We start from the raw sequence: 564,376 nt of genomic DNA, 5'->3' as shown, positions 1-564,376 counted from the left end.
TTCCATTGTTTTTGGTTTATTATTTAAGACTTGATTAGTGGATTGTAGCTGGAGTTGCATCCAACGAAGTACGCTACTCAGTTTGACTTTGGGGTTTTTCTATACACTGTACCTAATTATTTCATCATACTTCATGTTTATGAATGCACTTTTGATAAATTGCTCTTTGTTCTGTACCCTACCTGCAGCACAAGAAGCTCTTTGTGATCAATATTAAGCACGTCCTTCCAGTTGAATCCTGGTATTCCAAGCTAAATGATCCAAAGAATCTATTGACTAAGCTGTAAACGGCGAGATGGTCACTGAACTCTTATTTTTCTCTGTATTCTTTGTCCACTGCCTTTGATTTTCAATTGCTTCCTTGATCCTTCATGCCTTAAACTGACCAGGGTATCCTATCGTAGGCCCCCAAGCTGACTAATAAAATGTTTCTCTGCCTTTCACATATGTTCTTGTTGGAGAGGCAAAGCTCTTTTGGAGTTTTTGAAACCATTGTATTCGATGGAGTACCAGTACAGAGCCTTGATAAAACTGAATCAGTGAGCATCAAGGAAAACACAATCTATTGACATAATATTGTACAGCAGAAGATGATTGTGATAGCTGTTTATCATTCTAGCCTCGGCATTACTTCAGAATTTCATGTTCCTAAGACTCAAATCCATTCTGACACTCTGCCCATCCAAATATTTCTCTCAGAATCCGCTCCAGCAGTTTCCCTACCACCGATGTCAGACTAACAGATCTGTAGTTGCATAAATTATCCTAACATCTCTTGTTAAATAACGTCAGCACATTTCCCATCCTATGGAACTTGTCCTCGGTAATAAGTTAAAAATGTCTGTCAAGACCCTAACAATTTCCTTCCTAATTTAACACAATTTCTTGGATGCACCTAATCTAGACCAAGATTAAAACACTTTAATATGATCAAAGTCTGCCAACACCTCTTCATTATTGATGAGGCTGTCCTAGGCTTCCTCATCTCCCACTCTTGTTTATCCTGCTCCACATTAAACACATTAACAAGTTAATCATGTGTGATCTTCCCCATCTCCTCTAGCTCGACTCATGGACATCCCTCCTGATCTTTCATTGGATCTATTCTTTCCTTTGTAACCTTTTTGTTCTTAATATACTCAAATCTTTTTGAATTCTCATTTATTTTGTCTGTTAAAGCCATCTCAACCCCTCTTCTAGCTCGTTTCACTCTTCACTATGCTACATTCCTTGTGCTCCTCAAGGGATTCCCTCTAACCTGTCTGCCTGTATCTGATATATTCTTCTATCTCTTGCTAACCAAGGTTCCTTTCCCTTTCCATTCCTGCCCTTTAGCCTACTGAGATCACGTTCATCGTGGTTCTTCCTTATCACACTTTAATGCTTCCTATTTGGCAGTCATGGGCTGATTTTGCCACACAAGTCCATGACCACCTAACCTTTCATTCAGTGGTGTCTCCTTTGCCACTGCTATCCTTTTGTGGTGGGGGTGGGGGGGAATGGAGTGCTACTATTGACCAGAAATCCAACTGGACTAGATGCATGAATACCAGGGATCCATGAGCAAGTCAGAGGCCGGAGAGCCATTAGCCACTCAACATTTTTCTATTTACAATCAGGAATATGAGGGAATAGTCTTCCCTTGCTTAGATGACTGCAGGCACAAAGGCACTCAAGAAACTGAACATCATCCATAAGACAGGCCACTTGATTGGAACCTCCATGAACCACCCTAAACATTCATATTTTTCCTATCAGGATTCAGTCCAAGGTGTTTTTTTTTTGAAAGGTAGGTCTGAGATGAAAAGAAATTTCTCCACCGGAAGGAGCAGTAAAACATGAATCTCTCTACCACAAGTCAAGTTGCTGAATCTATTTAAATAAAACTTTGTGTACAAGATGCTGAAAATGGGTATGCGATGCTGAGAGGATCATCCATGTCTGCATAGAGGATGTTTGAAGAACCAAATGGCTGCCTACAATGTGAAGCAATATTGAAGTTCCTTTGTCATTATAAGTTGTCTATCTGTGGTGATTGAATTTAAATTGAGATGTGCACTGAAAACAGTATATTCAAGTATGAGCTGTTTCTGAGTCCATGCCACCTGTCACCAAGACGAGCTACTTCCTGTTCCATAATATTGTCCCCAACTGGTCTTTCCTCAGTTTATGTTGTGCCCTTTCCCTTTTATCTTCAGACTTTTGGGACTGGCCTATTTAACCTTGTCAGAAAGTCATTTAAAAGACAGGCTGCTTTATAATATGCCTAGGTTCTCTTATGGCATTAGCCCTGAGCCCATTAACCAACATTAACTCCTAACATTCCCCACAGAAAGATTAACCCTCAAGTACTCCTTTGAAACTGGATATGCATCATATGCAAGCAGCAGAAGTTGAGTTTCACTTGGACATCAGTGCAGTCATAAGGTGAAGAGCTAATTCCTGTGCTGTATTCTACTTAGTTGGTAATACTCCTGTAAAATGTCCTGGACATTTTACTTGGTCAGTGACCCTATATTTTTGCAAACTACTCTTAAACATTTTGTAAACATAGTTGGTACCAGTATTCTATAAACATTAGCGTGCAGTTTTTAAAAATCTCCCACCACACCACCAATGAGGAAAAATCAATTATATCAACTAATAAACTGTAGGCTCAGTAGTAAATATTAGTGGCAGTTTAGTAACATCATGAGACCCCCATTGGGAAAAATAAAGTTTATGTAGAGATGTAATCAGAGATAAAAAAAAGTGCCAGAAATACTTAGGTGGAGCAATATCTGGAGAGAATTATTAAATCACTTCAATGTTTCTCTATCTCCCTTCATCAGAAGCATTTTGATATTAACTCAGCTTCTGTCTTTGTAGATGCTACCAGACCTGCTGAGTATTTCCTGTTCTCTTTTTAAATAGTTTTGGTGTTAGAATTGCTTTAATAATTACATCATATTTAGATGGAGATATGTAAAATGAAAGATTCTTGCTTTGATGAGCAAATTAAGTTATTAATGCTCCTGAGAATTTTTCCTTCAGTCGAATGATCTAATAAGTTTATGGCATGAAGGCCTTAGCCTCAGTGTTCCTGAGTCACATTGGTGGGATGCTGTTGACCAGCACCTTTGTGGAGGGAAAAAAATATTATTTTTCCCATCTTTTGCTGAGCCTCAGCCTGGGAGAAAATTGAAAATGCAACTGTCAAAAAAATACTTGAATCACATTCTCCAGCACCAAATCACAGTAGCACAATATTTCAACACCGTATATTTAATCGAAGGAAAAAATAGGATTTGGAGACCTTGAGAGTGAAGTTGGCAAGCGTGTGTGAGGATGTTGTTTGATCTATGCTCTGACACATTCAATTAGTTATAACTTGGTGCTCCTGATCATTTGTATATTTGCTATTTGAAACAACTGAGCAGTATGTAGCTTAGATTTGGGAGCCACATCTCCTTAAATGGCCTTGTGTGGATAAATATAACTGCATTCACAGTGCTTTCAGAAGAGAAAGGGATAAAGAGATGCCTAATAATGGAAGGTTTACTATTTGGTATTTTAAATGTGTTCATAATTGAGCGAAATGCAAATAAAATATGGCTGTATTAACTGGGTTATTCTGAAACCTGCAGTACTTTTAATTAGGAGATCTACCAAAAAATCCTTAAACTGGATTTTTATTTTGGAAAAATATAACAATTGACTCCATTGATGTCTTTTGCTCTGGGATTTTAAGGTCAGGGCTCTATTTTCTATGCAATAAAAAGTTTACATTGTGTTGCACTTGTGAATTCAAAATCCAAAAATTAATGTTTCTGAAAATTGCCGAAGTACCAATTTTCATCTGGCCTTGTAGAAACAATGCATTAGAATTTTGCCATTGTATTTGAGGACCTAAAATGTAATAAATCACCTAGGTTATAAATCCTGGTGTAAGTATTTTTGGTTCAATGGTTCACACTTTGCTTTCAGTATGAGAAGACTAAATTTGATTTGGATAGAATATTGTGCTTTTGGGACAGTATTACATGGAAAAGATTTATTTTCTATATTCATCAGTGACAGTTTAGTAGGCCTGAACTGCAGAGGCCAAGTCCTGAAATATGGAAACATAATTGATTAAACACTGGATGCTGTTGGAGTGGCACAGTGCTAACATTCCTGGCTGCAGCTGTTGACTTTGTTTTCTCACCTTTTTGATAGAGCTGATCAGGGAAGGAGGGAAGATTTTGTCCAATTAAGAACATTACAGCCCAGTACAGGCCCTTGGGCCCTCTGTAGAGTTGACCTATACCTACAAAAAAAGGAAAAATGTACTAAACATTTCCTAACTCGTACCCCTTTTTTTTTCATCCATGTGCCTAAGTGTCTCTTAAGTGCCACTAATGTTTCAGCCTCCACCACCATATCCGCACAATTCTAGGAAACTTTAGCTGTTCATGATGAGCTCTTTTGTCAATTTTGTATTGTGATTTGCTTTTGTGTTGTATTAGATTAATCTGCTGCACTATTCATCTAAATCAAGATCAACTTGTGGGTACAGTGCCACTGTGATTGTAACTATTGTTACATGATTAATCCTGGGGCAGCTGGTAAATTTAAATTCTGTACAATCTGAAAGATCACATCAGTACCAGCATGTCATTAAAATCTCTTTCTTCTTTGGCTTGGCTTCGCGGACGAAGATTTATGGAGGGGGTAAAAAGTCCACGTCAGCTGCAGGCTCGTTTGTGGCTGACAAGTCTGATGCGGGACAGGCAGACGCGGTTGCAGGGGAAAATTGGTTGGTTGGGGTTGGGTGTTGGGTTTTTCCTCCTTTGCCTTTTGTCAGTGAGGTGGGCTCTGCGGTCTTCTTCAAAGGAGGTTGCTGCCCGCCAAACTGTGAGGCGCCAAGATGCACGGTTTGAGGCGTTATCAGCCCACTGCTGGTGGTCAATGTGGCAGGCACCAAGAGATTTCTTTAGGCAGTCCTTGTACCTTTTCTTTGGTGCACCTCTGTCACGGTGGCCAGTGGAGAGCTCGCCATATAACACGATCTTGGGAAGGCGATGATCCTCCATTCTGGAGACGTGACCCATCCAACGCAGCTGGATCTTCAGCAGCGTGGACTCGATGCTGTCGACCTCTGCCATCTCGAGTACTTCGACGTTAGGGATGAAAGCGCTCCAATGGATGTTGAGGATGGAGCGGAGACAACGCTGGTGGAAGCGTTCTAGGAGCCGTAGGTGGTACCGGTAGAAGACCCATGATTCGGAGCCGAATGTCATTAAAATCTACTGTTTCACAAACTACCTTTAGGAAAGAAATTCAGTCCTGATCCAGATTCAGCTATTTGCACCTCCTCAAACCCTTAGCACTCTGGTTAACTCTTAAATGCTCTCCGAAATGACTTAACGGGCCATTCAGTTGCACAAAATGTTAACTATATTGTAGCCAAGAATTTACAATTAAAATGGTGTTTAAACATCAGCCTTCCGAGTGGTCTAATATTACTTTTGGCAAATCGTCTAGATGATCCAAATTAGTGGAGTGATAAAAGAACCATACAAAATGAAGTTGGTCTTGAATCTGGTCTATTTTGTACTAAAAAACGTATGAAAGCATTTTAATATTGGAATGATCATTAAGTTAGACTTTGGCTCAAAGTTTAGGGGCCCATTACCCTGTGAAGCAGTCACATTTAAGAACATAGAACATTACAGTACAAGCCTTCAGCCCTCGATGCCAACCTATATATTCCTAGCAAAAAAAATACTAAACCTTTCCTATCTTGTAACCCTCTGCTTTTCTTTCATCCATGTGCCTATCTAAGAGTCTTAAATAGCACTAATATTTCAGCCTCTATCACCATCCCTGGCAAGGCATTTCAGACACCCATAACTCTGTATAATTTAAAAAAACACTCCTTGTATGTCCCCTAAACTTCCCTCCCTTCACTTTGTAGATGTCCCCTGGTGTCTGCTATTCCTGCCCTGGGAAAAAGGCACTGAAAGTCCACCTTATCCATGCCTCAGAATCTTGTAGACCTCTATTAAGTCTCCTCTCATCCTTCTTTGCTCCAAAGAGAAAAGTCTCAGATCTGCTAACCTTGCCTTGTAAGACATTTTCTAATCTTGGTAAATCTCTGTAGTCTCTCCAAGGCTTCCACATCCTTCCTGTAATGAGGTGACCAGAAATGGATTCAATGTGTTCTCACCGTGATTTGTAGAGTTGTAACATGATCTCTGCTCTTGAACTCAATCCCCCAATGAATGAAGTCCAGTATCCTATAGGCTTTCTTAACTATTCTATCAACCTGCACAGCAACCTAGTCCCTCTGCTTCTCCACTGTTAAGATTCTAACCTTTAGAAAGGAGAGATAATGTGGCATGATAAAATAGAATACACAGGGAAATGGGACTGATAGAATTATTCTATTCAGAGGCCATTGACAAATTGGCTGTGCCACAGCAATTGACCATTGTACTCTTACAAAAGCAAGAAAGAACATGATTGACTGCAGTGCTTTGCATCGCTGCAAAGATCACAACCTTGAATTGGCAGTGTGACAGAGTATATAGATATGTTTTTGGGAGATAAATTGGGAAAGGTTTGTTCGAGTAGGTTGCATACAAACACTTTAAAACAGGTCTTATTTGAAATACTGGTGCTCTGCTAATGCTAGATATATTGGCTCCACAGCTTTGGTAAGAGCTTTGGAGAGTGCCCAAGACACTTTATTAATGAATTGTGGTTTACAAAAGGCAACAGATGAAAGATCTTGTCGGAGCCGCCTTCTATATGGAGTAGAGTTTACTGTTCTAAGAGGGTCATATGGTTTTGTAAGCAGAGGGAGTCAAAAAGATCATTCTACGGTGTAACAACCAGCAACAGCATCTGGGACTGGAACAGGACAAGCTGACAAGCTTGTGGAAAGCCCCATTTGGAAGATGGCCTGGTCAAAACCCTTGTGATTCATGCAAGAGGACAGGACTGGCTGTCTAATGTTTCACTGGGAATAAGGGAAACAAAAAGGAACTCTGTGGTGACCTGAAAGAAAGAGGTTCTCGTCTGGAGAACCCTGAAGGGAGCAAGTTTCATCAGCAAGACACTGGAGTGGCTGATTAAAAAGGAATCTGTTGTGCCTGTCCTGGAACAACAAATATCTGAAAACTAACAAGAACCTTCCTGAGTGGTAACCATTTACCTTTCAAGCACCAAAGCCTGGTGAACTTTATAAATGTTAAATTCTGTGCACAGCATAAGAATTGCCTGCAACCAGTGAACTTGGAGGAATGAGAAGTGAGATTGGACTGAACCAAGGAACTTTTCTGAACTTACACACACATTACAAACGTGCACTTAGAATTAGAAGGGGGTTAAGTTAGGTAAAGTGTGATTCTGTTTTCATGTTTAAAGATAATTAAAAGCAACTTTTGTTTAAGTAACCATTTGTCTTGGTTTACTGCAGCTGGGTTTTGGGGTCATCTGACCTCGTAACAGTAGGCATAAACAACATGATGAAGCAGGATATTTCACCACTTGTACTGGTCAGTAAAATCAAGACTAATCTTTAACACCACATTTTTAATCAGAATCCCATCTCTTAATTCCTTCAATATCTGAAGATTAAAAATATACAATTCAATGAAATTGTGAGCAAATTTGACAAGATGAAATTGTAGCATGAAATTGTTATTTATGCAAAATAATTAAGATTTTATTAGAACCTTGTTCAGTTTATAAATTAATTTGGTACAGGATGTTAAAGTTATTGGAAAATTTAAATAAGTTTTTTGCAAATAAAGTTGCATTGAAATGCACAATAACTCAAAACAGCATTAAATGTACACGAGTCAAATTAACACCCCAGGACTATATGTAGATCAAATTGCTAACAGAAAACAAAAGACAGCCAAATTCTGATGAAGCAGACATTCAAAGGTGTCCATTGCCTGTGTCGCAGTAATATTTGCATGAAGGGTTTGCTGTTTGAAAATAAAAATCCCCAGTATTAAACTTAAGCCCTCACAAGGCAGACCTCCTTCAGCTACACTTGTATTTCTACCATTACAGAATCAAACTTGCCTCAAAGCAAGTTTGCTTCCACATCAAATTGTCACAGATGTCCAACAACTATCTGCCCACTTCCTTAAAGGGAAGACTCCCTCTCGTTCTTCTATGCAGCAATTTTACCTGGACAAATGGAAAGTTAAAAAAAAATCCTTCCCACAGTAAACGGGAATTGAATCAATGCTGCTTAACTGGAGTATTAATGTGGTTCAACTCCTGTCAAATGAATGAAATGGGCACTCCTGATAACATTGTTTGTAGCATATAATTCTCCATGGTTACTTGTCAGAACAGAGAACCATGAGTTACACTTGCTATCAGCGGTCATTTTAGAGTGCATTCTATTAGCGAGAATACACAAATATATGACTGCGTATCGTTAATATCAACCCATCCCACATTTGCTTTAATCTTTAATTTTTCCCTATCCAATTAAAAATAGATTGTAAATCTCTAGTTCCACTTATATTTCGCATTGGTATGGTTTACACTAGAATAGTTTCCCTATTAGAAACCTGCTGCAGCATTGTATTTTCCTTCACTCAAATGCTGAAATCTGCCATTAGATATTCTGTGCCTCATAAATGGCTTCATTCTCAACAAGGTAGCTGGCATGTTGCTTGAACTCTCAACAAACAGTAGCAGTCCTCTAATCGAAGCAGTTTCTGCATAGATCTGTTCTTTGATCATTACCTGTGATGTGAGACATGGAAGAGAGCCTCTACTTCCTCAGGAGTTTGCGGAGGAGCTAGTGGAGTTGTTCAAGTGAACCGGTACAGACTTGAAGGGCCGACATGGCCTGTTTCCGTGCTGTAAACGGTTATATGGTTATGTCCCTGGTCAGACCTTCATGGGTGAAACACAAGTCTACAGATGCTGTGATTGGAGTAAAAACACTGAGCCCGAAAAGTCAGTAATATATCTTTACCTCCTCTGAACACTGTGACCTATTGAGTTCCTCCAGCATTTTAGTATTTTCACTAGACCTTCATGGCTGATCTGTTGGGAAGGATTAAAGATTTGGATGGGCTTTCACTTATGGTGTGGTAAAATGATCGGGTCAGGTTTCTGTCAACAAATATCAAATAGAGATGAAAATCAGTAATTGAATTTTTTGTCATGCGTACTAAGATATAATGAAAAACTATTTTGCATGCTACCCAGGTAAGTCAACCTTTATTTAGTACATGAGATAGTGCAAGAATAAAAAGAGTTGCCATAAAACAGAAGTTATGGGAATACTAATAGAGGAAAAGTAGTTAAAATTTGCACAGCGTCATCTTGTACGAATGGATGGCCATTCAAGAATGTAATAACAGCAGAAATAAACTGGCCTTGAGTCTGAACATGCATATTTTCAAACTCCTGTCTTCTGCCCAGAGAAAGAGAGTACGACAGGTGGGATGTGACCTTTATAACAGCTGCTTTTCCAAGACAGCAGGAGATTTTTGATCTCAAATCACCACATTGACAAGGTTAGAACTCAATTTATCCAAAGGTCCTGAAGTTCTGGTTAACCAATTTATTCATCCAAGTGCAGTCATATCTGGGTATCTTTCATGGCATAAGATTAAGAGAAAAAGTTCAATTTCAATGGGCTAAATAACACTGCCAAGCAATTACTCTACAATAGCCCCCTATGACCTCTTGCCCGTGGCCTTGTGTACCTTTTTTCCATCTCTAGGGTTACCGGGTGTCTCGTATATACAGAACATGCCCTGTATTTAACAATTCTGTCCTGTATTGATATCATCAGGATGCCTTAAATGTCCTGTAATAAGATTTTAAATAAATTGGAATTTTCAATAATTTAATTTGTACTACTTGAATTTTATTTCATTAAAACTAAAATGTTAAATGACTCCACTATTACGTTGAAGGAAATCACCTGAAGACAGCAAATTGTTTGAAACCAGAGCCAACAAATGCACATGTGACACGTTTCATTCGTTGGCTCCTGCCACTGGATGTCACCAGCCAGCCCATTAGTTATGCATTTGCTGTTGTCAGTGATGGATCAGTGAAATAGCCAGTCTTGATTTTTTTTTTCAATTCTTATGTTGGTAAGATAGCAAAATATTTTTAATTTGTGTTTTGTAATTTAACCCAACATACCAAAATGAAATTGTAAATGTCATGAAGAATTCTCTGAAGAATTGAAGCTCTTTCTGGAATATGCAATTGTTCATTCAATGTCAAAAATGACAGGAAGTCGGATATAAAGCAGCATATACAAACAGTGAAGCTCGACTACAAAAGAAATTGATACAATAACACATTTCTTGATTAAGAAACAGAAGAAGTTGATAAAATAATAGCTACAGAAGTTGTAATGACCTTCCACACTTCATCATCAGTTGTTCAGCTCAAATGACTATGAACATATTTCTACCAGAAGTATTTTCTGATTCCAAAATTGCATCCAAATTTTCAAGTGCCAGGATGAAATTTACTGCAATAGTAATACCATTGCATCTTTTTATGGCATTTCCCATTAATTGTGCAATTTTTTTCCTGAGCACCATACTTCATCACTTAAAGGAACTCATTAATTGCGTAAAAGAAAGAAATAATGAAAAGTTTAAGTGTCAAGGCTTGCCTTAAAAGTGACAACTGTGGCGTGTTAGGTCTGCTTTGTTCATGAATGAGTGAGACAAACACCAGACTGAGTCGAAATCAGGGTTCTTTGTTCTTTATTACCGGATTGTAACACTTGCAACTAACAATGTTAGTTGGAGAATGCATTCTGCCGTTATCAGCAAAATGGTGATCCTTTATACCCTTGGATACGCGCCTAGAACATCACCATATCATTACTTGTCCAATGACTAAAACTGTTGCTATCCTTTCCCTGCTAGCTCCCTGCCTCTCAATCCATCAATGTCTCTCTTATCTTGTAAGTACAAGGATGCATTCACATCTTGTTACAGCCCTGCACAGGGTAACTCCTTACACATTCCCATCTCATGATGTTTTACCTTACAGGCGGCGCACATCCTCATGGCGAACTGGCCCCATGGGGCAGCCATGGGGAAATGGCGTCACCAGAGGTTTCTCTCTGACTCCAGTATCCCTTCCAGCGCATACCCTGGGCAGCGATTTTGATGTCACAATGCACCAGTGACTGAGCTCCTGCTGCCCTTAAAGGGGCGCGCTGAATATGAATAAAAACAGTTGTTAACGACCCTCAATGTGGTGGCTGTGTTTCTTCCACTGCTCACACTGCCACAGTGTTGACCCCGAAGAGCCCAGACGTTCTTCTGGACTCAAAACACCATGGATTCAGCAGAGGTTAACGCTGTCTGCAACAAGCTTCCCCCTTTTTGGACCCACAGACCGAGAATGTGATTCGGGCAGGCGGAAGCACTATTTCAATTCCGCAACATCTCCTCAGACACCACAATGTTCTATCATGTCATGAGCGCTCTGAACCAAGATACGGCAGCGAGGGTGGATGACATCATCCACCACCCCCTGGCTATGGGCAAGTACACTGCCCTCAAAGGCTAACTCCCCAGCAACGGGCTTCATTCACCTAGATGGGCTTGGGGACCATAGTCTGTTGGCGCTAATGGACGAAGTGTTGGCCCTGGAGGAAGACCACAAGCCTTGTTTTCTCTTCTGCCAGATATTCTTGGAATAGATGCTGGAGGATATCCAGCTGCTCCTCACAGATGCAGACTTCTCGAACCCAAGGAGAGCAGCAGCCCATGTGGATGCCCTCTGGGCATTCTCCACAGAGGGTGAATGAGGCAGCCCTCAACCAGGTGGCACGACCAGGAGCCAGCCGACCACAAGCCACACCCAAGACCAAGCCAGAGAAGGGCCAGTTGACCTGATGTCTCTTCCACCAGCGCTGGGGAGCGCAAGCCCATAAGTGCCACCAGCCCTGCAAGTTTCAGGGAAATGACCAGGCCAGACACCACTGATGGCTGCAACAGCTGGCCGTGCACACAGCCTTCTTCATGTGACGGACAGATCCACCGGCTGCCGATTCCTGGTGGCTGAGCTCAGCATCCTTCCCCCCATAGTATTAGAGACGCACCCAATCTTGAGGTCCAACCATGTGAGTGGCCAACGGCTCCACCATCAGGACCTACGGCACCCGCAGGGCACTGATCCAGATCGGGAAGGAGATGTTCCACTGGAGGTTCGTCCTAGCCTCGTGGGCACCGCACTGTTAGGGGTCGACTTCCTCAGAGCTCACGGCCTACTGGTTGACATGAAAGGCAAAAGATTAGTCAATGCTGGAACATTCTACTCCACCTGACTGGACACAGCAGAAGCCTGCAGGCCCGAAATCGCCACCATAGCCGTTGCCAGGGATGTTCGACGAGATCCTCCACAAATTCCCTGCCATCTTAGAACCACAGTTCAATGCTGCCCTGCCCCAGCATGGGGTCTTCCACCACATCGCCACACAGGGCCGCCCGCTGCATGCTAGACCCAGACGGCTGCCACCCGAGAAGTTCCAGCAGGCAAAAGAGGAGTCCTCCAGGCTCCAGGAAATGGGAATCATCCGATGCTCAGACAGCACCTGGGCATCGCCGCTCCATATGGTCCCGAAATTGTCCAGGAGCTAGAGACTGTGTGGGTACTACTGTCGGTTGAACAATGCAACCACCCCCAACAGGTACCCAGAACCCCACATACAGGACTTCTCCGCCAATCTCCAAGGTGCATGGGTATTCTCCAAAGTGGACCTCGTGCGGGGATACCATCAGATCCCAGTGCATCCAGACGATGTGGGTAAGATGGCCATTATCACCCCTTTCGGCCACATCGAGTTCCTGCTTATGCCCTTCGGTCTAAAGAACGCAGCCCAAACATTCCAGCGCCTTATGGATGCGGTTGAAAAAGACTTGGACTTTGTGTTCATTTACCAGGACAATATTCTCATTGCCAGTCGCAACTGCCACGAACACAAAGCCCACCTCCGCACACTCTTTGCCCGGCTGGCGGGCTTCGACCTCACTGTCAACGCGGCCAAATACCAGTTCAGCAAGGAGTCCCTCCAGTTCCTGGGACACACAATTTCGGCGGCTGGGGCCGCGCTGGAGAAGGTAGTGGCTGTTCAACGATTTCCCAAATCCTCCACCCTGAAAGGCCTCCAAGAGTTCGCGGGGATGGTGAACTTTTACCATTGTATCATCCCTGGAACCGTGTGCACCATGCGCCCATTGTTCGCGCTCATGGCCACCAAAGACTTTATCGTGGTCAGAGGAGGCGGACAGGGCTTTCATTGCGACAAAGGAGGCTTTACCCAGTGCCACGCTGCTGGTGCTCCCGCGGCCGGAGGTACACATGGCGCTCTCCATGGACACCTCAGCTACGGCAGCGGCTCAATGAACAATGGCACCTGGTGGCCTTTTTCAGCAAGCAGCTGCGCCCGCCGGAGCTCAAATACAACGCCTTCAACCGGGAGCTCCTGGCGCAGTATTTGACCATCTACTATTTCCACTACTTCCTCGAGGGCAGGCCGTTCACAGCCTTCACAGATCACAAACCCCTCACTTAAGCACTGGTGATGGCCAAGGATTCGTGGTCTGCCAGACAGCAACACCACTTCTCGTATGTGTCTGAGTTCATAACCGACATCCGACACAGGGCTGGCAAGGACAATGTAGTGGCGGATGCACTCTCCCATCCAGCCATCAACACTATCACTCCCGGCATGGATTACGAGAAACTGGCTCAGGCACAGAAGAATGATGAAGAGATGTAGGCCTTGCAGACCGCCATCTTGGGCCTCAAACTCAAGGATGTCTGGGTGCCCAGCAGCCCGGACACATTGCTCTGTGATGTCTCAACAGGTATGCCGTGTCCAGTGGTCCCACCGCTCTGGAGGGCAAAGTTCTTCATTCTGACCATGACCTCGCTCACCCAGCAATAAAGACAACCATACAGATGGTCGAGGAGTGGTTTGTGTGGCACGGGCTCAAGAAGGAGGTGGCGGAACTGGCCAGGAACTGTACCAGGTGCCAGACCTCCAAGGTCCAGCGACACATGCAAGCCCCCATCCAGAACTTTGACCTGGCAGTTCGCAGATTCCAACACATCCACATTGATGTCGTCGGGCTCCTGCCGGTATCCAAGGAGGCTCGTTACCTCCTCACGGTGGTGGATTGGGCCACAAGGTGGCCGGAGACCGTCTCTGCAGAGACGTGCGCCAGGACTCTGGTCAGCCAATGGATCGCCTGTTTCGGAGTCCCGGCACACATCACTAGTGACAGTTCACATCTGCCCTGTGGACTCAGATGGCGAAGCTCCTGGGGGGGTCAAGCTCCACCGCACAACAGCATACCACCCGCAGTCCAACGGGTTGGTGGAGAGGTTCCACAGGCACCTAAAGGCATCACTTATGGCCAGGCTCTCTGGACCAGACTGGGCGGACAAACTACCCTGGGTCCTCCTCGGGATTAGGAGCAGAGATGGTCTATGTCACACTGCTTCCCCTGCCGGGTGAGTTTTTCAGCCTGACACTATGGCCACAGACAAAAACCTGCTGGTGGACCTATGCAGGTGACTGGCCTCCCTAGCTCCTCCACCCCCGGAACACCATGACACCCAGCCTTTTCATCTCCTCAAAGAGCTTGACTCGGCCCAGTTCGTTTTCGTGCGGAGGGGTCCACAAGGTGCACCGCTACAGCGACCATACAAAGGGCCATACAAAGTCTTTCACCGGTCCGGTGGAACCTTCACTCTGGACATTGGGGGGAGAGAGGAACTTTTTACGGTGGACCTCCTGAAGGTGACCCATCTGGACTTATCACAGCCGGTGCAGATGGACGTGCCCAAGCGCCTGGGCTGGCCGCCAAAGCGACAGGATGCGTAGCCGGTTCTGGGGGGGTGGGGGTTGTGTGGCGACGCACATCCTCATGGCGAACCGGCCCTGCTTGTATCGCCACGTGGCAGGGCAGCCATGGGGAAATGGCATCGTCAGAGGTTTCTCTCTGACTCCAGCATCCCTACCAGCGCGCACCCTGGACAGCGATTATGAAGTCACAATTCACCAAGTGACTGAGCTCCTGCTGCCCTTAAAGGGGCGGGCTGAATTTGAATAAAAACAGTTGTTAATGACCCTCAATGTGGTGGGTGTTTCTTCCACTGCTCACACCACCACACAACATTACTTTTGAACAGAAAAATTCCAACTTGAAGTGGATAATTATTACAGCACTTGCCATGACTATCTTGTGAAATGGATTTGCTCTCTTGAAGACTTTGATGCTTCTACATGGATGTTACCAAATACTCTTTCTGCATGGAAACAAGTGGAATCCTCATGTGTAGTGTTACAGAGTCCAGAGGACCCTCAAAACCAGCAGCACTAGATATGCACCACAACACAGGGGAACTTAAACTAAAGTAGTTTTTAATTATAATTGAACAAGAAAACAGAATTAAACTAACTTATTACTTCACCCACTTACTTAACCTACCTAACCTACTTAATCCCCCCTCTAATACTAAGCGCAGGGGTGTGTAATGTACATTTAAGATTAGAAAAGTTCTTTGGATCACAGTTCAATCTCACTGGTTGCAGGCAATTCTTGTACTGGGCACAGAAGTTAGCCTTAACAAAGTTCACCAGTCTTTGGTGCTTAACAGGCAAATGGTTACCACTCAGGAGGGTTCTTGCTGGTTTTCAGAGAGAGATTCCTTTTCCAGGACATCCACAACTGATTCCTTCTCAAGCAGTCTTGCCCCCTTCAGGGTTCTCCAGATGATCCTCTTTCTTTCAGGTCACCTTGCAGACTGCCAATTTTCTCCTTTGACCAGGCAGCCTTCCACAGTTTGCCAGCTTGTCCTTCTGGAACTGATTTCTGTGACTCCTTTGCTCTCTGTTTCACACCCTCCCTTTCTGAGAGCAAAATTGTTCTGCCCCTTGCCTGCAAAGATCACAGGCCAGCAATATTCTGCTACTTTATTGCTCTTTCTGCAAAAAGCACTCTGGAAAAGTCCTGCAAAAATTCTGTGTTTTGAAATGTGTGTGTGCCACCTGCTCCAGCAATTCCTCCCAAGCCACCTCGAAATACTCTTGTCATAGAGGTGCTAAAAAAGGGAAAAAAATTGATGACAATGTTCTTTTTTTTAATCAGTGGGGCAATATTTTATAAACTTGTTGATCAAGAGATGCAATGTAATCCCGAAGAATAGAAAAGCAATTTATGCCATGAAAGATGGTGTTCTATACTTCAACAAATTCAATTTGAAATTAAATTCTCAGTTAATTTCATGTTCGGCTCATAATGCTCATGTTGAGCGTGTTTTAATGAATGTTCAGTGGTCAAAAGAATGAAATAAATTGGATGTGACCGCAGCCGAAGTCACGTTACAGTGTAAATGGAACGTAACTGTCAGTGCAAGGAATTTTATAAGCAAATTCTGAGAAACAAGGACCTGTTGAGGAGAGCCAAGTGTGAAGTATAATTAAAGGCATGTAGTTTAAATATATTATTTTAATTGGATAAGAAATGAATATTTTGGTAACAGGGTCTCGCCCGCATAAAGTTAACCTGATTTTTAATTTAATCCAGTTACCAATATTTTGTAGTATATGTTTTTCCCATGTTTATCTCAAGGGATGTATATCATTTGAATTTAAGTGTGAACAGGGTGCCCAGGTATTTGGCAAATCTGGTAACACCCCCCCCACCCCACCCCAACCATTTTATTCAGGTCCCTCCATGCTTTTAGCTTGGACCTTAAGGAAGGGATCGGGCCTGAAACCTTGTTACATAAATTGTATTCATTTGTTTGTCTGTCCGTGCGCGGCGACTGGCTGGAGGGCACGTGGACAGTCGGGAGCGCGCGAGACAGCTGTGGGTGAGTCTGACGGCGAGCGATGTGTTGGAACCAAGGGGTTAAGTAATCATGGAAAATATGCCTATGTACTATTCATTATGTATTCATTAATCCATTACTATGTAACAATTTACTATTTACTTCAATTATACTGATTAAGGGAAATATTAATGCAATTAAGTAACAGCCACAGTATGTAGAAAAGTTGACTGATTATAGTATGTGTAGAATTTGCTGCCTCCAAATACAAAGCGAGAAAATACTTTCTTCCCCAAGGTTTACACTAAAACAACAGAATGTTCTGGCCTTGGACATTAAGACGGGAGGGCTACACCATAGATAATTGCAGAGCAGGAAATTGCTTGGGATAAATCTTAGGCAAGGAGCCTATCAAAGAAAGCTAACTTTTGTTCAGTGTAATAATGTTGATCTATATAAACAGAAGAGACTGGACAGTAGGAGTCAGTCTTGGGGAATAGCTCACTGAGCAGGTGACCTATGATCTAACCACTGGACCAGAGCTCTGTTAAGCTTTATCCTTGTACTATGTAATAAACTGATTGTGAAACCGAATACCTTCTCCTATCACTTCATTCAACGAGCATGCTGGACTCAGACGACACATAGACCAAATTGAGGGGAAGGTAAAGCCAGAGTCCGACAGATGCCACCTCGTTGGGGGTGGGGCGATGCCTGCGGATGAACCCCCCCCCCCCCCCACACACACCTTGGCGCCGACCCTGGCTGCAAGCTGGACAAGTCCGGCTGCTCCCTGCACACTAAGAACCGAATCCTCCAAGAACAGTCAACCCCATTGCCCCCTGCCCCCCCCCCCCGCTCCCTCCCACCCGCTCTCGGCACCATTGACCACTCACCATGCTCGCGGAAACCAAGCGTATCGACCCTCAGACAGACCGCAGCCACCCTCCGCGGCAGGAGGAGGGCGATGGTGCGCTGCCTCCCCCCCTTTCCTCCCCGGCTGGCGCGGGCACAGCGCGCGTGCACGGAACCCAGCTTGCACAGGGCTCAGGCTGCCCGAGGGTCCCTTGCGCCCCCTTTGCTGATTTCGAATGGCTCCACTCCCGAGAGAGGGCATTTCTCTTCGTCAATCGTCCAACTTTGACACTCCTAGTTTAAAAAGATCATGAATCGGCTAAAGATTTATTTGTCAGCAAATTATCCTGGGACGTTTCACAGCAATGAACCCAAACATTTTTTAGACTGAGGTACTGGGAAAAGTGATCAAAAGACAGGGGGGGGGGGTAACTATTTTTGAGAAAGAAATAGAAAAGTAAATGCAGAAGTTTACATTGCAGGAAGATAGTTCACAATGCCAAACAAGAGAGGTTCCATCAGCCATAAAGAGTGTTGACCCAGCAATTCTCTGCTTTTTGGTTTATTGATCCCAAATCGAACCTCTTGAGTTGCATCTTATTCTGTTCATATGTTATCAATTTTGCCAATTCAGGCACCCTGATACATTATAAATGTCAAGGAGCTGAGCCAAAATGATTTAGACTCATATCTTCTGCAATGGCTCGCATGTGTGAGGTTCTGTTGATTATGCTGGTTCGGAAAGGCTCATCAAGGTGCTTCTCTTCCTGCATCAACAAACTTTTAAATGAAAATGCAAAATTAACTGTTGAGGATGAATAATCGAAAGGAAATTCTGGAGATATCTTGCATTTGATTTGCATGACCTGGATCACCTCAAAAACAGCAAGTCATGCATATGGGTGCCCTTCAGCTTGACCTTCCATACTTTTATTCCCTCAGTACTGGTCAAGAAGTAACAAAATGAATCCTTGACTTTCTCATTGGAAGACCACAGTCAGTACGAATTGGAAACAACGTCTCCTCCTTATTGATCATCAACACAGGTGCACCCCAAGGATGCATGGTGAGCTCTCTGCTCTACTCATTATACACCCGGGACTGTGGGGCCAGGCACAATTCCAATCCTATCTACAAGTTTGCCGATGACACCACTGTTGTTGGCAGAATCACACACGGCAATGAGGAAGCGTTCAGGAGGGAGATAGATCAGCTCGACAACAACCTTGCACTCAACATCAGCAAAACCAAGAGATGATTATGGACTCCACAAGGGAGTCAGGGGAACATGACCCAGTCCTCATTGAGGGCTCAGTGGTGGAGAGGGTGAAGAACTTCAAATTCCTGGGTGTCAACATCTCCAAGGATCTGTCCTGGAGCCTCCATGTTGATGCAATCACAAAGAAGGCTCACTAGCGGCTGTACTTTGTGAGGTTTCTGAGGAGATTTGGTATGTCACTGAAGACTTGTAAACTTCTACAAGTGTACTGCGGAGAGCATTCTGGCTGGTTGCATCTCTGCGGGTATGGAGGCATCACTGTTCGGACAAACTCCAGAGGGTTGATAACTCAGCCTACGACATCACGAACACCAGACTTCACTTCATCAAGGACATGAAGCGGTATCTTAAAAACACAGCTTCTATCCTCATAGACTCCCACCACCCAGGCCATACCTTCTTCACTCTGCTTCCATCGGGAAAAGGAGACAGGAGCCTAAAGATGAGCATTCAGCGCCACAAGAACAGTTTCTTCCCCACTGCCATTAGATTCCTGAATAATCAATGAACCAAAGACACTGCCTTACTTTTTGTGCAATTTTAAAAAAAATTGTTGACGTTTGCACTCTAACGCTGCCACAAAACTCCCAAATTTCATGATTTATTCATGACAATAAATTCTGATTCTGATCAGGCTGTGCGTGGAACCAAAGTACAAGGGCACGCAGTGCTGCTATGTGCTGAGGTTTTACCTCTCCCAGGTATTGTGAAGGATGATCTGGCCCCTTTGCCACATTATGTCCTAGTCAGCTAGACTTTGCAACACCATCTATCCTTTGTGGAAAAGTTTTTTTCCAGACCAAGACCTTTGACCACAAGGCCATCAGCAGTGATTAGCATGGAATATCCTACAGTCACTGAGAAACAAGGATTTGATGGACCCAATGGGACGGTTCCTGGAGCAGACCATCCAGGTCATCTGAAAGAATGCTTCATCACCAGAGCACACAAACAAGCACCAGATCTAGGCCTGGCTGGTGGTGAGAGGAGCCCTCCCAGTCAGATCCTTCCTGTACAAATGGAACATCACACATCACATGTTGTCCCCGAGGTGACTGCAATGGGGTTGAGACAGTCGCCCACCTCTTTGCAGAATGCTGATTTACAAAGAGTATGTGGAAAAGAATGCAAGCATCCTAGTCACTGTTCATCTCCAACAGCAGCGTGACAGAGGACTCTCTGATTTTACGGACTGTTCCTGCGGCCGCGCACAGAATCAGACATCCAGAACTGCTGGAAGACATTAACTCAGTGAATACCACACTTTGGTTTGCCCCGAAACCTGTTGGTCTTTCAGCACACGGAGCTGCCAACTGGTACATTACAGGCTGCAGGAGTACATGCTGAGGGATGCATTGAGGCTTGACACAGCCAACACAAGGGTCCCATAGAGAAGAAACATAGTCTAGAGTCCCTCTGTTATGGGCATTGAGGGGTTGAAACAGAGGGGAAGCCCTCAAACAGCAGAGCAGGGAGTAAGTACAAGGAGCCACAATGTTGCTAAATAGAAATTAATGTAACAATGTACAGTGATGGAAATGTATGGCTATGAAACTAAGGATAGGAAGAGACTTTGAAAGGTTTTCCTTTTATACAAAAATTATTGTGAATAAAGCATATTTTTGCAAACCCTGCTCATTATGGAACTGATTAACTTAAATAAGTCTGCATTTGTTCGTCTGAGTGTTCACATGCTGTGAGGTAAAGCAGCTTAATGAATCAAATCCAATTTTACCACATCTTTGTTGAAGTCAATGTGAGTTCATTGTTACCTACATAAGCACCTGCATAGGAGAAGGCCACTCCGATATAAAACCTACGACCCAAGGACCTCGCTGCCACGTCCCAGCTTGCTTGGCCACGGCACACGAACCATGGGTGTAAAGGGTGGGGCCAGTACTGCGCGCACTGCACTCCACCTAAAAGCTCCTTTGCGCAGGCCCGAGGACAGGTCCACGTCCTCCCCCTCCACGTCCTCCCCCTCCACGTCCTCCCCCTCAAAAGATGCTCACAAACTCAAGCTAGCATGCTGGAACATCAGAACCATGCTAGACAAGACTGACAGCCACCGACCTGAACGTCGGTCTGCCCTCATTGCACATGAACTCCTCAGACTTGACATCGACATAGCCGCTCTCAGTGAAGTCCGCCTGGCAGATGTAGGCAGCCTCCAAGAACGCGGCGCGGGCTACACACTCTACTGGTCTGGCAAGCCTTCGGATGAACGACGCCTATCTGGTGTAGGCTTCATGGTCAAGAGCTTCATTGCCTCCAAACTCGAAAACCTTCCGACAGGCCTCTCGGACCGAATCATGTCCATGCGACTCCCACTTCAAAACAAGCGTCACATCACCCTCATCAGTGTCTATGCTCCAACCCTCCAGGCGGAACCAGCAGAAAAGAACAAGTTCTACACCGACCTGCGCAACCTCATCCAACGTACCCCTACAGCCGACAAGGTTGTCATCCTGGGCGACTTCAACGCTCGTGTCGGCAAAGACTCAGAAACCTGGCCAGGAATCCTGGGCAAGCATGGCGTCGGCAAGTGCAACAACAATGGGCGCCTCCTGTTGGAGCTCTGCGCAGAACAGCGGCTTGTCATTACAAACACCCTTTTTCAGCAGAGGGACAGCCTTAAGACCACCTGGATGCATCCCCGATCCAAACACTGGCACCTCCTGGACTACATCCTGGTGCGAGAAAGTGACAAACAAGATGTGCTCCACACCAGGGTCATGCCTAGCGCGGAATGCCACACTGACCACCGGCTGGTTCGCTGCAAGCTCAACCTTCACTTCAAGCCAAAGCCCAGGAACAATAAAGCCCCCAGAAAGAGGTTCAATGTTGGAAAACTGCAGTCAGACGAAGCGAGAGGAAACTTCCAGGCAAACCTCAAAGCAAAGCTCGACGTTGCAACCCGCCTCCCGGACCCGTCCCCTGAAACCCTCTGGGATCAGTTGAAGACTACCATACTGCAATCCACTGAAGAGGTACTGGGCTTCTCCTCCAGGAAAAACAAGGACTGGTTTGACGAAAACAGCCAGGAAATCCAGGAGCTGCTGGCAAAGAAGCGAGCTGCCCACCAGGCTCACCTTACAAAGCCGTCCTGTCCAGAGAAAAAACAAGCCTTCCGTCGCGCATGCAGCCATCTTCAGCGCAAACTCCGGGAGATCCAAAATGAGTGGTGGACTAGCCTCGCCAAACGAACACAGCTCAGCGCGGACATTGGCGACTTCAGGGGTTTCTACGAGGCTCTAAAGGCTGTGTACGGCCCCTCACCCCAAGTCCAAAGCCCGCTGCGCAGCTCAGACGGCAAAGTCCTCCTCAGCGACAAGATCTCCATCCTCAACCGATGGTCAGAACACTTCCAATCTCTTTTCAGTACCAACCGCTCAGTCCAAGATTCCGCCCTGCTCCAGCTCCCTCAACAGCCCCTAAGGCTAGAGCTGGATGAGGTTCCCACCCTGGATGAGACATATAAGGCAATCGAACAACTGAAAAGTGGCAAAGCAGCAGGTATGGATGGAATCCCCCCAGAAGTCTGGAAGGCTGGCGGCAAAACTCTGCATGCCAAACTGCATGAGTTTTTCAAGCTTTGTTGGGACCAAGGTAAACTGCCTCAGGATCTTCGTGATGCCACCATCATCACCCTGTACAAAAACAAAGGCGAGAAATCAGACTGCTCAAACTACAGGGGAATCACGTTGCTCTCCATTGCAGGCAAAATCTTCGCTAGGATTCTACTAAATAGAATAATACCTAGTGTCGCCGAGAATATTCTCCCAGAATCACAGTGCGGCTTTCGCGCAAACAGAGGAACCACTGACATGGTCTTTGCCCTCAGACAGCTCCAAGAAAAGTGCAGAGAACAAAACAAAGGACTCTACATCACCTTTGTTGACCTCACCAAAGCCTTCGACACCGTGAGCAGGAAAGGGCTTTGGCAAATACTAGAGCGCATCGGATGTCCCCCAAAGTTCCTCAACATGATTATCCAACTGCACGAAAACCAACAAGGTCGGGTCAGATACAGCAATGAGCTCTCTGAACCCTTCTCCATTAACAATGGCGTGAAGCAAGGCTGTGTTCTCGCACCAACCCTCTTTTCAATCTTCTTCAGCATGATGCTGAACCAAGCCATGAAAGACCCCAACAATGAAGACGCTGTTTACATCCGGTACCGCACGGATGGCAGTCTCTTCAATCTGAGGCGCCTGCAAGCTCACACCAAGACACAAGAGAAACTTGTCCGTGAACTACTCTTTGCAGATGATGCCGCTTTAGTTGCCCATTCAGAGCCAGCACTTCAGCGCTTGACGTCCTGCTTTGCGGAAACTGCCAAAATGTTTGGCCTGGAAGTCAGCCTGAAGAAAACTGAGGTCCTCCATCAGCCAGCTCCCCACCATGACTACCAGCCCCCCCACATCTCCATCGGGCACACAAAACTCAAAACGGTCAACCAGTTTACCTATCTCGGCTGCACCATTTCATCAGATGCAAGGATCGACAATGAGATAGACAACAGACTCGCCAAGGCAAATAGCGCCTTTGGAAGACTACACAAAAGAGTCTGGAAAAACAACCAACTGAAAAACCTCACAAAGATAAGCGTATACAGAGCCGTTGTCATACCCACACTCCTGTTCGGCTCCGAATCATGGGTCCTCTACCGGCACCACCTACGGCTCCTAGAACGCTTCCACCAGCGTTGTCTCCGCTCCATCCTCAACATCCATTGGAGCGCTCACACCCCTAGCGTCGAGGTACTCGAGATGGCAGAGGTCGACAGCATCGAGTCCACGCTGCTGAAGATCCAGCTGCGCTGGATGGGTCACGTCTCCAGAATGGAGGACCATCGCCTTCCCAAGATCGTATTATATGGCGAGCTCTCCACTGGCCACCGTGACAGAGGTGCACCAAAGAAAAGGTACAAGGACTGCCTAAAGAAATCTCTTGGTGCCTGCCACATTGACCACCGCCAGTGGGCTGATAACGCCTCAAACCGTGCATCTTGGCGCCTCACAGTTTGGCGGGCAGCAGCCTCCTTTGAAGAAGACCGCAGAGCCCACCTCACTGACAAAAGGCAAAGGAGGAAAAACCCAACACCCAACCCCAACCAACCAATTTTCCCTTGCAACCGCTGCAATCGTGTCTGCCTGTCCCGCATCGGACTGGTCAGCCACAAACGAGCCTGCAGCTGACGTGGACTTTTTACCCCCTCCATAAATCTTCGTCCGCGAAGCCAAGCCAAAGAAAGACATAAGCACAATGTACAGATGCACAAAAATTCCTACATACTGCAGCCAAATAATACCACAATAGTAATAATTAAATTACCACAAAAGAAGATAATAAATATCGAAGGACAGACAAATAAATATTCACAGTTGCAGTTAGTGCAAAAAGAAGTGAAATTTCAATCGTGCAGACAGATTTTTTGGTGGTACCAGAGTAGTTTATGGCTGGGTTTAGGGAGGTTCAAGACCTCGAATACTGTTGGATAAAACTCAAGAAATGCTGGAGGAACTCAGCAGTTCTCACAACGTCCATAGGAGATAAAAATATTTCACCGATGTTTCAGGCCCAAGTCCGGCTCAAACTCGAAACATTGGTGAAATATCTTTACCTCCTGTGGGCACTGTGAGTCCAGCTGAGTTCCTCCAGAATTTCTGTGTGTCTACTACAATCACAGCATCTACAGACTTCCATGTTTTACTGCTGTGGACCTCTGGCTTCTGTACTTTATGCCTGAAGGGAACAGTAAGAAGAGATTGTGTCCAGGGTGATAGAAGTCCTTTATGATGTTGGTTCTTGTTTTGAGTCAAAGCCTCATATAGATGTTTCCACTAGATGAGAGGTTGATGCCTATGACGGACCTGACTGGGTTTGCCACTTTGTGAAGCCTTCTGCGTTCCTGAGCTCTTGAGTTTCCAGGCTATTGATGTAACCAGTCAGTTTATCGAGTGAAACAAGAAAGTCTGCAGATGCTGTATTTGCAGTAAAAACACACCAAAATGCTGGAAAATCTCACCCGGTTTTTTCAGCATCCTTAGAAAACAAAGATATATTGCCAATGTTTCAGGCCTGAGCCCGTCTTCAAGGAATAAGCAGAATAAGTCAGAAGCAGGAAATCTCAGAAAGTCTCAAAATTCAGACAATGGGGGAGGAATCCAGACCAACAAAAGGTGTTAATTGGATATGATAAAGGATGAGGTAAGAACTTACGAAAAGAGATGGAAGGGTGAGACAGAGCTGGGGAAGGCGATAGGGAATGAGGCGGGGGGGGGCTAGTTTCAATGAAAGACAGAGAAGTCAATACCATCTGGTTGGAGGGTGCCCAGTCGGAAGATGAGGTGTTCCTCCAATTTGCAGGTGGTCTCAGTCTGGCAGTGAGTGAGACCATGGACAGACATGTCAGCAAGGGAATGGGATGGAGAATTGAAATAGATGGCCACTGGGAGATCCACGCTATTGGGGCAGACAGAGCTGAGGTGCTTAACTATCCACAGTAAAAGTGCGTGTTTAATACAATATTTGATGACATGCCAAATCTCTTAGAAAGTAGAGGCATTGGTGTACCTTTTTCATTGTTGCCTTAATATGCTAGGTTCAGGAAAGTAAGTAACTCAGCTGGTCTTTTCAGCATCTATTGGAGGCAAAGATGTATTGCTGACGTTTCGGGGCTGAGCCCTTCTTCAAGGAAAAATCAGAAAAGGCAGGAGCAGGATATATCAGAAAGTCTCAATTCAAACAATGGGGGAGGAATCCAGACCAACAAAAGGTGTTAATTGGATGGGATAAAGAACAAGGTAGAACTTATCATTTCTGTGTGAAAGAAGACAGGGAATGGAGAGATGATGGGGAAGTAGGGGATGGTTTTTTTAAATGAAAGTCAGAGAAGTCGATATTAATGCCATCCAGTTGGAGTGTTCCCAGTTGGTAGATGAGGCGTTGTTCCTCCAGTTTACAGATGGTCTCATTCTGGCAGTACATGAGACCATGGACAGGCATGCCTGTCTTTATGAAGGCAGAAGGAGCACAGCCAGGTGATCAACTTGCCAAAATATGGTCTTAGGAAAGAACCTTCCTTATCTTTTTTGAATAATTTATTTAAAAATTTCCATACATGTAGTATTCAAGAATTTACTATAATGATATATGTTTCAAAAGGAGACTAATTAATAATGACATACATGATGGTATTTTCCCACCTCCCCCACCCCACTCCACCCCCCACCAAAACCCCCTCTCTCAAAGTAACCAGTATGAAAAATACAAAGTGGTTATATAAAATAAAAACAGAAGAAACAAGAATAGGACTTTCCAGATTGTATAGAGAGATGTCATCTAATACAAAGGTTTAAAGATCTTTAATACAATTCAGAGGAGATTCTCACAGATCCAGAGGCAAGGGAAGGATACTTTTACATGTTTAAACCTAATATTTGAGAATACAGGTGCCAAATGTGCAGAAGCTTAGCATATTTATTTCTCAAACTATATGCAATTTTTTTCCAAAAGAATACAGCTTTTAATTTCTGCATTTCCTCTTGCCATACCCAGATATATATTTGATTTCCAAGTAACTGCAATACATTTTCTTGCCACCGCTAATGCAACTTTAACAAATTCTAGTTGATATATTGACAGATTTAATTTAGGTCTTGTTCCTTCAATATTTTTGAATAGAAATAAATCTGGGTTTTGCAGAAGGTCTTACCTTAGGACAAGACCAAGTTGAATGCAAAAAGTTCCTTCATCTTCACCACATCTAAAACATTGATCTGATAAATCTGACTTCAATCTATTCAGTTTCTCTGGTGCAAGATATAACTGGTGTAGAAAATTATACAGAACTAATCTATCCCTTGCATTTATAGTGTTAGTCATATAATCCTTACATAGATCTGCCCATCTTTTGTCATCAATTTCAATGTTCAAATTTAATTCCCACCTCTGTCTGGATTTATGAACGCCACATTTAGGAGTTTCTACTTGTAATAAAGAATATATCATAGATGTAAATTTCTTAACAATTCCTCTCCTAATAAGAAGTTCTCCTTCAGTACATCTAGGCAACAACATAGTTGGTTATAATTTATCCCTTAAATATGCTCTTAATCGAAAAGAGCAAAAAAGTGTGTTTTGAGTATTTCCATATTTATTTCTCACTTGTTAAAATGACATTAAATGGCCTGTTTCATAACAATCTTCAACATTTATAATCCCTTTATGAAACCAAATATCCAAAAGTTGATTATCTTTTGAAAATGATATAAGAGAATTTTGAATCAAAATCATTTTAGGTGATATACAGGTACACAATCCTTTATCTAGACATCTAAAATCAGAAAAGCTCCAAAATCTGGTAAGTGGGGAGAGAGGCGGCCGGGCAGCTGGCACTTGGGGGAGGTGGCCGAGGGACCAGAGCTTGGGGGGCCGGCCAAGGGACCAGCGCTTGGGGGAGGCTTTCCGAAATCCAGAAAAATTTGAAATTCAGAACACACTGTCCCCCAAGGGTTCCAGATAAAGGATGTGTACCTGTATGTCCTCTTGCACCAATTTCATCATTTATTTTATTCCAAATATTAATCAAATACTTCAACAGCAGTGTTTTTTTATCATCAACCATCATTTTTGCATCCCATTTATTTATAAATTCTTCACTTTTCTCTCTCCTATTTTATTTAGTTCAATTTTAACCCATTCCTGCTCTTCTTCTCTTTCAAAAAAAGAAGTAAGAAATCTAATTTGTGCCGCTTGGTAGTAATTTTTGAAATTAGGAAGCTGTAAGCCTCTCAATTCATATTTCCATGTTAACTTCTCTATAGAAACTCTTGACAATTTACCTTTCCAGAGGAATTTCCTTACATATTTATTCAATTCTTGAAAACATTTTTGAGGTATTAAAATAAGTAATGTTTGAAAAAGATTTTGTAATTTTGGAAATATATTCATCTGAAAATAATTAACCCTTCCCACTAAAGTTGTAGGTAAATTACTCCATTTTTAAACATCTTCCTCATTATTTTAAATGGTAAGTAATTTTTCAGATTGTTTTCTGAACGAATGCCTAAATATTTAATACCCTCTTTTGACCATTTAAACTGGGTATCCCTTTGACATTGAGTATAATCACCTTCCATTAATAGCATAATTTCACTTTTAACCCAGTTTATTTTATATATTCTTCCATTTTAACATATAATTTTGTAAAATGTCTCAGACTCAGTCAAATATACTAAGACATCATCTGGAAATAAGCTAATTTTATGATCTTCTTGATCTACCCAAAACTCTTTAATTTCCAAATCACTCTGAATTGCTTCAGTAAATGGTTCAATAGTTAAAATAGACAAAGCTGGAGATAAACGACATCCTTGTCTACTTGACCTTACCAACTGAAACAGTGCAGATATTTGTCCATTAGTCGCTACTTTAGCTTTAGGAATTCTTTTGAATATTTATGATTTTCACAGACTTGTAAAGCAACAAATTCAATTTTCCACATTCCTGCATGCATGCAGTTTGTATTTATCCTCTCCCCCTCCCCACATATAATGTAATATGCCATTAAATAATTTGTGTTAATACACACATCAATGGGGTCTTTGATCCCAACAGATCCTAACAAGAAGAAAAAAAAGAGAGAGCATGTCACCTATTCTGTTTCATTAGTTCTATCCTTAGAATGGGTGACCTAGTTCAACTAGGTGCTGATATGTCTCACATAAGGTTGCCATACTCCAATGAATGTGTCATGTATCTTCCTTAGGCTATATGTGATTTTTTTTCAAGGGGAATTAAATTCTGCATTTCCAAATTCCATTGTGTAGTATTTAGTTGAGGGTCGGGCTTCCACAAAACCTAGCTTTAGGAATATTATACAATGAACTAATCAAGTTTACAAAAGTCAATACAAATCCAAATTTTTCCAAAACCTTAAAAAAAAAGTCCCATTCCAGTCTATCAAATGCTTTCTCTGAATCTAGAGACACTGTAATGCTCAAATCTCCTCTTTTTTTCACTATATGAATTATACTAAGTAATTCAGCTACATTTTCAGATGGCTGTCTCTTTTTTAACAAAACCAAATCAAATGACTAAACTGTTCCCTAAATTAATAAATATGGATCGGGCATGTTTTGTTAAAAAAGAGACAGCCATCTGAAAATGTAGCTGAATACATATTCTTCCAAAATCATTTTCAATGGCAATAATTACAGCGATTCCTAAGAAAAGATAACGATTCTGGAAGAATATGTATTTGTGAAGCTTGGTCTAGTACTTCCATAAAAATAGGAATTAATAAATCTTTAAATTCTTTATAAAATTCAGATGGGAATCCATCTTATCCTGGAGGCTTATTACTCTGTAATGAGCTCATAGCTTTCCCCACCTCTACATGAGTGAAAGAAGCATTCAGTTCAATTCACTCTTCCAAACTTAATCTCGGCGGAATTATCTGATCAGAATTATTCGAGCTGGGAGTCGAAGGAGGAGAAGCTCGGAGAGAGTGACGTGGAGGTAAGCAGTTAAATATTGTGATAAATATCTATCTATTTTTATTTTCATCTTTTAAAGATTCCAAGCTATATAAATTCAAATAAAAATTCTTAAATGATTTATTTATTTCTTGAGGCATATAAGTAACAATATTTTAATTGCATTAATTGTTCTCGAGACCTGTTCCGCTTTTAATTGCCAAGCAAATACTTTATGTGATCTCTCATCTAATTCACAATATCTTTGTTTTGTTCTTGTAATGGCTTTCTCAGTTCTGTGTTTGTAATATATTGAAGTTTTTTTTTATTAATTGCCTACGTTTTTCTTCAGAACCCCGTTTTTGAAGATCCTTTTCCAGAAATTTGAATCCAAAGATTGGGGTTTTAAGATTGCAACCATGTTTGACAGAGAGCTATTATGAGTTTGCAAGCATTGAAGTGAATTGTGAAAGGGATAGTGTGTATTAAGTCAGGCGCCACAGAGTTTGGATGTTCTCAAATCTATGAAATATTGAATAAGGAAGGCTCTCTGATTGTGGTTCAATGATTCAGTCATCTTGCATATTTAATGATACTAATTAAGGATATATTTCATGTAGTGGTGACCTCCACTAAAGTAAATGGAGCTGGATTTTAGATAAGAATCGCATTGCTGAACTGTTCCTAGTCCATGTTTTATGCAACCAGTTAAGGACAAATTTGCCACCATCACCTTTTGCTTATTATGTATTTCTTGTTCCTGGCTTCTTAAATATTGCAATATAATAAAGTTTCTACATAAATGCATGCCATTTTTTTTAAGTGATCTTTGAAGAATTTTCATTGTCAATATTGCATCATTTTCCCTGGCTGCAGATTTGGTATATTTTGTCAGGACTATCATTATTTGGTTGCATTAACTGGAGTATCATAATTGAGTTCGAGCTGGGAGTCGAAGGAGGAGAAGCTCGGAGAGAGTGACGTGGAGGTAAGCACTTAAATACAAGGGTTTACTGGGGCTTGGGCCTACTCAAATCAGGCTGGGAGTCTGAGGAGGTACCAGCTGGAGTTTGAGCTGTGAGTCAGAGGAGTAGGAGCTCGGAGAGAGTGACTGGGTTAATTGGTCAAGGTTAATTGGTCAAGGGGCCAGTAAAAGGAGTAAAAGGGGAGGGAGCGGCCAGCGAGGAGCGGCACACTGAGTGAGTGGGGCACTGAAGGAGTGGACTTCTAGCCTTTGGCTCAACAGGCTTAGGCAAAAGCAGGCGAGGAGAAAGGTAAGTGGCATTATTTTAGCTCAGTCATGCCTATGGGGTTAGTGCTTTGTACTGGATGTCAGATGTGGGAACCATGGGTGAGTCCCACCCTCCCAAATAGCCACATCTGCACCGAGACGCAGTTCCTTAAGGACCGAGTTGGGGAACTGGAGCTGCAACTTGAGGACCTACGGCTGGTAAGGGAGAATGAGGAGTTGATAGATTCAACTTTCAGGGACATAGTTACCCCAAGTTCAGATGTGTCAGGTAAGTGGGTAACTGTCAGGGGAGGGAAGAAAAATACCAGGAAAATGGAGAGCACACCTGTGAATATCTCTCTCAGTAACAGGTATATTTTGTTGGATGCTGTTGAGGGAGATGACCTGACAGAAGCTGGCAGCAGTGACCAGGTCGCTGGCACTGAGCCTGGCATAGTGGACCAAAAGGTAAAGAGGAATGCAGTGGTCTTTGGGGACTCCATTGTCAGAAATACAGACAGGAGATTCTGTGAGCCAGATAGGTATGCCCGCATGGTGTGCTGCCTCCCTGGTGCAAGGGTGCGGGATGTCTCAAATCGGGTCCAGGGTATTCTAAAAGGGGAAGGTGAACAGCCTGATGTCTTGGTACATGTGGGTACTAATGACATAGATAAAAAGAAGGAGGAAGTACTGAGAAAGGATTACAGAGAGCTAGGACAGAAACTAAGAAATAGGACTGCCAGGGTGGTGATCTCTGGTTTGCTACCTGTGCCAAGTGCAACTGAGGACAAAAATGGAAGGTTAAGAAAAATGAATGTGTGGCTGAGGGACTGGTGTAAAGGAGAGGGTTTTGGCTTCTTGGATCATTGGGATCTCTTTTGGGGAAGGCATGACCTCTACAAGAAGGATGGGTTACACCTAAACCCAAAAGGGGTCAATATATTGGCAGCTAGGTTTGGTACAGCCGTCAGGTGCGGTTTAAACTAATTTGGCAGGGGGGTGGGAACCTGTATGATAGGGCAAAGGACAGAAAAGATAAAACAGGAAAAGTTAGGTTAGGCAGCGAAAGTAAAAAATCAGAAAGAGCAAGGAGGGTGAAAAAAGCAAATCTGAAGGCTTTATATCTTAACGCAAGAAGCATTCGGAACAAGGTAGATGAATTAGCTGTGGAAATTGAGATAAACAAATATGATTTGATTGGGATTACAGAAACATGGCTGCAAGGTGGGCAAGCCTGGGAACTTAACATCCCGGGGTATACGATATTTAGGAGGGATCGGCAAGAAAGAAAAGGAGATGGGGTAGTATTGATGGTGAGAGAAGGGACCGACACGATTGACAGAAAGGATATCAACTCAGAAGATGCGGAATCTATATGGGTAGAACTGAGGAATAGCAAGGGGCGGAAAACGTTAGTGGGGATGGTATATAGACCTCCAAATAGTAGCGTAGAGGTGAGGGAAGGCATTAAAAGAGAAATTAGAAAAGCGTGCAAAAAGGGAACAGCTGTCATCGTGGGAGACTTTAATTTACATATAGATTGGACTAGTCAAATTAGTAAAATTACTGAGGAGGAGGAATTCCTTGAATGTTTACGGGACGGTTATCTAGACCAATATGTTGAGGAACCAACTCGGGAGCAGGCCATTTTAGATTGGGTATTATGCAATGATAAGGGGCTAATCAACAATCTTGTTGTACGAGGCCCTTTGGGTAGGAGCGATCACAATATGATTGAATTCTCACTCGACATGGAGAGTGATGAAATTAAAACCGAGACTAAGGTCCTGAATTTAAATAAAGGGAATTATGATGGTATGAGACGGGAGTTGAGTAAGATTGATTGGGTGGTGTTTATGGGGGAGTTGACTGTGGATAGACAATGGAAAGCATTCACAGATCTAATGGAGAAATTGCAAAAATCGTTTATACATAAAAATAAACCAAAAAAGGTGACTCAACCATGGATAACAAGGGAAATTAGAGACAGCATTAGGTTCAAAGAGAGAGCATATCAATTGGCCAAAAAAAGTACTGCAACCGAAGACTGGGAGCAGTTCAAGATGCAGCAAAGGAGGACAAAGGGATTAATCAAGAGAGCAAAAGTAAATTACGAAAGTAAGCTTGCGGCAAATATAAAAACCGACTGCAAAAGCTTTTATAAATATGTCAAGTGGAAAAGATTGGTGAAATCCAGAGTAGGTCCTTTGCAGTCGGAATCAGGGGAATATATAATGGGGAATAAGGAAATGGCAGACCAATTAAATTCTTACTTTAGTTCTGTTTTTACAAGAGAGGATACAAATAACCTCCCAAGGATGTTGGGAAACATAGAGACTAATGCAAGGGAGGAACTAAAAGAAATTAGTATCTCTAAGAACATGGTCTTGGGGAAATTGATGGGTTGAAGGTAGATAAATCCCAAGGGCCTGATAATCTACATCCTAGGGTACTCAAGGAAGTGGCCATTCAGATAGCAGATGCTTTAAGAATTATTTTCCAGAACTCGATAGACTCAGGATCAGTACCCATGGATTGGAGGGTAGCTAATGTTACCCCACTATTTAAAAAGGGGGTAGAGAAAAAGCGGGGAATTATAGGCCGGTGAGCCTTACATCAGTAGTGGGCAAAATGATGGAATCCATTATTAAGGATGTAATAGCGGAGCATATGACTAGCAGAGAAGGGATCGGACGGAGTCAACATGGATTTACAAAAGGTAAATCGTGCTTGACAAATCTATTGGAATTCTTTGAGATGGTGACAGGTAAAATAGATGGGGGAGAGCTGGTGGATGTGGTGTATCTGGACTTCCAAAAGGCCTTCGATAAGGTCCCGCATAAACGACTGGCTTCCAAAATCAAGGCTCATGGGATTGGGGGCAAAGTATTGATGTGGATTGAGAACTGGCTGGCAGGTAGAAGACAGAGAGTTGGGATAAGTGGTTCATTTTCTGAGTGGCAGGCGGTGACTAGTGGGGTGCCACAGGGATCTGTACTGGGACCCCAGCTGCTCACAATTTACATTAATGATCTGGATGAGGGGATTGGATGTAATATCTCCAAATTTGCAGATGACACTAAGCTAGGAGGGGTTGTGTGCGCGGAAGAGGGGGTCAGGAAGCTCCAGTGTGATTTGGATAAATTGAGGGACTGGGCAGATACATGGCAAATGCACTACAACGTGGATAAATGTGAGGTTATCCACTTTGGTAATACAAACCGGAGGGCAGATTACTATTTGAATGGCAATAGATTAAGAGATGGGGAAGTGCAGAGAGACCTAGGGATACTTGTACACCAGTCTCTGAAGGCGAGCATGCAGGTACCGCAGGCAGTTAAAAAGACAAATGGCATGTTGGCCTTCATATCAAGAGGGTTTGAGTATAGGAACAAGGATACCTTACTGCAGCTGTACAGAGCCTTGGTGAGACCCCACCTGGAGTATTGTGTGCAGGTTTGGTCACCTTATCTAAGGAAGGATGTTCTTGCAATGGAGGGAGTGCAGAGGCGATTTACCAGGCTGATACCTGGAATGGCAGGAATTACTTACGAGGAAAGATTGCGCAAATTGGGATTGTACTCGCTGGAGTTTAGAAGATTGAGAGGGGATCTCATAGAGACCTATAAAATTCTGGCAGGACTGGACAGAATGGATGCAGATGGGACGTTTCCAATGATGGGAAAATCCAGAACCCGGGGCCATGGTTTGAGGATAATAGGCAAACCATTTAGGACCGAGATGAGGAGGAATTTCTATACCCAGAGGGTGGTGAATCTGTGGAATTCATTGCCACAGAGGGCAGTAGAGGCAGGTTCATTAAATATATTTAAGAGGGAATTAGATATATTTCTTCAGTATAAGGGTATTAAAGGTTACGGAGAGAAGGCGGGGACGGGGTACTGAACTTTAAGATCAGCCATGATCTCGTTGAATGGCAGAGCAGGCTCGAAGGGTCGAATGACCTACTCCTGCTCCTATCTTCTATGTTTCTATGAATCAAAATAACATGGTATCCCAAGAAAAATAAACAATAGGCAATCTTATCAAATCTGAATTACTCTCTTGAGGTTTGCATATGAGGAGTGAAATTAGCCCCTTCAACCCATCAAGTCCAACCCACATGCTACATGGGTTACCTTAGAAGGAGACATCATTTGTTGTGGAACAGAACACTTCTCCTTTGCAAGTTATTGAAGACGGATAATATATCAGCATGTATAGAGAGTAGGGATAAATGATTGTTTCTCTGGTTGGCAATCAGTGGTGAGTGGAGTGCTGCAGGAGTCGATCGGTGCTGGGCCTGCAACTGTTCTGTATATTCATTAAAGATTTGTTAGAAGGGACTGAGTGAAGTGTATGAAAGTTTACTGATGACACTAAATTGAGCAGAAAAGCAAATTGTGCAGTGGATGCAGAGCGTCTGAAGAGAGATATAGATAGTGAAGTCACAATGCTGGAGAAACTAGCTGGCAGACTTTCCTGTTTTACTTCAGATAGGTTCTGTAAGTGGGCAAGGGTCTGGCAGATAGAGTACAATGTTGGTAAATGTGAGGTTATCCAGTCTGAAGGAAAAATAGATTGGGTTATTACTTAAATGGTGAAAGATTGCTGTTCTGTAGAGGGAGTTGGGACTGCTTGTGCATGAATCACAAAAGATTAATTTACAAGTGCAACTGATTTTCAAGAGGCAAGTATGTTGGCCATCATTGCTAAGGGGTTGAATTTAAGAGCAGGGAATTGTGAGGCTACATCTGGAGTACAACTTGCATTTCCCATCTCCTTACTTAAGAAAGGATATGAGATAACAAAAGAAAAGGTGAGTAGGGGTAGTAGATGTGGTGCATTGGACAAGTCCCCCATGGAGACACATTCCGAAAATGTTGAGGCATGGGAACCATGGAACCTTGGCAATGCGGATTCAGAATTTGATTGCCTGCAGAAGACAGAGAGTAATAGTGGACGGGAAGTATTTTGCAAGGATGTCAATAACGTGGAGTTCCACAGGGATCTGTTATGGGACCCCTAGTCATTGTGATTTTTGAAAGTGACCTGAACACAAGAGTAGAGGGATAGATCAGTAAGTTTGCGGATGATACGAAGATGTTATGTATAGTGTTGAAGGCCCTCATGGGTTACAGCAGGGATATTAGATTAGACTAGATTCAACTTTATTGTAATTGTGCCAAGTAATATACAAAGGCAATGAAATACAATTAGCATGCAACCAGGTTAAAAAAAAGTGCTATATACAAAGAACTACAGATATAGACAGGAGGATGGAGAGATGGACGGGAAAATGGCAGATGGAGTTCAATTTTGAAAAATAAGGGAATTAAGGGTTTGGTGGGGGGGGGGGGGGGAGCCAAGGAGCTGGAGTTAAGACCATGGCTAGGCGAGCCATGATCTTATTAAATGGTGGAGCAGGCTTGACTGGCCTATTCTTAATTCTTATGTTCTTATGGAAGAGATTGCTAGTGCCACTCGTATGGATGTCCCAGTGAGGTATAATTACACTTTGTCAGGATGATGTGAATCAGAAATGGGATAGAGGAATACAGATCAGGCTCAAGTGGAGTCTATGGTGATACAACTACTACACTGGCTGCACTCCTATCAGCCTACTGCAGGGGAAACCTCTGTACTTGCAAGCAACCTAGGAGGCTGGCCCCATCTTCCAGCTGTCCGTATAAAGACTCGAGCTGGCCCTTTCGGGGACTGTCAGACACGTGGATCCAGCAAAGATACTAAGACTGGAGTAAACCAATTAAATCCTGTTGAACAGTGTGTGGACTTTGCGTCAGAATTATTCGCACAGTAGTGTTCACAATTTAATTAGCTTAAAATTAAAAGACCATGGAGAAGTTCCTCAGCATCGAGAAGCTGGATATTGACCCTCAACACCTGGATGCTCCAGCATACTTCGAGATCTGGAAGCATGTGATTGAGGCGATCATCCACACAGGCTGAGGTCATCAACACTAACCCGAAGAAACTCATGGTACTACGCACCAATCTGGGCCCGCGTGCTTTCCAGGCTATCTGAGACTGCACAGATTTCAAACCAACGATGGTTGTCCTGAAGGGCATGTATCAGCCCCTGATGAACATACTCTATACTCAGTACCTGCTCAGCATCAGGATACAGCAGCCAGGTGAGACAGTGGACACTTACTTGGGGGCACTGCGAAAACTAGCACGCCCATGCACGATTGAAGCTGGGGTGACTGCTGGGGAGGTGGAGCAACTCATCTGAGATCCTTACTTGCGAGGGTTGTGGTCGAGGGCAACTCGACAGAGACTTTTGGAGGAGAATAATGCCTCCCTTACCATGATCATGGCAGTGGTCCGCTCCCTAGAAGCTGCAGTTCACCATGTAGAGGCCTTCGATGTTTGCCTTCCACAACCTCCAGCCTGGCTGATGACAGCAGTTGCTGAGGGTCCCCATGTGGAAGGGATGATCACTGATCCAGTCCACCGCTGTAAGTACTGTGGGTCCTGGTGTGGGTTGGGCAGGCACTCCCGAAAGAATTGCCCTGCGAGAAACTCGCATTGCTCCCGATGTGACAAGAAAGGCCACTTCACTAAAGTGTGCCTCTCCAACTCACTGGGAGTGCTGCACCACTCCGTGACCAAGCGGGAGCCCCTTCCGACTCTCTGGACACGCCCATGTGTGGATGCCGGGCAGCGCCATTATTCTGCCTACACCTCGATGTCCTTCCGGCCCGGCTGTCCAACCATGCCGCCACATGCTCACCAAGGGCGCTGCCATCTTTCACTGGCCAGCGTACACCCATACCAGTGATGTCACTGCCACCTCTCGACAACGGCACTTCCGGTTGAGTCACCTGACCACACCAATGCCATGTGCATCTCCTGAGCACCACCATCATGGGCCAGACGATCCCCGACTCGCCAACTGGACAATGTGGTTAACACGCATGTGTCCAAAACCGCGTATTCACCGCACCCACACTCCTAAAGGCACCCACTGGGTGCTACTCACCACAACCATCAGAAAGCAGCAATTCGGACCCTGAGACAGTCCTAGCATCCACCACGCTAATGGAGGACATTCCCCACTCGACGATAGACATTACTGTCAACAGGAAGGAAATTGGTGACTGGCATCTCCCCGCCAGCGTGGCTGACGTCTCCAGGACCAGTACTCCTCCGCAAACACGAGGACCCATAATCTGACCCTCTGTTTGAGCAGGTGCACCTCTTCCATTCAAACCCAAATTACACCTATGACGGTGCCTTCACGTCTGTTGGGGTACCTGACTCGATCAGGGACCTGGGACCAGCAGGGGCCCAGCTCTCTCACCCTGGGCACCCCTGACCTATCCAGGAGCTGACACCCTCTCCGCCTCTCCAGAGGGCCCCACTCTCTGTGGACCTGCCCTCCACCTACACCCTCACTTTGCCAGATACCATCCTGCCCACATCACGGGCTACACCAGACCCAGCCAACCCTCAGGCAGCCCTGTCCCTATTGACCATTGACCATGAGCCTGTCCTATGATGGTTCCAGAGGCACAGATGACCGTCAGAACTTGAAGATACCACCCGGTACTGAGGACTGCCCTGAGAACTCATTTTAAGAAGGGGGTGAATGTGGTGATAGAACCACTACATTGGCCACATTCCTACCAGCCTACTGCAGGGTTCAAGCACTGTTCCTGCAGGTAGGCAACCTTGGAGGCTGGCCCCACCTGCCAGCTGTTAACCACTGGCCCGTGTAAAGACTCGAGGCTGCCCCTTTGGGGACAGTCAAACACATGGAGCCAGCAAAGATATTAAGACCGATGTGTGCAAGTTTAAGCTAATTAAAATCTGTTGTACAGTCTGTGGACTTTGCGTCTGAATTATTCACACAGCAGGACTCACAGAGTCACAGTGTAAAATTCCCTCCAGATTTGCAAGTGTATGTACTGAAGTAAATTCATAATCTGAATTTGCAAATTGTTTGCATGAAAATGGTAGCCACAGGATATCTGTATTGATCAGGATTTATCAGGACAGAGAGTATGAAATGAAATCTGCAGATACTGGGGTCTAGTGCAGAACATAAAATTGCTGGAAAAACTCTGCAGGTCATCCAACATCCATAGAAAGCAAAAGACAGTCACCGTCTCAAGAGGTGGGAGTGTTGGAGTCAGAAGTGACTCTCTTTTGATTTTCTTACTGTAAGGGGTACTGGGTGACACTAATGGCAGGCAGAAGGCAATTTTGTTTAATATTAGATGTTATGTACTATTACATGATAAGTAGATGAAGAAAAGACTGTGGCTGTTGTAAGACCTTTGATAAGGTCCCACATGGGAAGTTAGTTCAGAAGGATCAGGCGCTCGGTATCCATGTAGAGGTTGTAAACTGGATTCAAAATTGGGTGAAGAAAGCGAGTGGTAGTAGATGATTGCTTTCAGACTGAAGGCCTATGATTAGTTGTGTGCCTCCAACATCGGTGCTGGGACCATTGCTGTTTGTTGTCTTTCTCAATGATCTGGATGATAATGTGGTAAATTGGATCAGTAAGTTTGTTGATGACACTATGTTTGGAGGTGTTATGGACAGTGAGGAACATTTTCAAGCTTGCATAGAGATCTGGACCAACTGGAAAAATACGCCAGAAAATGGCAGATGGAATTTCATGCCGACAAGTGTGAGGTGTTGCATTTTTGGAAGGAGAAACCAAGGTAGGACATGCACAGTAAATGGTAGGGCACTGAGGAGTGCAGAGGAACAAAAGGATCTGGGAATTCTCTAAAAGTGGCATCACAGGTAGACAGAGTTGTGAAGAAAGCTTTTGGTATCTTGGCCTCCATAAATCAAATGATTAAGGACAGGAGTTGGGATGTTGTGATGAGGTTGTATAAGACATTAGTGAGGCCAAATGTGGAGGATTGTGTGTATTTCTGGTTGCCAACTTACAGGAAGATTGAAGGAAGATTGAAAGAGTGCAGATAAGATCTAGTAGGATGTTGCTGGGTCTTTAGGAGTTGAGTTACAGGGAAAGATTAAACAGGTTGGGATTTTATTCCTTGGAGTGCAGGAGAATGAGGGGAGATTTGATAGAGGTTTACAAAATTATGAGAGGAAGGCTCTTTCCCCTTAGATTAGGAAAGATAAATACAAGAGGACATGGCTTTAGGGTGAAAGAGGAAAGGTTTAGGGGAAACGTTAGGAGGAATTTCTTCACTCAGAGTGGTGGGAGTTTGGAACGAGCTGCTATGTGACATGGTAAATGGGGGCTCACTCTTATGTTTTAAAAATAAATTGGATAGATACATGGATGGGAGCAGTCTGGAGGGTTATAGAATGATTGCAATTCAGTAAGACTAAGGGAATGGTGTTTTAGCACAGAGTAGAAGGGCCAAATGGTCTGTTTTCTGTGCTGTAGTGTTCTATGGTTCTAATAAAGGAATCTTGAATCTTGAAAAAAATGTGTAATTAGTCCAACTGCCAGGCCATAAAAAATAGTTGAGATAGATATCGGAGGAGATTGTGGAAGTAATGGGTGAAAATGTTGATCAATGCAGCATATTGTTGAGAAGCCGGGGGAAATGCAGAACAAAAGCAAGTCGAGGACACACAGCCTACCAGATTTAAAAGAGACTTTAGGATGAACAACATACCTGGAAATGTCAAAGATTTCAGAAACCTTGAAATTACAATTGATAACTGTATTTATGTGCAATTTATTTAACCTGATGTATAATTTCTTTAATGTAAATTGTTATTGAAGGGAACGTTTAATATTTGGAGATAAAAGACACAACTGCTGGAAATGCCCAACGTTTCTGTTTTTAAACTCGGAGTTCCAGCATCTCCAGTTTGGGATTAGAAAATTGGGTGATTTGCACGGGGGGGGGGGGGGGGGGGGTCTGAACCTTTCTTTCCAGGTGCAGCAAGTTGAGGATAACTTTAAAAAGCCAAGACGTCTTAATTCTTTGATGCATTCATTGATGTACCAGCACTGCTGTCAGATTTGTCGATTGCCCTCAGGAGAGGATGTTTGCTTGGTAGCGCTACTAATGTTGGACACAAAGGAGCCCATGAACACTTTGTAAGGGACAATAATACTTCTGTTGAAATAAGGTGCCCTAATATTTAGCAATAGCAATTTTAACCTACCCAATGCAGTTCTATTTGCTCTAAAGTTCAGATTTATCATACTGTGGTGTGGGTATTGCTATCTTCTTAGGGTTTATTATTTTATTTTTAAAAATCATCCCTATTTTTAGGCGCGTATTTTGTAGAATCCAGTTAAATCTGCAACGATGGCTTGGACGAAACGCAATGACGGATGGGAACGTGAGGAGTCGTCCTGTCCTTGACGAGATACGCTATTGACCCTGTTTATTATTCTGAGAGAGTGCGAAGAAGCGGAGGCCGAGAGATAGGAAGGCAGGAGCGGCGAGAAGTCCAGCGGAGGAGGGTGGAAGACGGGCGCAGCAAGAGGCACTGACCTGTCATGCCTTGCTTGGAGAAACATCACGTTTGAAGCTGAGTTACAAAGTTAAAAAGAAACAAATGCACTCATGCTTTTCCTTTTAAAGGGGTTGGTATCTTGGATTATCTGGAGGGTCTGAAGATCATCTAAACCCGCCAATGAGTTGACATTGCAATGCGGAGAGAGGACTGGAGCAGCGAGACTGGCATCATAAACCTGCGGACCTCTCGTTCTCCGGCGAGACCCTTCTGCTCTTGGAAGAAGGCACTTCGGAACCTTCTGTCCCCCCCCCCCCCACCCTCGGAACCCTCTGTTTCCCCTCCCCCCCTGTCCCCCATCCTCCCACCCCCCCCCCCCTCGGAACCCTCTGCCCCCCACCCCCCCCCCCTGTCCCCCATCCTCCGCGGCGATCGCCTCCGGGTAGGCACGCTGAATGAAGCGCCCTGATCAACGTGTTCCAGATTTCAAGCCATCTGCACCTCCTTATCCCGGGACCTTTTAGCCCTACCTATTAATTACATCCGTGGTCTTTACTTTCTGCTACATCGTTGAAGACCCATTAAAATATATTTTTTAAGAGAAAAATATTCTATTCAGAGGCAGGAAGGTTTGGGGGCACAGTGAACTGTGACAGCCGGCTCCAAGGGCGAACGGGAAGAGTTTGAGGCGCCTCGGATTCTACCCTGGGGCGCTGGATGTCAGGGACCCCCGCGGGTCGGAGCTATCCCTGGAGAGACAGCAAGTCAGGTGAGAAGCAACATCCCGAGCGACAGGGTCCCAGGAGAGGGTCGCATTAATGCTGGAAGAATGTATTCAGATCCTTCGGGAAGAGATCTTTTGGGAAACAGAACCTTGTTTTTCATATTTATTTGCTCTTTTGCACTGGTCACCTTGCTGCAGCAGATTCTGTACGGCAAGAACTACATAAAAAGGTAAGGCGATCCTCGTCACACGACTGGTAGGTTAACAGCGCGTTCCCGTGTGGAAGCTGGAAGGAGCATTAGCTCCTAATTAGCATCCCAGCTTCCCACTCTTCTCCCCTGAACTGTGGACACGAGAAGTCCACGTCATTCTGATTTTAAAAACACAGTGCTGGAGAAACTCAGCAGATCAAACTCGCCTACGTTTTGTCCACGCCTCGATCAAGGGCTCAAGCCCGAAACGTTGGTTATGTATCTTTATCTTTGGTGAAGCCAAGCCAAAGAAGAAGAAGAAGATAAAGTAAACCATTTGACCTGCTGAGTTTCTCCAACAACTGTGTTTTTACTTCAACCAGTGTCTGCAGACTTTTGTTTTACTAGAGTATAATGGTGGTTGTTGATTGGCATCACCATTTAGAACTCTTGCTGGAATTTGCAAACCAGAATCAAAATTCACTGAATTACGCTCAGGAAATGTTTATCTCTGAATAGTTCTGCAAGCCTACTCTCCAATCTTCCTCTTTCCCATCCCTCTGTCTTCATTCCTCCAGCTCTCCACCCTCACAGAACCATCCCCCTCCCCTTGTTTGCTGGTGTTCCCTCCCTCCCTTATCCATCTATTACCTCCTGCTTGTGGGACTGTGCTCCTCCCCCCTGCCCTCACCACCATTTGGTTTGGGTGCCTGTCTCAATTTTGCTCAAACCTGGATGAAGGGCTCAAGCCCAAAATGTCAGTTCTGTATCTTTATCTTTGCTATGTATAAAGGACACGGTTTGACCTGCTGAATTTCTCCAGGATTGTGTTGTTTCTTCAACCACAGTGTCTGCAGGCTTTCATTTTTACTTCACCCATAATTCTGGCATTAGGGTTAGGATTGGCCCCTCATCCCAGGTTTATCGATATCTTCCAGCATCTGACAATGGTTGTGGCCAATTTTGCTTTAATGTGGACATTGGAGGGACTTGCATATGAAGAAAGGTTGGATAGACTAGGCTTGCATTCTCTGGAATTTAGAAGATTGAGGGGGGGATCTTATAGAAACATAAAATTCTTAAGGGATTAGACAGACTAGACGCAGGAAAGTTGTTTCCAATGCTGGGAAAAACCAGAACCAGGGGCCATAGTTTAAGGATAAGGGGGACATTTTTTTAGGACTGAGATGAGGAAAAATTTCTTCTCTCAGAGACTGGTAAATGTATGGAATTCTTTGCCACAGGAAGTAGTTGAGGCCGGTTCCCTGTCAATATTTAAGTGTAGGTTAGATTTGGCCCTTGTGGCCAAGGGGATTAGGGGGTATGGGGAGAAGGCAGGAACCGGGTACTGATCAGCCATGTTCATAATGAATGGTGGTGTAGGCTTGAAGGGCCAAATGGCCTACTCCTTCACCTATTTTCTATGTTGCTGGAAAGGCTGTGTTTCCTCTCCCCCCACCTCCCCACCTCACCCCGACCCTACAGAACCATGCCAATGTCAGAATCTTTCCACAGTCAGAATATTTATCTCAGGTTACAAATATCACATACCACGAGGGAAGTAAAGTTTAATGGAGGCAAGTTTGCTATATAGAGTGCTAGGTGCCTGGAACACTGGTGGAAGTAGATACAATAGTAGTGGTTAAGAGGCTTCCAGATAGACAGATGAATATGCAGGGAATAGAGGGATATGTATCATGTGCAGGGAGCAGAGTTTTAGTTTTACAGGGGCAACATATTGAGCACAGGTCCATGGGCCAAAGGGGCTGTTCTTGTGCAGTACTGTTCTTTGCCTTGAGCAGGATCTGGTGGCCTTTCATATTGAACATAGTAATATAGTATATTAAAACAATGCAGGTAATATTTCAGTTTACTGTGCCACAGGTCAAAGATAGATATCTGATAAAATGATTTGGAGGTGTATTTGAACGCTCGCATATTCCCCAGACAATGCTGTTCCTTATTTTTTAGCTGGCATAGGAGTTTCAATTATGATAACTGACAAGAGTGAGAAAGATCATTTATTATAATTTACATTTTGTACAAGGAATATATGCAATAAACGTTTACTTGCTGCAGAAAAACAGGTATTGAGAAAAACAACTGCAATAGAATGCATTAAAATAAATACGAAAGATAAATAATAAATATTCATGAAAGCAAAGCAGTTAGCGCCACACTGTTACAAGGGCAGCACAGTTAGTATAGCGGTTAGCACAACACTGTTACAACACCAGTGACCAAGATTCAAATCGGCGCTGACTAAAGAGTTTGTTCATTCTCCCCTTGGCTGAGTGCGTTTCCTGTGGCTGCTCCAGTTTCCTCCCACCCTTTAAGTCAATTGGGTGTAATTAGGCAGAATGGGCTTGTGGGCCAAAAGGACCTGTCACCGTGCTTTATTTCTTAAAAATACCAGTGTGCAAGAGAAAAGTGGCATTTTACAAGTGAAGACAGTCCTCTTGTGGTGTCCAAGCTGTCCATGATTAGTTTACCAAGGGGAGGTTTAAGAATCTAACAGCAGTTGGGGGAAAAAAACTGTTCCTGAAATTAGGAGTGCGCTGAGATTGTGACCAGCGAGAAGAGATTGTGACCAGGATGATTGTCGTCCTTTCTGATGTTTGCTGCCTTCTTGAGGTGGCGCTTCACACAGATGTCTTCATTGGATGGGAGGTCAGAGCCTGTGATGGCTCTATTTGCTATACTACACCTTTTATAATCTTGGGATATGTAAAATGTTTTGTAGCCAATAAAAAAAAAATCTGGAAGCAAAATTACTGCTGAAATTGGAAATCTAAGATAATAATTGGAAAGTACTGGAAGCATAAAATGTCTAGAAAGCTGGGTCACTGCAATTTTGCAAAAATAGTGTAACCTGGTATCAATCCCACTGGGTCTTATTTCTGCATGAAATTGCACCATTCGTGACATTGGTCCAGACATTCTGGTCACACAAATATATCCGATGCTTTATCTCATGACATTAGTCACTTTACAATGTGATCTTGAAGTATTCCCAAAATAAACTGGAATTTTCAGGCACAATAAATCACTACAGTGTCAACATCACACACAAAAAAACAAGGAGCTCAACAAATTGTGCTTTACATTTCTTTTCTTCTTTGGCTTGGCTTCGCGGACGAAGATTTATGGAGGGGTAATGTCCGCGTCTGCTGCAGGCTCGTTGGTGACTGACAAGTCCGATGCGGGACAGGCAGGCACGGTTGCAGCTGTTGCAAGGAAAAATTGGTGGGTTGGGTTTGGGTGTTGGGTTTTTCCTCCTTTGTCTTTTGTCAGTGAGGTGGGCCCTGCGGTCTTCTTCAAAGGAGGTTGCTGCCCGCCGAACTGTGAGGCGCCAAGATGCACGGTTTGAGGCGAGATCAGCCCACTGGCGGTGGTCAATGTGGCAGGCACCAAGAGATTTCTTTAAGCAGTCCTTGTTTTACATTTAGATACCATCTAAAGGGTCATTCAGATTGCAATAAGATACATTAAGGAGAGCTTCCAAACCTACTAGACCAGTGGTTCTCAACCATTTTTTCTGCTCATACACCATCGTAAATATAATCATTAACTAACTACTGGGATCCTACAGGTGGAGAACCACTGTACTGGAGTCTGCTCACATACCCCTCAAAGCTCTTAGACTGTGCTTAAAACAGCAACGAGTACTCTTTTTGTTTGGAGGATTTAACCACTGAGGAACTCATTTAGTGGGAATAAGAGGACCTTCTCCATCCCATAGGAACCACCCCTTATCAAGTGGCTTCCTTCCTTTACCCAGTACTGCTGTGATTTCACTCCCTTCTCTTGCTGCAGTCCTGGTCCAACAAAGCTCATTCCTGTGTTTAACTGCATTTGGGGATACTTAAAAAAATTACCATTTTTATAGCATTTTCAAAAAGGGGGTATATGATGGTTGTAGAGTGGCTGGGGTTTCAAGCTGGGAGGTGAGGTAGTGTAGTGTGAGGTAGATATTGGCCTGGATCACGATAATGACTTATCTCTAGCGCAGTCTTCTGTGGTATAAATATGCTTTCACGTTAATATTTTCCAATTTGTATCTTTGCTAAGTGTGTTACAAAGCAAGACTTTTTATCTCATTACAGGTCTTCAGTTCTTTTATCACAACTTTGGCATTTGTGCCAGAACGTTCTTTTTTTCCCCCACAAGCCAAGTGTCTGCGTGCCCTTCAGTGACAAAGTCAGCATGAACCAGGTGCTCTCTACTGAAGCTGCAATCATACTGATATTTGAGTTGCTGCTTAGTCATGTGGATCAGCTGTTTGCTTTAAAGATATGGCCGCATGAATAAACAGTCATATTTATCACAATATTTCTGCTCCATCAGTGATTCAGTAAATGCACACATTAACAAAAAAAATCACAAGATCATATTGTATTTCTCATAGTTCCAGAGCATAGCTTTTCCCATTTTTCATTTTTTATCTTTATGACACACCAATGGCATCATGAAGAGAGCCTCTACTTCCTCAGGAGTTTGCGGAGGAGCTCGTGGAGTTGTTCAAGGGAACCGGTACGGACTTGAAGGGCCGACATGGCCTGTTTCCGTGCTGTAAACGGTTATATGGTTATATGGTTAATTGCAAGCTTGATAAGTGAGCTGATGCCACCTGATTATAGTATTTGTGCCTCCTGACCCTGAGTGAAACAAGAAGCATTTTACAACAGCAGCATAAAAACCACAGAGAAAGGGCCAACTAATAATAAACCACAGAGAAAGGCCAACTAATAATAAACCACAGAGAAAGGCCAACTAATAATAAACCACAGAGAAAGGGCCAACTAATAATAAACCACAGAGAAAGGCCAACTAATAAATGCTCATTTTACACTAATGCAAAATTGCTGCCATTTTTAATCTCCACTGCATCAGCAAGGATCTCCCAGAGGCCAGCCACTTCATTTACACTTCCCATTCCCAAAGTGACGTGTCCATCATGTGCTGCCAGGTTGAGGTCGCATCTAAATTGGAGAATAGCTACACTCTTGGCAGTCTCCAAGCAAAGCATTAATATCAACTTCTCCAATTTCCTGGTCCTCTTTCCCCCTCCTGCTTCATTCTCCACCCTCCTGTTTCATTCTCCGCTCCACTTTCCCTTATCTCATTCTTCCTCTTTTCCTTCACCACCCTTCCTGTCAATAATACCATCCTTCCCCCTGCACTCTTCCCTTCCTACCTCCTTTGCCCTTTTCCCCTTCCCTCTATCACCTCTTAGCTCCTTTCTTTTCTTCCCCCTGCCACCTGTTTTTACCCATCACCTGCCAGCCTGTGCTCCTCTCCCCTTTACCCCCCCCCCATTTTGTTTAGGCATCCACCCAGTCCTTGCTATCCCTAATGAAGGGTTTCGGCTTGAAGTGTCGACTATCTGTGGCCGTCAGCATGGATGCTGACAGACCTACTGAGTTTCTCCAGTTTTCCATCATCTGCAGACTTCTTGTTGACCATTTTTAATTTCCCCACGTTCCCATCATCTGGCTCAGATTATTGCAGTCACCTACAAACTCAGCCTGTTAACCTACGAACCCACACACCTTTGGGATGCAGGAGGAAACTGAAGCCAACTGAGAGGGGGAGTGTAACGTGACTGATTGCACTCAGAGAATGGTATGGAGTACAAACACGCTTTTAATAGCTTACACTCAATGGCTGGCAGATACAATAGTCCTCAGGTGAATCTGAAGTAAGGCGGGAAAACCAGGGTTTATATTGGGGTAGGTGAGAGTGGAGCCAGGGGAGGAGCCAGCCATCTAAACTCCACACAGTCAGTGAATTCCTGTTCAATGCCTTCACCCCTTCCTTCAGAAGAGAACCTGCAGGTGAAAAAACACTAATAGTTTACAAATATTTACAAGTTGAGTCTGTCAGGAGGTCTAGTTATTCTGGTTGAGAACCTCAGTACTGGGAGAATGGAGAAACACCACACAGATGACACCAGAGGTCAGGATTAAACTTCTCAAGAGGTTGCAGGAGCTGTGAGGCAGTGAGGTTCCATTAGCTGAGCCACTGAGCCACCTCTGTTCTTTATGATCAGGAAGTACCAGGTGCTCTCTACTGGGTTATTGGTCTGAAGAGTAATTATTTTCAATGCATTCTTTTGAACTTGTGGTTTTGTTGGCTACATGTGGGAATATTTAGATTTTGTTTATATAGTTTTCCGAAATAGGGCGATGGAGCAGATTAGTATAGTTCAGTACTTGACAGTCAGAATGGGCTAAAAGGCCTGTCTTTGGCCATATGACTTTATGACACTATAATTAGTTAGAAAACCATTAAATGTTGGTTAGATAATGGAACTGCAAAGTCAACATAATTAAACATTAGGCCACCCTGAACTTTTTGTTTAATTCCTGCACTGTCTGCTATACTAAAATACCTCCTGAATAACATGCAAAACAAAGCTTTTCACTGTATCTCCATACACGTGGCAATAAACAATTCAATTCAAATCACTAAATTGAGTAACTCTGACAGAGAAGAAAGTAGACTTTCTATAGAAGGGCAAAGGTACAGGTCTGACCCAGACCATTCAGATCAAGGTGTCTGTACACTCCTCACAAGCCTCACTTGGTGCTCTCTATTTAACACATTCAGTCTCGCCTTTTGTTGTTTCTGTCATGTTTGTCTGGCTTCCCCTTTAATTGTATCCATGTTTATATTTTAAAAATAGATTTGACCTGCCCAAACCCAAGGCTCAGACTAATGCTTCTCAACAAATCTGCCGCCAACCAATTCCACATATTCATGTGCCCTTATTGGGAAGTTTATTCAGCAATGCTGCTAAGCTCACAGGATGGACCTGTCATTGGGTTTCGTGCTTTTAAATTCAACGGAGCAAAGGAAGATCATATGCACTAATTGTAATTCATCCAGACAGGCTCTACACTTCACATGACCTTGTAATAGGATTACATAAGTTGCAAGCAATGTCCAGTTACTCTCCTACTCTGTTGCTTCCGGAGTGAATTTAAAAAAAAATCAGACTGCATAAACTTGTTCAGGAGAATGTAATAGGCTAAGTTATTTATGGAATATGCTCCACCTGCCACTGATGAGAGTAGTTCTAAAAGAGATTAAGATATCTATGTCATCCAGAACAAAGTAGAGTGTGATTGGCTTCCCAGCTACCACCCTAAACGTTCATTCCTTCTCCTGCTGTGGTGTACGTGTTGTAGCCAAAGTGGTTATTCACCATTTAGCACACCATTCTCCTAATTGCTTTCACAATTTCTACAACAATGGAGACGCCCCCCACAACCCTGTTTTGTGGCAGTTTGGATGGCAAAAGGGTCAGGATGGAGGCAGTCATTTCATTGTGGACTCTTACAACAATTATAAATTGGTTTGACAGTGTAGTTGCTCATAACCCATTTTTTGGATCTGTCTGACATTGTGTTGTTGGGACATAATTGTCTCAAACCATAGTGATTGTCAGAACTCGGCCTCCTGAAAGGAAGCAAGCAAGATCTTCTCCACACTTTCAATGGCTTGTACAGAGAGAATAATGCCAAAGTAGTTAAAGTTCACATAAAATCTACATTTAAAGTTCACATTAAATCTACACTGGCTAATCTTGCGAAAGCAGTAAAATCACATCCTGTGAAGGAACAGTGGATCAGTGACAGTGGCTTCTGACTTTCATGTTTAACTGAGCATGTGTGGCCGTCATTTTTGCCCAGTATTGATGACAATCGATTGAGATTGAGATGACCCTAAATTCTGGGCCTTTCAATATGTGGTCAGTTTTAATGGCTGGTAATGTGCTACCAGGTTACTAGAACAAGCTCTGAATGACCACTCATAGACTAGAAAAGGTGTAACATGATCAGAAAAACACTAGAGCTGCAATCTTTACATTTCAAATTAGATATGCAACATGGCAACAGGCTCTTCTGGCCCATGAGCCAGAACTGGCCAAACTCCCCAATTAACTCACAAGCCTGGTATGTCTTGAAGGGTGGGGATGAAACTGGAGCACCTGGGGAAAACCCATGTAGATATATGAAGAGCGTACAAACTCCTTACAGCTCCCCAGATTCAGACCTGGGTCGCTGGCATGGTAATAGCATTGCACTAAACTGCTATGCTAACTGTACGGATGTTGAAATCTTGAGTGAACAAAGAAGAACTGGGGAATTCATTGGGTCAGGCAGCATCCATGGAGAGAAAGAGTCAGTCTGCATTTTGGGTCAGGACTCTTTGTCGCGACTGAAATGGGAGGGGATGCAAGCAAGCATGATAAATAGGAGGGGTTGCTGGGGAGGGTCCAAGAGGTGTTAGGATGCTGGACAAATGAAGATGGGAGCAGTGGAATGATGGGAAGACGCTGGGATGGAGGGGATGTTGAGAACAGCAGAGTGGGAGCAGATAAAGGAGAAATTAAACAGTGGAAATGGATCAAGGTGTGGATTACCTAAACCTAAAAACCCCGCTATTAATTATTTTGGGTTCTCGACTACCCAGGAGGATTATAATATGTTATTCATTATGTTTATGTTTAGCTCACTGTGGAAATGGATGAGACTGATGAGACATGTCTGCCTGGGATGGTGCAGGGAATTAAAATGGTCGGCAAACGAAAGTTCTAGCATGCACCCAAGGACAAAGTCTAGTCTCACCGTGATATTATGATATATTGATGTTCATATAAAAGGCATTGATTCTCTTGGCTGATATTCAGTTCAATGTCTATTGATGGATTAAAGCTAAACATATTTCAAGAGACAGTACATTGTTGCAGGTTTGGAGTAGAACCAGAATGACTTACTGATGGCATGCAGGCATTGGATTTTCAGGCTTGGAATAGCCTGTGCAATCAGCAGGCATAATGCTACCCTTTTCTGCCAATGGAAATTGAGCACTTTCCCTTTGGTGGGAAGGAAGTGAAAAAATGAACTGATACTGACAGGGAACCATTCTGATAAATGCTGGACACTAAAGCTGCTAAAACTACAGCAATAAAGGCCAAGGGAATGAATAATATTGAAGGGGGGGGGGGTGGCACAAAGCCAAGCCAAAGAAGATAGAAGGTAATATGAAAGAGAGAGGAAACTAAAATAATATCTCCTGTCTCTCCATCTTTAAATTAATAGCTTTGAGGAAGGTGGTGGAGGGTGTGGGGGATTTATTGACATACATAATATGTATTTTATACTCCCAAATGAACTGAAGATGGAAGTAGTTCTCACCTGTGCCTGTGACATTCTGTCTATGGACTCCAGAATCTTTGTGATGGTTTCACCCCCTGACATTTTTCCTGCTTCCACACTAGCAAGCATTTGTTGTAACTCGTTGACTTTGCTAAAACGTTGCCGAATGTTGAAAAGTCACCACAGAGGGAACCCCATTCTCCAACTCCAAGAGAATTGCATCCCTCAAGCTCGAACACACTCTACAAATGTTCTATTTCCTAAAGTCACACAACACAGAAATGAGCCTTTCAGCCCAGAGTCTGAGCTGAATATCAGTTGCCCAATTACACTAGTCCTACACTAATCCCACTGTGTCCTCTATACATTCCTATCAACTCTTCCCCAGATTTTACTACTCACCTGCCAACATGAATATCTTTGGCATGTGGGAGGAAATCGGAGCATTAGAAGGAAATCCACATGGTGATAGGGAGAACGTGCAAACGTTGCATAGACGGTACTCAAGGTCAGGATCAAACCTGGGTGACTGGAGCTGCAATGTGGTGACTCTACCTCAAGCTCATTGGTTGCCCACTTCTTCTTCCTCTAGTGTGGTCATACCAAGTAGGGAAAAAAAATCGCAGGATTTCTGAAGAAGTGGACAGCAGTATTGATGTTGATGAGATTGTGATGGGCGAATTTGTTAATTAATGTGAATATTTTTGTTTGGCACAGGTATTTCGAGTTGCAGGAAGGTCGGTTCGAGTACAACTCCTCTACATGTTGGAAACTACGAAATGAGATCATGGAGGTGAAGGTACTTTCCATGTGAGTCGTTGTGACTTCAAAGGCACAGGCTTCATGGATTTGTAGAGGGATTCAAATTAAAATATTTTTTAAACAAAAACTTTTTGATGAATATGAATAAATGGACCAAGGGCATAAAGAAATCTCAGAAATGAAGCAAAAATGAATGTTTATAAAGGCTAACAAGAAGTACAAAAGACTGGGCATCAACATAAGCTCACAAGAAGCTGAAATATACCCAAAGGTGCATAGTAACAGCACATGGGATTCCCAGACAAAAGGGGTGCCGTTTTATATGTCCACGTGAGGAAAATACAGTGGAAGCCAAAACAAATTGGTTCACTAGTCAAAGCAAAATGCTGCAACATTTGAAATATAAAAAGAAGGAAAAAAAAACCCTGAAATATTCTCCCCATATTCCCATGAATTCCCACTGTATTCTACATTTCAGCTATATATTAGGGGCAATTTTCAGTGACCTGTTAACTAACTAACTTGCACATCTTTGGATTCTGGGAGGAAATAGGAGGAATCATGCATTCACAAGGAGAACATGCAGACTCCACACAAATAGTACCCAAGGTCAGGATCAAACCTGGATCATAGATTGATCAGCATCCGCAGAGAGAGAAAAACAAACTTAATATTTCAAGGCGCAACCTTTCATGTTGCTCTCAATTATTTTAGAGGGATCTGATAACATCCAGGTAGCAACTCAATCTTAAACCAAATACAGTAAAAGTTCCAAAATTTGGCCTGATCGGGGATTGGGTCGAACCAAATTTTCAGATTTTCTGGATTCGCGGGAAATACTTTGAAATTTCTAATTTAAGGAGGAATAAAGAAGAGATGAATAGGTAAGTTTGATAGTTTATTCACTAGCAAACACAGCATGCTTCATTTATTAAAACAAGCAGTTTTAAAGAAAAATAGTCAACATTTGACAAAAAATAAACATAATTTTTTTTTCACTTCAAAAAAAGCATGTCATGCCTGAAATTATTATTAAAAATCAACATTATAAAAGAAAAATGCAGTGTAGCAATGAATTTCTTTGTGATAAGATTCCCTGTATTAAGCGTGGTCACTTGTTGCCGCTAAGCATATGTGGCGCTTAAGCATTCACACTTCCACACGTGTATACAAAAGCCCAATAAATTTAAAAAGTGTGAGATTTGGAATCTTGGTCCAGTTTTCTGGCATGCAGATCTTTGGACTTTTATTGCAGCTGAATTCCAGAGGTGATGTGAGACTGACTGTTATTGACATCAAAGTAGCATTTGACTGAGTGTGCATCAAGAAGCCCAGGAAACTTAATGTCAATGGGCATTGAGGGGAAAACACTCCAATATAGGAGTCATATCTCACAGAAAGGAAGGTGGTTTTCATGAAGATCTGTCATCTGAAGCTTGCGATATCTCTGCCAACTATCTCTTATTTCATCATCCATGTCCTTTCTTCCAACACGAGGGCAGAGTTGTGGCTATTCACTGGTGATCGCACTATGTTCCAAATCATTTGAGTCTCATCAGAAAATGAAACAGTCTATGTCTGCGAGTACAGACCATAGAACCATAGGATACCACAGCATAGAAAACAGGCCATTCAGCCCTTCCAGTTTGTGCCAAAACATCATACCGCTTGTCCCACCGACCTTCCTGCAACTCGAAATACCTGTGCCAAACAAAAATATTCACATTAATTAACAAATCCTCCAGACCTCTCCCATCTATGTATCTATCCAATTTAAACTTGAGTGAGTCCACACTTACCACAGCAGCTCGTTCCACATTCCCACTACTCTCTGAGTGAAAAGGTTCCCCCAAATGTTCCCCCTAAACCTTTCCCCTTTCACCCTAATACCATGTCCTCTTGTATTTATCTCCCCTAATCTAAGTGGAAAAAGCCTACTCGCATTTACTCTGTCTATACCCCGCATAATTTTGTAAACCTCTGTCAAATCTTCCCTCATTCTTCTATGGTCCATGGAATAAATCCTAACCTGTTTAATATTTTCCTATAACTCAACTCCTGAAGACCTGGCAACATCCTAGTAAATCTTCTCTGCACTCTTTCAATCTTATTAATATCCTTCCTGTAGTTTCGCAACCAGAACTACACACAATACTCCAAATTTGGCTTCACCAATATCTAATATAACCTCACCATAACATCCAAACTCTCAATACTTTAATTTATGAAGGCCAAGATGCCAAAAGCACTCTTTACAACCCTGTCTACCTGTGACACCACTTTCAGGGAATTATGTATCTTTATTCTTCCACACTCCTCAGTGCCCTACCATTTAACGTGCATGTCCTACCTTGGTTTGTCCTTCCAAAATACAACACCTCACAAGACCGAGGCAATATTCTGGCATTGGTGGATAAATGGCAACTAGAGTCATGGAGTTATATAGCTTAGAAAAGGATCAGCCCAAATGGTCATGCTACAAAAGTGCCAGGCAATGACATGCAAATAAATCCTGTCAATAAGAATCTTCTCCGATAATTTCCCAACCACGTGTCGGGAGCACCTGCCTATAATTTCCTTATTTCTCTGTTGACATTATTTAACAAAGGAATATAGAGGCTACACCCCAGTTTTCTGGTAAGTTGCCCATGACTAAAATAAATATAAAAATCTCTAACAGGGTCCCAGCAATATGCTACCTTGCATCCTGTTTCCTGGAATAGATTGGAGGCGGCATCTCCACTACCATGGGTAGTTTTAAAAAAATTATAGTTTAACAGTATAGCTAAATTGTTATATAGTTATTCAATTTCAGTTTTCATTTTCATAACTACCTGACGCTGCAGCTTACAGTACTTAAAGTTATTTAGAAATGTATCTACTCACCTCTGGGAAGATCTGCGGGTTGAGCTATGCAATTATGGGCTGCTGTGGGGACTAGGCCTAAAGGCCTTGGGATCGTGGAGGAGAAGAAAGTGGTGTGCGAGGTGGACGGGTTCGTGTGAGGCTGAAGGCGATCCCCTGCCGCTTGGCTCTCCCATCCATCCTGCTCACCAATGTCTGTTGTCTGGTGAACAAAATGGACAATCTCCGATTGTGGAGGTCTGTGCAGCGCGAGGACACGGACTGCTGTGCTTTGGTCTTCACTGAAACGAGGCTCAGTGACAGGGTCCTGGAGGCTGCCATCCAGCTGGACAGACGGGCTCACTTTCAATTTCAGGCTGACAGAGGTGCTGCTCTGTGATGTAAAGCCTGTGGCGATGGCCTGTGCATTTGCATCAACACGGAATTGTAAGGATTCTTTACTTTCACTACTCCACGCTGGTGGAATATGAGACTGTCAGATGTAGACCATTTTATCTACCACGGGAATTCACCACAGTCCTCATAGTTAGAGCATACATCCCCCCCACCGACGCTAACACTGAGGAGTTGATCTGGGAACTGTGTGGGGCTATAAAACGAACTGCAGACCGCACACCCGGACGGACTGATTATTATCGCCGGGGATTTCAACCAGTCAAACCTCAAGTCAGGACTACCTAAATTCCATCAGTATATGGACTTTGCTACGAGAGGGGTGAACGCGTTGGTCCTTGTGTAGATGAACAACTCCAAAGCGTATTGAGTGGAGCCCCGCCCCCACCTTGGATACTCAGACCACATCTCTGTGATGTTAATCCCAGGAAACAAACTGCTTGTCAGATGCCCCAGACCAGTTCTGAAGCAGGTTAAAACCCAGCCAGCAGGAGTCATTCATGAACTTCAAGTCTGCTTTGAGCGCACTAACTGGCGCATGTTCAAGGAAGCAGCAACCAATTGTGACTGCATCAATCTGGAGGAGTATACGACATCAGTGAACAGCTATATCAGTAAGTGTACTGATGACGTCACTGTGCCCAAGACCATCATTACTTGCTCTAATCAGAAACGTTGATGTCTGCGGAGGTGCACGTGCTACTGAGGAACTGAGACTGTCTTCAGTGTGGGCGACAAGGTAGCCCTAGCTATCGCAAGAGTCAAGCTGTCTAAGGCCATCATGGAAGCCAAACGTGTGCATGCCTAGCACATTTATAGTCACTTCCTGGACAGTAAGGATATGTGATGCAAGTGGAAAGGCATCAAAAGACTAACCATCTGCATGTGCTGGTGATGCCTTCCTTCCAGAAGCACTGAACAACTTCTATGCACGTTTTATGGAGCAAAACGACATGGCGGCAAAGAGGACCATCTCTCCTCCAAATGATCAGGTATTGGGTCTTACAGTGGCCGATGTAAAGAGAGAGTTAGGCAAGGTCAACCCACATAAAGCTGCTGGACCAGATTACATTCCTGGCAGAGTGCTCAGGGGATGTGCGGCTCAGCTAGCAGATGTTCTCACCGACATCTTTAACATTTCCCTGAAAAGCGTCGTGGTCTCAACATGCTTCAAAGCCGCCATCACTGACTCCTTGCCGAAGAAGTCGTCTGTGTCCTGCCTCAATGACTACCACCCTTTCGCACTCACAACCATCATCATGAAGTGCTTTCAGTGGCTCGTCATGGGGCACATCAAGCTCTGCTGCCCCCTGCAGTTTGCATACAGATTCAGCCATTCTACAGATGATGCCATCGCCACCGCCCTGCATCTAGCCCTCACCCACCTGGAAAATAATGACTCGTATGTTCGACTGGTGTTTATCAACTTCACTTCAGCATTCAACACAATCATACCTCAGTACCTGATAAGGAAGTTGAGCCTGCTGGGTCTAAACACCTCCCTCTGCAATTGGACTCTTGACTTCTTGTCGGGGAGACTTCAGACAGTCTGGATTGGTAACAGCATCTCCGAGCCCATCACACTGAGCACAAGGGCCTCTCAGGGCTGCATGCTTATTCCACTATTGTTCACTCTGCTGACCCACGACTGTGCAGCTAAACACAGCTCGAACTACATCAAGTTCGCTGACAACACGACCTTGGTGGGTGTTATGAGTAGGAATGAGGAGTCAGCATACAGAGGTGAGGTCCTGTCACTAACGGACTGGTGCAGAGCCGACAACCTGTATCTGAACATTAATAAAACAAAAGAGATGGTTGTTGACGTCAGGAGGGCCCAGGGGATCATGCTCTACTGACCAATGACGACTCCACCATTGAGGTCATCAAAAGTATCAGGTTCCTTGGAGTGCACTTGGTGGAGAATCTCACCTGGTCCCTTAACACCAGTTCCATAGCCAAGAAAGCCCAGCAGTGCCTCTGCTTCCTGCGAAGGCTGAGGAAAAGTTCATCTCCCACCCTCCATCCTCATTACATTCTACAGAGGATGTATTGAGAGCATCTGTGCAACTGGTTTGGAAGGTGTACCACGCTGGACCACAAGACCCTACAGAGGATAATGAAGTCAGCTGAAAAAAATCATTGGGGCCTCTCTTCCTACCATGAAGGACATCTACAACAGTCGATGAAGGTGAAAGGCAATAAACATTGTGAAGGACTCCACACACCCCTCACGTAAACTGTTCTCCTTTCTGCCATCTGATAGGAGATACTGAAGCACTTGGGCCCTTACATCCAGATTGGACAACAGTTTTTTTTCCCCAAGCCATCAGGCTCCTGAATTCCCAGAACATATGTGGATAGTGTACCGTGGACTTTTACTGTATATGACTTAATATTTTAATGTGTTCAACTTCTATTCTAACTTATATTTATGTAAATATGCTTTGTGGTCCTGGAGAAACATTATCTCATCTTTATCCTGCAAGCATGGCATGAACGATCAATAATCAATAAATAGATCCCATCAAAGTCTTAATGTTTATTAAGACTTCCAACATCTTAATACTGACATCCACTGCCTAGAATATCAATGTACCGTTCCCTGATCTGTCCATCATTCAAGCCCATTTTCTTGGTAAATACCAATGTGAAGACATTGCTCCATATAACTCCTTGAAGACTTCATCTGCTCCACACACAAGTTCCCCCCTTTGCCCTTGTGGACCTACTCTTTCCCCTAGCTTCCCTATTCCTGCTAACACATTTAAAATCCATAATCCAATTTTCCAAGGCACTTCATGGTCCCTTTTAACCTTGGGCCAAAAGACATAGGAACAGAAATAGGCTATTCAGCCCATCGAGTCAGCCCTGCCATTCAATCATGAGCTGATCCATTTTCCCACTCAGCCCCACTGTACGACCTTCTCCCCACAACTGATGCCCTGGCTAATCAAGAACCTAACAATCTCTGCCTTAAATATACCCAAAAAAATTGGCCTCCACCACTGCCTGTGGTAACAAATTCCACAGATATACCATCCCCCGACTAAAGAAATTCCTTGACTTCTCTGTTCTAAGCAGACACCCTTCAATCTTGAAGTTGTGCCCTCTTATCCTTGTCCATTATGGAACTCTGCATCTTTTCTGTCCATGCCTTTCAGCATTGAAAATGTTTCAATGAGATCCCCCATCATTCTCTTAAATTCTAGCAAGTATAGGTCTCTGCGCAGGGTTAACTCCAGGTCAAAGGTCAGTGAAGGTGTGGTTGCCTGAGGTTTGGCTGGTCCAGCATAGCCGTGGCGGGCGTTGGTGTGGGCAGATTAGTGTCTATCTGTATGACTATCCATGGGGGGATGGCTGGGTAGGTCTGGTCTGTTAGGAGTGGGGCTCTCTGGAGGGACCGAGGCAGATTGGTCCCCAGATCCTGGATGGGCCAAAGGTACCCATGGTGGGGGGTTGGACTGGGTAGTTATAATGCTGGGGAGGTGGGGCCCCTGATGGTGTCAGACCTCTGGTTGAGACAGTGTCCTCACACCCATTGGGGTACCTGATGTAGGCGTAGTTCTGGTTGGCATGGAAGAGGAGCACCTGGAGAGGAGTCACGTGATGGAGTAGTGGCCGGACGGTGAACTCCAGCCCTCTCCAGAAAAGTCGGGAAAAACAAGAGAAAACACAAAGGCACAGAAATAAAAGTTACAGAAAAGTGAGTATAAAGGTGGAAAGAAGATGGCGACAAAAAAAGAAAAGTCGAAAGCAACGGTAAGAAGAGAGGAAGAGAAGACAAAGGAGGAAAAAGGTGAAGGCCTTACCTGTCCGAAGAGGCCCGCTGCGGAGAGAGAAACCCGCTCCCTCAGGTCGGTAAATAATGGACTACAAAAATGGCTCGCAGAGCCGAGTAAAAGTGCGCAACCGCGCATGCGCGAAGTTTCGCGCATGCGCGATGCGAATGAAAAAAAACACACCGATGGGAGGGGGGACCAGCTGGGGAGTCGATCTCCACAGCCGGCAACGACAGCTGCAGAACACCTGCAGCAAGAAGAGACCACAGAAGACAACAGAAACAAGAAAGAAGAGGAGGAAAGGGCAACAAAGAAACAACAGATGGCCAACCCAGAGGAAGAAGAAGAGGAAGAGTATGGTGAAATAGAAGAAGAAAAGAGAGGCAAGGTAAAGGATATACTTGCTCTTATTAGAGGATACATGGAATCATTTAAAGAATGGCAAACACAGGAATTTAAGGATTTAAGAAAAAGAATAAACAACACAGAAGAGAAAATAAATAAAATGGAGATGACCTTAACAGAAATGGGAAAGAAAATGGACAAGATGGAAGAGCGGGCAGTAGCAGCAGAAATGGAGGTAGAAGACTTAAAAAAGAAATTGGAGAAATCTAATAAAAAAACTAAAGAGACACAAGAACTACTAGCTCAAAAAATAGATACAATGGAAAACCATAACAGAAGAAATAACATAAAGATAGTGGGCCTTAAGGAAGATGAAGAAGGCAAGAATATGAGGGAGTTTATAAAAGAGTGGATCCCTAAGACCCTAGGATGTCCAGAACTACAGCAAGAATTGGAAATAGAAAGGGCACATAGAGTATTGGCCTCTAAACCACAACCACAACAAAAACCAAGATCTATTGTAGTAAAATTCCTAAGATATACTACAAGAGAAAAGGTACTGGAGAAGACAATGGAAAAAGTAAGAGAGGGCAACAAACCACTGGAGTATAAAGGGCAAAAAATCTTCATTTATCCAGATATAAGTTTTGAACTCCTAAAGAAGAGAAAAGAGTTCAATACAGCAAAGGCGATTTTATGGAAGAAAGGGTATAAATTTATACTAAAGCATCCAGCGGTATTGAAAATATTTATTCCAGGACAACAAAACAGACTATTCTCGGATCCAGAAGAAGCACGAAAATTTGCAGAACAATTACAAAAATAGACTGAGGGAGGAAGACGGGTAATGAGAGTTAAGATGATCACAATTGATATGTATGTGGGTAAAGACAAAAATAGACTGAGGGATGAAGACGGGTAATGAGAGTAAAAATGATCACGATTGATATGTATGCGGGTAAAGAGGTATAAGAGTGAATAGAGACAAGGAGCATACGTGAATGTATCTGTACTTAGAGGAAAATATAGATAGTATAGACAAGAATTAATAAGGGAAGGTAATGGAATAGAGAGAATAAGGAGGGAATTAAAAGAGTGACCTTTGTGACATATGAAAAGTGAAATCTTTTCTGGGGGAGGCGGGGTGGGGGGAAATAGCGGTCACTGCAAAATCAGTTGACGCTTGCGAGTGGATTCGCAAATCCAAATGGAGAGGGGAGATGTGGTTGTCCGACAAGGGATAAAGGACAACTCAGGAGGTGAATGGGAGATTGGGAATAAATAAGATAGAAATAGGAGAATAAGGAAAATGTTGGATGTTGTAGGAATGTTGTCTTATAAAGAGTTGAAAATAAGAAAACAGAAATGGAAAAGGAGGAAAGGTAATGATGGAAAAACGGAAAGAGAAGATAAACAAAATATAAAAGGGCTACGCTGAACTATATGTCTTTAAATATTAATGGAATACATAACCAAATTAAAAGGAATAAACTACCAAATTTAAATGAATAAATGTATTCCATTAGAAAAAATAACATATTGGTTAAGAAATAATATTGAAATATTCGTACAAGTATAGGAGCCTTACATTAACTACAATAGCGAAAACCTACCGGGGACAAACATTACCTAAGTTGATGGAAGGAGAAGGAAAGAAAAGAATGGACTCAGTAGAATTTCTGGTATAATTTTGTTGAATGACAACATTGTCTGACTGGATTAATGCAACCTAGATTGTATACCTAAAATGGATGAGAGGGGGGGTGGGGGGGTGGTTTGGGAGGAAAGGGGGGGGGGAGAAAAAGTCACTGTATATGTGTGAAAAAAAATTGTGTATATCATGGCTAATGTGATTTATGGTGTGAAAAATAAAAAAAAAAAAAAAAAAAAAAAGAAGAGGAGCACCTGCTCGACCTTCAGGTTGGAATTCTTAGCCTGCATGTGTTTGCAGAGGAGCACCGGTCCCAGAGATGTGAACCAAGCTGAGATTGAGATTCCAGTCACCGATTTCCTAGGGAGTGAGAAGACGTTCGTGAGGGGTTTGATTGGTAGCTGTGCACAAGAGCAACCTAATGGCATGGAGTGCCTTGGGGAGGGCCTCTTACCAATAGTCAACAGTCCAGGAGAGCCAGTGGATGTGGTGTATTTGGACTTCCAGAAAGCCTTTGATAAGGTACCGCACGGGAGTCTAGTGGGCAAGATCAGGGAGCATGGTATTGGAGGTAAGGTGCTGACATGGATAGGAAATTGGTTAAGAGATAGGAAACAAAGGGTTGGAGTGAATGGGTCTTTTTCAGAATGGCAGGATGTGACGAGTGGAGTGCCTCAGGGATCGGTGTTGGGTCCTCAGTTGTTTGTAGTTTATGTTGATGATTTGGATGAGGGGATTGTGAATAACATGAGCAAATTTGCAGATGACACTAAACTGGGTGGCGGTGTGGGGTGTGAGGAGGATGTAAGGAAAATGCAGAGGGACTTGGACAGGCTGGAGGAGTGGGCGGCTAAATGGAAGATGAATTTCAATGTGAACAAATGTGAGGTTATTCATTTTGGGGGAAGTAATAGGCAAGCTGAGTATTATTTAAATGGAGACAAGCTAGGGAGTGGGGAAGTGCAAATGGATCTGGGTGTACTTGTTCACCGGTCACTGAAGGCTAGCATGCAGGTTCAGAAAGCTGTGAAGAAGGCAAATGGAATGTTGGCTTTCATAAAGAGGGGATTGGAGTATAGGAACAGAGACGCCCTTCTGCAGTTATACAGGGCCCTGGTGAGACCCCACCTGGAGTATTGCGTCCAGTTCTGGTCTCCAAACTTGAGGAAGGACATACTAGCTATAGAGGGTGTGCAGCGCAGATTTACAAGGTTAGTTCCAGGGATGGCAGGGTTGTCATATGCAGCAAGGCTAGAAAAACTGGACTTGTATCCATTGGAGTTTAGAAGGATGAGGGGGGACATGATTGAGGTATATAAAATCATCAGGGGGATAGACAAGGTGAAGTCTGATTACTTGTTCCCAATGATGGGGGAGACGAGGACTAGAGGGCATAGTTTAAGAATACAGGGTAGGCCCTTTAGGACAGAGATGAGAAAGCATTTTTTTACCCAGAGAAGTGTGAATCTGTGGAATGCTCTGCCACAGAGGGTGGTAGAGGCAGATTCGCTGACTATGTTCAAAAGAGAGTTAGATAAGACTCTTGTGGGCAACGGAGTTAAGGGTTATGGGGATAAGGCTGGAAAGGGGTACTGATGGTAATGATCAGCCATGATCTAAAATGGTGGTGCTGGCCCGACAGGCCAAATGGCCTACTCCAGCTCCTATTGTCTATTGTCTATTGTCTATTATATCTCAGGGCCAGGAGGACTGCCTTCCAGATCACCCCATTTTTGCCCTCCACCTGCCCATTGCCCCTTGGGTTGTAGCTAGTGCGACTAGCTGCAATGCCTCGCACTATCAGGTATTGGCGCGGTTCCTCACTCATGAAGCCAGACCCCCGATCACTGTAGATGAATGTCGGGTATCCAAACATGGTGAAGATCTGCGTCAGTGCCTGGTAATGGTGGCTGTGGAGGTGTCAGGGTAAGGGATGGTGAAAGGGAAAACGGGAGCATTCTACAACAGTGAGGAAGTAGACGTACTTGTTCATGGAAGGCAGGGGGCCCTTGAAGTCGATGCTAAGCCATTCAAAGAGCTGAGTGGACTTGATGACTTGGGCCTGTGGTGGGTGGAAGTGCGGTTTTCACTCTGCACAGACCCTGCATGACTCAGTCATGGTCTGGACTTCTTGTACGGCGAAGGGGAGGTTCCGGGACTTGATGGAATGGTACAGGCACGTGATGCCCGGGTGACAGTGTGTCGTGCGGTGCCTGCAGTTGGTCAGACTGCATCACGGCGCAGGTCTAGGACAGGGCGTTAGGGGAGTCTTTGAACTTCCCCGGTCAGTACTGGATGTCGTAGCTGAATGTGGCCAGCTCGACTCTCCAGCGCAAGGTCTTATTGTTCTTGATGTTCCCCTTATGGGTGGTCTTGAACATGAAAGCCACTGTGTGTTGGTCAGTGAGGAGGGTGAACCTCCTGCCTACTAGGTAGTGGCGCCAGTGGTGGACTGCTTCTATGAACACCTGGGCCTCCTTTTCAATGGCAGAGTGCCCAAGTTCAAAAACATGGATGGTCCTGGAGAAGAAGGCCATGGGTCACCCCCTTGGTTGAGGGTGGCCGTGAGGGCAACATCAAAGGCATCACACTCTACCTGTAATGGGATGTCCTCATCCACGGCATGCATCGTGGCATCAGGGATGTCCTGCCTGATGTGAGCAAAAGCTGCTTGCACCTTGAGAGGAGGGGAAAGATGGCGGCTTGGGCCAGTGGGCAGACCTTGTCCGAAAAACAGGGGACCCACTGGGAGTAATAGGAGAAAAGCCCCAGGCACCTGCGAAGGGCCTTGAGCAGGTGGGGAAAGGGCAGTTCCATTAGTGGACGCATGTGTTCTGGATCGGGACCAACAATGCCATGTTCCACGATGTACCCTAGGATGGCGAGGTGGGTGGTGCTGAACACACACTTCTCTTTGTTGTAAGTGAGGTTCAGCTCCTCGGATGTCCGGAAAAATCTCTCCAGGTTGTCATCGTGGTCCTGCTAGTCATGGCCGCAGATGGTAATATTGTCCAAGTACTGGAAGGTCGCTGTTAGGTTGTGCCGGTCTACCATGCGGTCCATCTCCTGCTGGAAAACAGAGACTGCATTAGTGACTCCAAACGGGGACCAGTGGAACTGGTAGAGGTGCTCATCTGCCTTGAAGGTGGCATATGGTTTATCCCAAGGGTAGAAGGGGAACTGGTGGTAGACTGACTTTAGGACAATTGTCGAGAAGACCTTATAGTGGGTTATTTTGTTGACCATGTCGGCTATTCTGGGTAGGGGATGAGCATCCGGTTTATGATCTGGCTATAATGGTTGACTATCCTTGGTTTGCTACCACCTTTTACCACTAGGACTTTGGCTCTCCAGGGACTGGTACTGGGCTCTATGATACCTTCCACCAGAAGCCGCCTCACTTCTGCCTTAATGAAGGCCCCGTTGGCAGCGCAATAGCGCCTGCTCTTGGCAGCTATGGGCTTGCAATCTGACGTAAGGTAGTTGAAGATGGTGGGAGGGGTTACCTGTAGAGTGCAGGTGGACTGGGGGCATTCACTGGGCTGTGTGCTATGGCGTGTGAGCAGAGTAAGGGGCCTGCCGAAGTTAAGGGTGATGTTTTGAAGGTGGAACTGGCCAGCCCTAAGAGGACTGGGGCACAGAGCTGGGGCATGACCAGAAGCCTCAACTCTTGGTATGTTCCCCCACCACTGTCAATTCCACTGAGTAGCACCCGAGGGCCATGATGGAACGGTCCTGGGCAGTGAAGCTGGTGGAAAAGTTCATGGGATAGATTTTGAGCTTTAGTGTCTGGGCCACATTCGGGTGCACGAAGCTCTCAGTACTACCGCTATCGAACAGGCATTTTGTTACCTTCCCATTGACAGCGATGTCCATCATTGAGTGCCCGAGTCCATGGAGAATGTCCCTTTTTAAGGTGGTGGATGCCAGGACCATCTCGGCGTCTGAGTCACTGCTCCCCGATGGATGAGGCGAGTAGCTGCTAGCAGCTTCCTTCCAGGGCGTGGGGAGCGTTGGGTGGGCAACCGGGTATGCGCCCATGTGGCCCACATCATCCCATTGATGTAGTGCATGCATTGCAGCAGTTGGGGCCTGGCTGGCCCAAGATGGCAGTGCCTGGTAGACGCATGTAGCGTTGGTGTAGTCGGGCAATCTGACCAACAGTGAAGCTGGAGGTGACGTCATCCAAATGAACGGAAGTGACGTCTTCAGTGCGGGCGGAAGTCATCTGGAGGAAGATGGCTGCACCCGGGGTGAGAACACTGCAGCGGTGTGGGTCGGTGGCTGGGCCGGAAATGACGTCAGCAGTAAGGGTAGAAATGATGGTGGGGCAAATAATGGTGTCGCTAGTCCTCACAAGTAGCGGTGTTCGGGAGGGCTCCCAACTGGTTGCGGAGGGCCGCAGTATTCCCGATAAGCCTGGAAAGGCATACCTTAGTGAAGTGGCCTTTCGTCCCAGATCGGGAGTAATGTGAGTTCCGCACTAGGCAGCCTTTGCGGGATCACCTGTCTGACCAACACCGGGACCCGCAGTACTTACAGGGGTGAGCTGCGCTGACATCTGCAATAGTCTCCTTCACGTAGGGCCCTTTGGCGATGGCAGTTGTTTGCATCTGCCAGGCTGGAGGTTGGTGGAGTTGGGCATTGAAGACCTCTGCATGATGAGCTGCAGCCTCCAGGGAGCGGACTATCTCCATTGTCCTGGTAAGTGAGCCAATGTTTTCCTCCAGCAGCTTCTGTTGGGCACTCCTTGAGCGCAGCCCCCGCACGTAGGTGTCCCAGATCAGTCACTCACTTCCCCTTCAGTCACGGGTGGGCTAGCTCACGCAGGGCCCTCAGATAGGCATCTGCGTCTCACCTGGCTGCTGGGACCTGATGCCAAGCAGGTACTGGGTGTAGACGACGTTTGTCGGAGACTTGTACATGCCGTTTCTGGTTGGAGTTGATCACCTCAGCCTGTGTTAGGATGATCGCCTCAATCGCGTGCTTCCAGATTTCGAAGCGTGCCTGGGCATTCGTGTGTTGGGGTCAATGTCCAAGCTCCCGATCGTCAGAAACTTCTCCATGGTCTCTCTTTAAATTTTTACTGGAATAAATTGTGGTGTGCTGAGGTAGCAACAAGTATAAAACTCAGAAGAGACTGTACAGCAGGCTTTATTCCAGTAAAAGTCTGAACACCAGTTCAAGCCTTGGTGGCTCCCCATGTGACTGGCAGGTCTGCCTGATTGACAGCCAGCCAGGGGGAAGTCAGCCCCTTAGGTGGTCTTCCTTCAGGTACAGGGATCCTCCCTGCAGTAGGCTGGTTGTCGTATCACCACAAGGCCAATAGCTGTCAAACGCTCCACATATGATAACCCTTTCATTCCTGGAATCCTCCTTGTTAACATCCTCTGAACCCTCCCTGATGTCACCACATCCTTTCTTAAATGAGGAGCCCAAAACTGCTCAAAACACTGCAAGTGAGGTCTCACCAATGACTTATAAAGCCTCAATGTTACATCTCTGTTTTTATATTCTACTCCTCTTGAAATCTGTGCCAGCATTGCCTTTGTCTTCTTCCCCACCAATTCAACTTGCAAGTTTACCTTCAGGCTGTCCCACACAAAGACTCAAGTGTCTTTGTATCCGGGCATTTTGAACCTTCCTAACTGCTTGTTAAAATTCTTTCCTGCTTCTTTATATTCCTCAAGGGCATTGTCTTATTTCAGCTTCCTAAATTATGGCATAGGATGCCATAGGTCCACTGTGGTTGTTAAGGGATTATTTAAGGTAGCATGTGAGTGGAAATAAAAGATTGAGAACTACTGGCTTAGGTTCAGGGATGTTTTGTAGAGTACGAACATTCAAAGAACAATTGGAGCAGGAATAGTTTAATGACTTGAACATGGGTGCATATCAGATAACCTGGTAACATACAGCAATCTGTATCATAATGCTTTAAGCATTGGTCTTAATCATACATCCTTTTATACCTTTGATTATAAACATCATGTCAATCTCAGATTTGAAATAAATAACACCATTAGTGTTAGAGAGTTATAACTAGAGAGTTGTGAGCCAGTGAATGTGAAAGCTTTCCCCCCAACTTTCTCCTGAAAAGCCTATCTCTAATCCTAAAACTATTGTTACAAATTCTAGACTCCCCAGACAACTGACATCTGCAGGAGGACCTCAGCAGGTTTGGCAGCGTCCACGGGAGGTAAAGATATATGTCACTGGTGTTTCAGGCCTGAATCCTTCCTCAACGTATAAGTAAAATGTAGAAGAAAGGCAGGGGAAGGAGCCCAGACCAAGAGACAAAATTGGATATGGTTTTGAGGATAGGAGAGAAGAAAGGTGAGAATTAATCAACAGTGGGGGGAGGGTGGCTCTGTGAATACGGAGCTGGGGAAAGGAGACAAAAGGAAATGGGAAGAAAGACAAAGCAACAGAGCTAGAGGAAAGAAGACATATGGGGAGGGGGGCTAACAGAGAAGTTGATGTTAATGCCATTCAGTTGGAGAGTGCCCAGACTGAATATGAGGTGCAGTCCCTCCAATTTGTGGGTGGTGTCAGTCTAGTAGTGCATGGACATGTCGGCAAGGGAATGGGATGGGGAATTGAAATGGGAGGCCATTTATGCTATGGCAGCGGACAGAGTTCAAGTGCTGAAAGAAGCGATCTCCCAGTGTCCAGTCTCTCCAATGTAGAGGAGACCACAACGGGAGCACTGGATGCAGTAGATGACCCCTGCAGTTTCACAAGTGAAGTGTGGACAGACATCTTCGACAAACCACCAACTCTCACAGCTACGTCGATTTCTTTTTCCCCAGACAACTAAGTCCAGACCTCAAATGGGGGAACAACTATCCTTCTTGTTCAAATGGAGCTTATATGAGTGGCTGGAAATGATGTGCGGGCCAGGGACACAGTGAATCTTAAATTTAAATGAAAGCTGAAAGAAACCTTGGGTTCCGCTTCTGATTTTTACTTTCCTGCTATTGAGGTGGAGAAGATTCATTTTGAAGTGTTTCTTTTATCGAGGAGCATAGATTTATGACACTCATTTCAATTCCTTTAAATCTCTATGAATGGTCCTGACAATGAAAGGAGCTTTGTGCCCATGAACCTCACCTTGCCCTTTGATCTCTTGTTCTGCAGGGTGAAACAGTCCGAGTTGTTTGAGCGATGGAGAACCTTGCAGTTGTGTAAATGGGAAAGGAACCAGTCTGCCACCAACATTTTTAAGTAAGTGGAAGCTGGGAAAGTGATTGAAAGTGAAGGCTGGCAATTATTATAGACAATGCAGAAAGGAAAAGAGGAACATATAAGTGAAGTTGGAAGAGGAGGAAATAGAGAAATTAGGATAAAGCGAAGAAGGCAGGGACTTTTTGAGAGGTGTTTGCGAAATAACAAGATACAGAGTGTAATTTCAATTAAGGGAGAGGAACAAATTGAAACCTGAGAAGAATGAAGAGCCAAAGGAAATGGTAGGTTCAGACTCAGAAGGGATTGAGAGATACAGTCATCAGGACCTGGAATACAAGGGGCAAAATTCAAACTCAGTAAAATGTCTATAATGAGGTGACTAGAACTGAAAGGCTTTGCTCTGTTAAATGTAAAATACGGCTTACGCAAAGAGAAAGATTTTACAAACCGGGGTGACCTCAAAGGCAAATGTAAAACAAGATTTACAACCTTTATAGCGTGGAGTTCGGATGACAATTTCCAGTACTGTCCAGCAACAATGGACGGTAATAGATAATCAATCTGATTATCTGAGAATAATTCTTGTAGTCAGGAAACCAGGAAAGAAAAGTATGACTTTGAGATAATGTATTTAATAGACCTTTGCTCTGGTGAAGCAAAGTATTTGTTAAGTATGTCCGCAACCAACAGGTCATTTTGGTGGCCCCGGTGTATTAATGGCTAGGGTGGTAAGGGAGGGTTCAAGGGCTTTGGATTATTATATAAATGTTGGTATCTATTTGATGATTTTCTGCTGTGAAGATTTACATCCTTTGAGAGAAGCTGAACAATTGAACATGCTGAACAATTCTTCAAGCATTAGGAATCCTATCATGGGTCACGTGGCTTTGTGATTCCATTCATACGTGGGGAAAATCTGTCATGGGCAGTCATGCATGTAATATGCAACAGGAAGGGCAATCTGCTTGCTAAACATTTTTGATGCTGCTGCTTGACATTCAAGGCTGTCTGTGTTGAAAAAAGCACACAGACCCTCACTAGAGGCGCAGTCATTTAGCCTTTTCACATCACCGGCAAGTGGTGACCCGACCTGGTACTGGGTGAAATTCTTGGGAAGGCAGGTCCTCCTGAGTCTTTCATGCTGCGCTCCAATTCCCTCTAATTTGCCCTCCCTGTCAATTCAGGGGAGGTCCTGCCCCCAGCGATGACATGTTATACACTCAGAGGAGTAAGAGTAAAGGTAAATTGTTTTCCCCCCACCACTGACCATCGCCCTGACCTTCCGTCGAACCTCCTCCCCCACTGGCCTTCTGTCACCCTCCCCCTCCCCCTGCCATTAATACCATCTGGTTGGAGGGTGCCAGACAGAATATGAGGTATTGTTCCTCCAACATGCGAATGGTCTCACTTGGGCAGTGTATGAGACCATGGACAAACATGTTAGCAAGGGAATGGGACAGGGAATTGAAATGCGTTGCGACTCAGTGCATGAAGCCATGGACAGATGGGTTCCCGGTGGTATATCCCATTTTAAATCTGCCTGCAAGAGACCTTGCACTGGGCATCAGTCATTTCTTTCAGTCAGATTTGCTGTCGACACGAGTTCCTTAATTCTTTAACTTGGTTCCTAGATCCTATCTGAGTCGATGCTGCAATGCACCAGCATTTCTATTCACAACACAGAAGAACACCCCACAGGGCATCAAGCTGAAGTATGAAGTGGGCAGCAGTGGCTTCCTGTTCATTGATGCAGATATTTTTGAATTATTTCCAAAGGTAAGCCTGTCAGACAGTGATGTGTTGAGGCTTCAATGAGTAATGGTTATTCCAGATTAAAATTTAGATATGCTGGGAATAAAGGGATATGTATTGTGCAGAATTTCAACTTTGTTTGGCATCATGTTGGCACAGACATCATAGGCCAAAGGGTCTGTTCCTATACAGCACTCCTATCTTCTATCTAAAGCTGAAAATGATCCTTACATTTTCAAATGCTTTACTGTGAGGGTGAGCAATTCTTGGGAGTCACCATCTCGGAGGATCTTTCCTGGACCCAGGAATTGTGAAGAAAGCCCGTCAACATCTCTACTTCCTCAGGGGTTAGCAGAGGTTTGATATGACACCAGAAACCTGGGCAAATTTCTGGAGGTGGAGTGGAAAGTGTGCTGACTGGTTGCATCATGGTCTGGTATGGAAACACCAGTGCCCCTAAGTGCAAAACCCTCCAAAAGGTAGTGGACACAGCCCAATTCATCACAGGCAAAACCTTCCCCACCACTGAGAACATCTACAGGGAATTCTAGCGTCAGAGGTCAGCAGCAATCATCAAAGACCCTGACCACCCAGCATACTCTCTGTTCTCACTGCTGCCATCAGGAAAGAGGTATAGGTGCCACAAGATTCATACCACCAAGTACAGGAACAGTTGTTCCACCATCAGACTCCTCAACATCAAACTCGATCAGAGGCTCATTTAAGGATTCTTACATTGCACTTTATTGATTTTCTTTGTTCTCTCTGTATTGCACAGTCAGTTTGTTTACATTTGTTATCTGTTTACAGTTCTTTTATTTGTGAACAGTTTTTGCACTACCAATTAGTGGTAATTCTGCCACGCCCGCAGGAAAAGGGAATGTCGTGTGATGTCGTGTCCGTACTCTGACAATTAAATCTGAAATTTGAATTTGCTGTGCTATGAAATCTCATTAATTGGGAAGTTGGGAGGAAAAAAAAGTAATTTGGAACTTTAAGATTTGTTATGAAATTTAACGAAGTTATCAGCGAAGACTATTAAAGGGACAAAAAAAAAGAACTAATTAACTAGACATGCTTTGGATTGAGCTGAACAGCTTCATTGCATCTCCACAAGCTGTGGAAGCTCAGTCACGTCTGAGGCTAAAAGATTTTTGGATATCAAGGGAACGGAGAATAAGGAGAACCCTTGGAAAAGTAAATGTGAAACAATGGATCATGTTGAATTTGTACAAGAATTTAATGAGGCCTAATTTGGAATATTTTGTGCAGGTTTGGTCACCTACCTTCAGGGAAGATATCCATAAGATTGAAAGAGTGTAGAGAAAATTTACAAGGATGTTGCCAGGACTTGAAGTGCTGAGTTATTGGGAAAGATTGAATAGGTTAGGACTTGGGGGACGTGGCAAGATGGCGTAGGGAACAGACGTGTCTTCCAGACCTCTCCTGACTCTGATTTATTGTTTTGTCTTTAAGTGCCCGTTAAAGTTCTTTTAAAAGTTTATAAATAATAAGAGGTGTTGGATTAGTGCCTAATGGTTTATATGCAAAAAATGAGGTAAAAGAAAATATCAACAGACTGTTAAAAAACTACATTTTCCGAAATTATCTGACACTACTTGTTTACAAGAAGCCAGGACTCAACGTAGAATGGATCCAGAGGAGGACGTGCAGAGTTCGCATTGAAGCTTCGTTTTAAGCTGGTGAGGCTCTTTGAAGGTCGCATTCAACAGCTTTCGGACCAAGGAGCTGGACGGGTGCCAGTATTTCACACAACGGCCACTGTGAGTGCTGTTACTCAGTCTTTGACAGTTGAATCAGCTGGGGCGCCACCAGCTGGAGAGTTAAAGAGCTGTCATTCGACTGCTACAGTGGTGGCGCTGCAAAATGCATCTTCAATTACAACGGTTTTTCCAGACATCGATTCAGTGAAGATGATTAAAGAGATTTGGCTTAAAGATAACCCTGATCTTCAGTCTCCTGGCATTGCTGGGGGGACTTTGAGAGGGATTTTTATACGAAGTCAAACTGCTAGAAAAGATACTAAATTAAGGGAAGGGACAGAAGATCCCGTGGTCTCTAAGGAACAGCAAGACCCCATTATGCCTGAATCTACTTCTGTTGAAATGTCCGTTAAGGATCTTGAAGATAAGATATATTCTGTATCGAGTCACTTAGCTAATTTTGTGAACCTGTTTATTTCCAAGATTAATGCGATGGCGGAAGTCATTAATGGAGCTTTTAAGCTTGAAACCATTGAAAGATTTGAAATGTGTGATCAAGGTTTAGTCGATGCACAGGACCAACTGCAAGATGAAAATATAATAATTGAAACATTGCAGATCCAAAATAAAAATTTAGCAAAAAAGGTTGATTATTTGGAGAATCAATCTAGACGGAACAACGTGAAAATTGTTGGTTTGCCAGAAGGCATAGAAGGACCAGATCCAAGAAAATTTTTTACTGAATGGATTCCACGAGTGTTAGGACAGGATAAATTCCCTGAAGGTTTAATACTGGAACGTGCTTATAGAGTTTTAAGAAGAAAATCTTTTTCAGGACAGAATCCAAGATCTGTTTTGATCCGTTGTTTAAACTATTGTGACAGAGAGACAATTTTACGTACGGCTATTAGAAATGCCCAGCAAAATAGATCTCCTTTGATGGTTCAGAATAATCCTGTTTTCTTCTATCAAGATTTGAGTCAAGAAATTATGTTTCAACGACGCGAATTTAATTCTCTGAAAGAACGGTTGTGGAAAAAAAGACATAAGGGAACATTCAGGTATTCTGCAGTACTGAAGATTTTTTAGAATGGAAATTAGCCAAAGTTCTTTGACAATCCTAAAGAGGTTATGGACTTTGCTCAGTCTCTACCAATCATGCAGTTTCAGGAACGATGTAGTCCTTCAAGGTCTCCAAAGAGAGTAGAGATGTAAGGTGGGATCCAGTTTTTTAAAAGAAATGGAAGCAATGGTGACCGAAGTGATAATGTTGATTTAAAAAAATAAATCTTTTATCTTTTTTTTGAGAAGAGTTTAAATAGTTTAAATAATGATGATAGTTTAATGAAATGGGAGTTGGGAGAGGGAACTGGGTGGACACTAGTTTCCAGAAGTCATCAGCTATTATGAGTTATCTCCACCCAATATTTTGGGGGAGTTACCACTTTGGGCGGTTTAAACAGGAGGAGGTAGTTGTGACCTCCGACCTGTTTTTTTTTTCTTTAATTTTTGGGTTAAGAAGTGAAGGTTTTTTTATTATTATTTTTTTTTAAATAAATAATTTTTTTTTAACTCTTTTTGTTTTCTGATTGTAATTGAGAGGGAATTAGGAGGTTTTTTTCTCTCCTTTTTCTTCTCTTTTTTTGGGTTTTTTTTTCTCTTTTTTCTTTCTTTTTTAAGAGGATGATGTCACAGAAGATAATAAGTCAAAAATTGAGGATGTTGAATTAGATGAAGAGGAAGATGAGGGGAAAGGTGATAAGAAGAAAAAGAAGAAAATTAAGTACAAATACATTGAGGGAGAAGAGTTTAATAAAATTAAGTTAATTTCGATAGAGAATTTTGAAGATGTTATAAATTTATAAATGAAGAATATGGAGAATTTTATAAGAGTTTGAACTTTTTTTTTTCTTTTTTATATAAGGGGAGGGGAAGGGAATAAAAAGTTTATCTGATTGTTTTTCTAAGGGATGTTTTTGTTCTCTCGATGAATTATAAAGGAAACTTGGTATTAATGGAAATTCTGTATTTATGTATTATTAATTATGATTTTTTTGAATAACATATGTGGGTGATATATGATTTTAATATTTGAACTTAGTTTTAAAGTGGATTTCATTTGTTAAATACATGTATTATGTTTGATTTAAATATATGTTTAAGGGTATTATTTTAGTATTGATTTTTTTTTGTTGTTAGTAATTTTTTTTGTTGTTAAGTTTTATCCTTTTTTTGTAAGTGGGTTTTTTTCTATTTTATTTACAATATTGTTAATTAATTCTTCACTCTTTATTTTGGGGGGATGGTTGGACTAATTTTAAATTAGATGATTAATGTTGTGTTATAATTATTGGGGGGGTTAATTTGTGTAGTTTAATGATGTAGTATTCTAATTTTTATTATCTTATTTTTTATTATTTCTTTAAATGTAATTTTTATTTTATTCATGTCAAAAATTTTAAATAAAGTTTAAAAAAAACGAATAGGTTAGGACTTTATACCCTGGAGGACTGGAGAATGAGGGGAGATTTGAAAGAGGTGTACAAAATTATGAGGGTATAGATAGGTAAAACCAAGCAGCCTTTTCCACTGAGGTTGGGTGAGACAAGAATGAGAGGCCATGGGGTTGAGGGTGAAACATGTAATACTTAAGGTGAACCCTAAGGGGGATCTTCTTTACTCAGAGGATAGTGAGAGTGCTAGTGGAGCTGGTTGATACAGGTTCAGTAGCAACAGTAGCAACATTTAAGAGAAATTTGTCAAGGTTTATGGATGGCAGGGTCATGGAAGGCTTGGTGCAGGTGCAAGTCGATGGGTCTAGGCTGGGTACATAATTTGGCATGGACTAGATGGGCTAAAGGGCCTGTTTCTGTGCAGTAGTGTCCTATGGCTCTGGATGTTTTTGAATAGTGGAGTAGTCCTACATCTGTTTCCATTTCTTATGTTCCTTTAAACCAGTGGTTTTCAAACTGGTCCCTTAACTCACATTCTACCTTAAGCAATCCCAATGTCATAGGTGCTCCATGATTAGTAAGGTGGTATGTAGGTTTGAAAACTAGGGTTTTAATCGTATCTAATTGACTTGTTATGTGCACAGTTTCATAACTCCAAAGGAAATGGGCCAAGGACAATTTTTCCTCAAGCAAAATATTTCAGTAACAATTGGGTTGAGAGCAGTGATTCACAACCTTCTCTTCCCACTCAAATACCTCCTGAAGCAATCCCTTACTAATCACAGAGCACTTATGGCATTGGGATTGCTTCAGGTGGAATGTGAGTTGGGGGGGGGGGGTGGTGCGCAGTTTGAAAACCACTGCTTTAAAGCTATCTGTGAAAATTGCATTTATTTTTGTTCCCATACCATCCCAGTGGAGTTTAACAAGAACATAACCATTAGTGGGAAATGTACTCTTTTTTGTGTGTCATATTGCCTGCGGGTACTTTCCTAGAAAACCATACAGCAATTTTCTATATCACAAGGCACCTGTGTATGCAATCATGAAACGGGAATTGAAAAACATTTGTGTTCATTTTTTTTTTCAAATAACTTCTGCCAGAGCAAATTTTATTCTATATCTAGTTCATGGGTAGTGATTTGTAAATTCTCTTAGGGTGTATTTCTGTAACCTAATTGGCAGTTACTGAGGGGTTACATGGATGTATCCACAGTATCTGAGAAGCAGAATTTATATGTGCATGTGTGCAGTGCGAGTGTATATTTTAAAACTAGACATAGGCACGATGCTTTATACATCTATCTGCACTTCGGGGATAAAGGAGTGTTCAATTTCATGGGTTGGATTTTGACTCTATCTTTATACTATTACGACAATGACCAACTATGCCCAATCCTTGGTTTTTTTTTCTGTTTGTTCTGTGGTGTTCTCTCTTCATAGGAAATGCCATATTCACGGTCTCAGTTTAAGAAATGTGCAGTGGTTGGGAATGGTGGAATCTTGAAGAACAGTAAGTGCGGCAATGAGATCGACTCTACAGATTTTGTATTCAGGTATGATGGAGTAGAGCCTTCATTAGCATTACATCTGAATGGACAAATCTTCAAGGAATATTCATGAGATACATTGAATGAATGCTTAAAAATGTTTGTACTACCCTTTGAAATAGAAGCCATAAAAGTTCTCTGGATATTCCCCTTTTATAATTGTGACCCTAAGCTTATATTGCCTTTCCTCCTTTTTTCCAAGAATGCAAGACTTCAGGACTCTCTGTTAGGTTTCATCTGGAGCACTTCTGTTAATTCTACCAGTCTCTCCAGCTTTTCCTGAAGTCTATTATCATCCCTCACACAGTTCACATCTGTTTCATTATTGTCTGCAAGGCAACCTTTGAATGAAAGACTTTCAAAAAGAAAAGTCTGTAAGATTTTTTTTTTCTATACACCAACACATCACAATTTCCTGGGATGAGGCTTTGAGTAGAAGTTTATAATATCTATGGAGTCTATTTCGCCCTTCATGACCAAGCTGATCTGTTTCTCCTGTCCTGGTTAGAACTGTGTGATTCCAGTTACTATGCAAGTCTAATGAATGTTTCTACATTCACCAACCTTCCAGACTGCGAACGTTGTCCCCACAAATCTTTATGAAAAGATATCTTTTCAGTTCTATTCTAACCTGTTTTATTTACACAAGGTTCCTAATGATCTATGTCCTCTCCATCTCAGCCCTTCACTTATGGAGTACATAGAGCATGCAACATAACAGCCCCGTACAAGCCCTTCGGCCCTCGATGTTATGCCGACCTATATACTGTATACCTAAAAAAACGAAACTAACCCTACTTCATAACCCTCTATTTCTATTTTAGCGATGTGCTTGTCTAAGAGTCTCTTAAACATCCTATTGTTCCAGCCTTACCATCATGCCTGGCATTCCAGGCACCCACAACTCTGTAAAAAAAACTTACCCCGATGTCTCCCCTGAACCTTTCTTCCTTCAGTTTGTACAGATATCCTCTGGTGTTTGCTACTTCTGCCTTGCGAAAAAGGTGCTGGCTGTCCACTTGAACTGTGCCTCTCATAATCTTGTAGACCTCCATTAAGTCACCTCCCATTCTTCTTCACTCCAAAGAGAAAAGCCCCAAGTCTGCTAACCTTGCCTCATAAGGCATATTTTTCAATCCAGGAAACATCCTGGTAAATCTCCTCTGCACCCTCACCATAGCTTCCACACCCTTCCTATAATCAGGTGACCAGAAATGAACACAATATTCTAAGCATGGTCTCACTAGAGATTTATAGAGCTTGCAACATGATGTCATGACTCCTGAACTCAATCTGCCAACTAATGAAGCCCAGCATACCATAGGCCTCTTAACTACCTTATTAACCAGTGCAGCAACCTTGAGAAATCTATGGATTTGGATATTAAGGTCCCTCTGCTCTTCCACACTGTTAAGAATCCTACCATTAACTATGCCTTAAAATTTGACCTTCCAAAATGCATCACCTCACTCTTATCTGGATTGATCTCCAACTGCCACTTTTCCACCCAACTCTGCCTCCTATCCATATTCTAACCTTGGATAACCTTCGATGCTATCTGCAATTCCTCCAACCTTCACATCATCTGCAAACTTACCCATCCCTTTATATTTTCATATAGATCATTTATAAAAATCTCAAAAATCAGTGGTCTCAGAACAGATCCTGCAGAACTCCACTAGACATTGACCTCCAGGCACAATACTTACTATTCACTATTACTCTCTGCCTTCTACAGGCAAGCCATTTCAGAATCCACACAGCCAACTCTGGATCCCATGCCTCCTGACTTTCTGAATGAATCTAATATGGGGGACCTTCTCAAATGGCTTACTAAAATCCATACACACCATGTCTACCACCCTACCTTCATCAATTTCTTTAGTTGGCTCCTCAAAAACTCTATTAGGCTTATGAGATATGACCTTCCCATCACCAAGCCATCCTGAATAACTTTGAGAAGACTGTACTTCTCTAAATCAGATTTCAGATTTATTGTCAGAGAACATTCATGACATCACATAAAACCCTGAGATTCTTTTTCCTGTAGGTGAGGCAGAATTAGCACTTTTTAGCAGTGCAAACGAGAACTGATTCAACATACATATATAAACAAATAAAGAAATGTAAACAAATTGTGCAATACAGAGAGAGAGAAAAATCAATAAAGTGCACAAGTAAGAGTCCTTAAATAAGTCCCTGATTGAGTTTGTTGTTGAGGAGTCTGATGGTTCCAGTACAGCCTCTCCTCTAGTCAGCTGGTCCACAATTTGACCCCTGCACCAATTCTTCAGCCACATATTTATCTGCCACAACTTCCTATTCCTGCCTTCATTGGCACATGGCACAGGCAGGAATACTGAGATTACTATCCTAGAGGTCCTGCTTTTCAGTTTCCTTCCTAACACCTTATATTCCCTTTCCAGGACCTCATCCCTACTCTTATTTATGTCATTCGTATCAACGTGGACCACATCATCTGGCTGCTTACCCTCCTGCTTGAGAATGTTGTGGATTCTATCCGACACATCCCTGGCACCTTGGAGGCAACATACTATCCGGGTATTTCAATCTTGTTCACAGAACCTCCAATCTATTCACCTAACTATCAAATCCCAAATCACTCTTCTTCTCCCCCTTTCATTCTTAGCTGAAGGGCAGGCTCTGTGCCAGAGATCTGACCACTATGACATCCCTGGTGGATTTTTCACCTCCAACAGCATCCAAAACTATTTACGTCTTGTTGAGGGGAACAGCCACAGGGATGCTGTGCACTGACGGCCTATTTCCCTTCCCTTTCCTTAACTGTATCTTGCCTTTTGGGTGTAACTGTCTCCCTATAGCTTCTGTCTGTCACCCTCTCTGCCTCCCAAATGACCTAGAGTTCACCCAGCTCTAGTTCCCTAACTTGGTCTACACCTCTTGCAGGTGTAGTCATCAGAGACAACTGTGTTCTCCCAGATTTCCCACATCCTGCAATCAGAACATTCCACTGCCTTGTTGCTATTACCTACTATCTACACTTTGTTACTATGCAAATACTTATCTGTTGTCCTCAGCATCTGCTCACCAAAGCCTTTAAATCCCCACTCCTACCCTGGGCCACTCACTCTCTGCCCTGTTTGAACTTCCTTTCTTTATATTGGCAACAGCTAACTGTCCAATGGAGAGATTTAAATGAGCGCCTACTTCTCCCACTGCTTTTAAATTGCTTCTCATCTTGTTAACAATCCTGCCCTCACAGACACTGTTGAGATTTAAAAGAGTACATTCTTTCCTTGATAATCTGAAGCTGATTTGAATTTTTTATTCACAAATTCCTCCTCTTTCTCTTCTTCAGGACTGATCAAAGAACATTTGAAACAGATTCCTTTTATATCAATATTAACTCTTCTATCTATGACAGCACAGATTGCTAAAATATAGTTTTATTGATTTATTTATAATATGGCTAATATGGTGAAACTTCTTCAAGAGGCAACAATATCCCCTGCAACTCAAAGCAATTCCCTGGTCCTCAATACTCAGGATATGGTTCCTTAGATTGATAGAAGGTTGACATCTGATCAAGGGATGCAGTTAGGTTATACACTGGATTATTAGTTTACCAATTGCTGGAAGTATAGTAAAACTGTTATTTTGCAGCTTTGAAAGAACATGATTCATATTTACTTTTCCAGCATTCAGCAGACCTCACTGCAACTTGAGTCTTGTGTGGAATTTTAAATCTGAACTCAACAATGAGTTAAATTATTAAATTAAACTAGTACTTAGTCATTTCGTTGTTGACTTCTGTGTCAGGTGTAATTTGCCACCAATCTCTGAGAAATACACCACAGATGTTGGAGTGAAGACAGATATTGTGACAATAAATCCAAGCATTGTAACTGAGAGGTGAGTTTATTCACTTTATCCAAACACAGTGATTTAGTATTTGGCATTCATTCATGGTACATGGTTTGTCAAGAGTTATCTTGTGGTCGTATAACCCGCACGTGACACTGATTTGTCCGTAATGAATTGGTTTTACACCACAACAAGCAGGTTTGTAAGTTATTCTGATAAAAATACAGCTGGGTGCAATGGGCAGGAATGGAGTGAGCACCATATTGAATTGCTGCTGTAATATTCACCGGACAGAAGCCCCAGAGGATGTTTCCAGTGTCGTGGGAGTTTCCCTTCTCCCTTTATGGACAGAGAACCTGATGGTGGGGTTGACGTCAGAGATGTGGAATATTTATTCAGGGAGCAACAATGCATTGACTCACTCTGGAAATATGGCGGGTTGAAGCTTGAAACTGATGGGAGTTCAGTGATCCAAAATAACTAACTGTCACCGTGGACACAGGATATAGGTGCTGTGGGTATGGGATACTGACACTGACAGTTTTCTGACAGGCTGAGGGTACAGATTAATGACTTTGGGAAGATGAGAAAGTAATGTTGGGAATATAAAGAGAAGTTTCCATTGTTGAGCTCTCTTGGAAAAACAACAGCACTCAAAAACATCCTAAGATGCCAATGTTTTTACTTGTAGATTCCAAAAGCTAGAAAAGTGGAGGCGGCCATTTTATGAAGTCCTACAGGCCTATGAAAACGCATCTGTGGTTATGCCAGCTTTCTACAACACCCGCAACACAGATGTTTCTTTCAGGGTCAAGTATGTCTTGGACGACTTTGAATCCCAACAATCCATGTTCTACTTTCATCCCCGCTATCTTGAGAATGTTTCCCGTTTCTGGATGAGACGTGGACTCAGAGCCAAACGTCTCAGTAGTGGTCTAATGCTGGTGACAGCTGCAATGGAGTTGTGTGAGGAGGTCCACCTCTATGGTTTCTGGTCATTTTCCATGGATCCCTCAGGGTTTTACATCACCCACCACTACTATGACAATGTCAAACCTCGGCCAGGTTTCCACAAGATGACCACTGAGATCTTCAACTTTCTGCACATGCACAGTAAGGGAATTCTTCAGGTGCACACAGGAGTTTGTAGCTGACGTTTGTTCCCATTGAGCCTGACGTTTATAAATTCTGATCAGTTAGATGATGCAATGCACATTTTGGATATTCATTAAAAGAACTTTCACATTATTGGGTAGATAAATATGCAATAAGTAGAATAGTTTTGCTATCACTGGGATAACAAATACGCAACTTTGACCCTTTCTTTCATGATAATTGGTCGAAGGGGATAAGCCCAGGTTTTATGGATAGTCATTGATTTTGTTGGTGGTCTTTCCAGCAGTTCGAATCTTCTATCAGCTCAAGTTGCAACCTTCCAAGATTTAGAATTGGCGATTGTTGATTTTCTGGTGGACTTTGAGGACTGTGATCAATTTATTACTCCAGTTTACATTCGTCTAAAATGTTTGCCAAACATCAGCTCTATATCTCCAACGCTAAAGTGAATCATGGAATCATTAAAATTTACTTCAAATAATATAACCATTCAGCCCATGCTTGCCAAAAAGGAACTAATTAAACCCCTGGTATCCAGCACCTTTGGGGATTGGTAGATGCCAGATAAGTGAATTTTCCAGTTGATTGAGATGGCATGTTGTGTGATTGGCGAACTAATCGCAAGATGTGCCAATTTTGAACTTCGGAATTTTCTGCAATTTATTTTGCCAGTTGCTTGAGGCTGCTGGTTGCTTGAATTCTGGACAACTGGGCTTTACTGAATTTAGTTTACACATTTTGCACCTCTTGGCATGTGGCTCCTCCACCAACTTCAAAACATTAAATTCTAGATCCTCACTTTCAGTGAATTGCTGTTTTCCTTATCCACCCCCCCCCCCCACCGATGTTTTACAAACCTACTAAATCGATGTCCCTTGATTATTGATTGCTGTGCAAAGGGAAATTTGGTCCTTCATGTTCAACATGTCCAAGCCACTTATAGTTTTTGTCTTCTTTCTTCTTTCTTCTTTGGCTTGGCTTCGCGGACGAAGATTTATGGAGGGGGTAAAAAAGTCCACGTCAGCTGCAGGCTCGTTTGTGGCTGACCAGTCCGATGCGGGACAGGCAGACACGATTGCAGCGGTTGCAAGGGAAAATTGGTTGGTTGGGGTTGGGTGTTGGGTTTTTCCTCCTTTGCCTTTTGTCAGTGAGGTGGGCTCTGCGGTCTTCTTCAAAGGAGGCTGCTGCCCGCCAAACTGTGAGGCGCCAAGATGCACGGTTTGAGGCGTTATCAGCCCACTGGCGGTGGTCAATGTGGCAGGCACCAAGAGATTTCTTTAGGCAGTCCTTGTACCTTTTCTTTGGTGCACCTCTGTCACGGTGGCCAGTGGAGAGCTCGCCATATAATACGATCTTGGGAAGGCGATGGTCCTCCATTCTGGAGACGTGACCCATCCAGCGCAGCTGGATCTTCAGCAGCGTGGACTCGATGCTGTCGACCTCTGCCATCTCGAGTACCTCGACGTTAGGGGTGTAAGCGCTCCAATGGATGTTGAGGATGGAGCGGAGACAACGCTGGTGGAAGCGTTCTAGGAGCCGTAGGTGGTGCCGGTAGAGGACCCATGATTCGGAGCCGAACAGGAGTGTGGGTATGACAACGGCTCTGTATACGCTTATCTTTGTGAGGTATTTCAGTTGGTTGTTTTTCCAGACTCTTTTGTGTAGTCTTCCAAAGGCGCTATTTGCCTTGGCGAGTCTGTTGTCTATCTCATTGTCGATCCTTGCATCTGATGAAATGGTGCAGCCGAGATAGGTAAACTGGTTGACCGTTTTGAGTTTTGTGTGCCCGATGGAGATGTGGGGGGGCTGGTAGTCATGGTGGGGAGCTGGCTGATGGAGGACCTCAGTTTTCTTCAGGCTGACTTCCAGCAGGAAAGGGCTTTGGCAAATACTAGAGCGCATCGGATGTCCCCCAAAGTTCCTCAACATGATTATCCAACTGCACGAAAACCAACAAGGTCGGGTCAGATACAGCAATGAGCTCTCTGAACCCTTCTCCATTAACAATGGCGTGAAGCAAGGCTGTGTTCTCGCACCAACCCTCTTTTCAATCTTCTTCAGCATGATGCTGAACCAAGCCATGAAAGACCCCAACAATGAAGACGCTGTTTACATCCGGTACCGCACGGATGGCAGTCTCTTCAATCTGAGGCGCCTGCAAGCTCACACCAAGACACAAGAGAAACTTGTCCGTGAACTACTCTTTGCAGATGATGCCGCTTTAGTTGCCCATTCAGAGCCAGCTCTTCAGCGCTTGACATCCTGCTTTGCGGAAACTGCCAAAATGTTTGGCTTGGAAGTCAGCCTGAAGAAAACTGAGGTCCTCCATAGTTTTTGTACTCCTCAGTTAAATACCCATTCCATCTCTTTGAATTAGCCTCACATCATAATAAAATGTTCCAGTCCCAGCATCTTTCTAATGAAGCTTTTCTACTGCCTTTTCAATTACAAAACCCATTTGGTTTCTTTTAGGGGAACTCACTATCTTCACTTAGATGATCTGATGAGGAAATGGATTGTTGTAGAGGCGAGTATAGATGGAGAATATCAGAAAGGATTGGAGCAAAATGACTAACTGTTGGTGGAACTCAACAGGCCAACCAACATCTAAGGAATTGTTGAAGTTCTGGGTTGTAATTGTTAATAAAAACACATATCTTTACAATTCCTTTTTCCCCTCACTGAGGCTACATGACCCCACTGGGTTCCTCCAGCACATGGTTATTTTCTCTAGATTTAAATACATGCAGTCTAGTGCCAGCAGAATGAACTGGTTTGTCATGATGTGAAGGGCCTTTCTTGCTTGAGATATGATAAGGAATTAGTGGCTATGCCCCCAAACATTTCCACCTGTTCAAGGTCTGTAATGGTCTTTGTCATTACATTAATGGATATGAAAGGCTGGTGTAGATGTAATGGTTGATAAATCTTTAACCAACTTGATCATCTGCCATTTTTCATATCAACTGCTTTAAGGACAGTTCCACATTTCTGTTGCCCTTTATATGAAGTGTTTCCAGGCTGTTCTGCTGAAAGGCATGGCTCTGATTTCAAGGATCTCACCTTCTTGAATTACATTTGTCCACCAGTAGAATGTGTTCCCCTAACTATCCTATTAATGTTTTTCAAAATCTAAACATCTCACTCAAATCATCCCTTAACTTCCAATGTTTCAAGGAAACAAGGCTGGATTATATAATTCTAATATACATTTACATATCTTTGTTACAGAGCTTGGAGCTTAATAATAGAGATTTTGTTGCTATTATACAGGATGTTGATAAGGCCATGCCGGGAATACTGTGCATTGTTTTTACTCATTACCTTAAATGATATAGTAGCATGGGAGGTAGTCCAAAGGAGATTCACCACCTAATCCCCAGGATAAGAGGGTTATCCTGTCAAAAGAGACAAGACAGTTTGGGACGGTATTCATTAAAGAATGATGATATCCATGATCAACATGCAAGATCCATAGGGCAGGTGCTGGGAACACGAACAAGGAAACTTAATGCCACGGTTGGTGTAGTGGATAGTGCAACACCTTCAGAGTGCCAGCGATTGGGACCAGACCTGGGTTCAAATCCTGCGCTGTGTGTAAGGAGTTTGTATGTTCTCCCTGTGTCTGTGTGGGTTTTCTCTGGGAGCTCCGGTTTCCTCCCACCCTCCAAAAATGTACCGTGGTGTAGGCTAATGGGGTGTAAATTGGGCAGCATGGACTCATAGGGCTGAATTGGCCCATTACAGCGCTGTATGTCTAAATTTAAAAGTTAAATTAAATTTTTTTCAAAGTAACTCCAAAATAAGGGGCCACTCATTTAAAACAGAGGTATGTAGACATTTCTTCAAGTTCAAGGTTGTTGTCACGTGAACTGAGGTACAGTGAGAAAGTTTCTTTTGCATGCAATCAACCCATCCTTAATACAGCAATAAAAACACAGTCCACAGTGCAGGATTACAGAGAGAGATCAGTTAGAACAGAGCCAAAGCCATATTTTTTTACTAGTGTGAGGTTCGTTCAGGAGTTCGTGGGTCTCTCAGTGAATCTCTGGAATTCTCTGTGCCCAAGGGTGCAGAAAACCAGATCATTAGAAATATTTAAGGTGTAAATGGATAACACTTGATAGATCAAGGAACTGAGGGTTATGGAGAACTGTACAGAGGAATGGCTGGAGAACAGTATGGATCAGCTATGATCGTACTGAATGACGGTGCAGACTAGAAGGTGATCTGCTCTTGCCCCTATTTTCTTGTGCTCTTGTGTTCAGGGTTTTGATTTTGTTGGTCTCTAACAGTCCAGTGTAACTGCACTCCATTCTATTAACATTATCGTATCCGCCGTTCTCTTCATGAAGAATCACTAGGCTTTGACTCCAGCAAAATCTCCTTCCCTTTATGTCCTTGCCCCCTATTTATAAAGGCAGCTGACTAACCTTGAAGAAGGTGTGACATCCAAGCAACAAGCTCCTACAAACAGCAATATTGACAAAATAAAACCATCTTAATGGTGTTTGTTGAAAGATATCAGTGCCCAGAACACCAGGGATAACTCCCCTTCTTTTGATTTGATTACATCTTTTGTGAGGCTGAGTTGAAATGAATATGAGAATTGAATTTGCAAAACAGCGGACTTATTATATACTTTTGGGCCTTATTCCAAAGGTTTTGAAAATGAGAGGTGGACATTGTAAATAGAGTGAGACTAGATCACATGCCAAGAAACCTTCCACATTATGCTCCTCAACACTGACTGTGCAATAAAATGTTGATCTGAGGAAAGTTTTTACCAAGAAGAAAAACAACTTTACAGCTGGGTATTTAAAACACTTGGTGGGGCATTAAAAAATAAAATAATGCTTTTACGAATTTAACAGTGGTCAAGGGTAGAACTTCTGAGATGGTCCCCGAGACAAACATGTTCATAGCTGGTTGGAAATAACACAAACAGCAATGACTCTCATTACAGCCGGCAGGATAAGCCACAGCCATACAACCAGAAATAGAAATACTCACCAGGTCAGACAGCATCTCTCAAAAGAAGAACACTCAAAGTCCTTCCAGCATCTTCGGCTTTGAATTTTCACTGCAGTCAGGAAGCTCAATTGCCTCTGTCCTGCAAGGCACAAATATATATTTAAAATGTCTTATAAAAGATGTAAAGCTCTTTATTTTTCTTGTGTGGCTTTCAAATTGATGTACTTGGTGTGTTATAAATTTAATTGATCTTCACTACTGATAAAAAATTGTTGGTTGATGAAAGCTTCAGAGCTAAAGAACAGTTTCATCATCAGGATTCTTTCAAAGAATAAACTCACAAAATTAAAATGGGCCATCGTGCACTTATTGATGACAATCAGCTCCTCTTTACTCCTTTACATCAGGCCAGATTCTCACACGCTTTGTCCTTCTTCCTGTATCTACTTCTGCATGCCCTAGTCTTGCAATCTCCTTAACATTCGTCTCTCATCCATTGATCTAACCTGAATTAGTTCCTCCATCTAAATTTAATATTTTTGTTTGGGCTGAGCTAACAAGAGATGGCACTGGACATGCCCTCTTCACCTGGCCTATACTGAATGATTTAAAAATGTTATACCCTAGTGAGGGGCATCCACCACAAATATCACCTGTGTCTATCTCTACCAGGGATATGGGGGACTGGCACAAAAGAGGTCGTTATAGATCAGCCATGGTCATATTGAATGGCGGAGTAGTCTTGATGGTCCTGAAGGCCTATTTTCTACTTTCTATTATATTGGTGCACAACCCCCAGCCCCACCATCAACTGCTGCATCATTTACCTTTTGACAACTCATCTATCCATGTATCAAATCCAAATCTAACTTTCTGTTTCTTTCTTGTGGCCCTCCAACCTCCACCCTCTGCTCACACTAGGTCATTGATCCCTCAACTCAAACCCCTGCTAATATCCTCAGTGTATCAACTTCAAAGCTTTCGCATTCATACATTTTCTCTGTCCCTTCTCCCCACTGTCTCTTCCTGCAACCATTCACCCCCTGCATTGCATTTGCAATGGAATTAGAAGAGTTACGGTTTCACCAGCACCTGGAGCTGCTTTCTTATTCATGTCTGACACCTTCATCAAAACTATGAAGCACAAAGGGATATTTTGCTTCATTAAAGATATTATTTAGTTCAGGTTGTGGCCATTGATGATGGTTTTAGTGCGGGTTAAACTGCACGGAAAGAGAGAATGATCACTCTACCCTGAGCTCCAGGCCTAAGTTCAGCTTCATTGTGCGATCACCAAATGAAGGCCTGACATCACCCACAGGAAGGGAGTGAACTTGAAGCATGGGTTATTATTGGGCTGATGCCACATGCCTTTAATACCTTGCTCAAGGAAATGTTATGAGATCTCAGGTTCTGTCATGGTTTTTTTGTAGCTGTAGTTATGTCACCTACCAGATAGAGAGAATTAAAGAAAGACCAGGGAAGACCACACCTCACACAATTATTTATATTACATGACGTTTAGGTAGTCATTTATTTGACCTAAGCGGAAACCTATGCATTATGAACCAAATCTGGAAATAGGAAACCAACATCAGGAAAGATAATGCTATTGCTATTGTCTTAATAGTCCACCTCATTCCCTCATGTCACACAGAACCGACATGTGGCTACCTGTCAACATCAGTGATTTAGCACATTGCAGTTCAAGGAAGTTCAGGATGGGTAATAAATATTGGCCAACAGTACCCCTATCTAAGAATGAAAGAGCAGTACTGTTGTATACAATGATACAAGTGGTTTGGAAAAGAGGTGTGCTTTCTATGAAGACTATTGTAATTGCTTAAGGTCAGACCGTTCTCTAAAGGGTAGCTTTACAAACCATAACTGGATCTCACCCTTCTACAATTCTTGTTATGTACACAATTTACTGCATTTCATGCCAAGTTTGACACTTAATGATCAACCATACCACTTCTGACTTGCACCTTTCTTGATTTGTGTATTTTAGAAGTGAGACCATTCCAATAAACATTGCCCTTTCTCTGCTACTGGTGGAAAGTGTGCTCTTTTATTTAAAAAAAAATCTTTTGGGATTTGAACATCATTGGTCTGATTTTGTGATTTCAGTAAAATGATCCTGCTGCTGAATCTCTATTTCCTCATGGGCCCATATAAAGGAAAATGATGCAAAAATAAATTTGACCATGACATTACATTTTTCATCTATTTATTGGATGTTAGAGTGGACTCAAGTTTTAAGCAAGCAGAACAAGAACTTGTGTTTTACAAACCATATAAACTGTCTTGATAGCCATTTCTTTATTCAACTTGTTAAACTGCCAGGAAGAAGTCTGTAAAAGCTGACTCCTTTCCTCCTGACCACCTAAAACATTTCTCTATCAATTATTTTGAAGTCCATAATTGTTATAATGCAATGCTTCCTCTTAAGACTCTTAATGGGGGGGTGGGGGGGGTGGGGGTGGGCTACAACACATTCAGTGATCAGAGTTTAATCCCACTCCTTGGCCAGAATGTGCACCTGCTCTGGAAGATTTTAGATGTTGATAGCTGAAATCAAGTGACTCCTTTGAGCAGAATAGAGGATGTAGGAGTTCACTTCAGAGGAAAATACAAAGGACAAGTTTCTGTCAGACATGATTAAGGAACCATCCTAAGGTAGTCTACAAGCACATTAGTGCGGTAGAACAGAGGGATCTGGGAATACAGATATATAAATCTTTGAAAGTGGCGTCACTGGTGGATAGGGATGTAAAGAGAGCTTTTGACTTATTGGCCTTCAAAGTATTGAATATAGGAGTTGGGATGTTTTGGTAAAGTAGCATAAGATATTGGTAAAGCCAAATTTGGAGTATTGTGTGCAGTTCTGGTCAACTAACTACAGGAAAGATATCAATAAGACAGAAAGAGTGCAAAGAAGAATAACTAGGATGTTGCATAGGACTTCAGGAACTGAGTTACAGGAAAAAGTTAAAAAGGTTAGGACTTTTTCCCTGGAGCGTAAAAGAATGAGGGGAAAATTGATAGAGGTATTTAAAATTATGAGAGGTATTGACAGAGTCAATGTAGGTAGGATTTTTCTATAGAGGGTAGATGAGATACAAACAAGAGGACATGGGTTAAGGGTGAAAAGGGAAAAGTTTAGGGGGAACATTGGAATCTTCTTCACACAGAGGATGGTGGGAGTGTGGAATGAGTTGCTAGCTGAAGTGGTCAATCCGGTTTCAATTTTAACATTTGAGAAGTATTTGAACAGGTAGATGGATGGGAGGGCATGGAAGGGTGTAGATTTAATGGAGGTAAATGGGATGATGCAGAAAAATAGTTTGGCATGGACCAGAAGGGCTGGAGGGTCTGATTCTGTGCTGTAACATTCTAAGTTAGAGGCAAAAGAGTAACTGGGGGGAAAAACAGGACCCTATAAAGATCAACAAGGTCATGTATGTGTGGAGCCACTGGAGATGGGGAAAGACCAAAATGAGTATTTCTCAGCTATATTTGCCATGGATAGACATGGAAGCCAGGGAACTCGGGAAGTAAACAGCAATGTCTTGAAGAGAGTCAATGTTACAGAAAAGGGCATGCTAGAGTTCTTGAAACACATAAAATTGGGACTTGATCAAGTGCATTGGTAGCACAGTTAGCTTAATTGTTAGTGCAACCCTGTTATAGCACCAGTGATCATGACCGGGGTTCGATTCCCATGCTGTCTGTAAGAAGTTTGTACATTCTCCATGTGTCTGCGTGGGGTTTTCTCTGGGGGCTCCAGTTTCCGCTCACCATTCAAAATGTAGGGTTGTAGGTCAATTTAGTATAATTCGGTGGCAAGGGCTCTTGGGCCAAAATGGCCTGTTACCGTGCTTTTTCTAAATTTAAACTTAAATAAAGTCTATACTAGGACAATATGGGAGGCTAGAGAATAAATGGCAGCAGGCCTCGCAGAGAAATTTGCAATACTGTTAACCAGGGGTGCTGGAAAACTGGAGCATGGCTATGTTGTGCTTTTATTTGAAAAAGACTGCAAGCACAACCCACTAAGCTTAAAATTAGTGGTGGGCAAGAGCTGTTGAGGATCCAAAGAGACAAGATCCATTTGCATCTGGAAAGGCAAAGACTGTTTAAGGTAGTCAGCATAGCTTTATGCATGGAAAATCATGTCTCACAAATTCTTTTTTTAAAGAAATGACCAAGGAGATAAGGGCAGGGGAGTAGGTGTTATGAGATGGACTGTAGCAAGGCCTTTGACTTTCTGGCTGGTCCAGAAGGTCAAGTCACATGAGATCAAGGGTAAGAGCTGGCACAGACCCTTCAAGGCACAGAATTGGCTTGAAGGATTGAGTCAAAAGTTTGTAGTGGATGGTTGTTACTTTGACTTGAGGCCTGAGACTAGCAGTATGGTGCTGGGTCCACTGTTGTTTGCCATCTTGGATGACAATATAGTTAACAATGTTAATTGGATTGGAAATGGCACCAAAATTGAGTGTAGTGGACAGTGAAGAAGATTATCTAAGATAAATAGCCTAAATGAACAGAGATAAGCATGAGGTGTTGCACTTTGCTAGGTAAAACCAGGACAAGCACTTGCATAATGAATGGTAGGGTGCTGGAGAGTGTTGTAGAACAATGAAACAGGGGGCATTCGTACATAGCTCCATGAAAGTGTGACAGAGGTAGATAGGGTGAAGAAGAAGGCAACTTGCATGCCTGTCTTCATCAGTCAGGGCACTATGTACAGGAGCAGGGATGTCATGTAACAACCGTACAAGATTTTGGTAAGACTGCACTTTTGAGTATTGTTTGCAGTTTTTTTTTTAGTCACCCAGCTGGAAAGGAGTGTAGAAAATATTCTTGAGAATGTTATTGGGACTGGTTGTTTTGAACTATAAAGAGAGGCTGGATAAATAAGCGGGGACACAAGGGGAAACCCATTGGAAATTTATAAAATGACGAGTGCCATGGATAAGATAAATAATCAGTCTTATTTTTCCCCAGGTGAAAGGAAAAGAGTTAAAAGGATCCAAGGGCCAGAAAGAGGGGAGTGGGTATTGAAATAAGCTGACAAAGGAAGTGATGAAAATACTATTATAATATTTAAAATATATTTAGAAAAGCAATTTAGGGAGAAAAGGGATATAGGCTGAATGCCGGCAATTGAGACTTGCTTGGTTGTCATGGATGTTGAGTCAAAAGGCCTGTTTCCATGGTGTACCATTATTACAACAAGGGATCCAGCATTCAGTAAAAATTCAAGACATTTTTGGTGTCAGGGTTTATGATAAAGGAAACATTTTTGCACATGCAGGATATAGTAGTTCAGTGTTCTAATGTTATAGTCCTGCAGAGTTTAGACTGGTGATTCCCAAAGTGGACAGTGCTGGCCCCCCCACCGGGGGACAGTGAAAAGATCCAAGGGGGCAATGAGGAAAAAGGGGGTGGCCCCAATGTTTGTTTGCAGCTTGGTGATATGGTCTGGGATATTGGGCCTCAAAATTCCTGGCCAGGAAACAACTGTTGAATGAATCCATCAGGAGATCTGGCCACAACCCTACTGCAGTGGAGTGGACCATCACCATACACTGGTCCACCCTTTCTGACACTGCAGCTCCACCACTGCCTCTCGCAGGTCATCGATGGATGCATGCAGGGCCTTGGTGTGGCCTGGCGGAGGCGCCGCCAACCTGTGCCCTTTGTTGCCGGATCCTGACAATTGCTCAATTTCCCTGCACAATGCTCCTTCCAGGTTCCAGAAGCTGAATATCATAAATCAGCCCTACATGCTTTTCTACCTTTTGGGCCCGAACATGCACGGCCCTCTCCAAGTACTCCAGCAGTGTCCTTCACTATCTTATCAACCGCTGTACAGATTAAAGTCTGCACAATCCCATTCAGATAGGGAAGGATGTGGTAACCAGGTGTCCCACCACTGAAGCGGTAATCTGGTGCCCTCAGAGGACTCATGGGCATCCTCATATAGTCCTGTAACTAGAGTCCTGTCACTAAGGGCCCTAATCACATCCTCTACCATAAGCCACTCTGGCCATGACTACAAATCCCACTGCAGTAAGGAGGGGCCAATCACTTAGACAGCAGCTTCTTCTGAACCCAAAGGGGATGTGTTACCCTCCACGGCTTCAGACAGCTTCCTGACTGTATAACTCTCCCAGATATCTGCTTCCGATTAGGGTACGCTCACGCTGGTACCAACTGCATCCCATATCTGGAGCAGCCATGTGCCATAGATCAAACCACCATACATTGACCAGCCTGCATTCTAACTGTGTGCCTTTATTCTCTTTGCCCCAGGATTCCCCATCAGGGAGCACCACTGCTACAGTGTTTAAAACCTCAGATTTTATCTAGGTGATCCCGTGTCCCTATCGTCACAAGGTTTTGTGCTGGTGCTGCAGGAAGACTGTTAGCAGCCAAACAATCCCGCTATGGCTCCCTTTACATCCTGTGAACTCTGAATATTTGAGGAGGGACACATGATGGTGGCCAATCTCCTCCCTTTACAAGTCCACACTATCTGACCATTCCACCGGCTTGTGATGCTCCTTCAGAACACTAGCCAGATTGCCGAACACAGCAGTATCTTTGATCAACCATGAGACTCTGTCCCCTGTACACATGGGCCCTTCATTTTAGCCTTTTGTCAGAACATTACTCTCACCCAATTACCCAGTTATTTTTCTTTGAACCATTCTTGTAGCACCAATCTGTGGTAGGAAAACAAGTTTGAAGGGTTCAAGTAGTGACAATCCTCTCTACGTGTCAGTATGAAACAGTGAACTTTATTTACACACGACACCAATACATAACAGGAGACAAACATACACCTGAATGCAAACCAGAAATGTTTTCTGATACAAGTTTGTGAAACAATGCCCATCTTAATTCATGGGTTCATACAATCAGTACCTACCAACCGTATTATCTCAGGAAGGCACGGCACACCAATTAACAAGGTGATGTGCATCAATCTACAAGTTACAAAGGGTGAGACACAATAGTTGTTGTTTTAAATTTGCAGTAGACTTAATACCATGAAAGAGGTGTGTGTTTGTTGTATGTGTACTTTGTGGGGGTGGCAGGGGAGGGGTGCTAGAGATTTGACCTGGGAGCCAAGGGGGAGGCAGGGGAGGGGCACTCGAGATGTGGCCTGGGAGCCAAGGGGGCAGCAGCCTGAAAAAGTTTGGGAACCACTGGTTTAGACGAATGATTTGAAGAAGAGTTCAGATCTTACACAGCAGCTGGGGTATTTTAATTCAGCTAATTAAATAAACCTGGGCCAAAGTAACGAGGCTGACATTGAACACTCTCTGCTAAAATGGCTCAACAGACCAAACAGTATAAAGGTAGTTTGTGCTGGTCTTACCACTGACCTCCGATCCTGTGGGAGAAAGCTGCAAAAGGCACATTTTCATAGGAAATGACACGCGCCAGGTTTGTGAATTTTCTCTCTCCCTTCTCTGAGGTATTTCTACACATCATTGTCTAGTGCAGCATTTACTGCATCCCCACCACCCTCCCCCCCGCCCCCTTATTTTCCATTTGTCAGAGGTTAGAAAATCACGAGGAGCTGAGACAGGCACAAATTTCAGCATCAGATTCTGCCTCGCAAATGTGAACCAACTATTTCAGGAACATCTATTGCTTTTCATTCCTTTTGTTAACCTGTGCTCCTCCTCCCCCTCCCCTCCCCCTCCCCCTCCCCCTCCCCCCCCCTCCCCCCCTCCCCCTCCCCTCTCCCCCTCCCCTCTCCCCCCCTCCCCTCTCCCCCCCTCCCCTCTCCCCCCTCCCCTCCCCCTCCCCTCCCCTCCCCCTCCCCTCTCCCCCCTCCCCTCTCCCCCCCTCCCCTCTCCCCCCCTCCCCTCTCCCCCCTCCCCTCCCCCCCCCCTCCCCTCCCCCCCCTCCCCCCCCTCCCCTCCCCCCCCTCCCCTCCCCCTCCCCCCCCTCCCCTCCCCCTCCTCCCCTCCCCTCCCCCTCCCCCCCCCCCTCCCCTCCCTCTCCCATCATTTTGTTTAGATGTTGCCTTTTTTGCTCATATTTTGAGGGCTTTGGCCTGAAACGTTGGTTACCCTTCCTGTGTAACTGAAGTGCCAGTTAATAAAGAAATCGAAGGCTGTAGTTAACCAGGAATCATGGCTTTTATTAGTAGAAACTCAGTAGTACAATAATGAATGATAATGGGCGCGTACACAGTTAGAGCCAAGGGGAGTGTCTTTAGTGGTAGAGACGACACAGATTCATCACAGAAAACTACTGTTTCTCCAGCACATTTGTGTATTGAATTCAACCCGAGCGTCAAAAGACTTTCCTGATCAACTCTTCTACAGATCCCTAGACTAAATAATTACAAATGTTCACCTTCTTTGACCCTTTGTGCCACCCCACTGAGCCCTCTCACCACAGGAGAGCCCACCCACCGGAGGTGGCCAGTCCTCGCCCACCAGCCCTCCCCCTTCTAAGCCCACCAACCCAGAAATGGCCACTCGTCGTACCCCACCCCATTGTGAGCCCCTCACCACAGACAAGCCCTCCCATCCAGAGATGACCAGTCCTCGCACCCCAACCTATCTGATATCCCCCCCCCTCACCACAGGCGAGCCCACCCACCGGAGGTGGCCAGTCCTCGCCCACCAGCCCTCCCCCTTCTCAGCCCACCAGCCCTCCCCCTTCTCAGCCCACCAGCCCTCCCCCTTCTCAGCCCACCAGCCCTCCCCCTTCTCAGCCCACCAGCCCTCCCCCTTCTCAGCCCACCAGCCCTCCCCCTTCTCAGCCCACCAGCCCTCCCCCTTCTCAGCCCACCAGCCCTCCCCCTTCTCAGCCCACCAGCCCTCCCCCTTCTCAGCCCACCAGCCCTCCCCCTTCTCAGCCCACCAGCCCTCCCCCTTCTCAGCCCACCAGCCCTCCCCCTTCTCAGCCCACCAGCCCTCCCCCTTCTCAGCCCACCAGCCCTCCCCCTTCTCAGCCCACCAGCCCTCCCCCTTCTCAGCCCACCAGCCCTCCCCCTTCTCAGCCCACCAGCCCTCCCCCTTCTCAGCCCACCAGCCCTCCCCCTTCTCAGCCCACCAGCCCTCCCCCTTCTCAGCCCACCAGCCCTCCCCCTTCTCAGCCCACCAGCCCTCCCCCTTCTCAGCCCACCAGCCCTCCCCCTTCTCAGCCCACCAGCCCTCCCCCTTCTCAGCCCACCAGCCCTCCCCCTTCTCAGCCCACCAGCCCTCCCCCTTCTCAGCCCACCAGCCCTCCCCCTTCTCAGCCCACCAGCCCTCCCCCTTCTCAGCCCACCAGCCCTCCCCCTTCTCAGCCCACCAGCCCTCCCCCTTCTCAGCCCACCAGCCCTCCCCCTTCTCAGCCCACCAGCCCTCCCCCTTCTCAGCCCACCAGCCCTCCCCCTTCTCAGCCCACCAGCCCTCCCCCTTCTCAGCCCACCAGCCCTCCCCCTTCTCAGCCCACCAGCCCTCCCCCTTCTCAGCCCACCAGCCCTCCCCCTTCTCAGCCCACCAGCCCTCCCCCTTCTCAGCCCACCAGCCCTCCCCCTTCTCAGCCCACCAGCCCTCCCCCTTCTCAGCCCACCAGCCCTCCCCCTTCTCAGCCCACCAGCCCTCCCCCTTCTCAGCCCACCAGCCCTCCCCCTTCTCAGCCCACCAGCCCTCCCCCTTCTCAGCCCACCAGCCCTCCCCCTTCTCAGCCCACCAGCCCTCCCCCTTCTCAGCCCACCAGCCCTCCCCCTTCTCAGCCCACCAGCCCTCCCCCTTCTCAGCCCACCAGCCCTCCCCCTTCTCAGCCCACCAGCCCTCCCCCTTCTCAGCCCACCAGCCCTCCCCCTTCTCAGCCCACCAGCCCTCCCCCTTCTCAGCCCACCAGCCCTCCCCCTTCTCAGCCCACCAGCCCTCCCCCTTCTCAGCCCACCAGCCCTCCCCCTTCTCAGCCCACCAGCCCTCCCCCTTCTCAGCCCACCAGCCCTCCCCCTTCTCAGCCCACCAGCCCTCCCCCTTCTCAGCCCACCAGCCCTCCCCCTTCTCAGCCCACCAGCCCTCCCCCTTCTCAGCCCACCAGCCCTCCCCCTTCTCAGCCCACCAGCCCTCCCCCTTCTCAGCCCACCAGCCCTCCCCCTTCTCAGCCCACCAGCCCTCCCCCTTCTCAGCCCACCAGCCCTCCCCCTTCTCAGCCCACCAGCCCTCCCCCTTCTCAGCCCACCAACCCAGAAATGGCCACTCGTCGTACCCCACCCCATTGTGAGCCCCTCACCGCAGACAAGCCCTCCCATCCAGAGATGACCAGTCCTCGCACCCCAACCTATCTGATTTCCCCCCCCCCCCCCTCATCACAGGCAAGCCCACCCACCAGGGGATGACCAGTCCTCACACCCCATTCCATTCTCTCTCTCTCTCTGTGAGCTCCGACACCACAGAGAAGCCCACCCGCCCAGAGAAGACCACCCCTACCTGTCCGAGCCGCGCCCCACCATCCCACCCGGAGATGACCGACCCCACCCCGTCCTGCCTGCTTCAGTTCAGCGCTCTGGGCGGTGTCCCAGCTTAGAAAGAAATGGCACTGCGATTAAATCCGAGGCGACCCTGTAATTTCGCGACTGCTCTCTTCTCTTCCTTAGCAACGTCAAACAAACGAGCACTGAGCTGGACTCCGCGGGACAGCGAACGGGCTCCAGCAAGGGGCGCAGGCAGGGGTCGCCTCCCCGGGGCCGGTCTTCCTCTGTGCTGCTGCCAGCCTCAACCTACCGCGTCTCCGACGTTAATGACGGTATAAAGGCGAGTTCAGAGAGGTGCCTCCTGTTTGCAGGTCGACCCTTTTGCTTTCAGGTGCTTTAAAGTCCTTAATTCTCTCTTTATTCTTGATTTTTAGAGTTGTGTCGCCCAGCCGAGAGCTCCAGGGTCTATAAGGTTTTTAGCCGCACAGATCCATTGGGGAACCCAAACTCCCAGACCTTCCAAGAGGAAGCTTTCAGCGTCCGAGGCCCCTTCGGGACCCCCTCGCCCTCCGCAATCCTGGTCCTGATACCCCTGGTTCCTATCAGACCCAGGGGAAGTCTCCAGCAGTCCAACAAACAGCCTGTGGTCGGTCCGCTGCCCTGGTCTCCTTCCCTGGAGGGTCGTCTCCCAGGCTTCTCCTTCTCAGTGGGAAGGGGTGGTCTCCCACCCTGGTGCCTTGCGCCGGTCTGCTGGCGGACTCCACGAGCCATCATGGCCTGTTGTAAAGCATGGGGGCTACCATCAAAAATCACAGACCTCTGTGGTTTTAAGATGTTAGGAAAAACACCACCAGGGTCAGAATCATGGACGGGCAGTGGACCCCGAGGAGGAGCACTGTGACTTGCTCCCTGCTCTCCCAGGTCCATTTACCCGCCTTTTCCTTGGGCTATTAAAGAGGATTTTTAAAAATGTTTTTTCACCCCCCAGGATCTATGATTGAGAGGGATGGGGTGTTGGTTGGAAGTATCTGATTATGAGGTTCCAGCCACAAAGATTTTGGGACAAATTGATGGACCTTTTCCTGCCCATTAACCACATAGAGCACAGTATAGGCCCTTCAGCCCCTGATGTTGTGCTGACCCATATATTTCTAAACTCACCCTACCCCTTAACCATCTATTTTTCTTTCATCCATGTTCCTGTCTAAGAGTCTCATAACTGCCCCTAATGTTTCAGCCTTGACCACTATCCCTGGCAAGGTATTCTAGATGTCTCCCTAAACTTCTCTCCCTTCACTTTGTACTTGTGTCCTCTGGTGTTTGCTATTCTTGCCTGTTGAATCCTGAGGTCAAATAAAGTCAACACTCTGAGGTTGAGTTCAAATATGCTCAGTCTTTATTGCAACATTGCTATTTTTTAATCCCTCATGTACCTGTGCAACATGCCGGCTATTACAGCTGATAATCAATTTTTTTTATCATGCAAGGCCTTATAGTCAATAACCGAACGATACCTGTATCATTTATCACTATGCCATCCCTCCCTTATCAAATAAAAGGATCATCGATTAAATGAATAATGCTTAAACTACTTTTAAAACAGTCAACTTTTGATACCGATTGTTTTCAATACCAATATAAACTTCAATTTCCGAATCACTTATTTTCCTGGATGATTTACAAACAGATTTCCAAACCATAAAATACAAAGTTCTCCACGCCACTACATCATGAAGTCTTGAAACCTCCTAGGTGATCGTCGCTGACATTGCGGTCTCTCTCCTCATTTTGTCTGGCCTGCTGACCGCGATGTCTTGCTCAATTTTTGTCTTTGCTACTGCTTTCTAGTAGTTTCTCTTTCCAGCTGGTGCATTCCAGGTCCATCAAGCTGGTCATCTCAGCTCTACTCTCTCGCAGTTTCGTCTGGTGTCAACATCACTGGAGCGTTGTGGCGATAATACTTTTCCATGTGTGATGTGTTTCTGACATAAGTAACACCTTCTGGTCACTGGACTGTCACTTGATTTCCTCCTCTGGATACCACAATATCATAGTCTGTTGGGAATAAATGGTGTGTCCATTTTATTCTGACTTTCTTTCCTCACCATTACCTCATCCCCTGGTATTACATCTGAAGGTCTGGCATTGCTTTTCATGTCCACATACAGTTTTGTTGCCCCTTTTCTTTCAGCATCATGGCCTTCCACTTCCTGGCTATTCACTACATCAACAACCAGTGGTATTTTGGTTCTGATCTTTCTTCCGAACAAGAGTTCTGCTGGACTTTTTGCTGTGGTACAATGTGGTGTTGCTCTGTATGCTGCTATGTAGGTCAAAAGAGCTTCTTTCCAATCCTTGCCTTCTGCTTGAGCGATTCTCATTCTTTTCTCCAATGACTGATTCTGTCATTCCATTGGCCTGTGGCCATTTTGCTGTAACCTTGTGGTGGTCTACACCAATGGTTCTCATTAATTCTCGGAATATCTCTGATGTGAATGGAGGTCCATTGTCTGAATGCAAAGTAACTGGTAAGCCATGTCAGTGCTGCTATAGTCTTTTCTGCTGTTGTTGATTTCATTATGACATGCTCATAATATCTGCTGTAATAGTCGACAACCACCATATTCAACTCTCCAGCTGGGAATAGGCCCAAGAGATCGACTGCAATATCCTTCAATGGTCCTGCTGGTAGCAGTGTGCTTCGTATCGGTTCAGGTGGGTTAGGTCTGCTTGTCACCTGACACCCATGACATGATTTCACCTATTTTTTCACTTCTTTTTCCATTCCTTACCACCAACCCTTTGTAAGGAGGTTTTGTTTTGTCCCAACAACTCCAAAATGTCCTTGTGAGCCAGTGCTACCATCCTCCCTCTTAATTTCTGTGGAATGACAAATCTGTTTCCCCTGAGCACACATCTTCCAATTGTACACAGTTCATCTCTGATAGCCACATAGGTTTTGTTTCGACAGCTGTTTCAGTCACCGCTGTTGATCTGATCCCTAATGTCTATCAGTTCTGGGTCCATACATGATTCCTCCTCGATCTCCCTGGTTTGTCCTACCTATGGTGTAGGATTTACTGCAATGAATCTCATGAACGATTCAGCCTCCATCTCTGGCGTTGAGTGCTTTACCCCCATGATCTTTCAACAACCTTGATAGTGAATTGGCAATATTGTTTTTCCCTGCTATGTAAATCACCCTGTAGCAATATTGTTGAGTCTCAGGATCCATCTTTCATTTCTAGCATATGGCTTAAATCTCAGAGAATAAATTGCTTCCAGTGGTCTGTGATCAGTTAAGAGCTGGAATTCTATGCCACATAGATGAGCATGAAAATGTTTGCAGGCCCATACGAGTTCCAGGGCCTCCTTCTCTGTCTGTGAATAACGTCTTTCAACATCAGTAAGTGACTTGCTCGCATATGCAATCACCCTCCATTGTTCCCCTTGCTTCCGAACTAGGACTGCTCCTAGTCCTACTGGGCTAGTATCAGCTATGACTGGTGTTTGAACCTTTGGATCAAAATATCCCAATGTATGTGCACTCATCAGGCTTATTTTCAATTTCTGAAGTGCCTTCCTTTTGTTGGGTCCAAATACAAAGTGAGCATTTTTCCTTGTTGGCCTCCTCACTGGTTCTGCAATATTTGCTAGATTTAGTATAAACCTGGCACAAAAGTTCAATAGGTCCAGGAAGCTCCTCACTTCTGTTACATTCTTTGGTTCTCGAACCTCTGCAATTGCCTTGATTTTATCTTCAGTTGGATTGATACCTTCACTAGTCAACTTGTGACCCATGAGCACCATCTCGGATACACCCAGCAAACATTCGTCTGCATTCACTGTCAATCCAACATCTCTCAACCGGGCTAATGTCTGTCCAAGTCTTTCATCTTGTTCCTCACGTGTGGCACCATAGACAATGATATCATCTGAGATGTTAGCTGTGCCTGGAACTCCTTGGATCACTTTGTGGATTTCGTGTTGATAGATCTCTGGAGCAGCATTTACACCAGATAGTAGTAACCTCTTGTATCTAAACAATCCACAATATGTGTGACAAATGTAGTGATTTTTATTGACTCTGGCTCTAGTTTTAGCTGGTGGAAACCCTATTTCAAATCCAACTTCGAGTAGACTTTGCTTGTCGATAGTTCCTGTAGAACTTCATCCACTGTAGGAATGGGGTGCCTTTCCCTCACTACTGCTTAGTTTGCTCTCCTCGTATCTGTTCTCTCCTTTGGGTTTTGGGACTACAATGACTGGACTGACCCAAGGTGTTGGTTCCTCCACTGGTTCAATTATGTCTTGTTGAATAAGTTCATGTATTTTTACTTCTACTTTCTCCCTTAGCCCAAACGGTGTCCTTCTCATGGATTGTGCTACTGTCCTGACCTCTGGATCTATTTTCAGTTTGACCTGCCTGTTCCTTAGTTTTCCAAATCCTTCAAAAACTGACCAGAATTCCTCCTTCAGATCAATATAGGATTGCACTGAGTTCACATTCAGACCTATACGTAATACACCCATTGCATGCTCCATCTTCCTACTCAGTAGATGTTCCCCTCATTACTAAATGATAACGTGGTAGGTGGTGTAAGATTACTCTGGACATCCACCTGCACCTCTGCTGTAAAGCATTCAATTGAAGCAGCTTCAATGAGGTGTATGGAACCAACTTTTTCTCTTATCTTCTGGTTGTACATTTTATCTTTTTCTTTTTCAGTTCCTCCCACAGTTCTCTGTCTATGTTGTTGGTGTCACTCCCACTGTCCACCATGATGTCAACCTTCACACCTCCAATCACTATTGGCACCTTTGCATTTGCATGTTTATTGTTAATGGCAAAAACGTATCTTGTCTCAGTTTGTTTTTCCTGATCGTCATCATGTGTATGTTCACATTCACGTGGATCATTTTCAACATGACGTACATTTTTTCGCCCCTCGGCCTACGTTTGCCTCTCATCCCCTTTCTTCCTCCACAATTATTTGTATGTCCAGGTTCACCTCTTGCCTGGGGTAGGGCTCTGCATTTCTTAGCAAAATGGCCCTTTTCTACCACAGCTTCTGCACATTTGACCCTTGGCCGGACAGCACAAATCCTTGCCAAAATGTCTGATATTGCCTCATCGGTATCATTCATGATGTTCCGAATAATGAGTGTGTTAACCATGTTCCTTTCCTTTGCCTGCGGAGGTAAATATCTTATGAATTTGACCAGACACTGTGCCATCACGTCCAGCTGGGGGACCATCCAATTTCAAAGTCTGAAACCAAGTTTACACTGCTTCATTGCCATTGTCAATGTTTCTGCCAGTGTGAGTGTTGCACCTTTCTCAAACAACTTGCATCTCAAATAGTTTGATGTACAACTTTGTACCACCTGATCTCGAATTTGGTTTTCCAAATCTGCTCCATAATTGCAACCTTTGGCTGCCTTCCTGAGTCGTGTGACTAATTGAGCAATGCTTTCCATGTCCATGTTTGATCTGTCGAAAGTTATGACGTTGGAATGTGGCATTTTATTCCACAACAAAATGCTCTTTCAAGGTGTCAACAGCCCTGTTATAATCAGCTTTGTTCCCAGTGTTGGCCAGTGTCTTGAAGATCTCTCACACTGCAGCCTCAGCAATATACAAGAGTAGAGCCCTCCTCCGTGTGAGCTCTGCTGGCTTTGCCCCGTCGACAAAAAGTCCCAAGCTGTCAGCATATGAATCAAACCCCTCGTACCAAGCCACCCAGCAAGCACTAACTATGCTTGCTTCTCCAGTTGGGTCAAATGGAGACAAACCTTTAATTCCTGTGGCTTCAATTCCTCCAAGTGCCATATTTTCTCCTGTGTAGCACAATATCAAGAACCTCAGTTCATCATCGTCGCCACTGTCGAATCCTGAGGTAAAATAATGCTAAGTCTTTATTCTACCATTACTGTTTTTTATTCCCTCATGGTCCTGTGCAACACGCCAGACATTACAGTTGATAACCAATCTATATTATCCCGCAAGGCATTATAGTCGATAACCAAACTATATTATTTATCGCTATGACACTGCCCTGGAAAACTGATGCTGGCTGTCCATTCTATCTATGCCTTTCATAATCTTGTAGACCTCTTTCAAGTCTTTTCTCATTCTTGTATGCTCCAAAGAGAAAATTCCCTGTTCTACTAAACTTAACTCATAAGGTTTGTTTTTCAATCCAGGCAACATCCTGATAAATCTCCTCTGCATCCTCTCCATATCTTCCACATCCTTCCTTCCACATCCTAGTGAGGTGACCAGAACTGAGCACAATATTCCAAGTGTGGTCTTACCAGAGATTTGTAGGGTTGCAACATGACCTCTCTACTCCTGAACTCAATCCCCCTATTAATGAAGCCCAGCATCCCATAGGCCTTCTTAACTATCCTATCAACCTGTGCGGCAACTTTCATACATTTTTTTAAATTTTTCACACTATGAACCATTTTAACCAAATTACACACAAACATTTCCCTCTTGAATATGCACAGTGTCATTTTCTCCCCCTTTTCTCCCTCCCTTCCCTCCCTCCTTCCCATCCCCCTCCCTACCCACTAAACATTCAACATATACAATACAATAAATCCATTAAACAATGTCATTGCACAATGAAAATAAACACGAAAACTGTGTCATCTACTTTTACACACTGGGTCAGTTCATTTCGTCTTCTTCTCATTCTATCGTTTTAGGGGGTGGAGGTCCGCGGTAGGCCCTCTCTGCTGTGTTCCATGTACTGTTCCCAAATTTGTTCAAATAATGTGAATATGTTTTTTTTCCAATGGAATACATTTATTCATTTCTATGTACTCTCAGGCTCTCTTCTGATTTCCAGGTTGACATTACACATTTTTTTGCTACAGCTAAGGCTATCATAATAAATCTTTTTTGTGCTTCATCCAATTTGAGGCCTAGTTCTTTACTTCTTATATTACTTAGAAGAAAGATCTCTGGATTTTTTGGTATGTTGCTTTTTGTGATTTTATTTAATACCTGATTTAGATCTTCCCAAAACTTTTCCACTTTCTCATATGCCCAAATTGCATGTACTGTTGTTCCCATTTCCTTCTTACAGTGAAAACATCTGTCTGATACTGTTGGGTCCCATTTATTTAACTTTTGGGGCGTGATGTATAGCCTGTGTAACCAATTATATTGTATCATGCGTAACCTCGTGTTTATTGTATTTCTCATAGTTCCAGAGCATAGCTTTTCCCATGTTTCATTTTTTATCTCTCTGTTTAGATCTTGTTCCCACTTTTGTTTCAGTTTACAGCTTATTTCATCATCCTCTTTCTCTTGCAGCTTTTAATTATCATTGTGTCTGTAATCACATATTCAAAGCAGCTTCCTTCTGGTAACCTCAGCCTGCTTCCCAATTTGTCCTTCAAGTAGGTTTTCAGTTGATGGTATGCAAACATTGTACCTTGAGTTATTCCATATTTGTACTTCATTTGTTCAAAAGATAATAAATTATTTCCCAAAAAACAATTTTCTATTCTTTTGATCCCTTTTCTCTCCCATTCTCTAAAGGAAAGGTATTCTATTGTGAAAGGGATTAATTGATTTTGCGTCAGTATTAATTTTGGTAGTTGATCATTTGTTTTATTCCTTTCTACGTGAATCTTCTTCCAAATGTTGAGCAGATGGTGCAGTACTGTTGCACCAGCTTTTCATCCCACTTATATAGTATATGTTCAGGTACCTTCTCCCGTATTTTATCTAGCTCTAATCTGGTCCAATCTGCTTTTTCCCTTGTTTGATAAAGATCTGATAGGTATCTTAATTGTGCTGCTCCACAATAATTCTTAAAGTTTGGTAGCTGTAAGCCCCCTTGTTTTACCATTCTGTTAATTTATCTAGCGCTATCCTCGATTTCCCCCCTTTCCATAAGAATTTCCTTATTTTCTTTAGCTCCTTGAAGAATTTCTCTGATAGGTGAATTGGTTATGATTGAAATAGGTATTGTATCCTTGGGAAGATATTCATTTTAATACAATTTACCCTTCCTATCAGTGTAAGTGGTAAATCTTTCCAATGTTCTAAGTCATCTTGTAATTTTTTCATTAATGGGTGATAATTTAATTTGTATAGATGGCCTAGATTATTATCTAGTCTAATACCTAGGTATTGGATTGCTTGTGTTTGCCATTTAAATGGTGATTCTTTCTTAAACTTTGTGAAATTCGTATTATTGGCATCGCTTCACCTTTATTTGCATTGATCTTGTACCCCAATATTTCTCCATATTCCTTCAATTTTTTATGTAATTCTTTTATTGATAATTCTGGTTCTGTTAAGTATACTATGACGTCATCTGCAAATAGACTGATTTTTGTATTCCTCCTGTGAGGCAACTTTGAGGGATGTATGGATTTGATCCCCAAGATCCCTCTGTTCATCTACACTCTTAAGTAACCAACTATTAACTGTGTACTCAGCCTTCTGATTTGTCCTCCCAAAATGCATCACCTCACACTTGTATGAGTAGATGCCTCTGGGTGGCTTTATAAGATGGAAATCTATCAACTTACATTGAAAGTCAATAATAGACCAGGACAGCCTATCCTCAAGCTGGAGCTCTTCTGTTCTTCCCAGCTCATGATACTGAATAGAATAAACACCACTTGGTGATTGGTAAATGATGGGCTAATCAGAATAACAATGATCAGAGAGAAGAGAGGGGCCCAGTCAACAGGCTCTGTCTGACTTATCAATGGCAGGATGTCTACAGATGTGGTGAAGGAATGAGTAATAAATATTGCTGGGTGAAGTACCCTCCTCTAACTTCACAATCTCCGACTGGAATTTTCATGCACACTGGTGGATAATAGTTTGTTTCAAACTATTTTACTATCACAGGTCAGCTCTACAGAATCACTACATGATAGCAAATATTTTCAGTGGGTAATAATATCAATAAATGATCAAGATGGATCCAATGAGCAACATTTTTTCACAGTGGTCGCAAGAAATCCTTAATGGGTAACTGGCCCTTGTAACCGATAAGACTGTGCTGCCCAAATACCAATTAACCTACTAACCCTGTACTTCTTGGGAATGTGGGAGGAAGCCAGAGCACCCAGAGGTAACCCACGCAGACTCCAAGCCATCCTTTATTTTTGTCCGAAGTACAAGTGACCCATGTTGTATGATATCCACAGTCACCATATGCTATATTTTTCTCTCTGGTCTATGTTACGTTTTCATTTGGAATAATATTCGGAGCATAGAAACCTAATAAGCAGAAGCAGGTGCAGGGCACTTGGCTTCTTCCATGAATTTTACATATTGATGGCTGTTTTTTTCCCTTCTATGTCACTATCTGTACCAGGTTTGTAGATTTTCCTAATAGCAATCTCAGCCCTGAAAATACTCCATGACTAAGCCTTCAGAAGCCTCTAGTGCTGAGAATTCCAAAGATTCACCACTTTCTGGTGAAGACATTTCTTGTGATCTCCATGTTGAATGATCAGCCCTTTACTGTAAGACTGTGCACTGTGGTTTAAGACAACCCAGTTGACAAAAACGTTCACCCTGTCAAACCTTGTAAAAATCTTTTGGCATGATAATGTACAGGTGCACCAACATTCTTGTAACTTACAGCCACACAGGTAACAGAAATAAAAACAATTGGTAACAGTTGGATCATCCCTCATTCTTCCAAATTCTAACAGGAATAGGCCGAGTTTGTTTTATGCATCCAGGTGGAACAATATCTTCATTGTAAATATCGACGTGATAAATGAATATTCAGAAGATAAAAGGAATCTCTATATATGTTAATGGGGGAAATGTCTCACAGAGAGAAATTGTAAAGTTCCTGCAGTTTTGGGATGTTTGGCACTATTGGTAGCCCCAATAATCACGCAGACAGAAGACTGAGGGGAACGATGGGCTTTATTGAGCTAGAGACTGCTGGCCTGGGTCCAGGCTAGGAAAATGAGTGGGAAGGAGAGGGGACTCGACCTTTATGGCCTGGGGTCACATGGGCAGGACTAAGGGAGGAGCTAAGGCAGGAGGGCGGGCCAGCCAGTGCATACAATCATATCACCACATTGGATTATTTTGATTTCTTTTTCAATCTGATAACCTAAAACCATAGTCTGGCAATGTACTGAATCAAAGGAAAGAGAAGACAGTTAAACGAGAAAACAGTGACAAAACAACAGCCCGCTTGAACTCAGTCAAGCAGGATTAGTGGGTGAAAAAGAATGGTTGATATTTCTGGTAGGATCCCTTTATCATTCTTTTTCTCCCACTGATTTGGCTTGACCCGACTTCTATGCATCTGATGCCTTTCTGGAGGCCAAAAGATTTGCAGGCACTTGGAAAGATCAAGGAAGTAAGGTAGCTGTTGCCTTACTTCATTCAGAGAAAGAAGAGCCAAGAGCACCATTAACCTTCAGGAAGTAATCTACAGCAGGGTGGGGGAGAGGGGGTGGAGGGATGGAAGGGGGAGAGAGGGTGTGGGGGGAGAGAGAGGGGATCAGGGAGAGGGGGTAGAGAAGGGGAGAGTAGGGGGGGGGAAGAAGGGGGAGAGGGAATTTTAGTTTTCGGATAACTTGGTGAAATGGCATTGTTGGACTTTGGCTTCACCTTACCTTCAATTTGGTCTATGTATCGGCTGAGTCCAGTGTGCTCGTTGAATGAAGTGATAGGAGAAGGTATTCGGTTTCACAATCAGTTTATTACATAGCACAAGAATAAAGTTTAGCAGAGCTCTGGTTCAGTCATGGTGAACTATTTCCCAAGACTGACTCCTACCATATATAGATCAACATTGTTACACTTACCAAAAGTTGGCTTTCTTTGATAGACTCCTTGCATATGATTTATCTCAAGCAATTTCCTGTTCTGCAATTATCTGTGGTGTAGACCTCCTATCTTAATCCCCAAGGCCAGAACATCCTGTTGTTTTGATCAGAAGTCAATCCATACCCCAGATATTTCTAATTATTTCTTTGTTCTCGTCTTGGCCATAATCTTCTGTTCTAATCAACACCTCCCGTGTACCTTTATGACTCATTTTTCCTACCAATGTGGTTTATCCATTTTGTTCTACTCTGACATTCTTTGTATTTTTCTATGATTACTTAACTCCTTGGTTCCCACAAGTCCCCCTTTTGGTCTCATGAAAATGAGACCAACCAATTCAACTTCTCCCTCGTATTTTAAGGCGAGTAATTCGGATCAAATTCCTACCAACTTAGTACGATCCTCCACTTCAGCAACCAAACCTGTTACTGTGGCAATCAGCCTTCTAACTCAAATTCCCAATATACATGTTGTAATAATTAAAAGGATAAGAATTACTCCCAAGATTACAGTTGGGTGTATGACTAATCTAAAAACAGCTGACGCCTTCGGGGACCATCCATAAAATATATTCCATCAACGATGGATAGTAAGGGAAGTAACCCCGTCTGCAATCCGCACCAGCTGGTCTTCCTTATAACTTATTTCAAATGCAAGCTGATGCAGTTCTCTTCCCTCACGAGCAAAAGCTTGGGTGACTTCTTTATTGGCTATCACCAGGTCATGCAGCCTAGTAAGATTAATCACCGGAGGCACAGGATCTATGGAATGAACTGTCATATAGCGTTTTACCTGTGTCCAATGGCCAAATCTATGTGTCTTTTCCGTCCTAGGTTCAAATAAAGGGTATACTCCTTTTACACATTTATTTATCGGGGGTTCGTGGAGAATACCATCCCGATATATCGGCCACGTTCCTGACACACATACGTGTTGTGATCCAATTTCATCTCTATATTAGTAACATTACAGCTTCCCAAAGTCTGAGCCTCATATTTTATCTGGACCGTTACATTTGGCACATGCAGGGATCTTACCACTGGGGTGCACGTGGTCAGCATGCGTCTCAAATGTCCTATATTGGTTTCTTCTTGATTACCCGTTCTTACCAACACACCTACCAGAAGGTACGGCCTCCCACTAATCTCAGTATTATTCTTACAGCCATACCACTGGGTTCCATTTAACACGATTCTATCCTTATTACTACTGCCTGAGGTGTCGTTAGATGAATGGGTCACCTTTTCCTTTTTCATTGCCCACTTCCTAAGCCATAGCCGGGTGGGAGCGTCGCGGCTATGACCCGGACCACTATTGTCAGAACCAATGGTATTACAATCAACCACGTCATTCTGTCAACTTCAATCACTTCAAATACTGATATACAGTCACCGTAATCCAATAGTATCTTTAAAGGGACCCATTAAAAAATTCTTAGTCCACAGTTTCTTCACAGGGCTTCAGCCATCTCCGTTCGTGTCTGTTCCAGGGTCCGAGTAGGTGGATCCATTGCTGCACACTAACTCCAGTGATGCCAAGTCTCTCCTTTTCCTTGTCGTCGAACTGCATGGGATGTTCTTTCCACCACTCTATAGGGTCCAGTCCACCTGGGCTCCGACCACTTTCTCTTGATCTCCTTTAGCAGAATCCACTCCGCAACAGATGGTATCGGGGTTTCACCTTTTCATTTGGTACTTGTAACCTGTTGTGAAAAAGCTGATACCAGAGCCGTTAGTTTATCATAATAAAGATTACATTTCATTGGACTAACCTCTTCCTTCGTGGTCTGAATCCCTGCTCCATGTCCCGGAAACTGGTGCCCCGTTTGTAGTTCATACAGAGTAAATCCTGTCACAGAACTTACTGAACTCCTTATTGACATCGATGCCAGGGGAAACACATCCATCCAATTTAATTTGGTCCGTGCCTGCACTTTCCCGATCTTACCTGTTATTGTTTGATTCATCCTCTCCACTTTCCCTTGGGATTGTGGATGATACACCGTTCCAAAGGCGTGTTTTTATCCCGTAAATCTCCTGTACATCTTTACTCTTAAAATGTGTCCCATTATCCGACCTAATCTTCCTAGGAAATCCGTATATAGGAATATACTGGTTGATTAGGAACTTAATTACCATCTTTGTATCTTCTCTTTTGGCACGGATTGCCTCCAGCCAATCTGTATACACATCTACTGCTACTAAGAGGTATCGATATCCCCTAACCCTCTCTATCATATCAATTATAATTTCCTGCCCTGGTAACCTAGGCAATGGAAACTGTCCTTCGTGAGGTTTCACAGTCGCCCTGACATTATATGTCGTACATACCTTATACTCTCTCATATGATTCTCCACCATCGCCGGCAGGAAGGGGTGCCACCAATGTATCAAATACCTTATCATTTGTTTCTTCCTGCAGTGGGTTAACCCATGCACCTACTCCAGGAGGGGATTCATGAGTCCAGATGGTAATACTGGCCTACCGTCCATTGAGCTCCACAGTCCTTGATCTTCGGTTGCCCCCCTTTCTTTCCTTGATCTTCGGTTGCCCCCCTTTCTTTCCATAACATCATTTTCTGGGGTGAGGCCTTCGCTTGTTCCTGAATTACTACTCCTACCTCACAAGGCGGCAATAAGTCATGTGCCGTTCTCTCTGCCTGCATCATAATAAATTGAGGGCCGTACCCTGCTGCCCTTTTTGGAGCCATATCCGCTTCCTGATTTCCCCAAGCTACCGTCATATCCGTTTTATCATGGCCCATAAATTTAATAACTGCTACTGCCCTTGGTTTCAGGAGGGCCTCAGCCAATTTCCTAACATCCTTCTCGTGTTTAATTGGGGACCTTGCTGCTGTTAAAATCCCACTTCTAATCCATTGACTAAGCTCCCTACCACATATGCCGAATCTGTATATATATTTACCTCCTTTCCTTCTGTCCATTCTAATGCTGCTATCATTCCCTGTAGTTTGGCCAGTTGTGCTGACTCCTTTCCTCTCACTGCCCTGTAATAATTTCTTCAAATCCTTCTGTAGTTTTCCGTACTACCGCATAGACGACTTTTAATCCATCCGTGGGGTGTCTGTAACAACAACCATCTGTAAATAAGGTTTCGTCTGGTCCTTTCAAGGGTGTGGCCTGTAAATCAAGTCTTATTTTAATATCCCTTAGTATCCTCTTTTCACAACAGTGTGGTTCTCCCTCTCCCATGTTGTCTGCCATGTTAATGCCTTCATGAGCATTCAAGATCTTTTCCAGTCTCGTCTGCCTCAATGACGTCATTGTAAACACCATCGACTTCACAAATGCCACAATACTGTGTGTTGTTAATACTGTCAGGACATGTCCCGTGACTATGTGTGCCACCTTTTGTAAAATTTTTGCTACCCCCGCTGCATGTCTTGTACATGATGGGTGTCTGTCTTCAGTAGGATCCAGTGTGATACTCACATACATGAACACACATCTTCCACCCCCTTTTTTCTGAAAAAGGACACCATTAATTGTGTGTGCTTTTTCAGAAACATCCAAAAAGGGTCTCTGTAATTTGGAATCGCCAAATCTATGGCGGTTGTAAGAGCTTGTTTAAGTAGAATAAAGCTCATCTCGGCCGGTGCAGTCCAATCAAGTGTAGCCCCCATATCCCCTGCTCATTTACCAAAGTTCACAATGGATGTGTCAACTCACCATACAATGGGATAAACTGCCTACTATAACCCGTCAAACCCAAAAACGAAAGCATCTCCTTAACTGTCTTTGGTTTTGGATGATGTAGTATCGCTGTTCAATGCACAGGGGATAGTCCTCTACCTTACCCTGAGACCATTCTTCCTAAAAAGGAGACCACTTGTCTGCAACATTGCAACTTTAAACGAGAGTCCTTAAAACCTGCCATGAACAGTTGCATTAGCAGGAGCCTTGTGGCTTCAGACAGGAGACATGATCAGGTGCTGCCAATAAGATGTCATCTACGTACTGGATCATAACTACCCCACCTGGCAGTACTAGCCCCCCCCCCCAGTTGTTCTTTCTCAACTTGATTGAAAATCCCTGGGGATAAGATAAAGCCCTGCGGGAGTTGAGTATAGCGTAACTTTATACCTCTATACACAAAGGAAAACACACCTCTTAATTGCTCGGCCAGAGGTATGCAAAAGAAGCATTTACTAAATCTATACAAGAGAACCACTTGTGGTCAGGGGTTAAAGCAGTCATGGTGTTATATGGGTTTGGTACCAGAACTATGGGTATTCGCACAATACCATTGATGCGCCTTAAATCATGGGCCATCGGATATTTGCCCGTGTCCTGTTTCGGAACAGGTAAGATGGGCGTATTCCAACTCGAACACGAATGCTCCAACACCCCTGAATACATTAGGCCATCAATGGTATCGGCCAGACCCGCCTCAGCCTCGGATTTATGGGGATACTGTGTCTGCCAAATGGGAGTATAATCCAAAAATTCAAAGGTTTATGGATCAAACTGCTGGCAAAAACCCATGTCTGCTGGTCCCGCTGACCAAAGGTCCTCAGGAGAGAATCTAACATAGGGGCAGAGTCGGGATGACCCATCCTTTCTCTACCATGAAAGCGTTCAATCTGTCTATGCTCGAGGAGGACCCGATCATTTGAAGGGTAAGAAATCCTGTACACCTGACCAGGTGGAGAAAACTGCACCGTCATTATTTGAGTATCCGTCCAGTCCCTCAAGAACATCAAGTTCTGACACTTTGGTCCCAAATCCTTTGCCTGGTGATTAGTGCCGATTGCAAGAGTAACATGAGGGACGGCCTCACCGGCCATCGCATACCACTCAAGCTGCTCAGATGTCAGTGCAACCGTAGCGGCCACTCCCTCCTTTCCTAACACTATGTAGTCCGAATTAATTTCCCATTGCATGCCCTCTACTTCTTCATAAAAGCCATGTTGATAAATCTCATCCCCATCTCTATCGTAAAAGAGTGTAACATGGAGGGGGTCCGAGGGAGGGGTATACGGGTGTAAAGTCTGGATCCACGGCTTCCATTGATTGTAAAGTGTTAGCAGCCCTCCCCTCTGTGGGTCCTCCGATTCCAGCAGTCCCCAATAAATGTCAGCCCACAGTCCTCAGACGTGGATCCTTCAGCGGCTGACAACAACATCTGAGAACCGGAACGAAGTGTAGCTAGTGAACAGTTCACTGAATATCCATTTGGAAAGGTGACCTCTATTTCGCTGAGTCCACAAAGGACTGATGCTCCACACCTGACCAGCAGATCTCTGCCCAAAAGATTAGTAGGGCACATTGCCGACAAAATATATTGGTGTGCAAAAGTCTGTCCTGCCACAAAAGTGACTAGTGGCGTAGAAAAAGGCAGATTTTCTGGTGTACCCGAGAACACTATCAACTGGACGCTAAGTACTGGACGTATTTTAGATTGAAACTTAGCACCGGAAAATCTAGCACCCATATCTACTAAAAAGGATATCTCCATGTCCATCACTTTTATCTGCAGGAAGGGGTCTGCCAACCCAGCCTGCTCCTGGGTGCTCGGGCCCCGTCACTGCTGGTACCATTGGTCCTCCTCTGTCAGTAATGGGAATTGTCCCGTCGGAGCTATAGCCGCATGGAGTGCCTGATGTACCGGGGGTGGCACTGACAATAGGTGGCACTGACGATCTCTGGGGCTGGACCCAAGGCTCATATTGTGGTGGTCCATATCCCCTTCCCATAGTGCCCTGAGGACCCCATTCTAGGGGGCACTCTCTTTTCCAGTGTCCTGGTTGACCATATCCAAAACATATGGATGGCAGCATTCGTGGAACACCCCGACCTCTCCCTCTTACTCTGAATCCCCCCATTGGACCCCCAGTCCTGCCCCCATAGGTGGGACCCGGTGCCCAATTGGGGGCTGGGTGCCAATTCATATTATTCCCTTGTGGCAGCTGCGGCGGCTACTGAACTATCTGGTTTGCACCCTTCAAGGGATTCTTTTTTGCCTCGTTGGCCTTTTTCCTAGCCTCTTCCAATTGGAGCTTAAGGAGTTGCACCTGTGCAGTCTCTGTAGTTTGTTTGTCCTCCTCTTGCTTAACCCTACGACGCTTCATGTGATGGGTCAAATGCTTTTCCCATTGCTCAGTCGAGCAACCAGGGATATCGGGATTATTCTCTAACGCCTCCCTGACTGCAGCTGGCAACCCATTCATTACGGCAGACCTAAACAAGGGTCCTGTGGCCGGGTGTACTCCGGCTTTATCCGTCCAAATCTCTTTTCATCTACTCAAGAAGGTCGAGACCTCCTCGTCCTCCTTAATGGAAAATGTCAGGGACTCCATGACACCAGGGCGAACGGGAAACTTATCCCGCATTGCACTTCCTAGTGCCGTAGCATATTTTGCAAATGGTTCAGGATCAGGGCACATAGTGGTTCCTGCGACCATTTCTACCTGCTGTATTTCCCATAACCCCAACTGTTTAACCAATAACGCTCTCCAGTCCCCCATGGCTATCTTATGCCCCATCGTATGTTGGCAGAACTTTCCCATCCACGCTCCGCCATAGGAGGTGGCATTTTGTCCAAAACACAATTCATATTGGTGAACGAGAAGGGTTGATACCTCTCGCCTACTTGCAGTCCCTTATAAATTAGCGGCATCTGTCCATACATTTCTGGAGGACATAATTCGTCCCGATCTCGCAACCCATATCTCAGAGGGGAGCGAGCTCTTCCCTGACATTGTCCTTTGTGTGTAATCACTCTTCCCCTAATGGTGACCGGCTGTTCCTCATCCTCGCTCTCCACACTTACACTCACTATCTCACTTTCCTCGACCCGGACTCTTTCTCGCTGCTATCTTACATTCACTGGGTCACTTCCCCTCATTGCCTCCTCTTCTTCCTGTTTTCTCCCTTCCCCCTGTTGTCCATTATGGGGGGTGGAGTGATCCTCTGGCATTCCTACTGAGAAGGCATTCTCAAGTGCTTGTTCTTGTTCTCTCTTATTTATTTTTTCCAGTTGCATACTATTTACTCTTACTTTACATACATCATCCTGTATTCCCTTCGTCAATTCCTTCATTGCCTCCACACTTTCCTGCACAACTATCTTAAGTCTCTCCTTCACCTCCTGGAGTTCTTGTCTTCCTATTTCAGTGACATTCACTATTCCCTCATTTATCTGCATCACTGGCATCTGGCAAATCGGATAAGGTGGTGGCAACGTCTCTGGTAACTTTGGATAGAGCGGGGCTGATGGCTTAACCTCCCCTGTCACCTCCTCCCCCTTTCTCTTTTTGGATAGGGGATCCCTTTTTAGTAGCATGCTGAAGGTTTGTTTCCACAGCCACGCAAGCCAATGTCATATTATGTAAATTTGACCTCCTCTGTTCCTTCGCTTCTGTCTTGGGTAAACTTATACCTCTCATTTTGTTCATTTTAGATTGGTCACAGTGTTTTAGCTACCGAAAGAAAATAGACACACACACCGAGAGCAGTTCAGTTTATACAAATGTTTATTACTAATTCAAAAGCTGATTTCACACTACAATATGCAAGCCCTTCCCAACTATACTTATCAACGCTTGGACTGGTCCCAACTGCCGAAGCGAGGCAACAACTGCACACTTGTAGTAGGTTGTCAGGGCGCTGGTAGCAGCTTCTCCACCTCCCCCGACCGGGACGTTGCTCGGACTCTGGCTGTTCTTCCTTCTTGACAAGGGGTGTTCCCACCCCTCGGAGAGTCTAAACTTCAGCAGCAGGACCACAGACTTTTATACCCCAAAAACAATTAATCATGCACCCACTCCCTCTAACATTTGTCAGTCAAAATCAAAGCTGAGCATACTATTCTACAATTTAGAAGATTAATTATTATGGAGCAGGATGCTATGATATCCTGGTTTATCTCGTAGATACAAGGACTCATTAAAACTTCTTGAGCAAGACAGGTTGTGACCAATACGTCAATTTCAGAGTGTCGTATTTGACAACTGCTTTCCCTGGGCCTCACGGTGGAATTCCATTTCAAAGTGTATCTTCAGATAAGTCCCCATGGCTGAGTTTAATTACATCTGCTAGTTCTGAAAGTAAGGTGACCTGCGTGTGGACCCAGTGTCGTCAGTTCCACATAAGCAAAAAGCATCTGAGTACATGGTTTTAATCCTCCATTACATTCCACCCCTTGGTCACAATCTGTCATTTGCGAGGCCTAACCAGTATTTGAGTACAGAGGGAGCGAAAAAAGAGAAATCAAAACAACAATTACAAAGATAAGCAATGACGCGGGCAACCAATGGAGGATAGTGCGGCCCACTCCCCCAAATGTAGCAGTTAGCCATGAGAAAGGATTCCAACCAAGGCTCAAATTATCCTTGTTGGCCACAATACCCAGATACTGGAGCTCACGAACAGATTTTGAAACATGCTGAACAATAACATATTTATATAAGCTGCACTTGAGGCTGGTGACCGAGGACTTCCTTGGTGTAATGCATCGGACCGTGTTTCCCACGGGGAACTCCCTTGGAACGTCCTCGACATTACAAATCCAATTGCTGGCATCAAAGCAGCTGTTAAGCCAGATCACCAGGAGTGTAAAATGGAGAACCTGGAACAAAGAAGCCTGACACATGTCACTCACGATACCATAAGCGTTCAGTGTTTAAACAGACTAAATCATCCTGTCCCTCAATAGCTACCCACCGAGTGTTACCCTGGGCAGGTGTCACTATTTCCCCTTTTACAGGAGGGCCACTACCTGGTGGTGCCACCCATACCTTTTGTCCAACATTCTCTAGTTCGGGGATGGGGGGCAATGACTGTTTTTCCTCTGGAATAGGCTGTAATTCAGGAGCGTGAAGAAGTCGGTGGAAAGGTGTACCTCCTTTTAAAGGGCGATGATTCAAATTGTCGACTGCCTGCTGCAGCACATGGCACCATCCCTTCTGGGTCCCCAGTGATGTTAACAAATGAATTGTTCCTTCAGTAAGCCGTTCATTTGTTCAACTAACCCGGCAGCCTGCGGGTAATAAGGAATATGGTGGACCCATAAAATACCGTTGTCATTTGCCCAATCACAGATTGCTTTCCCGGAGAAGTGCGAGCCATTATCAGAGTGAATCTCCTCTGGAACATCATAACGATAAATCAAATGGTTTTGTCCTTGGATAGTGCTAGCTTGGTCAGCCGTCTTGGTGGGAAAAGTAAAAACCAGGCCCGAAAAGGTGTCAACCATTACTAGGACGTAATATTTACCCATGCAGTCTAGCATGGGGCCTATGTAATCAATTTGCCAGACCGCAGCTGAGTGAGCACCCCGTTTTATTCGGCCATGCGGACCAGGTGGAACGGTATGGAACTTCACAAGCTGACATTCTGGGCATGTACATATGACCATGCGGACATCATCCTTATGGATGGATAAAGCATGTGTACGGGACCACATAGCTGATCCCTTCTCCCCCAAATGACCACTCTGTTCATGTGCCCATCGAGCCAGGGGGACGGTATCAGCACAGCTGATAGTGGCAAGCTGATCTGCTACTGCATTATGTTGAGCCATGTTAGTCGCCATATTGGTATGGGCATCAACGTGATAAACGGTTATCTCACGATGGTGGGAAGCATCCCACAACAGCTGCCACAACTCTTTGCCCCATACTGGGCGGTCATGTATCATCCAGTTGTTCTTTTGCAAATCAGGCATCCATACCACAAGTCCATTAGCCAAAGCCCAGGAATCAGTAAACAGGCGAAGAGGGTGATCATGGGGATCTAGTGGTAAAGTGACTGCCTTCAACTCAGCATACTGACTGGAGCCACCATCCCCCTCCTCCGATAACTGAGTTCCTGACCTAGGATGGTAAGCCACCTGTTCGTGTATGCGGCCCACCCCTTCAGGCCCTCTGGTCGCACGACTCTGAATATACCACTTCCATTTAACAATAGAAGACTGCTGAGCCCGCCGGATCTTTAGATTAGCATCATTAGCCAGGACCCAATTCATTATAGGAAGTGCAGGTCGCAATTAAACATCTGCATCACCTGTCATTCTTTCAGTCTCTAGCAGGGCCCAGTAACAGGCTAGTAACTGTTGTTCAAAAACAGAATAACGAGTGGCAGCCTCAGGCATGGTACGTGACCAGAATCCTAGTGGGACTTGGCGACCCTCTTGTTTCTGCCAGAGGCTCCAGGAGGCCACATCATCAATATAATGGTGAATTGAGAGGGAAGGCGATACTGGAAGGTGGGTGAAGGTATACTGGCGCCCCTTCCAGGTAAAGGCGAACTGATCCTGTGAGTCCTCAGCTATAAGAATACTGAAGAAGGCCTTAGCGAGATCAATGACAGCATACCATGTTCCTGAGTTCCCAGTAGCAATGTTTTCAATAAGAGTGACAATGTCCGGAACTGCTGAAGCAAGTGGTGGGGCATGTTTGTTCAAAAAACGATAATCAACTGTCATTCTCCAGGAGCCGTCCGGCTTCTGGACCGGCCAAACAGGGCTATTAAAGAGCGACGTTGCGGGCCTCACTACCCCTTCTTCTTGCAGAGCATCGATAGTGGCAGTAATCTCTTCCTGCCCCCCAGGGAGATGATATTGTGGAATGCACACTGGTTTCATGGGGGCTGGCACCATCACAGGATCCCACTTAGCCTGACCCACTACTAGTTTTTTTGTAATAGTTCGAATTCCAAATTCAAATCCCCCTTGGCTAGTATTAAGGGCCATACCGGCCAACATATTAATACCCAGGATACACTCGTCAGTAGCAGCCACCAGGGCATGTAACCAGACAGGGGAAGGGCTATCACCCACCATGGCACAGACTTTTATTTCCTTTGCCAGGGTGACCGCTCCTCCCAACCCCTCTAATCGAAAGGCCGGTCCAGTCCAGAGGTCTGGATTACCAGGAATCACCGAGTGCTCTGCACCGGTGTCGACCAAAGCCAAGTATTGGCGATCATTACCCCCACCCCAGTGGATTGTTAATGGTATGTAGGGCCGCGGATCCCCGTGTGTGCGCCGTGTCTCGATGGAGTAGACACGGGAATCCTGCCCACACCTTCAGGCTTCAGAAGGGTTCGGGGGCTTCCAGGACCACATGCTATTGTTATCTTTAAGAGCCTGTTTAACCCATTGTTTTACCTCATCATGAGTAACTGGAGCAGGAGAAGCCAGCTCGATAGAAGCAGCAGTGGGAGCAGAAAGCACAGCTGGGCCAGGAGGACTCAGCAGCTGGGGATGATGTTCCCCTGCTTTTTGCCTAAATCGATCTCCAATGGCAGCCATTGGAGATCGATTTACAGAGAAATCACGGATCATTGACTCCTTCCGACCCCTGTTCCCACTTTGGCTCACAGGGTCCTCCACCCAGTCTAGGGGAGGAGGTGGAGGCCATCCAACAGAGGGAGTAGGCCATAGAGCATAAGCAGGGGTTTGGGTATTTTCCCCTGGGTCCACATGGGAAACCGGGGTATCTATCCCTTCCATCTCTACCCTTACATCATCCCCCCTTCTGTCTGTTTGGGAAATCTGCTGCCTTATAGGGCGGGCATGAACAGCAGATGGAGAGGGTAGTATGTTAGACACATGCTGAGGAGTATCTGCATTATTACCATTGTCATTCCAGATATTCCCATCCCAATCCTCAATTACATCAGGATCGTCACCATTCCTTATCATGGCATGAATACGATATGGATCGGGTTCTACTCCATGCCTTTCCTTATCTGCACAGAGCTGCTGCCGGAGTTTAATATTACAGCAAATCATTTGGACATGCTTATCTTCCCATTCTTTGGCTCTGTCCTGACTGGTACGAACAATCTCGCTCATCATGGAACAGCATTGTCGCAGGACTTCTAGCTCCTCCTCTAATTGCTTTCTTTTGCACTGAGATTCTACTTCTCTTTGAATTAATTCTGCTTCACGCTGAACGGAGTGGCGTAATGCTGTGGCCAGCAACCAAAAACCATTTGTCAGCATTCCCTTTTTATCAGGAAATTTACTTTCTCGAAGGAGAGTGGCAACCCGCTCTCCCAGAGGTGCACTTGATGAGTCTAACTTCTCATCCCAACTAATGGGTGGTCCCAACAAAGACAGGGTATTGGCCAACATGCCAAACCCATCGTCTTTGGAAGTCCATCCAGGAATCAAGAACTGCTCAGGGCTCACCTCTTTCTTTCGGCGAAACATCTTGAGACCAACCCTGCTCGCAGCGCCAATTGTCTTGGGTAAACTTATACCTCTCATTTTGTTCATTTTAGATTGGTCACAGTGTTTTAGCTACCGAAAGAAAATAGACACACACACCGAGAGCAGTTCAGTTTATACAAATGTTTATTACTAATTCAAAAGCTGATTTCACACTACAATATGCAAGCCCTTCCCAACTATACTTATCAACGCTTGGACTGGTCCCAACTGCCGAAGCGAGGCAACAACTGCACACTTGTAGTAGGTTGTCAGGGCGCTGGTAGCAGCTTCTCCACCTCCCCCGACCGGGACGTTGCTCGGACTCTGGCTGTTCTTCCTTCTTGACAAGGGGTCCTTCAGCAGCAGGACCACAGACTTTTATACCCCAAAAACAATTAATCATGCACCCACTCCCTCTAACATTTGTCAGTCAAAATCAAAGCTGAGCATACTATTCTACAATTTAGAAGATTAATTATTATGGAGCAGGATGCTATGATATCCTGGTTTATCTCGTAGATACAAGGACTCATTAAAACTTCTTGAGCAAGACAGGTTGTGACCAATACGTCAATTTCAGAGTGTCGTATTTGACAACTGCTTTCCCTGGGCCTCACGGTGGAATTCCATTTCAAAGTGTATCTTCAGATAAGTCCCCATGGCTGAGTTTAATTACATCTGCTAGTTCTGAAAGTAAGGTGACCTGCGTGTGGACCCAGTGTCGTCAGTTCCACATAAGCAAAAAGCATCTGAGTACATGGTTTTAATCCTCCATTACAGCTTCCCTTTTTTGTTTAATCTTTCTTCTATTTAAGATAGACCCTTGTCCATTCCTTTCATGCTCCTGTACCTCCTTTGCTGCCTCCCTTTCATCTTCTCCTAGGTACAAAACGAGCTTGATTCTTTCTGAGTCCAGCGGCACTTTTCCCTGATCCCGCATCTCTTTCCATATCTGATCATACCGTTTCATAGCCTTTACTTCCTCTCCCTTTGGTAGGCCTCCCACCAATTGACTCCTTGTTTTTTCCCACTGCTGGTTTACAGATGGAGGAATCCATTCACATCTCCCGTACCCTTGACAGTCATCCCCAAATTCTCCTTGCATCTTATGTTCTGATCTTTTCCCCTTCAGACCTCGTATGTAATTTAATGATTATCTCACCTGGTAGAATTTTGACGCCCGTCAACCTACTTTGAACCTTCACGCTTTCTTGTAAACACAAAAGAAAAACTTTGCACAATACTAAACAAATAACTGTTATACAATATGTTAACTAATTCTTATTTGGCAAAGGACTTTAACCCTTACCTCTATGTCCCTACCAGGGTACTCTAACCCCCACTTTCCTTCCAGGGGACTCTAACCCCTGTTTTCCTTCCAGGGGACTCTCACCCCCGTTTTTCCTTATGCTTTATTCATTGGCTTCTACTAGGACTTTTGCAGAGTGGTGACAACACACAATTTTATCATTGCCAATAGCAGAACTTCATTTAAACAGGCGTCTGCTTACCTCCTTTTGTCGAGTGGCCACTTGTTGTTATCACCACACCACAATCGACCGTTGTTTCGTCTCTTTCTCTTCCATCACTTCTCCATCTTCATCACGTCGGGGTCACCAAATTGTCAGACTCTGGCTTTACCCTACCCTCAATTTGGTCTATGTGTCAGCTGAGTCCAGCGTGCTCGTTGAATGAAGTGATAGGAAGAGGTATTCGGTTTCAAAATCAGTTTATTACATAGCACAAGAATAAAGTTTAACAGAGCTCTGGTTCAGTCATGGTGAACTATTTCCCAAGACTGACTCCTACTGTCCAGTCTCTTCTGTTTATATAGATCAACATTGTTACACTGACCAAGAGTTGGCTTTCTTTGATAGACTCCTTGCATCAGATTTATCTCAAGCAATTTCCTGTTCTGCAATTATCTATGGTGTAGACCTCCTATCTTAATCCCCAAGGCCAGAACATCCTGTTGTTTTGATCAGAAGTCAATCCATACCCCAGATATTTCTAATTATTTCTTTGTTCTCGTCTTAGCCATAATCTTCTGTTCTAATCAACACCTCCCGAGTACCTTTATGACTCATCATTCCTACCAATGTGGATTATCCATTTTGTTCTGCTCTGACATTCTTTGTACTTTTCAATGATTACTTAACTCCTTGGTTCCCACAGCATCAAGAAATTAACTGAAAGGAGGTAGATTTTGTGACTCCTAGCAATGAGAATTTATTGTCATGAACATGCCACAAAATTTGGTGCCTTGCAGCAACATCACAGGTACAAATGTTGCTATTAATGACATTTAAAAATAAATAAATTAGTGCGAGAGAAGAGGAAAGGTAAAGTGTTTTCTTGGGCTCATTGTCCATTCAGAAGTCTTTCAGAGGGAAATAAGGTGTTTTTTGTACCGTTGGGTGTTTATCTTCAAGCTCCTGTACCTCCTTCCTGATGGTATCAGTAGGAACAGGGTATGGCCTGGGCGGTGGACATCCTTGAGGATATAGGCAGCTTTCTTAAGACATCAGCTCTTGTAGATGATTTCAATGCAGTGAAGACTGCATTGATGCATGTCCATGATGGCACTGGCCTAGTTCACAACTTCTTTAAACAGCAAATAAAATTGTTACATAGAAAATAGACTGTTGAAAAAGTTAAGGAAACAAATCATGAGAACTTAACGCAATGAAAGCTGAAGACTTTCTTGACTAAAATGTAGTAGGTGGAGAAGAATTCATTGTGTACATAAAATCTTAAACATTTCCTGCTATGTGGTAACAAAGCTTGGTTAACGGGGGGTAATTACTCGATCAGATCCACCCTGCCTCACAATTTGCTGCCTTTCATTGTACCACACCCACAGGAAATTCCTATTCATCAGATTAATGAATCAATTATAAAGCACCTGAGACATTCTCAAATTGAAGAGAAGATTTTCCCCATTGAGTGCAGGAAGCATAATTAAGAATTTTCATTATTTTATCATAATTTTTACATGAGCCATTTTCTATTTACATGAATTTAAAATAATGACATTATTTAAATGACAAGCCTTCAGGGTCCGATGGCAACTATTTTTTCCCCTACTTCACATACCAAAAGAACCCTTTACTATCTTCCTTTATATTCTTGGCTAGCTTACCTTTGTACCTCATCTTTTATCCCCGTATTGCCTGGACTATCTAGCACTCATTTAAGTATAAATTTTATAGAGTGCAGCAGGGAAAATTTCACACTTTTTTTTTAAACATTATACTAAATAAAATTATTTCCATGTATCTGCACACAAAATATTTTAAGAAAGCATAGACATGTTTGTAGAATGGAAATATGGGTGGCAATTTAATGTGTAATAGATTGAGGTCATAGTGAAGATTATATGGTTGAAATTATGGCAAAAATATACTTGCTGTTACATAACAATGACAGCAAGCACCGCATTCCTCAGCAGGGGACACAGTGAGTCTTTGCAGATACAATCAATGCGGATTTCAGACGTGTTGTCACAGTACATACATGACATCGCATACAAACCTGGGGTTCTTTTTCTGTGGCCAAAGCAGAATTACCACTTATTGGCAGTGCAAAAAAACTGACTGAACATACATATATAAACAAATAAAGATGTAAACAAACTGTGCAGTACAGAGAGAAAAAAAATCAATAAAGTGCAAAAGTAAGAGTCCTTAAATAAGTCCCTGACTGAATTTATTGATGAGGAGTTTGACGGTAGAGCAGCTGTTCCTGAACCTGGTGGTGTGAGTCTTGTGGCACCTAGACCTCTTTCCTGATAGCAGCAGCGAGAACAGAGCACCTGCTGTGTAGTGTAGATCCTTGATGATTGCTACTGCTCTCCGACAGCAGCGTTCCCTGTAGATGTTCTCAATGGTGGGCAGAGTTTTACCCATGATAGCTTCTTGGGCTGAGTCCTCTACCTTTTGGAGAGATTTACGCTCAGGGCTGTTGGTGTCCCCGTACAAGACTGTGATGCAGCTGGTCAGCACATTTTTCAGCACATATCTGTAGAAATTTGCCAGGGCTTCCGATATCATACCAGATTCAGTGTTTTGAAGTGAACTTCACTTTTTAACCAGTATTCTCTGTAAATAAATTAAGTTTATCTTCCTGACATGGGAGACAAAGTTTTGAACAGTTTATTAATTCATAGTGCTGTTGAGCAATGTCTCTGGTTCAGGAAAATATTTTACATGTCTATAAATTGGGTTGTCTTTTCATCAGACATTTAAAAATAATGGGTTTAAAAATCAGAAAAGTATATTTTTGTAAAGTTTGTTTGTAGCAGTGTAAAATAGTGCTTTTTACTTATAACCATATAACAATTACAGCACAGAAACAGGCCATTTTGGCCCTTCTCGTCCACACTGATCCAAGTACCCTCCTCTAATCCCACTTACCAGCACTCTGCCCATATCCCTCCATCCCCCTCCCATCCATAAACTTATCCAACTCTTTCTTACATGACAAAATTGACCCTGCCTCCACCACCTTTCCCGCCAATTCCACATAGTAACCACTCTCTGAGTAAAGAAATTCCCCCTCATGTTACTCCTAAACCTTTGCCCGTCAACTCTCAACCCATGACCTCTTGTATTCATCTCTCCTACTCTCAATGGGAAAAGCCTTTCCGCATCAACTCTATCTATCCCTCTCATTATCTTAAACACCTCTATCAAATCCCCTCTCAGCCTTCTACGTTCCAAGGAATAAAGACCTAATTTGCTCAATCTCTCCTTGTGTTCCAGATGCTGAAACCCAGGCAACATTTTTGTAAAATTTCTCTGCACTCTCTCTATCTTGTTAATATCCTTCCTATAAATCAGTGACCAGAACTGCACACAGTACTCTAAATTTGGCCTCACCAATGCCTTGTACAGTTTCATCATTACTTCCTAACTCCTATATTCTATGCACTGATTTATATAGGCAAGCATACTAAAGGCCTTCTTCACCACCCTATCCACATGCGCTCCTACCTTCAGGGAACAATGCACCATTATTCGTAGATCTTTCTGCTCCACTGCATTCTTCAATGCCCTCCCATTTACCAAATATTTCTTGCTTTGATTATTCTTTCCAAAATGAAGCACCTCACACTTTTTAAACTCCATCTGCCATTTTTCTGCCCACTTCTCTAAGCAGTTTAAATACCTCTGCAATCTTTGAAAACCCTCTTCATCATCCACAATTCCCCCTATTTTAGTATCATCTTCATATTTACTAATCCAATTTACCGCCCGATCCTCCAGATCATTAATGTACATGACAAACAGCAACGGTCCCAATACCGAACCATGAGGATTTGTGATCCAAGACCTTTTTGATCGGTTGTGCTACGCAGTGGGCTTGATAACATCAGTGTGGTTGGGTGCCACAGATTCCCTGGAGGAGGTGCCAGACCATGGAAACACAGGGCAGATCAATACCACCATGGCTAAGCTAGGGGATAACCACACCACCAAGCTAGTATCATCTTCCCGAGTAGATGTCCTCTGTCCCTTTCTTGGTGACAAGAAAGTCTGGTCCAGTCATATTTTAGGAGATTTCCAGTTTATTATTTGATATTAAATAAAAAACCCTCTCTAAATTTTGCTATAAATTATGAAAAGTGCTCTGAACCCTCTTCCCCCTAGATACATGAACCATAAATCCACCTCCCCCTAGGATCATGCTGGTTTTCTTAGATACAAACCTGGTATTTAGCAAGGTCAGGGAATTGAACTGCATATAATCTTTTAGAAAAGAAGTAGCAAGAAAGAGACTTATTTTATAAATGTGTTATTCTGGGTAGCAATACTATTTAAATTTGTTCTATGATACTTCTTCCTATCAGATTATTTCTTAATTTTCAGGTACAGAGAAGCAAAATGCCAACACAGATTCAATATTACAATTCTTCAGCTGCAATGACTGGAATCCTACAACCTCAGACCTCTGAGTGTGGAATCCAGACCATTAGGGCAGTGGATCCCTACCCTATCAATGCTGTGACACTCATTCGCCCAGTGACTGGTAAATATTTTCTAGGCATAATGCTGAACTTGCCCTATGCTATTAAAAAATCTAATTCTAATTGTTAAATTAAAGTTTTCTCAAAGGTGTACCAGTTAAATCCAATATTCTGCACTCTAGCTTTATCCACACTCTCACTTCAGCCTTCAATATTCACATGCAGGTTCAATTGTCATCTATTCCCATTTGGCACTTGCAGTTCTGAAGTTATGGATATGCCAATGCATCCAGAACTAATTTCCACATATTTACTTGCAGTCCTGATGCAGGATCTCAACTTGAAATGTCGACCATCCCTTTGCGTATTGAAATGCTTCAGCACTTTGCTTTTTACTCTCTTGAAGGGCTCCATTTATCTGTCATCCTTTCCCCATTCACTCGCTCCTACTTATTCATATTTACTATCTAACAACTGTTAGATTGTACAACTGTTGCTGGCTCTATTCTCTCCTGTGCCCAATCTCCAAGCTATTTGCACTTTCCCACTCTGATGACAAGAGGTGTCAATCAATTTGGATGAAAGGCTTTCACTATCGGTTCTAATATTTCCTTACATGCTCCTCATCCAAAATTGCCTATTAATCCTCTCAATTTTAAAAGCAACTTATAACTGATAATAACTGTTGTTGCTCAACATATTTTTGAATCTAATTCCTTTGGAAATTCCTCCTGTGCCAGAGAACATAGATCCTTCAACCCATGATGTGGTGCTGATCTATATACTGTAAACCTATCTCCCATCGGTCAACTCTTCCCTACCTCACTGCTCATTCCCTTCATTTTTTCCCTATATCCATGTGTCTAAGAGTCTTTTTACTGTCCCTATTGCATTAGACACCACCACCATTCCTGGCAATACAATCACCTTTGCATTTTTATGGCTGGGTTACCTACTGGTGCCTCTAACAATTTGTGAAAATTTGTGAACAATTTATATCCTAGATTCCAATGCCTCTCTCTCCCATTCAGAATCCCATTTTTACAAGGAGTAGATTGTTTTCACAGTTCCTCTTTCCGAAATATGCCATATCATACTTTCATGTTTCAATTTTGTATATTTGGTAGAATCTTGTAATTTGTCAGGATATTTCTTGGAATTACAAATAACCCAAAGGCACAATTTGGCATGAACATTGTCATTTGACACAGTTTTTCCAATGGGTGTGTTTAAATTGATTTATGTAAATGATGATAATTCTGCACCTCACCTTGTGGATTCCTGTTGAAATTTCTGTCAAATTAACCATTTTTAATCTTTCTCATTGTGCTACTGACCCCTGATCTTAACCATGATGTATCTTTAGGGCCATTCTCCTATCATCATAGATAATGGGCACAGGAGAAGGCCATTCAACCCTCTGAGCATGCACCACCACTTAGTATGTTCATGGCTTATCAAGTGACCCTATTCCTGCTTTCACTCCATACCCTTGACCCCTTTAGTCATGAGGGCTGCATCAACACCTCTAATGAACGGGCCTCAATGACATTCTGTAGCAGGGAGTTCCACAAGTTCACAACTCTGAGCGAAAGTGGTCTCCTCATCTCAGTTCTTGCCCCTTATTGCTTAGACTGTGACCCCCTTGTTCTGGACTTCCCCCAACATTGGGAACAATCTTCCTGCATCTATCCTACCTGGTCTTGACAGAATTTTGCAGGTTTTAATGAGATCCCATCTCATCTTTCTAAATGTCAGTGAGCATATCCCTAGTCTGTCCAGTCTTTCTTCATTAGTCAGTCCTGCCATCTCAGGATCAATGATCATATTTTGAGAAATCACCTCACATGCAGACTAAAGGTATTCTTTCCTATACTTTTTAAATAGGATTCCAGTTCAGGAACATTTCTCCACCCAGAAATAAACCAATGTGGAATGATCCCAGGAAGAAGAGTGAACAATGGACGGGTAGTTTAACAAAGTACCCTCTGATGCCAAATCGCAAGTCCATGGTATGTGGCCTCAGCAGAAAAACCCCTTTTGCTGGTAAGTAATACTGTGAAATGTCCTTGGCTCCTCCTCCATATTTACCTCATTGACTCGACAGTGCACAATACCTGCAGTGGAACTTCTTACCTTCACCTTGCCCACTGGCTCCTTAGAGCACTGTCTTCTAATCTGGAAGTTGGTCATTTTTAGGCTGAGATTGATCTGAGATTTCTGGACCAAGAGTTTGGCTGTGGAAAATTTGTGGTCATCTTGTCTCCGATGTCTCTTATTACAGACAGCCTGTCAAATGTTTGCAGTACACAAACAAGCTGGAGAAACTTAGCAGGTCACACAACATCCATACAAAGTAAAAGGCCATCAACATTGCAGGCATGAGCCCTTCATTGGGAGCCCCTTCCTGTGGATGGTGCATGATCAGAGGAGTTTCTCCAGCACTTTTGTGTATTGCCCTATTCCCTAGCATCTGCAGACTTTCTGGAGATAGTTTAACTGCCAAATATTTTAATATGAAGATATGGCTGCTTGAACCAGAAGATTTTACTTCAGGGGATTTTAACAGGCAGTAGTTTGAGACTGAAGCAATTTCATCAACAGGGATGTAATTCTGAGCACAAATATTGGAAAGAACAGAGCCTCGGTCTATTGGTAATGGGAGTAGACTGGGATCCCCAGATTTAGATGATTGTGTACTGCGTGGGAGGGAAGGATCAGTGTTTATGTCATAGATTCAAAGTCATAGATTACTATAGCACAGAGATAGGCCCTTCAGTTCAATTTGTCCAAACTGGCCAAGCTAATTCCATTTGTCTGTGTTCAGTCTGTATCCCACCAAACCTTTCCTATTCATGTATCTATCAAATTGACCCATTCAAATTAAGATGAGAGCTGTCTCGCAGGTCAGGTAGGAAATGGAATGGAGTTGAAATAATTTATTGAGTCTTGAGAAACTGGAGGAACCAACAGTCTAATGAAGGGTGGGTAAGAGTGTCCTTCAGAGAAAGAGGCTAATTTTTATTCACATGCTCTTAAGGTGCAATGTGATAACACTAATGCATTAAATTCTGTTTTCTACAAAATCATTAATTGAATGCACATGAGAATTTTATTGAATGTTGACTAGTATCTGAGGTGATATAATTTCCAACTCTTTGTTGACAGCACGGACTTTCGGCTTTGACTCTAAATACAAGGGTGGTCGGATGGGCAAATTCATTCAATACAACTCGCTCAGTGACCCACATCTTTTCAATTACTATATGAAGAAGTTTGGAGTCCAAAAGCAGCCACACTCTCTTTCTGTAAGCTTATTTTTTGTTCTCAATAAGCAATTGGAAGAAAATAGAACCTGTATTAAAATTGCAATTATTCATAACATCAGTAGGAGCTTGAAATTGAATTCATGCCTTGGAGTCACACCAGCGAGAATAAAATTACATGAGTGTTCTCAACATGTCTTGAGTCTCATAAAATGTTTAATAACGCTGCATCTTAAATTCATGCACCGAAAATTGTATCAGATCGTCTTGGAGTGAGGCATCAGTAAGGTGGATTCCACTAGGTTTATATCCCACTCCCAGTCTTTCTGTGCTGATAATTAGAGGAATAAGACATAGTGGGCAGGGGGCAGTGGTGATTATGGTGCGCTGTTAGCTAGAATCAGGCACACACAAGGTAAAGAGTGTACAACAGGCTTTAATCTACAAAGAGTTCCACAGAGCCAGGCTGGCTGTAGCTGCAGTGACTCTGAGTGAGCTTCGCGAGGCCGGCGCAGGATTATATCCTGGAGGGTGATTGACACCCGACCGGGTGGGGCTTGATCCCTTCAGACTGACTGATTTGACAGCCGGCCAGGTGTTGTCTTGTCCCCTTAAACTCCTACAGGTACAGAGGTTGCCCCCTGCAGTAGGCTGGTGGTGTACCACCACAGTGATAACACAATTAGTGCCCTTATTGTCCCTCCCCCTCTGTCAACAGCAGAATCTCTACTCTTCACATTAAATGGGGCCAAAACCAAAATGGCAGGATCTGATGAATGGGCACTCTATGCACCTAGGAAGCAGAGAAAATCCCAGCTCATAACCTTGCAGTGAAGATGAATGATGCAGCATCTGAGAAACCTCTCGGCAGCAGGACTAGCCCTTGTGACTCCTCCAAGCTGCCCTGCCATTCAAGGTGATCATTGCTCCTCCTCCTCTTGTGCTAGCTCCACATAGTCCTCAACTCACCGATCTTTCACAAAAGGTATCTAGTTCCTCTTTAAATACCTTCAGTATTTTACCCTCCACAACCCTCCAGAATCTGCAGAGATTCACCACTCTCTGAAAAATTACTATGTTTATCAGTTTTAAATAACCGCCTCCTTGTCTTGTAACTATGTCTCCTAATTCAAGATTCTCAGAATAATGGAAGCAGCTCAAACTTGCCATGGCCCTTGAGCTTGTGTATCTTTATATGAGATAATCCCTTAATCTAAATTCCAAAGAATTCCAGTTTTTTTTCCTTGATCAAGAGAAAGTAGCTTCAGAATATCAATCTAATATTTTCAATTGATTAGAATATGAAGAACGCAATGAGATGCACATTAATATGTCCTTGAGTCTGCTATGCCATTCACTAACTTGATTCCAATTTCAACTCTGCTTTCCGGACTGTTCCCATTAACGTACGATTTATCTACAGTCTAAAACAATAAACATTAGCTTTGTTTATAGTGAGTCACTCTGCCTCTGGAGTGGAGAATTCTCATGAGTAACATCCTGTGAAAGGAGAAATTCCTCCTCATAACAGTTTTAAACATATTTGGAGTCAACGACCCTTGTTCTAGATTTCTACTGCAAATTGGAAAGGGCTTCTTTGCATTTACCCTGTCAAACCCCCTCAGGATCATGCATCTTCAATAAATGCACCTAAAAGCATTTATTTACTTATTTTTCAACCCAAAATAGTACCAACACAACAATGAAATTCTCACAGGAAAGGAGAATTGGAAATATCTGCAGACTGCCACTAAGAGGTATCAGTTGGATCTAAATGTGCAAATCTGAACAGAAAATTGAAACACAGCAAAACAAAAGGCAACCTGTAGTAATGAGAGAAAATGAAACAGGTGGTTTTATATAATTATGGAAAATATCAAATTTACAACATAAAATGTCCAAGATGTGTAACACTTACAATTTCAAGGACATCGGTTTGTTAGCTGAATCTAACCATTTATCTCTCCCTATTTTAAATGTCTCCTGATTTTCTTTTCCATTTTGCATTGCCTGGTCACAATCACCCATATTTTACTGAATGAAAGTTACCACCAAGTGACTTCAACCTTGTCTACACTTGTAGCAAGGCCATTCTTGGAATATGGTATACAATTCCTCCATCGCGGAATTAAAATACATTTGATTGGTTAAATTTGAGGGATATGTATTGGTGATGTTTCCAGAGTTTGAAGTTTTCAGGCTGATTTTCCAATAGATACAAGTTCACAATGAATAATGTTTATTTTTAAATATTGAAAGGTTTAGATCAGTTCAATTTTTAACAAGTTAATAGCACAGAACTAAATTATATACTTACCATAAAATAAAAAAAAGTCTGTGTGGCAACCCAAATAGCAGCAAGCGAACTGGCTCCCAAAGTAGCAGACATGCTGTGGAAAATGCAGGAAATTAACCTGCATTCAACACAGGTATTTATCTGGATGATGGCATCACTGATGATTTCACTTCCTGTCCATGTGACAGAAGCAGTGATGTATATAAGCCCAACATGCAAGCCTGGAGATGTCAGTCTTGTACTAGACTCTACATCAACAATGTGTATATTGATGTCTGCAGTGGCTCAGTATTGAATTCTTTGCTACATCTGTATGAATATGATAAAATTAATGTAAGGGAAACTGATGAAAAATATAAGTTGTTAAGCTAGACAAATATGCCTTTCTTTTGGAGACAAAGAGAAACCTTCTATCACCTCAATAAGTTAAATAGAATTAGTCAATTACCAAAATATTTCTAGTCTATGGCTATGCTTATCTTGTAATTATTCCCAAATATTTTGTTCAGTTCACTAGATTCAGTTATTTCCACTTACGACAGTGGAAGAAACTGTGTATAAATAAAGCCCATCTTCAAAAGATGACAAGGAATGGAGGATTATTGCTTTCAGTTTTTAGATTTTACTATTGAGTGATTAACATATGTAATTTACTTTTATTAGTACACTTGGAGAAGTTAGTGAATTGCCCCTCCTGGGCAGAAATGAACCAGCAGTTTTAAAAAAAAAAACCCTATGTTGGCAATTTTTATGATCTTTTCCTTTTTTAAATTGAGATATAATCTGTTAATGAGAAATAGGTTGAGAATATGGGCTCAATTTGGGAAATTTTTTGATTTTGATGGTTTTTCCTTGGCTAGTCCTATTATAACCATCTTTTTCAGCGGTCCTTGCTGGATGCAGGTTTCAAGGAATGGCATAGATTAGGCATGCAAAGGTTTAAAGATCTCTTCATTTGAGATAATTTTGCCTCTTTGAAGCAATTATCAGCCAAATTTAATCTTTCTAACAGACTTTTATTAGATATGTACAAATTAGACATTTTGTTCTATTTACTGTGAATTTCAAATACTAATTTATTTCAATATTTTAAAAGTTTTCATCCATGTAATTATAATTGTACAGAGTTGATCATTAGAATTTAAAACTTACAGAGATTACATGGTATTGACCCTTCCCCTTTACCCTCCCTCCCCTCTCTCTTACCCTCCAACTACTATAAAACAATGGGTATCACATATAGTTATAGAAAAGAATTATATAAAAAGAGAAAGAAAAATGTAAAAAAAAGTAATATTAATCTGGATTACACTATTATAGGATTAGTACACACACTGGAATCTTACAGTATTTATATTAAATGACTTTAGGGAAGAAGATTATTATAGGTCTTAAGAGGCTGGAAGTACATTCTTACATATTTAACCGGAAATTTTGCATATTTGGGCTCCAAATTTGTATAAAAGTTGAATATTTGTTTCTCAAATTATATGTAATTGTCTCCAAAGGTTTACAACTTTGAATTTCTGAATGCCATCTTTCTATACCCGAATGCACATCTGATTTCCAAGTCTCTGCAATTCACTTCCTCGCCACCGCTAAAGCTACTTTAATAAATTTGACTTGGTAAAATGATAGTTTTAATTCAGGTCTTGTTCTTTCTATATTCCCCAGGAAAAATAAATGTGGAATTACTCAAAATACACTTTTATGCTATCTTCAATTGAGGGGATATCTGTGAGAAAAATTAGGTCCAACATTGGATTTACCGGCTTGTAGTGAATTGGATATTCTTATTAGGAAAAGTTATACTAAGAAATTTATTTCTGCATTGTATCTTATTACAAGCAGGAACTATTAAAAAGGGAGTACATAAATCCAGACAGAAATGATTTAAATATTACTATTGATGAGAAAAGATGGGCAATCTCTGACATATATTAGAAATGTTAGATACAGTTTAGTTCAATATAATTATTTACATCAATTTCAAGAATGATTGGGAACGAGAATTGAACATAGCATTTTCAGATGAAGATTGGTGCTCTACTCTCAGTTTGATTAATAATTCCTCATTTTGTGCAAGGCATTGCTTATTACAATTTAAGGTGGTACATAGAATACATTTGTCCAAACTTAAATTATCTCATTTTATGCAGATATCCATTATGTGAGAAATGTAAAATTTTGAAGCTTCTCTGATCCATATGATTTGGGAGTTCTCAAATTTAGAAAGATTCTGGAAAGACATTTTCCAAACTTTATCAATGAATCTTAAGATTAATTTAGAACCTCGTCCATTAATTGCTTTGTTTGGTTTTTTTTCTTGTCATCCAGATAAACTTTTATTGGCATCTCAGGAAAAAGTTTTAGGTTTTACCACATTAATAGCCAGATGAGCAATCTTACTGAAATGGAAAGATGATTCATCCCCTGCTCATACACAGAGGTTATATGATGTAATGTCCCATTTAAGTTTGGAGAAAATTAGATGTGGTCTAATTTGGATTTTAGTAAGGCTTTTGATAAGGTTCTGCATGGAAGGTTAGTGAAGAAGGTTCAATATCTAGGGATTAATATAGAGATAGTCAAATAGGTTTAGAGGTGGTTGAAAGATAGGCACCAGAGAGTCATGATGGACAAATGTCTGTCAGGATGGAGGCTGGTGATGAGCAGTGTGTCTCAGGGATCAGTGTTGGGTCCTTTGTTGTTCGTCATTTATATTAATGATTTGAATGATGGGGTGATAAATTGGGTGAGTAAATATGTGGATGATACAAAAATAGGGGAAGTTGTGGATGGTGAAGAGGGTTTTCATGGACTACAGAAGGATTTGGACTGTTTGTAAAAATGGGCTGAAAGGTGGTGGATGGAGTTTAATGTGGATAATTGTGAGGTGCTTCATTTTGGGGAAAATAACCAAAATAGGATGTATGCAGTGAAGGGGATGGCATTGAGGAATGTTGAGGAACAGAGTATTCCTTGAAGGTAGATTCCCATATAGATAGGGTGGTGAAGAAGGCTTTTGGTATGCTGGCCTTTATAAATCATAGCATAGAATATAGGAGCTGGAAGGTGATGTTGAGACTGTTTAAGGCTTTGATGAGGCCAAGTTTGGAATATTGTGTGCAGCTCTGGTCTCCAAATTATAGAAAGGATATAAATAAGGTAGAGAGGGTGCAAAGAAGGTTTACAAAAATGTTGCCTTGGTTGCAGTATCTTGAATTCGGAGAAAGATTGAGTAGATTGGGACTTTATTCATTGGAGCGTAGAAGGTTGAGGGGAGATTTGATAGAGGTATTTAAAATTATGAAAGGAATAGATAGAGTAGATGTGACTAGGCTCTTCCCCCAAGGGTAGGGGAGATTGGTAAAAGGGGTCATAAGTTAAGGGTTGGGGGGGGGAAGGGTTAGTGGATGCTTCTTCACTCAGAGTAGTGGCTGAATGGAATGATCTTCTGGAAGAGGTAGTTATGGCTGGGTCAATTCTGTCATTTAAGAGGAGGTTAGATGAGTACATGGATGTGAGGGGATTGGAGGATTATGGGCACGGAGTGGGTAGGTGGAACTAATGGAGTTTCACGTAAATTGGTGCAGACTAGAAGGGCCGATATGGCCTGTTTCCGTGTTGTAAATTGTTATATGGTTGTGGGGCCCATTCTTAAAATGTTATTATAATTGGAAGAATTAAGCATTATCATGAGCTGCGGACATTGTCTGGGGTCACCAATGGATCCACATTTTTAAAAATATATTATGTAACGTAACCTTGATTAGAGGGAGGGGTAGATTCGATATAGTTTCTAGTTTTTTTTTCCTTTTTTTTTCTTGTCTCTTTTTATTTGTTTTGACACAGCAAATTGTTTAACATGGTTTTGCAGATCAATTCAAATGATTATTTCTTATGCTTATTAAGAAATTCTCAGCTTAGTTTCATCTTTTTTTCTTTTTTGTGTGTTACATATATATATATACACACACACATATATACACACATATATATATATATACACACACATATATATATACACATATATATACATATATATATATACACATATATATACACACACATATATATATACATATATATATATACATATATATACATATATATATATACATATATATATATATACATATATATATACATATATATATACATATATATATATATACACACACACACATATATATATATACACATATATATATATACACACACACGCACATATATATATATATATAATTTATGATCTTTCTTTTCTAAAACACTATATAAGCGTATATGTTAAATTCACAAGGATATTTTTAAAAATAATTTCTTACCTTTTTAAGTTAATTTCTTGTGATAGAATTTAGCTTTATATAAAAATTAACTTTGTTTTAATGTGATGTTGAGCACTCTAATAGCTCTCTGCTTCCACAACCATCGAGCTCCCGACATGTCCCTTCGAGGACTGGATGCCTGGATGATGGGGATGTTTTGTACAAAGTGACGGTGCAGACAGGCGAGAAAAGAGAAGCAGGGACTGATGCAAAGGTGAGATCATTTTGGATTAATAACTTAGAGTAAGAAATTATACCAGGGAAGTTACTTTGGTACTCCACAATTTCCAACTAGAGTCACATGTCCGCTGTTACAAATGCATTTTCTGTTAATGTTTACATCAGTAGTAATGGTTTGGTTTGGATAGTTGCTAAAGGTGATGTAGATGACTGAGAGTCATTCTTCATTTTGCTAATCAGGTTTAATTATACAATCTCCATAAGACCAAAAAACATAGGAACAGAATGAGCTCAGTTGACCCATTGAATCTGCTCCACTATTCAAATCAGGGCTGATGTATTTTCCCCTCTCATGCCTTCTCTCTGTAAACTCTGACATCTTTACTAATCAAGAAAAATCTATCAATATCCACTTTAAATACATCCAGTGACGTGGCCTCCTCAACCATCCTTGGCAATAAATTCCACAGATTCACCACCCTCTGGCTGAAGAAATTTCTCCTAATCTCTGTTCGAAAGGTGTGTTCTGTTAATTTCAAGTGGTGTCCTCTCAGTAGTAAGAGTAGTGGATTCTCTTACTACTGGAAATATGCTTTCCACATTCACTCTATCCAAGCTTTTCAATATTAAGTAGGTTTCAATAAGATCCCCCATTTTCCTTCTAAACTCCAGTGAGTACAGTCCCAGAGGCATGTTCTTTCTTCTTTGGCTTGGCTTCACGGACGAAGATTTATGGAGGGGGTAAATGTCCACGTCAGCTGCAGGCTCAATTGTGGCTGACAAGTCCGATGCGGGACAGGCAGACACGGTTGCAGCGGTTGCAGGGGAAAATTGGTTGGTTGCGGTTGGGTGTTGGGTTTTTCCTCCTTTGTCTTTTGTCAGTGAGGTGGGCTCTGCGGTCTTCTTCAAAGGAGGTTGCTGCCCGCCGAACTGTGAGGTGCCAAGGTGCACGGTTTGAGGCGATATCAGCTCACTGGCGGTGGTCAATGTGGCAGGCACCAAGTAGCCCTTGTACCTCTTCTTTGGTGCACCTCTGTCATGGTGGCCAGTGGAGAGCTCGCCATATAACACGATCTTGGGAAGGCGATGGTTAATGTGTTAATCCTCTCATCCTTTGGATCATTCTTGTAAACCTCCTCTAGACCCTTTCCAACAACAGCATTTTTTTACTTCGATACGGAGCACCAAACTGTCCACAACACTCCAAGGCCCTAAAAAGGGTCATCATTATATCCTTTGCTTTTATAAGATAATCCTCTTGAAATGAATGTCATCAGTGTATTTTCCTTCTATCTCTTCAAAAGCTTTAATATTAATTTTCCTCCTGGAGAAAATATTGCAACAACTTTTTCCAATGTGTACGATCAAAACCTAATGATGGTGTCCACACAAATCACCCTGTGTTCAATAATTGTAGTAGTGTGACATTTTTTGGAAGTCAGAACATTATTAGATGGAATGTGTTTTATAGGGAAGGTTTCTGGAACATACCACCCTTGTAAAACTTGTATCTTAGAAGATTATCAGTCAATTACAGGTACCCCTGACTTACAACCTATGTGACTACCCACACATACAAATAAAAATTTGTTCATAAAAATAAAGAAAATATTTAAAATTTACATGGTTTATGTTGTATTCGACAAATTATAACAGGAGTACAGGGCACGTAAGAGCCAAATTGTACATATTTACCTTGTTAGTCGGTGTCCTGGGGTCTATAGGCTGTGCGCAGCCATCTTGATTCCTGTGCACATGCGCGAGTCTTCAGTTGGCGCGTTTGCAGTGGGCAGAAATTCAATACAGTTAGGGCGCTTAACTCTCACGCATGCGCCAACAAAACCCCAATATGTGAACTTTCCGCGCATGTGCCAACTGACCCCGCAGATTGAAAAAAAAATGTGAAATTGGCATGATGTTTGTCCTCATTTCAGGTAACTCCCTCCCCTCTCTCTTTCCATTTCTTCTTTACCTTCCCCTATTGACTTTTCTCTCCAATTCTCTCTCTCATACTGCACGCCACTGCCGCAAGTGGTCGGAACAATCCCTTGTCCTGGTGTCATCAACGAGAGTGGCCTCTCAAGCAGGAGTGGGACCTCCGGCTCAGTGGCGTTCCCTCCCCTCCCCTTCCCTCCTATCACATTCCCTCTATCCCTTCTCAGCATGCCTTACGCTGACTCCGAATCCTCCCTGCAGCCTACTTCCCTGCCGTGTGTGAGCGGTAGGCCTAGGGGAGGATTCTGAATTGGAACTCTGGCATCGGGTCCTCCAGTGACCGGGGATACAGGAGCCTGCTGGCTCACCTGTGAGTGCACCACCAGCTTGGGAAGCCTCTCCGGGGATCAATGGCAGTGGTGGGCTCATATCAGGGATCAGCAGCAGTGGATGGGTTTATCTTGGTGATCTGCAGTGGCGTTGGGTTAATTTCAGTGATCTGCAGCAGTCAGCATTTTTTGGTGAGAATTAATAAAAAATAAATAAATAAATAAAATTAAAGAAAAAATAAATAAATAAATAAATAGATAGAATTAAAGAAAAAAAATAAAAAATAAAAAAAAATGACCAGTTCTCGAAAAATCTATTTATCTAACATAGGCCCAGTCCTGACCATTTCGGATAATCGGAGTTTTACTGTAAATATTTTCCTTACATTTCTGCGACTTCTGCGTGGTCACTTGTTGCTGCTGTACATCTGTGGCACTTATGCCTGCACACATACACACAAAAGGCAAGAGTTTTCGAGAAGCCTGGATTCTTGGGTGATCTGGATTTTTGGACTTTTTCTGTATTTGCAAATCAAAACAAAAACTGCGGATACTGGAGAGTCAAAACAGAAACCGTCATCAGGTCAAGGAACACTCGTGGAAAGGGAAGGAGTGGTAACGTTTCAGGTCCTGGACCTGAAAATGAATTGCAAAGAAGACAAGGGAGGGCTGAGTGAAACATCGGGACAGTCTCAGATAGTACATTCAAAGAAGTTAAGGTGACAGAGAGAAGCAGATTACACTTGTGCTTTGAATTTGCAGTTTGTCTGAAATAGTGAGATCTGCTGTTGGAGGGGAACTGGCTGCTCCCACAGCTTGCCCCAGGTTGGGTCACCTCACAGGGAAGTGGAGCTTCACGTTTGATCTAATTTAGACATACGGGCCGGTAATGTGGTTTAAAAAGAATAGAATAGGAGGTAGAAAATGTGGGTGGGGTAGGGGGGAAGAGTAGCATTACTGGTCAGGGATGGTAGCATGGCTAGTCAAAAGGAGAATGCCTCAAGAAGGAATGTCCACTAAGTCGGTGAATCCACCTTATTTGGATTATCCACAGTGCACTTTTGAAAAAAATTGCCTGATGTCCACTTATCTTGAGTGTTAAAGCCTATCCACCTGCTAACTTAGTGGACCTCAGCCATGTTTTCACCCCCTTCTCATCCAAATATGCTTTAATATCATCAGGAACACATCTTTTAATCTCTTCAATTATTATCAGTTCTCTCAATCGATTATAATCATTGTTTACAGCAGTGGTTCTCAACCTTTTTCTTTCCACTCACATCCCACTTTAAGTAATCCCTATGCTATTGGTGCTCTGCGATTAGTGAGGGATTGCTTAAGGTGGGATGTGAGTGGGAAGGGAAGGTTGAGAATCACTGCTCTAGACCCAAATGTTACTGAAATATTTTGCTTGAGGAAAATTGTCATTGGCCCATTTCCTTTGGAGTTGTGAAATCGTGCACATAACGAGTCAATTAGGGACAATTAAAACAGTGGTTTTCAAACTTTTTCTATCATTTTCCGATCCAATCTAAATTGGCCAATGCAAGATTGACTCAGAAAGAAAAGCAGAAAACTGCAGCCATAAACGTGAATAGGAGTTGTTGGCAGATAAGCACAGATCACAGAGTGACATGGGAAGAAGGATTCACCAGTTTTCTGGTATTAAATAAATGCTTGCTGGTTGCATTTATCTCTGTATATGGGTTTATTTATGTTTCATGTTTATTTATGTCATCATGCTTCGATGACGACAACGATGCCACATTCCTAAACTGAAGTCGCCACTGCCTGTGCTTGTGCTCTGTGTTAAAGATTCTCACTTGATCCTGGGAAATGGAGATGACAGCTAATGATATATCATCTTTATCAGGTTTTCCTGCAAATGAAAGGATCAAAAGGAAAAATAAATAAAAAACGCCTGTGGAAGAAATCTGTGTCGAAAAAATCTGATGGTTCGAAAGCTTTTAGGTTCAACAAGGGATCATCACACATGTTTAAACTTTATGGTCCAGATATTGGGGAGCTCCAGAACATCACATTGGAGGTAACCATGTGCAATACATCCATCCGAGAAACATTATCCCAATAATTGCAATCATTGTTAGTAGTTGGTCTAATATATCGTATGATAATGAGCAAGTCACTGGATCCTAGAGTAGGTTTAATTAGATCTGTTTCCATGCTCTTTCCAGATAGCCTTGTAATTTTATTCCTATTTTCTTTTCATTTGAACTTATTTCTGGCAACCCATAAGGCAGTGTATTCTAGACAGCAACAATACTCTGTATAAAAATAGTTTCCTCATGTTGGCTTTTTTTTTTATTACCTTTACCTTAAATTGGAGTCCTCTCCAACACCTCATACTTGACTGGTCTAAACGCCATTTGCCATTTCTCTCCCATACCTATAATTGATCCATATCCTGGTGTGTTCCTTTATAGCCCTCCATCCACAACTCTGATAATCTTAGAGTAAAACACGAAAGTCTGCAGATGCCGTGATTAAAGTAAAAACACAATTCTGGAGAAATTCAGCTGGTCAAACAGTGATATGAGTTAAACAGTTATATAGAAAAGATCGTGTTATATGGCGAGCTCTCCACTGGCCACCGTGACAGAGGTGCACCAAAGAAAAGGTACAAGGACTGCCTAAAGAAATCTCTTGGTGCCTGCCACATTGACCACTGCCAGTGGGCTGATATCGCCTCAAACAGTGCATCTTGGCGCCTCACAGTTCGGCGGGCAGCAACCTCCTTTGAAGAAGACCGCAGAGCCCACCTCACTGACAAAAGGCAAAGGAGGAAAAACCCAACACCCAACCCCAACCAACCAATTTTCCCCTGCAACCGTGTCTGCCTGTCCCGCATCGGACTTGTCAGCCACAAATGAGCCTGCAGCTGACGTGGACATTTACCCCCTCCATAAATCTTCGTCCGCGAAGCCAAGCTAAAGAGAAAAGATAAAGATACATAACCACCTTATTTTGGGCCTGAGTCCTTCACCAAGGTACAAGCAAAATTTTATTTCATTTTATTCAGGTGCCCCCCTAATTTGCTTGTACCTTGATGAAGGGCTCAGGCTCAAAATTTTATTTTAGTTGTTGGTCTGGACTCCTCCCCCTCCCATTCTTGTCCCTTAATCTCTCATCTTTGGCGCAATGCCTTTATACCGCCAGTGATTGGGACTGGGGTTTGAATCCCATGCCATCTGTAAGAAGTTTGTACATTCTCCCAGTGTCTGCATGGTCTCCAGTTTCCTCCCAGTGTTTGAAAAGTACCGGGGGTGTAGGTTAATTGGGTGTAAATTGGGCGGCACGGACTCGTGGGCCTAAATGGCCTATTATTGTGCTGTATGTCTAAATTTTTTTTTAAAAAGATGTCTGCCTGCATACTTTTTGCTTATACCTTGAAGAAGGGCTCAAGTCTGAAATATTGGTAATATATCTTTACCTCCTCTGGTCATGATGAGACCTGCTGAGTTCCTCTAGCATTTTGTGTGTGTTTTCAGTATTGCCTGGTGCCTCTTACACCTCACTTAATATAATCGGTAGGAGCCTTCAACGGGTCCATAGAACCACTGGTGGAGCACAGAAGCTGCTTCTGTGTGCCTGGTTCTCTGGAAATCCAGCCAGACACTGGAATAGACATGGGCCTTTTACATGCATAGATTGGCATGAGGATTAATCTTTATACCATTTTGGTTTAATTTCTGGTCCTGGGATCCAGAATAAAGATTGCAGAAACTCTTCAATGTTTTGACCATTAACTTAATTTGAGTTAGTGCTATCAAGCTGGTTAACTGCACAACACACTAAGTCAAGTTTGGGCTTCACCACTCGACACGTCTTCTGCCGGAAGGAATATCTGGCATCTTTTTTTTAAAGTGTTTCCTCTTGGAAGCATTGAAGTAGATTGCAAAATCCAAAACTTGGCTCAGCAAGAATAATGAAACTATTCTACTATTTGTAGATCATTGCTACTGCGTATCTGATAGGCTCTATCAATAACTCCAAAGCTGTAGACTGAGGAATGATAGGCTTTATTATACTTTAGACGTAGCTGGTCCAATTCCAAGTGCTCGACTGAGGAGAGGGAGAGGGAGGTCGACCTTTATTTCAGGGTTACAAGGGGATGAGTTACCAGGGAGCTAGTCACCAGTGGGGGACGGGCCAGCTACCCATCGGCAGTTACATATTCTTATCACCACAGTATCTTATTAATTATCAGAGCCAGAATTCTGCTGAATGGCACATTACTTCTCATTATTTCATCATTTTGTCCAATATATCTGTATTAATTATTACCATTTATCATCCCCTCAGCATAATGGTCTGGAAAAGCGACAAGCGTGGTACATTGAACAGGTTTCCATCACAAATACGACTCGAAACAAGTCATGGAATATTCCCTGCAGGACATGGCTCTCCTTATTTCACGCAGACTGCCAACTCAGTCGCACATTCTGTCCCACCACTGGGAGATGCAACGAGTACACTGGTTAGTCAGTATACGAATACGATACTTTGAGCTCTCCTAAGTCCTTTCTTAAGCTCCTTCCTGGCTACCATACGAATCTGGGCATATTGTGCAGTTTGTAACTTCCTGCCTGCAAATTAGGCCTTTTGATTTATACGGTGTACAAAGTTAACTGAATCAGCTATGAAATGGTCATAGGAACTAGAATTAGATTTGTATTTTAATTAGTTTATTGTTGGAAAGACTAAAAAAAACATTTAAATTGAATGATATTAATTGTGAGGAGGAGAACTAACTTACTCCTTGTTTCTGGAGCGAAACATGAAAGTCTGCAGGTGCTATGATTGCATTAAAAGCACAAAAATACTGGAGGAACTCAGCAGGTCACGCAGCATCCATAGGAGGTAAAGATATATAGCCAACCTTTCAGGCCTGAACTCCTTGTAGAAGATCTCAGGCCTGAAATGCTGGGTAAACATCTTTACCTCCTATAGCTTCAAAAGACCTGCTGAGTTCCTCCAGCATTTTTGTCTTTTTACTACTTTTCTCCTTGTTTCTGCTGAGTTTCTCCAGCAAGTTTGTTTTTTTAAATTGAATGGTAAATGAGTATTATTTCCTGGTATTGTGCTAAAAGAACTTTGTAACATTTTCAGAAGTTTCTCTATGCCCTCAACCACCTGTGTTCTTCTATCTCTGCAAAATAAATAAAAGGTGTAACATAAAATATATACATGATAAGAGAAGAAGGTGAGATTTCTCAATGCCACGTGGACATCACCTCTGAATGAATAAAAAAACGATTGGATTGAGCTTTTTGGGGAAGTAGCTATTTTTTTCTTATCTTTTTCTCATTTGGAATTTAATTTTACTTGGATCCAGCAAGTTAATTGTTCTGACAAATGCATAATGTACCTTAATCCTTCTTGAAAAGCATGATACAATCATTTAAAAATTAACAACCAAACAATTACTTGGAATTAAAGAGCTTTAGCCAGAGCAAAGGTATTTGAGTGAGCAACCCTTCAACATTAACTGCTGGAATGGAGCCACAGGGATCAAAACACTGTTAATTAGTTTCTTAGCAAAAATAGAATTCATCTGAATATTTTATTAATATAGAAATGGACACCTGCAGGCCAACACACAGTAAAGTAGCCAGCTTAACTAAACCGAAAACTGAAATTAAATAGACTACAAGAAATATTTCAAATTTGTTGATGCTTTTATAGTTTTTAATTCCAGAGCTAAGTTTGTGCAAAAGTTGGACATCTACTGTACTCTGCAAGCAGTTGGATCATTTTAAGTTTAAGCTGTTAATGAGCCTTGTGGAATATGTGAACAGAGATTGTGAGTACAGGTAGTCAATGCGCCAGGGGCAAACCTGATCCTGTCATCAAATGATATCTGTTTATTTGTACTTTCCAGAGGAAATGCTTTAGTAAAATGTAAAAGAGCCACTCTCTTTAATCCAATGTACTGGCTTTTCCCTTCTACTGGACTGCTGTTCTAAACATCAGGATGGAATTTCTAGCCAATCAATGTACACTAGTTGACAGACAGCATTTTTGGGGATCACAGTTCTTGGAACAGCAAATTTAATAACATTGGTTCAACCCCAATTAACTAAGAATCCTCTGACTGATTTAAAAGAAAATCTGAAGAGTTTACTCTTTTTCCATTCTTTTGCTCACACTCCAGGCATTCATACTCCAGGCATCAGTGAGCGTCACTTTTGAAAGAACAGCATATCCTCAATTTGTGAGACCCAGTGCTAAGGATGGAGACACTGTTCTCATCAGTGCTGTGTTGCGTCACACACCTCTGGGCTATGCTTGCTATCGCTGGAGGTAACAGAAACCTCTTGACCTTTACATAGACAGTAAATGCAGGGAGGTGCAGCAATTAAAGTGGAAAGGAAATCACAAGTCTTTTTATCAGACTGAAAGAAGAATGCCTTTTTAAAACAACAGTTTGGAAAAGTAGTGCTTTGTGCTAATGTGGTGGAAATATCAGAAGAACATGGAGAAAAAGAAGACTGGTGAGATTAGCACTTAACATTTCAATTATTTCATCTAAATTAGCAGATGACTTAAGATAAAATAGTTTCTTGCTAAGATAAATTAAACTATTTGTGCTATTTGACGTTATGAAATGTGTTATGAGAGCCTCCTTCAGAAACTCACGAGCCATGGGATCCATGGAAACTTGCTTGTGTGGATTAAAAATTGGCTTGCAGGTAGAAAGCAGAGAGCAGTAGTGGAGGGAAAATATTCTTCCTGGAGGTCAATGACTAGTGGAATATTGCGGGGATCTGTCTGGGACCCCTGCTCTTCGTGATTTTTATAAATGACCTGGATGAAGAGGTGGAAGGATGGATCAGTAAATTTGTGGATGAGGAGAAGGTTGGAGGAGTTGTGGATGGAGCTGAAGGTTGTCAAAGTTTACAAGAGAATATAACCACAAAGAGCAGGTGTCTCAGAAGAGATCCTTTGTCAATAGTAGGAAAGTTGTAATCACCCATTACCTCAATCCTGTATTTCCTGCACTCCACTAGTCCCTGACCTCCAGGCAAAAAATACTTTCATTCCACTATTATTCTCTGCTTTCTACCTGCAATCTAATTTTTTAACCACACAGCCAAAGTTCCATGGATCCCACGCCTCATGACTTTCTGAACGATTCTCTCATGGGGTACCTTGTCAAATGTCTTACTAAAAGGCATGTAGAACATATCTACTGCCCTATCCTCATCAATGTTTTTGTTACCGCCTCAAAAAACTCAATTAGGCTCGTGTGGCACGACTTTCCCTTCACAAAGCCATGCTGACTATCCTTGAGTGGCCTTGATTTCTCCAAATGCTCATAGATCCTATCCTTAAGAATCCAGTCCATTAGTGTGCACTCCACTGATGTAAGACTCACCAGTCTATAATTTCCAGGATTCTCCCTATTACCTTATTTAAACAAGGGGACAACATTTGCTATTCTCTAATCCTCCAGCCCCTCCCCTGTGGCCAAAGAGGACTCAAAAATCATAGCCACTGCTCCTCTTCTCTCACTTCCCACAGCAACCTTGAGTATATCACATCCGGCTACTGTAACAGAGATACAAGCTCACACTCGACTGGAGGGAGAACTAACTCTTTTATTAGCTTACAACACAGGTAGGGGTCATGAACAGACTTCAGAGAGGTTCTGGGTTTAGGCAGAAAACCAGGGTTATATACGGGCCCCTGGGGGAGGGGGGCCAGAGGTCAGGACCAGTCATCAGTACAGGACACCTCTAGTGAATCCCAGTTCACTGCAGCTACAGAGACTTGTCAATTTTAATGTTTTTCAGATGATTCAACGCTTTTATTTGGGAGAGAGGCGGGTGATGTGGAGGAAGGGGGATGATGAGGAGGGAGGGATTAGGTTATATACCACATCTATTGTCTTCTACATACTGAATGTATTGTGGTTTTAAAATTTTAAATAAAATATTCAAAAAAAAGAAGATCCAACACTTCCTCTTCCTTAATCTCAACACTGACCAGTACACAGGCTTGTTCTATTCCGACCTCACCCTGATCAAGGTACTTTTCTCTTGTGAATACTGAAGCAAGGTATTCATTTAGGACCTCCCCGACCTCCTCTGCCTCTAGGCACACATTGCCTCATTTATCCTTCATCCTCATCATCCTTCTGTCTTTCTTAATCCTGCATGCCAAGACCTTCTCATGCCCACTTTGAGCTTTCCTAAGTCCTTTCTTAAGCTCCTTCCTGGCTACCATATACTTCTCATGAGTCCTTTCTGTTTCCTGCTTCCTTCTTCATTTTGATTAGATGCTTCATCTGCTTCGTTAACCACAGTTCCCTTTTCCTACTATCTTTTCCCTGTCCCATTAGGACAAAAATATCTTGAACCCAGAACAACTGGTCCCTAAACCTCCTGCACATTCATTCTGTGCTTTCACCCTCGAACATGTTTCCGATTTATTTTCACTAGATCTTGTCTCATCCCATCGTAATTAGCCCTTCCCCAATTAAACACTTTCCCATTTTGTCTTCTTTTATCCTTGTCATAGCTATGCTAAAACTCGGAATTGTGGTCACTCTCACGAAAATACTCCCCCACTGAGAGGTCCGTTACCTGACCAGGTTCATTACCTAGAATTTGATCCAGTATGGCCTCTCCTCTCGTCAGATGGTCCACATGCTGTGTCAGGAATCCTTCTTGTATGCACCTGACAAATTCAGCCCCATCTATCCATCTTGCAGTCAGGAAATGCCAGTCAATAATAGGGAAGTTGAAAACACCCATAACCTCAACCCTGTATTTCCTGCACTCTTCTAAAATCTGCCTGTTTATATCTGCTCTTCTATGTCCCCAGGGCTTTTTGAAGGTCTATAGACTACTCCTAGTACAATGATTGCTCCCTTCCTATTTATTTCAATTCATTGAGTACTGGAAATAGTCAGATTAAACATCTAGAAGGAGCAGCAATAACCTTTAACACCATGTCTTTAACACATTAAAATGTCCCAGGGTGCTTCACAGGAATATTAACAAAGATAATGAGCAGATCAGCAAGAAGTCAGTAGGGAGTTGGAGAGGTATAGAAAGGAAGTTCCAGAGATTGGTTTTGGTTAGCCGAAGGCATGGCTAATAGTCATGAATCAATTAAACTCAGGGATGAGCAAGTTGCTAGGAGTGAAGAAGGGCAGATACCTGATGGTGCTGGGCTGGAAGACATCAGGGATCAGGAGAGACCAGAGAATTGTAAGCAAGAACAAGACTTTTAAAAAGGTAATGTTCCTTATCAGGAAAAAAAACAAGGGTAAGGTTGATGAGTGAACTCGAAACTTGACCTTTCTCCATCTGAATTAGTGGAGGAAATCAGGTGAATTACTTTCTAGACGTGTACTCCAATTGGCAGATGATCTAGTGCAGGCAACGCACATGTTGCATGGTGTCACAAACCTGTTATCCAGACGTAGAATTGAAGAGATAAATATCATACATTTTGGAAAATATGGAGCCCATATTTACAAATTGTTGTTATTAAAATTTCAATGAATCTCAAACATTCCCTTTTTCTTTTAGGTCTCTATAAATATTTATATATTTAAAGTATCGAAAAGTGAAGTTCTCCTGTTGTCGTTTTCTTGACCCCTCTTATTTTTCTTTTATTGATTTGTAGGGGATTGGGGGGAGGGGGTGGGGGGGATTAATAGGAGATTTTTTTTCTTTCTTTTGTATTTCTTTACTCTTTTTTCCTTTTTATAAAATGTCACATGTGTTTGGATTAAGTTTGAAATATTGTAATATGTTTGCTAAATGGTTTCAATTTAAGTAAAGCTTTAAAAAAAGACATAGAAAACTACAGACCTAATTCCAGTAAATGGTACAACAGATGGACTGAAGGGCCTGTTTTGGTGCTGGGCTCAAACCTGGGAAAAATCTTCACTATAATATATTTTTTTAAATGGTTTATGTGAACTAAACATTTGTGGAACTAAATCTTTGTGCCGCTGATACAACCTGTGTTTTTTTAATTGAAGGCTTTCCTGTCATGTACTCTGAGACATGGATACTGTTCACAGATCACAAAGGCTGATTAATTCTGTCTCAGAGTACAGTGATTAGTGATTGTTCTTTATCATCTTTGTTACCTTCTCATTAAAGTGAAACAATTTAAAACCCCACTCCTTTGTGAGATTTCTGAAAGGTTCACTGAGGTGGTTGAAGGTGGAATGCTAATTATAATTGACGAGAGAGGCTACCCGCAGTACCACCAGATCTGTGTTGTCTTGCCTGTTTGAATGAGCATGCTCAAGGTTCAATTGCTCAGATTTTCAATGTGTACAGAACAATACAGACTGGATTGTTGGCAAAATTTTCAGCCTGTACTGATCTTGGTCAGAATGCTAAAATGGTCAATCCAGCGACCCTGAGCTAGAGTAGACAAATATCAGCAATATTCTTGATCCTGGTCTCCCCGTTCCCTTCAGAATCAGAATTTATTGTCATGAGCAAGTCATGAAATTTGGAGATTTGTGGCAGCACCTCAGTGCAAATGTTCAGATAAATCACTTTTACAACCGCAATTTTTTTTTAAATTGCACAAAAAGTAAGGCAGTGTCTTTGGTTCATTGATTATTCAGGAATCTGATGGCAGTGGGGAAGAAGCTGTCCTTGTGCAGCTGAGAGCTTGTCTTTAGGCCCCTGAACCTTTTCCTCGATGGTAGCAGAATGAAGAGGGTGTGGCCTGGGTGGTGGGGGCCTTTGAGGATAGAGACTGTTTTTTTTTAAGACACTGCCTCATGTAGATGCCCTTGATGGAGTGAATTCTTGTGCCTGTGAAGTTGCAGGGCGAGTTAACAACTCTGGAGTTTTTTCTTGTCCTGAGAATTGACGCCTCCATACCAGGCAGTGATGCATACAACAAGAATGTTCTCCACAGTGCATCTGTAGAAGTTTTCAAGAGTGTTCGGGGACTTCCCTTCCAATGTCCCTGAGCTAGAGAGGACAAAGATCAGCAGTACTCCTAATGCTGGTCACCCTGTTCCCTTCCATCTTCATTTGAGGATGCCATTTTTAGTTCCCTACGGTCATATGAGGCTCCAGCATAATTGCTAAGAGCAAGGCATTAGTTAGCACTGACAATTCTGAAACCATAAGCTAAATATCACTACAAATAAAGTTTCCTAATGCTTTCCAAATAAATTTGAACCCTGAATGAGGATAAGGTGTGTTCGTGTTCAAAAATAGTAATGGGGAAAGATTTGTTGGATTGGGCATCTATGTAAGTCGAAACATTTCCTTTCACTTCAACTTTGAGTTACAGGGAAAGGTTGTGCAGGAATATTAACAGAGCGTAGAAGATTGAGGGGGGACTTGATAGAGGTGTTTAAGATTTTAAAAGGGACAGACAGAGTAAATGTGGATAGGCTTTTTCAATTAAGAGTGGGGGAGATTCAAACTAGAGGGCATGGTTTAAGATTGAAGGGGAAAATTATAAGGGGAAATTTCTTTACGCAAAGGGTGGTAGGGATGTGGAATGAGCTTCCGGCAGATGTGGTTGAGGCGGGATCATTGGTTACATTTAAAGAAAGACTCGATAGTTACATGGAGAGGAGAGGAGTGGAGGGGTATGGACCGGGTGCTGGTCAGTGGGACTAGGAGGGTGGGGATTTGTTACGGCATGGACTAGTAAGACCAAACTGGCCTGTTCTGTGCTGTAAGTGGTTATATGGTTAACTTTAAACTATGAAACTTTCAACTATGTTGTTAAATGTGAGGAAGGGAAAATGGAAGATGAGATTTTTTTTATTTAAATGGAAAGTGAATGCAACATGCTGCCATGCAGTAGGGCTTGGGAGTGCAGGTGCAGCAGACTACCACGAAGGCAAATGGAATGTTGGCCTTCATTGCTGGAGGGACTGAATTTAGGAGCAGGGAGGTTATGCTGCAACTGTACAAGGTAATGGTGAGGAAGTCTGGGAACTGTGTGCAGTTCTGGTCTCCTTACTTGAGGATGGTCATACTGGCTTTGGAGGCGGTGTAGAAGAGTCGTCAGTGATGGTATTTTGGAATTTAGAAGAATGAGAGGGGATCTGATAGAAATGTATAAAATTATGAAAGCCATAGGTAAGCTTACTATTGGTGGGGGAGACTAGAACTAGAGGACATAGCATTAATAGAGGACATTCAAGGTAATAGATTTAGGACAGAGATGATGAAGAACTGCTTTTCCCAGAGGGTGATGAATCTATGGAATTTGCTGCCCATTGAAGCAGTGGAGGCTACTTCAGTAAATATATTTAGGACAAGGTTGAATAATTTTTACATAGTAGAGGAATTAAGGGATATGGGGAAAAGGGAAGTAGGTGGAGATGAGCCATGATCTCATTGAATGGTGGAGAGCTCGACGGCCCAGATGGCCGACTCTTGCTCTTATATCTTATGTTCTTAAATAAAAGATGTTAAAGGGCACCATGGACTCTGGTGATTGCAATAATTCTATTTAAGAATAGAGGGAAACAAAGTAAATGATAGAGAAAGAAAAAAGAATGAATTACAGTTTAATTAAGTGCAGGGAGCAAAGAAACAGAGGGGAAAGGTGAATTCTTGAAGATTGGAAGAAAAAGAAATTGCCAAGTCATATGAGCAGCTTGGCTTTACAAAAAGGTAGGGTACAAAAGCAAAGGACTAGGGAATATAAATTTTTAAAGTGCTGTTTGGCCTTCAGCTGGAGAGTTGTGCCCAGTTTGGATTGTTACATTTTGGAGCCTCAGACAGAGTGCACAAGAAAGTGACTGAAATAACACCAAGAATGGGGGATTCAGCAGAATGGAGAGACTTGGAAATGACTACCCAAAGTGAAGAAATTTAATGGGAGATTTAGTAAAAGTATTCAAATGTCACGAAGCATTTTGAAAGAACAGATACAACTGAAAGGAAAGTAGCACTAGTCTATTCCACTGCTGTTATTCCTGGCAAGTGCTTCTGAATTTTTATCGAAACAGGGTGTGCATCTCACACTTCAGCATTTTAACTAAATTTGGAGATTTAAGCATCAAGAAACTGGTATTTGGCATCAAGGGAGAAACTTTTATTGATGTCTGCATCATGTCCAAATTCATTCAAAATCCTCTGAAAATAAAGCACACCTCTCCTACATACTTACTTGCGTAAAGACCTAAACAATATTCAATCCAATATAATATCTGTATTGCACAAGTGACAGCCAATCTCGAGGAGAGAATCTAAACCCTTAATCTTGATATTCAATGACATTACCATCAAGTCCCTCACTAACAGTATCTTGCTACTGATCAGAACTGAGCAGACAAATAAATGCTGGGACTGGAAACACAGATGAGAGGCAGAATATCCAGCAGTAAGTATTTCTCTAATTGTAATTGTAATTGTAAAATTGTAAAAGGCATATACCATGAATATCATGGATGCTCTCTGATTTCCTAGATGAGCGTGGCTTCAACAAAACTCAAGACGTTTTGACAATCACCGTCAATCACCTATGAACTTCTTTCAATGGAAATATTATCTCTATCCACTCCATCTCGACTCTTCAATATTTTAAATACCTTTTTCAGGTCCCCTCTCAACCTCATGTGCCCAAGAGAAAATGATCACAGCTTCTCCTGTCTATCCACATTTCCCTGAAATGAGGATATTGAGAATAATTGCTTCCTCCTCTTCAAAATCATGTCACGGTAATAAATATTAATATTCACAATAGTACTGCAATGAATATCAGTCCAGGATTTTAGGCTCAAGTATTTGGATAGGGGCTTGAACCTAACTCATGAGAGAACTGCAGCTGATACCTTAATATTCTGAAGATCCAGGTCAACTTTGCAAAAACTGATCTTTTTTTGACCACCTGGTGATGAGAGTCACAGAATTATATAGCCTTTGGCTGTGTGTGTGCTGAAAATACTTCCCCAACGTGTGTCCATGCTTCTGAGGAGAGATTATTCCCTGACTGATGTCAGAGACTGTGTGTCATGCTAATTCTTGTGTTTGCTAACAGTATTCATACATTCATCTGCTTCTTCCTCTTGTATAAGGAAGCAACACCTCTTTCCACCTCAATATCTAGCCTTCATCACTCTGTCCTTTCTAACAGGTTACCACGAACTGCCCTTTCCTGTATGAACTTGGGATGTGGCATCATCTTCCACCGGCATCCCAACCTCCTCCAGAGCTCTCAGATCAAGACCCTTCAATCATCCTACCTTCTTGCACAGAACACCAGCACTATACCAGCAGATCACTTAATGGATGAGCGCTCTTTTCTGTGATCCAGTGTTCCACCTCTCCTTTGCCTCTTCTCCATTATCCATTGTGTCCATTGTCTATCTGAGCTAGTCCCACTTGCCTGCATTTGGCTCCCCATTACCTGTTCAAATATCTCCTAAATGCTGTACTTGTAATTATACCCACGATTGGTACACTACACTCTGAACATTAATTCCATCCACCAGCAACCCACCATGGATATTGTATCATTTGCAAAATTTGTCACAAGACTATTCCAATAACAATTCCCAAATCCATAACCTACTTCCAAGACCAAATACAGCAGGCATATAGAAACATCATCACCTGCAGATTCTCTTTTACGTCACAATATCCTGACTTGGAGATGAATCACCATTGTTTTCTTGAGTTTAATTTCTGGAACTTTCTGTGAATAACACCATGGGAGTACCATCACCAGTAAAACTACAGTGGTTCAAGAAATTGGCTCAGTGCTACTTTCCTAACACCACCTGGTGAGACCCAAAAGAACCGGCCTTGTCATCACTATTCGCATCTCAGTAATGAAGAATAAAAAAGAAAATGTTGTAAACTTTCAGCAGATCTGTGAAGAAAGAAACTGTTAATTTTTCAGGTTGAGGACATTTCATTGGACATACCTAACTTTGGTTTGCAGTGGGTGCTTGTCTAGACATCGGTATACTAGGGCCAAGCTATGGATGTGTGATAATGCTTATATAATTCACCCATAGAAAACAAGCAAGTACTTTGCATTTAAATGAACAATTTCATTAATAAAATGAATGCCTTCTAAGGTTACATGCCAAAAGGTTCAGAAATTTAGGGGCAATGTAACTCAACCTGTCTGCATTTGAAAACCGATCTACAAGGGAAAATAATCTGTTATGACTTCAATCTACCAGTCATTTAAAACTCTTCTTTTCTTTCTTTCTTCTTTGGCTTGGCTTCGCGGACGAAGATTTATGGAGGGGGGTAAAAGTCCACGTCAGCTGCAGGCTCGATTGTGGCTGACAAATCCGATGCGGGACAGGCAGACACGGTTGCAGCGGTTGCAGGGGATAATTGGTGGGTTGGGGTTGGGTTATGGGTTTTTCCTCCTTTGTCTTTTGTCAGTGAGGTGGGCTCTGCGGTCTTCTTCAAAGGAGGTTGCTGCCCGCCGAACTGTGAGGCGCCAAGATGCACGGTTTGAGGCGATATCAGCCCACTGGCGGTGGTCAATGTGGCAGGCACCAAGAGATTTCTTTAGGCAGTCCTTGTACCTCTTCTTTGGTGCACCTGTGTCACGGTGGCCAGTGGAGAGCTCGCCATAGAACACGATCTTGGGAAGGCGATGGTCCTCCATTCTGGAGACGTGACCCACCCAGCGCAGAAATATCATCTTGCAAAGGATGGGTGAATCCCTGGAATTAACAGGTGGTGATAACTGGATCATTAGAAGTACTTAAAGTGAAGGTAGATGAATATTTGAGGAATAGAGAGATATGGAAAAATCTGCAGCACAGAAGAGGTCAACATTGTTCCACCTAGAATTATAAATTCCGTGTGGAATGAGCTTCCGGGAGAAATAGTGGCGGCGGAGTCAATTGTATTATTTAAGAAAAGGTTGGACAGGTATATGGATGAGAAGAAGATGAAGGGTTATGGGCATTGTGCAGGGAGGTGGGACTAGAGTGGGGTGTTTGGTTTGGTGCGGACTAGAAGGGCCTAATGGCCTGTTTCCGTGCTGTAATTGTTATGTTATGTTAAAAGGTTGGACAGGCTGATAGCTTTATTCTACTCAGACTTTCTTGTGTTCTTGTGTTCTCTCCTGGTCTGGCTGTTGACTTTAGGCCGACAGCTATGTGGTTGATTGTTAATTGCTCTCTGATATGTTGAAGCAAACTGCAGTTCAGGGTAAAATGCAGAATGGGCAATGAATATTCAGTGCTAACCTCAACAGTGGCAACCACCATCCCATCAACCTGTTTTATGTATCTGTATTCGAGCATTGACTTGACTTTGTCAACTCTTGGCTCTATTACTCCAATCTGTCCCTCATTTGCTTTGGAAGATCCCTATTTCCACCTCTTTCTACACTAAGGCCAATCAGAGCCACTCTTCATTGCTACAAAGTGGTTTGACGTACTCAGCATATACATTTCCAAATCCTGATTCTCATCTAAAATTCACTCCACAATCCTATTCCATCCAAGCTCTCTAAAATTCCAGACCAAGTCTCAGAGTATAGGCAGCACTCTGCTGTTTCCAGTTAACCCTTTGACACTCCCTCCGCTCTTCCATCCAACGACTGGTTTCCCAGAATCATCATTCAGTCTTCTGAGGTTCCTTGACTATTCATACATCTGCCTCTTCTCATTTTCGATACTTTTAGCACTCATCTGCTTGAACCCATGGAGTCAACTCCTGTATTAATTTTTTCTGCTCAATGTTTATGCTCTTCTTTCTTTGTAAAGCTCTTTTGTAGATTTCTGTATGATGCCGTGTTACACAAATTATTGTTATTTTTATATTATTCATATGTACAAATAAAAAGTGGTAGTGGCCTTAACTTGATTGGAATGAGTGCACAATATTCCTGGTGGAAGAGCCTGGCTCATTTGAATTTGGGATATCATTTTTGTGCCTTCCATCCAAATCTAGTAGGACATCTTCAGGAGGAACAGTAGACATTGCTGGAAATTCATCACTGGCATAATGTATCACAGAGACACAGCAAAGAAAGATATATATTTAAAACATTAATATAAACATTCATATAAAAATAGACATAAAGCATGGTAGCAGACCCAAGCTGCCCAACTGCACCCAGTTGACCTACAACCCCCGTACATTTTGAAGGGTGGAAGGAAACCGGAGCACCCAGAGGAAACCCACAGAGACTCAGGGAGAATGTACAAACTCCTTGCAGATGTTAACCATGCCACCCCAAGAATTATTATATTAAGAAAGAAATTGCATGTATTCCAACAGGTGCATTCCAGTTCCTCGAGGCTTCTGAAGAATCTTCCAAAACATATTACTTTTCCAAAGAATGGGGTTTAAAGGAAAAATGCAACAGCCTTGCTATGAATGGCCTAATTCTGCTCCTCAGTGTTGTCTTCTGCCACCATGCTACAGCTGTTGCTCATGTGGTTTCTCAAATGGGTTTGGTTTCAATAAAAATAATACCATAGAGCCAGGTACATCACTGGACACTGACTTTTCATGTTAATTAGACTCCCATCTGACTGTATCAAAGTCTCTCACATAGAACATAATGAAGATAAAATGTTGCTGTTGTGATAGAGTATTTAGAGGTGGTTTGGGAGGAATTGTTCGAGCAGCTTGCACACACACATTTTAAGACACAGAATATTTGCAGGACTTTTGCAGAGTGCTTTTTGCAAGAGGCAACAAAGTATCAAGAGCAGCTTGCCTGGGAGAGCATGTGATCTTTGCAGGCACAGGAGAACAGTTTTGTTCTCAGAGAGGGAGGGTGTGAAACAGAGAGGAGAGAGATAGAAATCTGTTCCAGAAGAACAAATTGGCAAACTTTGGAAGGCTGCCTGGTCAAAGACTGGCGGTGTGGAAGGTGACCTGAAAGAAAGAGGATCATCTGGAGAAACCTGAGGGGGGAAAGTTTCGTCAGCAAGACTGATTGAGAAGGAATCAGTTGCGGATGTCCTGGAAAAGGAATCTCTCTCTGAAAACCAGTAAGAACCCTCCTGAGTGGTAACCATTTGCCTGTTAAGCACTAAAGACTGGTGAACTTTGTAAATGCTAACTTCTGTGCACAGTACAAGAATTGTCTGCAACCAGTGAGATTGGTCTGTGATCCAAAAAACCCTTTTCTAATATTAAATATAGATTACACACACACAACTGCTCTTAGTATTAGAGAGGGGATTAACTAGTTAGGTAGGTTAAGTAATAAGTTAAAGTTTAATTCTGTTTTCTTGTTCAAATATAATTAAAAACTACTTTTGTTTAAGTCACCCTGTGTGGTGGTGCATATCTAGTGCTGCTGGTTTTCCAGGCACCAGCTTTAAGTTAGCTTGCAAAAATTCCAGACACAATAGTTTGCAAAAAAAAAAACCCAATTAACTAATAAATCATCAAATTGTAATGTTCAAATCCTAAACAACGAGCCCCCATAAAATGTTACGGAGTCCAGAGGACCCCAGAAACCAGCTGCAATAGATATGCACCACAACACAGGGTTACTTAAACAAAAGTAATTTTTAAGTATATTTGAATCTGTGATGTGATGTTGCAAGTCTACATAACTTTGGTTAGACCAAACTTGGAATATTGTGTTCACTTCTCGACACCTCCTTACAAGAAGGATGTACGCTTTAGAGAGAGTGCAAAGGAGACTTACCAAGATGTGGCCTGGATTGGAAAATGTGTCCTACAAGGCAAAGTTTTTCTCTTTGGAGTAAAGAAGGATGAGAGGTGGCTTAATAGAAGTCTACAAGATTATGAGAGGCATAAATAAAGTGGATAGCCAACCTCTTTTTCCTGGGGTGAGAAATTTTAGGGGGGATGTCGGGGTAAGTTCTTTTTTACACAGAGAGTAGTGGATGCCTGGAATATATTGCCATGAGTGGTGGTGGAGGTTGGTACAATAGGGACATTTAAAAGACTCTTGGACATCCACCTGGAAAATAAGGACTCATATGTTCAAATGCTGTTTATTGACTTCAATTGGGCATTCAACACAATCATACCTCAGTACCTGATAAGGAAGTTGAGACTGCTGGGTCTAAACACCTCCTTCTGCAATTGTATTTTTAACTTTCTGTCGGGGAGACCTCAAGCAGCCTGGATCGGTAACAACACTTCCAAGGCCATCACACTGAGCATGGGGGCCCCCCAGGGCTGTGTGCTTAGCCCACTGCTGTTCACTCTACTGACCATGACTATGCAGCTAAACACAGCTCAAACCATATCATCAAATTCACTGACAACATGACCGTGATGGGCCTTATTAGTAACATTGAGGAGTCAGTGTACAGAGATGAGGTGCAGTCACTAACGGATTGGTGCAGAGAAAACAACTTGTATCTGAACATTAATAAAACAAAAGAGATGGTTGTTGACTTAAGTGGGGCCTGGGGGGACCACGCTCCACTGACCATTGAGGTCGTCAAGAGTATCAAGTTCCTTAGAGTGCACTTGGTGGAGAATCTCACCTGGTCCCTTAACACCAGCTCCATAGCCAAGAAAGCCCAGCAGTGCCTCTAATTTCTGTGAAGGCTGAGGAAAGTTCATCTCCCACCCTCCATCCTCATTGCATTCTACAGAGGACGTATTGAGTGCAACTGAATCACCACCTGGTTTAGAAGCTGTACCACCTTGGACTGCAAGACCCTGCAGAGGATAGTGAAGTCAGCGGAAAAGATCATTAGGTCTCTCTTCCTACCATGAAGGACATCTACAACACTCGATGCAGGCGAAAGGCAACAAACATTGTGAAGGACTCCACACACCCCTCATGTAAACCTCCTTTCTGCCACCTGATAGGAGGTACCAAAGCACTCAGGCAACAGTTTATCCCCCAAGCCATCAGGCTCCTGAATTCCCAGAATATATGTGGATAATGTACTGTGGACTTTTACTGTATATGCCTTAACATTTTAACGTGTTTAACTTCTATTCTAACTTATATTGTTTTATTTATGTAAATATACTTCGTGGTCCTGGAGGAACACTATCTTGTCTTTACCATGCGAGCATGTTTTTGAACGATCAATAAAGGTGACTTGACTTGACATGGATGTAAGAAAAATAGTGGGTCATGGGTGTGAGGTAGGGAAGGTTTAGATTGTTGAATAGGTTTATATAGGTTGGCACGACATTTTGGGCCAAAGGGCCTGCACTGTGCTGCAATGTTCTATGTTCTTTGTTCTTAACTAGTGCTGTGACAATGTTAGGTAATGTGATGTTACAGAGACAATCTAGTTAATGAAGTCCCGTCCCATGCATCAATAACTTGGCATGCAATTTGTTCACGTTGGCTTACTGTTATGTCTTCCAAGTATAATATTTAATCTGTGTTAACATGCAATTCACTGAGTGCAGTCCAGTCATTGTTTACTTCATGTACTGAGGTGGTTGGAGATCTGAGGTATTGCTTAGACATTTCCCCATCTGTAAGGTGATCCCAGCACCATAAATAATGGAGAGACCCAAAGCCTAATGATAGGGTTTGTACTTCTGGGCTCTTTTTACACTCTGCTTTCTCTTCGAATCACATGACCCTTTGAGAGTAGTAATTTTTCATGAGGAGCTGTGTGCCAGCTATGCAGGAAAGAACGGAAAACAACTTGTTGTATGAATGTGACAAGGAGGATAAAGGGTAAGAAAGAAAATTGAAAATGACCCCAACATGAAAGACAAGAAGAAAAAATCAAAGGAGCATTTAGATGAAGATTTAGAGGAAGAAGAGTTAGTGGAGAAAAGGAAGAAAAAGAAATCATCATCAAATGAAGAGTCAAACAAAAGGTCCAAGTCAAAGGGTTCAGTTGAAGATGTTGAAGATGATGAAGACGAACCTAGGAAAGGGAAGAAAAATGCAAAAAGATCCAAGAAGGAATCTGATGATAGTGAAAAAGAAAAAAAGGAAAAGAAAAAAGGGAAAGGAGAGAAATCAAAAGGAAAAAAGTCCAAGAAAGGATATGACTATCAAGAAATCTATGAGCAAGAACTTATGAGCTACTGCACCGAGTCATCAGATGACGGGGAGCATCCATACCACAAGAAGAAAGGTCATTCTTACACCAATGTCTTATTAACTATGTTTATTGCTTTCAATTCACTGTATGAATGTGACAAGGAGGATAAAGGTGCTATTTTCTATGGGGCACTGTCCCACTTAACTAAACTGAATTTAGGAAGAAAGGGAAATATATAAATCAAACCAGAGGTCTGGAAGATCCTTTAGATGAATGAAGTGTTCCATATAAAATATTCTGGAGACTGCCACAGTAATGCATGCACTTTGAGTTTTGAGTATTTTCCAGTCTTTAGTCAGATTTCTGGCAACTGTATATTTTTTAAAGAATTAATCTTTTCTTATTTCTGTCTCATTCGAATCACCCAGCTGTTGTTTTACAGCCAAACTTAAGAGCTGCACTATAAGATGGAAGGCTAAATACAGGTATATTATTCTGTATAATCAAAGGTCAAGTGGATAGAGTAATGCAAACTTGATGCACCATAATTTTCACATTCTCGTGCCTTTTCAAAAATGTTCAGGAGACAACTTTCTCATTCCACAAGAGATTGTAATACTTTGTTCTTTGTGGGTATTTATTCTAATATAACAGTTTCCATTTGGTATGGGCTGCAGTGCATTTTTCCTCAGATTATGCTCTGTCAGCATGAATTTCTTGCTCTTCACAAATTATAGAGTCTAATGTCACTTTTTGACTCAGACTAATGCAGTATTTTACATATAAAAATGATCTGTAAACATAGACTCCCCTACAGAGAGGATAACTTCCAATCTAGAGTGCCTTGTTTGGATCATCATGAGAAATAAATTAATTTTGACTTCCTAATGAAATTTGGTCAGCAGCATGGATCATCCATCCTAATGCAGTGTCCTTTATTAACATAGGGTTTCTCCTTAAGTGCTATTTCCTGTAGGATGTTTGTAAGCATTGCTCATGTATCTATTCTCATGTAATTTTCTGTACAAACGCAGATTGCTTATTGAGATTATTGATTCTAATAGTTTTTTTTTCCCATAACTAAAGATGTCAATAGTATTTTATTTGAGTACAGATTTGAGAATAACTTTCGACATGAGTGCATATGGCAGTACAGTAGCTCTGGGGAGGGGTAGAGGAGTTGGTGGAGTTTGGCTTGCAGAGGGAGCAGGAGAGTGTAATAGCTAATAGGGCTTAGCATGGCACAGAGCACACTTGCAAAAATTTGGACAATTTTATAATTTTTGAAGGAGGAGAAGAAGATATGAGGGAGACTTGAAAATGTTGGAGAATTCAAGTTTAAAGGCAGGAAAAAAAACATTTGGAAGGGTTTCAGTGGTAGTGAGGGTGAAGGAAATGATTAAGGGATTATGTAACATCGGTAGAATGAAGCAGACTTAGTGATGGATGAATATGTGTTCAAAGCTCAAGTCTGCGTTGAACAGCGCATCGGGTTTTCCCAGCCTGGTGCAGCCTGAGTGAGGGGCCAGGTGATCAGTCCCAATGAACAGTTTGTGCTGGGGATGAGAAGTGGCTGCATCAGCTTCTTCAAATTTCCTTAGACAGAATTGTGACTCCTCCAGTTTGATGTGACATGGCTGGTCTTGTAAGAGCTCCAACTAATGATCAAGAGACACGATTTCAATTCCCATGCAGTAGTTAGGAATTTCAATTTAGTTAATTAAAGAATTAAACAGTAATGAAGACTGAATCAAAAACCAAAAATAAAATCAGATTTGAGATCTATGCAAAAATGCTGAAAATATTCAACAGGTTAAGCAACATCTGTTTAGAGAGAAACAAAGTTCATGTTTCAGATTGATGACCTTGTATCAAAACTGACTAAACAGAACTTTTGCTCATTATTCACTGATGTCTTCTTGAGAAGAAAATCTGCCATTCTTTACCCATCTTGATATATATATATGTGTGTATAATATATATATATATATTCAGGCCTACAGAAACATGATTCTTCTTATGTCTTTATTCCTTGGAGTTTCAGACGATGAAGATGGATTTAATAGAAGTATCCAAAATGATGAAGGGCAATTGCAAGCAGGCTTTTTTTCACTGAGGTTAGGTGAGATAAAAACTACCTGACATGAGTTAAAAGTGAGATTTTTAAAGAGAAGTTTGGGGCAACTTCTTCATGCAGAGAGTGGTGAGTATATGGAACAAGCTGCCAACTGAAGTGGTGAATGCAGACTCGATTTTGACATTTAAGAAAAATATGGATGGGAGGAGTATGGAGGGCTATGGCCTGGGTGCAGGTCAATAGGTCTAGGGAGAAAAATAGTTTGTCATGATCCAGATGGGTCGAAGGATCTATTTCTGTTCTTTAGTTCTAAAACAAGCCCCTCCACTCAGCTCACTACCTTCTGAAGGGAAATTAGAGATTGGCATAAGTTCTGGCCTTGCCATTTATGCCTATATCTCTTGAATAAATAATAATAATAAATAAATATCCATAGACAAGGTTCAGGTCAAACAAAGTGGTGGAGAGGTAGAGCTATTCATTGCCCTTTAACGGGTGAAATCTGCAGTGCTATGTCTTCAGCCTGCTGATAATAAAGAGTACAGAATGGGGCAGTACACCACAGGAATAGGTCCTTGTGTCCTCCTGTCTATGATCCCAATCGAAACTAATCCTATCTAGTTGCGATGTTCTATAACACCCAGTCTTTCTGCCTGTCTAAATTCTTCTGAAATTTTACTAGTGTATCTGCTTCCACAGCACTCCAGGCACCTGCCACTCTCTGTGTCAAACATTTGCCTCCCTTAAACTTTATCCCCTCTCATCTTAAAATACTATACCCTCTAGTACTCGACAAGTCAACCTGAGAAATGACTTTGAACTTTACCTTATCTCTGAATCTCAAAATTATATGCACTTATATCAGGTCACCCTCAGCTCTCTAATGCCTCCTGATCAGACAATCCAAGTTGATTCAACCTCTCCTTACAACTGAGGCACTTTGATCCAGACTTAACTGGATAGATCCTTGGGGCTCTCTGGAAGTTGTGCAAGGGCAAAATGCTCTCCCTACTGTCAGTGGATTGGCTGCATGTGGATGTCAGAGGGGTATCTAGAAGGTCCTGGATATTGAAGAAAAGGCAAAAGGAAGGTATGAATACTGTTAGCAAACACAAGAATTAGCATGACACACAGTCTCTGACATCAGTCAGGGAATAATCTCTCCTCAGAAACAGCCTTATCTGTGAATATTTCTAGCATTTTCTTGTTTTATTTTCAGATTAAATGGGGCATAGATAGGGTGGACAGTCAGTTCCTTTCTCTCAGGACATCTGTTTAAGATGAATATTAGAAAGTTTAGGAGAGATGTCAAAGGTAAGTTTTTTAGACAGAGAATGGGGGGGGGGGGGGGCCTGAAATGCATTGCTGGGGTTAATGGTAGAGGCTGTTACAATGGGGATATTTAAAAGACTCTTAGATAGGCGCATGTATGTTAAAAAAAATAGAGGGTTTTGGGAAAGAGGTGGGGAAGGATTAGATTGTTGTGGAGTGTGTTTCCATAGGTTGGCACAACAATGAGGGCTGAAGGGCCTGTACTGTAAAGTTCAGTGTTCGAAGATCAATTTTCGGCATCTGCAGTATTTTGATTTGCAGTGCAGGAGCGATGCCTTCTGACCATCCCAGGTTGTTGTATCTGATTTGATTCAGAATATCTTTTGATCTTTATTATTCATTAGCTATTTTGTTTCGGAGGGGAAACGTCTTATAATGCCACTAAGTAGAACCATGACATCCGAGGCTTGGTGCTAAAGTATGTATGGTCCAAAATCTATTGACGTTGTATTGCAGCTGGTAGCGTTATTGCCTCACAGTTCTAGAGCCTCAGTTTTGGTCTTGATCTCCATTGCTGTCTGCGTGGTTTGTGTATTCTCACTGTAATCATGTGGGTTCCCTTCGAGAGCTCCAGTTTCATTCCACATACTTAAGCTGTGCTAGTAAATTGATTGGCTGCTGTAAGTTGCCCTTTGTACAGTATGGGTGAAAGAATTGAGGGGAATCAGGGGAGAAACAGTTTCAGAAAAAAATAATTGGTGAATAGCATTTCTCTGTGAATTGGCAGAAACAATGGGCTGAATGAACTCCTTCCATCACAGACTTCGACCTCCCCTCTAGTGAAGACATCTACATGAAGTGCTGCCTCCAAAAGGCAGCCAATATCATAAAGAACCCCCTTCCCCCTGGTCACAGCCTCTTCTCAGGGCTACCTTCGGGCATTTGGTGCAGAAGCACCGCCGAGGTTCAAAAGCAGTTTCTTTCCAACAGTTATCAGGCTCTTGAACATAATCAGGGACTGCTCCAACACCACAAAAGGATTTTCTGTCCAATTATAGAATCATTATTTTTGTACTAAGATAACTAAATATTAAATTATTTTTGTATTTATTTTCATTTTTTAATTCAATTAAGTATAGCATTATTTAAAAGATGTTTTTAATTTTTTTTACAAGTATCCGCTCAGCTGCAGCAAGCAAGAATTTCGATGTATATGGGCACTGTACAATATATATGTCAATAAACATTACCATTGTCATTCTTTGTGGAAATTGTCATCTCAGGCAACATATATAGATGTTTATAGTGGAGATGGGGTCTCTGAGCTTTTAATGAAATAGTAAATGCAGAACTCCTGCTGGCAGGATATCATCCTGACCACGGGTGCTCTGAATTAGAGCGCGTCCAAAGAATTAAAGGCTTGTTGATCCAAACCAAGGCTTTTATTAACTAGAAGACTGGAGTCTATCACATGTAGGTCAACCAGGTCTGGCTGGGAGCCACCCTTTAAGACCTGCCAGTAGGCATGGCTACACTCTCAGCCAATCACAGTCATCCTACACTACCATCTGTACATAGACACATTGGTGATAGAATCTGGACTATCACATCATCCACTGCAGCAATATTGTAGAAGAACTTACAGTGAAAATAGTTCTATAACAACAACGGACTAAGAAGCAATAATGGATGTGCAATAGATATTTGGCTATTGGCGTAGTCTGTGATACATAGTGATGTTAATGGCGTCACATTATCTAGTGGTTTCAATCATGGGGACTGTCTATGACACTAACACAGGTTGAGGAGCTGCAAGGCTGGAGTTTTTAATTTGCAGCTGACTTAAAAGTCGGCAGAGTATTGAACTGTGAAGAGGATATAGGTAAATTTTTGCAGAATAGGAACAGGAAGATAGAATGCTGAGAAATGTGAGGTGATAAATTCTGGTAACAAGATACAGAATAAAAGATTTTGTTCTAAAAGGTGCAGAAACAGATGGACTGGAAGATGTGGATGCGTTAATTCCTTGAGAGTGCCAGGGCAGGTGGAGAAAGTGATTAATTAGGCATACACAAATCAAGTCATTGTCAATTTGAAGTACTGAATATAAAAGTAAGGATGTCTTCCTAAACCTTTATAAGATACTGGTTGGGCCTCAGTAGAATATTGTGTTAATTCTAGTTGCCTCGTTATAGAGAGGGCATGAAGGTACTCAAGACAGTCTGAAAAGATTTACAAGAATGTTTCCTGGAAGGAGTGTCTCCAGTTACATTGATGGATTGGAGAGGCTTGGACACCACTTAATTATGTGCTGAAGGTAGCAAGACCGGGTCTGTTTACTGTGCAAAAAAAAAGGAGCTTTGGGAGAGATACAATTGAGGCATATAAAGCTAAGAGGGGCTTACACATCATGAGCAGGAAAGACTAAACTCTCTTGGCTAGGAAGATCAAAGCTGAGAGGGAATTCATCTGCGTTAGTAGGTAGATGGATAAGGGGGCAGCCGGGGAAAAGGTGTATTCAGCCAACGATTCTGGAACTCACTGCCTAAAGAAGTGTTAGGGGATGTGATAGAAGTCTATAAATTGAGGGGTCCAGACAGAAAGGATGGAGGAAGGATATTCCTGTTGGCAGAAAGAACCTTCTGCCATTTCTATTCTATGCCAAGGGGTCATTTGGGCTATGGGAGGAAATTGGAGCTTTGTAGGCAGGTGACAGAGTCATAGGGAGAATGTGCAAACTCCACACAAGTTACAGTATTGAACACTGGTGCCTGGGGCTCTGAGGTAGCAGTACTACCCTAGTTTTGATACCCCCGCTACTCTAATTGAGCTACTGTCCTCCCTGACAGGGGGTCATCTGCATTTCCTTTATCAGGATTAATCAAATTGTTTCCAACTTTCATGCTGCAGTCCACTGTGGCACACATGCCCTCAGTTCCACTATTGTTAGCTCTGGGTCTGATACCTGGATAAACCATCCTGGCAATGCTGGGAATAATGATCAGGTATGCCTTTATTGTCATTTATATCCTATTCTTTCCAATAGAGACACAAAAAAGATGTGGATGCTAGAATCTTGAGCAAACAACGAGAAGCTGGAGGAGCTCTGCGGGTCAGCCAGCATCCATTGAGCAAAATGGACAGTCATCACTTTTGTTCTACACAATAATTCCACCAGGATCGTCTGGCTTTTAAACAATGGCATAATGACATCAATTTTAATTATGTGGTGGAAGGTAGCAAGGCTGGGTCTGTTTATTGTGCAAAAAAAAAGGAGCTTTGGGAGAGATACATTCTTCTTTGGCTTGGCTTCGCGGACGAAGATTTATGGAGGGGGTAAAAAGTCCACGTCAGCTGCAGGCTCGTTTGTGGCTGACAAGTCCGATGCGGGACAGGCAGACACGGTTGCAGCGGTTGCAGGGGATAATTGGTGGGTTGGGGTTGGGTGTTGGGTTTTTCCTCCTTTGCCTTTTGTCAGTGAGGTGGGCTCTGCGGTCTTCTTCAAAGGAGGTTGCTGCCCGCCAAACTGTGAGGCGCCAAGATGCACGGTTTGAGGCGTTATCAGCCCACTGGCGGTGGTCAATGTGGCAGGCACCAAGAGATTTCTTTAGGCAGTCCTTGTACAATTGAGGTGTATAAAGCTAAGAGGGGCTTACACATCATGAGCAGGAAAGACTAAACTCTCTTAGCTAGAGAGATCAAAGCTGAGAGGGAATTCATCTGTGTTAGTAGGTAGATGGATAAGGGGGCAGCTGGGGAAAAGGTGTATTCAGCCAACGATTCTGGAACTCACTGCCTAAAGAGGTGTTAGAGGCTGGAAACCTCATCATGTAATTGAAGAGTTCATGAGGTACAACCTGCAAGACACAAACTAAACTCAGATGTGGTGATAGCATAAACAGCCCTTTCCTTGACTATGATGGCCCAAGTGGCCTTCTACTGCTCCATTGATGTTTATAAGTACATTAGACTATATTGCTATCTTATTACATCAATAAGTTGCCAAAAATAATATTTATGGCATTCACACATTCAAATGGCAGTAGAAACAAAATGTAAGAATTGCAGGTGTGAATATATGGAGGCACTTCAGAATTTGTGCCACAAAGGAGCACATCCTCTCAAGCATCATGTCCCTGACTCAAAAAAGGCTTTCAGATTTATCACTGATTTTCTCCACAGGTGAGGTGGATTTATCTTCCACAAGGTATGTTTCTCCCACTCCAGCCAAGCCCACATCACCACAGCTACTTAAATAACCTAGTTGCTTTGATTTGAAACCCTGTGCTTAGCGGAGACTGACGGTAATCCTGCCCTGTCTCATGCCCAGATTTAGAAGCAGCTCCTTTCTGACACTTCCTTAATTGTTCCAATGTTCCTTTTGCCCTTCACGCTGCAGTTTATGAAGTAGTGACAGTGACTGGGGATATCCGAGGAGCTGGGACCGATGCCAATGTTTTTGTGACCCTCTTCGGCGAGTTAGGCATTACACCAAAAGTACACTTGACCAGCAAGTAAGTGAACCACATTTACTGACTTCAGGGATGTAGGGGAGGCTCTTTCTGGTTTCTTTTATGTAGTTACTTAGCTTTCCCTACTGAGGCGAATGGAAGGAGATTTTCCGATTTACTGATAGCTAAGTCTTGCTTGAAGAAAATTTACCTACGTTCATTCTGAGCAGTCCCTTTGCCATTGATAATATGTTGTTCTTGGGTCGGAGGTTAGGAGGAAATTTGAGAGAATTATGCAAGATGATGATGTGTTTAGATAGGGTAAGCAGAGGGAAACTGTTTCCATTAGTAGTTTATTCAAGAATCAGGGGATACAGGTTGAACGTGGTGGGTAAATGACAAGGAAATGGGTGGGAGGGATATAAAGAATATCTTTTTATGTAATTCTATGCTTTATGATCAATCACTGCCTGTGAATGTGTGTGAAAGTCAAAATGTCAGTGGGGAAGCTGGGAATAAGCCTTGTGAGATTGTTGTACAAAGTCCTGGCACAAATTTGTGGACTGAATGTGCTATTAAATAAAGCCATATTGTTGGTTTCCTTTATAAAATGGATTGAATGAAGATCTACCAGGACCAATGCCTGAAGAGGGTGCACAAAATCAGTGAACCGGTGCGGACTCGAAAGGCCAACATGGCCTGTTTCCGCTCCGTAAATGGTTATATGGTTATATGGATGTGGTTATTAATATATTTGGGGGTATAAATGAAAAATAAACTGTTCTTATAATTCTTATAATCAGACATTGATATCTGATAGTTTATAATTAGAACAAAGTTAAATATTATTGATAAAAGCATTAATTTTTATTCACCTTTATTTATATTGTGAACTCTTGCTCATGCTGCAATTGTCATAGTAATATAGAGGCTTATTAGCCTTCAGCTGCAGATGTGTGGCCTGACTAACTAAATCCTCCATCAAAAAAATTAGTAGTTCCAACTGGTGGAGCTTAGCTGGTAAACCTGGTGGAGTATCACGCCACTCCTTTTGTTTTAATGTTCTACAATAGGTTTGACTTCGGTGATGGGGAAGGTTATGGAGGGTATTCTTCGAGATAGTATATACACATATCTGGAAAAGCAGGGATTGATGAGGGGCACCCAGCATGGGTTAGTAAAAGGAAAATCATGTTTGACGAACCTTGTTGAGCTTTTTGAGGAAGTGACAAAAATGGTAGAGCAGTGGATGTGATCTATTTGGATTTTAGTAAGGCTTTTGATAAGGTTCCACATGGTAGGTTAATAGGAATTAGTTGAGAGATGTGACATGGGTTCAGAGGGGGCTGGAAGATGGGCAGCAGAGAGTCATGGTGGACAACTGTATGTCAGGTTGGAAGCCTGTGACAAGCAGGGTGCCTCGGGGATCAGTGCTGGGTCCCTTGTTGTTTATCATTTATATTAATGATTTAGAGGAGGGTGTGGTTAACTGGGTAAGAAAATATACGGATGATACGAAAATAGGGGGAGTGATGGATAGTGAGGTAGATTTTCTTGGATTACAGAAGGATTTAGTTTGTTTGGAAGAGTGGGCTGAAAGACGGCAAATGAAATTCAATGTAGACAAGTGTGAGGTGTTACATTTTGGTAAAAATAACCAGAATAGGACATATACAGTTAAGGGGAGGGCATTAGGGCACACTGAGGAGTAGAGGGACCTGGGGGTTATGGTATAGAGTTCACTGAAGGTGGATTCCCATGTAGACAGGGTGGTTTGGAAGGCATATGGTATGCTGGCCTTCATAAATCATAGTATAGAGTATAGGAGCTGGGAGGTGATACTGCAGCTGTTTAAGGCATTGGTGAGGCCAGGTTTGGAGTACTGTGCTCAGTTCTGGTCTCCAAATTCTAGAAAGGATATAGATAAGGTGGAGAGGGTGCAGAGAAGGTTTACAAGGATGTTGCCTGGCTTACAGCATCTGGATTACAGGGAGAGATTAAGGAGACTGGGACTTTATTCATTGGAACATAGACGACTGAGAGGGGACTTGATAGAGGTATTTAAAATTATGAAAGGAATAGATAGACTAGGCATAAACAGACTCTTTCCCCTGAGGGCAGGGGAGGTTGGAACAAGAGGCCATGAGTTAAGGGTAAGGGGGCAACACTTTAGGAGAAATATTAGAAGATGCTTTTTCACTCAGCGAGTGGTGGCAGAATGGAATGAACTTCCGAATGAGATAGTTGCGGCAGGGTCCCTTCTGTCATTTAAGAGAAGGTTGGATGTGTACATGGAGGTGAGGGGGTTGGAGGGTAATTGGGGGTGAGCGGGAGGTTTGAACTAGTGGAGTTGTTCCAGTGAACCGGTACGGACTCGAAAAGCCGACCTGGCCTGTTTCCGCACCGTAAATTGTTATATGGTTATATTGCAGCCAGAAAACGAAACATAATTCCTGGACATGTAAAGGGATTAAGGTGGTTGATGTATCCTGCTGAATTTTGTGTTTGTCAAAGTGCTCATTACGAGACTATAATTTACAGGATAAAACTTGTATTCTGTATATAATAAAATGATTACTTAATATAAATAATGATTATGGATTTTAAAAGTATTTTGACAGCTTGTTTGACCATGATCTTAACACTTTTATTTATCTATTTCTACAGCACAGAGAAGAGGTATCCACACATTTTAGGTTAACATTCAGCAAATAAAAGGAGAGAGATACTGAGTTTGACTTGAATGTGTTGTGTTGGCTTGAAGGAAAATACATGAAATTCTAGACCTGTTTTGCTATGTTTTGTCTTTTGAAGTAATACGGGAAGCAATTCTTGCTGCAGAATTCACGTTACTCCACCTAATGACATGTATGCTTGCACATGAAAATACGGTGTACTTCAGTTCAGTGTGTACATGCACGTCCCACTCACATTATTATGTATGTGCATTATAACTATTGCATACCAATGTGCATGCATATCTAGAATCTGCATGTATATTGATTTATCTGCACATAGAATACAGAACAATACAGTTCAGGAACAGGCCCTTCAGCCCACAGTGCAGACTATGATGCCAAATTGAACTAATTTCATCTGCCTGAATATAGGTTCCATTTCCCCTCCCCATTTCCCTGCCTACTCTTGTGGCTGTCTAAATGCATTTTTTTTGCTTCTACTAGACTGTTTAAAAATCTTGAATCGAATGTCCTTTAAACTTTCCCCCTTTCATCTTAAACTGTGCCCTTTGCTCTCTGAAAAAAGACTGACTGTCTCCCTATCTACTCCTCTCATAATTTTATATGCTTCCATCAAGTTGCCCATCAGCCTCAAAGCACTCTTGAGAAAACAATCCAAGTTTGTCCATCGTTCTCCTTATACTTAATAGTCTCCAATCCAGGCAACATCTTAATCCCTCCAAAGTCTCTGCGTCCTTCCTGTAATGTGATAACCAGAACTGAATGCAATGCTTCAATTGTGGCCTTGTAGAAGAATGACAGGCACACCAAGGCCTTGGAAAACAAGACTGGTTTATTGCTCTGGCCATTGCACTTACATGGGCCCCAGGCGCTGACGTCAGGGCCCCACATCATGAGAGCACTGGTCAGAGTTCCCCATCTCCCATCAGAGTTCCCCATCTTCCCACCATGCAAGAGGTCACCTGGGATGATGGCCGGTGTAACCCTTAGGTCTACGCGTTCGCCACGTTCGTCTGTCATTTTGTGGGAAGGTCCATGTCTCCGTGCGCAGGCCGCTACAGCCTAACCAAAATTTTATACAGCTGCAAAATGTGGCCTTATGGACTTGCACCCCAAGATTTCTCTGTACATCAATGGTCTGAGGAACCTTCCATTTATCATATACGTTCCCCTTACATTTTCCCATCCAAAAAGCAACAACACACTTGTCCAGATTAGACTCCATCTATCATTTCTCTACCTATGTTTCCAACTGATCTGTATCCTGCGGTATCCTTGAACAACCTTCCTTGCGATCCTCAACTCCACCATTTTTGGTTTGTCTGCAAACTTTCTCATTATACAACCAACATTTTCAGCCAAATCATTTATATACATCACAACAATAGAGGTTACAGCACCGAACCCTGCAGAACACTTCTGGTGATATTACCTCCAATCAGAATAGTAGCCCTCCACCACTAACTGCTCTCTTCTATGGGAAACAATTTTTATATCCAATCTATCAATTGTCCATGATACCACATGCCATAATCTTCTGGACCAGCCTACCATGGTGGGGAGGGGAGGCCCTGTCAAATGCTTTACTAAAGTCCTTGTAGACCACATCTATTGCCTTATCCTCATCATTCAACTTCATCACATCAAAAACTCAGTCAGGTTCATGCTAACTAACCCAGTTAGTCCATGCTCCAATTTATTCACCTTTTACAAATTTTTTTCTCTGAAAAACTTCTTCAATAATTTTCCTGCCACTGATGTAAGGATCACCAGTCTATTTGTTGGATTATCCTGATAAATCTTCTTGAACAAAGTAACAATATTAGTGATACTTCAGTCCTCTGGGACCTCACCGGTGGCTGAAGAGGAGACAAAAATTTCTGCAAGGCCACAGTAATCTCCCTTGCCTTTCTCATGACCAGGGATAGATATATCATACCCTAGGGACTTGAACATCTTAATAATCTTCAGGAGATCTAAGACCTCATCATCCTTGATAACATTCCCTAGAATGTCAAATACTCCTCCCTGAACTTATTATCCTCCACATCCTTCTCCTTGGTGAATACCAATGAGAAGTACTTGTTTAAATTATTTTTTTTAATTTAAATTTAGACATGCAGCCCAGTAACAAGCCCTTCCAGCCCACAAACCCATGCCATCCAAATGCACCAGTTAACCTACAAATCGCATACATTTTTGGAGAGTGAGAAGAGCACATGTGGTCATGGAGAGTACAGATAGTGGCAGTTTCAAGCTCGGGTTGCGCTAACTGCTACTCTAACCGTGCCACCTATTTAATGCATACCCTGTATTTTTGTGCAGATGTATGCACACATTTAAGTTATTACATTAAAGTTCAAATCTTAACTCAATCCCAATGCAGGATGTAAGACGAGCAGGGAAGGTGTTCTTGGTCACACCATATGCCAGATTTCCAATCACCAAGCCATTTGAGCTGGGCAGAATCAGAATAAAGGTCACTTTACAAATCCTGCTGTCCTGAAGATGTCCACATAACTGTGTGCTTCTGAGGAAATTATGACATCAACCTGCAGCCAGAGCACCCTACCAAGTTCACTCTCTGCTTCTACCATCTTTCAGTATAAAACCATATCAACCCTTTTTTGAAATGATTCCATCATCCAAGCTGATGTCTTGCTGTCAGACTTCAACCAAAGGTTCTTGAGAAACCACCCAGGATCAGTGGAGGAGGTAAATGAATGATGGATTTGTATCCTCACAATAAACTAGATAAAAACTGAAGCTCTGAATTTGATTCCTGCTGGGACCGGCTGCTCTCATTCCCACAGGTTGAAATTTTCTGCACTTGGTTCCCTCCAGTTCTTTCTACCTCCCTGCCTTCAACAAGTATCTTCATCCATGAGTTTTATGATCTGCATCTATGCCTAGCCTAATTACATTGTTATCCCTATTTCCAGTAGGGTTTACTTGATCAGAACCATTCTTTAACACTGGATATTAAGTTTAAGATTGATAAACCATAGCAAAAAGGCTAGAATATCATGTATCTTCAGCTGTAATAGGATCATGCAGTAACCCAATGTTATCTTGGCTATTTGAGATATAAGAAAACACATGAGATTCGAAACCTTCTTATCATGAGCTATTAAAGAATCAAAGGCTTCTTCATTTAATGTAATACCATTCCATTATGAACCTTCTATACTTAATAACTGAGTTCTGTGTGGTATATGCTGACCATAGTGCAGCCAGGATGTTAGTATTTGGACCCCAAGATCCTGTGGTAATGTGTAGCAGCAAAAGCCTACCACAGGAAATTATTGACCCTCAAATACAATGAGACCATTTTAGATTAATTATTAGGGATAAGAAGCTGCCCATTTTGCTGCAAACTGTCATCCTGCCATACATGGGGGGGTGGGGGGGTCAACTAATTTATTTTACAATATATTCGATTGGGATTCTTGAAAAGTAAATTCTTCCTCTGCTACTTCTGGAGGCCTCTGCAAATGCCATGATGGATTGTTGCACAAGGGAGCTTCTTTATACTGGCTGCCATGTTTTCCAAAGCAAATAAGAGAGGATATCTTCCCTGGTCAAACTATTCCCAACCCTTCTTTGGCAAGAGTTCTCCATCAATACCTGTTTTCCTAATGAAGGCACCTAGCCACAGATTGATGGAGGTCTGGAAATTTTCTCCCAAAACTACTCCGCCATTTAACCATGGGATAGGTTCCACAAATCATGGAATGGTTCTCTTCACCCTAATGGAACTGACATTTTTATAGATCATGGATACAGATGGCCTGCCAATTCTGAGCAGACTATTAAACACCCATCTGCAATAATCTCACTATATGCTTCCCATATTCCCATCATCATCCTCCCTTCTTGGTTGTACCTCTCAGCTACACACCAATTTAAAGTGACCAATTTACCTACCCATCCACACGTGGAAGGAAACCGAAGCACCTGGAGGTCACAGGAAAAACTCCGCACTGACAGCAAGATCAAAGCTGAGCCTTAAGCTATGAGGCATCAGTACTCATTACTCTGCTATCTTTATGTCCAATCTCAAAACCACCCCCATACACCTCTTCAGATGCAACAAGTATTGTAACCAGCCTGTTAAAATGTTTTTGAATGTATATTGCTTTTCAATGCATCTAAATAGTTTGATGCAATATGGGAGATTCTTCTACGTTGACACTATTGTCTGCCACATCCCGTAAAATGCTGGAAATACTCAATAGGTCAGGCTGCATCTGTGGGAAGAGAAGCAGAGTTAATGTTTCATGTCAAAGACCTTTCATCCATTTATTCCCCTGTAACCTATCAGTGAAGGTCTTTGACTGAAAGTGCTAGCCATTTCACTTCTCACAGATGTGACCTGACCTACAGAGAATTTCCAGCATTTTCCGATTTTATTTTAGATTTTTAGCATTTGCAGCCTTTATTTTTGTATTTTCATTTCTAGAATCCTTCCTTATATAGTATATTTTGAAGTGAATGAGGCCATTACAAACTGGCAGCCCCTCAATGGAGCTAGCAAGACAATTAACAAATATGTAAACCATGACCAAAGTGTCATTAGATTTTCCTTCATTTCTGATTTCTTCATTTTTAGGCCCAGATTTGAGACAAATTTACATATTTACCATTGAGAGTATAATCTGATAAAATTTATTGAGCTCCACAATCCACAACCTGATGAAGTTAATTGTGCTCCGCAATCCCCTCCCCAAAGCTCCCCCCAACACCATACCTTGACGAAGGGCTTGATCCCAAAACGTTGGGTCCACTTTACATCCTCTAGATATTGCATGTTTCTCCAGCATGACATTGCATTGTAGCATATTGCAATCCAATCATAACATTGACATACTTTCCCGTTTAGCACCACACAATGTAAAGGTAATCTCACTTCGATTCTGAGTAACATTTCTAGCTGGACCTAATGGTCACCGCTAAGAGAGAATCTGTTTCTTGGATGATGAAAATAACATTTGAGAGCAATAGATGATCTATTAAAAGAAAAACTAATGGAAAAACCTTTCACCCACCACCCCAGACCCCCATCCCCCACAGCCCCCACTCACTCCTTATTCCAGTTCTCCTCCAGCTTTCTAACAGTCAATCCATAAAGCCATGGCCATGATAAGAGGATAGAAAATGATGTATGAAATATTCTAGAGATAAAAGTCTGTCCTCTCTTCTCTCCGAATGTTCAGGTTTGGCTTTTGAGAAAATGCATGAGGTTTTAGACGGATTTATCAGGATTTGGCTGGTATTCGGATGAAGAATGTGGAGATTGGAAGCTCAGTAGGACTTTTGAAAGCCACCAGAACTGATAAAAACGATGAAACATCATGAATCTTCTATGGTTCTTACAGTTAATGGCAGTGTCTACATTTTTTTTTTCTTCAGCAATTTGGAGAAAAATAATACATGCAATTTTATACTGTTTCATCATGCCATATCTTCTGTCGCACTTTGATATGGGATCCTGGAGATGTGGGTCATGATAAAAGAGATAAAATGACATGTATCTCTCTTTAAAGTGTTCAAATGATTAACGAATAGCAGTTTGAAAACAAAACCACATTTGGGCTGAATCCAGACAGGTAAGTGTTATTAGCAAACTCTTCGACCAGTTACGTACGCACCAATGGTGGTAAGCCTCAAAACTATCAGAAGAATATTAATTATCTCCATAGCTACTATGAATTACAAAATAGGAGTGAAATGACCAAACAATATAATTTATAAATTATTGAAAAATACTGTTTGTATTTTAAAACAATCTTAAAACATTACCTAGATCGATTGTTTTGGATACAATAGTATTCAAGATTTGGATATTAATTGTAAAGGAAGATAGCAACTTAACAAGAGATATCTTGTTAAGTTATAATCAATTCAATGGATGGCTCTAATGTCAAATTGCTACAAAAGGATTCTAGGTTCCATCATTAGGACAGAATAGAGGGGCAACTAGCATGCTTTAGCTGATCCAAGAGTGCTTTTCACCGATAGCAGTATTTCATTAAAACTCTTTTACAAACTCGCCATGGGAAATGACAATTTTTTAAAAATTTAGACATACATGTGGGCTCTTTTGGCCCACAAGCCTGTGTCACTCAATTCACCTACAACCCCTGGTACATTTTTGATCAGTGGGATTAAACCAGAGAAAACCCACACAGACACAGGGAGAGCATACAAACTCCTTACAAACAGCACAGGATTCGAACCCCAGTCCCAATCACTGGAGCTGTAAGAGCATTGTGTTAACCGCTACGTTAACCATGTTTCATCCTCTCGTCATTTCAACTAGGATGTTCCAATGGAGCAAAAAAGAGGCAACATTGAAAAAATATTGTCTCTCATTAGGTGAAGATGTTGGAGCTAACATAAGTTATCTAGTCTCTGTAACAGCTCCAACCAAACACATCTTGTAATGCTTAGAAATACCAAAAACATTTTGATTTTCATTTTTACAAAGTCTAAACGAGGCAAGGGATGGAATAAAAACAATGGAACCCAGAGTCTAAAGCTTGTTTCGCTTTTTTCAGAAAGTCGTCCAAAAACTCAGTGACATATTTCACTATATTGCAGGAAGAGCAAAGAAGAGGGTAACTTAGAGATGCTAGTAGTTTCCTGAAAAATAAGGGCCATTAATTCCTTCATAATTTTTCCTACAATGTGTTAACACTTTTCTTATCTCTGGTGAAAATTATGATGGCCCAGTGTTTCTGTCCATATGCAAGTCTTTTATAAAATTAACCTCAAAGACAAAATTAACCAGAATAAAGAAGGCAAGTAAAAGTTGCTATTCCAGGATAGAGCGGAAAGGTATTATCGTTAGAAAAGTTCTTGTCGTCCAGAAATTACTATTGCTGTTGCCAGAAGCTGAATACTTTGAATACTTGACATCGCTCTGTCCGGCAGAGAGGCTACTGAAATAAACAACACTGGAATATGTGTTAAAAGTAGAGACCAAGGTCTTTAAAGTGAGCACAATAAGTATTCACTAATATCAACAATGGATAAAATAAAGTTTTGATTGGCTTTATTATAATGGGGATATTAAATTTGAAGAGGTAGAATTCTCTGAAAGGGATAACACATGATTGAAAGGTTTTTTCATTGTAGAGTGAAAATCTGAAGGATTTCTTTACTTATTGCTTTTATGACCCGAGTTTTGATGAATGCATCATTCTTGGAGGTAAAAGGAAGTACAGCCAAGAATTGCATTCACTTTGGTAAAGTTTGCATGACTTCTGAAGTTTACCTCTTGGTTACACAATCCAATATTGTATTTCCATTATATTAAATCAATCTCCATTCAAACGTTCACCCAATTTTCGCATTGCAGGTGTAGAACAGCCTTTGAAAAGAACAAAACTGATGTTTTCCGGATCAAGACCAACAATGTGGGCCCACTAAAGAAAGTAAGGTATTAACAAGTCCCTCCATTATTTTCTACTTTTATTTCCCCTCTGGAAGGCATTGTATCCTTACTGAAAGGCACTCACATTTTTCCAACACCATTGCAATCTCAGGATGTCCCAAAGTCTTTTGCTGCCAATGTAGTCATTATTTATTATGCATAAAACACAATATATGAAGATACCACAAGGAGCAAAGTAATAATGTACCGATGATCTGCTTTAGCGATGCTAATTGAAGGGTAAATATTTTCAAAATCCAGGATAATTTCCTACTCCTTCAAAATGTAAAAAAAACCCTGTTTTTGACAGAAATATTTGGAGGAAAATTGCTGGCAAAGAAACCAAAAAATACCTCACTTTTTTTTGCTGTGAAATCTCTTACAATGAGATGAGAAGCCATCACCTTGTGTAGCATTTCCTGAGCATTGCATCCACTTGTCAGACACAATTAATTACGCAAACGGAGAAAGATATTTGAATTATTTCTTGCACCATGTCCAGGTTGCGGCACTTTTTTTTTGGTAGTTACGTCACTTGAGAATAAAATCAAGGCAACTAGAGAAAACATCCATATAATTCCCAGCACTGATCGCTAACCAGGGATGTGTCTTTGAAGATTATTTGCATAGACTGGAGAATGATGGACAGAAGAATGTTGATGAAGGAATGAATCAGATGAGGAATAAAAACACACACATGAATGGACCTCAGCTGGAAATAAATAGTTTTTGTTGCAGGGAGAACCAATACCCAGACAAATGTATCTGTGTTGCCCTATCATAAGAAGGTAAGATCACGAAACATAGGAGCAGCAATAGGCTATTTATTCAACCTATCAAGTCTGCCCCACCATTCAATCATGAACTGATCCATTTTCCCACTGCCCAGCCTTCTCCCCATGACCTTTCATGCCCAAGCTAAACAAGAAACAACCAGTCGCTGCCTTAAATGCACCCAATGACCTGACTTCCACAACTGCTTCTGGCAACAAATTCCACAGCTTTATCACATTCTATAACCATTTACGGTGCGGAAACAGGCCATGTCGGCCTTTCGAGTCCGTACCGATTCACTCGAACAACTCCACTAGCTCAAACCTCCCGCTCACCGCCAATTACCCTCCAACCCCCTCACCTCCATGTACACATCCAACCTTCTCTTAAATGACAGAAGGGACCCTGCCACAGCTATCAGCTGAAGAAATTCTTGTGCATCTCTGTTCTAAATGGACTCTGAAGTTGAGCCCTCTTGACCTACACTCTTCCATTGTGGGAAACAACCTTTCTATATCTATTCTGTCCACGCTTTTCAATTTTCAAAATATTTCAATGAAATCCCACACCCCCCCCCCCCCCCCCCCCCCCCTCACCCCGATTCTCCTAAATTCCAACTGGAATCATCCTAGTGAACCTCTTTTGAAATCTCTCCAACATCAGCGGATCCTTTCTTAAATGAAGAGCCAAAAACTGCTCACCAGTGTCTCGATGATGGTGTTTTGATCTACATGTCCTTCACTCAGAAGCCTGTATGGTTTGTCTCCCTTCTTCACACATTAGGATTGAACACGACAATACAGGAATGAGTGCCAGCTGGTTCCTGGATCGACTTGTGATCACGGACATGAACCGCCCTCATCTCCGGTTCTATTTTCCCTGTAACCAATGGCTCAGCAAAGAGGAGGGAGATGGACTCTATTTGCGGGACCTTCTCGGGAGTTTGAACCCAATGGATGTTCCTAAATGTAAGCCTCATGCTTCTCTTTCTATGTGTTTTAAATCTTTATAACAGAAGCAACAATCAGGCCATCAAGCACTCCCTTTACACAGACCATGAATAATCAGGTGTATCATGAACTGTGATGTGAAAGATCCTCCAAAATTATTTTGGGCAATGAGGCAAAATTTCACAATATCTAGTAATTAATCGTTATCCTTGGGTTTCTTAAATATCTCAGATTCAGCAACTCTTAAATGTTGTGGTAATGAGCATGTGGTACCAGTAGAACATGTGCTGTATGTTGGGTGATACACAAGAGGTCCCCTACTTAAGACCTATGTGACTTACGACCATCCATACATACAACCGGAAAACAAATTGTACAAATTTTAAAAAATATATGTAAATATAAAAATTACACATTAGGTCCCGGGGATTCAGGGGCTGTTTATTTTGACAGACAAACATGGCGACCGCTACGGGCCGGGAGGGTGCCGTGACTCCCCCACCGCTGAATGTGTTCTATTTTCAGGACACGAAGGTGATGGTGGACCCAGTGTTCAAGGTGGGGGAGGTGAGTGCAGGCCAGGTGCCGGTGGACTGGGCTGTGGACAAAGTGCCATGGGTCCAGTTTAAGAATGTGTCAGCCTGGAGTAACATCCATTTCGAGATCCAAGTAGTCAGTCAGAACGGAACTTGGACATATGTCGGGGTTCATCTGTATCCAATTCCTGGTTGTAATTACATTATATTTTCCGACATATTTTTATTGCGTATTACATAGGGCAATTCTCCCCGTGATCAAAATACTCTCCCAATGTAACAATGCATTTCTCAAAGTAGCAGCACTTGCATTTTTATCATTCTTCTTGAGTTCTTGGAACATTCAAGAATTGCAACCAAAAGATTATTCCAAACTCCATCTACCATTACCTTGAGATCTATCACTTGTGACCAATTTGTGCGCATTGACACACAGGAAGGGAATGGCCAGGCTTGGGAAATTGGAAGTTGAGAATGTGAGGGGGAGGTTAAAATGAAACAAGCATTACTTCTTGTACTTAAATAAGGGTTGACTAGCCTGAAAGAGGAGAAATTTCTTCAGCCAGAGGGTGGTGGATCTGTGGATTTTGTTGCCACAGATGGCTGTAGAGGCTAAGCCGTTGGGTTGCTCAAAGCAGAGGTGACAGTTTCTTGATTAGTAAGGATGTCAAAGGTTGGGGAATGGGGTTCAGAGGTAAAATATATCAGCCATGATTCAAATGGCAGGACAGACTCAATGGGCCAAATACCCTAATTCTGCTCTTATGTCTTGCAACTCAAAACTTTTCACCGTGCACATTACACATCTTTGTACACATTACAATAAATAAGCAGTTTGTAGCCATACACTACTGAAAGAAGACACACACACATGTAGTGTAATCAGGTTAAGCTCTGAGTTTTATTAGAACTCAGGCCCGACTTTTACACTTGCATTGTTCCCACATTGGCCCCCCTTGGCTGACGTCACAACATGCATAACAAAAGTGGGTTTCCCACACAGGTACTTTCCTTCATAACAATGCCCTTCTTCCCCACGCACTGTCCCTGTCTGTTGGCTGCGCAGCAAGGCCAGCGCCATGTTGGGGTCGCTGGCCTTTAAGCTGCCCTTGCCATTCACCCGCCAGTTCGCTTGTTGGGACCAGTGCTGCTGCAAGGGCTGCTGGCCTTTGGTTGCGCTTGCCGCCTGGAGCGCCGGCTCAATCGCCGCCACGGCAGTGGGCCACCACAAGTTTAACAATTCAATTCAACTGAATCACACCTTTCCTGCCTTAAAATCGATTCCTAACACAGAAGGATGCTCTTCCAGCAAGTATATTAGAGTTCCAACAACATTATCCATGACCAGTCTCTCAGCTGAACTGGAGAAATGCATGGCAACACTCTGCATTTAAATGCCTTTTTCAACAGTCACAGCTCCTTGTGTTCCCATCCAAGATGAAAATAATGATCTTTGTAGGTGTTCTCAATTAGACAACAGTTAAGATGGGATGTTCACAAAGTTGACAGACTGTCAAGCGTTCAACTTGGGTTGTAGTTCTGTTTCTAAAGAAACAAGACTTGCCAATTATAACATACTTAGGAAAAATCTGAAGCATTGGTCTGTAACCCTGTCTTTTTACATGAGCATGTAAAAATAGCTCATGATCCCACTGAAATTGCTAAGAGTGACTGTGAACAAGGGAACACACATGAATCTAACAGAAAATGGAAAGGGAAAAGCAGCACAAAGTATAGAAAATAAAGAGAAGGGATCAGGAAAAAACACACTGATTGGACATTGCAGGACTCTTAACTGGCAGTTTCAATTCAGCATTTTGAACCATATTTATAAAACCGTACAGTACAGAAATAGGCCATTTGGCTCATTTAGTCCATGCCAAACCATTATTCTGCCTCGTCCCATCGACCTGCACCCAGACCACAGCCTCACATAGCCCTCCTGTCTAAATTTTTCTTAAACCATCAGCATGTGTGATCGAATAAGGACAGGGATCATGAGTTTCATCCTCGCAGGGGCCTCATTTCTGTGAGGGGCGCTTGACAAAGTGATGACTCTCTGCCTTCCTTACAGTCGACAAAGTTAAAGAATTTCATGTATGTTACATTCTAAATGTAGTGTTACCTGGCAATAATGGAACCGTTGCCTTTTTAACCTGCTGACAGCTCATAACGTCCACTCGAGTTGCAACGTCTATGTAAACGTTCAAGATGTTTCTCAAATAGCTGGACTGGTGACTGTGTCTCTAACACCATTTCCCTCTCTTTCCTCAGTGAACAAATACATCATCAGCGTCTTCACGGGTGATGTCAAAGGCAGCGGCACTGATGCTGATGTCTTTATTAACATTTTTGGTGAATACGGAGATACAGGTACAGTATGTAGCGTGAATAAAAGTTCACACGACTGGGGGGAGAACAAACGCTTTTATTAGTTTATAACTATGGGTAGGGTCTCACAGTTGTCTTACGAAGGGTTCTGGGTTTAGGCCGGAAACCAGGGTTATCAGTGAGCCGATTGGGGTGGAGCCGGCCGTCAGCACAGCACACTACCATTGAACCCGAGTTCACTGAACAGTAACTGCTTTTTGTATTTTCTAACAGTTAAGATGGATTAACCTGAAGTATTGTTTCAGGTCACTGCCCCTTAAAATGCTGGTATTTATATTTTTATTTTCTTGTGATAAAGAGGGAGGGCATTTCTCCCATCGTCTTTGTGGCTCTCAAGAATTTTCATGAGTTCTGCTCGCCCACTTTTTTCCTTGTTACTTATTTCCTTTCACAACCTCCCCGATCCTCCTGTCGCACTTTCACTTCATCCCTGATCCTCCTGTCGCCCTCTCACCTCATCCCCGATCCTCCTGTCGCCCTCTCACCTCATCCCCGATGCTCCTGTCACCCTCTCACCTCATCCCCAATCCTCCCGTCGCCCTCTCACCTCATCCCTTGATCCTCCTGTCGCCCTCACCTCATCCCCGATCCTCCTGTCACCCTCTCACCTCATCCCCAATCCTCCCGTCGCCCTCTCACCTCATCCCTTGATCCTCCAGTCGCCCTCTCACCTCATCCCCGATCCTCCTGTCGCAATCTCACCTCATCCCCTGATCCTCCTGTCGCACTCTCACCTCATCCCCTGATCCTCCTGTCGCACTCTCACCTCATCCCCTGATCCTCCTGTCGCCCTCTCACCTCATCCCCTGATCCTCCTGTTGCACTCTCACCTCATCCCCTGATCCTCCTGTCGCACTCTCACCTCTTCCCCTGATCCTCCTGTCACACTCTCACCTCAACAAAGTGACCTTGATTTTGAACTCTGGTTCTCTTTCCACAAATGCTGCCAGATCAGTGGAACATTTCAAGGATTTTGTGTTTTTTTTTTAAACAGGCCAGAATTGATCATAGCATCTACATCAGTCTGACATACTAGACTCTTATGTTTTAATTTTTTTTGTTTGAAAAAACCAATGAGAGAGTTGATAGACTATAAAATTGTTTTGCCTGCGATGACTCTAGTTTGCCTTTGAAAATATAATTTCCCTTTGCCGTCAGGGCAAATGTTCACCGATGATCCACATAGTGTTCATAAGATGACAGCACTGTCCAATATGGTCACAACTGCCTCATACTGTTTGAGCCACACAGCCCAGCATTCTCTTGCTTGACTGTGTGTCCTTGTTGGAAATAGTCAGCATCTTTGCACTTTGCATTTTAACACAGTGGGAGTCACTTTTCAGCAACTTATTACAGTAAAATCCACAATATCCAGAATTCAAGCAACCGGCAGCCTCAAGCAACCAACAAAAAAAATTTTTTAATGGAAAATCAATAGGTAAAAAATACAAAAGTTTAATATTGGTGCCCTCTCGCAGTTAGTTTGCCAATCCACACAACATGCAATTTCAAGCAACCGGCAAATTCACTTTACTGGGGGTTTGCCTGCCTATCTATAAATTTTAAAATTAAACGGTAGTTTTACATTTTTAATTTAGACATACAGCACAATAACAGGCTATTTCGGCCCACAAGTCCTTGCTACCCAATTTTCACCCAAATACACCCCCAGTATTGGGTTTTGAAAAGTGGGAGGAAGCCGGAGCCCCCGGGGAAAATCTATGCAGACATGGGGAGAACGTACAAACTCCTTACAGACAGTGCAGGATTCGAACCCCGGCCCCGATCGCTAGCGCTGTAAAGGCGTTGCACTAATCGCTAAGCCAACCATGCCTACCTGAGAATGTCAATGACAACAAATCAATAAAATTAGAATGGTTCATTGCGATAGTCATAGTTTCCATGTTGAGAATATTCTGATCCACTTTCTCTGATGTCAGAAATCTGTGTTGTAAGATGAAGGATATTTCTCACTATTTTCTGCCACAGGTATGAAAATAAAGAACAGGTGAGGTGATGGTGGATGTCAAAAGTGTCCACATAGCTGAGTTGTGTGACCAAAAACACAAGAAAATAGCAGCAGGAGAAGGCCACTTGGCCTTTGAGCCTGTCCCGGCATTCAATATGGAAATGGCTGGTTATGCAGGCCTCACCTCTGTGCCAGTTCCCCATAACACTCAGTTCCCTGAATTTTTAAACATTTATCAATCTCCACAAAATATATCTCATGATCTGGTCTCAGACACCCTCAGGAGCTGAGAATTCCAGAAATTCACTACCCTCTTGACAGAAGATCGGGGGGAGTAAAAAACTTGTAAGGTGGTGTTGGTTTTGCAAACCTGAGGTCTGATTGGTGTTGGAATTGGTGACAATACCAGATCCTGCAGCTCATCTGCTGTGTGGTAAATAAAGAGCAGTTGTGTGCTATGTGAGGCCAGGACCATCCCCAGTAATCTCTGATGCATCAACCCTGAGAAGAACAATAGGGTAGGTGTTGAGATACTTTCGCTTGTGGAGGGATTTCAATAAGGGAGCAGAGCTTTAAGCTAAGGATCCTGTCAATTAAGGCAGCGGTGTATCAAAATGCTTTCTTGCAGGGGACAGTGGAATTCTCTAACCCAGAGAGTTGCGGAGGCTAAATTACTGGGGTATTTAAAGAGGGGCAGTTAAAATATTAATCATTGGTGAGTTGAGGCAATGGGAAACTGGCACTGAGGAGGAGCTAAGTGCTGGGACAGATCAATCTTGATGGGCACTCATGTAGGGTCTGGTAGTCTACTCCTGCTCTCATTTTATTGTGTTCTGGTAATGTATGTATTTACAATAATCATTAATTCAGGTGCTTTGCCATTTGGCATGGGCGATCATGTCTCTCCATCCGTCACAATCTCTAACCCTCCAAATTGTAATTGTTGCTGCCCCAGTTCTCCTTCAGTGAAGGCTCCATCTTTGAGCTGAGACCGTAGTCAATGTTGAGTATTTGTATTTACATATAGCATATAATATGTGACTAATTAAAGACCCCCCTAAAAAAATAGTTAGATATTAATACCTGCAAACATCCTGATGAAATTTTAGAAATATAAATAAATACAAAGAGCTGGGAGAAAGTTGATTGAAAATGTGCTTGTGAAACTGCCAGTATTAAGTGGCATTTGCATTAGTAAGTCTTTCATTTTAAGTTTAGTTTTCTTTAGGAGAAAGACGATTGGATAATGACAAAGACAACTTTGAAAGGGGAAATGAAGACAAGTTCACGATCGAATCACCCAACCTAGGACACTTGAAAAAAATTACGATTGGCCACAATGGCAAGGGTTCCTCAGCTGGTTGGTTCCTGGACAAGGTACCTCATATACCATGTGGACAATAAGGACCAACACACCTTTTCATTTCCTTTCTCTTTCTCACTACAACTTTTGACCTTTATCCTTCTTTAGTACGACCAGTAACATAGCACAGATTGGATTTGGATAATAATACACACAAAGATATTTGGCTCAATAACTCCCTGTTCAATCTTTTAAGGAAGCAATTTTACTTTTTACATTTTGAGATACAGCACGATAACAGGCCCTTCTAGCCCATGAGCCCATATTCTCCCAGAATCACAGTGCGGCTTTCGCGCAAACAGAGGAACTACTGACATGGTCTTTGCCCTCAGACAGCTCCAAGAAAAATGCAGAGAACAAAACAAAGGACTCTACATCACCTTTGTTGACCTCACCAAAGCCTTCGACACCGTGAGCAGGAAAGGGCTTTGGCAAATACTAGAGCGCATCGGATGCCCCCCAAAGTTCCTCAACATGGTTAACCAACTGCACGAAAACCAACAAGGTCGGGTCAGATACAGCAATGAGCTCTCTGAACCCTTCTCCATTAACAATGGCGTGAAGCAAGGCTGTGTTCTCGCACCAACCCTCTTTTCAATCTTCTTCAGCATTATGCTGAACCAAGCCATGAACGACCTCAACAATGAAGACGCTGTTTACATCCGGTACCGCACGGATGGCAGTCTCTTCAATCTGAGGCGCCTGCAAGCTCACACCAAGACACAAGAGCAACTTGTCCGTGAACTACTCTTTGCAGACGATGCCGCTTTAGTTGCCCATTCAGAACCTAAATGCACCTAATTAACCTATAAATCCCATACATTTTGGAGGGTGGAAAGGGAATCAGAGTATCGAGAGGAAACCCGGTCGGTCACAGAGAGAATGTACAAACTCCTTACAAATAGCACTGGATTCAAATCTGGGTCGCTGGCACTGTAATACTGTTGCACTAACTGCTGTGCTAACCATGCCCCCCTGTTGTAGTCAGACTCCTTGCAAGAGATGTGAAATTACATGGCATGATAGTTTATTGTCATAGACTAAGTACAATGTACAGATGCATCATAATTCTTATTTATGCAGCCAAACAGGTGCAAAAGGTGCATCATCAACACAGTATAAATTAAATTACCACAATGTACTATTTGTCTAAAAAAGGTAATAATTACAAAATGACAGCTAAATAACTATTCACAGTTGCAGATTGAGTGAAAACTTGCGATGTTTCAATAGAATACAGATCTTTTGGAGGTCTGAGAGTAGTTTATGTATAGAGTAGTTCACAAGCCTATTGGAAAAAATGTGTTCTTGAACCAAGTGGTGCTGGACTTCAGACTTGACAATAGAGTTGTGTGACACAGATCAAGAACATTTCACTCACATTCTCCACCCTAGAGAGGCAGAGAGGTATTATTCCCCAGCTGCACATTTGAAGTCATCTTGAACATACTCCATCATTCATTGAATCCATGGCTGATTTGATTTTGGCCTTGGCTTCACTTGTCTGCCTACCTGCATCAATAACACTCAACCACACTGTGAATCTAAAATATGTCAAACATCCTCTCAGCATCAATCTTATCAGAATCTTACATGTTTCTACAAGTTTACCACTCATTCTTCTAAACTCCAGTGAGTACAGGTCCAATTGTGTAAGAATAATCCGAAGATTCCACTGACTGAACCACCTCAGAACTGTACCTAATACAAGTAAATCCCTCTAAAAGATTGGAGTAGTAGTAAAAACACAACGCTGGAGAAACTCAGCAGGTCAATCAGTGTCCTTTATATAGCAAAGGTGTTTTTGGCTTGAGCCCTTCAAGGTATGGAAAAATGTCGGCAGGTATCCAAACAAAAGGAGGACACTGTTTGACCTGCTGAGTTTCTGCAGCACTATGTTTTTACTTCAACCATGGTGTCTGCAGATTTTCATGTTTTACTTTTGCAGTAGCAGTCTGGGTGTGGTCTCACCAGTGCAGTTTAAATCTGGGGCATTTCAATACTCCATACGTTATGCAAAAGGACGGCACAGTAGCAGTTAGTGCAAAGCTATTACAGCGCCACCAACCTGGGTTTGAATCTAGCACTGTCTGTTAGGAGTTTGTGCCTTCTCCCCATATCTGCCTGGGTATTTCTCTGGGTGCTCTGGGTTCCTCCCATTCCCCAAAAAACATAAGGGTTTAGGTTAATTAGTGTATTTGGGATGTGCTGGTTCGTAGGCCAGAAGGATTTACTCCTGAGCTGTATCTCTAAAATTCTATTTGCCTTCCTAATTAATTCAAGATTCAAGGGTGTATTATGTTAACTTATTGGGTTTTATATACAAGGACATATAAATCTTTCTAAACAATAATATTCTGGAATCCCTCTCCATTTAACAATATTCTCCTTTACTATTTTCCGTGAAATGAAGACACTCATTTCCTCACATGATAATCCATCTGCCACATGTTTGTCCACTTGTTTAAGCTGACCTTACCCCTTTGTAGGCTTCTCACATTCTTTTTAATTTCTATCCCAGATATCTTTGGTTTGACAGCAGAATTAGCTGCAAAGCCCATGGTCCCTTCATCCAAATCAGTAACATTCATTGTATATGGTTGAAGGCTAGCACTAATCCAAGTGGCTGTGACCAAGTTTCTGGTTTCTGTAAATTAGTCACTCTTTCATCCATGAAAAAATATTGATATTCCCAATCCTTCCACGCTGCCAGTAGGTCTTACCTTGTGTCATAAGCTTCTATATGACACCTTATTAAATGCATTCTGGAACTCCAAATACCCTACACCGTTGTTCCTCCATATCCATCCTGTTCACCAGATCTTTAAAGAATTATGATAAATTAAACAGAAACTATTATCCTTTCATACAACTATGTTGATTTTGCTTGTTTGCATTATTGTCTTCCATATATTCTGCCGTTGCATCCTTAATAATGTATTTCACTCTTTTCCCAATGACAATTTGATTTGCCCAATCAAGATTAAAGTTACCCCTCATTCTTGCATGGCTTCAAAATGTCCATAAAACCATAGGAGCAGAATTGGATCATTCAGCCCATTGAGTCTGCTCCACCATTCAAATCTTGGCCGATGTATTTTTCCTTTTAACCCCATCTCCAGCCTTCTCCCCATAACCTTTGACACATTTATTGATCAAGAACTTATCAACTTCCACTTTAAATATGCCCAATAACTTAGCCTTCACATCCGTATGCGGCAACAAATCCCATTGATTCACTACCCTTTGGCTAAAGACATTTCTTGTCATGTCTATACCGTAGAGACATCCTTTTAATTTGAGGTTGTGCCCTTTGGTTCAAGACTCTCCCAGTGCTGGAATATCTTTTCCACATCCTCTCCATCCAGCCCTTTTAATATTCATAAAGTTTTAATGAGATCCACCCTCTTCATCTTTCTGAACTCTAGTGAGTACGGACCTGACTAAATTCCTTTCATCCCTGGCATCATTCTCAGAACTTCCTTCAAATGCTCCAGAATGCCATCACGTCCTTCCGTGGCACCCAAAACTGATTACAATTCTCCAAATGTGGTCTGACCAATGGCTTGTAAAGCTACAGCATAACTACTTTTCCTATATAATCTAGTACTCTTGAAATGAATGCTAACATTACATTTGCCTTCCTTACTACCGACTCAGCCTGCAAGTTAACCTTTATGGAATCCTATACTAGGATGCACAGGACCCTTTGGATCTCTGAATTCTCTCCCCATTAAGAAAATAGTTTACTTCTTTATTTCTCCTGCCAAAGTGCATGGCCATACACTTCCCTATGCTGTATTTCATCTGCCACTTCTTTTCCCATTTTCCCAACTTCCCTACTTCCTCAACACTATCCACCAATCCATCTATCTTTGTAACATCCACCAACTTGGCCACAAAGCCAACAATTTCATCATCCAAATCATTTGCATGCATGCAGCAGAGCCAACATCAACCCTTGCAGAACACCACTAGTCACCGGCAGCCAGCCAGAAAAGGACTCTTACCTCCCTTCAATCTCTCCTGTAATACTATGTGCTGCTATAGTGTTTAGCAGCTTTGTACAGTACATTGTCAAAAGCCTTCTGAAAATCCAAGTAAACAACATCCACTGACTCTCCTTTGCCTGCCTTGCTTATTATTTAATCAAAGAACTCCGACAGATTTATCAGGAAAGATCTCCCCTGAAGGAAACCATGCTGATTTCATCCTATTTTACTGTACTTCCTGCTTTAAAGAATCTTGCTATCCACTGAAGTTAGGCTAACCAGCCTGTAACTTCCTGCCTTTTGCCTCTCTTCCTTCTTGAGTAACATTTGCAATTTATTATCTAAACCCTTCCTACCCCATAACCCTCTATTTTTCTTTCATCCATGTGCCTGTCTAAGATTCTTTTAAATGCCCCTAATGTTTCAGACTTCACCACCATCCCTGGCAAGGCATTCCAGGCACCCACAAATCTCTGCTTAAAAAAAAACTCACTCCTAAACTTCATTCCCTTCACTTTAAACATGTCCTCTTGTGTTTGCAATTCCTGACCTGGGGAAACAGGCACTAGCTGTCAACCCTATCTAGGCTTCTCATAATCTTATAGACCTCTATTAAGTCTCCTCTCATCCTTCTACACTCCAAAAAAAAAAGTCCCAGCTCTGCTAATCTTGCCTCAAAAGACTTACTTTCCAATCCAGGTAACATCCTGGTAAATTTCCTCTGCATCCTCACCATAGCTTCCACATCCTTACTGTAATTAGGTGATCAGAACAGAACACAATACTCTAAGTGTGGTCTTTCCAGAGATTTGTGGAGTTGCAATATGACCTCTATACTCCTGAACTCAATCCCCCTGTTAATTAAGCCCAGCATCCCATCGGCCTTCTTATCTATCCTATTAACCTGTGCGGTGACCTTGAAGGATGTATGGAGTTGGACCCCAAGGTCCCTCTCTACATTCACACTCTTAAGTAACTGACCATTAACCCTGTACTCAGCCTTCTGGTTTGTCCTTCCAAAATGCATCACCTCACACTTATCTGGATTTTCCAGGTGATCGTTGATGACATTGGGAACAAAACGGTGATGGAGTTTCCAGTAAACCGTTGGTTTGCAATGGATGAAGATGATGGTAAAATTCAACGTGACATTTTAGTTGGAGGAAGTCAAACAACAGGTGGGTGTAGAAATTCACTGTAACATATATCTTTATGTTAAAAGTACAAGCTTTTTTTTTTATTTTTGAGAGCACGAGCAATTTAAAATTGAATTCTTCTCCTTTAATTGCTCTTTTTGAAATATCTTGAGGATGATGTATTACTGACTTCTATTCAGAGCTGAATGTTATCTTTAACTTCATTGATCGACATGCAATTGATAAAAGGGAAATATAATACCCCACCTACACAAGCACAGTGGCTGAATTATAATATGCCTTGCTTAAATTTAGAAAAAAATTAGATGTGCTATCAAGGATTCAAATATTAAATTCCGGAAGACGTGGCTCATTTATGGACTACCATCATAATCTTAAGATTTTGTGTTGTTCTGTAATTTTGGCGCTGTATTGCCCCTCTCCAAGAAGGTATTACTTAATTCATACGCGTTGTAGTGGTGCTATGGTGGCACTACAAATCCCAGGAGGCATCGAACTGGTCATGTGACATCAGTGTGTGATGATATCAGTGCATGTCAAGCACGTGATTTTGGCTTTTAAAATGTTGCACTGGTGATGAAGAGTAAATCCGTTTGATTCACTCTAGAAATGCCTTGTGTGGCATTTCTACTGTGATTCCAGAGGCCACAATGGGTGACCCCGATGAGTCCAAAAACATATTTTTGGACAAAAATGGACTCTGCAGTGTTACGAGCCCAGAGGACCCATAAACCCAGCAGCAATAGGTATTCACCACAACAAATGGTTCCTTAAACAAAAGTTGCTTTTAATTATCTTTAAGCATGAAAACAGAATCAAACTTTAACTTATCTCTATTGACTTACTTAACCTCATTTAACCCCCTTCTAATTCTAAGCGCACGTGGATGTAATGTGTGTGTATAAGTTCAGAAAAGTTCTTTGATTCACAGTCCAATCTCACTTCTCATTCCTCCAAGTTCACACTGGTTGCAGGCAATTCTTATACTGTGCACAGAATTTAACATTTATAAAGTTCACCGGGCTTTGGTGCTTGAAAGGTAAATGGTTACTGCTCAGGAAGGTTCTTGTAGGTTTTCAGAGAGAGATTTGTTGTTCCTTTTTAATCAGCCACAATGTCAACTTTCAACCTTGCTAAGAACTGCTAAGCAGGCACAAATCAGCGTCTTTTTGTGGAATAGAAAATCTGCTGCTTTTTTATTTCTAAAGTTACCTCTGATCACCTGGCAAATTAATGACTCAGTTACAATGCATCGTTGCTCCGGGATACAATAACTACAAGAACTGCCCTATGGGCTGTTTGTCAAAGGTAACGCACGTCACAGAGACAGGACACTTCTTGAACATGCTCCTCAATGATGAGTGGCAGCTTGCACAGAGCTAACTCAACTCCAGTGATTAAATATTTTAACGAATTTTAACAATCTACCCATGCAAACTGAGGTTATCTGCAAATTGGAGGAACAACACCTTATATTCTGTCTGGACACCCTCCAACCAGATGGCATAATCATTGACCTCCAATTTCCATTAAACCCCTCCCCTGAGTCTCTCTCTTTCCCTATCCCTCTGTATCCTTTCCTCCAGGGTCCCCACCCCTTTCCTTTCCCTCTCCATTCAGAGAGCTTCCCCCTCCCCTATCACCTCAACTTTTTTCTCTTCTCCCTCACACCTGTATTCAGCTATGATCTCCTACCTGTTAGCCTGTACCCCTCCCCTTCCACTTCCTCCCTCCTCTCCCTTTCACCCCCCCCCCCATCTCTCCACATTTATTTTAGACATACAGAATGGTAACAGGCCATTTTGGCCCACAAGCCCTTGCTGCCCAATTTACACCCAATTAACCTACTCTCCCGGTACATTTTGAGTGGTGGGAGGAAATCAGAACCCTTGTGGAAAACCCACACAATCGTAGGGAGAACGTGTGGGATTCAAACTACGGCCCCGAGCGCTGAAGCTGTAAAGATGTTGCGCTAACCTTGCCGTTTTATTCATGCAGTTGCCTGGGTTTTTTTTTTTGCTCATGCGTTGACGCCTGAAATTTGGTTACCCTTCACTTCCTAGGGATGCTGCCTTACCTGCTGGTTTCTCCAGCACTTTTGGGTATTGCAGATTCAATAGCCTTGTTCTGTGTAGTTATCCTCTATGACTGTTTCTGTCTGTAATGGTTACTGAAAACTAAAAAATTGCAGATGCTGGAAACCTGAATAAAAGTGGAATATGCAGGAAAACTCAGCAGGTAAGGAAGTGTCGATAGAAAGAGAAGCAGGCTTAACATTTTTGATTAGAGACCCTCCATCAGAATGTTTGGCCTATTGTTTTGGTGGTGATGGCTGAGAGACGAACTGTGGCCAGATGCCCTTTATCTGTTGTAATGAAGTGGAACTCGCTGAGGTTGTCATACCCCTCTGAAGATCATAAAAGTTATCAGGCAGGAACATGTCCATCTGGCCTGAAGTCAAACCAATGTGCACAAGATGCAGGAACAGTGTTCCAATTCCAGCCATTCACAATTTCACCAAAGAGGAAAAAAATTCCTATGGTCCTCAGAACATGTATCCGAGCTAATATTTGAATTAGGTTGGTGAGCTTACAATATCTCACCACAATTGATGCTTTTAAACAGGAAAGTCTACTGGTGGTGTGATTTGGGGCCAAAACGGTGGATATGTCTCCTTGCCATAAAGAACACTGCGTGACCTGCTGAGATTCTCTCACATTTTTGTGTATTGATCTTTTTCCCGTTTTCATACTGCAGGGATTGTTTATAATATTTCTGTTGTAACTGGGAATGTTAGAGGAGCAGGGACAAACTCCAAAGTGCACATTATCCTCCATGGATCCAAAGGTCTTAAAAACAGTGGAAAAATCTTCTTAGAAGGTGGCCATTTTGAACGTGGATTAATTGACATATTTAACATGGAGATTGCTGCTCTCCTCAGTCCTCTCAGTAGAGTCACCATTGGCCATGATAACTGTGGAGTCAGTTCAGGATGGTTCTGTGAAAAGGTAAGGAAAAGAAAATGCCACGAATGCTTATAGGGTAGTTATGGAGAAACATAACCTCCAAGTTTTAAAAATGTACTTACTGCAACAATTATAAAAAAGTGAATTCAATTCTTCATCTCACATTATTATAATCCTTGAATTATAAGGAGAGACTGAATAGGCTGGGACTTTTCCCCCTGGAGCCTGACCTTATACAATAGAGGTTTATAAAACCATGAGGGACATAGTCATAAATTGTCATAATCTTTTTTTTCCCCAGGGTAGGGGGATCTGATTTGGAGAGCACAGCTTTCAGGTGAGAGAGGAAAGACTTAAAAGGGACTGGGGGGGGGGGTGGTGCGGGGTGGACACTTTTTCTACACAGAGAGTAGTGGGTATGTGGAACAAGTTGCCAGAGGAAGTAGCAGAGGGGGATACAATTGTAAAGTTTAAAAGTTAATTTGGATAAGTACATGGAGAGGAAAAGTTGAAAGATATGGGCTGAACACAAGCAAATGGGACCAGCTTTGGAAGATAACTTGATCCAGCTGAACATTTAAGGTCCTTGTGATTCTAAGATTTTGTTTTTGCAAAATCTGTTCATCATGTTGGATCATTAAACTAAACAAAATTCAGAGCATGCAAAACCCATCTTACAGTACAGCATTGTCTTAAACTGCCAAATGGATGTCTTGCAGTGAAATCAATTTATCCATGGCAAGTAATGTCAGTGATAATCTTTTATCACTCAGGTACTAGATCCAGTAATATACACTATGGTGCACTGTTAGCCAGAATCAGACACACACAAAGATAAAGACTGTTCAACAGGCTTTAATCCACAAAGACTTCCACAGAGCCAGGCTGGCTGTGGCTGCAGCAACTCTGAGTGAGGCCTCGGGAGGCCGGCGCAGGCTTATATCCCAGAGGGTGATTGGCACCTGACTGGCTGGGGCTTGATCTATTCAGGCCAAGTGATTGACAGCCGGCCAGGTGTTGTCCTGTCCCCTTACATACCTGCAGGTACAGAGGTTTCCCCCTGCAGTAGGCCGGTGGTGGACTACCACATACACAGTATTTGGATTTGCATAATTTCTATATTCTTGAATAAGTTTTAGAACATTTGCCTCACCTTCTGCACCTGGGACTGTGCTGTTTTCCAGAGTCCTTATTGGTCTGTATCTGATATACACAGGTCATTGTTTACTGCCCGTTTACTGGCATCGAACAGACATTTCCCTGCCGGAAGTGGCTCGATGAAGACGAAGGAGATGGACTCATTGAGCGTGAACTCTATGAAATGGTTTCACTACGACAAAAGAGACAAAAAAGTATGTGTGCACTGATTTTCTAAATATAACTAAACTGAAGTTCCATAAACTTCAAAGGATTTGTAAACTACTGGAATCATTTGAGTTCAGACAAGTAGGAGCTGGGAAATTTGGCAGCCTATAATCCGACACAGTTTTTACTGTAAAGCCACCTCATCAGGCTTAGTCCTTTCATAATTTGATTGCTGATTGCTAAAGAGTGAAAAAGAACAAGATAAACAAGCCCAGTGCAAGATCAGCAAGAGCAAGGTGCTGGTTAAGGACATCCAGAAGAGGGGCAGAGCTCAGTCCCCAGTCTGCAACAATGGTGCTTGGTGGAGGTAGTAGACAGCTTTAAGGAATAAACTTCTTCAGTGTCTTGACCTAGTCTACCCACCAATTTCCATTAAACCCCTCCCCTGAGTCTCTCTCTTTCCCTATCCCCAGAGACAGGGGTCTCTGGTTCCTCAGACGCTTGAGGAAATTTGGCACGTCACCTGGATCCCTTAACAACTCGTATAGGGGTGCCATTGAAAGAATCCTGTCAGGGTGCATCACGGCATGGAATGAGAACTGCTCCACTCAGGGTCATGAATGCAGCTCAGGTCATCACACGCTGACCAGCCCCTCCAACTGTGAGTCCCATTACATTGGAAAAGCAGCCAATGTCAAATGACTCATTACATCCCATTCACACTTCCCACCCCACGCCTGCACCCCCCCCCCCAACCCCCACTCATCAGGGAGAAGGTTTTTTGGTTGCCCAGCTACAGGAAGGATGCCAATTCATTGGAAGGGGTGCAGAGAAGATTCACCTGGATGTTACTGGGACTAGAGAGCTTGAGTTCTAAGGAGAGGTTGGATAGGTTGGGTCTTTAGAAGGGTGATAGGCGATCTTATACTGGTTTACAAAATTATGAGGAACATAGATATAAAGTGAATACTCACAGTCTTTTACCCAGTGTAAATTATTCTAAAACTAGAAAGCAGGTTTGTGAGAGGGTTAAGAGTTAAGAGGAACATAAGGAGCAAACCTTTTCACTCCGAAGGTGGTCTGTATTTGGAGTGAATTGCTTGAGAATACTATAGAAGCAGGCACAATTCAGATTTATGGATAGGAAGGGTCTAAAAGAATATAGACAAAATGCAGGCAATTGGGACAAGCTTGGAATGCCAACTTGGATGAGTAAGGCTGAAGGGCCTCTTCTGTATGACACTCAACGACAGGATTTCCCAACCAGGGGTGCGAGATAACATTTCAGTTTTTTTTAAATAAATCCATACTCCTTCAATTTGGATAATATGTCAGATGATGAAGAGCTGAAGGAAGATCTTATTGAACTGTGCACAAATTGTGTTCTTGAAATGCAGTTTGAAAGCCAAACTTTGGAACAATATTGATGTTCGGCAATGGAGATGTTTCCAAGACCTTGTGAAAAAGCACTAACTGTGCTCAGCCCATTCGCGACGACATTCGCAAGTCTGGATTTAGGGCCCTTTTGTCAATCGAGACAAAATCTAGAAATCGCTTGGGTGCACAGGCTTGGGTGCAGACCAACAAAGTGCCACATTTTGAAAAACTCTTAAGCAATAAACAGGAACAAAAGAGTCATTAAATTTAAATTGGCTTATGAACATTTGAACATTAGTTCTTTAATTTTTTTAAAGAAATTTCATGCATGGATGAAAATTTAATTTTTTTGTAGGGTTTATGCAACTTTTAATTTGTTGTAATATTTTTTCTTTTCCATTTGTTTCATTTTTGTTTATATATTATTAAAAATTGATTATACAAATTGTTTTGGTCACCTTCACCTTTATTCTTAAATAAATTATTACTTTAAGGGGTGCGAGAACATATTAAAAATTTTTAGGGGTGCAGGGCATAAAAAAGGTTGGGAACCACTGCTCTACGAGATCACATGCCATTAGATTTAAGGGCAGCTTTTTTCCTGACATTATCAGAATGATCCTCAGTATAGTAAAATTTTGTCACCTTTCCTCTCTGCCAACTCTGCACTTCCATACTGTCTTTCTCACACTGTTGAGATGTCTAACTGTCTGCTCACAAAACAGGTTCTGTTACAACATTTGCGTAGATGTGACAATAAACTTGAAATCCCTTCCAACAGCTCCAGTGACCAGAAATTTAACCTTACCCTTCACCTCAATGGGAAGAGGATATCTTGGCAGAGACTTTAACCCCTGACGGCAGCCTGCTGCCTGTCATTGTCTCTGACCTTCTCCTGCTCAGATGGTGAAGGTGTGTTACTGAAAGGGCTGTGAAATATTAACAGAATGTCAATGTCAAATAATTGTTCGTCAGATTTTGAGTGATGTGCAGCGAGACGTGGTGGAGGGGTTGGGGGTGGTAGTGGCAATGTTTCCCAGAGGGTGAAAGATAATAAAATGGAGGGCATTTTAAGCCCAAGAAATGCTGTAGTTGATGGTGCACGTTTGAGAAAAAAAACTGAAGACAGTTCAAGTTTAATGCCATCTGATTGTTAATACAGGTACATGATCCTATATCCAGAAAGCTCCAAATTCCGACAAGGGGGAGAGACCGGCAGCGCAAGTCGGGCGGGCGAGAGACCGGTAGAGCGAGTCGGGTGGGCAAGAGACCAACAGCTCGAGTTGGGCAAGCCGGGAGGGGAGACTGGCAGGCGAGTTGGGCAGCCGGGAGACAGGCAGTGCGAGTCGGGCGGGCGAGAAACCGGTAGTGTGAGTCAGGTAGGTGAGGGGGAGTGGGGGGAGACGGCAAGGCAACTGGAAGGGAGGGGGTGGGGGTGGATACAGCAGCACAATTCGGGTGGTCTTAAATTTGGCTTTCCAAAATCTGGAAAAATCTGAAATTCAGAACACACTGCCCCCCAAGGGTTCCGGATAAAGGATTATGTATCTATATACATTTTCTTTCTTCTTTGGCTTGGCTTCGCGGACGAAGATTTATGGAGGGGGTAAAAAGTCCACGTCAGCTGCAGGCTCGTTTGTGGCTGACCAGTCCGATGCGGGACAGGCAGACACGATTGCAGCGGTTGCAAGGGAAAATTGGTTGGTTGGGGTTGGGTGTTGGGTTTTTCCTCCTTTGCCTTTTGTCAGTGAGGTGGGCTCTGCGGTCTTCTTCAAAGGAGGCTGCTGCCCGCCAAACTGTGAGGCGCCAAGATGCACGGTTTGAGGCGTTATCAGCCCACTGGCGGTGGTCAATGTGGCAGGCACCAAGAGATTTCTTTAGGCAGTCCTTGTACCTTTTCTTTGGTGCACCTCTGTCACGGTGGCCAGTGGAGAGCTCGCCATATAATACGATCTTGGGAAGGCGATGGTCCTCCATTCTGGAGACGTGACCCATCCAGCGCAGCTGGATCTTCAGCAGCGTGGACTCGATGCTGTCGACCTCTGCCATCTCGAGTACCTCGACGTTAGGGGTGTGAGCGCTCCAATGGATGTTGAGGATGGAGCGGAGACAACGCTGGTGGAAGCGTTCTAGGAGCCGTAGGTGGTGCCGGTAGAGGACCCATGATTCGGAGCCGAACAGGAGTGTGGGTATGACAACGGCTCTGTATACGCTTATCTTTGTGAGGTTTTTCAGTTGGTTGTTTTTCCAGACTCTTTTGTGTAGTCTTCCAAAGGCGCTATTTGCCTTGGCGAGTCTGTTGTCTATCTCATTGTCGATCCTTGCATCTGATGAAATGGTGCAGCCGATATAGGTAAACTGATTGACCGTTTTGAGTTTTGTGTGCCCGATGGAGATGTGGGGGGGCTGGTAGTCATGGTGGGGAGCTGGCTGATGGAGGACCTCAGTTTTCTTCAGGCTGACCTCCAGGCCAAACATTTACAACCCAGCAAAATGGCATAACGCTGGACCATAGTGCACCCTCCCAATACACGGAACACCCAACCCACCAACAACATAGTGATCCAAAATAAATATACCTAAAATTAATTTATGTGTTTCTAGGATTGTTCAACAGTCTCACTGCCTGTGGGAAGAAGCTGCTTCCTAGCCTGACAGTCATGGTTTTTATGCTCCTCAACCTTTTTCTTGAAGATAGTGTCTCAAAGGTACTGTGGGTAGGATAGCAAAGGTCCTCAATGATTCTCTGAGCCCTCTTCAAGCATTGGTCCCTGTAGATATCATCAATAGGGAGAAGGAAGATCCCAGTGATCTCTGTACTGAGGTCCAATCTGATACTTTATAGCTACCATACCAGACTATGATGCAGCCAATCGGGACATTTTCTATTATGTCCTATAGAACATTGTTAGGATGGCGGCTGGTAACTTTGCCCTCCTCAGAATCAGAATTTATTGTCATGAACAAGTCATGAAATTTGGTGTTTTTGTGGCAGCGTCACAGTTTAAACATTCATATTATGACCATCTTACAACATTACTATTAAAAAAATAAAGTAAGGCAGTGTCTTTGGTTCATTGATCAATCAGGAATCTGATAGCAGCGGGGAAGAAGGTGTCCTTGTGCTGTTGAGTGCTTGTCTTTAGGCTCCTGTACCTTTTTCCCGATGGTAGCAGAGTGAAGAGGGCATGGCCTGAGTGGTGGGGATCTTTGAGGAGAGAGGCTGCTTTTTTAAGACACCACCTCTTATGGATGCCCTCGATGCCACAGGCTGAATTAGCAACCCTCTGGAGTTTATTCTTGTCCTGAGACTTGGCACCTCCATACCAGGCAGTGTTGCAACCAGCTAGAATGCTGTCCTGTGGAAGTTTGAGAGTCTTTGGTGACATATCGAATCTCCTCACAAAGTATAGCTGCTGGCGAGCCTTCTATATGATTGCATCAACATGGAGGCTCCAGGACAGATCCTCGGAGATGTTGACACCCAGGAATTTGAAGATCTTGACCCTCTCCACTTCTGAAGTGCACAGCAATGATCTCCTTTGTCTTGTCCACATTGAGACTCAGGATGTTACTCTGACACCTCTGTACTAGCCTTTCAACCTCTCTGACTCATCGTGGAGGCCATCTGCACACTTGATGATTCTGTTCGAGCTGAACCTGATAGTGCAGTTGTGAGTTAGCATCGTGAACAGTAGTCGGCTGAGAACTCCGCCCTGAGGTGCGCCATTGCTCAATGTGATGGAGCTTGAGGTTTTGCTGCCAACCTGGACAGTTCATGATCTTTCTTCCAAAATGTCCAGGATCCAATTGCAGAGAGAGATACTGAGCCTCGGCAAGGACTGTTTAATCCACCAGCCTCTGGGGTATGATTGTGTTGAATGCCAAGCTGAAGTCAATGAGTAGCATCCTGCCATATGGCGCATCATTCTCGAGGAAAGTCAGGACAGAGTGGAGGGTCTGGGTGCTTGCATTGTCTGTGGATCAGTTTGGCCTATAGGCAAACTAGAATGGGTCCATTGTCGTTGATAGGCGAGCTTGGATGTGCTCTATTACCAATCATTCAAAGCACTTCATTATCATAGAGGTCAGTGCCACTGTATGGTAGTCTTTTAGTCCAGCCTCTGTCACTCTCCTGGGCACCAGGATGATGACAGTCCTTCCAAAACAACTCTGGTCAGGTTATTATTGTTTGTTTGGTAATGCAGCCTAGGTTCTTGATTCAAGGCCTCAGGTATTAGCAAGCAGCCATTTCTTTCCACAGTGTCCTTGGTGAATGTGAGGAGAGTGTCCGTTTCCCCAAGGGGAACAAAGGTGAACCCGGTCCCTTGACTGTCAGGCCTCTCAGACAAGGTCACAGAACCTTGTAAATTAAAAAAATTCTGCAGGTGTTGAAAATCAAATAAAAACAGAAAATATTGGTCGGGCAGAATTTGTGGAAGGGGGAACAGAATTAATGATTGGGTGAAGGATCCTTTGCCAGAACGGGGAAAGAGAAAAAAACACAATTATTTGTACATGGCAGAGGAGTTGGGGGAAAATTCTGTGAGGCAAAAATAATACCCAGAGTGGGTGAAACTGCGGTTGATGTGAGGATCACAATCAGAATTTATTGTCATGAACATGTCACGAAATTCGTTGTTTTGTGGCAGCATCACTGTGCAAACATTCCTATATATTACGTTTCAAAAATAAATAAATAAATAAATAGTGTGAGAAAATAGGGTAAAGTGAGGTAGTGTCTGTGATTCATTGTCCATTCAAAATTCTGGGTGAAGAAGCTGTCCTTGTGCTTCTGGGTGTTCATCGTCAGGCTCCTGTACCCTTTCCCTGATGGTAGCAGGGTGAAGAGGTCATGGCCTGGGTGGTGGGGGTCCTTGAGGATAGAGCAGTGGTTCTCAACCTTTTCCTTTCCATTCATAGACCACTTTAAGAATTCCCTGTACCATAGGTGCTTTGTGATTAGTAAGGGGTTCCTTAAGGTGGGATGTGAGTGGAAAGAAAAAAGTTTGAAAACCACTGTTTTAATCGTACTTAATTGTTATGTGCACATTTTCATAACTCCAAAGGAAATGGGCCAATGACAATTTTTCTCAAGCAAAATATTTCAGTAGCAATTGGTCTAGAGCAGTGATTCTCAACTTCCCTTCCCACTCACATCCCACCTTAAGCAATCCCTTACTAATCACAGAACACTGATGGGATAGTGATTACTTAAAGTGGTCTGTGAGTGGAAAGAAAAAGGTTGAGTACCACTGGGATAGAGGCTGCTTTTTTAAGACACTGCTTTTGTAGATGTTCTCGAAGAAGTGAGAAGTAAAGGAGTTTAAAATGTTGCAAAATATAGGGTTCTGGCACATGCCAAATTGATCAGGCTGTGCTAATGGGGAGAGAAAAAAAGTTGAGTCAATATCAGAGATGTACAACTTGGAGCAGAAATGGCCAACCCTGATGCAGAGACACCAAGCTTTGAGTTATGGCAGAATTCAATATTGAGTCTGGGAGGCTTGTACAGTCTTACCACACCACACGCATACCAACCATCCCCCAACATTCCCTGCAAGTATAATTTTCTTTCTTTTTCAAGTTCTGACAAAGGATTTTCAACTTGAAACTCTTAGTTCTCAAAGGTTCAAACGTGCCTTTTATTGTCATGTAATAATACCAAAAATGTAATGCACTTCAACTTTTGCCTGCCATAAAGCAGAGTCACCAATGGCACTGCCCAGTGCCCCCAATAATAGAGAAAGAGAAGCAGAAGAGAATACCTACAAGGGCACTGAATGTCTGTGGATTTACCTCCAGCGTTCCCACAGCCTTTGCAACCTCACAGACACCTGTTCAATCTATTGGAAACCCGAGCTCTAGATCCAAACCTCCAATACGATCAGGAAGCTGAAGTGCCTGACGCCTTTTGGGAACCCTTCTTGCCTTCGGCACCTCCCAAATCCCAGTTCTGATACATGGCTCCCAAGAGCCATTCATCAGTGGCCTGAAGCCTGTGTTAAGTCCTTCAACCGCAAATCGCCAATAGCCCGCAGCCTGTGTGGGTTCTTCAGTCGCTGAGCCTCTTACTGTCCTGAAGGGTCCTCTCACTGTCATGTAGGGTTGTCTCCCAGGCTTCTCTTTCTCAGCATGGGTGTCCTCACTGTTTCTGCTGCCCCCAGGGTCTGCAACTTGTGGTACCCGCTGCCCAGCACAGGCCTTGCAATCTTGGGCTCAGACCTTCTCCATGATTGCAGGATGTATTTATTGCTAAGAATTTGAAGCTCTCTCCTCTTTCTGCTTCATTGCCATGAATGTGGACAGGGGGTGTTGTCTCTGCCTCCTGAAGTTAATGACATTGAGAGAGGGGTTGTTATTTTGGCACCATGCCGTTACTGTTTAACTCTCTTTCCCACTACTGTGGTGTTTGTAGCAAATTTGAAGGTGGAGCTGGAGCAATATTTGGCCATACAGTCATAGGTGTTGAGGCAGAATAGTACAGGACCGAGTACACGTCCTTGAGGAGCACCAGTGCTGAGTGTGATCATTGAAAAGATGTTGTTAACTATCTTCACTGATTAAGTTCTGTGGGACACAAAGTCAAGGATTCGTTTGGAGGGCACTGGATCCTGAAGTTTGGGAATGATGGAAGAAATTTAGAACTCTCTTCCACAATGATGGTTTAGTCACAGATTGGCTGTGATATCACTGAATAGTGTAACAGATTTAGTCGATTCAGTATCCTCTTCCAGTCCCACACTGATCATGTTGTTTCATTATGTCAGATATACACATGTTTTTTAAGAGGATTTTGTAGAATAGTGGACCATCCTTTTCAATAACACCCACCAAAGTTACAAAGTCTCATCCACACTGTCCTGTCTGTAGATCATGGAACACATTGAATAAAGCTTCCTCTTTTTTTTTGTACTAGAACATCCATGGTCACTGTGGATTTGGACAAGTGATATTAAGAGTGCCGGAACGGATGCCAATGTTTTCCTCCAGTTATATGGTGACAAAGGAAAATCAAATGAGATGTGTCTGGACAACAACTCGGACAACTTTGAAACTGGTCAAACAGATAAGTTTATGGTGGGTGGAATGACCGGTGAATTCTACAAAATTCCATTCATCTATGACACTATCTCTCTGTCTGCAGCCCTGCAAAGAAGCAGAGCCCACCTTATGACCACTTTCCTGCAACCTTGGCAAGTTCATAAACCCAAACATGGGCCTAGATTACAACATCTTCAATATCTTCTTGTGTCTCCTCTTAAGTCTATCAGTGGTAGTTATTTATTTATTTATTATGTTTCTCTGCAGAAACATTGAAATATAAAAAAAGCCATCTGCTGGAGAAGCTCAATGAGTTGATCGACATCAGTGGGAGAAAACGAATGGTCAATGTATTGGGTGAAAACATTCATCAACATGGTTCATATGGGAAAGTCTGACAACTAGCCAGGGCTTTCTGTCTTGAGAAAGAGTTGAAAAACTGAGTTACAGAGGAAGGTTGAATAGGTTAGAACTTTATTTACTGGAATATTGGACAATGAAGGGAGATTTAATGGAGGTTTTCAAAATTTTGAGGACTATACACAGGTTAAGTGCAAGCAAGTTTTTTCCACTGAAGTTGGGTGAGACAAGAATGAGAGGACATGGGATAAGGGTGAAATTTGAAATATTTAAGGGGTACAATAGGGTAAACTTCTTCACTCAGAGGGAATTTGTATAGGTGCATGGATAGGAAGGGTATGGAGGACAATGGTCCAGTTGCAGGTTAGTAGGATTAGGCAGAAAAATAGTTTGGCATTGACTGGATGGGCCAAAGGGCCTGTTTCTGTGCTGTAGTGTCTATGCTTCCAGCCTGAAATGTTAACCATTCTTTTACTGATTCTGTTCTATCCAGCAGATTGTTTTTACACCTGATTCCCGTATCTACAGTTTCTGGTGTGTTCCTGATATTGAAATATCATATATTGATATTGAAGTAGTTACCTATTGAATTCCCCAACCTATCACTAATCCTGTTCACATACCACACCTCCATTCAATCAGGGAATCAATCATCAGCCCTCTCATCTTTGAAGTTTTTGACATCCCACCTTAGACTGAACCCTACCTGAAGGTATAACCCATTTCTTCCAACCAAACCTTTTCAGCCAAACCAAACACATGTTGTTTCACAGTAAGATTCTTCAAATGCTTCTCAGTAGCTCACAACCTCTTTCCTGCAGAGACAGACAACATTTCTCCACCTGTTATCATCAGGCCAGACAAGTGACCCTTCCCCTACCTGGCACTTTCTGCCTCCCTGAGATCCTCACTTTATTCTGCCATTTTCACCCCAGGTTTGGAATCCTAATGGTTTACCAGTTCCCCAAGTAATTCTGGATGGACAATTAACTCAAACTGTGGCACCAGAAATGTGCAGTTAAGGCAGTATGTCTCACCCCACAGCCTCCCAGTTGCTTCATGTAGAGTTTGTTTCACTCCGTCTACCTCCCCAAACAACTCAATATTTTGGATATTTTCATTGTGAATGGCTCTTTAATCCTGAACTCTTAAATGTCATTGCAAGAAAAATAGTTCATTGTAATCAGTGTCCATCAAAGGTAGTGACTGATGACACCCTTGTTTCAGAGTCATGTATAATGTCACTTGGAGGGGTTTCTCCTCAGTGTGACATAACTGTGTCTGGTCATAGTTAAACCAATCAGAAAATTGTATATTAAAGTTCAGCAACTGAATTAGTGAAATGTTCGATTTGTGGTTCATTTATCTTCAGCCATTAACTTCACATGTCTGTTGCAGATTGAACTTCCAGACCTGGGAACATTTTACAAGCTCAGAATTTGGCATGAGAAACGCCATCCATTTGCTGGTTGGCATTTGAACAAAGTAAGTCATCGTCAATGATACTCAGAAAAAAAAGACCATCCCCAAACCCAGTCCTTCCTCAAGGCAGAGACAACCAATCTGTTGATGGCCTTTTTCTGTGTTTGGATTGTGCATTTGTGCATCACCTCTCTTCTCCACCACCTAAACTATTGCAGCAGTAACCTGATTCCCAAATAGAAGCAGGAAGGTTCAAGCTTTACAGCACATTGATGGGATGGCATCAAGAACACTGCATATTGGTCTCCAAACTTAACCAAAGATGTAAATCCATTGGAAGCAGTTCAGAGGATACTAAACTACATACAGAATGAACAGGTTGTCTCAACCGATGGGCTAGATCTGTATTCACTGGAGTTCAGAGAAATGAGATAGGACTTGATCAAGACAAACAAAGTTTAGACATGCTGAATTTGTTATCCATGAGTTTAGACAAGTGACTTGGAATTTATTAAATCTGATAAGAACCTTGGCTAAATATGAACAGGATGAATCCTCTGTGGGAGAATCTAGAACTAGAGTTTAAAAATTAAAAATGTCACATTGCTAAAGATGAAACAATATATTTCCTTCAAAGGGTCATATTCCTTGGATCTCTTTGTCAGAGATTTTGTTTTACTATTTTTAAGGGAGAGATAGATCCTTGATAAGCAAGAGGATGAACGCAGAGCTCAGGTTACAAGCAGATCAGTCATGATCGGATTGAATGGTGGCGCAAGGTTTCTAAACTTGGGTCCTGTCCAATGCGAAGCCTCCAGAGTAAATGTAAGCCCTGCCCCATGAATGTCTTGACACCATCTCACCTGCAGTTAAACTGTCATAGATTTAAAACATCATGAATATATTTAAAATTCAAAATATTGAAAATTATTCAGAAACTATTAATGATAATGATAATAAATTAAATATTAACATTTAAAAAGACTGAAGAAGAATTACATTTTTAAAAAAAACCATTGGAAAGCTGTTCAAATTATCAAATAATTTAAGTTAACAAATCAATTTAAACTAAATTAATTCAGAAAATGTAATTTACTTGAAATGTACTTGTCACTCTCAGAGTTAAGCCTGTTCATTCAAATGTCTGGTCTTGTTGAACTCTGGCAGTTTAACATAGTGCAGGCTCTGCGGCCAGGATTACCATTGTAATTGCTGGGAAATTCCAGCAATTTGGAATTCACCACTACATTCCAACATCAAAATGGGGTGGTGAGTCATCTCAGAAAATTGGTTTGTCTTAATGGTCCTCAGAAATGACTCAGCTCATCCATCTGTATATGCCTACAAAAGAAGTTGTACACTCAGGATGAGCCCAATGAATTTCACTATAATAAGTTCCCAATCTTGCCTGGATAAAATGGAAGGGAAACAAGATTTTCCCAGTGTGAAGGGAATTCAGAGATAAAAAAAAAGCTCTCAATAATTATTCTGCTCCATCTCCTGGTGGGGTGCTCTTCACCTTTGAAGGTTTTTTTTAATTAGCTCTGTTTAAGGTTCCCCTCTTCCTCAGAAACATTTGCATTCTGTTTTGAAGCAGAGTATTGTTGGATTCAAATGTCCGTCCAGGGAACTGAGCACAGAGCTTTAGCTGGTTATATCGGAGTGGTCCTGATGGGGTGTGGCAGAATAAAATATTCTTCATTAAAATGAAAGCCTGCCACCTTCTTGGATAAATAGAAAAGATACAATGACTTCTTCCTCAGAGGCTTGACGATATCCCAGTGTCCCTTAGCAATTTTTATAGATGCACCATAGAGAAGTATTCTGCCGGAAGAATCACAGTCTGGAACAGGCTGGTACAGGAACTGATCTGGCCAAGACTGCACAGTTGCGAACACAACTCAAGCCGTCATGCAAATTACCTCTCCTCCATCTTCAATTCCTGCTGCCTTGGCAATGCAGCCAACATAATAAAGGACACATGCCACCCTGGGCATCTCCCCACTTCCATCAGGCAGAGGTACATGAGTTTAAAAACATGTACCTCCCACATTCTAGAACAGAGTCTTCCCTGCCAGTCTCAGATTCTTGAATTAGTACAAGATGTTTCCTTGCACCGTTTAAGTGAACTTTTCTCTTTAACATGATATCCTGCACTTTTGCCTCATGTGACTCAATACCCACACTTTAGTTTTATTGTAACACTCTGTTTTTGTATTTGCACTACCTGTTTTACAATGTAAAGTTGACTTGCCTTTAGAGCATACAAACAAATATTTTTATTTTAACTCAGTACCTATGAAAATAAACACAATTCATTATTCCAAGAGCTGGTGAGATCTCCTGATGCCCTGGGCAATGTTTATCCCTCAAACGAGAACATGAATCAAATTAGTAATGAATAATATTAACCATTACCCTTTGCTATTGCTGAGAATTAACTAAGAACCATAGAATGAAAAACTTTTATGGGACACTATGCCAATGGCAGCCACCCAAGGATCCCTTTAGGGTACTCCCATTCACAGACATTGTTCTATTGGTTGGTAGACAATGGTTCTTCCAGAGCTAATCTCCAGAAACAAGCTCAAGTCACATAGGGAAAATGTTGAGTAACTCAGGCCCCCAGGCAATCCAGTAGCTGCAGGTGGGCAATGGCCGTGACCAGTCAAGCAATACAGGTAGTAAGGAATCATTGCCCTTTTGTAAAGCCAGCTGTCACTGTTCTATGAATCCATGGTTTAATTCAGAGAAGTGTGAACAGATTGCCAATAAAGCAAGGGAATGTACAATCAACAGGGTATTGTGAAGTATGAATGGACAAAGGGACTTTGGGGCGCATATCCACGGTTTTAAAGGGAATAAGACAATATGGTTACAATGGCATCAGGGATGGTCTCCAGTATTAACCCAATCACCACATTTAAGAGCAGGGTCATGCAAGAGCTGTGCACAATTCTGGCTAGGTCATGGTTTGAGTGTTATGTATCGTTCTGGACACCAGATTCCTGGAAAGATGTAATTGACTGAAGACAGGATTCCTGGGGTTCTTGCCAGCATCAGAATTTTAACTAGCTAAGATGGTGTGGTTTTCTTTGGAAGAGAAGAGACTGAGGGGAAAGTTACTGAGGTGAATAAAATTATGAGGGGCTAGGTAGAGGATTTAGGACCTATAGAACTTATCTCCCTTAGATGAGGGTGCAAAATCCAGGATGGGAGAGAGATGTAGATTTAAGGTCATTGGTGAAGGAGTGGAAGGTGAGATGAAAATCTCAGAAAGCAGAATCTGGAGCTCACTGCCTGGAAGGGAGTACAGGCACAAACCCTCATCTATTTGGATAGTACTTGAGGAACTATGTGGAGTACCATGACCTGCAAGATTATGGATAAAGTGCTTGGAGGTGGAATAGTTAGGTTTTTTTTATGACTGAAGTACACAAATTGGGCCTAATGACCTCCTTTTGTGTTATAAATAAAACCTTGTAGCACAGAAACGGGGCCCACAACCAGGTGGACCAAGATGTCTAACTAAATTAATCCAAATTGCCTGCAACAGGTGCTTGTCTCTCCACACCTTTTCTTTTTGTTACTGCCCAAATGCCTTTTAAACATTGTCATTGTAATTGTGTCTACTACCTCCTCTGGCAGCTCATTCCAGATAAGCACCACCCTCTTTGTGAAACATTTATCCCTCAGAGCTCCTTTGAATTTCTTCCTTTTCATTTTAAACCTCGGCCCTCTAGTTCTTGACTCCCCTGCACCGAAAGAAAAAAAAACTGACATTCCATCCTATCTATGCTCCTCATAATTTTATAAACTCAGGTAATTCTTCAGCCTCCTATGTTCCAGCCTACCTATTCTCTATACATAACTACAATGCCCCATTCCAAACAACATTCTGGTTGTGAAATATAAAGTTTTTACAATCACTACTCTGGAGACAAAGTCTTGGAGAACAGGTTCAGCTTTATTTCGAGTCTGCAGAGTCAGGTGTCCCTGGTCTGGAGATACACCGGAGGTTCAGAATCATCACTCCTTTGTACAGTCCCGCGCTCAACATCACCCCACCTTCATTTACCTTCTTCCAATCCGAATCCCAATACATTACAACATTCTCCTTCTCCCTTCCATCAATCCAGGTATCACAGTTCTTCCCTCTTCATATATCGCATGTTATGTTAATTAGTTAATTCCCTCCTTAAGGGCATCTAAGTTAATATTCATGTCTCTATTAAGCAAGTGCAGTACTAGCTATAGACTACCTTAGGTCACTGTACCAGCCTGAACCAGATCCTTGCATTCTTTGGGCTCAAGATAAGAAGGGGGCCACTAGCTAGTACTGTCTACTCTCAAGCTCTCATCTACATACATTGCATTCCATCACTTTTCACAGAATGGTGCGAGTTTAATCACTTTCAACCATTTTTCACACTGGTGAATCTCTTCTGCACATTCTCTGTTGCTACCACATTTCCTCAAGTGTAGCAACTACAATACTTCAAATGTCTTTTGCCCTGCAACATGACTCAAAACCTTGGCCTATGAAGGCAAGCATACCAACTCCCCTCTTCACTACCCTATCCACCTGAAACTCCCCCATCAGGGAGTTATGGATTTTGACTCTAAACTTACTCAGAATGCACATGAAATAGGAGCAGAAATAGGCCATCTGGCCCATTGAGTCTGATCCAGCATTCAACGAGGTCATGGCTAAACTGCTGATAGGCTCATCTCCACCTATCTGTCTTTTTCCCATATCTTTTAATTTCCCTTCTTCGTAAACATTTCTCTTAAATATATTCACTAAGGTAATGGGCAGTGAATTCCATAGAATCAACACCCCCTGGGAAAAGCAATTTCTCCTCATCTTTGTCCTAAATATACAACCCTGGATCTTGAGGCTATGTCTTCTAGTTCTAGCCTCCCCACCAATGGGATTAACTTATCTTTACCTTTCATGATTTTTTATGTTCCTAATATCTTCTAAATTTAAGGGAGTACAGCCTCCGATGACTCAATCTCTCCTCATAGGCTAGCCCCCTCATTTCTGGAATCAACCTGGTGAACTTCCTCTGGATCACCTCCTAAACCAGTACATCCTTCCTCAAGTTAGGAGACCAGAACTGGACGCAGTACTCCAGGTGCAGCCTCATCAGTACCTTATAGAGTTGTAGCATAACCTCTCTGTTCCTAAATTTACTCAATACATAATTTCTCTCACGGTTCCTGCTATTTCCTCAATGTCCAGCCAGAACTTGACTTCCATAAGAGCATTCCTCACCTATATCTGGACTGAATTCCATCTGTCATCACTCCAAAGAATTTTCTAGCTAATCTATATCCCACTGTATCCTTAGTCACCATCTATATCCCCACCAAATTTTGTTCCTTTGGAAACATTGATGAAACCATCTGCATTCTCAACCAACTTATTTGTATGCATGACAAATAACAAAGTCTCTGAATCAACCAATGTGTTATGTCACTTGTTACAGGCCACCAGTAAGAGAAACACCACTACCCTCCATGCTTTGCCAGGCCAATTTCAAAGGGCATTTAAGAATCATCCATGTTGATAGGTCTGGACATTACAGGCATTCAGGGAAAGATGCTGGCAGTTTGATGATCAATATTACACAAGCTTTTTGATTTCAAATGCATTTAGTTAACTGAATTTAAAATCTTACATTTCTGTGGTAGGATTTGAAATTGTGTTCACTGATCCAGAGGCCTCAGGAGACCTTTCCCATATCTCTCTGTTACCATGCTGTTCATGACTGTTGGAAATGGCTTTATGTCCAAGTTCTAACTATTTGTGTCTTTGATTTTTTTTTAATTGCAGGTGACCTTAATGAAATCACTGACAAAGGAGAAGTACAATTTCAAATGTGGTAGGTGGTTGGACATCAATGAGGATGATAATGAGATCATACGAGAGTTGCCTGCTGAAGGAGACCTGGTGGATGAAGTTCTGCCCTGTGAGTGTATACCAAGTGAAGTGAGATGGATGGCAAGCAGCTTTTATTTCCAGCCGATGCGTGCTATTTTTATTTGTGATTAATACTGTGCTTTAAGTGGACTCCCTTGCCCTTTTGTTTCTGAGATCGTGATGCAATTCCACCTTTCCTTGGATCCAGAGACAAGGAGATAGAATCTCCAACAACAATACCCTCAAACACTTGTGGTCCCCTTCCCACCACTCTTCTATCCCCTCTGAAGGAGTAGCACCTCTATGTTACTCAGTAAAAGCTGCTCACTGTAGTTTACACCAATGTCATACACCGACATGCAGCAGAGGAATTGCAGAGAGCTTTAAAGATTTTGCAGAAGTAATGATCTGAGCCAAGGGTCATGTGGGCACTTGAGATACATCCACATTGATGGGTCTGGAGTTAAAATTTAAAAGTAAATTTATTTATTTACAGCGTGGTTAGCATAGCGGTAGTACAATGCTATTACAGCACCAGTGACTTGGGGTTTAAGTCCGGCGCTGTCTATAAGGAGTTTGTACGCTCACCCAGTCTCTGTGTGAATTTCCTTTGGGTGCCTCGGTTTACTCCCATCTTTTCAAAACTTACGGGGTTGTAGGGTAATTGGGTGACATGGGCCCGAGGGCCAGAAGGGCCTGTTGTATGTCTAAATTTAAAATGTAGCACAATAATAGCCAATTCTGGCCATTGAAACCCATGCTGCCCAATTGCACTTTAGTGACCTTCCAAACCCTGGATGTTTTAGGAGGGTGGAAGGAAATTGGAGCACCCAGGGAAGACCCACACAGGTCATGGAGAGAATATAAAAATTCCTTACAGACACAGGTTGCTGGTTCTGCAATACCTTCTTCAAGGTATTTTTGTGTTTTTACTACATCTCCTATCAATACTGCAAGACCTGCTGAGTTTGTGTCTCCAGCACAGCATTTTATGTTTTTACCACAATCTCAGCATCTGCAGATTTTTGTGTTTCATTTGGTAAAATTACAGGTAAAGAGCAACAAAGGAAAACATCCCCTTGGTTGGAGTGAAAGCTCACAAAAAGGGCTATCAGATCAAAGCTGTGCAGCCCTGCCAGGTCTACTCATGAATGTGGATGACAATTAAACTAATAGAGAAGGTAATTAAACTAATAGAGAAGGTGGCTACAAAAGGATCTCTATCCTCAACCATGGCAGGTTCCAGAAAGCGGGTGGTAAAGAAAGAGTTTTGCAACATGCAAAATAAAAGATGCAACTTCGTCATCTTCATGAGTTTCCCACCATCACTTCCCCCTGAGGTTCCCACCATCTCTTCCCACTGAGGTTCCCACCATCACTTCCCCCTGAGGTTCCCACCATCTCTTCCCCCTGAGGTTCCCACCATCACAGAGGCCAGTTTCCAGCCAATTTGGTTCACTCTGCAACACATCAAGAAATGACTCAGATCACTGGATACTGCCAAGGCTAAAGAAATAGATAACACCTTATATGCATTACTGAAGGCCTACATTCCAGAACTGGGCACCAACTGCTTCATCAATGCCTTTCCTTCCATTGCAGTTATATGAAGTGGGGTTGCTCCCTGATGATTGCACAAAGTTCAATCCTATTGGCAACTCCTCAACAAATGCATCAGCCCATGAGGCATAAACATGAATTCGACAACATTCATGTGTAGGCTGATAAGTAACCACAAGTGTACCAAACAATGACTGTCTCCATTCAAAGAGAGTCTAATTATCTACCTTTGATACCTGATCACATTCACACCAGCAATCCACATACGGGATTTCATCATGCCCAAATACTCAACTAGACCATCCACTTGACTACAGAGCAGTATAGAGGCTGGATGTCATGTGGTGAGTGACTAACCTCTAATCACCTCCCAAACACTGCAAGGCATAAGTTAGGGCTGTGTTGAGATCACTCTCCTCATTAAGTTCATTGATAACAACTCTTAAGAATATCGATGTCATCCATTTGGTTGGCAAGCTATCAACCACGTAAAGATTCATTTCTTACATCACTCCTTCATGGTGCCTGCATTATATGCCATCTACAAAAAGCCCAGGCTACCCCAATAGCATCTTTCAACCCCATGGCCTTTACTACATCAAACAATGAGAAGCTGGAAGAACTAAACAGATCAAAGTTCTATTTTTCAAGCCAAAGGGTACTGAACTGAAAAGTTGACTGTCTATTTCTCTCCAATCCATGGATGCTGTCTGACCCATCCAATCCCTCCATCTTCTCATGGTTTTGCTCAAGGACCAGGCATCTGTTCTTGTGCCTCAATTATCAGCCAGATAAGGGTACCAGATAAATGGCAACAGCGCAGATTGCAGGTCACCCTCCAGTTTGGAAACATAACAATGGTCCTCCATCGCCTCTGATCTAAACCCTGGATCTCCTGCTCGGTAGCATTGCAAAGGATTAGCAGCAGAATGACTGCAGTTGACTAAGATTGCCCAACATCAGCTCCTCAAGGCAATCGGAGATGGTGGCTTTATCAGATCCAGAAAGTGAGTGATAAAAGATAGACCAAAATGGGTAAAGAGGAAACAATTTTGATGCTGGGATGACAGGGAAGTCAGCCTCCTCTTTTATGATACCGTCCTCTTATATGTCACTGTCAATTTTCATTTCCATTGACTTCAATAAATTGTCACCCTTGAGATGTTGAATGTGGCGGATGGGCCGATTCTGCCCTTTTCACATTAACTCTTGAAGAAGCAGAGAGGAAGCAAATTATTGGAGCATGTTTGACTGGTTACATGGGGTACTGGAGGTTAAGGGAATGAAGAAAGTGTGTGGAGTTATACCAGTGTTAATGCTGATTAGTGCAGCAGTTTGAGGAGCGAGCCTCTTCACCAGTATACCTTGATGTCTTTCCAGTGCACAGCTGAGGAAGAGAATGGCTTATGCTTTCAGAAAACCAATAGTTGGGATCTGAAATCTCACGATACAACATCAGGAACAGGCGGAACAGTCCAGCTGGAAGGAAGTTGAGGTATTGGGTGGGAGTTGAGGGGGATTGGGGAGAACAGATTGTGTCAGTAGGTGAGGGAAGTGTGTTGCCCTGCCAGGATATGTAAGGATTTTATTTAAGAAGACCTACCTGAAGCGTGCTAAGCGCATTAATCCATGGCCTTTGATCGACTTGGGCATGTCTCCTCTGTGTTACAATACAGAAGGCCTCACAAGTTCTGCACAAATGACGTACTCCACCTACTGATAAGCTGTGGTCCAAATTCATAGAGATGGCACTGTGCATCTCTGGACTCCAATATAGATGATCAGATCAGACTCATCGCTGTCTCTGAAGGAAATTTGTGGATTTCATGGAATTCATTGTTAATCAACAGATTCCTTTATACTTTTTAAAATTGAAATTAAGTCGTATATCAGATTAAACCAATGTGCTGTACAATGAAAGAAATCTGGAGCCAATGGGAGATCAGTGAGCCTGTTTGAATTAGATTAGACAACCAAGGTGTTAACAAGCACTGCCAAGCAAAACTCTGATCCTAAAGGTAGGGTTCACTTCAACATACCTGATAACTCTGTGTTCCTTTCAGTGGTGAAGTATCTGGTTATCATCTGTACTGGAACAGTTAGCGGCAGTGGAACCGATGCCAATGTCTTTATCTGCCTGATTGGCTCACGGGGAGACACAGGAGACCGGGTGCTCTACGGCAGCAAGAATAATGTCAATAAATTTGAGAAAGGCAATGTGAGTCCAATGTGTGCATTTGTACCAGCAGGTTTCTGTTCTAATTTATCCAGTCTGTATGTAACCAGCATTACTCAATGTGCCTATATTCTGATTTATCCAGATTCAGTGACCTGTCCTTTCTGGCCCAGATTTTCCGGAGTCATATCATAGTTTCACATGAAACAGCTGGTATTTCCCTGCACTGGTGCCAAACTCAGGACTCCGATGCAAATGTGCAGAGGTTTCAAATGTCCTGAGGGACGTTCAGAGGGAATATCTCAGCTACACATGTCAGTCACTTCACTTACAGCAAATTCCATCTGGTTATCTGACGGCCAAACCTGGCCAGGTTGGACCCAGGGCAGATTCTGCAGTTCCATTTCCTTCAGCAGAGAGAAATGGCTGCAGGGACATCAGCAATTTACAATTTCTGAATAGAGTTAACAAATCCATTTTATTATTTACCTTTAAATATCTGTCTGAATCCTAAATATTTTTAAGTTTTGATTAAGTTAATAATGAGTAATAATTTGAAAAATTTCTGTATATCAAAGATGACCACAAAAATTCATGTTGTTTGATATTTTTGATAGTCTAAATGCGGGAGCAAGGCTTAAAAAGCTGTCAAAATATTTCTGTGGATGGGGCTAATTCAGGCCCCACCAGGTGATATCATTTACATAAGGAGGACCAGCCCTGACCCTGGGACTTGTCGACCAGGTCATTCAGAAAGTCGTTTCAAGAGCTACTCAGTGATTTTCAAACGATCTTTGCGCCCTAACTTACTTAGTCGGACTTTCCCCTGAGCTAGACAGTCTCAGTGATTACACCTTGACTGCCTGTCTAACTGTGCTCCCTTTCTCCAGGCAGATGAATTTGTTATTGAGGCTGTAAGTCTGGAAAAAGTGAAAAGAGTGAGAATAGGACACGATGGGAGAGGAGGGAGCTGTGGCTGGTTCCTGGACAAGGTGATCGTGAAGGAAGAAGGAGCTCCAGAATCCCAAGCGGTTGAATTCCCATGCAACAGGTTATTATTTTGAGCCGGTGACTAAAGTGAGAGTATTGCAATGGATGAGACTGAGTATGCACATCTCTGCAGGGGGAAGGTCCGTGTTTGTGGATTGTGTGAGATGAGACAAGGTGGCAAGAGGAAAATACACAAGCAAACAAAGAGGCAAAAAATAAAAGGTTTTGTTCTCATTGTACCAGGTGGCTTGACAAGAGTGAAGATGATGGTCAGATTGTTCGGGAGCTCGTTCCATCAGGAGATGCATCAATGCTGAAAAGTAAGAAAAGATCTTGCCCGATCTTTAGAAAACTACATGTGGCAACTCTAAGAGGCCTAAGCATGGAATCTAGAAAGAGCTGTATGATTTTAAGTTAGTGTCTTTTTTTTAAAGATAGGGCCACCTTGGTTGGGAATTTTGTTTAATGAAGGGTGCCTGTTTGAAGTGGTTATGCCCAGAAATACCACCTCACTAAGAAAACTGGATTTGAAAGTCATCTCGGCTGCTTAAATGCTAAAGTCCAGATAGACATAAGCAGCATAATCTGTCAGGCTATGTGACACCATGAGGCACGGCTGCTCCTTTTGTTTTCTAACCACATCTGAAGAATATGGTACCTAATCAGTCTGCTCACCTTTATGTTTATTGGGATATAACTATGGAGCTGATTGTCAAGCTAAGCTTAGAACACAGTGTAGTGCTGGGGCTAGGTTAGATGAAGTTTGAGAGAGAGAGAGAGACCAGTGAGGGAGGGACAAGGCAGGAGAGGGGTTCAGAAGCAGTGGGGGGGGGGGGGAATGTTTTAATGTTCCATGCTGTCAGGCTAGGAGGCAGAGTAGGTTGTGGAGAAGGTCAATGCGGCGATCAAGGAAATGGTATCAGAGGTGAAGCACGGGGTCAAAGGGTGGTGGCATTTCAAATCGTTTAGTTCACGACAGGAGCCTGGGGAACCTATGACCATTCTAATTAACACTTCCGACATTTAATCTGAATGGTTATAGATTTCCATTTGTTGTTTTCAAGTTCAAAGGAAGGGAATTGTGACCGTGTAGCCTTTGTTCGGCTTTGAGCTAATGTCAGAAGCATAGAAAGCATTTGAGATGTCATTTCTCTGCTAACTTGCGAAGCTGCATAATGATGTTTCATTTGATGCCCCTCTAGATATCCAGTACCATGTCATGGTGAAAACAGGGAATGTGCCTGGAGCCAGCAGTGATTCCAAAGTTTTCATTAAATTGTACGGAGAGAAGGGAGATACCAGCAAAGAACCTCTAGCCACCTCTGACAACAACTTGGGAAATTACTTTGAACAGGGGCAAGTGGATATTTTTATAATTGACACAATGGATATCGGAACAGTAAGTAGATTTCAATGCTCTGATCTATTTGCAAGCAAATGGCATAATCAGAATATCAAAGCTATATCCATGACCTTTAGCCTCTTTTACCTGGTCAGTTAAGCTCCCTTTAAATTATTGTCAGATTTGTAAGTCAATTAAGCATGCAGTCCATTGAATGAGGTTTTTTTCAACTCTTCGATGTTAACACAACCATCAAAACATCTACAGGTGTTTGCAAGGAATTAACATGGTGCAAGTTAGATTGATGAGAATTCTTTGCTTTTCTCTTAAAAAACATTATGACGTTAATTATCCAGCCATTGCTTAACAATCAAACATTCCTCCTTATCTTAATAAAATTATATTTTAACTTTCAACTTGAAAGGACCATTTTAATTCTGGGCAGAGGTGGGTGGGAGAGGGAAAGAAATAGAGAGGGGGAAAGGGGAAGAATAGATGTAGCTCTGAAGAAGAAAGAGGGGATGTTACCTTGTCTAACCCCTCCCACCCTGCCCTCATTGCACTGACTATCTCTCCTCTGCACTCTCAATCTTGATGAAGAGTTCAGGCCCGAAACATCAACAATTCTTTTTCTCCCACTGAGACACCAGGATATTGCCTGGGTTGGAGCATTTCAGTCACGAGATGAGACTGGAGTCTGCTTTTATGTGAATAGGTGACTGGGCATGTGATAGTGGGGTACAAAATTGGAAGGGTATTCATAGTAGGAATTTTTTTCCCCATAGCTGAAGTACTTAAACCTGGAGAGCATGGGTTTACAGAAAGGTTTAGAGGCAATCTTAGAAGCAAAATTGTTTCATTCAAAGGGTGGTTGGAACCTGTTTGAGGAAGTGGTGGAGACAGAAACATCACAACATTTAAGTAATATCTGGACGAGCAAGGATATAGAAGGCTACAGAGCAAGTGATAGTAAATGGGATTAGTATAGATGCATTCTTTAAGGTTTCATGGACATGGGGGTTGAAGGGCCTGTTTCTCTGCAGAATGTATCTGTAACTATCACATCCAAGGCATCCTTTTCTAGTTAGTCAAGCCAGATCTTCTAATGTCTCACCTCTTTAGAAGTAAGGTTTGCTTTATTGTTCATGGAATATGGGATTAGATTCTTTTTGTATGTCAATAATTTTCTGTAGCTTGTGTTTTAACTTCCACACTGCTTCTTATTGAATGTGTTCCACTGAACTCAATGACCATGCAGAGGTCTATCTTCACAATGCTGCTCTCTCAGTTCTACTTTCTCATACTTCAACAGGTCGAAAATCCCTCCTATATCAGTGGTTCTCAACCTTTTTCTTTCCACTCACATCCCACTTTAAGTAATTCCCTATGCCATCGGTGTTCTATGATTAGTAAGGGATTGCTTAAGGTGCAATGTGAGTGGGAAGGGAAGGTTGAGAATCACTGCATTTTGCTTGAGAACAATTGTCATTGGCCCATTTCCTTTGGTGCACATAACGAGTCAATTAGATGCGATTAAAACAGTGGTTTTCAACATAGAAAATAGGTGTAGGAGTCGGCCATTTGCCCCTTCAAGCCTACACCGCCATTCATTTTGATCATGGCTGATCATCCACTTGATACCCTGTTCCAGCTCTCTCTCCATACCCCCCTGATTCCTCTAGTCACAAGTACCAAATCTAACTCTCTCTTAAATATAGCTATGGAACCGGCCTCAATCACTTCCTGTGGCAGAGAATTCCATAAGTTCACCACCCTCTTGAGTGAAAAAATTCTTCCTCATCTCAGTCCTAAAGGACTTCCCCATTATCCTTAAACTGTGACCCCTGGTTCTAGACTTTCTCAACATTGGGAACTATCTTCCTGCATCTAGCCTGTCAAATCCCTTAAGAATTTTGAACGTTTCTATTAAATCTCCTCTTAATCGTCTAAACTCCAGCGAGTACAAGCCCAGTCGTTCTAGCCTTTCTTCGTATGCAAGTCCCGCCATCCCTGGTATCAATATGGAAAACCTTACCTTTTCTGCACTCTCTCCATGGCAATGATGTCCTTCCTCAGATAAGGAGACCAAAACTGAACACAATACTCTAGATGAGGTCTCACCAAGGCCCTATACAATTGCATCAATACCTTTCTGCTCCTGTACTCGAATCCTCTTGATATGAACGCCAACATACCATTCGCCTTTTTTACTGCTTGCTGCACCTGCCTGCCCACTTTTAATGACTGATGCACGGCAACACCCAGGTCTCTTTGAATCTCCCCTTTTCCTAATTGGATACCATTAAGATAGTACTCAGCCCTCCCGTTCTTTCCTCCAAAGTGCATAATCACACACATATCCACATTATATTGCATCTGCTATGCATTTACCCACTCACCCAACCTGTCCAAGTCACCCTGCACACTCTTAACAGCCTCTATACAGCTTACAATCCCACCCAGCTTCGTGTTGTCTGCAAACTTGGAAATGATGTTTTCTATTTCCTCATCTAAATCATTAATATATATTGTAAATAACGGGGGTCCCAGCACTGAGCCTTGTGGTACCCCACTAGTAACTGACTGCCATTCCAAAAAGTACCCGTTTATTCCTACTCTTTGCTTCCTATCTGTCAACCAATGCTCTATCCACCTCAATACCATATACCCTATACCGTGTGCCTTAAGTTTGTATAGTAATCTCCTGTGTGGGACCTTATCAAAAGCCTTCTGAAAACCCAGGTAAACCACATCCACTGGTTCTCCCCTGTCCACTCTACTAGTTACATCCTCAAAAAATTCAATAAGATTAGTCAGACATGATTTTCCCTTCATAAAACCATGCTGCTCTGACCAGTGAATTCACCACTTTCCAGATGTGTCGCAATCACATCTTTAATAACTGACTCTAACATTTTCCCCACTACCAATTCCCTGATTTCTCTTTCCCTCCATTTTTAAAAAGTGGAGTTACATTAGCCACCCTCCAGTCCTCAGGAACTACTCCAGAATCTAAAGAGTTTTGAAAAATTATCAACAATGCATCCACTATTTTATGGGCTACTTCCTTTAGCACTCTGGAATGCAGACCATCTGGCCCTGGGGACTTGTCTGCCTTTAATCCCTTCAATTTATCCAACACAACCTCATAACTTACACTTATTTTCCCTAGTCCTTCCGTCACATTAGCCCCATGGTCCCCTATTATTTCCTGAAGATTATTCATATTTTCCCTAGTGAAGACCGAACTAAAGTAGTTATTTAATTGGTCTGCCATGTCCTTGTTCCCCATGACCAATTCACCTGTTTCTGACTGCAAGGGACCCACATTTGTCTTTACTAGTCTCTTTCTCTTTTCATATCTGTAAAAACTTTTGCAGTCATTTTTTTATGTTCCCTGCCAACTTTCTCTCATAATCTCTTTTGCCTTTCCTGATTAATCCCTTTGTCTTCCTCTCTAGAACTCTGAATTTCTCCCAATCCTCTGGTATTCTGTCTTTCCTGGCTAGTCTATACGCTTCCTCTTTACACTTGATACTCTCCCTGATTTCCCTTGTTATCCTCCTTGAGTTATTCTTTTTCCAAACCAGGATGAACAAATGCTGTATTTCATCCAGGTGATCCTTAAATGCTTGCCATTGCCTTTCTACAATTAATCCTTTAAGTAACATTTGCCAACCTAACTTAATCAATTCACGTCTCATACCCTCAAAGTCACCCTTCTTTAAGTTCAGAACCTGAGTTACAGAATTAACCCTGTCACTTTCCATCCTAATGTAAAATTCCACCATATTGTGGTCACTCTTGCCCAAAGGGCTTCGCACAACAAGATTGTTAACTAACCCTTCCTCATTACTCAGAACCCAGTCTAGAATGGCCTGTTCCCTTGTTGGTTCTTCAACATACTGGATTAGAAAATTATCCTGTATACCTTCTAAGAAATCATACTCATCAGTACCCTTACCAATTTGATTCATCCAGTCTATATGGAGATTAAAGTCATCCATTATAACTGCCTTGCCTTTGTTGCATGCATTTCCAATTTCCTGTTCAATGCCATCCCCAACCTCTCTACTACTGTTAGGTGGTCTGTATACAACTTCCACTAATGTCTTCTGCCCCCTTGCATTTTGCAGCTCTACCCACATTGATTCCACATCATTCAAGCTAACATCCTTCCTTTGTATTGCTTTTTAACTCCTCTCTAACCAACAATGCTACCCCACTTCCTTTTCCTTTCTGTCTGTCCCTCCTGAATATTGAAAACCCATGAATGTTAAGGTCCCAGCCTTGGTCCCCTTGAAGCCATGTCTCTGTGATCCCAACTATATCATCGTCATTTACAGCTATCTGCACATTCAAATCATCCACCTTATTACAAATATTCCTTGCATTAAGATACAAGGCCTTCAAGCTTGTTTTTACCAGAGCCTTAACCCTATCACCATTATGCTGTAAAGTGGCCCTTTTACATTTTTCCCCTGAGGTTACCTGCTTGTCTCTTTTGCTTTTCACCCTCCTATCTCCGACTTCTTCCCTCATGCTAAACCCCTCAGTCTCTCTACTCCTGATCCCATCCCCCTGCCACATTAGTTTAAACCTTCCCCAAAACCACTACCAAACACTCTCCCGAGGGCATTGATCCCGGCCCTGCCCAGATGGAGACTGTCCTGTTTGAACTGATCCCATCTGCCCCAGAACCGATTCCAATGCCCCAAGAATCTGAACCCTTCCCTCCTACACCACTGTTCAAGCCACATATTCATTCTATCTATCCTGCAATTCCTACTCTGACTAGCTCGTGGCACTGGCAATAATCCAGAGTTTATTACCCTAGAGGTCCTACTCCTTAACTTCCTTCCAAGCTCCCTGAATTCTGCTTGTAGGACCTCATCCCACTTTTTTCCTATGTTGTTGGTACCAACATGGACCATGACAGTTGGCTATTCACCCTCCCCATCCAGAATGCCCTGTAGCCGCTCCGTGATATCCCTGACCCTTGCACCCGGGAGGCAACACACCAACCGGGAGTCCCATTTACGGCCACAGAAGCTCCTGTCTAGTCCCCTTACAATTGAATCCCCTACAACTATTGTCCTACCACTCTTTTTCCAGCCCTCTTGCCCAGCAGAGCCACTCACCTTTTTTTTTCCACCCACATACCACCTTAAGCAATCCTTTCTAATCACAGAGCACCGATGGCATAGGGAATACTTAAAATAGTATGTGAGTGGAAAGAAAAAGGTTGAAAACCACTGGTCCTTTATCTTCACTATCTTTTCCATATGGTCACCAAAGGAGTGTATCAAGATTGAATCCTCATCCTTTCTCTCATCTACATTCTGACATTATAGAAGTATACTGAAGACACTAAGCCATATTTCTGTGCTACCATCTACAGGTATATCTCTGTAACTATACAGCGCTATTCTATCTGACCCCTTTCTTGCTCCAATGTAACATTGGCTCATCAACTATTCCTTTTAAACCTGATCCTGATTAGATTCTCCTCCCTACTACGCACTGCTTCTGAACTTTATGCTTAGCTTGACAGGAAGCTGAGCTTCAAACCCAGATTGGTAGCAATTAATGTAGATTTTTTTGGTAACTAAGGACTTTCTTTAGACTCTGCCTGGAGTTTTCCTGTCCTCCCTGTGAGCGTGGACTTTCTATGGGTTCTCTGGTTTCCTCTCACATTCCAAATGTGCATCTTGGAGGTTTATTGTCTGCTGTAATTTGCCCCTGGTGTTAGTAAGTGGTAGAATTTGGGATGTATGGTAGGGAGGATGGGGGGAAATTGAGGATAGCAAAATGGGTTCAGTGGGATTAATGGACTCAATGGGTTGAAGAGCTTGTTGTATCTCTCTATGACTCTCTGACCTTCAGGTCATAGTTGCCAAATTTGTAGCACAGTGACCAAGCCTAAACCTTCCTGGTTTTCCATTTGAATTTATATAAAAATGTTCAAAGAATTAATACTTTAATTTCTTCCTCATCCAAGCTAAAACGTCTGTTGATTGGACATGATAATGTTGGACTGCGAGCTGGCTGGTTCCTGGACAGTGTTCAAATTAAGGTTCCAGCGCACGGAAAGGAATACATGTTCCCTGCCCACCGATGGTTGTGCAGGGATGAAGCAGATGGCAAGACTGAGATTGAAATATACCCCAGTGAGATCACAGAAATTGAGAAATGTAAGCCTACAAATTCACCAATGAATTGAGGATTCTCATTTATCTTCAAAGGAAATATCTGATTTTCTGTGGTATTCTATTTTCCACTTTATTTGTGCTTGTAAAGATTAAAGACAGCCCCTGAAGACCTTCCCTCCCTATAGTGTCAATCAAACTGACCTCTTGCTTCTCACCCAAGATCTAATTCTTCTGAAGATTCACTTAGAATCTCATGCTTACATCAAATCAAAATCGTGGCTAATTTAACCACTTTCCAGTTCTAATCATTCTTCTCTGAGCTTTACAATATGACAACCTTCAGCTTTTATCCAAATACTACCTTAAATTAGCCCTGACTGTTTGCCTTTGACTGAATTACAGACCTTGTTGCCTTTCATCTGGGTTTTTCAAGCTTAGCGCTGAGGAGGCTTTTTCAGTTCGTTTCTATATCTCTCTCTGGGATATTAGAAGGTGGTCCACTCTTCAAACCAACCATGTGTGTATATTATGAAACAAAACAAAGGCTGATCAACGCTGGACTGGCATGCTTTTCATCCAGAGAGACAGATCCCGGCTGTTCTATAATGAGGATTGTTACCTCATGCAGAGAGCAGCTATTCACATGGTGCAATTCTTAAAGTGGTACAGCCTTGAAACTCCCCCATTGTTCAGAACTAATATTGAATGACACATGCAACCTTCCACAGATTCCCAACATTATTGCATCACTACCACCAGAACAACTCCAGAAATTCCCTCTGCTGTCCTTCACGAAAGACCTTTCAGCTTTTTGAGTACTGCCTCAACGTTTGGTTCAACTTAGCATTAATCATTAACATATTTTACCTGCTTACACCTGTATGTTTTGTTTTATTTGAAATCAAGGTCCAGGTTAACATTTCATATTACATTTAATATTCTACATTTTTCTGTAAGAATAACTAGATTTCATAGTCTGAAGAACTGCATAACATTTCCTTATAATTATTCTCAATATGAAAGCAGCAACAAAAAAAATCTCACAGGCCTGAGCACTTAATACTTTCAACTCTATAGAAACTTCTAGAGAATCCGAGATTTTAGAAAATCCTCTTAACTCAATTGATTCCAAATGACACCAGCATCCGTTTGCGTTTTAGTCAATGGTAACTGAGGCAAAAAGCACGACTTCTTAACATGTGTGGGATTACCCTGCTGTTAACCGATTGTCTGGTCTTGTTTATAACTTGCTGATTTTTGACCAGTCACGAGCAGTAAATGTGTCCAGTGGTAAATTCACTGATTGTGCACTCTCAGCAGGGGATCGCATTCAAACAGATTGTGGAAAAGAGATGGATGAAGGTTATTACAAATTAATTCTGCACTAGTACCAGTCTCGCAGCTCCACCAACTCAAGTTTTGAACCTCGCTTCTAGTGCTGTCCATGTGGGCTTTGCAGGTTCTTTTTACAACCATGTGGGTTTCATTTAAGTGCCCCAGTTTCTTTTCATTAGCCACGCACGTTGCCAAGGTGGTTAAGAAGGCATATGGTGTGGTGGCCCTCATTAGTTGGGGGATTGAGTTCAAAGCCACAATGATTCAGCTCTATAAAACCACATATGGTCCTCTCATTACAGGAAGGATGTCAAAGCTTTAGAGAAGGTGCAGAGGAGATTTACCAGGATGTTGTCTGGATTCAAGTTCATGTCTTATGAGGAAAGGTTAAGCATTTTGAGTTTTTCTCTTTCAAAAAACAGAGGAGAAGAGATTTAATAGAGGTGTACAAGATTCTGAAAGGCATAGATAGGGTGGACAGCCAGCACCGTTTACGCAGGGCGCCAATGGTTAATATCAGAGGATATCCACTTCAGGAGAGTGGAGGAAAGTTGAGGGGAGATGTGAGAGTTAGATTTTAACACAGAGTGGAGGATGCCTGAAATAAATTGCCTGGGGTGGTGGTGGAGGCTGGTACAAATGGGACATTTAACATTCTCTTAGATAGGCTCGTGGATGTAAGAAAATGGAGGGTTGTGAGGGAGAGAAGGGTTAGATTGATGTTTAATAGGTTTATATAGTTTGGCACAACATTGTGTGCTGCAGGGTTTGTGTATCCTATATCTTAAAGATGTGTTGGTAGGTTAATTGCCCATAGTTAATTACCTCTAGTGTGGGATAGTAGTAGGAGAATTGGCGAGTGTTGGTGGGCCTGTAAGAGAGAATGGGTTATAGGGATTGCTCTGAGAGCCATGTTGGGTCAAATTGCCTCTTTCTTTCTCATAAGAAAATATGAGACATAAATAAGAAAGCTATGAGAGTAGCGACATCAGTGGATTTACCTCCATGTGAGTACATTGCCATAGGCTGACTTGTGTATTCTTCACTCCAATTCAGTACAAACTTTTTGTTTCTCTTACCTGTTGTCTCTGGCCAGTAATAAATTATGAAGTGGAGGTACGCACAGGTGATATCTCTGGAGCCGGCACTGATGCAAGAGTCTTCATCCAGATATATGGAACACTTGGAAAAACAGAATTAATCCGCCTCCGAAATCGCTCAAACAACTTTGTGCGAGGAGAAACAGAAATGTTTAAGGTAGGCTTAGGTACAAACAAATTGAAGGAACATTGCCAGAGCAGTTGTTTGTGGAGGGGAGATGTAGAGCGCGTTGAAAGAATCAAAGGCTTGTTGATCCAAACCAAGGCTTTTATTAACTAAGACTAGAGTGTATCACATGTAGGTTGACTAGTCCAGAATGACCTGGTCTGACTAGGAGCAATCCTTTAAGACCTGCCAGTAGGCATGGCTACTCTCTCAGCCAATCACAGTCATCCTACACTACAATCTGTACATATACACATTGGTGATAGAATCTGTACTTCTTCTTCTTTGGCTTGGCTTCGCGGACGAAGATTTATGGAGGGGGTAAAAGTCCACGTCAGCTGCAGGCTCGTTTGTGGCTGACAAGTCCGATGCGGGACAGGCAGGCACGGTTGCAGCGGCTGCAGGGGAAAATTGGTTGGTTGGGGTTGGGTGTTGGGTTTTTCCTCCTTTGCCTTTTGTCAGTGAGGTGGGCTCTGCGGTCTTCTTCAAAGGAGGTTGCTGCCCGCCAAACTGTGAGGCGCCAAGAGCCCACCTCACTGACAAAAGGCAAAGGAGGAAAAACCCAACACCCAACCCCAACCAACCAATTTTCACCTGCAGCCGCTGCAACCATGCCTGCCTGTCCCGCATCGGACTTGTCAGCCACAAACGAGCCTGCAGCTGACGTGGACTTTTACCCCCTCCATAAATCTTCGTCCGCGAAGCCAAGCCAAAGAAGAAGAAGTACAGATTCTATCACAGGAGGAAAGGGCGGATCATGGATCAGGTTCAGGAGTGAGTAGCGGGGAGTGGGTCATTTGTAAAGAGTCATTATGGAATTGGCAATTTTAAGCAGAAGGCGGGTAGGACTTGTCCCGCGCATGGATCGGGACCTGATGATAGGCCAACTTCAGGTCGATTGTGGAGACCCTGTAGCAGGCTATCTCATTGATCATGTCGGATATCCTGGGTAAGGGGTGGGTGTCCAGCTGGGTGTACCGGTTAATGATCTGACTGTAGTCTATGACCATTCTTGGTTTGCTGCCCCTTTTGACCACCAAGACTTGGGCTCTCCGTGGGCTGGTGCTGGGTTCTATGACACACTCCACCAGAAGCTGCTTTACCTCCGCCTTAATGAATTCTCTGTCAACTGCGCAATAGTGCCTGCTTCTGGTGGCTATCAGTTTGCAGTCTGGCATGAGGTAGGAGAAGAGGGCAGGAGGGATGATGCACAGTGAGGAGAGGCCGCAGATTGGCCGGGGCTGGTTGGACAGCACGCTGTGGAGCATCAGCGGGGGTAGGGGCCCATCAAAGATGAGGGTGATGCTCTGCAGGTGGCACTGGAAGTCTAACCCCAGGAGGACTGGGGCATAGAGCTTGGGCATGACCAGGAACCTGAACCTGTTGTTTGCCTTCCCCCCCCCCCCCCCCCACCCTCCACAGTCAGATCAATGGAGCAGCACCCGAGGGTATTTATATAGCGGTCCTGGGCGGTGAAGGTGATAGCCAAGGAGCTGGGGTAGATTTTAAGTCTCAAAGTTCAGGCCAGGTTTGTGTATACGAAGCTCCGAGTGCTGCCACTGTCGAATAGGCATTTTGTTACCGGACCATTGACAGCGACGTCCATCATAGAGTGCCTGAGGCATTGTGGAATGTTTCTCATCAGTGTGATGGCTGCTAGGACCATCTCAGGGTCCGAGTCACTGCTCCCCGATGGTTGAGGTGAGTGGCATCCTCTGTAGGTGATGGGTGTAGTGACTGGCGATCCATGGTGTCTGCAGGCGTGTGGTGCATTGGTAGGGCAGTCTGGTTGGCACCTGTGTTGACCATGTCATCTTTGTCGGTGCAAGTAGAGTCGTTGGTGCGGATAAGGTAGGACTGGGTGGCAGTGGCGCCGTTGCCCTCCCGACACAGGATGGCGGCGCTGTGTGGGGGTGCATGGCGATGGCATGGCTGGCCTTGCCCATTGGTCGCGCCGTTCATGTGGGAGGAAGTGATGTCATCCGTCAAAGGAGGTAACATCATCGCATTGGCTGTCGGTAGTGGGGACGTCATCCCAGGAGGCGGAAGTGATGTCATTCCGGAAGGCAGATATGAAGTCATTGTAATCCAGGGCTGGTGGATGTGGGCAGTGCGGCGCTCGTGGTAAGCACGTGGCGGTCGTTCCTAGCGAGGCCGGATGTGGGGCTGCCACGGATGGAAGTAGCTGTGGGGGCAATGTCGTCGCCCGACACTTGCACGTGGCGGGGCCTGGGTAGGAGGGGGGGTTGGTCGTGGTGGGTTGCTGAGCTGCCGGCAGGCTTAGAAAGACATATTTTAGTGTAATGGCCTTTCTTGCCACACTTTCTGGCTGGGCAGTTTTGGCATGATCATCGATCTGACCCACACCGGAACCCGCAGTACTTACACGGGCATGGGGGTCCTGCGGCAGCGATGCTCTTATCTACTAGCTGGTTTCAGGTCACAGCTGCAGTCTGGGCTGTCCACACGGAGGCCTGAGGAAGTTGGGAGTCGAAGGCTTCTGTGTGGAGGGCTGTTGCTTCCAGGGAAGTTTGGGCCAGGGAGTAGATATTGTCCTCTGTTGGATAGTTCTCGGGTGCCGGCCTCGAACACAGGTGTCCCTGACCAACCTTTTGATCTCCTTTTCGCTTACCCCAGGTTCTGTCAGACATGGCCAGGCCAGCTCACGCTGGGCTCCCAGGTAGGATTCGGCTGTCTCTCCTGGCTGTTGGGCACAAATACTCAGGAGATACCTGCCATAGACTGCATTCATTGGGGGCTTTTACATGGCTTCCAAGGTGTCCATCGCCTCCGAGTATTCAGAGCAGTCCTTGAGTGCCTGAAAGGCTCGGAGACCCGACTTCGAGCAGAGCAGTACGAGTTTCCTCCGGTCAGAGACTAGGACGTCAGCATGTGCCTCGATGATTGCCTCGATCGTGTGCCTCCAAATTTCAAAGCGTGCTTGCACTTCCAGGCGACGAGAGTCAATTTCGAGGCTCCCGGCACTTAGGAGCTTCTCCATCGCAAGTTAAATTTAAGCTGAATAAATTGAGATGCACTGTAGTGACAGTAAGCAGACAAAAGATTCAAAGGCCGAAACAACAGGCTTTCTTCAGCATAAAGTCTCTGCTGTGGCTAGCTGTGCCTTGCTCCCGAGTGAATGACCTCGAGAGGGGCCTAATGTAGCTTATATCCCGGGTGGCTGATTGGCAGCCGACCAGGTGTTGTCTGTTCTCCCGTGATCTTCCTGCAGGTACAGTGGTTGCCCCCTGCAGTCGGCTGGTGGTATATCACCACAAAAAATATCAATCAGTATTTCTCTCAAACACTCTCACTTTCTTTCTATACCAGGATGCTGTCTGGATAGGAAAATATATCTTATGAGGCAAAGTTTAGCAGAAATAGGGCTTTTCTTTTTGGAACGAAGAAGGATAAGAGGTGATGTAATAGAGGTCTACAAGATTCTGAGATTATGAGAGGCATGGATAAGGTAGACAGCCAGCATCTTTTCCCCGGGGTGAGAGTAGCAAACACCAGAGGGCATGAGTACAATGTGAAGGGAGAGAGTTTAGGCGAGAGTAACATCAAGAGTAATTTCTTTTACACAGAGAGTTGTGGGTACCTGGAATGTATTGTAGTGGAGGCTGGAACAATAGGGGCACTTAAGGGAATCTTAAGCAGGCACATGGATAAAAGAAAAATAGAGGATTGTGGTATGGATATTTTTTGGCTAGGTATATACAGTTCTGCGCAAATCATAGACTAAAAGCCCTGTCCTGTTCTATACCTTGCTGACCAGAATTGCATGTAATATTCCAGCTGAGGTCTGACCAAAGCTTTATAACGTTGAATTATATCATTTCCCATTTTTGAGTCACCATTTAGTAAAGGCAACCGATCGCAAGAATAGAGTTAAGCAGGAGACTGTAAAAAATCCTGAGTCTTTGGTCAAGTTAGACATCTGAATAAAATGGTGAGAGGAGGGGTGAAAGGAGAGGAGAGATGGGAGGAAGGAATACAAGCTAACAGTAAGAGGTCAAAGATGGATGTGCATGGGAAGGAAGAAGCGGGAAAAAAAGCTGTCAAGTGAGAGGAGAAAGAGGAGGAGTCACGTGATGGAATAGTGGCCGGTCAGTGAACTCCAGCCCTCTCCGGAAAAGTTTAAAAAAAAACACACAAAACACAAAGGCACAAACATAAAAATTAAAACAAAGTGAAGGTAAAGGTGGGAAAATGGCAGCGAAGAAAGAAAAGTCGAAAGCAACGGGAAGAAGAGAAGAAGAAAGAACGTCGGAAGAAGGCCGCGGAGAGAGAAGCCCGCTCCCTAAGGTCAGTTGAAGTCCCGAGCTCGGGACTACAAAAATGGCTCGCGGAGCCAAGTAAAAGTGCGCAACCGCGCATGAAAAAAAAAACACTGACGGGAGGGGGGACCAGCTGAGGAGTCGATCTCCACAGCTGAGAATGACAGCTGCAACACAACAACAGGAAGAGAACATAGAAAACAACGAGAACAAGAAAGAAGAGAGTAAAAAGAAAACAAGGAAACAACAGATGGCCAACCCAGAGGAAGAAGAAGAAGAACATAGAGAAATGGAAGAAGAAGGGAAAGGCAGGACAATGGATATTTTTTTTTAAAGAATATATGGAATCAGTAAAAGAATGGCAATTACACGAATTTAGTGAAATAAAAAGAAGAATTAAAAGTACAGAAGAAAAAATGAATAGATTAGAGATGGTCATGTCAGATATAGGAAAAAGAGTGGACAAGATGGAAGAACGAGAAACAGCCGTAGAAATGGAAGTAGAGGACTTAAAAAAGAAATTAGAAGAATCTAATAAAAAAGTTAAAGAGATACAAGAGCTGTTACCTCAGAAGAAAGATATAATGGAAAATTATAATAGAAGAAATAATATAAAGATAGTGGGCCTTAAGGAAGATGAAGAAGGCAAGAATATGAGAGAATTTATAAAAGATTGGATCCCCAGGGTCCTAGGAAGACCAGAATTACAGGAAGAAATGGAAATAGAAAGGGCACATAGAACATTAGCCCCGAAACCACAGCCACAACAAAAACTAAGATCCATTTTAGTAAAATTCTTAAGGTATACAACAAGAGAAAATATATTGGAGAAAGCAATGAAGAAAATAAGAGAAGACAAAAAGCCACTGGAATACAAAGGTCAAACATTTTTTTTCTATCCAGACATAAGTTTTGAACTCCTGAGGAAGAGAAAGGAGTTTAATACAGCAAAAGCGATCCTATGGAAAAAAGGATATAAATTTATGCTAAAGTACCCAGCGGTACTTAAAATAGTTATTCCAGGGCAGCAAAACAGACTATTCTTGGATCCGGAGGAAGCACGAAAATTTGCAGAACAACTACAAAACAGACAGAGAGATGAAGACATGTAACGAGAGTAAAAATGACCACGAACTATATGTATGTGTGTATATGGGTATATATATATGTATGTGTGTCTATGTATATATGTGTGTACATAAGTGTATCCGTATTTAAAGGAAAATATATAGAGTATAGATAAGAATTAATAAGGGAAAGAAAGGGAAGAGAGGAAGTAAGGAGGGAATTAAGAGAGTGACCTTTGTTATATATGAAAATTGAAATCTTTTCTGGGGGGGCTGGGTGGGGAGGAGTTACAGTCACTGCGAAATCAGTTGACACTTGCGAGTGAATTCGCAAATCCAAATGGAGAGGGGAGATGTGGTTGCCCGACAAGGGATAAAGGGCAACTCAGGAAGGGGAGGGGATAGTGGGGTTAAAGAAATTTTAGATAGGAGAATAAGGGAAATGTTTGATGTTTTAGAAATGTTGTCTTATAAAGTGTTCAAAACAAGAAAGCAGAAATGGATAAGAAGGAAAGGTGATTATGAGGAAACGGAAAGGAAAGATAAAGTATGAAATGGCTACGTTGAACTATATGACTTTTTATAACGAAATATTTAACCAAATCAAAAGGAAGAAACTGCTAAATTTACTGAAAAAAGAAAAAATTGATATAGCATTCGTGCAAGAAACACATTTAACTGAAATGGAGCACAAGAAATTAAAGAGAGATTGGGTAGGACATGTAACAGCAGCGTCATATAATTCAAAAGCTAGAGGAGTAGCTATATTAATCAGTAAAAATGTACCAATTAAAATAGAAGAGGAAATAATAGATCCAGCAGGGAGATATGTAATGATAAAATGTCAGATATATTCAGAATTTTGGAATTTACTCAATGTATATACACCTAACGAAGAAGATCAAAAATTTATGCAAGATATGTTTTTGAAGATAGCAGACACGCAAGGGAACATACTAATAGGAGGGGATTTTAACCTTAATTTGGATTCAAACATGGATAAAACTGGAAAAAAAAACTAACAGAAAGAACAAAGTAACCAAATTTATAATTAAATCGATGGAAGAAATGCAACTTTTGGATATATGGAGGAAACAACACCCAAAGGAAAAGGAATATTCATATTATTCGCGTAGACATAAAACATACTCAAGAATAGACCTATTCCTGTTATCAGCTCGCATGCAAGACAGAGTAAGAAAAACAGAATGTAAAGCTAGAATATTATCGGACCATTCACCCTTGATATTCACAATAGAGTTAGAGGACATCCCTCCAAGAATGTATAGATGGAGATTAAACTCCATACTACTTAAAAGGCAGGATTTTAGAGAATTCATTGAAAGACAGATTAAAATGTACTTTGAAATAAATACGGAATCAGTGAAAGATAAGTTTATACTATGGGACGCAATGAAAGTGTTCATCAGAGGGCAAATAATAAGTTATGTAACCAAGATGAAGAAGGACTACAATCAGGAAACAGAGCAGTTGGAAAGGGAAATAGCAAATATAGAAAAAGAATTAGCAATGAAGGAAGACACAACTAAAAGAAGAGAATTGGCAGATATAAAAATAAAATATGAAACATTACAAACATATAAGGTGGAGAAGAACATAATGAAGACAAAACAGAAATATTATGAACTAGGAGAAAAAATGCACAAAATTCTAGCATGGCAGCTTAAGACAGAACAAACTAAGAGAATGGTATTGGCATCAAGGAAAAAAGACAAACAAATCACATATAATCCAACGGAGATTAATGAAAACTTCAGAGAATTCTATGAACAATGATACCAAACTGAAAACGAAGGGAAAGAAGACAAAATAGATGAATTTTTAACTAAAATTGAACTACCAAAATTACAAATAGAGGAACAAAATAAATTAACAGAACCATTTGAAATAGTAGAAATACAAGAGATAATAAAAAAACTACCAAATAATAAAACACCAGGAGAGGATGGATTCCCAATAGAATTCTATAAAACATTTAAAGATTTATTAATTTCTCCCCTTCTGGAAGTAATCAACCAGATTGATAAACCACAAAGCTTACCAGATTCATGCAAAACAGCAATAATTACAGTAATACCAAAGACATGGAAAGATCCACTCGCACCAGCGTCATATAGACCAATATCTTTACTTAACACAGATTATAAGATAATAGCTAAACTATTAGCAAACAGATTAGCCGACTATGTACCAAAAATAGTAAATCTAGACCAAACTGGATTTATTAAAAAAAGATGAACAACAGACAATATTTGTAAATTTATTAACTTAATTCATGCAGTAGAAGGGAATAAAGCTCCAACAGTAGCAGTTGCTTTAGACGCAGAGAAGGCCTTTGACAGAGTAGAATGGAATTATTTATTCAAAGTATTACAAAAATTCAGTTTACCAGAGAAGTATGTTAATTGGATTAGAGCATTATATAAGGGGCCATTGGCGAAAGTGACAGTAAATGGATATATATCAAAGCAATTTAACTTAAGCAAATCAATAAGGCAGGGATGTCCACTATCACCCTTATTGTTCGCGTTAGCTATAGAACCACTAGCAGAATTGATAAGAACAGAAAATAAAATAAAAGGGATTAAAAATAAAAGACAAGGAATATAAAATCAGTTTATTTGCAGATGACGTTATAGTATACTTAACAGAACCAGAAATATCAATAAAAGAATTACATAAGAAATTGAAGGAATATGGAGAAGTGTCGGGTTACAAGATTAACACAAATAAAAGTGAAGCAATGCCAATGAATAATGCGGATTTCTCAAAATTTAAGAAAGAATCACCATTCAGATGGCAAATGCAAGCAATACGATACCTAGGTATACAAATAAATAAAAACCTCAGCCATCTATATAAACTCAATTATTATCCACTAATGAAAAAAATTACAGGACGACTTAGAGCATTGGAAAGACTTACCACTAACACTAATAGGAAGGATAAACTGTATTAAAATGAACATTTTCCCAAGGATACAATACCTATTTCAGGCATTGCCAATACACTTGACGGAGAAATTCTTCAAGGAGTTAAAGAAAATAATAAGGAAATTTTTATGGAAAGTGGGGAAACCGAGGATAGTACTAGATAAATTAACAGAATGGTATAAACAAGGAGGCTTACAACTGCCAAACTTTAAAAATTATTATAGAGCTGCACAATTAAGATACCTATCAGATTTTTATCAAACAAGGGAAAAGCCAGATTGGACTAGATTAGAATTAGATAAAATAGGGGAGAAGATACCTGAACATATATTATATAAATGGGATGAAAAATTGGTACAACGTAGGAATTCTCCAGTATTACTTCATCTGCTCAATATTTGGAAGGAGATTCATATAGAAAGGAATAGAACAAATTACCAATTACCAAAACTAATACTGACGCAAAATCAGCTAATCCCTTTTACAATAGATAATCTTTCCTTTAGAGAATGGGAGAAAAAAGGGATCAAAAGAATAGAAAATTGCTTTTCAGGAAATAAATTACTATCCTTTGAACAAATGAAGGATAAATATAATATAACTCAAGATACAGTCTTGGCATACTACCAACTGAAATCCTACTTGAAGGACAAATTGGGAAGCAGTCTGAGGTTACCAGAGGGAAGTAATTTTGAATATGTGATTACAGACACAATGATAATCAAAAAATTTATAACAAATATGCATATTAAACTGCAAGAAAAGGAGAATGAGGAAACAAATGGTCAAACTAAAAAAAATGGGAACAAGATTTAAACATAAAGATAAAGAAGGAAGCATGGTCGCCTAATTATAGGAAGGATATAAACAGAGTGGAGAGAGTGCAGAGAAGATTTACCAGAATGTTACCTGGGTTTAAGCATCTAGAGTATAGGGAGAGATTGGACAGATTAGGTCTTTATTCTTTGGAGCGTAGAAGGTTGAGAGGGGATTTGATAGAAGTATTTAAGATTATGAAAGGGATAGACAGAGTGGATGTGGATAGACTATTTCCATTAAGAGGAGGAAAGATTAAAACAAGAGGACATGAGTTAAGAATTAAGGGGCAGAGGTTTAGAGGTAACATGAGGGGGAACTTCTTTACTCAGAGAGTGGTAGCCGTGTGGAATGAGCTTCCGGGAGAAATAGTGGTGGCGGAGTCAATTGTATTATTTAAGAAAAGGTTGGACAGGTATATGGATGAGAAGAGGATGGAGGGTTATGGGCATTGTGCAGGGAGGTGGGACTAGAAAGGGGTGTTTGGTTCGGTGCGGACTAGAAGGGCCTAATGGCCTGTTTCCGTGCTGTAATTGTTATGTTATGTTAAGTTATGCTCTGGAACTATGAGAAATACAATAAACATGAGGTTACGTATGATACAATATAACTGGATACACAGGCTATACATTACACCTCAAAAGTTAAATAAATGGGACCCAACAGTATCTGACAGATGTTTTCACTGTAAAAAGGAAATGGGAACAACAATTCATGCAATTTGGACATGTGAGAAAGTGAAAAAATGTTGGGAAGATCAAAACCAGATATTAAATAAAATCACAAAAAACAATATACCAAAAAACCCAGAAATCTTCCTCCTAAGTAACATAAAAAACAAAGAATTTGGACTTGATTTGGATGGTGCACAAAAAAGATTTGTTAGGTTAGCCCTAGCTGTAGCAAAAAAATATATTATGTCAGCCTGGAAATTAGAAGATAACTTTTGAATACAACAATGGTATATAGAAATGAATAAATGTATTCCACTAGAAAAAATAACATATAATTTAAGAAATAATATTACAATATTTGAACAAATATGGGAGCCATACATGAAACACAATGGAGAAAACCTACCGGGGACATCTACCACCTAAAATGACAGAAGGAGAAGGAAATGAAAAGAATTGACTCAGTGGAACTTCTTGTTTATTTTTATTGAGTGACAACATTGTTTGACGGGTTTAATGTATCTTAGATTCTGAACTTTAAATGAATGGGAGGGGAGGTAGGGAGGGTGGGATGGGAAGTGGGGGGAGAAAACAACACTGAATATATTTGAAAAGAAAAATGTATGTATCTTGATCAATGTGGTTTAGAGTGCGAAAAATAAAAAAAATTTAAAAAAGTGAGAGGAGAAAGGGTAGCTCTCTGAATGGTGAGGAAAGGGGGTAGGGAGCTAGAGAATTAAGTAGAGAGAGAGGCTCAGGGGAGGGGTTTAATGGAAGCTGGAGAAGTCAATGTAAATGCTGGCTGGTTGGAGAGTGCCCAGATGGAATATTAGATGATGTTCCTCCAATTTATGGGTAGCCTTGGTTTGGCAGTGCATGAGGCCATGGATAGTCATGTCTATGTGCGGAATTAAAATGGTTGGCCACTGGGAGGCCCCTTCTACTGCAACGGACAGAGTGAAGGTGCTCAACAAAACAATCTCCCAGTCTGCGTCCAGTCTCTCCATTATTGAACAGGCCACAACGGTAACATCAGATGCAGTAGATAATTCCTGCAGATTCACAAGTGAAGTGTTTGGGGTCCCTAATGGTGGCAAGGGGGGAGGTAGGAGTGCAAGTGTAGCATTTCTTGACATCACAGGGGTAGGAAATGAGTGGGTAACTAGTGTTAAGGGATGAATGAATGAGGCAGTTCTGGAGGGAGCATTCCCTGCATAAAGAGGGGAGGAGAGGGGAAGATGTGTTGGTTAGTGGGTTCACGTTGTAAGTGGCAAAATTCACAGAAGGTAAAGTGCTGAATGTGGGGTGGTAAGTAAGGACAAGGGGAATCCTGTCCTTTATGCATCTTGTGTGGGAAATAGATGAGAAACAGCCAAATTGATTGTTTGAAGGAGAACAACTTGGATGTTCTAGAATGAAAGACGTCATCCTGGGAGCAGATGTGATAGAGGTGGAGGAATTGAGAGAAAGCAATAGAATCCTTACAGTGTACAGGGTGTGAAGAGGTGTAGACTCAGTAACTGTGGAAGTTGTAGAAAATATCTGTAGAGAGTTTGTCTCCTGAAATGGAAAAAGAGATCGAGAAAGGGGAGAGTGTTACTAAGTGAAAATATTTGTTGATATTTCTATCTACAATTGCAAGAACAACCTTCTACCATCACCCTCTAGTTTTATCTACCTCTAACATGGGGTCATGGAGATATTGGGTGCAGTTTTGGTCACCCAGCTTTTGAAAAGATGTCATTAAATTAGAAAGAGCTCATAAAAGATTCACAGGGATATTACCAAAGTTTGGCAACCTTGAATTATGAGGAGAGTCTGGATGGACTGGGAGTTTTCTCCCTTGATGACATGAGGCTGAGGTTGACCTTATAGAGACTTATCAAATAATGAGGGACATTGTTAAGGTTAATAGTCATAGTCTTTTCAGAGGGCAGGGGAGCCTATAACTAGAGGGCATAGATTTATAATGAGAAGGGAAGGATTTGAAGGGACCTTTGGGGTACATGGAAGGAGTTGGGTGTTTGAAACGAGGAAGTGGGAGAGATGGGTGCAATTACAATGTTTATTGGACATTTAGAAAGGCACATGGATAGGAGAGTTTCAGTGGGATATGGGCCAAACACAGTTTTAGGTGACAACTTGGTGTGCATGGACAATCTTCTCCCTTCAACTTTGGCCTGCTCCTGCTCCTATTTCTCCTGTCCTTATACGATGACAAAACAGTTGTTTTCCACATCCTTAGATTGAAGCCCTGGATGTTGGCAAGCTAGTGAAAATCCGGATCAGCCATGACGGATCGGGTTTGGCTCCAGGCTGGTTCCTGGATTTAGTTAGAATCAGTCGACTCACCATCAGGACTGTGGAGGACGACAAAAAGAAGAAGAAAAAGAAAAAGAAAGTTGACGAGGATGCTGTTGCCAAGCAGGAGGAAGTAATGGAGACCTACACCTTTAACTCTCAGCGATGGCTCGCCAGTGATGAGGGAGACCGACAACTGGTGGTGGAACTCCTGCCGGAAGGTGCCGATGACCTGGAAGGTGGGTGACAATCGGAAAACATTTTCATATTTCAGTGGGGGAAATGTGGAGACAAAGCCTCTTCATTCTGCTTTAGAATGGTATTCATGACTATTAATGCAGGTAAATGAGATTAGTAATGCTAGGTATGAAGGGTGGCATTAATATGGAGGGCCAAAGGGCCTGTTTCTTTGCTATAGAACCTGATGATTCTGTGAGCATAAATTTGAGGTAAAGCAAAGCTTTGTGGGGTGGGCCATAGACAAACATGTGATCCAGATAATGATATCCTGAAGGTGGTCCTGGGCCTTGCTTCAATATTTTGGGTGTACACTGAGGTCAGATGTATTCTGGGGTGGGGTGTCTGATGCGGTCAGGTGTAAAATGGGGTCAGGTGTATTCCAGGGATTGGTGTACACTCGGGTCTGGTATACACTGGGGTCATGTGTATTTTGGGATCAGGTACAATATATGATGGGGTGAGATGTATGCTGGGGTGGAGTACATGCTGGGGTGTGGGGTGGGATGTATGCAGTGGCGTAGCTAAGGGGTGCAGGGGAACTGCTGAGCATATTTTTCAAAAGTGGCGACTTCCCCCCCTCCCACCCCCCAACACCACCACCCACTCCAGTCCAAGGACGCCGCCACCCCACGCCCACCCACCCACCCCCCCCCCCCCCCCCTGCTATGCCCCTGTATTCAATCCTATTTTATTGGAACTGCAGCAGCATTGGGACATCTCTGCATCATTCACCACAGTGAGGGGAAAGTTATCAGTAAAGACTTGGGAATCTTGCCACCGCACCACAAAATTTGGATTACTCACCATCTAAGGTGCCACTTCAGCAAAGAATTAGGAGGGAAATCTGGCATGTAGTAGCAGAAAACTCTGAACATTGAAAGTGTGCCTTCATTCGAAGGGGGTGCACTGGTCAGGAAGTGCCCTGACCCCTCCTTAGTTCTCAAAGCTACTTACTTGTTGATACCCCATTCCTGATAATAGTCAATGAAAAGCCCCATGAGTTTCTCCTCCAGTACCCTGCTATAGTTGGCCTGGATGATGTAGAACTGCCCTGGCACCAGTGTGTCATTCAGTTCATTCACCAGGTAAGAGTCGCGATGGCCGGAGAAGAGTGAGTCTCAGTGCCTCCGGCGCTGACAGCCAGCCCGCTGTAACGGAACTGCTGGCTGTGAAACAGGATGATACCCGTCTCCTCCACATTAACCTGGCCCATGCCTGAAATGTTGGTAATATATATTTATCTCCTATGGACCTGAGTTCTTCCACCGTTTCTGTGTTTTGTCTTCATTAACACTGTTTCTCTGTTCACACATGCTACCTGATGTTGCTGAGTGATTTCATCCTTTTCTGTTTTTATCATTGCGCTTCAGTACTATTGGCAGATTTTGCTTCAAGGCCTTTCTATTTACAGAGAACAGCTACCAAGTTCATGTGTTTACTGGAAACATCATGGGAGCGGGAACAGATGCCAATGTTTTCATTAACATCTATGGAGAGACCACAGACACAGGAGAAAGACACCTCAAGAGGTCAAACCATCTCAACAAATTTGAAAAAGGACAGGTAAAATATGCTTGTTGGAGTGTACGAGGTTGTCCTATTGTCCTTTAGTGAATGTTCACAGCATAAAGACATCGTGTGGTATCACACTCCGATAATGGGCAATGAAGCTCCCAGGTTGGTATGGACAAGTTAGGTTGAAGGGCCATTTCAATGCTATATAACCCTAGTCTAACTCAAGTCAATTCCATAATAGCTGAGTTAGTCAAGGTAGACAAATTTGGTTTGTCAACTTCCTTATTATAAATTCTACCAACCAGTAACAATTTTCAGATGTTTATATTGTTGAGCATTGAATAAAGACTCATTTGAGTGTTCAATGCAAAACACTTTCCAGTTCTGAGACAAACTAGATACAAACCAGATTACATGGGTTAAGTGTGAAAGGGGAAAAGTTTCGGGAGCACATTAGGGGAAACTTCTTCACACAGAAAGTGGCGAGATTGTGAAACAAGCTGACACCTGAAGTGGTGAATGCGGGCTCAATTTTCACATTTAAGAAAAATCTGGACAGGTACACGGATGGAGGGCTATGACTGAATGAGTGGGTCTAGGCTGAATAATAGTTCAAAGCAGGCAAGAAGGGCCTGCTTTCTGTGCTGTAATGTTCCATAGTTCTATCTACAGCTGATGGGTGAGTACTTGGGCAAACCACAAGGAGGCAGATGCTATCAGATTTGTAATGGAGTAAAGCAGTTTATGCTTCTCAACCTGTCAAAATGTAGGCTATTTAATTTTCTAAACATTGGTCCAGTCCTAGAATGGGCCCCTTCCTTAAGGGACCATTTTTATTCAGCTGTCAAGAGGGCTTTTGGGAATTGCAGACACTGCGTGAACTCTGCATGTGCATTCCATTCGGTCGATAGATCCAAGAGGAAAAAAGGCAGGAAGGTAAGGTAGCGTGAAAATCTGGGCAGCACATTTCTCCTTCACCACCCACCCATCTTCTGACTCATGAGGCCATCCAACAAAGGTTTGTTTGCTTTAGGATGTGGCGATAGGGCGAGTGTTTTTGTTTTGGCTGAAATCCAGTTGTCCTGAGGTAAATTCAGCCAACAATAGATTACTTGGAAGCCAACAAGATGGCCATCATTGCAACCAGTTGGCTTGCTTTCACTGTCCAGGTTCACAGAATGAATTTTCACAACTTTTAAGAAGGCAGACATCTGCAGGTCCTTGTGCACTTCACTGCACCCGAAAGTCCCAACAATCTACCTGATTGTGTTAAACGTGTAAAATATAACAAGGATAGAAGAAGTGATATTCGCCGAACAGATTTTTATATTTTCTTACAATATCAAAGGAGAACATTAAGTCCATCCTTAGAGCATCTCTATCAATCCCATTCTCCCATTTATTTCCCTGTCACAGATCCTCTCCCACAAACTCATCAATTTCCTCTCAATTCTTCTTCTTGAATACAGTTTTCTGCATTACCAATTAAGTGCTCAATCAGCCTCGCCTGCAGAAAAAAAGAATCTCTGGGTCATATGTGATGTCGTGTGTGTATTCTGATGATGAATCTGAACTTTTACCTTTCAACTCGATTCTTCTATCACTCATTTACTTTAGGCTGAAATTTATTGTCATCAATTAACCTTTCAGTGCATCTTTGGAATTTGAGTGGAAACTGAGACTCCCAGGAAACCCATGGGAGAAAGTGTAAACTCCACACAGGTAGCACCTATGGCCAGGATTGAACCAACATCTTGGAACTGCATGGTGGCAGCATTAACTCAAGTGCCACTCTGCCATCTGTTGCTGATTAATGGGTGGTGAGAAGTAAATGCCAGTCTTTACTTTTTCTCTTGTCCTCCTTTCCTGTTCCTCAAATTTTTAGAATGCCTGTGGTTGAACTGCCTACTGTTCCAAGATATTGCTTGGCCATGACCCTAATTGTGATTTTTTCCCCCAATCTTTTACCTGACTTTGTTTCTGAATGCAGGAAGATATATTCTTGGTCAAAGCCATTGACCTGGGCACGTTAAAGAAACTCCGAATTCGACATGATAACTCTGGAGGATGCGCTGCTTGGTTTCTGGACAAGGTGGAAATTGTCGATAAGAAAGATGGAACTACGTGAGTATTAATGCTCATACAATGGGAGGAATCATAGGTTTTCGGCTATACCAGAGCTTTTCTCTGTTTCAACAGACAAATCTATCCCTTTGTCCCTTTTAACAAATTATTATATACAGATCAAAATTCTATTTAGTTGCAGGCTTCTTTTGAAGATCTACATGAAGTGTTTTTAAGTTGATTGAAGTGGCAGGCTGAAGAAGCAGTTCCTTAACATATTCTGTAAAATTTTAGATTCCAGTATCTCCGTTATTTTACTGAGGATTATCTTTAGAAGGTGGAAAATATCCGATGCCCATTCCCTGATAACCTGAAGCATGAATGGTCACTGCCGATTGTGGATTTGAGAATGTATGCCAGGAAGATTAGGCAAACCTCATCACTGTTAACAGCATTTATACTTGGTTGCGTTTTTTATATCAAATTAACATTTTCCTTTTTCCTGATGTTCAGAGTTGCATTCATTCCAACTCATTTCAATTCATAAGCTTCAATTCACAATCCCTTGGACAGGAAATGCCAGTTCCAACAACATGCTTAATTTACATGCTATTATTTGCACCACTTATCAGTGATTCTTTTCCCAGGGGCATCCCTGCTATCAAATTGAGGGTGTGTGGGTACATTTTATTAATCATAGATTGTTAGTACTCAAGCTACAAAGAGCCTTGTCATTTAGAAAAAAAAAAACCAATGATTATACTTGTAACTTATTTAATAAAATTTAAAGGGAAGGATGCAGATTTCCTTTTCCTTGGACACCTTCATCGGAAGTTATCATTAAAGATGGAAAGGTAGTATCAGGGAAGGATAAGCCTCACCAAAGATGCTTTATTTTTTACACATAATGTTTTCATTTATCAGGTACTTCTTCCCTTGTGAACGATGGTTAGCTATTGATGAGGATGATGGCCAGTTAGCAAGAGAACTTGTTCCTGTGGACGAGGCTTTCCTGAAAAATGATGCGGACACAGATGTGCATTCTCAGGCCACACTCGGCTTGGAACAAAAAGGTGAAAAATGTAAAACACAAAAGTCTGCAGACACCATGATTGAAGTAAAAACATGATGCTCGAGAAACTCAGCAGGTCAAACAGTGGACTTTATGCACCAAAGATTAAGATACACTTTTCTCACACCTTGATGAAGGGCCCAAGCCTGAAACGTTAGGTATGTATCTTTATCTTTGCTGGATAAACTCCACTGTTTGACCTGCTGAGTTTCTCCAGCATTGTGTTTTTATTGAGGTGAAAATGTTATTGAAAGAAGCATTTATTTATCCAGAGAGGCGATGTATTTGTGTTTTGAATTTACACCAGCATGCAAAATATAGAACAGAGCATTGAACAGTACAGCACAGAAATCAGGCCTTTGGCTCACAATGTCTGTGGCAAACATGATGCTAAATTAAATTGAATCATTTCTACCTACAGATGATCCATATCCTTCCATTCCATAATGTTGCTGTCATTTTTGCTTCCACCACATCACCAGTAACCAGTTCCAGGCTCCTACCGCTCTACAGGAGGTCATGTTGCAGTTGTACAAGACATTGGTGAGGGCTCGTTTGGAGCATCGTGTGCAGTTTTGGTCACCATGCTGCAAGAAAGATGTTGTCAAGCTGGAGTGGGTGCAAAGAAAATTTACATGGATGTTGACAGGCCTCGGGGGGCCTGAGGTATAGGGAGAGTTTGAGCTTATGTCCTTGCTGTGCACGATGTAGAGGGGTTGATCTTATAGAGGTGTACAAGTTGATGAGAGGTATAAATCAGGTGAACTCACAAAGTCTTTTGCCAAGAGTTGGGGAATCAGTAACCAGAGGACAGAGATTCAATAGGAACCTGAGGATTAACATTTTTACACAAAGGGTGGTGGGTGTATGGGACAAGCTTCAAGAGGAAGTACTTGAGGCAGGTACCTATTGTAACACTGAAGAAACATTTGAATGGATATGTAGGTAGGACAAGTTTAGAGGAATATGGGCCAAATGCGGGTAGGTAAGAGGAGAGTGGATTGTGCATTTTGATTGGCTTGGGCAAATTGGGCAGTAGGGCTTATTTCCATGTTGGATGACTCTATGACTAAATGAGAAATGTACCCCACACATCTCCCCGCTCAGCTTAAATGCATGTCCTCTCGTATTTGACATTATTATCCTGAGAGAAAGATTCTGACTACCCTATCTACGCCTTTCATAATTTTATAAACTACTATCAAGTCTCCCCTCTATTTCTGATGTTCCTGTGAAACAACCAAAGTTTCACCAAGCTCTTTACGCTGGAATCTAGATAGCATCCTGATAAACGTCTTCTGTATCCTATCCAAAGCTTCAACATCCTACCTGGAATGGGATGACCCAAACTGCACCCAATAAACAAATGCAACCCAGCTAAAGTTTAATCATGATTAACTCTTATACTCAATCAAGGCAAGCTTGCCATATGGCATCTTTACCATCCAATTCATTCCTGAACCTCCCTGTACTACAACAATTATACTTCAACACCACAGAAAGGCCAGACGGCACTAGTGTAATGCCACTTTTTTTTTGCACAGTGGTAACTGTGAATATTTATTATCCAGCTATTTTTGTATTCATTATCTATTTTTAACTTAATTAATAGATACACTTGTAGTTGTTTTTAACGAAGTACCTGTTTAGTTGCAGCTGGTAAGGATTTTGGTTCATATATACATTGAACAACATATACAATGAACTCCTTATCATTATCACGACTTAAATGACCACTATGGACTTGGATCCTCAGGTCCCTCGGTATTTCAGTGGTGTCAAGGTTTCTGCCAATAACTGTGTACTTTCCCCTTGCATTTCACCTCCCAAAGTGCAATTCCTCACACTTGTTTGAATTAACTTCCATGTGCTATTTCTCTGCCCAGATCTATAACTGCTCTATATCCTGCTGTACCCTTTGATAGCCCCACTATACTGTCCACAACTTCACTGATCTTTGTGTCACCAACAAAACCATGAGAGGAACAGATCAGGTGAACGCATACTAACCCATCCATTTTTTTTCATCCAAGTCATTCATATCTGTTTCTATCACAGCCAACAGTCTCAACACTGATCCCCAGAGAACATACTTTTTGTGTACCTCCAGCCAGAATAACACCTTTTTACCATTACCCTTGGGCCAGGCAATACTGAATCCAAACTATCAATTCATTGTGTATCCCATGCATTGCACCTTCTGGATTAGCCTACCAAGAGGGATCTCATCAAATGCCTGACCAAAGTTCATGTAAATCCCATCCACAAAATGACTGCAGAAATACTGGGAACTACTTTGTGATGACTTGAGGGTATGCAAGGTAATTTATAAGTGTACAACAATTCTTTGCATAGCACGGAGAAGTTGGGCATTGACATCCATCCCAGCATTCACGTTATGCAAAAGTCAGTTGATTTCAGTTCATGCTTCTCCAAACGTGACGCTTTCCAAAAATTAACCAAAGCAGCAATTGTATAAATATTCCCCACAGCTCGGTCCACCACCTACAACGTGAGGATAAAAACTGGTGAGAAAAAAAATGCAGGAACAGATGCCAATGTGTTCATTATCCTGTTTGGTGAGAAGGATGACACAGGTAAGCAGGATTCTAGATTTTATAATTTGCCAAGAGCACTAGAAAAGACCATAATTATACAGCATAGAACTGGCCCTTCCGCCTTGTCCATGCCGACCAAATTCACATTCTGGCCTGGTCCCAGTTGCCTGCAATTGATCCCTATCTTTCTATATGTATCTATTCATGGATATGCAGTAAAACCCCTGTTATCTGGAATTCAAGGCTCCTGTCATTAACATCAGAAGGCAAGAGGTAGGAAACCGGGTGATTTTTAGGAGAGGGAAGAGAATTAGCCAGCCTCAAGCCACTGGCGAAAAAAAATCACAGAAAATAAATAGGTTAAAATTACAGAACTTTAAAATTGTTGTGCTTTGTCAATCATGCAACACGCAATCTTAAGCAACTGGAAAATTCACTTGTCAGGCATCTATCAATCCCCAAAGGTGCCGGATACCAGGGGTTTTACTGAATATCTATGTATTTTCAACATTGTAACTTCCATGCTGTGTGACTCGATGACTATAATGGGAAATAAAGGAAAGAAATTGAAAAGAAAGTTATTATACAGAGAATAATTGAAAGGAGCTCATAAACTGGAATATATTTTACTTAAATAAGGACTAGCAATAATTGTTTTAGTTATTATTATCAATGTTTTATGCTTTCACTTCCAGCACTGTGACAACAGAGAATGGTGAAAGTTATCCTTCATATTGTCCCCTTATTTCTGACCATCTGGAGCAGGGATGGTCCTGGGAAACAGATCAGTAGAAAATAAAACATAAATTATGTCTGTGTTCTATAGCTACCATTAATTCATCATTCTCAAATCTTACTCCTCTTAAGTCTCCTCTTATCTTCTAGCTTTCATGAATTTAATTTATTTAGCCTGTCCGTAATTGTAATGCAAGGTCACAACCTGCCATGCTAGGATTTAAATGTCATGCTCTACCTGAGACACAAATAGAAAAAACAACCAGGGATAATTTTACATGAATCTATTTTTTTTGGTCTAATTCTAGGAATTGTCAATCTCAAAGCATCAAAAAATCAAAAAAATAAATTTGAAAAAGGGAATATTGATGAATTTACTGTAGAGGCTGTGGACATTGGAGCATTGAAGAAAGTCCAAATAGGACATGATAACTATGGTAAGCACCTTCTTGTAGTTCTCATGAAACTCTCCCTCATTTCAGCTCCCCACCCCTTTCCTTCCTCCTCCTGACTCTCAGCCTCTTTCTCTTCTACCCTCCCACTTGTATCCAACTATTACCTCTCACTCCCCCTTCCCCCTCCTCCCACCACTTTTTCTTATTCAGGCATCCACCTGATTTTCAACATTTTGGATAAAGGACTCAGGCCCGAAATGTGGCTGATTTTTTCTTCCTTTTGATACTGCATGACCTGCACTTTTGGCCCCTCTCGTAGCGACTGAATGGAACTGTGAAGCAAAAGAATCCAGTCAGTTGGTTAGTAATCTGAACTCACAGAGTTCTTAGCGCTCATCAAGTATTTTCCACAAACTACATATCCCCTCAAGAATACAATCCAAGGGATAATCCGATGACAAGTTCTGCATAAATGTTCTTTATAAAAGATACAAAAAGGGTGATTCAACATTCGCTGAGAATGCGTCTCAGTCCAGCCAGTAATCATCAGTTGTTCGTTCAACTGTGCATGGTTTTACAAGCTCATATCAGAAATGGCACTATTGGCTGAGAACATCCGATGACTCTGTCTGACAATTATTAAACAACTTTTATTGAAGAATGTCAGACAAGATTTAGGTTCTATTCTCTATTCCAAACACTCCCATCTATGGGACCAATACTTTATAATGCCAAGTTCATGCTCCCTTTTACACATAATGTTCTTTTCTTCACACTTCCCTAAAGAGGTGACATTGCCAAAGAAGCATGTTGCCTATCCCTGGTTGCATTTCATCTGAATCGTTTGTTGGACCATTGCTCCATTAGCTCAGTGGTTAGAGCACTGGTCTTGTAAACCAGGGGTCATGAGTTTGTTCCTCGCTGGGGCATCATTTCTGTAAGGGGTGCTGGACAAAGTCACGGCAGTCTTCCTTATGGTAGACAGATTAGTACTACTTGACAATAATGGAACCTTTGCCTTTATTGGGTGTTTAACCTCACAAAGATAAGCGTATACAGAGCCGTTGTCATACCCACACTCCTGTTCGGCTCCGAATCATGGGTCCTCTACCGGCACCACCTACGGCTCCTAGAACGCTTCCACCAGCGTTGTCTCCGCTCCATCCTCAATATCCATTGGAGCGCTTTCATCCCTAACGTTGAAGTACTCGAGATGGCAGAGGTCGACAGCATCGAGTCCACGCTGCTGAAGATCCAGCTGCGCTGGGTGGGTCACGTCTCCAGAATGGAGGACCATCGCCTTCCCAAGATCGTGTTATATGGCGAGCTCTGAACTGGCCACCGTGACAGAGGTGCACCAAAGAAAAGGTACAAGGACTGCCTAAAGAAATGTCTTGGTGCCTGCCACATTGACCACCGCCAGTGAGCTGATAACGCCTCAAACCGTGCATCTTGGCGCCTCACAGTTTGGCGGGCAGCAACCTCCTTTGAAGAAGACCGCAGAGCCCACCTCACTGACAAAAGGCAAAGGAGGAAAAACCCAACCCCAACCAACCAATTTTCCCCTGCAACCGCTGCAACCGTGTCTGCCTGTCCTTCATCGGACTTGTCAGCCACAAACGAGCCTGCAGCTGACGTGGACTTTTTACCCCCTCCATAAATCTTCGTCCGCGAAGCCAATCCAAAGAAGAGTCAACTGTATGATGGGTCTTAAGTGAGATACAGATTGGACCAGATGAGGATGCAGATTTTCTCTCCTGAAGGGCATGAGTGCACCAGTTAGGTTTTCATAATAATCTGCTCAAGTTTTCATCATTACTAATAAGCTGTTTCAATAATGACACTGCAATTTCATAAATAGTGTTTCTCTATGTTAGAAATAGAAGTACCTTTAAAGAAATTGCTCGAGACAAAAATTGAGAACAAAGAACATTTATTTTAACAACAATGCAAAGTTGGGTGCTTCCCCTTACCCTGGGAATACACACATACACTGGGGCTCACCCAACTTTTATACAGTTTATTTCAGTATAGGAATACCCTCCCCCTTACATTCTTCTGCCTCCTGCTGGAGAGGTTTGGCATTAGGCAATCCTGCCTCCCTACGTGCAATTTCAGTATACTTGGAGGACCAGGGGGTATCCTGTCGGTGTCCCTTCATGTTATTGTCCTTATTCACACCTTCCTGATTCTCAGGGCTACAGTCTCTTGATATGCAGAGTTGGCTCATCTTGTCTAGGGTTGGCTAATTTAATATGTATAAATCTGTGTAAGGTTAGCTAATTAGATATGTAGGACTTAGTACTTCTGTCCAGGGCTAGGAGACCCTTATCTGATCCAGACTACCTCAACTTCCTACATTCTATTGTTCCTTACCGCTCCTTATGGTGGCTCATTGATCTTGTCACAAAGACTAGAAGATTCTTATGTTAATCGTGCTGACTCTGCTTTCCTGCATCCTAATCCCCAAGCTCATCCTGTTTGTACTGGTTACAGCCATTAACTGATGTATGAATTTTAGTTTCCTTCATGTTCATAATTTTAGATCAGTTTTCCCATCTCTCACATCTATGTAGTGACTCCCTACGACTCTGATAAGTCTTATGAGGCAAGGTTAGCAGAGCTAGGGCTTTTCTTTTTGGAGTGAAGAAGAATGAGTCGTGACTTAATAGAGGTCTACAAAATTCTGAGAGGCATAGATAAGGTAGATAGCCAGCATATTTTACCCAGGGTGGGAATAGCAAACACCAGAGGACAGGAGTAAAGGGTGGAAAATTTAGGGGAGACATCAGGGATACATTTTTTAGACAGAGAGCTGTGGGTGCCTGAAATGCCTTTCCAGGAATTGTAGTGGAGGCTGGAATATTGGGGGCATTTAAGAGACTCTTGTTACAAGGTAGGAAGAGTTTAATTGTTTTTTTTGGTAGGAATATTTAGGTTGGTATAACATCAAGGGCCGAAGGACCTGTACTGTTTAGTTGTTTTTTTTTGGTAGGAATATTTAGGTCGGTATAACATCAAGGGCCGAAGGACCTGTACTGTTTAGTTGTTTTTTTTTGGTAGGAATATTTAGGTCGGTATAACATCAAGGGCCGAAGGAATATTTAGGTCGGTATAACATCAAGGGCCGAAGGACCTGTACTGTTTAGTTGTTTTTTTTTGGTAGGAATATTTAGGTCGGTATAACATCAAGGGCCGAAGGACCTGTACTGTTTAGTTGTTTTTTTTGGTAGAATATTTAGGTCGGTATAACATCAAGGGCTGAAGGACCTATACTGTTCTGTACTGTTATATGCAGTTGAATTGGATGTTAATGTCAGCATCAATTTTTTTGCTCCTTTATATCCTTTCAGGAGGGTGTGCTGGTTGGTTCTTAGACTGGGTGGAAATCGATGCCCCATCACTTGGGCAAATATTGCGTTTCCCATGTGGTCGCTGGTTGGATAAAGCGGAGGATGATGGATACATAGTACGAAACCTCTTCCCTGCAGACTTGCAGACCAAAGACTATGTTCCATGTATGTTACATCTTGCTGCCTAAACCTATAGAATTATAGTTAACATTGTCAACAGACTAAGATAATAGGAAGAAAATATTATGCTCTGTTAAGAATCTATATAAAGACAGCAGCACTGAAATATACTCATGCTTTTTCACCTAGGTACCCATCTAATCCAGTTCCATTTGCCTATATTGGCCCATATCCCTCTAACCCTTTCCTATCCATAGGCCTGTCTTTTAAATGTTATAATTGTACCCATCTCTACCACTTTCTCTGGAAGGTTGTCTCTTCTAGGCACACCCTCTGTGTGGAAAAAATGGTGCCCCTCGTGGCCCTTTTAAATTTCCCTGTCTCCTTAATGCCCTCTAATTTTACACTCTCCTACCTGTGAAAAAACCTGTGACTGCTCACCTTTTCCATGTCCCTCATGATTCAGTCCACCTCTATAAGATCACCCCTTAGCCTCCTATGCTTCATGTTAAAAATTCCTAGCCTCTCCTGTAATTTAAGCCTTACAATCCTAGTAAAATATTTGCAAATCTTTTTAGCTCCTTTTCCAAATTAATAATATTTTTCCTCTAGCAAGCTGAGCAGAACGACAGAGTATTGCAAATGTGGCCTTACCAATATCTTGTACAGATGTAACATGATGTCCAAATTCTTTGCTGACTGCCTTAACCATTTAAAGCAAACGTGTCAAATATCTTTTTCGCCACCTTGTCAACCTGTGTAATCCATTCTTCAGGGATCTATGTACCTGCAAACCTAATTATCTCTGTTCAACACACTCCTAAGGGCTCCACCAGAATATTGTTACAAGATCAAACCAGCAACCACAAAGAAGGCATATCACACAGGGGCAAAGATGAACAATTACTTTATTAACAAAAATTCACCTTCAAACTTTAATTCAAAATCCCCCCCTTTTATAACAATGCCCACTGGTTACTATGCAAATTTGTATAACAGTGTAAAACTAATAAATTCCCCGGCCTAAATATAACATATGTAATTAAAGTCTAAGTTATATTTCCAACCAGCCCACAGAAAAACTGAGACACAAAACAAACACAAAACGCACAAGACTCACAAAACTTCGATCTCAACTGAAGCAAAGATCATAAACAAAATTTAGTTTGTTTGGTAAACTGAAGCCAAAAGATCTTTGACAGAGAGAGAGCACAAAATTCAAAGTTGTCTTGTGTTGCTTGCAGAGAGAGGAACAACTGACTTGGTCCGGATCCTTCTGGCTGCCTTCGGAATGTTCATCCTTTTTGAAATCCCAACATTCTAAACTGTCCTCCAGACCACTCCGCAGCATCCCCAATGGTGGTTTATCGTCCAAGTCCAGAAATTTTTAGATCATTTTCTGCACATGCTCAGTCCGTCTCCCACTCTCTTAGCAGTCCACCTTCACCTTGGCTCTTACAGGCAAACTGTCACTTTTTAACATAAAACCACACAACACATAGGCCAATACACAACACAGAACTCTGTAACACCTCCCATGCTAAAAAAAAAATAAAATAAACACTCCATTTTTTTCACAATAAGCATGTGACTAGTATCATATCTACCCAAATAACATCTTGACAAACAATCTGCTATTACGTTATCCATCCCCTTGATGTGTGTAATAATTAACTCATACTTTTCTAATAGTAAGCTCCATTTCAATAACCATCTGTTCTTATTTTTCATTTTAGACAGAAAAACTAATGGATTATGATCAGTATATATTATGAATGGTTTTTGAGCAGTACAAATATACACATCAAAATGTTGCAATGCTAAAACAAGCGCTAATAACTCCTTCTCAATGGTTGAATAATTTTGTTGATGATCGTTAAACTTTTTCGAGAAGTACAAAATAGGATGTTCTACTCCATCACCATCCTTCTTCTGTAACAGTACAGCACCAACTGTTTTGTCACTGGCATCCATGGCTAAAGAGAATGGTTTTTCAAAGTTAGGGGACACAAGTACAGGCTGATGGCATAAAATGGCCTTTAACTTCAGAAACGCTTCCTGGCATGCATCTGACCAAATAAATTTTTCTTTCTTTCCAAGTAGTTTTGTTAATGGGAGTACAATTTCTGCAAAGTTTTTACAAAATCTATGATAGTAGCCAATCATACCTAGAAATCTCCGAAGAGCTTTCTTATTACCGGGGATAGGGAACACAGTGATAGCCAATACTTTCGATCCAACTGGTGCCACCTATCCCTGTCCTACCACATAACCCAGATAAATTACAGTGGCATCTCCAAACTCACTCTTGTGCAAATTCACTGGGAGGTGTGCTTCCACCACTCTCTGAAATAACTGCTCTAATTCAAGCATGTGTTCTTCCCATGTATCCATACTAATTACTAAATCATCGATATAGGCTCCTGTGTGCTCTAAATGCTGAATTACTGCATTAATCATTCTCTGAAATGTGCCAGGTGCATTTTTCATCCCAAAAGGCATAACATTATACTCATACAATCCTGAGGGTGTAACAAATGCAGAAATCTCCCTGTCTTTCTCTGTCAAAGGAACACGTCAGTATCCTTTTAAGAGATCAATCTTTGTAAGAAATTTAGCCTTCCCCACTTTATCTATACAATCATCTATTCTGGGAATAGGGAATGCATCAGTCTTTGTCACCATGTTTACCTTTGAATAATCTGTACAAAACCTAATTGAGCCTTCTGGCTTAGGCACCAGAACACAGGGTGAACTCCAATTTGAACTTGATTTTCAGATGATGTCATTTTTGAGCATATAATCCACCTCTTGATCCAACAATCTGTTCTTTTCCTGATTAACTCGGTAAGGATGCTTCTTAATAGGGTTAGCATCACTGAATTCCACATCATGACAAGCCACAGTAGTTCTTGGGAAACATCTGGGAATATATTCCTAAGTTTCATAAGTAATGTCTTTATTTCTTGCCTTTCTGATTTAGTCAAATGCATTAACTTGGTTTCTAAGTTTTGCAAAACTATTGAATTTTCCAGCCAGGGGCTTATCATTTTCTGTGCACCATTACCTTCCACGAAATTTATTTCCTCCTTACTTTCCTCTATAACTAGCACCTTGGTTGGAATCCTAGTCTCCTCCTCAGTCATTTTCTCAAAGTAAGGTTTAAGCATGTTCACATGACAGACCTGTGTCTCTCTTCGACGATCAGGTGTCTCAATGACATAGGTGACCTGGTTAATTTTTGATTTCACCTTATATGGTCCTGAAAACTGAACTCTCAAAGGGTTTGACTGCATTGAAAACAAAACCAATACTTTGTTACCAGGTTTAATGTTCCTAATTTTTGCTTTTTCATCATACCAAATTTTCATTTTTCCCTGAGCAATTTAAAAATTTTTCCTTGCCATCTTGCAAGCCTGATGTAATCTGATTTTAAATTTGAAAACATAATCCAACAGATTTGATTGTATATCATTATGTATCCACTGTTCCTTCAACAATAGTAATGGACCCCTTACTTCATGACCAAACACCAACTCAAATGGACTAAAGCCAAGAGACTCCTGAGTTGCCTCTCTAACAGCAAACAATAACAAGTGGATTCCTTCATCCCAATCCTTATTATTTTCCATGCAATAAGCCCTCATCATATTTTTCACAGATAAATGGAATCTTTGCAAGGCCTCTTGACTTTCAGGATGATAGGCAGACGACATAATTTGATGGGCTCCCAATTCATACACCACCTGTTGAAATATTCCAGACATAAAATTACTCCCTTAGTCTGACTGAATTTCCCTTGGAAGGCCAAACAGTTTGAAAAATTTTAGCATAGCCTTCACAATCGTCTTTGCTTTAATGTTTCTCAGCGGAATAGCCTCTGGAAACCTTGAAACTGTGCACATGAGTGTTAACAAATATTCATTTCCTGCTTTGGTTTTTGGCAATGGGCCAACACAATCCACTATCACTTTTGAGAAGGGCTCCCCAAAAGCAGGGATGGGTTGTAAAGGTGCCATTGGTGGTCCTTGATTAGGCTTGCCCACCAGTTGACAAGTGTGACAGATTCTACATAAGTTCACAACATCCTTTCTTGATTTCAGCCAATAAAACTGTTCCCTTATCTTTTCTTCCATCTTCACTCCAAGATGACCTCCTAAAGGTGTACTATGAGCCAACTTTAATATTTAATTCCTGTAAGTTTTGCGAATTACAACTTGCCTTACTACCACCCAGTTTTCACTGGTAGGTATCACTTGTGGTCTCCACTTTCTCATCAATATTCCATCTTGCACAAAGTAACCTACTGGCACAGTTTCAATTTCATGGTTATACAGAATCTTATCTCTTATCCCAGCAAGATCAGGATCATGCTTTTGTCTGGCTATTAATTCTTCTCTTGACAACAGCAAAGCTGGATCCTTAGGTTTGTCCTCAATGCTTGCCTCCACTACAGGATCGTCACAGACTTTCTCTACTTCTACCTTTTTTCTAGACGTGGCTCTAGTAATGGCACATGCAGAGTAGATTTCCAAATCCTTTTGGGACTCATAAACCAATGGCTTACTTGTAAGTTTCACCGCAGGTATGACTTTACCCTCTGCTAAATCATTCCCTAACAAAAGAGAAACACCATCCTCCGACAGACTTGATCTTATCCCTATCGTATCCGGGCCATTAACTAAGTCTGATTTCATCACTATTCTATGCAAAGGTATAGGCTCTGCTTCATCACCAATGCCTTTAATTAAATTCAAATATCGAGTATTGGCCTCCTTGCCAAAATTCAAAATGTTGCTTAATACAAGCGATTGGGCAGCTCCAGTATCCTGCAGGAATTTAACTGGCACTTGATTGGATTCTTCTTTAACCGAAATGAAACCTTCAGTCATGAATGGTTTAAAACTATCCCTAACTTTCTCACTTGGAACACAGGCAGTTGGTACCATTCCTTTCTCTTTCTTCCTTTTCAATACAGGACAATTTGCTATTATGTGCCCTGGCTTCTTACAATAGTGGCAAATAACATTTGAAAATTTTTCCTTCACCCATTTCTCTTCCTCTCTTCCTTTAACCTCACTTCTAGATTTTCTTTCTACTCTACTTGGATTATTAGCAGTATTCCTTTGCAAGGTTTTCCCTGGTGTCCACTTAGACTCGTGGGTTAAAGCATATTCCTCTGCGAATTTAGCCAATTCTTGACAAGTTTTTATATTTTTTCTCTGCCAAGTACACTTGAATATCGTCAGAAACACAATTTTTCATCTCCTCAATCAGAATGATTTCCCTCAATAAATCAAAGTTATTTTCTACTTTCATTGCGGCACACCACTGATCAAAACACACAACCTTCATATAAGCAAAATCCAGGTAAGATTGGGTTGCTGTTTTTTTTAAACTCCTGAACCTTTGACTATAAGCCTCTGGGACTAGTTCATAAGATCGGAGTATAGTCTGCTTTACAACTTCATAATCAGCTGCTTGTTGTACAGTGAGACATGAGTACACCTGTTGGGCTTTCCCTTTAAGAATACTTTGTAGCAGGAGTGACCACTGGTCTGATGGCCATTTTAAATTTACAGCTACTTTCTTAAAATGCTGAAAATACTGGTCTATTTCAGCATCCTCAAATAGAGGAACTAACCTCACTTCTCTACTGACCAGAAGCCTCTCCTCCTGACCAGCACATGGGTTTTGGATTTTGGGCTTCTCCCTCTCCTTGGGTTAGGGTCTGCCTCAATTTAGCTAGTTCTAGCTCATGTTTCTGTTCTTTCTCTCTCTCCTCCCTTGCAGTTGCCCTTTCCTCAATTTCTGCCTGCCTTACTGCTTCCCGTTTGGCTTTCCTTTCTGCCTCTCTTTTTTCCTCTAACTCTAGTTTTCTCAAAGTCAACTTTAATTCCTCTGAAGTTTTCTCCTTTAGAAACTGTTCTAATGCAGCTTTTTCAAATACCCCCTTTCCTACATAGTGCTTAACAAACTTTTGGGCAATTTCCTTTTTTATCCCAGTTCTTACCATCATTTCTGACTTTTTAGCCTTTTTTAAATTAACCACTGAAGGTTTCACGCTGAACTGCTCAATATTCATAGTTGCTGGTTTTTCTGCTGGTGATTTATACACTCACCGGTTATTTTTAATTTCAAGCTGGAGATTGAGTCAAACTCAGACGACTGATAACTAAGCACAAGTCAATCGCCTCTAAAGCTTCCAAATTGGTTTGATCTTGTAACATAATTTGGGGGAATCATCCAGGATCAAACCAATTTGGAAGCACAAAGAAGGCATATCACACAGGGGTAAAGATGAACAATTACTTTATTAACAAAAAATTCACCTTCAAACTTTAATTCAAAATCCCCCCCCCCTTTTATAATTTATTAGTTTTACACTGTTATAGAAATTTGCATAGTAACCAGTGGGCAACTAGTTACTATGCAAATTTCCATAACAGTGTAAAACTAATAAATTCCACAGCCTAAATATAACATATGTAACTAAAGTCTAAGTTATATTTCTAATCAGCCCACAGAAAAAACTTAGACACAAAACACACAAGACTCACAAAACTTCGATCTCAACTGAAGCAAAGATCATAAAAAAAATTCAGTTTGTTTGGTAAATTGAAGCCAAAAGATCTTTGACAGAGAGAGAGCACAAAATTCAAAGTTGTCTTGTGTTGCTTGCAGAGAGAGGAACAACTGGCTTGGTCCGGATCCTTCTGGCTGCCTTCAGAATGTTCATCCTTTTTGAAATCCCAACATTCTAAACTGTCCTCCAGACCATGACTCATGCTCTGGGCCTTCTTCCCCTCCACAGCACCACCCAGTGGTGGTTTATCATCCAAGTCCAGAAGTTTTTAGATAATTTTCTGCATATGCTCAATCCGTCTCCCACTCTCTCAGCAGTCCACCTTCACCTTGGCTTTCTAAGGCAAATTGTCACTTTTTAACATAAAACCACACAACACATAGGCCAATACACAACACAGAACTCTGTAACAATATTCAAAATTTTTCATTTCCTGATCTGAAAATTGGCAACTTTGTTTTTCAGTGTTATTTCAGGATTGGTTTCACACTGATTGACATATTCAATCTAGGCTCTGCTTTCACACAACTCCACCATTAGATGTAAGGCGAGCTCTGCTCCTAAATAGCTAGGGTACACTTTCAAGTTCAAATTCAAGTTTATTATCATCTGACTGTGCATATACAACCAGACAAAACAGCGTTTTTCTGGACGACAGTGCACACAAATTCACACATACCTTTTTCACACAGCACATAAATATCACCTACATACTATACACACATAAAAACATAAAACACATTTTTGAATTGTGAAAATGCTCTTCACAAACTGGATGTATAAACTATAGAAGATGATGACATTCTTCCTCCAGGAGCTTGATCTTTTGAAACAGGATCTTGACTCAGAGTGCTGACTGCAACTTCTGCCTTGGCAGCTGAACTCCCTGTGGAGGCAGGGTGCACCAATACCTACAAGATGTGTGGTTTCATTCAAAATCGCAACTCTGAAACAGCCCTGCCTGACCAAGCAGAGCCATACCAAAAGATCCAGACTTGAGGCCTGAGGTTGCACTGACATCTTGTGACTCTCCAAGGCGTGGCTATTATGGCTGTCCCACAAAGTAATGCAGTCCATGAATGGGAACTGGTCTCAGGTGGCAAAACTTGAGGCTCCATCCATCAAACAATCTGATGGCTTTCTGACTGCTTGTGGTATCATTTCTCCTCCCAGTAAATATCTCTGATAATCAGAAGTATTTAGAAAGATTGAAATGCAATAAATCAATGCAAACAAAATCAGTTTTAAAAGATGACTAAAATTAAAGATTTCATTCAAAGTATATTAAATCAATTAAAATGAAAAGAAAAGAAAAAAGCAGAATAACTGAATAACTTACCTGTTCAATGAAGATCAGTAAACTCATTCAAATGAATGGGGCTGTTCTGAATCGCCACCTATAGCTGACATAAAGTGACAGGAGGCCAATACAAAGTCAATTTGCTCAAAATGGTGTGGAGTTACTCATAGAACCATAGAATATTACAGCACAGAAACAGACCTCTTCGACCCTACTAGTCTGTGCTGAACCATTTTTTTTTGCCAGTACTACTGACCTGCTCGCAGTCCACAGCCTCTCCCATCCATGTACTGTACCAATCCAGATTCCTATTAAATGTTAAGATTGAGGCCACATTTACCACTTCAGCTGGCAGCTTGTTCCACATTCCCACCACTCCCTATGTGAAGAAGTTCCCCCTAAACTTTTCCCCTTTCACTCTTAACCCATGTCCTCTGGTTTGTACCTCACCTACCCTCAGTGGAAAAAGCCTATCTACATTTACTCTCTCTCTAATAATTTTAAATACCTCTATCAAATCTCCCCTCATTCTTCTACACACTAACCTGTTTAACCTTTTACTGTAATTCATTACCTGAAGTCCAGGCAACATCCTAGTAAATCTTCTCTGCACTCTTTCTATCTTATTGATATCTTTCCTGTAGTTAGATGACCAAAAATGCACACAATACTCCAAATTTGGCCCCACGAATGTCTGATACAAATTTAACATAACATCCCAACTCCTGTGCTCAATACTTTGATTTATGAAGGTCAATATTCAAAATGTCTCTTTACAACCCTATCCATCTGTGACTTCAGGGAATTATGTTATCTGTATTCCCAGATCCCTCTGTCCTACCACACACCTCAGTACCCTACCATTTACGTTTTTGGTTTGTCCTTCCAAAATGCAATACCTCACTATTGTCTGCATTAAATTCTATTGGCCATATTTCAGTCCATTTTTGCAGATGGTCCAGATCCATCTGCAATCTTTGAAAACCTTCCTCGCTGTCCACAACACCTCCAATCCTAGTGTCATCTGCAAACTTGCTGATTCAATTCACCACATTCCGTCCAGATCATTCATATAGATGACAAACAACAATAGTCCCAGCACTGATCCCTGAGGCATACCACAAGTCACAGGCTTCCAGTCTGAGAAGCCATCATCCACCTTTACTCTCTGACTTCTCCTGTCCAGCCATTGTCAAATCCAGTGCACTACTTCACCATGAATACCCAGTGTTTGAATCTTCCTGACTAATCTCCCATGCAGGACCCTGTCAAAGGCCTTTCTAAAGTCCATGTAGACAACATGCACAGCCTTTCCTAAGTCAACTTTACTGGTAACCTCCTGAAAAAGCTCTATAAGATTGGTTAAACATGACCCACCACACACAAATCCATGCTGACTATCCCTAATCAGTCCCTGGCTATCCAAATAATTGTACATCCATTCTCTTAGAACACCTTACAATAACTTATCTACTACTGACGTCAGGCTCACCAGCCTATAATTTCCATGGTTACTTTTGGAGCATTTTTAAATAACAGAAAAACATGAGCTACCCTCCAATCCTCTGGCACCACATTTGTGTCTAAGGGCATTTTAAATATTTCTGCCCGAGCACCTGCAATTTCTATATTAGTCTCCCTCAAGGTGCAAGGGAATATCTTGTCAGGTCCTGGGGATTTATCCAGCCATTTTTGCTTTAAGACAGCAAGCCCTTCCTCCTCTTTATTCTGTATAGGTTCCATGTCCTTACTTGTTTCCCTTACTTCCCATGACTCTGTGCCCTTATCCTGAGTGAATACTGATGAAAAAAAAAATTTTTAAGATCTCCCCCATCTCTTTTGGCTCCATACAAAGCCAATCACTCTGATCTTCAAAGGGATCAATTTTGTCCCTTACTATCCTTTTGCTCTTAATATATCTATAGAAACCTTAGGATTTTCCTTTCTATTGTCTTCCAATGCAACCTCATGACTTCTTTTAGCCTCTTGATTACTTTCTTGAGGTTTTTCTTGCATTATTATACTGCTCAAGTATTTTATTTGCTCCATTTTGCCCATACCTGTTAGACCTCTCTCTTCCAAACCAGATCCCCAATATCCCTCAAAAACCAAGGTTCTCTATGCCTTCTAACCTTTCCTTTGATCCTGACAGGAACACACAAACTCTGTACTCTCAAAATTTCACCTTTGGAGGTCCTCCACTTACCTCGCACATCTTTGCCGGAAAGCAATTTATCCCAATTCATATATTCTAGATCCTTTCTCATCTCATCAAAATTAGCCTTTCTCCAATTTAGAATCTCAACCCAAGGCTCAGACCTATACTTCTCCATAATTAAATTGAAACTAATGGTATAATGATAACTGGATCCAAAATGTTCCCCAACATATACTTCTGTCACCTGTCCGCTCTCATTCCCTTATAGGAGATCCAGGATCGCACTTTCTCTAGTTGGTACCTCGAGATATAGATTTAGAAAACTTTCCTGAACACATTTGACAAGCTCCATCCCTTTTAAAGTATGGGAATCCCAATGATTCTGTGGAAAGTTAAAATCCCCTACTATCAAAAACTTATGTTTCCTGCAGCTATGTGCTATCTTTCTACAGAGGTGTTCCTCCAATTTTCATTGTCTATTGGGTGGTCTATAATACAACCTTATGAGTGTGGTCATACCTTTCCCATTCTTGAACTCCACCCATATAGCCTCAGTAGATGCGCTTCTGGTCTGTCCTGCCTGAGCACAGCTGTGATATTTTCACTGACAAGTTATGTCACTGCTCCCCTTTCATTCCCCCCCCCTCCCCCCCCCCCCCACCACCATTCTATCAGGCCTAAAGCAAAAGAAGCCTGGAATATTGAGCTGCCAGTCCTGCCCCTCCTGAATCTAAGTTTTACTAATGGCCACAATGTCATAATTCCTCACATCAGAGGAAGAATGGATCAGCTCATGATTGAATGATGGGGCAGACTCGATGGGCTGAATTTCTGCTCTTATATTTTATAGTGTTATGATTGCTCCAACATTTGCTTTCTGTGGAGATTTGGCACGTCATTGAATACTTTGTCCACAGGTGCAGAGTGGAAAGTATATGACTGACAGCATCAAAGTCTGGTTTGTGAATTCCATTGCCCTTCACAGGCTCCAATCTCCCATCTGTTGAATGTATCAAGAAGGATCCATCACCCTAGTCACAAACTTTTCTCACTGCTATTGTCAGAATGTGCAGAAGTTTGAAGCACCGCTAATCCACGCTCTAAGCTCGCCTGCCTTTCCTTGCTTTGAAATAGGTACACCTGAGAACATTTCCACCACATTCAACCCATTGATTTATTTTCCCTCCTCCATTCCTCTATCTGCTCTGGCACTCTAGTTCCCCTCCTCCTGCAAATCTAGTTTAAACCCACCAGACCTGCACTAGCAATCCTTCCTGCAAGGCTATTAGTTCCCTTTTAGCTTAGATGCAAACTGTCCCATTAGAACAGGTTCTATCTTCCCTGGAAGAGACACCAATGATCCAAAAACATGAAGCCCTCCTTCCTGTATCATACCTTTAGCCACGTGTAAAGTTACCCTATAGGTCCTGTCCTTCAACCTAGCACCTAACTCCCTGAACTCTCCATGCAGGAGACCTTCTCACCCTTCCTACTCACGTCATTGGTCCCTATGGAGCACAACATCTGGCTGCTCACCCTCCCTCCAGAGAATGCCGTGAACCCAATCTGAGACATCTCTAACCCTGGCACCAGGGAGGCGACGTACCATCTGGGATACTCGATCTCTTCCACAGAACCTCTTAACTGTCCCCCTAACTATGGAATCCCCTATCACTACAGCTTGCCTCTTCTCCTCCCTTCCCTTCTTAGCCACAGGATCAGACTCCATGCCAGAGACCCGATCTCTGTGGCTTGTTCCTGGTAGGACGTTCCCCCAGCAGTATCCAAAATGGAATACTTGTTATTGAGGAAGATGGCCTTGCACTACATTTTCGTTCCCTTTCCCTTCCCTGTCACCCATCTACCCTCCTCCTGCTTCCTAGGTGTGATGGTGTCCCTGTAACTCCTGTCTATCACCTCTCTGCTTTCTGAATGATTCTGGAGTTTATCCAACTCCAGCTCCAATTCTTAACTCGCTTGTCAGGAGCTACAGCTGAATGCACTCCTTGCAGATGAAGTCATCAGGGATCCTGCTGGCTTCCTTGTGACCCACATTTTGCAAGAGGAGCATTCTCCTGCCTTGGCTGCCATTCACACTGTCTCTGACTAGATGAATAATATGTATGATATCTAAAAAACCTTCAACTCCGACTATCCTTTGGCTCTTACTTCTTCTCGCCAAAGCCTTACCACTCTGACTCAGCCCCACTCCGACGATGACTGCTCCCCCCTTTTTTTTCAACTGTTGAACTCGACTGCCCAATTAACTGCTATCACTGGCAACTCCAAAGTTAAGTGACCCAACCTCCAGCATCTTCTGTATCTCTATTGCCGCAATGCAGAAGAGCAGGATGAGTTCATTATTGCTCCTTCTCTGTTCAAAAGGGCAATGCAACCCACTATAAAATTTGGACATGACACTCAGAGGTAACACCAACATATTAAAGATATTTATATTTTTAAAAGGAAAAAAATGGAATGGTGAGATATTAAGTGCTCTCCTTTACAAATAAGCCCTCTTTAAAGAAATAACCATAAGAATATTGGTACAGAGACAGGTATTGGTTGTTTATCCCCTACAGCCTGACCTATCATTCAGTGACCTTACATTTTATCTGCTTTGATCCCATTCTCTTTAACATCTTTAACAAAGCATTGGGTTCTCCAGTGAATAGAATAGCAAGGAGGAAAACTGCTGCTTTGTCTCAGTAACCGCAGAAGCTTGTGAACCTATGCAGTCTTTCAAGTCTGTGTTCAATCCATGTGAGCTGAATCTCTATTTCTCCATGTTTCAGTTGTTCCATACGAGATCACCACCTGTACCTCTGATATATTTGGAGCAGGGACTGATGCGGATGTCTTCATTGTCCTTTACGGGAGAGATGGCGTCTGCACGCAACAGAAATCTCTGTGTGTTAACAAGCGAGAGCGAAAGATGTGCTTTAAGAGAGGCGCTGTCAATAAGTTCATTGTAGAGGTGTGAAAATATCATTTAAATTGATTTAACCTAATTGTGTATTTTCATAAGAAACTGTGAAAATGTTAAGCATCAAAGATGATAAAGTATCCAATCAGATTATGTAGCAAAACCCCTGGTATCCAGCACCTATGAGGATTAGTAGATTAAATGGTTGGTTCATGCTGATACTCACAGGTACCTGAAAAAAAATGAAGATTTATTACCCTGAAGAAAGTGCACTAAACTTCTCTCTAGACTAATTCCTGGAATGACACGTTTGCCATATGAGGATATATTTAGTAGCCTAAGTCTGCTTACATGGACTTCAGTAAAGCCTTTGACAAGATAACCCTTTGAAAGCTGGTCCAATAGATTAGACCCCATGGGATCAAGGGCAAATTTGTCAAATTGAACATAAAGTTGGCTTGGTAATAAGAAACAAAGGATGTTGATGGAGTGTTACTTTTTGGAGACTTGTGGCTATTGGTGTATCACAGAGATCAAAGTTGGATCTGCCTGAAATGTTGATTATGTATCTTTATCTTTGCTATATAAAGTACACTGTTTGACCAGCATTATGTTTTTATTTCAACCACGCTGTCTTCAGATTTTCGTATTTTACTTCGGATCCTTAACATTTTTTTTACAAATGTTTAAGCCTTAGATGTGAATATAAGAAGTATGATTAATAAGTTTGCAGATGATATGAAAATTGGTCATGTTGATAATGAGGATTGTTTTGTACAGCGTGATTTTGATCTGCTGGTAAACTTAATGGAGCTGTGGCAGATGGAATTTATTCCCATTAAATGTGAGTTAAGTCATTTTTGGAGTCTAATGGGCACTGGACATATATCATGAATAGTGTGGCTTTGCAGATTATTAAAGAGCAAAAGGGGCTATGGTTTACAAGTTCATAGGTTCCTGAAGAAACACAATAAACTGAAAATGCTGGGATCTTAAGCAAATAGCGTGAAATTGTAGGGACTTAGCAGGTCAGACAGCATCCATGGAGAGAAATGGACAGCCAACCTTTCAGATCGGGACCTTTTTTTAAGAAAGGCTCTTAACCCAAAATATTCATTGTTCATTTCTCTCCATGCTTGCTGTCTAACCTGCCGAATACTTTCAGCTTCTCATAAATCCCTCAAGACAGTAGTAATAAGGTGGGGAAGAAGACCTACAGAATGCTTGCCTTCATGATCCAAAACTTAAGATCATTGAGGTCATGGTACAAGTTACTAAAACTTCGATTAGACCATAACATGTCTATTATCTGCATTTCTGGTTGCTGCACCATGACAATTACATGACAGTGTTTTCGAGGATGCAGAGGGGGTTTATTAATAGGGTTAAGTGTTTTAGTTAAAGAGAAGGATTGGAGAGTCTGAGATTTTTTTCCTTGGACTGGTAAATGGGATGGGTAGAGATGGACACTTTATGGTTGGCATGGACATGGTTGTCAGAATATCAGTTTATGTGCTGTATTCTCTAGTGTTTAGATGAATGAGATGAGATCTTATCAAAGCATACAAACTTCTTAAAGGGCACGATAAACCTGCTTTTTTTCCCCCTTGGCCAAAGAGACTAGGACCAGATGGCACTGTTTCAGAAGAAAGGGGTTGGCAGTTTAGGACTGAGACAGGGAGAACTTTGATTACAAAGATGCCGGTGACCTTCTGGAACTCTCTTCCAGTAAAGGCTGTGGAGGCTTAATTATTAATCAAAACAGATCAACAATTTCTGAATTAAGGGAATCAAGTACTGGAAAATGGTATCTAGCTGGAAAATCAGCCATGATCTTGATGAATGTCAGGGTGTATCCTGCCAGAAGTGTTAGAGGTGATTTCACAAGGGAGTATCGTGAATAAGTTATGGCGATTTAATTATTGGAACAGAAATATTGCACAGAACATTCAGCAGGTCAGTTGATGGGTCTGGTTGGATAGTGATTACATTCATGGCTTTGCCATTAACAACAGATTACATGGAAAAGAGAACTTAATCTGATCCTAACCACTATTCTTCCTACTAGGCCGTCACAATTGGTCTTGCCCTACCAGAGATATCCCTTCGATCGATCCATCCTTCCATCTTTTTGTCTACTGCTGAAAGCTAGCTCGTTATCTTTCTTTTCCAGTTCTAATGAAGGGTCCCAGACCTGAAATTGTCTCCTTTTCACAGATGCTGCCTGAACTGTTGAGTGTTCTAAGCATTTTATGTTTTTAAGACTGCTTGCCTTCCCTGTTCAAGTCTGTGAATGGTTCTGGGACCTCAACAATGTAACTGGCTTCTGAAAACCATCCAATTCAAAGAGAATTAGAGATGGGCAATGAGCACCAATAACCCCAAAATCCTATGAACAATGCGATCATGTGGGGACCATTTTCCTCTGGGAATTTGGGCGAGCAGCTTGATCGAAATCCTGATGCGTGCACTTGGAGGACAGAGGCTTTTAAATGTTTGGGTATTGTTAGGTCTGCTTTGTTCATGAATGAGTGAGTCAGACACCAGACTGAGTCGAAATCAAGGTTCTTTATTACCGGATTGTAACACTTGCAACTAACAGTGTTAGTTGGAGAAGGCGCATTCTCCCGATATCAGCAAGTGGTGTTTTTTTATACCCCAGGACACGCACTTAGTAAATTATCATACCATTACATTGTCCAATGAATAAGCTGTTGCTACCCTTCTCTGTTAGTCTGCTGCACATCATCTTGTTATTGCCACACTTATCTTGAGTGTACAAGGTCACACCTGCATCCTGTTACTCCTTAGTACTGGGTGACTCCTTCTCCGGTCCTATCTCATAATGTTTTTACCTTACAGTGTAAGGAGCAGATCAGCATTCAATCAGTAGACCAGGCCCACTGAATTTGAGACACGGTGGAAGGGATCTTGATTCGTGATTGGATTTGTAATATACCCTTCAAAATGCTTGATATTTTCCAGCTCCCAAAATCAAAACTCTTCACTTGCAAACTCTGACAATCTTAATGAGCAGAAGACCTTAAATGAAATATAAGGTGCAAACATTGTGCTGAATGAACTTTTCCTTTCAGTTGGAGAACATTGGAGAATGCATCGAGAAGATTCGAATAGGACACGATGGTCGAGGCATCAGCTCTGGGTGGCACTTGGATAGTGTGGAGATTCGCCGATTGCTTTCAAAGGGGAAGGTTAGTCTTACTACAGATATTCAAGATTCCAAGTTCCTTTTATTGTAAAATACATACTGTAAAGACGTGAAATTTGTTTACTTTTCTGCTGGTGAGCACACACAAAGAGGTGCCACTAGTTCAGTCCTGCTAACAAAATGAGAATGAGAAGCAAAAAAGAGTGTGCCTTCACCACCTCCTCTTTTGCCACTGCCTCCTGCACTCCCGTAACCTCCATAGCCTCCTGCTGTTCCAACAGTGTCTGTACATGATCTTCTATCTTTTCAAGCGGCGAAACCAAATTCAGGAATCTGTCGGACTCTCAGCTCTGGTTTCCTAACGCCTGAGTACTCGTCGATGGCCGTAAGGATGTAGTTATTACGGTTGGTCGACGGTAGGGGTCCCTTAAAGTCTATGCTAAGACACTCGAAGGGGCGGGTGGCTTTGATAACGTGGGAGTTCCCCGGATGGGAGAAGTGGGGCTTGCATTCAGCACACACCGAACAGGCTCGGGTAATGGAGCGAATCTCCTCGACTGTGTAGGGTAGGCTTTCACAAAGTGGGCAAACCTAGTGACCCCTGGATGACAGAGCGCCTCATGGAGTTTCTGTAGTCTGTCCATCTGTACGCTGGCGCACGTCCCCCTGGAGAGCGTGTCAGGCGGGTCGTTGAACTTACCAGGCCGGTACAGGATGTCATTGTTAAAGGTGGAGAGTTCAATTCTCCATCTGGCGATTTTGTCGTTTTTTATCTTACCTCGCTGGGTGTTGCTGAACATGAAGGAGACCGCGCGTTGATCAGTCAACAGTGTAAAGCACCTCCCAGCGAGGTAATGTCTCCAACGGCGCACCGCTTCAACTATGGCCTGGGCCTCCTTCTCGACTGAGGAGTGTCTACTCTCTGGACCCTGGAGGAGAAGGCAACAGGCCGACCGGCCTGGTTCAAGGTGGCTGCCAGGGCAAAGTCGGATGCATCGCTCTCAACTTGGAACGGGACAGACTCATCGATCGCATGCAGCATTGCAGCAGCGATGTCGGATTTGATTCGATCGAAAGCCGCTCTGGCTTCGGTCGAGAAGGGTAAGGAGGTGGTCTTGATAAGAGGACGCGCCTTGTCGGCGTAGTGTGGAACCCATTGTGCGTAATATGAGAAAAAGCCCAGGCAGCGTTTGAGCGCTTTCTGGGTGCGGGGGGGGGGGGGTAAGTCCATTAGGGGACGCATGTGGTCAGGATCTGGCATCACTACCCCGTACTCCACCACGCAACCTAGAATCGTGAGTTGTGTGGTCCGGAAGACACACTTATCAAGATTGTAGGTCAGGTTCAGCCGACTGGCAGTTTGAAGAAATTTGTCTAGGTTGGCATCGTGGTCCTGCGCGTCGTGACCGCAGATGGTGACATTGTCCAGATACGGGAAGGTAGCGGTTAGCCCGTTCTGGTCCACCATCCGGTCCATTTCCCGCTGGAAGACCGCGACACTATTCGTGACCCCTAATGGTACCCTGAGAAATTGATACAGCCACCCATTCGCTTCGAAGGCCGTGAATAGTCGGTCCTCACAGCGGATTGGGAGCTGGTGGTAGGCCGAACGTAGGTCAATGGTGGAGAATATGTGGTATTGGGCGATCTGGTTCACCACATCCGTGATGCGTGGCAGGGGGTATGCATCCAGGAGCGTGAAGCGGTTAATGATCTGGCTATAGTCGACCACCATCCGTAGCTTTTCCCCGTTCTTGACAACCACCACCTGGGCTCTCCAGGGACTTGAACTAGGTTCGATGATGCCCTCATTCAGCAATCTATGCACCTCACTCCTAATGAATTGCCTGTTTTCGTAACTATATTGCTGACTTTTGGTGACAACAGGCTTCCAGCCAGGGGTGATGTTTGCAAAGAGTGCTGGCGGGGCAATCTGGAGTGTGGAAAGGCCACAGGAGTGGCCCCGGGGTACGGGGGCGGGTTGCTCAGGTGCTTCAGGGGTGGGGCGATGGCAGACCGAGAGGGGGGCATGGAGTCACCCAAAGTGTAGGGACACCGTTCGAAACTGACACTGAAAGTCTAATTCCAGCAACACTGGGGCACACAATTGGGGAAGGATGAATAATTTGAAGTGGGTGACCATTACGCCCTGTACTTCCAGCGTGGTGATGCAATACCCCTTTATCCCGGTTGAGTGTGACCTCGTCGCTAATGAGATCCTCTGGGTAGTGGGGATAATGTCAAGTCCTCAACGGAGGGCCAGATCCGGCCGGATAAAACTGTCAGTTGATCCAGAGTCAAATAAGCAATTGGTGTAGTGTCCATGCGTTTTAATCAGATCCATTGCTTTAGTGAGGGGATGAGAGTATTGCTGATTTAGTGTTATAGAAGCAGCCACTGATCCTGTTGACAGGGGAGTTCCGCGTGTTGACGTCACGCAACGGGATGACGTCATAGACGGAGTCAGCGCTGGAGGAGCAGGTTGGAGGACCTCCCGGAGGTGCTGTTGTGGCGGTGTCTGCGGATGAACGGTAAGTAGTGGAGGTTGTTGCTCGCAGTTGGCAGTGGGTAGGGTGGCGGTCGGGCCCCAGCGGTCGTCAGCGATGGACACTAGGGCGAGTACCTGGTCAGTCACGGTGGCCGCACCGGCGGCAGCGTGGGCAGCGGCAGCAGGGGAGCGAGCAGCTGGAGTGGTAATGTTATCTCCGGGGGTGGCTGTGGCGGTGGCAGCGGCAGCAGCAGCGGTAGCGTCGGCCCCGGGGGTGGTCGAGGCCGTGGAAATAGCGGGCTCTACAGTCGGGACCAAGGCCGGGTCGAGTGTTCCGCACGGGGGCGAGAGGCGGGCCAACATCATGGTTGCTAGGGTGGGCTGCCCCTTCCGGGTTCGGCGTCTCCATGACGTCAGGCGTTGCCGTGCAGGGGAGCCCTCACTCTCATTGGACGAGAGCTCTGGGGAAGAAGAGTTTGAATGGGATAGTGTGGTTGGGCTTCACATGAGGCACTGTGTTTGCCGGCGGCCATTTTAGACCTACAGACTGCAACAGTGGCCTTTTTTAAGGCACTTCTGGCACCTGGCTTTTCTTGTTGGGCACTGGGACCTGCTGTGCTTGTCTCTCCCGCAGAAATAACATCTTGGGTTCGCAGGGGGCAGTGTAGCAGCAGCCGACAGGTCGTCAGCATCTCGGGGGGTGGTAGGGTAGAAGGGCACTGTACTCACACCAGAGGTGGACTTTAAGGCTGCATCCTCCATTGTGATCACAATCTGGGCCACGTCCTCTAGTTTTTCTACCCCTTGTTCGAGCAAGCGCAGCCTCACATTGTTCGATCGGAGCCCGGCCACAAAGGCATCCCAGACGAGATCTTTTGTGATCTCGGCAGCAGTTTTGTCCACACAGTTACAGTCCTTGCCCAACGCCTTGACTACTTGTAAATATGCCCTGCTGGACTCGCCGGGCTGTTGCTTCCTCGACGCAAGCACGAGCCGGGCATGAACTCTGTTCATTGGTTGATCGTACAGTTCATTCAGTACCTTTATGGTTGTGGTGTAAGTGGTCTCATCCTGGATGTTCTCATAGACTCTCAAGGACACCATAGACAGCAATGCTGTTAGACACTGGTTATCCTCCTCCAGCTCAATGAGCCTTAGGAAGTTTTCAAAGTTCAACAGCCAGAACTTAAAGACTTTGAAGGCTGTAGCTGACTGTGGGTCAATGTCAAGTTTTTCTGGCCAAGTCAGATGCTCCATCCCTTTTAAAAAAAATTAATTTTGCTAATAAAATTGTAGAGCTCATCGAAAGAATCAAAGACTTGTTGATCCAAACCAAGGCTTTTATTAGCAAAAGACAGGAGCTCTTCACAGGTGGTCGACCAGTCCGGAATGATCCGACCTGGCTAGGGACACAACCCTTTAAGGCCCAGACAGTAGGCGTGGCTAAGCTCTCAGCCAATCGCTGTAAGCACAGTCATTACACTCTAGATACTGTAACTATACTCATTGGTGATAGGTCTGTACTATCACACACCCAAGGGCCTTTAGGAGTCCTGCTTGCCAACAGTACCCTCACGAATCCTGGTCCCAAAACCTAGTTCCCATGAGCCTTCAGCCTGGTGTGAGTCCTTCAGCCGCCAAGCTCCTCGCTGTTCCACTACTGTGTACTCTATCCTATAGGGTTTTCTCCCAGACTTCACCATCTCAACAGGGTGTTGTTCTCCTGCACTGGTGCCCTGCATTGTTTCGCTGCTTCCCCCAGAGCCCACAACCTCTGTGATCCAGACTGCCAAGCATGGGCACCACCATCTTGGACATAGACTTCTATGGGTTCTCTGATGTTTAAAATAACCCACCACCAGCCGTGTTGTACAGGCACTTTGAACCTGTGCAGACCTGACAGCGTGACAACCATTTCCAAATTTCTAAGTAGGTGCCAGGGAAAGTCACTGAAGCAGAGTCTATTAATGTCTTCTTCAGCCTCGAATTTTCACTCCAGCTGTGCTATTTAATATTGTTTTTGCAAAATCCCTTTGCCTATTACTGTATATTAATTAGCCACTAGTTTTTTCATAACTATACTTTTAACTTATTTTATAAACTGAGCTGCTTGAATGACCTTCATTTAGATAGCATTGAGGAGAATTTTACCTATGCTTTGAGGTTTGCATTCCCTGAAGAAATTAAATCCCTGGAAATGTTTTTCAACAATATGCAGATCAGGGAAAAATGTAACCTGGATAATTGTTCTCATTATTATTCTATGTCACACTTTGTTAAATTGTCTAAGTTATTTCCTATTTCTTTTCCTGCCTAATCTTTAATTTTTTTAAACATTTTTTTTTAGAATGTTTTAAATTTAAGCATATAGCATGGTAACAGGCCATTACGGCCCATGAGTCCATGCCGCCCAATTTACACCCAATTAACCTACACCCCCAGTACGTTTCAAATGGTAGGAGGAAACTGGACCCCCAGGGGAAAACCCAAGCAGACACAGGGAGAACATACAAACTCCTTACAGACAATGCAGGATTCAAACCCTGGTCCTGATCGCTGGTGCTGTAAAGGCATTGCACAACTGCTACGCCAATTATGTTTCCCTAACCACTACGCCAGCCATGCCAATCTTACTTGAATCCACTATTTTATCTCTGTATAAATGAGCTGTCAACCAATTTGCTCAGTTACCCCAGACACTGGGTGGTCCAGGGAATCAGTTCAGTACTCTCAATCCCTGAGGTGAGAATACTTGGCCTCTTGTGGCTTGTCCTGCTGGGATTGTTGTCTGAGTGCAGGGACTGAGTTTTGCTGCACCAAGATGTTGATTGCTGGTGCTCAGGTTGGCAGGAAAAGAAATAGGTGCCAATATTGGTGGATTTAATAAACCAATTCCTTTTACCAAATGAGTTTACCTAGGTATTGATGTCGAAATGTTCAAGAGTGGCTGATGGACCATTTAACCTGGTCACCCTGGTCTTTGAACACAGGAAAAGGTTAAACAAGTTAGAATTTTATTCCTGGGACCATCGGAAAATGAGGGGAGATTTGATAGAGGTATACAAAATTGAGAGGAGTATTGAAAGAGTAGACACATGTAGGCTTTTCCCACTGAGATTAGGTGTAAAAAAAACAGAGGATGTGTTAAGGATGAAAGGGGATAAGTTTAAGGGGAACATTAGGGGGAATTCTTCACACAGAAAGTAGTGGGAGTGTGGAACGAGCTGCCAGCTGAAATGGTGAATGCAGGCTCAATTTTAACTTTTAAGAAAAATTTGGACAGGTACTCTATGTGGATGGGAGTGGAATGGAGGGATATGGTCGGTGAGGGTCAGTGGGCCAAATAATAGTTCGGCACAGACTAGAAGGGATGAAAGGCCTGTTCCTGTGCAGTAATGTTCTATAGTTCTACTGTTGGTGATTTATACTCCCCATGAGAAGACAGGGGATATTTCCAATGCTACAGTGCATTAGCCATTGATATACTCTATCAGTCTATCTTATCTGGGGGATGTTTGGGGATTAAATCCATCATATTTTAATTTAGGTATAAGAGCTCCACCATGAAAACGAGGAATCTGAGTTTATGGGTGTACATGGAGCTTAACTATCTGACATTAATTCAATGCCAGGGCTCAGAAACGATTATTTTTCCATGTGAACGCTGGCTGGCAAAATCTGAAGATGATGGAGAAATCATCCGAGAGCTGGTACCCCTGGATATTATTCAGAAAAAGCTGTTAAAAGATGGGACCCTGAAGCATACTGAAAATACTGTGGAGGATGCACTGGAAAGTGAGTATTCCTGCTTTGGGGAGAAAAATGAACAAGAGAAGCTTTTGTGATTCACCTTCTCTGTCTTCAAATGACAAACAAAGGCACCACGTGCTTACCTTGGAAGAATCAAAGGGATCAGTGGGGGTGTGGGGGGTGGTGGAACGATGGACATGGGGAGTGCTGCTGTCATTCTCCAATCAGATTAAAGATTTGCCCTTGCAAAGAAGAAACAACGAGTTGTACTGGGTCGCTCTCCTTCATCTGATGGATTTAGAATTTTTCGTCATGACATATAACAAAATTTGTTGTTTTGCGGCAGCATTACATTGCAAATTACATTTAAACATAATTAAATTAGTGCAAAGCTAGGCCAGTTATGGACAGAGCAGATTGGTCCTCCATTAGGATTATCTCATTCCATACTATATCAATTCCAGTGCCTATCTAAATGCCTCCTAGTTGCAGTATATGAATCCATCCATTACCACTGTGCAAAAGCCTTGCCTTGCCTTTAAAAGTCCTTCTTCCTGTCTTCAATCTATGCTCTTGTTTTTGTTGCCCCTGCCATCAGAAAAAAGATTCTGACTGTCTACCCTATTTCTACCTCTCATAACTTTATGTACCTTTATCAGGTTACCCCTCAGCAACTTTCACTCAAGGGATAACAAACCCAATCTATCCCATCCCTCCACATAACTGAAGTCTTCATATCCAGGCAACGTTCTGGCGAATTTCCTTCACACACACTCTCCATCGCAATGACATCCTTCCTATAGTGTGGTGACCAGCATTACACCCAGTATTTAATCTGTGAAGTCCAAGTCAGGGATAGTTAGTTGAAAGACAGGTGCCCTTCTTTTACTCATCTCTGGAAATATGTGACATCTTTGCTGATCAATGCTTCATGGAGCCCAATAATTGGCACTAAAGATTCTCCAGCTGTAGGCTATAGACTGGGTTCAGGACAGTGGGACGAGGTGGAAAAAAGGTTTGGCACAGACCAAAAGGGCCAAAGGGATCTGTTTCTGTGCTATAATGATCAGCTCTGCAAGTCTTTTAGTACCTCTTCCATTGATTGGTGAAATTATACTGAAGAAGTAATGTAAATGTTATTGCACTCTGTTCCCTGAAGTCAAAACCATGCACCACTGTATTCACAATGTGTCACAATGTGTCATTATTTAGCCTGAAGTTATAAGTAAATCGAATTGATATGAATTATATTTAACCTCTAAATTTCATGCCAGTGACCCTTAATGTTGCCTCTTTGATTGAAGCTCACATTTATAAGATTTCTGTGTACACGGGTGATGTCTACAGAGGAGGAACAGATGCAAATGTCTTCCTCACTATTTTTGGAGACCTGGGAGATACTGGAGAAAGGAAACTGAGTAAATCTGAGTTACACTCCAATAAGTTTGAAAGAAACCAGGTTAGTATACAGCTTTGAATAGGAGTGGAACGTAAAACTGGGAGAAACCTGTTAACGGCTTGTATCTCAACTCCATTCAACTATCTTTGACCATGACCAGGAATGGCCTTCATTTGTTTTTTTTTAATGAAAGTTGATAATAATTCATTAACAATGTTAACATGATATTTCTTAATCAGTATAACTTTTTGCGTTAGATGGAATGCAGGAAGGGTACAGGTATATTGTTCCTTTTTTTTCTCTGGAGTACAGGATGTTTAGGGGCATCTTTGTATAGAAAATGATAAGGGACATAAATAAGGTGTATAGTCAGGGTCTTTTTCACAGAGTAAAGAGTCTGTAATGAGAGCACATACATCCAGGTGAAGCTGGAAAGAATTAAAAGATACCGAGGGGCACCTTCTTCACAAAGAATATGGAGTATATGGACACAATACATGGAGTGAACTTCCAGGAGAAACTGAGCAGAAATAGGCTACTCAGCCCATCAAATCTTCCCCACCACTTAATCATGAGCTGATCCATTTTCCCACTCAACCCCATTGCCCGGCCTTCTCTCTATTACCTTTGATGCCCTAGCTCATCAAGAACATCAATTTCTGCCTTAAATACCCTCAAATACCTGGCTTCTACAACCACCTGTGCCAACAAATTCAAATATATGAAATCTTTCAATGAAATCCATCCCCCCAATTTGCCTAAATTCCAATAAATAAAGGCCAAAAACTATCAAATGTTCCTCATATGAAAACACTTTCATTCCCAAAATCATCCTTGTGAACCTCCTCTTCAGGCTATCCTGCACAAGGACCCTTTGTATCTGGGTTTTCCCAATTTTCTCCCCATTTAAATTTTTTTTTTCTACTGAGGTGCATGGCCGTACACTTTTTGACATTGTATTTCATTTGCCTCTTTTCTGTCCATTCACCTAATCTCTCTAAGTCCTCTGCAGCCTCTCTGTTTATCAACAGTACCTGCTCTTCCACCTACCTTCATATCATCTGCAAACCTGGCCACAAAGCCATTTACTCCATAATTCAAATATTCATAATTCCCATGTTTCCTGTTACACCATGGGCTCTTATCTTTATAAGTAGCCGCATATGCAGCACTTTGTCAAAGGCCTTCTGAATACCCAAATACACTTGTAAAGGCAAGTATAATTATGGCATTTAAAAAACATTTTGAAAGGTACATTGATAGAGAAGGTTTCGAAGAATATGGACCAAGCACAATAAATGGGACTAGCTCCATTATTAAAAATTGGTCAATGTGGATGTGTTGGGCTGAATGGCCTCTCTCTCCCTCTATGACTCTGAGGGAGAGAGAGAGGGGGCAAATCTCAATGGTAGGCCAAGGTCAGGCCTAAGATATTTTGCCTTACTTGCTTCTTGTGTCTTGACCATGCTTGTTGAGCCAGAATTTCAGATTTATTTAAATTCTCTTGATAAACATTTGCTTGAATCTATACAGCCTATCATTATTTCCAAGGCTACAATGCTAAAAATAAGCACCAAATGTCCCTCATCCAGCAGCACATTCATCAGAACATAAGAAAAGGGAGCAGGAGCAGACCCTTCATTCAATAAGGTCATGGCTGATCTGGCCGTGGACTCAGCTCCACTTACCTGCATGTTGCCCATAACCCTTAATTCCTCCATGCTTTAAAAAATCTATACAACTATGTCTTAAATACATTAAATGAGGCAGCATCTTCTCCTTCTTTGGGTAGAGAATTCCACAGTTATGTATGTTTGACTCAGCCAGGGAAATATGCCAAAGTTATTAACAGAGTTGCCAACAAGTGTGGTCTTTCACTATTAATTGTCCCTGGTCAAATCTGCCCATTGTCTCTGAGAGGGGCCACAATTGCTGAAATGAATTATTATTTTGTGCTGGAAACATTAAACAGGTCTCTCTCAACAACTTTCTTTTTCAGTTCTGATGAAGTGAAGAGGAGCTGAAATAGTTACAGTTTCTCATTCCACAGAAGTTGTCTGACCCCCTGAGTGTTTCCAGCATTCTCTATCTTTATCTCAGGTTTCCAGTGGCTTCCTGCAGTTTTATTTTTAATTTTTAATATTTTTGTGTTAACAGGTTGATACGTTCACAATCGAAGCTGTAGACCTTGGCCAAGTACACAAGATCAAGATTCGCCATGACAACAGCATGGCCAGCCCCGATTGGTATTTGGAGAAGGTGGAAGTGCTTGATGTGGATACAGAGGAGAACTACTTATTCATGTGTGAACGCTGGCTTTCAAAGTCTAAAGAGGATAAGAAAATTGAAAGAATATTGTTTGTGAAGGTACTTTGCTCATCAAATGCTTAATATGCATGTAGACCAGTGTAGTATTGGTGGGGTGGGGAGGTGGAAATAAAGATTAAGGTTACATCTTTGCCATTTATGTTATCTGGTAAATCTCTCACTCTTTCTATCTTATTGACATGTGACCAAAACTGAACACAATATTCCAAATTTGGCCTCATCGATGTCTTATACAACTTTATCATAACATCCCAACTCCTTTCCTCAATATTTTGATTTATGAAGGCCAATATGCCACAAGCTCTCTTTATAACCTTACCTACCTGTGACCACCACTTTCAGATAATTATGTACAGTATTCCCAGATCCCTCTTTTCTACCCACTCATCAGTGCCCTATCATTTACCGTGTATGTCCTTTCTTGGTTTGTCTTTCCAAAATGCAACACTTAACTGTATTAAATTCCATCTACTATTTTTTCAGCCCATTTTTCCAGCTGATCCAGATCCCTCTGCAAGCTTTGAAAATCTTCCTCACTTCCATTCTTAGTGTCATCTGCAAACTTGCTGATCCAATTTACTGCATTATCATCCAGATCATTGATATAGATGGCAAACAACAATGGTCCCAGCACCAATCCCTGAAGCACACCTCTAGTCACAGGCCTCCAATCTGAGAAGCAATCATCCACCACCATTCTCTGGCTTCTCCCGTTTAGTCAATGTCAATTCCATTTTATAGTTTGGGCGGCTGACCTCTGTGTACTGGTGGGGGAACCTGTACTGGCTGGGACAAGTCCAGATGAGCTGCTTTGAACTGGTTCAACATGAACAATTCTTCCTTTCCCCCAATGTCAAGGGTGAATGACAAAACGTTCCTGTGTAGCACCCTTTATGGACCTTCATAAGGTCACTGAAGGGGAGTCCTGTGAAGGCCCCTGCGCACGAACACAAATCATAGGAGGACATGTCCGGAGGGGTACTTTCAGGGTGGTTGGCCATGTTGTGATGGTGGAGGTGGTGCATGCGGGCTCAATAGAGCCCAGTTTGTCACACAGCGTTTTCACAGTCTTGCATGGTTGCTGGAGGGAGGAATTGGCCAAGTACTGTGATGGTCTCCCCATAGACTAGTTTGGCAGAGATTGTCTTTCGGTACTGTGCAAATCCCCAGAAGATGGCTTCACGAGGTGTGCCATCAGCGGCAATTTGAGATGGCGGTGGAAGCACTCAACTAATCCATTGCTTGAGGGTGGTAGGCTGTGGTGTGAAGCAGCTGGGTGCCCAGGAGTCTGGAGAGTTCTGTCCACAGAGTGGAGGTGAATGGCACTCTCCGGGCGGTTGTTACGTCTGCCGGAACACTGAAGCGGGAGACCCAGGTGGCAAGGAAAGCTCTGGAACATGTCTCTGTGGAGGCATCCGGAATGGAAATGACCTCTGGCCAGTGAGTGAACCTGTCCACCACCGTGCATAGATAGCGCAACACCAGGGAGACTGGCAGGGGTCCAACTATGTCAAGATGGACATGTTGGAACATGCTGGTCGGGGTGTTGAACTGCTGGAGTTAGTGCTTGGTGTGCCACTGGACCTTGGCCAACTGGCAGTCTGTGCAGGTTTTCGCCCACTTCATGACTTGTTTACACAGGCTGTGCCAATCAAATTTTGCGGACACCAGTCGCACTGTTGTGCGGATTGAGGGGTGCAACAAACCATGGATTATGTCAAAGTCTGTTCTCCTCCATTGGGTAGGGACCAGTGGTCAGGGTTGGCCTATGGAGACGTCGCAGAGGAGCGTAGTGCCATTGGCGTCAAGTGGGAGGTCTTGGAGCTGCAACCCCATGATTGCTGTTCTGAAGCTGAGTGTCTTGGGATCATCCTGCTGTGCCCGAGCCAGATCATGATAGTCGATGCCCTGCAACATAGGATTGACTGCCGGCCTGTAAAGTGCATCTGCAACCACATTGTGCTTTCCTGGTAGATGTTGGATAGCCGTGGTGAATTCAGAAACGTAGGATAAGTGCCTCTGCTGTCGGGAAGACCATGGGTCAGAGGACTTTGAGAAGGCAAAAGTAAGCGGCTGATGATCAGTGTAGACAGTGAATGGACGCCCTTCCAGGAAGTAGAGGAAGTGCCGTACAGCCAGGTAGAGGGTGAAGAGTTCCCAGTCAAATGCACTGTACTTCAGTTTGGGCAGCCGCAGGTATTGATTGAAAAAGGCGAGGGGTCTCCATGAGTCATCAACGAACTGTTCCAGGACAGCGCCCACTGCTGTGTTGGACGCGTCGACAGTGAGGGCCATTGATACATCCATTCGTGGATGTACTAGCGTCGTTATGTGGGCCAGGGCCTCCTTGATCTGCTCGAAAATGGTGTGAGCCTCATCAGTCCACTCGAGCTCCTTTGATGAGCCTGATATTAACGTGAAGAGAGGGCACATAATTCTGGCACCTGCAGGAATGAATCTGTTGTAGAAATTTACCATGCCATACCTTGGGAACTCCTGCAGGCCCTGGTGAAGCATTGTACAGCATCCACTTTGTCTGGTAAAGTCATGGCGCTGGCTGTGGTAATTTTATGGCCCAAAAAGCCTATTTCCATGAGGCCGAACTGTGCAAGATGAGTGAAAAGCTGGCGGAGATGCATCTTGTCTTCCTCGAGCGTATTGCTGGCTACCAAGATGTCATTAAGGTAGATGAAGAGAAAATGCAAATCTCTGCTGACCACGTCCAAGAGGCACAGAAATATCTGTGCCATGTTTTTTAAACCAAACGGCATGTGTAAGTGCTCGAACTGGCTGAACAAGGTGATGATAGCCGTCTTTTAGACATCTTTCAGGTGCACGGGGATCTGGTGGTATCTCCAGATTAAGTCAACTTTGGAGAAAAGCTTTGCACCATGGAAATTCACTGCGAAATCCTGGATGTGGGGAATTGGATAGCAGTCCAGCGTCGTTGCTTCATTGAGACACCTGTAATCACCACAGGGTCTCCAACTGCTGTTGTACTTGGGCACCAAGTGGAGTGGTGAGGCCCACAGGCTATCGGAATGACAGATGATGCCAAGCTCTATCATGCACCTAGACAAGGCTGAATTTGTCCAGGGCCAGGTAGCGGGCCTGTGAATGCAATGATGGACCAGTGATAGCAATATGGTGTTGGATGCCATGCTTAGGCATGGCAGTCATGAACTGGGGGCACCGAATGGAGGGAAATTCTGCAAGGAGACAGCTGTACTGGATGATGAAGCAAATTGGGTGGAAGGCTCGTTGGACTTGCCGAGGGGCACCATATGGAAAGTCTCAGCATGGACTAGTTGTCTGCTCTGGAGGTCAACAAGTAGGGAGAGCATCTGGAGGAAATCCATGCCTATCAGAGGTTTGTCTATTGAAGCGAGCGTGGACCCATTGCAATGTGGTATCACCAAAATGTACATGAATTCGCTTTTTTCCATAGGTTCTGATGATGGTGTTATTGGCCTCACACAGGGAAGGGCCGTGGGGTCTCATGTGCATCTCGAGCACCGTAGGGGGTATGACATTTATCTCTGCCCTCATGTCCACTAGGAACTTGCGGCCTGAGATGGTGCCCCAGTCATGGAGAAGGCTATTCGGTTGAGCTGCCACAGCCACTAATGGCAGCTGGCCCCATTGTTTCCCAGGAATGAACATGGCTAGCGGCACATGCATGCGGATGCCCCCCTCCCCCCCCCCCCCCGCACCAACGTTGGTGGTAGAAACACCATTTGTGATCGGGCTTCTCTGTTTTCGGGAGGAATAGGTGTGGTGAATGTCTGCCAAGCTGCCTGTCTCCACTCTGGCAAGCCTTGCTGTACTAACATTGGCTGTGCATTATCTCTACTGGTAAGGACACTCCCCTTGGATATAACTTTATATGCACCTATTGTCTTTCATTATTGTACCATAGGTTTCTGCTAATAAAAGCTATGATTATTGTTTGACCATATTGTCTTTGTCTACTTCATCAACTGGCACTTCAATGGGGCCTGCTCACATGTGGACTGGATTTGGGCATCATCCTCAGTGATGGCAGTGTGACACGGTTGACCAAGTCTATGGCTTCGCTCTTGGAACGGTAGAGAACATCTGCTCACGCTGCAACCTTGCGCGGGTCCACCAACAAGATTCTGATGACTTTTGGCATCTGCTCAAGAAACACTTACTCAAACATGAGGTTAAGCTTGTGCCTTTCCACCAGCGTGACCATCTCATCCATGAGGGCAGAGGGGGTCCTATCGCCTAGGCCATCCAAGTGCAGGAGCCTGGCTGCTCTTTTGTGTTGTGAGAGGCCGTATGTGCTAATTAAGAGGCTTTTCAGAGCCATGTATTTACCTTCCTCTGGCAGCACCTGAATGAGGTCATCAACTTGTGAGGCGGCTTCCTGGTCGAGCAAGCTGATGACGTAGAAGTATCTCGTCGAATGGGAGGTTACCTGTTTGATCTGGAACTGGGCCTCTGGTTGGCCAAACCAAGTGCGAGGCCCGTTCGTCCAGAAAGTCAACAGTGCCTGCAGCTGCCTGTTCCATTGTGTCGAGTCTTCAGGACGTGGAGACTCGCTGGGTTCACCAATGTAGCGGGTTGTGAGTGAGCACAGCAAAGAAACTGAGACAACAGGCTGTGAACTCGAGTATCACAACTGCTTTATTTTGAATTCTGCATTGCAGCCTTTAAGCCTGTTCTCGGTCCCGCCCCTAATGCCCCGGCGCTTGCGTTCCGATGACAAAAGCGCGTACGCGACCTTAGGTCTGGACAGAAGAGATGGTCACGCAACACCAAACTTGCCATGGCTGCCCGCCGACCGCACGTGACAAGCGGGGCTGGTTCTCCATGGCAAATGCACGTCGCCCCACTATTATTTTTGGATTCCAGAAGTTTTATTACTCTGGAACATTATCAACTTTATAAAACTCCTGACAATTTCCTTGGTGACAATAATATTTAAAATTCCAATCAGTAATTGTCCCACCATGCCCATTCCAACCGTGTCATTCACCAACCAACATTAATTCCATCCACCCACATTAACTCTGTGTCTTCCTGTGCCTCATCTATTTAAATGTCTGTTTAAATGTCTCTGAACCATCATGATTTTCTCTGACTTCATCACTTCCTCTTGTAGTGAGTTCCAAATATCAACCATTACTTGTGTAAAAAAAATTTCCTCTCTAATCTTTTTAAAATCTTCTTCTTCTCAACTTAAACCAATGCCACCTTGATTTGATACCCCAAATTCTGATATCTACCCTATCTTTTCCTCCTTTCCTTCATATACCTTTGTCAAGTCACCTTTAGCCCCCTTCATTCCAATGAAAGCAAACTCACCCCATGAGATTCTTTGACATCAGAACTGGGACAGACATTGGGGATGACACGCCTCAATGATATTGTCAACAGAACAGAACTAATGGGAAGTTTATTTCAATTCATCGCTAAGCAATATGAATTAAATCAACATTGTGGTGCACTGAGGTAGCAGCAAGCAATTTCAAAACTCAAAAGATTACAACAGGCTTTATTCAGGTAAAAGTCTGAACACCAGTACATGCTTGAGTGACTGGCTCAGGAGGGGCTGGCTCAGATCTATATTCGGGTCGGCTGATTGACAGCCAGTCAGGTGGAGTCAGTCCTTAGGTGGTCTTCTTGCAGGTACAGAGATCACTCCCTGCAGTAGGCTGGTGGTCATATCACCACAAACACCAAAGGGACTGATACAAGATGTGTCAAAAGCTGAGGATCAGGACAAAGTAGAAAACTGAGATGGGGAGTTGGATGTTCATAGAATAAAGATATTGACTACAAACTTGGAGAGAATGTTATATTATCATGTTTTTCTTCCTAGGGCTATGAAGGTGATCGGACTAGTGTTCATAGCTCGGCTAAAAGTTTACATGGCTCCTCGCTGAGCCTCCGGAATCTGAACAATAGTGCCCTCACCAAGAAGGGTAAACGGAAAAGTATCATTGAAGACACAATTGAAGAAGGCCCGAGTAAGACCGTGTGCATCTTTAATTTATTCGTCCTCTGGTCACATCTTTACACTCATCATTTGTGATACTCTACAAACACTGCCGCAGTGATATAGTTAATAGCTAGCATTTTCTCTCTCTCTCTCTCTCTCTCTCTCTCTATTTATCCATCTCCACCAAGTTCCTTCTCTCCCTTCTCTGCCACTCCCTGTCTCCTTCTTTTGCTCAGGACTCCCCTTTTCTCCCCTTTCCCTTGCTCCCTCCTTCTCCTCCTCTTCCTCTCACCCAATCCATCCTTTTCTAATCATCCCCCACCCCCCATGGCTCATTGCATACCTGTTTGCTTTGATCTCACTTATCAAATTCTTTTATTAATATTATACAATTGTACAAGTACAACTGGACAAAACAGTGCAAAAACATGCAAACACAGATATAGTCATAGAACACATATTTACAAGTGATGTATATGCAGTACATATATTTTAAAAATTGTTAAATATAAAGCAGAGTCTTGGAGGGATTGTATGAGTAGTTCATCAGTCATTCGGCAGTCTCACTGCCCATGGGAAGAAGATACTTCTCAGCCTGGTGGTTCTGGCTCTATGATATTTTTGTATCTCTTCCCCAATGGGAGAAGCTGGAAGATGCTGTTTGCGGGATGAGAGGGGTCCTTAACAATTTTGCGAACCCTCTTCAGACAACAATCCTGGTAGATCATATCAATGACCCTTTACATTCTGTACAGTTTTGTACAAAACTGTGTACAGTTTTGGTCACCAAATTATAGGAAAGATATAAACAAAATAGAGAGAATGCAGAGAGGTTCACGAGAATGTTGACAGGATTTCAGGATCTGAGTTACAGGGAAAGGTTCTGCAGACTGGGGCTTTTTTTTCTCTGGAGCGTAGAAGATTGAGAGGGGACTTGATAGAGGTGTTTAAGATTTTAAAAGGGACAGACAGAGTAAATGTGGATAGGCTTTTTCAATTAAGAAAGGGGGAGATTCAAACTAGAGGTCATGGTTTAATATTGAAGGGGGAAATTATAAGGGGAACATGAGGGGAAATTTTTTTATGCAGAGGGTGGTGGGGATGTGGAATGAGCTTCCGGCAGATGTGGTCGAGGCGGGATCATTGGTTACATTTAAGGAAAGACTGGATCGTTACATGGATAGGAGGGGACTAGAGGGGTATGGACTGGGTGCTGGTCAGTGGGACTAGGAGGGTGGGGATTTGCTACGGCTTGGACTAGTAGGGCCGAACTGGCCTGTTCTGTGCTGTAAGTGGTTATATGGTTATATGATTATATGGTAAATAGTACCCTCAAGGCTGATACTAGGTAGATGGTGTGGTGAAGAAGGCATTTGGAATGTTGGCCTTCATAAATTGGAGTATTGAATTCAAGAGTAGGGAGGTTATGATGAAATTGTACAAGGCATTGGTGAGGCCAAATATGGAGTACTGTGTACAGTTTTGGTCACCAAATTATAGGAAAGATATAAACAAAATAGAGAGAGTGCAGAGAAGGTTCACGAGAATGTTGACAGGATTTCAAGGTTTGAGTTACAGGGAAAGGTTGTGCAGACTGGGGCTTTTTTCTCTGGAGCGTAGAAGATTGAGAGGGGACTTGATAGAGGTGTTTAAGATTTTAAAAGGGACAGACAGAGTAAACGTGGATAGGTTTTTCAATTAAGAGTGGGGGAGATTCAAACTAGAGGACATGGTTTAAGATTGAAGGGGGAAAATTATAAGGGGAACACGAGGGGAAATTTCTTTACGCAAAGGGTGGTAGGGATGTGGAATGAGCTTCCAACAGACGTGGTCGAGGCGGGATCATTGGTTACATTTAAGTAAAGACTGGATAGTTACGTGGATAGGAGAGGACTGGAGGGGTATGGACCAAGTGCTGGTCAGTGGGACTAGGAGGGTGGGGATTTGTTACGGCATGGACTAGTAGGGCCGAACTGGCCTGTTCTGTGCTGTAGGTGGTTATGTGGTTATATGGACCCTGGTGCAACCACCTCCTCCGGAAGGTCATTCCACTCAGCCACCAGTCTCTGAGTGAAGAAGCTTCCTCTCATGTTACTTCTAAAGTTTTGCCCCCTAACCCTTAACTTATGACCTACCCTCAAGGGAATAGCCTGTTAACATATACTCTATCTATTCCCCTTATAATTTTATATACCTCTATCAAATCCCCCCTCAACCTTCTACGCTCCAATGAATAAAGACCCAATCTACTCAATCTTTCTCTGTATTCTACATACTGCAATCTAGGCAACATTTTAGTAAATCTTTTCTGCACCCTCTCTACCTTATTGATATCCTTCCTATAATTTGGGGACCAAAACTGCACACAATGTTCCAAACCAATGCCTTGGACAGTCTCAACATCACCTCCTAGCTCCTATATTCTGTGCTAAGATTTATAAAGGCCAGCATACCAAAAGCCTTCTTTACCACTCTATCTACATGAGAATCCACCTTCAAAGAACGATGAACTGTTATTCCAAGATTTCTCCATTCCTCTGCATTCCTCAATGCCCTCCCCTTCACTGCATATGTCCTATTTTGATTATTCTTCCTAAAATGAAGCATTTCACACTTATCTACATTAAACTCCATCTGCCATCTTTCAGCCCAATCTTCTAAGCAGTCCAAATCCTTCTGCAGTCCCTGAAAACCATCCTCACTATCCACAACTCCCCCTATTTTGTATTGTCATAAAGAAATGCAGTGGTGCATTTTGTGGAGCTTCTGCCTCACCGTTCCAGTGACACGGGTTCAATCCTGATGTCCAGAGCTATCACTGCAGAATCTGTATATTCCTTCTATGGCCGCATGGGTTTCCTCTGCAGGCTCCAGTTTCTTCTTGCGTTCCAGTCTGCGATAGGTTAATTGGTTGTTGTAGTGTGTGGTGAATGTAGAGTCTAGAAGAGAAAGGTGATGACAAGGTGGAGAGAATAGGTTACAGGAAAAAAAATTGTCAGAGGAATGCTCTGAGAACCTTCTGAGAATTCAATGGGCCAGAATTGCCTCTTTGTAATATGGAAAACACATCAGAGAAAAGGCAAAAACCTTGCTAGCATGACTTCCCCAGTTTAATTTCCAAATATGCATCACTTTCCACTCATCCAAGGCCAATTCTATCTACCATTCCTCGGCCCACTTTCCCAGTTGATCTTGAGCCTGTTGTAATCTAAGACAACCTTTCTCACTGTCCACTGTACCACCAGATTTCAGTTTTCAGATTTATTGTCACATCCAACCCTGAGATTCTTTTTTGCTGCGGGTGAGGCAGAATTACTACTTAAAAAAAACTGTACTCAATTGACACAAGTAAACAAATTAAACAAACTGCAATACAGAAAGAAAAACGAATCAAGAAAATGCAAAAGAGTCCTTAATTGAGTCCCTGATTGAGTTTGTTGATGGTGGAGGGGTAGCAGCTGTTCCTGAATTGTTTCCTGGTGGTGAAAGTCTTGAGGCACTTATACCTCTTTCCTGCTGGATGGTGTGGATCCTTGATGATTGCTACTGCTCTCCCTGTAGATATTGTCGATTGTTGGGATGGTTTTGCCTGTAATGTCGTGGGGCTGTGTCGACTACCTTTTGCTCTGGAGACACCAATATTGGTGTCATCCACATACTTGCTAACCATGCTTCCAGCTATATTCTTGACAGACAATTGATGTATATGATAAACAACAGAGAACCCAGCATGGAGCCCTGCAGCACCCCACTGGTCACAGACCTCCCATCTGTTGCCAAAGGTTATTTTGTGCTCCTGCTTTGAAGTTGCTATTTTCTGTTACCCAGACTTATTATTCATTGTTTGTCAGCACAGTTGAAACACCACTTTATCTTGCACTAACTGGAAATATTGATTATCCATCTTTTATATCTATTATTTCTTTCTGTACTTGGATAATTTAATGCATGCCATTGGAATTGTTTTTTTCTTACAAAAGTACATTTGGCTGCAGAAAGTAATAATCTTGGTGTAAATGTACATTGTTCTTATGTTCATGACAATAAATTCATTATCATTAATGTATAGTTCAGTCAACAAAGACTGGTTGATTCAGTCTCTCACTGCTATCCCTGGAAAAGAAAAGTCACCGGGAATACCACAAATTATACAATCTTGACATAGCCATTGTTGTTGAGTTTAACATTTGTAGTTAAATGGCAACTGGAGGTTTAATCACTCAATAAAGATGTTTCCTTCACCACATCTCCCTGCAGCCATCCCCTACTGTATAACAGTGGCCACTGGCCTGGAACGAGATGCAGGCACCACTAGCAGGGCTTATGTCATCATCATGGGGTGCCATAATATTCACACCACACGATTGTGGCTAGACCTTCCTGAAGGCAAGAATGGATTTAATCGCGGATCAGTAGAAAAATTCCAAATGATGGGTCTGGATGTTGGAGAGATCAAAAAAATTGAGGTGAGTTCAGTTAATGATTATTGTCCTGCAGTGTTTGAACTCTTCAAATGTCTAATTGGAGAGAGGCAAGAAGAACCCATTTTGGCCGGCTGTTGCATTTCTAGCTCAGTTCATATGGTTCACAATCAGAAATTATGGAATAAAATCTAGATTTTGCCACCTTCCTTCTATGCTCAAGTTTCCTTCCTGCTGACTCCTTCAGTTAACCAGGTGCGAGTTGACTTCTGCTTCTTCTTCCATCGAATATTGTTCACCTGTGTACCCAGAAACCCAGCATCTGATTACTGAGCATGGAGAGCTCTGCAACTGACCCGGGAATGTTTCATTTGGGGAACTTTCTCTCTCACACTCACCTGCACACACACTTTTAAGTTTACACCTACACTCACACATAGTTTTGGAAGCAACCCTCAATGTACCTTATTCTAAACTTTCAATGCACCAGTCTAACATGATTGGCACAACAAAAGAGACAGCACTGAGTTTATTATTCAAGCAATTTGGACCAATCGATGCCATAAATTTTCTGAATTGAACTTGTACATCATTCCACCATTCCCAAAATCAATGGCATTAACAGTTTTCCACATTCAAAACTCAAAACGCAAATAAAATCTTGAAAGAAAACTTTAATCAGATTTCATACTAATGCACAGAGTTGTTAAAAGCTGCTTTAGTGATATATTAACTCATGTGGTCATACTGATCATAGAATATAGAACAGTACAGCACTGGAACAGGTCCTTCTGCACCAAGCATGATGCCCAATGCTGAAGTTTTGCTGTCACGACATCATACATATCCCACTATCCCTCATGTACTCATATGTCTATCCAGATTTCTTTTAAATGCTACCATTACTCCTTAGAGCTCATTCCAGGGATCATCCCTCCCTGTGTTAAAAAAAAACTTTACCCCCTTCACCTTAAACACATGCCCTTTAGTATATGACATTTTTACCCTGGGGATAAGATTGTGACCATCAACTCTGACAATGCCTCATCATTTTATAAATCTCTATCAGGTCATCCTTCAAACTCCCATGCTCCTGAGAAAATGTCAAGTTTGTCCAACCTGTCCTTATAGCTCATACCTTCCAAGCCAGGTAACATCCTGGTAATCTCTTCTGCACTCATTCTTGTGTGATGGGGCTACCAAAATTGCACACAATATTTTTTGAGCTGCCTAAATAAAGTTTTACGTAGCTGCAACATTACGTCCTTACTTTTAGAATGAATGTCCCACCCAATAAAGTCAAGCTTACCGCACACATTCTTTACCACCCTATCTATCTCAATGGCTACTTTCAAGGATCTATCAAGAACATCAGGTGTCTGCCTACATTTTGCTCAAAATTTGATGCAGGGCTCAAGCTGGAAATGTTGCTTATACATCCTTATTCCTGCTATATAAAATTCATTGTTTGACCTGCTGAGTTTCTCCAGCATTGTGCATTAACCTGAAACGTAACTTATGTTTCTCCCTCCATTGATGCTGCTGGTTGAGTGTGTCCAGCATTTTCTGTTTTATTTCAGGACGGTCTCCCAGTTTCCGGTCACTGCTGCTTTTGGGAGCAGGCAGGTTCTTGTTATTTTAGCAGTGACGATACTTCCAAAAAGATTTATTGGCTATAAGTCACTGAGATCTGGGGACTGTAGAATAGAAATGCAAGCCTTATCTTGTTATATCGACAGTTGTGTAATTTCCTCTGGTTTCCTCCGAGCAGCTGGGTCATGATGGTGCCACTCCAGAGAGCTGCTGGCTAGTGGATGAATTGGAGATTGCATTGCCAACCAAAGGCATAATGTATGCTTTTCAATGCAAATGTTGGCTTGCCAGAGACCGAGGAGATGGACTGACGGCGAGGGTCTTCAGCATCCTTGATGCAGAAACTGTCCTCATTGGCCAGAAGGTAAAGTTTGTTGTATGCCTTCCTCCAACCTGCCACAATCAAAGTTATATTGGTCGGACTGCAATGCTGAATCCAAGGGTTAAGGATAGAATAGGACCGCTGGAAAATGAGAGCGGTGAACTGTGCGAGGAACTGTATCAGATGGGAGAGATATTAAATGATTTTTTTTCTCATCTGTGTTCATGAAGGAAAAGGACATTGGACTATGTGAAATAAATGAGGCAAATGGCTTAGTTATGGAAAAGATAGGGATTAGTAAAGAGAGGGTTTTGGAGTTTCTAGGGTCAGTAAAAGTGGATAAGTCTCCTGGTCCTGATGGGATTTTTTCCAGGACGTTAAGGGAGGTCAGGGAGCAAATAGCGGAGGCACTGTCAGTGATTTTTCAACGATCACTGGAGTAGGGTGTGGTTCCGCGGGATTGGAGGGTTGCTAATGTAGTTCCGCTGTTTAAAAAAGGCACAAGGTGTGGGCCAAGTAATTATAGGCCTGTAAGCTTGACTTCAGTGGTAGGGAAAGTTATGGAGGGTATTCTTAGAGATGGTGTGTATAAATATCTAGATAAGCAGGGATTGATCAGGAGCACCCAGCATGGGTTTGTGAAGGGGAAGTCATGTTTGACGAACCTTGTTGAGTTTTTCAAAGAAGTGACCAGAAAGGTGGATGAAGGTAGGGCAGTTGATGTGGTCTATCTGGATTTTAGCAAAGCTTTTGATAAGGTTCCACATGAAAGATTAGTAAGGAAGGTTCAGTCACTAGGGATTAATAGAGAAATAGTAAGATGGGTTCAGAGGTGGCTGGAAGAGAGACAGCAGAGGGTCTCTGGACAACTGTCTGTCAGGATGGAAGCCTGTGACGAGCGGTGTGCCTCAAGGATCAGTGCTAGGTCCCCTGTTGTTCATAATTTATATTAATGATTTGGATGATGGGGTGGTTAACTGAAAATAGGCGGAGTGGTGGATAGCAAGCAAGGTTTTCAGGGATGACAGGGATTTGTTTGTCTGGAAAATTGGGCTGAAAAATGGCAGATGAAATTTAATGTAGAGAAGTGTGAGGTGCTTCATTTCAGAAAAAAATAATCAAAATAGGACATATATAATAAAGGGGAGGACATTGGGGAATGGACAAGAACAAAGAGATCTTGGAGTTATGGTGCAACGTTCCTTGAAGGTGGATTCCTATGTTGACAGGGTGGTTAAGAAGGCATTTGGTATGTTAGCCTTCATAAATCATAACATAGAGTATAGGAGCTGGAAAGTGATGCTGCGATTGTTTAAGGCATTGGTGAGGCCAGGTTTGGAGTATTATCTCCAAATTATAGGAGGAATATAGATAAGGTGGAGAGGGTGCAGAGAAGATTTACAAGGATGTTGCATGGCGTAAAATACCTAGACTAGAGAGAAAGATTGAAGAGGTTAGGACTTTATTCATTGGAACGTAGATGGTTGAGTGGGGATTTGATAGAGGTGTTTAAAATTATGAAGGGAATAGATAGACTAGATGCAAGTAGACTCTTCCTCCTGAGAGCAGGAGAGGTTGAAACAAGAAGACACAAGTTGAGGGTAAGGGGTAAAATTTTAGGAGAAACATTACAGGATGCTTCTTCACTCAGAGAGCGGTGTTTGAATGGAATAATCTTCTGGAGGAAATAGTTGAGGCAGAGTCAATTCTTTCATTTAAGAGGAGGCTGGATATATACATGGATAAGAGGAAGTTGGAGGGTTATGGGCAGAGAATAGGCGGGGGGTCTAGCAGAGTTGTTTGAGTGAACGGGTGTGTACTTGAAGGGCTGAGATGGCCTGTTTCCATGCCATAAACTGTTATATGGTTATATAAATGGAAGAGGAGCAAATAGATCATATACGAGAGAAATAAAAAAATGATTGATATTGACGAGATTTTCTGGTTCAGTTATGTATTTGTCAAGAGTTCAAAGTAAATATGATTGTTGAACAGGTCCCTTATGAAGTAACAGTAGTTACTGGTGATATTCCAAATGGTGGAACTGATGCCAACATTTACATGTCTGTCTTCGGAGCCAATGGGACCACAGAGGAGATGCTACTTGATAAAAATGGAGACAGGTGTGTACCAGCTGCATTGCAATTACAGCAGTCCATGTGTTTTGAATCTATCAGTCATCTTTTTCCTCCGACTTTAATGTCTACATTTGGCATTGTCTGTGCATAACTATGTAATCGACTTCTCTGGTTTCCCCTCATCCCTCCATCTCTCCACCCCTTTCTCTCTCCATTCAGAAAGCTATCCACTCCGCCATCACTTCTCAGCCCTTTTTCTCTTGTGCTCTGCCACTATGTCCACCTATGAACTTTTGCTTGTGGCCCTATGCTCCTCCTCTTTCCCCACCCCCACCTATTTATTCAGATGCCTGCCAACTTTTTGCTTATACAGTAATGGAGTGCTCAAACCCGAAGCATTATTTATGTATCATTATTGCCTAGTTCCACAGCACTTTTGGGTGAACTACAATCACACCATCTGCAGAATTTCTTGTTTAACACCTGTCTCATTCATCTCTTTGCTTTGCAATGTTGGTAGTGTTCTGGGGGTGTGCAGTATGGGTAGTTAGAGCAATAATATCACAGTGCCAGTGACTCAGGTTTGAATCCGGTGCTGTCTGGAAGGAGTTTGCACATTCTCCCCGTGCTCCAGTTTCCTCCCTCTCTCCAAAATGTAAGGAGTTGGCAGGTTAATTGGGTTTAATTGAGTTGCACGGGTTTCAGTGGCCAGAACCAGCTTCTAATGTGTTGTATCACTAAATTTCACTTTAAAAAAAAAATTAAAAATTATTGTAACAAAATAAAACCTGCTTTTTTCTTAGTCATATTTGCACATTTTTTCCACAACATTTTTGTCTTTTTGGTACTTTGGGGCTTCAATAGTTGGGATGGTTTTAAAGGACTGAGCAAGCATGTAATGCAATGTGATGAAGAAAAACAGCCCAGTTCCACCTGATTCTCCATTCTTCCTTAGCACATCGAAGAAGGCCATTTGAACCATTAAGACAGAGAAACACCTTTAATCTCAACCTGTAATCTATGCCCATTAACCCTACCAGTCACTTCAATTGGGGTCATTTACAGTTGCCCATTAACCCAACAATCAACCTATCTTTAGGGTATGGGAGGTAACCCTATAACTATTGTAGCCTGTCAAATGACTCAAAGACTTGTAGATTCAAACCAAGGCTTTTATTACCAAAAGACTGGAGCGTAGTACATTAAGGTCGACCAGTCCAGAATGACCTGGATCTGGTGAGGTGCAGCCCTTTATGACCTGGCCAGTAGGTGTGGCTATGGCTCTCAGCTAATTATTAGCACTATATACAAATATATTTACCCCCTCCATAAATCTTCGTCCGCGAAGCCAAGCCAAAGAAATACAAATATATACATTGTTGTTAGGATCACATATTATTGCAACTATATAACCACTTACAGCACGGAAACAGGGCAGTTCAGCCCTTCTAGTCCATGCCAAACAATTTCTCGCATCTAGTCCCACTGGCCCACATTTGGCCCAAAATCTATTTTAACTTTTCCAGAGTATTGGTGTCAGGGTGTAGAGGGAGGTCACAGAAAGAATGTGCAAACTCCCCTTAGGCAAAACCATCAGCTGGGAGCCACAGGTCACTGGAGCTACGAGACATTTGGACTACCTGCTGAACCACTGTGCTGCCCAACAAGGTCAAGAAATGAGAAATCAAAATACTACAGCATTTGGGTAGCTTCCATTCAATCTGTTCTTAACCCATCTCCCTTGAGCATTGACAAGTGTTCATAACATGATTAAATGCTTTCATACACATAGTGCTGCCACAATCATCAACACCAATTGGAAATGAGAATAGTCTTGTGAATAGCTGAGAGGCGTAAGTAATCAGATGCCTTGTGTCTTTTGGGATCAGTATCACTGATCTGACCATAATATTACCGTAAAGGCAAGATTAAGGATGAAACTTAGGCTCAGAGTTGTTTCAGATTGTCATGTGAGATGATTACCATATTAATTCTTGCTGCTATTATACTTAACCTTTTTCCATGTTGCCTTTACTTTCCAGATTTGAGAGAGGTCAAGAGGATTCCTTCAACATGGTGATTGCTGATATTGGTCAACTCAGAAAAATCAGGATTCACACTGATGCTAAAGGTTGTCGTTCTGACTGGTTCCTAGATAAGGTGATGCTGAGACCATAGTTTTAGCTCAGAAATGAATAGAAGCCAGTGGCCAGAGAAGTAGGATTAGGGTGGGAGAAAATATCTGGGATCCATTTCCTTCTGGTAGGAAGAGAACTGGAGCATAATATTAAAATGATGACAACCCCTTCCCAAGGGTCATGGAAATCAGAAACCTTCCCCAGATTTGGTGCTAAGGCTAGAATTTCCAAAGATAAGAAGGGTGACGGAACTCAAGTGAGTATGAGGAGTTGTGGTGAAGAGAGGCTGGGTTTTCATTCTTGATTATTGCCCATCCACAGGGCCCTCCATAATGTTTGGGTCAAAGATGCTTTTTTTCCTTTATTTTCCCCTGTGCTTCACAGCTTTACATTTGTAATCAAACAATTCACATGTAATTAAAGTGCACATTCCAAATTTTTTAAAAAGTTTTTAATACACACACACTCACACACACACACACACACACATAGTATCTATGTACACATAAACATATGTTATAGGGAACAGCAGTGAAAGCAAGACTTTTGTCAGGTGTTCAATGGAGTTTGGCAAGGATATGAAAGGTAAATGTGTGGCATCTTGTGTGAAAGAAGAGCCAAGTTAGAGAAAACAGTACTAGCTAACATTAGAAATATTTGAAGGGAGGGTGGCCTATGCAAAAACATATGAAACAAGCTAATTTCCCCCTTGACCATGCAATAACATCATGAGAGACCCAGTCTCTGCCTCAACACCACTTTACCCTGCTCTCCTCAACTTCCTTTTAGTTGAAATCCCTGTTAACTAACATGAAAATATTCAATAACTCCACCATCGCAGCTCACTGGAGTAGAAAAGTGAAGAGTCACACTTCTCAGAAAACAAATTCCTCTCCATCTCCATCTGAACTTAAATCTGAAATGATGTCCCTTAGTTTTAGATACGCCCACAAAGTGAAGCATTCCCTCAACATCCTCCTTGTCAATTCCTTTCAATGGCTTATATGTCTTTGTATCCGTTGTTTTTAACACAATAGGATGCACTCCATCAGGTCAAGGAGGCTTTACATCATAGAACATTGAACAGTACAGCATGGGAACAGGCCCTCTTGGCCTATGTGCTGAAGATGAGGTCCACTTCAGTGAGAGCAGGTACAGAGTTATAGACCATTTTACATAGCACCTTGGCTCTGTCCACAATGGCCATTCTGAGCTCCAGGTTGGATGCCATTTCAGCCTCCCATCCCATTCCCGCACTGACTTGTCTGCCCTTGGCCTTCTCTACTGCCAGAATGGATCCCAGTACAAGCTAGACGAAGACCACCTCATATTCCACATGGGTCATTCACAGCCCAATGGAATGAGCATTGAATTTTCCGATTTCAGATGAGTCCCCCTCTCTCTTCTTCCAATCCATTTGTGTTTATCATTCTCATCCTTGTCCCCCTTCTGGCACCACCTCTTCCACGCACATTTCACCAACAGAATCCCCTCCCCCTTCTGTTCCATTTGGTCCAATCCGCTCTTCCCTTCTCCCCTCACTATTTCCATTCTTTGGCTTGGCTTCGCGGACGAAGATTTATGGAGGGGGTAAAAAGTCCACGTCAGCTGCAGGCTCGTTTGTGGCTGACAAGTCCGATGCGGGACAGGCAGACACGATTGCAGCGGTTGCAGGGGAAAATTGGTTGGTTGGGGTTGGGTGTTGGGTTTTTCCTCCTTTGCCTTTTGTCAGTGAGGTGGGCTCTGCGGTCTTCTTCAAAGGAGGTTGCTGCCCGCCAAACTGTGAGGCGCCAAGATGCACGGTTTGAGGCGTTATCAGCCCACTGGCGGTGGTCAATGTGGCAGGCACCAAGAGATTTCTTTAGGCAGTCCTTGTACCTTTTCTTTGGTGCACCTCTGTCACGGTGGCCAGTGGAGAGCTCGCCATATAACACGATCTTGGGAAGGCGATGGTCCTCCATTCTGGAGACGTGACCCATCCAGCGCAGCTGGATCTTCAGCAGCGTGGACTCGATGCTGTCGACCTCTGCCATCTCGAGTACTTCGACGTTAGGGATGTAAGCGCTCCAATGGATGTTGAGGATGGAGCAGAGACAACGCTGGTGGAAGCGTTCTAGGAGCCGTAGGTGGTGCCGGTAGAGGACCCATGATTCGGAGCCGAACAGAAGTGTGGGTATGACAACGGCTCTGTATACGCTTATCTTTGTGAGGTTTTTCAGTTGGTTGTTTTTCCAGACTCTTTTGTGTAGTCTTCCAAAGGCGCTATTTGCCTTGGCGAGTCTGTTGTCTATCTCATTGTCGATCCTTGCATCTGATGAAATGGTGCAGCCGAGATAGGTAAACTGGTTGACCGTTTTGAGTTTTGTGTGCCCGATGGAGATGTGGGGGGGCTGGTAATCATGGTGGGGAGCTGGCTGATGGAGGACCTCAGTTTTCTTCAGGCTGACTTCCAGGCCAAACATTTTGGCAGTTTCCGCAAAGCAGGACGTCAAGCGCTGAAGAGCTGGCTCTGAATGGGCAACTAAAGTGGCATCGTCTGCAAAGAGTAGTTCACGGACAAGTTTCTCTTGTGTCTTGGTGTGAGCTTGCAGGCGCCTCAGATTGAAGAGACTGCCATCCGTGCGGTACCGGATGTAAACAGCGTCTTCATTGTTGGGGTCTTTCATGGCTTGGTTCAGCATCATGCTGAAGAAGATTGAAAAGAGGGTTTTAGTTATCAGATTCCAGCATCCTCCATTAGCCCTCTTCTGCCTCACCCTGAATGACTGATCTTTCTTCACATGACCTTAGTTTTTTTTTCTCTCGTGTTCCTCTCTCTCCCTGTCTGGCACCTGCCCATCAACTCCCTCTTTCTCCCTGCTCCACCCCTCACCCTCCCCATCTGCCCATCATCCTATGCCCTTCTCGAGATCCTGTCCAACCCTTCCCACTCTATCTTCATTCTACTGGTGAAATCCCCTCTGCACTTAGTCTCAATGAAGGATCCCAGCCAGAAGCATTGACAATTCTTTATCTCCTACTGATGCTGCTCAACCCACTGAGTTACTCCAGCAGATCGTTTTTTAAGTCCAGGAAACTTATCAGTCTTGAGCCCCATTAGTTTGCTTTGTACTTTTTCTTTTGTGACATGCTTTAAGTATTTCTCTCTCCCAATATTCCCTTAATTATCTATTATTATCAGCATGTTCTTAGTGTTTCCTTCTGTGTAAACAAATCCGAAATGGAAATTTAAAATCTCTGCCCTTATCTTTTCCCCATTATTCATTTCCTATTATTAACAAACACCTTGACGGGATATATGATGAATGAACAGGAACATGGCAGATGGAATATAATATAGAAAAATGTGAACAAATTGTAAGGAATGGAGAGAGATGTAAAGTTGTCAGAAATTGAAAGACGTTAATGTTTTGAGGGACCTGGATGTCCTCATCCACGGATAACTGAAAGATAAAATGCAGATTTACAAGCGATTCGGAAGCCATGTGTTGGTTTTTATTGCAAATACATTTGAGTAGAAGATACTTCTCTCCAATTATAAAGGTTCTCAAGTTCAAGTTTATTATCTTCTCACAGTACATAGACAACCTGATGAAACAGCATTTTTCCAGACCACAGTGCACGTACATGTTCAGACAATACACAATACAGAATCATCACATGTGGACATAAAGGTATAATTTTAAATAAATATATATAAATATTTTGTATATCACCGACACGATACTGTTGATCAATCTCACAGTCTGACGTAAGAAGCTATTTCCCAGCCTGGCAGTCCTGATTTTTTTTGATGCTCCTTCTTGATGGTAGTGGGTCAAAGGATACTGTGTCCTGGATGGAAAGGGTCCTTTTCTTTGAACTCTATTTAGGCAATGCTCCCAGTAAATGTCATCATTAAGAGGAAAGGGAGACCTCCGTGATCTTCTCGGCTGTTTTGATGATCCTCTGTATTGACCCACTCTGATACTTTGCAGCTACTGTACCACACAATGATGTAGACAGACAAGATGCTCTCAGTTTTGCTCTTGTAAAAAGTTGTCAAGATGGGGCCAGTCGCGCTCTTCCCTCCTCAATGTTCTTTAGAGTGCAGTTGCTGCTGTACTTTATGGTGTTGTGGACTCAGGATATGCACACCAAGGAACTTTGTGCTCTCCACCCATTAAGGTGAGACCACATCAGGAATATTGAAAAGGAGTGCAGTGATTGAAGAAGGCTGCTCACCACCACCTTATTATGGGCAATGACAGAGAGACGATAAATGTTAATGATACCCATAATGAAGGAATAAAGATATATTAAAAGATTATGTACAGGTCGAGTCACCCTCCCTAAGGAAGGGTCATACTGGTAAAAGAGATTGGCAGATCACCTCCTAAGAGGTTGGGTTTGCCATATGTTCCAAGTTCAAAGTTGAAATTAGACCATCGAACCCCAAGATTCTTTTTCTGCAGATCAGGCAGAATTTCTAATTACTGGTAACTGTAAACTGTGCTCCGAGAAAGAAAGATATATAAACAAAATTGAATGGACAAATTCAAAGTATAAATATACAGTAATAAATAATGTGAAGTACAAGTCCCTAATAGAGTTTGTTGTTGAAGAGTCTATTGGTGGAGGGGTAAAACCTGATGGTGCGATTCTTGCAACACCTTTACCTCTTTTCTGATGGCAGCAGTAAGAACAGAGCATGTGGATCCTTGATGATGGCTGTTGTTCTCCGATGGCAGCATTCCCTGTAGATGTTCTCAATGGTGGGAAGGGATTTACATACGATAAGCTTCAGGTACCCCCATACCAGGTCATGATCCAGCAGGTCAGCACACTGTCCACCACACATCCATAGAGGTTTACCATGGTTTCTGCTGACATATCAAACCTCCGCAAATTCCTAAGAAAATAGAGGCTCTGGCATTATTTCTTCACACTGATGTTAATATTATGGGTCCCGGACAGGTCCTCCAAGAGAGAAACACCCTGGAATTTAAAGTTGCTGACTCTCTCCACATTTGATCTTCCAATGAAACTGGATCATATACCTCTGGTTTTCTTTTTCCTAATCGACTCCTTGGTCTTGATGACATTGACTGAGACGTTCAAGTTCAATTTTTAGTTCAAGTTTATCTCTAGTTCCTTGTTTATCTCTGGGGAGGAAAGTGCCCCTTGTTTATCTCAGCCAGGCCACAAAATTTCTTTTCTCTTTTTAGATTTTCATGCTCAATCAACACACAAATGAAATGACCACATTTACCTACATTGATTGGCTGTCAAAAACTCGCGGCACAAAAAGGACGACCATCTGTGAGCTGGCTGCTGTGGTCAATGATAACGTGATGATGGAGGACACAACCTATATCGTCAGGGTGAAAACTAGCGATATCTCAGGTTGGTGAGAGCCGGTTTGCTGAGTTTCATCAGCCACAAAATGTTATGCAGTGATGATGAAAACTCATCCAATAACAACACAAAATGTGAATGGGGAAAGGAAATTGTTAGAAGCCAGAAGGAAAAGCTTGAAAATGCTGGCAACTTCCAGGAGGCCGGGCAGCAACTGTGCAAAGAGGACCAGTTACTGTATCAGGGCAATGACTTTTCATCAGCGGAGTTGCGACATATCAAGAAAAAGGAACAGAAGCAGGCCATTTGGCCTGTCGAGTCTGCTCCATGAAACCTCCCTGAGCTAAACTGTTCTCGCAGCTAGTTCCAAGTTCCGGCCTTGTCCCCATATCCCATGATACCCTGACTGATTAGATACCTATCAATTTCCCTTTTAAACTCCCCCAATGATCCGCCTCCATAGCTGCATGTGGCAACGAATTACATAAATCTACTTCCCTCTGGCAAAAGAAATTTCTCCTCATCTCTGTTGCAAATTGGTAATCAGCCAACAGGGGAAATCACCCAACAGGCAATGTTCTACCCAATCTATTATTTTTCCTGTAATTCCATGTGCTCTTATCTTATTAAGCAGCCTCTTATGTGGCACCTTATCGAATGCCTTTTGAAAATCCAAATACACAACATCCACTGCCTCGCCCTTGTCCATCCTACTTGAGGTTTCCTCAAAAAACTCTAATAGGTTGGTCAGACAGAGTAGTTACACCTACTCTGTCCAATCCATTCATTATTCAAAATGTTTCTATGAGATTTCCCCCCCCCACCTCATTCTTCTGTATTCTAATGAATAGAGTCCAAGAGCCGCTAAATGTTCCTCATATGTTAACCTTCTCATTTCTGGAATCATTCTGGTAAACCTCCTCTGTTCCCTCTCCAACCTTGCTATGTCCTTTCTAAGATACAGGGGCCAAAACTGCACACAGAACTCCAAATGAGGTTTCACCAGGGCTCATTAGCACCTCTTTATTCTTATACACAATCCCCTTTGAAACAAATGCCAACGTAGCATTTGCCTTCTTTACCGCCGATCCAACCTGGCAGTCAAGTTTCAGGTTATCTTCCACGAGGATCCCCAAGTCCCTTTGTACTTCTGAGGTTTGAATTTTCTTCCCATCCAAGTAATAATCCGACCATTTATTTCCTTAACCAAAATGCACAACCGTACATTTCTCAACATTACATCTCATCTACCATTTCTTCACCCATTCTCCTAAGCTGTCCAAGTCTCTCTGCAAGCTTTTGATTTCTTCTACACTTCATACTCTACCATCTGTTTTGGTGTCATCTGCAAACTTTGCGACAAAACCATTTAATCCACAATCTAAATCATCAATATACATTGTAAAAAGATGTGGCCCCAACACCAACTCTTACGGAACACCACTAGTAACAGGCAACCAGCCAGAACAGGATCCCTTTATTCCCACCCTTTGCTTCCTGCCTATCAGCCAATGCTCTATGGAAATGTGCTCTCATCTTATTAAGCAGCCTCTTATATGGCACTTTATCGAAGGCCTTTTGAAAATCCAAATACACAACATCCACAGCCTCTCCCTTGTCCATCCTACTTGAGATTTCCTCAAAAAACTCTTAATAGGTTGGTCAGACAGGATCTTTCCTTCATGAAATCATGTTGGCTTGGACCTATCATGTCATACACAGAGGTATTTCATAACCTCATCCTCGAGGATCGACTCCAATAACTTTCCAACTACCAAAGTCAGACTAATAGGCCTATAATTTCCTTTTCTCTGCCTCCCTCCTTTCTTAAATAGCAGAACTACATCTGTGACCTTCCATGCCTGAGTCTATTGATTTCAAGAAAGTCAATTCCAATGCCTCTACAATCTCCAAGGCCACCTCCTTCAGGACCCATGGGTGCACCTCATCCAGACCTGGAGGCTTATCTACTTTTAGACAATTCATCTTACTAAGCACTATCTCTTTTGTAATCTTGACTGTACTTAATTCTACTCCCGGAGACCTTTGAATATCAAGCATATTGCTAATGTCCTCCACAGTGAAGATTGATGCAAAAGATCCATTTCATTCCTCTGACATTTCTGTTACCCTTTATAATTTCTCCAGCATCATTTTCAATCAGCCCTACATCTACCCTTGTCTCTCTTTTACTTTTTATATATTTGAAGAAACTCTTAATATCCTTTTGAATGTTATTTGCCAGTTTCCTTTCATAATTCATCTTTTCTTTCCTAATGACTTTCTTTGTCTTTCTTTCTGTAAGTTTTTAAAAAATTTCCCAGTCCTCTGATTTTCCAGTAATTTTTGTTATCCTGTCTGCCCTCCCTTTTGCTTTTGTTTTAGCTTTAACCTCTCTTGTTAGCCACATCTGCATCATTTTACCATTCATAATTTTCCTTTTCCTTGGAATACATCGATCCAATGGTTTCTTTATTTCCTGTAGAAATATCATCCAATTCCGCTCTGCCATCCCCCTCCATCTAGCTTACTTTTCAGTCAACTTGGGCCAGTTCCTCTCCCATATCACTGTAATTCCCTTTGTTCCACTGAAATATTTGCACACCTGGAAGCTGAACTTTATCATGTTGTGATCGCTACTTCCTACGGGCTCCACAATCTTTAAATCCCTAATCATCTCATATTCACTACACATTTATCTACCAACTTCTTCCACCACCCCATGCAAAGGTTTTTTTTTGGATTACAACTGTATGATGTAACATCATGAATACATCAAGGTGGAGGGAGCAATTTCCTGCATATTACTGCCCTAAATACATACGAGTGTGCCAGAATATTGAAGAGAATCAGAGTATTGAATGCAATGAAACTAAATGCATACAATTAAATATTCATTTACTTAAGATAAATAAGTTAACTATTATGTAAAAAGTAATACTGTGTGTACTGGCAAATAGTTTAATTTCTACAGGTGTGTGTGATCCAAACAAAAAGGAATTAAATGCAATTTCTCAAAATCATATCTTGTTCGTATAAGATCACCCAATCATCGTCAGCTCAGGAAGGGGTGTCCAATTTGCACTTAATTAACATCTGATTCCTTTCACCGATGTTACACTAACTTATTGTCTATCACCCCAGGAGCTGGGACCGATGCCAATGTGTTTCTCATCATCTTTGGAGAGCACGGGGACACTGGCTCCCTGGCATTGAAACAGTCCAACAATTCCAATAAATTTGAGAGGAAAGCCTTGGATGTTTTTAAATTCACAGACATGCTTAGTCTGGGAGACTTGTCCAAAGTCCGAGTATGGCACGACAACAAAGGTAAGTGCAATGCTGAACTTACAACCAAACACCTGATTCTTACCCCAGGAAAATAAGAGTGGGTAACTGAAATTTTCTGAGAAACTTCCTCATGTGAAGGAGATGCTTCATGAAATGCTCACGGTGCATTAAACCTAGGTCCTGCAGCAGCTGATGCACAGGTAAAATTTCAACAAACATCGGGTGAAACATGAAAGTCTGTAGACACTGATTGTAATCAAAATACAGAAATGCTGGATGAACTCAGCCAGTTTTGCAGCATCCATCGGAAGTAAAGAATATTACTCAGGTTGGACTCAGGCATGAAATGTCGATAATATATCTTTATCTCTGATGGTCACTGCAAGACTGCCTGAGTTCCTCCAGCATTTCTGTGTTTTGAGTTCAAGAAACATCCACCTGCTGAGACCAGGTGGTAGCCAGGTCTGGTTAAGGAGTGTGGTGAAACCACTATTGTATATGTAAATGACATAGCCTTTTATGTTTGACCCTGCTCTCACTGGCCGGTTTGTGACTCCTCCCCTTTATCCCCCCCATAAAGACTGTCATGCCACAAGCCTGCTCCCAGTTAGAGAGAGCCAACAACACAAAGGATGTTGTCCATCTCTTGCTAATAAAAGCCTTCAGTTCCAATAACTTAGGTCTTTGCGTAATTGATCGGGCATCAATTTTATTAGCAAGACTTTGCTTCTTCGGAACATGGACATATACTTGAAGCTGGACCACCTAGAAATTGACCCAAGAGAACCCAAAGCAGCTGACAAATTCGTGCTCTGGTGCCGCTGCTTCGATAGATTCCTCGCAGCCTCTGCAGCTGCGATCCAGGACGATGAAGTCAAGCTTCATCTGCTATTTTCATAAATCGGGCACCAAGTCTACTGGATGGTCTGGGACTGCCAGACATATGGAGACACCATGGACACCCTGAAAGATCAGTACAAGGTACAGGTGGACGAAGTCTATGCACGGCATATGTTCTGCTCGCGCAAGCAACAACCCTGGAAAACATTCAATGACTTTGTCAGGGCCCCGCAGAAGCTCGCAAGGGATGGCAATTGCCAGGCTGTGAGTGGAGAAGATTGCACCCAGCTGCTGATCAGAGACGCCTGTGTAGCAGGCATCCGCTCCGATTACGTGAGGCAGAGGCTACTCAAGGAGAAAAGACTGAGCCTACCTCAAACAATCGAACTGGCAAACACTCTGGAAATGGCAATCCACAACGCACTATCGTTTTCCAGCAAGCACGCAGCTACCTCGTGGTGGACGCAGGCACCGGCATCTTGGGAGACAGGATTGCAAACCCCCTCCCTGCCTGAATTGACCTCTGCAGCAGTTAGCGATCACCCAAAGTGCTATCCACGGAAACATTGCCCTGCCAAGGATGCCGTCTGCTCCAACTGCAAGAAAAAGGGACAATTTATAAGAGTCTGTAAGTCTAAGCAAACCCCCAAATCCAGCAGTGCCGCGTGCGAATGGGGGCTGCCATCTTTAATGCCGTCATTTCCGTTGCCACTTCCGGGGACCTGGAATGCCCGCGTGTGTGTGCCACAGAGATCGCTGATTGTGAGGACATCACTTCTGTCTTCTCCTTCTTCCCTTCCGGCAAACGATGACCAGGCCGCATGTGAGCCATGGGGGCCACTATCTTACCAGACTGCCGGTAACCAATGGAACTCCTCAGATGATGAGCTGATGCTGGAATCGGTAACCATGGACCAATGAAGACCACACCAACTCTCCAGAGGCATGATGGACGTTTAGGTAAACAGCCACCCCACTGCTTGCCTATTCGACAGTGAGCATGGTGAGCTTCATTCACCCAAACACTGTACAGCATTACACCCTTAGGGTGCAGCCCGAGAGGCACAGCATCTCCCTAGCCTCCAAATTCCAATCGGCAAAAGTTCATGGCAGTTGTACTGTGACACTGACTATCCAAGGCACGGTTTACCATGACATCAAGCTCCTAGTACTGCCACAGCTCTGACACCCATCTTAGTGGGGTTAGACTTTCAATGAAACTTAAAGAGCGTCACCATGGAGTACGACGGGCCCCACCCTCCCCTCGCGTTCTGTAGTGAACAGTTTGTGGATCGCCCACCCCTCCCTCATCATGTGGCCAACCACCAGCCTCAAACTCATGGGGCCAACAAACAGCCCCAAACCCAATAACCACATCTGATATGCGGACTCTCCATGCTCCAGATTTCACCCATCTTGATCGCTAACCTCACCCTGGACTGTAAGCCCGTCGCCACTAAATGTCAGCGATATAGTGCCGGGGACAGAGCATTTATTAAGTTCAAGGTGAGACACCTTCTTGCTGAGGGGGGTGATAGAGCAGAGTATGAACCCCTGGAGAGCCCAGGTTGTGGTAGTGAAGAGTGGGTAGAAACATAGATTACTCCCAGACCATCAACAGGTTCACCCAGCTAGATGCATACTCCCTGCCCCGCATATCTGACATGGTGAACCAGATCGCTCAATATAGGGTGTTCTCGGCCATAGATCTTAAATCTGCTTATCACCAGCTCCCCATCCACCCATGGATCAGCAGTACTCTGCGTTTGAGGTGGATGGTCGACTGTAGCACCTCCTGAGAGTCCCTTTTGGGGTCACAAATGGGGTATCTATTTTTCAAAGGTAGATGGATCAGATGGTGAACAAACACGGGTTGCGAGCCACTTTCCCATACCTCAATAACATCATTGTCTGCAGCCACGACCAGCAAGACCATGACGAGAACTTCCAAAAATTCCTCCACACTGTGAAATGCCTCAATCTGACGTACAACACAGGGATGTGTGTCTTCAGCACACGTCACCTGGCTATACTAAGCTGCGTTGTAGAGATTGGAGTCATCAGCCCTGACCCTGACTGCATGCGCCCTCCTGTTAGAATTTCCTCCTCTCCACTACTCCAAGGCCCTGTAAAGGTGCCTGGGGTTTTTCTCCTATTTCACCGTGGGTCGCCAGCTCAGGAGGGGCCAGCTCAGGTCTATATTCGGGTCAGCTGATTGACAGGCGGCCAGGTGAAGTCCGCCCCTTAGGTGGTCTTCCTGCAGATACAGAGATTGCTCCCCTTCAGTAGGCTGGTGGTTGCATCACCACACTGGGGAGGCTTAGTTTCCCCCCAAATTCCTTGAGTAAGGAATGTAGGAAACTACCAGAAAGCACCAATGACAGCCTTTCTCCCTTTCCCCCCCCCTCCCCACAACCCCCCACCCCATCACCCTCCCCTCTCCCCACAGGTCCAGCAGCTGGCTGGCACTTGGAATTTATTGAAGTAAAGGATGAAACCATGGAAGAGACGTTCCGATTCCCCTGTGACCGCTGGCTTGCCAAGAGCGAGGGTGACGGCCAGATCATTCGTGAACTCCCCTGTGCCAATAATGATATCTTGGACCTTTCAGAACGCACACGTAAGTTTGATTTACAAACATCATATCTCTGATTAAAAAGCTTTCTGGCCAGGAATAAAATAATTTAATTAATGTGCGGAGGAGAGTAACTTGTGGCCAAAGTTATTTCATCTGGTTCAATTCCCCACATGCGCCAATCTTACAGATCTGGTCCAGGTCATTATGCCTGATCAGTTTCCTATAAATTTATTTAAAGGGGTAAACTTTCTGAATGAATTACTTCAGCTTCAAGTCCATGATTCTATGGAGTTCTTGCATTGTTAAATGTAGGTATAATTTAAGTTGTCACATTATAGTTAGTACAGTGAAAAGGGCGCTTCTGTGAGCAGTCTCACAGGTTATCCCTAATGTTCATGCATCCCTGTAAAGTGCACAATTTAGGGAGTATGCAGTTACAATGAAAAGAAGTGCCAAATAAGGCAGCATGGTAGCACTGTAGGAGCCTGATGGCTGCAGGAAAGATCTGTCTTTAAGGCTGTTGGGTGTGTGCTCTCACAATCTTGAGTCTCCTCCTTGGTGGTAGGAGGGAGAAAAAACTGTGTCCAGGATGTGATGGGTCCTTTAGTATGTTGGCTTCCTGTCCTAGTCAGTGGGAGATGTAGATGGAATCAATGGAGGGAAGTTTATAAGATCCTAAGACAATAAGACATAGGCTGTTCAGCCCATCGAGTCAGCTCCACCATTTCCTCATGAGACGATCCATTTTCCTGCTCAGCCCCACTGCCCGGCCTTCTCCCCATAACCTAATCAAGAGCCTATCCATCTCTGCCTTAAATACACCCAATGACCTGGCCTCCACAGCCACCTGTGGCAACAAATCCCATCGATTTACCATCCTCTGGCTAAAGAAATTCCTCCGCATCTCTGTTCTAAGTGGACTCCCCTCAATCCTGAAGTTATGTTCTTTTGTCCTAAACTTTTCCACCATGGAAGGCTTTAGAGGTAAGAATCATAAAGAGAAATTGGAAAAACTTGGTTGGTTTCTCTAGAGCATAGGAGGCTGAGAGGTAACCTGATAGAATTTTAATTTATATTTAGACATGTAACACATTAACAGGTAGAGTGGATGCAGAGAAGATCTACTAAAATGTTGCCTGGATTTAAGAATCTAGAATGCAAAGAAAGATTGAGTAGACTGGGTCTTTATTTATTAGAGGGTAGAAGGTTGAAGGGAGATTTGATAGAGGTATTTAAAATTATGAGGGAGATTGATAGAGTAGATGTGAATAGGCTCTTCCCCTTGAGGGTAGGTGAGATTGGAACGAGGGGTCATAAGTTAAGGGTTGGGGGCAAAAGTTTAGAAGTAACATGAGAGGAAGCTTCTTCACTCAGAGAGTGGTGGCTGAATGGAATGACCTTCCGGAAATGGTGGTTGCAGCAGGGTCAATGTTGTCATTTAAGAGAAGGTTGGATAAGTGCATGGATGTGAGGGGATTGGAGGGTTATGGACAGGATGCAGGTAGGTGGGACTAGAGGAGATCACTTAAGTCGGTGCGGACTAGAGGGGCCAAGATGGCCTGTTTCCATATGGTTATATATGGTTTACAGGTCCTTCAGGCCCACGAGGCTGTGCAGTCCAAATACCCCAATTAACCTACAACCCCCCCTACATTTTTGAAAAATGGGAGGTAACTGGAAGATCCAGAGGAAACTCATGTAGACATGGGAATAACCTACCAACTCCTTACAGACAGGCCCAGAATGAAGTTGTCAAGTCGAGTTAAGTAACATTTATTTGTCCTTCATGCCATAAACCTTGAAGTGTACAGTGAAAACAAAATAGTGTTTCTCCGGACCATGGAGCTGGATAAATTACCTTAGAAACAATTTTTATAAATAATTTATCACTCATTAAATATCATGTTACATATGCTAGCCCTGTGTCCCCAGAGTTCAGAAGCCTCATGGCTTGGGGGGGGGGGGGGGGGGGGAAGCTGTCTTGTAATCTGGTCATGAGGGCCCAAACGCTTCGATACCTCTTCCCGAATGGCAGGAGGGAGAACATATTGCGGGAGAGGTGTGTGGAGTCCTTCACGATGTTTATGGTCTTCCACAAACAATGGCCATCATGGCTGTGAGAAAGACCCCAATAATCCCCTCAGCAGTCACAAGATCACAAGACCAAGGAACAGAAGGCGGCCACTAGGCCCATCGAGTCTGTTCTGTTAATCTACACTAAGCTACTCTACACTAGTTCCAATTTCCGGCCTTTTCCCCATATCCCTTGATGCCCTCACTAATGAGATACTTGTCTATTTCTTGTTTAAATACTCCCAGTGATCTGGCTTCCACTGCTGTATGCGGCAGTGAGTTCCACAGATCCATGAACCTCTGGCTAAAGAAGTTCTTCCTAATTTCTGTTTAATATGGATAACCTCTAATTTTCAGATTATGACCCCTCGACCTCGATTCACCCACCAAGGGAAACTTACCCGCATCCACCCTATCTAAACATTTCAAAATACGAATGCTCCAAAACTCCAATACTCCAATGAATACAACCCAAGAGCTGCCAAACATTCCTCGTACGTTAGCCCTTGCATTCCGGGAATCATCCAAGTAAATCTCCTCTGCACTCTCTCCAACATCACACCCTTTCTAAGATAGGGGGCCCAAAACTGCACATAGTACTCCAAATGAGGTCTCGCCAGTGCCCCATAGAGCCTCATCAACACCTCTTTACTCTTGTACACTATTCCTCTTTTTTTTTATTAAAATTTTTTATTTTTCACACCATAAATCACAATAGCCATGATATACACTTTTTCTTTTTCACACATTTACAGTGACTTTTTCTCCCCCCCTCCCTCCTCCCAAGCCACCCCGCCACCCCTCCACCCACCCCCCCCTCATCCATTTTAGGTATACAATCTAGGTTGCATTAATTCAGTCAGACAATGTTGTCATTCAACAAAAATACACCAGAAATTCTACAGAATCCATTCTTTTCTTTCCTTCTCCTTCCATCAACTTAGGTAATGTTTGTCCCCGGTAGGTTTTCGCTATTGTATTTAATGTAAGGCTCCCATACTTGTTCGAATATTTCAATATTATTTCTTAAACTATATGTTATTTTTTCTAATGGAATACATTTATTCATTTCTATATACCATTGTTGTATTTTCAAATTATCTTCCAATTTCCAGGTTGACATAATACATTTTTTTGCTACTGCTAGGGCTATCTTAACAAATCTTTTTTGTGCATCCTCCAGATCAATTCCAAATTCTTTGTTTTTTATGTTACTTAGGAGAAAGATCTCTGGATTCTTTGGTATATTGTTTTCTGTTATTTTATTTAATATCTGATTGAGATCATCCCAAAATTTTTCTACTCTCTCACATGTCCAGATTGCATGAATTGTTGTTCCCATTTCTTTTTTACATCGAAAACATCTATGACATACTGTTGGGTCCCATTTATTTAACTTTTGCGGTGTAATGTATAGTCTGTGTAACCAATTATATTGTATCATACGTAGCCTCGTATTTATTGTATTTCTCATCGTTCCAGAACATAATTTCTCCCATGTTTCCTTTTTTATCTTTATATTTAAATCTTGTTCCCATTTTTGTTTAGTTTTACCATTTGTTTCCTCATTCTCCTTTTCTTGCAGTTTAATATACATATTTGTTATAAATCTTTTGATTAACATTGTATCTGTAATCACATATTCAAGGTTACTTCCCTCTGGTAAACTCAGATTGCTTCCTAATTTATCCTTCAAGTAGGATCTCAGTTGGTAATATGCCAGCGCTGTATCTCCAGTTATATTGTACTTATCTCTCATTTGTTCAAAGGATAAGAATCTACTTCCTGAAAAACAATTTTCTATTCTTTTAATCCCTTTTTTTTCCCATTCTCTAAAGGAAAGGTTGTCTATTGTAAAAGGGAGTAGCTTATTTTGCGTCAATATTAGTTTTGGTAATTGATAATTTGTTTTATTTCTTTCTACATGGATCTTCTTCCAAATATTGAGGAGATGATGTAATACTGGAGAAGTTCTATGTTGTACCAATTTTTCGTCCCATTTATATAATATGTGTTCAGGTATCTTTTCCCCTATTTCATCTAATTCTAATCTCGTCCAGTCTGGTTTTTCCCTTGTTTGATAAAAATCTGATAGGTATCTTAATTGTGCGGCTCTATAATAATTTTTAAAGTTTGGTAATTGTTTATACCATTCTGTCAATTTATCTAGTGCTATCCTCGGTTTCCCCCCTCTCCATAAAAATTTCCTTATTATTTTCTTTAACTCTTTGAAGAATTTTTCTGTCAGTTGTATTGGCAGTGCCTGAAATAAGTATAATATCCTTGGAAAAATTTTCATTTTAATTCAGTTTATCCTTCCTATCAGTGTTAGTGGTAGATCTTTCCAATGCTCTAAATCGTCCTGTAATTTTTTCATTAGTGGATTATAATTGAGTTTATATAATTGGCCTAGATTTTTGTTTATTTGTACACCTAGGTATCTTATTGCCTGCATTTGCCATCTGAATGGAGATTCCTTCTTAAATTTTGAGAAATCCGCATTATTCATAGGCATTGCTTCACTTTTATTTACGTTTATCTTGTAACCCGACACTTCTCCATAATCCTTCAATTTCTTATATAATTCTTTTATTGATAGTTCTGGTTCTGTTAAGTACACTATAACATCATCCGCAAATAGACTGATTTTATATTCCCTGTCTTTTATTTTTATTCCTTTTATATTATCATCTATTCTTATCGATTCTGCTAGTGGTTCTATAGCTAGCGCAAACAATAAAGGTGATAATGGGCATCCCTGCCGCGTTGACCTGCTTAAGTTAAATTGCTTTGATACATGTCCATTTACTGTCACTTTCGCTAACGGTCCCTTATATAATGCTTTAATCCAATTAATATACTTCTCCGGTAAACTGAATTTTTGCAATACTTTGAACAAATAATTCCATTCTACTCTGTCGAAGGCCTTCTCTGCGTCTAAAGCAACTGCTACTGCAGGTGCTTTATTTCCTTCTACTGCATGAATTAAGTTAATAAATTTACAAATATTGTCTGTTGTGCGTCTTTTTTTGATAAATCCAGTTTGGTCTAAATTTACCATTTTCGGTACCTGTTCTGCTAATCTGTTTGCTAATAGTTTAGCTATTATCTTATAGTCTGTGTTTAGCAAAGATATTGGTCTATATGATGCTGGTAAGAGTGGATCTTTCCCTTGTTTTAGTATTACTGTAATTATTGCTGTTTTACATGAATCTGGTAAGCTTTGTGTTTCATCAATCTGGTTGATTACATCCAGGAGGGGCGGTATTAATAAGTCTTTAAATGTTTTGTAGAATTCTATTGGAAATCCATCCTCTCCTGGTGTCTTATTATTTGGTAATTTTTTTATTATCTCTTGTATTTCTACTATTCCAAATGGTTCTGTTAATTTATTTTGTTCCTCTATTTGTAGTTTTGGTAGTTCAATTTTAGTCAAAAATTCCTCTATTTTCCCTTCTTTCCCTTCGTTTTCAGTTCGGTATAATTGTTCATAGAATTCTCTAAAGTTTTCCTTAATTTCTTTTGGATTATATGTAATTTGTTTGTCTTTTTTCCTTGATGCCAATACCATTTTCTTAGCTTGTTCTGTCATAAGCTGCCATGCTAGGATTTTGTGCGCTTTTTCCCCTAGTTTATAATATTTCTGTTTTGTCTTCATTATATTCTTCTCTACCTTATATGTTTGTAATGTTTCATATTTTATTTTTTTATCCGCCAATTCTCTTCTTTTAGTTGTATCTTCCTTCATTGCTAATTTTTTTTCTATGTTTACTATTTCCCTTTCCAACTGCTCTGTTTCCTGATTATAGTCCTTCTTCATCTTGGTTACATAGCTTATTATTTGCCCTCTAATGAATGCTTTCATTGCGTCCCATAGTATAAACTTATCTTCCACTGATTTCGTATTTACTTCAAAATACATTTTTAATTGTTTTTCAATAAATTCTCTAAAATCCTGTCTTTTAAGTAGCATGGGGTTTAATCTCCATCTATACATTCTTGGAGGGATGTCCTCTAGCTTTACTGTCAATATTAATGGTGAATGGTCCGATAGTATTCTCGCTTTATATTCTGTTTTTCTTACTCTGTCCTGCATACTAGCTGATAACAAAAATAGGTCTATTCTTGAGTATGTTTTATGTCTAGCCGAGTAGTATGAGTATTCCTTTTCTTTTGGGTTTTGTTTCCTCCATATATCCAAAAGTTTCATTTCTTGCATTGATTTAATTATAAATTTGGCTACTTTGTTCTTCCTGTTAATTATTTTCCCCGTTTTATCCATATTTGGATCCAAATTCAGGTTGAAATCCCCTCCTATTAGTATGTTCCCTTGCGTATTAGCTACCTTCAAAAAGATATCTTGCATAAACTTTTGATCTTCTTCGTTAGGCGAATATACATTAAGTAGATTCCAAAACTCCGAATATATCTGACATTTTATCATAACATATCTCCCTGCTGGATCTATTATTTCCTCTTCTATTTTAAATGGCACATTTTTACTAATTAATATAGCCATTCCTCTTGCTTTTGAATTATATGATGCTGCTGTTACATGTCCTACCCAATCTCTGTTTAATTTCTTGTGCTCCAATTCAGTTAAGTGTGTTTCTTGGACAAATGCTGTATCAATTTTTTCCTTTTTCAGTAAATTTAGTAGTTTCTTCCTTTTAATTTGGTTATGTATTCCATTAATATTTAAAGTCATATAGTTCAGCGTAGCCATTTTATACTTTGTTTATCTTCTCCTTCCGTTTTTCCATCATTACCTTTCCTCCTTTTCCATTTCTGTTTTCTTATTTTCGACTCTTTATAAGACAACATTCCTACAACATCCAACATTTTCCTTATTCTCCTATTTATATCTTCTTTATCCCCAATCTCCCCTTCCCCTCCTGAGTTGTCCTTTATCCCTTGTCGGACAACCATATCTCCCCTCTCCATTTGGGTTTGCGAATTCACTCGCAAGCGTCAACTGATTTTGCAGTGACCGCTATTTCTCCCCACCCAACCCTCCCCAGAAAAGATTTCACTTTTCATATGTAACAAAGGTCACTCTTTTAATTCCCTCCTTATTCTCTCTATTCCATTACCTTCCCTTATTCATTCTTGTCTATACTATCTATATTTTCCTCTAAGTACAGATACCTTCACGTATACACATTTTATCTATTCACTCTTATACCTCTTTACCCGCATACATATCAATCGTTATCATTTTTACTCTCATTACCCGTCTTCATCCCTCAGTCTATTTTTGTAATTGTTCTGCAAATTTTCGTGCTTCTTCTGGGTCCGAGAATAGTCTGTTTTGTTGTCCTGGAATAAATATTTTCAATACCGCTGGATGTTTTAGTATAAATTTATACCCTTTCTTCCATAAAATCGCCTTTGCTGTATTGAACTCTTTTCTCTTCTTTAGGAGGTCAAAACTTATATCTGGATAAATGAAGATTTTTTGCCCTTTATACTCCAGTGGTTTGTTGCCCTCTCTTACTTTTTCCATTGTCTTCTCCAGAACCTTTTCTCTTGTAGTATATCTTAGGAATTTTACTAAAATAGATCTTTGTTTTTGTTGTGGTTGTGGTTTAGAGGCCAATGCTCTATGTGCCCTTTCTATTTCCATTTCTTGCTGTAGTTCTGGACATCCTAGGGTCTTAGGGATCCAATCTTTTATAAACTCCCTCATATTCTTGCCTTCTTCATCTTCCTTAAGGCCCACTATCTTTATGTTATTTCTTCTGTTATAATTTTCCATTATATCTATTTTTTGAGCTAACAGTTCTTGTGTCTCTATCGCTTTTTTATTAGATTCCTCCAATTTCTTTTTTAAGTCTTCTACCTCCATTTCTGCTGCTACTGCCCGCTCTTCCATCTTGTCCATTTTCTTTCCCATTTCTGTTAAGGTCATATCTATTTTATTCATTTTCTCTTCTGTGTTGTTTATTCTTTTTCTTAAATCATTAAATTCCTGTGTTTGCCATTCTTTAAATGACTCCATGTATCCTTTAATAAGAGAAAGTACCTCCTTTATCTTGCCTTTCTTTTCTTCTTCTATTTCCCTGTACTCTTCCTCTTCCTCTTCTTCTTCCTCTGGGTTGGCCATCTGTTGTTTCTTTGTTGCCCTTTTCTTCTCTTCTTTCTTGTTTCCATTGTCTTCTGTGGTCTCTTCTTGCTGCAGGTGTTCTGCAGCTGTCGTTGCCGGCTGTGGAGATCGACTCCCCAGCTGGTCCCCCCTCCCGTCGGTGTGTTTTTTTTCATGCGCGGTTGCGCACTTTTACTCGGCTCAGCGAGCCATTTTTGTAGTCCATTATCTACCGACCTGAGGGAGCGGGTTTCTCTCTCCACAGCGGGCCTCTTCGAACAAGTAAGGCCTTCACCTTCTTCCTCCGTTGTCTTCTCTTCCTCTCTTCTTACCGTTGCTTTCGATTTTTCTTTTTTTGTCGCCATCTTCTTTCCACCTTTATACTCACTTTTCTTTAACTTTTATTTCTGTGCCTTTGTGTTTTCCTTTGTTTTTCCCGACTTTTCTGGAGAGGGCTGGAGTTCACTGTCCGGCCACTACTCCATCACGTGACTCCTCCCTACACTATTCCTCTTGAAATGAATGCTAGGGACTTGCATTCTGAGACGATACAGTTCCTGAACCAGGCAGTGATGCAGTTACCTAGGATGCTCTCAATACATCCCCTGATGAATGTAGTGAGAGTGGAGGATGGGAGCTGAACTTTCCTCAACCTTAGCAGGAAGCAAAGGTATGTTGGACCTTCTTGGCAATGGATCTAGTGTTGTGGACCAGGAGAGATCCTCTGCCAGGTGCACGCCAAGAAATTTGGAGCTCTTGACTATTTTGACAGTGGAACCATCGATGGTCAGCAGAGAGTGCTCCCCCCATGCTCTCCTGAAGTCAACCACCATCTCCTTTGTCTTGTTGGTGTTCAGATGTAGGTTGTTGTCTCTTCACCAGTCCATTAATGATTGCACCTCCTTTCTGTAAGCTGACTCATCGTTCTTGCTGATGAGCCCCATCGCGGTCAGGTCATCAGCGACTATAACCATATAACAATTACAGCACGGAAACAGGTCAATTTGGCCCTTCTAGTCTGCACTGATCCAAGTACCCTCCTCTAATCCCACTTACCAGCACTCTGCCCATATCCCTCCATGCCCCTCCCATCCATATACTTATCCAACTCTTTCTTAAATGACAACATTGACGCTGCCTCCACCACCTTTCACGGAAGCCCATTCCACACAGTAACCACTCTCTGAGTAAAGAAGTTCCCCTTCATGTTACTCCTAAACCTTTGCCCATCAACTCTCAACCCATGACCTCTTGTATCCATCTTGATGACGTGATTAGAACTGTATCTCACTGCACAATCATGGGTCAACGGGGTAAACAGCAGTGGGCTGAGAACACAGTCCTGGGGGCCCCCCTCCCGTGCTCAGTATGATGGTGTTGGACATGCTGTTTTCAATCCGGACTGACTGAGGTCTTCCAGTCAGGAAGTCGAGGATTCAGTTACAGAGAAAGGTGTTTAGGCCTAACAGGTTCAACTTCCTAATCAGTTGCTCACCAGCTTGCTGGCGCTGTAATAGTGTTGCCGCCAAGAAGGTCATAAAACATAGAAGGCATTGGTAATGTAAACACTCAGAATCTTTTTTCACAGGATGAAGACATCACATACTATAGACCATGTATAGGAGAAGTGGAGGGGGGTACTTTTAACCTTGCCTCATAAGACTTGTTTCCCAATCCAGGAAACATCCTGGTAAATCTCCTCTGCACCATAGCTCCACATCCTTCCTATAATGAGCAAACCAGAACTGAACACAATATTCTAAGTGTGGTCTTACCAAGGATTTGTAGAGTTGCCACACATGACCTCTCTACTCCTGAACTCAATCCTCCTTTTAATGAATCTCAGCATCCCATAGGCCTTCTTAACTTGAGGGATCTATGGATTTGAATCCCAAGATCCCATTACATCCTCTTCACACCCATTCTATCCGGGCCTTCAGTATTCGATAGGTTTCAGTGAGGACCCCCTCCCCCTTCTTCATTGACACTTGTAGGAACAGCTCTCATGAGGAAGTAGCAGAGATTTTGTTTGGTTTGAGGATCATGATCAGCTTGGACATGAGCCATAGGAACCCTCCCTGCTGTTCTGTTCTGTGCTCTAATTTACTAACTGTCGGGAAATTGTCAGCTGTCCAACTCAGCAGCACTTTCTTACACATAAAAGTCAAAATAAGGCCATGTTTTAAAGCTCACAGCAGATCAAAGAGAAGTGTTCTGTGAGTAACATTCCATCATTTCCAAAATGTGATGCCCAGCTAATCTTCTTCCCTTCGGCAGGCTACGAAATTCTTGTTGTGACCAGTGATCGAGATAATGCCGAGACAAAGGAGAACGTCTGGGTTATACTTGAAGGGAAGAAAGGGAAATCCAAGGAATTCATGCTGGAAAATTCATCCAAGAAAAAGAAGTTCCTGAGGTAGCGTTCCCAATGCCTTATTTATTTCTCCTTTGAAAAGTTGAAGGTGAATAGAAAGAAAGAGAAGACAACTCTTACATGACCAAAGTTTTACAAGATATATTGCAGAGGATGAAAAAGTAATGAACTTCTTAATACTGAATCATGGGAATCAAATTTGAAATGCGATTAATTAGGTTTACAAGAACCATATGTCCATGCGTTGGCCACTTTAGTATTTAACAGGTGCAGAAAAGAAAAGCTAAGAACATCACCCCAAAATGTTATAGCCTTGTCGCTTCACTCCATCCTGCCCCACCTGGAGAATGATGCCTCATACGCCAGACTGCTGTTCATTGACTTCAGCTCGGTGTTTAATAAGTAAAACACAAAAATCTTTAGACACTATGGTTGAAGTAAAAACACACAATTCTGGAGAAACCCAGCTAATCAAATAGTGTCCTTTATATAACAAAGGTGAAAATACATCAGTGATGTTTCGGGCTTGAGCCCTTCATCAAGGTATGGAAAAATGTCGGTAGGCATCCGAGCAAAAGAGTAGGGGGGAGGTGTGGTTGCAAAGGAAGGAGGTGATTGGCGAAGGGGACAGCAGCGATCAAGGGGAGGAAGGATGGCTGGGTGAAGGGAGGGTGGATAACTGGAAAGGGGAAGGGAAGGACCTCATCCCCCTTTCTCTGGTTACCTCCCCTACCCCCTCCTCTCCTCATCTGATCTCCCCACTCCCATCTACCTTCCTCCACCCCCACCTCCCCCTGACCTCCCCAACCCCCCTCTCCCCACCAACCCCCCCAACCCTTCACCACCTCCCTCCAATCTTCCATCTCCATCCTTTGACCTCCCCAACCCTCTAAATCCCCCCAAAACCTTCCACTACACCGATCTCCACTCTGACCTCTGCTTGGTCTTTACTATCCCATCTCTGAGATGGCACACTCAGTCCTCAGCAGAGGCCTCACCTTCATCCCCCTCTGCCTACACCTCAATGAGTTTTGTGCACGCCATGATACCGAACTCTTCTTCCATCACCTCCACTTCCGGGCTCGCTTCATTGGCCATGACTCTCCACCCCACACCCAAGACCCCATCTCCTGCTTTAAGCTTCCTCTTCCTGGACACCTCGTCCTGACCTACTATCCGCTCTGGACCTTTTAATTCCAACTGCCGATGAGCCATCAACTGTCTCAATTTCACCACCACGCCCCCCCCCCCCTCCACATTCTAATCTTACTTCCTCAGAATGCTCTGCACTCCACTCTCTCTGCATCTCACCATCAAACACACAGTCAAGGGCGGTGCTATTGTAGTCAGGCGCACTGATCTCTACCTTGCTGAGGCCAGACGAGAGCTCTCAGACACCTTCTCCTATCTACCCTTCCCACAGGACCCCACCACCAATGTTCCCTCTAATTCTTAGTAGTCACTGTGTGCAAAAATCTTATGCTGTGAAAATATTTTTTCTGTGACAGAAATTTGTGCGCAATGAATGCTTGAGCAAATGTAAACTTGCATTTGTTTCAAGATAATTTTGGCACAGCCTACAGCCTATCACTAATGGCTAATAAAACTGTATTGGCATGTGAGGTTACATAAGTTAGTGATGTGCATATGTAGTATTTGAAAATCCGACTAACTAGTTAACAGAAACAATTAACTAAGAGATTACTTTCAATATGTATAATTATTAATTACTGTATTATTTTAGGTGACTAACCTTTTGTGTACACATTAATTTCCTTTGTGCACTGGTTGCAAAACATGTGTGCATGTGCAAAGGCGCATAGTTTAGATAGGACAGAGCCCACCATGGCACATCAAGCCACTGTCTCCAACACCATCTTCAACCCCATCACCTTTGGTCACCTCCTTCCCACAGCTACCAGCCTCATTGTCTCCCATCCCCGCACTGCTCGTTTCTACCCTCTACCCAAGGTACACAAACCTAACCATCCGGGTAGATCCATTGTTTCCACTTGCTCTTGCCCCACCGAATTTGTTTCATCTTACCTTGACACTATCTTTTCTCTGCTGGCCCAATCCCTCCCCACCTACATCCACGATACCACAAATGCCCTTCATCTCTTCAATGACTTCAGATTCCCTGAACCAGACCACCTTATCTTCATGATGGATGTCCAATCACTTCATACATCCAGCCCCCAGACAGAAGGTCTTAAAGCACTTTGCTTCTTCCTGGACCAGAGACCCGACCAGTCACCCTCCACCACCACCCTCCTCTGCCTGGCAGAACTTTTCCTCACTTTAAACAACTTCTCCTTTAACTTGTCTCACTTTCTCCAAATCAAAGGTATAGGCATTTATACCCGGATGGGTCCCGCTATGCCTGCCTGTTAGTGGGCTTTGTGGAGCAATCCATGCTGCAAGCCTACACAGGCAAGACCCCTCAACTCTTCCTCTGGTATATCGATGACTACATTGGGGCTGCCTCATGCACCTGTGATGAGCTTGTTAACTTAATCCACTTTGCAGCCAACTTCCACCCTGATCTTAAACTCACTTGGTCCATCTCTGACAACACTCTCCCCCTCCCTGTATTTCTCTGCCTCCATCTCAAGAGCAAGCTTTCCACCAACATATATTACAAACCCACTAACCCCCACAACTACCTTTTTTTTAAAAAATATTTTACTTTTGATTTTCAAAGACATACAAATCAAAAAAAACAATCTCTTTCAACAATAGTACATAACATACACTCAGTCTATTTTTTCCCCACCACTTTCCCCTCCCTCCCATACCCTAATACAACAAAGAAAAGATTTGACTACACTTCCTCACACCTTGTCCCCTGCAAGGATTTTATCCCCTTCTCTCAATTTCTCCATCTCTGCCACATCTGTTCCCAAGATGAGGTCTTCCAGTTCAGATTGTTCGAAATGTCTGCCTTCTTCCACAAATGCGGCTACCCCTCCACCACCAACAACTCAGCTCTCACCCACATCTCCTCCATTTCCCGCTCATCTGCCCTGTGTGCCTCTGCCCCCAGATGCAACAAACTCACAATCCCTCTTATTCTCACCTAACACCCTACCACCCTCCACATCCAACACATTATTCTCTGAAATTTCTGTCACTAGAAACTATGAGTTATGGGAAGAGATTAGACAAACTTGGTGCTTTCTCTAGAGTATAGGAGGCTGAGTTCTGTGTGCCCGATGGAGATGAGGGGGGGCTGGTAGTCATGGTGGGGAGCTGGCTGATGGAGGACCTGTTTTCTTCAGGCTGACTTCCAGGCCAAACATTTTGGCAGTTTCCACAAAACAGGACGTCATGTGCTGGAGAGCTGGCTCTGAATGGCCAACTAAAGCGGCATCGTCTGCAAAGAGTAATTCACGGACAAGTTGCTCTTGTGTCTTGGTGTGCGCTTTCAGGTGCCTCAGATTGAAGAGACTGCAATCTGTGCGGTACTGGATGTAAACATCATCTTCATTGTTGAGGTCTTTCATGGCTTGTTTCAGCATCATGCTGAAGAAGATAGTAAAGAGGGTTGGTGCGAGGACGCAGCCTTGCTTCACGTCATTGTCAATGGAGAAGGGTTCGGAGAGCTCATTGCTGTATCTGACCCGACCTTGTTGGTTTTCTGCAGTTGGATAACCATGTTGAGGAACTTGGGTGGGGCATCCGAGGCATCACCTCCACCTTTGCAGACGATGCCGCTTTAGTTGCCCATTCAGAGCCAGCTCTCCAGTGCATGACGTCCTGTTTTGCGGAAACTGCCAAAATGTTTGGCCTGGAAGTCAAGCTGAAGAAAACTGAGGTCCTCCATCAGCCAGCTCCCCACCATGACCACCAGCCCCCCCACATCTCCATCGGGCACACTGAACTCAAAAAGGTCAACCAGTTTATCTACCTCGGCTGCACCATTTCATCTGATGCAAGGATCGACAAAGAGATAGACAACAGACTCGCTAAGGCAAATAGCGCCTTTGGAAGACTACACAAAAGAGTCTGGAAAAACAACCACCTGAAGAAACTCACAAAGATCAGCGTGTACAGAGCCGTTGTCATACCCACGCTCCTGTTCGGCTCCGAATCATGGGTCCTCTACCGGCATCACCTATGGCTCCCAGAACACTTCTATCAGCGCTGTCTCCGCTCCATCCTCAACATTCATTGGAATGACTTCATCACCAACATCAAAGTACTCAAGCTGGCGGAGTCCGCAAGCATCGAATCCATGCTGCTGAAGACCCAACTGCGCTGGGTGGGTCACGTCTCCAGAATGGAGGACCATCGCCTTCCCAAGATCATGTTATATGGCAAGCTCTCCACTGGCCACCGAGACAGAGGTGCACCAAAGAAGAGGTACAAGGACTGCTTAAAGAAATCTCTTGGTGCCTGCCACATTGACCGCCGCCAGTGGGCTGATATCGCCTCCAACCGTGCATCTTGGTGCCTCACAGTTCGGCGGGCAGCATCCTCCTTTGAAGAAGACCGCAGAGCCCACCTCACTGACAAAAGACAAAGGAGAAAAAACCCAACACCCAACCCCAACCAATCAATTTTCCCTTGCAACCGCTGCAACCGTGCCTGCCTGTACCCCATCGGACTTGTCAGTCACCAACGAGCCTGCAGCAGATGTGGACATACCCCTCCATAAATCTTCGTCCGCGAAGCCAAGCCAAAGAAAGAAAAAGGAGGCTGAGGACTGCACTGGAGAATAAAATCTGACTGTGGACTGAGTGAATATGAGGCAAGTTTTATTTTACACAGAGAGTGGTAAGTGCCTGGAAATGGCTGCCAGGACTAGATACAATAACACCATTTAAGAGGTTTATAAATAGATGGGTGAATATGAAGGAGATGGAGGGATATCTAGGTGCAAGCAGCAGTTTTCAAGTTGATTTGCACATCATGATCAGCACAGACATGTGGGCGAAGACACTTTTCTTTACGGCACTAAAGCTGAGAGTAAGCTTTTGCATTTCCTTTATCTTAAAGCGTTTGCATTTCCTTTATCTTCAGGGGAGCAAAGGACAAATTTGAATTTTCCTCAAAAAATGTTGGTGACATAGCCACAATTTTAGTGGGTCACTGTCCACGAGATTGTCGGAGGTTCACTTCGAAAAGTGACGTGGAGTGGCATGTTAAAGAGGTTATTATAACCGAGAAAGAGCTTGGCAACAAGTAAGTATCTATCACCTGAGTGTGAAGTGGCGTGTTGAATGCAAGGAGATACTTGGAACTTCATAAAATTACAAACCTCTCCTCACAGAAAAGGAACTTGGATATATTAGGAAGGTGTATTTCACACACCCAGACACACCCACACACACACAGACACACCCACACACACGCGCGCACAGACACACACACACCATATTCCTCGGCTACTTCAATGCCTGGCATTCTTCAGAGTTTTATGTTCTTAATATCGGATCTTGTGAGAATCTACATACGAAGTTTGGTCATCCCCCTTTAAAAAATATTTCTGAGGCAAAAATGGAGAACACTGCCTATAAACTTAAAATAAACAGGTATCTACAGATGTAGAGGTCACTTTTCTTAAAAGTTTGATGTCAATGTGTTTTGAAAATGTCTTCTTTGTTCATTAAATCCTCAAGGAGAGTCCTTCATCAGAAGCTATCTTAATAACGTAGCCTCAAATTGAGAGTTTTTGACACGAACATCTTTGTTGTAATAGAAGGCTCCATTTCGAAAGATGACAGAGTAGTGAAACCAGTACTTGATTATTATAAAGTCACGTAAACACGTTTTGTTTTGCAGGTACATCTTTGACTGCAATGCAAAAATAAAGCTGAGCCATAAAAGAAATGATTACAAGGCCTTTGAGTGTACAAAAATTGTGGAGAGTTTTGCCAGCAAGGTACGCAGTTTAGTACCTGTTAAATATGAGGTCATCGTCATCACTGGTGATGTAAAAGGTGCTGGAACTGATGCCAATGTATCCATAACTATTTATGGAAGTAATGGTGACTCAGGCAGTCGTAGGCTGAAGAACAAATTCCGGAACCTCTTTGAGCGGGGCAATACAGACCGTTTCATTCTTGAAATACTGGATTTGGGAGAGTTAAACAAGGTGAAAATCGAGCACAACAGTGCCAATGCGAATGCTGGCTGGATGCTGGAACATGTTGAGATTACCAACATTGCCACCGGAGTGACCACTATCTTTCCATGTGGCAAATGGCTGGACAAGAAAAGGGGAGATGGGCTAACGTACAGGGAGTTATACCCTAAATTTTAATCGGTGGCAAGAATACCCTATCTCCCCTTCTGATGTTTCCCCCTCTCCTGTTAAAGCTGACTTTTTTTGGGATGTTCCATTGCCAACTTACCCTGGCTTTTAATGGATGAAAATTTTGGAGTATTGGCTGCAGTTTTGGTCACCTAACTACAGGAAAGATGTCGATAAGATTGAAAGATTACAGAGAAGATTTACTGGGATGTTGCTGGGACTTCAGGGACAGTTACAGGTTAGGACTTTATTCCCAGGAGCATAGAAGAATGAGGGGAGATTTGATCGAGGTTTACAAAGTTATGATAGGGATTGACAGAGTAAATATAGGTAGGCTTTTTCCACTAAGATTAGATGAGATATAAGCCAGAGGACACAGGATAAGGGTGAAAGGGGAAATAATTAGGGGGAACAACTTCACACAGAGAGTAGTGGGAGAGTAGAATGACCTGCCAGCTGAAGTTGTGAATGCGGGCTCAATTTGAACATTTAAGAAAATCTGGACAGGTACATGGATGGGTGGGGTATGGAGGGCTATGGACTGGGTGCAGGTCAGTGGGCCTAGGCAGAATAATAGTTCAGCACAGACTAGAAGGGCCAAAAGGCCTGTTTTCTCTGCTGTAATGTTCTATGGTTCTATCAGCAAACTGACCAAAACAAAAAAGTGCCTTATGAGCTTTAACCATATAACCATTTATGGGATGTCTCAAAGTGCAAAGCTCAGGCAGTGGATGTGGAAGAGTGAAGCGCAGGCATGTCGGGGAAATTGGTTGCCATATCCAAAATGGTGGGAACTAGTGCTCAGTTGCTCAGTGGCTTACCTGAGGTTGAGTAGGATTGGATGGACAAGCTTAGCCTCAGGGTTCAGTGATCTTTGAGTCAAGCCAGATCTACAAGAGCTTTCAGGTGACCCAGCCCAAAGGCTATGACACACTGTCCCAGCCCCCTTCTCTCAATCATGCCTTCCTTTGGTTTATCTGGACTGCAGTTTGATCATTCAACAGCAGATTTATAGTCAGTGCTGTCAGTGGACAGGAGGTGAGTAGTGAACTGTCCAGAATATTGTCATTTCCCTTCTGGAATATTAGAGAAGTATGAAGATAATACCTGGAGTACAAATGTGCGAGAATGTGATAGGAAGAATACCAAAATAGAACAATGATGACTCACCGAGTGATCTGGGAATGCCGAGTGATGGAATGCAGAAAATAAACATGAAGGCAAATGGTACATTGGACTTCATAGCAAGGGGGTTGGTGTTAAGAGGGTTAGAGCTAAGAAATGTCTTACTGTAATATACAATGCATTGATGAGACAACACCTGCAGAGGATTTGGTGTCAGTACCTCAGTCAGGTCAAGTTGTTTATTGTCCTCTGATTGTACAATTGCAACCCAACAAAACAGCGTTCGTAGTGCAAAAGATCCAGACACACAACCAGACATAATACACATACAAATAATACATATGCAGAACAAGTATTTCATCTATACAAGTAAATAAATATGAGAGTCTTAGTGCAAGCAGTTCCTTTGGTCGTTCAGCATTCTAAATGCCCGAGGGAAGAAGCTGTTCCTCACCCTAGTGGTCCTGGCTCTGATCCTCCTGTATCTTTTTCCTGTGGGGGAGCAGCTGAAAGATGCTTTGTGTGGTGAGGAAGAGGTTCTCAATGATTCTGCATGTCCTCTTCAGACAATGATCCCGATAGATGACATAATTGGCGGGGGGTGGTGGGGGGGATACTTCAGTGATCCTCCCTGCCACTTTCATGGTTCTGTGAATTGTCCTCTGAACCTCTGCAGGTGTGGTCTCATCAATGAATTATACATTACAGTAAGGCATTCCTTAGCCCTAACACACCAACCCCCTTGCTATGAAGAACAATGTATCATTTGCCTTTTCCATCTCTCAGGAAAGATATATTTGAATGAAGGGCGACAAACCACAGATCCACTTGAAAAGAAGGGGTTTCTACTGACTTGGAGTTCAGAGGAATGAATGGCAATCTTAATGAGTTAAATAAGGTTCTGACATAGATTGACATTATAGATGCAGTGAGTCTGTTTAAACTGGAGAACCTATAATTAGGATATAAATCATTGAAACTAAAAATGATTTAATATTTTTCTTGGACCCTTAAGTAGATGCTGCTCCTAGTCATAATAACCATTTGGTTTCCCTGTAAAATGATGTGAACTTAACCAAAGGGCATTTGTAAGGGACATTTGTAGAGAGAAGGTAGTGAATCTCTGGAATTCTGTATCTTGGAAAGCAGTAGGGTCTCAGCCACTGAGAATGTTCAAGCTGGAGACCAATAGATTATTGGAAATGAAGAGAATCAAGTGGCATTAGGTTTGTGCAGGGAAGTGGCAGTGAACTAACTGATCAGCCATGATGACAGAGCAGACACTAGAGGCAATCAGACAACATCCAAGCTGCACTGTTAAAGATCTGTACTCCACGACTACTGGGTGTTGAACACAATCCCCTGACTAATGAAGGACGGCACACCATACACCTTCCTAACCACCCCATCAACTTGCAATGAGTCAAACTGTTCCACTGTCATCTACCCAGGGTGGGGAATTGCCCAGGTTTGTCCCATTTACCAATGGTGAGACAACCCCTTTCCAGTTATTTATAGTCCAATCAGTCTTCTCTTGGTCATCAACAAAGTGATGAAAGGTGTTCGAGACACGCGACTACAGATGCTGGAAACTGGAGCAAAGAGCAAACTGCTGGAGGAACTCGGCGTGGAGGCAAAGAGATAGTCAACATTTTGGGTCAGGACTCTGGACTGAAAATGTAGATGAAACATAGGCAGTGTGTCGAAATTAGAGAGAGAGAGGGCTGAGAGTGGGGCTAGTAAAATCTCGGGAAGAGAAAGAGTTGGGGAGCAGTTCCAGAGAAATTTTGGAACAAGGATTGTTCCATGGAGCCAACAAAAAGACAGACAAAGCAGGGGCCAATTCAAGTGCCATGGCTACACCTTTTATCTGTAGAAAGTCAAAGAATTGGGAGGGGCTGCCTTGGTACATGGAAAAAGTCAGGGAAGGGAGCCAAAATAAAATAATGGTGTTGTGATCTATCAAATGGAACAAATTCATCTCATGAAAACCAAGAAACTGCAGATGCTCAAACTAAAACCAGGAAAGCAAGTCAGATTCCATCTGTGTTTCAGTTAAAAGCTCTTCAACAAGCTATGCCAAACATGATGTTCCCTTATTCTAACCTTGTAAAAAGACTCTAACATTTTCTCTACTACTGATGTTATTTTAACCAGTGTTAACTCTGTTCATAAATAGTCCCACGACTCATAAAAGGAGGAAGAATGAAAGCAAAGAGCCTTTGACCCGAAACAATAGTTCTGTTTCTCTCTCCATAGATACCGGCTGAAATGCTGAGCATTTGACATGTTTTTTTTTAATGCTCTTCAATGCCCAAAGGGCAGTGTTAATGGCTTAGGGTATATCTAAAGTCAATGGGCATTTTTTGAGTTTAGAATCGATGAGGGTAGCAAGGTTAGTGTAGCAGTTAGTGCAGCGCTGTTACAGTGCCAGTGACCGGGGTTCAAATCCGGCATTGTCTATAAGGAGTTTCTACATTCTCCCCATGTCTGCTTGGGTTTCCTCCCACCCCTTGAAATATACCGGGGTGGGAGGACAACTGGGCATAATGGGGCGGCACAGGCTCATGCTGTATGGCTAATTTATTTTAAATGGTTGTGTTTCTCAGATGTCAATCTCCTCCAGAGATTGGTACCTCATATGCCTACCTAACCATTCATTTCTCCCATCACTGGCACCCAGGGGCTGCAGTATATGTTTCTAAAATGTGCACCAGTTACTCACCTACACACCTCCCAAACCAATGGCCTTTACCATTGAATTGAATAGACAATTGTATTATCCCATGATGAGGGGTTGATGTGCAGGTGGAACCAGGTGAGAGGAGGGAAGAGTGGAGATTATGACAAATGATAGGAGGTGATAAGTGGACACAACAGAGGGTTGAAAGGAACATGATGAGTGGAACCAAATGAGGGAGGGATGGTAGATAGATGGTGGTGGGAACAGTAAGGGCAGGGGACAGCAGAGGGGGTGGGTGATGGGTAGAAGGAGCCAAGTGGGTGAGAAGAAAGAAACTGTGGGACGGGATTGATGGGGGGAGCGGGTTCTAAAGTGGTGGTGGAGAATGTGAGTGGACCTGGTTGGATCAGAAGGAGAGAAAAAAAGGAACTGAGGAGATACATCTGTGAAATTGGATAATTCAATTTTCACGCTGTTGAGATGGAGATTACCCAGGTGGAATAGAAGATGCTGTTCCTCGTGTTTGGATTTATCCTCACCCTGGCAGTGGAGAAGGCAGAGGGCAGATAGATTGATGTGGGAATAGGAAGGGGAGTTAAAATAGCTTGCAGCAGGAACTCCAGCTGATCTTTGATAAGTAGTCACTTAGTCTGCATTCAGTCTCACCAATGTAATGGAGGTCACATCAAAAGCACCAGATGCTATAGACAAGGTTAGAAGAGATGTATGAGAATCACTTCCTCACTGAAAAGACTGTTTAGGTCCCAGGATGGAAGGAGCTGTAGGAACAGAATTTGCACCTCCTACAGTTGAGGGGAAAGTGCATGGGGATGGGGAGTCATGGAGAGAGTATTCCCTTGGAATGGGGTTGGGAGGGGGAGATCACGTTGTGGCTGGTGGAAATGTCGGAGAATGATGCACTGGGTGTAGAGGCTTGTAGGATGAAAGGTAAGAGCTGAGGGAACTCTGTTCGGTTTAGAGGGAGGTGGGGTGAGAGGAGAGCCCAGGAAATGGAGATGTAGGTGAGGGCTCCGCTGTGGTGGACAAGCCACGTTTCTTGAAAAGGAGATAAACAATAAAAAAATCTGCTGATGCATTACACAAAAGTGCTGGAGAATCTCAGCTGTCCACACAGCATCCATAGGAAGAAAAGAGTAACCAATGTTCTGGGCCTGAGCAGTTCATGGGGAAAAGGAGGATATTTCAGATTTCCCGGAATGAAAGGCAATGTCACTTTTATTTATAAATGATTTAGATGAAGTGGAGGAGTGGGTTAGTAAATTTGCAGATAATATAAGCCTCAGAGGTATTGTGGATAGTGCAGAAGGTTGTCGTAGGATGTTGAGTTGGGCAGAGAAGTGGCAGATGGAATTCAATTGAAGTGATGCACTTTGGAAGATCGAACTTGAAGGTGGTGTTTGTAGTTAATGGCATAGTTCTTAATAGTCCGGAGAATGCCCAGGTCCAGAGATCCCTCAGGGGTGCCATGCAAGTTGATGGGGTGGTTAGGAAGGTGTATGGTGTGCCGTCCTTCATTAGTCAGAGGATTGTGTTCAACACCCAATAAGTAATGGTGCACTTCTATGAAGCTCTGATTAAACCTCACTTGAAGTATTATGTTCAGATCTGGGTTGCCTCATGACAGAAAAGATATAGATGCTTCAAAGAGGATTCAGAGGACACTTACTAGGATGATGTCTGGATTGGAGAACATGTCTTATGAAGCAAGATTGGCAGAGCTCGATCTTTTCTCTTTGGAGTGATGAAGAATGAGAGGTGACTTAATAGAGACATATACAAAAGATTATGAGGGGCTTAAATAGGGTGGACACAATAGCAAAGACCAGAGGACATCTGTTTAAGGTGAGTGGTGAAAGTGTCGGACATATGTCAGAGCTTTTTACACAGAGAGTGGTGAGTGCCTGGAATGCATTGCCAGGGATGATGGTAGAGCTTAGTACAATGGGGATATTCAATACTCTTTGAAATGCACATGGATGTAAGAAAAATAGAGGGCAATGAGTGTGAAGTAGATGGTCATGGAGTTAGTTAACACAGGGTAGCACAACATAGTAGTCTGAAGGGCCTGTATTGTGTTTTAATCTTGTATATTCTATGTTCAATGATCTCAACAGCAGATGTAGCAAATTCAGAGAGACTGAGAAAAGAGGAATGGTGTCCTTCAAAGAGGCAAGGTGGGAGAAGGAGTTGTAGAGATACCCATGGGAGTGAATGGGTTTACAGTAAATGTCAGTGAATATTTTGTCTCCTGAGGTGGAGAAAGAGTGATCCAGAAACGAGGGAGTGTTGGAAATAGTCCAATTGAATTTGAGGGCATTGTGGAACCATGGTGTGTCTATGTCTTTGGGCCATGCCAAGTCTTTAGGTGTATTTAAGGCAGAGATTTCTCTTGATTAGCCAGGGCATCAAAGGTTATGGGAAGAAGGCCAGGCAGTGAGGCTGTGGAAAAATGGATCAACTCATGATTAAATAGAGGGGAAGACTTGACGGGATTCTGCTTCTATGTCTTACGTATTCACTGCCTCTCTTCTCTATTCTGCTGAGAGTTTACATAGAAACATAGAAGATAGGAGCAGGAGTAGGTCATTCAGCCCTTCGAGCCTGCTCCGCCATTCAATGAGATCATGGCTGATCTTAAAGTTCAGTACCCCGTCCCCGCCTTCTCTCCGTAACCCCTAATTCCCTTATACTGAAGAAATATATCTAATTCCCTCTTAAATATATTCAATGAACCTGCCTCTTCTGTTCTCTGTGGCAATGAATTCCACAGATTCACCACCCTCTGGGTGAAGAAATTCCTCCTCATCTCAGTTCTAAATGGTTTGCCCATTAACTTCGAACCATGGCCCCGGGTTCTGGACTCCCCCACCATTGGAAACATCCCTTCTGCATCCATTCTGTCCAGTCCTGCCAGAATTTTATATGTCTCTATGAGATCCCCTCTCAATCTTCTAAACTCCAGTGAGTACAATCCCAAATTGCGCAATCTTTCCTCATAAGTTACTCCTGCCATTCCAGGTATCAGCCTGGTGAATCGCCTCTGCACTCCCTCCATTGCAAGAACATCCTTCCTCAGATAAGGCAACCAAAACTGCACACAATACTCCAGATGTGGTCTCATCAAGGCTCTGTACAGCTGCAGTAAGGTATCCTTATTCCTATACTCAAACCCTCTTGATATGAAGGCCAACATACCCAAGAATCCCTAGGTCTCTCTGCACTTCCCCATCTCCCAATCTATTGCCATTCAAATAGTAATCTGCCCTCAGGTTTGTATTACCAAAGTGGATAACCTCACATTCATCCACATTGTAGTGCATTTGCCATGTATCTGCCCAGTCCCCCAATTTATCCAAATCACACTGGAGCTTCCTGACCCCCCCCCCCCCCCTTACCCCTCATAGCTTAGTGTCGTCTGCAAATTTGGAGATATTACATCCAATCCCCTCGTCTAGATCATTAATGTAAATTGTGAACAGCTGAGGTCCCAGTACAGATTCCTGTGGTACCCCACTGGTTACCGCCTGCCACTCAGAAAATGAGCCGTTTATCCCAATTCTCTGTCTTCTATCTGCCAGCCAGTTCTCAATCCACATCAATACCTTGTCTCCAATCCCATGAGCCTTGATTTTGCATGCCAGTCATTTATGTGGAACCTTATCGAAGGCCTTTTGGAAATCCAGGTACACCACATCCACTGGCTCTCCCCCATCTATTTTACCTGTCACCACCTCAAAGAATTCCAATAGATTTGTCAAGCATGATTTACCTTTTGTAAATCCATGTTGACTCTGTCCAATCCCTTCTCTGCTAGTCATATGCTCCACTATTACATCCTTAATAATGGATTCCATCATTTTGCCCACTACTGATGTAAGGCTCTCCGGCCTATAATTCCCCACTTTTTCTCTACCCCCCTTTTTAAATAGTGGGATAACATTAGCTACCCTCCAATCCATGGGTACTGATCCTGAGTTTTTAAAGCATCTGCTATCTGAATGTCCACTTCTTTAAGTATCCTAGGATGTAGATTATGAGGCCCTTGGGATTTATCGGCCTTCAATCGCTTCAATTTCCCCAAGACTATGTCCTTAGAGATACTGATTTCTTTCAGTTCCTCCCTTGCATTAGTCTCTATGTTTCACAACATCCTTGGGAGGTTATTTGTATCCTCTCTTGTGAAAACAGAACTAAAGTAAAGTAAGAATTTAATTGGTCTGCCATTTCCTTATTCCCATTATATATTCCCCTTATTCTGACTGCAAGGGACCTACTCTGGATTTCACCAATCTTTTCCTCTTGACATATCTATAAAAGCTTTTGCAGTTGGTTTTTATATTTGCCGCAAGCTTACTTTCATAATTTATTTTTGTCCTCTTGATTAATCCCTTTGACCTCCTTTGCTGCATCTTGAACTGCTCCCAGTCTTCGGATTTGATACTTTTTTTTGGCCAATTGATATGCTCTCCCTTTGGACCTAATGCTGTCTCTAATTTCCCTTGTTATTCACGGTTGAGTCACCTTTTTTGGTTTATTTTTATGCCAAACCGGTATAAAAATTATTTCTGCAATTCTTCCATTAGATCTGTGAATGCTTTCCATTGTCTATCCACAGTCAACTCCCCCATAAACACCACCCAATCAATCTTACTCAACTCCCGTCTCATACCATCATAATTCCCTTTATTTAAATTCAGGACCTTAGTCTCAGTTTTAATTTCATCACTCTCCATGTCGAGTGAGAATTCGATCATATTGTGATCGCTCCTACCCAAAGGGCCTCGTACAACAAGATTGTTGATTAGCCCCTTATCATTGCATAATACCCAATCTAAAATGGCCTGCTCCCGAGTTGGTTCCTCGACATATTGGTCTAGATAACCGTACCGTAAACATTCAAGGAATTCCTCCTCCTCAGTATTCTCTCACCATCAATACTACCCCACCCCCTTTTCTTTCTTGCCGATCCCTCCTAAGTATTGTATATCCTGGGATGTTAAGTTCCCAGGCTTGCCCACCCTGCAGCCATATTTCTGTAATCCCAAACAAATCGTATTTGTTTGTCTCAATTTCCACAGCCAATTCATCTACCTTGTTCCAAATGCTTCTTACATTAAGATATAAAGCCTTCAGATTTGCTTTTTTCACCCTCCTTGCTCTTTCTGATTTTTTACTTTCGCTGCCTAACCCAACTTTTCCTATTTTACCTTTCCTGTTCTTTGCCCCATCATACAGGTTCCCATCCCCCTGCCAAATTAGTTTAAACCGCATCCAACGGCTGCACCAAACCTAGCTGCCAATATATTAACCCCTTTTGGGTTTAGGTGTAACCCATCCTTTTTGTAAAGGTCATGCCTTCCCCAAAAGAGATCCCAATGGTCCAAGAAGCCAAAACCCTGTCTTTTACACCAGCCCCTCAGCCACACATTCATTTGTCTTAATCTTCCATTTTTGTCCTCAGTTGCACTTGGCACAGATAGCAAACCAGAGATCACCACCCTGGTGGTCCTGTTTCTTAGCTTCTGTCCTAGCTTACTGTAATCCTTTTTTAGTACCTCCTCCCTCTTTTTATCAATGTCATTGGTACCCACATGTACCAAGACATCAGGCTGCTTACACTCTCAGAATACTCTGGACCCAATTTGAGATATCCCTTACCCTTGCACCAGGGAGGCAGCACACCATGCGGGTATACCTATCTTGCTCACAGCATCTCTTGTCTGTACCTCTGACAATGGAGTCCCCAATGACCACTGCATTCCTTCTTACCTTTTGTACCACCGTACCAGGCTCAGTGCCAGCGACCTGATCACTGCGGCCAGCTTCTGTCAGGTCATCTCCCTCAACAGCATCCAACACAATATACCTGTTGCTGAGAGGAGTAGTCAGAGACGTGCTCCCCATTTTCCAGGCATTTTTCTTCCTTCCCCTGACAGTTACCCACTTACCTGACACATCTGGTCTCAGGGTAACTATCTCCCTGAAAGTTGTATCTATTAACTCCTCACTCTCCCTTACGAGCCGCAGGTCCTCAAGCTGCAGTTCCAGATCCCCAATTCGGTCCTTAAGGAACTGCATCTCGGTGCACCTGACGCAGATGTGGCTATCTGGGAGGGTGGAACTCACCCATGGTTCCCACATCTGACATCCAGAACAAAGCACTAAGCCCATAGGCATGACTGAGTTAAAATAATGCCGCTTACCTTTCTCCTCACCTGCTTTCACCTAAGCCTGTTGAGCCAAAGCCTGGAAGTCCCACTCCTATGCCGCGTCGCTCGCTCGCCTGGCCGCTCACCTCACCTTCTCGTCACTTTCACCAAGCTCCTCCACTTCCAACTCTCAGCCGAACCAAGTAGGCCCAAGCCCCGGTAAGCCCCTGACTTTTATAACTTACCTTCTCATCACTTTCTCCAAGCTCATCCTCCTCCGACTCACAGCCCGACTCTCTCTGAGCTCCTCCTCCGACTCACAGCCGATTCAAGTTTAGGCTGACTTTATCTGCTTGTTCCTCTCCCCAACCTTTTGCTTCTGCTGTCCCTGGTATCCTGCATTCAGTGCCTCATTAATCTCACTCTTCAGCTTCATGCACTGCTCTCCCCCATACCAACCCCCCCCCCTTTAAATTACCCAGGTGGGAGGTACTCAATGATGAAGCCTCTGCACCTGCAGGATACATCCAGACTAACATGGGCAATGGAATCTCATTTTTGACCATCCCCAATGATCCTAGTACCTTTGTTCTTGCACCTGTGTTGAGCTGCCATGCTAGGACCCAGGGCAGCATCCTACACCGTCTATCTTTTCATGCAGAGATCTGCCCACTGGAAAATCTGTCAATTTGTTCTCCCTAAGTTTAGACACATCATGCATGTTTCTTAAACCACAACATTCACCATCAGAAAAATCTACAGTCAACCCACAACCACCAATACAATCAGGGAGTAAAAATCTGTTCAGTTGAGGAAAAGCTCTCCACAATTTATGGGCACATCAGTGCAGTCAGTGGCTGTCTGAATGATGTAACTTAGATGCCTCCTGCTTCTGACTGTAGTTGGTGAAATCATCTCTGCGCAAAGAGATTTACATAGGTTGGCATGTCGTGGGCTGAGGCACCTGTACTGTGCTGTAATGTTCTATGTGCATGTGGGCAACCTCCTTGATGCTGTGATGAGCAGCAAACCGTGAGATGTTGCAGCTACTTGTAAAGATCCTGTGGTGAGGAAGTTAAGGGTTGGCATGATCACCGCAGAGAGAGAAGTCCAATCAGAGGGGCACGGCGAAGGCCTTCCCACAAAGTGCCGCATTCCCAATGTTGGCAGCCTTGGAATAGCTGAGTTTGCAAAAGCAATGTTCACCAGAGAGGCCCAGGCTGTGAGTTCTCCAGTCCTGAGAACTCACCTGAGTGTGGCCATGCAATGTCTCCAGTAATGGAATGCTGTTAGCAGTGTCACCATTGAGGCACCTACGGAATCAGTTTCTTGGAAACTAAAAGCTGGAGACAACATTGAGTGTTAGCTGAAGCATGCCAGACCTGTCAGTTCTGAAATGAAACAGTGTCTGCAGACTCTATGGTTTTATTAAAAACACAAAAATGCTGGAGGAACTCAGCAGGTCACGCAGCTTCCAATAGGAGGTAAAGAGATGTATCTAACGTTTCGGGCCTTTCTTCCTTCCTCCCCTAGCCTTTTGATTCGGGCACCTGCCTGCTTTTGCCTTATACCTTAAGTAGGACTCAAGCCCAAAACATTCATTATATATCTTTACCTCCTATGGACCTATTATCAGATCCAAATCGAGTCTCCCACAGAAAACATACATTTCAGGAAAAAGAATAAGCGAGAGCAGTGTGCTCTGAGACATGCCGTTATTGTCCAATGCTTCGCTACAAGATGGTACTCTAAAATTCCAATTTATTATATTAGGGGCTGATGTGGAAATTGGGCCATCATTAAGTGTGCACCTTATGTTGGGGAAACCTCAGATACAATCACATGAGTAGCCCTGCATGTCAAATATATACCGATACTGTTTGTCCCTAAAATTACTCTGACCACAATCTCACTTGAGATGGCTATTTATAACACACAATTTCTGCAAAAAGGCCATCAGTCAAGTACTGAACAATCATTTTAGAATAAAGAAGTAAGCATTTAGGACTGCGCTGGAGAAATTACTTGGTTCAGTGGATTATGAATCAATGTGATGGTAGAGACCTAGTCACTGAGGGTATCCAAGGCTGAGACGGATTAGTTTTTAAAGATTCAAGGGATATTGGAACCAGGCGGGAAATATTGAAAGGCAGGATTTTATTGAATAGTGAGCTGATATGGGGTGGTAAACGGCCTACTCCTCGAATTATTTATTTTTAAATGTGAAGGGGATTTCTCTCAAGCATTTTCTCCTCAAAAACAATGCAGTTTTCTTCTTCTCTACCACTTACCTCTAAAAGGTCCAAACACCAATTACTTTGGTTAACTCAGGTAAGAATCTTCTCTCCGCACTCACTGCCCCCATGACATCCCTCAAACTTCCCATGGTCGGGTTTAACTCAAACACCGCTTTAAGAGCTTATCTGAAAGTAATCTTAAACATTTTGTTATTGGGTTGTCATTATCCCAGACAAACTTGGCTCTCTCAACAAAACAATGGATTGAAGCATTTTTTTTTAAAGGGAAACATATTTTTCCCCTCAGAGATACTGTCCAAGTGTCAATAAGCTTCTGAAATGGGGAGAGAAGGCAGGAGAATTAAAAGATTATCCAGATTCACTATCATATATTGTGTAAGATGCCCCTGAGGAACTCAGGTAGGGTTTACAAATTGTATTGTAACATGAGTTTAACCTGCTAATTTGGCAGGTTTTCACACACCCACCTCACCAAAAGGGTGGGATTGCCCTTAAATTGGCCGGTCGCTGTTCGACCGGCCAATTTAGAGCCCAGTGTGTGAGGAGCTGCAGAGGCCCGATACACGGGGAGGAAACACAGCCCCAATTTGTGAACCCCCCAGGGAAACTACAAAGAGAAAGAATATCCCAGCCCTTTCTATAACTTATCTGTTGCATGTTTATTAGTTCATTGTCATTTTTGCCAATTGCTGCTTTGTGTGGCAATTCTCAATGAGAAAGGCAGTCAAGCCAAACAATTCTTGTTGTTAAGTCATAAAATCTCAGAATCCAATAAAAAGCCGATGACATAGCAGTGAGTAAAGGATGTTTTCTTATCAAAGAGTTTCAACACGAGCTCCCAACCAATTTGATAGGTTGGATGAGAAATCAGACGTCAAAGTTCACAAATGAAGGATTGACATAAGTTTGAGAAGCAGCAAGACATAATGAGGAAGGCAAAGCTGTGATTCATTTTGTCAAGTGTTCAGAGTGTTAAAAGGACATTACCATTAACCAGGAGCAGCAGATTTTAATCCATGTGGCTCAGGTAAAGTCTATTTCCTGGTGGATCACAGTAAAATGAAGTAAATAGGTAGGATCTGCTGCCAGTGTTGGAACAGTAATTGAAGGTTTTGGTGTATTTCGACCCACTTCACTCTCCCCCATTCATTGCAATATTGAAACCAAGGAGGTGATGAAGTCAGTCCACTTCGAAGGTTACCCATTAAGGTCACTGTGTCCTTTGAGGCTGGGTGCCCCAGGATTGAAAACTAGGAGGAGCCACAAGGAAGGAGAGGTTGGAAATGAGGGATAGATAGGGACCCTCGATGTATCTGGAGAGACTTCAATAATCCTCAGTTAAAGAGGAAGTCTGTCACCAGCCTGGTTCCACCACAGCAGCATTCGCAACCTTCTGGCCATCTAGTCTCATTTATATTGTGCCTGATAGCAAGATAAACACATGTCTTTGATATTCCAGAATAAATAAATCTTGAGTTGATTTTTAAAATGTCTTTTAGCTGATTTCTTATTTCACCGATTTTATGTTATAATCCTATAATTTCTTTCCTCTTTTGGAAAGACAGAAATGAAATTTGCTGTTTTATTTTTCATCTCCCTCCCATCAGTGTAGCTCTTTTGTAACAAACAAATGTTTGTTACTGATGGAATTCCCCTATCCATAACTGTACCTGCTGTCCATATTCAGAACACACCCCCTCCCCATAAGCTGGACACCCAGTGAACCACCACACCCACACCCAAAACAACATGTTGGTCCTTTTTATCTTTTCTGATCCCATGAATCACGATTCTTGATATTTTTTAAACATTTTTTTAAAAATACAGCTCGGTAACAGACCCTTTCAGCCCACAAGCCAGTGCTGATTAAATACACTCAATTGACTTACACCCCAACTATGTTTTTGACCGGTGGGTGGAAACCAGAGCACCCAGAGAAAACTCACGCAGACACACGGAGAACGTACAAACTCCTTTGAGACAGCGTGGAATTTGAACCCTCGTCCCAGTTGCCGGCGCTGTAACAGCATTGCGCTAACCGCTAAGCTAACAGTGCCGCCTTGTCTTCAAGGCCTGCAACTCAGGCTACCATTGGCAGGGATCCACGCTGATATTTAAAATTCTGCAGGTTATTACAAGAATATTCTTTCTGGTTTCCTGATCCAGGCTCCGACCGCCCTCCAAACTCCCCACTCCCTGCCTCAGATTAAAATTCAAAATTGCTGAGACATTGAAATATGGAACAAGAAAAGTTCATTTCAATCAAGAAATCTTCATTTGTAAACCTACACCACTGATTCTATGCAGAGGAAAGATTTAGAGGGTTAACGACTGAACACAGACAAATGGGACTAGCTTTGACAGCATGGACAAGTTGGGGCGAAGGTTTGTGCTATAGAATTAGATGATTCAATTGCCATAATTTCTGCTAAATTCTTCTAAGCTGCAATATCTTGGAGGCACTTGGTAACTATATAACAAATGATTTCATTGCACAAAAATCTCAAAATCAATTACTTTTGAATGCAATGTGTTACAATGAACGAAGATGGCATTTGGGTCAGCTGGTTTGATTTGGTGGCAACGTGGAAGAGGTTGCGAGGAGAGACGCTTGTATTTCAAATCCAATGAAACAAAGAAATGGGGCCTTGTTTTGAAATTTGCAGAACATTAAAGCATTCTCTCAGTAGGACATCAGACTGCCAGACGGTAAACTAATGAGAAGTGAAAGCTCTACTAACTAACTCAAGACATTGCCAGAAATCAGCTAAAACACAAAACCTTGGTAAATATTACTTTAAAACCCTTTAACGTTGATTTTTGTTTTAAAAATCGACCAAATCACAGTAGTCACAATAGTATTTGTGGTGCTGTGTGTAAACCTTTTTTCCACAGTTGCCTTGGACTCTGTTTAATTGGCTATGTAATCTCCAAAACCACTCTCGAAGCAAACCTCCTGCTGATTTTCTTGTGAGCATTGATCAATGCATTACTGACCATGTATCCTGCTGGTGATTAATTGGATTTACTTGACACACACAGCACATGGTGAGCGAATGCAGCCTACTAATCTTTTTCTAACTGACCCTAATTTACCATATGTGTGCATTCAAATTCAATTTCAGCTTTCTTTTGCTGCCTTGTACAAAGCAGGGGAAAAGAATTAAACAAGATTCCAAGCTCTTGTTGACGGTATTGTGACTGCCAAATAACCAAAAAATCATTTTAGGCATCAAATATCCATAGTTTTTGTAAAATATCCAGAAAAACACCCACAAGAGACTGCAGATGTTGGAATCTGGAGCATAAAACTGAGAGAGAATCTCAACACGATGAGTAGCATCTGTGGTTCATTTGAGAAAATAATAAGTAAATAATGTTAAAAGCTTTCCCTTTCATAAACTCTATATAATCCAAAGAATTTTATTTACATTTTGTGTGAAATGCAGCAGCCAATTTTGAATAATATTCTCTCACAAATATCATTGGGTTAGAGACCGACATTTGTTGGTTTGGTCTCCAAGGTCGGGGCTTAACTTTGGCCAGGACACTAGAGAACTTGCTCAGCAAATCCGCCTGATAGAGATGAGGGCTAGATTTTTAATGTCCTATTCAAAATATTGCATCTCTGTCAGTATAGTGCCACTTCATTTTTGTACCAAATTGTTACCTGAGGTTCTATGCCACAGTTGGCACGATGCTCTCACAATGGCGATAACCCTGCTTCGAATCTGGTGGTGTCTGTATGGAGTTTGTACATTCTTCCTGTGACCGCATGGGTTTCCTCCCAAGTTCCAAATACATACGGGGTTAGCAGATTAATTGGTCACATGGGTGTAATCGGGCAGCACCAGCTCATGGGCCAGAAGGGCCTGGTACCACCCTGTGTCGTTAAAATTAAATTTCTGTAGCAGCATTGAAACCCATGACCCTTAAACTATGAGGTAAAGGCACCCACACCTGAGCAAAGATTGACATTTTACATCAGCCCATTTATACTCATCGCTAAGACAAGTTATATACCTTTCACCTATCAGCCATCTATAGAATCACCATGAATGGGCTGATCTCGCCTCCCACCGTGCATCTTGGCGCCTCACAGTTCGGCGGGCTGCAACCTCCTTTGAAGAAGACCGCAGAGCCCACCTCACTGACAAAAGACAAAGGAGGAAAAACCCAACACCCAACCCCAACCCACCAATTTTCCCCTGCAACCGCTGCAACCGTGCCTGCCTGTCCCGCATCGGACTTGTCAGTCACCAATGAGCCTGCAGCAGACGTGGACATACCCCTCCATAAATATTCGTCCACGAAGCCAAGCCAAAGAAGAGCACTGAATTGAGGCAGTTCTGTTTTTTGAATGTATTCTATGTTCAGACTACACTAATCTCGTGTAGAATCACATAAGTCTGCAGACGCTGTGATTATACTAAAAAGAGATGCTAGAAGAGCTCAGCCAGTCTCACGGCATCTAAAGGAGGTAAAGATATATTACCGACGTTTCGGACCTGAGCCCTTCAAATTATACTGGACAACAATTTTTTTTTAAAAAAAAGGTTTGCTTCCTGAAAATAAATTGGGGATTATGATAGATGACTTCAAGGTGAATGCATAGATCATTTCAGATTTGCTCCTATCAAGTAGGAAGATGGAGAAACATTACATTAACTTTTATTGAATTTAACACGTTTAATCGCATCATGATGCTGACACATTGCATTAGTTCAACTGACCTAAAAATGTTTTGCTACCGATTGGTTTGTACTCAGCATCTGATGCCCCTCGTATTAGTGTCCAACAATTATCGGCCAGCATTGATAGATTCCAGTTGCCCTGATACCACTTTTCCAAGGTCCCAATGTCCTGGTGAAACCTTTTGCCATGTTTATCACTGACTGCATCAAGGTCAGCAGGGAAATAGTCCAAGTGCGAATGCAGAAAATGAATTTTCAAAGACATGTTGCACTTCATGGCTTCATATGCTTGAAATATACTTAAAATATGACAGGAGATCACAAAAATAGGTTATAATCTAAAAAATGGTAAGTGATGAGAAAATTTAAGTTGATTTTGTTTGTGACCAGCTGCCTAAAATCCATAAAATACGTACAAAGGTGTTCAGGAAGAAAACTGTTCATAGTCCAGTGTTACCCGGCATATTTGTGAGCATGGGAGCACGCTGTTGAAACATGAGCAGAGCCTGCATCCAAACTTGTCCTGTGCTCAACCAGTGGAGCTTCCAATATGAGGTCACTATGCAACAGAAGCAAGTAATTTGACTCAAAGAAACCTTACCAGCATTTTGCTCCAGTGGATTGGGAACAGGGATCACGGGCTGATTTGCTCCTTTCCCTGTGATGGATAATTCAATGAGGGAACCGCAGATGCTGCAAATCATGACAAAAAGTGCTGGACACATTCCGCAGTTCCAAAATCCATGGACAGAAAAAACAGGTTGAATGCTTTAGGTTAATGACCCTTCATCAGAACCCCAGGCCAGCCTGATTTGCTAAGGGTCATTCTGAGGTTTTGTAACCAAAACCAAGGCTGTGAAAGCAGTCTAATTTTGCCACCCATTGGAGGGACATGTGATATGGTCTCGTGTTACGGACCCCTCCTACGCAGATTTTATGGGATGATTATTGTGACTGAGGGGCATTAGCCCCCTGCCCCTTGCACGCACAACCCTGACTGTAACATCGGATAGAGATCAGCAGGAGCTTTCTTTACATCTTCTTGCTATTCCCACACACAATATTCCACCAAGCTTGCTGATTTTGCACAAACCATTCTCAACGGTACTGAGGAAGCCTTTGTGTTAAAGGAAACTAAAACACTAATATGAAAACAAGGTAGCATTTTAAAATAACTTTAATATCTCTAAATAAATAATTTTTATCAGTTATACAAAAGTTTGAAGTTAAATACACATCTACAATAGCTGCCGTTAGTAATAAATTATTATTGTTAATTCCGTAAGGCATTTGTTCTGATTCACTGCATGTTTTAATGTGCAGTTCACTACAGTTAATTAATCAGTCATCAAGCAGGTCCAGGACCCCCGCTTCATTCTCCAAAGTTTACCTGATAGAGTATTCACCTTTCACCCTGAACAATCTCTCCTGCTCATGCCCATCTTCCTGTAAATCAATAGCAGAGAGAGGCAATTTGTTCATCCTCTTGGCCACCAGATCACTCTTGACCAGGGTAACAGCTTAGATTTCCTGGGAGCTACTTGAAGCTTCTTTCAATAGAAGCTTTTCATCTTGTTTCTACTGGAAAAAATAAAGGCAAGCAGGAATGGCCTTCAAACTGCGAGAATGAGGTCATATTTAAATACTGCAGCTTTCCACTGCAAAAACAATAGTTCCTGTGGCTTTCAATTCTACAGATAATTGGACCAAGAATAATAACACTTCATTTCTTTTTACAGTGAAATTCTGCTCACTCCTGCATATCTTACCAACATTCATCTCAAACACAAATGTGGCAAACCCCAGATTCGCAGCCTTCTACTCATTTAACATCACCATTCCTGTATTGATGTATGAGGAGATTCTCATTCTTGCCTGCTCGTGAGGTGCAACAAATGCTTCATTTTAAGGTGAATTTTCTTTTAAAACCAATGGTTTTCAAACATCCACTAATTCTGACGACTGAATCGATTATTGGAATTTCGATTAGCTCAATGCTTAGTTTCACTAAGCAATGTGTCCTTTCCGATCCAGTTTGAACCAGCATTAGAACTTTGCAATCAGCTGGATTTTTGATGAATTTCCAATGATTCACAGTTAATAGGGAAAATGATGACTCCTGAAATAGACCAGCACAAATTCTGGAAAGTCATTTAATAAATCTGTAGCCCAGTGGTTTTCAGCCATTTTCTTTCCACTCACAGACCACTTTAAGTATTCCCTATGCCGTAGGTGCTCTGTGATTAGTAAGGGACTGCTTAAGGTGGTATGTGGGAGGAAAGAGAAGGTTTGGAAACCACTGCTTTAATCGTGCCTAATTATTGTTTTTAAGGCAGCAATGTTGGAAAAATCAGTGAAAAATTTCACATAAATTAACATAATTATTCATCTATTTACACTGCACCCCTTAAGTTCCTGTGCGCATTAGTCCTGGTGCTTTTACGTGGAGCAACGTGGCCGGAGTCATCAGCTGGATGTCGAATTCGTGAGGTGAGATTCACAGTGCGATTTAGACTGCAGGCTTCCCCCAGAAAGTAGTAGAGGTCCTGCAGGATAAATTGCGGTGCAGAAATTGACTAAAAATTCCTGCACTTACCTTTTTAGACTGACCATGTAACAGCAAAATTAATTGATTGCGCCATTACATGCCTGCAGTCTAAAAAAACCATAACTGATTTGTTAAGTGCACAGTTTCATAACTCCAAAGGAAATTGGCCAATCACAAATTTTCTGAAGTAAAAATATTTCAGTAACAAATGGGTCCTTCCCACTCACAGATCACCTTAAGCAATCCCTTACTAACTGATGGCATAGGGAATACTTAAAGTGGTATGCGAGTGGAAAGAAAAAGGTTGAAAACCACTGATATAGCCAATAACTTTCTTTCTAACTAACAGAATCGCAGACATCCCCCCACCACCACATCCAGGAAGAACAAATTTGGCAACACAGAGATCAGGTCCTATTAAGTCCTAAACATAAATATTACGTGATCAGTATATTTTCTGATCTGTGCCACAGTTATAAATGTGTCAAAAGAGCATCAACCACAGCACAAAAAGGAATTAAAAAATGCTACCAATGTAAATGTAAATCAGAAGAGATTGCTGGAAATATTCAACAGGTTAAGCATCAATATTTTAGGTCCATGGCCTTGGATCAGAACCAGAAGTCAGAAATCAGACTTGTTGCTGAAAGGAGAACGGAATGGAGAGAACAAAGAGGGTGCATATGATGGGGTGCTAATTGAGAGACTGTAAAACATGCTGGTTGTGTGAGTGATTGAGAGGCTGGTGATGGCTGTTAATCACAGCTGATCAGCCACTAAGTTGTAAGCAGAAGACTTGCTGCACTTTAAGGAGTCAAATATAGGGAGAACAGAGAAATAAAATGACAGACAACTGAGGTACGAGGTTGGTAGGTTAATTGGGTGTCACGGCTTTCATAGGCTGCAAGGACCTTCTACCATGCTGTATATTTTTTTTTAATTAAATTTCCTGCAATAACAACAAGAAATGCCAGAAATATTCAGCAAGTCAGGCTGCAAGTGAACCAGAACTAACATTTTGGGTTCAAGACCCTTCAATACCCTATTAGAGACGAGAAGGAAAAAGGCACTGCTGAGGGCAAACTAAGAAAGAGAAACAGAGAGAGTCATTCTGCAAGGTGGTCACCCCGATTTCTCTGATGTGGTGAGGGAGACCACACAGTGAGCACTAAATACTGCACATTAAATTGGAAGAAATACATGTGAATTACTGATTCTAAGAAAAGACCATACAAATTCAGTAACCTCATGCCCTTAACACCCTTAATATACATAGAGAAAAGATTCAAGGCACTTCACACAAGCAAAATTTGAAACCAATTTCAACCTATTGACTGATCCATTAAAAACAATATTGATTACAGTAGAAGCCCAGAAATCCAGACCACCTGAGAATCCAGACTGTTTGAAAACTCTCAAACTTGTTAAATTTATTGGGCTTTAGTAAGCTTGCGTGCATGCACGAGCCCCACAGATGCACAGCGGCAACAAGCAACCAAGTTTTTTGTCAATTGTTGACTTTATTTTTCTTCAAAACAACACGTTTTGACAAATGAAGTATGCTCATGAATAAACTATCAAAATTTACCCATACATCTCCTCTTTATTCCTCCTTAAATTTGAATTTGGAAAATATGAAAATACAGGCCAACCCAATTCCCGAGCAGTTCAGATTTTCAGACTTCTACTGTATCAGGAATTCATCATAAATCCATGCAATCTCCTGAGAGATTATTCTACCAAGAACCTTCCTCCCTAAAGATTAAACAAACTGGAGTAAGAGGGAGAAGTCCTCCATTATGCCAGAAATCCTCCATTATATTGTTGTCTCCAGTTTCTGTCCTTGATGTGAAGGCTGAGATTTCCAGGACTTAACAGATCTAGTCATGCAATAACCAATTCTATTTTCTCCTGCTTGTTCTCATACATAAGCATACCTTTTTAAACAGGTGACAACTGAAGTAAAGTTAACTGATTTATATCAAAGACCAATTCACAGAATCCATTATTCTGTTAGGAGAAAAGCATTTCTTCCATTTGTAGGCTAGGTACATTTAAATGTTGTATACTGCCTGTAAGCACCTTATGAGTGAATGCAAACTCTATTTCTGCTGTCTATGGGATAGGAAGACCTGATTCTTGGCAAGGAAACTGAAGAGGCCGATCTTAGATCAGTGGTTCTCAATCTTTTTCTTTCCACTCACATGCCACTTAAGTAATCCCTATGCCATAGGTGCTCTGTGATTAGTAAAGAATTGCTTAAGGTGGTATATGGGTGGGAAAGAAAAGTTTGAAAACCATTGTTTAATCATACCTGAATGACTCATTTGTTGTGTGAACAGTTTCATAACTCCAAAGGAAATAGGCCAATGACAATTTTTCTCAAGCAAAATATTTCAGTAGCAATTGGGTCTAGAGCAGTGATTCTCAACCTTCCCTTCCCACTCACATACCACCTTAAGCAACCCCTTACTAATCACAGAGCACCGATGGCTTAGGGATTACTTAACGTGGTATGTGAGCGGAAAGAAAAAAATTGAGAACCACTGCCTTAGATGAACCATTCCAATTGAGTAATTCGGTCTACAAATATTCATGTCCAATAATTATCATAATAAAGATTCTAATAAGAAAGATAAATGCTACTATCTTCTAGGAGTACCAGCTCCTGTGATTCAGTGGTCTATGTTGCTATTCTCTATTCCAAAGTGACTAAAATCCTCGTTAGCATTGGGGCACTGCTCGATTCAGGTTATACAGTTTCCAACAAAAATTCCTTGAGGCAAGAAGGAAGAGTTCCACCTCACATACTCCTTGCTTTGCTGTGTGGAATTGTGTCCTGTTGTTCTGTTCACTCAGCCACCAGGGAACAGTGTGCTTGGATGTCCACGCGGCAGATTGGACACTTCTTGCTGGTGGCCAGCCATTGGTCGACACAGACTTGATGGAAAAGGTGCATGCATGGGAGCCGCCTGAACAGAGACACAAAATGATCAATGGGCTCCTTGGTGATCGTCATCTTACTTGTGGTGCAACCTACTTTCCAAATATGATTTCCAATTAGTGAACCTCGTGCCCCTTGGGTCACCTTCATCTGCTGAAGGCAGTGTCTTATTTGGGTTCTTTTCATATCCAGACCCTAGTTAACTGTAAATTCCAGATTATTCATAGGAGTTGGTGCCACCCATGCCCCTCAGAGCTTCTCCCCTTGGGCACCCATTGTTTAGAAAACACGATGGTGTGTAGGGGAATCATGAAAAGGCCAAGCACAGACTGCAGGAGTATCCACAAATCTATCAACCCACAGATAAGTTCTAGCTGCCACCTGTGTCACCTCAAAACCCACAAAACTCTACTGGAATTAGAACATCCCGGATCCCAAGGGAAAGAAGAAGAGGAGAAATCCCACAATCAGCCTAGTCCAATACCAAAAGCACTTTCTCTCTCGCATACCTAACATCTTCTCCCTCCTCCAAGACACAGAGGCAAATCGTACACTTCTCATCCAAGTCAATGTCCTCTTCATCCTTTTGATCTTCTTTGAGGTCCTGTTGTATCCTCTAGGAACAACAAAAAAAAAGTACTAATGTCAGAGGTTCATTAACAGTGCAAATAGAACAGCTCCCTTATAGTGAAATGATTCAAGAGCAAAACCAGACCAAAATGCTGACAAATCCAACCAATTATTGCTGATAGTCCACAAAGGTCAGGGAACTTCTGGAGAGAGAGAAAAGCAAAGTTAATGTTTCGGATTGATGACTTGAAATTGAGCTGGGATGTTAAATTTTGGAGAAGGGAGGCAGGGCGAAGAGATTAAGAAGAAAGGTTTGTAGCGAGGTGGAAGGCAAGAGAGGCTGAGCAACAACCTGCAATGACAAAGCTTGAGGGAACGGCATTAGGTAGTCAGCAGGAGAACTAATTCAGACAAGGGGAATAAAATGTTAAACTATCAGTAAAAATCAAGCTGTAGGTTCTGTAACGTGAAATGTAGAAGCTGGAATTATTTGAAATTGTTGATTTGTAAAGTCTGCAAGTCTGTAATGTCCAGGTGCTGGTCCTAAACCTACTGTTCAGTTTCAATGGAACAGTGTAGGTTAAAATGTTCAGAGTAGGTCTGGGGTGGTGAATAAAAGCAACAGGTGACCGGGGCATTTGAAACTGGTCCTAATTTGACACTTTATCAATTAAGTACAGCAACTTTCCATCCAAACGTTAACCTATTTTCTCAGTTGGTTGATGATTGGTTCCCAAAGAATGCAGGCATCTCTGGCAAGGCCAGCATTTATGGCACATCCTTTGTGGTCATTGGAGTAGGTCATTAGATCATATTGACAGCTGTTAGAAATGAACCACATCGCTGTGCATCTGAAGTTAGGTGAAGAATGGAGAGGAAAGGAGAGCAGGTTTCCTTTCATGAAAGACATTGGCTTATGAGGTTACCATAAAACAAAACTAATTTATTTATTGCTGCTATTGGGTTCACACTCAGGTCCCTGTGTCAATGGCCCAGGATCGAGACACAAATCCAATAACTCAACCACTGTGTTCCCAGTTAATACACAGAAATTCACCATTGGAGGTAAAGATACATCATCTACAGTTCAGGCCTGAGCCCTTAGGAGAACAGCAGGAAGTGCAGATGGCTAGACTCTCACAAAACTCCCTCTGAAAAGACTGAGAGAACCTCTTCAGGGTAGGCACCCTGATGAAATATTTTTGTCTCTTATGGCTGTTGTGTGATTTTTTAAAGTTATTTTTAAAATCTTTAGATATACAGCATGGTAACAGGCCCTTTCGGCCCATGAGCCCATACTGCCCAAATACCCTAAAGTCTGGTACATTTTAAAACGGTGGGAGGAAACTGGAGTGCCTGAGGAAACCTATGCAGACATGGGGAGAGCATACAAATTTCTTACAGACAGCGCCAGATTTGAACTCAGGTTGCTAGCCTTGTAATAGTGTTGTGCTAACCGCTACACTAACCATGCCACCCTTGAGTTTCTCCAGTACTTTTGTGTATTAACTATAATCACAGAGTTTGCAGACGTTCCTGTTTCACCATACCTCTTATGCAGTTATGCACATGTTGCTGAATACTTCCAGGCTTTCCAAGTTTATTTTAAGTTCCCAGAACCTGGCGTAATCTTCATTTGAAGTATTATTTAATTTATTACCACATCTTGTCCAAGAATGCCAGCCCTTGCTCAAAATGATCCACCTGAAATGGTCATTCAGATTTCCTCTCAAGAAATGCCATCTCAGCTCCCATTTATTTTTAGCATTTTCCACAGTTTAAGGGTCTTTTACTGATATTACCAGAGAAACTTGCAAAAAAAAAGCTTCAACGTTTTTTTTGAATGACAAAAAGTGCAATGTACGGTAAAACCCCTGTTATCTGGAATTCAGGCAAATGGCTGCCTCAAGTACCCCGAAAAAAAAACCTGAGAAATACATAGATGAAAAATATGGAAGTTTAAATTTAGTGCAACTCATTGTCAGTCTGCCAATCACACAACACATAATCTCAAGCAACCAGAAAATTCAATTATCCAGCATCTACCAATCCCCGTAGGTGCCAGATACGATGGATTTTACTGTATATTTATTATTCATTGAAACATAAGAATGTCAGAAAATTATCCTGACATCTCAAGCAAAATGGAGATCAATATGTTGCACTCTATGCAATCCCACTCTCTTAGTCACATCCCACTTAACTAAATTACTAGTTAAAATCCTGCTAGACATTCCAACACTCTTAATCAAAATAACCTCCCCTGGCCTCAGGAACAAGCATCACCAGATTCACCCAGGCTTGGATGTACAGCATATTGCTTTCTCGTTTAATTTTCGAGTGGAAGTTTCTTCCTCCTTCAGAGTTCTTTCAAACATGATGTAACCAAAGAAAGACAAAGACTCAGAATCCATTTAAGCCAACAGAGGTGGATATTTCTTTTACATCGTTTATCTGACGATTGCCTATTGTCAGGGTGAGGCAGCCTTTTTGAGACACTGCTTGGGCCTGCTACCACACAGAACAGAGGCCCTCACAACAAGGTTTGCAGAGAGCCTTTGCATCCATGTCAACCGTGCTCCATCTCAAAATCATCTCTAGTCAACGATGCCCCCATAGAGCTTCAATGTGATTCAGCCAATCCCAACAAAGCTCTGTGGGGTATCGTTGACTGGAGATAATTTTGTCCAAACAACTTGTGTCTATTTCCAACACTGCTGGATAAACTCTTCGATGACAGACCTCTATGTCAGTGATGAGGTTCTTATTCCTTTGAAGCTCAAAGAAATGTCCACAACACCTGCTGTCACCACCTTCTGTTTGGCAGAAAGCATTGCAAGGTCAGGAGTAGCGGCCAGTCCCACCTTCTTGTATTTGTGTGGCAAGGTGCACCTCTCTACCATATTGTGCATGGTCCCCCGGCTCACAGTCGCAAGTCTGTCCTCCAATTGCATCAGTTCCTGAAACAGACAAGGAATAACAAGATAGAACCACATAACATCACAGCATAGAAAACAGGCCTTTCAGCCCTTCTAGTCTGTGCTGAACTATTATTCTGACTAGTCCCACTGACCTGCTCCCAGTCCGTATCCCTCCATCACCTCCCACCTTCCCATCCATGTACCTGTCCAAATCTTTCATAAATATTAAAATTGAGCCCGCATTCACCACTTCAGATGGCATCTCATTCCATACTCCCATCACTCACTGTGTGAAGTATTATGAGCTCCCGTTTTAGTAAAATGGGATTATTACTGTAAAGGATAGTATAGACAGGAGGAACTGAATGGTCACAGCTAACATTTAACATTTCACACAAGTCACAGCCCAGTGATAATTCGATACATTGGAAGAGCTGAGGGAAGGCTTGTCAAAGTCTGTTCCAGATTCGTTACATTTGCAAGGACCTGTGATTTTGCAAAGGGAGAACTATTCTGACGGCTGAAGAGAAAACAGCTTTTTGAAGCCACTCTTGTGGCCAGCCATTTTTGTGGAATTCAAAGCAAAGCCTGCTCTGTGAATGAATGGGTCTTTTTTGTTGGATTGACCTGTGCCAGGAGGGTCTTTTGGGAAGCAAAGTGCTTCATTTTGATTGTGACTAACAGTGAAGGCCACTTGGAGAGACGGCTTCATTTTGAGAGTGACAGGCAGTGAAGGTGCCTTAGAGAGAGATCGGGGCCAGGGTCTTGAAAGCTTCGTGAAGGCCACTCAGCTCAAATCTCGCCTACAAGAGGACCAGGAGTGTTATGACCACAGCTCATGAGAATGGAAGAATTCGTGAGTCTGGAGCAGCCATAACTCCAGTCTCCCCATCAGTTCAAAATTAATTCTGGGCATCAAATTTCAAAGGCCTACAGTTCAACAATGAATTTGAAAGAATGATCTTTGAGGTATTTGGGATAGATTTAGTTATTAGTGTCTTAAAATTAAACACTATCTGGTTTTTTGTCTGCTTATGGTTCTTAACAGAAGAAATTCCCCTTAATGTTCCCCTTCAAAATCTCCTCTTTCACCTTTACACCATGTCTTCTGTTTTGTATCTCACCTTAACCTCGGAGGAAAAAACCTACTTGCAGTTACTCTATCTTTACCCATCATAATTTTGTATACTTCTACAAAATCTCCCTTCTTCTACACTTTTTCCCTGTAACTCAATTCCTCAAGTCCCGACAACCTTCAAGTAAATCTCTGCAATCTTTACATTTTATTGATATCTTTCCTGTCATCAAAATTTGAGAAGACCTCCCACTTACTAAACACATCCTTGTCAGAAAACAACCTAGCCCAATCCATGCTTTCTAGATATATCCTCATTTCCTCAAAATTGGCCTTTCTCCAAATTAGAATTTCAACCTAAGGACCAGACCTAACCTGATCCATAATTACCTTTAATGGTATTATGATCTCTGCACCCAAAGTGTTCCCTTACACTACTTCTGACACCTGCCTTGCCTCGTTCCCTTGCTGGTGATCCAGTATTGGACTCTTTCTAGTTGGTACCTTCAGATATTGATTTAGAAAACTTTCATGAACACATTTGACAAACTCCAAGCCATCCTGCCCTTTTACAGTATGGGAATCCCAGTCAATATATGGAAAGTTAAAATCACCCACGATTATAATCTTCTGTTTCCTGCAGCTGTCTGCTATCTCCCTGGAGATTTGCTCCTCCAATTCTCATTGTCAATTGGGTGATGAGGCACCAACCCCATGAGTGTGGTTATTCCTCAGCTCCACCCGTATAGCCTCAGTAAACGAGCCATCTGGTCTGCCCTGTCTAATCGCAGCTGTAATATGTTCCCTGATGAGGAGGAGGGATGAAAGGGGGAGCCACTCCTCTCTATCACATCTGAAACGGAACCTGGGAACATTGAACTGCCTGTCCTGCCCCTCTTGCAACCTAGTTAATACAGTAAAATCCCTGTTTTCTGAAATTCAAGCAACTGGCACCCTCAAGCAAAGGGGAAAAGAATCATGGAAAATAAATAGGTAAAAATATAAAGTATTTTATAAAGTAAAAAATATGTAATATAAAATTTGTGTGCCTTACCATTTGTTCACCAATCACACAACACACAATTTCAAGCAACTGGAAAATTCACTTACCAATCCATATAGCTGTCGCATACTGGGTGTTTTAATGTGATTACTAACAATCGGAGCCATGCTTTAAACTGAGGGTTTGCACAATGTTGTCCATTGCTATGACTTCTACTTCAAGCCTACCTGCCTGAAAATGGGTCTGGAGCCAGGTGAGGAACAAAACAACAGGTCCATTTCTGTCTTTACAATAGGCAGAGACCCTGCCTCATACCAGGCTCAATCCTGTCCCCAGGTGGTCTCTGCATGGAGATTCTGTCTGCAACAATGAGGGTTTCCTCCAGGTGTCCTGGTTTTATTTTCCTCACAACCCAAAGACATGGATAATTGCTTTTAGTGTGTAGGTGAGTGCTAGGGAATTGGTGTGGAAATGGGGAGAATAAAAATGGGATTAGTGCAAATGAGTGATTGATATTCAGTGGGTTGAAGGGGTTACTTTCATGCTGTTTGAGTGCAGTTGAAGGTACTGAACATGATACTGAACAATGAAGATTTTGCTTCCTGAACACTTTTGTGTATATTTTATGCATTTTGGACTGCTGATCACAAAAATAACCTTAAAATCTTCCTATCATGAACAATTTTTTTAGATATTTTTCTGATTTCCTGTCATATTTTAAGTTTACGAGTATATTGCCCAGAAAGCAAGTTGTTTTGATAAGTTCAAGTATGCCTGTGCATGCATTCAATGCAGCTGCTGTACCAATGTTATCTAAGGCCTGGTCATACTTAGTCAGGATAGAACATTACAACACAGTACAGGCCCTTAGGCCCTCGATGTTGTGCTGACCCATTTATTCCTTTAAAAAAAAGAACTAAACCTTCCCTAACCCATAACCTTCTATTTTTCTTCCATCCATGTACCTGTCCAAGTCTCTTAAATGCCCCGAATGTTTCATCCTTCACCTCCATCCCTGGCATGACATTCCAGGCACCCACAACTCTCTGTGTTTAAAAAAAAAATCACCCCTGATGTCTCCCCTAAATTTCCCTCCCTTAACTTTGTACATATGTGCTCTGGTGTTCGCTATTTCTGCTCTGGGAAACAGGCGTTGGCTGTCCACCCTATCTATGTCTCTCATAATCATGTAAACCTCTATTAAGTCTCATCTCATCCTTCTATGCTCCAAAGAAAAAAGTCCCAGCTCTACTAACCTTGCCTGATGTCTTATTTTCTAATCCAAGTAATATTCTGGTAAATCTACTCTGTACCCTCTCCATAGCTTCCAAAACCTTCCGGTAATGAGGTGACCAGAATGGAACACAATACTCTAAGAGTGGTCTCATCAGAGATTTGTAGAGTTGCAACATGACCTTTTAACTCTTGAACTCAATCCCCTTAATGAAGCCCAGCATCCCATAGGCCTTCTTAACTATCCTATCAACCTGTGCAGAAACCTTGAGGGATGCAGTGCAGAAACCTTGAGGGATACATGGATTTGAACCCCAAGGTCCCTCTTTTTACCCACATTCTTAAGTAACCAACCATTAACCCTCTACTCAGCCTTCTGGTTTGTCCTTCCCGAAATGCATCACCTCACACTTATCCGAATTGAACTCCATCTGGTACTTTTCTGCCCAACTCTGCAGCCTGTCTATATCCTCTTGTAACCTTCAACAATCTTCAGGTCCACCCACAATTCCTCCAACCTTCGTGTCATCCACAAACTTACTGATCCATCCTTCTGGCTCTTCATCCAGGTCATTTTTAAAAATCACAAAGAGCTGGGGTCCCAGAACAGATCCCTGCGGCACTCCACTATTCACCAACCTCCAGGCAGAATACTTTCCTTCCGCTACTACTCTCTGCTTTCTACCTGCAAGCTAATTTTTTATCCACACAGTCAAGGTTCCATGGATCCCCTGCCTCATGACTTTCTGAATGTCTCTCAAGGGGAACCTTGTCAAATGCCTTACTAAAATCCACATCTACCACTCTACCCTCATCAATTTCTTTTGTTATCTTCTCAAAAAATCAATTAGGCTCATAAGGCACGATCTTCCCTTAACAAAGCCATGCTGACTATCCTTGAGTAGACTGGACTTCTCCAAATGCTCATAGATCCTATCCTTAAGAAACATCTCCAAACATTTGCAAATGGATAGATGAAGACAGGCTATGAAAGCATCTCACATATACAGATGCTGTGCACTACATTGGTATCGATTGCATGTTGATGCACTTTTTCTTCAGGCAGTAGCATAATGAGTGTACTTAACAATGGCATTTTTGTCTTCAGAAAGATTCAATATAGCAGAAAGGTCTTGTCAATCTCGCAACAGCGAGATTCTGTTACATTTGTGGCAAGTATACACTGAAGGCTCAAAGTTGCACCATGACTACACTTATTCAGAAAGCCTATAAGCTCCAGTCGGTTGTAAAATTGGTGACCAAGACAAACTCTGGGCTCCTCACATTTGTTGTGCAACATGTGCAGCCAATCGGAGAGCTTGGTGTCAGCCTCATTACGTGGTATAACATGTTAAATTCAATAAAAGTTCATTTAATGTTTCCCCAACTTCCTATGTGATGCAGGAAATCTGAAATGATCTTGGTAAGGAGCCTTCAGCCACGAGAGTCGTTGGTTATCCGCGAGTAGTCATTGGTGTTTGTTGATGTTTATTTATTTCTTGGTATTTATTTACTTAATTCTAAGGGCTGATTTATTTATTGCTGCCTGCCTGTTTATTAATTTATTTAATTTTCCAGGGTGATTTTGAAAGTCAGATGGGGGCCCTAGAGCATAGATGCATGATGTTGGTCAGGCGGGAGAATTTATAAAGGGAAGGATAGCTTACCTTGTTGTTCACTCGGTGAGGAGCTTCAGCCGGGTGAGTCTGGTGACTGCTGGTGACTGATTATTGGGGGAGGGATTAATTGTGTAATTAAGTAAATTAGCAAGGACCAATAAAAAGGAAGGCTCGCTAAAAGAGTGGCCCAGTGAAGGAGTAGAACTTCAAGGCTTTGGCTTGAGAGGCTTCAGTGAGCTGAGGTAAGGTTTGGTAAGTCTTTTTTAATCTATATTACTCTAAATTGAAGAGCCAGTAGTGAGGGCAGTTGAGTGCTCTGATTGCAGGATGTGGGAGGTTAGGGACAGTACAGATGTTCCTGATGACTACACCTGCAAAAGGTGCATCCATTTGCAACACATGGCACCAGGTTAGGGAATTGAAGTTACAGCTGGATGAACTGTGGATTATAAGGGAGGCAGAGGAGTTATGGGGTGGTGGTCACCCCCAACAGTCAGGGAAATGGGTGACTGTCATTGCCATTGAGGTGATGTTGGCTTTTTTACACAGAGACAGGCAGTGCAGAGTACCCCTGTGGCCATTCCCCTCAACAACAAGTATACTGTTTTGGATACTGTTGGGGGAACGATCTATAGGGGACAAGTCATAGAGGTCTGGTCTCTGGCACAGGAGCTGGACCCTTGGCTCAGAAGGGAAGGGAGGAAAAGAGTAGGGCTATTGTAGTTGGGGACTCACTGGTTAGGGGAGCAGGTAGGAGGTTTGCTGGATGAAATTAGGGAATCTGGTTGGTACGTTGCCTCCCAGGTGCCAGGGTCAGGGATGTCTCTGTTCGAGTCCACAGCATTCTGGAGGGGGAGGGGGAGCAACCAGAAGTTGTGGTCCATGTGGGGATCAATGACAGAGTTAGAAGTGGGGATGAGGTCTGAAAAGGGATTACAAGAGATAGGGAAGAAGTTAAAGAGCAAGTCCTCAAAGGTGGCAATCTCTGGATTGGTGCCTGTGCCATGTGCTAGTGAGAGTAGAAATAGGAAGATGTGGAGGATGAATGTGTGGCTCAAGAGCTGGAGCAGGGGTTTAGATTTCTGGATCATTGGGATCTCTTCTGGGGCAAGTCAGACCTGTACAAAAGGGCTGGGCTGCACTTAAACTGGAGGGGGACCAATATCCTGGTGGGCAGGTTTGCTAAAGCTGTTGGGGAGGGTTTAAACTAGTTTGGCAGGGGGGGTGGGAATCAGAATGAGAGTACAGAGATTAGGCAGGAAGAACACCGAGATTGGAAGGAAGGGAACAGAATGAAAATATAAATGATGGAAGAAGATAAAGATAGTTGATAACAAAAAGAGTATATGTGGAGGATAGTCTCTCAAGTACATATATTTCAAAGCAAGGAGTATAGTAAATAGGGAGGATGAGTTTAAGGCATGAATAGACACATGGAAATATGATATTGTGGCCATCAGTGAAACTTGGTTGCAGGAAGGGCATGTTTGGCAGTTAAATATTGCTTTAGGCGAGAGAGCAGGAGTGTGTGCTCGGCTCCGAATCATGGGTCCTCTAGCGGCATCACCTACGGCTCCTAGAACGCTTCCACCAGTGTTGTCTCTGCTCCATCCTCAACATCCATTGGAGCGCTTTCATCCCTAACGTCGAAGTACTCGAGATGGCAGAGGTCAACAGCATCGAGTCCACGCTGCTAAAGATCCAGCTGCGCTGGGTGGGTCACGTCTCCAGAATGGAGGACCATCGCCTTCCCAAGATCGTGTTATATGGCGAGCTCTCCACTGGCCACCGTGACAGAGGTGCACCAAAGAAAAGGTACAAGGACTGCCTAAAGAAATCTCTTGGTGCCTGCCACATTGACCACCGCCAGTGGGCTGATATCGCCTCAAACCGTGCATCTTGGCGCCTCACAGTTTGGCAGGCAGCAACCTCCTTTGAAGAAGACCGCAGAGCCCACCTCACTGACAAAAGACAAAGGAGGAAAAACCCAACACCCAACCCCAACCAACCATTTTTCCCCTGCAGCCGCTGCAACCGTGTCTGCCTGTCCCGCATCGGACTTGTCAGCCACAAACGAGCCTGCAGCTGACGTGGACTTTTACCCCCTCCGTAAATCTTCGTCCGCGAAGCCAAGCCAAAGAAGAAGAAAAGAAATCTTCGTCCGCGAAGCCAAGCCAAAGAAGAAGAAGAAGAAGAAGGCGAGAGAACAGGGGGACAAAAGGTGGAGGATTTGCATTGCTTATTGGAGAGAACGTTACAGCAATGCTGTGGCAGGATGGTTTTGTGGGATCATCCAGTGAGGCTATTTGGGTAGAATTGAGGAATGGCAATGGCAATGAATACATTAATGGAAGTGTATTATAGACCACAAAATGGGCTGAGGGAATTAGAGGAATTGTTAGGAGATTGCATATATGTGTAATAAACATAAGGTGGTAGTTGTGGGCGATTTCAACTTTCCGAACATTAACTGGGACACCCATAGAGTAAGGGGGTGGATGGGGTAGAGTTTAAGTGTATTCAGGAAAGTTTTCTGAATCAATAAGTAGAAGAACCGACTCAAAGGGGCAGTGTTCGATCTCCTATTAGGGAATGAGGTAGGTCAGGTGACCAAGATTTGTGTTGGGGAACACTTTGGATCTTGTGATTGCAATACTATTGGTTTTAGGCTAGTAATGGAAAAGAATAGAGATGGGCCAAAGGTGGAGATTCTTGATTGGAAGAAAACAAATTTTGAGGGGATGAGAAAAGATGTGGTGGGTGTGGATTGGGATAAGATATTTTCAGGGAAGAATGTAGCTGATAAATGGAGGATATTCAAAGAAGTTCTGAGAGTACAGAGTCAATCTGTCCCCATGAGGATTAAAGGAAAGGTTAGAAATTGTAGGGAGCTTTAGTTTTCAAAAGATATTGGGAACTTGGTTTGGAGGAAGAGGGATGTATACAACAGGTATAAACAGTAAGGAAGGGATGAACTACTTGAGGAATAGAAGGAGAGTAATGGCTAAAAGGAGATGTGAAGCTACTTTGGCTGGAAAAGTAATATTTAAAATATCACTGGCCACAGGGGAAGTCCCGGAGGACTGGAGGGTGGCTCATGTTGTTCCACTGTTCAAAAAAGGATCCAAAAGTAGACCTGGTAATTATAGGCCTGTAAGTCTGACATCGGTGGTGGTTAAATTAATGGAAAGTGTTCTTAGAGATACAACTATTTGGAAAGACAGGAATTGATTCGGAGTAGTCAGCATGGTTTTGTATGTGGTAGATCATGTCTAACAAATCTTAAGTTTTTCAAGGAGGTTACTAAAAAGGTTGATGAGGGGAAGGCTGTGGATGTTGTCTATTTGGACTTTAGTAAAGCTTTTGATAAGGTTCCCCCATAAGAGGTTAGTAAGGAAGGTGGAAGCATTAGGTATTAATGATAAAGTAGTGAAATGGATTCAGTAGTGGTTGGATGGGAGATGCCAGAGAGTAGTGGTGGAAAATTGTTGGTCAAATTGGAGGCTGGTGATGAGTGGAGAGTCTCAGGGATCAGTACTGGGTCCACTGCTGTTTGTCATGTATATTAATGATCTAGGTGGCAAATTGGATTAGTAAATTTGCAGATGATACAAAGGTTTGTGGTGTTGTGGACAGTGAGAAAGATTATCAAAACTTACAGGGTGATATAGAACAGTTAGAAGAGTGGGCTGAAAGATGGCAGATAGAGTTTAATACTGATAAATGTGAGGTGCTGAATTTTGGTAGGACTAATCAAATTAGGACATGCACGTTAAATGGTAGCCAATTGAGGGTTGCAGTGGAACAAAGGGATTTAGGAGCCATGGTACATAATTCTCAGAAAGTTGAATCATGTGTGGTTAGGGTGGTGAAGAAGGCATTTAGTATGTTGGCTTTCATAAATAAGAGTATAGAACACAAGAGTTGGGATGTTATGTTGAAATTGTATAAGGCACTGGTGTGGCCAAATTTGGAATATTGTGTGCAGTTTTGGTTGCCGAATTACAGGAAGGATATAAAGAGTATAGAGAGAGTACAGAGGAGATTTATGAGAATGTTGTCAGGGTTTGAGTTACAGGGAACGGTTGAGCAGGCTGGGACTTTATTCTCTGGAGCTTAGAAGGTTGAGGGGTGATTTGATAGAGGTATTCAAAATTATAAGGGGGACAGACAGCATCAATGTAGATAGGCCTTTTTCACTGAGATTGGGGGAAGTTTCAAACAAAAGGGCATGGATTGAGAGTAAAAGGGGAAAAGTTTAAGGGAAATATAAAGGTAAATTTCTTCACGCAGAGGGTGGTGGTGGTATGGAATGAATTTCCGGCAGTGGTGGTGGAAGCAAGATCGATGTTAATATTCAAGGATAGGTTAGAAAGGTATATGAATGGGAGAGGTGTAGAGGGATATGGGCCAAATGCGGATCAGAAGGACTAGGTAGGAGATGATGTTTGGCAAAGACTAGTAGGGCCGAACTGGCCTGTTCCTGTGCTGTAAATGGTTATATGGTTTTATCTTTGTGTTCAGCTTGAAGTTGTCTATTATAATCCCCAATTTCTTTCAGGAAGCAAACCTTTTTGGAAAAAAATTTTTGTCCAGTATGATTAATTTAAAAACCTGTCAGATATTCCAATACTCAGTCAAAGTTACCCCCCCCCCCACCCCCCTGCACCCACAGGAACAAGTGTCACCAGTCTCAGCAGGCTTGGGTATACAGCATATTAGGGTGACATGGTTACTGGAACTGTTAGTATGATGTTATTACAGTGCCAGCAATCCAGATTCAAATCCGGAGCTGTCTGTAAGGAGCTTGCTTGTTCTCTTCATATATGTATGAGTTTCCTCCCACCTTCCAAAATGGGGTTGTCGGATAATTGAGTATAATTTGGCGGCACTGATTTCAATGACCAGAATTGACTTCTACCATTTAGAAAATTTTAAAAATATATAGTTTTCTTATTTAATTTTCAAGTGGAAGTCTCTTTCTTTCCTGCACAGGAATTTTGGATGTAACCAAAAGAGAGACAAAGATTCAGAACCTCTTTAAATAACTGAGGTCTGTATTTTTATTGGTACAGTAAATATCTGGCACCTATGAGGATTGGTAGATGCCAGATAAGTGAATTTGCCAATTGCTTGAGATTATGCTTTGCATAATTGGTGAACTAACGACGAGCTACGCCAAATTTAAATAATGTTTTGAATGGTGGGAGGAAACTGGACCCCCCCTCCCACCGGGGAAAGCCCACCCAGACACTGGGAGAACGTGCAAGCTCCTTACAGACAGCACGGGATTTGAATCCAGATCGCTGGCGCTGTAAAAGTGATGTGCTAACCGCTGCACCAACTGTCTTCCTGTGGATGCTGTGTAGCCTGCTGAGGGTCTCCAGCTTATTTGTGCATTAATGCTTGCTCTAGATGAGGATAAGATTGCGTACATCATGTTACGAGCGTCAAATTATGGCCACATTAATTTGGTCCTGTTCTAACACCTTTAACTGATTTCATGCTGGACATTGAAGGGAACCTACAGCAACATCAATCATAATTTCAGCATCCATGATACAAGAAACGCACCTCATAACTTTCTCTGACAGCAGGAATCTGTTGTCCTGCATTCAATCCTTGGAGTGTAAGCAGGTGAAGATGTGGATAAGAATAATTCCTTAAATCAGAAATAATCTGGAAAACATTATTATAATAATTATTATGATGAGTGAACAGATACCGTAAATATTCGTGTATAATGCAACGCCACCCTTTTTTTGGAGGGGGGAAAAGGGAGAAAAATTTTACCCCTGTGTATAATACGACCCCCCCCCCCACCCCTTTTTATTGGCCCAAAATCATCATGGACGTGCCACTTTGACAGGTTGTTTTGAATGGCGGCCATCATTACCGCACAGCATTGTGGGAGAAAAGTGGTGTTGTACTGAATTAAATTACAAAATTATCATAATAAACATAATCAATTTATTGTTCAAAATATAAACATAAATAAATAGAAAAACATTATTTAAAAATCCATCAAAATCAGACTCATCGTCATCAGATGCTCCAAAAAGCGCATCCCATTCTTCTCTGTTGATCTTCTCATCTGTGTCCCAGCCTGTTGTGTCTGTTATTTCATCTTCAGATTCCTGTTCATGGTCTGAAGTAGTGGTGGTATTTGCATTGGCCCATAAAACATCATCTTCAGATTGTTTGCTCATTGTTGCTAATTCCTGTCTTTAAAAAAAAAACTCAGAGAGACCATATTGCTTGGAAGTGAATCCCAGGCCTGCTTCACCCAGGAAACAACAGTGTGTTGGTTCCTTGAGATTTCCCCCTGCTGTTTTCTCCACTTGGTCTGAGGCCATCCAGGAAATCCAGTCTTTTCTAACATGGTCCTTAAATGGCTTATTAAGCACGATATCAAGGGGTTGCAGTACACTTGTCAAGCCACTAGGAATAACAGCTTGTTGTGTCTTGAATCGCTTGAGCTGGTTCTGTCAGATGGGCTTGAAACTGGTCCCACACTAACATTGACGGTTTCTTTAAAAGAGATCCAGGTCTTCTATTCCACACCTTCTCCAACCACAGTTTGATGCCCTCTTCATCCATCCACCCTTTGGGATGGCAGTGTACAAGAATGCCTGGTGGGAACTTTTCTCATTTTGCAATGGTCTTGCGCTTAAAGATCTCCATTGGCTGTAACTTGGACCCATCAGCTAAGCAGCACAAAACTATGGTGAAATGGGTCCTTTCATGACCTGTCTTCCTTGCATAAACCATCTTAATACCCACTTTGTCAATAGTTCTGTTACCAGGCATATCAAAACTCAAGGGAATTTCATCCATATTGTCAATATTATATCAAAGTCATGCTCCATCCTTAACTTAATCACAAAATCATGAAAACTAATAATCTTGTCATCTAAGTCACTGGGAAGCTTCTGTGATATCTTGGTTCTCTGTTGTATGGCCAGGGAGTGCCTCTTCATAAACCTCTGACACAAACCATTTGATACCTTGAATGTGCCACCCACTCCATATTTGTGATCTTTCTGAAATTTCCTAGCTTGAAGCTGGATATGGAAACAGGTGACAAGGTAGCCATCCTTTCTCCACCTTTCTACCCAGTCAACCAGTGCCTTCTCCAGATCTGGATACAGAGCCTGCTTTCCCCTACGAGCACGTTTGGTCATGGGCAACTCCGATATCTTTGATTTCTGCTTCCTCCAAAGCCTGACATAACTCTCAGCAACGCCAAATTCTCTGGAGGCTACACAGTTGTTATTGCTTTCTGCGTACTTGATCAGTTTCAGCTTAAATTATGCCACATAAACGTTTTCTCTACGTTCCAGGAGAAAACATCATGGATAGAAATAAGAACAACAGCAAAATACATGTATCTAGAATAACTGTAATTTTCTCATTTAACATCCGTTTATATAAGTGAGTAATTGGTGTATTTTTTTTTTAAATTTGGTTTCATGTGACCATGTACCATCAATGTAAAGAAAATCACGTGGTAGATCAGTCAATGTAGGCGGCTACTGATAATCTTATTTATCATTAAACCTGGCAGAATTTTCCCCCACTTTGAACTCAAATTACGGTACAAAATTTTTCGCATTATACTCGAATACTTATGGTAATCACTTGTCTAGTTACTAAGCCATTCAAAGAGAGCGGCGCACTTCTAATTCTTGATCTACACCAAATTGGCTGATGCAGTGATTGGAAAATTTTCCTCTTGCTTACCTTATTTCATCCCTCATCTTCTCTTCTGAAGGTGTTGTCTGCCTGCGGTGTGCATGGTTTTACAGGTGGCTCCACCTTAACCATGAATCCAAGCAATGCATCTAGTGCAAGCTTACTGTCATAATGCTTTGAGTGGCTCAGCATTGCGCCCAAACTTAGTAACTGCTCACAAAAATCTCATGCTTGCACATAAGTGCAGTCACATCTTCACATGTATGTATGTGTCAGCACACACAACAGGAAGGCTGGTCTGTTATCCCCAGCTGAGGTTTTCTGAGTCCACAAGCTGCAGGAACTTCAGTTCAGATTGGAAATTTAAGCTCATCAACTGAGTTTGTGGAGCTCAGATATAAACTGCCCTTACCATCAGGACCATCAGAGAAAGAGCAAGACCATTTGAGGGAAATTCCCTTCATGTAAATAGTTCACATTTGTTCATGGATGCATTGAGCTGCCAATCCTACCCCTCCTGCAACCAAGTTAATAATTAATAACAGTTGGAGCCATGCTGTTAAACTGACATGGTGTTGTAATGGCAAGCACCCCTCAGGACACGTATAACAACAAAACCAGTCAAAGTTGAGCTGAAAATAATAAGAATTTTATAAACCGGAGCAGTAGAAAACCATCTAGTCCCTCGAGCCTGCTTCACTATTCAGGAAGATCATGGTTGACCCATTCTTGGTCTCGATCCCACTTTCCTGCACTCTCCCCTCTCTTCCCCCAACAGTTTAAATCCCTGCCCATCTCCACCTTGAATATATTCAATGGATCCACCTTCATAGCTTCCCTGTGAAAAGAATTTCAAAAGGTTCACTCTCCACTCATTTCAATAATAAACGGATGACACTTTATTCTGAGACTTTGCACCCAGTTCTAAACTCTCCGACCAGGGTAAGTGTGGTATCAACATCCATCCTGTCAATTCCTTTCAGAATCTTATACTTTCACCTTCCATTCCTCATATGCGTATCGAGCCAACCTGCTTAACCTTTCTTCATGAACTAACGCCACACCAATGGAATTCAACTGGTGAAACCATGTTGCATATTGAGACCAAAACTGTATGTTGTGGGTTCTCACCAGAACCCTGGAAAAGTTGCATCAAAACTTTTCTGATTTTAGACTCTGATCCACTTGCAATAAAAGCCAATTTTCCATTGTTCTTCTTCAAAGTAGATGAAACACACTTACCACTGATGTTGAAGACATACTTCTGTACATATGATGTACCCTGGCTGTTGGGAAGTAATGGTATGGGCGGTGCACTGGGAGCAACTGATATTGAGCATGGGGTAATCCAGCTTCTGCATTGATATCCCTTCAAAAACAGCAAACAAGAGAAAATGTGTAACTGTACCCAGGCGAATACTTGATACCTCGATGAAGGGCTCAAACCCAAAACACTGGTTAGACATCTTTACCTTTGCTATATGAAGCATAGTGTTTGACCTGTTGAGTTTCTCCAGCATTGTTTTTACTCCAGCCAAATAATGTTTTTAAAAGAAATCCTCCAACTCTGAAACCAACTTTATCCAAATAAATATGAGGCTATATATTTCACATGTGAATGCTCCATTTATTGTGCATCAAGTAAAGAAACACAGAAAAAGGAATAAACAATTTAATCTCTTAAACCTATGACACCACTCATGTAGGATTATGGTTATTCTATATGTATCTGCCTTTTTTTACATATCCTGATTTACCACTGGTTAACAAAAACCTCTCTCAAGTTTAAAATTAATAATTGACCCAAAGTCCATTGTGAAAGGGAATTTCCTTCAATTCTTTCTGAAGGGGTCGTGGCCATGCAAAGGAGCTAGACAGACTTGTCTTGGATGAGTTCTCCATGAAGACTATTAAAAAGGTTTAAAAAATTTAAAATTCAGAATTTTTTTCTACTGTGGATGAACAAAGTGAACACTAAGAAGCTGAAGAGACACCAACTCAGCCAGGATAGTTGAATGAAACCCCAAAAGGACCTTGGGACCAGCTGAACCCAGCAGTGCTGGGGAGGGGTGGGGGGAGGGTGGTTGGTTCAAGGCCTGAATATAATCCTAGATAAGATGGAGACTTTATGCAATCGAAACGTTTCAACAGGTGTTATGTCAGAGAAGATGACTGAATTTAAAGAGTCTACCAAGGATTTAATGCAAAGAATGGCCAATAGAAGTTGACTTGGTTAAAATGCAAGCAAAGCTGAAAGCTTTAGAAGAGAATGCAGGTAAGTGGGACTAGGATAAACAAGCTATGCTAGATAAGATTAACCATGTGGAGAAGTACAGCAGATGCAATAATGTTTGAATTATTGGTTTGAAGGAAGGTACTGAAGGGAGAGACCCGGTGAGCTTCTTTGAAACTTGGATCCCACGAGTGTTGGAAGAAAATAAATTCAACAGAAAACTACAAATAGAAAGGGCTCTTCGGACCCTCGGACCAAAAGATCTGGCAAGGAGTGACCACAGCCGGTCCTGATAAGTCTTTTAAGTTACTGGGAATGGGAAGCGATTTTGGGATTGCTCCAAGCAACACAATGCCCCTCTTGAGATCAACAGTGGAAAAGTGTTATTCTTTTTAGACATTAGCCCATCTTTGATTAAGCAAAGGAAGGAGTTTAATGATGTAAAAGGCAACTGCGGTGAAAGAACATAAAATACTCGATGATATATCCTGCAACTCTGAGGGTCAAAGTAACAGGTGGCAATCGATGTTTTTTCAAGACCAACGGAGAAGACTGGATTAAAATAAAAACTGATAAAATAGGAGAGGGAACACTGGAAGACTTTGTATATAAATGGGTCTCTAAATTAATATTGGGTGAGAGGGAAACCCCTTTGTTGAAATATTTGATTAATACCTGGAATAAGGTAAACAATTAAATTGGAAAGAGGGAAGTTGTGTTATCTAAAATGTCTCTGACTCGAAATTGACTTATTCTATTTACAATGGATAATTAATTTTTAAATATTTAGTCTCGTAATGGAATTAGATATATAGAAGATTGTTATGAAGGAGGAAATTTAATGTCATTTTGTAGCGGTACGCTTGGAGGGAGTGGGCAAAACAGCGCTAACAGCTCCTATCTTGTGACAGCTAGACACAACAGCCTCCTATCTACTGGCAACTAGCCACTGCAGTCACAAGACATAGTGACTCAGTAGCACCCGTAGATCTACTGAGAAGCCCTGGCCTACTCAACATAGCTACGTCATGAGGTCGTTAGCACTTCAGATGTCATGAGGCCAGGTCACATGTTGTGTGTCTATACCAAGCCTGATAACACTAATAAATGCTTTTCTCTTCACTGGCTGAGAACTTGAGGTACTGTGTCGATATTTCAACATGATGGCGTATGAGCACAAGCATCATTCACCACAATTTGAACAACTAATAAATAAATATGGGATACAAAACAAGACACTTTTTTGTTATTATCAACTAAGGGTATATTTAAGAGATAAATTGGGTCCAACAATATCATTAATGAAATGTAGTGACATGGAGATGCTGATTCATAATAGACAAATAAAGAAATTTACTTCAGCTATGTACATTTTATAGCAAAAGGCAACTCCTAAGTAGGCAATCCATAGATCCAGACAGAGATGGGAGGCAGATTTAAATATTAATATTGTTGAATAAAATTGGTCAGTTATGTCACGGTAGAATGACAAATACAATAAATGTTGCATATAGATTAATTCAGTATAATTTTCTACATCAATTATATCTTGCATTGCAGAAATTAAATAGATTGAAGTCAGATTTATCAGATCAATGTTTTCGATGTGGCCGGGAGATGGGTACCTTTTTTCCACTCTAATTGGTCTTGCCCTTTTTGGATAAACTTGGGAACTTTTTTTTTAGAACAGGTTACAGGAACTAAATTTCCACAAAATTAATGTTATTTTTATTAGGTAATATTGTAGGGATAATTGAAATTATCTATATATTGAAAAGAATTTGTAAAGATTGCCTTGGCAGTAGCAAGAAAATGTATAGCAGTAACATGGAAATTGGACATTTAGGTCAGGAGCATGTTAGCAGGTTAAACGGGCCAGTGAAAAAGAAAAAGCTCTCAGCATACTTTTTATAAAAATTTAAAAAAAAAAACAACTAAAGGTGGATGTAGTTTTCTTGCAGGAAATACACCTTACTAAATTGGAGCATGCTAAATTAGAAAGAGGATGGGTGAGGAAAGTAATATCGTCTTCTTTCGGTTCAAAAGTGAGAGAAGTAGCAATTTTAATTAATAAAAATCTACCAGTAATTGTAGATGTATCGATTGACCAAGCCAGAAGGTTTGTAATGGTACATTGTAAAATTTATGCAGAATCTTGGATGTTTATGAATAGTTACACTCCAAATTATGACAATGAAGCCTTTATGAAGGACAATTTTTTAAAAAGCAGCAGAGGGTAGACAAAATATATTGGTCGGGGGGGTTTTAATTTCTGTTTGGATTTGATATTGGATAAATCAGAGAAAATGGTAACGAGGGTGAAAGCCGCCAAAGCAACACTATCATTAATGGAAGATTTAAATCTGATTTATATTTGGAGGCAGTTCAATCCCACAGAAAAAGACTACTACTTCTACTCAAGGCTCCATGACTCACATAAAAGGATTGGTTTATTCTTAACGTCTGCACAGTTTAAAAAATAGAGTGGTAAAAACACAATACTTGGCAAGGCTATTATCAGACTATTCACCATTAATCTTAAATATTGCAATAGCAGGAAAACAAGAAAATGAGAACTGATGGCGTCTTAATTACATATTGTTGAAAAGGACAGACTTCTGTGAGTTTATTAGGAGATAGATAGAATTATTTTATGAGACAAATCTCCCTTCCACTGATAACAGCTTTTTGATATGGAATTCGCTTAAAGCTTATCTGAGAGGGCAAATTATTTCTTATATAAAAAAGGAACATAATATAGATTTGGATGGTTTGGAGAAAGATAACAAAACTGGAGAAAGAATATCAAAGGATGGGTTTACAAGAAAAATGTAGACTCTTAGGGAATAAAAAATTGAGATATAACACATTACAAACATATAAAATATATTTTTTTATAAAAACAGCAAAAATATTATGAATTAGGAGAATGAGCACATAAGGTCTTGTCTTGGCAAGTGAAGTCAGAGGAGTCATCGAGGATGATAAATGCAATTAAAACAGAAGCTGACATCCTAACATATAATGAAAAAGAGACAATATTACACAAAGCTTTATAAATCAGAGTAATTAGGAGATAACAATGAGATGGGCAAGTTTCTAGTCAACGTTGAACTTCCAAAATTAGAATGGGTAGAATATTCAAAAATTGAATAAAAAATATAATGAACAAAAAGCCAAAATTATAGTCAAATATCAGCGGTTTTTTTCACTGAGTAGATGGAGTAGACAGGGGTGTCCCCATCCCCAGTGCTTTTTATCCTTGCGATTGAAATGTTGTCGGAGATTATAAGGAGAGATCAGATATTAAAGGCTTCACAGTTTGTCAAGAAGAACACAATGTCATCTTATTTGCTGATAATGTGCTACTATATTTATCTGATCCAGCTGAATTTCTGGAGAAATTACAAACAACACTAGAAAAATATGGAAGAGTTTCAGGTTATAAAGTTAATATGGATAAAAGTGAGATAATGCCATTGTCGAACTTTGATTATGAAAGATATCAAAAAGGAAGTCGATTTAAATGGAAAGTAGATCGAATTAAATACGTAGGAATCATGACGAACAATAACCTACGGTATTTTTGCAAATTACGTTATACTCCTCTGTTAGAGAAGGATTTGCAGAAATGGAAAGATTTGTCAATTACCTTGATGGGAAGGGTTAACTGTGTCAAAATGAAAGTGATGCCAAGATTACAATATCTTTTTCAATCGCTGCTTATTTCTTTCCTGAAAAAAAAATTCTTTAAATTATTAAATAATTGTATTAGGCAATTCCTATGGAAGAATAAGATGATCAGAATATTAATCAGGGCATCAGAACTCTCAGAAGGCATCAAACTGGCCATGTGATATCAGTGAATGTGATGACATCAATGCATGTCGGGCCTGAGATTCGGGCTTTTAAAAGGTTGCACTTGTTCTGAACAGTAAATCCATTGATTCACTGAAGAAATGCCTTGTGTGGTTATTTCATCATGTCCACTATGATTCCAGTGGCACAATTGGTGACCCCAACGAGTCCTAAAATGTATTTTTGGACAAACATGGACTCTTCAGCCATCGCTGTGAACCTGCCTCCTTTCTGGACAGCTGAATCTGAACCGTGGTTCCAACAGGCTGAAGCACAATTTCACCTTCACGAAGTTGAATTGCACACCACTGTTATTACGATCTCGTCAGTGCCCGGGACCAGGCCGTCACTAAGAGGGTCGGCGACTTCCTACTGGATCCACCACATTCAGGCAGGTATGATGCTTTAAAATCACTTTTATTGTAGGTATATGGTATGCCCCATAGGAAAAGGGCAGCTAAACTATTACATCTCGATGGGTTGGGAGACCGTGCCCCTTCAGAACTAATGGATAAAATGCTGTTCCTGGCAGCTGGTGAAAGGTCCAATATGTTATTTTTCAGAGCGAATGCTAAATGATATTAGGTTCTTGTTATCCAAGTGTTCATTCGAAGACCTAAGAGCTGTAGCAGCAGAAGCAGTCGTTCTCTGGCTGGCTGAAAAGGACAGCTGGGAAAAACAAGTCTGTGCAACCAAACCCTCCACTCTTGGCCCCATGTCACACTCTAGTGCTCTTAACACAGCACTCCCTACAAACAAACAACACCCCAAAACAGGCAAGCAGCCTGCAGACACCTCGCCTTGATGTTATTATCACAGATGTTGAGAAGTAAATGCCCACAATTGCCTTCCACCCTGCCCATTTGTGGGAAACATTTAGGCCAACTGCTAGTAAGGGCTGTGGCAGTTGGCGACAAACTATATGTATGGGACCAACTAACCCAACGAAAATTTCTGATGGACACGGGTTCAGAAGTTAGTGTATTTCCACCCATCGGTTTTGACACATGCCATCCTACCCCGGACCTGCAACTACAAGCAGTTAACTGTCCCAAAATTCCAAACTTCAGCACCAGGAAGATGAATGTCAAGTTCGAGAATCATCTTTACACTTGGCCCTTTATTATAGCAGCAGTATCCCAACCTTTGCTGGGTGCAGATTTTCTTCAGGCTGACTTTATAAGATACTCAGACAAACTATGTTAACTTGTATTTTAGACATTGGAAAGAGCCACAATCTTTCACTATTGACAGGCTTAAGCCACCTTATGTGGTCTCGTCTTCCCCACGGCAGCAGCTAATAGTCCGTCACAGAGGTCGACAACCTAAAAGACAGGCAAGCCTTTCTGCCGGTTCTGGGGCAGTGGGTGGGGGAGGGGAGGGTGGGGGGTGTGGGCGTGTAGGGTGCTATGGTGGCACTACAACTCCCAGAAGGCATCGAACTGGCCGTGTGACATCAATGCATGATGACTTAACTGTGTGTCAGCAGGTGATTCGGGCTTTTAAAAGGTTGCACGCATTCTGAACAGTAAATCCATTTGATTCACTGAAGAAATGCCTTGTGTAGTTATTTCATCGTGTCCACTAGGATTCCATTGGCCACAGTGGGATTATAAGTTAGGAGGATTTAGGTTGCCAGATTTTAGAAAGTCTTATTTATCAGCACAAGCCAGATTTCTTCCATCTGTCTTTGAGGAAGGCAGCCCCTCACCACTGGCTGAGAAACAGCTGCTTCCCACAGGCAGTGAGACTGGTGAATGACTAAATGAACTGCTCACACTAACCCTCTGAGACGCCTATTTTATTAAACATTATTTATTGGTGTGTGTGTGTGTGTGTGTGTGTGTGTGTGTGTGTGTGTGTGTGTATGTACAGCATATGTATGATTTGTCTGTATGTATGTTATGTCTAGTTGTGTGTCTGCATGTTTTTGCGTTGAGGACCAGAGAACATTGTTACATTGTGTTGTCCTTGTACAATTGGATAATAAACTTGAACCTTCAACCCTGCAACTTTTCCACCTCCCACAACCACTGCCCACCTCTTGTCCCCAAATATAGAAACTTATCTTATCAGAGCCCTAAGTTATCCACAACTCTGACACTGACCTTCTCCAGCATGCAAACAGGCCCTAAGCTATTTATCTCTGTCTTTCCTATCCAAGGATGTTGGGAAATATAGAGACTAATGCAAGGGAGGAGCTGAAAGGAATCAGTATCTCTAAGGACATGGTCTTGGGGAAATTGATGGGATTGAAGGCAGATAAATCCCAAGGGCCTGATAATCTACATCCTAGGGTACTTAAGGAAGTGGCCATTCAGATAGCAGATGCTTTAAGAATTATTTTCCAGAACTCGATAGACTCAGGATCAGTACCCATGGATTGGAGGATAGCTAATGTTACCCCACTATTTAAAAAGGGGGGTAGAGAAAAAGCGGGGAACTATAGGCCAGAGAGCCTTACATCAGTAGTGGGCAAAATGATGGAATCCATTATTAAGGATGTAATAGCGGAGCATATGACTAGCAGAGAAGGGATCGGACGGAGTCAACATGGATTGACAAAAGGTAAATCGTGCTTGACAAATCTATTGGAATTCTTTGAGATGGTGACAGGTAAAATAGATGGGGGAGAGCCAGTGGATGTGGTGTGCCTGGACTTCCAAAAGGCCTTCGATAAGGTCCCGCATAAACGACTGGCTTACAAAATCAAGGCTCATGGGATTGGGGGCAAAGTATTGATGTGGATTGAGAACTGGCTGGCAGGTAGAAGACAGAGAGTTGGGATAAGTGGCTCATTTTCTGAGTGGCAGGCGGTGACCAGTGGGGTGCCACAGGGATCTGTACTGGGACCCCAGCTGTTCACAATTTACATTAATGATCTGGATGAGGGGATTGGATGTAATATCTCCAAATTTGCAGATGACACTAAGCTAGGAGGGGTTGTGTGCACAGAAGAGGGGGTCAGGAAGCTCCAGTGTGATTTGGATAAATTGAGGGACTGGGCAGATACATGGCAAATGCACTACAATGTAGATAAATGTGAGGTTATCCACTTTGGTAATACAAACCGGAGGGCAGATTACTATTTGAATGGCAATAGATTGGGAGATGGGGAAGTGCAGAGAGACCTAGGGGTACTTGTACACCAGTCTCTGAAGGCGAGCATGCAGGTACAGCAGGCGGTTAAAAAGGCAAATGGTATGTTGGCCTTCATATCAAGAGGGTTTGAGTCTAGGAACAAGGATACCTTACTGCAGCTGTACAGGGCCTTGGTGAGACCACACCTGGAGTATTGTGTGCAGTTTTGGTCACCTTATCTAAGGAAGGATGTTCTTGCAATGGAGGGAGTGCAGAGGCGATTCACCAGGCTGATACCTGGAATGGCAGGAATGACTGATGAGGAAAGATTGCAAAATTGGGATTGTACTCCCTGGAGTTTAGAAGATTGAGAGGGGATCTCATAGAGACCTATAAAATTCTGTCAGGAGTGGACAGAATGGATGCAGTTGGGACGTTTCCAATGATGGGAAAATCCAGAACCCGGGGCCATGGTTTGAGGATAATAGGCAAACCATTTAGGACCGAGATGAGGAGGAATTTCTTGACCCAGAGGGTGGTGAATCTGTGGAATTCATTGCCACAGAGGGCAGTGGAGGCAAGTTCATTAAATATATTTAAGAGGGAATTAAATCTATTTCTTCAGTATAAGGGTATTAAAGGTTACGGAGAGAAGGCGGGGATGGGGTACTGAACTTTAAGATCAGCCATGATCTCGTTGAATGGCAGAGCAGGCTCGAAGGGTCGAATGACCTACTCTTGCTCCTATCTTCTGTTTCTATGTTTTCTATGTGCCTGTGTAATGTCTTTTACATGTTGCAAATGACCCAGAATCTATCACTTCCTCTGGTAACTCATTCTATATGCAACACCTTCTTTCTGAAGAAGCTGCTCAGGTCTCTTTTAAATCTTTATCTAACCCCCTCCCCCCACCCATGTTAAACATGTATCTTTTAGATTTAGACTCTCAAAAACTAATTGTTCATCTTATCCACGTCCTTCACAATCTTACTAACTTCTATAAAGTACCCCATCAGCCTCCTACACTCCGAGCAGAAAGGTCCTGGACGATCCAGACTCTCCTTATAACTCAAAGGTGGTGATTTGGTCACATACCTCCCTCTTCCTTATGGGACATGATCTTGCAAACATTGGCCACAGGCTTCCACCTGATGAGAGAAAACCTGCCTGCATCCTCTGCCTCCCATTGAAATGAGGTGATTGACTATATTGGTAAAGCTGAGATCATGGCTCTGGTAAATGAATTTTTTTTAAAAACTGCAGATGCTGCTAATCCGAAATAAAAAACAGAACTGTTTGAAACAGTCAGCAGGTCAGGCAGCATCTGTGGAGAGAGAAAGAGTTGATGCTTCATGTCCAGGATCATTCTTCACCCTATGTGAGCTAACAGGATATAGAAAGGATGCAGAGCAGTGTAAGTGGTTAATGGTAGAATTCTTAACAGTGTGGAGGAACAGAGAGATCTTGGGGTCCAGGTCTATGTATCCCTCAAGGGTGCCATGGAAGTTGATCAGGTGGTTAAGAAAGCGTATGGTGTGTTGGCCGTCATTCATCATGGTGTTAATTTCAAGAGCCCCAAGGTAATGTTGCAGCTCTATAAAACTCTGGTTAGACCTCACTTGGAGTATTGTGCTTAGGTTTGGTCACCTCATTATGGGAAGGATGTACAATAAAACCCCTCGTATTGGAATTCAAGCAACTGGCAGCCTCCAGCAACCAGCAAAAATATGGTGGAAAATAACTTTTTAAATTTTAAATAAAAAATAATAAAATAATAATAAAAATATGTATGTTTACAATTGTAAAAGTAAATATTCTCTAAGTAAAACATTAACCTTTGGTGAAGATGGGAGCAAGTATTCAGCCAGTGGAGTGCCTTGGTCATGCTTTGCTTGTTGCAAATGTTTGTATAAAGTTTGAATAAAGGAAGTTGTGTGGAACAGCAATGGCATCACCCAGAATGAAGAGCTGGTTGATGCCACTAGTCATTGGGGTGACTCTCTTAAAGTGTTTCCTTATCCCTGCTTATTAAGAGTCATCCCAGTCAGAGGCTTTATCTGTAAACTTGGTGGAAAAGGGGTTAATTATGTACAACGTTATTGTTCATCTTTCGGGCGGATCTGTGGAGGGGGAGGAAACTGCAGTTAAATGTTGTGGTGCATTGTTAAAGATAAAGATTATACAACAGGCTAAAGACTTGTACAGAGCCAGACTGGCTGTGGCCACAGCAACTCTGAGTGAGGCCTCGGGAGGCCGGCACAGGCTTATATCCCAGAGGGTAATTGACACCCGACCGGGTGGGGCTTGATCCATTCAGGCCGACTGAATGACAGCCAGCCAGGTGTTGTCCTGTCCCCTTACACTCCTGCACGTACAGAGGTTGCCCCCTGAAGTAGGCCGGTGGTGTACCACCACAAATGTTTTCAATGAATGTGACTGAAAATAAAGTTAAATGCTTTAAGGTTTATATATTCATGCAAGTGAAGTTTGTTCATAGTAAAACGTGTACAGTATTTTTGTCTCTTAGTGTTTATTTTTAATACAGGAATATTAGTTCGGCATTGTAGGAGTAAATCTCAAGCAACCAGAAAATACACATCCGGCATCTAGCAATCCCCCATAGGTGACGGATACCAGGGGTTTTACTGCAGATGCTTTGGAGAGGGTGCAGAGGAGATTTACCAGGATGTTGCCTGGATTGGATGAAGCAAGGTTGAAAGAGCTAGGGTTTTCTCTTTGGAGCAAATATTTAATGGATTTAAGATTATGAGAGGCATAGATAGGTTAGCACAACATCGTTGGCTGAAGGGCCTATACTGTGCTGTAATGTTCTACATTCTATATTGTTACATTGGAGCTGAAGTAAAAAAAAATGACAGTTTAATGCAGCATCAAGTTTTGTTCTTCAAGCCCAAGTCAGAAGGAATGTTGGAGATACCCAATGCCTCAATGGAACCAAACCACTGAGGGCTGCCCGGTACTTACCAGGCTGTGCCTTCATTCGGGTACCTGGGCTGCATTCCCACAGCTGAAACAGAATGGGTGGTGAAGTCAAAGGCTGGCCGGAGGCGGTGAGGGTAAGGAGGTGCCCTCTCCTGTGTCCGCCTGCAAAACGACATGACAAAGTTGCTGCTGAATTGGCTGATCTCTCAGCCAATCAGGAAAATCAAACTAAATCTACTGAGAGCTCACATCTATTGATGCTAACCCAAAATCTGATCAGTGATTAAGTAACTGGGACAGATAGTCCATTGCCCTGCACATGGCTGCACTACTTCATTGGTTTGGTCCGAGTGCAGTTTTGAATGGGGAGTCTGCTTCCTAACTGTTTAGTCCAGTGAAGTGTGCTCTATGTCAGTGAAGGAAGCTGTCTGGACTCTCTGACAGAGTGACCCTTCCTCATTGTCAGAGGGAAACTCTTCCAAAGACAATACAAAGCTGTCATAAATTAGTCAATAAACTTAAGCCAACTCATGATAACATAATTAAATAAATTAAAGAGGATAATCTTTGTATAGATGCTTTTTTGTGGCCAGAAACCCTGAAATTACCCTGCAGAAAAATGAACACGTTTTAATGTTGACTGTTGAGGTGAACTTCAAATCAGCTTGTTAAGCTGTCGTTATTTAATGCTCCATTGCATAATTTCAAGGCCTTTCATAGTAATATCATGTTTCAATTTTTAATAAATTGAGGTTGGGTAATAATGACCCACTTTCCCACTTCAGATTTCAATGTCCAAACCTAGCATCCATTCATGGACAATCAATCTCACCCAGTCAGATTATAAGGTCATTATTTCCCTGTCATTTACCGGAACTTCCTGTGTACAATTGACCAGTATGTTTCCTACATGTGTCAATTTCTTGCTGTAGAGCACTTCAAGGGCACCCTGAGATTGTGAAAACAACTGGCCTTTTCTTTGACACAGCCCACATTTTACTGTGATTCTAATTTTCATTTTGCATACTGGGTTCCTTTGAGGATCTAATTTTAATTTAGACATATGGCACAATAACAGGCCCTTCTGGCCCACGAGCCTGTGCCACCCAAATACACCAATCAACTTACAAACCCCAGTACGTTTTTTTTTAAGAAAGGGAGGAAACCCGAGCACCCAAAGGAAACTCACACAAGTCAGAGAGAGGACATGCGTATTCCTTACAGACAGCACCAGATTTGAACCTGGGATGCTGGCAACGTAATACTGTTGCATTAACTACTTTGCTCACTGTATTGTCTGTCAATGAATTGGCAAATTTATGCCAAGTCGTGAGTTTAGTGAATCACAGACTAAAGATATCCACCCTGCCAACTTTTTTAATAGTCCACTCATCTTGATTTAGGAAGATATTGCAAACAGGCCCCATTTTTCCAATTCACAAGGATTAATAATATCTTGTGCTGCATTTCAAACACATTCCCCTTCTCTATGCGCAAATCCAGGTTGGGAATAATTATAGAATATTCAACCTTTGAGGAAATCAGTGTCAATCCCAATTATAAGTTTGACCATTCCCCAGCCCAGGAAGATAGATCCTGCAGTCCGATCATAATTAGATCAGATCAGGCATTTACAGACACCATGGGTGGGTGAGTTTGGCTCATCACCAACTCGCATTCACTTCAGGAAAATCTTGCAGTTTTCATATTTCAACAGGCGTAATGTCATTGATTGACAGTGATGTTCACATACCTGGGGAATGCCATCAGCCTGCCTTGTTGGGTCTCGAGCAACTGATGGTGCAGGAGGTATTGCTGGTGTAGCTGCTGAGGTAAGAAGGTGGGCACCTCTTGGAACTGGGGGTTTGATAAGGTTGTTAAAGGCTGCTGAAGCGGCAGTGAGGATACGGTGGGGTGATGCGAAGAAATCACTCGGGTGTTCAGGACTGGTTGTGATTGTACAGAGAACTCGTGTTGATGAGTGAGGTGAGGTTGTCTGCAGGACGTGGCTTGAGAAGTCTGCGACCTTGGAAAAGGGAAACCTGTAGAGATAAAATTTATCATTATTATTACTAACACCGTCGTACAGGAGTTGAAACATGAAAGTCTGCAGATGCAGAGATTGTAATAAGAACACAATCTGCAGAAGCTCATTGTTTTTGTGAGCTGCTAAGTTTCTCCAGCATTCTGATTTTAAACGGGTACAGGAATTCTGCAGATCATTGAAAAGGTGTGGATGGGTTATCTGGAGGTTTGTACTGTGTGTGTTATTATTCTACAAATTTGCAAATCGGAAATCTGGAATGAAAGTTTACCCGAATGGGTTTCATGCAGCAGGTATAACTTCTCTTCTAAGAATTCCAATTCTCAAAGCCAGGTCAGGAACTCACTGTACGTCGAACCTGAACCTGTAGTTCCCTGATTCATGGCCAAGTGTCATCGAATGTGCCAAAAAATAAGAAATAGCTCATGATTTTTACTTTATCCTCTGCTCCTTCTGACTAATCTACTGCCGTCTGATACACTAGGGCACTCCATATCTTCTGCGCTATATAAAATTCAATTATTGGACCAGTATGAGCAAAAGTTTTAATTATAATTTTAGGTGACAAATCAGTTGTCATCAGATTATTACCAGAAGGTCAATTTTTAACTCTGACCAGTAGTTTGAGGATGATAGGAGCCCCTATTTTTGGATACCCAGGCCTTGATGCTGAACCAGGTCAGTGAAGAGGATAGTTTATGTGAAATGCAGAGGTTAGCGCAAAGCCATTACAGCGCCAGCAATCAGGACCAGGGTTCAAATCCCGGGCTATCTGTAAAGAGCTTGTATATTCTTCCCGTGTCTGCGTGGGTTTTCCCTGGGGGCTCCAGTTTCCTCCCACTGTTCAAAACGTACCAGGGTTGTAGGTTAATTGGGTGTAATTGAGCGGCATGGGCTCGTGGACTGAAATGGCCTGTTAGTGTGTCTAAATTTTAAAAATTAAAATAAAATTATTAGAAGGGCAAGAATAAGTCTGGCAGATTTCTACACAGTGAGTTTCTACAGGGGGGATTTTAAAAATTAAAATAAAATTATTAGAAGGAGAAGAATAAGTCTGCCAGATTTCTACACAGTGAGTTTTCTACAGGGGGGATTTTAAAAATTAAAATAAAATTATTAGAAGGGGAAGAATAAGACTGGCAGATTACTACACAATGAGTTTTCTACAGGGGATTTTTAAAAATTAAAATAAAATTATTAGAAGGGCAAGAATAAGTCTGGCAGATTTCTACACAATGAGTTTTCTACAGGGGGGCTTTTAAAAATTAAAATAAAATTATTAGAAGGGCAAGAATAAGTCTGGCAGATTTCTACACAATGAGTTTTCTACAGGGGGGCTTTTAAAAATTAAAATAAAATTATTAGAAGGGCAAGAATAAATCTGGCAGATTTCTACACAATGAGTTTTCTACAGGGGGGCTCACATTCAAGCAGCTTCTGGTGACCTGGTTCCCCTCAGTTATTAACCAAGCAGTCAAGGTCTATTTTCTAATCTACTGCTGTCAAAATTCCCCATCACCAACCAACTACAGGATACTCTCTAAGATCCAAAATGATTTACTTCATGCCACTCAAGGCATGGATTTTAAAAGCCCCTTTCTGAGTCATAGCCTGAAATTGAATGGAAGGGGGAGGGAACACCGTTAATTTCAGGCAGTCGAGTTTAGAACAAATACAAGAGGAAAGGCACGGAGACGGAGACGGAGTCTGTCCTGAGGTTTGGGTGATCATGAGCAGAGAGAAAGGGCAGCTTCAGCTTTGATTCTCCTCTGTGTTTTGTTCACTGGCACGGATCATGTTTGAGGAATGTGACCGTGGACAAGACTCCTGAACTAAATCTCAGAACCTTACTTGCGTCAGAGCCTAAGAAGCGAGTATCAGGTGGAGGAAGACAGGAGAGTCAATTATTTTTCAGAATTGACAGCTGTCAGATGCAAAGAGAGGCAAGGTGCTACAGAAGAACTCATTCCAGAGCAGGATCACATCGATCTCAACGGAGAATGATCGCCAATCAGTAATCGGTGCTGTAATATTCTACGTTTGATCAGTGTAGAAAAAAACCACCAGAATAATTAATTCCCTTGTCCTGCAAAAAGTGAAAGAGACTGAAGGAAAATGGCAGTCAAGAAGACAGAGTCAGATCAGCATTAGTTCATTAGTTCATCTCAAGGGGCGCAGCACTGTGAGTAGGACAGGACCTCTGTGCAGAAAATAAAAAAGCAGGCTGTTGTCTGCAGTACAGCACTTACACAGCACTCTGTATTCAATAACACTCATATAGCAATGGTGTATTATAAATTCTGCCATTCTCAGCAATATATAGTAAATGAATAGGGCTAAGGTTGTAACTTGGGCTAAGACAAATGGACCAACAAAAGTTTTTGTAAACAAAGATTTTTAGATTTATAGATCAATTTTTCTGCAATAACTGAGAAACAAAGAGCACCTGATCTGTCTCACATATTTTATATCAGAGACTCACAGCACAGCGCACACTCCACTATCAGCAAAAATGAAAGCAATATCAGTTGTTGTTGAAAGAAGGGGGAAGAATATATTTGATCATTTCTTTCCCCAGAAGGATGTACCTCTGTTGCTCACAGACCCAAAGACTGGAAGAACAAGATATCCGACATGTACCAGCACCATCCTGGCGTCTTTGTTGCTGACGGCCGCTGAGACAGATGGAGCTGCTGTGCTCCAATCCCCTATGTACATTCAAATGTGGAGCTGTGCCTGCAGCTGCCTCTCATACAAAGAACAGCAGTCCAATCAACAGCCCTCATTATCCAGGAACTCTATATCCTGTAGCACTCCAACCAGCCAATCGGGGGGTTACTGACCTTATTGTACTTGCACCCCATCACTCACCTCCCCCCCCCCCCACCTAATACAACCTCGTTCTCTCTCCTCTGTAGTGTTAGATAGTTTTGAATGTGTTCGTCTGAAGGTCTTGAGTACAAATGTGTGTTGTGAATCTGGGTGTTAAACATGAAATGTCGGGTTTGTATCTGTTAACATCAGGACCACTATGAATGATGTTCATGATCAAATGGTGACATGCATTATATGGCCTTTGAAATGTAGTTACAATTCAGGGATGCATTAAACAAGTGACCTTTTCAAACTTCTGGAAATAACTTTTCTTTATGAGGTTTCCAGTGTAATGCCATGCGGAATTTGACTTTGTGCAACAGTGTGAAAAGAAGCCAGCTGCTTCTCATCTTTCCTCTCAGAAGTCAAAATCAAACAAATCTACTTTTCTCTAAAAGTGGTGGCAGCTTCTGGTCCATGAAGTAACCCAGCCCCAATAACTCTCCACTAAAGTCTCTGTGCACACGTGAAACAGAAATACAATATCACACAAGACATGACGGAGAAGACCACATGCATGTTGAAATAGCAGGACATTCTTGTTTCAGACTCTGCCACTGATGTTAATATCTTGAGTTCTACCCTGAGATATGTCACAATAAAATCACCCCACAATTTAAACTCCAAAGAATGGATTTCTATTTTCTTTAGCAACTCATGACAGGAAATCACATGAATTGGCCTAGTGAATCTCTTTTGGACTACCTCCAATGACAGACTTTCTTAAGTAAGGGGTCTAATCTGCACATAGTGCACAGACCCAAAGACTGCCCCTTGAGATGAACTATTATCAATTTTCTAGCTCCTTATTAACTCTCACTGCTGGTTCTAGTAGAATTCCAGTTCAGAAATTCCTTTTCCACTATATCCTTGGCAGTTAAATACTGTAGTTCAATTAACATGCAATTTAAAATCACTCTCCTTAGAATTACTTTGAAAATGCCTTTGATCTTTCCCAATTCCCCCATCCCCTGAGAGGAAATTCCCCCGGACCCCATAGACTCATCCATCCCAGTGCTGGATTAAGGTATTGCGGGGCCTATAGCATATATTTTAAAGGGGCCCTAATTTGTGCCCTTAACAATTGTAACAATACTTCCCGATTTCAAAACCGCAGCCAACTTGTATTCAAGAAAAGTGTACCATTTGTCTTCGTGACCACCTGACTTCTGTTTGCACAATAATTCAGGATCACCCTGTACTTCACTCATCTGCAATCTATCTCCATTTAAATGATGGGCTGTTAAATTTCTATCACAAACTGCAGAACCCTACACTTATTCACATTAAACTCTACTTGCAAAAGTTTCACCTACTCACTCAACCTATCTGTATCACATTGTAGAGTCACATAACCTCAGTTCAACGTGCCTTCCTTCCTATTTTTGTGTCATCGACAAAATGGATATTTTACACTCCATCACCACTTCCAGGTTATTAGATTCAAGATCAAGATCAAGATTCAAGGATCAATTTAATATCATAGTAATAATTTCTTTTTGCCTGCTGCAAGGCAGACAGATTCACCACCAGCGGGAATTGCCTAAGCGTCTCTTACAGTCAGGCTTACATTTAAACAGAGAGATCCAAAAGAGAATCTCCCCCCCCCCCCCCAGATTCATCGAGTGTTCATAGATTCACTTCCAGTTCTTCTGCAGCCCCTGCAGCCTCACAGAGTCCAGTCCAAACCATTGTCAACCCGAGCTCCAGATGCAAAGCTCCGATATGGCCAGGAACCCTTCAGCTTCCTCAGCCCCTCCTGGCATCCCGGTTCCGATACCTGGCACCCCTCCAGCCAGTTCGAGCCAGTCTCCAGAAGCTCACTCAAGAATGTCTGGCATATTTCTACACAATTTCTACTTTCAAGCAGCTTCTGGTGCCCTGGTTACCGTCAGTGACAGGATAACCAAGCAGACAAAGGCCTATTTTCTCCCGACAACAGCCTCCAGCAGCCCACAGCTTCTGCGCGTTCCTCGCCACAAGTCACCAGCAGCCCGCCGTACGCACTGGTCCACCGCCGTGGTCACCGTCCGTGCGGGTTGTCTCCTCCACTTCTTCTTCTCAGATGGGGTGGGGGGGGGTGGCCTTCCCATGCTCTGGTGCCTTGTTCCTGTCCTCCACTTCCCCGGAGTCTGCAGCCCTTGCGGTGCTGCCAATTAATGGGGCCAGCATCTTGGGCGCAGACCCGCAATCGTGGGATTTCAAATCAAACCACCATCGGCTCCCTCAATGGGCTGTTCAAAGCCCGTGTGGAGCTGACAGCAGTCAACTGAGTGGCTGGACCCCGCTGGATCCCTGTATCTCCGCTCCCTCATCCCCGCGGGTCCGCGCCAGCGGCGGTGCTGCCACTATACTGGCTCCAGCAGTGCCCCCATCTTTAGATCATTAATAGAAAACATTAACAGTTGAGGGCCAAGCATTGATCCTTCAGACACTTCTTCAACTTCAACCTTCTCGCCTGAAAAATAACTGTTTATTCCAACTCTGTCTAAGTGATAACCAATCTTCAATCCAGGTTAAAACACTTTCCCAATGCCATTTCTTGTGGACCAGCTTTTAACATGGTATCTTATCAAATACCCTCTAAAAATCCAAATGCAGCACATCTACCAGTTCTACTCTGCTTGTTACATCATCAAAGAACTCTAACAAATTTGTCAAGCATGATTTCCTGTTCATAAAACTACGTGGACTACAACTGAGCTTCTCTAAAGCACTAGCTAGTTCTTCCTTAATTATAGATTCCAGCAAAAACGGATGAACCTTGCATTTACCAACATTATGCTCTGTCTGCAATACCCTCGTCCATTCACACAACTGGTCCATATCTCTCTGCAAGTTCTCCACATCATCTGCACAATTTTCTTTTCCACTCAATTTAGAATCACCAACAAACCTGTATATAATACACACTGTCCCCTCTTCCAAGTTGTCAATGTACATTGTGAACCGTGGTGGATCTAGCACTGAACCCTGCAGAATTCCTCTCACCACTGATTGCTAACCAGAGAAACATCCATTTATGCCAACTGTCTGCCTTTTGTCAGTTAATTAATCCTCTATCCACACTAATACATGGCCCCCAACTCCATGCATTTTACATTATGGATTAGTGACACCTTATCAAATGCCTTCTGTAAAGCTAAGCACACAACTTTCACGTGTTTTCCTCTATCGACTGCAATCATTATATTTTCAGAGAACTCCAATAAATTCTTATACATTTATAACCACAACCTGCCCTTCCTGAACCCATGCTGAGTCTGCCTGATGGAACCATTTTCTATCCAGATTGCCTGCTATTTCTTCCTTACTGAGAGCTTCAATAATTTTTCTACCTACAAGAGCAGACCAGATACCTTCTCAGAAACCCTCAGCTGCAGGCCATCAGGATCTAGTGACTTGTCTACCTTTAGTTTCATTTGTTTTTTTTTTCCCCAAGATCTTGTCACTTGTGATGGTGATTGTTTTCCCAAGATGACTGAAACTAGCTTGTCAGAAATATTGGGAATATTTGCAGTGCATGAAAACTGGTACCATTTCCAATGATCATATTATTTATTCCCCAGTCTCACCCTCCAAATGTCCTATACTTGTGCAAACTATCTTCTTCCATTTTATATATCCATTGATATCACTTGCCAGAATTCTCATATCAATTTTCTAGCTCCTTATTAACTCTCACTGCTGGTTCTAGTAGAATTCCAGTTCAGAAATTCCTTTTCCACTATATCCTTGGCAGTTAAATATTGTAGTTCAATTAACATACAATTTAAAATCACTCTCCTTAGAATTACTTCGAAAATGCCTTTGATCTTTCCCAATTCCCCCATCCCCTGAGAGGAAATGCCCCGGGACCCCATAGACTCATCCATCCCAGTGCTGGTTTAAGGTATTGCGGGGCCTATAGCATATATTTTAAAGGGGCCCTAATTTGTGCCAGCTGGCGCATGTGAGGGCCTAAATAGTGCTGGATGGTGCGTGCACGGTGAGGAGGAAAGTGCGATGGCAGCACAAAGACAAGGTCGGAGGAACCAATTTTGGGCTGTAAAACAAAGCTGGAGATTAGAATTCTTTAAAGCAACATCATTTCCAGCTTACAACATGTTTAGATATTCATTTATTGGCACCTGCGAGTCGATTATCCTTACAAGGAATGACAGATGGCTCTGAGATGCAACTCACCCATAGTCTGTGTTAACCCCGATTAAAGGTGATAATTGGCTAAAATGGCTAACATTTAGTGATTTTAGCCAATGATCGATCACTTTTAATTAGGGATACTAACACGAACTATCAGTATGGTTTTTCATAACTGCTACACAAAGTTGAGAACAAAAATCTTTAAATTCGTAATTCAGAGTACTGTCACAAACGCAGGGGCCCTTTAAAATGTGGGGCCCGTAGCCTATGCAACTTTCGCTACTACGTTAATCCGGCCCTGCTCCCTCTGTGCCTTCTTTACCCTGCTACTCATTATTTCCAGTAAAACCAAACCACATCACCTCCCACCACATCTAAATCACCAATCAGCATTGCAATCCTTTCTTTCCTTCATTAACAAAGTTAGCCCACCTCTTTTCCCCCTGCCTTCCCTTTTGAAATCTTGAAATAACCTGAAACTAGCTTGTCAGAAATATTGGGAATATTTGCAGTGCATGAAAACTGGTACCATTTCCAATGATCGTATTATTTATTCCCCAGTCTCACCCTCCAAATGTCCTATACTTGTGCAAACTATCTTCTTCCATTTTATATATCCATTGATATCACTTGCCAGAATTCTCATATCAATTTTCTAGCTCCTTATTAACTCTCACTGCTGGTTCAGTCCTGGACATCCTGCTATCTGTGATAGCTATCAGTTCATACTTGCATGTTACTATTTATGCTGTTAAATATCTTGTTACAAATGATATGTGCATTCAGATGAAGAGCCTTAAGCTTTCAATTACCCTGGGCTTGCCTTCTTCTGCATTTGTTTAGATTTTCTGGCCCTCTGGTCACACTTCGATTTTAATTTTCTTCTCACATCATCCCAAACCTCAGCTCTCCCATTTCTTTGTGATTTATTAAACTATCTCTTTCGCTCCCCCTGCCCCCCACCATCCTATGAGTCAAAAGCCCTTTCTATAGCCCCTACTCATTAGGACTCTGGTTTATCGCAGTTGAGGTGAGGACCATACTAGCAGAAGGGCCACCTCCTTTCCCGCAATCTTGCCAATGCCCTATGAATTCAAACCTATCTCTCCTGCATTCATCTTTGATCAGCAGGTTTATTTTTCTGCCCACAAGTCTGCAATCCATGGAGTACGTGCTGAGATCAGTGCTATGATCTTTTGTTGGCAATACATAGAAATAACCTAAATGCAAATGTATGTGGGCTGATGAGTACATTTGCTGACAACACAGAGATCGACGGAATGGTAAATGGAAAATGGTTGCCTAAAGGGAAAGAGATAAAATGGGCAGAGTGATGGGAAATGGAGTTTAAACCAGACAAGTGCGAGTGAGGTAATGCATTTTGGGTAGAATTATACTGGTCAGACATATAGAGTAAATAATAGGGATCTTAGAAGCATTGATGTACAGAGGGACTCTGAGGTGCAACTTCATAGCTCTTAGAAATGGGAACACAAGTGAATAGGGTAGCTTGCCTTCATCAGCAAGAGTACTGAACATAAGAATGTTGCAGCTGTACAGGACACTGGCTAAGCCACACTTGTGCAATTCTGTTCACCCCACTGTAGAAAGGATGTGGTAGCACTAGAAAGAGAGGAGGAGAGAGGAAGCTGAGGGTGATCTTATAGAGGTTTATGAAATAATGAGGAATGGAGATAGTCACAGTCTTGTTCGAAGGGTAGGGAGGAGTTCAACTAGAGGGCATACATTTAAAGAGAAAGGGGAAATATTTGAAAGAAGGGTGAAGGGCAAGATCTTTAGAGAATGAATCGAACTGAGAGGAGGACATAACTTTTAAAAAGTATTTAGACTGGTAGGTACATGGATAGGAGAGGAATAGAGGTATGTGAGCCAAATGGAGGAAAATTAGATGAATGTCATAGACAGCATGGACAAGTTGGGCTGAAGGGCCTGTGTCCATACTCCATGAATCCATGACTAATTTCTCTAATCAATGCTGTCAAGTCCAAGTCCTTGAGTGACCCTTGCAACACACTGAGAGGCCATGTGGAATGCAAACCAGCCGCTTGATGGTATGTTAATGATGAGGTGTTAAACAAGGCCTTAATTTGATCTAAAATACATCTCCATCTGAATTACAGAGAAGTAAACAGAAAGGTTAAAAGAGATCACATATGTGTTGGAGAGCTCAACCATGGTTAGGTGAGCAAGCATGTGATTTAGCTTCATGACACACTTAGCAGATGAGATTGTCAGTCAGAAGGAACCCCTTAAGTCTCCATTTGTAGAATGGAAGGCACTACAGGGTAATTTGTCAAGATGGTCATTTCTGATCTAGGAACATAGGAAGTAGGAACAGGAGTAGGCCAAAAATGACCCATCGAGCCTGCTCCGCCATTCAATACGATCATGGCTGATCTAATTTATGACCTAACTCCTACCTGCCTTCTCCCCATATCCCCTAATTCCTCTATCATGTAAAAATTTATCTAACCGAATCTCTCTCCATGCTCGAAAGTACACATCGACACAAGTGAGGAAAGGTAGGATTAGGGCCACTTTTGATTGCCCTCATATCTTGCACATTTCCTGGAATGTTTTCACGGTGCACATTCATACATAAATGCCAAATTGTCTTGAATCATGAGTTTAGCTTCTATATCATCTACCACTTTATGAAATTAACTATTAATTCAGTTTTCATCATTCCGTGGTTAAAATCTGATTATTTGGCTATTATTTAATATTAATCCCCAACTCATTTTTAATTAGATATTTTTCTGATGTCGTAAACCATTAAAATAAATTCTTCAATGAACAAGCAGTATTGGAAGCAGTGAATCTGAAGGGAGAGAAGAGACTGGTGGTAAGACGCTGGGGAGTGCAGCAACCAATAAATTTTGGGGGAACCTTGGAAAGATTACCTGGTAAGTCAAATATCAAACCACGAGGATTGCACAATTATTTGATTATCACCTCAAACTGTGTTGCTGAGCATTCACCCTTTGACCACTGGGGTTTCCCCAGATGCTCCAGTTTCCTCCCACATCCCAAAGAGGTTTTATTTCAGAGATTCAACACGGTAACAGGCCCTTTCAGCCTAACGAGCCCACGCCCCCATTATACCATGTGACCAATTAACCCACCCTGTATGTCTTTGAAACGTGGAATGAAACCCACAAAGTCACAGGGAGAACGGAAACTCCTTATAGCCAGCAGTGGATTTTAACCAGGCTCATTGGTGCTCTAATAGCTTTGCAGTAACAGCTACAATAACCATGCCACCCCCACTCCCCCCCCAACCCCCACCACACTAGTGTTTGTTGGTAGATTAATTGCTCACTGCAAATTACTGCCAGTGCAGGTAAATTAGGATGAAGTTGATGGGTGAGAGAGAGAGAGAAAAGGGAATAAATGGGGAAAATTAATTGCTTTGAGAGGGCATAGACTTAGTAGAGCAAATGGTCTCCTCCCATGTCATATTGTAAGACAAAATAAGAAGGTGAATTTAAAAATGAAGTAGACATTCCCAAATTTTTACTTTAATCTTCCCTGTAATTCTGAGCACCAAGTCCAACAGTGAATATTTTATTTTAGACTTGTTCAAATTGTTTTAAAAAAGAACTCTGTCTACATTGCAGGGATTCCACTTTTCTCATCCCTTTTGCCTACTTTTTACGTCCAATAATCAATATTTGTGTGGTTAAAATCCTCCGTGATTATTATTCCAGCCTTTTATTCACTTCCCTAATTTTTCCCTTCCACTACTAGGTGGAGAGAAGGCTAGGCCTATTGGCGTAAATGACGTTGATCATCATTTGTTTCCATCTGTAAGGATTCTTCTTCTGTCTTCTTCATGACACATGCTTTTTCTCCACTGCCACGATGTTAGCCCCATGAACTATCACTTCTCTGCTTTGGAACATGGAACTGTGTGGCACAGGAACAGATCCTTTAGCCCATGATGCGTGCACCAAATTAAACCACAATAGAATACAAAGTCTTCCCATTTACTCCCCCAATTTTTCTCATTTCCAAATCTCTTACACTATTTAGTGCCAAGCCTTGATTTTTCCATAGTCTTTCCATCAGCTTCATTTCCTCCCAGCATATTTTTGCCTAGGGCTTTCTGATTTACTTTTGTCATTGTATGAACTGTTGCTTTAATTCTTTTTTAATAATGTTCCTCTCACTTTGCAGTTAACCATCCTTTTAGACTCCTGTCCACTTACTCTTTTTGCTCTCTTGCCAATAGCTTTACCTCCATTTTTTCATGTTATGTTTCTATTCAAGTTGCTACACTTCCTTCTGAAATATTTTCTCATAAAAAAACTTATTTTATTCATAATTCCAAACATATGATTGCACACATTCATCGCCATTCAGAGTACATTAGCTTACTTCCAAGATTCACCTTGTTCAGAACATAGAACATTATAGCACAGTGCAACTCTTTTAGCACATGATGTGCTGACTTTACGCACTTTCAGGTGGCCAGAATACCCCGATGTAAAGCCGCATATTCTATTCCTATGAGGCTCTCGGAGTACCCACCTGAAAGAGCAGGAGGTGCCTCTGAGGCACACTTGCTGACCTTCCTCAGGGAGCGATAATCGCCGGAGCATTGAAGTCCCCCTATGCACCTGAATGCAGCTGCCTGAAAGAGGCGGGGTGATGACGTCACAGTGACGTCGTCAGCCCGAGATGCTTGGCGCAAATTTGGAAACACAGTGTGCTGGCAGGGTATCTCGTTCTGAACACTGAGAAAGGCTGAATTCATCATCAGTATTTCTCTTGCCTGCTCCGGGTCCGCCATAATCCTGTGTTCCTTCTGCTTCTCCTTTGTTGTGCTTCAAATGACGTCACGCCAGTGGGCAGGAGTACAGCTACAGTGGACGGAAGCCAGAATGCACTCCAAGGCGCCTCCTGTGCAAGTGTCCCTTTCAGGTGGACAGCGCAGCACTTTCAGGGCTGCCACCTGAACGATGATTCCAAAGTTTTGCATCCGCTTCTGCAGGCACATTCTTGGCAGATAATGCACCTGAAAGCAACTTTCGTAAGCCTACTCCATTACAATCTAATCCTTCCCTACCTCACTCCCATGTTACGCCTCACCAGCAACAATTAAAAGACGCTTAAACAGATGGGTTAAGTTTAACTCAAAGTGTATTAACAATTGTCAATAATTTAATTATCTCAATAAAGTCAACACCCAAACATAAGCCTCTATGGTAACTATATACAATGGATATTTATAGTGTGTATGTGAAAAAAATACTCAGACCATTACATTCTAAGTCCAAATACCACAAGATAAACGCCCAAAACAAAACCCCAAGTCAGTCTCATCAAGTAAATCAGTCAAAAGAACAGTTCACAGAATCTGGTCTCCAGGATTTAATGTTCTACTTCAGTTGTGCACAGGTCTTTGAGTGGATCGTGGAGTAAGTGACTATTGTCACTGAGAAGACCTACAACCTTGGCATGTGAATACAGGAGACTTTCCTTAGTTTCTCGTGTGGTAACAACTACCTTCAGTTTTCTCACAAGGGAGTTTCTCACAGTGACCTCCTCGTCACTAGCACAAAGTCTGCACCTCCGAAGCCCTCTTTGGGCTTGGGAATTAAGGTATAAAATCTGCTGTCAGAACAGTAGTGTTGGCCCACGCGAAGAGAGCAGCTCAGCCTCCTGCCTTTTGGCTGGAGCTGTTGGGTGAACACACTGATAGTTCATTCCTCAGCAGGCTGGACTGTTTAACTGCCTCAGCGCGTGTCTTTGGCACTCCTGATTGAAGGAGAGGGGTGGACAGCAGCGGGCACACTCCCAACGAGCCCACCGGCTTCAGCTCACTGCTCTCGTGCTCCATGCAGCTGTTCACTCTCCCAGCTCGCTGCTCCGGCACTCCACACAGTGCACACTCCTTTCTCCCGCTGCACAATTAGTCACTGTCTGTGGTCAGAAATAAAACTGTCCATGGTCCATCATACCTCCCACCAACAAAGAAAATTTTGATCTGCAAGAACAAAATTTTAGCAGTTAACTAAAGTGCAAAACTCTAATACAAGGCAAAAAAAACTTTCCATTATAAACGCATAAAATAATTATTTCATTTACAAAGCTTAACACCTAGAAAGACAATCAGCAATCACATTATCTTTCCCTTCCATATGTTATCATTAAATTATAATCCTGCAAAATCATACCCCAATTCAATAAGCTTCTTATTCTTCATTTTACAGATAAAAACTAATGGATTGTGATTGTGTATACAATAATTGGTCATTGTGTTGTACAAATATAAACATCAAAATGTTGTAGAACCAAAACAAGAGAAAACAACTCTTTCGCATTTGTGGAATACAGTAGTTCTTTTAATGTTCATCAAACTCTTTGAGAAGTATGCCACAGAATGGTCAACATCATCATCGTCCTTCTTCTGTAACAGCACGACCCCTACAGCTTAATCAATGGCATTCCCAGGTAGAGAAAAGGGCCTTTCTATGTCAGGTGACTTAAGAACAGGCTGGTGGCATAAAATGGCCTTTAATTTTTTGAATACTTCTTGGCAATCCTCCAACCAAATGAATTTTTCACCCTTAAGCAATTTTGTGAGAGGGAATGCGATATCTGCAAAGTTCTTACAGATTTTTCAGTAATAGTCAATCATTCTTAAAAATCTTTAAAGATTTTTCCTATTAGTTGGAACAGGGAACTTAGAAATAGTTATAACCTTTGCTTCCACCAGTGCTAACTCGGTACATAGTAGTTGCATGACCAAACTCACTTTTACTCAAATTAACTATGGGATTTGCTTTTGACATATGAGTAAATAATTCCTTCAATTCCATGATAGGCTTTTCCCAAGTGTAATTTCCTATAACCAAATCATCCAGGTAAGCACCTGGGTCCCTCAATCCCAGAATCACCAAATTCACCATACTTTGAAAAGTCCCTGGAGCATTCTTCACTCTATCACATTATACACGGGGCATCACATTATACACGTACAGCCCGAATGGGATTATGAATGCTGAAACCTCTCTTCCTCTTTCTGTTAAAAACAAATACCAGTACCCCTTTAACAAATCTATTTTAATGAAGAATTTAGCCCCTCCCTCCTTGTCAATACAGTCATCAGATAGGAATCCGATAGGTATCTGTTTTCATCATAGAATTAACCTTACTATAAACTGTTCAAAACCTAACCGTGCCATGTGTCTTAGGTACCAACACACATGGTGAACTCCAATCTGAAGTTGACTCTTGGATGATACCATTCTTTAACATATAGTCAAGTTCCTGATCCACTAACCAACATATTTCTATGTTCATCCAATAGGGATGCTGCTTAATAGGCCTAGCATCATCTATGTCCACATCATGGCACACTATGGAAGTTGGGTGGGGTACATCCAGAAACAAGTTCTTAAATTTTTGGAGTAATTGTTTAGTTTTTTCCCTTTCTAAAATATTAAGATGAGCCAATTTTGTTTACAGGTCCTATAAAACAATGGAATTTCTCTAATCTCGGGCTTATCAATTTCTGTGTCCCGTGACCTTCTTTGAAACTTGTTCTACCTGTTTCCTCATGGTTAATAACCATCACCACTGGCGAGAGTCTCATCTCACTAGAAGGGACCTGCTCAAAATATTGCTTAATCATATTTACATGGGAGTCCTGACTCTCTTGTCTGCGATTGGGTGTTTCAATTACATCCCTAAGTAACCTCACTAATTTTAGACTGAACCTCATATGACTGGGAAACCTAGACATAAGGAGATAGTACCAACACTCTGTCACCAGGTTTGAAACTCCACCTTTTTGCCTTACCATCATACCAAACCTTCATTTTCTGTTGAGTGTCTTTTAAATTTTCCTTTTCCATTTCACAGGCTTTCTTTAAATTTAAAAACATAATCTAATAAGTTCAAATGTATATCCTGATTAATCTATTGTTCCTTCAGTAATATTAAAAGACCTCTACCTCTTGTCTGAAAACTAGCTCAAATGGACTAAAACCAAGTGATTCATGGTCAGTGCAAATAAAAGAAAGTGAAACCCTTCATCCCAATCTTTCTCATGTTCAGAACAATAAGTTCTCATCATATTTTTCAGAGTTAAATAAAACCTTTCCAATGCTCCCTGACTCTCTGGATGGTAAGCGGAAGATACAACATGTTTAACCCTCAACTCATAAATCACTTCTTGGAATAGGCCTGACATAAAATTGCTCCCTTGATCTGAATTAATTTCTCTAGGCAGGCCAACTAAAGTGAAGAACCGTAACAAAGCCTCCACTATTGCCTTTGCTTTAATATTTCTCAGAGAAATGGCCTCCGGAAACCTTGTAGCTGCACACATGATTGTCAATAAATACTGATTCCCAGCTTTTGTTGTCGGCAATGGGCCCACACAATCCACAATTACCTTTGAAAATGGTCACTGAAAGCAGGGATCAGTTGTAAAGGTGCCACTGGGGACCCTGATTAGATTTACCAACCATCTGACATGTGTGACAGACCCTACAAAAGAGTGCAATATCCTTCCTTACAGTCAGCCAATAAAATAGTTTGGTTATCTTATTTACAGTTTTCTTTACCCCAAGGTGACCTCCGAAAGGTGCTCCATGAGCCAAAGTTATAATTTCATTTCTATAATTTCACAACCTGCTGCACCACTTCCCAGTCTTCGTGGATTATCAGGTGATTTCCATTTCCTCATTAGTACTCCATCCCGAACATAATATCCTATTGGAACCTTCCTTAGTAGGTTTGTCCCTACTGTATTGTCCCTTACCTCCACGAGATCAGAATCCTCCTTTTATCTGACTATCAACTCCTGTCTGGACAATGACAACTCAGTACCCTTAAGTTTACTATCCAGGCTGGGATTTATCAGAGATGATTTCTCAACCTTTACCAGGTCAGTTCTATTTGAAACCTGTTCTGAACTATCACAGATTTTGTTTTGGGTTAAATTATTTTCCACCACCTTATCTGTGCTCACAATCTTTGTAGACATTGCTCTTGTTATAGCACAGGTGGAGTAAATATCAGAGTCCTTCTCTGACACCTCACTGACTAGCTTAGCTATCAAGTGCACTGCAGGAACAACCTTACCCTCAACCAAGTCATTACCTAGCCACAGTGAAACTCCGCCCATTGGCAGTTTTGCCCTAACTTCTATTATAACAGGTCCCTTAACTAAGTCTGATTTTAACACCACTCTGTGCGAAGGAATAGGTTCAATATCACTCCCAATAACTCTAATCAAGTTTATCTCACCTGTGTCAGTTTCTTCATCAAATTCTAAGACACCATCTAACACAAGTGACTGAGCTGCCTCAAGATTTTTACTGACACTGGTTTTGACACTTCTCTAATTGAACCCAAACCTTCTGTCACAAAAAGTTGAAATATTTCCCTAACCCCATCGTAAATTTTGATCCATCCTGGTTGTTGTATCTCTTCTTGCTTTGATTACAAGCATTCAGTGCCACTTCTTTTTCCTTCTTTCTTTTTAACACAGGGCAACTGGCTATCACATGACCAGCCTTTTTACAGTAGTAGCGAAGAGAACTTGAATGTTTTTCTTTTATCACCTTCCCTTCATTTTTGTTTCTAGTACTACTTTCAAATTTACTTTCCACCTTACTCGGATTATCCCTCTGACCTTTGTGGGACTTGGCGTCCACCTAAACATGTGTTAAATCACATTCACTGGCTCACTTAGCATCTTCCTGCCAAATTTTTGTTTCTTTTTTATTCAAATATGCTTTAATATCATCAATCTCCTCGATCATTATCATATTATTATAATCATTGTTTATGTTCCTGGAGGTGCACCACTGGTCAAAACACATCTTTCATAAGCAAAGTCTGTGCACGATTGGGTTGGGGGTTTCCTCAAGTTCCTGAACTTCCAGAACCAATTCATAAGCCTTGAGTATGGTTTCTTTCACATCTCATAATTAGCACTTGTGCAGTGGTAAGGGCAGAATAAGCCTGTTGAGGTTTTCCCCCTAATCACACACTGCAACATAAGATAGCACTGACTTTGTGGCCAGTTCAAATTCACAGCTACCTTCTCAAAGTGCTGAAAATATTTATCTATTCGAGCTTCATCAATTGGTAGAACTAACCTAATTTCTCTTATAGCCACAATACCCCCCCCACCCCACCCACCCACCCCACCACCAAAACCAGGAGGTGGATTTTGTGGAACTACTCGTGTAGCCTAGTTCTCTCCTTCTCCTCTGCTTTCATTTCTAATCTCTTTTGTCTCTCATTTGCTTCTAATTTATTAGGTTCCATTTCCATGCCCAATCTCTTCAGTTCCAACTGTATTTGCTCAGAAGTTTGACTCTTGGAAAATGATTTAACACATCTTCAAACTCTCCTTCTGCTATGTAACATTTTGCAATCTTTTTTCCAGTCTCCACCTTTTTTTCATTTGTGATTTTACAGAAGCAATTTCTAATTTTTGGGCAACAGCCACCAACTTGTGGTTTCTCGCGCTCTGCAACTCTTCGAGAGGGTGACTCCATAAATTAATTGTTGCTGATTTTATCGCACACTCATCAGACATCTTCTCCAATCCAGGCAACACCCTGGCATATCTCTGCATCCTCTCTGCATCCTTCCAGTAATGAGGTGACCAGAACTGAACACAATACTCCAAGTGTGGTCTAACCAGAGGTTTTTTTAGAGCCACAACATTAACTCACGGCTCTTGAACTCCATCCTCCAACACATCATATGCCTTCTTAACCACTCTACCAACTTGCTTGGCAACCCTGCGGGATCTATGGACCTGGACCCCAGATCAATCTGTCCCTCCACACTATTAAGAATTCTGCCATTAATACCTTCAAGTGCAATGTTCAAAAATTCATCACTTCACATTTATCCGGATTTAACTCCATTTACCACTTCTCCACCCAAATCTGCATTCTGTCTATATTCTGTTGCAACCCTCCACAACTATGGACAATAACTTTCATGACATCTGCAGACTTACTGACTCATCCCTCTACTTTTTAGTCCAAGTTATTTGTAAAAATCACAAAAGGCTGGGGTCCCAGAACAGACCCCTGTGGAATACCACTAGCCACGGAATAGGCAGAAAAGGTTCCATCCACTACCACCCTCTCTACAGCCAAGTACAATGGATCCCATGCTTCGTGGCTTTCTGTATGAGCCTATCATATACACCACATCCACTGCCTTAGCATCATTAATTGCTTTTGTCATCCCTAATAAGGCCACACTTCTCCAAATGCTCATTAATCCTGTGCCTAATAATCTTCTGTAATAGTTTGTGCAATTCTGTCACAAGACTCACTGGTCTATAATCTCTAGGATTCCCCCTTATTTTTTTGAAACAAGGGGTTTCTCCACCTATCATCTATCAGGAGATGATAGGTGGAGAAAGGAGGGAGGGGGGATGGTAGGGCTGTGTGGGAGAAAGAACTGGAAGAACAAGAAAGGAGAGAGGGGAAAGAAAAGGCAAGCAGGTTTAATGGAAAGCAGTAAAGTCAATGGTCATGCCATGTGGCTGGAGGGTGGCCAGCCGGAAAATAAGGTGTGGTTCTTCCAATCAGCTGGTGATCAGGATGGGACAGTACATAAGGCCATAGACAGACATGTGAGTGCGGGAGTGTGAGGTTGACCACTGGGAGGTCACTGTGGTTGCGAATGGAGAGGAGATGCTGAGCGAAGTGATCTCCCAATTGGTGACCGGTTGCTCTGATGTAGAGAATGTCACAAAGGGAGCATTGATGCAGTAGATAAATCCTCCGAATGTACAAATTAAGTGTTGTTTCAAGTGAAAGGCCTGTTTGGGGCCTGGGCTGTGGTGAGGGAAGAGGTGTGGGCGCAAGTGTTTGCACCTTCTGCGGGCACAGGGGAAGATGCCGGGGGTGTGATGAGTGGGAGGAATGAGTGCACAAGGTGATAGCAGAGAGAGCAGTCCCTGCAGAAAGCTGAGAGGAGAGGGAAAAATGTGTCTGGTGGTGGGACCCTGTAGTAAGTGCTGGAAATTCCGGATAATGTGTTGGATGTGGAGGCTGGTGGGGTGGTAGGTGAGGATGAGGGGGATTCTATGTTGGTTGCATCTGGGGGCGGAGGGAGCCAGGGCAAATGAGGGGGAAATGGAGGAGATGCAGGTGAGGGCTGAGTTGATGGTGGTAGAGGGGAAGTTATGTTTGTGGAAGAAGGCAGACATTTTGGAAGATCTGGACTGGAAAACCATCTTGGGAACAGATGCGGCAGAGATGGAGAAATTGAGAGAAGAGGATGGAATCCTTGCAGGGGGTGGAAGAAGGTAGTTGTGGGAGTTGGAGGGTTTGTAGTACATATCAGTGGAAAGCTGGTCTTTCAGGATGAAGACAGAGAGATGAAGGAAGGGGAGTGTTATCAGAGATAGACCAGGTGAGTTTGAAGTGTGTGTGGAAGTTGGATGATAAGTGGATGAAGCTGACAAGTTGATCGCGGGTGCATGAGGCAGCCCGAATGTAGTCATCAATATACCAGAGAATGAGTTGAGGGGTCTTGCAGCATGGATTGCTCCACAAACAGGCAGGTGTAGCTGGTTTGAGTTACAGGGAAAGGTTGTACAGACGAGGGCTTTTTTCTCTGGAGCGTAGAAGATTGAGGGGGGACTTGATAGAGGCGTTTAAGATTTTAAAAGGGACAGACAGAGTAAATGTGGATAGGCTTTTTCAATTAAGAGTGGGGGAGATTCAAACTAGAGGGCATGGTTTAAGATTGAAGGGGGAAAATTATAAGGGGAACATAAGGGGAAATTTCTTTATGCAAAGGGTGGTAGGGATGTGGAATGAGCTTCCGGCAGACGTGGTTGAGGCGGGATCATTGGTTACATTTAAGGAAAGACTGGATAGTTACATTGAGAGGAGAGGACTGGAGGGGTATGGACCGGGTGCTGGTCAGTGGGACTAGGAGGATGGGGATTTGTTACGGCATGGACTAGTAGGGCCGAACTGGCCTGTTCTGTGCTGTAAGTGGTTATATGGTTATATATGGGACCCATGCAAGTTCCCATGGCTACTCCTTTGATTTGGAGGAAGTGAGATGAGTTGAAGAAGTTATTTAGAGTGTGGATAAGTTCTGCCAGGCAGGGGAGGGTGGTGGTAGAAGGTGACTGGTTGGGTCTTTGGACCAGGAAGAAGTGAAGTGCTTTCAGACCTTTTGTGTGGGGGAATAGAGGTATAAAGGGATTGGACATCGATCGTGAAGATGAGGTAGTCTGGTTCGGGAAGTCATTTTTTTTTTAATTTTTTATTTTTCACACCATAAATCACATTAGCCATGATACACACTTTTTCCTTTTCACACATATACAGTGACATTTTCTCCCTCCCACCTCCCTCCTCCCAACCCACCCCCCCCACCACCCCCCCTCCCATCCATTTAAGGTATACAATCTAGGATACATTAAACCAGTCAATGTTGTCACTCAACAAAAATACACCAGAAATTCTACTGAGTCCATTCTTTTCTTTCCTTCTCCTTCCATCAACTTAGGTAATGATTGTCCCCGGTAGGTTTTCGCTATTGTATTTAATATAAGGCTCCCATATTTGTTCGAATATTTCAATATTATTTCTTAAACTATATGTTATTTTTTCTAATGGAATACATTTATTCATTTCTATATACCATTGTTGTATTTTCAAATTATCTTCCAATTTCCAGGTTGACATAATACATTTTTTTGCTACGGCTAGAGCTATCTTAACAAATCTTTTTTGTGCATCCTCCAAATCAATTCCAAATTCTTTGTTTTTTATGTTACTTAGGAGAAAGATCTCTGGATTCTTTGGTATATTGTTTTCTGTTATTTTATTTAATATAATATCTGATTGAGATCTTCCCAAAATTTTTCTACTTTCTCACATGTCCAGATTGCATGAATTGTTGTTCCCATTTCTTTTTTACATCGAAAACATCTATCAGATACTGTTGGGTCCCATTTATTTAACTTTTGAGGTGTAATGTATAGTCTGTGTATCCAGTTATATTGCTCGGGGAAGTCATTGAGGAGATGGACATGGCACATGAGGTGTCGAGGATGTAGGTGGAGAGGGACTGGACCACAGGAGAAAGGATAGCGTCGCCGTAGAATGAAATGAAATCAGTGGAGCAGGAGCAGGCAGAAACAATGGGTCTGCCTGAGTGGTTGGGTTTGTGTATCTTGAATAGAAGGTAGTAACAAGCAGTGCAGAGGTGGGAGAAAATGAGGTTGGTGACCGTGGAGGGGAGGTGACCAGAGGTGATATGGTTGGAGATGGTATTGGAGACATTGGCTTAATGTGTAGTGGTGGGGTCCTGTGGGAGGGATCAATAGGAGGAGGTGACTGAGAGCTGTTGACTGGCTTCAGCAAGATAGAGGTCAGTGCACCAGACCACAACTGCACCGTCCTTGTCTGCGGGGTGGATGGTGAAGTTGGGACTGTTGCAGAGAGAGTGGATGGTGGAGTGTTCTGAGGAGGTGAGGTTGGAATATGAGAGGAGGGTGGTAAAGTTGAGACATTTGATGTCTCAGTGACAGTTAGAAATAAAAAGGTCCAGAGTGGGCAGCTGGCCAGGACGAGGTGTCCAGGAGGAGGAAGAAGGCATGAAATGGGAAAAAGGGTCTTGAGTGGAGGGTGGAGGGTCACAGTCATGGAAGTGGGCCCGGAGGCAGAGGGGGCGGAAGAAGAGTTCAGCATTTGGCGTGCGTGGAACTCATTAAGATGTGGGTGGAGGGGGACGAATGTGAGGCCTTTACTGAGGACCAAGTGTGCTGTCTCAGAGATTAGAAGGGGTCAGAGGGGATAGTAAAAATCAAGCAGGGGTTAGAGTGGGAATCGGTGTTGGCGGGAGGGGGAGGATGAGGGTGAGGTTCGGAGGTGGAAGGTGGGAGAGGTTGCAGAAAGGAGGAGGGGATTGGGGAGGTGAGAGGGGATAATGGGGGTGTGGAGGTCAGGGGGAGAGGAGGGAGGGGGTAGCTAGAGAGACAATGGGAAGAGATGAGTCTGGGGGTTGGGGAGCTGAGAAGAGAGGGAGATGGGGGTGGAGTAGGGAGGGATGTAGAAGGATAGGGAAGTAGTGAGGGGGATAATTGAATGGGATCCAGTAACAAGGTCAGAACTCCGGTATCAGGAGCCACATGGTGCAAGTCAGCGAGAGACTCCAGCATCTTCTTCTGCAGGTCCAGTGCAGCAGTAGAAACATCAGAAGCTCTAGTGAGTAGGTGGTCAGGGCTTGGGTGGAGTGGGCGGCCATGGCGTCAGGAACTCTGTGGTGTATGTGGCTGGGGTCTGTGTTTTGGTGAGCGGCTATGGCATTGTGGACTCCCTGGCGTCTGCGGCTGGGGATTGGGTGGGTGGGAATGGGCGGCCGTGGCATTGGGAACTGCATGGGGTCCGTGACTGGGGTCAATGTCCTGGTAAATACCCGTGGTGAAGGGAACTTCGTATTGTCCACACCAAGGCCTGGGGTGGGAGTTGTGGCTGTGGCATGGGGAGCTCTCTACGGTCCAGGGCCAGCGTTGGTGTTCCGGTGAGAGGTCATGTCATGGGGAGCTCTGTTGGGTGGGCAGCTGAAGTCAGGGCTCTGGTCGGCACCCGTAGATGTTGGAGTTTCAGTGAGTCGGTGGCCAGGGTAGGAATGGGCAGCTGTGGCATATGTAACTCCATGGGGTCAGCGGCCAATGGTGTGGGGGGCTTCTTTGAGAGGGCAGCCAAGGCCAGAGCTTGGGTCGGCAGCTGGAGCCGAGGAGGATCCATCTGGAGGGTTGCAGCGGCTGCAATCTCAAAGGAGGTGATCTTATGAATATTTTATTTAAATCAACAGATATATAATGATAACAAGCAATAGCAAATCACAATATTACAATGTAAACAAATATATGTCAAAAATATATAAAGAGAAAGAAGGGAAAAAACTAAAAAAAACCCTAATCCACCCCCCCCCCCAAACCTAATCTAATCCCAATAACTAGTCTAAATCTATTATAAATTACATAACATAGCTACATATTAACTTGGATTGCTTCAGATGGCACTCAACGATCCCAAAAAATATTGTTTCAAAAATTATTATTCTGTAGCCGACCACTACAAAGAAACACACAGTGTGGCAGGTTAAGCGCACTCCTTTATTAAGGCTGGAAAGGCTGCTTTTATACTGTTCAAGTTCCCGCCATTTTTGCTGATTGACTGAGTCATCCATATGAATAACAATGGCAGGCGGGAACATCCATGCATATGAATGCCCTTCTTCCCCAGCCTGTTTCTGCTGAGTTAGCTGGGCAGCTTGACCAACGCCATTTTAGGGCTTCTACCCCCACCGGTTCATAGGCCTGGGAGTTGCTTTGCGATCTCTGTCCGCATGTGCTGCCGCGCAATGTGCCGGACCCATCTCCGCAATTGTGGGCCGCCACATGACACCGCCCCCCCCCCCACCCACTGAACCAGCATTACAGTCTATAGTGTCCGTAGGTATAGTCCTCAAAGTCTTTTGTGGTTTGCCTCTGCATCGAGGTGTTGGTTTCTCCATGGGTTCCACTGGGACTGTGTGGGCAGGCTTGAGTCTATCTGTAGTGAAGACCTCTGATTTACCACTGATGTCCAGCTCAAAGGTGGCTCCATTGTTCTGGATGTCTTGAAAGGGACCTTCATATGGCTTGTCCAGTGGTAAATGGTGAGGTTCTCTGTGTACAAACACGTACTCACAGTCCTTGAGTTCTTTGGTGATGTTGGACTTGGCTTGTTCGTATCTGGAGGGTGGGAGCGGAGCCAGGTTACCGATCTTTTCGTGCAGCCTGTCCAGGAAGGTGGTTGTCTCCTCCTGCTGTCCTCTGGCCTGTGGAACAAAATCCCCCGGAACCGTGTGGGGCTCCGTAGACAAGTTCAGCGGAGGATGCGTGGAGGTCTTCTTTCGGCGCTGTTTGGGTGCCCAGTAGTGCCCATGGTAGCTCGTCCACCCAGTTGGGGCCCTTGAGTCTGGTCATGAGAGCAGTCTTGAGGGGCCTGTAGAAATGCTCCATCATGCCGTTGGTTTGCGGGTGGTATGACGTCGTATGGTGTAGCTGAGCGCCCCACAGGTTAGCAATGTCGGTCCACAAACTGAAGGTGAACTGTGCACCTCGGTCAAAAGTGACGTGCTGTGGCAGTCCAAATCTTGCAATCCAGGATGAGAGGAGTGCTTTGGCACAGGACCTGGTGGATGTGTCAGCCAGGAAAATTACTTCTGGCCACTGGGTGAAGTGGTCGACCACTGTGAACAAGTAGCGGAAACCCTGAGAGACTTGCAAGGGTCCCACTATGTCCACGTGAATGTGGTCAAACCTGCGTTCCGTTGGCTCGAAAGGATGTGGGGGGTCCTTGGTGTGTCATTTTGGCTGTTTGGCACTGCGTACACACCTTGGCCCACCCCCAGAGTTTTTTGTGCAATCCATGCCACGCATACTTGCTGGCCACCAGCCGGACCGTAGTCCTGATGGATGGGTGTGCCAGCCCGTGGATGGAGTCAAAAACTCGTCACCTCCATGCCATTGGGATAATAGGTTGAACCTGCCTGGTGGCCACGTCACACAGGAGGGTGGTAGTACCTGTGCCGACTGGAACGTCCTGAAGCCGAAGGCCTGTGACAGTGGTCCTGTACTGTGGGATCTCGTCGTCCTGCTGCTCTGCCTCTGCCAGTGCTGCTAAGTCCAGACCATTGACCAGGGAGTGGATGCTGTGTCTTGACAAGGTGTCCGTGACCATGTTGTCTTTGCCTGAGATGTGCTGGACATCGGTGGTGTACTCTGAGATGTAAGACAAGTGTCTCTGTTGGCGGGCTGACCAGGGATCAGAGATTTTAGCCAAGATGAAAATCCTGGAAGCTGTGAAAGCCCTTTCCTCAAGAAAGGTCCGGAAGTGGCAGATGGCTAAGTACAGCGCCAGCAGATCTCTATCGGAAACACTGTACTTTAGTTCGGGGGGGGTCGGGGGGGGGGGGGGGGCTGCAGATGTTTGCTGAAGAAAGCTAGTACGTACCAACTTCCTTCTATCTGCTGCTCCAGGACTTCACCATTCACTGTTCCTGAGGCATCGACTGTGAGGGCCGTGGGTGCATTTGGTCTGGTGGGTCAGGAGTGCAGCTTTGGTTCTCACAAATGCACGTGCAGATTCGTTGCCCCAGGTCAGGTCCTTCTCCTTACCGGGCATCAGGATGAACAGAGGGCGCATCACTCGAGCAGCTGCTGGGATAAACCTGCGATAAAAGTTTATCATCCCCACAAACTCCTGCAGACCTTTGGTTGTACTGGGCTTCGGGAAGCTGCGGATGGCCTCTACCTTGTCGGGCAGTGATGTGGCCCCATCCTTTGTAATCCTGTGGCCCAGGAAGTCGATGGTGTTCAGGCCAAACTGGCATTTGGCCAGGTTGATGGTGAGGCCGAACTCCTGCAGACGATTACAGAGATTTCGGAGGTGCTGAAGGTGTTCCTGTTGGGTTCTACTTGCCACGAAGATATCGTCGAGGTAGACAAAAGTCCCACTCAGGTCTTGGCCCACTGCGTCCATCAGTTGCTGGAATGTCTGTGCCGCATTTCTGAGCCCGAATGGCATCCTCAGGAACTCGAACAGCCCAAATGGAGTGATGATGGTTGTCTTAGGGATGTCACCAGGATGCACCACGATCTGGTGATATCCTTGCATGAGGTCCACTTTTGAGAATATCGTTTCCCCATGCAGGTTGCCACAAATTCCTAGATGTGTATAACGATCCAGGGTGTTGGCTTTGTTGAGCCGATGATAGTGGCCACATGGTCTCCGGCCCCCAGTTACTTTAGGCACCATGTGCAGGGGTGAGGCCCATGGGCTGTCTGACCATCAAACAACACCCAACTCCTCGAGCTTGTGGAACTCCTCCTTGGTCAGTTGGAGCTTCTCAAGGGGAAGTCGTCTCATCCTTGCGTGGAGAGGAGGGCCCTCGGTCAGGATGTGATGTTTGACGCTGTGTCGAGGCATCTCTGCTGTGAACTTAGAGGAAAGGATTGCCAGGAATCCTGCTAGCACCTTGGAGAACTCATCTTCCGAGCTGTGGATGGAGTCCAGGAGCATTGCCGGAAACCTAGAGTCTCTCGGTGCGATGGTCTGGTAGGTCTTGGCGTGGACGAGTCACTTACCCTTATAGTCCACTAGGGCTCGCAGGAAATCCGCTCTGACGAGTGGTTGTTCCACTGCGGCTAGCGTAAACTCGCACAAGTGACTGCCCCCGAACTGCAGCTTGGCCCTACGAGTGCCATAGGTCCATATACTGCAGCCCTCAACGTGGGTCCCGCTAGCCTGTGCTTAGTGTCCAACCCTGTCGGGGGTATCACGCTGACCTCTGCTAGTTGACCACCAGGAAGCATCTGTTGGGACAGGCGGTCCCAGACGTACAGGAGGCTCTCTTGGTGGCCAGCCATCATGGCCATCAGCGACGGCTGACGTGGTCGTTTCCCTGGAATTCGCAGGGAGACTGGCATCGGCGGGCTTTGGTGCCCCACTTCCGGTGGTAAAAGCATCATCTGTTGCTGGACTCGCTCCTGTCTCTCATCTGCTGTTCCTTGCTTGGGACTGCTCTGGTCTGATTGTGGGACTTCTTTACAAGCCCCCACGGGAGCTGAGCACTTCTGTTTCTGTTTCCACAGAATGTATGTCCATGCTGCGACTTTCTGGGGGTCGGTGAAATCCGCACCCGCCAGGAGCAGTTGGATATCTTCAGGCATCTGTTGCAGAAACACCTGCTCAAATATGATGCTGAGCTGCTCATCTCCCAGGAGGGCCAGCATCTCGTTGATGAGTACTGATGGGGATCTGTCTCCAAGCCCATCCAGGTGGAGCAAGCGTGCTCCATGCTCTCACCACATGAGTCGAAAATTCTCGGTCAATAGCTCTTTGAAGGCAGTGTAAGTGTCTTCTGATGGTGGCCTGTCAATAAAGTTGACCACTCTATTTGCAGTCTGTGGATCCAGGGCGCTGACTACATGGTAGTACCGGGTGGTCTCTGCTGTGATGCCCTGGATCTGGAACTGAGCCTCCGCCTGGTCAAACAACACATCGGGTTGAACTGTCCAGAAGGTCAGGAGCTTCAGGCCGACTGCTGCTTCATTCTCCATCGCTATCTTTAGATTCCATTTAAACCGTTGGGGTCACCAATAGTAGCCAACCACTACAAAGAAACATACACACAGGGTGGCAGGTTAAGTTCATTCTTTATTAGGGCTGGAAAGGCTGCTTTTATACTGTTCAAGTTCCCACCGTTTTTGCTAATTGACTGAGTCAGCCATTTGAATAAAAATAGTGGGCAGGAACATCCATGTATATGAATGCCCTTCTTCCCCAGCCTGTTTCTACTGAGTTAGCTGGGCATCTTGACCAACGCCATTTTAGGGCTGTTGGCCTGATGCTGCCCAAGCTTCTACCCCCGCCGGTTCATTGTCCTGGGAGTCTCTTTAGCGATCTCTGTCTGCGTCTCCTGCCGCGCGATGTGCTGGCCCGATCTCCGCAATTGCGGGTCGAAACAATTCGTTGAGGGATAACTTCACTGGTCAGGAGGATTCAAAACAAAGGAGATTATTCACAATGTCAAAAAGAAGTTCAATTTAAATAGACAGATGGGATTAAATATTTAGGCATATGTATTGATAATAATTTGAAAAATTTATATAAATTATATCCAAATAGTTAAGAAGATAGATGAAGATTTAAAGAAATGGGTGAATTTGCCTATTATGTTAATTGTATTAAAATGAAAAATTTTCCAAGAATTCAATATTTATTTCAGACTCTACCTATTTCTAAACCTCAAAATTTTTTCAAGATTTAAATAAACAAGTTAGGAAATTTCTTCGGAAAGGAAAAATTGTAAAAAAGTCATTTGAAAAGTTAACATGGAAATATGAATTTGGAGGATTACAACTTCCTAATTTCAAAAATTATTATAAGGCAGCACAATTAAGATTTTTAGTTTATTTGTTTGTAAAAACTAAACCATCTTGGGTGGAAATTGAATTAAATGAAATTGGAAAAGCTATATCAGAAGAGATTATTTATAAATGGGAACTAAATTAATAACAATAGATAAAGATGTTCCAATATTGAAGCATTTGCATAATATTTAGAATAAAGTTAGAAATGGATAGAAATCTTATATCATTAAAAAAACATGAATTAATCAATTAATTTTCTCTAAATATAATCTTTTTTTAAAATATTTGGAATAATAAAGGAATTTCAAAACTGGGAGATTGTTATGTTGATGATAGATTGATGTCTTTTGATCAATTAAAAATTAAATGATATTCCTCATAATATGTTATTGTTATTTTCAATTAACAGCCTATTTAATAGGATTTGATATGATTTTTTTTAATCTTACAAATTTAGAACAAATTATAGTGGATGGAATTACCAAAAACTTCATTTTAATAGCATATATGTTGTTACAAGAACAAACACCTAAAGTAGGTTTGTTTAATTCAAAAGAAAGACGGAAACCAGATTTAGATTTAACAATAGACCAACAGGTCTGGCAAGATTTATGTAAAGAAGTTATGTCTAACACTATTAATGTACGATTCAGATAACTTCATTATCATTTTCTACATCTATTGTACATTACACCTCAGAAAATGGGTAGATGGAGATTGAATATATCAGATCAATGTTTTAGATGTGGAAAAGATGTTGGAACTTTTTTTTAAGCTACATTATCTTGTTTGGTTAATTCTTTCTAGGTTTCTGTTAATAAGTTTCTACACAGAACTACTGGTGTGCTTTTCCATTAAATCTTGAACTATCATTGTTAGGAAATTTTGAAAATATTACTCCTAAATTTTCTTTGTCAGACTCTTCATTGAAATTTGTAAAGTTAGCTTTAGTAATAGCAAAGAAATGTATCGCTGTTACATGGAAATCTGATGTTTCATTAACATTAGAAAGATGGCATACAGAGATTCAAAGCTGTATTCCTTTAGAAAAAGTTACTTATAATTTAAGGAGTAAATATTCTGTACTTTTACAAATTTGGGACCCATATGCTAGTATAATTAGAGGTTGAGGTTATGGTTCTTGATGGCTGCCAGTTAGGTGTAGAGCTGGTGGTTGAACGCATGGATCCGGCAGCAGATGTAGTACAGGAGGGGTCCGCTGCAGGCGAGGTCCTGAGCTGTGGCAGAGAGAGGGCGAGTTGCCGGTGGTATCTCCACATCGAGGCGAGGGTAGTGCATAGGAGCCGTTGGGAGGAGCGGAGAGGACAGCAGTCTCTTTTAACTAAGGTTTTTCACGTTGATGAGCACTGAAGCAAAGTATTCATTTAGGATCTCTCCTACCTCTAGGCACATTTCCACCTTTATTCCAAACCGGCCCTATCCTCACTCTGGTCATCCTTCTCTTCTTCACAGAATCCTACTTGCCAAGGTCTCCTTGTACCCACTTCGAGCTCTCCTAAATCCATTAAGTTCTTTTCTGGCGACCATACAATTCTCATGAATCCTTTCTGCCTTTTGCCTCCCAAAGCTTATGATCATATAATTCCTTTTTCTTTATTGTGGCTTTTCACAATGATGCACAACTGATGGTCTTATTTAGATTGGGTCACATTGGATCCAAAATTGACAATGGGGCGACATAAAATGAAGGTTTGTGTGCAGGTTGATGGTGCACATGCCATGCTGATGGTGTAAATGAGCATCAAGGAACATTATAATTACAAGTATTCTTACAGTGACAAAAATAACACCCATTAATCAAATCCTCTCACAGATGATGTTTTGGTCTTTAATTCCTAGACTTCTCATCACACATGCAAGTAAATATCGATTACTCGGTAAATTTTGCAGTGATGATGATTCAATCCTGGAAGTTATTGCAGCTGCATCTGACCCAGCCTTGATTTAATAATATGCAATTTGTATTGCTGGATAGTTGAATTATTAATTGATTTGTCCCATTATAATCTAGGGACCAAATTCTGTTTGCAGTAATCCATTCAAGGACTATGTTGCCCATGACTTGGTACATGATCATGGAATTCTTTACTTTATATGACGACTCTGGTACAGAAGGTCAGAATTGTCTGTTCTCCAATTCCAGATCAGTAAGCGCAGGTACAATGGGTAGCAAATTTGCGCAGTAGGTCAACTAAGTTCAAAGTTCAGATTTATTGTCAGTATATACATGCTTCTTTTTCCTGTGTCCATGCAGAATTTCTATTTATTGGTAACTGTAAACTATATTCAAGGAAAAAAAGATTCATATACAAGAAGACATTTTGAAACAGGGATAGGTGTTGGGGCCGCTTCTTTTTATTTTGTATATTAATTATTTGAATTAAGGAATGAATGGCTTTGTGGCCAAGTTTGCAGATGATACGAAGGTAGGTGGAGGAGCAGTTAGTGTAGAGGAAATTGGACAGTTTAGGATAACAGGAAAAGTGACAAATGAAATATAATGTTGGAAGAAAAATAAATGTGCTTTTTTTTTATGTGGGGAGAAAATTGAAAATATTGAGATGCAAAGGGACCTGAGAGTTCTCATGCAAGATAGCCAAAGATAAACTTGCATGTTGAGACGGTGGTTAAGAAGGCTAACGCAATGCTGGCATTCATTTCAAGAGGAATAAGAGCAGGGATGTGGTATTGAGGAATTAGAAGGCACTGGTGAAATCTCACGGAGTATTGTGAGCAATTTTGGGCTCCTCATTTAAGAAAAGATGTTGGAGGGGATTCAAAGGACATAAATTCAGGATTGAAGGGTGGTCACTTAGAACAGAGAAAAGGATTTTCTTTAGCCAGAGGGTGGTAAATCTGTGAAATTTGTTAACACAAGTGGTTGTGAAGCCCACGTCTTTGGGTGTATTTAAGGAAGAGATTGATTATACAGGGCATCAAAGGTTATGGAGAGAAGACCAGGCAGTAGGGCTCAGTGGGAAAATAGATCAGCTCATGATTAAATGGTGAGACATATTTGATGGGCTGAATAGCCTAATTCTGCTTCTATTTCTTATAGCCTAAATGTAAACAAACAAATGCAAACAAACTGACTGAGCAGTGCAGAAAAAATATTGTTCTATTACAGGTATTACAATACTCACTGAGAGCTAAGGCCTTGTTGAAGGCCTCATACAGATATAGAAACTAAACTTTCCTGTTCATATCCACTGAATGCAAATGTAAAACACCAGCATTTACTTGTTCAGAATTTTCTATACTTCTAGATATGTTTGGTAGTTCAGGCCATGAAAGGTACAGAAGTCAGAAGACTGGTTAATGTGTGGAATCAGACAAGAGACCGCAGATGCTGGACCTCAGTTGGTCCAGCAGCACCATTGGGAGAAAAGGAATTGTCAATGTTTCAGTCCAGAACACTTCATCAAGATGGTTAAAATGTGAATGCTTGAGTTATTAAGAGGAACTTTACAAAAGAAAAGTCGACCTTTGATGTTTAAAAGTTTTTTTTTATTCTCCTTTCTCAATTTTTCTTTTTTTTTGTAATCACTGCATAACAGTTAAAATTCTATACACTGCCACCAGAGTTCAGACAAGGCAGCACAAGATATTTACATATTTTGAAACAGGGAAAAATAACAAAATTCATAATTAGTGCAACCTCATCAGATATTCACTTTACATTTAGAACTGTTTCTTTAAACTGTGCATAAAACTCTTGCAATAATTCTATACAATTTTTATGGTTCAATAAAACCTACTTATAAGCATTAATACTCATTTCTTTTAGCTCTCACTGTGGTCATCTTCAGAAGAAGACAGCAGCCAACTTTATCCCATTCCTACAATGAAGAACTTAACAAAAACTAAATAAACCATCAAGCAGGCATGAGTTCTGAAGTACAAAATAACCATACCAAAGTATCCAGGTTTAAAATAAAACAATGTCTGTAGTAGTGGTTCAACATTTTACACATATTTTGCTCTAAATTCTCTTAAGTAGCCGATAAGCAAATATTCTACTCCTTGTCACTGGGGGCTACCATTTAGATTGTATCTGCATATAGTTTCTACATTACTTTGCCTTTTATAGCTCCTTGTGATTCACCTAGAAAACGGGAGAAGTTCTAACCTACTTGACAAATCATATAATACTGACAGAAGTCTCAACTGTATCAGCCAAAAAAAATCTTCCTAGAGGAATTACTCAACAGCTCATGTTTCCCTCCTAACAGTTCTCCACCAGAATATTGGATAGTGATCAATGGATATTGGTATGCCTCCAACTGATCTTTTAAGCAGGGCGTTCAAGTACAAACTCTGAAACTGATCAGAACTGTTTTAATCAAGTGACATCACACCTGAGACCAATGCATGCGCTCCTCAGCTAAGATTGCAATGTAATGATCCAGATATATGCTAATTTAATGATGCAGTTCCCTAGCTTTAATGCCCTTGGTTAGATGTGATGTGTTAAACAAGCTTGTGTCAGAATAGGGCACATACACAGGAGACTGCAGATAGTGGAATCCAAAGCTAAACACAAACTACTGGATAACTCAGCTAGTTGAGCAGCAGCAGTGAGAGAAAATGAAAGGTTGATGCTTCAAGCCTGAGCCTTATGAAGGTTGTAAATGAAGAGCTTGCTGATTCTTTTTGTCCCACTGATGTAGCACAACCTGATGAGTTCCTCCAGCAGATTGTGTTCAAGTCAAACTACACAGCCCATGATTAAATCTGGACAATATCTTGTGGGTAGCACTAAACATTCAATGCAACTATTTAGTTACTAGTGGTTTCCCCTTTGTATCTGAATGGGAAAGGTGAAAGTTCTCAAACTAAAAAACACCATTTTAGTTATTCCAGTAGTCTCAAACCCCAATCCTGAATGGGCAGACACCATGGCAACCAGATTAATATCTGCCTTTTATTGATCCTCTGTTTTCTTTCCTTGTTTTACTGCTTCTTCCAAAGTTAAAGAATTCTGATGAACACATTGAAGTAAGAAAATTGATTTAAACTGTTCATTTAATCATGAGTATGTGTCAGGTGAAGAGCTACTCTCAACATTTCATTTTAATGCCACTGCAGGCACTCCTCAGAAGTGATTTAGAGTTTCAGAAAAAAAGCAGTAAGAATTATTATTAAATAAACATACTGGGGGTGTAGGTTAATGGGGTATAAATTGGGTGGCATGGACTTGTGGGTTGAAATGGCCTGTTACTGTGCTGTATATCTAAAAAGATGGGTTTTTTTAAAAAAGCTAGTATGCACCTTGCAACTGGGGATTAGACAGTTTAAAATTTCAAACAGAATTAAATAACAGCGTTCATTTAGATATTCCTAATGAGAATTATAAAACCTGCCTTTTACCAAATACCATTTCATTTTCCATCATCTAAACTTACTGAAAAACATTAAGTACTATAACAGATAGCCATTGGAAATTTTCACCCATCACATACCAATTATCTGCAGGATAATTATTAAACACATTATTTTACATTTTTTTTAATTTAATTTTTAAATTTTTTTTTAGATATACAGCATTTCAGGCTATTTCGGCCCACAAGTCCATGCTACCCAATTAACCTACACCCCCAGTACATTTTGAATGGTGGGAGGAAACTGGAGCACCCAGGGAAAACCCACAGAGACACGGGGAGAATGTATAAACTCCTTACAGACAGCTCAGGATTTGAACCCCGGTCCTGGTCACCGGCACTGTAAAGGCATTGCACTAACGGCTACACCAACCATGCCACCAACCATAAAATGGCAGACCACATATGGAGCAAGAGAATGGCATTAGTTGGGAATTTTCAGTATTCGTGAATAGTTTTATACAAAACTGGATACTTGAACTGCAGAGCAGTCCATCATTGCTCAGAGACATGCAACCAGTATACAAAACCTGAGTATCACAAGATAGTCAGATTTTATACATTGGTTGCATGTAATCAGGTTTCAACAACAGGGCTCATTTTCAGCCACTTTTAAAATAAATGAAAACTGCCTTTTACCACAACACTACAATAAACAACCAATTGGTTAAAATACTAGTTTTCTTTGGAACTTTGATTCTAAAACGGCAAACCTTCAAATATTAGGAAGTAAGATCTATTTTGCAGGATTTCTGGAGATCACAAAGCACTCATTTTTCCTACATGTCATATTATCCAAATATTGGCTTCCTTTCAAAACTCCTCTCAATTACACTATCCTTCAAAGCAAAAAAAAACTAAATGGTAATTGGGAAAGAACAGGGGTTGCAAATGAGATGGCTTTCAAAATATGAGATAGACAAGATGGGCTGAAGAACTTTCTTGTTCACTGGATGATTCTCTTACATACAGGCCTTAAAAACCTTCCCAACCAGGGAAAGCATCATAAACACTCCCAATCGAATTTCACCTGAAATGCAATTCAACAGATTATGATTGGAAGAACAAAAGATATTATATCACCCTCATTGTCTAATCTGAGATCAGATAACAACTGAAATCTTAAAATCTTAATTTGGGAAATGGCATGGAATATTTGAAGCCCTAACCTAAAATAAAGTCTCATTAATGTATTTCATCAAACATGTCAGAGGAAGTACAATAAAGGAAGTGCTCTGTAGCACAATTATTATGTGTGTGGCAATAAGTTTCACGCATGATTTTAACATGTTCTATTTTAAATCACCACTAATAACACCACTTATATGTGTGATCATGAACTACCATCAGGCTTGTGAACATAAATTATCAAAGATTACCAAATTATGTACAAAATGCAGAATTTCAGTTTAATTTGGGCATAATATTAGCCCACACATCATGGGACAAAGGGCCTGACCCTGTTTGATATTGTTCTATGGTCTAAGGCTCAGGGAAATAATGCAATGAATAGAATTCCCATGTGTGGCAAATGTGATGGCAGGACACCTTGGATATCAGTGCTTTTCTGCACATTCCTTAAACAAAACAAAGCCAGGAGATGAAGCACTGAAACAGTAACCTTTCCTTGACAAAGAGCATTTTCAGCTGTGCTCATTAATGCTCCACAGCACCAACTGCTCAAACTAAGATTTCAAAATCAAGCTTTCAACTTCATAACTTTAAAAACATCCCTTTTGAGATTACCTTTATACATACCATCCTTCCAAATATATACATTATATCTGTACTCTGTCCTCAATGCTTTAGAGTCAACCATTTGTTACACTGGTAAGATAACCAGTATCACATTTTTTGGAATACTAATAGGGGAAATTGTATTTTTTTCCCCATTTTAATATCTTCCAGATTTTTCTGCACAAAGCAAAGATTGCTACTGCAAACAACAAGCTTGATGGGTCAAATTACTGAAAATCAAAATGAATGACAGAAGTACTTGTTAGATTCATTTATATTCAGCTACCGTCCCATCTCCATATGAAGGAAATACCCACACAACTGAACAGATCAGCTTTAAAGCAATGAGCTGTAGTGTCAGATAACCTGAACTTTGAATGTCCCCGTAGTCCAAAGGATTCTCATCTATTCTCACACTGGCACAAGTAATTAAACTGGATGTGCAAGAGGTCAAAAGCAAAAAGTCATGATGCTAGTCTTCAACAAATTCAGATTTTCCTGAACCAGCCTTTAAAATCAAATACATTTGAAGTCAACCACTTGTTATAGAAACTTATAGGGCATCCAGCTGTAGCCTGATTACACCATCTAAAAGCCAGGTTTTAGACAGATGCAATGTGAATCCAATAACTACCAAAGTACCTGGCACAATCTAAAGCACTAATCAAATTTATAAACGCTCTTCCTGCATGAACCCCACAATACATTTTAGGACAATGAGAAAACAACATCTTAGGAAATACTAAATGATGGAAATTACAGCAATTCCACTCAGAAAGCAAACATGAAATAACTTTACAAATCTTTTTGAACAACAGAAAGGTGAAAGCAAGCAATTTTGTTTTCCTTTTTCCTCTGCTTGTAAAATAGAAGAAAGACAGTGCATGATTTCTCACAGCAAGTATCTGCGTCTAGCATCTTCATCAAGGGTAAGGTCAACAACCTCAGGTGGCCCACTCCAGGTTGGCTGAGAAATGGCACGCCACGAATGCATTTGCTGTGGCTGCTCCCTGCCACCGAGACAGTACAAACGAGGACTTGGCTTCCATGTTGCACATCGTTGAATGACACCAGGTCTAGTCTGAGTGCACCTGTTCAAAACAAAACATGAAAATTCATTGTTCAGTTTACTTTATTCATACTTTCGAGGACAAGTGTTCCGATGTAGAATCTTTAATTGTGTGCCTCTGATTAACACATCGGAACTTAGGCATGGTGAAGCTTGTCGACTTTCTTTCCCTGGTTGGGCAGTAACTTTTTTTAATTGTTTTTTTTATATTGTTTTTTTTTTATTTATTTCCCCCCCCCCCCCTTCAGTTGGGCAGTAACTTGTGCAAGATTGCAACTCAATAAATATCAAGTGGCCTTTCAGTACATCTTCCACTCAATTGTTAATCATAGGCAAACCTGAGGACAAACAAATTTGCAGAAATGGTAGCTGAGCAAAGTACGCCATTTAATGCGTGTAAACATACAGAGTAGGACAGTAAAAACATGAAGGTGGAGAAACTCAGCAGGTCAAACAATGTCCTTTATATAGCAAAGGTAAAAATACATGACCGACATTTCAATGTATGGAAAAATGTCAGCAGGCCTCCAAATAAAAGAGTTGGGGGGGGAGGGAGCCGTTGCAAAGGCAGGAGGTAATAGGTGGAAAAGAGAGGGAGGGGGCAGAAGCAAGCAAGAGGAGGAAAGATAGTGGGTAAATAGAGTGAGGTGGGGGGGGGGGGGGGCGGTGGGAAGAGCAGAAACCAGAAAAGTCTATGTTTATGCCATCTGGGTGGAGAGAGCCCAGACAGAAAATCAGTTGAACCTTTTCTCTGTCTCTAAAATTCCTGAGGAGCATCCAGTAAACCCATATGGTAAACAGAAGAGTGACAGACACAAAAATAAACATAATCCTTCCATTACTGTCCCATTTGCAGATCTAATTTTAAAAATCCAAGCTAAACGTTAACAATATTAGTAGAGGCAGATGTAGAAAGGTTCTTGGAGACAATACTGTGGTTGATTATTTTAAAGCATTAAAAAAAACTATACTGTCCATTAGATAAATTAAAATATATTATTTAGGTGAAACCACCACAGTTGAAGGTTCCACTATTTTAATTCAAAGTTCTTCGTGACAATCAATACCAAGAAAGATACATGATAACAAAGAATTCAAGTGCTTGAAATGTAACCAGAAAAATCAAGCTGCAGAAATTGTCTGAAATAAGGCAGAATAACAGTTTTAAAATTGTATTCAGCCACGAAATATACTAATTTTAAAAAGATGGAATTAAACTTAAATTGCACATTATGAATGATGAATCAAACTGATGCACAAGTGCAGACAAAGTATATTGACAATAAAAGTCAATCTGATAGAAGGAAATAAAAAAGTTAAGAAAGAGAAGAACAATTAGAAATCCAAAGAGAGGTTACAAAATTGACAAGAGAAAAGAAAATATTTAAAAACAAAATAAAAATGTCAGCTAACCTTTAATAAAATTTGCTTCAGTCAAAGGTATCAAAAAGTAAAGACCTCAAAAAGGGAATGGGATTGCATGTACACAAATTAAAATTAAGGGTACCGCATCACGATAACATTGATTTAAAAGGTGGGACTGCCTCAGCCAGATAACCCAGGCATGGACGACGAGTTGGGCTGATGGCACGCTTTCATGGTGTATATGTCTTTGAATTTATAAACTAATGAAGAACCAGTTCTAGCACCGACTGACCAATCAACTTTTTTTTTAAATTTTTTATTTTTCACACCATAAATCACATTAGCCATGATGTACACTTTTTCTTTTTCACACATATACAGTGACTTTTTCTCCCCCCCCTCCCTCCTCCCAAGCCACCCCCCCACCCCCCCCCCTCATCCATTTTAGGTATACAATCTAGGTTGCATTAAACCAGTCAGACAATGTTGTCATTCAACAAAAATACACCAGAAATTCTACTGAGTCCATTCTTTTCTTTCCTTCTCCTTCCATCAACTTAGGTAATGTTTGTCCCCGGTAAGTTTTCGCTATTGTATTTAATGTAAGGCTCCCATACTTGTTCGAATATTTCAATATTATTTCTTAAACTATATGTTATTTTTTCTAATGGAATACATTTATTCATTTCTATATACCATTGTTGTATTTTCAAATTATCTTCCAATTTCCAGGTTGACATAATACATTTTTTTGCTACGGCTAGGGCTATCTTAACAAATCTTTTTTGTGCATCCTCCAAATCAATTCCAAATTCTTTGTTTTTTATGTTACTTAGGAGAAAGATCTCTGGATTCTTTGGTATATTGTTTTCTGTTATTTTATTTAATATCTGATTGAGATCATCCCAAAATTTTTCTACTCTCTCACATGTCCAGATTGCATGAATTGTTGTTCCCATTTCTTTTTTACATCGAAAACATCTATCAGATACTGTTGGGTGACTGACCAATCAACTTGACGTCTATCATAAAAGGTAACTGAATCCTTTCTCAAACAGGTTTAAAAAAAAATCGAGAAAAATGAAATAATCAAAAACGTCAGCGTAAAGTTCAAAAGCACAGATCGCGTTTAACCAAATCATATCTCATTCGTTGCAGTTACACAAGTAGAATGAATAATATAATAGCAGTAACAGACCAAGTCTTAAAAGAGGAGAGGCTTAGGATCCAAAGTAACTGGGCTACAGTTCAGTCCTAGTAAAAGTCATGTACTACCACTGGTGAATTCTCACCGAGTCGTAACTTATAAGGCTTTGCTGCCCAACTCGTCTATGCTAACCAACCAACCTTCCTGAACTAGTCCCATTTGGCTTGCTAAACCTTTCCTATCCATTAATCTGTTAATTTTAACCACTGTATTACAAGCTCCTGTTTTATTTAGTGAGGGTCACTTTAAGGATTGGTGCATAGCATGCAACCATTCAGTTTTCACATTTACAGACTGCGTAGCACCATCAAACTATAAACAAGGTTGATGGTATTTCAGCCTACAGAGAGGACGAACAGTATAGATGGCTGTGATGCTTCATTACCCGATGAGCTGAACACTTTCTATGCGTGCTTTGAGAACAAAACAGTACACACTACAATCTCTCCAAAGGCTGAGGACCCTTGATATCTGTCTCTGAGGACAAAATCCGAACATCATTCAAGAGGGTGGAACCCTCGTGAGAGATCAGGCTCTGATGGTGTACCTGGCATGGTACTGAAAATCTGCACCAACCAACTAGCCGGAGTGTTCACGGACATTTTCAACCTCTCATTGTCTGTCTCGGAGGGTGTCGACAGAACATCATTCAAGAGGGTGAAACCCTCACAAAGCATCAGGCTCTGATGGCATACCTGGCAGAGTACTGAAAATCTGTTCCAACCAACTAGCCAGAGTATTCGTGGTCATTTTTAACCTCTCGTGGCTGCAGTCAGAGGTTCCCACCTACTTCAAAAGGATATAATCATTCTGGTACCCAAGAACAATAGCGTGAGCTGCTTCAACAACTACTGCCCAGCAGCACTAACTTCTACTGTGATTAAGTGCTTGCGAGGCTGGTCATAGCCAGAATTAACACAAACCTAAGCAAAGATCTGGCACCTTACAAATCGCCTATCGTCATATTCGCTCTTCAGTCGATGCAATTATCACTGGGTCTCCACTCAGCTCTGGGTCACCCCGAAAACAGCAATTCATACTGACTGCTCTTCATCAATGACATCTCACCTTCAATATCATTATTCGCTCAGTGCTCGTCAAGAAGCTACAAACTCTTAGGGCTCTGTACCCCACTCTGCAACTTTCTCATCGGAAGACTATAGTCAGACGAATTGGAAACGATGTCTCCTCCTCACTGATTATCAACACAGACACACCCCAAGGATGCGTGCTTAGCCCACTGGTCTACTCATTATACACCCATGACTGTGTGGCCAGGCACAATTCCAATGCTATTTTCAAGTTTTCTGATAACACCACAGTTGGTGGCAGAATCACAAACGGCAATGACGAAGCGTTCAGGAGAAAGATAGATCAGCTCATTGAATGGTGTAATGACAACAACCTTGCGTTCAATGTTAGCAAAACCAAGAAGATAGTGGACTTCAAAAGGAAGTTGGGAACACGACCCATTCCTCATTGAGGGCTCAGTAGTGGAGATGGCCAAGAACTTCAAATTCCTGGTGTCTACATGTCTGAGGATCTGTCCTGGATCCTCCATATTGATGCAATCACAAAGAAGGTTCACCAGAGGCTATACTTTGTGAGGAGATTAGGTAGGTCACCAAAAACTCTTGAAAACTTCTACAACTGTACCATGGAAAGCATTCTGGCTGGTTGCATCACTGTCTGGAATGGAGGTGCCAACTCTCAGGACAAGAATAAACTCCAAAGGGTTGTTAACTCGGCCTGCGACATCACAGGTACCAGACTTCATTCCATCGAGGACATCTATGTGAGGCAGTGTCTTAAAAGACCCCCACCACCCAGGTCACGCCCTCTTCACTCTGCTACTATCGGGAAAAAGGTACAGGAGCCTAAAGATGAGCACTCAATGGCACAAGGACAACTTCTTTCCCGCTGCCATCAGATTCCTGAATAATCAATGAACCAAAGACACTGCCTTATTTTTCATGCGCTACTATTTAAATTTTTTTAAAATTCATAGTAATCTTGTAAGATGGTTATAATATGAATGTTTGCTCTATGATGCTGCCACAAAAACACTGAATTTCAGGACAATAAATTCTGATTCTGAATAATGGTTGTTTATTCAGTAAAAACAGATGGTGAGAGAGGGTCATGTGATTATGAGTCATGTGATTTGGGCACTTAAGTAAATAGAATTCAGCACTGATCAGCCAGCCATCTGATAAATACAGAGGTGGAATGACTCTGTGTGGACATTTCTGCTGATTCTCTTTGTCAGGGGAATTACTGAATCACCATGACCATTGTGATTGACCCACATGTGGGTAAAGGAAGCAGGCAAATTGGATTGTGACCATTGTGATGGTCATTTTGATTGATTTGTGCCTGGGTTTTGCAAGCCTCGTGGAAGTCAAGTTAAAGAGGAGTTATGACAATCATTCATATGAAAGGACATTTCTCTGGAAGTAACTTGACAAGGATTCGTGAGTTTTCAGCAGTCTGATCACTCAGTCTCTCACCTCCTTTGTAATTACTTCTGAACATCAGTTTAAAAGTCTGAGTTTCAACACAGGATTTCTAAGACTGATCTTTGGGAATGACTTTCCAGAATTGTGCCTAAGCTATAATGGTTTGGGTATTCCACACACACACAGACATACACACAGGTATATTTGTGCATAGTTCAGGTAGGTTTAAATATTATTTTAAAATTAACACTCTTGGTGAATTTCTATGATGCTGGTCTGTGACAAAACAATTGTAAATATACCAGACTCTACCAGTTTCATATACCCGCTACCACTTGTAGAGAAAAATCTTGATTCTTAGGCCCCTTTCGGCTCTCACTTTAAACTTATGGTCATCCACCTGATTTATGACCCACATGATTTTATAAATCTCTAGAATTACAACTCAACCTCCTTTGCTCCTGAGAAAACAGTCCCAATCTATCCATTATAACTCAAACTCTCCAGTTCCAAAAACATCTTTGTGAATCTTTTCAGAACCTTCAAGCTAAATAACATCCTTCTACACTACAGCAACCGGATCTACACACAATATTCTGGGTATGATCTCACCAGCTGTTATACAGCTATAACAAACCCAATTAGGGATGTATCTACTGAAGTTTAAATGGTAAACCTAATGAACATGCAAAATCCTGAGGGACGTGATAGGTTGGATATGGAAATGTGAGCACTCCAGAACTAAAAGCCACTGTTTAAAAATAAGGGTTTCTATGCTTAAAATAGATGAGATGGGAAATTATCAAAGTGGATTGTGGATCTTTAGAACTCTCATCCTTCAAAGAAGAATGAAGCAGAGCCATTAAATATTTGTGTAGCTGAGGTAGACAGGTATTTGATAAGGTGTGAAAAGAAGGTAAATAGGAAAGGTGGAATCCAATCAATCAGATCAGCCATGACCTTATTAAATGGCGTCGAAGGGCGAAGTGGTCTCACTGAGACCCTAATTTGTATGCTTATTATTTTAAATCTGCTGAATGGTCGCAGAGTTTTACATAACCTTGTGAACATCATGTCAACATGAAATTTAATGTTAATTACTGGTTGAGTGTGGAATGGACCCTTACTGGCTGTCAGAAGTTATTTTGGAATCTCCAAGTCCCAGCACTGCATTACATTCTGCAGTGTTTGATGTTCAAGAGTCTTTGTACCTTGAATCTTCTTGGACTCCTACTATTTCAACCTCACTATCTGAGGAAGCAATATGGATTTCTTCCTTCTTGGGTACAAAAAAGCCTGTGGAGCCATCAGCCGCTATGAAGTTTTCTTCTCCTCGTCCTGCAAAGAACCAGAAACAAGCATTATCTTACACAAAATTCAATACTTTTAAAGATGGATAACAGTTAGGCTTCAAATGTAATGAAGATATCTTTTGTCAACTCCCAGTCTGCAAATACTCTTACTTCTAGTTCCTTACAATATCTGTTTCTTGTTTTACTCCCACCAATCTATTTCAGTAGTCACACTATGTACATTGCAAGAGGTGGGTCTTGAGAGGAGGAGGAGTAGGTGGGGGTGGGAGGGAGCATGGACAGATATAGGGAGAAAAGGGTGAGGAGGGGATGGGGGAAAAGCACTAATAAGGCCAGTGAGCCCAATTTTAAAAAGTGTTCATCGCTACAACAAACTACGGTAGTCCAAAAGAACTGGAAAGGTTCCTCTCCAAGACCGAAGGTTACCTAGAACAGTAGGTAAAGCACAGTACAGGCCCTTCGGCCTCAATGTTGTTTCGACCCATATTGAGGGAGACAAGTATTGTACTCTCTGACTCAAGTGCATTTTGAGGCTAAAATTTCATTGCCATTCCTTGTTCTACCATCTTTGAGAACAAACACACTTGAAAAAAGATCGTCTCTAACTCTAAGTAAGCAGTTAAGATCTCAATGGATAACTTGAAAGGATGCAATAGATCTCCCAAATTCCTAGCCATGGACCATATTACTTTCTTTAATAATATCAAAGCTATTTTTACTATCTTGCACTTGAGAAGAACTAAGTCTTGTGCAGCACAAGATTGCAGATGCAAGAATCTGGCGCAATAAGCAAACTGGAAAAATTTAGCTTCTTTGGAGGCTCGGGGTTGGTCGATATTTCAGGTACAGACTCCAAATCAGGGCCAAGGACATAGAGGCAAAATAGCCAATACAAAGAAACGAAATGGAGGGTTATATGGAGGCTTATTGGGTGATAGGAGGAACTAGGTGAGAGGGAGAAGAGTGTGAGGGGGTTGATGTGAGATGGAGCCAGGTGGAGAAGAAAGAGAGAGGGAAGTATTGAAAGAGGCTAGTAGTGATAAATGGAATCATAAAAGGAAAAATAGGCAGGTGGAGCCAGGTGGAAGAGGAGTGGGGATAGATAAAGAGCATGATAAGTTGGGAAGTGATGGGTGGAATTAGACGAGAGGGTTGATATGTAGATGGGACCAAGTGGGGGAGGGGATAAGAAAGGTGAACCGAGGAAGAAGAAACCCTAGGTGCATTGACGAGTGTGATGGGCTGATGGAGCAAGGTGAGAGAGGTACCGAGTCTTGGTAACAAGGGAGAGAGAATCTGGGAGGTCGGGGGGGATTGAGAAAGGATGTTACCTGGATTCCGTGCTCATACCACTGGGCTATAAGCTATGCATGCAGAATACAAAATGGTATTCTTTTAGTCTATGTTTGGCCTTATTGTGGAAAAGGTAGAGGACGTACAGGTCGGTTTGGGAATACAAAGGGGAGTTAAAATGCCATGTTCCAGATAGCCCTTGCAGACATAGTGCAGGCGCACTGCAAAATTATTGTCTAGTAGAGGCCACATCATGAGCACTGATTGCATCAGACCAGATTGGAGGAGGTGTACATGAACCTCTGCCTCAACTGGAAGAGCTATTTAGGTCCCTGGATGATGGTGAGGGAGGAAATAAAGGATGGTGTTAAACCTGCTGCAGCTACTGGAAAGTGATGGGAATGGTAAGGTGTTGGTGGGAAGGGATGAGTGGATGATTTGGGGGAGGAGTGTTGTTGAGGCAAGAGATGTGGCGGGAGGTGTGATTTCCTGTTAGAAGATGGCATGAATGTCAAAGAATAAAATGTTGGATGAAGAGATTGGTGGATGAAAGGTAAAATAAAAGGCGAAGAGCAGGAAAACTATTTTTGTTTTGTTTGGAGATAGGGAGAGGTTGAACAAACTTGGATTGCTTTCTCTACAACATCGGAGAAGGGGAGACCAGATAGAAACTCATAAAATTATAAAATAAAAAGGAAAATAGTCTATTTCCCAGTGTGGAAATGTTCAATATGTGAGAGCATAAGTTTAAGGAAGGAAGGAAGGGTAAAATTTTAAAAGATTAGTGAGGCAAGTTTTTTTTTTACAGTGGAAGGTTCCTGCAATGTGCTGCCAGGGAATATGGTAGAAGCAGATACGAGGCAATGTTTAAGAGTAATTTTCAGACAATATGAACAGTGGGTGAATAGGATATGAACCATGTGCAGGCAGTTGGAATTAGCTTAGATTTGCATCATGGTCATGAGGGCCAAGAGACCTATGCTGGTGCCATCTTGTTCCAAGGACAGCAAGATTTCCTCTCCCAACATGGTCACCATTATGGAGATTACCTTTTAAAAAATAGTTTGAGTGATCATTTAATTATTTGTATTTAAATACCCAGCTGCCATTGTGAGATTTGAAGTCCTATTACTGAATTAAGAATTAACGAGCCAGAATTCTGAATAATATTCCAGTAAGTTAACAACTACATAACCTCTCAATAATTCTGAATTTCCAAACTTGCTGTTCTGGATGAAACTCTTTGTCGAGGACAGGTGTTCTCCCAAAAAGATATTTCTTAATTACTGACACACTGCTGTTCATTAGAGTAATTTTGTGAAAATTAGCAACTTGAAACACAACTGTGCCTTCATTTGAAAAGCATTTCAAAGGCAGTAAGTTAACAAAAAAATCTGCAGACATTGTGATTGTAGTTTATTCAAAAGTCCTACAGAAACTCAAGTCATGTAACATACTTTATGAAGCAATGATAAAGATACATACCTTGATGAAGAGCTCAAGCCCTTAACATTGGTTATGAGCAAAATGCAGACAAGCACCTGAATAAAATGGTAGGCAGGAGCTCAGGTCCACAGTCATAGGTCCACAGGAGCACAGGTCCACAGTCATAGGTCCACAGGAGCACAGGTCCACAGTCATAGTTCCACAGGAGCACAGGTCCATAGGAGCACAGGTCCACAGTCATAGGTGGATGCAGGTGGGAGGGCACAAGAGAAAAAGGCTGAAAAGTGAAAGGGGAAGGAGAATGGAGAGAGAAGGGGGGTTGATAAATGGAGGAAAGGAGTCAGAGGAATGGAGGAGAGGGAGAGAAGGAAGTGGCTGAATAGAAAACTGAGAAATTAACATGAATGCCATCCAGTTGGAGAGTGCCCAGACTGAATATTAGGTGTTGTTCCTCCCAATTTAAGGGTTTGGTAGTGAACAAGACCACGGACAGCGATATCAGCGCAGGAATGGGGCGCAGAATTGAAATGTCAACCACTGGGAGGTCCTTGCCATTGCTGCAGAAAGAGCAAAGGTACTCAGCTAAATGATCTCCCAGTCTGCATTATCTCTCCAATGTAGAGATAATGGGAGCACCAGCTGCAATAGATGACCCTACTGCAGATTCACAAGTTGTTGCTTCTCTTGGAAGGATGTTTGAGGACCCGAATTGCAGTGACGGAGGAGGTGAGAGGGCAAGTGTCGCATTTCCTGTAGTCACAGGGGTAGGCACTAAAGGGGTCAATCAGTGAGAAGGGATGAGTGGATGAGGGAGGAGGGAGTCACGGAGGGAGCGGTCCCTGCGGAAGGCAGAGAGGGGAAGGTGTGCCTGGTGGTGGGATCATATTGCAGGTGATGGAAATTGCAGAGGATAATATGTTGAATGCAAAGGCTCATGGGATGGTAGATGAGAACATGGAGAATCCTATCCTTGTTGCATCTCAGAGCAGAGGGGACTAGGACAGATGTATAGGAAATAGAGGAGATAACAGGTAAGGGCTGAGTTGATCGTGGTGCAGGGAAAGCTACGTTGTTTGAAGAAGGAGGACATCTCGGATCTGGATTGGACGACCTCATCCTGGGAGCAGATGCGATGAAGATGGAGGAATTGAGAGAAAAAAATAGAATGCTTATATGGGACAGGTGTGAAGGAATGTACTTGAGGTAATTGTTGTAGTTGGTGGGTTTGTAAAACATGTCAGTAGAACTTTTGTCTCCTGAGATGGAGACAGAGAAATAGAGAAAGGGGAGCGTCGCCAGAGATGGACCAAGTGAATTTGAGATCAGGGTGAAAGTTAGCAGCAAAGTGGATAAAGTTGTGGGTGCATGAAGCAGCATCAATGTAGTCATCAATGTAGCAGAGAAAGAGTTGAGGAGTCTTGCGTGTGAAGGCTTTATGCTCCATGTAGTCAACAAAAAGGCAGGCATAGATGGACCATCCAGGTACCCATGGCTAACCCTTTTGACTTGGAGAAAGTGGGACGAGTCAAAGGAGAAGTTACTAAGGATGAGAACAAGTTCAGCCAGGCAGAGGAAGGTAGTGGTGCAAGGGGACTGGTTGGATCTCTTGTTGACAAAATAATGAGGATGGAGGTAAATAGGCATTGGTTATCCATAATGAAAATGAGGTGGTTGGGTCAAGGAATTGAAAGTTATGGAAGAGATGGAGGGCATGTGAGCTATCACAGGTGTAGGAAGGTAGATAGTAGACCAGACCAAGGGGGAAATAATGGAGTAAAGTTAAGATTATATCAGTTCGGTGGGGCTGGATGATGTGGAAACAATGGGTCTAACAAGACAATTGAGTTGTGGATCTTGAGTTGGAGGTAGAATCAGGCAATACGGGGGCTGCAAAACAATGAGGTAGGAGGCAGTGAGAGGGAGATGACCGGAAGTGATTAGGTTAGAGATGGTATCCAAAATGGTGGCTTGATGTTTTTTGGAGGGTTTCTGTTGAAAGGGTAAGAGGAAGCTTCTGAATTGATAGAGGTCAGTGCACCAGACCACAACAGCATCACCCTTGTTTGCGAGTTTGATAGTGAGGTTGGTACTGGTGCGGAGGGAGTGAAGGGCAGAGCATTCCAAGGGGATGAGATTAGAATAAGTGAGGGAAGTGGTCAAGTTGAGATGGTTGATGTCTTAGCGGCCTTTGGAAATATAAAGATCCAGAATGGGGAGATAGCCAGGAAAGGTGTCCAAGAGGAAGAAGGCTTAAGGCAGGAGAAGAAGTTTTCAGTGGGAGGTGAAGAACCATGTTGGGCATGGAGTCAACGGAAGAAGAACTTGGCATCATGGCATGCATGGAACTCTTTGAGATGTGGGTGAAAGGGGACAAAGATGAGGGGAAGGTCGGAGAGGATAGTAAAGACCAGGCAGGCATCAGAGTGGAGGTCAGTGGGGTGGAGTGTTGGGATAAAGAGGGTAGGGGGAAGTAGCAGGTTGGGGAAGTCAGAGGTGGGAGATATACGAGGGAGAAGTCAGAGGGCAGAGGATGCAGGTAGGAGAAGTCAGGAAGGAGGGAGGGAGGTCAGAGGGTGGAAGTGGGGATGAGAGGGTAGTTGGGGGAGATGAGGGGGTCTGAGTGTTAGGGAGGTGGGAAAAAAAGAGGTAAAAGGAGTAGATGGGAGTGAGTTTGGAACAGGTGTGAGCAGATAGGGATGGGTAACGTGTGGTGGTGGAAGGGGGTGGGGTGTGGTGAAGCAGTGGAATCCAGCAGTGGAGGTATCCAAGGTGACCAAATGACAACCTTGTGGAGGTTGAGGTTAGTATAGGAGCTGGTGATGGAATTGGTGTGGACGTTGGAACAGGGCTGGTCAGGACTAGGGTAAGTACCTGTGCCGGCAGAGGCATTGGGGGGGTCTGGTATGTAGACGGCCAGGATTGGGATTTGCGGCAGAGGTGTCAGGAGTTCTGGTCTGTGGGGCGGCTAGGGCCGAGGTTAGTGGCGGAGGCATTGGGAGCTCGGCCCCGTGCGTGACCAGGACCAGGGTGGAAACCCGCATTGGGAACTCCAGCCACGGGCAGCCAGAGCCAGGGTGGAAACCCGCATCTGAGGCATCAGGAGCTCCAGCCTGTGGGTGGCTGGGGCCAAGGAGGAAACCTGCATCAGAGGTGTCAGGAGGTCTGGCCTGTGAAGTAGCAGTAAAATGCTTTTGGAATTATGCAAGATCAAATATCAGTAACCTTGGTGCATTTTAAGATTCAATTTTTTATCTACCACATTTGAAGTTATTACTTCTCTTCAGGTATATGGATACTCGTGCAGGACACATAGTAAAACACAAAAATTTGCAGACACCATGATTGATCCTACTTTGAGATAGGGCTCAAGCCTAAAACATTGATTATGTATCTTTATCTTTGCTACATAACGTACATTGTTTGACCTGCTGAATTTCTCCAGCACTGTGTTTTACTGTGCAGGACCCACATGCAAGTTTATTGTATGAAGATCAATGATTTTTATTCCCTATCATTGAGATTAATTGTAACATACTGCAAATTCCCTTCTTGAGATTAGTAATTCGGTATACCCTAGAAAGTGAACCTGGATATTAAAGAATTAGTTGACTCAATTAGTAACTAACACGACATAAACTGCTTGTATACAAGATGATGCTCCGTCCAAGTTCCCTACTTCCTCTTTGCCAATCTGCACATCGCACATTTAATGACCATGGTTTTGAAATCACTGAGATGAGTGGTTGGTTTTCCTCAACTATTTTGTCATAACCATAGCAGAAGTCATCCTTGGTGACTTATTATGTATGATGTTGGTTCCACGTTAAGAGCACCAGGTACAAGAAACTATTTCATATAATGCAAAGGAAAAAGAGAAAAGGGTAAATAAAATTTTGATTAACTAACCTGTAACACGTTGTTCCAGTAGACCTTGATTCCTAATTGTGTTCACTTTAAACTCGTTGTGTCCAAATTGGTTCTGCTCCTGAACAGCAGCAGCTGCAAGAAGATTATCCACATTCAATACGCCCGGGTCGGAGTTAGTGTCATAAACATCATAATGTGCAGTCACTGGAGGACCATCTGAGAACACATAACGCAATGGATATTTTTATTCATATATACAAGTGAAAGAGATAAAGAGAAAAGTAAAAGGTAATTCTGACAACCATGCAGTTAACTAAAATTATATGTCAGTGAAATAGCCTTTTCTCCACTTTCTACAGTGATGAGCCTACCTAATCCTCATTATACACAGTGCAACATCCAGCATGCACAAAGAAAATCTTCCCTTAAACAAGGAAATAACCTTGGTATTCTCGAATGAAAATGCAGTAATAGGAGAACATTAAAAAGCCAACCTTCAATCTTTTCATTGTGCTTTATAAATTCTGCTGTAACTCCCGAAGATGGTGCAGATAATCTGAAACAAAACATTAAATGTGGACAGAACTGTAGGCGTGGTCTGACTGGGAGCCAAAATGTACAGGCTCCACGAACGAATGCCCAAAAATATAGGCAAGTCAGAGCACATACCCAAGTTCCTAGGATTAACATAAGCAGTCATACCACTCTTTGCTGATGTTTAAATGATTTGGAAAGGCAAACTATTTCACAATTCTGTTTTGAAATCTTTTTAAAGCAACAAAGGTACCACAAAATACAAGATGGTCCTAATATTTTCTGAATTTAAAATCTTTCCACCTGAGTTACTTTTATTTTATTGCAGAACATGATTCTGCTCAGTTTAATATAAAGATGCGAAGAAAAAAACGAAGCACATTTTGCTGTGACTGCTCAGTATATTCATATTTTAGGAACTGCTGCCATACCTTGTGACATAGTTACTTCAAAAACATAATAGCCACAAGGGTGGCTGTAACTGGTACTCCCAAGAGAAGATTCCAAATCAAAGTCTATCCTAGAGAACTATTCTGCATCATGAAGCTCGCCATTTCTCACATGCAATATTACAAAATATTATTAGTATGATTAGACCAGATTTTGTTGTCTACATGAGCCAAAAGGGCAATCTTATGGCATTCACAAAGTAGAAATGGAAGGTTTATGGGCTTATCATTTGCGGACAAGCGATTTGTGCCGGGTGAATGTTTGCCTGGCCTTGGTATAACTTAACAGCCCACAAAATAAATTTTAAGGAATAAATCAATGTTGAAAAGTGAAAACTATATTTAAATATAGATTTAAAAAATCAAGTTAAAACAGAGGCTGGCAGTTTCTGACCCGATAAACTTGCATTGCTGAGCAGATCATTCAGGGTAGTTCTATTTTGGTCAGTCCTTCATCTAGGCCTTTTTACCATTTTGGTATGCCCATTTCCCAACCTTCCTCACTCAAGTTTGGCAAGGATATAATCACATTACAGCCCCAAAACAGGCTTCTTCAGCCCTTCTAGTCTGTGCCGAATCATCTTATTTACCTCGTCTCATGCAATGTTCCTTCTGGTTTTTAGTCATCAGTGTGTGTGCGCAAAAATCTTATGTTGTGCATTTTTTTTTCCTGCGACAAAAGTATGGGCGCACTGAATGCTTGTGCCAATCCAAACTTGAAATTAAGTATAATTATTAATGACTACATTTATTTTAAGGAACTAACCTTTTGTGCACCCATTAATTTCCTTTGTGCACTGGTTACAAAACGGGTGCGTGCCCGCACACAGGCACAGCTTGGAGGGAACAGTGAGCCATGAGTGTATTATGTCAACTCAATAAAATCAGAGACTCTTGGAAACCAAGACCTGTCAATCTCCACAAATTGTCCGATGGTTACCGAGGGAGTCCACAAACAGGGCCATAGTTGCACAGCCCCAGGTCAAACTATTCATCGCCCAGACTCCAAATTTTTTGAGATTAAGAGTCAAATAGTTAACGCGGCTGCAAAAGTTAGGTTAAGGTGAGAGAGATGATGTCAAGGCTCAGACCAAATCTATTAGGATCTAGCCCAATACTGCAACATACATTTACTACTTACAAAATTAAAAATTATAGGTACTGGAAAGACAATTCTTCAATTGGAGCATAATTACAGGGGTAAGCACAAAACTACAAAGATAGCACCACTGATGTCCAGGCATTTACAAACAAAATATAATAGAAGTACAAAGTGCCCCGGAGACACAGGGTACAGAGACCTAGAAGGACATTTCAGGTATGTACATTCTTATGTGAATGACTTCTGAACATTAATTACTCCCCATTTAACTCAACTGCAGCTAAATGATTGAGATTTAATTTCATGGTTCTAAAATACATCAATATTGTGACTACAGGTGTAGTATTTATTTACTTACATTCATAACAAAGAGGTGCAAAGTACAATGTGATGTGATGAAACCAATCTTGGTTAGGAAGACAAAAGGTGTTTTTAAACCTTTACTAATCACATTGTTTATAATTGGAATTCTTACTTTTCACTACGTCAGTATTCACTGTTCTACTCTTGTATTTGGTAGAATTATTCTATTTCAGTTTATATTCTGAAAAATGAGAAACAGAAAAGGCAAGGATCATCATACTCCTTGAGTATTCCTACCCGAATAATGGTAGCATGCACACCTCGAGATATGGATGGGGCATAAAAATAAAGACATCCAATTCTAATCAAACTTCTCACTTCCTTTTAAATATCAGCAAACTTTTTTTTTTAAACTGTCATTTCATACATATTTGAATCCAAATAGCTTTAAAATCCTCATACAATTTGCATTGATGTATTATATGGACATGCAAAATAAACAAAAGCTATAAAATGTAAAGACAGACTGAAAAGTACAGGACAGCCAAGCCCTGTTGGTAAAGCTTAAATGCAGCCAGTAAAGGGAGGGCTATGACAAAACAGATCAATTTACCAAGAATATACAAGTGAAACCTTAAAGAGCTACCATTCAAAATATACCGGGGGTGTAAATACGGCGGCATGGACTCATTGGCCGAAGTGGCCTGTTACTGTGCTGTTAGTTTAAATTTAATCTTTTTTAAAATTAATGCTCAATGCATTAATAAATTTACAAAGAATAACACCAATTTAAGCACATTTCTTTTTTAAACACATTTTGCCTCCAAACACAATTCATCAGATTTAAAAGCTATTTGAATATTAACAGTAAACTTTTTGCAACATGCAGTTCAACAACATTGATTCAAAAGGTAACTTCTAGTGAGAAATAATGCAATCTGAATTAAAAAAGCAATGCATAGGCTTATCATTTGCCTGTAACATCAGTTTTTCCAAACGTGATCACAGAAATTAGTTTGAAACACGAGGGACAAAAGTTCCAGAATATACTCTTTATAAAATATTTCCAAAAAGAATAATGGAAGAAAAAAAAATGAAGCAAAAGCGCGGAACCAGAAAATGAATCTAATGGGTGATACAATATTAGATCCCAGCCCCATTAGATTACAAAATTTATGACACATACAGTACTGTCCACATTTATCTGACTGTATATTTTCTTGATGATTTCTATCTTTTTATTAAACGATACGAAGGATCAGCTTTTCTTGAATGTGCAGTCTTGAATGAATTACCAGAGAAGCTGACTTTATATTGATATTGTTCTCATTGCCTAATATACATCACACTTGCTGCAATATGTCAGGCAGAGCAGCCTTTTTAGAAACTATTGGAAATGAAGATGGATTTTTCACACCGAACAGGAATAGACTAATTACACAAAATTAACAGAATAGAATTGATTAACAATTAACAAAATCTCTGCAATGATATAGGTTCAGAGACTAAATTCATCTTCACAATTTAATCTCCAGAAAAGCAAACACAAGCATGCAATTTGGTTCCACTTGATTAATGCAACTGAAAAAAAGTGATTGGAATAAAAATATTTTTATGCCATGCTTGATGCATACAATTGTGAAAACATGCTTCAGAAATAGCCTTGCCAATTTCATCCAACTAGAGAAATGACATCTATGTTAGTTTTGAAGGTATATGGCCATTCTCCACTGTAATCCAAAACAGTTGGTACAAACAGGCAATTCAATCATGTAGGTAAAATAACAGATCTTAAAAATATTCTTGTCTAATGTTGTCATACATAAACTTTACAACAGGAAGTCCTCTTTTTTTTTGAAAAAAGTACCCATTTTAAATTTTAGAAATATACTTAAGTACTTTTAATGTGGTAAATCCTTGGCCAAAAGTGCTTTGTATCCAACAAAATGAATTTTAGATGAAAAATGGTCATAAACAGTATATGTAATACAACCATAATTTTTTTTTTCATTCTTACTGCAAGCCAAGTACCCATCACCTGCACAATTTCTGAGTAATGTTATGAACATATCCGATTCAATTAGCTTGTTTAAGCCATTTATTTTGAACGAAAATACAAGTTACTAGTCACAAAATCCAAGATTATGAGGTCTCATAAATAATCACATCTTTGGTGGAGAACTAGGCAAATTAACACTGACCCACTGCACTTCAGATTTTCTTGCAGTAAATATTTTTATAATGGCAATTAACACATGGAAGTGACATTTCATCTCATGCAACATTAATTGGTAGTACATACATGCAAATATAAATACCTTAACACCTACCCCTTTAAAACATGTTTGGGAAACATTTCCGGTCTTCAGATTCAGTAAGTATAGGCACATCTGGTTATTTCTGTAGCTGTGGTCCTGCATCTTCAGAGTAACCAAACACATCACCGAGCTTAAGAAACATACTGCTTTAGTGCAGATCAGTATAAGGAAAAGGACCATGGGATTCTGAGACAGCATTAAGAGGGATTAAAATGCTCTTATCCAGGCTTGATGGTGTGGAGGATAAATATATATCCTAATAAAAGTTTAGTGATGCAGTTTGCAAAGTCTTTTACTTCAAGGGTATTGTCAAAAATTAAACAGCTATTTAGATTAAATAGCTTCTTACAAAGGTAAATTGCACTGCGCTTTGTCAATCTAACAGTAACAAATTCCTTTCAATGACAATTTTCCAAAATAATTAGTTTCTTTGCTCAAATTGAGTGAACTTTTCGTTTAAAGGTTGCTGCAAGGTGCATATACTTTATAAACGAAATAGTGAAATATTTTGATCCCATTTTCATGGTTTTTCCAATGATAACTATATAAGAGGCAAGAGCTTTCACAGCATAAGGAATGATGGATTACAAGATAAGTAAATTGGTCTCCTTCCAAATATCAATGAATTGAATAAAATAAAAATGATTTTGAAATCTCAAGGTGGTCTCAAGGAAATAAAATTAGTCATTTAGAAATCACATTTTATATAAATTGTGGTATCAAATGAAATAGATGCTGTTGCAAACAGATGGTTTTTGTCACCCTCATTGAATAAATGTGCTTTAGCATTTGGTCTTTGCCTCACATTTTTATGTTGGGGACAACAATGGTAAAGCTGATTTTTCAAATGAGTAATGGCAGCTCAGATCATACATTTTCTGAAAAATACTCTAGTATTGTCCCTTACATCCAATTTATATATTTATTGCATTTCTCGGTGACGGATTAATCTGTCAAAATAAATTTAAAAACCTCCTCTGCTATAACCTTTGATCTTCTCAAATGACTGAGCCAAGTCATAAATTTGCCCAAACATTAGTTCTGGACTGTTATAAATTACATTTGGTTAACCAGAGTTAGTTCAATTTCATAAAACACAAAGCCTCAACATTTTCAGGGTGTAATAAAGGTTAGGATAAATCTTAAACGTCACTGATTAAAAACAATCTGAGTACACATTAAGCAATTATGCTCCACATGAAGTCAAACTTTACTGGCTTAGTTACCACCTTCACTGAAGGATCGAAGAAAATTAAAAATGAGAGGAAAGCACTCAGTTTTGACTGCTGTTGTTTAGATGAGGGCCAGGGTGGTAGTGAGATTGTGAAGGAAAGACATGAGAATTGTACAGCATTATAGAAGCAATCTCATGAGGAGAACTGCACAGAGAAATGATTATAAACTGAAAGTGTCAAGCAAGAGTTCTGCTTTACAGTTGATAGCCAGCTATTATACTTGATTCTTTATTATGTTAACTAACAATAACAAACAGGTTTATAGCCTATTACATTTTTGCCTGAGGCTAATGTTTTCTCCAAAGTTGGGCATGATTGCCGACTGGAAAGGAAGCTGCAAAATTCATAGAGCTTTACAAATTGCCAAAATTATATAGGAATACTGAGAGCAGCATACCATATTCCAGTAAATACTATTGTATTTTCACATTACCCATTTATCTGAGCCGAGGATTTAATCATTTTTGAAACCTCATGCTCTTAATGACAAGGTTCATGCTGTTACTGTTTGCAAAAAGAATGGCTCATTTTCCATGGATTTCTTTATTGGCATTAATACATCTTGAGCTTACCATCTCCAACAAAGAAGAACAAATAATGTTACTATTTTTACAAGAAATCCCATTACAATGTCCAAGCAAACTAATCTCAAAGTGGCGAGAGAGATGAACAGATATTTTATCCAGGCAAATTATGCACGCATCCTGAAAACTTCAAAAGGAAAAACCCAAAAGAAATTTTTACTCTGAACCATTTATTTTCTTTAAAATTGCTGTTATTTTAATATTTCTTGGTTTAAAGGGATTTGGGTAATACAGTACTTAACAAACCATATAGATACATAACACAGGTAAGGAACTGCAAAAGTAAATCTTTAGAAAATGAGGGTGGACACAAGCAACAATCCTGGATGACATTTATTGAAAATCACTTCAATAACTGGTGATCTTGCAAAAAATCCTGGGACTTTAGTTTTAACCAAACTTTCAAGGTTTGTGGCTTGTTTCGTCCATTTGATGCTTTGGAAATCATTAATGTAGGAAAGATTATCCCAAATCCAATTGATTATTCAGTATACGGTCAGTGATATCTTCTACTGTGATGAATTAATCTAAACCAAAACCGGTTCTCAAAAATGTGCATATAAACTTTGCTTTCAAATTTTTTCTTCTTCTAAAATAACATGGATTAACAAACCGCTGCAAAAGTAATTTCATTTCAGATCAGAATTACATTAATTTTCATTCAGGGATTTCATCTCAAGTTAACCTGAGAATAAGAACTGATAAATTAAGATGAGAAATATCTTACCTAATTAAAATCAACAAGGTTTTAAATCACTAAAAGAAACACATGTATCTTGTTTTTTACCAAAAGGAAAGATCAAGGATGGCAATTATAGGATGATACAAAAATATTCTGTTAAAAAGTGAGCATAAATATGCTGAAGCTTCTTGCAGAGTGGAGACAGAATGATTAAAACTAAATTTAAATTTGTAGAGAACTTATTTCTGGTAATTTTCTTAAGGAGTAACTTCATTTCAAACTTTCATACTTGAGTTAAATGAATATTCTGCTTTAATTTTCTTTATAAGAGAGGTCACCACGCAAAAAAAATCATCAGTTCATGAGGCATGGAATACTAACAAATAAGGTCATGGAATACTAACAAATAAGGAATGTGCTCTAGATGTAACAAGGCAATTAAAAGTACTTCATATGATAATAGACACTCATTACGGAGAGAACTACAAGAAGGCATCTTTGCATGATGCTACAAGGAAAATAATTAGTTGGAAAGAGAGCTTTGAGAAGTTAAAGTATGTTCCACTACAGAAAGTTGAGCACTTATGGGTATAATAACGATGTATTGATATCCATTGGTTTGAAAGTCTACGATAAAAAGACTCCAATTTAATTCACAATAAATACAACAAACAAGGTGATGCATAAATAATATGGGAGTCTGTCAAAATTATTAATGAATAAATCGATTAAAACATATCCAAGTCTTCTGGTAACACAGAGCTTTGGTGGAAACTAAGTTGTGAGGAGGGCACTAAATATGTGCAAAGAGAACAAAATTTAATTAAGCAGACAGGATGGCAGATGGTGCATTATGTGAGAATTTAGGTTACTAATTTTAGTAGGAGAAAAAGAAAAGAATGGAGAGAAACTATTAAACAGTGCTGTTCAGAGGTACCTGGATATTCTTGTCATGAAAGAAACAAAAACAAACTGCTGGAGGAACAAGCAGCAACTATTGATGAAGAGAATGGCAAATGTTTCAGATCAAGACTATTCCTTTACTGCAAGGGGATTGCAGTACAATAAATATATTTGACTTTTGAAGAGACAACATTGAAAGTACTGATAACATCCCATGTGGTCTGTAAGGAGTTTGTACCATTTCCCCATGCCTGTGTTGGTTTCCCCTGAGTACTTCAGTTTCCTCCCGCCCTTCAAAAATATACCGGAGTGCAGGCCAATTGGGTGTAATTGGGTAGAACAGGCTCATTCATGGGCCAAAATGCTGTATATCTAAATTTAGAAAAAAATAATCTGGTCAATGAAACTAAATGAAGAAAAAAAACAGGTGTTACAATTCAGGAGAAATTAAAACTAAAGGCACATTTTCCAAAAAGGATTACAGGAGTCAAAGAGATTTGCATTAAATGTTGAAACTGCTAAGACAGGTCGAGAAAGTGATTAACAAAGCACAATGGATTCCTGTCTTTATAAAGAGACAAGAGCAACAAAATCATGATGAATTATAAAACATTGGTTGAGCCACAGATGAAATGCTCTGCCCAGTTCTAGATTAGCCATGTTTAGTAAATAAGTGGTATGTCGAGTTCCTTCTTATATCCAGGCCCATAAGTTCTACTCTTAAAAGAATTTGATGGGTGCTTGAAAATACCAATGAACAAAATGAAGCTGGAGGAACTCAGCAAGTCAGGCACCATCAACGAGTAGAAATGGTCAATGGTTTGGATTGGGACCCTTTGGAGGCTATTTGTTAATTTAAAAGCTGAGAATTAATTTGAGGTGAAACAATGCCAGTCATGTATTAGCATGTCTCATTGTGCAACTAATTTATTAAAGTCAGTCTTGCAATTCAGTGAACACTACATTTAATTAGAAGCAATGGAATAAGAAAATGTGGAGATTACACAAGAAGGACGGTTTAAGATTGGGAATCTACACAAATCTTATTGAATGGAAGAGCAGGTTCAAAGGGGTTATTGCTGGTCCTATTCTTTAACTTAAAATTAAAGCTATTGTTGCAGGTCTTCAAATACATTTAACCTCGGTGTTCTGAATTAACTTTCCTTCTAAGAGAATACAAAAAAAACAAATGGTTCTCATTTTTATAGATGTTCTTACTGAATTGGAAGGCACACTTTGTCAATACTAGCTTTCGTAAATGTTCCAGGAAATTACTGAATTCCAAACTCTGAATACTAAGAGTATCCAATCTATAATGAAATTGTCATAATGGGCAGGGCTCAAAATCATATCAAAAATATAATGACTATCAGATAAAACATTTGGTTTCTCAAGAGTGAAAGTTTAACTTCAATGTAAAAAACATTAAAATGGAAACAAAGGCATGTGTTTATCACCAGTTAAATAGGTGCTGTTACTTGTGTCCACCTATGGTACAGTTATTTTTAAAATTAAATTGCACTGTACACACTGCCCATAACTAGTGTCCACTTTTTTGTGGTATTCATTGCTTCAGTGCAAATAGCAGCTTTAATAACAAAAGAGATAAATCTCCACCTCCGTGGATGTATTTGAGCTACTTTAACAAAATCTGCTTAAGAATTGATTCTTTGGAGATACCTTACATTCATTGTTAGTGAGCCACAGATTACCAAAACTGTACATCACTAATCAACCATTAAATCTGCAAAGATGGAGATGGAAATTTAAAACAATTCTTGGAGAACAGGGTACAGGAAGGAAAATGGATCTTAATCTACTTTTACTAGTGGATGATTGATTTTTCTTGAATCACAACCTTAATATGAGTGGCACTTTCCATATAAAAACATCACAGCGGTGTTGACTATAAAACAGAAATTCTACAGAACTATGCCATTGTTCTACAATTTTTACATGTATTTTGAATAGAATAGGTGATAATAAACAAAAATAGCAGAGCCTCTCAGTCATCTGGGAAATAAATTGAGTTAAAATTAAAATCCAAAGTCCCCCAAATTATGGGAAGGGGATTATAAATACACAAACTATAATCACTGACTAATCTGAAATTATGCAAAACAAAAGCTGCTTTCTTCCACCTCCCCACAACCACTCCACCCTACAACATCCACCTGAGAGGGAAGTTCTCGTTTAAGACTCTAACCCAGAACTTATCCATCTCTTTGTCATTAATCTCTTGGATAACTGGTAACAAATAAGAAAAAAAGTTAAAATTGCAAAAAATGTTAGAAATCAATATGGCATTGTTTTTGTCGATTTGAGCGAATGATCAATATAAAAGGTAGCATCAATCTGCAAAATAATTAAACAATAAAAAAATCTTGTTGCCTTTCAATAGCATTGTGTCTGTTAATGAAAAACTCCAGAACCGTTTCACTCAATTAATATTCACTCCAGATACGCCAATAAGGAATATATTTCCAGTCACCTTTGGATTAAATTTTAGTATGCAACTCTCGTACAAAACTCACTGGTGCCCTGCCAAACTTCAGTTTGCACATTCAACTCATTTCAGAAAATTTAGACAAAACTTCCTGTCCATTTAGAAGGCAGTTATTTCCCTTTTTTTTTAAAAATCCAGCTTGCATAAAATAAATAAATCTATAGAAGAGGTGAAATGTTTCATGCCTATTGGGTCAATGTACATTTTATTTAGGGGGTAAGGGAATACATAAGAATTTTATTTGATTTCCCACAACATGCTGTTAAGTTGAATCTTCCAAAATACTGGACATTGATTCCCAGGGTTAGAAAACAAGATCAGAACACAACACATATATTTATAGCAACAAATCGGTTAACATCCCAACAATTTTACTTAAATAGCAATTCAAGTAATCAGCAATGCAGTCACAAAGACCCAGGATCTGCAAATGTCAGATATCCAATACCGTTAAGTCTTAGGAGAACAATTTTGGAGGCTCGTTAATAAGTTAAAAGTTCAATAATGAAAATTAGAAGCACAATTTAGTTTCCGGAAGCAAAAACAAAATAATGCTGTAAATTCTCTGGTCAGGCAGCATATGAAGAAAGAGAGAGAATTAATGTTTTAAGCCAATTATCTTAGAACTGATCCTCTTTCTGAAAGTTGCCTAACCTACTGAGTATTTCAGCATCTTCCATTTTTATTTCCTATTTCTACATCTGTTTTTCTTCTTTCCAGTAGAACCTTCTCTTTGCAACTTTCCTACTAAATTCTCAAATTACTCATCAACGTTCACTTATGGATGTTTCCAACACTATGTACATGCAGTGAATACTCATTCCAAATCTTTGTACCCAATAATTCTCTGCTGGAAACAGCTCATACTGTGCTCAAGATTGTGATTCAAAGCCATGTGACATTCCAGAAATGTATTAGCACTGATCTTTCTATACAATTAGCGAATATTAACCATCCATGCGTAATAGTCCATAATTGTTGGTTGTGTATTAATTCCTAAATAATAAAGTTAAACCTAGAAATGACTGAGAAGTTTTTTTTTGCAGTTTCAACTTTGGTTTATCAGCTCATGCAATGGATAAACTAAAGTAGTTTGGTGTGTGTCATTTGGAATAAATCACAGATATACTGAACCAAGTTACTTCAGTGAGTGCATTTGAAGATTAAAGAACATGCCTTGAATTGTTACTGTTTTTAATGTTGCATTTATGGAAGCTTCATGCTTTCATTATGGTAACCAAACCTCAACTTTAGTTAACTGTAACAGTTTAACTGAACGGCACACATTTAGAAGGTCTACTGACGCATAAAAGAGTAAAATTCACATACATGTATTTCATTATATACCAATAATACTTCCATCAGGATAATGCAAATGTACTATAATTATATATCCATTTCATGGAGGGGCAGGTGGAAGTAGCCTAAATTATTTTTCCATTTTTCTATACTGTAAAAATATATACAATTTAGGACATTTTTAATCTATTATCTTTACATCGATTGAATTTTTTTTTCATTTCTTCTTTCTGCTCCGTATCAGTTAATATTGCAACATCACTTTTACACCACATCCAAATGAACATTTTATACTTGTAATATTTAGAAAGTAAACTTTAACAGGCGAGGTGCCCTTGAAAACCATCTAGGCCTGCCCTTATTTGACATTCCTGCTCATTTTCAGGGAGAGTCAAACCAACAGGTAATGAACAAAAGGCCTAACTGATGATCATCCATTCTCCTGAGCCTGGAAGCATTAGATTATCAATTGCAACATTGTGTTACCAAAAAAAAAATCAGACAACAATGGCATTTTGGTAAAACTTAAAGCATTCACCTAGAAAAGCTTACTGGGGTTCCTAACTGTAACTTAAGATTTACAAGTTTGTGCTTAAAATTCTTGCCTGCAAGTTCAACCAGAGTGAAAGCCATCTCAGCACAGAATAAGGATCAAATTCAAAATTTTGCTAATCAATACCATGCCAGAAAATACAGTTATTGGGTAACTGGGAGCACTTTGTTGATCCCCATGCAAAGGAGATAATCCTGAATATTCCAGAGCATAACATATTCATCAAGCAACTATAAATTTTGAAATATTAGTTCTATCCATTAAATCTCAGATTGATAACTCTCATGTGACGAGCCCACTGAGTCTCACAAATCCTCTTTAACCACACTAAGCCTTGTTTATTTGTACACTTTAAGTCACCAACTCCACATAGTCAATTTTTATTGATATTGTTAAATGGTGATCTAAAATGGGCTATTAATTCAAATTCAAATAAAATTTTGTTCACTGAGGTTACAAACATTTCTTGCATCTCCTGGTTGATTTTAATCACTGTATTCGAGTCACAGCATTGAGACATGGCATGAAATCTCAACTTTGGTCATCTGTATCAAAAGATTCAGGACAAGAATGATGCTGAAGGAGAGAATGGACGGAGGGCTAATAGTTCAAACCATGATCCCTTCAGATCAGCTTACCCAGAGAAGATGTTTAAAATTACACCTCACTGATGTCCCAAATCCAAAGAAGAATGGGAATATGCTAATAAATGATAGGGCAGAGCTGTAAATGTTGTATACCCATTTTCATAGATTTCAGCAAGGCATTTGATAAGGTTCCACAGGGCAAGCTGCTCTGGGATTAAAGATGAGATATCAGAATGGATAGAAAATTTGGCTTCATGGAAGATGAGGGTGATGGTAGAAGGTTGTTTTTCAGACTAGAGGCCTATAACTGGTGTTGTGCTCATTGTTGTTTGTCATCTATATCAATGATTTAGATGAAAACTTAAACACAATGATTAGCAAGTTGTCTGGTATTGTAGATAGTGAAGACAGTTGCCATAAATTGCAGCATTATCTTGATCGGTTAGGCAGCTAGCCCGAGGAATAGATAGAATTTAATAAAGAGAAATGTAAAGTGTTACATTTTGGAAGATCTAACATGAGTAGGACCTACATAATGAATGATTAGGATCTCGGGAGTGTTTTAGAGCAGAGAGATCTCAGAGTACAGGAAATAGTACCTTGAAGGTGACATCACAGATAGATAAAAAAAAAGCTTTTGGCACATTGGTCAGAGTACAGAGTTTGGACGTTGAGAGGTCATGTTGCAATTATATGAGGCCAATTTGGAGTATTATGTTCAGTTTTGGTCACTGTGCTACAGGAAAGATGTTGTCAAGTTGGACAGTGTGCAGAGGAGATTCATGCAGATTCAGCCAGGTCTCAGAAACATGAGCTATGGGAGAGGTTGGAGAGGTGAGAGCTTTATTCCTTAGAGCACAAGAGGAGACAGGGTGATCTCATAGAGGTGTACAAAATAACATGAGGAAAAGCAGGGGAATTGAGAACTAAAGAGCACAGATTCAAGATGATAGCCAACAGATTTACTAGGAACCTGAGGGGTAACTTTTATTTATACCCAAAGGGTGGTAGGTGTACAGAATGGGCTATTAGAGGTGGTGATTGAGGCAGTAACAACTGCCAAGCTTAAGAAAAATTTGGATGGATATATGGACAGCATGGGTTTAGAGGGATATCGGCCAAACGCAGATGAGTGGGACTATATTGTGGGTACGGACTACATGGACAAGTTAGGTCAAAGGACCTATTTCCATACTGCATGATAGTTTAATAGCTGAATATGTTGTATAAGCATACTGAGAACATATCATTTGAATAGGGTAGTCTGTTCTAATCCAGAGAGAAGCATTTAAGGGGTTCATTTTCCTCTACTTGTATAATAAATAGCATTAAGCAATTAGTAATTTCTGTTGGTTACTGCAAGGGTATGAAGTCAGAATATATAATGGGTAGAAACTCTTCTTCCGTTGCTTACAAAGAATACACATATTTTGAGCCAAGCATCAAACTCCATTTCTGAAATAGGATTCAATTCAAGCTGAATTTCTGGAGCAGAAGCACAATTGCCCTCACATGCAACTATTTAGAGCAACCAACATAGGTCACATTTTCACTCAGATGTCTTCCCATTGCATATAAAAAAAACTTCTTTGATTGTTCTGTAATGCGCAATGGAATAAATGCAAATTGCAGGAAATGGGGGGCCAACACCCATGATGGAAGCTTCAAAAGCTCTGCCTTTCTATTCCCCACACTGAGATATCATTATAAACATATTTAAAAAGTGCATAAATGATTCTTACCCTAACAAAATGTGAAACAGGTTCTGAAGTATTACGTGATTTTTGGTGTTCATTTTCAAATTTACAGCAATTCTATTTCCATCAGTATTTGGATAGACAAGGGTCAGGGCCAGCAAAAAAAAAAAAAATTGGAAAGAAAGGTGATTAACTGCTGAACTAAATGAAGTGAAAAGGTTAAAGTGAAGAAGGGCAACATTTGGACATTGGCATTGATGAGGCATCTATTGGCAAACATTCCCTCTCGTAGTTCACTGACATATGAAACAGGGATTACTAGAATTTTAATTAGTCATTGCCTGCTTTAAGATGCACAAATGTGTGTGGGTGCATCAACCTGAAACAAAACTTGTGTTTTTATTAACAAGTAACTTGAAATTGTAAAATTATTTTTAAAATTATATTTTCTAATTGTTAAAATTAATGGAATCAATATGCCAATTGAACATGAATGTTCAGAAATGTTTTTCTGCTCTGCGGTTTGACCAAAAGTAAATTCAGAGGTAAGTAGTTGTTAGTTATCATGGTGACTTTTAGCTTTAAAATTCTATTTCAAGCAGTCATTGAGATTAACAACAACTGGCCACTGAAGTTCCTAGATTACATCCAAAAGCTGCATTGCTATTCATGTAAAACATTTAAAACCATATTTAAAAGATCTTTCCTTAAATACTTATTTGGCTGAGAGTTTAATTCAATATACTTCAATGTCTGATTATTTCAAATATTTGAGTGATTGAGATCATGACCAGAGGAGTTTCCATTCTCCTGGAAACCAGTGGAAGGATTGTTGTTGAAAGACATTTGATAAGCTGGAGTACAGTCGACATTTGGCTGGTTATTCATATAAGGGTTATGTGACTGTTGTGGATGTGAATGATTGCTAGATAGATGCATAAATGTGCTGGGTTGATTAGGAGGCACTGGCGTGCCACTTGTTGATATTTTGGGCTCATGTCGATTTGGTTGCTGTTTTGCATCTTCATCAGTGTCCAAACGGGTCAACTTTTCCATCCACATCCGAAATCTCTCCTCTGTCTGTCGTTGCATCTCTGCAAAACAGTTCATTGCTTCCTCCAGGACATTGCCGATACAGTTCCGCTCCCATGAGATCCCACTGTCCAGAAGTCCAGCCATTTGGGCGGCAGTGCCTGCAGACCCCTCTGCACGAGTGTTGGCAGCTTGAAAGACATTGAGGCCATTTGATAAGAGCGATTACAACACACCCATTTTACCTTTTAAAGAGACAGGATCCCTTTCAGTCAGCCTTATCAAAAAACATTCCACATAATAAACTTGTTTAAAAATCTACATTCACTTTATAGAACCCAATCTATTGACAATAAAAGATGTATTAGATGGGCACATGTTAAACAAATTTTAAATTAATCAACTTACATTGGAAATTCCTACAAATGAAAAATAAAATTATTGCCACCTTCTTGCTAAGTCTCAAGTAGGAAAAGCACTTGCACTCGACTAAATTGCACGTATTTAGGATCTCAAGTAACTATAATTTTACGTTACATATGACTAAAAATATAACCAAGATTAGGATTACAATTGCAGATACAGTAAAACCCCTGGTGTCTGGCCTGGATGGGGATTGGTAGATGCCGGATTAAGTGCATTTGCTAGTTGTTTCATTGGCGAACTAACTGCTAGGGGCTGTCAATTTTAAACTTGCATATTTTTTACCTTATTTATTGTCTGCCATTTTTTTGCTGGTTGCTTGAATGCTGGATAACGGGGATTTTACTGTATTTGTGCCTGTTGTAAATTACTGGAAAAAAATACTGCTTTTAAAAAGGTTTAAACTTGATTAAATTGCAAAGAAAAAGTAATACATTTTTACAGAATTGAATTCTAGTATTTAATACAGGTAGTCCCTGACTTACAACCGTAATTAGGACCAAAGGATCGGTCGTATCTCAGAATGGATGTAAGTTGGAATTTTGTTCGTGCGCGTGGAGTACCGAAGTCTTAAGGCAAACTTTTCATTCAAATCTTTTTTTTTCATTGTAGATTTTTGCTGTATTTAACTATAACAAGGATACAGGGCATGTAAAAGCCAAAATGTGCATACTTACCTTGTTCATCGCTGTTCCAGGGTCCATAGGCTGGGCGTGGCCATCTTGATTCCCGAGCCCATGTGTGTTTTTGGTTGGTGAATGCGCAGCGGGTTCGCGTTTCGAGTTTGGTTGGCGCATGCGTGAGAGTTAAGGGCTCTGATGATATTGAATTTGTACACGAAGCTATTACTAACAAGGTAAGTACGCACATTTTGGCTTTTACATGCCCTGTACCCCTGTTATAGTTCGTCAAATACCACATAAACCACTTAAATTTTATATTTTTCCTACATAATTTTTAAAAATTCGCTCACACATGCGGGAAGGACACAAGTCGAGTAGGTTGTAAGTTCAGGGAGTACCTGCTCTACGATAATTTTCCACTATTTTGTTCATATGCACCAATAGAATAGGAAACTTAAAGGAGTGAAATTAGACACGGTTTAAGTCAGATTACTCATTTTTTTTAAACAGTGACTTATGAAACTAAAATTAAATCAGAGACAAATTACTATGTTATTGACATCACACTGCATTATTTCATGCAATCTTTTTTTTAAATGGGAAACTCCCTTGCTCAATAAAAGGCAAATTAGAAGGACAATATGGTTGCCCTAGTCACTGTTAGGCAAAGGTAAAATAAAAAGAAACATTGTAAGCATTTTCTAAAAGCACTTTAAAACTAATCACAAAACAAACAAGATAGTGTCATCTTTGTACCAGGAGAATTAACAGCTTATATCACTGCTGACCCTCTTCTCTAGCATCATTCTAAATTGAATTTCTCTCCCTGTCTGGAATCTTATTAGAATTCACTAAACCATCAATCTTGTCAACAGCAAACTCTAATCTCCCTCTGCTATTATAAATTAGTTTTAAAACTATTATAAATTAGTTTGAAGACAGATAAATTATTTAATACACAAAGTTGCTGAAGAAACTCTGCAAGTCACACAACGTAGCTAAGATACATAACCAACTATTTGGGCCCTTTCACACTGGCAAACCACTAAATAGGTGAGTAAAGGACCAGTGTTGCAGAACCCTGTGAGCCCATCACACTGGACCATGAATTCCCTGGTTCATGTAGATATCATGAATCTAAGGGAGGAGCCCAACCTCCAGCGGCAACGCATCGAGTGACACATTACATTCGCAGGAAGTGAAATTTGTCAAGTCTCACTAATGGCGGACGAATATGAGTTTCTGATGATGGCCTTGCAAATTTGTGGATCTCTTACAAAACTGGCAAGTGTTATCAATATATTTATCAACAATATGATGCAAACACTGGCTGAAGAAGACCGCTTGTTCAAGGAGAATATGAGGAGAAGCAGGGAGGAGTTTGAAGAAACGCAAGCAGAGCTGTCAAGCCGCAGTTGAAAACGCCGAATTGTTTTGAGGCATTTTGAATGTTAAGTTAATAATAGAACGATGTGGAGCAGAGAGAGAGAGAGAGAGAGAAAACAGGGGCCCGTGTTCTGGTCTAACGTCCGATGTAAATTTGATGATGAACAGTGGCAGTGACATTTTTGAATGTCTAGGAGCACCTCAGCTTTGTATGCAAGCTCCTTGAGCCAGAACTGAGATGCAGGGGAACAAACTGCAGAAAGGCTATGGAACCTTGGCTCCAACTTGCCATTGTTTTGTGGTGGTATGCCACCCCATGTGACTATTGATCCATCAGTTGTCTTTTTGGTGTAGGTATCTCCACTGTATGTATGGTGGTATCCAAAGTTACTGTCACTTTGAGGGCGACCCTTATGAAACATTTCATCAACCTGCTGAGTGGTGCATGTCCCCAGGAAACAATCGACGGGTTTGCAGAAAACAAAGTATCCAATATGTGCTGGTGCCATCGATGCCCACATGACAACGTAACAGCCAACTACAATCTGAAAGGGTGGCACTCCGTTATTCCTCAAGCTGTGGCTGATCACAACTGCCGGTAAGGATCATTTTGACTGAGTGAAAATTATCAGTCTTCACCAATGAGTATCTTTCATATGACAATCAATACATTGTGATTTTGTGGTTCCGGCTTCATAGATGTGTATGTGAGTTGGCCTGGTTGCACTCACGATGCTCGCGTTTTAGCCAACTCACCCATTTACAGAAAGACTGAGGATGCAGGTGGGTGTCTCTTCCCACATGAAATAGGTAAATATTCCCTGCTGTAAAGTGATGTTCGTGCAGCTCAAACAAATGAAAGGTCACAAATGTGTGTATGTATAGTCCCAGGGAGGGGGCTATATGAGATAATTAAGCTTCTGCATTGCTCTGCCCACAAGTATCAAAAAACATGATCGGAGTGGAAATTGGGTACCCCACCTATGCCCTCAGGAATTGGCTGATGAAGGAGTTCACAAACCACCACACTCTCGATCAATGGAACCAAAAATTCAACAACCGTCTCAAAGATTGCTGGAGGTGCTTGAGAAAATGATTTGACATCAGTACCACTTTAGTGTCTGGCTGTTATGTCATGCATAAAATATGAGAGATATATGCAGAGTGGAACACTAATAAGGTACAGTATCTCTCATCGTTGTGCTACTCCTCTCATGACACAGGCAGTTACGCTCCTGGTTGTCCTGCTCGATCTCCCTCAGCAACCCTTGGATCTCCATGGTGACCTCCTACATCCAGGTGGGCCTCCTCCTCTTCCCCCTCCTCTCTGATCTTGTAGAGCAATGGAACACATGTGAAATAAGCCAGACTCTTCATGGCCAAAAAGTGAAGAATTACATTGCAAAAATTGGCTCATGCACAATGCAATAGGTCCTTTCAAACCGCTGTATAAAATGGGGTTAACCGGGCAATTTGCCTGGTTAGTACCCCAGTTACACGACAGTTAGAAAGGGTCAGACCTGATCAACCTCATAGGAATCCAACCAAGACCCTGACCTACATAAGAGTTAAATGTCCACAGGCGATTTACCACTTGTGTTTTGTCCCTGGAAACCCCTGCATCCCTGAGCCTGGCAGCGACCCTCTTGTATATAGGGCCATCTCTTACAGTCCACGTAAAATGTTTAGCCATCTCCTCCTCTGCTCTTTTGGAGAGCAGCTCCTGCACCTTCGATCCCCCCACAGTTGGCCGCCATTATCACAACACTAAAACTACAGTAATAATGCTACATATTAATACTAAAAGCTAACTAAAATCCTTCAAAATATAGCTGCACTGATATTAAAACTTTGATTACATATCTTTGCTACATAAAGAATGCTGAGTGACCTGCAGCATTTCGCAGGCACTTTTGTGTATTAACTACAATCACAGCATTTGCAGGTCTTTTGTTAACTCAATTATTTTATTGCAGTTTTTAAATAACACTGAATGCAAAATCTTTTTTCCCATTAACCAGCAACTTGCAAATCCACTTTTATTCAAGCATGTTCTAGATATAAAACAATTATTCATTTTATTTTAACTTTGTTTCAAGTCATAGACCTGCCATAATGAGTTTTTATTCCTTCAAAATCTATTTTTTTTAAAATTTTCAAAGATTCTCATTTCATACCATTCTCATTTTAAGAGCAAGAAAGATATTGAAAAGCATCTTCTCTGCTTTCTACTAACTAACTCGCCTTTTTTCCCTCCCTTTTCCAATTTTTCCAGTTCTCCCCTCCCTTCCCCCTCCACCCACCTAGCCATTCCTCCTTCCCCAGTCACTGCTGTCCCCTCCCTCCCTCCCTTCTCCCCGTCATCTCCTGCTGTTGCCACCCCTCTTTCCCCCAATCCTTTTATTCAGATGCCCACTGACATTCTTTCATACCTTGAAGAAGGGCTCAAGCCCGAAATATCTGTTATGTATTTTTATCTTTGCTACACAAAGGACACTGTTTAACCAGCTGAGTTTCTCCATCATTTTGTATTTTTAATAGAAAAGTATTTAACTAATATACAAGGATCTTATTTTAAAACTCAAATCCACGCAAACAAATGTGATTTTTACACAGCCACTGTGTTCCTTTTTTCCGGAATGCCTGATGTGTAAAAAGCACGGAACCGGAATGGGGGTGCCATTGAAATGCCTATAGTGAAAACTGCACTGCAGGCATTCCAGACCAACTTGGCTAATGAATACGACGCCACAGTCGACGTCAACACAGTCCCACCTCTTTTGATACGCAATGCTAGTATTCTGTATAAAATGGTGGACTTGAGAGGAGATTTGCAGGTTTTAGTTGTTCCAGTGCGAATGATCATACCAGCATATTCATAACTGAAAAACCCCATGAATGCTGTGTAAAAATCATAAATGATTCAATACGATGTCCAAATCAACTCCATGTTAAGTACCCATAATACAAGATTAAAGAGCTGCAGAAAATTAGAGAGATGCAGAGGATTAACCTCAAAAAAATGACAGAAAGAGCACCAAAAAAAAGCTGCCATTTGAGCCACTCATTAAAAAGATTATGGTATCTATTTATCATGACAGTTGTTACGAGCCCAAAGGACCCCAAAACCCAGCAGCAATAGATATTCACCACGACAAATGGTTACTTACAAAAGTTGTTTTTAATTATCTTTAAACATGAAAACAGAATCAAACTTTAACTTATCACTATTAACTTAACTAATCTAACTTAACCCCCTTCTAATTCTAAGTGCATGTGTATATAACGTGTGTGTAAATTTAAGAAAGTTCTTTGGTCACAGTCCTACCTCACTTCTCATTCTTCCAAGTTGTCTGGTTCCAGGCAATTCTTATACTATGCACAGAATTTAACATGTATAAAGTTCACCAGGCTTTGGTGCTCGAAAGGTAAATGGTTACTGCTCAGGAAGGTTCTTATAGGTTTGCAGAGAGAAATGTGTGGTTCCAGGATTTCCACAATTGAGGTACCACCATTAGTCACCTCAATGTCTTGCTAATAAAACTTGCCCCATCAGGGTCCTCCAGATGATAACCTCTTTCTTTCAGGCTATCACAGAGTTCCTTTCTGTTCTGCTTATTCCAAGATTGATCAGATTGATAGCACTTCCACCCTTCCGCCACTCTGGAGCTTCTGTTCCATTTCCAACCAACTTGTTTCAGCTTTCTATGTCATACACAGTCAAATACTCCCTTCTGTCTCTCTCTCTCTGAGACTCTGTGACTGCCAGGAAGCATGTGTCCTTCTCTCTCTCACCTATAAAACCCCTCAATGACCTCTGAGCAATCTTGTCAAAAGCCTTGCAAAAAGGTATCAGTAGACAGCCTGTCTGCTTTCTGTGGCTTCAAAGACAATAGTCCATTCATGCATGACACCCACTTGTGAAATCCATAGGCATTCTGCACAATTTCTGCAAAGCACTGTGGATATGAAATGTCCAGTATTTTCAAATAAGATCTGTTTTAAAGTGTATATATGTAACCTATTCTACCTTTATCAATTTATCTCCCAAAAATATTTCTATATATTCTATCACACATTTTGATGGGTCTCACCAGCAAATTAAATTTATGCCTACAAAATTGACTGCAGACAGTGCCTTTCACACAGAAGTTCAAATGAACAAACTATCAAAGTATCTGTTAGACTAGTTAAGAAATGATTTGGCCATTGCACCCAACATTTCAAGCATTTGTATGTTCCCAACAATTAAATATCAAAACATTTAGCCTTTCTACATTTGCTTCCAGTCATACCATCTAACATACAAAGATGAAATTCATCATTGCATTTAGTGTACTAGCACACTCTTGCCTTTCTGAGAAAAGGGGGACTAATTAGAGCAGGTACTGCAAAGCATTGGGGAGGTTATCACCAATGTAAACTACGAAAGATCCTCCAAATCTACAAGTGAGCCAATGTCACCTTCCTCCTCAATTCAATATTCCCAGCCTTAAATCCCAATTGCTCACTATTGACTATGGAAAGGACATTTGTCCCACATCACACATTCTACTTGGAGTTATCGGGGAAAAGATTTCCAGGTAGACTGAGGAAAAGATTCAAGAATGTTCTCCAAAGGTTTACATTAGGGTGTTTCAAATATGCAACTAAACAGAACTTGCCAACCATTATCAATTGTGTTTTTGCACAAATCCTGGTAGATATATCTATGCAAATAATCAAATTACAATTCTGCAAAATCTGTTGCATCCTTTTTATATCCACCATGAGGCCCTTTTTCACTGCCCTTGAATGACAGTCATTAACCGTCTTTTAACCGCTTCAATTACCTGTGTGAACGCGACAAACGTGGGATAGGGGGTCATTTTCATCTTGGTACTTACTCACCAAGGTAGGTAGCATCAGAGCCGATGTGTTTCACATCGGTTCTAGTGTAAAAGGCTAACCCGCCCTCCAGGGACACCGATGCTGTAATGCTGCAGGTCCCACCTCCTTTTTACACAAGAATGCCAGGTCCCTATGTAAAAGGTCACACTGACCTGGCTTTTCTTGGTTCAGTGTAAATAACCTACCCCACCCGGCTTTAAAAATGGGTTGTTCACATGTCAATTTAATGGGATCTCTGTGTAAAAAGGGTCCTAGATTAAGTACAGGGAAATAACAATCTTTCCTTGCCCTAACTAATCATGGCAATTTCCATCAATTACTAAAAGGTATCTGATGTACCTTTAGTGGATAATCATCAAGGAATATTATTTTTGGTAGTTACCAAGCACACAATTTTTAATTTTTAAAATTAAATATGATTAACCTGGTTAACAGAAAGAGCTAAAAGATATTTGCTGCTTTACTAGTAGTCAACATGGAAAAGGTCAAGAAACACACACCAATGAATATTCAGTCAATTGTCTGCTAAAATATATTTTTAAAAGTGATGTCTATAGGAAGCCATCCAGAATGTAGCTGTAATGAAACTTGCATGTGGAAATGACAAAGAACTCAATCTAAGCTTAAACAAACAAATCTAAAGCATGGCAGAAGTATCTTTAGTTCAAAAAAAAACTAAAATGAACCTACAGATCTGAACTTAAAGCAAAAAATTGAACAAATGAACAATATGTGTCACACACAAATAAAAATAATCTGCTATCGTTATGCAAAATGTTAACAACAACCGGCAATTTTTCTAATGGTAAACACGAGCCAGCTAAAAATTTTAAAACATGCCTTAAAAAGGATACCCTGACACACAGCATTTTATGTATAAACAAAATATCTTGTAAGAAATTCGATCAATAGTAGAACTGTGGGGCGGCATGGTTAGTGTAGCAGTCAGCGCAACATTGTTATAGTGCCAACGCTGTTACGTAGCCAGCGAACAGGACCAGGACTCAAATCCAGCGCCATTTGTAATGAGTTTGTACATTCTCCCAGTGTCTATGTGGATTTCATGCGGTGCTCTGGTTTCCTCCCACCGTTTCAATTGGGTATAATTGGGTGGCACGGGCTTGTGGGCCAAAAGGCCCTATTACTGTGCTGTATGTCTAATTTTTTTTAAATTAAATTTAATAGCCTAGCAGACTTGAGTCTTTGAGTCTTAATGCTGCCGAATTAGCAAATTTTCTGAATTAGTGTAGTGGATTTTCCATTACAAGCACTTATTGATTAATAAATATCCCAGTGAATCAGGCAAGGGTAAAGGGAGCACAGGAACCAGAAATTTGGAAGGCAGTACAGGAACCATTACCTAGTAAATCAATTTCTCAAATATTCTGTTATCAGGGTGGTTGAACAGCAGATGATTTTTATTTCTCATTTGTTGTGCTGTATGTCAGATATCACCAACATTAACTTTAAATGGATTTTAATGGCGTCAGCTATACAAAATCTCAACAAATACTAATTGATGTCAGTTGTTCTTTGTTGAGGCTCGCTATACACAAAATAGTGAACACTTTTGCTTATTTCTCTACATTCTGTCGACAGAACTTGTTTTATGTAAAGCGCATTGAGATAAAACAGAGACCAAATTCATATTAAATGCTTTTAAATTTCTGCACCTGGGTAGCCCTCCTGGGTCCAAGGTGCATTAAATGGATAGAAGGTGCTCCCAGCACCTTGCAAGCTGGGGCTGGATCGCCCAAGTAAATCGCCAACCCGGCAATTCAAGGGCGATCCTGCCTCCACGATGACACGTTCAATGACGCGCCACACACTTACCAGAGGTGCTACCGGAAATGACTATTCAAGGTGGAAATGGTGACCAGGAACGGTAGCAATCCCCAGACACTGGATAACCAGCTCTCTGTGCTGCAATACAACATGCAACAGAGGTGAACGCAGCTGTCTAGCAAATGCTGCAATCACTGCAGCAGCTGCTGGAGATACAATGCAATAGAATTTAAGGCTGGGAATGTTGAATGGCTATGCGGAGGATAGGTTTGTTGCCATAGGCAGACGGAGACCCAGGTGGCTGGTTTATGAAAGCTCCCTTCGCCTCCTGTTGCACAACAGAGTGAGGAGGAAAAGAGACAGAGTACCAGAGTTAGTACAGTGGGGGGATCTTCGAGTCAAAATTTGATAATGTGGAGCGGCGAGCTCATTTCCAAATGTCAAAGACCACCTTCGATATCCTATGTGACTTCCTTGAGTCAGATTTAAGGTGTACGGTTACAAACTTTGGAAGACTTCTGGAACCTCATGTCCGACTTGCCATTGCCCTGTGGTGGTATGCCACTGCATGTGAATACCACGCCATCAGTGTTGTTTTTGGTGTAGGTTTAACCACTGTGTGGATGGTCGTGGCAGAAGTGATGCATTACATTCAGCTACCAAATGGTACACACCCGCAGGAGACCATTAATGGGTTTGCCAAGAAAGGATACCCAATGTGTGCTGGGGCTATCGAAGGCACACATATTCCCATCATGGTCCCAAAAGAGCACAAGTCATCGTACTACAATCATAAGGGGTAGCACTCAATAATTCTGCAAGTCGTGGACCACAAAGGATGGTAAAGGCGTTATCCACTCTCCATTGTCCGCCTGCGGAGGTCAGAGCCCAGGTGATGTGACTCATTCCATTGCACTGTTTTCTTTCAGGTTCGCAGACCTATTTGTGGGATGGCCTGGCCACACGCATGATGCTTAGATATTAGCCAACTCACCTCTTTCCAGGAAAGCAGAGGATTTGGGTGGATATCAGTTCCCACGGGAGGTACGTATTTGCACCACAAAAGGCAGATTATGTGCAGGGGTGAGGGACATAGTTTGTTGCACCAATACACATGTCCACAGGCAGCAGGATGGATGTTAAATATGTGCATGCACTGAACAGTAATGATCTAGATGCAATACTTACACATCTGTATCGGACTGCTTGCAGGTTTCCATGCAATTTGAAAATGTGGAGATTCCAGCACATCTGGTTGGGGTCCCTGCCTACCCCTTCACGAATTGGTTTATGAAGGGGTTCATGCAGCATTGCACTCTCAACCCCCAGAGGCGGGCGTACAACCTTTGTCTGAGTTCTGCATTGATAGTGGTGGAGAATGCCTTTGGTTGGCTCAAGGGACAATGGAGATGTTTGAGCAAGCGGTTGGACATCAGAACGCCGTTCACGTCCGACGTTGTCATTGCCTGCTGTGTCCTGCATAACTTTTGTGAGATGAACAAGGATAAATACCTGCCAGAGTGGGACATCACTCAGGAGCAGGAGCTCCCTCAACCAGAGAAAACTCCATTAATTGGTTCGACAGCACGACTCACTCATGCCATCCATGATTCCATTGTGTCAACTATCTAAGCATTGAATAGTGAAGTCTGTGGGATGATGTCAAAGTTATGCTTTATTTGATTACACAGGAAGGCTTGTAGTGCAGTTATCATGCAGTAAATTTTGACATAGCTCAATAAAAAGTTTTGCAGTAATGCAAAGTCTTATAAGACTTAGTTCAAATCTACAATCGTAAAGTGCTCTGACTGTGGCCATTATCTGTGCATTATGGCCACTTATATACAAAATGTGATGTAAACACATTTGGACTTACTGCCTTAAAATCTGAACGTATTCCTCCATAAAGTTACAAATCTAATTTAAAAAAGTTACATCTGACACCAGCACATTTTATTCATTTAACGTGACAGACATTTAAAAAGAAATACACTCTAAAAGGGAAACATAAAACAAACACCGTTACTGGACCCATGCATCTTCTCTATCCCCCAGAATAATAGCTTATAAACCTTAAAACACTAATCAATGTATTTGCAGCAATAGGACAAACCACTGCGTGTCTGTAAACATATCACACGCTACGTTGAGACATAAAAATTTCATTGCCTCTCAGTGAGAGGGCGGGGGGAGGGGGAGAGGATGTAGACTATCTCCCCTTGGGCCTCATGGCCAACTACTGCAGTGACAATGACCTGCTGTTGGGTGCCCTGCTGGGAATGGGTTATTTATAGTTGAGACTGAATCGGAAAAAGAGGGGAGGTGGAAGGCTGTAGGGAGGGTGGGGGGGCATGTGAAGGGGTCCCTGCGGAGATCTGGACATACATGTTCCTGAAGAATTCATTTGATGCAGCATTTCGTGCAAGATGGATGTCTGCTCCAAGAGGATCACCTAGAAGCTTTCCAGGCTGTGCCTCATTAGTTCATCATGCATAGACTGATACACCTCCAGTCTCCTCTCCTGCCTCACATGGAAACACTCATCGTGCTCCTCTGCCAGCACCCTCATGAAGACCTAGATTGCCTCGACGGTGCCCTGGTCCTGGGTTGCTCTCATCCTCTTCCCCTTCCCCTTCCTGAGGAATCCTGCAGTGAAAAGGAGCAGATTTTACACAGCACATGGGTCAGGTGCAATTACCAACCTGACAAGCCCTGCTGAATGAAACACTTGAAGGTCACCAGCATGGAATGCTGCATGCTCTGTTCAGGCTTATCATTCGCATGTCCCTCCTCCATAGTTGACGTGCTAGGACAGCACAGGGTGTCCATGGGCATTTGTGTCAGCGATTTTTGCAGCTCCTAGCTTGTCACGCTTTTATGTGCCTGGCCACTGGAGTCTTCTGCTGAGGTGTCCTCCAGTTCACCCCCATCCGACTGAGGACTTGGCTTGGAGGGGGCCTGGGTCGTGCTGGGAGTGAATGCCTAAATGAAACCTTCCAGCTCAGTGCGTGCCTCCCTGGCATGGGGGGAATTCAGCAGTCGAAGGGGTATCCAGGTTATCAAAGAGCAAAATAGGGGTTGCAGACGGCCTGACGCTCCAGATATTAAAAGCCTGCTGACTATAGGGCCACTCCAAAAGCTCTTTCCCACTACGGCTGTTGTGGTCATTGACCTACACAAACCTCTTGCACAGGTTTTTCAATTCGTTTATAACCTGAGTTGTTGACTTTTCCTATCTTGCCTCCCTCAGCCTCAGCACAATGAGGTCGTACATACGAGTTTTTCACCGTATGCAATAAAAGTTTGCTAATATCTGGCTCTCCCCTTATGGAGAGCAGCTCCCTCACCTCTGCCTCCAACCATACACCGGCCATTGCTCCAATTAGCAGAAATCCTGATTAAGATGGTAAGATTGAATATCTGCAGGGACACGAGCTGAAAGGTTACCTTTTGCCTACACAATGCACACACAGGCAGGCAGACATGATGATCAGCACTCAGGGAGAACAGACTTCAGGTTCAAAGGCTGCAATTAAGTCCCTATCTCTACCTGAACACCCAAACAAACTGCCCACTGTAGCTTAAACTATCAAAAGAGATGAGATTAAATTAAAAATTTAGATGCTTACAACACATTTAAACCACGTTGTAACGTCCCATTCTCTGACCTGCATTTCACAGTTTCTCCTCTACAAATGAACTTGACGCCCGGTGACGCAACCATGCAAGCGCTGACGTCACCGGAACAACCAGGTCGGCCATTTTCACTTTCAAGCCATGGGAGGACATCATCTTGATATGTTTTAATGGGTTCCCTGACTACCTCCGAGGAAGGGCAGGGATCCAGTTAATTTCCGACGTGCCTAAATGTGTCAGACCCTTTCAAGACTCCCTGTAAAATGGAGTTAACCGGGCAATTTGCCTAGCTAATTCCATTTTACAGGGCAGCTTGAAAGGGCTTATTGAAAGATGGGAGGCCTAATGGCAGTTGGCCGACTCCTTTTTTTTGGTATGTTAACATAGAACATTACAGCACAGTACAGGCCCATCTGTCCACAATGTTGTGCTGACTTATGCAAACCTACTCCACAACAATCTAATTTTACCTCACCTTACACCCTTCCATTTTTCTTACATTCACGTAAGAGTCTTTTGAATGTCCCTATTGTACCAGCGCCCAAAACCACACCCGGCACTGCATTCCAAGCACCCACCAGTCTCACAATTTAAAAAAAACTTGACATCTCCCCTAAACTTTTCTCCACTCACCTTAAATCAATGTTCTCTGGTATTGATACTGTTACCCCAGGGGAAAAAAAAAGTCCTGGCTGTCCACCCCATCTTAGCTCCTCATAATCCTATATGCATCTTTTAAGTCAACTTTCATCCTTCAACACTTCAAAAGAAGCCCAAGCTCTTTCTTGTGAGACATCCCAATACTATTTGTCATATACATTAATGATCTGGATGATGGGGTGGTAAATTGAAGTAGTAAGTATGCAGATGATACTAATACAGGTGGAGCTGTGGATAGTGAAGAAAGGTTTCAAAGTTTGCAGAGGGATTTAGGCCAGTTGGAAAAAAGATGGCAGATGAAGTTTAATGCAGATAAATGTGAAGTGTTACATTTTGGTAGGGCTAATCAAAATAGAATCTACATGGTGATGGTAGGGCATTAAAGAGTGCAGTAAAATAGAGGGATCTAGGAATAATGGAACATAGTTCCCTGAAGGTGAAGACGCATGTGGATAGTGTCATGAGCCCAGAGGACCCCAAAACCCAACAGCAATAAATATTAACCAAGATAAATGGCTACTTAATCAAAAGGTGCTTTTAATTATCTTTAAACAACGTTAACATTTCTATTAATTTAACGAACTTAACGAAACCCCTTCTAATTCTAAGCGCACATGTATGTAGGTTCAGAAAAGTTCTTTGATTCACAGTCCAATCTCACTTCTCATTCCTCCAGGTTTACTGGTTCCAGGAAATTCTTATACTGTGTGCAGAATTTAACATTTATAAAGTTCACCAGGCTTTGGTGCTTGAAAGGTAAATGGTTATCGCTCAGGAAGGTTCTTGTCTTTCAGAGAGAAATTTGTTGTTCGCTGGACACCCACAACTGTGTCTTGCTGAAGAAACCCATCCCATCAGGGTTTTCCAGATGATAACCTCTTTCTTTCAGGTCACCACAGAGTTCCTTTGTGTTTCACTTATTTCAAGTGAGACATTAGGCAGCCAGTCCTCTCCTCTTGCATGAACCACAAGGGCTTTGACCAGGCTGAACTAAGCACTCACAACCCATCTTCCAAATGGGGCTTTCCACAAGCTTTCCAGCTTGCCCTGTTCCAGTCCCAGCTGCTGCTGCTGACAGTAAAACTGCAGAACTGAATTATCTCTCTCTCTCTTTGAGAAAAAAGCCTGTTTTTTTCTCCCTGCTTATAAAACCACATGACCCTCTTAGAACAACAAGTTCCAATCCAGACAGCTTGTGGCTCCAACCAGTTTTTTCATCTGTTGCTTTTTTGTAAATAACAATCCATTAGTGAAGTCTCTTGGGCACTCTCCAAAGCTTTTGCAAAGGCTCTTGGAGTCAGCTTGTTTAGCATGAGCAGAGCTCCAGTATTTTAAATAAGATCTGCTTTAAAATGTTTTTATATAACCTACACTAAAAAAAAGTGCCCCAAATTAACTCCCAAAAGCATATCTATAATCTGTCTCAATAGGGTGGTGAAGAAAGCTTATGATATGTTGCCCTTTATAAATTAGAGCATTGAGTACAGGAGCTGGGTTGTTTTGTTAAAATTGTACAAAGCAATGGTGAGGCCAAACTTGGAGTATTATGTACAGTTTTGGTCACCAAAGTATAGGAAAGATATCTACAAATTGGAGAGAGTTCAGAGAAGATATACTAGAATACAGGGTCTACGTTATAGTGAAAGGTTAAACAAGTTAGGCCTTTATTCTTTGGTGTGTACAAGGTTGAGAGGGGATTTGATGAGGTATTTAAAATTATTAGTGGTATAGATAGAGTAGAGTTGACCTGGAGAGGCCTTTTCCTTTAAGAAAGTGGGAGATACTAACGAGAGGACAGGAGTTGAGAGTTAGGGGGCAAAAGTTTAGAGGAAACATGAGGGGGGACTTCTTTACTCAGTGTGGTGGGTGTGTGGAACGAGGCGGAGGCAGGCTCAATATTAGCATTTAAGAAGTTGGATATGTATATGGACGGGAAAGGGTTGAGAGTAGGTCAGTATGAAAAAACTGTTTGGCATTGACTAGAAGGGCCAAGTTGGCCTTTTTCTATGTTGTAATTGTTATCTTTCTTCTTCTTTGGCTTGGCTTCGCGGACGAAGATTTATGGAGGGGGTAAAAAAGTCCACGTCAGCTGCAGGCTCGTTTGTGGCTGACCAGTCCGATGCGGGACAGGCAGACACGATTGCAGCGGTTGCAAGGGAAAATTGGTTGGTTGGGGTTGGGTGTTGGGTTTTTCCTCCTTTGCCTTTTGTCAGTGAGGTGGGCTCTGCGGTCTTCTTCAAAGGAGGCTGCTGCCCGCCAAACTGTGAGGCGCCAAGATGCACGGTTTGAGGCGTTATCAGCCCACTGGCGGTGGTCAATGTGGCAGGCACCAAGAGATTTCTTTAGGCAGTCCTTCTGTAATTGTTATATGGTTATAGATAAGGTTACACTTCAATAAAATTAGCAACCCTTTCCAAAGAAATATTGAAAACTAAAAGCTGCTGATTGTTAAAACCATAAAGATGTAGGAATTTCAGATGGAAAAAAAAGCAAGTTTTACAGCATTATCCTGGGTGCATAAAAATTAATTTAATGCTGATAGGACAAAAATGCTGTGCACTGGAAATTTCCTCTCTTTGTAAATGCTTCAACATTTCTCCGACCTGAATCAGACTTTCCACTCAACCATATTTAAATATCACATTTAACACATATACAGAGAATCCAAAATATGAATTGCAATTCTTATTTTGATTTAATGTTTTTCATAATCTTAACTAACATCTGTTACAAACTAATAAAATCTTATTAGAACTAACAAAGGAACAGCAATGGAAAATTCACCAGACAATAGTAAATTCAAAATAAGTTTTTATTACTATTAATAAAATTTCTTTATCTTAAAACCCAACGCGTGTGAGAGAGAGAGAGAGAGAGAGAGAGAGAGAGAGAGAGATTAAATCCCAAACTATTACATTTAGGCATAATTCTGAAAAGTCCATTTTAAATTTCAGCATCAAACGTCTTATGTTGAATTTAAATATTTTAAAATTGCAGTTCAAAAGTGTTATAAAGCATTTTGAAACATCATACCTTCAGAACTCTTAAAAACTCACAACTTTTGTAGAGATCTTTTCAGAGCAATGTTCATACGAGTGATTTCACAGACTCCCTCTTGTCTTGCCTAAGAGTTATGGAGTCTGTTTTCCACAATGATTTCTTTCTTAATCAAAAGTGACCTTTTTCATGGATATGAGGCTGACCACTTTTCTTAGAAGCTGTGCAGGGTAGGGAGGGAGGGTTAGTGGATGCTCTGAGTGGGGATGAGAGGGTTGGTGGTGAGTGGTGGCACTGAGCTGGATGGGGGAGTCAATGACTACGCTAGGCGGGATGGGGGGGGGGGGGGGGTGTCAGTGGTTGTCACCTGACACGATCTCATATTTTTCCAAATCTTTTTCCATTCCTGGCCACCAATCTTTTGTACGGAAGTTTTGTTTTGTCTCAACAACTCCTAAATGTCCCTCATAAGCCAGTGCTATCATCCTCCCTCTCAATTTCTGTGGAATGACAAATCTGTTTCCCCTGAGTACACATCTTCCAATTGTACACAGTTCATCTCTGATGGCCACATAGGTTTTGTTTTGTTCCATTCACCGTTGTTGATCCAATCCCTAAGGTCTAGCAGTTCTGAGTGGATTCCTCCCCGATCTCCCTGGTTTGTACTGCTCGTGGTGTAGCATTCACCGCAACGAATCTCACAAACAATTCAGCCTCCATCTCAAGCCTTGAGTGCTTTACCCCATAGTCTTTCAACAACCTTGATAATGAATCGGCAATATTGTTTCTCCTTGCCTTGTAAATCACCCTAAGGATCCATCTTTCAATTCTAGCACATGGCTTCGATCTCGAAGAATAAATTGCTTCCAGTGATCTGTGATCAGTTAAGAGCTGGAACTCTATGCCACATAAGGTTTCTTCAGGTGCATTCTCCGCTAAGAATGCGCCTGAAGAAGCAGAAGCAGCCCTTTAAATTGCCGTTCAGGTGGCAGCATTTAAAGCGCAACGCTGGCCACCTGAAGGACACAGCTGCACCAGATGCGCCTCTGAGCACACTCCAGCTCCTGCCCAGTGTCAGCTGTGCTCCCACCCACTGATGTGATTTTGAGCGCGGCAAGAAGGAACACAGGACGATGGCAGACCCTGTGCAGGCAGGAGATATAATGATGATGATTGCACCCTTTTTTGTGTTCAGAGCGAGATACGGCAGATCCTTGGAAAGGCTATTTGTGCTGTTGAAGCTCTTCAATTGTCCTTGAGATCTGAAAATCATATAGGTGCAATCAGGAGAAGGTTCCTGCAAAGGTTGAGGACAAGACGGCAGCAGTTAGTGGTTGAAAGGCACGTGGAGCATATGCACCGCAGACGAAGGTGAATGCTGCTGGTCAGTCAATTAGCTATGGTGACACATTGGTCTCTCTGGAGGTTGAACTGATCCCAGGGCACTGATTTCTGGAGTAATGTTCTCACCAAATTTGATGATGCTGAGTGGAGGAGACACTTTCGTATGTCACATGGCATACTTCGTGCTGGAATTCCAGACTTACAGCGACCATTGGAGCCTGGAGTTCAATTAGCTGTAGCCCTCTGATGGTATGCCACCCCTTGTAAGTATTGATCCATCAGTACCATCTTTGGAATAGGCATCCACACTGTGTGCATGGTGGTGGAGGAGGTGACTGCTGCCTTGAGGAAGTTCCTCGGTCAACGTTTCATCTCCCTGCCAAGTGGAACACATCTCCACACCATTGACGGCTTTGCGTAAAGGGGATACCCAATGTGCGCCAGTGCCATTGATGGGTCACACATTCCCATTATTGCTCCCAGCGTGGATGTTGCAGCCTACTACCATCGCAAAGGGTGGCATTCGGTGGTTCTGCAAGTGGTGGTCAACCACAGATTCTGGTGAATTAAACCTTTATTGGTCTTTATCACATCACATCTTAAATGATTATAACTTCACTGTAATTTCCATTAATGTTACAACTTCTCAGATGTGTTTGTGGCTGAGCTGGGCCTCACGCATGATGCCCGAGTACTTCCCAACTCTCCTCTGTATAGAAAGGCAGAGGACCCCAGGGCAGATACCTCTTCCCATATGACGTGAGTGTTCACCCTTCAAAGCTCCGTGTTTCAATATGTAATGCATGCTTGCATAACATCGAATCCATGCTGCTGAAGACCCAACTGCGCTGGGTGGGTCACATCTCCAGAATGGAGGACCATCGCCTTCCCAAGATCGTGATATATGGTACACCAAAGAAGAGGTATAAGGACTCCTTAAAGAAATCTCTTGGTGCCTGCCACATTGACCACCGCCAGTGGACTGATATCGCTTCCAACCGTGCATCTTGGCGCCTCACAGTTCGACAGGCAGCAACCTCCTTTGAAGAAGACTGCGGAGCCCACCTCACTGAAAAAAGGCAAAGGAGGAAAAACCCAACACCCAACCCCAACCAACCAATTTTCCCTTGCAACCACTGCAACCGTGCCTGCCTGTCCCGCATCGGACTTGTCAGTCACCAACGAGCCTGCAGCAGACGTGGACATGCCCCTCCATAAATCTTCATCCGCGAAGCCAAGCCAAAGAAAGAAAGAAGCATGCTTGCTGTGTCAATGTTCAGGTGCATGCATTAACTACATTTCTGCATTGTTGTGCCTGCAGGTGTCCAAGGATGTTGAAGGAGTGGAGGTTCCAGCACATCTTGTGGGTGATGCAGCATACCCCTTACGAAGCTGGCTGATGAAGGGGTTCACACAGCACCGAGTACTGGATCCGGATCAGCAAAGATATAACAAGGCCCTTAATTCAGCAAGGATAGTGGTGGAACATGCTTTTGGCTGTCTAAAAGGCCACTGGCAGTGCCTGTCCAAGCCTCTAGATATCTCTACCGCCTTAGTCCCAGATGTTGTGTTTGCCTGCCGTGTACTGCATAATATATGTGAGAATAACAAGGAAGACTTCCCTTCAGCGTGGACATTGGTTGAAGCAGATGGTCCTGCACCCAACAGCGCAGATTGTCTTGATCAGCAGGCCCATGGGCCCCAGGCCATCCATTCTGCCATTATGTCCATCCTGTGAGAGTATGTCCCTGCTACCCAGCTCCCCATCTTCCACAACTTTTTCCCCCCTCCACCCTCCCCACCCAATGCGGTGACATGAGCCTGCTGCCTGGCATGTTATGTGCTCTCACGAAGGAACGGGTGCTTATAAATGAAACGTGTGCTTGTCAAAAATTTAATACAAGACATTCTTTGAAAAATCATACTACTTCATAAATATCTGAGGTAGATATCGCAACGTTAATATTTTACAACATTCTTAAACTAGAAGTAAACCATGGAATGGACAAATAACAGTGCAAATCCACTCCACACTTGAACACCGCAGAACAAACATTAAAACAGTAAACTCAACAAACACCACCACCCGACATCATAACATCTCACTGCTGAATGTTTACATCCTTAAAGTGTCGCACAGAACATTTCACTTATGAAGGGCTTCAAGAACAACAAAAGTGAACGGTGAGTTAGAAGCATTAAGGATGTTCAGTCCGACACAAACCTCATTCCAGCATTGAGAGGAACGAGTTGGGGCGGGGGGGGGGGGGGGGGTGAGGAACCCGTCCTGGACCCCAGCATCTCAGTCATGCCCAAGCGTTCACTACCATGATGCACTGGTGTGGAATGAAATGGCATGCTGATTGGAGAGGTCAGGTACATGGGATGAGGCTGACCATATGACTGTGGGAATAGGGATGGGGAGGCCTCCATTCGCGTGACCAATCTGTTGAAGATGACTGACTGCCTGTCCATTGTGGCGCTCAGTCCCCGGCAGGGAAGCTGCAAACTCAGACACCGACTGGGCATGCTTCTCCACTTCGGAGCGGCGCGTTGCTTCCTCGACCTTCCTCAGGTCGGCGAGCATGATTCACTTGTGATCCAGCGCCTCCTCTGCACGCTGGCATTCTCTCTCTGTCCTCCCTGTCAAGTGCCAACATCATCGCCTGCAGCTCCTTTGCGAGAACCTGACCCTTGGTCAGTCGCTGGAGCTTGTGTCTGGGACCAGAGGCTGTGAGTGGATACAGGAAAAGTGCATCAGCATTGGACTTAGGTGCTTCTCCATCAACACACCTGTATTCTCTGTTGTGAGTGCCGCCTCGCCACTTCCAGGGACAGTGACCTCTGCGCTGCTTCTCTCAGGGGCATCCAAATCCATGGCTGCGAAGTCCTTGGCGATGGCCTCCTCCTCCTGGATCAGCATGTCTCCTCCATCATTGCCATTGGGTGAACCCTGAGATCCCTCACGGATGAGCTCTGGGGAATCAGGGCTCTCCAGAGTGCTAGCAACATTCAAGGGATTAGCTGAGCGGCTAGCCCCCCAGAGAGTGTGGCACTGATCGAAGTACTGCCACTCCTAGTGCCCATTGCCGCTCCTCCTGTTGTGGTCCAGGACTGCGTGGAATTTCTTCCTCATGCTTTTCAGCTTCATGACCACCTGGTTTTTACTGCGGCTATGCCCTTGTGCTGCGAGCACTCCAGACAGCCGCTCAAATGTGGGACCATCGTTCACTGTCCCATTGAGTTCCCTTCCCTGGGATTCTTCAGTCAGATGGTCTAGAAGCAGTCTTATCTCTACATCAGACCAGTTACAAGCCTTTTTTGGAGCCATTGTTCGAATACACCATTTTCTTGCACTGCTGAAACAAATCGCCCGTATCGGCATTAGCCTGTCTGCACAATGTGCTTCAAGATGTGCGTCAGGTGTCTCAAGTTGACAATGTCACCATGTCAGCAGCCCGCCCCTTTGACAGCCGCTTTCAGCTAGCTGCATTCAGATGGCTGGGGAGCCACTGTGCTGCACTGATTATCCCTCTTGGAGCAGGGTTACCAAACTTGTTTCACAGGGGTCTCCTGCGCATTCACGTGGCCTCCCCACAGCCACATATTGCCAAAATATGCGGCTTTACAAGCAGGGCAAATGGCCACCTGAAAGTGACTACAGAAAAGCATGGAAATGTTCGCAGGCCCATACGAGTCCCAGGGCCTCCTTCTCTGTCTGTGAATAACGTCTTTCAACATCAGTAAGTGACTTGCTCGCATATGCAATCACCCTCCATTGTTCCCCTTACTTCTGAACTAGGACTGCTCCTAGTCCTATTGGGCTAGCATCAGCTATGGCTCATGTCTGAACATTTGGATCAAAATATCCCAATGTATGTGCCCTTATCAGGCTTATTTTCAATTTCTGAAGTGCCTTGCTTTGGTCAGGTCCAAACACAAAGTGAGCATTTTTCCTTGTTGGCCACCTCACTGGTTCTGCAATAGTTGCTAGATTTAGTATGAACCTGGCACAAAAGTTCACTAGGCCCAGGAAGCTCCTCACTTCTGTTGCATTCCTTGGTTCTCGAACCTCTGCAATTGCCTTGATTTTATCTTCAGTTGGATTGATACCTTCACTAGTCAGCTTGTGACCCATGAGCACCATCTCGGATACACCCAGCAAACATTTGTCTGCATTCACTGTTAATCCAACATCTCTCAACTGGGCTAATGTCTAAGTCTTTCATCACATTCCTCGCGTGTGGCACCATGAACAATGATAGGATCTGAGATGTTAGCTGTGCCTGGAACTCCTTGAATCACTTTGTGGATTTCGTGTTGATAGATCTCTGGAGCAGCATTTACACCAAATAGTAGTAACCTCTTGTATCTAAACAATCCACAATATGTGTGACAAATGTAGTGATTTTTATTGACTCTGGCTCTAGTTTTAGCTGGTGGAAACCCTATTTCAAATCCAACTTTGAGAAGACTTTGCTTGTTGATAGTTCCTGTAGAACATCATCCACTGTAGGAATGGGGTGCCTTTCCCTCACTACTGCTTCATTTGCTCTCCTCATATCAATACATAGTCTGATCTCTCCTTTGGATTTCAGGACTACAACGACTGCACTGACCCAAGGTGTTGGTTCTTCCACTGGTTCAATTATGTCTTGTTGAATAAGTTCATGTATTTTTGCTTCTACTTTTTCCCTTAGCCCAAACGGTGTCCTTCTCATGGGTTGTGCTACTGGCCTGACCTCTGGATCTATTTTTAGTTTGATCTGCCTGTTCCTTAGTTTTCCAAATCCTTCAAAAACTGACCGGAATTCCTCCTTCAGATCAATATAGGATTGCACTGAGTTCACATTCAGACCTATACGTAATACACCCATTGCATGCTCTGTCTTTCTACTCAGGAGAGGTTCCCCTCGTTCCTATATGACAATGTGGTAGTGGTGTAAGATTACTCTGGACATCCACCTGCATCTCTGCTGTAAAGCATCCAATTGTTCGAAGCAGCATCGATGAATATATGGAACCAAATTTTTCTCACATCTTCTGGCTTTACATTTTATCTTTTTCTTTATCAGTTCCTCCCACAATTCTCTGTCTATGTTGTTGGTGTCACTCCCACTCTCCACCATGATGTCAACCTTCACACCTCCAATCACTATTGGCACCTTTGCATTTGCATGTTTATTGTTAATGGCAAAAACATATCTTGTCTCAGTTTGTTTTTCCTGATTGTCATCATGTGTACATTCACATTCACATGGATCATTTTCAACATGACGTACATTTTGTTCGCCCCTCGGCCTATGTTTGCCTCTCATCCCCTTTCTTCCTCCACAATTACTTGTATGTCCAGGTTCACCTCTTGCCTGGGGTAGGGCTCTGCATTTCTTAGCAAAATGGCCCTTTTCTACCACAGCTTCTGCACACTTGACCCTTGGCTGGACAGCACAAATCCTTGCCAAAATGTCTGATATTGCCACATCGGTAACATGCATGATGTTCCGAATAATGAGTGTGTTAACCATGTTCCTGTCTTTTGCCTGCGGCGGTAAATATCTTATGAATTTGACCAGAAACTGTGCCATCACATCCAGCTGGGGGACCATCCAATTTCAAAGTCTGAAACTGAGTTTCCACTGCTTCATTGCCATTGTCAATGTTTCTGCCAGTGTGAGTGTTGCACCTTTCTCCAACAACTTGCATCTCAAGTGGTTTGATGCACAACTTTGAATCTAGTTTTCAAAATCTCCTCCATAATTGCAACCTTCAGCCGTCTTCCTGAGTTGTGTGACTAATTGAGCAATGGTTTCCATGTCCTTCTATTTAATCTGTCAAAAGACATGACGTTGGAATGTAGCATTTAACTCCACAACAAAATGCTTTTTCAAGGCGTCAACAGCCTTGTTATAATCAGCTTTGTTCCCTGTATTAGCCAGTGTCTTTAAAATCTCACACACTGCAGCCCCAGCAGTATACAAGAGTAGAGCCCCCCTCCGTGTGAGCTCCGACGGCATTGCTCCGTCAACAAACAGTCCCAAGCTGTCAGCATATGAATCGGACGCCTCAAACCAAGCCACCCAGCGAACACTAACTATGCTTGCTTCTCCAGTCAGGTTGAATGGAGACAAACCTTTAATTCCTGTCGCTTCAATTCCTGAAAATGCCATATTTTCTCCTGTGTAGCACAATAACAAGAATCTTAGTTCATCCTCGTAGCACAATAACAAGAATCTTAGTTCATCCTCGTCGTCAATGTCGAATCCTGAGGTCGAATAAAGTCAATACGCTGAGGTGTAATCCTGCAAAGCGTTATAGTCGATAACCGAACTATTATTTATCACTACTACACTACAAATATGAAAATCTGTGAGGCATTTCATTAAAGAAAGTGCCAAGTATGCTCCACTTCTGAAAAACATAAGGGGCTTCTCTGAAAGTAGATCACTTTTTTGCTAAAATTATTCAAAACTAATTTTGTATTCTTAGTACATATACCCCATCATTCAAAATTTAACCCAGTATTTCTCTTTACAGGTGCTTAACATGGTTTCAATATTTAATTTTAAAGCATTTTTCAGCTTTTCACTGAATTTTCATTCAATTAGAATTTTATCATCCAATGGGACGCTCAAAAATACAATGGAAAACCTTAACTCAACGCCATCCAACTACAGGTACAAAATCTTTTATCCAAAACCCTTGGTTTAGACATTTTTAGGAATTCAGAATTTTTCAGATAATAGAATAGTGACAACGGTACATTAAATGATTGCGCTGATTTCAGATTCGCTCAAAACGAAGACACCCTCAAGCTAGAAGAGTCTGGACCGGGGGGGGGGGGGGGGGGGTGCAGGTTGTGAGTGGCAGCGCTGGATGAAGGGGGTTTGCATTGGTGCTTGACAGGGCATGTTTGTAGCAACACTGGATGGGTGTGTTGAGGCAGCGCTGAACGGGTGGGGCTTGCAGCTGCAGTGCTAGATAGGAGAGATGTTTGCAGTGGCACTGGATGGGAGGGGAGTTTGCGGCGGTGCTGGGTGGGAGAGATGGGGGGTAGTTAATGAAGTGAGATAGATAAACCTTAAAAATAGAAAATACGCTAGTAATTTTAAGTAAAACTTCAAACATAAACTGGCTCCAACTAAGCTAAAGATCTAACATATACTGTACATGCAGTAAAAGCACATTACAACAATGTCATCGTCGTCTTCAGCTTGGAGTCTTTTTAAAGACACCTTCCAGTGTAACCTGTTGCATTAACAGAGGTTTGTATCTAAGCAGTCTCTTTAATTGAATAAACTACCATAATCTCCTGCTCTCTAAGCTTTGGTGTGCAGATGACATCCATAGAAAAAACATTAGGTTTTTGGTTTTCAGCATTTCAGATCAAAGGTTATGAACCTGTAAATAGCTCGATTCTCCATCTCCTAATCACAAAAAACATTCTTGATCCCTGAGAATGCAAAATTCCGTTGATCATTTTGAAGCAAGTATATTTTTAGTGATGAGAACCTGGATTGGTTGAAATTAGGTTCTTTCAATTAGCAATGAGAAGAATTTTGTTGTACATTCTGAATTTTTTCATGTCTAATTAACCAGACCATCTTTCCATCTTTGGATTATGTATCCTTGAGCATACATTACACACCTTTACCTCCACATTTTCCTTTTGAAAATCATTTGTAAAGACCAAGTATAGACTACAAAATTATTAAGGGACCATTTCAAAAGATCGCGTATAATTGTTCATATGAAAAATACAAAACTTAAAAAGATTTTGGGAATGTGGAGCAATGTGACATAAATAGAGCCGAGATAGAGATCGGATATGACCTAACTGAATGGCAGATGAGCCCTGAGAAGCTAAGTAGTCTAATCCTCTATCCATCTGCTCCAACTGACCCAGCAAATAAAGAGAATGGATTTATGAGCAAGGTAAAAGTTAGAAAGAGATGATTCCTAATTTGTGACACAGGCTTCACAATTTCTTTTAGCTGTAAAGCTCGATTTACATTCAAATCTTCAGATCAATCAGTCTGAACAACACAATAAAAGTCGAAACTTCTGGAAATACATTGCAAGTCAGGCGGGATCAATCGGGAGTGAATTAGCAATTTTCCAAGTCCACTCTGAGATGCAGAGAAAGCAAAAGAGAAAGATACAGTTTATTACATGGTGGAAAATAGGAAACAGTAAGCTGTTTAAAGGAATAGCAGTGGGGAATGAATAGCAATAGGAAACAGAGTTATAATTAGACATTACAGAATGAATGCTGGAAGTCTTAAATTAAAATATCAGAAATAATCAAACCAAACAACTGAACTCAATTTCATATCATAGTAGAAGATCATAATATACCTAGTGAGGAAATGAGATGATGATCCCCAAACGAAAAAAATTGGAACGGAAAACGTTGCAGGCAAATGAATGTTGGGGAGGGTTGTGATTTTTGATCAGTTATCCTGTAAAGCAGCACCACATCCAATCTGCAAGTCTTCCAGCTGTAGATTGGATGCTTTTTTTCAAAAAAGTGAATCTATGGCATTAATTTATTAAACTTTACAAAAAAGGATTTAATTCCCCCGTGGTAGATTATTCTAGAACTTGAGGATATTAAGTTGAGAGGGGAGAGATTTAAGGGGGATTCAAGGGGCAACTTTTTTGATTCAAAAGTAGAATAAGCTGTCAAAAGAAACTGTAGAAATGGATACAATTATCAAGTTTAAAAGATATTTGGACAGATGTATGGATGGAAGGGGTTTAGAGGGGCTTGAACCAAATGCAGGAAATGGGACAAGCCCTGCTTGTCAACTTGGTCAGCATGGATGCATGGGACCAAAAGGCCTGTTCTGTGCTCTACAACTCTAAGGAAGAAATGACTCAATGAGACAATGGTGGGAAGATGAGCCAGATATTTGAATAAATCTCTTCTGCAACCTTTTTTAGGGGTCCAGTATCTTCCTGAAAAGATGGGCACAATACTTTAGCTAACAGATAAGAACAATTTCTTTACTTTTGCAATAATTTAGAATTTTGAAGAGGTAATCAAGAAGATTGATGATGGCAGGGCAGTAGATATTGTCCACATAGACTTTAGCAAGGCCCTACATCGGCTTTGATACTACCTACCTTGGCGGGTAAGTAATGGGATGAAAATGACACCCCATCCTGCATTCGTCATGTTCTCACAGGTAAGTGAAGCAGTTAAAAGGCAGTTAATTCCTGTCTTTCAAGGGCAGTGTAAAAGGGCCTCCAGCTGTCGGGATCTTCTGCGTACAGTTTGTCTTACATCTATTTGCTGTACATCAGTTTACATCACCTTTCTAATCCCTTCTTGGGTTTAACATCCTTACTTTTCAATATATGTACGAAAGTATGCAAGGGATAATCAAAAGTATGCTCCATATAATCACAGGAATAGATAACAGATTTCTGTATGAGTGAAAACATTTAATACGACAGAACTAGTATGTCATTGCAAGCATTTATCATAGCAGCATTGCACACACAATTTCTATAATAAAACTACCACAGATATAAACAAAATACGAAAACAGATAGTGTTCAAGAAGCAAAAAAGTTTGCAGATACCCTATATCCAAAATGAAAACAAAAGTTTCTGGATAAACTCAAATTGGGATGCATCTATGGAGAATGATAAAACATCTTCCTATGGTCACTAGTTAATGTGCTGAATATTTCTGGAATTCTTTTTCTTGCTGATTGGCTGACAAAATAATATGTATATGGTTTTTAAATTCAGTTTCATTAAAACAAAATTAAAGTAACAGCAATATGCTATCCTGGCGTTTAGAAAATTGGACACCAAATGAAACATAAAAGCAACAATTCTATGGGAGAAACAGTATAGATCACAAGAAATGAGATGGCTTAGGCCACCTGGCTCCTCATATCACCTCTACTTCTGAATATGATCATGGTTGATCTACTCTTCAACTTTTTCCTCCCCATCCATGTCTTGCAGCATACACCTCAAACAGATCTTCAAAGCTTTCGTACTATATTTTTAGACAAAAATATCAGACACGCACACCATTCAGTTTTAAGTTCTGAAGAAAAACATTTCTGGACTGAATTCAACATTTCCCATCATTTCAGCCAGAGATTTCCACCATTCTTTAATATGAATACTCTATGTTTCTGGAACATTCTTCAATCTCCCTTGTTTTCCTCAACTTCTCTTTCAAGTTCATTCCAAGTTAAGATCCTTAAAATATTAGCATTATTGACATGAATAGAGAGCATGATCATATAGCAGATGGAAGCTTCATCAGCTGTAAGTATATCACAAACAACATTTCCTCTGTAATAACGCACAACACTGTCACCCTTGGGTGAATTTCACATTTTTCCAGATTTCGGAAAGCCAAATTTAAGACCACACGAATTGTGCTGCCGTATCCACCCCCACCCCCTTCCAGTCACACTGCCGTCTCTCCCCCACCCCCACCAGCCAGTCTCTCTCTCCACTTGCCAGATTTTGGAACTTCCCAGATTTTAGCTGTCTGGATAAAGGATTGTATACCTGTATTACAATCCTTCTCTTAACCAACCTGAGAACTGGTAATTCAGCAGATTAAATATGAAACAGGACATTAACCATTCTGTTAACTAAATGAACTATAATTACTTACAAATTCATTGTTTATATATTCTGGAGACCAAAATAGTGAACAACACTAAGGAAGCATTCAATATCTAAAATCTTGCTGATTTAGTCCATAGCCCACCATACCCTTCCCATCCACATACCCATCCAAATTCTTCAATATTAAAATTGACTCCTCATTCACCATCACCCAGCAGCTCATTCCACATTCCCTCTACTCTGAACAAATTTCTTCCAATTTTCCCTCTCAACTTTTCCCATTTCACTCTTATCCCAAATCTGCTGGTTTGTATCGAGTGGATAACGCTGACCTACGTTTACTGTCTATCCACCTCATAATTTTAAATACCTCTATCAAATCTCACTCATTCTTCTACCCTCCAGGGAACAAAGTCCTAACCTGTTAAACCTTTCCTTGGAACTGATTTCTTGAAGTCTGAGCAACATCCTAGTGAATTTTCTCTTTCAATCTTATTGATATCTTCCCTGTCGTTAGGTGATCACAACTGCACACAAGACTCCAATTTTGGCTTCACCGTAAACTCCACACTTTGAAACTCAGTACTTTGATATATGAAGGCCAATATGACAAAAACTCTCTTTACAACTCTATCCACCTGTGACAGCAGTTTCCCAGTTCCCTCTGTTCTACCGCACTCCTCGGTGCCCGACCGTTCACAGTCTTTTCATGGTTTGCCCTTCAAAATGCAACACCTCACAGTTGTTCATGTTAAATTCCATCTGCTGTTTATTCCAGCTGGTCCAGATCCCTCTGCAAGCTTTGAAAACCTTCCTTGCTGTCCACAACGCTTCTGATCTGAGTATTGTCTGCAAACTTGCTGATCCAATCACCACATTGTTGTCCAGATTGTGGATCTAGATGACAAGCTACACTGGTCCCAGCACCGATCCCTGCAGCACACCACTAGTCACAGGCCTCCAGTCTGAGAAGTAATTGTCCATGGCCACTCACTGGCTTCTCCCACACAGCCAATGTTTTTGAATATTTTAATATGAGATTTCACATCCAAAGTACAGAGTAGCTATGGATAGATGTTAAAATTCTCAAAGATACCCTACACTTAAAAACACCAATGCCTGAAGAGGGCGCACAAAATCAGTGAACTGGTGCGGACTTGAAAGGCCAACATGGCCTGTTTCCGCTCCGTAAATGGTTATATGGTTATATAGTGCCCAGGGCACTATATAGACCAATAATTAATCTAAGCTTTATTCCCTATGTGAAGCAGGACATACCTCCTTTCCTCTGCAATCTTTTGGAACCAAGAATGAACTCAGTACTGAGCGATGGAAAATGCCAGTGTATGAATTCTTCTAAAAAGTGACCATTGCATGAGCTAGCACATGGACTTGACATATGGCAGTGTCTCGGGCAAATTGAAACCAGTCTTTTCAATGCAGACTTGGCCAATATATCTTAGTGGACTTGCATGCACCCACAACTCACTCATGTACCATGCACACATAAGCTGCATTCATGTACTTTCCTCGAGATAGAACCATAGAAGACTACAGCACAGAAACAGGCTCCTTCGGCCCTTCTAATCTGTGCTGAACCATTTTTTTGCCTAGTCCCACTGAGCTTCACACAGTCCATAGCTCTTCATACCTCTCATCCATGTACCTGTCCAAATACTTATTAAATGCTAAAATTGAGCCCGCATTTAAAACCTCAACTGGCAGCTTATTCCACACTCCCACCACTCTCTGTATGAAGAGGTTCCCCCTCACGATCCCCCTAAACTTTTTCCCCTTGCACTCTTAACCTCTGGTTTATATCTCACCTACCCTCAGTGGAAAAAGGCTATCTACATTTACTCTATCTAGCCCCCCTCATAATTTTAAATACCTCTATCAAATCTCCCCTCATTCTTCCACTCTCCAAACAATAAACTCCTAAATCTGTTCAACCTGTAACTCAAATCCTGAAGTCCAGGCAACATCCAAGTAAATCTTCTCTGCACTCTATCTTATTGATATCTTATCTGTAGTTGGTGACCAAAACTACACACAATACTCTAAATTTGGCCTCACCAATCTCTTATACAACTTTACCATAACATCCCAGCTCCTATACACAATACTTTTGGCCAATATGCCAAAAGCTCTCTTCACAACTCCATCCACTTTCAGGGAATTATGTATCTGTATTCCCAGGTCCCTCTATTCGACTGCACTCTACCATTCACCATTAATGTCTTTTCTATGTAGTAACACCTCACTGCATTAAATTCCATCAGCCATTTTTCCAGTTTGCTCCTGATCCCTCTGCAATATTTTAATGCCTCCAGTCTTAAGGGGTATTTACATAGAGAAGCCGCCTTCACAAACTCACGATCTATGTAAAAGGGGAATCAGAAAGGTGGATTCAGAGTTCTCGTGGATTGCTGAGTCCTTTTACGTAGCAAGCCGGCTTCCCAGGGAAAAAGGAGCAGGACGTGAAGCATAGCAGTGCTGCCCTCTGCTGTGATGCAAAAAATGAACACTGGGAAGTGAAATTGCTCTGAACACAATTTATTTCTTTACCTTTCTTTCAGTATTAGAACACAAGCAAATCTTCTACACATTGTAATAGCCTTTTTTGAGCATATGTCTCAATCTTTTGAGGAAAATGTTCCTGCAGAATTTGAGAAGCAGGGAGCATTTTGAGGCTGAAACGTGCACCGACCATATCGTTCTTTCTTTTCTTCTTTGGCTTGGCTTCGCGGACGAAGATTTATGGAGGGGCAATGTCCACGTCTGCTGCAGGCTCGTTGGTGACTGACAAGTCCGATGCGGGACAGGCAGGCACGGTTGCAGCGGTTGCAAGGGAAAATTGGTGGGTTGGGATTGGGTGTTGCCTCCTTTGGCTTTTGTCAGTGAGGTGGGCTCTGCGGTCTTCTTCAAAGGATGCACCATATACGCTACAGACAAAGACATATCATGTGGAAGCAAGAGACCACTGGAGTCTGTATTCTGGTCTAATGTCCTCAACAATTTTGATGATGATGAGTGGCGGAGTCACTTTCGTATATCAAGGAAAACTTTTTGACTTTGCGTTGGAACTTATTGAGCCTCACCTGGCAACAGCCTCTTGAACCTTGATTTATCTCACTGTTGCTTTGTGGTGGTATGCCACCCCATGAGAATATCAATCCATCAGTTGTATTTTTGGTATCGCCATTGTGGATGTTGGTAAACCAGGTTACTGGAGCGTTGCGAAGAGCCCTTTCTAAACATTTTGTCAACCTGCCAAGTGGTGCGCGTCTTCAGGAGACAACTGACAGATTCGCAGAATGGTAGTATCCAATGTGTGCTGGTGCCATTGATGTACATATGTTCCCATCATATCCCCCCCCCCCCACCATGATGACACAAATGCATACTTCAATCAGAAAGGGTGGTATTCGATTGTTAAAATTATGAGGGGGATAGATAGAGTAAATGTAGTAGTTGTAGACCACAACTACTGGTATGGATTGCGACCTGAGTCACATTTATCTGTCTTTATTGAATAGTGTCCCATATGTCCATCCATACACTCAGCTTTTTGTTTTTCCAGCTTCACAGATGTGTACTTGGGTTGGCCTGTCTGCACACGATGCTCTAGTGATAGTTAACTCATCCATCCACAGAAAGGCCAAAGATCAAGGTGGATACCTCGTCCCACAAGACAAATGTATATACCACACTGACCATTGTTTTTGCATTGATCAGGCAATAACTTGTGCTTTCATGGTGGCATGTACCCTATAGAAATGGCCGCATGATTACTTCAAATGAGACATTACAGATTCAGGGGTCTGGTTCTTTCCTAATATTGTAAAGCAGGCACTGGAAAACATTAGTGAACATTCATTTGTGAAAATATATATAAATCTACATGGTTCTATCCACAGATATCCAGAACAGTTAACCAAGTGGAGATCCTGCGCATCTAATTGAAGACCCAGCTTAGCTGATGAAGGGTTTTATCCACCACCATGCACTTGATCAACGTCATTGAAGCTTTAACTTCCTCTTGAGCTTGGCAAGGATGGTGGTAAAAAAATGCTTTCAAATGTCTCAAAGGTCGCTGGAGGTTCTGGCCAAGTGAAATACACCACTTAATATTTTGTATCGAATGTCATTGTTGCCTGCTGTGTGCTACACAATACATGTGAACTTAACAAGGAACTGTTCCTGCCAGAGGAGAATCCTTAGCTATCTAATCTCCCTGAGCCTGAGCGACCTGTTTACTGTGATGTGCCAGCAGACGGTCACTGGGCTATCCATGTCTATCCTCTAAACAGATTTTATGTCCATCCGCTAAACTGATTCTAATGTCAATCCTATAAACTGATTCTGTAAACAGATCAAGTCCACTCAGTAATTGTAAGCTTATAAAACAAAGAAATTGCATAATTTATTTAATATTTTAGACACGTGTCAGAAGTTTTTCAATTTTCAAAAGCATGAAACATGTCAAGAATAAAAACTGCAATAAAAAGGTAAAGGTTCCATTATTGTCACATAATATTAATTTAGAATATAACATACATGAAATTCTTTAACTTTTGTCTACCATAAGTCAGAGTCACCACTATGTCCAGTGCCCTTCACAGAAACCTACAGCATCTGGTGTTCATAGGTGGACTCCCCTCCAAATACTGACCAGACCTGGGACTGCTTAGCTTCTGAGATCGGACAATCTCAGGCAATAATAATGAGGAAATTACTAATAACTACTTTTCATATCACAAATCACAAAGTGATGGCACCTCTGGGATGCAGGGGAGTGATATTGGGTTGGGACAGTTAGGTAATGTTGAGGGTGGGTGGGGTCAGCACTGATGGGCAGGGTCAGCCATAAATGACATCAGGCCTTGTCGAATTGAAGGCTGATTATTAATTTGTAGTTCAATGCTCTAGAGCATAGAGGTGAACCCAGCCATGTGCTGGGAATGCTGCAGTCTATCAGCCTGCTGTGCTGCATCCTCCATCTCCTACATTTTCACCCGCACCTATTCCTCATTCCCTCTCTGTCTCTCAACACAAAGGCGATCCATCTCCATGTCTTCCTTATCCATGGACAGCAGCATGTCCTTGATCTCCTTCGAAACAAGCTGCATCTTACTCAATTTTGCTTTTTTTTTGCCTTTGGCTGGGTTTCTATAGAACAGACAGTAAAAGAAGAACATAAGGGGGATGGGTCCTTATGGCACAATGGTGATTCACGAAGCAAAAAATCTTATTACCTGGCTCTTGCAAGGCGCAGCTTGCTTGTTCCTGGTAGCACCCATATCCAATGCTGTCATGCCTCCAGCATCAGTGCTGCTGCTGGGGGGCAGGAGATGCTGCAGGGATGATCTCAGGGGAACATGGGTCCTCCATCATGCTGAAAATCACCACTGGGTTGGCACAGTGACTTGTTCCCCATATGGAATGGCACAGGTCCAAATATGGCCAATCCAGATGCCATCTGCCACTCCTGCCATTGTGATCCATCAACTGGTGGAATTTCTTGCGGAGGCTCTTTAATTTTGTCATGACCGGGACATTACTGCATTGAAAGCTATGATCCCAAAATGGAGTGGCCAGCCTCTTGAAAGTCTGGCCATCTTTAACAGTCCAGTAAACTGGCAATCTATTTTCTCCTGAGTGCCAGGGGCTCACGTACGTCGCTATCACCCCAGTTTGCTAACATACTGGATATGTCTTGCTCATAAGAACCAGTTCGTTCCTGGGCTCGCAATGGGTTAACTGCCAAGTTCGCAGGTGGTTAATTTTAAAATTTGTGTGCTTTGGTCGCAGGCTGAGGACATCATCGTTCATCAGTTTACGCAGGAAGCGGTGCGACTTCACTCCACCTCTGACACTGGTCAAGGAATCACGGACCAAAATGGACCCACCAATTCACCTTTTCTGCATTCATGCCAGAGGAAAGCTGACTTGAGGGTTCTATGTAAAAGGGGATTTAGTGTCATTTGCAAACTTGCTGATCCAATTTACCACATTATCATCCAGATCAATTATGATTTTTTTACACAGCATTCACAGGATTTTTCTGTTATGCCGGCATTGGTCATTCACACTGGAACGACCAAAACCTGAAAATCTCCATTTCAGTTGTTTTATAAAACATACCGGCATTGCAGTATGTGAAGAGGCGGGACGTGAAACGCCACTGAGTTGATGTCTACTGCGACATGTAACATACACAGGATGTGCACTGCCACTGTGTCGATGTTGACTGACATTTAACATACGCATCCAACATCTTTCAAAATAGCTGTAGATCTGGAGGTGTTTATGATGCTTGCAGTGAACATGTATAGCACACTTTGAGCACAGGCTAATTTCCTGCGTATTATGCACGACTTCATTGATGTGCAGATGGACGCAGAATCCACGTAAGCAAACAAATTGTGTGATATGAAATACAACGCAGGAGTATTTGAAAAGAAGCAGAAAGCAGTTTGAAGAAGAAACGCAGGCGGACCTTCAATGCCGTCAACGGAGACGTTTCCTTGAGTCAATTCGTGCTGCTGTCGGATTGAAAAATATGGAGGAGAGAGACCACACAGGCCCATGTTTTGGTCTAATATCCTAAAAAAAATTTGATGATGAGTGGAGGGATAATTTCCATGTCTCAGGACACTTTTGACTTCAGTTGGGACTCAATGAGCCACATCTGAGGCGTAAGACAACAAACTGACAACCTCTGGAACCTTAGCTTAGACCTGCCATTGCTTTGTGGCAGTATATCAATTCATAAGTTGTATTTTTCGTGTCAGTGTGGCCACTGTCTGCGCATTGGTACATCAAATAACTGGAGCATTGAGGAGGGCCCTATTTACACAATTAGTTGACCTGATAAGTTGTGCACGACTCCAAGAGACAATGGACACATTTGCAGAATGGGGATATCCAATGTGTGCTGGTCCATTGATGATACACATATTCCCATCAGAGCCCCCATTGAGGACCCCTAACCTACAATAGGAAAGGACAGCACTCCATTGTTTGCAGGCAGTTGTAGACCACAACTACTGGTAAGAATCATGCCCTGAGTTTCATCTCTACAAATTGAAGTGATTTGTACGTCTTTCTAAGCACAGACGTTGTTCTAGCTTCATAGATGTGTATGTGGGTTGGCCTGGGCACACCCATGATGCTTGAGTTTTATCCAACTCGCCATCAACAGAAAGGCCAAGGAACAAGGATGGTAAGTTAATGTACCCCACTGTACAGTGTTTTATGTGTTGTTCTCAGAGGATGCATAAGCTGCTTATACATGTTCATTGTTCTGCCCAAAGAAATCAAAAATTGTTAACAGAGTGGAGATTCCTGTGCACCTAATCAGAGACCCAGCTTATCCACTCAGGAAGTTGTTGATGAAGGAGTTCACTAAGCACAAAGCACTTGATTAACAGCAGCATAGCTACAACTATTTGAACTCCACAAGGATTGTGGAGGAAAATGCATTTGGATGTCTCAAGATAGTTGGAGGTGCCTGGCTAAGTTGATATCTGTACCACTTTTGTATTAGACGTAGTTGTTGCATGTTTATGTGAGGTCAACAATGAACAATTCTTGCCTGAGTGGAACAATTATCTACCTGATCTCCCTGAGCAGGATTGCCTATCAGGGTGCACAAGCACACAGTCTCCCTCCTGAGTGCAAAGAATTAAACTAGTGAATGACTGCTTGTCATAGCTGTATCTGGTACAATTGTAAAAGAATAGTTGGTACACTTTCATCTTGAAATAAAAAGTTTTACTTCAGCAGCATTTAATGATTTATAACTGTGCAAATAACGAATCTTAACTCAACTGCATTTAACAAATTACAACTGTGCAAATAACGAATCTTAATTCGACTGCATTTAACTGTCCAATAAAACCACTCATGGATGACCACTTTAAAAGGTCACATTATTGCATCAGGTACGGGAGGGATGAGGATGAGGGTGATTGAAAAGACTCATATACCTCATCTGAGTGCTGCACGAGTTCAACACATTGTGGTATCTGATAGAAATACTGGCTATGGGTTGATGAGTGTGGTACTGCCGGACAGGAGCTTGTGGCACCGGTACAGGAGGTTGCTACAGATAAGCAGAGAATTAAATTGGAGTCATCATGTCCCTCATGATTGAGCTCCGCTTTTGCATTTCTTGCTGGAAATCTTTGAACATTTGTCCAAACTCTGCTATCTCTTCTGTGCGAATACGTCTGTCCACCTCATGTGAGGATATCACTGCCTCCTGTGCCTCTGTTTTCATTCGCTCCTCGTGAGCCCTCTGGATCTCCTGGCGATTACACTCCCTCTCGACATCGTCAAGGTCCATTGCATGCAGCATCTCCCGCATTTCCTGGGACACTGCCTGTGCCTTCATAGATCTCAGTCTCTTCTTTGGGGGCTGACAGCCTGAAAAGTAATGGAACACATGCTACATTAGTAAGATAGCTCTTGATGGGCGGACACACTTACATAACACATGATAAAATTTATTGATCACGAGAAGAAATAGGTTTTTACCTGGCTGTTCTTCAGGCGCAGGAGCTGCATCGCTCACATCAGTTTCCATGCCACTCTGGACATCGGCATCAGGAATGCTGCTTGAGGTGGTAGAAGGATCAGGAACCACATCAGGGTTATATTCCTTCGCTCTACTGGGTGTGCTGAATGGCTATTGCCCCAGATGGCATAACAAAGATCAAAATAGGGCCAATCCAATCGTCACAAACCACTCCAGCCACTGCGGTCATTAACCTGGTGTAATTCCTACACAGGCCTTTAAGCTTGCTAATCACTTGGGACTTGTCATGATTAAACCCCTTTTCCCCCAATTTTAATGCCACATGATCTAACGTTGGTCCATCCTTCACTGTACCCATTGGGTGGCGGTTGATTTCATTCTCCGAACGGATAGTGATTAGACATTGTGGAGGTCTGATGCTGACAATTGACTCACTGTTGGTTTCAAACTTGAAAATCATGCGATGCAACATCGCACGCATTACACGTCATCAAACATCATACTCATTAGCCGAGTTGGCCCCAGAATGCCTACACCCGTGCAGTTTACACTGCAGGCATTTCTGGAAAATTACAAGGGGTCTTGGCGAAAAAAAAGGACTGGAATAGCACCTCCATTTCGGTTCAGTATTTTTTTTACACAACACGCGTTCCAGAAAAAAGGGGAATAATTTCCTGGAACACAGTAGCTGTGTAAAAATCATGAATGATTTTAGATGCTTTAACATTGCCCCTGAAAGCTGGTATTTAATCGGCTTTTCACTGTTTCACTTGTCTGTTTGAAGACTAACACAGTATGGCGGGGGGGGGGGGGTCATTTTCGTCCCAGTACTTATCCACCACGGTAGGTGGAAAAGTACCGGCTCCAGTGTAAAGGCTTACCTGCCCTCCCGAGCCACCAACGCTGTAATGCTACAGGTCCCGTCTCCTTTTGCATCGGTAAGCCAGATCCCTATGTAAAAAATTGCACTGAACCGGCTTTTCTTGGTTCAGGGTGAAGGCTCCGATCCAACCCGACCCATCTTTAAACACAGGTTGTTGACGTGCCAATTTATTGGGATCTCAGTGTGAAAGCACCTTTATAGATGACAAATAACAATAGTCCGCACCAATCCCTGAGGCACTCCATTAGTCACAGGCCAACAGTCTGAGAAGCAATCATCCACTACTATTCTCTGGCTTCTCCCATATAGCCTATGTCAAATGTAGTTGACTACCTCCCCATGATTACCTAGCGTCTAAACCTTTCTGACTAACCTCCCAAGTGGGACCCTGTCAAAAGCCTTACTAAAGTCCATGTAGACAACATCCACAGCCTTTCCTTCATCTATTTTCCTGCTAACCTCCTCAAAAAACTATCAGATTGGTTAAACATGACCTACCACACACAAAGCCATGTCGACTATCCCTATTCAGTTTCTAGTAATCCAAATAATAGTATATCCAATCTCTTGGAACACCTTCCAATAATTTATCTACTACTGACGTCACGTCAGGTTCACCTATAATTTTCAGGATTACTTTTAAACAATGGAACAATGCGAGTTACCCTCCAATACTCCGGCACCACATCCGTGGCTAAGGACATTTTTAATATTTCTGCCAGAGCCCCTGCAATTTCTGCACTTGTCTCCCTCAAAGTCCAAGGGAATACCTTGGCAGGCCCTGGGGATTTATCCATCCTTATTTGCTTTAAGACAGCAAGCACTTCCTCCTCTTTAATCTGTAGAGGTTCCACGGCCTCATTGCTTGTTTCCCTTACTTCCCTCGACTCTGTGCCTTTATCCTGAGAGAACACTGGTGGAAAGGAAACATTCAAGACCTCCCCCATCTCTTTTGGCTCTATACAAACCCAACCACTCTGATCTTCAATGGGACCAATTTTGTCCCTTGCTATCCTTTTGGCCTTAACATACCTGTAGAAACCCTTAGGATTTTCCTTCACATTGTGGCCAAAGCAACCTCATGTCTTCTTTTTTGTTTTCTTGATTTCTTTCTTGAGGTTTTTCTTGCATGTTTTTATATACTGCTCAAGTGCCTAATTTGGTCCTTGTTGCCTATACCTCTATACACCTCTCTCTTCTTCCGAACCAGATTCCCAACATCCCTCAAAAACCAAGGTTCTCTGCCTTCTAACCTTGCCTTTAATCCTAACATGAACGTACAAACTCTGTACTGTACTCTCAAAGTTTCACCTTTGAAATCCTCTCACACCTTGCCTAAAAACTTATCCCAATCCATAAATTCTAGATCAAAACCAATTCCTCCAACTCTAGTACTTGCTTCTCCAAGATTATGCATCACCTCTCCCATTGCCTAGTGCCCTCAGCACCAGTCTGGTCCAAACATTGCAGTAGATGGGCTATCCAGATTTGACCTACAAACTAAATCTCTGCTAAGAAACCTTTGGATAATCTTCAGTCATCCAGATGTTGTGCCAAATGTTAAAAGCCCTGTGGTGCTTTGCAGGGTAATTAATGTTTCCCAGCCGATAATAGTGGATTCATTCAGCAGGAGTGGAAGCATTTTACTCATCTGAATGAATGTCAAGAACAATTCAATGATAAATTAAATCATTTACACAATGGAAATGCTTGGTTTACTGGCATCCAGATATGAGTGTGCAAGCACACCAACCAGTATTAAATATCTCCATAGTGGGTTTTTTTTCTTTAAAATATTCTCTTTGACAGAACATTCATTCAAATTTATAACTGTACAGGGGCTAGTGATACTTCAGAAGCTCATTGAAGTATTACCCAAGTAAGACATTTATTATTTAAAAAGTGCATCCCAGTTGTTTTTATATATATATATATATATATATATATATATAGATATAGATATAAATATAAAATTACAGCAGATCATATGCACAATTTCATTTAATGTCATCAACTTATTATCAGGTTCACAGAGTACCTTTTCTCAATAATTAATGCTGAGGAATTTGTTTACAAGCTATCTCAACTGCAATGAAACCCAGTCACCCATTTGTTCCAACCTGTTTTCTGCTTCAAAATGAGTATTGGTTTGGATTGGGACCCAAGATCAAATCTGAACAACCAAACAATTTACGACACTGTGCTGGTTATTTTTTTAATAAATTTAACCAACATTCAAGTAAGCAATTATACATCTGAAATAGAATTCTCCAAGATAATGATCAAGTAAAAAACTGTGAGCAGGTTATCAGTATTGTATTGCAATTTGTAACAGAAAAACAAAAACCCATAAGGCTACTGTTTTCAAAAACATTACAACTGAGGCTTTTGTTTTTCCCATTTTATAATTCCCATCATTCCAATGGTAGCAAACTTAATCCAAAAAAAAATTCAGATGTTCACTTTCAAAAAGTTTTTAAATATTCCATCATAAATCAAAATGCTGTTGCTTTATCAAACATTAGAAATGGAAATAGAGGCCGAAGCCATTTTCAACTTTTCCCAAAGTAGTTTTAAAGAAAAACATTCCATCTTAAAACAGGATAGCTAAAGACAATAGCACAGATGAGCAAACCATGATAGACTATTAATGGTGAAGAACTGGGTAGACTTAATGTTCTATGTATAGGTGGGCTGTTTGTAAGGAATATATTTTAAAATAAGCATTGCATTATTGTTTTATTTCCTTTTCCAAAGAAGTAAGGAAGAAACTAAACAGCCAGTCATCAAGATAGTACTTCATTCATTCATCAGATTTTAATCCCTGACATAAAGAATATTTGTAAATACCTGGAATCTCTGCACTAATTGTCCTCTTTCCATTTCCAGAAACTTCATCCTCTGATGAACTTGTGCTGGAATCACATGTCAAATCGCTATCACTTGTACTGCTATCCTGTAGCAACGTATACTTCTTCCGAGCTGCTGCTTCACGTTTCTGACGTAGCAAACGTATCCGTTCCTTTTGTTTCTGGGTTCTAACCTTTGACACACGACCATTTTGCTTGTCATTTGAAGAACGGTTCTTTTTGGGAGCCATGGTTGAAGTTTCACTCTCAGATCTGGATCGCCGTGATTTCCTGCCAATTGCAGGACCAGATCCTCCTGTAGGATCCTCTTCCACAACTACATTTGCCTGGGGTGCTTCATTCTCCTCCACAGAAGAAAGTGTGTCAGAGTCTGCCAAATGACCACTGGAAGAAGGGGAAATCATGCACTGATTAGAAGAGTCGCTATCATAGGTACGGCCAAGTGCCTGCTTATCACTGTCTGCAGATGGAAGCTGAGATTCACTAGAGTCTTGCCCAAGGTCCATTAACAGGCAAGGTTCAACAAACAATACGCTTGTTTTCAATGGATGTTCACTGTTCTCTTTTGTTAATTTGACTGCTGTCTCTTCCTTGCAGGTATCACATGATTTTGTATCAATACCTTTCGATGAAGCCTCAGTTTCCTCCAGACCATCATGGGAAGAGAAATCTGCCTTCTCTGCTGCTTCCATCTTCATGTCAAGTTAGTTCTTTAGCACTTGCTGCAAAACACCATACAGCACCAGGATTCAAGATGTGCGCTCAACTAAAGATTTAACAAACTGGAGAAATCTGAAGAGAGAAAAATCATCGGACACTAAGTTAAATTGCAATTAGAGTCTTGTTATCCATATAGCCAAAGTATCTATCCTCGTATTCCTGGCAGAATACACTTTTTATTTGGCAACCAACATCAAATTAAAGGAATGCACACAGAATTAGTTTCCATTTGCCTGTGCTCTCTCTCTCTCTCTCTCTTCCCCGAAAGAGTTATGCCATCCATTCAATTTTTTTTATTTCTGGCTTTTAAGTTAGGATTTCAGGAGCTGGTTCCTGATCTTAAGTTTTCTAATTTAGTAATTAATAAAGTTTTAGAAACTGTTTAAATATCTAAAGCTATGGTATATAGCAATAATTAATACCTATATATTATTTCACAAACAATTCGTGGAGCAATTAAATCATTTATTTTCAATAAAAATTGTTAATTAATACTTTGCTGCTTCATTCCCCTCTCCCACCAAGGAAAGACAAATTAAAAAAAATATTGGTCAAATACAAGTCACATCTTAGTACTTTGTTTTGACAATGCTGTAAGTGAGGTGGGTCTCAAAGGCTAGGTCTACAGACACCAGTTTTGGTAGTGTTAGGTCTGCTTTGTTCATGAATGAGTGAGACAAACACCAGGCTGAGTCGAAATCAGGGTTCTTTGTTCTTTATTACCGGATTGTAACACTTGCGACTAAACATGTTAGTCGGAGAATGCATTCTGCCGTTATCAGCAAAATGGTGATTTTTTATACCCTTGGATACATGCTTAGAACATCATCATATCATTACTTGTCCAATGACTAAAACTGTTGTTATCCTTTCCCTGCTAGCTTCCTGCCTCTCAATCCATCAATGTCTCTCTTATCTTGTAAGTACAAGGATGCATTCACATCTTGTTACAGCCCTGTACATTCCCATCTCATGATGTTTTACCTAACAGGAGTACAAGGACACCTCCCCTTCTTGTTACTGCCCTGTACAGGGTAACTCCCTACACATTCCCATCTCATGATGTTTTACCTTACAGTAGTAAAGGATTTTATTTACAGAAGGCAAACGTGGGAAATGGCAACAGAGGCAAAACACACACAAAGAACTGGGTACATATGATAATCAAGGAAAAATCAAAATGATGCCCTACCACCCCTTGAATCAGTGCAGGCAAGGCTCTACGCTACCAGGGACACTAATTAAACTCTCCCTAAAATTTTAAACAGTACACGTCTTATCAACACCCTTCCACAGTTCTAGGCCGGGAGTGAAGCAGGTTTGGTCTCAAGCCAGCAAAGAGGGAGAACAAGCACATGTGGCTGGGGGCCCAGCCCCGGTTGTACCAAGGTTAATCCAATTACAACAGCCAATGGCCCCAAGGCAGGCTGGAGAGTCCAGCCCAAGTAATTTAAAGGGGGCCAATGACTGGGTGCCAGTAAGGCTAAGTACAAAGGAATTTAAATAGGCCAACGGCAAAGTGTGCACAAATGGGTGGAGTGGTGCAAAACCTTGATCGGCTGGTGGCGTGTCCTCCGATTAGGTAGGGAGCAATGCTGTCATGAGACAGCCATGACTCTTCCCAATACAGACAGATTTCACATAACTGAAGTTAATGAAAAACTGGAGGACAGAAACACATTTAGCATCTCCAACCATTGCATACTTTTCTTTGTCATTTTCACCCATTGTTTTAGGTCAGTTTTCAATACAGGTACACAATCCTTTATATGGACATCTAAAATCCGGGAAGCTCCAAAAACTGGCAAGTGGGGAGAGAGACGGCAGCGCGAGTCGGGGCGGCAAAGGGGGGGAAGGAGACCATCAGCACGAGTCAGGCGGGCAACGGGGGGTGGGGGGGTGGAAGGAGATCAGCAGAGCGAGTCAGGCGGGCAAGGGGAGGGGGAGAGAACTGGCAGCACAAGTCGGGGAGACTGACTGTGCAAGTCAGGTGGGCGAGGGGGGGGAGAGGAAATGGCAGTGCAACTGGAAGGGGGTGGGGGTGGACACGGCAGCACAATTTGGGTGGGCTTAAATCTGGCTTTCTGAAATATGGAAAAATCCAAAATTCAGAACACACACTGTCCCCCAAGGGTTCCGGATAAAGGATTGTGTACCTGTACAAAGAGAGAAGCCGTAAAATTCTTTGCCACTAAGTATAATTCTACTCGTTAGCTCAGCAGGTGAGAGTGCTAATATTTCAACTCCAAAGGCAGAGGTTCAATTCTTAGACTTTGTTAATCTGAAGTTTTCAGCACCACGGTTGACTGGAGATCACATCTTTAAAGGAAAAAAAGAAAAATACAGTGCTCGCATTGAATTTACCATGAATAAAGAGAAAAATTCTCAGTAATTTAGTCAAATCTATCATTTTCATTCATGCTTGGAGTATGCACATGGCTGGCAAAGTTCCAATTAAACACTCTTCCCTGAACTTCAGTAATGGCAGCTTTACATTTTAAATCCTTGCACAATTTTATTTTAAGCCAATTCAGATAATTTAAGAGTCTATGATGGAGGCTAGAGTTACACATAGATCAGATGAGAGAAGATCAGCAGAAGACCTTCAAACAAAAGGTCAATTCCTTCCCCAAAGATAATTTGTAAACAATATTTGCTAATACATTTTTTTTAAATCCAACTTTCACACAGCCATAATGGGATATGCTAATACCTTTTAAGTAATTAGCTGAGGTCCCTGGATTACTAGTCCAGTAAAATTCAATGCCTTTTCTAAATAACTACCCAACCCTGAGTATGCATCGATGAAGAAGCAGGAACTTCAACGTCTTGTTGTTTACTTAGGGTCAAGTTAGCCAATAATCAAATCCTAATCTAATATAGATACTACAAACCTAAAAATGTATTTCAGTAATCCAAAGTGAACTGGAATCTACCCACTGGGAATGAAGCATATGGCAGACTCAGCTACAGTCCAAGATCATTCTCATTTTGAGATCCAATGAGGTGAGAATGCAGGAACAAACCAAAGGCAATTTTGAGTGAGGTAAACTATTTTACAATTGATGATAGAAAGTTCAGTGTTAAACTTTATATTGATAATGGATAACTATCAAATGAACTTTTGGTGGTATTGTGAAAAGCAAGGAAGTTCATAAATAATTGCAGCAGAATGGAAATCATTAAATTATTGACACATGCATGGAGAAGGTGAAAATTTTTGTTTTGCTTTCCAATAAGTCAATCCATGCATAAGTGCACCAAGAAGTGCAAAAATAAAAGTTGAGAAAAAATGCCAGCGCTTTGGGAGCTGCTGTAATGGCAGCGCTGCAGTGGACTTAGGAGAGAGGAAACACAGCGCTGCTCCTAAGGGTTCAACTACCCGGTCTCATACCGGTCGGTGGCTCCATACAGGAATTTAATGGTCTGACAAAGGAGATGACAGTGCTTTTAAACTAAAAGATGTGCTCAGCAGGGGCCATGGGGGTTGCAGAATCCAAGCAGCAGTGAGCAGCGGACGTGAGAAAGAGAGAGCGAGGAAACACCCCCCCCCCCCATTGGGAAGGAGAACAGGTCAGGAAATTCAGCATATCACGGTGCGAATATTATGATAAATAAATTTCAAAATGAATAAATAGTGCAAAAAAAAAAGGAGAAAGTGAGATAGTGTGTGTGGTTCATTGTCAATTCAGAATCTGATGGCAGAGGGGAAGAAGATGCCCTTCTGCCATTGGGTACTCGTCTTCAGGTTCATGTACCTCCTTCCTGATGGTAGCAGTGTGAAGAAGGCCTAGCCTGGGTGGTAGGAATCTTGAGGACAGAGGCTGCTTTCCTAAGACAACACCTCCTGTATACGTCATTGATGGGGTGAAAATGATGCCTGTGATGTCATTGGCCGAGTTAACAACGCTATAGTTTTCTCCTGTCCTGTGCATTGGCATCTCCATACCAGACAGTGCTGCAATGAGTCAAAATGCACTCCACCTGTAGAAATTTTCAAGAGTCTTTGATGACATACCAAATCTCTTCAAACTCCTCACAAAGTATAGCTGCTAGTAAGCCTTCTTCGTGATTCCAGAGGAGACAACCCTGCAGAACAGTGACCACAGCAGCAGATCCGCAAGGGACTCAGTGACTGAGGGACTCATACGGGCTGCAGGCGATTTATGGATGGCGGGCCAGCAAGGGCTGTAGGCTGCTTCATGGGAACCAGGTATCAGAGCTGGGATTCAAGAGGGTGTTGAGAGCAAAGGCTCCTGAAGGGCCTCAGGTGCTGAAGGCTTCCCGATTGTATCAGATGTTTCGAATTGGAGCTTTGGTTGCCAATGTATCAAATGTACAGCTATAGAGGCTGCGGGAGCGCTGGAGGCAAATCCATGGAAACTCAGTGACTCTGAGGGAACTCTCTTTTGTTTCTCTTTCTCTCATACTTTAAGGGGCGCCAGGCGACACTAATAGTGATCCTTTGCCTTATGGCAGGCAGAGCGCAATTTCTTGTAATCTTATATGTTTCGTACTATTACATGACAATAAAGGAATTTTATAAAGTTTAGTTAAAACAGTGCAAAGACATAATTTTACTAATTAGAAGTCTGTTCAATAGTCTCATAGCCTGGGAAAGAAAATATCCTTGAATATTTTATTACCACAATGGTACCAGAAATTGGCAACATTTTCCCAGTGGCGAAGCAGCAAAAACCCCATAAATACACATTTAAACCGATTGAAGTTGAGAAAATCAACATAAAACCTCACTATGACAGGTAAAATTTTAAGCCAATTCCTTGTGTGTCTTGACCCCACCAGCCCCCTCCCCCCAGGTCACACAAAGACCAACTCCAGTACCTGGAAACACAAGGGAGGCCTCCACTGTGCTTGAAAACTTGATGACTGAGGTAAGACTGAGGCATGGGAGTCTACACATTCCCCATCCCTCCCTCGCATTCCTTTAGCCAGTATGCAGACTCTGGAAAACAAAACTGCGAACTAAAAAGCGAGATCGCTGTGCTGGGGACATGAAGAATTGCTGAGTATGTGGTTTATCCTCAACTCTCTGGACTTGAATCTTCAGCCCGAAGGTTTGTCTATAAATTGCATACAGCTGACCAAAAAAAAGCGATACAACTGCTTCTTCATCTTCCCAAAATGCTGTCTCATCGATGCAGAGTTTGGAGGAACCTTCCAAATACAGATAAATATGTATAGTGTAAATTTTCATCATCAAATTGGTGGGCTGAAGAGCCCATTTTGGTGCTGTACAACACCAAGACTTCATCATTACATCCTGAACGTACTGGAGTATGCACACATTCAAAACATTTAATTGGCAATATACATCATAGTTGTATCTATTTGGTAAGAAACCCTCGCTTCCAAATATCCACGTACTGCAAAAACTTTGGAGTACATTGCAAGATCAATATAATCAGAAACTGATAATATCCCAGCAGATACATATTGATGTGAGACTCCATACAGATCTCCAAAACCGATGAACAAAATTAAGTCAAAAACAAATTATTGATTTGGCTCTAATTTGCAGTAAGACGACATATCAATAAAATCTGTGCAAAGTTACAAATGTAAAGACTATTTGATTAACTTTCAAAAATAACCCATATCCAAATTAGAACAGATAAAAATGTATATTAACATCACCTCCAAGCTGAATGATCATGTAACTCTTTCTCCTGGGGGAAAAAATATGAATGGAAATGGGAATAAAATAAATGGCAGTGCTGCAACAGCACTCCCACTGGTACGGACCTGGGTGCAGGGGGCTACAAAGACAAAGCGCTATTCCACAGGGTCCTACTGCATGATTGTTATGCCAACAGACCCTTACAGGTGTGTTAAACATGCTGAAAAAGATGGCATTATATTATTTGTTTTAGAAAACAGTGAACCCAGAGATCCATGCCCAAAATGGTGGGACCCATATTTGGTAGCGGACCATGAGGGATACAGGAACAGGGTAACCAGCAGGCATCCCCCCACCCCCCACCCCCCCCGAGAAGCCTGGGAGAAAAACCCAAAAGGGAAAGTGACTGCAACAGCAGGCAAGCAAGGGGCTCAAAGGCCGAAAGGTTCATACCAAGCTGTGGGAGACAGACTTGTGAGAACTTGGCATAAGATTCACATGAGTGCTAAATGGCAATCAGGCCTGCCATAGGGTCTCAGATGTTTACAGCTTCACAACTGTATCAGATGACCGGAACTCAAAGCTCAGGTTCACTGCTGGAATGAACAGGAGGCCACACAGCTACGGAAGTTATGAAAATCCACACTCTGTCTCTGAAAGGACTCTTGTTTTCTTTCTCTTTGTGGGGCACATTATTGTGCTTTTACAAAAACCATATGGCCCATCATGGACAATACTGATCTTTCTCCAATTGACTTCTGAATACTAAACAATAACACAATATAACTTCGTAATTCAATTACCGGTAGTCTTTGCACCATTTGAGATCTCGTCAGAAATTCAAATTCATTTAGCAACTCCAATTTATTACCTGCCTCATGGGCAATAATTAGGAGGTTTAAATGTGCCCAATGAAGTTTAAGAATCATTTTTATTAAAAAATGGAATTTATTTCATTGCTGACAAAGGATTCCCAAGTATATATTGCAATGAACTACAGTACAATTCCAATTATCCAAAATGGTCGGGACCGGGCCCATTTCGGATAAGTGATATTTTCTGATAACTGGTCATTTTTAAAAACTGCCAAGTAGCAGCAAATCACTCTTTTTAAATAAATTTTATTTATAAATTTAAAAGCACAAAAAAATTCACCTAATTAATAATACAAATGAAATACATGCAGCACAAATAAAAGAAAAAAATAAAGACTCCCCCCCCCCCTATATACCAGCCCACTCCTCTATCCCCCTACTAAAAGAAAATAAGGGGACAAGAGACCCTCAACAGGAGTGCCTATAACTTTAAAGTTTTCTTTAATATACTGAGATCTTAAGGAGAAAGGAAAGGTCAGAGCTTCATTTAAATATTCACACCCATGGAGTCACGTGATACTGTGAAGATGAAAGGATGTGCCCAGAGAGCTCCCATTTAAAAGCCTCTAAAACAATGAAAATATCATCCACAAAAGAAAACCAACTTACCCTCGCTGAAGCAATACGGGCAGAAAGAGCAAGAAGCAGGCAACTGAAGATCAAGACCAGCCAGAAACAATGGAAACATAGAGTGAAAATTCACTCGACGCTGGTGACCTGCAGGCTCCCATGCTACCAGCGGGGCCTAGCGCGGAAGATGCAAAGGCGAAGCCTGAGTCGTCGGACTCACCTGACCAAGATATCCTGGTAAGCTGTGCAGTTGCTGGCAACCCAGATCAGAAATCTGGAACAGTGACTAGACAACAGACTAAAAGTCTTTGAGGGCCTGCTCAACCTGCGAACCTCAATTGGGTCCCTGACAAATCGAGTCGGGGCCTTCAAAGACAAGATGGAGGACGTCCAGGACAGACAAGAAAGACTGGAGAACACAGCCAACACGTGGGTCGTCGAAAAAAAAACAATAATATTAGACTACTTGGCCTGAAAAAAGGGGAGAAAAACATTGGATCTCCAAAGTGTTGGAGAGGGAACGATTCAAGGCCCCCTAGCCACAAAAAAGGCCAGTTCTGATATCGTTTATCAGTAACTGGGAAACAGTGCTAAGGGCAGCAATGACCCAATCACGGGAGACAGGGGAGGCAGTGGAAGATTGATGTTCTTCCCCAACCTAAGCTCTGAACTGCGAAAACAAAGTTTGACCAGGTCAAGAAAATACTGAGACACAAAAAAGTTGGATAAGCATGTTCCCAGCCACCCCAAAAGTCAAGCTGTCTGGAGGGGAGAGAAAGCATTTCAAGGAACCATGAGAAGCTATGCAATGTACCCTAGAACTACCAGAAAATGTGTAAGCCTACAAAAAAGCAGGCTAAATTGAGCCCTTTGAAGAAACTATGAACAGAATGCCTAAATAACTATGAGACAAAGGGGGCTCATGATAGCCACTACGGTTCTACAACTATTGCCTCATAAAAAAACAATTAAAACAATTGTGGACATTGCTGGCCAAAGTAACCGGGGTTTGATAAAGTTCTGTAATGATTGGAGGGAATGGAGATTATATATTTTTACTTTTCCTTGTTTTTTAAAAAAATCTGTAAATGGGAAAAATAATGGGAGCTCGAGGCTGAAGAGACTACATAAGGCTGCCATGCAGATTGAGCAGGAAAGATGGAACACGAGAAGACTCGTAATAGATGGGGAAATGGCGCCGGAGTAAAGAGGAGACGCGCCAAATCAGAAGTTGGGAATATTTTGAATGTTTTGTTTGTTTATATTGATATAGAGGGTTTTTTTTTAATTTTATTTATACTAGTTTATGGGGAGATGGAGAGAGGATTATGCTTTTCTTATTTCTATCTTCACTTTTCTTTAGTTATTTCAGACTGGTGTGGACGTTGGCATGGAGAGATCATGAATGACAGAAAGGCATGATGAGGGCTCTATTCCAAACAATCAAACAAGGGTGCTGTGAAGGTGAAAAGATATAGAAACAGAAATGAATAAGACTATCAAATTTATCAGTATTAATGTTAATGGTTTAAACAGCCCCATAAAAAGGAAGTGGGTCCTGGCACACCTTAAAAAACTGAAAACAGATATAATATTTTTTTAAAAGAAATGCATTTGACGAAAAGGGAACATGACAAACTTAAAAGGGACTGGGTGATGCAGGTATTCTCCTCCTCCTTCGGTTCCAAAGCTAAGTGGGGGAGGGGGGGGGTGGGGAGGTAGCCATTTTTATAATACAAAAGGGTTCCGGTGGTGGTGAGGCAACATACCTGGCTGGGAGATTTGTAATGGTGCACTGCCAACTATACTCAGAACCATTACTAAATCTCTATGCATCCAATTTTGATGATGAGCAATTCATGCAAAATGCTTTCCTAAGGGCGGAAGAGGGTTAAACAGAATACATTAATGGGTGGAGATCTAAGTTTTTGCCTGGACCCATTGGCGAGGTCCAAAGCGACGAAAACAACTCTGGCCTTTATGAAAGAATTAAACTTAATAGGCATATGGAGACAGAGGAACCCACAGACCAGGGACTATTCCTTTTACTCAAAACATCATGATTCTCACACCAGAACTGACTACTTTTTAATGTCTGCCAGATTGGAGAGCAGAGTCCTAGTATCAGATCATTCACTGCTAACTCTACAGATAACAATGCCTGAAAAGCAGGCAAATGCATATAGATGGTGCTTTAAAGCTACATTGTTAAGAAATCCAGACCCGCTCCTTTGTAAGAGGACAAATTACTCTGTTCTGTGAAACGAACTGCCCTCAACAGATAACAATTTTTTTACTCTGGGATACACTAAAGCCTACCTAATCTAATACACCAATAGTATATTTTTAAAAAAAGCACCTAAGGGAGCTGGAAATACAGGAACAGATCACATAATTCGAAAAAGAATACCAAAATTTGGGATCAAATGAGAAATATCAGGAATTGGAAAAAAAGAAACTTATATATAACACTCCGCAAATATACAGAGTGGAAAAAACACTCTTGCAATCCAAGCAAAGATATTACAAATTAGGTGGAAAAAAAACACAAAATTCTTGCATGGCAGAGGAAACTCTAAGGACGATTAATGCAGTTCAGACTGGGCCAGACTCGATAACACACAATCCAATAGAAATTAATGACACCTTTAAAATCTATTATGAGAAATTGTATAAATCTAAGGCACCAAGAGATATGAATAAAATTGTGGAGTTCCTGGTGAGGAGTGAACTGCCAAGACTGACCCAAGAGGACCAGATGGATTTAGATGCCCCACTCTCTAATGAGGAAATTGTACAGGTCTTGGGAACCTTGCAAACAAGTCTCTGGGAGAGGACGGCTCCCCTACCCCCCCCACCCCCCCCCACAAACCACCACCAAGTTCTATAAGGAATTTAAAGATTTTACTGACACCATTGCTAATGGGGATAGTGAGCCAGGCGGTGGAGACGCGGAGTCTCCTAGAGTATTTATCAATAGCCATTGTCCTGGTGATATATAAAAAAACAGGGACCCAATGAAGCCATCCTCGTACAGACCCATATCACTATTAAATACAGACTACTGGCCAACAGGTTGGGTTGATAAGTCCCTAAACTGATAGATCCGAACCAAGTGGGCTTCATTAGGAAAAGACACTCCACCAATAATTTAAGTAGACAATTCAACATTATACATTTGACACAGACAAAGCAAGATCCAAGCATAATGGTCAGCTATAATGGCCTTTCCTCTTTAAAGTTCTGAAAAAATTTGGAATGGGACAAATGTTTGTTAACTGGATAAAAACACTGAACGATAAACCACAGGCAAAAGTCAGTACAAATGGACAAACATCACCGATATTTCCCCTTAGTAGATCCAGTAGGCAGGGATGTCCTCTGTCTCCGAGGCTGTTTGTCCTAGTAATTGAACCATTGGTAGAGGCTATTAGGAAAGATCCAATGATAAAGGGATTCAAAGTGGGTCAATGTGAGCACAAATTAACTTTAATGGCAGATGATGTGTTGTTGTACCTAAAAGACCTGGCTGGGTCCCTGCCAAAGTTGCTCACCACACTGGAAGACGAGGGTACAATATGGAGCTACAAAGGCAATATAGAAAAAAAGCATCATCATGCCACTGAATAAATTTGACCATGAAGAACACCAAAGAAACAGTAACTTCAGTTAGCAGATTGGAATCAGATTGATAATAATCTGGAAAACCTATACAAACTTAACTACCCCCTATCCTTGAGAAGATTAAGGGAGACTTTAATGAGAAGGGTCTATTGCATAAAGATGAAGGTGATGCCAGGACTTCAATTATTCTTCCAATCCTTGCCAATTCCACTCCTACAATCCTTTTTTAAAGGTCCTGAATGGCAACATAAAAAAAACATTTAAAAGTTCCCAGAATAGCCCTAAGGAAACTGACATGGGACTACTGATTTTAAAAAATACTATCTAGCAGCTCAGTTGAGGTTCCTCACGTCCTTCTTTGAGGAGGGGGAACCACCCACCTGTGTGCAAATGGGATTGCGTGCAATGGTGGAAGAGAACGGTGAAAGATTTCATATACAAATGGGACCCCAAATTCATAGCAAAAAAAACGGACAACCCCATACTGAAAGACCTGATTAAAATTTGGCACGAGATTAATGAATGCACTGGAGAAAAAGTGGAAATATTGCCTAAGGTACCACTGTTGCCCATGAACACAATAAAATCTTGGACACTGGCATCGACAGGGGATTCGATATATCAAGGACTGCTAGGAAGTGAGAAAACATGTCTTTCAAGCAACTAAGCGGCAAATATGATTTGACTTACAGAACCTTTCACTGTTTCCTCCAATTAAAATCATTCCTGAGGGACAGGTGGGACCCCTCAATAACCCTGCCTGCGTCTAGATAAGTTGAAGGATTGCTTCGACAGGGAATCATGCCCAAATTTTTATCAAGAATGTACTCAGTACTCCGAAAATTTGCAGAACAATTACAAAAATAGACTGAGGGAGGAAGACGGGTAATGAGAGTAAAAATGATCACGATTGATATGTATGCGGGTAAAGAGGTATAAGAGTGAATAGAGACAATGAGCATACATGAATGTATCTGTACTTAGAGGAAAATATAGATAGTATAGACAAGAATTAATAAGGGAAGGTAATGGAATAGAGAGAATAAGGAGGGAATTAAAAGAGTGACCTTTGTGACATATGAAAAGTGAAATCTTTTCTGGGGGAGGCGGGGTGGGGGGAAATAGCGGTCACTGCAAAATCAGTTGACGCTTGCGAGTGGATTCGCAAATCCAAATGGAGAGGGGAGATGTGGTTGTCCGACAAGGGATAAAGGACAACTCAGGAGGTGAAGGGGAGATTGGGGATAAATAAGATAGAAATAGGAGAATAAGGAAAATGTTGGATGTTGTAGGAATGATGTCTTATAAAGAGTTGAAAATAAGAAAACAGAAATGGAAAAGGAGGAAAGGTAATGATGGAAAAACGGAAAGAGAAGATAAACAAAATATAAAAGGGCTACGCTGAACTATATGTCTTTAAATATTAATGGAATACATAACCAAATTAAAAAGGAAGAAACTACTAAATTTAAATGAATAAATGTATTCCATTAGAAAAAATAACATATAGGTTAAGAAATAATATTGAAATATTCGAACAAGTATAGGAGCCTTACATTAAATACAATAGCGAAAACCTACCGGGGACAAACATTACCTAAGTTGATGGAAGGAGAAGGAAAGAAAAGAATGGTCTCAGTAGAATTTCTGGTGTAATTTTGTTGAATGACAACATCGTCTGACTGGCTTAATGCAACCTAGATTGTATACCTAAAATGGATGAGAGGGGGGGGTGGGGGGGTGGTTTGGGAGGAAAGGGGGGGGAAGAAAAAGTCACTGTATATGTGTGAAAAAGAAATAGTGTATATCATGGCTAATGTGATTTATGGTGTGAAAAATAAAAAATTTTAAAAAATAAAAAAAAAGGCACCACGGGATCTGCCTTAGAAGTTGTCACCATAAAAAAAAAAGAATGTACTCAGTACTCCAAGCTGAAACTCCAAAACAAGAGCTATACAGATCAAAGGAAAGATGGGAGTCGGACCTGGGCATTATAATTAATGAAAGACGTTTGTCAGCCTGGTACAACGACAGTGTCACAACAGTTATCAACTCTAGATACAGATTGGTTCAGTACAACTTTTTGCACCAGCACTAACACCACAAAAAAAATGCACAAAACAAAACCAGAGGTGCCAGAAACATGCTTCAGATGTGGAGTGGAGCAAGGAACATTTCTTCACGCAACCTGGTCCTGTATAAAGGTAGCCCCATTCTGGCAGGATTTGACCAACATACTAACCAAAATAATGAAGGTAGCCTTCCCACCGGACCCAATGTTATATCTACTAGTGAACCTGCTGGACATAGATTACAAATTAACCAAATTCAATTCATATTTATATCTCTGGCTTTAGCAAAAAAAATGCATAGCAATGACCTGGAAGTCTGACCCACCTCTTCTTATCAGTAAATGGACTACTGAGATGCATAGCTGCATTCCCATGGAAAAAAAATTACACATAACCTTAGGAACCGACATAGCACCTTCATTGGAATTTAACAGCCATATCAGAAGTACGTGGGAGCATAACTATAACCATTCCCCGACAAAAAGGTTTATAGAGTCACTAACAGATGGATTAAGAAAAGTGGCTACACAAGGGGTGGCCTCACGGTCTCCATGGACACACACTGAAAGTGTCAATGCCACACTCAACCTCTCGTTTCTTCTTTTTTTTCTCCTAATTTTCTTTCTTCATGTCATTTCTACCTTTCTGTTTCTCCCGGGGGGGAGGAACGAGGGAGGGAGAAGCATCATATACAGACTATCATAAACATCATAAGTAAACTACTGGATGACATTGAAATGCTCTGTAACAACCAATTATGTGCTCTCCTGTTTAACAATGAAAAAATTCAAACTAACATTTTTTTTAAATATCCACACCCATGCATGGTAAATATGGGCATCTGTAAATCTAACACTAAAAACTCAAAATTCTACTCAGAGGTTTTTCTAAAATTCTTTCAACCTGTGACATCAGTTCAGCTCAGAAAAAAATTTGGATAACTGAGGATTTCTGATGGTTTTGGATACTCTCATTTATCCAATTTTTTTCGGAGGTGAAATTACATCATTTCAGTTTCAAAATTGTTCAGATAAATGGAGATTTCTGATTTTTATGAAATCTCAATTATCCAAAAAAAATTTGGAGCCAAATAGACGTAAAATCAGGGTCCAAAAAATTTTGGAAAACTAAGGATATTGCGTAATCAGAGTTGTACCGTAATTGGGTAGGTCTTTCTGGATTGCAGAAAAAATTAACCTGCTGGAAAAATGGGCTGCAAAATAGCAGATGGAATTTAATGCAGACAAATGCATGGTTTTGCACTTTGGAAGGACAAACCAAGATAGGACATACACAGTAAACGGTAGGTACTAAGGAGCACAGTAGAACAGAGGGATCTGGGAATACATATACAGTACAACTCCAGATATCCAAAATGGTAGATAGACGTTAGATAAACGTCTTTTGTTTTCCAGAGAAATAGTCATTTTTTAATAACAGCCCAGTAGCAACAGCAAATCACTTGAAACAGTATTTAAACAACAAACAACAAAGGAAGGTTTTTTTAAGCATTAAAATAATGTTTAATTCTCACCCAAAAAAATGATTGCTGCCGCTGATCACCGATACCTCCCCAGCAATGCCCTGTGCCTGCCAGGAGCACAAGGTTCCCGCTCCTGCCCAGCAGCCCGAGTCCCTGTTGCCGCCAGCAGCCCAACGTCCTGTGGCAGTTAGGCTCCAAAAATTTTTTCGTAAGAATTAGGATTTCTGATTTTTTTAAAAATTTTGGATAAATGAGAATTTCAGAGAATCTGATTTTGGATAATCAGAGTTGTACTATCTACCTGTAATTTGTCACAGGTAGATAGGGTCGTAAAGAAAGCTTTCAGCGTGTTGGCCTTCCAAGTTAATTAAGGTATTGAGATTTGATAGAGGTAGTGTATAAATCGGATTATCCAAAATCCTCAGTTATCTGTTTGGATTTGAATTTTTTTTTCCAGATCATTGAGGATTTCAGAAAAATCAGAAATCCTCATTTATTCGAAAAATTTCAAAGCCTCCAAAAAATTTCAGATAAATTAGGATATCCAAAACAATCAGAAATATTCAGTTATCCAAATTTTCTTCAGAGCTGAACAGATGTCACAGGTTGAAAAAAATTTGGAAAATCATGAGTAGAATTCAAGTTTTTGGTGTTGGATTTCTTATTTTGTTTAGGTTGTTCTTTTGGTGAGAATTCAACATTATTTCACACTTAAAAGACCTTCGCTTGTTGCTTAAACATTGTTACAAGTAATTTGCTGTTGCTACAAGGCAGTTTCTTAAAAAATGAAGTTATTCAAAAACATTGCTCACCTGATATGGGCCCAGTCCCGACTATTTCGGATGATTGGAGTTGTACTATATATAAAATTATGATGATTATAGATAAATAATGCATATGCGGGACAAATATTCATCGATACAAATAAATAAATAAAGATATTACATTATGGCTAGCATGAGCAGTTCCTTTGGTCGATTAGCATTCTCACTGCACGTGAGAAGAAGCTGTTCCTCAGCCTCTAATTCTCCAGTATCTCTTCCCCAACATGAGTAGCAGAAGGATGTTATGTGCATGGTGGATGGGATCCTCAATGTTTTTGCGCGCCATCTTGAGACAGCGATTCCGGTACACCATGTCGATTGGTTGGGGGGGGGGGGTGGGAGAGAGAGTTAAAATGGCAAGGCAAGGGGGCTCCATTGATCCTCAATGCCACTCTACTGGTCCTGTGGATTGGTCTCCACAGGACCATTCGAGTGGAATTATATCAAACAAGGTATCTCACAACTTTGATGTCAACATTTTAGAGGAAAATCAATATTTTAATCAATGTGCATTGAATCACAAACTTCACTGGAAAATTTTGTAACATTTTTTTAAAAATTAAAAGTGTGTGGAGATATTAATAGGAATAACATCCAATCAAACTAAAATCTGTCAGTTCAGTACCCAAGTCCCAAGAATATCAGATTATCCAAATTTTACTGTACTCCTTTTTTTGTTGATCAAAATCACACATGGAATTCATACACTTCGTTATTCACCAAAAAATGGAGGAAACAACATCATCTATTATGACCTCACAAAAATCTTCAATTATGAAGCATCTTTTTCAGATGTGCCTGCATAAATCTGTCTCTCCATTTACATCTTTTACACAAGCCACGATCTCAAAATGAAAGCTGTAGATCCAATCTCTCACAGACCTGCACACTTCAAGCTAACTCATTGGCTTAATATTTTTCTCAATCTTATTCACTTTAATGCAAAATTGTACTTCAATAAGATTTCTGTTAAGAGTGGAACTAATCCACAAGAAAAAAGGCTAACTGTTTCATTTGTATTGCCTCCATTCCAGAAGCAAATTCATCCCAACAGTTTTTAAACTGCAGTAAGGCAGCTTGTACAATCTTTGTTACGGGCCCAGATGACCCCAAAACCCAGCAGCAATAAAAAAATCACCAAGACAAATGGTTACTTAAAAAAAAAGTTGCTTTTCATTTTCTTTAAACAGGATCAAACTTTAACTTATTAACTTAACCCCCTTCTAATTCTAAGCGCATGTGTATGTAATCTGTACATGTTTGGGAAAGTTCTTTGATTCACAGTCCAATCTCACTTCTCACTCCACCAAGTTCACCGGTATCAAGCAATTCTTATACTGTGCACAGAATTTAACATTTAAGAATTTTCACCAGGCTCTTGTGCTTAAAGGTAAATGGTTACTGCTCAGAAAGGTTCTTGTTGGTTTCAGAGAGAAATTTGTGGCTTGTTGGACACACACAAACTGATTCCCTCTGATCAGTACCTCAGTGTCTTGCTGAAGAAACTTGTCCCATCATGGGTTTTCCAAATGATAATCCAGGTCACCACAGAGTTCCTAATTTCCCTTGTTTCAGGAAACACAGTCTAGCTAGCCATTTCCTCTTGTAAGGAATACAAGGGTTTTGAACAGACTGAACTCAGAACTCACAACCCATCTTCAAAATGGAGTTTTCCACAAGCTTCCAAAACCCATTGAAGCAGTTCTCTCTCTCTCTCCCTCTCTCTGAGAAAGCCTGTTTAATCTTTTCTCTCTCTCTGCTTGCAAAAACACATGACCTGTCTTAGAACAGCAAACTGCAACCAAAGTTCATGCTTGAAGTCTTCAATTCATTTACTGAAGCACATCATAGACTATCTGAAAGACATTGATCTTTTACCATTCTCTCCCCCATAAAACAGTGGCCTCCAACAATGAAGCATCATGAACAGATGAAGAAAAAGCACAGACCTCAAACCCAGCACAAACTCCTAGCAACCAGACAGCAATGATCCTCACTTTCTTGTGCATACTTCTGAGACATGGATGTCCTAAAGCTGTCAATTCATTTCAATTATAAGATACAGTACAACTCTAATTATCCAAAATCGGATTCTCTGAAATCCTGTAATCCAAAATTATTAAAAGATTTTAGATAAATGAGGGTATCAGAAAGCCGAACTGACCAGGGACGTCAGGCTCCCGGCGCCGGCAGCAGACCTCAAGCTCCCAGGTAGGAGTGGAATCCTCAGGCTCCCAGCACAAGCGGGGCCTCAGTGGGGAAGTGTCAGTGATTCAGCAGAGCAGTGGCCAGCATTTTTTTGGTGAGAATTAAACTTTATCTTAACGCTTGAAAAGCCTTACCTTGTTGTATAAACACTTTTTCAAGTGATTTGCTGTTGTTTCTGGGCTGTTTTTAATGAAAATTATCAGTTCTCTGAAAAAAAAATTTATCCGAAATGGGCCCGAATAATTGGCGTTGTACTGTACCAGCTACAGTGACCTGCAAAATCACTAGAAAGATAAGCAGGCCAACTTCTCAAGCATAAAGTTCCTAACTATACTCAGCCAGCTGCAATGGGCACACGACATTGTTCATTACCCCATACCACTCTTTAAACAGACATGTAATAATCAATTCACTTCAAAAATAATAGATGGAGTTCAGGACATTTTGTAATCCTTATTGGAAATAATTTAACATTCAACCGATGGGAGCTTTTGCTCCACAACTGTTCAAAATGGAAGGAAAGCATTTTGGAATAGTATTGACAGCATTGTCCATTTGCTGAGAGTACACAGAAGCCCAGTACAAGTGTTTATCCTTTTATCCAAGATCCTTGGGACTGGACACTTCTCACTATTCAGATTACAGAATTAAAATGATAGCAGTACAGATTCGCGCAAAACATAAGCCCTTTTTATGGAGCAACGCCGTAATGAAGCTGGCTCAATGAGCTTCTTCGTTACCCGTAATCCCCCACACAACTGAAACCACTCTGGGAAACGCAGAGTGAAGGTCGTTCAGTTTAGGAGTTATGCAGTTCCAGCTGCATAGGGGATTATGGGTAATGAAGACAGTCATTGATCCCGCATCAAAACAAAAAGAGGCTCACCCCACCGGGCTCCGCTGCGCCCTTGTCTGCCTCCTTCCCTTCTGGCTGCTCTCTCCCCACTTGCCCACCCGAGTCGCGCTGCTGCCCTCTCCCCGCTCGCCCCAGTCGCGCTGCTGCCCTCTCCCCGCTCGCCCCAGTCGCGCTGCTGCCCTCTCCCTGCTCACCCCAGTCGCGCTGCTGCCCTCTTTCATGCTGAATCAGTATTTAAAAGTGTAAACTTAAAAATATCAACTTAGCATATTATAACTTCCATTAAAAGTTGACTAACACTTGCTGTCACTTAGAAACAGGGTCTCCCAAATGCAACCGAGAACTAGTATATTAAGAAACTCAATATCTGTATCTATGTACTAAAATAATGCACAAACCCATTTCTAGACTCCGTTCTCCCACTGGATTCTATTTTTAAAAACATAACTTGTAAAGTTACAGTTGATGGCTTATATTTGGCAAGCATTCAAACCAAGAAAATGTTGGGCATCTCCCAGCAATTATTTGACTATCATAATCAGACAAACAATAGGCTTAGGCAGTAATTGCATTATCCCAATTACTTACTGACATGCTTCTTAAGGAGTTGCATCATTCATTACAACCAGCTATAAATACTATTTATTAATCACCACTTTTTAAAATTACACACATGGGCAGCACAGTTAGCAGTCAGTGACCCAGGTTTTAATCTGGTGATATCGATAAGGAGACTGTACGTTCTCCCCATGTCCAGTTGGGTTTCCTCCCAGCCTACAAAACCATAGGCAATTGTAGGTGACTTGGTGTATATGGAGGGCACAGGCTAGTGCTGTATGTCCTAATTAAATTTTAAAAATTTAAATTTTACATCTATAAGCTGTTACAAAAGATGGAGGGTTAAAAGCATAAATGTTTCAAGTTCATAAGATTTGATGCCCAAAAATTAAACTGCAAATGGGATGAAACAGAAAAGCCTGCAGATGCTGAACTGTAGTGCAATACACAAGGTGCTGGAAAAACCTCAGCACGTCACTCTGCGTCCATGACACCTGCGATGGAATATTTGGGAATGTTTTAGGGAGATAAATTGGTAAAATTAGAGAAGGTTACATACATACACACACTTTAAAACAGATCTTATTTGAAGTACTGGAGAATTCTTATCCACAGTGCTTTGAAGAGGAACTGTGAGGCATGCTATGAACATTTCACAAGTAAGTGCTAATGGAAATTATGTCATGAAATGAATATTGTCTTTGAAGAACAACCAGAGCCAGATTGTCGGTTTTGGACCTTTTTGCATGGCTTTTGACCTCTCTGCAAAGTGCTCACTCAGAGGTTATTGAGAGCTTATCATTTACCTAAAAAAACAGGGGTTTTGCAAGTGAGAGAGAGAAGGACATTCTGCTGGCAGTTTTGAATCTCAGATAGAGAGAGACAGAAGGGAGTCTTTGTGTGTGACACAGGAAAGCTGTAACAAGCCAGGAGAAGCTTGTTGGAACAAAAACAGAAGCTCCAGGGTGTGGGTGGCTGGAAGTGCTATCTGTCTGATGTTTCTCTTAGAATAAGCAGAACAGAAAGGAACTCTGAAAGAAAGGGGTTATAATCTGGAGAACCCTGATGGGGCAAGTTTCATCAGTATGACATTGAAGTGACTAATGGTGGTACCTCAGTTGTGGAAATCCTTGAAATACACATCTCTCTCTCTCTCTCTCTCTCTCTCTCTGCAAACCTACAGAGAGGTAAACATTTACTCTTTGAGCACCAAAGCCTGGTGCTCTTTATACATGTTAAATTCTGTGCACAGTATAAGAATTGCCTGCAACCAGTGAACTTGGAAGAAGGAGAAGTGAGATTGAACTGCAAACCAAAGAATTTTTCTTGAATTTACACACACATTACATACACGTGCGCTTAGAATTAGAAGGAGGTTAAGTTGGGTTAGTTAAGTTAAAAGTGACAAGTTAGAGTTAGATTCTGTTTTCATGTTTAAAGATAATTAAAAACAACTTTTGTTTAAGTAACCATTTGTCATGGTGTATGTCTATTGCTGCTGGGTTTTGGAGTCCTTTGGGCTCGTAACACACCAAAGGTATATAACCATTATTTCAGGCCTGAGGCCTTGGAGGTATGATCAGAAAGAAGGCAAGTGTCTGATGGGGGAGGAGGGGAGAAGAAGGAGCACCAGGCAACAGGCAAGAGATCATAGGTGGAAGAGCAGAAAAGCTGAGAAGTGATAGGGGTATGGGGTAGCTCTCTGAATAGAGAGGGAAGGAGCTGCAAGAAAGGAGATAGAACAGAAAAAAAAGAGGTCGATGTTAATGCCATCTGGTTGGATGTGCAGATAGAATATTAGGCATTGTTCTTCCAATTTGCAGGTTTACTCGGTTTGGCCGTTTGACTTAATTCTTTTGTCAGTAGATCCACAGTGCATACTAGTGAGGAACAATACCATGTAATTACTTAAGAGAACTTTCCCTTTAAGGAAACATTGTCCCATGCCTTGAACCAATTGCCAAGCTTTATCACAATGGTCTTCCACTTTTGCCAGTATACTTTATAGCAAACACAACATCAGAACATATACTGTCTATTTTAAACAAAAAAAAATCATATAGCACAGCAACAATAACCTACCATTTGTACTTCTGAAAGCTGCATCTTTGGAAGAAGTTTCTAAATGTTTTCCATGGCTACCATTACAAACACGATCAAACACTTATGGCACAATTCCACCTGCACAACATCTCAGCCAACGCCACAAAGTTCTACCATGTCATGGGCATGCTAGATCAGGAGACAACGGCGAGGGTGGATGACCTCATACATTGACCACCAGCAGCGGGCAAATATACCGCCCTCGAAAATCTGCTCCTGGGGAAGTTTGGCCTTACCCCCCAGCAGTGTGCTTCCAGGCTCTTACACCTGGACGGGTTAAGTGACTTCAGCCCTGATAGACGAGATGCTGGTTCTGGCGGAGGATCACGAGCCGTGTTTCCTCTTCCGCCAGATTTTCCTGGAAAAAATGCCAGACAATATCCAGCTACATTTGTCTGATGAGGACTTCACTGACCCCCCCATAAGGCTGCAGTCCAGGCAGATGCCCTCTGGCGCACAAAGCGGGAAAACCAGGCGGCCCTCAGCCAGGTTTCCAAACCGGGACCCCGTCGACCGCAGGCTGCCCCCAAGCACAAACCAGAGGAAACCCAGTCAACATGGTGTTTTTACCACCAGCACTGGGGAGCGCAAGCCCATAAGTGCCGCCAACCCTGCAATTTTCAGGGCAACGACCAGGTCAGCTGCCATTGAGGGCTGCGACGGTTGGCCACGTGAACAGACTCCTTCATGTCACAGACAGATCCACAGGCCGCCGGTTCCTGGTGGACACAGGGGCCGAGCTGAGCACCCTGCCCTCTACAGCGCTGGAGACTCGTACCCGATCTCCCGATCCAACCCTGCAGGCGGCCAACGGCTCCACAATCAAGACCTATGGCACCAATAGACCACAGATACAGATCGGGGAAGAAAAATTCACCTGGAAATTTGTGCTGGCCTCAGTGGGCACGCGCTGTTGGGGGCCGACTTCCTAAGGGCTCACAGCCTGCTCAACACCCGCACTTTTCACTCAGTCGACTGGGCACGGCGGACGACGACAGGCTCAGAATTGCTGCAGTAGCAATCTCAGGGACGAGTACGCAGAGATCTTCAGCGAGTTTTCCGCCATCCTGGAGCCACGCTTTGACGTCATTTTCCGACACGGAGTGTTCCGCCATATCGCCGGAGCTAGACGGCTGACACCAGAAAAATTGAACCAAGTGAAGGAGGAATTCTCCAGGCTCCAGGAGGTGGGCACCATCCGGCGGTGGGACAGTGCCTGGGCAGCACCTATACACATGGTCCTGAAATCATCTGGTGGATGAAGGCCCTGCGGCGACTACAGGCGGTTAAACGACTCCAGACAGGTACCCAGTCCCCCATATCCAGGACTTCGCAGCCAACCTCCACAGCATGCAGTTCTTTTCTAAAGTCAACTTAGTGCGGGGATACCACCAGATCCCAGTTCACCCCGAAGACATTGGAAAGGCCTCTATTATCACCCCTTTTAGCCTATTCGAGTTCCTCCGGATGCCGATCGGGTTAAAGAAGTTCCAGTGCCTCATGGACGCGGTGGGTAAGGATTTGGACTTTGTTTTTATCTACCTGGTTGACATTCTGGTTGCCAGTCAGAGCCGCGAAGAGCACAAGGCCCATCTCTGTACCCTATTCACCCGGCTGGCAGAGTTCAGCTTCACGGTCAACAAGGCCAAATGCCAGTTTGGGAAACAAACATTGCAGTTCCTAGGGCACAGTATCTCAGCAGCTGGGGCAGCTCCGGCATTGGAGAAAGTGGCAGCAGTCCAGCGTTTCCCCAAACCCTCTACCCTTAAAGGCCTACAAGAATTTGTGGGGATGGTAAATTTCTACCATAGATACATCCCCAGTGCCGCCCGCACCATGTGCCCTCTGTTCGGGGCAAAGGAGAAGACCCTAGCCTGGTCAGAGGAGGCAGACAAGGCCTTTACAGCGACAAAACAGACCCTCGCCGGGCGACGTTATTGGTACACCCGCGCCCGGAAGCACACATGACGCTTTCGGTCGATGCATCAGCTACACCAGTCAGGGGAGTATTGGAACAGTGGCTGGACGGGCAACGGCGCCTGCTGGCCTTTTTCAGTAAACAGTTGCAGTCGCCGGAGCTTAAATACAGCGCATTCGACCGGGAGCTCCTGGCACTGTATCTGGCCATCCGCCACTTTCATTATTTCTTGGAGGGCAGAACTTTCACAGTCTTCACTGATCCTAAGCCCCTCACCCAACCACTGGCTATGGCCAAGGACCCATGGTCCACCAGGCAGCAGCGGCACCTTTCCTATGTATCCAAATATGCCACGGACATCCGGCACAGGGCGAGCAAAGACAATGTGGTCGCGGACGTGCTCTCCTGCCTGGCCATCAACACGTTAGCTCTCGGTCTCGATTACGTGCAACTGGCGCAAGCCCAACAGCACGATGACGAAACACAGCCCTCTAGGTGCCAGGCTTCTAAAATTCACAGGCACACGCAGGCCCCCATACAACATTTCAACTCGGCACTGCGGAGGTTCCAGCACATCAACGTGGATGTCGTGGGCCCCTTGTTGGTGTCCAAGGAGTCACGCTACCTTTTTACAATAGTGGACAGAGCAACGAGATGACCGGAAGCCATCCTGGTCCGTGAGGCGTCGGCAGAGACGTGTGCCAGAGCCCTGGTCAGCTAGTGAATCGCTCGTTTCGGCATGTTGGGGCACATCATGAGCGACAGAGGGACCCTGTTTACCTCTGAGCTATGGACTCAGCTGGCTAAGCTTTTGGTGGTAACACTCCACCACACCATGGCCTACCACCCACAGTCTAACGGGTTGGTGGAGAGTTTCCACTGACACTCTGATGGCAAGACTTTCCGGCCCGGACTGGGCAGACAAGTTACCCTGGGTCCTCCTCGGGATCAGAACGGCGCCCAAGGAAGACCTGCAAGCCTCGTCGGCGGACATGGTATACGGCGCACCACTCTCCCTACCAGGCAAATTTTTCAGCCCGAAGGTTGATGTGACACCCAAAGAAGGTGAACTGCTAGCGGACCTCTGCAAAAGACTGGCTAACCTAACCCCGCCACCCCCATCACACCACGGCACCCAACCATCCCATAGACCCAAGGAACTGGTTGCGGCATGGTTTGTATTTGTCCAGAGAGGACCACAGAGGGCCCTGTTGCAGCGCCAATACGAAGGGCTGTATAAGGTTCTCCGGCAGTCGGGTGGGACTTTTTCCCTGGATGTGGGTGGGGAAGGAAGAACTTTATACTGTGGACTGCTTAAAAGACGCTCATTTGGACTTATTCCAGCCTGTACAGATGGCCGTGCCCAAGCGCCAGGGTTGGCCGCCAGAGCGGCAGGACATGTAGCCAGTTCTGGGGGTGGGGGGGGTGTTTGTGTGGCAGCACACATTCTCATTGCAAACCTGCCCCGCGTGTATCGCCATGTGGTGGGGCAGCATGGGAAGATGGCGTCATCAGGGATTCTCCCTGACTCCAGCCTCCCTTCCAGCGTGCGGCCTGGGCGTGGTGGCTGAGCCTGCGCTGCCCTTAAAGGGGCGTGCGCTGAATTCGAATAAACAGTCATTAATGACCTTTGGTGTGGTGACTGTGCTTTTTCCAGCTGCGCAGAGCACCACTCTATCATAGTTACAGCTTTAACTTTGGTTAAGCAATTCACAAGACCAATTATCAACCATTATGAGCAGACTGCAGAAATGAGGTCACAGAAGCTATTTAGCGTATGATTTGCAAAAGGTTGAATTTCTAAATTACTAAAAATAAGTTTCATAAAAATATTTTTTTATATTCTTCCCAAGAAGCTATAATCATCTTATGGAATGTTCAGTCAGAGTACAGAACAGGTCCTTTGGCCGAACTCGTCCTTGTCAACAAAGTTAGTATTCAGGGCTAGTCCCATTTGCTTGCATTTGGTTCACATCTTCTTATCAACATAGCTTGTCCAATTGCCTTTTTTATGTAATTGTACCCACTTCTATAGTTATCTCTGGCATCTCACTCCCAATACGGACTACCCCAAAGGTGATAAGGTTGCACCTTGGGTCCTTCTTAGATCACTCCTTTTTCACCTTAAACCTGTACCCTGTTTCTGGAATAATCTACCCTGTGAAAAAGACTGACCATTCAGTTTTTTTTCCATGCCTCTCATGATTTTATAAACCTCCATAACTCAGCATCCTATGCTCAAGGAAATGAAGTCACAATCTACCCAAACTTTCCCTATAACTCAAACCCTCCAGTCCCAGCAACATTGTCATGTACCTCCTCTTCAAGCCCTTCCAACTTAATGGAATTCTAGATCATTTGAAGAGGAAAAGTGATAGGCAGGAGTTAGAGGGAGGCAGTCAAATCCAAGAGGCAGAAACAGCTAGCTAGGTGATCATTAGGAGAGGGAAAGAGAAAAGGGAGTGTACCCCTGTAGCCCAGTCATTCTCCTTAGTGGTCAGACTCTGACATGGAGCCTGAACCTTTAGCTCAGAAGGGAAAGGGGGAAGGGGGGAAGAAGAGGCAAAGGGAGGGATTCAATAGGCCCTTTCAGGTAGGCCAAACAACCAGCTAAATATTTACCTACATAAATGTAGTGAGAGTACCTCCAAGGCACCGATGCCAACACTCCTCGGGGAGGAATAATCCACTAAGTGGCTGTTTTGGGGCAGGCTAATGACTCCATCAGCCTGCGACCAATCCCCGCTGCCTGACAGCCCCCCCCCCCCCTCCAGGGGCCACCTTCAACTACCGCCGCTCTGGGGCAGGGCATTCAACTGCTGATGCAGAGGGGTATGAATCAGACCATCAGTGCAGATAATGAAGTGGTTATGGAAAAATATGCTGTTAAGCCTGCAAAGACAGAAATAGAAAGGTTGAGTTTGGTGGGAATAATGTTTGGAGCTATATTTCAATATAAGGAGGATTATAGTAAAGGGGGATGAGCTCAGAGCATGGATCAGCACGTGGAATTATGACATTGAGACTATTAGAGAGACTTGTTTGCAGGATGGACAGGACTGTCAGCTCAATGTTCTGGTTTTCTGTTGTTTTAGAATGAGATAGACAACAGACTCGCCAAGGCAAATAGCGCCTTTGGAAGACTACACAAAAGAGTCTGGAAAAACAACCAACTGAAAAACCTCACAAAGATAAGCGTATACAGAGCCGTTGTCATACCCACACTCCTGTTCGGCTCCGAATCATGGGTCCTCTACCGGCACCACCTACGGCTCCTAGAACGCTTCCACCAGCGTTGTCTCCGCTCCATCCTCAACATCCATTGGAGCGCTCACACCCCTAACGTCGAGGTACTCGAGATGGCAGAGGTCGACAGCATCGAGTCCACGCTGCTGAAGATCCAGCTGCGCTGGATGGGTCACGTCTCCAGAATGGAGGACCATCGCCTTCCCAAGATCGTATTATATGGCGAGCTCTCCACTGGCCACCGTGACAGAGGTGCACCAAAGAAAAGGTACAAGGACTGCCTAAAGAAATCTCTTGGTGCCTGCCACATTGACCACCGCCAGTGGGCTGATAACGCCTCAAACCGTGCATCTTGGCGCCTCACAGTTTGGCGGGCAGCAGCCTCCTTTGAAGAAGACCGCAGAGCCCACCTCACTGACAAAAGGCAAAGGAGGAAAAACCCAACACCCAACCCCAACCAACCAATTTTCCCTTGCAACCGCTGCAATCGTGTCTGCCTGTCCCGCATCGGACTGGTCAGCCACAAACGAGCCTGCAGCTGACGTGGACTTTTTACCCCCTCCATAAATCTTCGTCCGCGAAGCCAAGCCAAAGATATAGGGAGGGCTGAAAGGGAAAGGGGTGGCCTTTCTATTCAGGGAAAATATTACAGCAGTGTTTAACAGGACAGACCAGAGGGCTCATCTACTAAGGCTAAACGTGGTTGACCACGTTTATGGGATATTGTAGACCACAATGTCAGCAGGAATTGGATGAGCAAATTTGTAAAGATAGCTGATAATAGCAAAAAAAACAAGGTTGTGAAAGTAGGTGATTTTAACTTTCTACATTGACTGGGATTTCCATACTCTAAAAAGGCTGAATGGATTAGAATTTGTCAATATGTTCAGGAATGTTTCCAAAATCAATAAGGTCCAAGCTGGAGAGAGTGCATACTGGAACTCCCATTAGGGAACGAGACAGGACTGGTTTCAAAAGTGCATGTAAGAGAACACTTTGGATCTTGTGATCATAATGCCATTTAGTTTCAAGACAATTATGAGATAGGAATGGTCCTTGGGTTATGATTTTAAATTGGAGAAAAGTCAATTTTGATGGAATCAGAAAAGATCTGGCAAGTGTGGATTGGGACACACAACAAAATTGAGGGGTTGCAATGATATATTGAAAGAAATTTTTCTCTGAAGACCAAAGGAAGAGGTTTAGGGCAAGGAGTAAGAGGTTTAAAGGCGATCTGAGGAAGCATTATTTTATCTAGAGAATAGTTGGAATCTGGAACATACTGCCCAAGAAGGAGGTGGAGGCATAGCAGGGTATGGACTAAGAGATGGGAAACGGAAATATTATAGGTACTTTATTGATGGCATGAACATGAACAGCTGTGATAAACACTGGTATTTGGTTTTTACAACTAAGGCATCTCCATACTCAATAAAGGAAAAGACCCAGATACCAATGCCAAAATCAAGGCTGAAGCAGCTATAATCACGTTCATCTAGGCAAGCCAGCTGAAAGTTGTATTTCAACTTCCTCCTGCAATCCCTCCCACTGCTGAAATTACCAGTAGTCCTCAACCAATTGGATTAATTTCCTGTAAATGAAAATAGCAGACTATTGAACAAGGCAAGATCAGCCTTAATTAGTGAAGAGTTGAACTCTGAAACTAACCACACATTTATTTGAACTGCTCCAGTACAGTGACAACACTGACATCAACATGACAATACAGGAAATTGTGCCGTTGTATGTTATTCAAAAAAAGGACAAATCCTATTTTTTTAAACTACCACCCAATCAATCTACTCTGCATCATGATGTAAGATATTGTTGACAGTGCTATTAACAAGAAGTATCAGGAGTTGGTCAACTGAGAAAGGCAAAAAAAAATGCAGATGCTATAAATCTGAAAACACAAAATGCTGAAATAGTCTGGGGACATTTGTGGAGAAAGAAACAGGAATACTTCATGGGAGGGATTAAAGGGAATGTCAGTGAAAAGATGGAGATCAACAAAAAATGGATGATGATTGGTATCAACAGAGAGGAAGGAGAAGGCTTTGCAATGGCGATTATATTGCCTGGATGTGCTAGACGGGCTGAATACAAGAGAAAAAAAATGCTAGATTTATAGACTGCACAATTGTTGAAGATATGAAGTAAAAGTAATCACTAGAAAAGTCAAGCAACATTGGTGGCAAGGGAAGGTTGAGAAGGTTGGTCAGACTGACATGGAGCCTGAACCTTTAGCTCAGAGGGGAAAGGGGGAAGAAGAGGCAAGCTGAAGTGAGGGATTCAATAGGCCCTTTCAGGTGGGCCAAACAACCAGCTAAATATTTACCTACATAAATGCAGCAAGAGTACCTCCGAGGCACCGATGCCAACCCTCCTCAGGGAGGAATAATCTGCTGACGCACCTGAATGTACAGCCTCAGTAAGTGGCTGTTTAGGGAAGGGAAGCTTGAGAATCACTGCTTGAGAAAAATTGGCATTGGCCCATTTCCTTTGGAGTTATGAAACCGTGCATATAACGAGTCAATTAGGTACGATTAAAACAGTGGTTTTCCAAATTTTTACCGCTGCTCTAAAATTTTAGCTTCTCTAACAAGAACTAAGTTATCTAAGTCACACATGCACCTATCCAGACTTGGAAATATACAGTCTTTCATTCTTGCTATGTTTGGGAATTTCCTAATCAATACTGAGGGTGCCTTCAACAGTCTGCATTGGTTCAAAGTAGCTCACTTTCACGACAGCAAGCAAGAATGGGCAATAAATGTTGAGCATTCCTCCAATGATGAGACTTCTTATAAGATACAAATAGTCCAGGAAAAAAATGAACAAGCACATTTGTAAGTAGATTATAACACTATCAAAACTCCCTTCCACATTTGTTATTTTGAACGGATAATTGATGGTTTTACACTTTTGCTTATTGTGATACACCAAAACAATTTTCTCCTTTTATTTGGTTAGGTATTCCAAAGGAGTGGAAGCCACCTGCCCAGTGACAAAGCTAGTTCCAACACAAGTATTAAGCAACTCCCCCCCCCCCCCCACCCACAACATGTAAAATGACACTGGAGACTTCAGGAGAAGGCTGAAATATACCACAGCATTTCTAAAATTTGCTTGAAAATGCTTCCTTCTCTGAGAACTTATTGCAGGGATTCACAAATAATTAAATGTCCACTGTAATTCATGATTGGACTGCTGAACTTTAATCTAACCTAATGGATGAAAATTTTCCAACATGCTGTTTCATCATACCACGGATGTCCTTGAATACAAATCAGTAAAAACTTAATATGCAGGTTCAACAAGCAACTTGGAAGCCAAATGATAATATTCACCTTTACTGTGTTATAGGTCATATTATATATTATATTGTATTATATATAAATGACTTTAAAAGACATAGATTATGGGGGTTTAGTGTAGGTCACAAACTATAACACTTCACAAAAGAAACCTCATTTAAAATGCAAGGCTCCAGTGGCTTCGCAAAAGACAATGGAACTGCTTTGGAAAGAACTTCAAAAGGAGGTGCAAGTTAGAATATAGTCTGGGCTGCTAAGATCTTTCAAAGATTGGGTTTGGGGCCTTGAGAGAGGTATTTGGTTTTTACAAGCTGAGAAAGGAAAAAACAAACAGGATTCTTCAGAGAGAGAAGTCAGTTCTACAGTAGCAGTTGAGGCTGCAAAACGGCAAGCTGGCAGGCTTGTTGAAAACCCCATTTTGAAAACGGATTGTGAGTTCTGAGTTCAGCCTATTCAAAACCCTTGTCATCCTTACAAGAGGAAATGGCTGGCTAGAGTGTATCTCCTGTAATAAGGGAAACAAGAGGAACTCTGTGGTGACCTGGAAGAAGAGGTTATCATTTGGAAAACCCATGATGGGGCAGGACACTGAAGTGACTGATTGGAGGAAATCAAGTTTGGATGTCCAACAAGCAACAAATATCTCTCTGAAACCAATGAGAACCTTCCTGAGCAGTAGCCATTTAACTTTAAGCACCAGAGCCTGGTGAAGAATCATACATGTTAAATTCTGTGCACAGTATAAGAATTGCATGAACTTGGAGAAGTGAAAAGTGAATAATTGGACTGTGAAACAAAGAACTTTCCTGAACATATACACATTACATAAACATGCACTTAGAATTAGAAGGAGGTTAAGTTAATTGTAATAAATTAAAGATTGATCCTATTATTATGTTTAAAGAAAATTAAAAGCAACTTTTGTTTAAGTAACCATATGTCTTGATGATCTTCTATTACTGCTGGTTTTTGGGGTCCTCTGGGCTCATAACAACTGCAAAGAGATTTTAGTACAAATATACTGTTGCAATATACAGCCCTGTTAAGACCAGCTGTGGAATCCTGTTTTCAAATTTGCCCTCTCGACCTAAAAAAGGTTAAACTTGCAGCAAAAGTTTAGATTTATTCCTGAAACAGCTGGCTTGTTATGAATGGAAAGGTTAGACAGACAAAACCTGTACTTTCGAGTGAAAGAATGGGAAATGAAACAAAATTCTTGTGGGGGTTGCCAGAGTAGCTACAGAGTTGATGTTTTCCATGTTTTCCAAGACTTTAGTCTCAAAAGAAGAGATCACAGTCTGAAAATAAGGGGTCAATTATTCAGAACAGTAGAGAAACTTTTTCACCTTCAGAAATGAATCATTGGAATTCACTATCTAAGGCTATGAAAGCACAATCACTCAGTACATTCAAGGCAGTGATTGATATTCTAAAATATTACAGGAATCAAAGAATATGGGTGAAGTGTTGAAAAGCAGTGCTGCAACATGAAATCTGGCCTAATCTTACTGTATGGCATAACAGACACAGCGGCCTGTTTTTATCCAGGTTTTTGTTGTCATATAGCAGATGAAGGTCCTGCAGCCGACTGTGTCCTTCCAAAACATCAAGTACCTATCTAAACTAATCCAAATTACCAGCATCTGACCTATTAAACTTCAGTGATTCAAATATTTAAATACTTAAATGTTGTGAGAATCTCTGCCTCCACCATCCTCTCAGTGTATTATAAACGCATTCTCTGGAGTCATCTGCAACACTACAAGATTTACTACTGTTTATCTATGTTCCTCATAATTTTATACTCCTCTCAAGGGTACTCCCCTCAGCCTGCTCTGGCCCAAACAAAATAAACACAGCCCATCCGCCTAACTTTAAGAACTCTTTTCACATTCAGGTTTCCCTAGACTTGCTCTTTATTTCAGCTCTATGCAAATATATTGGCACCAAAGTCCCTCTTCCCTCTTTTTCACTTTTAAGAGTCAAATTCAGTAGATGTGGATTTGCCTGCAACTAGCTTCTTCCAATCTACATTTAACAAGATTTGTCCAATAACCTTGAAATTGCTTTACCCCAATTCAGAACCTTGCCCACAGTTAGCATGGTGGTTAGTGTCATCCTGTTAAGAGTGCTGGCGACCCATGTTTGAATCCGGCACTGTCCATAAGGAGTTTGAACATTATCTCTATGTCTGCATGGGTTAACTCTCCAAAAATTATTGGGGTTGTAGGTTAATTGGGGTCTTTGGGCAGCGCGGGCTTGTTTACGGTTTTGTGTCTACATTTAACGTAAAAAAATTTAAAATAACAAAGTTGAAGGGATGGGTCAGTAAGTTTGCTGAAGATAACAGTACCAAGATTGGAGGTGTAGGGGATAGACTTGAAGTTGTCATAGCAGAAAAGTGGCAGATTGACCTCAATCCAGATAAATGTGAGATGATGCATTTTGGAAGGTCAAATCAGAAGGCTGAGTACAGGGCTAATGGCTGGATACTTAATTCTGTGGAGGAATAGAGGGACCTTTGGGTCCAAATCCATAGATCTCTCAAGGTTGCTGTTCAGGTTAATAGGATAATTAAGAAAGCCTAATAGTATCTTGGGCTTCATTAGTCAGGGGATTGAGTTCAGGAATTATGAGTTAATGTTTCAGCTCTATAAATCTCTGATGAGACCACATTTGGAATATTGTGTTCAGTTCTGGTCACCTCATTACAGAAACATAGAAGGTGCAGAGGAAATTTACTAGGATGTTGCCTGGATTGGAAAATATGTCTTGTTAGGCAAGCTTAGTAGAAGTAGGGCTGACAACCAGCACCTTTTTCCCAGGGTGGGAGTAACAAACACCAGAGGATATCTGTACAAAGTGAAAGGTGGAAATTTTGGGGGAGTCATCAGGGGTAAGATTTTGTTTTTAAGTTTGTGGATGTCTGGAATGCATTGCCAGGGATGGTGGAGGCTGGAATAATAAGGGCATTTAACAGACTCTTAGACAGGATCCTGCCCGTATCGGGGCCGCCGCCGTCTACCCTTCGCCCGGACCGGGGCCGGGGCCGCCGCTGCTCTCCCTGTGCCCGGACTGGGGCCGCCGCCTCCCCCTTGCTCCTGCCCGTATCGGGGCCGCCGCCGTCTACCCTTCGCCCGGACCGGGGCCGGGGCCGCCGCTGCTCTCCCTGTGCCCCGGACTGGGGCCGCCGCCTCCCCCTTGCTCCTGCCCGTATCGGGGCCGCCGCCGTCTACCCTTCGCCCGGACCGGGGCCGGGGCCGCCGCTGCTCTCCCTGTGCCCGGACTGGGGCCGCCGCCTCCCCCTTGCTCCTGCCCGTATCGGGGCCGCCGCCGTCTACCCTTCGCCCGGACGGATGGCAGTCTCTTCAATCTGAGGCGCCTGCAAGCTCACACCAAGACACAAGAGAAACTTGTCCGTGAACTACTCTTTGCAGATGATGCCGCTTTAGTTGCCCATTCAGAGCCAGCTCTTCAGCGCTTGACGTCCTGCTTTGCGGAAACTGCCAAAATGTTTGGCCTGGAAGTCAGCCTGAAGAAAACTGAGGTCCTCCATCAGCCAGCTCCCCACCATGACTACCAGCCCCCCCACATCTCCATCGGGCACACAAAACTCAAAACGGTCAACCAGTTTACCTATCTCGGCTGCACCATTTCATCAGATGCAAGGATCGACAATGAGATAGACAACAGACTCGCCAAGGCAAATAGCGCCTTTGGAAGACTACACAAAAGAGTCTGGAAAAACAACCAACTGAAAAACCTCACAAAGATAAGCGTATACAGAGCCGTTGTCATACCCACACTCCTGTTCGGCTCCGAATCATGGGTCCTCTACCGGCACCACCTACGGCTCCTAGAACGCTTCCACCAGCGTTGTCTCCGCTCCATCCTCAACATCCATTGGAGCGCTCACACCCCTAACGTCGAGGTACTCGAGATGGCAGAGGTCGACAGCATCGAGTCCACGCTGCTGAAGATCCAGCTGCGCTGGATGGGTCACGTCTCCAGAATGGAGGACCATCGCCTTCCCAAGATCGTATTATATGGCGAGCTCTCCACTGGCCACCGTGACAGAGGTGCACCAAAGAAAAGGTACAAGGACTGCCTAAAGAAATCTCTTGGTGCCTGCCACATTGACCACCGCCAGTGGGCTGATAACGCCTCAAACCGTGCATCTTGGCGCCTCACAGTTTGGCGGGCAGCAGCCTCCTTTGAAGAAGACCGCAGAGCCCACCTCACTGACAAAAGGCAAAGGAGGAAAAACCCAACACCCAACCCCAACCAACCAATTTTCCCTTGCAACCGCTGCAATCGTGTCTGCCTGTCCCGCATCGGACTGGTCAGCCACAAACGAGCCTGCAGCTGACGTGGACTTTTTACCCCCTCCATAAATCTTCGTCCGCGAAGCCAAGCCAAAGATATAGGGAGGGCTGAAAGGGAAAGGGGTGGCCTTTCTATTCAGGGAAAATATTACAGCAGTGTTTAACAGGACAGACCAGAGGGCTCATCTACTAAGGCTAAACGTGGTTGACCACGTTTATGGGATATTGTAGACCACAATGTCAGCAGGAATTGGATGAGCAAATTTGTAAAGATAGCTGATAATAGCAAAAAAAACAAGGTTGTGAAAGTAGGTGATTTTAACTTTCTACATTGACTGGGATTTCCATACTCTAAAAAGGCTGAATGGATTAGAATTTGTCAATATGTTCAGGAATGTTTCCAAAATCAATAAGGTCCAAGCTGGAGAGAGTGCATACTGGAACTCCCATTAGGGAACGAGACAGGACTGGTTTCAAAAGTGCATGTAAGAGAACACTTTGGATCTTGTGATCATAATGCCATTTAGTTTCAAGACAATTATGAGATAGGAATGGTCCTTGGGTTATGATTTTAAATTGGAGAAAAGTCAATTTTGATGGAATCAGAAAAGATCTGGCAAGTGTGGATTGGGACACACAACAAAATTGAGGGGTTGCAATGATATATTGAAAGAAATTTTTCTCTGAAGACCAAAGGAAGAGGTTTAGGGCAAGGAGTAAGAGGTTTAAAGGCGATCTGAGGAAGCATTATTTTATCTAGAGAATAGTTGGAATCTGGAACATACTGCCCAAGAAGGAGGTGGAGGCATAGCAGGGTATGGACTAAGAGATGGGAAACGGAAATATTATAGGTACTTTATTGATGGCATGAACATGAACAGCTGTGATAAACACTGGTATTTGGTTTTTACAACTAAGGCATCTCCATACTCAATAAAGGAAAAGACCCAGATACCAATGCCAAAATCAAGGCTGAAGCAGCTATAATCACGTTCATCTAGGCAAGCCAGCTGAAAGTTGTATTTCAACTTCCTCCTGCAATCCCTCCCACTGCTGAAATTACCAGTAGTCCTCAACCAATTGGATTAATTTCCTGTAAATGAAAATAGCAGACTATTGAACAAGGCAAGATCAGCCTTAATTAGTGAAGAGTTGAACTCTGAAACTAACCACACATTTATTTGAACTGCTCCAGTACAGTGACAACACTGACATCAACATGACAATACAGGAAATTGTGCCGTTGTATGTTATTCAAAAAAAGGACAAATCCTATTTTTTTAAACTACCACCCAATCAATCTACTCTGCATCATGATGTAAGATATTGTTGACAGTGCTATTAACAAGAAGTATCAGGAGTTGGTCAACTGAGAAAGGCAAAAAAAAATGCAGATGCTATAAATCTGAAAACACAAAATGCTGAAATAGTCTGGGGACATTTGTGGAGAAAGAAACAGGAATACTTCATGGGAGGGATTAAAGGGAATGTCAGTGAAAAGATGGAGATCAACAAAAAATGGATGATGATTGGTATCAACAGAGAGGAAGGAGAAGGCTTTGCAATGGCGATTATATTGCCTGGATGTGCTAGACGGGCTGAATACAAGAGAAAAAAAATGCTAGATTTATAGACTGCACAATTGTTGAAGATATGAAGTAAAAGTAATCACTAGAAAAGTCAAGCAACATTGGTGGCAAGGGAAGGTTGAGAAGGTTGGTCAGACTGACATGGAGCCTGAACCTTTAGCTCAGAGGGGAAAGGGGGAAGAAGAGGCAAGCTGAAGTGAGGGATTCAATAGGCCCTTTCAGGTGGGCCAAACAACCAGCTAAATATTTACCTACATAAATGCAGCAAGAGTACCTCCGAGGCACCGATGCCAACCCTCCTCAGGGAGGAATAATCTGCTGACGCACCTGAATGTACAGCCTCAGTAAGTGGCTGTTTAGGGAAGGGAAGCTTGAGAATCACTGCTTGAGAAAAATTGGCATTGGCCCATTTCCTTTGGAGTTATGAAACCGTGCATATAACGAGTCAATTAGGTACGATTAAAACAGTGGTTTTCCAAATTTTTACCGCTGCTCTAAAATTTTAGCTTCTCTAACAAGAACTAAGTTATCTAAGTCACACATGCACCTATCCAGACTTGGAAATATACAGTCTTTCATTCTTGCTATGTTTGGGAATTTCCTAATCAATACTGAGGGTGCCTTCAACAGTCTGCATTGGTTCAAAGTAGCTCACTTTCACGACAGCAAGCAAGAATGGGCAATAAATGTTGAGCATTCCTCCAATGATGAGACTTCTTATAAGATACAAATAGTCCAGGAAAAAAATGAACAAGCACATTTGTAAGTAGATTATAACACTATCAAAACTCCCTTCCACATTTGTTATTTTGAACGGATAATTGATGGTTTTACACTTTTGCTTATTGTGATACACCAAAACAATTTTCTCCTTTTATTTGGTTAGGTATTCCAAAGGAGTGGAAGCCACCTGCCCAGTGACAAAGCTAGTTCCAACACAAGTATTAAGCAACTTCCCCCCCCCCCCCCCACAACATGTAAAATGACACTGGAGACTTCAGGAGAAGGCTGAAATATACCACAGCATTTCTAAAATTTGCTTGAAAATGCTTCCTTCTCTGAGAACTTATTGCAGGGATTCACAAATAATTAAATGTCCACTGTAATTCATGATTGGACTGCTGAACTTTAATCTAACCTAATGGATGAAAATTTTCCAACATGCTGTTTCATCATACCACGGATGTCCTTGAATACAAATCAGTAAAAACTTAATATGCAGGTTCAACAAGCAACTTGGAAGCCAAATGATAATATTCACCTTTACTGTGTTATAGGTCATATTATATATTATATTGTATTATATATAAATGACTTTAAAAGACATAGATTATGGGGGTTTAGTGTAGGTCACAAACTATAACACTTCACAAAAGAAACCTCATTTAAAATGCAAGGCTCCAGTGGCTTCGCAAAAGACAATGGAACTGCTTTGGAAAGAACTTCAAAAGGAGGTGCAAGTTAGAATATAGTCTGGGCTGCTAAGATCTTTCAAAGATTGGGTTTGGGGCCTTGAGAGAGGTATTTGGTTTTTACAAGCTGAGAAAGGAAAAAACAAACAGGATTCTTCAGAGAGAGAAGTCAGTTCTACAGTAGCAGTTGAGGCTGCAAAACGGCAAGCTGGCAGGCTTGTTGAAAACCCCATTTTGAAAACGGATTGTGAGTTCTGAGTTCAGCCTATTCAAAACCCTTGTCATCCTTACAAGAGGAAATGGCTGGCTAGAGTGTATCTCCTGTAATAAGGGAAACAAGAGGAACTCTGTGGTGACCTGGAAGAAGAGGTTATCATTTGGAAAACCCATGATGGGGCAGGACACTGAAGTGACTGATTGGAGGAAATCAAGTTTGGATGTCCAACAAGCAACAAATATCTCTCTGAAACCAATGAGAACCTTCCTGAGCAGTAGCCATTTAACTTTAAGCACCAGAGCCTGGTGAAGAATCATACATGTTAAATTCTGTGCACAGTATAAGAATTGCATGAACTTGGAGAAGTGAAAAGTGAATAATTGGACTGTGAAACAAAGAACTTTCCTGAACATATACACATTACATAAACATGCACTTAGAATTAGAAGGAGGTTAAGTTAATTGTAATAAATTAAAGATTGATCCTATTATTATGTTTAAAGAAAATTAAAAGCAACTTTTGTTTAAGTAACCATATGTCTTGATGATCTTCTATTACTGCTGGTTTTTGGGGTCCTCTGGGCTCATAACAACTGCAAAGAGATTTTAGTACAAATATACTGTTGCAATATACAGCCCTGTTAAGACCAGCTGTGGAATCCTGTTTTCAAATTTGCCCTCTCGACCTAAAAAAGGTTAAACTTGCAGCAAAAGTTTAGATTTATTCCTGAAACAGCTGGCTTGTTATGAATGGAAAGGTTAGACAGACAAAACCTGTACTTTCGAGTGAAAGAATGGGAAATGAAACAAAATTCTTGTGGGGGTTGCCAGAGTAGCTACAGAGTTGATGTTTTCCATGTTTTCCAAGACTTTAGTCTCAAAAGAAGAGATCACAGTCTGAAAATAAGGGGTCAATTATTCAGAACAGTAGAGAAACTTTTTCACCTTCAGAAATGAATCATTGGAATTCACTATCTAAGGCTATGAAAGCACAATCACTCAGTACATTCAAGGCAGTGATTGATATTCTAAAATATTACAGGAATCAAAGAATATGGGTGAAGTGTTGAAAAGCAGTGCTGCAACATGAAATCTGGCCTAATCTTACTGTATGGCATAACAGACACAGCGGCCTGTTTTTATCCAGGTTTTTGTTGTCATATAGCAGATGAAGGTCCTGCAGCCGACTGTGTCCTTCCAAAACATCAAGTACCTATCTAAACTAATCCAAATTACCAGCATCTGACCTATTAAACTTCAGTGATTCAAATATTTAAATACTTAAATGTTGTGAGAATCTCTGCCTCCACCATCCTCTCAGTGTATTATAAACGCATTCTCTGGAGTCATCTGCAACACTACAAGATTTACTACTGTTTATCTATGTTCCTCATAATTTTATACTCCTCTCAAGGGTACTCCCCTCAGCCTGCTCTGGCCCAAACAAAATAAACACAGCCCATCCGCCTAACTTTAAGAACTCTTTTCACATTCAGGTTTCCCTAGACTTGCTCTTTATTTCAGCTCTATGCAAATATATTGGCACCAAAGTCCCTCTTCCCTCTTTTTCACTTTTAAGAGTCAAATTCAGTAGATGTGGATTTGCCTGCAACTAGCTTCTTCCAATCTACATTTAACAAGATTTGTCCAATAACCTTGAAATTGCTTTACCCCAATTCAGAACCTTGCCCACAGTTAGCATGGTGGTTAGTGTCATCCTGTTAAGAGTGCTGGCGACCCATGTTTGAATCCGGCACTGTCCATAAGGAGTTTGAACATTATCTCTATGTCTGCATGGGTTAACTCTCCAAAAATTATTGGGGTTGTAGGTTAATTGGGGTCTTTGGGCAGCGCGGGCTTGTTTACGGTTTTGTGTCTACATTTAACGTAAAAAAATTTAAAATAACAAAGTTGAAGGGATGGGTCAGTAAGTTTGCTGAAGATAACAGTACCAAGATTGGAGGTGTAGGGGATAGACTTGAAGTTGTCATAGCAGAAAAGTGGCAGATTGACCTCAATCCAGATAAATGTGAGATGATGCATTTTGGAAGGTCAAATCAGAAGGCTGAGTACAGGGCTAATGGCTGGATACTTAATTCTGTGGAGGAATAGAGGGACCTTTGGGTCCAAATCCATAGATCTCTCAAGGTTGCTGTTCAGGTTAATAGGATAATTAAGAAAGCCTAATAGTATCTTGGGCTTCATTAGTCAGGGGATTGAGTTCAGGAATTATGAGTTAATGTTTCAGCTCTATAAATCTCTGATGAGACCACATTTGGAATATTGTGTTCAGTTCTGGTCACCTCATTACAGAAACATAGAAGGTGCAGAGGAAATTTACTAGGATGTTGCCTGGATTGGAAAATATGTCTTGTTAGGCAAGCTTAGTAGAAGTAGGGCTGACAACCAGCACCTTTTTCCCAGGGTGGGAGTAACAAACACCAGAGGATATCTGTACAAAGTGAAAGGTGGAAATTTTGGGGGAGTCATCAGGGGTAAGATTTTGTTTTTAAGTTTGTGGATGTCTGGAATGCATTGCCAGGGATGGTGGAGGCTGGAATAATAAGGGCATTTAACAGACTCTTAGACAGGATCCTGCCCGTATCGGGGCCGCCGCCGTCTACCCTTCGCCCGGACCGGGGCCGGGGCCGCCGCTGCTCTCCCTGTGCCCGGACTGGGGCCGCCGCCTCCCCCTTGCTCCTGCCCGTATCGGGGCCGCCGCCGTCTACCCTTCGCCCGGACCGGGGCCGGGGCCGCCGCTGCTCTCCCTGTGCCCCGGACTGGGGCCGCCGCCTCCCCCTTGCTCCTGCCCGTATCGGGGCCGCCGCCGTCTACCCTTCGCCCGGACCGGGGCCGGGGCCGCCGCTGCTCTCCCTGTGCCCGGACTGGGGCCGCCGCCTCCCCCTTGCTCCTGCCCGTATCGGGGCCGCCGCCGTCTACCCTTCGCCCGGACGGATGGCAGTCTCTTCAATCTGAGGCGCCTGCAAGCTCACACCAAGACACAAGAGAAACTTGTCCGTGAACTACTCTTTGCAGATGATGCCGCTTTAGTTGCCCATTCAGAGCCAGCTCTTCAGCGCTTGACGTCCTGCTTTGCGGAAACTGCCAAAATGTTTGGCCTGGAAGTCAGCCTGAAGAAAACTGAGGTCCTCCATCAGCCAGCTCCCCACCATGACTACCAGCCCCCCCACATCTCCATCGGGCACACAAAACTCAAAACGGTCAACCAGTTTACCTATCTCAGCTGCACCATTTCATCAGATGCAAGGATCGACAATGAGATAGACAACAGACTCGCCAAGGCAAATAGCGCCTTTGGAAGACTACACAAAAGAGTCTGGAAAAACAACCAACTGAAAAACCTCACAAAGATAAGCGTATACAGAGCCGTTGTCATACCCACACTCCTGTTCGGCTCCGAATCATGGGTCCTCTACCGGCACCACCTACGGCTCCTAGAACGCTTCCACCAGCGTTGTCTCCGCTCCATCCTCAACATCCATTGGAGCGCTCACACCCCTAACGTCGAGGTACTCGAGATGGCAGAGGTCGACAGCATCGAGTCCACGCTGCTGAAGATCCAGCTGCGCTGGATGGGTCACGTCTCCAGAATGGAGGACCATCGCCTTCCCAAGATCGTATTATATGGCGAGCTCTCCACTGGCCACCGTGACAGAGGTGCACCAAAGAAAAGGTACAAGGACTGCCTAAAGAAATCTCTTGGTGCCTGCCACATTGACCACCGCCAGTGGGCTGATAACGCCTCAAACCGTGCATCTTGGCGCCTCACAGTTTGGCGGGCAGCAGCCTCCTTTGAAGAAGACCGCAGAGCCCACCTCACTGACAAAAGGCAAAGGAGGAAAAACCCAACACCCAACCCCAACCAACCAATTTTCCCTTGCAACCGCTGCAATCGTGTCTGCCTGTCCCGCATCGGACTGGTCAGCCACAAACGAGCCTGCAGCTGACGTGGACTTTTTACCCCCTCCATAAATCTTCGTCCGCGAAGCCAAGCCAAAGATAGATAGAGACAGGATCAAAGAAAAATAAGGGTTATGAGGTAGGGAGGATACATATATATATATATATGTCAGCAGTGTGTTGTAATATTTTTTTCCATAATTCCCTTGAAATAAGTCATGATCACCAGCTTCACTGCTTATTTCCCAGGTCTGGTGCCACCTCGACAGCATTCCTGTATTGCTCTTCTCAAGACCTTCTTTCCCATTATCCTGATGCCCGAAATGCTGGCTGTGCATCTTTATCATTGCTTTTACCCCCCCCCCCCCATTACATCTCACTTTCACCCAAAATCCCTCCCTCTCTCTCCAACTACTCCCGGCCACATTTCCCACAAAGCTCTTTCCCTGCTTTATCCCTCCTTTTTCACCTTTCCCGATCCTCCAACTCTCACTCTTTCTCCAGAAATCAATTTCTTCTCCCTTGCTCACCACCCCACGTTCTCTTTCTCCAGAACTCTGACACGCATTCTGGCTCCCTACCCAAGTACGTCACCCCACGACAGTGGCTCCCCCACCCCCACCGTCACTTTCCTCCCTTTGGCCTTTCTCCACTCTCCCGGATTGTCTTCCTCTCCATCATTCACCCGCCTTCCCGATTTCGGCTTCCCACTCACCCTTTCCCGACCCCCCCCCCCCCTCTTCTTCTCCAGCTTTCTCACCGTCTCGACCTCTGTGCTCAGCGTCTCCCAAAACAAGCTCTCACTTCCGCTCCTGCGCACTGCGCGTTCACCGGCGCCGCGCGCGGTCATTCATGGCGGGGTGGGGGGGGAGGGCGGTCTTCCCACCGAACAGACCAGAGGAGAGCTCCGGGACCGTTATGCCCTCACCCCCGCAACCCACCCCACTTCACCAGCGGCCGGTTGCGCTGCCTAAAATGGCGGAAAATCCAACTGCCAGCGAACTTTATTTTGTTTTTGAAAAACTACACTCGACCTTTCCCGGTCCCTGGAACCTGCAATTTAATTACCGGATTTGCTTACAAGAGCGTAATATCGGAGGAGAATTCGGGCGAGTCCCGGCGACATGGTTTCGACTGACACTCCGTGCGAAGCTCCTCACAAAATGGCAGCCACTGCACCGGCTTCTCGACTGGAAAGGTCAGCGGCCCGTGACCCGGAACCGCTTCCTCATTCTCCGTGTTGCCATAGTGACAGCCCCGCTCTGGCCTTTCGCACTCGCAGCCCCACTACCACCATTTTAGGAACCAGCATCTTCATTACAATTGTTCTTCGGAGTATTTGGCTAATGATCGAGGTAAACAAGAAAATCTGCAGATGCTGGGGGTGCAGTGCAGTCCATGGAAAGCAAAAATCAGTCAACGTTTTGCCCGAGTCCTGCTTCCACAGGGCCGGAAAGTCAGGCACTGAATTTAAAGAAGGGCTGACAGGTGGGAGGTTGAATAAGGACAGATTTTTTTTTAAAAACTCCCCACAGCAAGTTTAAAAATATAACCCAAACCAATGGGTAATGAAACCTTGAAGCCAGAAAGGTTGGTTATGTATCTTTATCTTTGCTTCCTTCTTCTCTCTCTTTGGCTTGGCTTCGCAGACGAAGATTTATGGAGGGGGTAAATGTCCACATCAGCTGCAGGCTCGTTTGTGGCTGACAAGTCCAATACAGGACAGGCAGACACGGTTGCAAGGGAAAATTGGTGGGTTGGGGTTGGGTGTTGGGTTTTTCCTCCTTTGTCTTTTGTCAGTGAGGTGGGCTCTGCGGTCTTCTTCCAAGGAGGTTGCTGCCCGCCGAACTGTGAGGCACCAACTGGTTAGCCTGCTAAGTTTATTGGGCATTGTGTTTCTACTTCAATCAAGGTCTTTCTTTCGTGTTCTACCAATGATTGTTAAAAGCAGGAGGAGAGAACGGTGGTATTTAAAGTTGAAACCACAATCGCAGAGCTCCTGTTGGAAAGACCACGAGTGAAAGAAGGGAAGTTTAGGGGTACGTTTTCTACAATGCTTTGAGTTACGTGCTCTCTTTTTGTTTGGACTGTGACGAGTCCAGAAGACCCCAAAACCCAGCAGCAATAGATATACAGCACAACAAAGGGTTACTTAAACAAAAGTTGCTTTTAATTGAAAACAGAATCAAACTTTAACTTGTCACTATTAACTAACCTAACTTAACCCTGTTCTAATTCGAAGGGCATGTGTGTGTAAATTTAAGAAAAGTTCTTTGGTTCACAGTTCAATCTCACTTCTCATTCCTTCAAGTTCACTGGTTGCAGGCAATTCTGATTCTGAGCACAGAATATAACATGTATGAAGTTCACCAGGCTTTGGGGCTCGAAAGGCAAATGTTTACCACTCAGGAAGGTTCTTATAGGTTTGCAGAGAGAGATGTGTTGTTCCAGGATTTCCACAACTGAGGTACCATCATTAGTCACTTCAATTTCTTGCTGATGAAACTTGCCCCATCAGGGTTCTCCAGATGATAACCTCTTTCTTTCAGGCTACTGCAGAGTTCCTTTCTGTTCCGCTTATTTCAAGAGAAACATCAGACAGATAGCACTTCCAACCATCCGCCACTTTAGAGCTTCTGTTCAGTTCCAACAAGCTTCTCCTGGCTTGTAACAGTTTTCTGTGTCACAGTCAAAGACTCTCTTCTATTTTTCTCTCTATCTGAGATTCAAAACTGCCAGCAGCATGTCCTTCTCTCTCTCACTTGCAAAACCCTTGACCTTTTCCAGTAAACAATAGGCACTTTCAGGTGGCCAATTGACCCACTTGTAAAGCCGCATATTTTGGCAAAATGCAGCTGTGGGAAGGCCACGTAAATGTGCAGGAGACACCTGCAAGGCGAGTTTGGTAAACCTCCTCCGAGAGGGCTAAACCCCGCAGCACAGTGGCCTCCCCAGCCATCTGAATGCAGCTGCCTAAAAGCGGCTGCATTTGGATGCCAGTCAGCTAGCCAGCCCCTGACAGCTCCTCTCCCAGTCCCCACATTGTCGGGCAGCCGGTGCGGGCTGTCCCCACACTGATCCTGCTGCCCCGCATTCTCCCCACTCATGAAATCAGTCCCCACACCGTTGGGCAGCCGGTGCAGGCTGTTCCCCCACTGTCGGGACTGATTTCGGGAGTGGGGAGAAGGGGACTGGTGCGGCCGGCGGGGGAGAAGGGGACTGGTGCGGCCGGCGGGGGAGAAGGGGGCTGACCAAAACAATGCTGGTACCTGACTCAAGCGCCTCTTTCTCCCCCGCCGGCTGCTCCAGGCCCTGTACTCACCCGCCAGTGCTCCAGCCTTCTCCCCCACCGGCCGCTCCAGCCCCTGTACTCACCCACCAGTGCTCCAGCCCCCGTGCTCCCCCCTGCCGGTGCTCCATCCCCCGTACTCACCCACCGGCCGCTTCAGCTCCCGTACTCACCCGCCGGTGCTCCAGCCTTCTCCCCTGCTGGCTGTTCCAGTCCCCATACTCACCTGCCAGAGTTCCAGCCCCCGTACTCATCCGCCAGTGCTCCAGCCCCCATATTCACCTGCAGGCCACTCCGGCCTCCTTCTCTCCTGCTGGCCGCTCCAGCCCCTGTATGCACCCGCCGGTGCTCCAGCCTTCTCCTTCGCCAGTCCCTGCAGCCTCCTTACTCACCCGCCGGCTGCTCCAGCCCCCCTACTCACCTGCTAGTGCTCCAGCCTCCTCCACTGCTGGCCGCTCCAGCCCCGGGAGTGGGGAGAGAGCGGGGCAGCGGGATCAGTCTGGGACGTCCCCATGCTGACAGCCCACGCCTGCCGCCCCACAGTGTGGGGACTGAATTCCTGAGTGGGAAGAGAGTGGGGCACCGCGATCAGTGTGTGGACGTCCCACGTGGGACATCCCTGCGCTGGCCTTCCCAGCTGACAGCCCAAGGGACAGGAGCCGGAATGTGCTCAGATGCGCATCCCGGCGCAGCTGTCCTTTCAGGTGGCCAGTGCTGCGCTTTCAACGCTGCCACCTGAACTGCAATTTAAAGGGATGCTTCTGCTTCTTCAGGCAGAGAATGCACCTGAAAAAGCCTAATAGGAGTTAGTCTTCTGCTTCTATCTGTTGTTTTAGATAAACAATAATCTCTCAATTACTTCTGAGTGAGCACTTTGCAGAGGTCAAAAGCCTTGCAAAATTTAGTCCCAAAACAGACAACCTGGCTCTGGTTGTTCTTCCAAGACAATAGTCCATTCATTTTATGACATCATTTCAATTAGCACTTACATGTGAAATGTGCATAACATGCCTCACAGTTCCTCTTCAAAGCACTGTGGATATGATTTCTCCAGTATTTCAAATAAGATCTGTTTTGAAGTGTGTGTTTGTATGTAACCTCTAATTTTACCAGTTTATCTTCCAAAAACATTCCCAAATATTCCATCACAACTCACTTAACCCTCTTCTAAGTGCATGTGTGTGTGTGTGTAAGTTCTGCAAAGTTCTTTGGTTCACAGTCCAATCTCACTGGTTTCAGGCAATTCTTATACTGTGCACAGAATTTAACATTTATAAAGTTCACCAGACTTTGGTGCTTGAAATGTAAATGGTTACCACACAGGAAGGTTCTCGTCAGTTTTCAGAGATATTTGTTGTTCCACGACATCCACAACTGATTCCTTTGTCTCCAGTGTCTTGCTGACGAAACTTGCCCCCTTCCGTGTTCTCCAGATGATAACCTCTTTCTTTCAGGTCACCACAGAGTTCCATTCTGTTTCTCCTATCCCAAAGGAAACACTGGACAGCCAATCCTCTTCTTTGGTCAGGCCGTCTTCCAAAGCTTGTCAGTTTGTCCCTCTGGAATCGATGCAGACACCAGTATGTGTGTGTGTGTCTCTCTCTCTCTCTCTCTGCTTCTTCAGGTGCATTGTCTACCAAGAGTGTGTCTACAGAAGCAGCCCTTTAAATTGCCGTTCAGGTGGCAGCGGTAAAAGCGCAGCACTAGCCACCTGAAGGGACACCTGCACCAAGTGTGCCTCTGAGCACACTCTGTCTCCTGTCTCTTTGGGCTGTCAGGTTTGGATGGCTGGCTGTCAGAGTTGGGACAGCTGGCACAGGCTATCAGCGCGGGGACTTCCCCACACTGACACTGCTGCCCCTCTCTCCCAAAAGCTCGACACGAGCCCCCACACCGTCCCAACAGCCTGACACGAGCCCCCACACCCACCCCCCCAACAGCCCGACATGAGATCCCACATCCGCCTGACACGATCCCCCACACCGCGGGGTGGCCAGCGCAGAGACGCCACGCACAGGGATCTCCCCACCCCAACAGCCCACACTGGCCGCCCTGCAGCGCAGGGACCCACATCGGGATGCCGGGAGAGCTGGACAGCAGTATGGGGACGTCCCCGCACTGACCGCCCGTACTGGCCACCCCACGGTGTGGGGGATTGTGTCGGGCTGTTGGGGGAGCGGGCGTGGGGACCCACACCGGGCCATTGGGAGAGCGGGTGCAGGGACCCATGTCAGGCCGCTGGGAGAGCTGGGCAGCGGCATGGGGACGTCCCACATGGGATGTCCCCACACCAACAGCCCACGCCGGCTGCCCCTGCCCTGATGTCCCAGGCAGGGGCAGCTGGGAGGGGAGCTGTCGGGTGCTGGCCAGCTATCTGTCATCCCCTTAGCGGCCACTTTCAGGCGACTGCATTCATGTGCAGGGGGTGACCTCACTGCTCCAGCGATTATCCCTCCCAGAGGAGGGTTACAGAGTTTGCCTCAAAGGCACCTCCTGCGCTTTCAAGTGGCCTCCCGACAGCCGCATCTCAGGGTAAAATGGCTCGGTGCCAGGAGGGTTAATCGAATTACAACAGCCAAGTGCAGGCCGGCCAGAGAGTCCAGTCCAGATAATTTATATGGAACCAATGGCAAGGTGTGCACTAATGGGTGGGATGGAACCACACCTTGATTGGCAGCTAGTGTGTCCTCCAATTCAATAGGAGGGCAGTGTTGTCACATGATAGCCACAACCTTTCCCAATACAATATTGGAAGATTTAAATTACTGCATCCTTTGCAGAACACCATGACATGAATTATCAGTTTGTTTTAAATTTCAGCACACCATTTTTGAGAACAAATATTTTAGATTACATATTACAGTAATTTTCTTTTAAAAATCACAAATTTGTAGCAAGTTAATTTGACACAAAAGCCAAATTCTATCAATCCTGGAAATTTAAAATAAAAACTTAATGCTGGAAATGCTCAGCAAGTGAAGCAGTATCTCTAAATGACCTGAAATATTAACTATTTTGTTATTTCACAGATACTGCTTCAACCTGCTGAATATTTCTACCATTTTACCTATTTCAAATTAATTTCATTTAGGTTTAATTATAAAAATAGCTGAAGCTCCAGACACATTTGGTAGGTTAAAAAAAAATCTTTGCTGTTTGAAACAATAATTAGTCAACAATAAATGCTTTATTCAAAACATCTGGAAAATGTGAGGTGGATAAAGCATGGACGAGCTACATATGAATTACAATGGAACGAATTTTATTTTCTTCTTCAAATGTGTACAAACATGCTTTGTTTTAAAAATAATAAATGTTTATTCAAAACACATTGACATGTGAAGTTATATAATTTACTCTTGGCCAATGCTCTAGACACTATTAGCGTGTTAGAGAACAAGTCATTCACGTCAAGCCTTACAGGTAACTGCACAGTGCAGCACAACAAAACATGAAAATCAGGTAGCTGTCAAGTCAGCTGGCTTAAGGTAAGGCAATTATAATTCTCTCAAGAGGAATAAAAGATTTCCTCATCTTTTATAGATAGTAAATGCTGCTGGGAAAATATTGCATGAAATCAGAACCAAGTTGAGTTGAGAAGATTTTTACCTTTCCAGAGAAAAAATACACTCTATACTAATTCATAAGTGATAATATGGGGACCATACTGGGAATGAAAATCGAGGAAAAGGACGTAGGGATATGAAGATGATAAGATATTCTAATTATCAAGTCAGGGATGAGAGATATTTTCTCACCCCAAAAAAATAAATCACTTTCTGGAATTACTTCATTGGGTCCAGTATCCATTTTAACTTATTATGGAAACCTCGTGATACCACAGATGCTTCATTGTTGGCAGGTGTAAAATGAGATTCACATCATCCACACCTAGTTTCTCTCACAAAAAGACAATTCTTGTCAACCCTTCATACAAATCTCATAAACCAAAAGTCACAGATGTGATAACTTTTAGTGAACATTGCAAACAAAGAAAATACAAATATATTCCACCGATTTAGTCTCCTCACCAAGGTACATGAAAAGTGTGAGGTCAGAGGTGCTTCAGGTTAGAATGATTTCATCCACAGCTATTTGACAGTTTCATTTGAGTAAATTCTTCTCAGGAATCAGTCAGGCTCTTCAGATCCTCCTCCATCTTCTCAGCAAGAAGATCATCCATTTTTTTCTAGAAGAGAACTTAACTTGTTTAAAAAAATTAATGAAATTATTCGTGTCATTTTTGCAGTTATCTTTGTTTATCCTATTTAATTAAACACATAATAGGACCCATACAATTAAACAAACAGCTGGAGGAGGTCTCATTGGGAAGCCACCTTCACACCACTCCTAATGATAAGGTAGCAGCAGGTTCCCTTCTCAACTAAAGATTGCATCTGGATTATACTACAAAAGACAATCAATAATTGAGCAAGTTACAGCTTTTAAATATCACTCGTTTTTTGGTTCATTGTGCACTTTAAGGATGCAGACATTGCTGGCAAGGATATAATTTATAGTACATTTCTAATTGTACTCAAGATGACGGTGGTGAGTTACCTTCTTAAACTGCTGCTGTGCTTCTGGTGAAGGTACACCTACTGTGCTCTTGTTACAGGATTTAAACCCAGCAACAATGAACCAGCATATAATAGGGAAAGGAACTGTGGTTTGTGCTATCCCCATGCACTTTCTAGGCTGTGGAAAGTACTGTTGCAAGTCCACATAACTTTGCTTAGCCATTCTTTATGGCATTTAACCTATCTTTCATTTTATAATGGACCTTGTTATTCATTATTTCTCCTCTTTTCCCTGTGTTTCCAAGTATATTATATTCCTAATTATAATTTATTATGATAATTCATTGCCCTCTCCAGAAATGCTGTCTGAACTGCCAAATAATTTTCCAGAATTTATAATTAATTTAAGATTTGGTTGAGATTATCACTTACCAACTCAAGTTTTGTTTCTTCAATTTTCACTTTGGCAGCATAGAGATTCTGAAAAGCAAATTCAACAACCCCCCCCACCAAGCCAACAGAAAAGGTTAATATCACATAGCAACAACCATTAGAACTTAGATTTCACGAAAGAGTACAGAACTTATTTAAGAGGTGATGCTTTAAGGTAATATCATCAACTCCATTCCTAATCTTGCCAACAGAAACTCATCAACTCCATTCCTAATCTTGCCAACAGAAACAAAATCAACTCAAGACACTTACAGGCGTAAGATCAAGGTAGGACTTCAGTTTTGCATTTAAAGATGCTACTTCCTTCTTTACATTTTCCAGCTTCTAAAAAGAAAACATTGAACAATCAGTCGAAATGGATCCCACTCCAGCAATTCAAGGTAAACTTCTTCTGCATCACAACCCCATTTCCAATCAATGATTGGGAAAAGAAACTGTTGTTTGCATAGTCCAGACTTTATATATCATGGATATTAGTTCCAAATAGGTTTCAACCATCTTACTGCTGCAAAAATACATTACATGTCCATGAATATTTTTATTTTTAAAAATCAGATAAACAATTGGACAGATTCTTAATAAACAAGAACATAAGAAATAGGAGCAGGAGCCGGCCATCCAGCCAGTCAAGCCTGCTCCACCCTTCAATGAGACCATGGCTGATCTGATGATAGGCTTATCTCCACCTACCTGCCTTTTCCCCATATCCCTCAATTCCCTTACTATGTAGAAATCTATCTTTGTAATATATTGACTGAGATCTCATCCACTGCTTCAATGGGCAGTGAATTACACAGATTCACCACTCTACAGAAAAAGCAGTTCCTCCTCATCTCTGTCCCAAATTTACTACCCTGAATCTTGAAGCTATGTCTCCTAGTTTTGGTCTTCCCTCCCACTGCAAAGAACTTACCTACCTCAATTTTATCTATGCCTTTCATAATTTTACATGTTTCCACAAGATCACCTCTAAATTCTTCTAAATTCCAGCTAATACAGTTCCAGATTACTCAATCTCTCATAGACCAACCCCTTCATCCCTGGAATCAACCTGATGAACCTCCTCTGCACCATCTCCTAAGCTAGTACTTCCTTCCGCAAATCAGGAGACTAGAACTGCACGCAGTACTCCTATTATATGTGGATTGTGGAGGAACATGTGGCCTCCCTGTTTGGGACATTGTGGATTGCAGAGAGTCAAATGACCTCCCTGTCTGAAACTTATTTGGAGGTCGCATTACCTGCCAATCAAGGTTGGACTCCAGCCACCCATTGGTGCACACCTTGCCATTGGCTCATTCAAATGACTCAGTGTCATCATTGGCCAGACACCCAGATCAGAACATCGATGCATACCACATTTTTCTTTCTCTCTGCCTGTTAGTCCAAGTCTCGGACATCTATCCGTCCCAGGTCACTCGCGTGGAGATTGCTGGAGGAGTCATCGATCCGTCCCAGGTCACTCGCGTGGAGATTGCTGGAGGAGTCGTGGGTAAGGTACGCGCTACACTGAGTTGAACCGTAGTACGGTAATAGATCATGGCTTGTAAAGAACTGCATCCCTATTGGTACAGGGAATCAGGGGTGTGTTTGAAAGTCCCTGTCTATGAAGTGTGTTCATGTGCATGAGAATGTGTTAGGATAAGAAGTCACTGGTATTGGATGCACTTGCTTGCATCGTTAATAGTTTTTGTTTCATACCGTGTAGGAGATAGGTGACCACTGGATTCGGAGTCCAACCCAAGTCCGATATGAATGTCTATATGGTTATTTAGTAGTAGCATAATTATGTATCATTTGATGTCTTCCCCTGTTCTTCTCCTGTATGTTTAATACAGTTACCTGTGATTGCAACACTTGTGTCCAGACTTACCTCTCTGTAAACCCACCAAACCAGATACTTCCCAAACACAATAACTCCAGATGAGGTCTCACCAGTACTTTGTACAGTCACAGCATAACCTCCTTGCTTTTAAATGCAATCCCTCTAGCAATGAGTGCCAATATTCCATTTGCCGCCTTGATAGCCTTCTGCACCTGAAAATCAACCTTTTGTGATTTATGTCCTTCTGCACATCAGCATGCTGAAATCGATGCCATTTAAGTCACATTCTGATCTTCCATTTTTCCTTCCAAAGTGGATAACCTCTAATTTTCTAACATTGTACTCCATCTGCCAGACCCTTGCCCACTCACTTAACCTATCTATATCTCTCTGCAGACCGAATCTTCTGCACAATTTGCTTTTCCACTCAATTTAGTGTCATCTGTAAACTTAGATACACTATACTTTGTCCCCTCTTCCAGATCATTTAGGTATAACGTGAACACTTGTGGGCCCAACACTAACCCCCTGCAGAACCCCACTCACCACAGATTGCCAACCAGAAAAATACTCCTGCACCCAATTCTCTGCTTTCTATTGGTTAACCAATCTTCTATCCATGCTAATACATCACCCCCAATTCCATGCATCCTTATCTTATGTACAAGTCTTACATGCACCTTTTCAAATGCCTCCTGGAAATCCAGGTAAACATCATTCATTTGCTTCCCTCCATCTACTGCATTCCTTATATCCTCAAAGAACTCCAGTAAACTTGCCAAACAGGACCTGCCTTTGCTGAATCCAGGCTGCAACTGCCTGAAGGATCCACTTCACTCTAGATGCCTCGCTATTTGTTTAATAATAGCTTCAAGTGTTTTCCCAACTACAGATTTTAAACTAACTGGCCTCTAGTTCCCTACCTTTTACCTACATCCTTTTTTGAATAGTGGCGTTATATTCGCCATCTTCCAATCCACTGGGATCTGCACAGACACCAGAGAATTTAAGTAAATTATTATCAAAGCCTCGACAATAACTTCTGCCATTTCTTTCAGCACCCTGGGATGCATTCCATTAGGACCAGGGAATTTATCTATCTTTAGACCCTCTTTAATGATAGCTATTAAATCCAACTCCTCGCCTCCATAGATCTGTCTTTGGCACGTTCAATTTGTTCTTCACCATGAATACCGATATAAAATGGAAACTCAAAGCCTCAGCTTTATCTGATATCAATTCTCCCTTCTCATCTTCCAAGGGTCCAACCTTGACTTTAGCTACCTTTTTGTGCTTTATATTATTTATTAAAAATTTTACTGACCACGCTTTTATATTTTGTGCTAATCTTTTCTCATAGTCTACCTTCCTTTACTGCTTGCTTTGCAGTTTCTTATAGGTTTCCCAATCTTCTGGTTTCTCCCTGGTATTGACGACTTTAAACACACAAGCTTTTAGTTTGATACCTTCCTTGATTTCCTTAGTTATCCAAGACTGGCTGCCCCCACCCTTACTGTCCTTGCTTTTAACTGGAATATACTTTTGATGAGCACTGTGAAAAATCTTTGAATGTCCTCTACTGTTCCTCAACCATCCCTCCATATAGCCTGCATTCCCAGTCCACCCTAACCAACACCTCCCTCTTCTTCATGTAGTTTCCCTTGTTTAGGCATAACATTTGTTTTAGACCAGTAATTTTCAAACTGCCCCCCTAAATACACATTCCACCCGAAGCAATCCCTATGCCATAAGTGTTCTGTGAACAGTAAGGAAATAAGCTGGAAAGAAAAAAGTTTGAAAACCACCGCTTTAATTGTACCTATTTGACTCATAATGTGCATGGTTTCATAAACTCCAAAGGAAATGGGCCAATGACAATTTTTCTCAAGTAAAATATTTAAGTAACAATTGGTACTAGAGCAGTGGTTCTCAACCTTCCCTTCCCACTCACATTCCACCTTAAGCTATCCCTTACCAATCACAGAGCACTGATGCCATAGGAAATGCTTAAGGTGGAATGTGAGTTTAGGGGGAGTTTGAAAACCACTGCTTTAGACCAATCTATTGTACTCTCCATTTGTGTGATTAACTTATTCATACTATGATCACTCTTTCCAAGATTGATCCCTAACTACAAGATCACTAAATTTTACCCATTTCATTGCACAGGACCAGATCCAAGATCGCATGTTTCCTTGTAGGTTCAGTAACATTTTGTTCAAGAAAGCCTTCACGCATGCATTTTATGAAGTCATCCTCAAGGTTGCCTTGACCAACCTGATTCACCCAATCTACATTCATGTTGGTCTCCATCCCTATATGGCTCCAATATTTCTTGGTTTATTGCCTGTGTCACTAGAACGTCATTATTATTCTGCCTGAAGACAACTCCCACTAGTGATTTTTTTTCCCTTTTACTGTTCAAATGGACACAATATTTTGCTCCTTAGATCTTACATCATCTCTCACTATTGCCCTGATCTCATCAAGTCACATTTATTTATCGTTCATACCATGCTTGCACATTAAAGACTAGATAGTGTTTCTCCAGAACCACAGAGAAGATTTACACAAGTTAGAAAACAGTCAAACACATTAAAATATTAAAACATATACAGTAAAAGTCCACATTACATTATCCACACATGTTCTGGGAATTCAGAAGCCTGATGGCTTGGGGGAGGGAAAAGACTGTTGCCCAATCTGGACATATGGGCCTGAGTGCCATGGTACCTCCTACCAGATGGCAGAAGGGAGAAAAGTTTACATGATGGGTATGTGGAGTCCTTCACAATGTTTATTGCGTTTCGTCTGCATGGAGTGTTGTAGATGTCCTTCATGGTAGGAAGAGAGCCCCCAATGATCTTTTTCACTGATTTCTCCTCTTGGGATCTGAGGTGGTACAACTTCCAAACCAGACACTGATGCAGTTGATTAGAATGCTCTCAATGCATCCTCTGTAGAATGTATTGAGGATGGAGGGTGGGAGATGAACTTTCCTCAGCCTTTGCAGAAGTAGGGGCACTGCTGGGCTTTCTTGGCTAAGAGTACTACCCGACCTCTCTTACTTTCCTGTCCTTCCTTATTCCTTGAATATTTAATTTACATTCCTCTCCACCTTGCAACATTTCTGTAATGTCAACTAAATCACACCCCCTTGTGATTTATGCCAGATGTTCCCTGACCTTGTTTCGAATACTACAGGCATTCAAATAAAATGCCTTTAGATAAAGTAGACTGTGCTTTAAAAATCCAGTACATTTTGCCTATTTTGCACTTGACTTACCCCTCTTTCTGTTTTCTCTTTTTTAAACTTTTACTTTTTCCACACTCCTCTTTTACTTCATCCATCCCTCTCCAATCTGTTGAACCCACCCCTCTACTATTTAGTTTAAAGCTCTGTCCACAGTCCTAGTTATGTAATTCGCCAGGATACAGGTTCTATCACAATCCAGATGGAGCCCATCTCTTTTGAACAGTTCCTTCCTTCCGCAATACTGGTGCCAATTTCCCATGAATTGGAACCTACTTCTCCCACACCAATCCTTGAGCCACACATTTAACTTTCTGATCCTCTGGACCTTGTGCCGATTTGCATGTGGCTCAGAGATTACCACCTTTTTGGTTCTGGTTTATAATTTGGACCCTAGTCCCTCAAATTTCCTTAGCAGAATCTCTTTCCTGGTTTTACCTATGTCGTTGGTATAATCATGGGACTGGAATGCAGGTCCTGGTTCTTGCAGGCCTCAACCCAACCACGTGTGTGAGGTATTGGACAAGACTGGCCCCTCCGTTCACTGCACTGTAAAATTCATTTCTCACTTGCCACAATTCAATGGTGATTTCTCTCTTCACCAGAGCATCAAAACCAAGTCTGGGAATTGGGATTATATAGACAGGTACTTTATAGCTGACATGGTGAGCTAACAAGTCTATTTCCATGCGGAATACAACACAATTGTAAAACAATGCAGGCCATATTTAATTCTTTTGATTATCGACATCCTTTCCCTACCTGAGAGAGTTCCACCAGAGATCGATGATTCAAACTTGGGTCAAACCCAACCTTTTTCAGCTCATTCTGTTGAAACAAAAATCAATTATCCAAAACTAAAAAGTAATATCATTTCAAAATAAGTTCCAAATATCTACAAATCCTGTACAATTTTTGAAGGGTGGAAGAAAATCAGTGCACTGGAGGAAGCCCAAGCAGACACAGGGAGAATGAACAAACTCCTTTCAGACAGCATCAGATTCGAACCTGCATTGCTGGTGATGTATAACTGTAGGCTTTTCAGGTTTCAAGAATTTTTAAATTTAATTATTTTTTAATTGAACTGTTTATTGTCATGTGTATCAAAATACAGTGAAAATCTTTGCTTTGTGTGCCATCCAGGTAAGTCAACCATATTTAAGAACAGGAGGGACTGCAACAATTAAACAAAAGTACAGGGTATAGTATTCTAGAACAAGTACAGGATATAAAGAAAGTACAGTTGAACAGCACAGGGAATAGCTTGTTAACCCTTCCTCACTTAAAAATCCACCCCAGAGGTGCTAATTCAGGTAATCACCCCTAACATCACGGCACTGACCTCTAAATTTTGGCTCAATTGGCTCCATTCTTTCATCTTTTTTCTGAAGAAGTCCACATTCTCTTTTCTCTTCTCTACTTTTGCCTTCGCTTCTATTACCTCGGTGTCTGCCTTCAGTAAATCCCTTAAAGCAAGAAAATTAATTGCATTTGCAGAAGTTTTATTCCCATCAGGCTGGGTATGTCTGTACTGATGAAAGAAACACTTCAAATAGTCACTCTAAGGTGACTAGTAAGTACTTTGTTTCGATACAGGTACAGCTCCTATTCAAAAAAATGTGACTTGGCCACAATCAGTCCCAACCCAATTTTAATCCTTCAGCATGAGATATCAGAACATAAAACAGTAGTCCTTCAGCCCACATGTCTGCACCAAAGTTAAATTAAAACTCTTCTGCTTGCACATAATACATCATCCCTCTATTCTCTACATATCATGCAACTGTCTAGAAGCCCCTTAACGGCTACTGCTGTGTATGCTTCCACCACCTCTCATGACAGCCTGTTCTAATCACCTACCACTTGCTGAGTATGAGATCATGGATCTCCAGACTCAAGTACAGCTTTCTTCCCATGATATCAGAATCCTTAATAAATCTCAAAATAGTAAAATTATAGAAACATAGAAAAATAGGTGCAGGAGTAGGCCATTTGGCCCTTCAAGCCTACACCACCATTCAATATGATCATGGCTGATCAGTACCTGATTCCTGCCTTCTCCCCATACCCCTTGATCCCCTTAGCCACAAAGGCCAAATTTCCTGCCTTCTCTCCATACCCCTTGATCCCCTTAGCCACAAGGGCTAAATATAACCTACTCTTAAATATTGACAAGGAACCGGTCTCAACTACTTCAAGTGGTAAAGAATTCCACAGATCCGCAACCCTCTGAGAGAAAAATATTTTCCTCATCTCAGTCCTAAAAAACTTACTCCTTATCCTTAAACTGTGATCCCGATTCTGTTTTTTTCCAGCATTGGAAACAACCTATCTGCGTATAGTCTGTCTAAACCTTTAAGAATTTTATATGTTTCTATAAGATCCCCCCTCAATCTTCTAAATTCCAGAGAATACAAGCCTAGTCTATCCAACCTTTCTTCACACACAAGTCTTTCCATCCCTGGTATCAGTCTACTGAATCTTCTCTGCACCCCCTCCATGCTGAGGATGTCCTTCCTCAGATAAGGAGACCAAAACTGTGTGCAGTACTCCAGATGTGGTCTCACAAAGGCCCTGTACAGCTGTAGCAGGATCTCTGTACTCTAATCCTCTTGCTATGAAAGCCAACATAGCATTTGCCTTCCTCACAATTGTTAGGTCTGCTTTGTTCATGAATGAGTGAGACAAACACCAGGCTGAGTCGAAATCAGGGTTCTTTGTTCTTTATTACCGGATTGTAACACTTGCGACCAACCATGTTAGTCGGAGAATGCATTCTGCCGTTATCAGCAAAATGGTGATTTTTTATACCTTTGGATATGTGCTTAGAACATCATCATATCATTACTTGTCCAATGACTAAAACTGTTGCTATCCTTTCCCTGCTAGCTTCCTGCCTCTCAATCCATCAATGTCTCTCTTATCTTGTAAGTACAAGGATGCATTCACATCTTGTTACAGCCCTGTACAGGGCAGGGTAACTCCTTACACATTCCCATCTCATGATGTTTTACCTTACACTACCTGCTGCACCTGCATGCACAGCAACACCCAAGTCTCTCTGCATCTCACCTTTTCCTAAACAGATACCATTTAGATAATAGTCCTCTTACTTCCAAAGTGGATAACCTCGCATTTATCCACATTATATTGCATCTGCCAAGTCTTGGCCTACTCGCCTAACTTGTCCAAATCACTCTGCGCCCTCCTACGTCCTCAACACAGCCAATCCCACTACCCAACTTTGTGTCATCTGCAAATTTTGAGATATTGCTCTCTATTCCCACATCTATGTCGCTGATATATATATTGCACTTTGCTCCATACCAACTGATGTCTTTCTGCATTTTTGTAGTCTTACTTGTAGTATGTATGGGATGTCCAAATGGTTTGTTTGGAAAACAATCTCTATAACTGCATCACGACATGTGATCATAAACTTGAACATAAGGCTGAGATACAATCTGATAGAGGCATGGTCCCTTCCTCGTTGAAATATTTTTCCATAATCTACCTTTACCTGTCGATGGCAGAGGAAGCCTATCCCATAACATTTAGAGCACCTTTCTTATTCCTGAGCACTGCTCATACTGCTTCAGTGAATGAGCCCTCCAATATGACCCATTTGAGTAAAGCTGTAACATTTTCCTTGATCAGTAACGTCCTCCCTTTAACACCTGAAACATCAAAACCCTCAGACATTGAGCAGCCAGTAACGTGGCTCTGTAAACCAACCTCATTTCACGCAGTAAATCCAAGCTCCAAGTTTATCTGCTTGAGCTATTGAAGTACTCCTTGCATTAAAATAAATACACTTCAGCCCATCTACCGGTCCTTCTTTTCAGAATTGCTTGGCCTAACCACCAACTTCTCCTCACTTGCTGCCCTGGTTCCTACGCACCGTTTATTATTGTTTAAACCCTCCAGTGGCAAAAGCAAACCTCCCTATGAGGTAAATGGTTCCATGCCAGCTGAGATGACATCTTGAAGGAGAACCCAATGATTTATGTTACCAAGGCCCTCCTTCCATCACCAGCAATTTGGCAATGCATTGAACTGTACCATCTTATTTCTTCCCTTGCCAGCACATGGTACAGAGGAATAATCCTGAGATTACAACTTTAGAAGTCCTTTTCTTTTTAAATTATAAAACTTTCCACCTAACTCCCCAAATTCTTTTTGCAGGACCTCACTTCTCATCCAGCTTCATTAGTACCAATATCCTTAAACAATTGTTGTTACAATCAGATTCATACACCACAGGGCTTCAGAAAACTGTGGGTTGGTGGCTTGGATGTAATCTGTACTTTTTCTACAGGTTTTTGGTTTTGGGTGGGGCAGAGGCCAGACTGTTTCCAAAGATTCAGGCTAGATTTTCTCAAGGTTGCAGAAAAATGTTTCAAGTGTCAGTTTTATCTGCAGTCAACTATTGAGAAGGGTACTCTCATGGACAATTTTAAATGTGGAACACTGTACACCTCATTCCATCTCTCACTATCCTGAGAATCTCCTGTAATTGCTTCTTCTTCTTCTACTGGAACAGTGCATACATATCGTTTGTCTGCATGTGTGTTATATCTCCAGCTGCGCTGGGTGGGTCACGTCTCCAGAATGGAGGACCATCGCCTTCCCAAGATCGTGTTATATGGCGAGCTCTCCACTGGCCACCGTGACAGAGGTGCACCAAAGAAAAGGTACAAGGACTGCCTAAAGAAATCTCTTGCTGCCTGCCACATTGACCACCGCCAGTGGGCTGATATCGCCTCAAACCGTGCATCTTGGCGCCTCACAGTTTGGCGGGCAGCAACCTCCTTTGAAGAAGACCGCAGAGCCCACCTCACTGACAAAAGGCAAAGGAGGAAAAACCCAACACCCAACCCCAACCAACCAATTTTCCCCTGCAACCGCTGCAACCGTGTCTGCCTGTCCCGCATCGGACTTGTCAGCCACAAACGAGCCTGCAGCTGACGTGGACCCCCTCCATAAATCTTCGTCCGCGAAGCCAAGCCAAAGAAAGAAATGTGTGTTTGCAGTGTTTTGCACTGAGGACCAGAAAACAGTGTTTCGTTGGGTTGTACTTGTACAATTGGACGATAAATAAACTTGAATTTGAGCTTCATTGACCTCCAGCAACCTCAATGAATCACTATTGACAATTATTGGCTCTCACTCAAGAACATCATCTGAAACATAATATCCAGCTTGATATGCCAGCTCTAGATCAACTGGTACACTCAACTTTTTCTCCCAATCCATGCTACTTGCTTCTGCTTTTGTTTTGCTGCTCGTCCAACATTCAGTACTGAGTGAGCAAAAATCTCCTGTTACACTTTGGGGAACGTGAATATTGTATTCTCATCATTAACTGTCGTTTTTGAAGGCCAATCAAAGTATGAATATAATCAAGACAGATGTATCCAACTGCAGTTTTCCCCTCATCTACTTTAATTTTAGCACCATCCATCTACACCAATTCTTTAACTTACTTTCCACTAAAATCCACATTCATACATGTTATCTCCACATTCAATTATATAAAGCTTCCCAACAAAACCTTCAACTTTCCATTGAAATAGAGGGCATTCATAAACTGAACCACAACATGTCATCCCTTTCACTTATAACCTGTGTTCTCTGAAGTGCAATTTCAGTCAAATATCGCATCAATTTTAAAATTTTTATCCTTGCTTTCAAATGTGTGGTGACCTCAAACTCTACAATCTCCTTTTGTTCTCTAACTCTCAGCAAGTTTGTCCTTTATTCTAAGAGAGACCCTGATTGGATACAAGGTCTCAAAATTCTTTCTTAAATCTCTCCACCTTTCCTTTTTCATGCTTCCTTTAAAATCTCCCCTTTTTTTCCTAGGCCACAGTCACTTTTAACATACCTCTTTATGTGACTTGATGTTAAATTTTCTTGAAGTGTTTAGGGGGACAATTTCAACATTAAAAGTTAAACTATCATTGAACACTAGCCCCAAGGGGAAGCCACATTATAAAAGAACTGGGAAATGGAACATTTTCACCCAGATTGCTGTCATGATGAAGAATCTACAATTGTGTCATAAATACACTCTCTGCAGATGCCTGCAGTCTGATTGACGCTGCCATAAGAAGCTCTCATCTCCTGGGAAAGTGGCAGCGCTTCTGGTGGAGAGATACTTTTATTGCATTATTACAATCTTAAGCCTAAATGGCCAAACATTTACGAATATTATGACCCTCAGTTCTGGAGTTCTACAAGAGAAATTAGTCCCTTAATACTTACAATGAAAGCCCTTTAAAATTTTGTCCATCATATCTTTTAATCTAATTCCCCACTCTAACTCTGTCAGTTGCTCTTCCACAACTCCATAAATTTGATTTATTTCAACTTAAGACCCTAGTTTTGGACTTAACCACATAACACTCAAACTTAACATGAAATTCCAATATCTTACACTCTCTTTGCCACAGAGAAAGCTTTACACTAATGAAAGGTCATTGGCAAAAAACAACCATTTCTAACTTCAACTATAATTATTTGACTGTGAAGAACTCTGGAACAGCCCAAGGACATTAATCCAAGTGCATACTTACATCATCCAAAAATACTGCTGCAAAAATCACCATCCGATGAACTAGCTCTTTAGCAAATAAGATTCATGTGACTGAATAAGTTATAATCACTGGTTTTGCATATAATTTTGCCAAACTTCTATAGTTGTGAGGCAACATTTAAAGCCAAAGACCAGTGAAGGTGACGAAAAGGCAATGGAAATAAATTAGTTGCAACTTGGCACTCACGTTTGCAGAGATTTTTCCAGCATGATGGCTTCAGTCAGCTTCTTTGACAGGTCACTAATAAGATCTCGCTGACTTCTATTCTCAGCTGCCATACGATCAGATGTTAAGTCGTTTATTGCAAGCATAAAGCTTAAAAACAAAATAAAATGTTATAAAGCAGCTAAATAATGCAAGAGAATTTCGGGTCAAGTCTATCCTACTGGAACTATTTATGTATGTGAATGTAATCAGAAAACAGATCTGTTTGATCTTGTACCCACTAATAAACAGACTGCTGCAAGGTCTGGTGTACATGGTACTGGTGTGATCACACCTGGAGTACTGCTTACTGTTCTGGTTTCTTTATTTGAGAAAATATATATTTGCTTTGGAGGCGATGCAGAGGAGGTTCACCAGGTAGATTCCAGAGAGGAGGAGTTTAACTTGTGAGGAGAAAGAGTCACCTGGGGCTGTACTCACTGGAATTCAGAAGAATGAGAGATCGTGGATAAAATTATGAAAGATAGAGGCAGGAAAGTTGTTTCCACTGATAGGTGAGATTAGAACTAGGGTACATGCCTCAAGGTTCAGGGGAGTAGATTTAGGATAAAGATGAGGAAGAACTGCTTTTCCCAGAGTGTAGCGAATCTGTGGAATCCTCTGCCCAAGGAAGCAGTGGAGACTGCCTCATTAAACATATTTAAGATACAGTTTGATCATTTTTTTTTTGCATAGGGGAATTAAGGGTTATGGGGAAAAGGCATAGGTAGAGTTAAGCCCATGGCCAAATCAGCCTTGACCTTATTGACTGATAGAGCAGGCTTAATGGGCCGGATCTCTACTCTCCTCCTTTCTCAAGTTCAAGTTGATTTTCATCTGACCAGGATGAAGCAGTGTTTCTCCGGACCACGTGCATACATGTGCACATAATAATCACATGTACATATGAAAATCTATAAATATTTTGATAGAATTTACTAGATTACAGGATACTGTTCATCAATCTTACAGCCTGCACAAAGAAGCTATTTCCTAGCCTGGCAGTCCCAATTGTGATACACCTGTACCTCCTTCCTGATGGTAGTGGATCAAAGATACTGTGAGATGGATGGAAGGGTCCTCGATAATTCTTTGAGCACTGTTTAAGCAATACTCCTGGAAAATATCATCAATCGAGGAAAGGGAGACCACAGCAAGCTTTTGGTCTCTTATGTTTGTCAGGACATATTAACTGGATAATTTTTTTCAAAAACCACACATGATGGACTGAATGGCCTTTCTCTGTACTGTACAATTCTCTTGATTAGTTTGTACAGAATTGGAGTAACAATTCTCTACAACAGTATGGATTTCAACTTGCCATTAAATTGTAACTTATCTTGTAAGTTTGTATAAAAATCCTGGGTATGAACAATCATCAAATTCATGCAATTTTCTCCTAAAATTAGTTTCAGTTCCTGCTTTCTACTGTAGTTGCCAGTCTAATCTTCAGGTGAGCAGAACAGCAAAACTTTTGAGGAATAAAAGTCATTGTATTCTTATCACAAGCTTTAAAGAATCAGTGTGTGAAGTGGCCAAGATTATTCTCTCACTCATCAAAAAGGTGAAACAAGCCCGTACAGGGTACACACAGTGAGATTATGTCAGACCTGCAAAGCCAACTCTCTCTTTCCACAGAATTTGCCTGATGTGCTTCCAGCATTTTCTGTTTTATTGTGATTAGAGGCCAGGATTGTCTTTATATAGATAAAGTGCAAGATCATGCAGTTTCATCAGAGAAATAGGGAGTTTGCAAATGAGTGAAGATCAAAAGGATCCAGGTGTTCTAGCGCAAGAATCACAAAAATTACACAGGCCAATTCAAAAGCAGCTAAGAAGGCAAACAACATGCTAGCCTTTGTGAAGGAATTGGAATAGGGGATTTTGCAAGGTGTTGGTGAGGCAACACCTGGAATAGTCTTATCTAAAAAAATAAGTAATATTGGATATGGTCCAAAGGAGAGTCACCAGGCTAATTCCTGGGATGAGAGGGTTTTCTTATGAAGGGATTCAGTTTGGGTCTGTAGAATTTAGAAAAATGAGGGTATTACCTTATTCAAACATAAAGATCCTAAGGAGTTTTAACAGTATATGTTGAGATCTTTTCACTGGTAGGAAAGTCATAAAAGGATATGGCTACAGAATAAGAGTCCTGTCCTTTAAAACTCAGGTGCATCGAAACTTCTTCTCCAAGGAACTTGTGAATCTCTAGAATTGTCAGTCCTGATGATGGTGGAGGCCAGATATTTAATACATTTTTACGGGAGATAAATATTTGAAAGGTCAAGGATAAGGGAAACTAGCACAAAAGAGAAGTTGACACCAGCATAGATCATTCTTGATCATATTGAAGAACGGGGCGGGCTTGAGAGCTTCTGTGACCTTCTTCTTTAGTATTTGTTTTTAGTATTTGGGATTAATTGGACAAATCTTTCAAAAAAAAAGAACAGGCACCATGGACCAAATAGTTCTTCTATACTGTATCATTTTTTTAAAAAGGTAAAAAATTGTGAATGGCATGTAATTTACACATCATAAAGTTGATATTTAGACTTTTGATTTGATTGACGAGTTCACTGAGTGGCTCAGAAAAGCATTCCAGGAAGGGCACAGATTACTTTGTCTGTGTTGCAATGAGTAATAGCTGTTTTTTTAAAAATGCAGAACAATTCATTTGATCACAATTTCTAGCTCCTGCTTAAGCATATTTTTACTCAGAAAGCCTGGGACGGATCATGATGGAACTTTAGTTGAATTATTGGCCAAGTCTGGATTGAACTGCTGGATACCATAAATTTAATGCCTCAACAAGAAGACCACACCTTCAAGAGGAGGAAATGAGAGTCATGCCTAAGGAAAAAGGAAAATTCTTTCAAAAATGTTAATCTAGGAAGCCTATTAACATGGTCTTGATATAAATGGTGTCCGTTACTTCATCCCAATTAAGAGGCACTATTGAGGACAGAAATTAATTTGACAGCAATGTCACCTACAATTCATCAGACTGCAAGTACCCATTGTTTTTGTCTGTAATAGTTGAGTGGTTATGAAGAAACAACACAAAGGATGGAAATCAGGTCTTGTACTTTGTTCAAGAGCTCAGGATCCCAACTATGGCATGCAGACATCTGAATACAGATGCAAGTAACATTTTTAGATTTTTTTATGGAAGTTCTGTGAAACTTTCTGTTTGTTTACATCATTTTACCTGCTTTGGCGTGTATCTTTCAGGCTCAAAGCAAGGCTGCATTCCACCAATATGTTCAGGTAGTTAGATCCAGAACCGGAAAGTTCAGAGGTAGACAGCCCCACACTGTCCATCAGGAAGTCTTGTATGTAATTAGCTGAATATAGAGAGAAATATATACAGGAATTTACAGACTCAAACACGATGATTCTATTTTCATGTCAAGCTAAAATTGGCACTAGCTTTTGCTTGATTCTAGTAATCCTGTGAGCGGCGCTGGACAAATTGGCGACTCTCTGTCTGCCTTACGGTAGACAAAGGTTAAAGAATTTCAAAAATGTTACATTTTAAATGTAGCATTATGTGACAAAAATGGAACCTTTACCTTTTCCATTTTTTATCCAACCATAAAGTCCAAGTATTGACAAGATATTGGACTTTGGGGCAAAAACCAACCACAGAAAGAACAGCAACTTGACCATAATCTGTACTTTGGGAGTGGGTGGAAGGAATTGTCAATGTTGAGGTCAAGACCTTGCATCAGAACTGAGAGTGGAGATGGAAAACAGCCAGTGTAATGAACATTGGAGGATTGAGACAGGGTTGAAGGATAAAAGACAGAAGGAGCAAGGTGGGGAGGGGAGGGTCAATGTAGAAGGCGATAGTCAGGAACACAAAGGCTACCAATGTTGGAATATGATAATTAAGGAGGGTGATTATGGGGACCATTCAGAGAGAAGGTGACATGCAGATGGAACCTGATAAGGGAGGAAATCTAGTGGGAGAAAATTGTGGGTAGTAGATAGATAAACATGAGAGGACAAGAGGTGGATCCTTAAAATAGAGAGGTATGGGCTATCTGATGTTGAAAAATTCAGCATTCAAACCTGGTTTTCCTTCTGGGTTGAAAACCTGGTTTTCCTTCTAGTTCCCGTTGGGCCTCACTCAGGCACTGGTGAAGGTAGAATATAGGGGTCCATGCAGGAAAAGGAAGGAGAGTTGAAAGGCATGCTAAGGATTGTGGACAGGAGGAGTCACGTGATAGAGTAGTGGCCGGACGGTGAACTCCAGCCCTCTCCAGAAAAGTCGGGAAAAACAAGAGAAAACACAAAGGCACAGAAATAAAAGTTACAGAAAAGTGAGTATAAAGGTGGAAAGAAGATGGCGACAAAAAAAGAAAAATCGAAAGCAACGGTAAGAAGAGAGGAAGAGAAGACAAAGGAGGAAAAAGGTGAAGGCCTTACCTGTCCGAAGAGGCCCGCTGCGGAGAGAGAAACCCGCTCCCTCAGGTCGGTAAATAATGGACTACAAGAATGGCTTGCAGAGCCGAGTAAAAGTGCGCAACCGCGCATGCGCGATACTTCGCGCATGCGTGATGCGAATGAAAAAAAAACACACCGACGGGAGGGGGGACCAGCTGGGGAGTCGATCTCCACAGCCGGCAACGACAGCTGCAGAACACCTGCAGCAAGAAGAGACCACAGAAGACAATAGAAACAAGAAAGAAGAGGAGGAAAGGGCACCAAAGAAACAACAGATGGCCAACCCAGAGGAAGAAGAAGAGGAAGAGTATGGTGAAATAGAAGAAGAAAAGAAAGGCAAGGTAAAGGATATACTTGCTCTTATTAAAGGATACATGGAGTCATTTAAAGAATGGCAAACACAGGAATTTAAGGATTTAAGAAAAAGAATAAACAACACAGAAGAGAAAATAAATAAAATGGAGATGACCTTAACAGAAATGGGAAAAAAAATGGACAAGATGGAAGAGCGGGCAGTAGCAGCAGAAATGGAGGTAGAAGACTTAAAAAAGAAATTGGAGAAATCTAATAAAAAAACTAAAGAGACACAAGAACTACTAGCTCAAAAAATAGATACAATGGAAAATTATGACAGAAGAAATAACATAAAGATAGTGGGCCTTAAGGAAGATGAAGAAGGCAAGAATATGAGGGAGTTTATAAAAGAGTGGATCCCTAAGACCCTAGGATGTCCAGAACTACAGCAAGAATTGGAAATAGAAAGGGCACATAGAGTATTGGCCTCTAAACCACAACCACAACAAAGACCAAGATCTATTGTAGTAAAATTCCTAAGATATACTACAAGAGAAAAGGTACTGGAGAAGACAATGGAAAAAGTAAGAGAGGGCAACAAACCACTGGAGTATAAAGGGCAAAAAATCTTCATTTATCCAGATATAAGTTTTGAACTCCTAAAGAAGAGAAAAGAGTTCAATACAGCAAAGGCGATTTTATGGAAGAAAGGGTATAAATTTATACTAAAGCATCCAGCGGTATTGAAAATATTTATTCCAGGACAACAAAACAGACTATTCTCGGATCCAGAAGAAGCACGAAAATTTGCAGAACAATTACAAAAATAGACTGAGGGAGGAAGACGGGTAATGAGAGTAAAAATGATCACGATTGATATGTATGTGGGTAAAGACAAAAATAGACTGAGGGATGAAGATGGGTAATGAGAGTAAAAATGATCACGATTGATATGTATGCGGGTAAAGAGGTATAAGAGTGAATAGAGACAATGTGCATACGTGAATGTATCTGTACTTAGAGGAAAATATAGATAGTATAGACAAGAATTAATAAGGGAAGGTAATGGAATAGAGAGAATAAGGAGGGAATTAAAAGAGTGACCTTTGTGACATATGAAAAGTGAAATCTTTTCTGGGGGAGGCGGGGTGGGGGGAAATAGTGGTCACTGCAAAATCAGTTGACGCTTGCGAGTGGATTTGCAAATCCAAATGGAGAGGGGAGATGTGGTTGTCCGACAAGGGATAAAGGACAACTCAGGAGGTGAAGGGGAGATTGGGGATAAATAAGATAGAAATAGGAGAATAAGGAAAATGTTGGATGTTGTAGGAATGTTGTCTTATAAAGAGCTGAAAATAAGAAAACAGAAATGGAAAAGGAGGAAAGGTAATGATGGAAAAACGGAAAGAGAAGATAAACAAAATATAAAAGGGCTACGCTGAACTATATGTCTTTAAATATTAATGGAATACATAACCAAATTAAAAGGAAGAAACTACCAAATTTAAATGAATAAATGTATTCCATTAGAAAAAATAACATATTGGTTAAGAAATAATATTGAAATATTCGAACAAGTATAGGAGCCTTACATTAAATACAATAGCGAAAACCTACCGGGGACAAACATTACCTAAGTTGATGGAAGGAGAAGGAAAGAAAAGAATGGACTCAGTAGAATTTCTGGTGTAATTTTGTTGAATGACAACATTGTCTGACTGGCTTAATGCAACCTAGATTGTATACCTAAAATGGATGAGAGGGGGGGTGGGGGGGTGGTTTGGGAGGAAAGGGGGGGGGGAGAAAAAGTCACTGTATATGTGTGAAAAAGAAATAGTGTATATCATGGCTAATGTGATTTATGGTGTGAAAAATAAAAAAAAATAAAAAAAAAAGGATTGTGGACAGAGCGCAGGTGGAGCAGAAGTCCAAACAACCCAAGAATTCAGAATTTTCTAAAACTCTCAAACTTTTTAAATTTAGTGGGCTTCTGTGTGCATACATGCACATGTGTCACAGATGCACAGTGGCATTTTTACTTTTCTTTAAAACTGCTTGTCATAAATGAAGCGTGTTATGTTTGTTAATGAATAAACTATCAAAATGTATCTGTTCATTCTTCTTTATTCCTCCTTTAAAATAGTGCTCAAGAATACAAAAAATCCTACAATCTGGACCAACCAAATCCCTGAGTAGTCTAAACTTTCAGACATCTACTGTACTCTGCAAATAGGTCACATGAAAAGCAGTCGACAAGGTGCACATTAATCTGCTCACCTGGAAGGGCTGTTTAGGTCCTTGAATAGTGGCGACGGAGGAAATGCAAGACCAAGGGAAATGTCCAGGGGTCAGGGAGGGATGTGTAAGAGGAGGATGAGTGGACCAGGAAATCACAGAGGCATTTGGGGAAAGCAGAAAAGGGCGGGATGGGGAAGATGTAGTGAGTGGTGAGATTCTTATTCAGCTGTTGGAATTGATAAAGGATGATTTATTCAAATGCAATGGCTTGTTGGGTGAAAGTGATCTGGCAGATTGACCTCTGCCTTTCAGAGGCCAGAAAGTCACTCTGAGATATCTTTTTTCTTGAATATTTTATTTTAGTTTTCACAGACTTACAAGATCCAATAAACAAAGCCATTAATGTACATATGCATACCTAAAGTCTTTATTTGTCCCAACCCCTCCCCCCAAAAATTTATCTCGATCCCACTCATCATAGGCCACACGACCCCGATCAAAACCTATAATTGAAAAAAATCACAATGGCAACACAATTCAAAGAAAACACCAAAAATAAAAGAAAGAAACTAAAAACAAACTAAGGACCTGAAAAGAAAAAGGCAGGTGCGTCATCCGCACCAAGTTCTATCACTCTGAGATATCTTCATACCTACCCCCGGACTACAACTCCACTAATGAACACCAGGCCACTGTCTCCCACTGTGATACTTCTCTTTTCTATCTCTCTGTCTCCATCTCAGAAGACAAACCATTCAATGTCATTTACTATAAACCCATTAACTCTCACAGCTACCAAGACATCACCTTTTTTCCTCCCTCTCAGGAGTATGTATGCTATTTCTTTCTCCTCGTTTCTCCATCTTCCTGCATCTGACCTCCAGATGAAGCCTTCCATCCATGCCATTTCAGTTTTTCAGGAAGCAGGGCTTCCATTCTATGATTATTGATGGAACATTCTCTTACATTTCCCCCATTTCTCAAACTTCTGCTCTCACTTCCATCTCTGTCTTCCAAACTTAACAAAGATAGAGTTCTCCTAGTCCTTACCATTCACCCCATTGGCTGGTATTAACAACTGAAGAGTAAGAATGGAAGAAATGGAACATAGCAAATAACTTTAAATCCAATTGCAAAAGTTACCTGCAGTCCATAGAGATTCTAAATCTAAGGAAGATAAAATAGAAAAAAGAAAACATTGTAATTCTCCTGAACGCCACAACTCAGGAAGGACTCTCCACACAAATATAATCAGCAGCTTTGAAATTGTTGAATGGCATACTGATGTTGTAATACTGTACTTAATCACATCTATTTGAATAATGTTCTGCATATATCTCACCATCAGACTTATATTCCACAGTTTTCTGTTTAAGATCCTCAATCAGTTGTCCAATATCATGATCTCGAGTTTTGTTCCATTCCATCAGCTGGCAGAGAACGTCCATGGTCCATGGATTCACTTCATAGGAAGGGACTTGCTGCTCACCAAACACCTTTGATAACCACATGGAAATCTGCAATAAAATAAAACAAAATTTAATATGTAACTGAATCAGAATATCCCTTCATATTGATGCCAACCTTAACCATATAACCATTTACGGAGCGGAAACAGGCCATGTTGGCCTTTCGAGTCCGTACTGATTCACTGATTTTATGCACCCTCTTCAGGCATTGGTCCCGGTAGATCTTAATTCAGTAACTCCTAAGACACCAGCAATAAATGTCACTCATCACTCCAAAAAGAGTACTATTGACTGGTACCAGCTTGGTATCCTTGCACAAACCATATTGAATACAATTCAAACTTGAACACAAGAACATGAAAGTCAGTGAAACGCCATCCTGTTTGTTCAAACAGATCCATGAAGCAAAATCCTACTTTCGTCTAAGTAGACACATAATGCCCAAGGCCACATGTAGCCATCTGGCTTTGTTGCACCACTGTGAGGTCCTTCATCCTCCGTGGCTGCTCTTCATTTTTTTTTTAAACTTTATTTATTCGTTCAAAAAACAAATAATATATGACAAATAATATAATAAAAAAAAAGGAAAATAACCCCCCCTTCAACCAACTCTCCTAAGGAGAGCCATTAAAAAGAAAAAAGAAAGAATATTTTTTTAAAAAGTTAAATATACATATTAAAATCTAATCAATATAAATTGAAATGTAAATATTCCAGTGGGCTGATAACGCCTCAAACCGTGCATCTTGGCGCCTCACAGTTTGGCGGGCAGCAGCCTCCTTTGAAGAAGACCGCAGAGCCCACCTCACTGACAAAAGGCAAAGGAGGAAAAACCCAACACCCAACCCCAACCAACCAATTTTCCCTTGCAACCGCTGCAATCGTGTCTGCCTGTCCCGCATCGGACTGGTCAGCCACAAACGAGCCTGCAGCTGACGTGGACTTTTTTACCCCCTCCATAAATCTTCGTCCGCGAAGCCAAGCCAAAGAAAGAAAGAATATAAATTGAAATGTAAATATTCCGAGTATAACAGCCACTCATTAATTTAAAAATTTATAATTATCATGTGAAACATATGTAATTTTTTCCATTATTAAACAATATTTCATCTCATTATGCCATCTATTAATATCAATATTTGTATCTTTCCACGTACTAGCAATACATTTTTTCGCTACGGATAAAGCTAAATATACAAAAGCAAGCTGAAACTTATCTAATCCCAAGCCTTTCAGAGGTTGCAAACTACCCAATAAAAATACTGTTGGATCTAAAACTATTTTAATCTTACACAGATATTCTAAAAACGATTGAATTTTCTTCCAAAAGATTGTATATGCATACATGACCAAACAGCATGAAAAAAGAGTTCCAACCGTATCACATAAAACCGTATCACTAAAACATAAATCTGATTTATTAAAACCATATTTTTAAAAATTTTCAGGTGTCAAATATCATTGATGTAAAAAATTGTAATTTTTTTTGTAATTGTAATTAATTCTCAGCCAGGTCCGGGCTGGGAGTATAAGGCCAGCCAGGCAGCCTGCAATAAATCAGTTCTGCTCACTGAGCTCAACCCGTCTGGTTGTGTGTTATTTAAGTTAGCAGTGTAGCCCTCTCTACAGATGTATCATTTTTTGGATTCAATATAAGGATAGAATAGATGATCCAAATTGGATCAATTTAGAAACTAATTCTACTAAAAAATACTCTCTTATTTTGATGTTTGGAGGCCCATTACCTTTTTCTGCTAAATTCATTGATAATTCTATTGTTATAAAAACATACTTTGAGAATTTGATTTCAATTTAGAATTCATTTTGGATTTCATAGATTTTTATTTAGTAGCCCTATATTATTCAATTCTTTTTTCCACCTTTGGTCCAAGTTTCTGCTTTTCATGAATGGCTTAAGTTGGGTCTCCAATCTTTTCAAGATTTATTTATTGATAATAATTTAGCTTCTTTTAAACTATTTCTTTAGATACTTACAAATTAGGAGATTTTTGAATTCACTATTGTTGAGACTTCCTCAGGACCTTGTTATAAATACAATAGCGATGAATTATAATTTTAAATCAAATCAAAAGAGCCAATATCAAGGATATATGATTTATTTATTAATGTCTAGGGATAACTCCCGAGATAAGATTTAAAAATTATGGGAACAAGATTTTGAGCTCTCATTTTTGAATACTAAAATTGGTAAATTCCTCCTCTTTATGTGTCTGTTATTCGCTTCTACAATTTAAGGAAGTACCTGAAGCCTACCTTTTTAAAGTTCAATTGATTAATTTTATCTTAATATTTCTTTGAATTGTGAAAGATGAAAGACTTAAGAAGGTACTTTATTACACATGTTTTGATCTTGTTCCTTTCTTTCCAAATTTTCGGAAGTTATCTTTTATACCTTATCCTTAGTTCTTCTTTTTAAACTTTATTTATTCGTTCAAAAAACAAATAATATATGACATATGCAGCAATTAAACATAAACATGAACATAAACATAAACATAAACATTTTTATATATAAAAAAAGAAAAGAAAAAGGAAAAGAACCCCCCCTTCAGCCAACTCTCCTAAGGAGAGCCATAAAAAAAGAAAAAAGAAAGAATATTAAGAAAAAGTTAAATATACATATTAAAATCTAATCAATATAAATTGAAATGTAAATATTCTGAGTATAACAGCCACTTATTAATAAAAATTTATAATTATCACATGAAATGTGGTAAACTTAGTCCCCCTAACTCATATTTCCAAGTTAATTTATTCAAAGCTACTCTCGAAAATTTACCTCTCCATAAAAACTCCCTAACCATTTTATTCAAATCTCGAAAAAAAATTTTATCAAGTAAATACGGAATAGATTGAAACAAATATTGTATATGCGGAAAGATATTCATCTTAATTGTATTTATCCTACCCATCAAATTAATAGGTAAATCTTTCCATTTAATCAAATCAGTTTTAATTTTTTTCATTAACTGAGTATAATTTAATTTATATAAAGATTGATAATTAACATTCAAGATATTTAATTCGATCAGTCCACTTCAAATTAATAATATTCTTATAAACTGAATAATCTCCTTCCCTTACCGGTAATATTTCACTTTTATCCCAATTAACTTTATATCCAGAAAGACATCCATATTGTATTAAACATTCCTTCAACTGCAAAAGTGACTGAGCTGGGTTTATTAAATACACCAATACATTGTCAGCAAATAAATTAATTTTATACTCCTCATCTAAAACTTTCATACCTTGTATCTGTGTATTTTGTCTTATCAGCTGTGCTAAAGGTTCAATCACTAATGCAAACAAAGCTGGTGATAAAGGACAACCTTGATGAGTTGATCGAGTTAACTTAAAAGATTTCAAAATCAAACCATTCGTCAATACTCTAGCTACTGGTTTACTATATAGAGCCCTAATCCAACCAATAAAAGAAGGACCAAACTTAAATTTCTCCAAAACTTTAAACAAAAAATTCCGTTCAACTCTATCAAATGCTTTTTCTGCATCTAAGGATATCACCATCGGGTGATCTGAAGATTGTCGAAATCTATTAATCAAACTAATCACACGCAAAATGTTATCTGAAGCATATCTATTCTTTATAAAACCTGTTTGATCAATATGAATCAACTTGGGTAAAAATTTAGCCAATCTATTCGCTAAAATTTTAGCTATTATTTTATAATCTACATTTAACAATGAAATTGGTCTATATGAAGATACTTTCAAAGGATCTCTATCTTTTTTTAGGAATTACTGTAATTAAAGCACTAGAACAATACTCAGGTAATTCATAATGTTCTCCATCTTGAAGTAATACATCCCCAAACACTGTCGATAAATCATCATAAAAAATTTTATAAAATTCAACCGAAAATCCATCATCACCAGGCGATTTACTGTTCGGCATTTCCAGCATAGCCATTTTAATTTCCGAATCAGTAAATGGTTCATCTAACTCCTGTATATCTCCATCGGTAAATTCAACTGTGATTTAAAAAAATCAATCAATCCAGTTTCCTGTTTTCCTTCAGATATATATAATTTTTTATAAAATGAATAAAATTCATCATTAATCTCACGAAGTTTATAAGTAATAAGAGAATTCCGTCTAACAGCATTAATACTCCTCAATATCTGTTCTTTCTTTAATTGCCACGCCAATACCTTATGTGCTTTCTCTCCCCATTCGTAATACCGATGTTTAGTCCTATAAATCACACATTCAAATTGATAAGATTGCAAAGTATTATACTTCAATTTCAGCCTAGATAATTCTATTTTCTGATCTTCTGTAGCATCTTTCTGAAATTCCTTTTCTAACTAATCAATCTGTTTCTCTAATTCAAGACTCTGATTTAATAGATTCCTTTTTATTTTAAAAGTATAACTAATTATTTGTCCTCTCAAATAGGCTTTCATAGCATCCCATAATACAAACTTACTTTGCACAGAATTAGAATTTTCTTTCAAAAAAAATTTTTGTTTTTTCAAAAAATCAATAAATTCCATATATTTTAACAACATTGTATTAAATGTCCAACGATAAGCTATTTGAATTTTCTCAGTTTCATATGTAAAATATAACAGAAAATGATCAGAAATCACCCTACTTTTATATTCCGCTTGTTGTATTTTCACTTGTAAGTGTGCCGATACTAAAAAGAAGTCAATCCTTGAAAACGATTCATGTCTAGATGAATAAAAGGAAAAATCTTTCTCTGTCAGATTAAGACGTCTCCAAATATCTACTAAATTAAGATCTTTCATCAATGCTTGGACCTGGATTGCCATCTTGGATTTTTTAACTTTCTTCGAAGATTCATCTAATAAAGGTTCCAAAACACAATTAAAATAACCACCAACTAAAATATTATCATTAGCTTGACCCAAACATAAAAATGCATTCGAAATAAATACTTCATCATCTGCATTTGGAGCATAAATATTAAGTCAAAAATTCACTAAAAAATCTTACAATTCAATTTAAGAATACATCCTGCCTTTTCCTCCATTGATTGTAATTCAAAAGATAAATTTTTATGTATCAAAATTGCTACACCTTTAGCCCTGGAATTAAATGAAGAAGAATATACATGCCCAACCCAGTCCCTTTTTAATTTCACGCTTTCCTTCATATTCAAATGTGTTTCTTGTAAAAAGGCAATATCAATTTTCATTTTCTTAATATACGCCAAGACTCGCTTACGTTTAATCGTACTTGAACATTAAAAGTAGCAAACCTCAACTTTGACATATCTACTATTATTACTAAATACCAATAATATCTTTATATAAAAACTCAAATCAACGTATATAGGGCTTCCAATAAAAAAAATCACAAATCAAAAACTAAAAAAAAATTTAAAAAATAATTAAGAAAAAAAAACAAAATTCCCCCCCCTAAAATAAACTACCAAAAGGTAGTAATCCCCTAAACAAAAATTGGGTGTGGGTCACCCACCAGTGGCTGATGACTAGTAAAGAACTTAGTGCAAATCTCCCCCTCGCCAGCCAAACAATTAGTAACATCAAAATATTATAATAACAAAAGAAAAAATAGAATAAGAAAATTCTTCTTTTCATCCAGAAGATTCCAATCTTGAAGATCCCATTTCGGAAGGAGGTGGACTCTTTCCATTCCTGTTTTTCCCATTTCTGCCATTTCTTCCGTTTCCAGAGCTGCCAAATTTTTCTTTAGGAGATGTAGGTGGACTACATCTTTGTCCTCTTATATCTGGCAATGAATCAGCAAAAATCATTGCTTCACGATCAGTCTCAAAAAACCGAAATTGATAGTCTCCGTAAAACACCTTCAATACTGCAGGGTAACGAAAAGTAGACTTATAACCTTTACGCCACAAAACTTCTTTAACTGGATTGAATTGACATCAACGTTGAATGACATCTTGACTCAGATCAGGATAAAAAAAGACTGCTATTCTGAATCAATAATGGGGTTTGTCGTTGTCTCGCATTTTGTACTGCAAGTCGAAGTATTGCTTCTCTATCCAAATAACTCAAACATCAAATTATTACCGGTCTCGGTGGTTGACCAGCTGAGGGTATTCTTCTTAAAGCTCTATGGGCTCTTTCCAGTGCCAATCCCCCAGAGAAAAATTCTTGCCCTAATATTTGCGGGATCCAGTCTTTAAAGAAGAGGATCTTGTCCTTCTATACCTTCTGGCAAACCAACAATCTTCACATTATTCCTTCTGCTTTGATTTTCCAAATAATTTATTTTTCTTTCTAGCTCCTTCTCACGATCTCCCAATTCTATGACTGATTTTTCCACCTTCAACACTTTTTCTGTGTTAGAAGTCACTTGTTGTTTACAGTCCAAAAAAGCAGTCTGAATTTTTAAAAATTCTTCATAAGATGCATCCACACGTGTCTTAACCCTATTTAATTCTGAACTTATACCAGCATTCATTTGAACCATTTCATTCATTTGAAATGTCAACAAAGGTTTTAGAACAGCTTGAATAATAACATTTAATTACATGCACTGTGAATCGGTAATCTCAGCTCTGCTCTCTGACATAGTGGCAGAACAAGGTAACTGCAGCTCCTGCTGCAACTCAACAGAAGGCATTTTAAAAGTTTTACTGCGGGTCTGGACTTCCAGCGACGGCACCCCGACTTCGTCAGGGGGTCGCCACTGGTTTCCCCCCCCCACCCCCGTATCTCGTTTTCTCATCAATTCGCAAAGAAAAATGATTTCTTCTAATTGAAATGCTACCTGATGCATTTCCAACAATCGAGTCATCTTCCTGCGTGCTCCCTCCTTTGAAATCGAAAGGCTTTCCAAATCGGGGTCCATTCTTGGGAACAAGCACCTTCTTCCGGAGAACGGGTAATTCCAGCGTCATCCTTCATTTGGTGAGCAATAGGTTTTTTTTTAGCCCCTCAGACGATCTTTGGGATTTAGGCAATGAAGAGATTGAGCCTGGAGCTGTATCAAGTCATCTAGGCCCCAAATCTTCAGCACTTCGAAAATGTAACTTCTTTTGAACTTGAGGTTTAGTCTTTTTACCATTAGTGGCCATAATAATTCCTTAATACTTTAAACTAAAATTTAAAAAGTTTAAACTTGAAAACAAAGGGTTAAAAAACGGGTATTTAAAAGTCTGGCCAGAGAGGTCAAGATTGCACATCTAGACTCTACGCCATCTTGCCACGCCACCCCCCCCACCCCCGCCGTGGCTGCTCTTCATGATGTGCTGCAACTCTTCAGCAATTAATTTCTGAGCTGAAAGGAGAATTGAGTGGCTTACTGTTTTCTATGACAGCCAGTTTGCAACCTAAGTGAACATGTTTTCACCAACTTTTCAAAAGGCACCTTGTTATATGCCTCTTCGAAAACTAAATACACATTGGGCAACCCAAAGAGGGGCGTTTCATTTGGGGTTAAAGTGTTATTGGTTATGGGGATTGTTGGGGTATTTTATGTTTTAAGCATGTTGTCATATATTGAGATAAAAAAAGGAAAACTTAAAAAAAATAATAATGGAAGAAAGGGGATAGGGGTGCTGAGGAGGTGGAAAAGAAGTGAAAACAAAGATAATAAGATGGCCACGTTGAATTTTATGACCATAAGCATTAATGGAACACATAACCAAATTAAAAGGAAGAGGCTACTAACATTACTTAAAAAGGAAAAAATATAGATATATAATTTAAGCAGGAAACGCATCTAACTGAGGTGGAACATAAGAAACTGAAGAGAGACTGGGTAGGACACGTAGCAGCAGCGTCATATAATACATAAGCTAGAGGCGTAGCAATACTAGTTAACAAAAATGTACCAATCAAGATAAAGGAGGAAATAGCAGACCTAGCGGGAAGGTATGTAATGATAACATGTCAGATATACTCAGAGTTTTGGAATTTGCTCAATATATATGCACCTAATGATGAAGATCAAGAGTTTATGCAAGATATTTTTTTGAAGATTGCAGATACACAGGGAAACATTCTGATAGGTGGGGATTTTAATCTTAATTTGGATCCAGTGTTGGATAAAACTGGAAGGATAACAAACAAAAAGAATAAAGTAGCCAAATTTATGGTTAAATCAATGCAAGAAATGAAACTAATGGATATATGGAGGAGGCAACATCCAAAAGAGAAGGAATATTCATATTACTCGAGTAGCCACAAGACATACTCAAGGATTTATATGTTTTTGTTGTCGGCCCAAATTCAAGGGAGAATCAGGAAAACAGAGTATAAAGCTAGACTACTTTCAGATCATTCACCCCTGCTATTAGCAATAGAACTGGACGACATCCCACTGAGAACATATAGATGGAGGTTAAACCCCATGCTACTTAAAATACAGGAATTTAGAGAGTTTGAGATAAACAGAATCTGTAAAATATAAATTTATACTATGGGATGCAATGAAAGCCTTAATCAGAGGACAGATAAGCTATGTATCTAAGATGAAAAAGGAATACAATCAGAAAGTAGAACAGTTGGAAAGGGAGATAGCAATTACAGAAAAGGAATTAGTGAAAAGGGAGGATATAAAATAAAAGAGAGTTGGCGGACAAAAAATAAAATATGAAATGTTACAAACGTATAAGGTGGAGAAGAGCATGATGAAAACAAAGCAAAAGCATTACGAATTGGGAGAAAAAACACAAAAAAATTGACCTGACAACTTAAAACAGAGCAAGCTAAAAGAACCGTATTGGCGACAAGGAAAATAGATAAACATATCACATACAACCCAATAGAAATCAATGAAAACTTTAAAGAATTTTTAAACAACTATACCAAATCGAGAATGATGGAAAAAAAACGATAAAATAGACGAATTTTTAGCTAAAATCGAATTGCCACAATTGCAAGTAGAGGATCAAAGTAAACTGATAAAACCGTTTGAAATAGAGGAAGTACAGGACATATTAAGAAAGCTACCAAACAATAAAACACCAGGGGAGGATGAATTTCTAACAGAATTTTATGAAACATTTAAAGAGTTATTAATCCCACCCCTCTTGGAAGAAATGAATCAGGTGGAAGAAACACAACTTACAGGAATCATGCAAGACAGCAATAATCACAGTAATACCAGCATCATACAGACCAATATCCTTACTAAACGCAGATTATAACATAAAAGCAAAATTATTAGCAAACAGATTGGCCGACTGTGTACCAAAAATAGTAAAACAAGACCAAACTGGATTTGTCAAGAAAAGACGAACAGCAGACAATGTTTGTAAATTTATTAATTTAATTCATGCAGCTCAAGGGAATGAAAAACCAACTGTGGCAGTTGTGTTAGACACAGAAAAAGCCTTTGACGGGGTAAAGTGGAACTACTTATTTAAAGTGTTACAGAAATTTAATCTGCCAGAAAAATATATTAATTGGATTAGAGCATTATATAATGGACCATTGGCAAACATAGTGGTAAATGGATATGTATCAAGCCAGTTCAAACTAAGCAGATCAACTAAGCAGGGATTCCCATTGTCCTCCTCATTGTTCGCCTTGGCAATAGAACCATTGGCAGAGCTGATAAGAAAGGAAAATAAAATAAAAGGGATAAAAATAAAGGAGAATGAATATAAAATTAGTCTATTCGCAGACGACGACATAGTATACCTAACAGAACCAGAGAAATCAATGAAAGAGTTATACAAGAAATTGAAGGAATAAGAGCGAAGTGATGCCAATGAGTAATGCGGACTATACAGAACTCAAAAAAGAATCTCCATTTAAATGGGAATCACAAGCGATACAATATCTTGGTATCAGGATAGACAACAACCTAAACCACTTGTACAAACTAAATTATCAACCATTAATAAGTACAGGAAGACTTGGAAATAATTGAAATAATTACCACTAACGTTGATAGGGAGGGTGAATTGCATTAAAATGAATGTATTCCCACAGGTACAATACTTATTTCAAACATTACCAATTCCCTTAACAGAGAAATTCTTTGCAGAACTAAGGAGAATAACAAGGAAAGGGGAAAAAAAAAAATCGAGGGTAGCGCTGGACAAATTAACAGAGAGGTATTATCAAGGTGGATTGCAGTTACCAAACTTCAAAAATTATTACAGACCTGCGCAATTAAGGTACTTAACAGATTTTTACCAGATGGGAGAAAAAACAGATTGGACTAGGATAGAACTAGATAAAATAGAAGAAAAGGTACTGGAGCATATACTTTATAAATGGGATGAAAAGCTGGTGCAATATAACAATTCACCAGTACTACATCATTTATTTAAAATATGGAAGAAGATACATACAGAAAGAAAAAAAGATAAATTGCCAAATACCAAAAATGCTATTGACACAAAATCCACTAATCTCTTTTAAAATAGACAACTTATTTTTTAGAGAATGGGAGAGAAAAGGAATCAAGAGAATAGAAAATTGTTTTTTGGGAAATAATTTATTAAGATTTGAACAGTTGAAGGACAAATACGGAATAACTCACGGTACAATGTTTGCATACCATCAATTGAAAGCTTATTTAAAGGACAAATTGGGAAGCAGATTGAGACTACCAGAAGGAAGCAGCTTTGAATATGTAATTACAGACACTATGATAATTAAAAGATTTATAACAAACATGTACATTAAGCTGCAATGCAAGGAAAATGATGAAATAAAGTACAACCTAAACAAAGATGGAAAAAGGATTTAAACAAAGATAAGGAATGAAACATGGGAAAAGTTATGTTCTGGAACTATGAAGAACATAATAAACACAAGCCCACGTGATTAAATTGGTTACACAGGTTTTATGTCACCCCTCACAAATTAAAAGAGTGGGACCCAACAATATTGGATAGATGATTTCGCTGTAAACAAGAAATTGGAACAACAATACATGCAACTTGGGCATGCACAAAAGTGAATACTTTTTGGGAAGAGCTAAATCAGATATTAAGCAAAATCACAAAAAAATACCAAAAAATCCAGAAATTTTTCTTTTAAATAATGTAAGTAAAGAACTAGGTCTCAAATTGGATAGAGCCCAAAAAAAATTTATTATGATAGCCTTAGCAGTAGCAAAAAAATGTATAATATCAACTTGGAAAATGGAAGAGATCCTGAAAATACAACAATGGTACATGGAAATGAATAAGTGTATTCCATTGGAAAAAATTACAAATAATTTAAAAGACAAAATTACATTGTTTGAACAAATTTGGGAATCATACATGAAATATAACAGAAAATGCCAGCTCGGACCTCCACCTCCTAAAGTGATAAGATAAGCACAATCAGATTTAATGTGTAAAAGTAGATGACACGTCTTTCTTTTTGGTTTTTCTTTTCTGTGAAGATGTTGTTTTATTGTATTTTATATGTTTAATATTTATTGGTTTTGGAGGGGGGTGGGAAAATGTCATTGTGTATATTTAATGATAAACATTTATATGTATTTTGGTTGATATGGTTCATAGTATGATAAATAAATAAAAAATAAATACACATTAATAGCCACCTCTCTTTAAACTCTCCATACCTCAGAATTAAAGCAAACTTGTCAAACATGATTAATCTTTCATAAAAGTCGTTTTTTTCTTTAATTATTGACACAAGCACATTGCCAACATCATATGTTAAACTATATAGCTCTGCCTTCTTCCTTCCTCATTTATTGAAGAAGGGAGTTATATTGGCTGTTTTCTAATCTTCTGGTATCCTTCCAGAACTTGCTAGGTTTTGAAAAATTTCATCAAATGAATCCACTATTGCTGCAGGCATCTCTATTGAAACCCTTTGATGCAGGCCATCAGCTCCTGGCAATGTGTCAACCTTTAAACCCAAATTTTCCTAATAATTATCACTTGGGATTTTTACAAGTTCTTCCCCATTATTTGATACCATCTATAACCTTAAGGATATTTATAGTGCCCTCCATGACGAAGAATGATGCTGACAAACATGATATAACATATATGCCATTTGTTTTCTTATTAATTCACCAGCCTTATTCTCTCAAGGTCCCAAACCTTATTTAGCTGCCTTCTTCCTACTAATATATCCACTCAACCTCTCAATGTTCTGAATGTTTTTATCTCAAAAATCAAATTTTCTTTATTCAATTTTTACTTTTGCTACTAGATCCTAAAAATTTCCCAGTCCTCTGGCCTAACACCAACTCTTGTATGCCCTATTTTTAATTTAACATTATCATTGACCCTTCCCCCTCCCCCACCTTTGCTAAGAGGCAAGATACCACTGAGAACAAGGTAAGCAGTTTGATTTGCTCCTCATCAGCAACTTTACCAGCAGCACAGGTTCGAATTTGGCACTATCTGGAAGCAGACTGTACATTCTCCCCATGTCTGGGTGGGTTTCCTCCAGATGATCCAGTTTCTTTCCACCATTCAAAATGACTCGGGGGTTATAGGTCAATAGAGTGCAATTGGGCAGCACGGGGTCATGGGCTGAAAGGGCCTGTTACCGTGCTGTATGTATATAAATTTAATTACTTACTCCTTACCTTCACCACTGATGAACAGTTACTGAAGTATGCAGAGTGCAGTCTGTTTTTTTACTCATAACTTGAAGAAGGTTTCAGGCTCAAAACATCAGTTATATATCTTTACCTCCTATGGAAGCTACAAGACTTGCGGAGTTTCTTCAGCATTTCTTTGCTTTTACTTGCATTAAAACGTAATCCCAACTGCTCCCAACCACTCACAAAATCCACTGAAGTTTTAATGATGAGTTTATTGTCAATATACATTGTACAACATATATTTACACCAAAATTCTTCTTGCTTCGGCTGTACAGGTACTTCATTGGAACAAGAGGTTCTAAAGCCTGATAGCAATTGAAAAGAAGCTATGCTTGAATTTAGAGGTGCTGGTATTCAGGCTTTGTAACCTCCTGCCCGAAGGTAGCAGTGAGAAGATATTGCGATGAGTTCTTCATGAAGCAGTAACTTACATTAATGTTTAATGGTCATACCATCAAATAAAGACAATAAGTGCAACATGAACAAAGAGTAAATGTTTGAAAACCCTCATTGAAGATGGAGAATTTAATACAAATATGTAAATAATTAAAAGTTCTGGTTACACTTTAATTAGCAATGCTTTACCAGATGCAAAACATCATCTAGTTTATTGGAGGTTAGCAAGAAATTTGGCTCAGGTCAAGTACAATGTACAAAATGCTGGAAAAACTCAGGGGGGGGGTAACATGCAGCATCCATTGTAAAAGACAGTTGACACTTCAAGAAGGGCTCAGGGCCCAGGGCCAAGACATGAGGTGTCTTTAGACTGCACCATGTAATGGCACAATCAAAGAATTTTGCCACTACACAGGCAGTCTAAAGAGGAATGTTTAGGAATTTTGAGTCAATTCCTCCACCATGAATTATCCTGGAGGACTCCTACAACTTTTTGAAGGAAACCTGCGGTGTACATACCGAAAAATTTCGTTGTTGATCTAACAGGACTGTTACGCTCAGGTACTTGCAGTCTAAAAAGATGCCCAATGTCAACAACCAAACAGGCATGTTAATTTTTTTCAGCGATTTTCCTGACATTGCAGTCTAAAAAACATTATGGACTGCCTTTTTCTTCCTATGGCTGCTGCATGAGTTTCTCCAGCACTTCTGTATCCTGCCCTCAACTGGTTTATTAATACCCTTTGAATGAAAGAAAAATTGTCATCCCCATCCAGTCTGATCGAGCTGCATCTGCAGACCCCAACAATTAACCCTTTTCAGCGCATGGACAATTAAGAATGAATAAATATATACCAACATTGTCCACATTGCATGAACAAAGCTCATTTTTGATGATTTGATAACAAGGCATTGTCAGCCACTAAAAGTATCTCATATTTAACTTTTCATTACCATAATCCATTCTTCAATCGTCTTTGGCCGACTATTGTCAGGACTGAACAACGAAGGGCTAAAAGGACCAAGAGGGATTCAGCAGATCAGGCTGCATCCAGGGACAGAAATGAGACGTGAGGGAGTCTGGACCGAAACGTTGACCTGACCATCTCTCCCCGTCGATACAGCCTGACCCGCTGGGCTCTTCCAACAGCTCATCGCTTGCTCAAACAGGATTCAATCCCTCAATGGAAGAAACAGCCTCCTATTTGGTGGGTATTAATGTTACCGCTGAAAATCATTTTTTAACAATAGAAACGCAACAGACGGATTTATGTGAACAGGTAAACGTTAAATTTTTATTTTAAAATACCTCAGCGCTTTTGGAATCCATTCTACTATAAACTGAACCACGTCTAGAAGGCGAAGAGTCCGCCGATCTTACCCGCCATCTTTTTTTTCAAGCGGTTACCCAGATCCCCTTGCGATGAGGGGCGCGCGCATGCTGTGACGTCAGGTTCAGGCGCCGCTCTCTGAGGGAGGCCGCGGATGATGGCGATGTGAGTGCGACAGCAACTCCTGGCGAGCGGTAAGCACCACCTTTCACCGAGCCGGGGGGAGGGGGAGGGGGAAGGGGAGGGGGAGGGGGAGGGGGAAGGGGAGGGGGAGGGGGAAGGGGAGGGGGAGGGGGAGGGGGAGGGGGAGGGGGAGGGGGAAGGGGAGGGGAGGGGGAGGGGAGGGGGAGGGGGAAGGGGAGGGGAGGGGGAGGGGGAAGGGGAGGGGAGGGGGAGGGGAGGGGGAAGGGGAGGGGGAGGGGGAGGGGAGGGGGAAGGGGAGGGGAGGGGGAAGGGGAAGGGGAGGGGGGGAGGGGAGGGGAAGGGGGGGGAGGGGGGAGGGGAGGGGAAGGGGGGGAGGGGAGGGGAAGGGGGGGGAGGGGGAAGGGGAAGGGGGGGGAGGGGAGGGGGAAGGGGAGGGGAGGGGGAAGAGGGGGGAGGGGAGGGGAAGGGGGGGGAGGGGGAAGGGGAGGGGAGGGGGAAGGGGAGGGGAGGGGCGTTCGGTGATTCTCGAGTCTCGGCCATGATTTATTTTTACATGATAGAGGAATTAGGGGATATGGGGAGAAGGCAGGTAGGTGGAGTTAGGTCATAAATTAGATCAGCCATGATCGTATTGAATGACGGAGCAGGCTCGATGGGCCATTTTTGGCCTACTCCTGTTCCTACTTCCTATGTTCCTAGGAGGGGCTCCAGCCCAAAACATCTGTTAAAGTAACGTCTGTGAGAGGCCACGGTTTGTCCCGCTGACTTACTGTGTTTTCACTTCAGTCACGGTGTGTGAACACATTCGTGTTTTCCTGCTGTGATTCGAGAGCCGGCTGCCCAAACTCCTCAATTTCAGGTCCATACACGGCATCACATATAACCCTGAGATTCCTCTATCTGCGGGCCAGGCAGAATGAGCAGTGCAAAAAAAAACCCGGACTCAACCTACACATAAATGTGAACAAAAGGACAATCCAAAGAGAGGGGAAAACATCAGTAAGAGTCCTTAAATATGCCCCTGATTGACCTTGTTGTTGAGGAGTCTGATGGTTGGCGAACCTGGTGGGGCGAGTCTTGTTGGCAGCAGCGAGAACAACGTGTGCTGGGTGGTGGGGATCCTTGATGATTGCTGCTGCTCTCCGACGGATGTGGGGAGGGTTTTTCATACGATAAACTTCAAATGTTTGAGAGACTCAAGACCTGAAAAAATATTACATAGATGTTTTTACTCTTATGTGAACATTTTGTTTTTAAAATATATATATAAATATTAAGAAATACATGTACATAATAATATTTATTCATGTATGTCATTTTTAAATTGCTAATTTGTATTAATTTCAATAATCAAAAAGTACATATATATTTATACAAAATATTTTGTTGATATTGGCAAGTCCACATTCAGGGCATCA

The 564,376-nt window shown here is 42.1% G+C and overlaps 6 protein-coding genes across 32 annotated transcripts; 3 read left to right on the top strand and 3 right to left on the bottom strand.

The window, feature by feature from the left end:
- Positions 1–41,062: 41,062 nt before the first annotated feature.
- On the top strand, positions 41,063–81,561 carry st8sia5 (ST8 alpha-N-acetyl-neuraminide alpha-2,8-sialyltransferase 5). 3 transcript variants are annotated; one of them, XM_069923809.1, is made up of 7 exons: positions 41,063–41,885; positions 51,916–51,991; positions 68,137–68,223; positions 69,816–69,960; positions 75,557–75,669; positions 79,465–79,557; positions 80,201–81,561. In XM_069923809.1, exons 1-7 carry the CDS (start codon positions 41,834–41,836, stop codon positions 80,661–80,663), a joined length of 1,029 nt encoding a protein of 342 aa, XP_069779910.1. In that variant the 5' UTR covers positions 41,063–41,833; the 3' UTR covers positions 80,664–81,561. The 3 variants fall into 3 exon arrangements, with proteins under 3 accessions (XP_069779910.1, XP_069779909.1, XP_069779911.1); XM_069923808.1 differs by having other exon boundaries at positions 41,063–42,070; positions 51,916–52,008; XM_069923810.1 differs by lacking the exon at positions 41,063–41,885 and adding an exon at positions 41,985–42,070.
- Positions 81,562–98,697: 17,136 nt separating this feature from the next.
- On the top strand, positions 98,698–320,213 carry loxhd1a (lipoxygenase homology PLAT domains 1a). The gene is made up of 47 exons (XM_069923807.1): positions 98,698–98,767; positions 124,946–125,105; positions 126,931–127,089; positions 128,212–128,351; positions 135,007–135,147; positions 139,251–139,424; positions 141,701–141,875; positions 166,052–166,166; positions 176,166–176,246; positions 177,798–177,982; positions 180,775–180,873; positions 184,089–184,237; positions 189,270–189,393; positions 192,130–192,380; positions 193,555–193,690; positions 201,940–202,100; positions 203,823–203,909; positions 209,689–209,824; positions 213,399–213,553; positions 214,402–214,562; positions 214,745–214,821; positions 215,704–215,900; positions 221,845–222,037; positions 224,427–224,587; positions 236,633–236,927; positions 238,340–238,491; positions 240,434–240,567; positions 241,432–241,580; positions 244,072–244,176; positions 245,181–245,309; positions 248,621–248,785; positions 261,580–261,761; positions 264,806–264,922; positions 271,000–271,162; positions 272,422–272,576; positions 274,674–274,883; positions 280,696–280,843; positions 285,073–285,281; positions 287,008–287,193; positions 289,147–289,274; positions 291,272–291,389; positions 296,575–296,752; positions 299,849–300,034; positions 303,285–303,455; positions 313,849–313,987; positions 318,971–319,132; positions 319,733–320,213. The coding sequence occupies exons 1-47, from the start codon at positions 98,729–98,731 to the stop codon at positions 320,211–320,213; spliced, it is 7,518 nt and encodes a 2,505-aa protein (XP_069779908.1). The 5' UTR covers positions 98,698–98,728.
- Positions 320,214–338,293: 18,080 nt separating this feature from the next.
- ark2ca (arkadia (RNF111) C-terminal like ring finger ubiquitin ligase 2Ca) lies at positions 338,294–375,550 on the bottom strand. The gene is made up of 8 exons (XM_069922749.1): positions 375,490–375,550; positions 372,611–372,899; positions 370,900–371,019; positions 359,985–360,111; positions 356,622–356,726; positions 346,061–346,156; positions 343,136–343,242; positions 338,294–342,654 (listed from the first exon to the last, which is right to left on the bottom strand). Exons 1-8 carry the CDS (start codon positions 375,548–375,550, stop codon positions 342,534–342,536), a joined length of 1,026 nt encoding a protein of 341 aa, XP_069778850.1. The 3' UTR covers positions 338,294–342,533.
- Positions 375,551–404,392: 28,842 nt separating this feature from the next.
- ark2n (arkadia (rnf111) N-terminal like PKA signaling regulator 2n) lies at positions 404,393–521,159 on the bottom strand. Of its 9 annotated transcripts, XM_069923781.1 has the most exons (6): positions 484,042–484,353; positions 481,353–481,515; positions 478,457–479,268; positions 422,084–422,260; positions 415,337–415,463; positions 404,393–409,116 (listed from the first exon to the last, which is right to left on the bottom strand). In XM_069923781.1, the coding sequence occupies exons 3-6, from the start codon at positions 479,172–479,174 to the stop codon at positions 408,918–408,920; spliced, it is 1,221 nt and encodes a 406-aa protein (XP_069779882.1). In that variant the 5' UTR covers positions 479,175–479,268; positions 481,353–481,515; positions 484,042–484,353; the 3' UTR covers positions 404,393–408,917. The 9 variants fall into 9 exon arrangements, 8 of the variants coding, with proteins under 8 accessions (XP_069779882.1, XP_069779883.1, XP_069779880.1 ...); XM_069923782.1 differs by lacking the exons at positions 481,353–481,515; positions 484,042–484,353 and adding an exon at positions 521,024–521,159; XM_069923779.1 differs by lacking the exons at positions 481,353–481,515; positions 484,042–484,353 and adding an exon at positions 521,037–521,159.
- Positions 520,772–561,574, top strand: LOC138757076 (uncharacterized). Of its 14 annotated transcripts, none has more exons than XR_011353325.1 (5): positions 520,773–521,153; positions 528,444–528,484; positions 529,602–529,709; positions 534,217–534,327; positions 541,071–541,600. XR_011353325.1 is itself a non-coding variant. In XM_069923801.1 (5 exons), the coding sequence occupies exons 1-4, from the start codon at positions 520,808–520,810 to the stop codon at positions 534,268–534,270; spliced, it is 549 nt and encodes a 182-aa protein (XP_069779902.1). In that variant the 5' UTR covers positions 520,773–520,807; the 3' UTR covers positions 534,271–534,314; positions 546,985–548,122. The 14 variants fall into 14 exon arrangements, 12 of the variants coding, with proteins under 12 accessions (XP_069779905.1, XP_069779902.1, XP_069779901.1 ...); XM_069923801.1 differs by lacking the exon at positions 541,071–541,600 and adding an exon at positions 546,985–548,122 and having other exon boundaries at positions 534,217–534,314; XM_069923800.1 differs by having other exon boundaries at positions 534,217–534,314.
- Positions 526,413–562,998, bottom strand: haus1 (HAUS augmin-like complex, subunit 1). 4 transcript variants are annotated; one of them, XM_069923788.1, is made up of 9 exons: positions 562,865–562,994; positions 548,422–548,596; positions 543,307–543,442; positions 540,081–540,209; positions 534,638–534,761; positions 534,058–534,123; positions 528,470–528,541; positions 528,197–528,244; positions 526,413–527,433 (listed from the first exon to the last, which is right to left on the bottom strand). In XM_069923788.1, the coding sequence occupies exons 2-9, from the start codon at positions 548,588–548,590 to the stop codon at positions 527,368–527,370; spliced, it is 810 nt and encodes a 269-aa protein (XP_069779889.1). In that variant the 5' UTR covers positions 548,591–548,596; positions 562,865–562,994; the 3' UTR covers positions 526,413–527,367. The 4 variants fall into 4 exon arrangements, with proteins under 4 accessions (XP_069779889.1, XP_069779888.1, XP_069779890.1 ...); XM_069923787.1 differs by having other exon boundaries at positions 562,793–562,993; XM_069923789.1 differs by lacking the exon at positions 528,197–528,244 and having other exon boundaries at positions 562,793–562,997.
- Between the last annotated feature and the right edge of the window lie 1,378 nt (positions 562,999–564,376).

This window comes from Narcine bancroftii, chromosome 3, assembly GCF_036971445.1.
Source record: "Narcine bancroftii isolate sNarBan1 chromosome 3, sNarBan1.hap1, whole genome shotgun sequence".
In the NCBI taxonomy this organism is placed as follows: Eukaryota; Metazoa; Chordata; class Chondrichthyes; order Torpediniformes; family Narcinidae; genus Narcine; species Narcine bancroftii.
The sequence above is the reverse complement of the archived record's forward strand: the minus strand, read 5'-3'. Positions and strand labels throughout refer to the sequence as shown.

Coding starts and splice junctions, on each gene's coding strand:
- ark2ca (XM_069922749.1), bottom strand. CDS start 375,550: ATGGTGCTGGTACATGTCGGATATCTTGTTCTTCCAGTCTTTGGGTCT. Junction 371,020..372,610: donor AGGCTGATGGCATTCCCCAG/GTATGTGAACAT, acceptor GTCGTTTTGCAG/GCGGACACAGGAGAGGGCAC. Junction 346,157..356,621: donor CTGTCAGAGAAAGTTATGAG/GTGCGTTTCTTG, acceptor TGTCTGTTTCAG/GAACTGATGCAATTGGAGGA.
- loxhd1a (XM_069923807.1), top strand. CDS start 98,729: ATGGTCCTGCTGGTAGCAGTGTGCTTCGTATCGGTTCAG. Junction 139,425..141,700: donor TCCAGAACATCACATTGGAG/GTAACCATGTGC, acceptor TCATCCCCTCAG/CATAATGGTCTGGAAAAGCG. Junction 300,035..303,284: donor AGTATGGCACGACAACAAAG/GTAAGTGCAATG, acceptor CTCTCCCCACAG/GTCCAGCAGCTGGCTGGCAC.
- haus1 (XM_069923787.1), bottom strand. CDS start 562,813: ATGGATTCCAAAAGCGCTGAG. Junction 534,124..534,637: donor AATTGAGCCAAAATTTAGAG/GTCAGTGCCGTG, acceptor TTGTTTCAACAG/AATGAGCTGAAAAAGGTTGG. Junction 528,245..528,469: donor CCTACCTTGATCTTACGCCT/GTAAGTGTCTTG, acceptor TTTGCTTTTCAG/AATCTCTATGCTGCCAAAGT.
- st8sia5 (XM_069923808.1), top strand. CDS start 41,946: ATGTATTCAGATCCTTCGGGAAGAGATCTTTTGGGAAACAGAACCTTG. Junction 69,961..75,556: donor TTTTTGAATTATTTCCAAAG/GTAAGCCTGTCA, acceptor CTCTCTTCATAG/GAAATGCCATATTCACGGTC. Junction 75,670..79,464: donor TCTACAGATTTTGTATTCAG/GTATGATGGAGT, acceptor CTTCTGTGTCAG/GTGTAATTTGCCACCAATCT.
- ark2n (XM_069923782.1), bottom strand. CDS start 479,174: ATGAAGATGGAAGCAGCAGAGAAGGCAGATTTCTCTTCCCATGATGGT. Junction 422,261..478,456: donor AATTAGTGCAGAGATTCCAG/GTATTTACAAAT, acceptor ATGTGTTCTCAG/ATGGTCCTCCAGTGACTGCA. Junction 415,464..422,083: donor ACTGGAACAACGTGTTACAG/GTTAGTTAATCA, acceptor GGTTCTTTGCAG/GACGAGGAGAAGAAAACTTC.
- LOC138757076 (XM_069923795.1), top strand. CDS start 520,808: ATGGCGGGGTGGGGGGGGAGGGCGGTCTTCCCACCGAACAGACCAGAG. Junction 528,485..529,601: donor CTTACAGGCGTAAGATCAAG/GTAGGACTTCAG, acceptor TCTGCCTGTTAG/TCCAAGTCTCGGACATCTAT. Junction 534,315..541,070: donor GATTCGAACCTGCATTGCTG/GTGATGTATAAC, acceptor TCAATCTTACAG/CCTGCACAAAGAAGCTATTT.